The sequence below is a fragment of the Lissotriton vulgaris genome, chromosome 9 (assembly GCF_964263255.1).
Source record: "Lissotriton vulgaris chromosome 9, aLisVul1.2, whole genome shotgun sequence".
Lineage (NCBI taxonomy): Eukaryota > Metazoa > Chordata > Amphibia > Caudata > Salamandridae > Lissotriton > Lissotriton vulgaris.
In genome coordinates, this window is record NC_141697.1 from 904,998,773 (window position 1) to 905,575,488 (window position 576,716).

At 45.0% G+C, this 576,716-nt stretch overlaps 2 protein-coding genes across 3 annotated transcripts; both read left to right on the forward strand.

The window, feature by feature from the left end:
* Window positions 1–52,247: 52,247 nt before the first annotated feature.
* On the forward strand, window positions 52,248–306,989 carry LOC147692480 (nesprin-2-like). 2 transcript variants are annotated; one of them, XR_015300040.1, is made up of 14 exons: window positions 52,248–52,589; window positions 182,245–182,414; window positions 185,868–186,018; window positions 219,151–219,333; window positions 236,753–236,890; window positions 239,363–239,557; window positions 241,153–241,435; window positions 245,395–245,474; window positions 291,553–291,643; window positions 294,648–294,964; window positions 295,086–295,147; window positions 298,114–298,661; window positions 300,289–301,137; window positions 304,370–306,989. XR_015300040.1 is itself a non-coding variant. In XM_086938690.1 (12 exons), exons 2-12 carry the CDS (start codon window positions 182,266–182,268, stop codon window positions 298,343–298,345), a joined length of 1,881 nt encoding a protein of 626 aa, XP_086794816.1. In that variant the 5' UTR covers window positions 52,248–52,589; window positions 182,245–182,265; the 3' UTR covers window positions 298,346–299,233. The 2 variants fall into 2 exon arrangements, 1 of the variants encoding a protein (XP_086794816.1); XM_086938690.1 differs by lacking the exons at window positions 300,289–301,137; window positions 304,370–306,989 and having other exon boundaries at window positions 298,114–299,233.
* Window positions 306,990–441,935: 134,946 nt separating this feature from the next.
* LOC147692481 (uncharacterized) lies at window positions 441,936–513,011 on the forward strand. The gene is made up of 2 exons (XM_086936795.1): window positions 441,936–442,057; window positions 508,850–513,011. Exon 2 carries the CDS (start codon window positions 509,373–509,375, stop codon window positions 512,697–512,699), a length of 3,327 nt encoding a protein of 1,108 aa, XP_086792921.1. The 5' UTR covers window positions 441,936–442,057; window positions 508,850–509,372; the 3' UTR covers window positions 512,700–513,011.
* Window positions 513,012–576,716: the final 63,705 nt, after the last annotated feature.

Genomic DNA, 576,716 nt, shown 5'->3' on the forward strand with positions numbered 1-576,716 from the left:
ATTCCATGTTTGGAATGTATCCTGCATCACCAGGTAGAACACAGAATTAATTTGGAAAGGGAATTCTATGTTGAACAGTTGAGAAGTATTTTTATGAAGACCAGCTGGAGAAATTAGATACAGAGTTGCTAATAAAGATTTACCTTTACACTCAAACTGGTGGAGTATACTTTACAGGCACGCTTCTCCCTGCAAGTCAAGGAGGGGCCACACACACGGGGCAAGAAGGTAAGGGACATGGTCAGACCGTAACACAGAGCCTGTGTGTGTAGAATTAAACTGCCATTTCGGCCTGGGAAGTTCGGCTCCTTGCCAAGCCGAAATCTTCCCTGTTATTACATATAAGTCACCTGTAAAGTAGGCCCTAGGCAGCCCCACGGACATGGTACAGTGTATTTAAAAGGTAGGTAGGGTAGGACTTTTGAGTTTTACATTTCCTGGTAGTGAAAACTGCTAAATTTATTTTTACTACTGCAAGGCCTAATTACCCTATAGGTTAACATGGGGCTTGCCTTAAAATTTCTTTTTAATGTAACTTTTCCATTGTGAGCAGATAGTCAGTCAGTCAGTCGGTCAAAACACTTTATTCGATTAGTTAAAATCATAAAAGACAATATAAAAACATTCATGTTAATATATAAAATCCTTCAACCAATGATAATGAAAACATTATACAATAGGACATTTAAAACCAATTAAAAAGCCCAAATAAAATATCAAATTAAAATCAGCCAGGGAACATCTATACAGTAATTTTTTTGTTATTCATTCGTACAGCAGGCACCAGAAAGCTAGCAACTGCGAATATAACACGCGTATTCCTTAGCATCTGGAGAAATATGAGAGCAGGCCTGACTTGAGTAAAGCCAGCCTCTCTAACAATTGGCAATAAATACTTTTAACGAATCCCCACATAGAAATCACAGAACATAATAAAATGTATTGTATCAGGTGTAGAAACGTTGTCACAGCTACAGGGGTCGCTATTTTCAGGTTTTCACTATATAGGGAAAACGCCAAGGGAGAAATGGATAAGGTTGAACCGAAATCTAATTAAAAGCTGGCGATGGAAAGGTCTGGTGACAATTATTAAATATGGTTTGAGGGAAGGTGAGGTTTGCAAAACATAGTTAGCCTTAACAAATGGTTTCAATAACTCTAACTCCTCCCTCTCCTTTGTCGACATAAGAAGAAAGTTTTTCTTAGTCCAGCATATGTCTTCCCTGGTAATAGAGTCCGGTGAGGTATAGAGCTCAGGGCGCCCAAGTTTAGTAAACATGGCTTTAATATACATTAACCAAGGGACCCTACTAACCCTACTAACCCTATCCAGGGAAAGACAATCAAGTAGAATTTGATGGTTCAAGGAGATTTCTTGATTCAGCCAAGTCTTTAACCAGCATATCAGAGGGCAACTTTCAGCTGGTCAGTGACATAGCCCAAACCCAGTTCCATGTGCAGAGAATAAGTAGGGGTCGATTGGGGTACAGCCAGAAGCGATCTCAAGAATTTGTTTTCAGCCACTTGGATCTTAACCTGTGATGTGTAACCCCAAACCGAGGCACCATAAGTGGCAATGGCGAGGCACTTAGCTTTATAAACATTCAAGAGCGCCTCCATCGGTCTCGCCCCCAACCGTTTGGCAAAGCCCATCAGTGCAACAGTGGACCTTGCAACAGCGTTACTTTTTGTATTCTGTTGGGGTCCCCAGGTGCCCTTCTCATCAAAAAGTACCCCTAAATAAGTGAACACAGGGGCCTTACTAACCTCAGCTCCATTACAGAAAAAGGGTCGAGGCTTAATACTCCTATGGCACTTACTAGCCACCATAACTAGGATTTTTTGCTATTAACCTTCAAATCTAGCAACACCATAAATTCGCCGGAGCAATCCAAGAGCCTCTGAAGGCCGAGGCCAGTACGGGACAATAAGACAGCGTCGTCCGCGTACAGAAGAACCGGGATTACCGTATCTCCTGCTCGCGGTACATCCAGACAGGTCCCCACCAATAATTTCTCCAATGCACTAATGTATAAAGTAAAAAGGAGAGGGGCCAGAATACAGCCCTGCCTAACTCCTTGCACTGAACTAAAATGAGTAGTGCAACTACCATCTTGAGTGACCCTGACTGAAGCTAAAAGCCCCTGATGGAGGACAGCTAAAAAATGTACCAATGAGTGGTCGATACCTAGATCCAGCAACATCGACCAAAGTTTTTCCCGGTTAACGAGGTCAAAAGCAGAAGAGAGGTCCATAATCCCCATATACAGGGACCCCTCTTTTGCCAATGTGTATTTGTTTATCAGAAGGTGCAAGTTAAGGCATTGATCCACAGTGCTTCTCTTCTCCCTGAAGCCGTATTGAAGGTTGGAGAGAACCCCTCTGTCATCCAGCCAATCTCTTGATTTGCGTAAAATGACTCTGCCCAAGATTTTAACAGCAGAGTCTATCAGAGAGATGGGTCTATAGCAAGAGGGGTCTCTCCTATCCCCCTTTTTAAACACTGGTAATATAGTCGAGGTGGCCCAGGAAGCCGGAAACCCATTTTCACGGGAAGCATTATAAACATTTGTGAGGATCTTTGCCCAGAAATTGGGATAGGTACTATATAAGTCCGCTGGGACCCCATCCGGTCCGGGGCTTTATTTTTGGACATTTCTTTTATTGCCCCTTGTACCTCTTCCACTGCAAATGTTAAGGGATGTGATTGCTGGGTAAACACCTTCTGATTTTCACCCCTGGCCCCCATAACCGTAGATCTCACTAAAATGAGAGAGCCAGTGTTCATCCGAGATTACACAATCCAGAATGGGGTTCTCCTGCCCCGAGAAAAAAGGGTGGTTAATAGTTGCCCAGAACTTGATACTATCCCGCAGAACATCCACTGATATGAGGTTGCTTCACGCCTCCTCTTTAATCTCTTTTTTCCGCGTGGTAATAGTTAATTTATATGCTTTCCTAAGCCTGCGGACAGTGTCCCTGTCTCTAGGTCTCTGCCTTAAGGCTAGAAGTAAAGCACCATGGGCTTTACTACAGCTAGTGTCAAACCATCTGTGAATGCGCTGTGGCCTTACATTGCGTTTATCTTTAAGGTCATCAGCAATCTGGGCACATATGGAAACATAAGCCTCTATAATCACCCTACTGGGGACAGTACTATCTAAACATAAGGCCAGATTTTCATCAGCCTTAGTAAAGAGCTCATCACAAAAGGCTTCTGGGACCACCCTGTCCCATTTTAACCTTCTGCCCTGGGCCTTTGTGGTAATGTCCCTCAGCTCTCCATGTTCCCTAGCTCTTGGGACCAAGGCTTCCCCCATGGCCAGTTCCAAAGTGACCGGATTATGGTCACTGAACACAGAGGGTACTACCTTAGCAGATAGAAAATCAGAGTTTGGTGCCTCTGGACTCACAATTTGAAAACACATCTTTTAGTAAAGTTGGTTTTTAAATTGCAGGTCTCAAAATGTCAGGCTGGTGTCTGTTTTTTCTCAGAGGTTCCCTGGACATCAAGGACCTCGTGTTTTACTGCTGTTTACTTGTGCGCTCCAAGTTACAGGAGCATGCCTGGTCATCTTTAAAGAACTCAAGTGCAGTGCTTCATTGAGCACCGCACCACACTCACTGAATTGGGATTGCCTCCCTGGGGGTCCTAAGCACTCCTGCTCCTATCACCATCAGCGAGAAGCACTGAGGGCTGCTGGCTCTTGCCTTCATCTATACGCCACGCTGCGGCAGGATTCCTGCAATCTCTACTTTCTCTGCAGGCCCCTGGTGCGAGGTCCGCTGACCCTGTGAGAGCTGAGTCCCACCTCCAGCCCCACCTGCACTGGTGATCTGGACCCTGTGAGATGCCATTGATCAACATGGGGACAGCCCGCAGAGTGGTGTGATTTCCCCCAGGGAGGGCCCCACATTCGCGACTGGCCAGTGTCCCCAACAAAAGTAAACGTTACTGTGACCCACGAGGCCCACTGCAGTTGCACTGCCCTGCATGGTAGCATGCCCGTAATCTGTCCTTTGCTCAGCTTGGTAAAACGGTTCAGTGAGACAACACATGGCGCTTCTGCCTGCCCGGGTAACGGTACTAACTGGGGGAACCCTCCTCGACCAGTCGAGAAGACCACAGGGCAGCTGAGTCTCATGCGCTCCCCAAATGTTCGCCCTGCCCGCGGCAGTTAACCGGGACTACTTGGGTAATTTCGGTCCCTGTGAGGCCGCGTCAAGTTCTCGCAACTGAGACCTCACTGTTGTGTAAGCGAAGAGACTGCACTGTAACTCCCTTAAAAGGAGCCCATGCAATTTGCTGACTGACGCAACCGCTTGGATAGGGCATTGCCTGCTTTTTAGAAACAGCTTGTATTGCTAGCTTGGCTTTCTGCAATACTTCAGGATAAGCCTTTCATTCTCTCACTTCGAACCCTAGGGGTTTCAATGTGCTACATTGCGCTTCTTGCAGTGACCTCCATAATCTGCGTCTTACGGAATGTTAAAGCACTCTCTCTTTTTAGCAAGTGTACAACTCATGATATTGATTGGAGTTTTGTTGTTTGGTCATGCTTATATAAGATAACGTTTTATCTATTTTTTCTATTTTGGTGTGGAGTCTCTTTTTGGTGTGTTTCACTCTATTACTTGGTAGGTGTTAATGCATTACACATTGCCTCTTTGATAAGGCTGCCAGCTCTGCGCCAAGCTACCAGAGGATGAGCATAGGTTATCATATGTGTGCATCTGCTTGTCCTGACTAGAGTGGTGGGTTCTGCCTGGCTGAGTTGCATACCTTAGCCAACTAGAAACCCCATTTCTAACACCATAAATAACACTAATACTCAGTGCCATGTTGTAAATTTCCAGTTCCACACCTTGCCTCCATGGAAGAAGTGGATATTAACAAAACAATCGGATTCAATAGGCAAACTACTATTTAATTATATAATCAGCTGCACCAGATCTTCTTCTTCACATTAGGAATAGTACAACAATAACACCAATAGTCCTAAATCCTGGCAGTACTCAATTTTGTGGTCACAAGTTCATTCCAATATACTGTTTCAGTATCTTGGTAAATGTCACAAACAACCTTAAGTGGTGTGCTACAAGAAATTCTTTCTAGACGATGAGACACATTAACAGAAAATGAGCATTTTGCCACTGTGAAGGGAGATGACTATGCTTTTGGTTCACTACCACATGTGGTTAGAGCAAATCAAGCAGTACATGTTTGCTTGGTACCACCATTCAACAGTAAACAAGTCAGGTGCAATCTTAAATACTTCTGTTAAATCACTTTGCATGTTGTCTCAGTACAAGATATGTACACCTACTATACTCTGTGTGTCTCTTTCACAGGAACAACCCATATTCCTGTTGCATTTTGCAACAGTAGCATATAACTGCAATTGTAACATCTTTGAAATGTGCAAATAAAAATGACATGGTGAAGTGTCATAAAACAGATAAAAACAAAAAGGTTAATTAAATTACATTACAAAATAGAGACCTTACAGATGAATATATTTGAGGAAATGTTTTCTAAGAACAATCAAAGATGAACAATGCTAATGAACACATTAGTCAATGTGTCAAAACTTTCATCAGCAAACATCTTTGTCCTGGATGTCACTTTACTTGGCCTTTCTATAAAATGTCCAGCAGAGGCTTTAGTCCTCAGTACATTAAAAGTTGGTTTAACATTTCATTTCATGGAAGGGTGGCCAAGATGACGACCGGATTAGAAGCTCCTTCAATGAGCTCCATAGGGCTCAGCTAATCCTGGCCTAACCTGGTCTATCAGTCTGATGATTGCCTCCATTATTGGCAGACATCCACCCAGAAGGGGTGAGGTGCTTGGCGGCCGCAGGAGGGCTGAGCTTCACGTGTTGGATGGCCCCGTTGCCGCCAGCCGCCTGGGTTGGGCCCCCCATCCTGACTGAGAAGGAGGCGGCCACCACGGTCCGCTGGGGCCGGCTACCATCTCTCCAACGCATAGCTCGGAGATCACAGGCACGTCAGAGTGGCGTATGCACTTCGCAATGCAAAACGCATTTGTGGCCCTCTCTGACTCTGCCTCCTCCCATACTGCAAGACTGCCCATCACTGTGCTCCAGAGATGAGGCTTGCATCCCCAAGATTGCACTGGGGTGATTCGGGAGCACAGAGGGTGCCTGCATGGGATACTGGTCACTTGATTTATATCCATAGATGGCGTTCCCCCGCCCGCAGCAAAGGATCCACCTGTATGACACAACACCTGCATGGCCAGTGCACACTTAACCACACTGGGCTGAGATCGGTGGTGGGACCATCGTGCTGGTCTTGCTGAGGGTGTGAAGGTGACGCCATACTGGATTGTGCTATTCCTACCATGAGGCGGGGCTATGTTTGCCGGAGGTATCACGCCGGGGAGTGGGTTTGTGGAGAGGCCGGCGCCAGTGATGGAAGCTCTGTGATGTGCCTATAGCGGGCCCTCAACTGTCTTCTTTACGCTTTTGCTGGTGCTCCGCCTTGATGTGGATGAGTCCCAGTCACCTGATGTACTCCTTCCTTTATGGGGACTGTGATACAGCAGCCTTGGGACTGAGGGGGATCATACCACCTTCTCTTGCTGCAATTGTTGGACTGCGCTACCGGGCCCCACTGATTTACATGTAACAGCCAGCGGAGGGAACCACGGGACTCCACTTGCCTACTGAGGTCATGTGAGGACGCCGTGAGTCCTGCTGGTGCTCCTGATGGTGGGGCTTCTGCGCAGTGCAACACACATGGACACTCATCTGGGACTGCCCCCATCGACACCTGAGCACAGGACCTGGTCTTGTGCAGCTGCTTGGCAGGACTATCTGATTGGTCCTTAGTCCGAGTGTGGGTCCCATCAGCGGCATTAGCTCCACTGAACACCTCCGCTACTGACTGCTAACCCCCAGCACCTTTCAGGCCTCCTTGCTGCTTTCCAGCCACAGGGAGCATGATGGGTAAATCTAGGGCCCCTAAAACCTTGACCCGGCTGCTGAGAAGTGTGCGCTGAAATCTGTAGTCGCGGACAAGCCTGCGAAAATGCAGTTGACTTGGTATAGCCCCTATTGTATGTTGCTCACAGTATTTGAATGTCTGGGGTGAACTGTCTCACTAAAATGCTTGTTTGTCATGTGGGATGGTGACAGTGGGCCAGCCACTGTGTTCTGATGACTGGCCCCAGCCTTCATGGACCACGGGAGGTGCTGGTACCACGCCCCACATGGTCTCCAATGGGTACTTGTTTACTATGTTTCTGTTCCTTTTTAATTTGGGGAGTTTTGGGCGGAGATGTATGAGCCTTTCGCCCTGGAAGAGAACTGGCTACATAGGCCTTATGTTATTTAAGTTATGGTTTTGGCCTACATGACGTTCACTTCTGAGTTATTGGGGCAACAGCATACCACTACGGGACACAACCGGCCACGAGCCGTGGGATCCTTTAGCACTGGTCTATGGTGTTCTATAGCTATGACATGCACTGCGCGCAGTGCACGGCCCCACTACACACCATGGGAACCATTATAGCTGGCCACATCCCACATTATAATGTTTTGACATGGAATTTGCGTGGTATTGCCCCTCTGTAAGCACTATTGTGTCCAAGCCCACCTCCAGCGTCTTAAAACACATTTTTCAATGATGCAGGAAATATAGGTCATGCTGACTGAGCTGCAGAAGCTTAGTGCGAAATGGAGGTGGCAGGTCTATGGCATAACTGCATTGACCTATGCACATGGGGTGCTTATTTGGGTTCCATATGTAGTGGATCATCATGTGGTGGAAGACAGTGGCCATTTAGTTATCCTAGAGGGTCACCTCGATGGAGCCCCTATAATGATGGTAGCGATATATGCCTCTCGTATATTAATCAATTTGGCTTTCTGGACAAGTCCATGCACTATTTCAGGACCCTCTTTTCCCGGCATTATGGGGGGGCCGATTTCAACTGCCTACCGAATGTGACCCGTGATTGCTTTATCCCCCTACTGTCTAATGCCGCCTATATCCGCACAACTCACCACTTCAGTAAATGGATCACCCAACGTCGCTTGCACAACATATGGTGTCTCAAACACCCGCTGGAACAGGAATTCATGTTTCGTTCCCCAGTTCTTGACGTCCACACCCGATAAGATCTCTTCTTGGGCACTGCACAACTAGGTCAGATGGTACTGTGATCGGAATACCTGGCACACGAATGTCTGACATAATATCGACAGACAGAATATCGAAATGCAAAAATATCGGAGCAAAAATATCGACAGCAAAAATATCGGAATAATATCTTCATTAAGGTAAGTACAAAAATATCGAAAAAATAATATCGTAGTACAAAAATATCGGAATCAAAAATATCGTTTTTTAAAATGTATTAATAATAATGTAAAAATAATTTTAAAATACATATAATTTTACAAATATTAAATAAAAATATTAAAACAAAATTAAAACTAATACATATACATTTAAAATAAATAAAACACTTAATAATTTAATGTAATTTTAATTTTTATCATGTAATTTATTTGATTTAATGTAATATTTTTTTGTTTTTACCCTGTACGCCTGTACCCCAAAAACCCAAAACTGACCCTGAACCCTAAAAATATCCCTGTACCCCAAAAACCCAAAACTGACCCTGAAACCTAAAAATACCCCTTTACCCAAAAACTGAAAACTGACCCTTATCCCTAAAAATACCCCTTTACCCAAAAACTGAAAACTGACCCTGAACCCTAAAAATACCCCTTTACCCAAAAACTGAAAACTGACCCTAAACCCTAAAAATACCCCTTTACCCAAAAACTGAAAACTGACCCTGAACCCTAAAAATACCCCTTTACCCATGAACTGAAAACTGACCCAGAACCCTAAAAATACCCCTTTACCCAAAAACTGAAAACTGACCCTGAACCCTAAAAATACCCCTTTACCCAAAAACTGAAAACTGACCCTGAACCCTAAAAATACCCCTTTACCCATGAACTGAAAACTGACCCTGAACCCTAAAATACCACTTTACCCAAAAACTGAAATCTGGCCCAGAACCCTAAAAATACCCCTTTACCCAAAAACTGAAAACTGACCCTGAACCCTAAAAATACTCCTTTACCCAAAATTAATTAATATTATTTAATTACCAATTAATTATTAATTAACAATAACAATAAAGTAAATATATTAGCACATTTGCTGTAATTAATTTAATTTAATAATTAATATTATTTTTCCCAATTAATTAATTAAGAATAACAATAAATTATATATATAAAAAATTACTATAAATAATGTAATTAAATAATTAATATTAATTAATTACCAACTAATTAATAATTATAAATATGTACAAAATTATATTAATTAATTAACTAATTAATAGAAATTAATTACCAATTAATTATTAATTAAAATATGTACAAACATATATCAATTAATTAATTATTATTAAATTACTTCCCACCCTATTCCCCTATAAACCCATAACCCGCTACAGAAGATATTTATCAATTAATCAATTAATTAAAAATAATTACAAATTATTTCTCAATTAATTAATTAATAATTCCTACTAATTAAAAATTAATTTAACATAATTAAATTACTTCCCACCCTATTCCCCTATAAACCCACAACCCGCTACAGTAGTAAAAGACAATATTTAATTAAATTACATTAAACATAAATAATAAAACATAATAAATACAATATAATATATACTAAATTTATTTAAAAATTGATATTAGTAACATCGAAGTTATTAATTAAGATATTATTGACATCGATATTTACAACTTCGATATTACTGATATCATACCAATATCGATATTAAGACTGTCGATATTACTTACCTTCGATATTTTGTCCCATCGATATTTAAACTTCGATATTTTTGTATATCGATATTTAAAAATCGATATTTTGTCTGTGTACCCTGGCACACACCCTCTCGGATCACTGTCCTTTACAGGTGACCCTATAGTGGAGTAGGTCGCATTCCAGAATACCCACTTGGCGGCTACAAACGGAAGCACTATCTGACCCCCTGTTTCGGGAGAATATAGCGAAGTGCATCACCCAATATTTCAACTTGAGCATAGAATGTACTAACTCACGGGCCCTGGAATGAGACTCACATAGATTGATCGTAAGGGGCCCCAGCATCGCTGCCACATGGGGTATACGCTGGCTCCTACAGGCTGAATTGCTGTCTTTAGAACGAGATCTATGACCTTTGGAAATAGAGGTGGTGAATCCTACTGCATCTGCTGAATAACTTCCGCAGAAGCTCAATCAATGCAACAAAGTGGAAACGTGACTAGATAAGCCTGATCATAAGAAAGGCATAGCTATGCTTCATGCCAAAGGGTACCAATCCGGGAAATTGTTAGCGTGACTAGTGAAGCAAGATCTTCAGAGATTCCCGATAGGTGCCATAAGGATGGATGAATGCGAAAAGCTTACGACGCAGGTTGCCATCGATGATGCGTTTTGTGATTATTACCAATCTCTATATAGAGCGGCGCCTAATCCATTCTTGGAACTACGTGCACAAGTTCCTCAGACACCTTCCATTACCCAGATTGTCACCACTGCAAAGGGATTAACTGGTTGAACCTCTTCAACTGGAAGAAATACGTGGTGCCATTGCCCAAATTGCCCGGAATAAAACACCAGGCACAGATGCGCTGCCCATCAAATAATATGCTACTTATTCGATCCATGTTACACAACACTTATTGAACATGTACACCGAGGCTAATGAGTCAGACCAACTACCGGACTCACTACGGGAAGCTCTGATAGTGGTTCTACCTAAGCCTGGATGGGATTTATTAGATGTCCGATCCTATAGACCTCTCTCACTACTCAATTTAGATAAAATCCTGGGCAAGGTGTTGGCCAATAGGTTGCTTCCCATAATCTATGCACTAGTATAAAAAGATCACTCAGGGATTATACCTGGATGCAGTACCTTCCTCAACATCCGTCATTTGTCGAGCCTCATCCAGGACACCCCCCCCCCCCCCCCCCCCTCTGCCGCTTACAACCAGGTAGGGGATCCCTTGGACTTCGAAAAAGCAGTTGACACCTTGAGTTAGGATTTTCTTCACCTGACTCTAGAGTTTATGAAGTTCAGACCGGGATTTGGGCTCTATACAAAAACCTGACAGTGCGGGTTTGGATGGGGCAGGTGGTATTGGATGGTATTGCGATACAAAGAGGCACTGGGTAAGAGTTTCCTCTGTCACTGTTGATCTTTGCCCTTGCAATGGAGCCCTTGGCTTGTTGACTATAGCAACAAACACACCGTTAGGGGATACCGGAACTAGGTACACATCATAATATATAGCTATACACGGTTGACGGTCTGGTGTACTTACGTGAAGTAAAGACCTCCCTCTCGGGCCTGATGCTCCTGCTGTAAGAATTTAGGATCACCTCTGCATTCAGAGTGATTTGGCCCAAATCCTGCTTGTTTCCCATGGCCCCAATCCTGTCCTTGCACAGGGCTACACCAACGGGCTCCCATCTGCACTGGTGTTATGACACCTTTAAATACCTGGGTGTACAGATTTATCATTCGGAGAAGGACATCAAGGAGGACAATGTGTAGAAAGCAGAGAGGCCCATTCGGCAATCATTGCCATTTTGGCAAACCCTACCCTTGTCCCCAAACGACCTTACTGACTTGGTTCTTGCAACTCTTATTATGCCTATTTTTGAAATAATAATAGTTACGATCTATTATTGGTACTCTTCTTATGTCGGATTCTAAGGACAGAGGCTTCTATGTACAACTTAACCTGACTAGTTTATCATTAATTGGTGGAAATTACATTCTTTCCCCTATAGGATAACTATTGACAGTGGAAACTTATTTTTTCGTTTTGGCTTTTAGGACAAGAGTACACCTGTTAATGTTTCACCATACTGATTTGGACACGGCCTATTCGACAATAAGGACTGGGCGTTTTGACAAGATATACTTATGTACTTGGAACACTTTTGAAAAGAGTGAGTGTGATATATACTCGTTATTAATATTGGGGTACCTCAATGATGATTTACTATCAGGTTTTTGCTATCATGGCACTTCTAGACTTAATCTGTATCTGGGAGGGTATCACTTATGTATTAAACAGTGACCTTCAAAAAAACCCTCCTTTTTTTCAGTACGAGTTATGGACTAAACATTCCTCTCATTATCTCTACATGACTCTTCCGTGTTGACCTACATGGTGAGCTACCTGCCTAAATATACGCTTTTTTTACTCACTTGGCGATTACACTAGCTCATCACGACTTGATGAATGACAGTGTTTCCGGTTCTGTTACTGACGCACTATTATTTCTTTTCTTTTTGGTGTTATCCCTTATGCATGGGTGATGGTTTGTCGTCTATTCATCTCTACAATTTTACATCATTTTGCTCGTGTCCTAGGTAAACTAATATATTCTCACTTTACACCATTATGCTTTTTGGATTACAGCACTATCTCCTTTTCGGGTTTCTGGCACTTCCTTCTATCCTACTTCATTGACTCTTGGTTTTCTCTAATTTGCAAAGGAGTGTTATAAAAACTTTGAATGTATATAATGACAAAGTAGCGAATATAGTTGTAGTCTCTTTGTATACGGATATATTATGTGTGGTGGTTTTGGAGGACTAACTTTGCAAAACCCCTCCTTTCTTGTTTGATGTCACCACACCTAGCAAAACTTTAACTGTCAATTTGAAGCCACTTTGTTGCACATTTTATATGTTGTTGATGTGATATAACATTTACAGCCCTGACTAAGTCTTTGGTCTTTACGACCTAGACGAAACACGTGTTGGCAGCGGTTGTTTTTCCTCTTTATTGATGAAGATTGGATTCTATTGAAAATGCCAATAAATGAAGAATAATGAAGAGAACTTGAAATCTGGGACTCAACATTTGTCTTTTTGATATTGATGAACTTTTTTTAGCTCAGGATTTATTGTTTACTTGTCCCCATTGGGCCGAGTTGCGATCTCAAAAATGTTGGTGTTGCCCCGGTTACTTTGACCTTTTCGCATCATTTCCTATTGTACTACCCTTGCGGTTTTTCCTAGAGCTCCATTGGCTCCTCTTGGAATTGATAGGGGGAAAAGGTAGATAACGTGTGGCCCTAGCCACTATGCAATGCCTCTTGCTTGAGGGAGGTCTTGGTGCACCCAACTTTGAATTGTATTACGTGGTGGCACAACTGCAATGGCCAATGGACTGGATGCAGGCCCCCGAGTGCCCCGAAAGGGCATCCATCCCCAGCCTTCTGAAAAGCAGGAATTCTACATATGGTTGTCTGCTTCTAAGGGACACCTCCCGCAGGAGATACGCAGATGACTGTGGCTCGGTTATGTTGGTGTCGTTTTGTACATTGGAAGAGAACCTGTATTCCTTATTCCCCTTCTAAAGAGCTGTGGTGTCTGCCGAAACTTAACAGGGAAGCGCATAGTCTTGACCTAGACACTTGGAAGGAAACCGTGGTGACCCAACTGGGTGACTTATTCCAAGGTAGCACATTCATAACATTCCAGGGTATCATGGATACTTATGGCAAAGGGGCAGGTCATTTCTTAACACATCACACTATACATTGTGTTGTACAAACCCCTTGGAACACTGGAGGCACATAACCTACTCAGTTTCCCACATTACAGACGATTTTATCACATGGCTCCACATGCCATGCCATTAATACCCTCTATTCTTCCCTTTACACTGCACCTACGAAGTATGCTGCAGGAGTGAAAACCAGATGAGACGGAATCCTCCTGCAACCTTTCTCAGACAAGTCTTGGTCCAGAGTGTTACAATGAGTGAAGGAGGTATCTCGCAACCCAAGGTGCCACTTCATGCATTTCAGGTATATGCATCAAGTTTATTTATCCCCACAGCGCATTAGGTATATGTTCCCCACACTGACACCCGAATGTCCCAGGAGTAAACTAGCGAATGCAAGGTTATATCATATGGTGTGGGACTGTCTGACACTTTAGGTGTAATGGCAGTAGATTACCACTGTGGTTGCCTGAACTTGAGGACTATGTGCTCACACCCACACCCGAATCCTGTTAACTAGGGTTACGTCCCCAGCCAAAGGGGATAAACACTTATATAGGTTTAGTTAACTTGCCTTTATATTATTCAAGCAGCAAATAGCGGTGTTGTGGAAGGCGCTTGTGGCACCCGACACCCAAGACTGGTTGCCTATACTGCTTACAGGGACAGAGTAGAGGCGAACACACTTAGGCTCCTTAGGATGCGCGGGAGTTCAGAACAGGTGGGGAAAATTGCGACCCTTATCTCACTAACATTGAAGGAAAGATGGATATATGCCCACCTTGAAATGCTCACTGTTCCCTGGAAGCAGACACCATATTACTATCTCAGATTGGCTGCATGGTTACATGTCAAGTCAAGTCAAGTCAATAAATTTATATAGCGCGCTACATACCCAGAGGGTCTCAAGGCGCTTGAAGAAGGAAGGGGGAATTACTTGTCAAATAACCACGTTTTAAGTTGCTTTCTGAATGCTAGGTGGTTCTGAGTCAGGCGAAGGTGAGTGGGAAGTGAGTTCCAGGTTTTAGCTGCCAGGAAGGAGAAGGATCTACCTCCCATGGTGGTTTTGTTGATGCGAGGTACAGTGGCAAGGGCTTGGTTGGAGGATCGTAGCTGGCGGGGGGGGGGGAGTAGAAGGACAGTCGTGTGTTGAGGCATTCTGGTCCGATTTCGTAGAGTGCTTTGTGTGCGTGGGTAAGGAGCCGGAAAGTAATCCTCTTATTTACGGGGAGCCAGTGGAGGTTTTTCAGGTGATCAGAGATGTGTTCTTTGCGCGGAATGTCTAATATGAGCCTGGCTGAGGCGTTCTGGATGCGTTGGAGTTTTTTCTGGAGTTTTGCGGTGGTACCGGCGTAGAGGGTGTTTCCGTAGTCCAGTCGGCTCGTGATCAGAGCGTGGGTGACTGTTTTTCTGGTTTCGGTGGGGATCCAGCGAAATGTTTTTTTGAGCATGCGAAGAATGTTGAAGCAAGATGACGAAACGGCGTTGACTTGTCTGTTCATCGAGAGTGAGGAATCCAGGATGACGCCCAGGTTCCGTGCGTGGTCCGTCGGGATGGGTGCTTTTCCAAGGGCCTCTGGCCACCAAGAGTCATCCCAGGCGGAGGGGGAGGTGCCTAGGATGAGGACTTCTGTTTTGTCTGAGTTCAGTTTCAGACGGCTGTGCTTCATGCATTCTGCTACTTCTTTGATTCCTTCATGTAGGTTAGTTTTGGCAGTGTTAGGGTCTCTGGTGAGTGATAGGATCAGTTGAGTGTCGTCGGCGTAGGAGATGATGTTGAGGTTGTGTTGGCGTGCGATGGTCGCGAGGGGGCTCATGTATACGTTGAAGAGGGTGGGGCTGAGTGAAGATCCTTGTGGGACGCCGCAGATGACTTCAGTGGCCTCTGACTTGAATGGTGGAAGGTGGACTCTCTGGGTTCTTCCGGTGAGGAACGAGGTGATCCATTCCAGTGCTTTTCCTTGGTTTCCGACGTTTCTGAGGCGCTGTAAAAGAGTGCTATGGCAGACCGTGTCGAAGGCAGCGGAGAGGTCGAGGAGGATGAGGGCGACAGTGTCTCCATTGTCCATTAGAGTTCGAATGTCGTCTGTTGCTGCGATGAGGGCGGTTTCAGTGCTGTGCTTGGCTCGGAAGCCGGATTGTGAGGAGTCGAGGGATTTGTTGGTTTCGAGGAATGCGGCGAGCTGGTTGTTGACCTCTTTCTCGATGACTTTGGCCGGGAAAGGAAGGAGTGAGATAGGGCGGTAGTTTTTGAGTTCGGTGGGGTCAGCTGTGGGTTTTTTCAGGAGGGCGCTGAGTTCGGCATGTTTCCAGCTTTCCGGGAAGGTTGCGGAGTTGAGGGAGCAGTTGATGACGTCTCGGAGGTGCGGTGCTATGATGGAGTCTGCTTTGTTAAAGATGTGGTGAGGGCATGGGTCTGTGGGGGATCCTGAGTGGATGGAGTTCATCAGACGGATGGTGTCCTCAGTGGAGATTGGCTTCCAGTCATTGAGGATGTTCAGGGGGGGAGGGGGTCCTGCGGGGGGTTGAGTGGGTTGGTCTTTGGGTCGGTTGTCGAAGCTGTTGTGGATGTCTGCAATTTTGTTGTGGAAGAATGAGGCTAGGGAGTCGCAGAGGGCTTGAGAGGGGGTGATGTCGTTGGAGTTGGCTGAGGGGTTGGTAAATTCCTTGACGATGTTGAATAATTCCTTGCTGTTGTGGGCGTTGTTATCTAGTCGGTCCTTGAAAGCGGCTTTCTTGGCATTCCGGATCAGTTGGTGGTGTATGCGGGTGGCGTTTTTGAAGGCGTCCTTGGTGCTGGTGGTTGGGTCTTTTTTCCAGGTCTTCTCAAGGGAGCGACAGAGTTTCTTGGATTTCTTAAGATCATCGTTGAACCAGGAGGCCTTCTTGCTGCCTGGTTTGATTTGTCGTTTTTTCAGTGGTGCTAGGATGTCAGCGCTGTTGGATAGCCATTGGGTGAGGTTGGTGGATGCTTGGTCTGGGTTTGAGGAGTGGGCTGGGGGGTTTCGAAGAAGCGATGAGGAGATCTGGTCGATGGTGATTTTGTTCCAGTTTCTTTGCAGAGTGGGTTGGGGGTGGTTGTTGGATGTGGGCTTGTCGTAGGTAAAGTGAACGCACACTGGGTCCATCTGCTTACTGTTTGCCTGTCCACATGCTCTCTCCGATGGGGACACCCTCAGCCCTCGGGCTTCTAGATGTCTTGTGACTTACATACACTACGCCTTGCATGACGATCTGGGATGCCTGCCCTATTCTTCACATACATAGAAGACCCCCGCGCGGACTCCCTTGCACTGATCCCTATTTTGCACTGTTCAACAAAATGTGACACCACAGGAACACTTGACCAACTAATTGATGCCGTCAAACAGGCCTGATGGTGCCGTTCCAATATAGTGTCCTCACATGTTTAACATTATTTCTTCACTGATATGGATTCCAGTGATTAGGCTCTCTTTTTTTTTAACAATTTTTATTTGCATTTCAGTTTTATAAACATCATTACCCATTGGCAGAACAGTTAACGAAATTTTACATTTTGTTGATTATAACATATATGAAGAGAAGTAAACACAATTGTTCAGTGAAAGGGAAAAAAAAAATTATATATATATATATTGAAAGAGAGACAATTTTATATAAGACCTAGACGATTCAAGCATTTCATTCCTCATGCATCCAATCAAGCAAAGGTGCCCATATCATCATGCCTTTATGCCGCTTTATCCTCCCTTTGTTTCTGTAAATTGCTACTTCTAGGTTGCAGGTTGCAAGAAGCCTGGTTCTCCATTCTACAAATGATGGTGCTAATGGATCTATCCAGGCTGACGCGATGGACAGTCTGAAAACAGCCATGGCAACGAATATAAGCCCATGCATTGAGAGTGGTCGTGGAATATTGGACGTACCTAATAGAATTTCTTCAGCTGATATGTTTATACGGCAATGTGCAAGATTGGAAAGAAAGTCAGAGATTGTCGATATAGTATTCCCTAATATAAGACAAGTAGCAAACATGTGAATTGAATCTGCGGATGGCAGGGAACACCTCGGGCAGTATGTCCTGATTCCATTCCCCCATTTTGCCAATTTGTCTGGGGTATAATAGAGTGAAAAGAATGTTTTATAAAATTGCGCTTGGAGTTTCATAGACATTAAGGTTGATATTGACATCTCCAAGGCTTCCAAGGAGGTTCGAGGAGAAATGCCAAGTCTACTCTGCCATGCCATCGTATGTTTCTCCATATCGTCTGACATAAGTAAATTAAGCCCTTCATATATCTCCCCGATTTTAGGGTTTTTTATAGATAGTAATTTGTCCATAGTTTGCCACGGTTGAAATTTAATATGGCCTCCCCCTTTCTTTAAAATAAAATCCCGCACTTGGAGGTATTTGAAGAAATCTCTATTAGGTAGTTTGAATTTGGTTTTAAGTTCATCAAACGACTTTATACCATTCACAGAAAAAAAGCACCCCAGTTGTTTTATCCCCAATTCAGCCCATCTATTCGATACTGAATCTCGAAATATTTCGGGGAGATCCGAATTTTGTATTGTAGGAGTATAGAAAGAGAACCGACCTAAACCAACTAGTTTTTTAACATTACCCCATATTCTAATAGTGCTAGAAATAGTCTTGAATTTCACCTTTTTAAAGTAATCATCATTTGAATGCCGCCATAAGCAACCTGCACAGCCATCTCCCAGAATAAGTTCTTGTGGGGTGGCAATATTATGGACGTCTATATTTTCTTTTAAAAGATATGCACTGTATCTCAATACTGTTGCCCAATAATATAGTTTAAAGTTTGGTAGTGCCCAACCCTCGATCTCTAGGTAGTGTAACCCACCTAAGTGCTCTTCGTGGCTTGTGATATCCCCATATGAAACGTGAAAACGAATTATCTATATTCTTAAAAACTGTTTGGGAGAATTCTAAGTTAAGTGTTTAGGCTCTCATAGTTTGGTTTCCTCTATTGATTTATTGTTTCTGCCCTCTTCCCCTTACAGATGAAGAGGGATATAATTACAAGCCCCTTTCTCCGCCATAAAGTCATTTTTCAGGACTTTGTGGTGGGAATAGGAGCTTCACCTTATTAACAAGGCAGCGTTAAGCCAATTTGTAAGCCTTGTGAATAAGGCCCCCATATTTACAATGGCAGCATAAATATGGGGCGGCGCCAAAGTTAAGACCAGGGAAAACCTGGTCTTAAACAGGCGCAACGAGGAGAAATGTTTCATTTCTCCTTATTTTTGCTGTTTCTATGTGTACTGCGTTGTACAGCACACACAGAAACAGCAAAAGGCCATTGATTGTTTATGTGCACATAAACAATTAATACATTTTTTTACGTTTTGCAACTTCTTTGTGTGCTGCATTTAGTAGCACACATAGAGATTATAAAATGCCATTTAAAGATTGTTTATGTGCAGGGAGGGAAGGGAGACCTTCCTGCACATAAACAATCGTCCCCTCAATGCTGACACCATTGCACTATGGTGCACGGGTGCCTGCGTTGTGGCTAGGCTGCTAAATTTAGCACCAGCACAGAGGGAAATTCAAGGCAGCACCATATGGTTGTAAATATAGTGCAACCCTGCGTTTCAGAAGTGGTGGAGTGTGGCATTAAGCCAAGGAGGCTAACGCCGTGCTCCACCACTTCTTAGTAAATATGCCACAAAGTATGCTACTCAAATGTGTGTACACAATGCTTGACACGGTAGAGAGCATATGTTCTTATTACTTTTGCTTCACTGTAACAATGTTTCCTTATACATGGAAACATCAATGAAAATGTATTTAAACAAACAAATTTCACTTCATAAAATGTAATCATATACTTACATTCATGTGAAGAAGTTGTCAATGACATCTTGCCATAATCACTTCTTTCCTCTCATCATCATCTTCACTTGGTTTTTCAACATCCTCACCTGGTGGCTCTTCATTGTCTCCATCCTCTGCAATGTATGGGATGTTCTGTCGCAGGGCTATGTTGTGTAATATGCAGCAGGCCAAGGTTATTTCGCACACCTTCTCAGGTAAGTAGAGGAGGGTTCCCTCAGTCTTATCTATACAGTGAAACCTAGCCTTTAGGAGCCCAGCAGCCCGCTCCACTAGTCTCCGTGTTCTTTCATGGGCCTCACTGAAGCGGACTTCCCCTGGCTTTGTTGGATTTCTCAGCGGTGCCAACAACCTTGGTCAGATAGGATAAGCTGAGTCTCCTATATGAATAAAAAAGAGCCACTATTCTTGATCATAAAACTTTAAACTAACCAAACAACATATAGTGACAGATTGTAATTACCAACAAGCCAAGCCATCTCAAGTCCAAGTTGTGACATTTGTAGAGGTATGTTTCTGTTCCATAGAATAAAGGAATCATGGGCTGATCCGAGGAAACACGCAGACACTTGTGATGTACAAATCAGGTAAGCAGACAACGTGCACATTGTTTGATTGGAATTGCTTCTGATTCCGGCATACTTGTTCCCTGGCGTGTCGTGGCACTAAGGCAATATGTATGCCATCAAGTGCTCCAACCACATGTGGTAGGCAGCCCAGAACATACAAATCTCCTTCACATTGGCCAAATCCTGATTTGTAGGAAACTGAATAAAGCTGTTTATGTGTCTCATCATTAAAGAAAGAACGTCTTGTAGCATATCACTGAAAGTTGGTTGTGACATTTCCCCAGATACTGCCACTGTGTATTGGAATGATTCTGAGGCCACAAAATTGAGTACTGCCATTATTTTAACCATTGGTGGTATTGATGTGGGATTCATATTGTGAGGCAGAAGATTTGGCTGCAGCTGATGATATAAATCAAGAATTGTTTGCCTATTCAATCTGAATTTTTTGATGATATCCCTTTCTTTCATGGTGGCAAGGTCTGGAAATGGTCGGAACACTTGAGGCTGTCATCTCCTCCCTCTCCTCACTCGCCTTGGGTCCTCTGTCTGCATTAGAAAAAAAATTATTGTAAATGTTTGCTAACATTTTCAAACTAACCCACACTTTACATCTCAATTTCAATATATATACATGTTTAATACATAATTACACAGAATCTTATTATGTTTAGTATAATTTCTTTAAAAAACATTACATTTGTACTTTTTAATGTGTAAATAATACATTGTTTATGTATGATTCACACATTCGTATTTTTTGTGTAAAAAATGTTTCTGAAAAAAAAAGTACTGTCAATGGCAGTATAAACACCACCGCACAATTCTTGTATCGAACCACATTAAGGCACCAAATTACACTTTTTTGTAAAAACAAATTAAGAACATTAGCATTTTGGCATGTACACAAAGTAGTCACCATTTTCAGTGATGATGACGCACTAAACAGCCACAAACACACTATTCCACAATCTAAAAAGGCAGCTGCCTGACCTCGCCATCAGGACATTTGCAATTAGTCGACTGCAGCGGAAGTTAACCGCCTAGTGGGTGTGAAACTCCATGACGGACACACCCATAGGCTAATGTGTGTGAAAGCAACGCATGACAGCCAATGGGTGTGTCCGTTGCCATTGATGATCGAGTATGTTGTGTACATGTAGGCGGGGTTTCAAACAAACTTGCCTCCTAACACTGCAGCCAACAAGACCTCCTCAACTTTTGCTGCTGTTTCCGACCTCTAGGAGGCACGGTGCCAGGAAGAGCAATTGACAGGGCCTCAGCCTTCTCGCCAGAGGAGCTGGGGTAGCTGACCAATGAGGTTCTGTCCCTGAACAGCCAGCTTTATGGCTCACAAGAGGAACAGGTACATGTTTAAAATGTGTTTGTAAATCTGTCTATTTATTTTTAATACACAGGCTAGAATATCCCTTTGAGTTCCTGAGTGAAGTGTAGTGAATGAAGTGAGGTGTCACTTATTTTTTACTTTACATAACACAATGATTGTATGAACTTTTAAGCTCAATATGATGAGAGAAAACTACAACATTCGTATATGCTGTGTGTTTTGAGCCCTACGTTTCCTCTGGTGTGTATTTTGAGCTACATCTATGTAACATATGTATGAATTTCATGTGAAATGTAGAAATTTCACATCATGTAAAAATAGGGGACACATACCATCTTATTTAGAACTGTACAGATATATAATTTTTTGCATACCAAAATAAAATGATGTTTTCTATGTGTATCATCCCAAATATCAGTCAGCCTAGATCACGTGTCTCGAACCAGTCATTTGTGAGCTACCAGTAGCTCCCAGATGCCTTCAGAGTAGTTCACAGCCATGAGTTATTTTCATATCAAGGTTAATAGAAGGCTGTGTTCATGTGACATTATGATCATCAGGCTACAGATAGTAGGGCCTCACAATGAGCAGTGCTCAGTCAGATTTGTGGGCCAGACTGGGGCTGACTCACAGAGGTGAATAACTGAAGCACAGAGGTATTGGAGTCTTAGAAAAAAATCCTTGTCAAATCAATATTAGAGATGTGAACACAATTGTGCTTATGAATGCTTTTAACCCCTTCCATGCTGATGACGAACCCCAGCCGTCATGCACTACGGTGCTCGTGTGCTGATGACGGCTGGGGTTCGTCACGGCCCGCCCCTATTCGTGCTGTTTACAGCACACCAGGGGAATCGCGGCCGCATGGAAGAGGTTAAATGGAAGAAAAATGAAATGGAGATTAATTAATTACACAAACATTGTACATTTCACAGGCTCTCAGTCACCCATACACATATATACCCTTCCGACGCACACATGTTCATACATCCCCATAGAGCACGCTCTCTCTGACACACATGGCAGCCGTTTCATAGTGCCCCTAGTCATTAGTCATGGTATTTAGTTGAACCATAGCCTGTGGCTCTAGCCTCTATGGACATTAGGCATCACGTCAATGCAGCTGGCCTTGAGGAGGTCTGGTTACAATGCACAAGTTGTTTAGCCTTCAGTGTTTCACAATGATATTCACTGATGAGAAGTAACTGCAATTACAGAAAGTGTTGGAGCCCCCTGGCCTAGAAGATGTCACTTCATTGGATTATTGAATTTAGGGAGTGACAAGGGATAAGGGTAGTCAACAGGTTACAACAAAAGTATTATTTCATGTCATATTTGGCAACATGAAAGACAAGAATATATTGTGTAGTAACTCTTGAGTATCGCTTGTGTATTATGTAGTAAAATTGTGTTATGTCAATATAGACAAACAACAAGTCACAAAACCAATCTTTTTTCTTACATTTCTTATATCCATACAGTTCTAAGCATATCAGAAAAAGGAGATATGGAAGGCCATCACCAAGATGGTGTGGACTCTGGAGGTCTACAGGCGGTGCAGCATCCATTGCATAAAGAGGTGGGAGGACCTCCGACGCTGGACCGAGAAGTCATCAGAAGTCCAGCTTGGCAAGTCCTCACAACATGGGAAGCATGTGTGCCGCACCTTTACCCCCCCCCCCCCCCCAATGACCCGCATACTTGCAGTGGGCTATCCGCAACTCAAATGTGAGTTGAGAGCCCAACAGTAGCATTAAGGGGGTACATTCTAGTGTGGGTTCAATATGTTTAATAACTAATTTCTGTTACAGCAACTCATTTTGCCATCAACATTAAGGTTGACACATGTCCAATGCAGAAGAAGAGTTCTTGAAGGTGTAAGTTTTGCACAATGTGTATGATGATGTGTTTTGCATATACTTTTGTGGAAAAGGATACCACCTGATTTCTATTCACTAACAAAGGACTGATTTAAGTATACACATGCCTGCCTAAACAAAAAACATACATGAGTTTGTCTGGTGTTATAAGGGACAGTTGTACCAAACAGGCCGCTAGTCTTTATTGTGTCAGGTGTGATGCTGTTTCACTATTGTGAATGATGTGGGATCTGACACCGACATCGTCCAAACTCTCCCTCCCGACTACGTATTGCAAAGGCTGGACAGGAACCTAGGCAAAGGAGGAGGAATTGCTATCATCTATGAAAATCACCTCATTTGCCAAACACTCGGAAGCCCTCTGCCTGACTGTGAGAACCTCCAGTTCTCAATAGTATTCTCTCCCACGCTCTCCATTTCGGGTATTTTAGTTTATCGATCCCCCAGACCCATGGATCAATTTCATAAATCTTTACCAGAAATAGTTGCAAAACTAGCAAGTACTACTACCTCGAATGTTACTCTCCTAGGCGATTTTAACATTGTCTTTGATGATTCTACATCAACTACCAAAACTGAGCTCTCCCATGATCTTGCACCCCTTCAACTCACACAGAAGGTGTCTCCTGCAACACACACAAAAGGACACCTCCTTGACCCCATATTCTCCAACGTAGAGGAGTTACTCTGTCAGAAACCAATTTCTATTCCTTGGTCAGACCATTCCTTGATTCCCTTCTGCTGGTCCCCCTCCGACCCGGCATACTCAAATAACGGCACGTAGTTGGCCGAAACTTTCTTTAGAAAAGTAGGTCTCTGCGTTACAAAAGTCTAAGCCACCCTCACACCCTGACCCCATACTGGCCAATGCATGGTTTAATAACTGGAATGAGGGGACAATAGACCAGGTCCTCCCAAAGAAGACCACCCAGGCGCATATTGGATCCAACAGAACTGCCTGGTACACCCCCAAACTTCGAGAGCTCAAGCAGATATGCCCAAAAACTGAGAGAATTCGGAGAAAAGAGTTTTCCCCAAGTAAGAAAAAAAGGACTACAGGGAGGCTATTAACGTTTACAAGATGGAAATTAAAAAGGCTTAAACCTGCTATTACGAGGAAAACATTTCTCTGGCAGCCAACTCCCCTCGTGAAACATTTCGCATCGCGAAGAAACTCTTGAAAGCCCCTAATCCTCTGATACTCTCGAAGCAACAGATCGCCGCTGCAACGAACTCGCTGAGTATTTTTATATCAAGATTCAAAGAATATGTTGTGCCTTCACCTCAAAAGACTATCATACAAGTCCCCACCCAGAGGTTGTTAGCTCTTGGAAGAGTGAACAACCGCTGGAAGCTTTCCCCTTAATGAATGATGATACTCTCCAGATAACCTCTGCACTGGTAAAAAGTGGTTCGCCCAGGGGCCCCCCCACCCAAAATCTTGAAATGAGTGGCTGAATAAGTTAGTCCCTCTATTTTGGACCTGATTAATTCCTCACTATTTGCCGGTGTGGTCCCTTTGCTATGGAAAAAAAGCTCTGGTGAAACCCCTATTGAAAAAACCTAGCCTCGACCCTGATTGCCTTGGTAATTACCAGCCCATCTCACTCCTTCCAGGGATCAGCAAAATTGCGGAGAAGCATGTCAACTCAGTGCTATCTAGACACCTAGAGGCTTCTAATCTTCTGCATTCTTCTCAAACGGGCTTTCGCCCGGGTCAAGGAAAAGAAATGGCCCTACTAGCAGTCGTCGAAAACCCTAGGAAAATCCTCGACGCAGGAGGCTCTTTGGCTGTGATTCTTTTAAACCTTAGTTCAGGGGCGTGGCCAAGATGGCGGGCTGAGAGGTCGCACTTGCCGAGAGCTCCCAGACCCCTGACTCCCTGCACCGCTTGTAACCGCTGATTCCCCCCCGGATCACGCAGCGACTGAGCCTGGTGCCCACGGTGGAGGTGTGGAGCGACTGCTGGACCCGGTTTGAGCCGTCGGGGGTGAGATCCTGACCGGTGAAGCCCGGGTCGGGGCCCGCTGAATGGCCCGTGTGCGAGCCGGAGGCCGCGAGTCTCCCGACCCTCGGAGCATGTCGGAGCGCCCAGCCGCCTGTGTGTGAGGCCCGCAGCGGTGCATGAACTGTCGGAGTGGGAGTCAGCAGCGGCTTAGCGAACGGCTCGGAGTTGTCCGACGGCGGTTGTACGGAGCGGAGCAGAGCGGAGGTGAAGAGCGGAGGCGGAGTCGACACCGCCTCACTACGCCAGCCCGTGGATTGAAGAGGCCCGCTGGGAGAGGCCGCTCCGGCCAGTTGTCTGAGCGGAGCAGAGGAACGGGGCTCCCGGGGCAGATCTCCCCCTGAGGCTACGGGCCCCGGGGACCATCGCACCGTGACCTTGCCCACTGGCCGGATTTTTGGGTCCCGGATCAGAGACGGAGAGGGGTTCTCCATCTTGGGCGTTGGCCCCTCGACATTACAGAGCGGCCATTTTGTGGTCTCCGGCCGGGCAGCTCGGCCTTCCTGGCACTCTTGGTGTGGCGCTGCCCCCGGCTGGCATATAGCTGCTTTCTTTGCTGGACAGTAAGCCTCAACGTCCTCTACTCAGCTGCAATGTCGAACGCTAGAGGACAGCGACGGGGCGACCGAACCTTGCCGGACATGCTGGGACGCGGCGCCCTACGCAGCGGTGGAACCCAACCCGCCACGACCTCCCCGGCCCCGACCAGGGGAGCAGATGGCGGAGAACCCCCGGTGACGAGATCGTTTCTCGAATCGCTCTTTAGCTCCCTTCGGGAGGACTTTCAAACGCTCAAGCGCGAGGTGGCCGGGGAGGTCCGCGAAGTAAGGAGAGAGATGGACTCCCTGGGGGAACGTGTGAACACAGTGGAGGAAGCGGGTCACTCCAGGGATGAAGAGATCACCCATCTGCAGCAGGAGGTCCTGCGACTGCGGGAGCAACAGATTGAGCTACAGGCCCACGCCGAGGACCTTGAAAATCGGTCCAGGCGGAACAACATACGGGTCCGCGGTGTGCCGTCCGGTGAGGAGGGTGAAGACGTGACTGCATATCTGGTGGCCCTCTTTCGTGGGATCCTGGGAGAGTCGGAGGACTTTCGGATCCGCATAGACCGTGCACATCGGGTGGGCCGCCCCCGCAGAGCTACGGCGCCCGCCCCGGACATTCTGGCCTTCCTCCCGGACTTTCCCTTGAAGGAGCGGATCCTCCGAGAAGCACGAGGGCAGCAATCTTTCCGATTCCGGGACCACCCTGTGACCCTGTTTCAGAACTTATCTACAGTCACGCTGCAGAAGAGGAAATCATTCAAGATCGCCACTGACTTCCTCCGGGAGCAAGGGACACAGTACTCTTGGGGGCACCCCTTCCGTCTGATATTTCGATGGAACGGTGTTTTGCATCAGCTTCGGTCCCTCCAGGATGTCTGCGCGGTGTTGGGCCTCACAGCATCGGATACAGATACCCCGGCTCCGCGGCAGAGGCGAAGCACTCATGACGGATGGCAGCAAGCTGGAGGGGGGACCTCTCCTCCGTCGGAGCGTCCGGGCTCGCCTATGATCAGGGCGGACATGGCGGCCGCCATCCAGGAGGCCTCCAGAGTGGCGCGAACGGCGAAGTGGCCCTGACGGCCTGAACTCACTCCGGGGGGAGTCTACTCTAGCTTATTCCTATTGCAGGTGCGGGGACCCGGGGGGTGGGCTGGGAGGAATGGCGAGTGCTGGAGGAGGTGGCTGGACGTCCACTAGACTGATTTACCACGGCCTTGCCCGTTACGGGCCGGACTGGGACAATGTCTTTTTTGAAAAGTTTGAGTAGCAGGGAATGGGGTTGGGACAGGCGGGCAGATGTTTTGATTCTGGGGCCTAGAGGGGGGGCCAGTTGCGGGGGGTGGTGTAGATTTGGTTGTGTGGGGACAAGGGGGGTTTTTCTAGTTGTGGGGTGTTGGGGTACGGGGACTGTACTGTGCCAGTGGACGGTTCAAAGTTGCTCTGTTTTGAGGCCTCGAGTGGTGCCTTCTGTGTTTGCCTGCGGGGCTTTGCCTCTTGACATGTGCTCCATTGATCCCCCTCCTTGATGGCTCTTAAGGTGCTTACTCTCAATGTGAAAGGGCTGAATAATCCGGTTAAGAGGCGGGCAGTGTTATCCTTGTTAGAAAACTCACAAGCGGATATCTGTCTGTTGCAGGAGACCCATTTGCTGGCTAAGGACTGCTCGAGGATGCGTACCCCTAAGTTCCCCACGCAGCTGTTCTCCTCTAGCGCCTCCAAGACGGCAGGGGTGGCGATCTTGTTTTCTAGGGGGTTCAGGGGAGAGGTCGTGTGCAAGGTAGCAGAACAGAAAGGGAGACTTCTAGTGTACAGGATCAAGATGGGGGGTTTGGCACTGACTGTTGGCACCATCTACTGCCCCAATGATCACCAGGACCAATTCTTACACAGGGCTTTGGAGGACGTAGCATCCACCTCTGATAGGCACATAGTGTTGGGGGGTGATTTGAACCTGGTTTTTGACGCGGCGATGGACAGGTCTGTGCAGCGGCGCCACCAGTTGGGTGAGCTTTCGGGCTCGATTCGAACTCGACTTGAGGAGCTGGATCTGCATGACATGTGGCGCCACCTCCACCCCACCGCCCGCGCATACTCTTACTTCTCACATGCCCATAGATCTTATGCGCGATTAGATCATCTCCTTGTGTCGGGCCCAATGCTCCCTTTGGCTTCGAGTGTGGACATGGGGGTCCTCTCTCTTTCCGACCACGCCCCGGTGGAGGGCGCTTTCACTCTGCCCCCGGTGGCTCGGCCGAGAGGGGTCTGGCAGCTCCGGGACACGCTCTTGCACAGGCGGTCGGTGGTGGATCAGATCCGGGCGGCCATTTTGGATTTTCAGACCATGAATGATACTGGGGATACTTCTCGTGCGACACAGTGGGCAGCCCTGAAGGCGGTGCTCCGAGGCGAATTCATAGCGATTTCCTCGGCCGAGAATAGGGACCGACAGCTCAAGAGAGATGAGCTCACCCGGCAGGTGAGGGAGCTGGAGCAGGTACATCACAGGACAGGGGCCCCCAGGGTGTGGAGGCAGCTGAAGGCGGCACGGAAACTCATGGCGGCCCTTGACACGGACCGGGCGGAGTATGCGATGCTTCGCCTGAAGCACAAATATTATACAGGGGGCGATCGGTGTGGGCGGCTCCTGGCTAACAAACTTAGGGTGCAACACCAGCAGCACCGAGTGAAGGAATTGGTGGACCCGACCGGTGGTAGGGTCACGGCTGATGAGCAAATAGCAGACGTCTTTCGCAGCTTTTATGCTGACCTCTACACCGGGGAGGCCCCTTCGGCCCGGGCTGAGATGGCCTATCTGGACTCGGTCCCGCTCCCGTCGTTGTCTCAGGAGCAGGCTCAGTATCTGGAGCGTGACATCCGTATCGAGGAGGTGATCACGGCGATATCCCGGCTTAAATTGGGCAAGGCCCCGGGCCCGGATGGCTTTATCCCGCTGTTCTATAAAACCTTCTGTCAGGAACTGGCGCCTCTACTGACCCGCCTTTTTAACTCCTTCGCAGAGCCGGGAGCCATCCCCTCCGAATTTCTCCAGGCCACGGTTTCCGTGATTCCGAAGCCGGGTAAAGACAGGACCGCCTGTGGGTCCTACCGTCCCATTTCGCTGCTGAACACAGATTTGAAGGTGTTCACCAGTATATTGGCTGCACGCCTGGCGTTGCACCTCCCGGGCATGGTTGACTCGGACCAAGCGGGCTTCGTGCCCGGTAGGCAAACAGTAGATAACACAAAGAGGGTGACGCACATCCTCGAGAAGGCTTCCAGGATCCCTGGGGAGAGGATGCTCCTGTCCATAGACGCGGAGAAGGCTTTTGACAGGGTGCACTGGCCCTACCTAGAGAAGGTCCTGAGCAAATTCGGGATTGGGGAGAAGTTCCGTCATCTGATCTTCAATTGTTACCGGTTCCCCTCTGCGGTAGTCCGGGTGAACGGCGGCAGCTCTCGACCCTTCCCCATTGAGCGGGGTACGAGACAGGGGTGCCCTCTCTCCCCTTTGCTCTTTGCCCTGTATATGGAGCCTTTTGCTCAGAGGGTTAGGCAGAACCCCGACATTGTCGGTGTCAAGATGGGTGAATTCCATCATGCGAACAGCCTGTACGCGGATGATGTCATTCTGACGCTGGATGACCCGCGGAGATCGCTGCCGGCCTGTGTAGAGGAACTGAACTTATTCGCCGACGTGGCGGGCTTCAAGGTGAACCTGGGGAAGTCGGCCGCCCTTGACATTTCGCTTACTAACGCCACTAGAGCGGAACTACAGAGGCTTTACCCTCTGAGCTGGTCCAGGGACCGGATCCCGTACTTGGGGATCCTATTGGCGCCCTTCCTCCCGGAGATGGTCACGGCCAATTACGCGGCTCTGGGCGCAAAAATCAGGGAGGAATTGGGCCGGTGGGATAAGGGCACGCTGTCGTTACTGGGTAGGGTGGCCGCGGTGAAAATGAGCCTCCTGCCTCAGGTGCTTTACCTCTTCAGAGCGTTGCCGCTCCAGCCCCCCGCGGGGTGGCTTGCGGAGACACAGACTGCCATTGCACGGTTCGTGTGGCAGGGCCGCAGGCCGAGGATCAAGAGAAGCATCGCTATGCTGTCACCGGAATCCGGGGGGCTGGGGATACCGGACTTGCGGAAATATTTCCAGGCCGCTCAGCTCCGCTATCTGGTGGAATGGAGCCGGTGGGAGTCTGATAAGCACTGGCTGTTCCAGGACCAAGCGGTGGCGGGTAGGACGCTGCAGGAAGTACCATTCTTGAAGCGGGCCCATCGACCCCCCAATCTCTATGCGTCTCTGGTAACGCGGGTCCCGCTCCGGGCGTGGGACTCGGTGGCTGCCAGGTGCGAGCTCACCACCTTCCCCTCTCCCTTTACGCCGCTCATTGGCAACCCGGACTTCGGCCCCGGGATGGAGCAGGGCGCTTATGAGCGCTGGCGGGTGGCCCGCTGCTGCACTCTGTATCACTTGTACTGCCCTGAGGGAGTTGTCCCCTTCCCGGACCTGAGGAGGGATTATGGCCTCCCGGAAACGGAGCGCATCGATACATGCAGGCGCGCCACTGGGCATTACAACCCCAAGTGCGCGACGTGGCACACCGGGAAATCACGGCGTATGAGCGTTGGTTAATTACTCGCACGTCGGACGCTAAACTGATCTCAGACCTGTATAAAATGCTGCAGCCCCCCTCCTTTCATATTCACAACCCCGGTCGGGAACGTTGGGAGCGTGAGCTCGGGCGCGTGTTGAGCCATAAAGAATGGGAGCACATCTCCTTCCGCGCACGTCACTCGGCCTACCACACGGGTCTTACGGAGACCTTCACTAAAATCTCGACCTACTGGTACCGTACTCCGGAGAAACTGCACGAGATGGACAGGGCAATACCAGGGACGTGCTGGTGCAACTGTGGCAATACTGGTACACTAACACACATACTATGGGAATGTCCCCTGCTGGCTCCTTACTGGGAAGAGGTCTTGGGCGAGGTAGACAAATGCTTTGGGATAGAATTGCCTAGATTCCCGGCCTATGTTCTGCTAGGGTTGCCGAATGGGCTGATGTATCCCCTTAGATCTAAGAGAGGTAGACAGATCGCAATTGCGCTGGGGTCAGCGGTGCAGAATATTCTCATACACTGGCGCACTACCACACTTCCCTCTGTAGTTGGTTGGCTGCACAGATTATGGCATGTCCTTGGAATGGAGAAGATGTCCTTAGTAGCCTTGGGGGATACTGATGCCTTTGAGGAACTATGAGAGCCCTTTCACAGCTTGTTATGTTCCGAGTTTCGGGAGATCACCTGCCCTAGATACCTTAGGTTGTTAAGGCTGACGCCGCCACCGGACCCGCCTGCTTGATTGGGTGGGGTCGGTACTGTATAGCGGGGATTTCGGAGAGTTGCATGTAGCGGAGACTGTAGATATTGGCACAGTACAGGGGGTGGGTTAGGGTTAGGTAGTTGGGGGTTCTGTTTGGTTAGGTAGGTTTTTGGAGCGGGGTTGCTTCTCCTCCCTTCACCCCTCCCCCTTTTTTCCCTTTCCCTCTTCCCTTCCCCCCCCCCTTTTTTTTTTTTTTTTCTTTTCCCTTTTTCTTCCGTTCTTTTTCGGTCCCCCCCCCCCCTGATTTTCTTTCCTCCCCCCCATCCCGTCCCTCCCTCCCTTTCTCCCCCCCCCCCCCTCGTTGTTTGTATGTGACCACGGGTGCGAAAGCTATGCTCCCGAGTCGGCTGGGGCCTCTTGCAAACTTGTAACTGCATTACTGTACTTGCTGTACAATGCGCACTGATGTGCGGTTCCTGTGGTTTACTTGTTCCCTGCCCCCTTTGTGTCCTACCCCACCCTGCTTCAATAAAATACTTTAAACCTAAACCTTAGTTCAGCCTTTGATACGGTTAGCCGGATCACTGACAGAATATCGAGGAGGAAAATATCGACCTGCCAAAATATCGAGGACAAAATATCGAATGCCAAAATATCGAATTCCTATCTACAAACAGGTAAGTACAAACATATTGAATCTAAAATATCGTAGTAAAAAATATAGTTAGTCAAAATATCAAATTTTTTCAAATGTCTTAAAAGTAAATTAAAATTAATGAAATAATAAATATAATTAACTAAAACATACTTAAATAACCTTAAAATTAATAAATAATTAATGTAATTTACAAAAATAAACATAAATTTTTATTTTTTAATACATAAATATATATCAACGTAATATTAATAAAACATATTCCATATTTTTAGCATAGGATAGCGGAAGGGTAAAATTTACTATTACCACTCCAGTGAGTGCAACACCAGTAGGTAAAGCTTTGGATAGCAGGAGGGTAAAAATTACTATTCCCACTCCAGTGAGTGCAACAGTAGGGAAAGCGTTGGATAGCGTAGGGGTAAAAATTACTATTCCCACTCCAGAGAGTGCAACAGTATGGAAAGCGTTGGATAGTGTAGGGGTAAAAATTACTATTCCCACTCCAGAGAGTGCAACAGTAGGGAAAGCGTAGGATAGCGTAGGGGTAAAAAATACTATTCCCACTCCACAGAGTGCAACAGTAGGGAAAACGTTGGATAGCGGGAGGGTAAAAATTACTATTCCCACTCCAGTGAGTGCAACGGTAGGGAAAGCGTTGGATAGCGTAGGGGTAAAATGACTATTCCCAATCCAGAAAGTGCAACAGTAGGGAAAGGGTTGGATAGCGTAGGGGTAAAAATTACTAATCCCACTCCAGTGAGTGCAACAGTAGGGAAAGTAATGATTTAATATTTTAATAAAAATAAATTAATTATCAATACCAATAAAAAAAATTATTAAATTAAATGACCAATTACATAATATTTAATAATTAATCAATTATAAATACAAATAAATATTAGTTATCAAAATGTAATTACCTATTCATAATTAATAGGGCTCCCGGTTTTATGGTATTCATTTTTTCGCCATTTCCGTCTGTATTTATCCATATCTATTTTTTGGGCATTCTTTCTGTATTTATCAATATTTATTTTTGCCACAAGTAAAAGGCAATGCTATAGCTAGTATTTTTCCACATTTATTTAAATTGACATTGCACACATGCACTCACTTAAACTAGCGATTTGTTGGGGCTTTAGCAGTGCTTTAAATAGTCCAGTACTGAGTAATTTGAAAAGGAGAGTACATGTGCTTCTCAGTTCTGCTATAAAAACACTTTAGGATAGAGTACAAGCACTTATCAAGAGCAAACATGTGCCAGTGCTTCTGTATTTCCATCTAAAGCCACCTGTCACAGGCACTTAACTCTACCCCCTTCAAAGGAACTGCGCCCCCTCCTCTTGGAAGGATGCAACCCTAAAACGAACACGGATTAAAAGTGTGCACAGTAAAAACCCAGTGCTGTACACATGCACTTTTATTGTCCCGTCACTTCGTGTCTCTTTTCCCCATGGTACCCAGACATGCAGTGTATGACACAGCTCACACCGGTGTAAATGGGGACCATCAGTGAGAGGGCACAGTAATAGGAGTCAGACCTCACCCTAATGCACCACAGACCCCCTTCCGCTTGCGCTTCTTCCTCACACTGTGTGCTATAATGTATGTCATTAGCACATTATACAGACAAGGATTGTACCCCAGCCAGTGATACAGCAACAATTCGGTTAGATATAGCGCCAAATGTAGCATGCCGTTTTTAAGTGCTGTAAATTTAACATAACCGGAAGGATGAATCTGTCTTTTAGGGCGAATTCAAACTCTTGACTCATAAGGCACCACATTTGTGAGCGGTGAGTCTTTAGTTTGCTGAGCCATCCTGACAGCTAGGTGCTTGTTCGCCCCACCGCCTTTCTCAGGTACTCTTATTAAAGTGCCTCCCCCAGCTGTTTACTTCCACTCACTATTTGCAGCATGGAAACTCTTGTTGTCAAGTTGCAAGCAATTTATCCGGGGTGCATCTTCTTAGTGAAGCCTGGCTAAGGTGCGGGGAGTCGGAGGTATCACCCACGTGTGCTTTGAAGCCAGGTGCTTGATGCATAGTGCTGCCTTTTCTAAAGGGGGAATTTGGTGTAATGTCATAAATGCAAAAGCTGTCCCCTTCCTCGATTTATTGTTCTTCTTTCACAGTGCCCCATAATTGTTGCAGTGGGTTAAACCACTGTATCAACTAAGAAGCTAGTACTTTGCAAAATATACGAACCTTTTTCGCCCTAAATATATACATATCTAAGCACTAAAACAGTGTAAGTGGGAACCAACATGCAACGAGTCGATATAGAACTATATTGTAGCAATGATTAACTGGACATGTTTCTCTGTTAAGCGCTTGGGAATTTGAAACCTAGCATGGTCCACTCTGCAATTCACTCTTCCCTGGTCGATAAATGTCTTACTTCGACATTTGGTAGTAGTATCCTTTCTTTCTAAAGTGAAATGGCAATACTAAGGTTGTTTGTGTGGCAGGAAAAACAGTTATTAATTCTAAGTTGCCTCTTGTTTCTCTTATGCTTCACAGTTGAAGTACTTCTGCACTAAGGCTTAACATAAGTCAGAGACGGACGTTTTGTAATTAAGAATTACCCCCTCACCCCCATGCAGTGCTCCGTGTTGTAGTCATAACAGAAGGAGGCTTCCTCTGCCTCCGACGCACACTACCTAATCCATCTTTTATATCTACACCATCCGTAATGTTTTACTAAAGGCACCTGCCGCCTCCCTCGCTTCCTGTTTTTCTTCTGTCGGTAACGCTACCCAGAGGACGGAGGTAACATTAAAGGAATGTGCGCGGCTGACTATGTGTACATTTGTGACAAAAATAAAAAGCTTCGATACGGTCACTTACAAAGTGGGGACTTGCTGTAAGGACCGCTGAGGGGTGCTTGTTGCCACATATGCTTCCCCATTCAGGAGTTTTAGTTGGGGGGGGGGGAACGCCAAGCATGTACAGTCGTGCCAATGCGCAAGTTATGTTCAGGGAATCAGGCATGCACAGGAATTCAGCACAGCACTTGCCTTCGTCTCGCAAATTGAGTGAGTTGCTAGGTTTCCTTTCTAAATGACTAACATACTTTATTTCTTGTACAGCGAATAAGACATTAATTTGTTTTAAGCCGTGTGCCAGGATGCGCTGCTGCAGCACTGTGAAATTAAGTGCTTAAAACGTGCACTGTATGGGGCCTGGGACTGGGAGTCAGGGGCCTTGGGAGAGGCTACGGCATGGGGTGACAGAACAATAAAGCCTCATTAAGAAGTAAATGATCTTTGAAAAGACCTGTGAAGTACTCGTGCAGCTGGGTGTGTGTGCGCCCAGGAAGGAATTTCAAGCAGCAGGAAGGGGGCATGGCGAGAACTCTGGATTCCAGTGAGGGAACATTTTCTAGTATTTTACCGTTTCTACATATAAATACAGACAAAGGAAATATAGATTTCCGTCTGTATTTGTATGTAAAAATCCGTAAAAACGGAAAACCGGGAGCCCTAATAATTAATTAACAACTAATTAGTTTTTCAATACCCACAAATTAATAAATAATAAAGAAATATACCAATTAATAATTAATTAACAGTAAATTAATTATCAAAAAATTCAATAATTAATTAATTACAATTAAATTACTTCCCACCCTATTCCCCTAGAAGCCCACAACCTGCTACGAATAATACATTAATACAATTAACATAATTACCAATTAATCAAGTATTAAAAATGAATTACCAATTAATAACAATTATTTACCAATTAATAATTAATGAACAATAAATTAATTCTCAATACCAATAAATAAAAATAAATATTTACTTAATTACAATTAAATTACTTCCCACCCTATTCCCCTATAAACCCACAACCCGCTACAGAACTAAAAAGCAAAAATAAATTAAAAATAATGAATAATTCCTAAAAATTAATATTTAATTTACTATAATTAAATTACTTCCCACCCCATTCCCCTAAAAACTCACAACCCACTACGGAATTAAATTACGCAAACATTTAATAACATAAAATTCTTTAATTAAACATACATTACAAAAATAATATACACTTTTAACAAATATACTAACAAAAAACACTAATAAAAATTCGATATTATTAAAAATTCAATATATTTTAATGTCTATATTATGTACTTCGACATTTTGACAATCAATATTACTTACCTGCATTTCCATATTATGAACAACTATATTATGTCCATTCGATATTATATCCATTCTATATTTTGGATTCGATATTACTGTCCATTCGATATTTTATTTTCGATATTGTGTCTAGTTACCGGTTAGCCGCCGTATCTTGGTCGAACGACTCAGAAGCCTGGGTGTGTCGGGAGCCGCTCTGCAATCGTTCCTGGAGGATAGATCCTTCCAAGTCTTTGAGGGTGAGGCCATCTCAGACCCTCTGCCCCTACATTGTGGGGTCCCGCAGGAGTCGTCTCTGAGCCCTACTCTTTTTAATGCTTATATGGACCCTTTAGCCAACATCGTTCTTCCTTTTGGGGTGCATATAGTCACATATGCAGACGACACCCAATTGGTTGTCGCTCTGAAGCATGCTGACAGGGCCTCTATCCGTCTCGGTCCTTGCCTCGAAGAGGTAACAAGATGGATGAAACAATCACACCTCAAATTGAACAGTGATAAGACAGAGCTCATGCTTCTCGGCAATCCCTCTCTCTTTGAGGCTGACACTATGTGGCCAGTGTGCATGGGTCCTTCGCCCACCCCTAAGCCAGAGATAAAGAGCTTAGGTTTCTGGCATGACTCAGACCTCAGCTTTAAAAGCCAAGAAGGTTGTGGCTTCTTGCTTTGGTATGCTAAGAATGCTTCGCAAGGTGCTCACTCTTCTACAGTTTCAAGCAAGAAAGCTCATGATCCAGATGCTTATTTTATCGCACCTGGACTATGGAAAAGCCCTTTATTTGGGCGCCCCATGTTCAGTCCTGGCAAAGCTTCAAACTATGCAGAATTGTGCCGCAAGGATTCTCTTGGGGATCCCGATTTGGCAATCGGCTAAACCGGCCTTGAAGTCTCTCTATAGGCTCCCGGTCCAGGAGAGAGTCTTTTTTAAGGCCTTGTGTATTACCCACAAGTTGATTAGGGCATTTTGGAAAGAGGTTCCAGGAAAGCGTTAACAAGCACTTACAAAATAATCTGCTTGTGGAAACTTAAATAACCCTTACAGGTTATTTCTCATTATTGAAACACAAACATGTTTCCTCCTGTTCAATTACGTACATGAAACAGAACAGTGAGGGAACATTAACGTGAGTGTAGAGTAGTGCTTCCCAAACGTTTTAGAATTACAAACTTTTACGATCCTCCTAGCTTTAATGGCTATGAGGCAGACAATTTTCTTTAATGTAACTAAAGCATCGTATGGCAGCACACTGTATTTTACAGACAGAATATTTTCTATTGAAATGGTCACTAAATTTGCACAAACATACAGTTTTACTGATAAAGCTATATTGCACACAAATCTTCATGTATGCGATCGGACTGTAGTGAATATTTATCATTTGTGCATCGCCAAGTAAAGCGTCTTGATTTGTTTTGATCATATTAAAATCTTTGCTTCCATCACACTTCAGAATTACAAAAAAATTGCTTAGTTTATGATTTCCTATCTGCTAAATGTGCAGTTTGTTTACATGTATTTACATGTTGTTGTGTACTATAAAATGACAGTCTTTACATTCACACTCTGTACTCCAGCAAGATTTTCACATAATTCACTTTACTTCTCTTTCTCTGACTGCAAAGTGAGACGAGTTTGTCAACACCAATCACCATGGCAGCACTTGTCAGAAGACATAGCCTGACATTTGACCTCTATCTTCGTGACACACCAAAAATCCGCTTGTGAGCTACTAGTGGGTCAGGACCCACAGTTTGGGAACACTGTGTACAGAAAGGTATTTCTCTAGAAAGGAACAGTACTTAGGGGCTTATTTACAAGTGTTGGGCTTTGCCCTTTTTGCAGGGTCATCTCTAAACTTTTTACCTTTCTCCTAGCCTTTTATATGATATGGTGTTGGTGGTTTTAGGAGTCTGGGCACTTTGCCGCTGCTGTCCAGTGCAAAGTGAGTATGCTCTCTGTGATAAATATGATAAGATTGGTCTACACATGTTTGGCCTATTTAATTTACCTATTCAGAAAAGGGGGTGGTGATGGACAGAGCTTCTGAATTAAGCAGAATACTCCTACCCAGTCAACAGATCAGGGCTTGATCCATCACCGTTTTTTAGCTCACTGCACCATCCCAGCTCAGAACCTGGCTACATGCAAATTAGTCTGTCCCTGTCCCAGTGCATCATGGGAACAGGGCAAACCAAACTACCAAGCCAATTCTTTCACTGGGAAGGAAACAAGCTTCCGGGGACCGGTTTCTGGCATTACAGCCGTCTTCGGCCCGGCTTGCTTGAATCCTGATGGTGCAGTGAGCAAGGGACTCACATCTGAGCATACCCTTCCACGCTTATGGTGGACAAAACGATTCAGAAAAGGGGGTGGTGATGGACAGAGCTTCTGAATTAAGCAGAATACTCCTACCCAGTCAACAGATCAGGGCTTGATCCATCACCGTTTTTTAGCTCACTGCACCATCCCAGCTCAGAACCTGGCTACATGAAAATTAGTCTGTCCCTGTCCCAGTGCATCATGGGAACAGGGCAAACCAAACTACCAAGCCAATTCTTTCACTGGGAAGGAAACAAGCTTCCGGGGACCGGTTTCTGGCATTACAGCCGTCTTCGGCCCGGCTTGCTTGAATCCTGATGGTGCAGTGAGCAAGGGACTCACATCTGAGCATACCCTTCCACGCTTATGGTGGACAAAACGATTCAGAAAAGGGGGTGGTGATGGACAGAGCTTCTGAATTAAGCAGAATACTCCTACCCAGTCAACAGATCAGGGCTTGATCCATCACCGTTTTTTAGCTCACTGCACCATCCCAGCTCAGAACCTGGTGAAGAATTGGCTTGGTAGTTTAGTCTGCCCTGTTCTCATGATGCACTGGGCCAGGGACAGACTGATTTGCATATAGCCAGGTTCTGAGCTGGGATGGTGCAGTGAGATAAATAACGGTGATGGATCAAGCCCTGATCTTTGGACTGGGTAAGAGTGGTCTGCTTAATTCAGACACTCTGTTCATCACCACCCCCTTTTCTGAATCGTTTTTGGCCACTATAGGTGTGGCAGGGTATACTGAGACATGAGTCCCTTTCTCACTGCACCATCAGGATTCAAGCAAGCCGGGCCGAAGAAGGCTGAAATGCCAGAAACCGGTCCCCGGTAGCTTGTCTCTTTTCTGGTGAAGAATTGGCTTGGTAGTTTAGTCTGCCCTGTTCCCATGATGCACTGGGCCAGGGACAGACTGATTTGCATATAGCCAGGTTCTGAGCTGGGATGGTGCAGTGAGATAAATAACGGTGATGGATCAAGCCCTGATCTTTGGACTGGGTAAGAGTGGTCTGCTTAATTCAGACACTCTGTTCATTACCACCCCCTTTTCTGAATCGTTTTTGGCCACTATAGGTGTGGCAGGGTATACTCAGACATGAGTCCCTTTCTCACTGCACCATCAGGATTCAAGCAAGCCGGGCCGAAGAAGGCTGAAATGCCAGAAACCGGTCCCCGGTAGCTTGTCTCCTTTCTGGTGAAGAATTGGCTTGGTAGTTTAGTCTGCCCTGTTCCCATGATGCACTGGGCCAGGGACAGACTGATTTGCATATAGCCAGGTTCTGAGCTGGGATGGTGCAGTGAGATAAATAACGGTGATGGATCAAGCCCTGATCTTTGGACTGGGTAAGAGTGGTCTGCTTAATTCAGACACTCTGTTCATCACCACCCCCTTTTCTGAATCGTTTATTTAATTTACCTGTCAGCCCCTTGTAAAGTGGTATCTCATATACCCAGGGCTTGGAGATTAAATGCTACTAGTAGGCTTGCCGCGCTGATTGCACCACTCATCAAAGTAGCCTTTCAAACCTATCTCAGGCCTCTGCCATTGCAGGGCCTGTGCGTGCAGTGTTATTGCTGCTGTGATGTGGCACCTAAAGTGTGTGCCATGTCCATGACCCCCCCCCTTTTACTACATGTCAGTCACCCCTAAGGTAGGCCCTAGCTAGCCCTATGGGCAGGGTACATTGTAAGTAAAAGGTAGGACATGTACCTTAAGTGTGTGACATGTCCTAGAAGTGACAAACAGCCATTTTGGTTTCTCACTACTGTGGGGCTGCCCTCTCATAGGAATTCATTGGGGATTTCCTGATAATTGTTTCAGTGGTAATTCCTGATATGAGAAGAGCAGCGTGGTCAAGTTTGGTATGTTTGGAATAGTGATAATAAACGATGCGCAATGGTGTGCACAGATTTATTATAACTATTTTAGAAATGCCACTTTTAGAAGTTGACATTTCTGTGTCCTATGTGTCTGCCGGCCTGATGTGAATTACATGTTTGACTTTTGAGTGACAGGGGCTGGTGGGGTGTGTGTGGCTCCAGGAGGGGCAGGGTGAGTCATCACTAGGCTAAATGAGACATCTGCATTTGGAGTAGTGGGAGGAGTAGTCCCTAGTCCCTGAATAGGCCTGTGTCTAGCCTGTACAAGGCTGGCTCCATCCCCCTTTGGTGTTTCTGATGATGAGCCCCCACCTGACAAAGGGGAAGAGGAGCCTTGTAAACAAAGTGCTCCTATTCCTCCCTGAACCAGTTGCTTCTGGTAACCCTAAAGCCCTGTGCTGCAGACAAAGGAGACATGCTATGTAAATATAGGGGTTGTGACCCCATGAGAGGGGCTTACTTGTTCCTGTTATAGGGAGGCTGAAGGACTGCTGGGCAAGGAGAAATTGCTGTTGGACCCAGCTGCAGCTTCCTGGGGGTCCCTACATGCTGGCCAACCTGTGCCCAGCTCTCCTTCTCTAACTTTGAGGGACTCACTTGCACCTCGTGAGCACTATCTTTTGATTTACCAAGGAGAAGAGGGCGTTCGTGCCCTGCAGCGCTGGGCTGCAACGTGTGCGCCGAGGGGACCCCGGTGTGAGGATTCCCCTACATTGCATAGGCGTGGAGCTGGTCCCCACCCCGCTATGGTGTTGATTTGCGGTGGGAGCCCACCCTGCATTGCCGCTGTTTTGGTGTTCTTGCCAGCGGGTGCCCACCCCGCATTTGGGATTATTCACCAGCGGGAGCCCACCCCTCATTTTTGTGTAGTTTGCAGGCGGGTGCCCACCCCACATTTCGCCACCGAGAAACGGCACCACCACGGCCCGGAAGTCAGGTAGAGCAGGCCTGGTTGTAGGCGGGCCCGGCCACAGGAAACGAGGCTAGAGCGAAAGACAGGCAACTCAGTGCCTGATTCGAGGCTGGGCTCCCCGTGAGAGAAGGGAGAGCCCCCTGCATCTGCTTTGAGGCTGTTGGGGGCGCTTTTCCATTTTTTTCCTAGAGCCCGAGAAGGGAGCTCAAACTACGAGCTACTGCCCCCCCAGGAAGTCAGGTATCTGGCCTGGCTGTGGGTGTGGCTCTTGCAGGGCACAGCGTGTCAGCATCAGAAGAGGAGAAACCCAGGCTGAGGTGCCTTCTGGTTGTGGTTGGGGTCCTGTGTCCACTATGAGCCCTGCGCCGAAGTAACCGGAGAGCAGCCAAAACGAGCCCCAAGAGGAGGGGCCCGACCAGAGCCTCGAGGGCTCCCAGTGCCCACGGGAACCAGGAAATGCCTCCCTGGCTATTGGAGCCAACCAGAGGAGGACCCGCTCTCCAGCAAGAAGACCGGAGGAGGCAGAGAACCCTGGAGGAGAGCCCCGGTGAGTGGGGCTCAGATTGGGCTGGTCAGTGTCTGCCTCCTGCAACGTTGGGCAGTGGGACTCAAGAGGCACAGTGGGTGACGATTTTGGAAGAAACTAGCTGCCCAGCAAGAGTGTGGGAAGCTACAGCAAAGGGGGCATTACTTTGGGGCACCAGGAAGGAGCCCGGTGATCGGGGCTTCTCAGGCTTTGTCAGTACCAGTGTCCTTTGTGCTCAAGGGGGCAACAGTGCCCAGGGTGATGGATGCCACAGCTGCCCCACCAGACGGAGGGCAGCTGTAACGCTTGGAGCCATTTATTTTTCTTGAGAAGTCCCGGAGTGGGACTTGGGAGCATTTGTGTTTGCAACAGTAAAGGGGTGAGAAGTGCCCCAGCGCAATGCCCACTTTGCTTCGGTGCTTAGGCAGAAAAAGGGCCATTTGGAAGGCCCCATTAGGAGCCCTGACTTTCTGAACAAAGGGCCTTTCACCCCCCGTATATGGCCAGATGGCCTGGGGTCATTGTAGATGGTGATTGCATAATTTGATTTATATGAGGTATATGCCAAATGTGATCTATGCGCCCTGATTTCTGCCTCTACGTGTGATTTATGCTTAGGGGGTTATTGCATACTGTGTTCATGCTGGTGAGGCCTAGTGCGTAATGTGTTTATGCTAATGAGGTTTGGGCCTAATGTGATTTATTGCCTAACGTCATGCTATGATATTTTAGGATGGTGTCTCATGCTAATGTGATAATGCTTAGGTCATTATGGTACCAGTAGTTACTGGTTGTGTTTTGCATTTACTTACCTGTTCTAATGGTTCTGACCATGGCCCGATTGGCCTGGTCCTGTATATAATCCCCTGTGAATATTGCCTAGTGCCAGTTGGCACAGTGTATATTGTGTGATTATGCTTCTATTGTATTTATGATAATACAAAGGCTATTTTTTTTATATAACCTTGTGTGGAGTTTATTTTTGTGGTGTGCCTAGTGTGTTGCTGCTGTGTGTGTGTTGCACAAACGCTTTACACATTGCCTCTGGGATAAGCCTGACTGCTCGTGCCAAGCTACCAAGGGGGTGAGCAGGGGTTATCTTCATCGTGTAACTCCCTTTCCTTGACTAGAGTGGTGGTTTCTGCCTGGCTTTGGCGCAAGCCCTAGCCAACCAGAAATCCCATTTCTAACAACAAGAAACTGATGCATCTGTATAAATGCGTCAGTTTCCCTGCACTTGCGTGCGAAATCATTGCGCCACCATAGATACGCCATATTTACAATACGGCGCACCATGGCGCAAGGATTGACAGATGCGTCTGAAATGTTGACGCATCAGTCGGCACAAAAGTTGCGCATTGCTGGAGTCGTGTCGCAAGCACCACGCAACTCCAGCAATGAATGGGGAGGCCTATTCTTAATACATTGTGTCACTCCTTACGCCTGCTCCAAGCAGGTGTAGGGTAGGGTTTTGACGCAGTAGTGTCGTATAAGTGGCGCTGCGAAATCTTGTAGATTTCATTGCGTCACTTCTATAAGGCTTTACTGCGTGGGAATGCCCTCCCTGCATACTGTATACCTTTCGCAGGTATAATGTGGAGCAAGGCTTTACAAGGCGACACATCTCCCTAGATGCGTCACGTTTTAAATGGCCCGCAACGTGGCGCATTGTTTACGCCACCGCTGCGTCACAAAAAGTGACTCAACAGTGGCACAAAAGTGTCACAAGGGGATTGTAAATCTGCCCAATATTCTTAAGTAAAAAAATGTTTAACGTAATGTGCTTTAAATGTATGCGTATAAAATGTTCCACCGGGTGTAAATTCCATGCATGTAAATTTCATGCATGTGATTACTTAGTGAAATGCAATCACTGCGGGCCAAAAACTGGTATGGAGATTGTGTCAGTGTTTGCCCTGCCGTGAAATGTCTTCAAATCATCGACACCTGTAGACACTTAGCCACATTGCCTCCATGAAAGCTTGCTTAGTTTTGACCTCAAGGTTGCAAGAGGACCTGGAGCTGATCAGGAACCAGGCAACTGTGTCTTGCCCACCTCTACTGTGTGGCAAACGTACACAGGCATGTTCTGGGAAAACTACAGGCTGCTGACTTAGATCAGATATATTTAATATGTCTGGGTGTGTTGAGTAAGAAACTGGAATTTTTACTTTGGCAATCTGATAATGTCACAGTGGGTGTTCTGTTTGAGAATGTGTATGTGTTGTAGTATATTTTGAGAAATGCTAATAAATACATATAAAGAAATACTCTCATAGATTGTGATTTGCTTAAAATAGTCCTACCAGCTGGGGAGACTTAGACAAACGTTTTTTATTATATAACACTTTGCTGAGATGGCATTTGTGGTATATTTAAAGATTGTGTGCTATAACGTTTAGCTAATGGACGGTTTGTATATTGTTTAGATACATTAATAGCTAGCAGGCCATCATGCCGCCAAACAAAGCCCTTTTATTACCATGTTGGCACAACAGAGGTGTTCTCTCTAGATCTTCAGATTAACCCTGATTTCCACCAAGCAGGCACAGTGAGGTAACGCTCGCTGCTGCCACCTGGGCTGAGATTAACTGAAGGTTTCAAAGCGGCACCACTGGCAGCGGTGACCAGCTTTCCAGCTCAAGCGTGTTTTTTACACCAAAGGTTGACCCTCATGCAGCACAAAACTGTCAACCTATTCAAGGGGACTTGTCAAATGGAAACTGCGCATAAAAAAGGCGGCATATGTACAAGCCCCTCTCGCCACCGGAACATCACTTTTTTTTAACGCTCTGGTGGTGTAGCGCCGTTTCCCATATTTACAAGGTGCCGCTAGGCCACTTAATGTGGTTTAACACCACCTTGTAAATATGCCCCTTTCTGCCGCAGTCCTCTGCAGCAAAGATGCAAGCAATGGGTGTTGCTGTGGGCGTTCAACCTCAACACCCATTGCTTTTTTACACTACTCCAGATTTCCATGGCAGAGGCAGCGCCAAAAACAGTGCCATTCTAACGCCATGGATTACCAAGCGTTAGAATGATGACACAAGGAAAAATCATTGATTGCTTCACGTTTTTTTCTCTTTTTATGTGTGCTGCATTCTTCAGCACACATTGAAAGAGCAAATTGCCATGAATGATTGTTTATGTGCAGGAAGGAGACACTTCCTGCACATAAACAATCGCCCCTGCAGCACAGGCACCCTTGCAACATGGCGACAGGGTGCCTGCACAGGTGCTAGGCAGCTTTTTTACACCAGTGCTAGGGAAAACACAGGGGTGCACCGTCTTCTTGTGAATACTGTGTATGTAGCAACAAGTAGGGGAAAGGATGGGATCAATTGCGATCCAATAGGGCTGATTTTACCATTCACAGGGAAAGGAATGGAAGGTCCAGCCGCAGTCGTAGCCCCAAGGGCGGAGACAACAAGGAGGTGACTGGGCTGTTCCTAAAAGAATTAGAGGGAGAAAAGGAAGGGAGGTGACGGTCACTAAGGAGGGGCTGGTGCTCAAGTGGACGACCACCCCTGGGTATCCAATTTGCTGTGTTTTAAAAATGTCGGAGCACTGAGCTTCTGATTTTGGCGCAGCTCCGCACACCGACATTTTTTTGCAAATATGCCCCAATATGTTTTGTCACAAAATGTGAGATCTACTGAAGTAGCTGATCTGGGTTTGAGTGATATCCTAACGCCTAGTGAAACTGAGCACAGGTAAGAAGTTATGCGGTACATTGCCGGATATAAGTGCATGTAACGCATGCTTTGCACAAAAGCACACATCTTACACATCTGACACCTGTGCGACTGTCTAAGTTTAGAAATTTTATTGGAGGGTGTAACTCGATAACAAATCCAACGCTAGACACTGCTGACTCACTGTTTCAAAGTGCAAGGCTGATCACCACACAGATCAGCCATTCATTCCACAAGCACCACGATCACTATTATTTTTCATGCAGAACACCATTGTCTCAAGGATAATACGGCGGGTCCTTGTGTGATCAGCAGATCACAACGTTGAATCTTGGCAAGAGAAACCTGGCCTTCCATACGAGGTGGGTAAATTTGGTAGATGGGGGCACCTGTTATTTTTTAATGCATGACACAATCACTCATGCTTTGACAATGCATGCCAATACAATGTTGGCAATACAACAAAAGCATGGTTATGGAACATGTGGTAACAACGCGTTCATTGTATTGCCCACGTTGTAATGGTACAGAGTAGTTCTGGCTGCGTAGGGAAGGCTATTTCCCGTTATTTATAGTTCTTTGAAACACCAGAAGTAGAAATGAGGTGCTGTATGAAAAAAAATCTAGTTAATGTTTGCCATGGGGGTTGATTATGCTCCCAAAATGTAAAAGGTTTGGAAGCAATTAAAGTTGCAATAGGAGACTGACTTCTCAATATCTTGGCATTGGCTTTCTTTTTAAATCCTCTCTCTCAAGTCGTGTCATTTCAAGGATGCTTGAGCTCCTGGGCAAGACTTATTTTGGGCCCAGTGTTCAGAACAACTTTGAATTGTATTGCCCGTTTCCCGCTAATCCAAACACGCACGATGCCAAATGTAATTGAATTATGTTAAACGTTCAGAAACGGGATCACACAAAAGTAGTTGAAATATGTCTTGCCAAAAATCCTTAAGCTGTCACTGGGTAGAGACATTCCGAGTCAGAGGTAAAGTTAAGCAGAGAGAGAGAGAGAAGTTAATGTATAAAAAATAGACCAGACAGGGGTAACTAGAGAGGAAGGTCACCTTTTTAGGGTGTCACATTAAAATGGGGGATCTGGGAAATTCCCTACTTTGTCCATGCCTTAAAAACATTTCCGCTCTTAAGCCAAGCTGAAAGAAGCACTGAGTACAGGAATAGTTAAATATTTGGTGGCAAAATATTGACCAGTGACAGACCTATTAATCGCCAACCTCCGAGCAAACTTGTATGTGCGTTTACACTGAGTGACTGACCACTGCAGACTTTGCACTGATCAAACAGAGCAAGGGGGACCTTTTGTACGGGTCAGTCTGTGAACACGTTGGTGACACACTTTCTGGTCACCTGCGCAGCGTGTATGAGATGCGGCCCCTGGGGTTTTGTAGTATTCCTATTTGATGTCATTTCTAGAACCTTTGATGTCACTTAGAATGCTACTGTGGCTTGAGCTCATTCTTCTGTGAGCTGCTCCTGTGTTAACTGCCTGTTCATTCTTGTGGATGTCAAGTTGTCATTTCTTCATTAAAAGCTGTAACTCAGAACCTGCGTTTGGATTGAATTACTACATAATTTCTGGCGACGACTGGGTAACTACAGCTACAATTTTCAACAAAAGACTTCTTTTTATGACAACGTTCACTCTCTTCTATGGAAATTTGCTCCCTGCCTACAGTTCTACACCACTGGATTTGTGTTTTAACAGTGCCTGTTCCCGATGCAAGGAAGCGACTCGTGAGTTTTACAATTATTTCTTCATGTTAGCGCTTTTTGCTCTTACCGGGTATTGGATTCCGTTACTCGCATCTTTTAAATTGCCTGGAATCTCTGCACCCGCTCGGCATGCACCCGCAGCATCTAGGCAGCTCAGAAGCGCCTAGCAACATCCTAAGCTTCCATCTTCGTTCTCCGATCCCCCGGAACGCACTGCATTGTGGGTAACGCGCTGCACTGTGGGTATCACCTTCAACCTTGACGTCTGACGTCACGACGTGCCGGCCGCCATTTTGTTTGTTTACTTTCTACATCGGAAAGCTGTACACACGAAGACGATCTTCTTTTCCTCATATCTTCTTTGTTTTGCCTCGTTTTTCAAGCGGATTCAGTTCCCTGCAGTTCATTAACACTAAGGTACTGAAATATAACCTTACTTCATTCTTTTTTGTTTTTTTTTTTTTTTTTTTCTCTTCTTGCATTTATTTTGCCATCGTTTCTCAAGACTGTTATAAAAAACTATTTGAACATGTCTAATATCGCTGCGCCACCTCATTTTTTACAAACTGCTGGTGATCCTAATATTGAATGGGACCTATGGCATCCAATGTTTTTAGCCTATGTTGAGGTGTTGGAGAAAGATGGGTGCTCCGCTAAACGCAAATTAGCTCTTCTCAGACACTGTCTTGGTGGAGCTGGCATCAAAGAATTTGACAATCTCCCATCACTTGATGATGCTGGAGACTTAGATGTTTTTGAAAAAGCATGTGCACAAATGAAAATTCGTTTTGGAAGAAAGATTAATACAGTTATGGAACGTTTTAAATTTTATTCCCGAATTCAAAAACAGGATGAATCCATTGAGGATTATGTTTCGGCTTTAAGATCTCTAGCTTGTTCTTGTGCCTTTGAAACCATTTCTTACGAACAAGTGCTCAGAGATCAAATTATGATGCGCACCAAGAGTAAGAAAATCCAAGAAAGACTCTGGTTAGGCACAGAATCCTCTTTAAGTTCTGTCATCAACATTGCCAAAGGTATTGAACAATCCGAATTATTTGTTTCGGAAATCAGAGGTCAACCACCTAAGCCTCAAATCACTGAAACTGAAGTCGCTTTAGTAAGAAATCACAATCCTTCATCCAGTTCCAACAGGTCATTTCCCAAAAAAGACAATGAGAAGAAAGTAGTTGAGAATAAAACTATTGCTGAAAATAAATTCTCCTACAGGAAAAATGTTTACTGTTACAGGTGCGGTAGCTCTAACCATGTTGGAAATTATAGAGGATGTCCAGCTTGGGATAGAGTATGTGTAAAATGTAAAAGAAAAGGACATTTTTCTAACGTCTGTCGTTCTTCCCAAAGAGTCAATTATATCTCCCAAGAAGAAGAAGAAGTTTTACAAAGCTTTAACTGCATTCTATCTGTTGATGACTCAGAAGAAAAAGAATTTCCTTCTTTCACTATTCTAGTTGATAACCAGCCTATCCTTTTAATGATGGATTCTTGTTCATGGTATTCCATCATTGGTTTGAATCTATTTAAAAGTCTCTGGGGGGATAGGAAATTATTAACCTCAGACATATCTCCTGGGGGTTATACTGGTAAGAGAATAAATATTGAAGGTTTCTTCTGGGCTGATTTTCAAGTTGCTGATCGCTTTGCTAAAGGGAAAGTTTATGTCGCCACCAAGGGTGTTGCAATTTTCAGTTGGCCACATCAACGCCTTCTCGGCATTAAACTTGATCCCAATGCAAATCCTCCAGTCTACTTGGGAGAACCCTATGTTTTAAGTATCTGCGATGTTGAAGATAATTCTTTGTTTGTAGAGAATACAAAAAAATGTTTTCCTGATGTTTTTAAAGACACTTTAGGTAAGTTTGTTGGTTTTCAGCATAAAATTATGCTTAATGACAATGCCATGCCTGTTAGACACAGGGTCAGGAATGTTCCACTGGCCTATCGGGAGAAGTTAAAAGACATTTTGAGTGACCTTGTATCTAAACAAATTATTGAACCCATAGAATCCTCCCCTTGGGTTTCCCCCATTGTTTTATCACTCAAAAGTTCTGGCGAGCTTCGTCTATGTGTGGATCTCCGCAGCCTGAATAAGGAGATCTGGGTAGACAAGCATCCCCTTCCCAATATTCATGAGTTAATTTCTTCTCTCACCGGTGCTACGGTCTTCTCAACCATCGATTTAGCTAGCGCCTATCATCAGGTGGAGTTACACCAAGATTCGAAGAAACTCACAGCCTTTGTCACTCCGGAAGGCATGTTCCAGTATTTACGCATGCCTTTCGGCCTCGCAAGTGCTGCTTCTGTGTTCCAACGCCTGATGAAAGAGGTTCTTCTTAATTGTAAAGGGGCTATTGCGTTCCAAGACGATATTTTAATCTTTGGTGTTGACGTCGAGGAACATGATCATAATTTGCATTGTGTATTATCCAATGTGCAGAAGAAAGGTCTCACTCTAAAGTTCAACAAATGCAAATTCCGACAATCTAAAGTTGAATATCTAGGGCATGAGATCTCCTGTGATGGCATAAAACCCAAACTAAATCATGTTAAAAGTATCACTGATGCTCCTACCCCCCTTTCGAAGGAACAACTATTATCCTTCTTAGGTCTTACCGAATTCTATGGAAAATTTGTGAAAGACTATTCTACCATTGTACATCCATTACGCTCTTTGTTAAAGAAACAAGCCAAGTTTGTTTGGGGTACAGAACAGCAAACCTCTTTTGATTTGTTGAAAAGCAAAATTGTTAATGCCCCTTTCCTCAAACCCTTCTCTGTTCAGAAAGATTGCATTGTATGCGTAGATGCCAGCAATGTAGGACTTGGTGCTGTTTTGATGCAAAGAGATCGTTTTGGTGAATATGTTGTTTCCTATGCTTCTAGGACCCTGAGAGATGCCGAGTTTAATTACTCTACAATAGAAAAGGAACTCCTTGCTTGCACTTGGGCTACTCAGCATTTTCGACAATTTATTTGGGGTACGAAATTCACGTTGAGGACAGACCACAAACCCCTTGTTAATATGTTGTCAGCTGGGGGTGGCAGGACTCTCACCGCACGTTTGGCCCGTCTTGCTGCTAAACTGCAGGAGTACCAGTGTGAAGTTGTCTATGTTCCAGGACGACTTAATGTACACGCAGACTGCATGTCACGTCTTCCTGTCAATGAGATTTCCAATACGGTTACTTCTGACGAATGCGATGTTGCTTTTTCCCTTTCTGATGTTAACCTAATTTGTGGTAATGGTTCAGATAATCTCATCACCGAAAGTGCTTGGTCAGATGCCATGCGTAACGATGAGGTTCTCACCAAAGTTAAGTCCTTTTTGTGTGCTGGTTGGCCTGAAGAGCGGAAGTTGTGTGGAGATTTAGCTTCCTTCTTCAAAGTTAAAGACGAATTGTCAGTAATCAATGACATGGTGTACAGAGATGACAAAATTGTCCCACCTTTTGACGTCCGTGAATCCATTTGTAGGTTGGCCCATGAAGGTCACATGGGCATGTCCACCACTAAAAGAAGAATCCGAGAGTATTATTGGTGGCCCAGTTTAGACGCTATGGTCGATAGGTGGGTAAGGAATTGTTCTCCATGTTCTTTAAGCGACAAGTCTGTAAAACCCATTTCCTCTGGGCTTTCCCCCATTGAATTTGTTTCCGGGCCTTGGAGGAAGTTAGGTATTGATATCATCGGCCCTTTTAATTACCAGTCGGGTAAGGACATGTTCGCTGTAGTACTTGTGGATTACTTCTCCAAGTGGCCCGAACTCAAAATTGTTGATAAAGTCAATTCCGAAGTTGTTGTTGAATTTCTGAACGAGGTTTTCAGTAGAGAAGGTCTACCTGAAGAGATTATCTCTGACAATGGACCGCAGTTTGTCAGTGAAGCTTTCTCTGTTTTTCTTGAAACTTGTGGTATCCTCCACAAGAGAGTTTCCAATTATTCTCCCCAATCTAATGGCCAGGTAGAACGCTTTAACAGAGTTATTAAGGAGTCTTGCCAGTTGGCTCTACGGAGTGGTTTAAAGTGGAAAAAAGCTCTACAAGCTACTCTGTTTACCTATCGCATGTCCCCCAACTCTGTCACTGGTTTGTCACCTTTTGAAATGTTGCGTTGCAGGAAACCCGGTACCAAAATTTTTCCTTGGTGGTTGAAGTCTAAGGATTCTGGATATTTAGAATTGGACATGACTAGAATTAGAGACCGCGTTGGTAAATACCAAGAAAAAATGGTTAGGAACTTTTCCCCCAAATTTGTCTCGCCCAAAATCTCTGTTGGCGATTTAGTCAGAGTAAAGTTTGGTGGTATCATCCCCAAAGGCGTCTCCAGGTGGTCTTCCCCTGTCAAGGTTACGGAAGTTTTCAGCAAAGCTGTCAGGGTTGACGGCGGTAAGATTTGGAATTTTAGGCGTGTCTCAGTTTGCAAGTCGAATAGCTTTAATGCGAAGTTTGTCCAGTCTGACCCGAATCCATCTGGATCTGACTCCAATTCGTCTGGATCTGGTTTTCAGGGTTCCCATGAAGCTTTTGACAATCTGCATTTTTCCCAAGTTCCTCTAATTTGTCCTAACAATGTTCCTTTTCAGACTGCTTCGTCCGACACCCATGTTGATGTCTCCCAAAATACTCATGATACTGTTTCTCTGAATACCTCTAATGTTGCCTCTACGAATCCTAGTTCTCAGGCATGCTCTGTTCAACCTGTTAATCTACGTTGTAGTTCCCGTGTAAAGCATGTTCCCGTTAAGCTCAAGGACTACGTCTGCTCCTAGATTTCTGCTGTTTATGTTTTTTCTTCTTTTTCTATTCTCTTTTTGTTCTTGGGTTTATTGTTTTTTTTTATTTTTTTTTTTTTATTTTTCGGGGGGAGGTGTGTAGTATTCCTATTTGATGTCATTTCTAGAACCTTTGATGTCACTTAGAATGCTACTGTGGCTTGAGCTCATTCTTCTGTGAGCTGCTCCTGTGTTAACTGCCTGTTCATTCTTGTGGATGTCAAGTTGTCATTTCTTCATTAAAAGCTGTAACTCAGAACCTGCGTTTGGATTGAATTACTACAGGTTTGTAGCAGCTCTCCCTTGCGCTGCAAAACTGCGGGTGTGCTTCGAGCTTCAAGGCGCGGGCTGGAAGTGGTTAAAGTTGAACATTCGATGGGGATGAGAGCGTCTCTGGCAGGGCAGTGGGCGGGGCCACGGCTTCTCTTACCTGCACTCGGGTTACCTGCCAAGCCGCACATCCTCCTCGGTGTGTGTGCACGGCTCGCCTCTGCCTGTGGCCGGGTGTCCCAGCACCTGCTGCGTGGAGGACGTGAGGCCCAAAAAAACGGGGGTCCACGGTGCGGAAGGTTCGAGGCAAAGTTCCGGAGCAGCAGGGGCACGGTGGAACCCTCCTTCTCTATTACTGGTTAATGATTACACGTCTTCAGAGGCCCGATGGCCTGCCTCCTCCTGAGTGATGTGACCCTCTGCACCTGGGAGCTGTGACAGCGAGACCTGGAAACTGACCAGGCCTTGCGCAGATAGTTGGACCTGGAACACCTGGAAAGAAGCACAACCTACGAGGAGACATCCAGGTATTGTACTTTGATGCCGCCGTGAGAGCACAATAAGAAAGTGTGGTGTTTTGATTGTATAAGGATTAGATGCTATGGTGATATTATGTGGTTACACCGAATAAGTGGGTCTCGAGCACCGTTGTATTGTTAAATTATGATTATAGAAAAGTGTACTGACAATTTGACATAAATTACAGTCATGATTCGGCTATGATGTGCATTGAGGTTTTGTGGTAACATTAGGCAACCAGGGTACGCTGAGCTATGTGCCATTATGATGCCACGAGAGGACTAGTCTATGTTCCATTATGATGTCACGAGAGGACTGAGCTATGTGCCATTATGATGCCACGAGAGGACTGAGCTATGTGCCAATATGATTCCATGAGAGGACTGAGCTATGTGCCATTATGATGCCACGATATGATGCCACGAGAGGACTGAGCTATGTGCCATTATGATGCCACGAGAGGACTGAGCTATGTGCCATTATGATGCCATGAGAGGACTGAGCTATGTGCCATTATGATGGCACGAGAGGACTGGTCTATGTTCCATTTTGATGTCACGAGAGGACTGAGCTATGTGCCATTATGATGCCATGAGAGGACTGAGCTATGTGCCAATATGATTCCATGAGAGGACTGGTCTATGTTCCATTATGATGCCATTAGAGGACTGAGTATGTGCCATTATGATGCCACGGGAGGACTGGTCTATGTTCCATTTTGATGCCACGAGAGGACTGAGCTATGTGCCATTATGATGCCATGAGAGGACTGAGCTAAGTGCCAATATGATTCCATGAGAGGACTGAGCTATGTGCCATTATGATGCCACGAGAGTACTGAGCTATGTGCCATTATGATGCCACGAGAGGACTGAGCTATGTGCCATTATGATGCCACGAGAGTACTGAGCTATGTGCCATTATGATGTCATTAGAGGACTGAGCTATGTGCCATTATGATGCCAAGAGAGGACTGACGAGAGGACTGAGCTATGTGCCATTATGATGCCACGAGAGTACTGAGCTATGTGCCATTATGATGCCACGAGAGGACTGAGCTATGTGCCATTATGATGCCACGAGAGGACTGAGCTATGTGCCATTATGATGCCATTAGAGGACTGAGCTATGTGCCATTATGATGCCACGAGAGTACTGAGCTATGTGCCATTATGATGGCACGAGAGGACTGAGCTATGTGCCATTATGATGCCACGAGAAAACTGGTCTATGTTCCATTATGATGCCACGAGAGGACTGAGCTATGTGCCATTATGATGCCACGAGAGGACTGAGCTATGTGCCATTATGATGCCACGAGAGTACTGAGCTATGTGCCATTATGATGCCACAAGAGGACTGAGCTATGTGCCATTATGATGCCATTAGAGGACTGAGTATGTGCCATTATGATGGCACGAGAGGACTGGTCTATGTTCCATTATGATGCCATTAGAGGACTGAGTATGTGCCATTATGATGCCACGAGAGGACTGAGCTATGTGCCATTATGATGCCATTAGAGGACTGAGCTATGTGCCATTATGATGCCATGAGAGGACTGAGCTATGTGCCATTATGATGGCACGAGAGGACTGAGCTAATGATGAGCTATGTGCCATTATGATGCCATTAGAGGACTGAGTATGTGCCATTATGATGCCACGAGAGGACTGAGCTATGTGCCATTATGATGCCATTAGAGGACTGAGTATGTGCCTTTATGATGCCACGAGAGGACTGGTCTATGTTCCATTATGATGCCATTAGAGGACTGAGTATGTGCCATTATGATGCCACGAGAGGACTGGTCTATGTTCCATTATGATGTCACGAGAGGACTGAGCTATGTGCCATTATGATGCCATGAGAGGACTGAGCTATGTGCCATTATGATGATTCCATTAGAGGACTGAGTATGTGCCATTATGATGCCATGAGAGGACTGAGCTATGTCCCTTTATAATGGCATGAGAGGACTGAGCTATGTGCCATTATGATGCCATGAGAGTACTGAGCTATGTGCCATTATGATGCCACGAGAGGACTGAGCTATGTGCCATTATGATGCCATTAGAGGACTGAGTATGTGCCATTATGATGCCATGAGAGGACTGAGCTATGTGCCATTATGATGGCACGAGAGGACTGAGCTATGTGCCATTATGATGCCACGAGAGGACTGGTCTATGTTCCATTATGATGTCACAAGAGGACTGAGCTATGTGCCATTATGATGCCACGAGAGGACTGGTCTATGTTCCATTATGATGCCATTAGAGGACTGAGTATGTGCCATTATGATGCCACGAGAGGACTGGTCTATGTTCCATTATGATGCCATTAGAGGACTGAGTATGTGCCATTATGATGCCACGAGAGGACTGGTCTATGTTCCATTATGATGCCATTAGAGGACTGAGCTATGTGCCATTATGATGCCATGAGAGGACTGAGCTATGTGCCATTATGATGCCATGAGAGGACTGAGCTATGTGCCATTATGATGCCATTAGAGGACTGAGTATGTGCCATTATGATGCCACAAGAGGACTGGTCTATGTTCCATTATGATGCCATTAGAGGACTGAGTATGTGCCATTATGATGCCACGAGAGGACTGGTCTATGTTCCATTATGATGCCATTAGAGGACTGAGCTATGTGCCATTATGATGCCACGAGAGGACTGGTCTATGTTCCATTATGATGCCATGAGAGGACTGAGCTATGTGCCATTATGATGCCATTAGAGGACTGAGCTATGTGCCATTATGATGCCATGAGAGGACTGAGCTATGTGCCATTATGATGGCACGAGAGGACTGGTCTATGTTCCATTATGATGCCATTAGAGGACTGAGTATGTGCCATTATGATGCCACGAGAGGACTGGTCTATGTTCCATTATGATGCCATTAGAGGACTGAGTATGTGCCATTATGATGGCACGAGAGGACTGGTCTATGTTCCATTATGATGCCATTAGAGGACTGAGTATGTGCCATTATGATGCCACGAGAGGACTGGTCTATGTTCCATTATGATGCCATTAGAGGACTGAGTATGTGCCATTATGATGCCACGAGAGGACTGGTCTATGTTCCATTATGATGCCATTAGAGGACTGAGCTATGTGCCATTATGATGCCATGAGAGGACTGAGCTATGTGCCATTATGATGCCATGAGAGGACTGAGCTATGTGCCATTATGATGCCATTAGAGGACTGAGTATGTGCCATTATGATGCCACAAGAGGACTGGTCTATGTTCCATTATGATGCCATTAGAGGACTGAGTATGTGCCATTATGATGCCACGAGAGGACTGGTCTATGTTCCATTATGATGCCATTAGAGGACTGAGCTATGTGCCATTATGATGCCACGAGAGGACTGGTCTATGTTCCATTATGATGCCATGAGAGGACTGAGCTATGTGCCATTATGATGCCATTAGAGGACTGAGCTATGTGCCATTATGATGCCATGAGAGGACTGAGCTATGTGCCATTATGATGGCACGAGAGGACTGGTCTATGTTCCATTATGATGCCATTAGAGGACTGAGTATGTGCCATTATGATGCCACGAGAGGACTGGTCTATGTTCCATTATGATGTCACAAGAGGACTGAGCTATGTGCCATTATGATGCCATGAGAGGACTGAGCTATGTCCCTTTATAATGGCATATGAGGACTGAGCTATGTGCCATTATGATGCCACGAGAGGACTGAGCTATGTGCCATTATGATGCCATTAGAGGACTGAGTATGTGCCATTATGATGCCATGAGAGGACTGAGCTATGTGCCATTATGATGCCACGAGAGTACTGAGCTATGTGCCATTATGATGCCAAGAGAGGACTGACGAGAGGACTGAGCTATGTGCCATTATGATGCCACGAGAGTACTGAGCTATGTGCCATTATGATGCCACGAGAGGACTGAGCTATGTGCCATTATGATGCCATTAGAGGACTGAGCTATGTGCCATTATGATGCAATTAGAGGACTGAGCTATGTGCCATTATGATGCCATTAGAGGACTGGTCTATGTTCCATTATGATGCCATTAGAGGACTGAGTATGTGCCATTATGATGTCACGAGAGGATTGAGCTATGTGCCATTATGATGCCATGAGAGGACTGAGCTATGTGCCAATATGATTCCATGAGAGGACTGAGCTATGTGCCATTATGATGCCACGAGAGTACTGAGCTATGTGCCATTATGATGCCATTAGAGGACTGAGTATGTGCCATTATGATGCCACGAGAGGACTGGTCTATGTGCCATTATGATGTCACGAGAGGACTGAGCTATGTGCCATTATGATGCCATGAGAGGACTGAGCTATGTGCCATTATGATGCCACGAGAGGACTGAGCTATGTGCCATTATGATGCCACGAGAGTACTGAGCTATGTGCCATTATGATGCCATTAGAGGACTGAGTATGTGCCATTATGATGCCACGAGAGGACTGAGCTATGTGCCATTATGATGCCATTAGAGGACTGAGTATGTGCCATTATGATGCCACGAGAGGACTGGTCTATGTTCCATTATGATGCCATTAGAGGACTGAGTATGTGCCATTATGATGCCACGAGAGGACTGGTCTATGTTCCATTATGATGCCATTAGAGGACTGAGCTATGTGCCATTATGATGCCACGAGAGGACTGGTCTATGTTCCATTATGATGCCATTAGAGGACTGAGCTATGTGCCATTATGATGCCATGAGAGGACTGAGCTATGTGCCATTATGATGGCACGAGAGGACTGGTCTATGTTCCATTATGATGCCATTAGAGGACTGAGTATGTGCCATTATGATGCCACGAGAGGACTGGTCTATGTTCCATTATGATGTCACAAGAGGACTGAGCTATGTGCCATTATGATGCCATGAGAGGACTGAGCTATGTCCCTTTATAATGGCATGAGAGGACTGAGCTATGTGCCATTATGATGCCACGAGAGTACTGAGCTATGTGCCATTACGATGCCACGAGAGGACTGAGCTATGTGCCATTATGATGCCATTAGAGGACTGAGTATGTGCCATTATGATGCCACGAGAGGACTGGTCTATGTTCCATTATGATGCCATCAGAGGACTGAGTATGTGCCATTATGATGCCACGAGAGGACTGGTCTATGTTCCATTATGATGCCATTAGAGGACTGAGCTATGTGCCATTATGATGCCATGAGAGGACTGAGCTATGTGCCATTATGATGGCACGAGAGGACTGGTCTATGTTCCATTATGATGCCATTAGAGGACTGAGTATGTGCCATTATGATGTCACGAGAGGACTGAGCTATGTGCCCTTATGTTGCCATGAGAGGACTGAGCTATGTGCCAATATGATTCCATGAGAGGACTGAGCTATGTGCCATTATGATTCCATGGGAGGAATGAGCTATGTGCCATTATGATGCAATTAGAGGACTGAGCTATGTTCCATTATGATGCCATTAGAGGACTGGTCTATGTTCCATTATGATGTCACGAGAGGACTGAGCTATGTGCCATTATGATGCCATGAGAGGACTGAGCTATGTGCCATTATGATGCCATTAGAGGACTGAGCTATGTGCCATTATGATGCCATTAGAGGACTGAGCTATGTGCCATTATGATGCCATGAGAGGACTGAGCTATGTGCCATCATGATGGCATGAGAGGACTTAGCTATGTGCCATTATGATGCCATGAGAGGACAGAGCTATGTGCCATTATGATGCCATGAGAAGACGCGGATATATCCTGCTATTGTTAGGCAAAGAGGGTGCACTGATATTCGGTGCTGTTATGATGCTGTGACTGATATATTGTGCAGTTATGCTGCTAAAAGAGTGCGTTGAGATAGTCTAATGTTATGACGACACTGTGTAGGTACACTGTAGGACAGATTTACTATCCAGAGGGTGCACTGATAAACAGTGCAGTGTAATATATCCTATGAGGGTGCACTGAGATAGTGCATAGCTACGAATTTTTAAGGTCATACATCAGTAGATACAAAGAGGCATCTAAAATGAATTCAAAGATACAGTAACCTTAGCATAAGCAAATATTTATTTATTGAGAATATCCTTATTTCTATCAACCATAATTTACAGTAACAACTAATTGTTACTAATTTTTACTGATAGCAAAGTATAATTCTCGTATAACAGTTGTTAGCAATATAGCAAAAAATTCTAATAAATCAGCATAAGTTACTTGTGCCAAAACAGCCAACACGTGTTTCGTGACTTCTATTGCTTTTTCAAGGCTGTAAAGAGATAGAATGTAAAACAACATTATCATAAATAAAAACAATACAATGTTTGTCTGTCATAACAGACATGATACATCATATTACAATAATTGCAAGGTTTGGAAATGCAGCATAACAGATACATGTCTAAAAAAAATAATTCACAGTGTATTACTGAAACATCCCAAAATGTACTTCATATTAAAAAAAAACACAATATTACAGAAATGGGAGAGATATTAATGTTAAATAACCAAATGTTAACTAAAAATGTAAATTTAATTACAATCCTCATCTAGGAGTATAGCAAAGTTCTTTAAAAAAAATCATATCCAATCTAATCACGATAAATCAAAAAAACATTTTTTCCAAAAGTGAAAACTAAGAAGACGGTTAAATCTTTACTTTCCTGCCACAAATAAAATTGACAATCAATATGGTACAACCTAACTCCACATTCCAGTCGAACATTCTTATTAGTTGATACCTCCAGATTAAACAAACATACACAACATTCAAATCTCTACGTTTATACAAATCGTGAAACACCTTCTTTATCGTCAATGACTTGAAGTATAGGAAATAATACAGATAACCTAAACAACGCTGATGACTACCACAATTGTGGCACTACGATGTAGCGCGTGCATAAGGTTCTATATTCTTCAGGTATCTTAAAATATGATGGAGCTCAAAGAATCATCACCAATTTATGCAGACATTGTGCTACCAGGAGGGTGCTCTGAGACAGTCTTCTGTTATGATGCTCTAAGAGGGGGCACTGATATAATGTGTAGCTCAGATGCTATAAGGGGGGTTGATATAATGTGTTGTTATTCTGCCATGAGGGTGCACTCCTATATTGTGCAGCTCAGATGCTATAAGGGGGATTGATATAATGTGTTGTTATTCTGCCATGAGGGTGCACTCCTATATTGTGCAGCTCAGATGCTATAAGGGGGATTGATATAATGTGTTGTTATTCTGCCATGAGGGTGCACTCCTATATTGTGCAGCTCAGATGCTATAAGGGGGGTTGATATAATGTGTTGTTATTCTGCCATGAGGGTGCACTCCTATATTGTGCAGCTCAGATGCTATAAGGGGGGTTGATATAATGTGTTGTTATTCTGCCATGAGGGTGCACTCCTATATTGTGCAGCTCAGATGCTATAAGGGGGATTGATATAATGTGTTGTTATTCTGCCATGAGGGTGCACTCCTATATTGTGCAGTTCGGATGCTATGAGGGGGGGTTGATATAACGTGTTGTTATTCTGCCATGAGGGTGCACTCATATATTGTGCAGCTCAGATGCTATAAGGGGGATTGATATAATGTGTTGTTATTCTGCCATGAGGGTGCACTGATATATTGTACAGCTCAGATGCTATCAGGGAGCACTGATATAATGTGCTGTTGTTCTGCCATGAGGGTGCACTCCTATATTGTGCAGCTCAGATGCTATAAGGGGGATTGATATAATGTGTTGTTATTCTGCCATGAGGGTGCACTCCTATATTGTGCAGCTCAGATGCTATAAGGGGGATTGATATAATGTGTTGTTATTCTGCCATGAGGGTGCACTCCTATATTGTGCAGTTCGGATGCTATGAGGGGGGGTTGATATAACGTGTTGTTATTCTACCATGAGGGTGCACTCATATATTGTGCAGCTCAGATGCTATAAGGGGGATTGATATAATGTGTTGTTATTCTGCCATGAGGGTGCACTCCTATATTGTGCAGTTCGGATGCTATGAGGGGGGGTTGATATAACGTGTTGTTATTCTACCATGAGGGTGCACTCCTATATTGTGCAGTCCAGATACTATCACGGGGCGCTGATATGATGTGTTGTTATTCTACCATGAGGGTGCACTCATATATTGTGCAGTCCAGATACTATCACGGGGCGCTGATATGATGTGTTGTTATTCTGCCATGAGGGTGCACTGATATATTGTGCAGTTCAGGTGCTATTAGGGGGCACTGATATAGTGTGATTGTATGCTGCCGTGAGGGTGCACTGGCATATTTTGCAGTTCGGATGCTATCTGTGGGGATTGATATAGTGTGGTGTTATGCTGCACTGATATATTGTGCAGTTCAGAAGCAGACAGAGTGCTGTTATGATACTATCAGGATGAACTGAGGTAGGTAGCGTGCTGTTGTCTGTCGTGCCACAGGAGTGCACTGGGATGGTGTGCTGTTATGACGCTATGCGTGTGCACAGTCTGTGGCAGTGTGCTGCCATGAGGCTGCACTCAGGTACTGCGCTGTACTGAAGATACACTGAGGCAGTGTGCTTTTATGGTGCTGTACTGTAGCTCTGAGCATGCAGTTATCATGAGATAATAGTTCATTCAGGGAGGGTACTGTTGTGACGCCTTGAGGCCACGCGATATACTGTGCTGTTATGAATGATGCTTTGAGGGAGACGGATATATTGAGACATAACGTTTTTGACGGACTCGTTGGCAAATTGCAGTCTTCACGCTGCTATGGGGCGAACTGAGATAGTGTATTGTGCAAGGAAGCTCCAGGTATATTGTGCCATGACGTTGATTTAGGAGTGAACTGAGGAACTGTGCATCGAGTTTCTGAGGCTGCATTGAGAACCTGTGCTATGAAGCTCTCATGGGAGTCGCATCGGGTTGGTTTGCTGTGTTGTTGCTATGAGTATGCATTGGAAGCTTCTCGGTGGATTTACAGATATATTTTAGAGCCCCCTGACACCCTGTCGGCGGCTCCGAAATTATGTGCCGTGTCCTTGCCAGAAATAAAGAGAGCCCTGAAACACTGCACTATGAAACTGAATCTGAATTAACTCAGCCTATAGGACCTGCAGAATAAATCAATAAAGCCGATTGAAATCGCGCCATCTCTCATTTATCGCATCACTTTTCGCAACGCTAAGTGCTGTGCCGAAAGACACGATAAAAACACATCTATGGTCAGTCACGCGCGACACCACAACGCCTCCCACATATGTACACAGCAAGTACAACACGCATGCAGCCAAGCGCCCAACCCTCAGTGTAGCGTGCTCCCGGTCCGATAATGTGGAGGGGCGTGTGGGGTGGTTGAGAGGAGTAGGGGGGAGTGTGGACGGGCGCGTTCTCATTTACACTATATGGAACACTTATTGGTGGCACCTAAAAAACCGCATTTGAATTCGACTTAGGTAGTGCCTTAAAAACGTTTTCTCCATTTGTGTAGTCATAGTGCGGTTCAAACTGTCCACTTGTGGAGAAGTGAGTCTCAGAACTTAAGTGGCGCGAGCCATGGTTTGCAATTTAAATACGTTCTGCTCCCTTCCAGGTAACACCACGCAGGCGCCTTCCACGGGTGGGTGTTGGCGCGAGCGACAACTGTTTTTACTGCAGCATAACAACATAATAAAAACACACAAGACTCGTTTCGCAACACAAACAGGCAACCCGCGCTGGAAGAGACCTGGAGGTGGTGGGAAGATGCAAACAAGTTCCCGGGGCACAGGCGGCGCGTTTTGAATAGGGCACGCGCGCGTTGCTAATACCTCATTAACATCACGTGTACACGCAGCCACGTTAACGTGACTCATCTGTGTTTGGCCGATGTAAACAGACGCAGATGGAATCACACTGGCTGTTCTACAGAGGTAATTTCCATAATGATATCACCTGATGTACTATTCAAACCCTTTAGTGTCTGGCGGTGAGGCCCGCAGTACATAATTTGTAGGAAAATAAGTCCCCCAGTTTTCCTTGGAAGCCCATTGTGCTTCCCAATGCCGGAGCTGCCGAACCCAAAGCTGCCTAGTCTTGTTTATACCTAGAAAAAAATAAAACAGTGATGGGTGGGAAGCTTGAGCTGATCTCAGCCCACTGCTAATCATTCGGGCCTAAATCCAGACCTCTTCCTGTGCCAAGCCAGTCTTGGTCCTTCTCCAATAGTAACAATCCAGTCCAAGCAACCATACCATGCCGCCTCTGGATGGGCGCAAAGCGCATTCCCCTTCCTAGCATCACCAGCAGAACACACCTCACATGCTGTCTAAATATGTTGGTCAGTGGGCGTGGCATTCTATCTGTCTAAATATTGATGTTTCTTGGGCGCACCCCACCCTACATGTCTGAGAAACCAAGAGTGTTGGTTTAGTGAGGCTCCGCTCCAGACGTCAGTCAGAGAGTGACGTCTCAAAGAGTATTGGGAAACAAACCTCTGCGTATAAGTCACCTTTACACTCTGGCTTTCTTCTGATGAGGCAATACTCTGAAAACAGGAATGGCGCCTCACGCTCATCTCAGAAACATGAAGATGCTAGACTGTTTCTGAGTACAGTAAGGTACCTATTTTAACGCATGGCCAAAGGGCCTCTCACGATCATTGGAGTAGGAACAGGATCAAGCGATTCTGGGTTAAGGCCTCTCGCGATCATTGGGTATAGACCAGGATTGGGTGATTCTGGGTTAAAGCCTCTCATGATAATTGGGCATAGACCAGGATTGGGTGATTCAGGGTTAAGGCTTCACACGATCATCCAGCATAGACCAGGATTGGGTGATTCAGGGTTAAGGCCTCTCACGATTATTCGGCATAGACCAGGATTGGGTGATTCAGGGTTAAAGTCCTCTCACAATTGTTGGGCATGGACCGGGATTGGGGGATTCCGAGTTAAACCCTCTCACGATCATCAGGCATAGACTAGGGTTGGATGATTCAGGGTTAAGGCCTTTAGAGATTATCAGGCATAGACCAGGATTGAGCGATTCAGGGTTCAGGCTACTCACAATCATCGACATAAAACAGGATTGGGCGATTCAAGATTGCTTTGCGTAGATCAGGATTTGGCAGTTCAGGCAGGGCCGTAGCTACTATTGATGCAGAAAATACAGTGGTTCCCGGCCTCAGAGCTCTAAAGGCCCCATTGAACCCTGACAATTGCTGATTTTGGTTTTTAACGCATCAAAATTCTGTCCCATGCGTAAACATAGGTTTAGGCACGATTCGGAATTAACTGACCCACTTGTAAACAGGCCCTTAGGTTCAATGCTTCTGAATGCAGCAGTCATAACTGGTTCCACTGGGTGGGTCTTCCTTGGAACTGGCACGAGTCATTTGCTGATAGAAACAGAAAAGGCTACCCTCCCGTCCCGTGCCAAGTGCATTCATTACTTTATCTCCAGGTTCACCGACTGACTCTTATTTCAGTTTTCCATCAACTGCTAAACTGCTCCTAATCTATTTTTTCCTGCTGGACTTTGGCACCCTGCCACCCTCAAGTATGACTAGGCAACAACATTAGTGCAAGTTCAGCAAAAAGAGCATCACCCTTTCATCATTTATCCGTCCTTTTTTTACATGTAGCATCTATAGTATTATACTTTCAGCAGCTTCGAGGTTTGACCTTGTTAAGTTATGCCCAGTACTATTGCAGTTGTGAGTACATGAGAGGCCAAGAAAGCCAAGAGCTATCCATTATAGCAGCTACCAATGAAAAACAGAGTACCTCTGTTTGTTGCCTGTTCTGTGTGCCTCTGTGCATCAGCTGTACCATTACAAAGTGCAGGTGGGCATTACTCTAAGGGAAAGACCTGATGCCCCTTGGCCCTGCTGCCACTGTACCTGTCAGTAGCATACGGGAAACAGCCTTCACAACAAGATTTTTAACTCATTCTGCCTTTAACCCCTTGCCTGCGGGGCTGAGTCCCCCGCTGTGCTGGGGGGAGGGGGGCACGCACAGCGCCCCGGTGCCCGTGACGAGCTCAACTCGTCACGCAGCACGGTGGCGCTCTGCTCATGACGAGCTAAGCTCGTCACGGCCACACCCGTTTTCTCAGAACGTTCAGCACAGCAGGGGAATTAGCCTCGCGTGCGAGTGTTGCGGCCGATATGACGAGTTTAGCTTGTCATGAGCACACGACCACCGTGGCTAATGACGAGCTGAGCTCGTCATGAGCATGGGAGGGGTTAACATGCATTTTTAGCACGCATATTTTACCACGAGCATGCCTTTCCAACGCATGCCTTTACCACCCATTTAAGGTACGTTGAGGGTGTGGGGGTCTCCCCTCACAAATACATTGCTTTTATATATAAAACAATGTGTGTTAATGGCATGCGTTGGAAAAGTATGTTTGTGGTAAAACTATGCGTGGTAAAGGCATACAATGTCTTTACCTGCATTGTACCGTCGTACAACCGTAGCATACACAACACCTTTAGATGCACCCATCTCCACAAAATAAACCAACACATTAAATTACACTACAGCACTTTACCTCCAACTCTACACTTCTACAGCAAGGCTATAACTACACAACAGCCCAACTGCAACAGAACTCTATAATGATATGTCTCTGTCTACCACTCATGCACTATATAGACAAGACAGAACTCGTAGCTAGCTTCAATACGGCCTGCACCAAGAGCCGGGCATGGGGATCTAGTGCTAACTGGGACAGTGTGGGCTTCCTGTTCACCCACAACTTTGCAGAATAGGTACTTTCAATATGTTAAAGCCTCATGGCACCCACTTGGCAAAGCTTCAGTACTTTCAGACTAGCTGCAGCAACTGCTGAAGGCACGGGAGAGCGCTATTTCTAAGCCGGGATCTTTCAAGATGGCTGCAGTCTTCTTCCAGGGGGGCAGAGGCCACAGCCTCCTTTGACAGGCTGGTTATCATACTCTAAATGAGTTCCCCTGTGTCCTGTCAGACTTTTTCAAGCTCACCTAGTCAATAGCTGTTTAAAGACAAACAAGGATACAGGGAAACATTGAAGCCACATGAGCAGGACACTCCCTATCTCCCCAAGAGAACACTGCCCCATCCTACCATCTATCGTATTCTCTTTGGAAAGCCGCGAAGGCCAAAAACTCAAGGCTTCTGCTCCTTGAGAAAAATCTGATGATGTCCATCAGTTATCAGACTATCTCTCACTGTAGCAAGGAATTCATACCCACTGCGCCAGGGAAAGATACCGGGACTTTCACAGTAGTGAAACCTACAACTCACCGACTACATGCAACTAACCGAGAGAAGCTTTAGTGTCACAAAACTGGAAATAGTAGTTGTACAACTTCATAAGTGCTCTGTTCCATAAATTCTGGTTTTTATCTGGGGCAACAACATTCACACCTCTTTATTGGGGACTAGTGTCTGTTGCATCGATCAGCCCTTAAATGAAGGGCCCAAAGAATGCAAGAAAGCTGCGAGAACCCAACCCCTCTCCCAGCACCACAAGTGCCCAAGACCCTGTATCTAAGAGAAGAGCGCCAGAAAGAGAGACACAGGGAGACGTTGTGAGAGCCTTTTAAACAATACCTCAGGAGAGAGCCATGGACACTGCAGAGTCTCTGAAAGACAGGGAGAAGCCAAGTGAACCAAGGATCTACACAAGAAGATACCACAGGTGGAGGTTCAGCCACGCCATCCTGCTACAGCTGTGACTTTCCTCTGTGGGCTTCTTGTGGCTCAGTAGCAGAACTCTTACTTGACATCCTCTCTAGAGTGATTGATGCCAAGAGGTTTTGGTGACCTAAGTCCAAAGTAGTCATTGATGATTTTTTAGAACATTGGAATATTGAGGGCTCCATTGAAAACAATGGAGTGCTCCGGGCTTCTAATGGCTGGTAGAAGCCTGGAGCTCCAACATTCCAATGTTTGACTTTGTTCACAACTGTTGCTGTGAACAAAGACCTCTCGGAGCCCGAGGGGATTTAAACCCCCTAGGGCTCCAAGAGGCATTTGTTTTGACTAATTCGAACATTCTGCCCTCTATGGGCGGAATGTTCTAATAGCTTTTGGGAGAAAGGCTATATTGGCACCCCCAGAGCAGCTCTTATTGGTAAGTGGTCCAAATTGGGTGCATGCACTACGCCTTCACTACCCCTGTCCAGGCAGATAAACCTGAGCTACAGTGACCAGTACAGAGGATAAGGATTTAGGGCTATGCCTAGAGGATAGAACCTTGTGTTGTGAGTTAATTTCCTGATATTTCATCTTTAGGACAAACATAAATTGTCAGAAAGAAGATGTATTTCTTCTCTGTGTGAGAGTGCACATAACAAGAGAAAGAACTCTCCGATCTCTGCTGGAAGGCTTGATATTTTGTGGTAGTGTCACACTTTTCTGAATTGCACTCTGCAAAGAGTGATTACTAAAACCTTTGCCTAATGAACACCAGACTGTAGCAGCGTCCAGTGCTGATCATGGACTGCAGGGATTAGAGAGACCCTCATGCATTGAATTTAGACAATTTAACCTCTGTTTAAATATATTGGCTGAGGGACGCAGTAACCTCCTGTCCCCTAAACACAACTGGCTGCCCCAACACGTGTCATGAAGAAACTGGGGGCATATTTACAAGCCCCTATCACCACCACAAACTCACTTTTTCAGATGCTGTGGCGGCGACAGTGGCTTTGCTTTATTCACAAGGCAGCGTTAAGCCACTTAACGCGGTCTAACGCTGCCTTGTAAATAAGGCACCAGTTCACGCTATAACTAGCCTGAAAGGGGCGGGCAATGGGTATTGCGGTGGGCGTTCCACCGCAGCACCCATTGATTTTGACGCTGCCCCCTATTTACCAGGGTGGCGTAAATAGGGGGCAGAGCCAAAATGAAGCCCAGGGAAAACATGGTCTTACAGGCAAAACAAGGAGAAATGCTTTATTTCACCTCATTTTTGCTGTTTTCATGTGTGCTGCGTTGTGCAGCACACATAGAAACAGCAAAACGCCAATGATTGTTTACATGCAGGAAGGTGTCCCTTCCTGAACATAAAAAAATCACTGCGAAAAAATAAAATTCGTCAGCTTCTATGTGTGCTGCATCAAGTAGCATACAAAGAAGTTACAAAGCGCCATTACTGATTGTTTATGTGCAGGAAGAGACACCTTCCTGCACATAAACAATCATTCCCCTGCAGCGCAGGCAACCTTTTTTTTTAAATGTATTTTTTTGCGGAGTTTTATATAGCTCAAACGTTACCCGGTATCGGGTATCAGAGCGCTTTACATAGCACTAGTTGGTTTACATGAGGACACATTCATTTTTGTTAGGCACGGGGAGATTAAGTGATTTGCCCAGAATCACAGGATGTTCAGGTTCATTGCCGAGACTCGAACCCAGTTCCCCAGATTCGAAGTCGACCGCCATAGCTGTTAGACCAACTCCTCTCCCTTTGCGAATGTATGACGTTACAACGCATACATTCACAACACATGCCTTTACAACGCAGTTTTTACATCGCAACATCCTTTACAACGTACTCCATTACATCTCATGACAGTACATCGCATTTTTAGAAACTACCTTTACAATGCATTCCATTCCATTGCATATAAGGAAAGTATTGGATAGTATAGGGCACGGGTACTCATAGTACGGCCTGCGGGCCGTCAGCGGCCCGGCAAGCCTTCCCTGGCGGCCCACGGACCTATGTAGCCGTGTTTAAAAAAAAAATGTTTTTTACATTGTCAGCAAACACCCCTGCGGCAGCGCGACTCAGACTGCTGCTCTGTGGGGGCCGGGCGATTCCCTACGTAGTCAGAGTGGGGCTGCAGGGGGGCTAAGGGGTGACAAACCCTCATTAACGTACGAATGGTCTTTTGAAGACCTGTGAAGTGCTCCGGTGAGGCTGTGTTTGTGTGTGTGCCTACCCAGAAGCTGTCTCAGCCCGGGCACACACGGGCAAGGTCGAAGGAGGGAGACATGGAGGGAAAGGGAGGACGAGAGACAGGTAGGGAGAGGGAGGGAAGGAGAGTGAGGGCGAGGGAGAGGGAGAGTGACGGCAGGAGAGTGACGGCAGGAGGCGGGCGAGGGAGAGTGAGAACAAGGTAGGGCGAGGAGCGTGAGGGCGAGGGAGAGTGAAGGAGGGAAAGTGAGGGAGAGTGAGGGAGGGAGGGAGAGTGAGTGAGGGAAGGAGAGAGTGAGGGAAGGAGAGAGTGAGGGTGAGGAGAGAGTGAGGGTGAGGAGAGAGTGAGGGCGAGGGAGAGTGAGGGAAGGAGAGAGGGAAGGAGAGAGTGAGGGAAGGAGGGAGTGAGGGAAGGAGAGAGTGAGGGAAGGAAAGAGTGAGGGAGAGAGCGAGGGAAGGAGAGAGCGAGGAAAGGAGAGAGCGAGGAAAGGAGAGAGTGAGGGAAGGAGAGAGTGAGGGCGAGGGAGAGGGAGGGAGAGCGAGTGAAAGAGAGCGAGGGGGGGAGAGTGAGGGAGGGAGAGTGAAGGAGGGAGAGTGAAGGAGGGAGAGTGAGGGAAGGAGAGAGTGAGGGAAGGAGAGAGAGAGAGTGAGGAAAGAAGAGAGTGAGGGAAGGAGAGAGTGAGGGAAGGAGAGAGGGAGAGTGAGGGAGAGGGAAGGAGGGAAGGAGAGAGTGAGGGAAGGAGAGAGCGAGGGAGGGAGAGTGAGGGAGGGAGAGTGAGGGAGGGAGAGTGAGGGAGGGAGGGAGAGGGAAGGAGGGAGAGGGAAGGAGGGAAGGAGGGAGAGTGAGGGAAGGAGAGAGTGGGGGAAGGAGAGGGAAGGAGGGAGAGGGAAGGAGGTAGAGGGAAGGAGGGAGAGGGAAGGAGGGAGTAGGAAGGAGGGAGTGGGAAGGAGAGAGCGAGGGAAGGAGAGCGAGGGAGGGAGAGCGAGGGAGAGCGAGGGAGGGAGAGGGAGGGGGAGGGAGAGTGAGGAAGGAGAGAGTGAGGAAGGAGAGAGTGAGGGAAGGAGAGAGTGAGGGCGAGGAGAGGGAGGGTGAGGGGAGAGGGAGGGCGAGGGAGAGGGCGGGCGAGGGAAGGAGAGAGCGAGGGAAGGAGAGGGAGGGAGAGAGTGAAGGAGGGAGACAGAGTGAGGGATGGAGACAGAGTGAGGGAGAAAGAGGGAGACCGAGGGAAGGAGGGAAAGGGAAGGAGAGGGAAGGAGAGAGGGAGACATAGGGAAGGAAGGAGAGAGGGAAACAGAGTGAGGGAGAGGGAAACTGAGGGAGAGGGAAACAGAGTAACTGAGAGGGAAACTGAGGGAGAGGGAAACAGAGTGAGGGAGAGGGAAACTGAGGGAGAGGGAAACAGAGTGAGGGAGAGGGAAACTGAGGGAGAGGGAAACAGGGTGAGGGAGAGGGAGACAGAGATGGTTAGGGAGCCAGAGATGGAGGGGGAGACAGAGATGGAGAGGGAGACATAGAGAGTGAGACATTCAGAGTGAGTGAGACAGTCGGAGTGAGTGAGAGAGGGAGAGAGGGAGTGAGCGAGACGGAGGGAGAGAGGGAGTGAGACAGAGGGAGAGAGGGAGTGAGACAGAGGGAGAGAGGGAGTGAGACAGAGGGGGAGAGGGAGTGAGACAGTCAGAGTGAGGGAGACAGATGGAGACAAAGAGACAGAGGGAGAGAGAGGGAGAGAGAGGGAGAGAGAGAGAGAGAGAGAGATGTGTGTTTGCCGGGTCTAGTGGCTCAGTGTACGAAGGCGTTCGCTGCAGGGACCTGTGATCAACCTGATGGTCACAGTTTTTTTGTTGTTGCTCTAGCCCCGGCCCTTCCCCCACTGATCCCACCCCCACCGGTGCGGCCCTCGGACATAAACCACACTGTAAATTTGGCCCCCGAGAGAAAGTTTGTGAGTACCCATGGTATAGGGGTACAAATTACTATTCTAACTCCAGGGGGTGCAACAGTAGGTTCAGTGTTTGATAGTGTAGGGGTAAAAATGACTATTATAACTCCAGGGGTGCAACAGGAGGGTAAGTGTTGGATAGTGTAGGGGTACCATGCATTGTAATCTTATGCGTTGTAATGGTATGCTTTGTAATGCCTGCGTTGTAGTGGCATACGATATAGTGTCATGCAATGTAGTTTCATGTGTTGTAAGGGATGGTGCGATGTAATGACTGCGTTGGAAGTGTAGTGCCATGTAATTGTTGCGTTGTAAAGGATGTTTCCCCCCTATGCACTATGCAAGGGTGCCTGCGTTGGCGCTAGGTAACTAAATCAGCATCAGCGTAGGGAGAAACGCAGGGCTGCACTATACTGTTCTAAGTACGGTGCAGCCCTGTGTATCAGAAGGGTCGGAGCGTGGTGCTAAGCCAAGGAGGCTAACGCCACGCTCCGCCACTTCTCTCACAAATGCGCCCCATGGTGACAGTTCTCACCAGTCCACTTCATATGGCTCAGTGGTTCCCTTGGCCCTGGCCAGGGGAGATGACTTAGTTATTTCCATATCCTTTGATAGAAAATAAGATCTTTGCATCTAAAACACGTTCTATGTTGTCTTCGCATGTATGCTATGTTTTTCTATGTTGCTTTAATTTACCGAACACTGTACATCCCACCAGTGGCCCGAAGACATGTGATGACTGAGATAGGAACCCAGGTGTAATACAGAAGAATAATGTAATCCCCAAATTACAAGTATCCCTAGGGTTCTCCTAAACTTTTCCTTCTGGAAGTATGGCGCCCCTCCTCGACCAGGATATCTCCCGAAAGGACATTCAGCAGCTTTCCTCTCTGGCAGGGCGGTATCCTTCAAACTTTCTGGCTTTCTTGCTCACAAGCAGAAAAGGCTACGCTCCTCTGCATGCCCTCTATGTTCAGGACTTAGGCCGACGATATATGTAACCCCTCCCAGATCAGTCTGGTTGGCTCTGCCTATCAGCCGAAGATGGCTCTCTGAATTCTTTCCAGGCTTAGGGCTGACTCAGCCTCGAAGAGGTGCGTTACAAGGAAATAAATACAATAGTTGCTCGTCTACTTTTACACTATCGTTCTTATTAAAGCACGAACAATTCATTTCAAAGTGACATGCTCAAAGATGAATAACGAATATCGTGTTTACTTCTTTGTGATACCACGAGCCATATTGCATTCGACAGTACCTTGATGACCCTCCCGGAGTCCTCGTTTGGAACCTGAGCTGGTATTTTTCCACTCTGTTGCATGGCATATGCCTCTAACTTTCTCTCAAGAATAATGTTTGCAATAGATATGATTTTTACCGAATGTACCAGATTTTGATTTACTTGTAGGTATAGAGGGAGTTAACCACAAGATACCCCCTTACTATTCCATGAAACCCCCTTCTTAAACTCAATCGATCAATTACTACGATTTACTCTGGGGAATTTTAATAAAGTCGATTCAACATCCATTAAACCGTTCGTCATAATATTTACTAATTTTCATTGCAATTAACAACATCCAATTCCTTATTACATGGAATGACATGTTCCAGTGACATGCAAAATGCAATAAGACAATATATAAATTCCTTTCAAATTCGTACGAAGTGTATATTCTGTGAAACTCCTAATCAGTGTGTATGATAAAAAAAACGTACTCTATACTTACATATGGGTACATTCAGCCAGCCCTAGTCTACCATTGGTCTGTTTTTGTGTCATTCACATTTTAATTCCGCCCACTACAGCATTCGACATGCCACAGTAGGACAGCCCACTTCAGTCATTGGATAACTTCATTGTGAGTGACAGCATTCTCTCTTTTACAGGAAGCATATCTACACAAAGTACTTATCTTCAGTGTTGGGAAATACTGTCGTGATGCATATTTTTTGAAATCGCAACCAACCAAAACAATCAATGACAAAGCCTAGAGGCTGGCAGCGAATGAGGGACAAATGAGGTTTATCTCTACTTGTTCGAACACGAGGTAGAGAATGGTTTTATCTTCCTCATTGTTTTATCTTCACAAAAGAGCTTATATGTTGTTTTCAACAATTATATGGCAAATATCATTGGTGGCACTTCAGCACAAGTATCCAGCTTCTGTTTATTCGTCCAAAGAGCTGTTTGTAATCTGATGTGGGTTGAAACAAGGGTTGGAACCCTGCCCTAGTCATTAAGTGTGGACGGTTGATTGGCAGAGGGATCACTGACCTTACATAATTTATTCTCTGAGTAATGCTCATTTTCATTACATTCACCTGTACCTAAAGGGACAGCTGAAGTTGTATTCCGTTTGCACCTGAGTCAGGATACCGCAGCACTTGTAATGAGGGATTATGTGGTAATCTCTTTAAGTGATGCTTTTGCAGCCATTGAAATTCATTTTGTTCAGCATTTGTTCCAGTTTCTTATGAGCAATGGCCATAGGCCATCACAATGCTTTGATGTTTCAACATGCGCACACCTGGTTGTTGCAGTCGGTCCTACCGCTTCAATGGGCCCGATTCACAGAACTAATTTAAGACAAAATCCGAAACTTACTACTTTTGGTATTCACAGAAGGCATTTAGTAGTAGTAAAGTTAGGATGTTGTCTTAAGTCTATCTTAAGTCTGTCTTAAGTCTGTCCTAAGTTTGTCTTAAGTTTGTCTTAAGACTGTCTTAAGTCTGTCTTACGTCAAACTTAAGACAAAATCCTAACTTTACTACTACTAAATGCCTTCTGTGAATACCAAAAGTAGTAGGACAGACTTGATACAGACTTAAGACAGATTTAAGACAACATCCTAACTTAAATACTACTAAATACCATTTTCTGAATACCAAAAGTAGTAAGTTTAGGATTTTGTCTTAAGTTAGTTCTGTGAATCGGGCCCAATATGTCTCATTTAGTCCTATCCCTTTTCATTCTCCGCACAAACTTGTGATTCTTTAGTGTACACATGGCCCCCACAGAAACAACCTGATTTCAAAGCAGACCCAAGGGTGCCTGCGTCAGTGTATGGCAGCCATTTGTACACCAACACTGGGGAAGAGAAGAGGAATGAGCTGTATCTCAATACCGCGCATTCCTGCCCTCTTCTTCCACGTAGGGCAGCGCAGCAGGAAGGCTTCCAGTGTTGCCCTATGTCAAAGTGTAGGAGATGAACCACAAGTAAAGACATTAAATTAAAAAAAACTGTAATTGAACATTGCAGCCATTCATGTTTTTATTTAACAGGTTACACTGGGGGAGTTAGGGTGGGTGGCGCTGTCAGGACTGGCTTGTAGGTAAGCATATATTGTAACCTTTATAATAAATAATAAATTAACACTGAAACACTATCTTGCTCTGTAAACCAAATCCTGCTGTCGCCTGTCACTCCCTGGTGTAACAAGTTTAACATAAAAAGCCCAGAGTGTTTCTATCCGCATGTAATCTCAAAGTAACAGGAGAAGGAAATGCGCCTGCAGCTAATAGCTCACACATGTACTACAAAGAACAAGTGTAAGGTTTTTCATTTGAAACAATACGTCAGTAGGCGAACTCACAAGATCTGGGAAGTATATATTTATCTTTTTTATTTTTTTATTTTTATATACCGTATACAATCACAAATATTGGTGCAGGGTTAGCCACAACTGGCGTAGAACGCTCGTACAATGCTGTATATGTGGTTACCCTCTTGCTGGGAAGATTTTTACAGTGAAGGAGATGTAAGGAGGAAAGGACAGTTTTTTAAACAATTCTCATGAAGTCTAGTCGTCTGGTCAACATAGCCTTCTTTAAATCTTAAAAACGGCAAATAAGAATAAAGCGCTAAATTCTCCAAGCTACTACACCTATAAATTCAGTTTACATCGGCAAATTGCCTTTTTAGACCCTCATTACAAGTGGACTCTTAATTCCGATGGGACGGTTGACAACAGCTACAGGCCCCAGCGGAATTATGTGATCCGCGATAACAAGGCGGATCTCTTTATTTTCTCATGGAGATTTTGGCTGCTGAAAACAGCTGAAAGCTCTATCTGAAATTACAGGGGATTATGAAGAATTACCTGGTGAATCGCTCTTGAATTACTAATTACCCTGGTAATTCTTCATTTCTCATTTGACCCACAGGCCCCACTTTGTAATGGGGTGAATTTTCCCCACACCCTGACTTACCATACCCAGTAACTCCAGGAGTGGGGAAAATCCTCCAATATACTGGGGCACTCATATTGAGGGCCTATGTAGTGTAAAACTGCTTTTGACTTTCTCATGGTTTTTACATGGGTAAAAAAAAAACCACACAGGTTTTCAGGTGAGTACAAGGTGCAGAGGAGGGCAGGATGCTCTGAATGTTTGGGAAAACCCACTGGAGTACTTGTTTGTGGGTATTCACAAACTTTTTCTTAACTCATTCTCACCGTGGAAATGACTGGAGATTTACTCCTGCCAAGGACACGGACAAACTCTTTTCCAGGGTGACGGGGCAGGCGAGGGGGAGGAGCACCCTCACAATTTTGGAGAATAGAGGTTGGGGTTCTCAACTAGAGAGCATTTTTCACAGGAGAAAAAAATATCCTAAAAAAACAAAAATAAAAAATAAAGTGCAACGGCCGTATAGAAAGGATATTTCCACATGCACTTCTGCACTGTGTACAATAAGGAATGTGTGAATACCTTTGAGTGACAGTAATTGGGAACTCACAATGGTTTCTAGTTGTACTCATGGAAAGAGGCAACTGTGCAACTAGGAAATATTGTGCATTCTCAAAAATTGTTATTACCAACATTTTTTATTTTACCCCCAAATTTAGAGTAAATTTGCAGAGAAATGGGCCTTCACAGTAAAAACTGATTTTTAGATATAACATGAACATACAATCACAAAACTTCTTTTGCAATCGGGCCTTAACATCTAAACTCACATTTCTGTGATTTGACCTCCTGTGAGTGACAACCAAAATGCATGTGGCTTACATCTGGAAACAGTAATCAATGAAAGCATGTCAACTTTTTTTGCAATTCACAAATCTAAGGTAAGCAGGCTGGGGTGGTGATTACACATGCAGAATGTATAGAAAATATGTGCACATTATGCACTACTGTGTTACACATAAATGGGTGAAAGTGGGTGTTCCAAGAGGAATGCCCCTGCACATCCAATCCATATTGGTTTAACTCCCACAAGGTAGAACTTGGAGGGTGCACACAAAACGTCAACTGTGAATTTCCTACACTTACTTGAGCACCTAACTTACACTACATTTAATTCCGTGTAAATGGTGCAGTTCAGTAAAGTGCTTCAAGCTGTTCTGGCATGGAGGGCCTGACGTCAGAGTAAAATGTAAACTTAGAACATTTTGTAGAAATTAATTTAGTGAGCCCAGTTCATAAATATTTTGCTATGGGTAGTTTTACACCTGGTTTACTTCTAGACCCAATCCACACAGGTTAATTTATATTTGTAATTTTCTATGTATATGGATCTATTATATTTACATTTTCAATATATAATTTTTATGCTTCTGTAATAGTTACATGTTGTTAACTCTTTTTTTAGATCTTTATTTTAATTTTTAATATTTGTATAATGTAATTAGGTGTCTGCAATGTTTAAATGTATATGACTATTCTGTACATTTTTATATTGTTTTGTTTTATTTTTAATGTTTGTGTAATGTCATTTACATGGGTGTATACAATTACATTTATATGACTATCTTTTTTATTTTTTTAATTATTTTTTTTATTAAAACATCAACAGTGTTAACGGACATTGTTACCACAGTTCATTTTTGACAGTACATATATAGAAACGTTATATATTCTAGAAAATAGTATCCTTTCCTGCTGGACTGGGATCAGGGCGAGCTATCCCCGTATCTATCATGATCTCCCACCCCCTCCAGCCATTGCATCCTGACTTCCTTCACATACCCCTATACAGTTCCCACTGATTCCATACCTTTTCCCATTTCTTCGGGCAGCCTCGACTCTCATAGATTGTTTTCTCTGCTGTGCAGCACCAGTCCATGTCCATTTTCCAACGCGCCACTGTCAGTGGTTGGCTGGCCCCCCAAGCCCTTGCAATATTTGTCTTGACCACCATTGCAGCCACTAGTAACCAGATTTGTTGATACTTGGGTCATGTTTGTTCCCCGGATACACACAGAACATGCCACCATGCCTCCAGAGGTATTACAGTTCCTAGGACATCTGACATTACTCGCTTCATTCTTTCCCAAAATTGTTGTATAATCGGGAGGTTCCATAATATATGAAAGAAGGTTTCCTTCTGTGTAAGCCCCTCTGGCTTTCCTCTGTGGGGGTGTGACCCAGTCTATACATGAGTGTACTGGTGGAATAGGACCTATGTCGGATTCTCAACTAGGCCAGTTGAAATCTCGCCCGGATTGCCACCTCCCTGGGGCTTTGCACCGCCTCCACCCAGTCGTCATCTTCCAGCAAACCCACGTTTTGTTTCCCATGCCTCTCTTAATTCACCATGGGGTCAGGCGAATTGTTAATTATTTTCTTGTAAGTACAAGACAGTGCCTTTTCGGGTATCGGTTCCAGTAATAGTCTATCTTCAATTGGGCCGTATTCAGGGAGATGCACCCCTTCTTTGATATGTCTATGAATCGCATGCCCCAATTGTAAGTATCTATACCGCTCTGGTTCTGTTAGTTGAAACTCTGTTTGGAATGTAGCAAACGGGGACAGGGCCATATTTATACATCTCCCAAACGCATTATATCAAGCATTTACCACTTACCAAACCCCTGTAACCTACCTACTTCCTTGAGCATATCGCTATCCCAGAATGGGGTCTGTTCCGTAAGCTTGTTATCCCACCCAAGATATCTAGTGGTTTTTGATCACAGTATTTGTGTGTGGTGGCATATGTTTGTTTGCAGCGCAGGAGTATAACGCCCTCATGTACCCTCTTGCACCCACTGCCCAGTGGTCCACTCGGTATGCTGGGTCGTTTCTGTCCATGAACACCCAGTCATTGATAACCATCAACTGCAAGGCCCAATAGTATTTTCGGACTTCTGGTACGGCCAGACCTCCATTATATACGCCTCTCTGTAGCTCAGCTAATGCAATCTTTGCCCCCCAATCATCCCATAGTAGCGTCCGTAATTCACTTTTAACTTCCTTAAAGAATTTCTCTGGAACTGGACATGGATATTCTGTAGAATATATAATAGTCTGGGGAGGGATATCATTTTAAAAAGAACCGCTCTTCCCATAAGGGAGATTGTCAGTGTCCTCCTGTGGGCCATGTCACTTTTAAGCCTTTCTAGTTGCGGTTGTAGGTTCTGTGCGAGAAAGTCAGTATCTGTTTTTGTAATTTGTATGCCCGAATATTTAAAGTTACCCTCAACCTGAAGTTGGGTTCCCGCTCCTAATAGTGGTGGGGGACCATCTGACAGCATACACAAACAGTGATTTGTCCTAATTAATCTGCTATGCGGAGTAGCTGCCCAATAGTTTAAAAATCTGTAGGAGCCGGCTCTCCGTGAATATTGGCCATTTTGCATACAGGAGGACATCATCAGCATAAAGCGAGATTTTCTATTCCCATTGGCCTCCTCCGTAAATACCGGATATCACAGGGTCCCCTCTCACCCAGGCTGCTAGCGGTTCCAGCGCTAGTGCGAAAAATATCGGGGATAGAGGGCACCCTTGTCTGGTACCCTTGTGGAGGGCACAAGAGCGAGACACTGATCCGTTCACTCTGACCCTGGCCAAGAGGGCAGTGTATAGCAATTTAATCCAGAATTGGGATTGGGGGCCAGGACTTCAAATAGATAATGCCATTCTATGCTATTGAATGCCATGCGGGCGTCAAGGGATAGCAGTGCCGCTTCCTCCCCCAGTTTTGTTTTTACTTGGTGCCTCACCCCATGTAAACGCCTGAGACTGAGCCTAGTGCTCCTAGGGGGCGTAAAACCAGACTGGTCTAGATGAATCAAAGTTGTGATTGGTTCCAGTAGTCTATTTACCAATACTTTAGCCAATATTTTAACTACAATATTCAGCAGGGATATTGGCAGGTGTGTGCCACAGTGGTCGGCAGGCTTGCCCGGCTTCGGAATCACAACAATTGTTGCCATCCGCTGGTCCATTGACAGCCATCCCTGTGTTCTTGCCTCAGTAAACATCTCCCAGAGGTATGGGGCCACTATACTCGCTGTACATCTAAAAAGCTCCACGGGCATTCCGTTGGGCCCCGGTGCCTTCCCTGCCTGCAGATCTTGTATTGCCCCAATTATTTCCTCTGTGGTAATGTCCATATCCATTTGTTCCTTATCATCAGTGGTCAGTTCCGGTAGCTCCATCTCAGCCAGCAATTCACTGCATCCACTGCTGTCCTTTCGGGTTGGGACGCGTATATTTTTTCATAATAGTCTGCGAACACTCGCGCCACGTCCTCCCCGGTGTTGTTCGTCTGTCCATTTTCGTCACGCACTTCGGCCACCCAGCTCCTATCTCTGTCTCTCTTTTCCAGCCAGGCAATCATTTTATTTGCTTTATCTCCCAGGTCGTATACTCGTTGTTGGGTGGCAAGAGCTGCCGCCCTCGCTGCATTATTTGCTAGATCCTGCAGTTCTTGCCTTTTGAAGTCTAGACGGTGTGCTAGATCTTGATCCTGCCGCCCCCCCCCCCTCTAGATAAGTTGCCTCCATCTCAGTCACCTCGGTCTCTAATGAATCACACTGGAGTTTTTTCTCTTTATTACTGGCCACAATACACGCCTGGACATAGCCCCTCATCACCGGCTTAAACGCTTCCCACAGTGGGCAGGCCCTAGTCACTGTCCTTTCGTTTTCCTGGAAACCATGCGTTCAGTCTGGGCGGTACAGTGAATGTCCATCTAGAACCCCTCACTACAACTTCTATGGGGGAGCGGTCCGATATGCCACGGGGGCTATGTGACTATTTTTAAAATAAGTTTTCATATAATTTATTTAATTTTCTAATGTTTTTACATTTGGACAATGTGGAGTACATGGGTGCCTACAAGGTGTAAAGTAAAATTACCTTTTTTTCGTTATCTTATTTTCGTTTTTATGTGTTGGACTTTGTTCTGATAGTGTTATTCCCTGCTTCCATTGATTTGATTTATGTGTGGTACCCATGCAGTATCTGTGAGTGGCCATGTGTGGTGTATGACTAACTCCAACACTTTCCTGGAAGAGATTTGAGCCTTTTTAGGCTGTAGCACTTTTGGAGCGGATGTGGGTGTAACTTTAGTGGATTTAAACTGATTTACTTTTTTTATAGTACTCCTGGCTTTCTTCTGGAAATAAGGAGAACTAGATGAGTAAATCTTTGTGAATTAGGCACAGCAGTTAGAACAGACATAGGTGAAAATCTCCACCCACACTTTAGTGAATTGTATCTAGTAGAGTACTACAGGAGAACTATTACGCCCACTAAAAATGTGTTTGTGAAGTGACTCCTTCTGGAGTAGGCCAGAAGTACAACTGTCTTATGCATGGCTTACTCCTGGAATCCAGGAGTATAAGAGGAAGTGACTGATGTAGATCTTGGCGGACGGATTACTCCGTCACAAGTTCAACGGTGACGGATATCCCATCCGCCGAAATACAAATCCCATTATATCCTATAGGATTTATATTTTGGTGGATGGGATATACGTCACTGTTGTGACTGAGTAACCCGTCTGCCAGAATCTAAATCAGGCCCTAAGGGGCATATGTATCAAGATTCCGATTTGCGAATTCTAAATAGCGATTTTTTGCGAATCGCTATTTAGAATTCGTAAAATGGAATGTATGTACAAAATCGCTATTTTTTAGCGATTCCTTAATATTCTTTATTTGTGAATTCGCATTTTGCGAATTCGCAAATAAAGAATAATTTCCAATGCATTCCTATGGGCCAGGAGGCCCATAGGAATGATAGTGCAATAATTCTCAAATTGCGAATTCGCAATTTGCTAATCGCAATTTGAGAATTATTTCCAGGGTGCAGGGGTGTCTCAAAGACCCCCTGCTGCACCCCTGAAATTTACATGTGTGTGCATGTGGCACACATACATGCCCTATGGGCATGTATGTGTGTCACATGCCACCCTCACAAATGCCAAATAGGGCATTTTTAAAAGAAATCGCAAATTACCACCAAATACAAGTTGGTGGTAATTTGCGATTTCTTAACACAAATTCGCAATTTCAAAAAGTTACATACATATCATTTAAGGAATCGCAATAATTGAGATTCCTTAAATGCTATGGCAAAATAAGGAATCGCAATTTTTTGCGATTCCTTAAATTGCGATTTTTTGATACATAGCAAATCATGCTAAAAGGCCGTTTGCGAGTCGCAAAGGCCGAAATTCTGCGAATTTCGGCCTTTGTGAGTCGCAAAAGCCTTGATACATCTGGCCCTAGAACTTTATGAATTGGGCCCTTTGTGAATGGGGTCAACGGTATGGGACAACTGCAGGAGGCAGTCTCTACACGCACTATACTGATTTGTATTTAATAGCATGTGAAGTATTCCTTCTAGATTACTACTTCATGTACATTTGTGAACTGGTCACATAGTGAAGATCACCTTGGCCTCTTTTAAAATGTTCGGTACGCTATCCATCATGCAAATCTTTGCACCTTACCAGATAATGGCATATGAATAATAATATCTAAGTATTTTATGAACAGGAAAGGGTTGCTGTGGTACACAAACAATGATGCGTAGTCCAGGTGTAGTGGAAGATCCCTCTTTATTGACAAGTAGTTAGGTGGCAGGTTACAGGATAGTAAGTTGTAGGGAGAAACCCCACCAGGAGAGAGCTACCAGCTCCTCAGCCTCAGATGACCAACTGACAATCTTTACACAGGGAGGCACACTAACATTCCATGATGTCACAGGACATTCTCATAAAGTGGTAGAGAGGGAAAATACATAGAAGCATTTACCACACATCCTCTTCCGTTAACAAACAACAGCAAGAAAGAAGTTAAGACGGAGCAGAAGGATTCAGAGGAGACTGTAGACACAAAAGCTAATCAAAGGAACATATTGAAAAGCAGGAAACTCAAGCAAGAAAGCAGAAACAAAGGACAATAAAAAGAGGCATGTAGAAAGATAAACATAAGATGCACAGATAAACTAAATGCAAATTATATAACATGCCCATCCACCCTCCTTAATAAAACAAGGTAGCGATCCTGGCAAATCAAGCAGGGTGTAACAACATAATGATAAAATCAGTGCAGGTGGAAATAAGCACAATAAGATGAAAATAGGAACCTACAGAAAAAGGAATGCCTTGCAAAAGAAACTAGTGCATGACGTGCACTAAAAACCTCCCCAAAAAGGGTACACATAGAAAGGCAACCTTAAAACCGAGAAACAAAACAACTCCCCAGGAAAGGGTACACCAGAGGAACCAAAGACCCCTGGAACAAAGTAGACAGTAACCACGCAAAGGTGGCACAACTACACCAAGAGGTAGCGCTGACAACGCACCCCGACAACCCACATAGAGTGATGCAACTCCTCCCCAAACAAAAGGGTACACCATTGACCAATGTAGAAATTGTTCAAGATAACATCACTAAATGGCGGCGCTGACAACGCACACCACTTTCCCCATAAAAAGGGTACACAAAGAAAACTAATCTTTGAAACTTTGGAGAAAAATATCTAGATGCAGACAACCTCCCCTAATAAAAGGGTACACCACGTTAAAAAAAAAATGACTTCTCCAAAGAGTAACGACAAGACCCTAGAAAACCACAAGTAGGCACTGACTGGCACCACAACCCCACAACTTCCCCTAAGTAAGGGTACACCAAAACTACTAACCCTAAGTAGATGGATGGAGTATAAATTAAACACAAACACCCTAGCTGCACAAGCAGGGTGAAACACAGGATACACACCCTGTGAGACCAAAACCGAAACATCCCCTATAAGCACATACAGGGTACACCATAAGGTACAACATCACCCTAGTCTCAAAATAAGGCACTGTAGGGTTAAGATGTTGCCTTAGGAAACGTACAGCTCAAAACATACACCCACCCACAACATGAACAGAGATGCTAAAAAGTTCACCACAATGACATAGTACAACCCCCAAAAGTAAATGAAACAATCCATTACGCCCAACACACACATCAAGCTTCAACATACACCAAAATACAAATAAGGTAAAACATAGGCAAATGAGTTTTTAGCTCCGGTGAGCGATTTCTCACCCGAGGTCTTCATGGCCAGGATTGTCCATAGACTCCGAAGCGTGACTGCAGGCAAGTCCAGAAAGGTAGTCCACAATACCCTCCACTCAAGGAAACTAAACATCCAACTAAGGGAAGCGAACTGCAGAAGAAGAACATCCAAGGTTTAGGTATCGACTGCCCCTGTGCCAGCATTTGAGAGGAGGAGAAACTGAGTGATGTGTGAGAAATACACAGTGATTCCGACAGTCAAAAAGAGGAGTTCGTCAAATAAATAAATTATCCACAGACTCTGCACAGACTCTGCAAAGAACAGTTGAATCACCAAGAATGCAGAGCGACAAACGTCACCGAGGAAAAACGACCACGTTGCTTGAAGGTTGTAGCCTCACAGAACCAAACCGCTGTTGGTGACGCCTGTGTGAGAGCAAGAATACAGGAAGCTGCCACAGACTGACATCATGACGCTCCACCTGGCGCTCACCGAGTGGCTCAAGGCACGCTGCTGCACCAAAACTCATCAAGGCAGCAGAAGCAGAGCACACGAAGACAGACGTCATAGAGTCAAGACGGGTGCTGCCAGAGGAGAGGTGAGAAGCGCGCGCCTTGGGAAGACTTTCAAAATGAAATATCAGTTGAACGGTGACGAAGGGGCAGCCACAGAAAGTGTTAGTAAAAGGCATTGCAAAACGCTTGAAAAATGTTCTCCACTCACCACAAAAAAAATAGAAATAGGCTTACAGGCTTCCACACGCTGTTTCCACACGCTAAATGAGTCAAAGTTGTGAAGAACACACTAACGAGCCCAACAAACAGATGGTGGGTGGCTGTTCCCCACTCACTGCAAAAATTCCAGGTTTGCAGACGCTGCAGGGAGTACTGGCAGCGCTGAAAACTTCACATGCCTGAAATAACACTCAACAAAATTGGAATTAGTGAAGGGTAGTGCCAGCACTGGGCAAACGTAATAAAACACTCACTGATGTTGGCAGTAATGAAAGAAACTGCCAGCAATGGGCGAACTGTCAAGGTGCAAAAGCCATAGAGAAACAATAGGGTGATCAGGCCAGATGAATCCCACACGCTTTTGTGGCTGGAGATATTCAATTTCCAGATGACAGTAAGGTCGCAGTGAGCTCCTTCACTTATCAAACGCCCAGGGTGGAGGCTGTCCAGGGTGAAAAGGACACTGGTGGGGTTTGCTGGGCGTTTCTCCAATTACAAAAGGAAATAGACGTACTTCTTTTGAATTTTGACCGGGTCCCAAACAGTCCTTGGTTTCCTTAGTGCTCAGTTACAGTCCTCTTCATGTGCTGCATAGGTTAGTCCAAGAAACGTCGCCAAACTGTGGTACACAAACAAAGATGCGTAGTCCGGTTGTAGTAGAAGACCCCTCTTTATTAGTAGGTAGTTAGGTGGCAGGTTACAGGATAGGAGGTTACAAGGAGAAACCCCACCAGGAGAGAGCTACCAGCTCCTCAGCCTCAGATGACCAACTGACAATCTTTACACAGAGAGGCACACTAACATTCCATGATGTCACAGGACATTCTCATAAAGTGGTAGAGAGGGAAAATACATAGAAGCATTTACCACAGTTGCCATGAATGTTTATATGATCTATTTTGACAAAAGATATATGAAAAGAAAATACAATTGTTTTAATGTTCTACCCCTCAAAGTGGTTTTTGTAAACATTCTCCACACACACGTTATGAAAATAAAATCCACACAAATCATGTATCTTTTTGAAAAGCACGCACCTTCACACTCAAACTCAAACCACGACTTGTTTACTTTATTACTGTGTCTGAGGGCAGTGCCCACGAATATCCAAAGATTCATAAATCGATAAATTGTCACAATTAACAACTGTTTTTGAGAATCACTCCCTTAGTTTCAAGTTCCAATCCTGGGTGTATCTATCTTTTATTTGTTAATCATGGCCCATGCAAAGATGGCCTCTTGTTTTGCCTAAGGAAATTCTAATAGCCTGTGGGCAGGACTGGGATAGGAGCTAAAACAGCAATTGGAAATGGCCAAATACCAATCCCAGATGAGCTGATCAAATATTCAAATACATCACCACCTGGCACAGCACCCAGGAAAGGTGCCGCTCCACAGCAACAAATCATATGTATATGCAAATATGAAAGTTGTGTCCCTTCCATGGCACTGCAGTCAGATCTGGGTAAGCTGAAGGCAACTCAACCCAGGCGGCTCTGAAAGAAGCCACAGTCCTTCAGCCCACCATGGATTTCCCAGTGTCATTTGTTGCCTTAGGAATGATCTCAGAGGAACTTTGAGGGCACAGTCAACATAGCAACAATAATAACAACAAACGTCTGAACCTGGTGTGCAGGTGGATTCCTGAACACCCTCTCTGCATATTGTGTTCTCGAGTACAAATCCAGAGGATTATGAGGTCACATTTGCTTTTGTGAGAGCTCTCATACCAGGAAATGCATACTGAATTTGATATTCTTGTATGCAGAGGCCTGGCGCAATGGCAAGATAGAGAAAAATACAAGTTCAACACTGTAATTCAAAGAGAATTCCAGGAAGAACGTGTCACCTAAAACACAACGTGGTGGCACATTCTTTTTCCTACAACTGATACCCTTCATTTGTCTGTCAGATTACAGTGTTCATATGTCTACAGAGTCTATCGGATGGAAATGGACATCATTTGGGTTATCCTGAAAGTGAATTATAATGCAGGCGACTGCAATTCTAAAAAGTGCACCCTGAATCTCGCAGTTTGGGTCTACACGGTGTTCTATTCAACTGAGATAAGTGTCGAACCAGTGTTTTCAGGGGCAGTTTTTCGACAATCCAGCGGTGCCAACATTGAGGTGCACGCGGTCTCAGGTCTCTTAGTAAGGAAAGTCTTGTTCATGACATGTGCCAAGGATACTTGGGATAAAATACTACATCCACCACAGTGATTTCCCAAAAGCTTCCTCTGTAGCAATTAGTCCCAGGATTAAAGATGGAGGACATTTCTGAGCAGCTGCTGAAACCTACTAGATAATTGTTTTCTCTTCCCGGATATCTCTGGCAAAATGCCCTCTGCTTAATCCAGTTATTTGTACAGTAGGGTGGCTGATTAAACAGGTTATCTCACTGAACACCTCTGCAAATATTGCCTTAAAAGCATGCAGTGAACATCTGTTTTAACAACATTTTGCCATCTTGTGAGTGGGGAAAAAGAGTGCATATCCTGGGGTCCAATGTGCTACTGTGGTCTTCTAAATGTATAACATAGCATTTAAAATCTATTTAAATGTCGTACTCAGAGCCACTCTGGATGTTGGTCTGTGCACACCGTTATATTCCTCTGCCACAAGCAGTAAATGCTTATAAATAAGTAAACTGAACGGTGGACTACATGACCTGGAATTAAAAGTAATTCTACCTTAAATTTGCTGGTCACCTCACTTTCACCTCCTTAGAACGGACCTGTAAATGGAATATAATTATATTCCCTCATTTTAGTCACACATTATGTTCTGACAAATGCACATAATCATGTTTGTTATGTAAACAATTCCAGCAGATGACCGTACAATATTTAAAATGTTGCGTTTTTATATGTTTGGCTCCCTAGATCCCTCAGCTTCTTTGCTCTTGCTTGCCTTGCTAACTCCCTCACCAAACTTTGAGCCTGCATCAGAACGATTCTTGATGGCTAATTGCACAGATGTGAGTGCTGATTCACAAAAATGTTTATGAGTAATGTTAGTAGTACTACAGGAGTGCTCTTGTGCACACTCCTTTGTGAATTGGCTCTGAAATGTCCAACTCCCTATCAGTAAAAGTGAAAAGAGGGGGTACACTCCTTTCCATTTGTACTAACTGTATGTGAATATTCCATTATTATTACCATTTTAGTTCTTTTGGAGCCTATTCACAAAAATATGTAAGAATACTACAAGCAAGCTATTGCATGTACTACAAAATTATATTGTGAATCGGCCCATTCTGTTTATGTTTGTCACTTCAAACCCCTCTTTAATGCCCATATCCCATTCACTCTCCTAAAAAACACCATTCACGTACTTGCTTCGCCTCTACTGTCCAAAGTAACCTTTTAACGTCATTTAAATTAGATATTTGTTCTTTGGGAATGGGGTAACAAAGGACATCAAACATAAACACACCCTATTGTGATTGATATTGTTAATCTGTTTACAGCACTCATCTGTGATAGGCATGGCATTGAAGCACTTTAAGTGGTTCTAAGGCTTCCTTACCAGACTGGAGTGTGATCACTGGATGGAAGTATAATGTCTGCAGTGTGGAAGTGAGTGTAATTCAAGTTAAGTTAGTGTGCAGACTTTGCTGAGTTGTGGTGAGACCACAGGAATTCAGCTCACAATGGATAGATAGTTAGTGTATGCTCTCCTTCAGTAGATGTGTCCATTACCCAGTAGATGTATGTGTGTAGAATAGGTCGTTAATGGTGATTCCTGTTGAATGTCTGAACAGGCATTTAGTTGCATATTTTGGCTGGATTGAGTCTATTTTGGAGCTCTGTTTAAATGTGCTTTCAACTATATTGTCTGGAGAGTCATAGACTTGGATGCTATTGCATACTCGTGTTATATTTGGTGTGTGCGAGATGCCCAGTCTTACCATTTCTTGTTGGATGCTAGGTGAATGGCCAGTGGTTCATTTGTGATGTGTACTGTTGTGAGAATGGTGCTATTTTCAATGGTCATCTATACATTAGACTATTCATATGGTGTATGACAAAGGCAATATACTGGCGGATAAAGTACAGCAATTGGAATAGTAAACGTATTAAGTAGAACCTCAATGAACTATGTACTTGTGAACATTGGGTAAATCATTGCATGTAACAAGCAGCAATCCAACCGAGTAACGATCAAGCTTAAAGCTGTTATTTATGATATCTTCTGGTTCTCCTAATAAAAAATACTATAAATCATAATGCCCACGAGTAATGTAATAGCAGTTGCTATTTGTACCTGTTATGTTCTACTACTCAAGTCCTTTGCAAGTCACACAGCCATTGCAGTGTCATTTTATTGTTTGTCAACACAAATTTAATTTCTGGAGATTACATTAAATTCTGATGCCTTTTTTTGGTTGTGTAGTTAGTTATAGCATCTTCCACATCTGTGGGCTGTCTCAGAATGCCATCACTTTTCTGTCTTAATCATTTATTTGGGTTTTGTTTTTTCCATTCTCTAAGTCATTTCTTCCATGGAGGAACTTTAGAAAAATAAGTAGTGCTATATGTTCTGTGAGAGCTATATCCAGAAAAGTATCAATACTTGTTGAACTCTTGCAGAAAAGAGTGCATAATCTCTTTCACAAAAAGCTCTTTTTAATATTCCCACTCTGCAAAAGTTATGGATTATATTTCCCAAATCCCTTTCATTTTATTTTTTGATTCCTTAATTGATGTAAGAATTTTAGGTATTTATATATGAAATGTTAACACTATGTAAAATACAATGTTTAAAGTTTTACAAAACACAGAAATTATAACCATTTACAAAGGTTTTGGCAAAGGGCCTGACAGGTTTGCAGCAATGTCATATTACCCCACCCCTGTAAATATTTCCAAGCAGTCCAAGCTCGATTGCCCTGCATAGAATAGTGTACCAAGTATTACCCACTAAAAAGAGAGAATGAGATGGGTAACCAACCTTTTATAAAAAATACCCTGAGGTGCTTTGGCGCTGAAGCTCATAGAAACGAAACACAACTAGAAATGGGGATTCGTTCTTAAGCCCTTTTCTAAAGGAGAACAGTGAACGCGAAGTCCAACGTTTTGCTGGTCCATAACTCCGGCTTTGTCCTCCCCAATGGGTTTTCCGAAATCTGGGAACAGTTATATATTTGGTTTCGGTGGACCGAAGGAGTCTACTGGGTAGATAGCATTTAAAAAGATTCTTAAGAAAAGCGGCCTCTATTGTTTAGAGCTTTCAATTTACAGAGAAGGTCTTGGATATACAACTGCACCTATTTATGACCCGGGAAATTATTATTTTGTGGTGCAAGGATCAAAAGAAACAAGACCTCATAGTTTCTTACCTGTGAAAAAATCCACATCAGTGATATACCTAGGTTTGATCAGCACACACTAGCTTGTAAAGCCAGAGACATAGGACAAGTAAAATAGCCGACAGCTTCAAAGAAATACTTTTTTTAATTTATATTTTTATAAATATTCCTTTATTCTTTATTCTTATTTTCTTCTCAGGGTAGCCAAAGCATTTTGTCCTTTTATAGGACTTCTTTAGGGCTCAAGAAAACTTCTTTCATGTGCAGAGATGTATGTGCTCCGTAGGTTATGTTTGAGACAAAAATCTTTTTCTGAGCGCATGTAAGGCTCCATAGGTCCAGTTATTTGAATATAAGGTGTGCTATTGTCGTGTTCAAGTTTTATTAGTCAGTGTCGACCTCCGCATGGAGGAGGGCGGGCACATGCCTTGAACCCCATCGAATAGATGCGGAGGTCAACCCTGTGGAGAACATAAGAATAAAGGAATATTTATAAAAAAATAATTCTTTCTTTGTAGCTGTTGGCTATTATACTTGTCCTATGTCTCTGACTGTACAAGCTATTGCCCGTTGATCAAACTTTGGTATATTGTTTAGAGCTTTGTAAGCCAGGCATAACTCCTTGAACTTTATATGGCTTGCCGCTGGGAGCCAGTGACATTTCTGAATTTCTTTAGAGACCGATTGAAATTTGGGCAAACCCAATTAGACTCTTGCGGCTGCATTTTGTGTCTTCTGTGACTTTTTAAGATGTTGATTTTTAATATTTAAGTACAAACTGTTACAGTAATCTAATTTAGATAGCATCAATGTGAACACATGGTCTTCCTGAATTGACTGGCAGATAAGGGAGAATTTTCTTTAATTTATTTATTAAAAAAGTGAAGAAGAGACTGTAGCCTTTATTTGGTTTACATATGTCAAATTATTGTCAACCAGAATCCCCAGATTTTTCGCTTTGGTTACTGGTTTGGGGAGATTGCCTAACTGAGCCGGCCACCAAATGGCATCCCATGTTGGCGAAAGCCTGCCAAATATCATTACCTCCATTTTATCTGAATTGAGCTTTAGGCAATGCTTACTCATCCAGGTACTTATTTCCCACATACAATGCTGAAAGCGTAGTGAAGTGGAAGATTAATTTTTGGATGCCGCAACCACTATTTGTGTGTTGTCTGCTTAAGATGTCAAATTACAACCAAAGTTTTTGGATCAGGGGTGCCAATTCGGACACGTAGATGTTAAATAATGTCGGGCTGAGGGAAGGTCCCTGTGGAAAAACGCAAGGTAATGCTTAAGGAGCTCATTTAAAACGGTCCAAAGCTACTAACTGTGTTCTATCCAGCAGAAAAGATCAAAGCAGTGAATGGGCAGAGTCATTAATGCCCAATGTTTTTAGATGCAGTTTCAACAATCTATGATCTACCGTGTCAAAAGCTGCGGATAAACTGAGGAGTATCATGGCAGCAACCCCGCCTTTATCCATCACTGCCCTAATCTCCTCAGTAGCTTTGATTAATGTAGTCTCAGTACTGTGGTCTGAGCGGAAACCAAATTGCGCGGGATCAAGTAGAGAATTGTCATGAATAAATTGGACCAGCTGTTGTTTCATCAATTTCTCCACTAGTTTTGGAGGCCATCGAAAAATCGATTTGAGAAATGTAAATGTGTGTGTCTTGTAAAGCGCACTGCTACCCGTAGGCGTCGTGGTGCTATAGACCGCCGGGGAACCCGTCCTGGCTTTCCCTGTGAGATGTTCCCTCCTGGGTATCTCCAAGGTGAAACCAGGCATCCCCGGCGTTTGTGGTGGGCCGTTGTGGAGATAAGGCAAGCTAATGCCCAGAGTTGCCAAGTGTGATCCCTGGTTAGATTAGGCACCGAGGCGAGAATTATCGAGTCCGCTGACCCTGGTTCACGACCCTGCTGCGTCGGGAATTGAACCCTGGACCCGGGCCGTCCTCTGCTTCCGGGTCTGCCGCCTCTAACCAGTGAGCCACACCACTCCACTCCACTCCAGAGAACAGATTGATAAATCAAAGCCCCTGATACCGAATCAGTTTTCACAAATGCTGTAAACTAAATTCGATTCAGAAAAGGGGGGTGGTGGTAAACTAAATTCAGCAAACTATATGTTACATATGACAACTATAGAAGCATACTTGCATCTGATAACAAGCAAGATAGTTGCAACAATTTGTGTGCAACCATTAATTCAGCAAGTAAGAGAATCAAACTCTGGGATGTTGAATCAGTGTTTAAAGCATGTAAGGTCTATAAAATTAATATGATTAAATTGGGTAACGGTGACATCTATCTGATGTTTACAAGTACGTAGGGCCCTAAAATCATAGAACTGGGTTAGTCAGTTTTTTTTATATATATAACAGTTATTTTTCATGATTTTAACCATAAAAATGCAAACATTAATATTTAAAAGAGAAATATTAAAACCAGATGTAGTAATAATATGACTACTATTACTAGTACTATAAATAATAATAAAAAGACGAAGAATATATAGTGGAGTAGTAATATACAATGTGCAGAAAAAGGCCAGTTCATTTGTTAATATTTGCATTTGATAATAGAGTTGATCCACCAGAGTATTTCTAGATTGGAAAGTATTTTTTTCCTGAATCCAAGATATTTTGTAGGCAGAAACCAGTCTGGGGAGAAACAGAGGTGTTGGGGCTTTTCGAGGCCCTCCCTCCGGGCTGTGTAAAAGTATATGGATCATAAAATGTCGCATCCTCATGAAATGTCTTTGCCATGTACAAAATCACCATCTTGACCCGCGATGAAAAGGCACTACGCCCAATTATTCTCCACATACATATAAGAAGATGACCCCCATTTATGGAAAACATTATTGATTTTACACAAGAGTCTCACTAGACACCTTTCCGACGGGTACAGGTAAAAAAATGTTGCCGCTAAGTAGACTCACAGCTGTTACCAATTGTCCTTCTCTTGTCGAAGAAAACTCCATATATCATTTCAATTCAGTCTGTAAAGTGTTTATTGCAATACATGATCAACCTGTGAATGACCGAAATTACTGACAAGTGGATGCTCAAACACTGACAATAGAGCTAAATGCTCAGTAGAAAGGTAGGACACAATCATGATTAAAATCCCGCCATGTTTACAAGAAGGTGCCTAGGTGAGCATATCAGAATATGTAGCTGGCTTTCACAAGTAACAAAAATTTTAAAGTTTTCGGATGAGTAAGAAGATTTGGAAATTTCACAACTTGGGTGCTAAGGTGCATCACATCTAGTTTCAGAAATAAGTACATCCAGTGTTCAAAGTTACCATGAACAAGAAAATATGGCTGTAACAGGTTACAGTTGTGGTCAAATAAAGGAATGTGTTTTAAAGGTTCATACTTCCCATACCCTGACAATGTGCAGACACCACTCTCTTTTATTAATGGGATGAGGGATGACATGGGCACACTTTGGTTGCAACTCCAGTCCAGCACAGACTTATGCTCTACTGCTGAGGAACCCAAAATCACATTTTGTAACTTCAGTGATAGCACAGATGGAGCTGCCAGGAAGTCCAAGTTCAATACAAGGATTTTTATGCCTACAGTATCAGCACTTCAGGAGGGTAGACTTATGCTCCAAAGGGCAAAGGCACTCAAACATAACTTTCCAAAGTCCATCAAAATGGATGCCAAGTTTTTATCTATGAGCCCTTTAACTTGAACTGAGGGTAGTCGAACACATACATTTCCAGTTGAAACAACAGCAGGAAAGTGAGTCCGGCTGACTGGCATAACATGGCCTTCATAGGCCCTAACAAGCAACATGGAGGTGCTACCTGTATGCACACCCATTTTGTTAGGTCTGTCTTCCTCGAATAATGATGTGGAAAATGAGGCCACTGCCAGGCATTTGGGAAGCCTAGTTTACCTACTCATGTTTTTTAATACCACAACAGCTACATGACTTTAAAACAAACAGTAATCATGGCGATTGATTCTGTGAGAACAAGATTTATATATTATCAGGCGCGGAGCGTGCAGATAAAAGCAGTGGGCCAGGGGGAGCGGGGGGCGGGGGAGTCGACAGACGACGGCGAGTGGAACATAGATTTTTAAAAACTAAGGTTATATTCACAAGAACGTGTGATAACTACTGCAAGAGTTCAGCAACCCCAAACAGTCACAACGTACATTGCCAAGCAGTCTGCATGCAAACCAGCACAATGGCCCAACATACATGTTGACACAAAGTCAACACGCACCTCCCCTTCATATCGCACAGGGGCACACAACACTTTCAGCAGAGCACAGAATGCAACACATCAGTGATGCCGTAGAGGACCACCACACCGTCGACGCCCTACAACATCCCATGGATATCCCACACAAACCCCCACCAGGACCGTGCCAGCCAAGCTACTCAAAGGAGAACACCGAGCCTGCAACAGACCACACAGCAGGAAGCACCCGCAAGCACAGCTGGCTCACAACACTTCACTCACCAACACATGGCACCCCATTGCCATTTGTCAGCACGCCACAAGGAGGTGGCCCAACAGGTGTTGGTGTGGGCCGAACCCATGAAATGCGAACCAGGACACATACGTAGGTGTCTATCACCGTTCAGGGCCCATCCACACCCCACTAATGAGACCCACACTGCCATAGAGACACATGCAGATGCACATTCACAGTACAGAACCACGCCCAGGGGCGCTCAAATAGCTGTCTCACACCCATGTTGGCTCCGTGTACAATGACCCTGGCCACTCCCCTTACGAATTGTGTGGGTGACGACAGAGCTACATGTCCAAGCTCCAACCCGCTGAGCGTAAGCAAAACCTCTTAGTAGACCTATATTGCTTTTAACAAGGCATTGAATCCAACAGTTATTTTCATATACAGGGATGCTATAGATAGACAAGACTTTAAAGTATTACAAACATATTATTTTATTGTCTTTTTCACGACCGACCAGCCACCCCCCCCCACCACCACCCTCCACGCCTGGACCCCGATCAGCACCGAAGACACCATCCGCACGATGAACTCCATCCACTCCGGATCACCGACCGACCCCTGCCCTCACCACGTCTTCAACAAGGCCGACACTGTCATCGCACCCCACCTGCGAGAAATCATCAACACATCCTTCGACACCGCCATCTTCCCCGAAAGCTGGAAACACGCCGAACTCAGCGCTCTACTCAAGAAACCAACAGCGGACCCCACCGACCTCAAGAATTACCGCCCCATCTCGCTTCTCCCGTTTCCAGCCAAAGTCATCGAGAAGACCGTCAACAAGCAGATGGCCGCCTTCCTCGAGACGAACGGATCCCTCGACCCCTCACAGTCCGGCTTCCGAGCCAAACACAGCACCGAGACCGCCCTCATCGCCGCCACCGATGACATCCGAGCCCTGATGGACAAGGGAGAAACAGCGGCCCTCATCCTCCTAGACCTCTCCGCGGCATTCGACACGGTCTGCCACCGCACCCTAATACAGCGCCTCAGCAACATCGGAATCCAGGACAAGGCGCTGGAATGGATCATCTCCTTCCTCGACGGAAGAACACAGCGAGTCCGCCTACCACCGTACAAGTCAGAGGCCTCCGAAGTCATCTGCGGCGTCCCCCAAGGATCATCCCTGAGCCCAACCCTCTTCAACGTCTACATGAGCCCCCTCGCGGCCATCGTACGCAAACACCACCTCAGCATCATCTCCTACGCCGACGACACCCAGCTGATCCTCTCCCTGACCAACGACCCCGCCGCCGCCAGAGCCAACCTGCACGAAGGGATGAGAGAGGTAGCCGAGTGGATGACGACCAGCCGCCTGAAACTGAACTCGGACAAGACGGAGGTCCTCATCCTGGGCTCCTCACCCTCCGCCTGGGACGACTCCTGGTGGCCTCCCGCCCTGGGCACCGCACCCAAACCGACAGACCATGCACGAAACCTGGGCTTCATCCTGGACTCCTCCCTCTCCATGACCAGGCAAGTCAACAGCGTCTCCTCGGCGTGCTTCAACATCCTACGCATGCTACGAAAGATCTTCTGGTGGATCCCCACAGAGACCAGGAAGACCGTCACCCAGGCCCTCGTCACCAGCCGACTGGACTACGGCAACGCCCTCTACGCCGGGACCACCGCCAAGCTCCAGAAGAGACTCCAGCGGATCCAAAACGCCTCAGCCAGACTCATCCTCGACATCCCACGATCCAGCCACATCTCCGGACATCTGAGAGACCTTCACTGGCTCCCTATCAACAAGAGAATCACCTTCCGCCTCCTCACCCACGCACACAAAGCCCTACACGACCAAGGCCCGAGCTACCTCAACAGCCGAGTCAACTTCTACGCTCCCAAACGCCACCTCCGATCAGCCAACCACGCCCTCGCCGCCGTCCCCCGCATCCGAAGAGCGACTACAGGAGGAAGGTCCTTCTCCTACCTGGCCGCCAAGACCTGGAACTCCCTCCCGTCCGACCTGCGCCTGACCCAAGACCACCTCTCCTTCAGGAAGAAGCTGAAGACCTGGCTGTTCGAGCAGTAGCGGCACCCCCCCCCCCAAGCGCCTTGAGACCCTACGGGTATGTAGCGCGCTTTACAAGTGTCACTGATTGATTGATTGATTGATTGTATTTTTTTATATCATTTTACTTTTTCAAAGTTTATACAAAAATGCATTACAACATCACATATAAAGAGTCATAAATAGTTCTAATACATTCAACTAGATTGCCAATAGTGCAGTTGAATGAAGTGCAGTGTAAAGAAGATTTTTTGAAAAGTGAATTTGCCCCTATTACTAATATATCTTAATAACATACTCACTTTCACGCATACCAGTCATACAACCACATTCATAATTTGTTTAAAACAAAAAAAAAGGAACATGCAAACACACTAAATAAGATAGAATAACAACCCAAAGGTGCAGATGGTAATACACTTTCTACAGATGGTACAAAAGTGAGAATTCCACCGGTTTTAAACGATGATCTGTGTGGTATTGGTCAATCATTGATACATTATCCAGATCTTGTAAGGATGTACGGCCTACGTACGTTTCGGTGAGACAATCACCTTCCTCAGGGCCAAGATGGTAAAACAAACAAAACAGATACAGGCAATGAGTGAACAAAGTTTGAAAAATAGGATGGATGGATGATGGATGATAATAGTGTTCACACGCTTGAAGTACAAACTCGTCTGGGACCCCCTGCTACGGCCATCAAGTCTCCACTCAGAAGTAGAATTAAGCTTCACTACTTTCTGGTCAACAGCAAAATCTAAACACAAGACCAGCACCCTATGAGGACCTAGATCATACCAGTACCGGTTTCTCCAACACGCATTGAAACCTTACACATCATCATGGAACACTATTATCATCCATCTTAAAAGCCATAGCAGATCCCTTTATTCAGTCTCATGTGATGACCCGTATCCCTTCTACTGCACACCGATGTCAATTGCAATAGAAAAGGAAAAACGTATTGCCCCCTATTTTTCAAACTTTGTTCACTCATTGCCTGTATCTGTTTTGTTTGTTTTACCATCTTGGCCCTGAGGAAGGTGATTGTCTCACCGGAACGTACGTAGGCCGTACATCCTTACAAGATCTGGATAATGTATCAATGATTGACCAATACCACACAGATCATCGTTTAAAACCGGTGGAATTCTCACTTTTGTACCATCTGTAGAAAGTGTATTACCATCTGCACCTTTGGGTTGTTATTCTATCTTATTTAGTGTGTTTGCATGTTCCTTTTTTTTGTTTTAAACAAATTATGAATGTGGTTGTATGACTGGTATGCGTGAAAGTGAGTATGTTATTAAGATATATTAGTAATAGGGGCAAATTCACTTTTCAAAAAATCTTCTTTACACTGCACTTCATTCAACTGCACTATTGGCAATCTAGTTGAATGTATTAGAACTATTTATGACTCTTTATATGTGATGTTGTAATGCATTTTTGTATAAACTTTGAAAAAGTAAAATGATATAAAAAAATACAATAGAAAAAGACAATAAAATAATATGTTTGTAATACTTTAAAGTCTTGTCTATCTATAGCATCCCTGTATATGAAAATAACTGTTAGATTCAATGCCTTGTTAAAAGCAATATAGGTCTACTAAGATGTTTTGCTTACGCTCTGTATTTTTGATCTCCCTCCTCTTGGCCTACAACTAACTGGGAGAGCTCTTTCTTATAACTTGCAAGCTCCAACCCGCTGCCTGCGGTGACATGTCTGCATCCGATGTACACAGCACAATTTAATGTTGTAGGGCCCAGGGCCCTCATGCATACAACAAGACCACAGGGACACACACAGATATCATGTTGAATTGGCTACGGGCACATGCGCCCGGCCCCTTTATTGGCAGGGCCACATGTACAGTGACGCCTGAGCTGGATGTGTGTGGGGTGAGTGTAAGCCATTCCGCACGGAATGTCTGGTGCTGGCAACCACTTGAACATTGGATACCAGTGCAACGGAAACAGAAAACACATGCATGACAGAGTCAACTGCTGAGCAACATGGAGTGAGCCGCAGAAAGTCCAGAGGACAGCCAACATGCAAACAGAAGTGTCCGTGAGTTGCAGTGCACTGGGGTTGGGACACTAGAGATAAGGGCGCTCATGTGAAGAAAAAGTCTCGGCTTGTGTCCCTTCGATATAACCCTTATGCAGATGTAGTGGGGTGTGTTAGGCCCACATCATCTTCCCCATCAACGTCTCAGGGTCCCCCACATTGTTTGAGGTGACATAGCTGCGCAACCGCTCCACAGCACAAAACACAATAAGCAACGGACAATGGCCTGCTGTGCACTGAGTCACTGGCACCTGGAGCGCAGAGCAAGGTATCAGGCCAATGATGGCATTCACAACAGGTCTGAGCAAGTCCGTAAATCTGTCAGGACCACCGTTTAAACTTTGGCAGATGGCGGTTGGAGGTGGTCCTTGTGGTGGTGGCATGTGCCTCCTGCTGTGATGCGACGCCCAGGCCGGTCTGGACTCTCTTTGGTGTATGAACCCTTGTGGGACGTGTTTGGGCCCGGAGGCTGCGTACAGCGCAAGGCCACAGAGAAACGGCGTTGATGACCCCAAGGCCTACGCTTCAGGGGCCAGCCAATGTCTCCAGAGAAGGGGTCCCGGACCTGACCAGCACAGAGTTAGTGGCCTCGGATGCACTGCAGCCGGCACAGGCACCCTGCCACGGGACGGTGACTTGCAGTGCAGTCAGATGGGCCAAGCGACCTGAGCGGGTCACCATCCATGTCCGAAGTGTATGTTGCAGAGGGTTGCGGGGGACAGTGGAAGGCCTCCTCCAGGCCATGACGCCGAAAGGTTTGATTTTATCCGGAAGCAGCATATGGAGGAGTGAAATGGGACAGCCTTGTTGCCACCAATAATTCGGTATCAGCTACATGAGGATGAAAACTGTCCCCTAGTCCATAAACTCGGACGCCACCAAAGTTCCACCAGAGAGTGTCCATGAATGTCGGGGATCAGACTTAGTGGCACCGGGGCTGAGAGGGGATGCAGTCTGCGATGATGCCGGTACACTGATATGAATTCATCCATTGCTAAATCATGACTTTGTGACCTACTGGACCACAGTGTAGGCCGCAAGCAGCGGTCAGCAGTGGCCCACAGCCACGTGTCGTTGGCTCGCGATACACAGTGCTAGTGACACCAGAGCAGTTGTTAGTAGTGTACGAACACCTCCGTCACGATGATCCTTTTCTCTCTGCCAAGATGCAAGGCGTCATCCTCTTACGCCTCTCCTTGCGTGCAATGAAATGTAATCTGCCTTTGCATACTCTATGTTCAGTTCCAAATCTGTGACCTACTCAAGCGCAGCCTAGGCCGAGAGCAGTGTAGGCCGGAGGCAGTGGTCAACTCGGGCCATTCACCGATTGTCGCTGGCATAGGTTGGTGGCCCCACTGGCCTGCGTAGTTCAGGTTCAGTGGCACCACATGTTCGGTCACCTCCGTGACTGTGACCCGTCTTTCGTCCAGACTGAGCCGCATCTTCCTCTTACTCCTCTCTGTGTGACCACTGGTGTGGACTCTGCCATTCGTGATTCGCGAATAGGCACTGAATGTGAGACCTTCTGGTCTGCAGGGTAGTACTGGTCTCTCATCCACCCGTTGCCGGCTGGCATTGAACAGGGTTTGTGGCACCACGTGTCGCCAGCTGGAGTTGAACATGGGTTTGTGGCACCACTTGTCACCGGCTGGCGTTGAACAGGGTTAGTAGCACCACATGTCGCAAGATGCCCATATGCAACTATGCCTCACGGATCCGGGGGAGGGATCTGGTGCTATGGCCGCTGGCACGGATTTGGGGTCACTGCCATTCAGGAGCCAGGACAGAGTTTCACATATGGGACCTACTGGGCCGCAGAGGACGCCGGTGGAATATGTAAATGAGGAAGGAGTAATGTGGGCCAGTGTCGGGGGACCAGCAAAGGTCTGAGAGGCAGGCGGGGTCGTGGGCCTCAGGCTTGGAGGTTACACAGGCACGTGGACCCTTCTTGACATACGCCGGTTTCGGCTGCTGATCAGTGTGATCTGGCTGCGCCGGGTCGGGCCTGACGGGTTCATGGTCCAGCGGGCCGGGGTACGGCAGGTGCACAGGATCGCAGGCAACTCTACTAATGAGGATGGCGTCGGCCTCGTGGCGGTTGGGAGGTGCCGCCCTGGCGAGACGTTGGACTTTCCCAAAGAGGACCACGCCCAGGGCTATGTGCTGTTTATTCACACCTCTACGCTGGCCTGGTGTATGCCGGGCCATCCCACTCTGCTGACGCTTACGGGGGCGTAACAGGCAACATTTCTATGAGAACCCCACTGGCTGGGGTGACATGGTTGCGTCCACTGTCCACTACACTCCATACACCAGAGGTGTATTTCGCCGTGGATATGGGTGTGCTCTGCATACTGCGGTCTGTCCAGCACATTACCGCCACTCATGGCATTGTGTACTTTCCCAATCATGGTTCTACAGCATCCTTCACACATGCCTGGTTGCCACCTTTCCCCACATTCGGCTTTTGTATGGCTGAGGTGCCATGCTGTTGATTGGTCATGTTCACGGCTTGCCCAGGTTACCATTGTAAGTTTTTCTGCCGTGCCTGGTGGGTGGGCATGTTGTGCATGTTAGTTGTGATTTTGTGACGTGTGCATTGCCAGAGTTGTGGATTGCATGGTTGTGGAGTTGAGGTGAGTGGGGTGTTAATTTGGTACTTGCCAAGGGGCTGTGCATTTCCCTTGGTGCCATCCTGTGAACGCTGGTTGCTGGCGGACTGTCGGAGGGTAAAGGGATCATGCACACTGGCTGTGTATTTCGAGTCGACATTGGTGAAGATCCCACGGTGTTTTGATGTTGCCTGCACATTGATGTGTGCCGTGTGCTTCCTGTTGCGCTGATTGTGTGCTGTGTCACCAGGGGGGCATGTGTGCAGTGGATTGCCCCCAACACTTGCATGCATCCGGCTATATCGTATGGTCCTTGCTTGGTCTCCAGCGGTTCCTGCGCATTGTGTTGGATGTATGGGGACTGGGATGCCAGGGTAATGGTGATGACCAGGACGGGAGTGGGGGACTTGGATATGCCTGGCTGTGAGACTCTGCCGACTCTGGCAGGTGTTGGTTGGGGTGTGCCAGGGGCCAACAGGTGCAGCACAGCCAGCAGCTTGGTGTGGCGTGGGATGTTGGTTGCCCGCTGCATTGGTGCTGTAGGCCTGTTAGGCGATGATGGCCAGGATGCGTAGGATGGTTGTCCCTTTCAGCCTGTAGTGGACAGTGACATTGTCAGATGTCGGGCCTGTGAGGCAGGTGCGTTTCCTGGGGATCTGCTGTCTTTGTTTGCGCTGCCTCTGTGGTTTTCCGTGGGAGGGGTGCGGGGGTGTTGTGGCCCTCTTGGGTGTCCGGGCTGCATGATGAGTGGCTCCATGGCATCTGTTGCCCTTCTGATGACGCCCAGGGCTGGGCTTCCTTTTGTGGTGCAGGCCTCCGTCCGACTTTACACCAGGTCAGAGCAGGTGTTAATTTCCTGATGCTAACGCGCCTTATCGCATGTTTTTTTGTTTTTATTGCATATCTGGCTGGTCGTTGTGAATGTTGAGGTGTCCTGTTGTCACAGCTTTTTACTCGGGAATGCCTACGCTGCATCTCATTAGCAGTATTTGGGGGGGGCTTCTGTGGCGATGTTTTTTGCGGCTGATATAGCCTGAAAACTGGTGTTTTGGGCTGTTTGCATCAGCTTGTGAATGGGGGGGGGTTACATTTATCACGACTTTGGCTGCGATAAAGTGCAATTGATTCGACGATAGCTTCTTGTGAATATGCTCCTAAAACTACTTACCTTGCACTCGCTGCATCGCCAGGTCAGCGATGCAGCGAGAGGTAGAAAGGTAGAAAAAGTAAACATGAACCTGAAAGTCCTATTTACTTCCTGGAGTTTCTACTTCTTGCCCTTCCAGCAGCTAATAGGAGGAGGTTGAGGGGTCATCGCTAGGTCACGGGGGCAACCTTGTGATGTGACTAGGGTGTGTCAAACTGTGTGTAATATCTCTTCTGTTACACCTGCTGTCTTTGTGTGACCCGATGTCCTTGCTCATAAAAAAGTTAAAGGATGAGGTAGGAGGGTAGGGGTCTTTGGGAAAGTCGTTGGGTGTCCCAGTCAGGATAAGGACAGACTGGTGTCTGGTTGATGGACAGAGAGAAGCCACAAAGAGTGCCTGGGAGATTCTAATCTGAAATGCACTTAGCTCTTTGCAGCTTCCCTTCTGAAGTACAGCACAGTGAAAAGGTATGAGGTTTCCTTGGCAACCAGAGCATTTGAATTAAGTGCTTGATTCAAGTACAATCCAGTCAGTATCAGGTCACATCAGAGTACGCAGGCAGAGAGAGAGACATCAATGCCCCTCGACTCTTCCGCAACCTGGCTGGCACAAGTTACCCGCCGTTATGGTAACTAATCCTCCCCACCCCTCCCTTCCTCGATGCGTTGCCCGGAGACGTCCTCTGTCCTGCCCCTCGCACTGATACCATCGGTGGAAAAGTCAATGGGGCTTTCGCAGCTTCTCTTTGACTTCGCAATTAATGTTTGCATCAGATGGGGATTTACATTATCTGAGAGCAGCGATTTTAAAGTGCCCTGTCCAGGTCCCAAGTTATAAAAAAAAAAAAAATCCGCGTGGGTGACATCACCAGCTTGGGTAACTGCCCCCTGGGCCATGTGTCTCGGTTTGCACCTGTTTTTAACTAAACCTAGATTAAAGTGAGATTTAATTTCTTCAGAAAAGAAAGGCGCTATCATTATGGAGGCCGTTCAATTCAATGGTAATACTGCTGACGCAGAAAGGAGTACCACTTTTGGAACACGCGGCGTGGTTGCAATTTCTATACTTGAGTGGATAACTTGAGGAAATACAGTTTCCATCACACTTTTCGGCAGTCACTGGGCGAGCTTGCCAGGTGAAAAAACTGGTTTAGACAAGGTTACTTTTCACACGCTGTATGGTTTTCCGGCATCTGTAATGCTGTAATATCACTTTAACTTGGTCGAATGCAATTATCTGACTAACCCACATGTATTTCACTTAAAGCTGTCTAGCCCAAATGTATTTCACTTAAAGCTGTCCAGTGTGCCTGTTCTTGAGCAGAGTATGCCACATGCATTTGAAATCACCGTTTGCACCAAAAATACTTAATTAGGGGGGGTCCTGATTTGTTTCAGAAATTACCATTTGTAGGTCTTGCCTACTAAGCAGTGTGGGTGCTGTTTGTTGTGAGACAAAAGTGTCGGCTTACCAAGATCATTCAGGGGCTTGGAGCCCACCTATTGCTCAACATAGATTGGACTTCCTGTCACACTCTTTGCCTGCTTGTTATTCATGTCTTAACGTGTCAATGTTTTATTTTTTCTTCACATACAGCATTGTCATATTACCAATACTTTTGATTGGCTGGCGTCTATGCTTCCACTCCTTGCTTTTCAAGTACTACTTTTTTCTTTTCTTTTAAGAACTCCACGAGAGTTTATATATTTTTTTCAAATATTCCCCTCTAGTTCTTCTCTCCTCCTGCACTCTACATTGCTTCTCTGTCATCTCTGTGCTTCTGTCTGCTCCCATCCATGTAGCGCTTTCCCTCAAGTACTTCCCCATTGCTTCTTTTCTGTCCACCCCACATTGCTCTCTCACCTGTTTCTTCTCCTTCCTACTCCCACACTCCGTGTTGCTTCCACCACCCGCGCCCTCCTCTATCGCTTGTTGCTTCTCCTCTCCACCCCTGTACTTCTCCGTTGCCTGCTGGCCCGTGTGCTTCTCCCCACCTGCTCCATATTGCTCTCTCACCTGTTGCTTCTCCTCAGCCCTTGCTCAACCTCTTTGTTGCTTCCACACCCCCCAGGTTCCTTTCTCCCCACCCACTTTTTAAAAATGTTTTTTTTCCTTTTTCGTTAGCAATCCATCCCAAATCTATTACTAAACTGAAGAAAAACATTGTGCTCATTTTGTAGTAGCATACATGCAGGCTGCACATGCCTTCAAAATAATGTGCAAAAAGAACAATTGATGGACAGAATGCAGAATATGTCATACATTCACCCCAGTACAGAGATATGGTCAAAATCCATAGTTTTTTGCTCCCTGTACTATTCCAGTTTGAACCCAGCTATATGCAAATCAGCCTTGACCCTGTGCCCAATGGGAACAGTCCAGCCCGAACTGCCGGGCCAGGCCCCCCGTGGACTGGAACCAAGCATCCTAGGACAGCATCAAAGGCTTATTATTTTATTATTTACCCAGGAATCATAGCATCCCTGAACTGTGTTTAACATGACTTAAAAGCGTACTGCCGGGCCAGACCCTCCCTGGACTGAAACCAAGCATCTTAGGACAGCATCAAAGGCTTATTTGTTTATTATTTACCCAGGAATCATAGCATCCCTGAACTGTGTTTAGCATGACTTAAAAGCATTCTCAAAGCTAATATATCCCAAAGGTGAGACCTGTTGGCTTTGCCAATGCTTGTTTCATTTATTTTGAAACCAAACAAAATAAAGGTGGCATGGTTCCAATCTACAGTGTGCCCTATTGATTATACCAAAATGGACTTTGCATCAGCGACAAGATTGTGGTATGTCATGTTTTGCAGAGGTGAACACTTTGAGGTGGGTGCATCAGACCAAACTACATTAACCGCATGCGCGCTAGCGGAATTCCGCTTGCACGCTGGGTTTTTAAAAAACGCACTTTACGTGACGAGCTGGGCTCGTCATCAGAGTGCGAGGAGGCTACGCCATGACGAGCCCAGCTCGTCATCAGCGTCGAAGGGGTTAACTACCTGGGTAACTGTGCCTCTTGTAAAGAACTGTGAGAGAATACTGAACTGAAAGATGATTCAGCTAATAGAAAGAAGCTGAAAACGTAAAAGCTGTGAGCTGTTACAGTCCCCAAAATTGTGAAAATGTGCAAAGAAATTGAAGAAAAAACATTCAGATATATAAGTCCCACAATTATTCCTCATTTACTGAATTCCACCTGCAAATCTTAAAGTGATACTGAGTAGAGATGTCATTTCCGCATCAGGGTTTTTGCCGCGTTTTTCGGGCGGTCCGGCACTGTCAAATGGGTCAGCTTGAAATGGCCAGTGGGCTGGTCTTTTGGTCCTGTCACGCTGCACACGACAAAAAAAAGTCCCAAAGACTGGCTCTCCCAAGCTGCCCATCCGGCACTTTCAGACAGCACTAAAGGGTAGTCCAACACAGGTGAAACCCTATAATTTAGCATACCACATAAGATGCATTATTAGGTCTTTCGGCTGCAGTGCCATGGCAAGCTTGCCAGGGCCCTAATCCCAGCATGGAGAATGGGTCCCGTCGTAAGGTTGTTGCCTGTTATTTTTTAGTTATTTGCTACTACCCATTCTCACTGGCACAACTAGCACCTGCCATTTTACCACTTATCATTGCAAGTGGCCCACTAATTGGTGTGTTATTTACATACATGTCAACATTTGAGTAGGGAAAAGTGGGAGATTTTTAGAAAATAATCGAGAGAATGTGTTTCTCCCATTGACTTCTATTGAGGCCTGAATCGGGCCTATTGTCATGCACTGGGAATATTTGAAAATATAGTTTGTTTTTACCATACCTGTCAGGAGCATGGAGAAAGCGATATGGCAGGCAGAGAGGGAGTGACAAAAATATTGTGCAGTCAGTGGCATGACAATAGCTCCCGCAGCCCCCACAGCAGGGGGGTAACGCAGGCCCCCGCATCCCCCGCGGTGCGGGGGGGCCCATGCTCCAGGAGGCCCCCTCGGCACTGCCCTCTGGCCGGAGAGCTCCTGATTGAGCTCGGAGGGGGCCCCCTCTAAGTTCCGTGCAGGGATGCCCCCTCAGTTTTCATTACGCCAGTGCCCCACAGTGCAGGGGGGCCAAGTTCCAGGGGGCACCCTTCAGGCCTGAGAGCTCCTGTCTGGGTCCGGAGCATGGGGAGGCCCCCTTAATACACTTTGCAGGGGGACACGCAAGTTTCGTTGCGTCACTACTTACTGGCAGTGCATACTCTGAGTCACACAAGACAAGTCCCTGTCTGCAGAAGCCTGAGGAGGAATCGGGTTTTTGCATGCAGGAATCAGGAGGCAGGAGTCTAGCCTTGAAATCGGTAGTCTCCTACCTGAATCGGGAGGGTTGGCATGACTCTGCTAAGTCACAATTGGTTGGGTGAGATAGATGTCACAGAACTACAAGTTTTCAGGAAATAACATGCAGATTTCGGTGCTTACCGCACCAAAATCTGCATGTACCGGTAAATACAGAAAATATCGGGGGGGGGGGGGGGGGGGGGGGGTTCTCTCATTAAAAATCGGCAGCTTTTTACCTGGCAATTTTGATCAGAAAACTCATAAATGAGATATTTGCCTTAATAGGTGTGACCGCACATTTGGCAATTAACCAGGCCACTTGTAATGATTCCTGGATCACCAATACTACTCTGTTGAAAGGTCGCTATGTTATTTGGTGATTCTTACTTTTTTTCCACGATGACTCCTTAAATAAGAAATATGCTGTTTATGGAAAATGGCAGTTTTAGAACCGCATACTTGTCAACCTATTGGTTCTAAAATGATGGTGAGGCAGATTTCTAAGATAATGACCCTATTCAAGTGAATGGAGACAAGAACATTTCTTGGAAGGTGAAGGGGGGACCTTATTGAAGTCTATTTAGGCATGTTGTTTTTTAGGTACGGTGAAGGACCTTGAAAAATGTGTGACCCCTGCTAAAATATCGGCAAGTTGACAGATGTGGGACATGGCTTGAATACAGATAATAATGATCTTTTTTTTGGTTGGCTTTTTCATCTCTTTGTCTCAATTTATGTATACATATGTATTGGGGCTGCATTGCTTTTTTATCCCTGTATTCTTTGTATCAAATGTCCGGTCAATTTTTTTGTTTGGCTCTTTTCTCTCCTCCGACGAACCGACTGGGGTGGGGGGTGGCTGGGGGGAGTATAATTTGAAAAACGGCTGCTGAGTGCCTTAAAGCACTGAATTGACTGTACTTCCAGACCTTCTTACAATATTAGATTGTTTTACATTTAGATTCTGCAAACGTTGTCCAGATGAGAGTAAAAAATGGGTGGCATTATAAAAAAAATATATAAGGTCAGACATTCTAAGATCATGGTTACCCGGCTGTTTGTCCCCCAGAGAAGTTTTGCTCTCTTAGCTCTATGTCACGAAGGGCTATGTGTACGGAGTATTTCTAAGGTCGTTATTCGTTTGTGACTGCAAAAATGCTTTTCGGGATGTACTAAGCCAAAATTATAATTTGGGTTTTAAGATTCAGGGTTAGGAAGGGGCGTGTTGAGGGTGTGCCTTCCTAATACCGTATTGTAATGGTATGTACAAATGTTTTGTGACTGAAATGCTGTAGTTAATCATTTGATATTTAGCACCAATTAAGGTAACCTCTCCCTTTGAGAATGGTTATTTTTTTTCAACAACAAGCAGTGGTCCCATGGGCCACTGCCTTGTCTTAAAAAATGAAACTTTCAAGTTTCATTTTTTTCATTTTAAATGCATCCCAGTTTCCTTTAAGGAACGCTGCTTTATTTAAAAGCAATCACAGACATGGTGGTCTGCTTACCTCAGCAGGCCACCATCACCTCAATCCCTATCCACACCTCTTCCTATTTTTTATTCTCTCACATTCCATTTTTTCACTTCCATATTTCATTTTATTTTTCTTCCACTTTTTTGCAATTTTACCCAATTGTCTCTCTTACCCCTGCATTTTTTAGTTTCTTTTGAAACTCCCATGTTTCTATTTCTGCCACTCAGTGTAGCTAATCTAATGAACCTACTGTTGTCATCTTCAGGGCTGTGAGCCAAAAAGCAGCCCAGGCAAATTCTGTCAGGCCAGTCCCCATACTACACGTAAGTAGCGAGCATAGCAATCGAGCCTGACCATTCTAAGGTTGGTTTTGAGGCATTCTCCCCGCTAGAAACCTTTGAGAAAATTGCAAATATGGTGCATTTTACGTGTTACAAAGTAAGGGTTGACCCAATGATACCGGGACCTGGGTAATCAATGTTATATATAAGGTGGTCCCAGTTAAAGCAGTATTCAAAAATGCACAATAACAATTCTCATGCGGTCAGCATATTTTGAAAAAAGACTTTTTAGGACAAAATATTCTCGAGTGATGTTATTTAATATACATCCTCAAATGCAGATCAGTTGTCAGAACAATCAACAAAAACAATAATAGACATTAAATCTTATTGCCGAAGGGAGGGGCGTGGGAAAGGAGGACAGGTGAGTGGAAGAGACTATGATCAGGATAGTGAGAAAGTCAAATAAGTCGTGACGTAAGTAAACCGTGGTCTTATATACATTTGAAAATCAGTACCACATTGACATATATACATTATCATATAAACTAAATATATACATTCGATATTCCTATCCCAGAGTAGCACAGTCACTCAATGTTCTGTTGTCAATGGGTAGGGACAAAAGAGGTGTGTCGACGTTTCGACCCCAAAAGGTGTAGGCTGAATCCTGCCCTACTGCGGGGTCTTCTTCAGGACATGTGGGGGGTGGGGGTACCGGGGTGGTGAAGGAGGGCACCTAAGGATTTAAAACAATCCGTTCAGTGGTGGAAAATCTAAGGATATTCCTAGTATGTGCAAATACCAGTCACACCATATTACCTAAACAAACCACATCTTTTTCATGTGGCACCGTCTGTAGCACATGTTGGGCTGGAAGGCTCCTATGAAGAGGGAGAGCGCAAAAACCTAAAGAAAATAGGCTTAGATTAGAAACGTGGGCAATTATAGACAGACGTCCCACATAGTAGTGGATATACTTTCACCGAACGTGCATGAATAATAACGCATCTGATATCTACCCAGCCGGGTTAAAAACAAAGAAGTTTAATGTCATACAGCGGAGGGTGTACCAACCGGAATCCTACCAGGATAAAACCAAAGCAAATGGACACATTCATACACAGTAGTGTTGTGAAATCGATGCCCTTGTGAAATCTACTAGATAATACCTCGTGGTATCATCACACAAAATACGGCAATGTCCATCGCCACAATAATCACATTTTATGTGTAGTTACCTGAAGTTCATGTACTCGGGCCGAGCTTCATAAAGTGAACTTCGTGGGTAATTAATCTCAGGAATTAATCCAGGAGTATCGTTAGGCCTGTATAAGAAAGGAGTGGGGATTACGATAAAGATAGTACTGGGCCCCATAGACTAAGGCTAAAAAAGAATTACTCCACAAAAAACGCATCTACCCATCTTACCTCAACCGCTCGTGGTGTTGGTAAAAGATGCCGACTTTTTTGCTTTCATCCGGGCACGGGTTCCAGAGGACAGATCACTGGATATTCGGCATGTTTCCTCGCCGGGTTTCACAAATCGAGTGAAAGCCCTGTCACCGCATCGCATTTATCTACAGCTGACGTGCGCGTGTTTGTGCAGCAGCTAAATGTCTGCTAGTCATTCAGCCAATGCCTAAACCCACGGAGGTTTGGAAGAAAGACTACTAGTTTGTAGTTTTTTAGACCGGCTCAAATTAAGCCCGCAGTCACAAAAGAAAGATTAAAACTCGAGTCATTGTGAGTGAATATACGGGGGACTTAAGGTTTTCTATTCGGTTCAACCCGTATTATTTATACATATTTAGAGAAAGCTAGATGAGGCAGTGATTATTGGATTAGCCGTGTGTGGCACACACAGTCTCAGGAATGTTATCCTCCGGGTTGGTAACTCCGGTCGTCAGTAGACAATATATCATAGTGGAAGGTCCTGCTGTGCATCAAATTAATGAATTATATTTGAAAAGTGTCACGATTGCTGCAGAGGTTATAACAGCTCAATGCAATTCACAGTGGACAGACTGAAAACATTCAATAAACAATAACAATTCGGTATGTAGAGTACCACAGCATAGCTACGTTTCGTTTCACCAAGTCGATTAATGCATATTTCTGACTGAAAATCTCGTTTATAAACATACAAATGAAAGGACCTTGCCTGAAACCTTAGTAACAGCTCAATACAGTTCTAGGGGGGCAAAATAATGTCATTCGATATGCACTCGGTATACCGAGGACCACAGCATAGTTATATTGAGTTGCCGCAATTGGATAGGTTCATGTTACAGAAAAGAGCCCCTTGTTTGTAAACATACAGACGAAACAGGATTTCCTGAAAACTCAATAGACATTATCATTCTGTTTCTCTATGCGAAATCTGAAAAATCCAGAGAACATATATATGCATTTCATGAGGATAATCAATGCAAACAAGCTAACTGAGCAAAGCTAGTGTCTTGTTCATTTAGTCCATTTTGTATAGTGTCCAGACGGTTCATCCATTTGCTTTCTCTAAGGTCAAGTATAGCACTGATGTTACCGCCCCTAGGTCCTAGGGATACTTTTTCAAGGACCACCCATTGCATCTGCTCTACAGTGTGACCTGCCCTTCTGTAATGGTCTACTAATGGTGCTCCAATGACCTCACATCTAATCCTACTCTGATGCTGGAGGATGCGTGCCTTGACTTTCTGCTGTGTTTGTCCTATGTAGGCTAAGCCACACGGGCATAAGATACAATAGATAACATTGTTTGTGTTACAGTTCGTGAGAGTCTTAAGGTCAATGTTGTGGTGTTGGTAACTAAACTGTTTTGTTTGTAAACACATGGGACAAGCTTTACAGTGTCCACATCTGTAGTTGCCGATCATCATAGGTAAGTTCCACATGGTTTGTAAGGATGGAGGCTCAGGAGTTTCCAGGAAGGAACACACCACGTGATCCTTTATACTTCTAGATTTTTTAAAAGAGTGCATAGGTAACTGAGATTGTCCAATTTCTTCAGATACTAATGGCCAGTACTTGTTGACAATTCTTTTTATGTTGTTACTTTGTGTACAGAATGTTGTGACTCAAATCATCCTCTCTTTGTTGTCCTCTTGTTTGGGCTGCGGGGTAAGAAGTTCTTCACGTGGGCTATACCATGCCCGTTTCTGAGCTCTTTTCACAAGTCTGCGCGGATATCCCCTCTCCATTAGCCTGGCACTTAGATCCTCAGATTCTGAGAAATAATCATCTTTCTTGGAGCAGTTTCGCCGTATTCGAAGGAATTGTCCCACTGGTAGGTTGTCTCTCAACCCCCTCGGGTGATGGCTGTTGTAGAGTAGCAATGAATTCCGCTCAGCAGGTTTACGATATAAGGTTGTTGCCAACTTATTATCCTCATGAAAGATCGTAATGTCCAGGAAATCCACTCTCTCTTGGTTCGACTGCATGGTAAACTGGATGTCTCTACTTTGCTGGTTCAACCATCGATGGAATTGGTTCAAAACTTCTTCCGTACCCGTCCACAGCATAAAAACATCATCGATGTAGCGTCGCCACATCGTGACATGATCTTTGTACGGATTATTGAGGCTTAGCACATACTTCCGTTCATAATCAGCCATATATATAATGGCCAGGTCCGGCGCAAAGGCTGCCCCCATTGCGACTCCTTTAGTTTGAATAAAGAAATCCCCTTGGAACATAAAGAAATTCTTATGGTATCATCACACAAAATACGGCAATGTCCATCGCCACAATAATCACATTTTATGTGTAGTTACCTGAAGTTCATGTACTCGGGCCGAGCTTCATAAAGTGAACTTCGTGGGTAATTAATCTCAGGAATTAATCCGGGAGTATCGTTAGGCCTGTATAAGAAAGGAGTGGGGATTACGATAAAGATAGTACTGGGCCCCATAAACTAAGGCTAAAAAAGAATTACTCCACAAAAAACGCATCTACCCATCTTACCTCAACCGCTCGTGGTGTTGGTAAAAGATGCCGACTTTTTTGCTTTCATCTGGGCACGGGTTCCAGAGGACAGATCACTGGATATTCGGCATGTTTCCTCGCCGGGTTTCACAAATCGAGTGAAAGCCCTGTCACCGCATCACATTTACCTACAGCTGACGTGCGCGTGTTTGTGCAGCAGCTAAATGTCTGCTAGTCATTCAGCCAATGCCTAAACGAAAGATCTGGCTTTGGAGATCCTGGAGGTGACTACAGCAGGTAGAGAACAAGGTTTTTTGAGTGACTTAGAATTCAAGTATCTCAATCAAAGCAATCCAAGGCTTTCAACAATATACACTTTACCAAAAATCCACAAGAGCATGCTAGAACCCCCGGGACGTCCCATTGTCTCGGGTTGTGGATCAATCCTTGAGCCGCTCTGCAAATATATCGATGTTTTTTTTAAGCCATTAGCAGAAGGAACGGACACTTACTTAAGGGATACAATGCAGACTATAAATCTAGTTGATGGTATAGAATTCAATATTGACGAACAGCTGTTGGTGACATGTGACATAGTGTCCCTTTACACGAGTATCCCGCAAATAGAGGCTTTGGAGGTTATGCGTGTGGCACTTGATGGTCGTCCAGCACCTATGGCAGTGCCTACAGAATTTATCATCACACTCTTGACTATCGCTATGAATAAGAATTTCTTTATGTTCCAAGGGGATTTCTTTATTCAAACTAAAGGAGTCGCAATGGGGGCAGCCTTTGCGCCGGACCTGGCCATTATATATATGGCTGATTATGAACGGAAGTATGTGCTAAGCCTCAATAATCCGTACAAAGATCATGTCACGATGTGGCGACGCTACATCGATGATGTTTTTATGCTGTGGACGGGTACGGAAGAAGTTTTGAACCAATTCCATCGATGGTTGAACCAGCAAAGTAGAGACATCCAGTTTACCATGCAGTCGAACCAAGAGAGAGTGGATTTCCTGGACATTACGATCTTTCATGAGGATAATAAGTTGGCAACAACCTTATATCGTAAACCTGCTGAGCGGAATTCATTGCTACTCTACAACAGCCATCACCCGAGGGGGTTGAGAGACAACCTACCAGTGGGACAATTCCTTCGAATACGGCGAAACTGCTCCAACAAAGATGATTATTTCTCAGAATCTGAGGATCTAAGTGCCAGGCTAATGGAGAGGGGATATCCGCGCAGACTTGTGAAAAGAGCTCAGAAACGGGCATGGTATAGCCCACGTGAAGAACTTCTTACCCCGCAGCCCAAACAAGAGGACAACAAAGAGAGGATGATTTGTGTCACAACATTCTGTACACAAAGTAACAACATAAAAAGAATTGTCAACAAGTACTGGCCATTAGTATCTGAAGAAATTGGACAATCTCAGTTACCTATGCACTCTTTTAAAAAATCTAGAAGTATAAAGGATCACGTGGTGTGTTCCTTCCTGGAAACTCCTGAGCCTCCATCCTTACAAACCATGTGGAACTTACCTATGATGATCGGCAACTACAGATGTGGACACTGTAAAGCTTGTCCCATGTGTTTACAAACAAAACAGTTTAGTTACCAACACCACAACATTGACCTTAAGACTCTCACGAACTGTAACACAAACAATGTTATCTATTGTATCTTATGCCCGTGTGGCTTAGCCTACATAGGACAAACACAGCAGAAAGTCAAGGCACGCATCCTCCAGCATCAGAGTAGGATTAGATGTGAGGTCATTGGAGCACCATTAGTAGACCATTACAGAAGGGCAGGTCACACTGTAGAGCAGATGCAATGGGTGGTCCTTGAAAAAGTATCCCTAGGACCTAGGGGCGGTAACATCAGTGCTATACTTGACCTTAGAGAAAGCAAATGGATGAACCGTCTGGACACTATACAAAATGGACTAAATGAACAAGACACTAGCTTTGCTCAGTTAGCTTGTTTGCATTGATTATCCTCATGAAATGCATATATATGTTCTCTGGATTTTTCAGATTTCGCATAGAGAAACAGAATGATAATGTCTATTGAGTTTTCAGGAAATCCTGTTTCGTCTGTATGTTTACAAACAAGGGGCTCTTTTCTGTAACATGAACCTATCCAATTGCGGCAACTCAATATAACTATGCTGTGGTCCTCGGTATACCGAGTGCATATCGAATGACATTATTTTGCCCCCCTAGAACTGTATTGAGCTGTTACTAAGGTTTCAGGCAAGGTCCTTTCATTTGTATGTTTATAAACGAGATTTTCAGTCAGAAATATGCATTAATCGACTTGGTGAAACGAAACGTAGCTATGCTGTGGTACTCTACATACCGAATTGTTATTGTTTATTGAATGTTTTCAGTCTGTCCACTGTGAATTGCATTGAGCTGTTATAACCTCTGCAGCAATCGTGACACTTTTCAAATATAATTCATTAATTTGATGCACAGCAGGACCTTCCACTATGATATATTGTCTACTGACGACCGGAGTTACCAACCCGGAGGATAACATTCCTGAGACTGTGTGTGCCACACACGGCTAATCCAATAATCACTGCCTCATCTAGCTTTCTCTAAATATGTATAAATAATACGGGTTGAACCGAATAGAAAACCTTAAGTCCCCCGTATATTCACTCACTATGACCCGAGTTTTAATCTTTCTTTTGTGACTGCAGGCTTAATTTGAGCCGGTCTAAAAAACTACAAACTAGTAGTCTTTCTTCCAAACCTCCGTGGGTTTAGGCATTGGCTGAATGACTAGCAGACATTTAGCTGCTGCACAAACACGCGCACGTCAGCTGTAGGTAAATGCGATGCGGTGACAGGGCTTTCACTCGATTTGTGAAACCCGGCGAGGAAACATGCCGAATATCCAGTGATCTGTCCTCTGGAACTCGTGCCCAGATGAAAGCAAAAAAGTCGGCATCTTTTACCAACACCACGAGCGGTTGAGGTAAGATGGGTAGATGCGTTTTTTGTGGAGTAATTCTTTTTTAGCCTTAGTCTATGGGGCCCAGTACTATCTTTATCGTAATCCCCACTCCTTTCTTATACAGGCCTAACGATACTCCCGGATTAATTCCTGAGATTAATTACCCACGAAGTTCACTTTATGAAGCTCGGCCCGAGTACATGAACTTCAGGTAACTACACATAAAATGTGATTATTGTGGCGATGGACATTGCCGTATTTTGTGTGATGATACCACGAGGTATTATCTAGTAGATTTCACAAGGGCATCGATTTCACAACACTACTGTGTATGAATGTGTCCATTTGCTTTGGTTTTATCCTGGTAGGATCCCGGTTGGTACACCCTCCGCTGTATGACATTAAACTTCTTTGTTTTTAACCCGGCTGGGTAGATATCAGATGCGTTATTATTCATGCACGTTCGGTGAAAGTATATCCACTACTATGTGGGACGTCTGTCTATAATTGCCCACGTTTCTAATCTAAGCCTATTTTCTTTAGGTTTATGCGCTCTCCCTCTTCATAGGAGCCTTCCAGCCCAACATGTGCTACAGACGGTGCCACATGAAAAAGATGTGGTTTGTTTAGGTAATATGGTGTGACTGGTATTTGCACATACTAGGAATATCCTTAGATTTTCCACCACTGAACGGTTTGTTTTAAATCCTTAGGTGCCCTCCTTCACCACTCCGGTACCCCCACCCCCCACATGTCCTGAAGAAGACCCCGCAGTAGGGCAGGATTCAGCCTACACCTTTTGGGGTCGAAACTTCGACACACCTCTTTTGTCCCTACCCATTGACAACAGAACATTGAGTGACTGTGCTACTCTGGGATAGGAATATCGAATGTATATATTTAGTTTATATGATAATGTATATATGTCAATGTGGTACTGATTTTCAAATGTATATAAGACCACGGTTTACTTACGTCACAACTTATTTGACTTTCTCACTATCCTGATCACAGTCTCTTCCACTCACCTGTCCTCCTTTCCCACGCCCCTCCCTTGGGCAATAAGATTTAATGTCTATTATTGTTTTTGTTGATTGTTCTGACAACAGATCTGCATTTGAGGATGTATATTAAATAACATCACTCGAGAATATTTTGTCCTAAAAAGTCTTTTTTCAAAATATGCTGACCGCATGAGAATTGTTATTGTGCATTTTTGAATACTGCTTTAACTGGGACCACCTTATATATAACATGGTGCATTTTACAGCAGTTTTCACTATCCAACCTTGTCCAATCTTCAGAGGATGGGTGGAGTTTGGATACAGGTCTGCATAAATCCAGGAATGAATAGTTGGATGGTGATGAGTTGGTGGATAAATTCATTCAAGAATGGATGGCAATGAATAAAGACGTTTTGCTACGTAAAGCAAATGATCTCAATGCACTGACAAAGGGTGGGTGCTGTGGTTGTCATTTTAGCTCTCACATTAGAACATAACCCTCCAGAAACACTGCTTTCACCCATCCTTATGAAACATGCATAGACTGGATGTATTTAACATAGTACGCTGATTTAATACCGCAATGAATTAAACACAAAGCATTAAGGTTTGATCTAAAACAGGAGAGAGAATGAGATAACAATTTTGTGATTGAATTACACTAAAACCTTGCATCAATCCCGGCTTTCACTTGAGCACATTTTATGACCTTAGGCAATTTCTTTTTTTAGAGCACCCTCTTTTTTCACAGTGCCTACATTTCTTTCATCACCAAATGAGAGGACCTTCCAATTTTTCTCTTGGTTCATTATTTGCATAGTTGTCAGAGTGGTGCCGGGGAGCAACTGTAATTTCTATCAAGTGCCATTCAATGCAAAAGTATAATCTAATGTACTGAACTGAAATGCTTACAAATATATTATAAAGAAGTACACTGTGTTACTCGGATATGAATTTACCTCACAAAATCAAAAGATAAGCGGTGTTTGACAAAACAGGAACACGTTGGTTTAATTAAATGCAGCTGCCAGGAGAGTATCGGCAGAGTAGCTCCTGAAGAAAGTCTCTCGTTGTACAAAAGTTTTTCTTTGACCATTTATACTGCTCATGAGGTTAAATAAATGGATCCGGCATTCTTGGCCTAGTCATAAACAACAAGTACAACCTTCTGATTGAGGGGCACAGGTGGCTCTCGACCTCGGGGAGAGCCAGTGTGGGCCAGTGTGTTTGTGTCCAGATGTCCAGCGTGGGGAGCGTGGGATCACTACATGTGGTGTGTATGCTTTGTCCTCTTTGGCTTAGTGTTCCTAATTGCACGTGGCCTCTATCTTGCCGGTATTCTGGGTACGTGTGCCTTTAGCCAAACATGTTCTATTGGGGCCAATTTCCTCAGACCTATTTGTGGTACAGCTGCCTATGTGTGGGATACATCAGGGTTTTCCCTGGGCGCGTGTTTGTGTTTGGGCTACTTGTAATCCCATCTGTGACCTGTCAATCGATAGTCTCGGGTTTGAGTCGCAGGGCCTGTCTGACCACATATCTCTGACTCAGGGTTGATGGGGAGGTCACCTTGGGTGAATCCAATTGAAATTATATGAGTTTTCCAAAATTGTGTACAATTAACATGGTGGTCATTGATATAATTTTTACCAACATCCTCAGTATTGTGCGTACAGTTGTCATACCGTACATCGATATTGTCTTTAATGATTATGGGCCATATGTATCATTCCAAATTGTGATCGCAAATGCCGAAATTCGCCGAATTTTGAAGTTTGCGATCACAATTGGGCTTAGTGGTAAGTAGGAATGAAAAAAAGCCTCACAAATTAATGAATTGCAAAATTTGTGATTCCCTATTTTGCAATTGCATTTAAGGAATCGCAAATTACGATTCCTTAAATGCAATGTAAGAAGCACAGAAAAAGTGCAATTTGGCCTTAAGGAATCGCAAATTACCACCAACTTCAAGTTGGTGGTAATTTGCGATTTCTTTGAAAAATGCACTTTTTCGCATTTTTTAAAGTGGCATGTGGCGCACATACCTGCCCTTAGGGCATGTATGTGTGCCACATGTGCACATGCACATTTCAGGGGTGCAACAGGGTGTCCTTTTGACACCCTGGCACCCTTGAAATTGCATTCTCAATTTGTGATTCTCTAATTGAGATTCACAAATTGAGAATGTCTTTCTATTCATTCCTATGGACCTTTAGGCCCAAAGGAATGAATGGGGAGGTATTCCTTAATTGCGAATGGCAATTTGTGATTTGCAATTAAGGAATATGTAGGATTTGCAATATTATTTGCAAATCCTAAATACATAGCTTTTTGCGATTCTCAAATAGTGATTCGCAAAAAATCGCTATTTGAGAATCGCAAAAGAACATTTTGATATATATGGCCCAATGAATTTTTTTTTTTGTAGAGTTTTATATGGTGCGAACAAGACCCAAAGGTATCAGAGTTCTTTACATGAGAACCAGTTATGTTACAGACGGACACATTCATTTTTTCGTTAGGCACAGGGAGATTAAGTGATTTTCCCAGAATCACAGAATGTTAAGCGTCCCTGCCGAGACTCGAACCTGGTTCCCCAAATCCAAGGTTGACCGACCTAGCTGTTAGACTCCATTCTCCCCCCAATTGTTATGTGTGCATCGATTATGGCATGCATTGACATTGTTTCTACTGGTATCGACACTGTTATGCATGCATTTTTTATTGCATACATTGACATTGTTTCTACTGGAATTGACATTGTTATGGTAGCACATTTTATGACGTGCATTGACATTGCATTTACTGGAATTTCCGTGGTTGGGCCTGCATATATTATGGTGTGTAAAGGCATCGTATTCAGGGACATTAACCACTGTTTTGAATTTTGAAGAGTCTTTACCATATATTTACTGGGCTCCCAGAGCCAAGCAACAATCAAGCACCTCATACCCCTCCCCCTAAAGCCCTGAAAGTTATCGCTGCTTGTGGCAACCCTGCAGGATAAAGGAACAACACAAATGCAAAATGCATAAACAAATGGTTTTGAAGCACGCTTTAACCCCTTAAGTGCTGCCTCGGTGCATTGGCCGACGGCAGCACTACCTCCCCAGTGCTGCACACGACCATTGGACGTCCATTCAGCACTAGTTCCAATGGACAGCGCAGCACTGGGGAGGAATGTTTAATAGCATCTATGAGGTTAAAACCATTTATTTTGCATTGCTTGCTTATAAACACTGCAGGCAGGAAACGCATTGAGCCAGGCTGCAGCAACAAAACCGTCCCCACTAGCAATAAAACTGGCCCGCCCTGTAAACTCACCAGGAAAACGCCTAGTACCCGGTAGCACCAGCCTGGGCCTAATCATCTTTCGGTCTTCCCCTACCTTTGCAATTTTCATTCCTCTGTTTCCCAGTTTTCATCTCCTTTCCCTCACATATGCTCCCTTCTCCCTCATGCGTCACAATATATGAAATGCACTCATTCTGATAGACTGTTATGACTGTAGATTATGAGATAAGATGAAAAAACTAATTTAACGTGTATTGGAGTTTTCCATCCACCCCTCTGCTATGTTGTCTTAATCCATCCTTTCACATTTTTAGGTCTCTCATACTAGACCCTGCAAGATGCCTATTCCTGAAAAGCCCTATTGTCGGCTTACTGTGGGATAAAGCCCACAGTTTGCTCACCATTGGTTGGTTTTACTGTCACTATCATTCTCTTGCTTTTCATTCATTAGCCATTGTGGACTTTCATTCCTATTCATATGTTTGACCCTTCCCTGTTGTATTTCTCCTCTTTGTTTTCAAACACTACTTTTTTCTATTGTCTTAAGCATTCCATGATAGAGCATGTATGTTCCAACTGCCTCCCTTGTGTACTTCTCTCTGCTGGTCACATGCTGTGTTGCTCCATGTCACCTGTGTTCTGTTCTTCCCCCCTTTCCCCCCATGTTGTGCTCACTCTCATGTACTTCTCCCCCTATGTGGCTTTCTCATCCGCATGTTTTTCCGTGTGCTTCTTCTCCCACTTCCCCCCTACGTGTTGCTTCTGACTCCACCTGCCCCAGTCCTCCATGTTGCTTCAAGCCAACTTTATCCTCTGTGTTGCTTTGTACCACCCGTGCCCTTTGGGATGCTGCACAGCACGGCTATAAACCATTGGCAAAGACAATAGATCCCAATGTCTCACTCTCTGTTTTCCACCATTGTTCTTTTTTTAATGGCTTCATACCTCTTTCCTTCACTTTTTACTTTTCATCTTCCTCTTTCTTTCGCGTAGTCTTTCTTTTTTCTGCTTCCCCTTTTTTGTCTTCTTTTTCTTTCCCTTACTCCTCTCCACAATTCCCATCCCTTCTTTACTCACTCTTCTAATTTCTTTCACCTATTACCTTTACATTTTTTCATATCATTTGCACTTCTGTTTTGTGTCTCTTGTTCTTTCCCTTCACCATGTTCATATTCCCCATCTTTCATTCTCAGCTTCTTTTAGTTTTTTACTTCCACATTCGTAAATGTACATGCTCTGCTCACTGTGCAGATTCACCCTGGTAATATCTGTCGGCAGTCCAAGCATGGACATGAGAGACACTGTGAAGGAAGACACTGATTTAGCAATCCGTCAGTACATCTATAAGGCCCTCATTATGAGCAGCCTGTTAAATGGGCTGGATATTCCCACCACATAGTTACTGATATTGGGGGTACCGGGAACTCTAGAGTGAGGAAAATTAAGCTCATTACAAGTAGGATTTTGGGGTTCACTAAGAAAAAAGGAATTACTGTGGAATTGGTATATCCTAGTCTGATTCCCATGTTAATTGTGCATTAACCCCACACTTTTACTCAGATATTTTGGTCGTTTTCAGCAGCCAAAGTCTCTGGGTGAATATAAAGATATTCTTGTTGTTCTCATGGATTTCATAATCACCAGCATCATCAGAATTAAGAGGCCTCTCATAATGAGGGCATAAGATTAATGACCTGCTGAAAGAGGCAGTGGCGGCTCGAACAGGTAAATGCTGTGAGGCGGTGAATCACGGAGGGTTGGGGGTAGTGGAGTCCGACATACGAAGGGAATGTGAAAACTAACTAAATAATTAAATAAAACCACTTACCTTGAGTTGTATTTATTTATTTAGTTTTCACATTCCTGTTGTATGTCGGATTTCACTACCCCCGCCCCACCCTGCCCCCGCCCGCCTCACCGCCCCACAGCATTTACCAGTGTGAGCCGCCACTGGAAAGAGGCAGATACATTCATACAAGAAACGGCAGCACAGCAGATCTCTGGGGTATTCAAGACTGGCCACCTTAGGTAATGGAGACCATAAGGCAATCTGATGAGTGTGTTGGAAGAGAGTCCCCGCAAAGCATAGGGGCCATCACTAGACAGGCCACAGGGAGACTATTTCTACACAATGGCATGGGACGCTTGATGCAACAGTAAGCTGCTTTATAATTAGCTAACTGCTATGCAGGTCAGCTACTCTAACTATCACTGATTTGGAGCAACAGGGAAATACTAAACCCTGCACCCGAGGCCCAAATTCGACCCTCTGTGAAATTTTGGCAGGGGCTGAGTAGTACAATTGACATTCACTGTGAGAATGGAAAGTTTAGCAGCAGCTGTACTAAGTGGCTTATCCATTGAGCTCCTTTCACCTCTAGTCCTGACGCAACTGTACTGGCTGTAACATGGATAGCTAAGACGCCTGTTCAGCAGCCACTTCCTTCACATTTTTCTGCTCCTACCCTTGGCATTCTAACCCGAGAAGTATTGCCAAAGATAATCGATCTTCCCATTTGGCTTTGCCAATGTTTTTTTCCAACAGGATAATGTATATGCACTCGTGCATCACCACACGTCCATGAAATACATTGTGATACCCTGAGAGGCATTTTTGCCCTTTTTTTATTTTTTGAGGTTCTCTATATTGAAAATAACAACTGCATAAGAACATTTGTGGCCTACGGACCAATTTCGGGGAATGACCCAGGGTGTTATATGAAATAGTTCTATATTGATGCTATTTATTTTTCATGTTGTGAAAGTTCTTGAGTTATCCTTTCCGTATCACTTGCTGTAGTGGTTCTGGTATGGAATGCTCTTATTTTATGTGTAGCAGTGTTCTTCAGTGAGGAATTTGTTGCATTCATTCGAGAGCTGCGCTTGATGCAGTCATGCCTAGAAATAAAGCCTCATTACATACTTTTTAGGTCTTGGTTTGAGACAGTACATGTTCGAAGAGAAATGTTGTATATACTTTGTGGGCTTCAGCCCTACCATAGGCTTCTCATTTGCTGCCTACATCGTCGCTCTCATATTCATTCTCCCCAATTTTCCATGGCTTGCATGTGTCATGCCTCTTACTTTGTTTATCAATCCCCTGATTACTACTATCCATCCACTGCTCCCATTTTAGCCATTGTTTTAGGAACTACTTTTTTATTTGTTTATGAGCACTTCACGTGAGGGTACGTGTTTTCACTTACTCCGTGCTCCATTTGTAAAGATGAGTGTTAGTGTTTTCATTCACTCCAAGCTCCGTTTGCAAACAGGCTAAAAATCTTGTTCTTATCTCTTCAAAATTAGATTTGGTCTCTCAATACCAGATACCAGTCCCTAACTATAATACTGGGGTTTCTCTTCCTACATTCAAGAATTCCCATTCTCACTTCCATGCATCAGCAGCAGAGCTGCAACCAAAGAGTCTACTCTGCCCCACATGGAGCAAACCACATGTCTCACTGCCAGCATTGTGTACTGTCCCCCACCACCCAATGTAAGTCGCACTTTACTTCAGATCAAAATCTAGGCAGCGGGTTACCTAAAAGGAACCCACAGCAGAAACTCACAATTGCATATTTCGGATCTGACATCTAAGCCATGGATAGTGACATATGTGAATCTTGGTAGCCATTCTTGAATTGTGCAGATTCATGTTATTTTCAGAAAGATACATGGACACAACAGCAACTTTTAAAGACTTTCCCAGGAACTGTGACTTTGTACGAAGTAAAGAAAACTTTCTGAAAAATAGTATAAAGGAGGCTCATGTATGTGAATTTCATTTAATAGACTTATGACAAATATTCTGTGGATGTTAATGTCTGGTAATCAGACTATATATTCGCTCCATATTTTGGAACGATTGTTCTGTTTTTGATTTCACTTTTGTTGTGCTGACATATGTAAATATCTGTTTCGTTTACATGGGAAAATGAGGCAGTCACTTGCAAGCTGCCTGAAGTCGTGCGTGTCCTCTTCACACTGCAAGTTGAGTCCTACTTTCCATTCCATTACTCAGGACTCGGCTAAGGCCAAGAAGCATTGCATTTCAGCTTATCAAGAGGACCATGCCATGTGCTGCTCCTGCGATACACAGATGCTCTGTTGGAAAGACATTGCAGAGACCTACCGGCTTGGCCAATGCTTGTTTAGGCTTGGCTGTGTGAAGTCACGCACTACATATTGATGAGGAGGACCACAGGATTTGTTATATGTTATAAGGGTATTTATATCGCGCACTGCTACTCAAGAGTGTCCTGGCGCGTAGGAGAACAATGACAGAGGTGAGCAAAAGAACTAAATCGACTGTTTGAACAGGTAAGGTTTAAGGAGTTTTTTAAAAATAGGAAGCGCCTTGGTATGCCGGAGGTCAGCTGTCAGAGCATTCCACAGTGTGGTTGCCTTTACCACAAAGGACTGCCAGCCAATCCGCGAGCACTGGAATCTGGGGACCACCAGCCGGCATTGGAGGGCGGAGCGAAGAGATCGCCTGGGAAGATAGAAGGCGAACCTCGAACTAATGTAGGCAGGGCCTGGACCGTGAAGTGCCTTATACGTCATGGTCAGAACCTTGAAGCGCACTCGCTGGGCGACGTGAAGCCAATGCAAGTCGCTTAGCTGCTGACGTACGCTCATTCTCTTCGGGATATTAAACAGGAGCCTGGCAACTGCATTTTGAATAACCTGCAGTTTTCCTAGGAGATACCCCGGAATGCCGATGTAAAAGGCGTTAGCATAGTCGAGACGCGATAGAATGAGCGCCCTAGCAACCATCTCCCTAGCGGAGCGGGGGAGCAGGGGAAAAAACCTCCTTAAGCTTTTAGGCATGCCAAAGCAGACCCCCAAAAGTCTCTTGATCTGCTCATGAAAGCCCAAGTCTTCCCCGAACCATATTCCTAGGTTCTTGGCAGCGCCACTATCCACCTTAGGGCATGGATAATCAGGTGGCCACAGAGATTCTCTAAAAGTGGGAGGAAACTGGCCATAGAGGAGCACCTCAGATTTTTCTTCATTGCACTTAAGACTGGCCTGCGCCAGCCAAGAAAATACTGAAGACAGGCACTGATGAGCAGTGTCAGTTTGGAGATCAGAGCCCTTCCAAGTAAAGAGGAGCTGTGTGTCATCAGCGTAAGCCATGATTTTGGCACCCAGCTGCTCTGCCAAATAAATCAAGGGTGTCAAGTAAATATTGTAGTGGGCTCAGCTTGGACCCCTGGGGGACCCCCGTGGACAGTTTGCTGATAGGTGATGATAGAGGTGGCATCCACACCTGTTGGGTGCGGTTGTCCAAAAAGGATTTAACCCAGTCCCAGGCCATGCCCGTGATGCCGATGGCAGACAGACTGGAGAGGAATTGGTGATGGGATACCGTGTCGAAGGCGGCAGAGAGGTCTATCAAAATCAGAGCCGCCCTGCCGCCCACCTCCAGGCACTCCCTAATTGCCTCCGTAATCTCCACCAGCGCTGTCTCAGTGCTGAAAGATGTCCTAAACCCAGATTGAGCCGGGTGGAGAGCACCAGAGGATTCCACGAATCCCTCCAACTGCCTAAAGGCCACCTTTTCGCACACCTTGGCCAAGGCCGGTAAAAGGGAAATGGGGCGATAGTTGGAAAGGAGTGTGGGATCAGCAGAGAGCTTCTTGTGGAGAGGGAGGAGTTTAGCATGCTTCCATTGCAGGGCCACTCTGCCTGATTGAAGTGAGCCATTAACAAGCGCTACTACCTCAGGAGAGACTATCTCGGCAACCCCGCCCAGAACTCTCGCCGGGCAAGGGTCCGCAGGGGAGCCTGATTTCAATGATTTCAGGATGGCTAAAACATCTCTCCCCTCCGCTGGTATAAAGTGCGAGAAGAGCTGGCCAGGTGCACTATAGCTCGGGAGAGGGGGCACAAGCGGAGAGCACTGAGCAGGGGGGGTAGTCCCTAGACTATCTTGGATCCTTTGGATCGTAGCAATGAAGAAGGTAGATAGATCTTCGCAAGATTGAGAGGAGATAGGGGGGTGATTTGTTTTGCAGCACGTGACAGAAAGCTACGGACGATGGAAAATATTTCTTTGCTGTTGTTGTTAGCTTTAGATATTCTTTCTGCAAAGAAGTTGCCTTTAGCTTCTTTAATGGCTGCATAGTACTCCCTCTGGGCGGCGCGATGCTCCGCCTTGGCACGGGGCAGTACCCATGACGCCAGCATCTCTCAAGTTTTTTACAGCCCAACTTGAGTGCTTTTCAGGAGTCGGTAAACCAAGGTTTAGAGGGTGAGCCGCGCGGTTGGCATCTCGAGTTGGGCTGAGGAAGAGAGTTGACCCCCTGGCTAATCCAGGCTGAGAACCTCTCTAGAGGTCCATCGAGATCAGGGGCTTCAACCGGGAGGGAAGATGACGGAGCTCTGGACAAGACCGGGATGGCATGCCCACCAGCTTCCTGACAATCATCTACTGCTCTGCGCATCAGCAAGTAAGATAGTTAAAGCACTGTCCTTCATCTAATGAAAAAAATCTGAAAGTACGTTTAGAAACTCTTTGGGACAGTAAATGGTAATGAGTGTAAAGGTCTTGGAGTTTCACTTTGGCCATAAAGAGCATTATTTAGGTTTCAGGCAACTGTTTCGCAGTGTTTGTATTTAAAAACATTGCCATGAAGATAAAGCCTGTGAGGCATCGCACTTAGCATCTGAGTGTTCTTTTCGGCAAACAATGTTGCTCAGCAGAATTTATTGATACACCAATGCTAATCATGTCAGCATGTTTATGTAGTTTGGATGTCACAACTCTGTGGGTAATTAAGTTTGGTGGCCATGTTTAAGGTAAATATGTATCATAGATGCAGAGCAGCAAATGCTGAAATACAAGACTGTGTGAAGCACATTTATAAATGTTTGGAAGTTAAACTCTATATTTTTAATTGGCTCCCTCCTTCTATTAGGGACTTCCCTCTTCATTTAATGTAACAATGTAACTCATTTAGAGTGCGTTTTTGCCAGTAGGTAGGTATAGTTAGGACCTAGTTTCCTAGTTTGACGTTGTTTGACCAATCTTCATGAAATTTTCCCAAAAATGTGTCAAGGTAGGTTCTGGTTCTCATGGAAAGTTTTGGGGGGATCTGTGCAGTGGGGACCAAGAATTTGGGGTGCGAAATAAGGTTGTGTTTGTAATGCACAACAAAACAAACACAAACGTCAGCTCCTGCTTAAACAGCGCTATTGCAGAATTTGGTATAACACCAATCTGGGAAACCACAATTACGTCGGAGAGCTTCAAAAAAACAATAAACAAACTTACTAACTACCTCTCCATGATTATGGATAAAGATATTCTGGTCAAGCGTAGCCACGCATGGTCAATTGTCTCTGGATATAAGAAAAAAAAGGTTCAAACCTATCTAGAAACTGCATGGTCTAAGAAAAATAAACACATTTTTATTAATGCCAGATTTGGCTTCTATCCAGGCACATGCCACTTACCACCATGGAAGAGACCACAAGGAAACAACATATGCAGGCTTTGTAACCTAGGAGTAGAAAACATCTTACACCTATTGTGTCTTTGCCCGGATCTGGAAATTGAAAGAAAAACTACAATTAAAAGAATGTTTAACATGCGTAGTGTAAGGACATGTAGACAGGCACTGATCGCAAGTCTTAACCCAGAAGATTTGCAGATGAGTTCTGCGCTTGTTAAATTCCTTCGTGCGGTACAGAAGAAATTGGATGTTTTTGATTGACCAAACAATAGTCTACGTGAATATGGACTTTTTCTTATTTATGTGTATAATATATATCTAACTTTTGAAAACTGATTGAAAATCCAATTGTTTTATAATTTTAAATTTGGTAAAGTTTTATCTGCTTTTTTGTAAGATTTTAATTAATCAAACAAATAAAAAAATATATAAAAAATAAATATATATATAATATATATATATATGTAATGCTAATGCCCATAGGACCCTTTAGCCACACCCACAGCCTGAACGGACTTACACCACATTTGGCAGGGAGGTAGATGTTATTTCAAGGAAGTGCCTTTTGCTGATTTGGTGTAAATCTATTTAGTAGTTGTTGAGAAAATTAAGAAAAGAATTATAGTGTTATCTGTGGTCTTTTTTTTCAGCGCCGGGATGCCTTAGGGTAGCTGCGCGCTCTAGAAAACATAAAATCAAATCAATCAAATCAAATCATGTGGTTGCGAAGTCTATGCAAACAAAGACAAGCTTGTGCAGGGAAATGCACTGCTCTAATTGACTACACCACTTCAACCATGAAGTGTTGGCAGCCATCTTGGGACTCAACTTCACTGAGTCCCCCCAAAACGTGCCTCCTGGCACACTACAAGTTGGGTGATGAAGTCCCCTTGGCTCCAGAGGGACCTTGTGAGCTAGGATGTTCGCCTGGTACCTCCTGTAAGTCCTTCACAGAGGAATTCCTGATAGCTGGTCGGAGGCCCCCGCCCACATTCTCCACTACTCTGCAAACGTGACTACTACTTTAAAAACCATAGAAATTCACTGAATAAAACAAAGGTTACAGGGGCGTTATGGTAAGGCTGTCATTTCACTCGTCAAAACCAGAGGAACTCAGCAGTTATTGTTAGCTGAGCTAACTATAACTCACGCCCTGCAATGCACTGCTTATAACTGCACATATTACATCACTCATGACATGGTCAGTGACATCACTGATGGCATCACTGATGACATCATCCGGTGACTGTGAGTGTTTCTAAAAAGTTTATGAGTGTTAAATATATATACACCAAGGTGTATTGATGAATCAGTGGGTGTATGAGTACCTGTATGGATGATTTAGGGAGTGTGTGACTGACTGTATAAGAATGTATGGGCGAGTGACTAGGTTGTGTTAATATCTGTATCAGTCTGTCAGTTGGTATGTAAGTGGCTGTATGGGATGGTGAGTAGGTACAGGAGTGGCTGTATGGGTTATTGATTGCCTGTCTGAGTACCTGTAGGGGTGTATGAGTGTCTGTGTGGGTGGATAAGGGTGTGTGTGACTGCCTGCATGGATTAGTGAGGGGTGAGTCAGTGGCTGTATGGGTTCTTGAGTGCATCTGTGAGGGGCTATATGGATGAGTGAGTGTGCATATGGCTGTGTCAGTGAGTGAATGGATGTGTCAGTGGTATATGTGTGAGTAACTGCATATGTGAAAGCAGCATAGGTGAGTGTTGGAGTATATAAGCGACTGTCTGTGCGAGTGAGTAAGTGATTGTGAGAGTGACTGTATGGGTGAGTGTGTGCTTGTGTCAGTGACTGTATAGGTCAGTGAATATGTGTTAGTATCTGCATGAATAAGTGAGTTGGTGTGTATAAAACTGTTTAGGTGAATAAGTAGCTGTGTATTTGACTATGGGTTAATGAGCAGGTGTGTGAATAGCTATATGGGTAACTGAGAGTGTGTGAATGACTGTATGGGTGAATGAGTGGATATATCAGGGGCTGTATTAGTAAGTGAATTGGTGTATGAGTGGCTGTATGGGTGACTGAGTAGGTGTGTTTGTAGACCTATTAATCAGTGAGTTGGTTTGTGCGTACTGGTCTGGTTGTGTAAATGATTTTCAGAATGGTAGCTAGGAAGTTGGAGTGGGCGAATGAAAGTTTATATTGGAGTGTGAGTGGGGTGTGAGAGATTCTGTGGATGATGTAATCAGTGATGCCATTTGAGATGTCATTAGTGATGTAATATGTGAGGTCATAAGCAATGCATTGTGGGGGAACGAGATATAGTTAGCTCAGCTAACTATAACTGTTGAATTTCTCTGGTTTTGTATGAGTGAAATGACAGTCTAACTATAAAGTCTCTGTAACCTTTGTTTTTTTCAGTGAATATATATATATATATTACCTACTGGCGGTCAACAGTAGGTAGTTATAGTTAGGATTATTTTGTATAGGGAATTCGCAACAATCTATTGAGAATAACTTTGGCGCCGGTTGAGGAATCTGCGTTAAAGTTTCCTCAAATTTGCCTCGCGGCGCTCCGCTCCTTCCCTGAAAGTTTGGGGGGGATTCGTCAAGCGGGGGCCGAGATAAAAGGGGGGTCCCAAAATGTGTTTTCCCCATGTTAATTTCCATAGGGCGGTCAAACTCACTTTTAGCCCGAACGGCTGAATGGATTTCCACCAAACTTGGCAACATTGTAGGGACTGGTATCTCGATGTGCCTTTGCTATATCTCAAGATATGTGCTCCAGTGGATTTTGAGTAATTTAGGTTAAAAAATATATATATATCTATAAGCGCGCCCAGGTACGCGCACCAGGGCGCGCACTAGCGCGCTACGCGAGTTCGTGCCCGGAAAGCTGATTGGCTCTCTGGTGTCTGTCAACATTCCAAACAGTCCGGAGCGGCCGCCATCTTGTGTCTCGGTAGGATTGAGACACAAGAGGTGGCAAAAACAAAGGGGGAAATGACCAAAAGGGTGCAGAGTAGACCCCCCCTAGGTTTGATGTGGGGGCTATAAAAGGGCCACGCGGGACAAAAAAAAATATTATTTTTTTCGATTTGCGCGGGGGGAGCTCCCGGTACGCGCACCTGGGAGCGTACCGGGGAGCGTACCATGGGGGAAAAAGAATGACAGATTTTTTAAAAAATGAAGCATTTTTTTATAAATTGGAGGTAGTTCTAAAAAGAACTGTTTTTTATTCTTTTTGTTGTTTTATATATTTTTTTGTTTTTTTGAACATTTATTACTTTTTTTGGCTTTTATGAACAGTTTTATATTTTTTTGTAATTTTTATGGGGAGAAACAAAAAACAGGGAATTGTAAGCGGCTCAACTGGAGCAAAAAAAAACAGGAAAAAAATTAAGGTTTTTTTCTGCAGATATGGTTATCTCCTGCACGGTTGATTAGGTTTATACTTTTTTCGCCATATGTAATTGTAGTCCCACAATAGATACAAACAATTTTAAAACATCCAAACTTGGTTTGGATGTTTGGGACCATCTCCCTTGCCTCTGGACCCGATGGAGTGGGTTCTTTGCTTGTTGAGGCTCTGGATGAAGATTGGGGAAGGTTTCTCAATGAATGAAAACAGGTCTTCTTCACTCAAAGAACAAAGTGAGAATGAGGAAAAAAGGTGGGGGCTTTCATCATTAGGAAAAAAAACTGTCCTGAACCAATGAAAGTGTTATTTTCAGGTCACATGACCAGGGCTTTCATCATTTGGAAACCAAAACTGTCCTGAGCCAATAAAAAGTGTTATTTTTAGGTCACATGACCCGACGCGCTTACGCAAAGCGTAGCGCTATCGTATGTGCTTGAGTGCTTCCGGGTGCGCTTACGCCGTGCGTATCACGCGGACGCGGCTACGCGATACGTCACGATGATGTTTTCGTTCGCGGCAAAAGCGCTAACGGGACACTCACCGGTACGCCCCCTAGGGCGCGCAGCAGACTGCTCTTACCGGTGCGCTCACCTGGACGCGCACCGGGAGCGCTCCAGGGCAAAAAAAAAAAGCAAAAAAAAACCATGAACAATATACATAAAAAAAATAGTATTACATAAATATACAAAATAGGATTCATTATAAAAAATATTACATTTCATACCTATAGAAATTTGCTATTAAAAACCTTTGAAATTCACTGAAAAAAACAGGTTTGAGGCCCTATATATAGTTAGGAATTAGCATTTAAAAAACAATGAAATTCACTGAAAAAAACATAGGTTTCACACCAGTTATAGTTAGGAATTAGCATTTAAAAAACCTATTAAATTCACTGAAAAAACCATAGGTTTCACACCAGTTATAGTTAGCTGGAAATTTTACTGACATAAAACCATTGAAATTCCCTCGTTATAGTTAGCTGGACTCACTATAACTTGCGCGCCTGCAATGCACTGCTGATGACGTCATATATTACATCACTCATGACATGGTCAGTGACATCACTCATGACAACACTGATGACACCATCCTTGTGACAGACTGACAGACCTCCTTTCAGTGTAATGTAACCCTTGAAACACATATTCAAAAATAGAAACTAACATTTTCAAAAAAATGGAGATACACATACCAGATACAACAACCAATTCAGTAATTCCACCGTCTATATACACATCCACTCATTCAGCAACAGTTCTATATAGTCACTCAAACTTATACTCACTCATCATATGTAGTGATACACATATACATCCTGTTAAACACTGACAGTCATCCAAAAGTTACTCACACACATACTCACACATGCAAATAAACTATTGAACATCCATTTATTTGCATATACAAGTATACACAGACTAGCACATTACTTCTAAGGAAACTTACACATACTTACTCTCATAAACAATCACTTAAAGAAACACATACTTATTTAAACAGGAACTCTTACAATCTCTCACTCTCACATATACTTACTTATATACATCAATACTCACATATACTAGATTAAAACATATGTCGTTACTAATAAAGACACTAGTGAGACAGTCATTCACTCACTAACACACACATATACACACTCATCCACCCTTACAATCCTACACATATGGTGTCTTCAAAACACATACAAACAGTGAGTCAGTCACCAACCCATGCAGCCACTTATACACAAAGTGAAACACTGATACATATATTTCAATATTTAAAAGTTACTCGCTAATATATGTATTCACTAAGATACACTTAATAAGCCAGTTACCCAATCAATTAAAAAAATCCATTTAGACACTTATTTAAACATTTATTCTTCCATCGACCTTTACATATACATAAATAAAACATATTAATTTTTCAGAAAGACACACATTCACTGGATGGTGTCATCAGTGATGTCATGAGTGATGTCACTGACCATGTCATGAGTGATGTAATATGTGACGTCATCAGCAGTGCATTGCAGGCGTGCAAGTTATAGTGAGTCCAACTAACTATAACGTGGGAATTTCAATGGTTTTATGTCAGTAAAATTTCCAGCTAACCATAACTGGTGTGAAACCTATGGTTTTTTCAGTGAATATATATATATATATATAAATATATATATATATAAATATATATATATATATATATATATATATATATATATATATACATACATATATATACATATATATATATATAACATTACATTATATATAGGTAGTTATAGTTGGGACCTAGTTTCCATGGAAAATACATTTTTGACTTTCCTATAACTTTGGTGCCGTTTGACGAATCTTCACAAAATGTTCCCAAAGATAGAGATTCTAGTTGGGCATGGAAAGTTTCTGGGTGATCCGTCAAGCAGGGGCCGAGGAAAAGGGGGGTGTTAAAAAAAGAGTATGTTTCATATGTTTATTCCCATATAGATTTTAGACATGACTGCATCACGATAACCTGGACGGAATGACACCAAATTTGTCAGAAAGGTAGCTCTGGTCCAGAAAGTATCCTGTTTGTTATCTGGTGAAAATGTCTTCATTAGTTTTGGAGATATTAAAGAAAATCCAAATTTGTATATCTGTGGTCACAAAGCCTCCGAGAATATTGCTGATCTCGTGCAGAGGTCTGATTGGCTGCCAATACTTCAACCAGAAAGTGTTGGCAGTCATTTTCAGACTCGTCTTCAGACAAGTCCTAAAAAACAGAAAAAATAAAGAAGAGAGGGCGGGGTAGGATTACTCTGGCCCTCTAGCACTGCTGATGTGCTCCCTCAGGGAACCTGCCAGGGTCAAAAAGCATTTTTTATTTAAATGTTGCACCAAAAATTCACAAAATTTATGGCAAAAATTATTTAAAAAAGAAGCTTGGTCTCCCTTCCTTCTTTAATTATTAGCCTTCGGGTGCGCCAGGTCCCATGGGCTTATTTATATATATAAAATGGTGTGGGGCACACACGGCCCCCACCCCATGGCTAATTTTGTTGCCTGGGACCTTAACCTCCCTGGGGCAGGCCGAGTGCATTTTGTGATGGAGGGAGGCCCTGCGGCCCTCCACCTGAGGCTTTAAAGAGCCCTGGGAAGCACCAACCTCCTCAGGGGTTTATTAAAAAGAATTGGAGAGGGGTCGCATGGATCCCCTTCTGTTGCCTTCAAGGGCCCATGAGACCACTACCTCCCTGGGACCGCAATTTGAATTTAATGGGAAAGGAGGGCCGGAGGCCCTCACTCCGAATATATACAGCCCGGGGACCACCACTTTCCCTGGACTTTGTTAAATATTTAGAAGGAGGGAGGCTGTTCTCTGCCCTGGGGACCACTGCCTCCTTGTGATAGACGCTGCAAATTGAAAGGTGCCCCTCCCCTCCTCGAGCCAATAATGGCTCTGGAGACCACCACCCTCAGTGCCTGCAACCTATAATCTGGGGTGTACACCCCGGGACATAGCTGTTTGCTTTCGCTTGGGGGGAACTTTGACTGCCCCTGTGGCGTAAGAGCAAACAGTAAGTCCGCTCACATCTGGCAGAAGCAGGAAAACTGCTCCCTCCAGGTGGGAGCGGACTTTTCATCTGTTTCCCTGCCTTCTGTTAAGTGGGAAGGGTAACAGGTGAAATGATTGCTCCCACACACAGGGAGCTGCAGGAGCAATGCCATGGACCACAGGGGCATTGAGGGCCCCGCGGTCCCCAACCTTGCATACTGGGTGCCCTGGGTGGGCTCAATGGCACCCAGGAACAGGAGGCATGTCCGGGAAGAGGGACCGCGTGGCCCCCTACCAAATTAAGTTTTGCCTGGGCAGTTCTGGCCCTGATGCTCGTTTCAAAACCATTCAACAGCAAGTGGAGGCACGTACAAATTATACACATAGCAGGTGCCCCAGAAGCTCCACTTCTGTATAGAACAAAATATCTCAACTTCCGGGCTTAGTGAAGGCAAAGCAAGTGTGCATTCTCTGCAATTCTATATTGAAAAATTATCTGAAATCCTTGGTGAAGATGAATATATTGTTGATCTATCGGAGCACAATCTGTAGTTACTGTGATGAGTGGGTTATTTCTTGGCCTCTCCTGGTGAGAGCAGAGTCCATGGTTCTTCCTTTCAATGACTACGAGTTTTCAGGTGTGAAAAACAACCTTAATCTTCACCCATTTCACCCCGCACCTTTCACCTTAGTAGTATCCAATGGTCTTCTTGCCTTTTTTATGACGATGGACAGCTTACCAAAAGGACCCCAGTGTGTTTCCCGACGATTTTAGGGACGTGTTCTTGATACAGTAGAAAATTAGGATATGTCCACCAAAGAAAGAAGTACTTGATTCATACAGTTGAGAGGAAGTACCATTGTTTGGTGGAGATTCACCTTTTTGTAGTCTCGTTGTCTTTTCTACAGGAGGATTCATGTTATCACAGATTTCTGGATGAAGACGCACATGAAACAATCACATTGACGAATCGCACAGAAGGTCACTGGAGACATTTCCTACTGCCCCATTACGTAGCTGTACCCATTACGTAGCTATACACCCTAGCAATCTGCCCAAGTAGGTAGCACTTACTAATTAACCAGTTAAAAGTACTCCTGTTCTGTATACACATTTTCTGTAAAACTGTGGACTCTTGTTCAATAAAGGGGTATGTGAGGTTGCGTTCTGGACCGGTCACTCACAGAGCTACTGACACCCCCACACTGACACTCACACACCCACTGACATATCATTCAGCCTCTCTCACATTGAATTGTATTGTATATCGAACTTATATAGCGTGAACTGTCAACCTACGGGTATCCTGGCACTGTGACTTAGACAGATGACATCAACAAACATCAAGACCTGATTATCAGTGGGAAGCATTGCACTCGTTCCCAGGGACCAGCCAGGTTTTCAGGCTCTTTCTAAAGCATAGCAGGGATTTGGCTTGACTAATGCTCTGAGGTAGCTCAATCCATAGACGTGAAGCCACAATACCAAATCCTCTGCCTCCCATCCTGGATTTCTTTAATCTGTTAATCATTACCACATTTGCGCGGGAAGAGCGAAGATGTCTCATGGTCTTATACCAAGTACATTTCTCCTGCAAAGATACAGGGCCCATGCCATGTACTGCTCTAAACACAATACACAGAGACTTAAAACAGACTCTTTCCTTGATAGGCAGCCAATGAAGATACCCCAAGGCCAGTGCCGTAGAGGACCTGCGCTGCCTGTTTAGCACCAGCTTTGCTGCTATAGACCGGATTCTCTGCAACGCCTGCAAAATGAATTGTGGTGCTCCCAAATACAGGGAGTTGCAATAGTCCAGTCTGATCAGAATTATGCTGCTCACTACAAGAGGTCTAGCATCATTAGGCAGCAGTGGAAGAATCTGCTGAAGCGCTCTTAACAAGACAAAACAGACTCTAACCGTTTTGTTAGCCTGTGACTCCATTTTAAGTTTGGCATCCACCAGGAAACCCAAGTTACGCACAGTTTTAACTGGAACCAATGGGTCATCCCCAAGGGTGAGTTTGAACTCTAGCGGCAGGTGCTGGGACATTTTAGCAGTAGAACAATATACCACCTCTGCTTTCCCCCCATTAAACTGCAAAGAGTTTTTCATGAGCCAACTAGAGGTCTGGTGCATACATTCCTGGAATGTGTTCATGGTCACCGCTTGCTTCCCTTCCAGGGAGAACACCAGTTGGGTGTTGTCAGCGTAATTGACCAGATCAATTCCGAAAGACTTGATAATAGGGATCAGAGGACGCAAGTAAATGTTAAAAAGAATGGGGCTTATTGCAGAGACCTGTGACACCCTGTGACGTACCAGAGACTTAGAAGAGGCGAACGGTGTCATGGTTACAACCTGTTGTCTCTCTGATAGATACGATTAAAGCCACTTCAGAGCTCGTCCTTTCACACCTATTTTTTCTAATCTTTCCACCAGTACTGCATGGCTCACCGTGTCGAATGTGGCCGACATGTCCATTAGCACTAGTACAGATGGATTGCCATTGTCGGCTTGCATTCTCAGGTTATCCAGTACGGTTGCCAAAGCTGTTTCCATTCCATGTCCTGGATGAAAACTAAACTGATCCCTATCCACCAAATGGTTATCCTCAAGATAGCATGACAAAGATTTGCTGACAGCCTTTTCCAATTTTTTTATTGGGAATGGCAAGAGATATATAGCCTGAAGTTTGCTGAATTTGTTGGGTCCAGAGAAGATTTCTTGAGCAGGGGGGGGGGGTCACCACTGCCTGCTTCCATACCTCTGGAACCACTCTTTCTTTTAAGGACTGACAGCAGATCTGCCACATCCAAGGAAATAATTATTGCCTAAACTCCTTCCAGATCCTATGTGGGAGGGGGTCTAGGCGAGAACCAGAGGATACACTTTGAGCAAGGCTGTTGAAGAGCTCCTCAGTAAGGGGTTGGAAATACTCCAAAGATGTTTCTACCCGAGGTTCCTCGGCTAGTATCTGAGGTAATTCATCCTGGCAACTGCCGTTACCTGGATCAAAACCTCCAACAATGTTGGTGATCTTTTCATTGAAGTGGGTGGCAATCATATCGCAGAGTTTTTGCGATGTGACCACTTTATTGCCCGTACAGGCTGGGATGGAGAGATCCCTTATAATATTGAAGAGAGCTTTAGTGCTGTTAGGCTCATGCAGGATAGATTTGGCGTACAAAAGTGCTTTGGACCTGGAGATAGTCTCTTTATACCGAGCTTGCACTAGTTTCATCTCTTTCCTGTCTGACTCTATGTATGACCTTTGCCACCTCCTCTCAGCCTGCCTACATGTCGCCCGCATTAATTTCAGCTCCTCACTGTACCAGGGGGCTGAGGGTTTTCTTCTATTCTTCATTCTTTTCACTGGGGCACGCAAATCGAGGATTCTGGTTATATGATTACAGTATGTTTGATAGTTTTTTTCCACTGAGTCATTAGGAACAAACAGAGTCTGATTCGGGAATGTTGGGACTGTTCTATTTTTTATTAACTTGGCCCATTCTCATCCCTTACGATAGATCACTGATTGATTGCTGTTAATCACTGGACTGGGCAATGTAATCCTAAAGTGAATTAAGAAATAGTCAGTCCAGCTTTGAGGCAATACATCAATCACCTCCGTCTCAGACTGATTTGCAAACAGGAGGTCCAGAACATGTCCTCCTTGATGAGTTGGCTGTTGTATCAATTGGTATAAACTAAGATTTTCTCACGTTTGCCTCAGATCTCTCAGATAATTACCTAGAATCCCGTTATCCCATAGATTAAAATCCCCTAGAAGCATCATTCTGGAGTGTGTGAAGGTCAGAGCAGCAATGGTATCGAACAGTGCTTGGTACTGGGTGTCCAGACCTGGAGGTCTATAGCAGACCATTCCTGTTAATAGCCTTCCTTTAGCCTCTTGCAGTGAAAAGCCCAGTAGTTCAATTCCAGCGATGTCGTCAACCTGCAATAACACAAAGTTCCATTTTTCTTTGAAAATCACCCGACCCCCCATCCTTTTCCAGAGACCCTTGGTTTATGACACATTTTGTATCCTCCTGGACAGGCAGATCCTAACTCTACAGAAAAGTTAGTGCTAGTCCAGATCTCTGTTAAAAATAGGACATCCAGATCCATGTGCTCTAACATATTCAACACCTCCTGATAGTGCTTTATCAGGGACCTGCTATTAATCAAGCCACATACACTCACAGACCGACACAGTCAATCACACATCCACTCACACACCCATAGAGCCACTTACACACCCATATAGCCACTCACCCACCCAAAAAACTACTCACACACCCATACAACTATGAATACACCCATTTACAGATCCATACAGCCACTCACATACCCACCCACAGTCCCATACAGCCACTCAAACACCCACTCACAGACCCACACTGCGAATCACTCACCCACTCAAAAAGGCTAGATATTACAGTTAGGAAACAAAAGTTTTAAAAAAACTTCAAAATTCATTAAAAAAACAAAGGTTATAGAGACATTATAGTTAGGAATTGACATTAACAAAACCTAGAAATTCACTAAAAATAACAAAAGGTTCCAGGGACATTATAGTTAGGAAATAACATGAAAAAATCATTGAAATTCACACAAAAAAACGAAGGTTACAGGGACATTATAGTTAGTAAATGGAATTAACAAAACATTAGAAATTCACTGCAAATACAAAGGTTACAAGGACATTATGGTTAGGAAAAATAAATTTAAAAAGTCTTTGAAATTCACTGAAAAAATCAAAGGTTACAGGGACTTTATTGTTAGGAAACAGAATTTAAAAAAACCTTAGATATTTGCTAAAAAACAAATGTTACAGGGACATTACAGTTAGGAAAAACACATTTAAAAACCTTAGAAATTCACTAAAAATACCATAGGTTACAGGGATGTTATAGTTATGCTTAGATTTTACACACACAAAACCATAGAAATTCAGCAGTTATAGTTACTTGAGCTAACTATAATTTATGCCCCCACAATGCACTGCTTATGACCTCACATATTACATCGCTCATGACATGGTCAGTGGCATAACTGATAGCATCGCTGATGACATCTCAAATGACATCACTGATGACATCAAAGTGGAAGGATGACAGGATAATATTAAAAAATATTGATGAGTTGAAAGAAAGTGACTGGATACTTATCAAAATTATTTGAAGGTTGTTAAAGGTGAATCGAAATATACAGTCAAAGTTGTGGAGAACATGGAATATTAATGCAGTTGTCCAGATAACTTTTGGGCAAGCTCAACTTATGATAAAAAAATGGACATTGTGATTTGAATAACAATTTTGATTGTGCTACTTGGGGTAACATTTCAGTTAGTGACACCAAAACTGTGAGTCAAGAAAAGCAATGTGGGAAATAGAAGGTAATTGCAGGTATGAGATCTGCATTATCAAACTCTGACCGTGTTGTTTCTGATTTTTTTGGGGTCTAATCAATCAGATCTGGTAACGACTGAACTAAGAACAAGGAGTGGCTTTGCTATGGTATTACCTGTCAAATATAAATATTATGTCCCCTTTTAACCACATGTACTGTTTCTTTAGTTTCATAACAGGGAAGTTAATGTTATATGCAATACTTCTTTATTGAAGTTATGTATTATTCATTTAGTGTACTCTCTGGTACGGAATGTCCTTATGTAATGTGTAGCAGTGTACTTTAGTGAGGAATTTGTTCCATTTACTCAAGAGCTCCGTTTGATATATGCAGTCACAGGCTTTAAGCCTGAAAATAAAATCAAGTTAAATCCTACTTCAGACCATCACTTTTCATCACTACTGTGGCCAGTCACGTATTTTACTGGGCAGTTGTCCAATACATCCTGTCCAAGACCAGCCCCCATCCCATGGCCCACAAATCATGGGCATGAGCCTCATGAGTCTAAGAAAGGAGTGTTGAATCCTCATGGTTTCCACCTGAGTAAAATATAGAAATTATTAATCTTCAATAACCATAAATCCCATTTCTAAAACCAAAAAGAGTAAGTAAAGTGTTACTACACTCCTGACATGTCCATCCTTTCATGCAACCAACAGGGGAACAACAGAAGACAACACAGTGCTATATTGTACACTAAACTTGAAAATGTGCCTTATCAACCAAAGGGCTGGGCTGGAAGGAAAACAAAAATCCTGTAATCAACTAGCTCTGGGCCTAGGGTATTATAGACTGCACACTTCTCCGCCCTCAGAGAGCAGCGATTTCAACTGTAACTTTCAGCACACCACAAGGTGACCCAAAGGTAGTCCAAAAGGGGTTCAGTGGGGCAAAAAGTTATAGTATTTGAAAAATAGCCAAATGACCCAACACCTCAGTTACTTTTGGGGTCCTCTTTAAGGCTGCCACCTAAATACACCCATTCTGAGTCAGGGAGCTTGCTTGCATAAGCAGTGGACCAGCCGTCAAAATAATTTTCAGCAGTGTACCACCACAATTTCAGATCCAAAATTTTTGATCCATTGCTTTGGATTCACAACAATTTCAGATTACCATTAATTAGGATCCCTAAAAGAATGGCTGGTAAGTATATTAGGATTTGGATTTCATGTGTATACATCTATATATTCCCTGAAAAAAACAAAGGTTGCTGTGACGTTATACTTAAGCTCAGATTTTACTCATACAAAACAGTGAAATTCAGCAGTTATAGTTCCTTGAGCTAACTATAACATACGCCCCGCAATACACTGCTTATGACCTCACATATTACAACACTCATGACATGATCAGTGACAGCACTCATGACATCTCTGATGACATCTCATGTGACATCACTGATGACATCATCCAGTGATTGTGAGTGTTTTCTAAACGTTTTTGTGTGTTAAATTAGCATACTTTGTGTACTACTAATGAGGTATTCCTTTTGTTAACATTGTTTATGTGAGTGGCTGTGCAACTGTGTGTGTCCTTGTGTGAGTGTGTGTCTGAATGACTGTACAAGTGTGTGTCTGAGTTGCTGAGTGAGTATTATTGGCTGTGTGAGTGGCTGTATTGGTGAGTGAGTGGGTGTGTCAGTGGCTATATGGTTGGGTGAGTGCGTGACTGTGTGAGTGGCTGTATGGGTGGGTGAGTGGGTATGGCAGTGATTATATGGGTGAGTTAATAGGTGTCCGAATGGCTGTACTAGTGAGTGACTGGGTGTGTAAGTGGCTGTTTGAGTGAGTGCTTGATTAAGTGAGTTGGTGTGTGAGTGGATGTATGGAAGAATGAGTGTAAGCTAGGCTGTATGGGTGAGTGAGTGGTTGTGTGAGTGGTTGTATGGATGTGTGAATGGTTATGTAAGTGGTTGTGTGGGTGTGTGTGCGAGTGGTTGTTTGATCAGGCTCTGTGAGTGACTAAAGATTCGTCAACCAATGTTAAAGAATAGGCAAGTCAGAAAACGCTTTTCCTATGTAATCATGGTCCTAACTATAGCTACCTACTGGCGACTGCAAGTAGGTAATATCTATCTGTCTATCTAACTAACTATCTATCTATTTTATTTATTCATTTATTTATAAAGTTGTATCTAGCTATCTCTCTATACATATATACAAACACACACACACGTATATATCTATGCATAGTTTATGATTATTTGCCTACCTGTAATCCAGTCTTCTTACACCTATGCACTCATGTACTTTCTCTTCGAAACCAAATTGTTATATTATTATTCTTCACACATTCTTCCTGCTAAAGATGGGCCTTTCTGTGATTATTATCATTCCTGTGATTTTGGCTAGGAACAGTTTAAATATTGTGTTCCACATTCCACCTATGAATGCAGCGAAACAAAAAAGGGCATTCCAATAGCACATCATTAAACTTTCCTGTAAAGCTGATCTATGAGCTTTAAGTAGGAATAAAATCAACAAAGGTTATTTGTACCTATGTACAGGCACAATTCGAGACAACATGCATATTTACAATATCATCAGAAGCTCAAAAACATATGCATATTAGGTTTTAATCAGTTTCCAGTCTTAACAGTTACAGGTACATGAAGGGAAAATGTCCTAGGTACAATATATATGCAGATGCCATCAAAAAAGCAATTGAATCAACTGAACACCTATTAGCTCAGTGTCACAAGCATTTACATTTAATGAATATTTGTTTAGCCTATTAAGCACCCAAATGTAAATTTTCATTTTCATTTTGGAAACATCTTAAAAGCTGAGGGTCTGATTTACAAATACCCTCTGCAGTCGCGGCGGAGGCCTCACAGTCACAGCAGAGTTCCCATACTTGTGGCCGGACCTTCATACAGCAGTAATTTTATAGTCATGTTACATTCTATTTTACTAAGGAAAATTTTTGCTTTTATGAATTATGTTCTAACCTTTTTATACCTTTTTGTATAAACCAATGTTAAACTTACATTCAATTAAAAATAAAAAAAGTAAAAACTATGCCCGTCCTTAATGCTTTTGTCCATACATAAGTACACTCTCCTAAATAATGAACATTTGCTGTGGCTACTGAATCAGGATGTATGCTTCCTTTTATTCCCCATTTCTTGTGAGAGAAGCCATTGTCTTCTAGAGGTGAATTCTGGCTACTAGGATTTTGTTTCCCTGTAGTACGAAAAGCTGACCTTGTTCTACATTTTTAAACTCCAAGAGGGAGTTAACTTAATCCAGCCTGTCTCAGAGGTTATGAAGCCACAAACTTTGAGCGCAGAAGTAAGTGAAGTGAGGTTTTCTGTGCCAAATCTGGTAAATCTTCAAAGAATGCATACAGTATACAGCAAGTGCAACAGTGAGACTCTTTGAGCTCTAGAACCAAGCACCCCATCCCAACACTATGTGGCACCTTGCCACAGCTGGTACAATAATTAAAACTAGAGACCTTAAGAGGACACACAATAAAGTTTTTTATACAAAGTACTAACATTGTTTAATAGCAATGGGTTGAGATAGTCTGCTGAGCTGAGTTTCTAGTTCAGAATCTATAATACTTCAGAATGGTGTTGCTTCTACCTACCCTTCCCAGAGGATGATGTATAGGCTTACTAGAGCTTGCTCTAGTTTCTTGAATATGGTCTGCTCCATTGCTTTCCAACATTAAAAAATGTAGGTACATACACCTCTCCACGAATGAGGATTATATTCTATTTTTGCGATGAAATAGATCTGCTTGGTGAGTTGTTGCCTGGGAGGTTTTCTATATAGGACTTTGAACTGTTTGTATGTGGTTTCTGCTTGTTTCCATTGGGAAAAGTCTAAAGTCTCTAAATGTTAGTGGCAGAAAAAAGGGGAACAGAAGGCAAATATATTGGTATGTGTGCACATGGTGCTTGCCATCACTTTGAATAATATCAAGGGTGCAATAATGTACAGCACAAAAGAAAGGGTTCGAACAGCACACCTATAGTCACTATTAAGTCAGCAAATATGTGTTACAATCAATGGGTATCAATAAAACCCACTCCAACCCAATAGAAATGACTAGTTACGTTCTTAAAGTCTCATCATTTCAGAACTGAAGGATTGTCATATTATATTCAACGTAGTCATTAGTTATTGCTTATGCAGCAAACAACCTTTGACAAAGCCAATAGCTTTGGTTTGCTGTAGGTGTAATGTTACTTGCATTCAGGGCTGGACTGGGAACAACAACCAGCCCTGGCAGGTTGCTGCTCGACCGGCCCTGGAAGCAGGGGGGGGGGGAGGTAGCAACGACGCACTCCTCTCGCTTTTCTTACAGGGGGACAATATTGCAGCACTGCTGCAGAACCGGCCCCCGCAAAAAAAGCTGCCTCCTCTGCCTCAAAACCGGCCTCCACTGTAGTGTAGTTCCTATATTCCTGATAGGCTCTGCGAATTGGAATAATATACACTATAGTTTTGACATAGGACTAGGGTCAGTATGTCTCTATCGAGTACATTAAACTTAATTACTTGTATGTGCCAGCTAACTCAGAGGTCACTAGAAACTTCTCGAATAAACGAGATGGGATGAGTTTCTGAGAACCGCATAAACATGACAACTTTGTTTCCCTTAGAATCGGAACAGTCTCAGAATCATGGAAACAATAGATAACAGTTTCACTCAGTCAATCGTGCATGCCTAGTTTTTACAGAGTTTACACAGAAATAGATAGACAGCGTTTCAATAAAAAGGGTTTATTGAACAGTCTTATTTCTTGTGCAAGAGATATGAGCTGCTACAATCGTAAGACAGAATGCGAAGTATAATACATACAGCGTTAGCAGTAAGATAAAATAATAATGCAATTGCATGATTTGTAGCTATGAAATATATTCATAAAAATACATACATAAATAACACAGGCTAAAATGTGAATACTCATCTGGTGCTTCTAAATAGTTCTACCCCAGTGTACCTAACCTAAGTATAGTACGAGGTAAGAAGTAGGTACTGTTTTCTAAAGTTTAGCTAGCTATAGTTTATTTTTGCCAAGAGTCCCTCTAGGTTCTAGTCTGCTCCATACCTTAGAATGAGAGAGGTTGGAATCTCTTTCCGGGTCTCGATCTCTAACACCCCGCAAGGGGAATCAGAAACACTGGAGCTGGATTCTCTGTGGGGAGGATGACAGCGTCTGGTCAGTGCATCAGGCGGGAACTCGAACTCCTTCCAAACTTGCCGTGGCGAGCCGCGTAGCTGTGCCGTGCAAGTATGCCGCCGAACTGTACCATCGTTTGCCCTGGCAAGTTAAGGTATATTTATACCTTGAAGGTGTTTAGGAATGCCAGTTTCGACGTAAAAGTCGGGCAGAGGAACGTCATGAATGAACCCCTAAGGAATAGATGTTCATGCATAATAAATGAGTTCTTGCAGAAATCAATAATCCAAGCAAGGGGAAGTCCTAAAGGCTTAAGAGTCTGGTTTTCCAAGAACTCGTTGTGACGTGGAAGGACAGATGTAGGTGGCCATTCCTGTATTTGGTTAGCATGGATAATGCCTTAAATAAGGGTAGGATTTTTATGCCTAAATAAGGGCAATGTGAATTGTGCCTATATAAGGGCATAAATCGGGAAACCTATATACGGTATCTAAATTGACACACAACACCAGCTCTCTGACCCACCGGGGAAATGCCTGGTGCCCGCTACGGCCAGTCCGGCCCTGCTTGTTTTACATGTCTCGATGTAATGACAGAAACAGCAAAACACCAGCCGGGCAGCACACTATACGAAGCACAGATTTCACTTCTGTGTTTTCAGACACGCCCTTAATTACACTGCCCACAGCCCTTTGAGAGACCCCCCCAACCAGTTTTCTTATCCCACCGAAGGCCCTGCATATCTGCTTACATGTATTCATTCCCCTGGAAATGTGCACCGGGGCAGGGAAACGGCACTGAGAGGTTCCCCGCCCCTGTCAGTTAGGCATTGAATTTGGTTATTTTATGCCTAAATTTCTGTTAGATGTAATGATGTAATGAAATGTGCCTTTTGTTGACTTTTCGTAGCATAAATACAGTTTGTAAAAGGGCTCTCCAGACACAATAATAATAAGATTATTAATGAGTACTCTGAGTTCTGGTGAAATTTAAGAGAACATTTTATGATTTTTTTTCCTACTGCGTCAAGAAGACAAAATCTATTGTGAACACGGCAATAATAAAATGTAAATTATTTTATTGATTATTCCGTCTTTGTATACATTCTGTTTTCAACCTTATTGCTTTTTCTTTGCTATGGTATGGTTTTACATTTTTACCGAAATAAATCATGTTGATTGAGTGAAATCCGGTTTAAGGTTCCATCACAAAGCAACCTTTAAATTGCCCATAGCTTTTCTGCAAATGAATTAAATTGCGCATGTTAGCTTTCTATGCAGACTAGGCTTTTTCTCATGGAGCATAATGATGGCACACAGTGAAGGTGGGGTAAGAAAATTGCAAATTGGACTTGACTAACTAACGTCATTAATGATTCCTTTTAAAACTTTAAATCAGTGTTAACCCTTCAAGGTGACAAGGTTGTTTTTAATAAAAACCCTTTTCCCCCTCTTCAAACACGATTTTGTGGGGAAAATTGCTCAGCAAAACCATTTTTTGTGAGAAACTGTGAGCAATTTCACAAACTGGTGAAGTTTCTCAAAGTTGCCAAATGTTGAAACTATGTAAAGTTTCCAAGTTTTCCAAGTTTGCAAAACTTTACCAGCAAAATAATATTGCATATCGCTAAAAAATACCCAGATCATCTTTAGTTAAATGAGGTAACAACACATTATTCAACTTCCTTTAAGTGGATGAAGGTGTAATCGTTCGTTCAAATAACTTTATTCGATTCATTAGAATCATAAACGTTTACACAATAAAACATCAAAAAACTATTTAAAAATTCGCACATATTCCCTTCCATAGATCTTAATAAACCATCAAAATTAATCAATTTTAAAATCATCATAGCTATCCCAGCCTCAGTTTGTGCAATTGGCTAAATAGAAAATTCTTAATAAAATGAATAAAATTAGATTCATTTTCACACTTCATAACGTTTCCTGATTATAAATGCAGTTCTAATAAAACTAAGTACTGCACTAGTAATTACAGCCGTAGATAGTGCCCTTAAATAGGCATAGCCCTCTTGATAAGAGCAGGGCCTAATAACATACAATATCGGTTTAATAATACGTGCCCTAGGGTATTTATACAGGGAACAGAACAACATAAAATGCATTGTACTCTGTTTAGCCAGGTTATTACAAGGACAGGGGGTTAGTCTCCCACGCCAGCCAGCCTGTTTGGGATAGGCCACTAAAAAATGCAGTGTTCCCAGTCAAAATCTGGTCAACAGAAAACGCAATTGTACAAGCGAAGTAAAAGACAAGTAAAATTGCTGGGGACCTAATGTCCCATCAACTAACGTTCCCCTGCCCTGGTCAGACATCCTTAATTCAGTATGGTATGCATTTTTTATAATCATTTTCATGTCGGACTCAATAGTATCTGGATTATTGTATGTCATGATCAGGTGTAATCATTTTGGATCTGATTCTTAATAAATGTGGGCATTCCCCTGAGGCGTGTGTGTAAGCCAGACATAATATTGATTCCAAAATATAGAATGGACATAATATCGAAGTAAAAAATATAGAATGGACAAAATATCGAATGGACACAATATAGTGGTTAAAAATATCGAATTTAAGGTAAGTAATATCGATTTTCAAAACATAGAAGTCAAAATATCGAAGTATACAATATAGGCATTAAATATATCGATTTTTTAATTAATATCAATTTTTTTAAAGTGTTTTGTATGTTAGTATATGTGTGAAAAGTGAATATTAATTTTTGTAATGTATGTTTAATGTATTTTAAGTAATTAATTTTATGTTATTTAATTTTTGCGTAATTTCATTCTGTAGCGGGTTGTGGGTTTATAGGGGAATAGGGTGGGAAGTAATTTAATTGTAATTAATTAAATATTTTTATTTATTTATTGGTATTCATTTTGAATTTATTGTTATTTTTTAATTGGTAATTAATTTTTATTAATTGCCAATTAATTTGTATTAATTGATTAATTGTTAATTATGTTAATTTTCTAAATTTATTTTCTGTAGCGAGTTGTGGATTTATAGGGGAATAGGGTGGGAAGTAATTTAATTGTAATTAAGTAAATAATTTTTTTCATTTATTGGTATTGATTTTAAATGTATTATTAATTAATTTTTAATTGGTAATTAATTTCTATTAATTGGCAATTCATTTTTATTAATTGGTAATTATTTTGTATTAATTAAATACTTGATAATTATTATAATTGTATTAATGTATTTTCTGTAGTGGGATGTGGGTTTATAGGGGAATAGGGTGGGAAGTAATGTAATTGTAATTAATTACATATTAAAAATACTTTTTGTGTATTGATAATTAATTTACTGTTAATTTTTAATTGGTATTAATTTTTATTATTAATTAGTTTTTGTTATTGAAAATTAATTAGTTGTTAAATAACTATGAATAGGTTATTAATTTTTATTAACTAATATGTAGTTGTGTTTCTAATTAATTATTACATAATATTAAATTGGTTATTAATTTCAATTAATGTTTTATTGGTATTGATATTTAATGTATTTTTAATAATATATTAAATCATTACTTTCCCTACTGTTAAACTCACTGGAGTGGGAATAGTAATTTTCACCCTACCGCTATCCAACGCTTTCCCTACTGTTGCACTCTCTGGAGTGGGAATAGTATTTTTTACCCCTACGCTATCCAACGCTTTCCCTACTGTTGCACTCTCTGGAGTGGGAATAGTAATTTTTGCCCCTACGCTATCCAAAGCTTTCCCTACTGTTGCACTATCTGGAGTGGGAATAGTAATTTTCACACTCCCGCTATCCAACGCTTTCCCTACTGTTGCACTCTCTGGAGTGGGAATAGTATTTTTTACCCCTACGCTCTCCAACGCTTTCCCTACTGTTGCACTCTCTGGAGTGGGGATAGTATTTTTTACCCCTACGCTATCCAACGCTTTCCCTACTGTTGCACTCACTGGAGTGGTAAAATTAAAGGTTACCCTCCTGCTATCCTACGGTAAAATATTTTACATTTTTTATTAATAACTTAAATTAATTATATCTTAATTTTAAGGTTATTTGAGTATTTTTAAGTATGTTTTAGTTAATTATATTTATTATTTCATTAATTTTAAATTACTTTTAAGACATTTTAAAAAAAATCGATATTTTGACTGACTATATTTTTTACAGACTATATTTTGGATTCGATATTTTTGTACTTACCTGTTTGTAGATAGGAATTCGATATTTTGGCATTCTATATTTTGGTGACTATATTTTGGTAAGTCTATATTTTGTCATTCTATATCATGTCAGTGATCCAATGGTGGTCACCTCTTCAGATGGCATTCTTGAGAATCAAAGATTTCCTGTATAAGCTCTATTGTATTGTGAATGAAAACTGATAAGTTATACAGAAATTACACAGAAAGGCAATAGGCATGCCACTCGGCTTCCCTGAAGCATGAGACCATAGTCTTCTTTGTAAGCAAATAGATCTCTTTCTGGGTTCTCCCAGTACCTTGAAGACTGTGCCCCTTGCCTACTTTGTGCCACTGGCTGTGGGTGATGGGCAGTAGCATTCATTTTTTATGCAGCAGGACTTATTTTGTTTTTTCAAGTTTAAGGCTTAAGGTACATCAGCATTTTGCCTGTGGAGATCAGTCATAGAGGTTTACACATCTGTGCCCTGACCCGCAAGGGGTTAGTAGTGCAAACGTGTAAGGTGGGAAGTAGATTTATAGCTGTGAAGAAGCATAGCCAAGTGCTCTTATGTCAAGAGTTACTCCTCCCTTTGTATCCAATAACACATTGTAGCTGCACTTTACTTGCAATGTTAAAGCGAATCTACAAGATGCAGCCTGCATCATGCAGCTGGTTAGACAGACAAGACTAACTGAAGGCAACACAAATGCAGCAGGCAAAGTCCATTAGTAAAACATGGGACCTATGATCCGGAGTACAATGGATGGGGTCAGTAAGCGTAGGGGCCGGGTCTAGGGTGTGCTAAAGAGAACAACATATTCTGTAACAATTCTGTTGATTTTGCACCTTGAGGTGCCTGCATATAAAATAGCACACACCTTAAATAAAAAATAAGTGCACGTTAAACTACTAAGTGGGGAATGCCTTATTTTACATTATGGACCCTCTGTTGGTTAATGTGATCACTGCAGATGTCTGTGTGTGTAACTAGGGAGCCATAGAATTGATTCCTAGTTGGTACAGTGGGTAAGAGTGACTTGTGTATTTTTAGTGCTACAGGGTCCCAGCCTGTGAATGAAAACACTATGAATATGTGAGTTATCATTATAAACTTGTATTACACACAGTACAGGACCGGCGGTCACAAAATGTGATAAAAATGTAGTTTTAGAATAAAAAAATGCTTTCAAAATATATATTTTAGTAAATCATAATAAGACTGTACCTAGTGCAAACATTTTTTGTAAATGTAAATTAAAAGCATGCGCCCTACTGCTTAGTGATGAATCGTTGTCATCGGGAAGCTTTGAGTGACTCAATTTATTAATGCCTATACCGGCGGCTTCCATGCAGGCTTTACTCCTGCAGATTAACCAATTACACACATTTACATTTCTTTGAGGCAGAAGGCACCCTGCCAGGAAGGCTTGTTTCTTGATAAATGGTTTATCCCTAATCTCTGCTTCACTGCGCTGGAGAGTCCCTCCCTTCCATTTAAGCTGGGGAATCTCAACTGTTGGGATTAACTGTCCCAGGATGGTTGTCTTTTAACAAAAAGTAGGGGAACAGTTTTTGTTAAACTAAAAAAGCATGGGCACATTGCGCCCCACAGAGCCCGCCCGCCTTGACCTCTGCACACATGAAATTATTGCTATTTTGTAAGGGTGGCTCTTCAATGGGCTGTGCTTGTAAATGCTTATGCAAGGATTCGGGAGGCAAAAATCTTTTGTGGCAGTACAAGCCACCTCCGATTGTCTACAGAGGGACCAGAAACTTGCTCAGGTGAGTGTAAAGTTATGAAGTTATGTATCGAGTTTCTTTTTTTTTTGTTTACTTTTTTTAGTATGCTTAAAACAAAGGAGGCTCTTTTATGAGTTATTTGCAGAGAAACAAGTAATTTTGTAAAGGGTTATGAAAAAAAGTATTGCTATTTTTGAAAAGTTACTGAGCTCTATGAGCTTCTTTATTGCAGTGCGGCTCTGGAAAGAAGGCGTCATTCTTGCGCTATTGTGCAAGGGTATCTGTGTTGTGGTAAGCAAAGTTTGTGTGCAGGAAGGTTTCTCTTCCTTTGCGATAACTGTGCCTTAAAGGCAGTGATTCTTATCCCATGGTGTGGGGATGCCTGGGGTCTGCAAAGCCTATTCAAGGGATCCACAACTGCTTAGAAAATGTATATTATTAATAGATTAATGAAGGGTATATCAATAAAAAAAGCAGAATCTAAAGATTATTTTTTTTTAAACATCTGTAAATGTGAAAAAATTTGAACATGGGGGCTAAAAATTAAGTTAGTATCCTCAGATTGATTTTTGCGAGTAGTGCTTATGTAGCAGACAGCCATTACAAAAATTGGGTACAATATGATACACAAAACAATGGTCCTAGACCTTATTTGGTATGTTCAGCAAATTATTCCACGAGCCAGCTTAAAAACATTGTAACAGCTCATAGTACTCAATACATTATTCAAAATTAAACAGAGAAGTGCAACAACCCATAGTTCAATTCACCATGCATTTTATTCTCATGTCAATTGGCGAAACAGTCTTGACTGTACGTTTATCATTTCATAGGGGAGGTTGCTCCAGAGGGAACATGTGTAAAAGAAGGGTGCTCAGGTGTAAGGGGGTGAAGGAGAGTAGTCAAGGTGGTGACATAAGAAAAACAAAAAACGTTATACATTAAAATAGTTGGACTGGTTGTAATTCACCGTCCTATCTGGCCTGGCCACAATTTAATAAACTTCAATTTTGTTACAGTTTTAGTTTGCATAGAAATATATTCTTGTGTGGCACGTTGGAGGTAGACTCGGGGTCCAGGCCAATTAGGGGGGTGTCAACATTTTGACCCATCTTGTGGCTATAAGAGTGGTTTGAACTTTGGCCTTACGGGTCTTCTTCTGGACAGGGTGGGGCAACCTGGATAGGTATTGGGCCTTGTCACATATCCAGCCATTCAAGGTGGAACTTGGATGCGGACTTACAGCGGTTCAAGTTTTGGAATTGAATTCCTTACTCATTGACGGTCGTCTAACTACGTGGACCGCTTTCCATTATTGGATGTTGACTGTCTGAGCTGATTGAAGTTTCCAGCCACTGTCTGCAAGCGCGATCACCAGTGAGATTCCCACAAGGCCATAGAATTATGTGGACCGCCACCCCATCACTTTGACTAGGAACCCACATCCCGCTAGTTTCCATGGATATGTGACAAGGCCCAATACCTATCCAGGTTGCCCCACCCCGTCCTGACGAAGACCGCAAGGCCAAGGTTCAAACCACCCATATGTTTCCAGTCCAGGGAGGTCCTGACCTGCCAGTTCGGGCTGGACTGTTCCCATTGAGCGCAGAGTCAAGACTGATTTGCATATGGCTGGGTCCAAACTGGAACGGCATGGTGAGCAAAAAAACGATGGATTTAGGCCCAGATCTCTATGCTGGGGTGAATGTATGCCATTGTTCTGCATTGTGTGCATCAATTGTTCTTTTTGCATTAGTCCCCCCGAGTGGGACGGGTATACCCAGACGTGGGTCCTGTGTGCTCCATGCCACTGGAGTCAAGCTATCCTGGCTGATGAGGGCTGACAGCCCGAAACCGGTTCTTGGATGCTTGTTTCCAGTCCAAGGAGGACCTGGCCTGGCAGTTCGGGCTGGACTGTTCCCATTGGGTGCAGGGTCAGGACTGATTTGCATATGGCTGGGTCCAAACTGGAATGGCATGGTGAGCAAAAAAATGATGGATTTAGGCCCAGGTCTCTGTACTGGAGTGAATGTATGACATTGTTCTGCATTGTGTCCATCAATTGTTCTTTTTGCATTTGTCACCCTGAGTGGGACGGTATACCCAGATGTGGGTTCCGTGCTCTCCATGCCACTGGAGTCCAGCTTTCCTGGCTGATGAGGACTGAAAGCCCGAAATCGGTCGTAGGATGCTTGATTCTGGTCCAGGGAAGACATGTCTTGGCAGTTCGGTCTGGACTGTTCCCATGAGGCACAGGGTCAATACTTATTTGCATATGACCATGTCTGAACTGGGGTGGCTTGGTGAGCAAAATAGCAATGGATTCAACCCAGATCTGTGACTGGGGGTGAATGTTTTGCCATTGTGCAACATTCCGTCCATCATCTTGTGTGTTTGGCTGGCCCAAGTAGGCTGCAAAGGAGCACCATTCAAAATAGTGGTCAAAAACTGGACAAAATATGGGCACCATATGTCTCTACAAGACTTAAAGAGATCCCCAGGCACTTTGTCCAGGCCTGGTGCCTTGTTAGGTATGATCGTATCCATTGCTTTGGAGATCTCTATAATAGGTATTGAATAGTCCACTGTGACACTGATTCAATAGATGTCTCACCTAAAGCCGCACCAGCAGCTGTACTGCTCTCCTGCTGGGTCTCCTTGCCATTGGGCGAAGCCTGGGACAAGTACCTGGGCTAGATCTCTTGAGTATAACTAGTAGAAATGCTCAGCCCACACAGCTGCAGAAATGTTGCCCGGCTTTCAATAATGGCTCAGTGGAGGGGCGTTGATTACAATAATGATCTACTGGGGTCTCCAGGTACCAGTAATGATTAAGTGTGGGTCCACAGATGTCAAAAGGTTAAGAACCCCTGCTTTAACCCTATCCATGCTGATGACGGAACCGCTTCGCCATCAGCCGCGGTGGCGCTGTGCTGATGACGGAGCGGTTCCGTCATGGCCCGGCCGCTGCACCTGCGCGGCGCTGATTTCACGCCTGCGTGGCGCGTTCTATTGAGCGGGCTTAGCCATGACGGAACCGCTCCGTCATGAGCACAGCTCAACCGCGGCAGGTGATGGAGAGGTTCCGTCACCAGCATGCGCCCGCCCCGCCACCTTAGCACTGCGGCGTAATAGCCGCCGCAGTGAAGGGGTTAAGGCATGTCCCTCTTTGAATGTATGCGGTACAATGCAGCATGTGTGCAAAGAGGGAAAAGCAAGTAGAAATAAAAATATTTCTCTTCATTTCACCTGCCTCAGGAAGGTGCAGGATTGTTACACAAATCCCTGTCCACAATTATTTGTAGATAGGGATTTGTGTCAAACCTAAAGGTGAATGCATGGGAACGGAACACCCATCCATGCAACACCATGGATGCAATTCAAAGCAGCAGTTGACACAGCTTTACCTTACTTCTGGTTACAATCCAACTCACTTTGTTAGAGTTAGATTGTGAATACCAGCAACCCATTTTGCACCTGGTTTGCTTTAAAAAATGAACCCAAACCTGTCTGTGGGCTCACATCTGCTACTGACCTCATGAAAGTTCCTGAATCCTGCAAGTAGGCTTATGGAGTTGGCAGTAGTACTTTAGAAGGTTGTCTTGTGCTCTAGACTCATAATAAACCTTAGTGATAGAGGGTTGGGATTTATTCAGGATAATTTGGACCCTTGTAGTAGTGGGTGCAAAAGATCTCCAGCACTAACTACATTTATGGCGGGAATGTGGTTTGTTTATGAATCTGACTAGCACCTGTGAGCTAGTAAAAAGAGACTAGTGTGTTAATTGCAATCGTTTTGCCAGCGGCGGCTCTTCCGCTAAGGCGGAGGAGCGTCACCCCAATGCTTTAAGAGCAGTGCAGAGGAAAAAAAAATGAAAATAATGCAACTTTATTATCATTTTATTTTTCCGTTCCTAGGTGCAGTGACAGGGCGGGGCTGGCCAGAGCAAGGTCCGGGGGGAGGAGTGGTGGTGAGCACACTCAAAGTGCCTATGACTGTTTGGCTGGCCTTCTTGGGCCGCCAAACAGTCATGCGCACTTTCCATGTCCCCTGCATTATACAGCCTGGTGGGGAACATGCACAGGCTCCCTGTCCGCATCTATGCACCGAACCACTGCGCTCAAACTAATCACAATGCTGCATTGCAGCATTGTGATTGGCTTAGGGGAACCAATCACAATGCTGCATTGCAGTGTTGTCATTGGCTTAGGAAGCCTTGGAGCCCAGGTGCTTCCTGCGACAGAGGAGAGGCAGTGGAGAGGCGGCGGCTGGCGACGTGACCAGCAGGTACGTTTTCTTTATTGTCTGTTTATTTTCTACCCCACCACTTCCCCCTGCCCCAGCCACCGATCCCTACCAGCCGCCACAGTGTTTTGCACATGCTGTTACCTTGTGCTCACAGATTGCACCCATAATTAACAGCAAGTAAAGGCAGGTGGTGACTGCCCATGCAAACATAGAAGGAGTGCAGTTTGTGCTGTCTTTCTAAAATGAATCAGTGTTGAAAGGGGCCCAAAAGCAGGGCCAAATTTATCATAATGTTGCGTCGTCCTTGCGCCACGCATCGTGGTGCAAGGGAGACACAACACTAAAGTCAAATGTATCAACCCATGTAAAGCCACCTTGCATGGCCCTGATTGGCTTGATAAATCTAGAGTAACGCAACGCAGCGCAAATCACTGGGTTGCGTTACTCTGCCCCAGGGAGGTGTTTCGTGGGTGGAGCGTGGGTGGAGAGTGGATGTTCCCACGCATCCATCCATGGATCTTTGGCACACTCCCAGATGTACTATTAGTGGTAGCCCTGGGAATGCATCAAAATGCTATACCTCCCCATGGGAGGCGTAACAAGGAGAAATAGCTTTACTTCTCGTTTTTTCCTCTTCTCCAGAGAGAGAGAGGAAAATGCCTCAGAAAATTGTTTTGGTGCAGAATAGTATCCCTTCCGGCACAAAAACAATCCTGCCTGCAACACAGGCACCCTTGCACTATGCTTTGGCGCTTGGCACCCAAAAGTGCACCAGCGCAAGAAAAGGACAATAATGCGCCATATAATGTTAAATACGGCACATCCCTGCTCTTTCACGCAGCGCAGCTAGGTGGCTTGCCCGTTGTGTTCCGTGAAATAATTATAAATATTCCCCACAATTGTTTTGCGTCAGCTCATGGAAAACTATAAGGGTCTCTGGGGCATATTAACAAGGACCGGTTTTAAAATTGTCGCTGTTTTATCGGCAGGAAACTGCCGATAAAACGGCGATAATGGGCTTGGTAATACGCTCTTGTTAATTCCCCTAGAAGCCCATGTTCTGGTGTTAACATGGGCTTCTATGGGAATTAACAAGAGCGCATTACCAAGCCCATTATCGCCGTTTTATTGGCAGTTTCCTGCCGATAAAACTGCGATAATTTTAACACCGGTCCTTGATAATATGCCCCCCAGTTTCTTAGGGTGACTCACTGTCATATCAGTGGCGTGCAAAGGTGGCAAAGAACTTGAGCTTCAGCTCGTGTTTTCTGTTATACGCCTGCTTGAGTAAACCAATCTTAATTTTCAAGCTTCTGTCGATCACATTGCATCCTGCCAGAAGTGGAAGCGACAGGCAAAATGTTTACCAGCTGGCTGTACCATCCTTTTCATCCTAACTTGCAAAAGGCAAACATCGCTGGCGTTATTTGCACACCAGTAATAAAAAAAGAGAACTGCAAACAGTGTAATCTCTGAACTTTTGCCAGGCGATGTCATGATCAAAATAAAACCGGTTTGCTTGGAGACTGTTATAGCCGGTAGAACAGGCTGCTTGCTACGTCAGCTCACAGACTGACATCACCGCGTGGCAGGGTTATGAAGAGCCAGGGAGAGGCGTCCTGCTTCGAACGCTGCAATAACCTGGCCTCGCGCCCACCTTTCTGGGCGCGTCAGAGACAGCGCAGACCGATTAGGTCTGTCTTTTTTTTTCTTGAGACGTGGCTTGATGATTGATGTTCCAAAATTAGAGCGCAAGGCTACTCTTCCATTTTCCATCCGCCTCAAAGTCTTGCATGCCTTCGACTCAGAATAAATATATCTCTACCCACAATGTGCTGCTACCTTAGTCTGTGACATATTTTACTTTTGTAGCATTTGTGTAGCGCTTTCCTCCACCAAAGATGCCTCAAAGTCCGCTTTCGGGGGGTTGACTGGGTATCGACTCTGTTATGCGCGCACCACTTGCCAGAAACTCAGTTTACAGCTCCATTAATTAATATAGATGCATTTCATACTAATAACGTTTCAATCATGAGTAAGGTTTATTTGTTTTTAATAAGTTTTTTTTCTGGCAGATACCAGATGGCTTGAAAAGTGTTACCTTGTATGTTTATACAAGCGAACTACTTCAATTTTTAGGATTGCTTGTTTAAAAACAAAGGCGCATTGGAGGATTAAATATGAAAATTCAGTTTCTTTTGAAATAACAACTTGAGCAAGAAACTGAAGTCCCTGAGGCTTTCCTTTTTCTTCTTCACTAGTGCGCAGTGGGCCTGCAATGCACACCAGTTTGCAGGCAGCGGAATTTCTAGTTTACTTTAGTTTGTGACATATGTTACTTCTTTGTGGTAGTTGTGTAGCGCTCTCCTAGAGATGGCTCAATGCCCTCCTGAGGGGTTGACTATGTATCGTCTCTGGTCTGCCTGGTTAGCAGAGCGTTGTTATAAGGTTCAGCCTGTGTGCGCTGTTTGGTGCAGGCATGAGGTTCAGAGGTTTGACGGTGACTTTTATCCGTGCATCAGCATGAATTGAGAATGTGAGAGATCGGGCTGCTGTTTGCCGATACATCTTGAAATCTGCGATTCATATTTTTAGGGAACGTCTCTTTACAGAGTAAGAGCTCCAACGCATGTGATTTTTTTTAAGGGGTTATCCCTGAGAGCAGGGTACTCCGCGTTGAGCTTACTCTTTTAGCGGTAGAGTCACACTACACTTATTGTGACGCACCAGTGGCGCATTTTGCTGCCCCCATATTTACAACGACACATAAGGCCACCCGGCGTGGCTTTTCGTGTCCTTGTAAATACGGCCCCCATACATGCAACACTTTGTGTAAAAGGGGCGTGCCAAGGGTGTTGCTGTGGGTGTTCCCATCCAACACCCATGGTTCCGCTGCATTTCTAGGTTTACATGAAATCATAAGCCAGGAAATACGTCAGAGCGCTACACCTCCCCAGGGGAGGCGAAGGAGGCACAACTAGGAGAAATGTTTTAATTTCTCCTTGTTTTTTCCCCTTTCTATGCGTGCTGCAGTTCTATGCGTGCTGCAATCTGCAGCGCGCATAGAAAGAACAAATCATCTCTTGTGATTGTGTGCAGGAAGGTGTCCCTTCCTGCACAAAAACAATCTACCCACAACGCAGGCACCCTTGCTCCATGGTGCAAGAGTGTCTGCATCGGCGCATGGCAGTCAATTGTGCGCGAGTGCAGAGGGAGCACAGGGATCGGTCATATCGTTGTAGATATGACGCATCCTTGTGCTTTGTAAGTGACTCAGTGTGGCGCAGCAAAATGGCTTGTAACACCGTGCTAAGTCACTTTGTTGTAAATAAGACCCACAGTTCTGAATGAAAGGAAATCGGGTGTGCACTATGCATCACCCACTGAGCAATGCAGAGTGCCTAGAAGAGGTGCAGAGTGCCTAGAAGAGATACGTCCTGCAGCTGAAAGCCAGTGCAAGGCAGGGAGGGCCTCGCTGAAGTGGTCGCATCCGCAGCGGTTTTAGGACTTGTTTGGCAGAAATCTTCTGAATTCATTGTTTTCTGGGCATTAGACCCAGAGAGGTTCCAATGCAGAGCACAATGGCATAATGTATTCCTGATACAAAAATATATCCCTCTTGTAAATATTTACTTATCTGGAAGAAAATGGATGGAGGTGTGCTTGTCATTGATTGACGAGGTTGATCAAAACTCAAGGGTGGGGTCACTAAGATGTAACTGACCATATAGGATTAGACTTTGATTTGGGGAGATGATGTTATTCCAGTGCTGTGCGGAAATAGTGTTCCTAAGGGAGACCCAGCTTTATAAGCTTATCTTACCAAGAGAAAAGAAATCTATTTTGAAGTATAGTAAAAGTGGTGTAATGTCATGTTTTAAACCCAAATGTTGGGCTACTTTTTGGAAAAACCATTCCTCACTGGCACATCGTCTCTTCTATTTGCCACCAGGTTCAGAGTGAATTCAATATCAGTAGTAACGTTATCCAGGCGTGAGCGAGAGACGGTAATCCATTCCTGAGTTACTTGGACACGTTCCAGTGCTTCCTTGTGATTCTAGACCTGCTCTACTAATGGACTGGGAATAGCTTATTCATTGGGAAGGGATTTTAAAAACCAAGCAAGGACAGTAGAGAAATAAGGACCTTTTTAAACTGGGGGTAAAACAGGCATCAGACTAAGGTTTTCTTGTAAGCTCCTCCTACTCCCTAGTACAGTCAGTTTGGAGGAAGTTGTGCAGAAGGGTGTGCATTTCAATATCCCTCGAAGTGAAACACACAGCAGAGAAGCCGCCTATTGTTCTCCTTCTGGCTTTCGTGCCAAAGACTTTGCTCAGGTGATGTATGTTCACACCCTTGGTGAACCTGATCTGCTCCTAAGAACATCCAACCGCAGACTGCTCTGTCTCTACCCGCTGGCACTGGGGTCTAATGCTCTTTTGATTATTCCAAGACAAAGGCTAGTGTCCAACGTCTTTGTTAAATTTGTTAACCCTGAAAGTAATTTGGCCTTCGGCCCACCATAAAAAACATCCTCTTGTGTTGCAGAATCCAACACAACAGCAGCCAAATGTACACTTCTAGGTCAGGATCTCCCAGCCTATTGACTCTTTTTGCCTCCACGCCCTATTGTGGGATACCACTACCCAGCGAAGAGTGCCAATAAGCTACCATGGCACCTACTATTGGTCAAGGAACTCAGGTTTTCACTCTTCATACCGTATACTGGCATTCTTTTTATGCCTATGCCAATTCACTCCTCTGATCCTTCATCCTAGCTCTATTCTTTTCTTTCTCTCCCACCCTGCTTACCTTTCTTTGCATTCCAACCTACATGGTATGAACATGCCCACAAGCAATCATTTGCTGGTTCAATACAAGGTTCCGAACAAAACCCAAAATAAATACCAGCATACTTTGATTAGTCTTTATTTTAATTCATATCTCGGGTAGTGGAAAGCGACGTAAACACTTTGGTGCACAGGGGTCTTAGTTCAGCATTTCTTCCTATTGACTAACACTGTCTCTTTTATTTGCCCCATGTGTATATTTTTTCTTTGCAATCTCCTGAGGGTGGTCATTTTAAGAGAGTCCTTCTGTCAGGGTGTAGTAATTCAAGGAGGACTTGTGTTTTAACTAAGTGTAGCTGAATGGGACAAAGTTGGAAAGTACTGTCCATATTTTTGAGACTTTGCACCAATGCTGGCTGCAACCGAAGTAAAGAAAGTAAGTGTTAGAAAGCAGAGTTCTCTCATGTATGCTACTTTATGGTGACACAAAGTACATATCAGTACTTGGGCCCATTGCCAATACCAGTATGTCGCATTTGAAACACTTAATGGTGAAACTAGCAGCTCCTCATATTTGCTGTAATATTTAAGAGAGGCACATAGCTGCTCAGCCGGCAAAGCATTAAGGACAATATAACCCAGTTGATTTCCACATTGAAACGGTTGATGTCTGTTTAGCAACTCCTCAACTTTAAAGTCACAGGCATGGTGCTCAAGCAACTAAAGGATCCACCATGTCTACTTCTTAAGATTGTTCTGCGCCAACCAGTCACAGCATCCCTTCTTCAACCTTGCATGATACACTGTCTACTCAACCTACAAGGCATACGTTTCTTGGGTAGTGGATCTCTCACACACTGGGTTCCACGCTTTGCACAATTCTTGCGAATAGAAAAGGACTTCATGACATTCATAAAGTGGTTGAAAACTCACATGTTGTGTCAAACCTTGAGTCTGAAATATCTCTATCTGGCTCTCTTGACCTCTATTGTGTATTTATTTTTCTGTATTAGACAAATCATGCCATCGTATAGCACTTTCACGAGGCGGCGTTAGCTCTCTCTGAAAGCAATAAACATCACACATTGTTAGTAGCATGGATGCACAACCGCCATGTAGCAGCCACCATAGCCATCCCAGAGTACCCACTACAATTCGGGTAGCTCGAAGCTGGCCACAAAGAAGGCTTTACCAAGTACTTAGAAGGAATAGACTTTAGACGGTGTTAATGGTGTTTAATATATAGGCTTTAGGAGGTGTTAATAGTGTATGATCTATTTGGAAAAATCCTATTGACTAAAAGAAACAAAGTCACCATAAAAATGAAATTTCCTCAATCTTAAATCAGCTTTTACTGACAAACCTGAAAAATAAGACTGAGAAGCAAAGAATTTAGATTTTTTTTTTTTACAGAGTTTTATATTGCGCAAACTTGACCCGAAGGTATCGGGTATCAGAGCGCTTTACATAGCACCAGTTGTGTTACATGAGGACGCATTCATTTTTGTTAGGCACAGGGAGATAAAGTGATTTGCCCAGAATCAAAGGTTGTTCAGCGTCATTGCCGAGACTCAAACTGGGTTCCCTAGATTCGAGATCGACCACCCTAGCAGTTAGGCCAACTCATTGTGTAGACTTGCATGCCAACACAGAGTGCATTTGTCAATGTGCTATGGCCAGCTTCCTGAGACATCAAATCAACATATGGGGTTAGATCTTTAACACTAGGTCTGGCACATGCTCTTGCTATTATAGAGGTATTAGTTATAAATCGGAGTAATATTAGGAATAATCAACGTGGTCGAATTATTCATATTTTTCACAATGCTAATAATGTTTATAACAATGATGCGTCAGACACAAGCTAATCTTTAAAGTAATACATTGCGAAAGAACAGCTTCTCCAAGCACAGCATCATCCGTAAAGTGCTCTGAGCATAATGCTTACAGAGGTTATGTGAAGTCACTGGGACCGCCTTCCGATGTGACTAACATATTACGCAGGAAAGGCATGGAAGGCATGGAACGGGGGCACCAGCGCCCACCCTCTCGGCGTAGCTTCCCTTCCGGAGCAGCCTGTGCACACGGCCCACGGGGAACTGGAGGCCGGCCCTGGAAGAGCGTGTCTTGGCCTTGGCGCGGGCCTTTCCTCCCTGCTTTCCGGCACAATATGCATTAATGTCTTTTGAACTAGAAGGTCCCCGGTTTTCATAACATTTAGCAATGTAGTATGTTATCCATTTGGTCATTTATTTAGCAAAAAGAAAAGTTGCATATTTACAATCCTTTTCTCCACCTTGGGACTCTTCATCATCCATATAACCTATTGTAACAGTGTGGGTTGGGATGATGCTTTAGAAGGTGTTATTGGTGTATGATATATAGGATTTAGGAGGTGTTAATGGTGTAGGATGTATTTGGAAAAAGACTAGCCATGGTATGTTGATTGAATGAGAAAACCTTTTTTACCACAGTCTTGAAGTCATTAAGTTTGGTAGAGTCCCAGATAGACCTGGATATTTCGTTTAAGAGAGTGGCTCCAGCCTTGGTCAAACCTTTGCTGGCAACTCGTTTCCAATACTATTTGCTGATGGAACTTTTTGACTCAAGAGAAGGTTGTAAGTTTCTGAGAAATAGAAAATAGACAGACTTTGATGGGGTATTTTGGTGTTTGGTAGGGCATTGATTTCCAATTGAATTGGTGGTGTTCATCTTGATATATGATCCAGTAAGAAGCTAGTTCTATGTAAGGCGTGATCTGGAGAGAAGCGTATGTTTTTTCAGTACGATGATGATTCTGATAACTTTGTTTTAAATAGCCTGCAGTTTTGAGAATAGGGGCAGGAATTCATTGGAATAAACTGTGGAACAGTATAGTGCTATGGATGGTATAGCATGGGTCAATACAACCTTGTGGAAGACGCCTGGTAATATTGGCAATATTTTGAGCGCTTTTGTCACCACTTTTAATTGTTGGGTAAATGAGAACTCAGGGTCATTCACTCTAAGGTTATCTGCAGTTTTAGTAAGAGCATTAGGAGGCTCGAAACTTATCAACCAATTAAAAGAGATTTTTGTAAGTTTTCTTGTTCCTAGAACCCGAATCACAGTCTTTTTGTTTAAGGCAAGGATAGATTCTGTCCATTCACGCTTGTCAGTCTTTTAGACATGGGGGACGCAATGACGCATATTGCACCAGGGCTGTCTTGTTGACAACTTAGGGCATTTTGAGTGCAGTGAGCGCATATTTCAAACCGTGGCAGAATACTGCATTCAGGTCTGCCAGAGGTGAAATCATATTGTAGTGTTATCTTACATAAAAAGAGCAAGCATGGTCCCATTATGAACATCATGAAAATTCCCATGATTGAAACCATCACAGGATCTTCAGATCTTTATCATTATTCACCACCTGTCCAGCAGTCACAAGCAGCAATCCTATCTATTGTCAGCAATAGATAGAAAAGTAGAACAAATGTGCCTTTAATGGAACCGAATTATTAGACAGATTTGTTTCTCTCATGAGTATGCTTTGGAATAAGTGTGAACAATGGGATGGCCACCTCCCGTTATGTCACTAAGAACACTCTGTCCAGTCCTGGGCATTTGTGTTATAGAATAATGTATTATAGATGTTGTAGTCTTGTTTTCCTTATATTAAATTAACTAAATTAACATAACTGAAATCAATGATTTGTAGGTGAGAAACTTGCAGACACTGCAGACAGTGTCCTTGGCCCCCAGCGCCATGAAAACGTATGGTGTACGTGTGCATTACAAGAACTTTTAACATGACATAACATAACATAGGGCTATTGAGTGAGGTGGTCACCCGCGCCAAAAGAGTAATGTTTCCAAACCAAGGGGCATATTTACAAGCCCCTATCATCACCAGAACGTCACTTTTTCTAATGTTGTGGTGGTGATAGGGGCTTTGCCTTATTCACAAGGCAGTGGTAAGCCACTTAACATGGCTTAACTCTGCCTTGTGATTAAGGCCCCCTTTCACACTATACTTAGAGTGAAAGAGGTAGGCAAGAGGTGTTGCAGTGGGTGTTCTGCCACAACACCCATTTATTTTGACGCTGCCCCATATTTACAAGGGCAGCGCCAAAATTAAGACCAGGGAAAAACCTGGCCTTAAACAGGCGCAACGAGGCGAAGTGTTTCATTTCGCCTTGTTTTTGCTGTTTCTATGTTTGCTGCGTTCTGCAACACACTAAGAAACCGCAAAAAGGCCATTGATTATATATGTGCAGGAAGGTGACCCTTCCTGCACATTATCTATTAATAAAAAAAATACGTTTTCCAACGTCTATGTGTGCTGCATTAAGCAGCACACATAGAAATGTCAAAATGCCATTTCAGATTGTTTATGTGCAGGAAAAGTAACCTTCCTGCACATAAACAATCATCCCATACAACGTAAGCACCCTTGCACTATGGTGCAAGGGTGTCTGCATTGGCACTAGGCTGCTAAAATTAGCGCCCGCGCAGACGGAAACGTAGGGCTGCACCATATCCTTGTAAATACAGTGCAGCCCTGCATTTTGAAATTGGTGGAGCACTGCGTTGAGCCAAGGTGGCTAACGTCGTGCTCTGCCACTTCCTCGTAAATATGCTGCCAAAGTAGCACATTTTTTAGTTGCTGTACAGCAAACCTCTAAGGGCCCGATCACGACTTTTGGTGGTGCAGGGGTGGGTGGCACGTTGCATTGCGTCACTGCACTGCATAGAGTCACAGCTGCCTGCCCCCCAAATTAAAACTTAAAAGTGGCCTGGCGGATGAGCGTATGGCGGCTGCCACTGTGGTGCCCCCTTCAAAGGCGGCGGTGCCTCTGGAACAGGCACTGCACTCGTTACTCCATACAAGGTTCCTGCACGGCATGGACTCGAACGTCCATGACATGCAGGAACTGGTGGGCAGGCACACAGGCTGGTACATGTTATGCCCCCCAGGGTGCATCCACATGAAGTGGAACCGACATGAAAATCGTGCCGGAGAGGAAACTCGTAATATGCTTGGGGGTACCACAACGTCCTGCAAAGCAAATTGCGGCCACTGACCACCGCACCACCTCCAGGGAATGGAGGTTCCCTGGCAGCTTCTGCGGTCCCATGGCGGTCCGACCCCCCAAGTCATAATGGGGTGGGCGGACAGCCAGTACTGGGGTGGATGGATCGCAACTGTTGTGCAGCCTCGAGTCTGGCGTTCATCGGACTGCCAGACACGTAATTGGGCCCTTAGAGAGAGATAGTCACTAGTACCATCCTATGAAATGAACCTTCGAGATCTCTGACAGTGCACACTTTGAGTTCTACTAACAAAATCTATTTCAGGAAACAATAGGTTTCCCAGTTTAGATAATGATGCACAAAACCTGAACTACTTAATGTTACAAATACATATCTAGAAGCGCTCACTCTTGTAGTTTTATCAAGATGGTTCAAGGAGATTTCACTGCAAGGTGTTCACCATCACACTCATAGCACGGGTGACCTTCCAATGGCTTTGCATTTTTTGTTTATAAAGGCTGTTCCCACTCTGATGCTTGATAACTGCGATGGAAGTCCTTTGTGGTTCACCACAGCAGTGCATAATTTATTTTTCTGTCTGAATCTGATAGGTAAAATTGAGGCTGGTCAAACAGTTTTGGAGCTGGGCAGTGATCTGGAACAAATCTGGAACTGGCACTGAAGCCAGCCTCCATTCTGCAGCCTACCTCCTTTTCTCCTGCCAGAGAATTTTAATGAAGGCTCCTCAGACAACTTCTTCTCTCCTCATGCAAATCCTTTTTAAAGTATCGGTGAAGGAAGCAATTGTAAGGTGGTGCTGGCTTCATTTTAACCAGCATTAGAAACAATGGAGTAGCCACATGCCAATTGAGATATTACTTCAAAGTGTGCTGTATATCAAGAACAAGGCGTGCTTGCCAAGCCACTGAAGGTGGTTTGCAAAGCTAACTGGACAGAAACCAGATTTAGCCACATGAAAGTCAGAAGTAACTTTGGTTAAAAATGTTTGATGAGCATGACACATAATATTCTACCTTTAAAATATTGTGTATGACTCATCTACTGAGATTGACTGACTTTTACTCATTCTGTGAGCAGACGTAATGTCTTTTAACAATACTGCTTTCCAAAGTAAGGGTTTTGATTTATCCATGGGTTAGAATTTTTTACCCATTATTTTCATTTAGACCTCCTTGATTTCCCAATCTGCATCTTGTTTCCAAATCTGAGCTACACCTTATAGAAATCATAGCTAATGACAGGTGTCACAAAGAAAAACATTTGCTTCAGATTATAACTGTAGGAAGTATTGTATGAAAATGGCAAAGCTAATGGTAACTCTTCGTGCAAGTTGCATGTTGCATAAAGTGTGGTAATGTAGGGCCAGATGTACGACCATTCACTTTTGCGAGTCGCAAATTCCGTCCAATTGCGACTCGCAATATGCGACTCGCAAAAGTGAATGTACAACAGTGTTTCATATACTGTTTGCGATTCCCAATGGGGTCGAAAATTGCATGCCTCATTAATATTCATGAGGAAAGCGCAATTTGCGACCCCATTGTGAATCGCTAGCCCTCCCAGGGATGGTGGCCTGCTGGGGTCAGCAGACCACCATTTCTGTGACTGCTTTTTTAAATAAAGCAGTTTATTTTTTAAATGTAGCCCGTTTTCCATAAAGGAAAACGGGATGCATTTCAAAAAGAAAAATTAAACTTTTCAGTTTAATTTTTTAAGGGCAGGCAGTGGTCCCTGGGACAACTGCCTGCTCTTAAAAATATTTTCACAAACACTCACAAAGGGGAAGGAGTCTCCTGGGGACCCCTTTCCATTTGCAAGTGGTTTGCCACCTACTTGAAGTAGGTGGTACACAGCAAGTGTTTTGCAGCAGCAAATGCGGTTGCAAAAAAATAGTACATTGCATTGAGACTTGCTATTAGAAAGAGACGCGCCTTCCTAATTGCGAGAGTCGCACACACTATTTTGCGAGTCAGTGACTCGTAAACTAGTGTTTGTACATGCCAGGACCTTTTATTGCAGTCACAAACGGGCCGATCTCACGTTTGCCACCTCAAAAAATGGTTGTACATCTGGCCCTTAGTCTCCTATTTTGGATTGAACTGAACAAATCCTTTTTAGGTCTTGCCTAAGGCACCGCATGCTCTGTCTCTTGCATGACTTTTGTTAACTTACATGTTGTTTAGAGGCAAACCATTGCTTATCAGTCATTGCCTTCATTGTCACTCTCATTTGCTTACTTAATATTTGCCAGGTTTGGGGCGTGTCTAGCAACTGATGAAAATGGCCGCACATTGAGTCGGCTTGCTAGCTGCCGGTAACGTATCCCCAGCAATCCAGCAAACACAGTATTACCCCGAGACTTAAAGGGCCTTTATATCCCCTTCTTGCCATCATTCTGTGTGCTGGAAAAGTTGTGAGGTGGAGCAGATGATGCATCAAGAAAAGTCTAAGGTGGCGCATAGGGATCTAGAGGAGTGAGGGCCTGCAGGGATGAACCTCGCAGCCTACATGTAGAAGCACCACCCCCCTCAGACACAAGACAGGGGTAGGTTGGTGGTATGGAGAGTGGTGACAGAGGTGTCTGTGAGTGCTAGAATTGAGCAGCTGCTGACCCGTGCGACAAGACTGTGACCTGGCAGCTGGTGTGATTGCAAAGCATTAGAGTTGACAATGCAGACATAGGGGCCGAGAGGGCTGTGCCTGGCTGCCGATCCCACATCGGAGTGATGTAGTGCTCGGTATTGACTCCCCCAACAATTCCTGTGGGATCAGTGGGAGCCGGGATGTGCAGGTAAACCCGGAGGTGCTCCTGGGTGCCTGTGGGACCAGATTGGACACATAAGAGCTTTGTGTGGGCTGAGGGCTGTTGATTAGTATTGTTGCCGGGTGGGGGGAGCGTCGGGAAAATATGGGTCAGTTGGGCTGTGCTGAATACTGTGGTACCATGGAAGAAGATGTATGATATTCAATGAGGCACTGGTTCTTTTTCTACTAACCTAGTGGGATTAACAAACTCGGTCTGAGAATCCATATCAGATTTCATAGTGGCAGAGCTAACCTTCCCCATCATAAGTTCTCTGCAAGTTCGGGCAGTGGGTGGTTTTTGATGCTTGTAGCAGGTTAGCAGGGTGGGGGGTTACAGGTGTTCATAGAACTGTTGATGTTAATTGTTGCTATTGTTGGTTTGACTAAATTGCTCAAGGACACCACAGTTGGGGATAAAGGAGCTAGAGTGAGTGACAGGATACAGAGTAATCCACATAAAGCATGTTCCATGTGAGCACTGCATAGAAGATTCTAACTTGACACTACATTGGGGGATCAATCGCAGAATGAGCTGAATATTTGGACTGCGAATGTAAATGGTTTGGACAATAAGATTAAGCTTACATTGGTGCTTCAGCATTTATGTTGGCATGCCCCAGACCTCGTACTACTCCAAGAAACGCATCTTAAAGAGATCCAGTATAAGGCACTGGACAGGTTTGGCTACTCATTGGTGGCACATGCGGTCTACACCACAGACTCCAGAGTAGTGGGAATCCTACTCAAGGAGTCCCTACCATTCATACTGCGGAACACATGGCACAATCTCCAGGGTAGACATGTGGCAATATCTGGAATATAGGAAGGCGAAACACTAAATATATCTTCTATGTATGTTCCTCAGCACTTACATGCGATGAACCTGTTAGATGTTAGTGCCTTATTATTAAGCCTGGGCGGTAAATTCCGTTCCGCTCGCAGAATTTGCGGAATTTGGGTAATTTCGCATTCCGCAGAGAACGCAAAATTGCCCAAAATTCTGCGTTCCATGATTTCGCGAAATGTTTTGCTTGTTCGCGTTCTCAAATGCGGGTTCGCCAGATACTTCCCCCGAGCACACAAACAGCGATTGCAACCAGTAAAAAGCATTGCGAACGAGCAATTCCACGTGTTCGCGGAATTTCTGCGTGTTCGCTGAGATTTTTTACCGTTTCGCTGAGATTTGCGAAACGCGATTACGCAAATTCCACCTACCCCTACTTATTATTTGATATGCCTGTGGGAACCCTAGTTTTGGGAGGAGACATGAATGCTGTGGTAGAATCTGGGTTGATAGAGAGGCTGGGGCCAACGTGTTGAGTGAGAGGGGATCCTGTGACACTTCAAGAAGGCTATGGGTATGGTAGAACTTTGGAGGTTACATCACCCAACATAGAGGCAGTATTACAATTATTCTGCACCACAGAGTAGTTTCTCCCATCTGCATTACATTTTTACCCATCATAAGGGCGAGGGGAGATTCCGGTCAGTGACAAACTCTGCAAGCAGGGCATCTCGAACCACTCCCTTGTGGGAGTACTACTAAAAAAATCAGAAAGAGAGTTTGTGCTGCCCCAAAAAACAGATCCATGGTATTTGAAAGATGGGGGCCTCAAGGAGAAGCTGAGGGAGGGAGCAGGGACATACTTTGCTGAAAACCAAGGGTCTGTGAGTTCTGTCTGTGTCCTGTGGGAGGCTTTCAAGGCTGTTTTGAGAGGCCAGGCTAAGGCACTAGTAGGTGGTACAAAGGAAGGACATAGACTTAGATAATACAGCATTGAGATTGATATCGTGGCAATGAAAACTAGAGCCCTGACTGAAGGCACGGCTGAACGTAGACACCAGCTGCATCTCCTGCAAGAAGACCTCAGAGCATTGGCGGAGAATAGCGATGACTATATGATGTTGGAGGCAAGGCTAATAAGCTATTGGCCTGGCTGGAAAAAGAGATAGAGACCAATCCTTGGTACTGGAGGTGATAGATAGTAAAGGAAACTCCACGAACAACTAGAGCATCCATAGCAGATGCTATCTTGGGCGGCTCCTCCGTTTGAGCTGAGGAGCTTCGCCCCACATTCCAGAGCTGAAAAATAAAATGGTAATAAAATTCATTTATTGACATTTTATTTTTGTAGCAACCAACCCATCCTAAACGGAGTGACAGGACGGATGGGACCAGTGCTGCCGAGTGGCAGCAGGGAGCTGTGCATTTTAAAATGCGCATGTCTATTTGGCCGTCAGTCTTGTAATGCCCAGCCAGACATGCACATTTTAAAGTTCTCTAATGTACCTCTCTTAGACAGCTAGGTTAGAGTAAACGCATGCCTCCAGTGCTCTTGAGAGCGAGGCCGCTTTAACCAACTCTGGCGCTGCTCTTATGCTGGTGAGAGCAGCGCCAGGATTGGTTAGGGTAGTTGGCGGGGTCGTGCTGAAAAGAGACCACTTGGTGGAGGAGGTCGCGCTTGAAGGTGAGTTTTTTATTTTTATTTTTAGTGCGCCCCCCACCCTTCCACCCACCTTCTGCCCTCGGTACATGGCAGCACCACTGGATGCATTTGGTGACTATTATGAGGATCCCTATGCATCCAAGACTTCTAGAACCACAGCTGACTGTTGCTTTTTTGGAAGAGATTACTCACGAAACACTTAAAAATTAGGGGACTTATTTATAAAAACTGTTGCATCGCTGCATGAAAATTACGATGCAACAGTGTTCACTCCTCCTTGCAACACCATTGATGCACCGTATTTAATGTACAGCGCATCATGTTGCAAGGAATGACAGATACGTCAGCATTTCTGACATATCTGTCGGCGCAAAGCTGATGCATTGCTGGCCTTGTGTCGTAAGCGTGACGCAACTTCAGCAATGCGTGGGGGAGGTCTATCTTTAATGCACTGTGTCACTCTTACGCCTGCCATGAGGCAGGCGTAATGATTTGATGCGGTGGCCTGCTAGGAGTGTTGCAGTTAAATCTCGTAGAATTCACTCGCCCCTCCTACGAGGCTTTGTGGCTTGGGAACGCCCACCCTGCATACATTATACCTGAAGCTAGTATAATGTGACGGTGGGCTTTACAATGTGATGCATCTGCCTAGAAGCGTCACCTTGTAAATATGCTGCAACGTGGCACATTGTTTACGCTGTCGCTGCATCACAAAAAGTGGCACAACGGGGCTCATAAATAAGCCCCAAGGAGAGAGGTGCATAGGAGGCTGACTTGACTGAAGAGGAACTCGTGGTACTTGTGGTAGCATTGCGTGATTTGCAGTGTGGGAAGGCGGCAGACCAATGGCCTGCCAGTAGAGTTATATAACGGGGTAATAGACTAGAGGCTCCACAAATATTAGCCATGTTCCAGGAGGCATGCAAAAGAGGTTGTTTGCCAAAAGACCAACAAATTGCAACAATAGTAATCATACAGAAAAAGAGCAAGCCACCAACCAACTGCGTCTTGTAAGGGCCTACATCCTTGCTCAATGTAGAGGCTAAGGTGTTGGCCAAAATATTGGCAAATAGATTTCGTGCTATTATGTCTATTACACATCCTGACCAGTCGGGCTTTATGCCACATAGAAGCACCTGGCTTAATTTGCAGCGTTTATTTGGAGTGCTCAATAAAAACTTTACAACTGAGGGCAGACCAGACGATAGTAATGTCTCTTATCAAATTCGATACTCACCTTTCCTGTAAAGCTCAGATCTGCCAAGTCTCCTCGGCTTGCTTTTGGCAATTAAAAGCCTTGCTGAAATGTCTACACTTCCTCCCCATGGACTGTTGGAAGACTGTAGCCAATGCAATGGTGACATCAAGATTAGACTATGCTAATAGCCTGTACCTGGGTCTTCCTGCCTATTTGACCCATAGACTGCAGGTTGTTCAAAATGCGGCAGCCAGACATATCTGAAATGTGCCATTTCATCACCACATCTCCCCCCACCTGAGGAGCCTTCATTGGCTGCCAGTACCTAAAAGGATAGAGTTTAAGGCACTTACCATCGCCTTTAGAGCAACCAGAGATAGGGGTCAGCTGTACTCAGAGACTCCGGAAACACCAACAAGCAAGGACGCTCAGGTCTAATCTTCGGTAGAAAAGGGGGTGGGGATGGACGGAGCATCTGAATCAATCAAACACTCACACCCAGTCAAAAGATCTGGGTTTAATCCATCACCGTTCTTTAGCCCACTCTGCCACCCCAGTTCAGACATGGCTATATGCAAATCAGTCTGACCCTGTGCCTCATGGGAACAGTCCAGCCCGAACTGCCAAGCAATGTCTTCCCTGGACCGGAAACAAGCTTCCGAGGACCGGTTTCTGGCATTCCAGCCGTCTTCAGCCCGGGACAAACCCGTGCACGAAGCCGGGACACACCCATGCAGGGAGCCGGGGGCAGGGCTGCTGAGAACTAGGATCCGGAAGTTGGATCCGGTGTGCGGATCCAGAGAGGCGGGAGCCACGGAGCCCGGAGGGAGATCCCCGGGGGAGATGGGGTAAGTGCGAATGCTGGGGGTGCAGCGCAAGAAGTGCTGCATGGGGGGGCTTAAGTGCTCAGCTTACAAAGTGCCAGTGGGCAGAGCCCCGGAGGAGATGGTGCGCGTGTGCCCGATGTCAGAGGACTGGGGGGGTCCCATTGGGTCCAGGAGTGCCCGATCTGTTCAGTTTAAGTGCCAGGGAGCAGAGCACGAGGGTGGGGTGAGTGAGATCGCTGGGGGGGTCCAAGAGTGTTTGAAAAAATATCTGAAACAGCTGAAACCACAATACACAGAAGCAGCGAGCATTAGTTCTCTCTTTTCTCTTTCAGAGCCGGCCGTCTGAGACGGCCTCAGCCTGACTTGCTGCTGGCGTAAAAGGTTTATCATCTTCTTTATGGGGCCATCTGTTTGGACCCCTAAAGAAGATAAGAAACCTTTTACCACAGCAGTATGTCAAGGAAGCCAGTCCAAGTGGGACGGCTTCAAAAGAGAAAAGAGTACGTCACAATCACCTCTTTTCCAATGGCGGGCCACCGTTTAGCATGAACGGTGACACCAGCCAATGGAAAAGAGGGGCGGGGCTTAACCTTGCTAGTGAAACGTACTCTATATCATTAAATCTCGCCAGCGAGACTGCGCATGTGCGCAGCCTATGCTAGCTGAGACCTAAAAAACAATGGGCAAGAAAACGGATAACTGGGGTGGGTAGCAGGAGCTGGGGCATGTGCAAGGACAATGGAAGGTGGACAGGAGAGGCTGGGGCAAGCACACAGACAAAGGAGGGTTAGGTGAGGCATCTGGGGCAAGCACACGGACAACAGAGGGAGGGTGTGGGATAGGGCCTGGGCGAGGAACAACGAGGGGGGAAAGTGCACGAGGGAGGCAGTTGAGAAACACATGCACTCTCAGAGTGTCTAAACAAAAAACAAAAAAGTATCACCTGAAAAATGAGCAGTGGAAGAACACATGTAATGTGTCCATGGTCCAAGGGCAGGACAAACACATGAAGAGAAAGGAAGCCTAGAGAGACTGGCAAATCTTTTTTTTAACACTTTTTATTAAAAATCATGCTTATCATACAACATATGCACTCAAGTTATGTCATATATCATATTACATACATGGCATTTTTGAGAACAGTGACAGCCAAACTAGGACATAGATCCTAAGTAAGAATAGCGCTTTGACAGCCCATCATACTTTACATCACAGGCTACCCGCCCTCAACCAGAGTATGGTGTCATCCATCTCCTGGAATGTGTTCCCAACCCGTCAGTACCCCCTATATGTCTGCCTGCCCCCCCATACCTCCTCCCATTTCTTGGGATAGCTCCAACACTGATACACCACCTTTTCAGCACTCTGACACCATTCTGAATTGAACTACCAATCTGAGAGGCTTGGTGGGTCAGCACTCCCCATATTCTTGCAATATTTCGCTTGGACAGCCCCGCAGCTAGTCTCAGCCATTTTGTCTGAAATTTTATCCAAGATTCATCTCCCGACATCGATAAGAGGAGCCATTCTGCATCCAGTGCGATCTCAGCAGAAAAACCCGGGACATAACCGCAGTGACCCCCTTCCAGTAGTCTTGTATCACTTGGCATTCCCACAGGGTATGAAAGAAAGTACCTTCCTGTCCACACCCCTGGAGACATGACGATGTGGGTGCCCTCCCCATCCTGGCCAATCGGGAACTATGGAATATCCTGAATTGGACTAGTCGAAACCCAGCCCGTATTGTTATTTCACGCGGGCTCTGAATTGCCTCCACCTAGTCATTATCTTCAAAATCACCCAGATCCCCAACACAGACTTCCCTCAATGCAACCAATGGATCAGGATAATTATTAACGAGCTTTCAATAGATAATGGTAATTGCCTTGTCCGGGAAGTGCTCTGTTAGGAGACGATCCTCCAGAAGTGTCACCTCCAGGAGCTGCTCTCCTTCTAGTATGTGCCCCAACTGTAGATGTGTCTAGCGTTCTGAGTCTGCAAGCTCAAACTCTTGACTAAGGGCCTCGTATGTAATAAAAGCCCGGTCTCCTAGGTGTTCAATACCTATTAGTTCCCATCTCACAAAACCCTTGGATGTCCCAATCTCATGGAGTTGGTCGCTGATCTCCAGTTGAGGGATGTTGGTGAGTTGACGCTCCAGCCTGGAAACCTCGTAACCTACCTCCATACTCGAACAACTGTTTGAGTGTGGTCTGGCAGTCCTCGCTCCCTTCCCCTCCGGTAGAGGATTGCTTCAAGACCACTTTGACCCATCACACCTCAATCTACTCTATACACAAGTTCCTGGCTATCTGTGAAAACCCAGTTGGTAACCACTACTAGAGCTTGGTTGCTCAATAGTACTTGATTAGATCTGGAACCGCCAGCCACCGCTCTGTAGTTGGACAGCGTGATGCATGGTGATCCCCCTTCCACACCAGTGAGCTGACTTCATGGTCAACTTTCTGGAAGAGTTGTGCGTGACCCTATAAAGGGAGTTTTGGAGCATGTATATAAGGCGTCAGAGTGTACTCATCTTATATAACGTGACTCTGCCCACCAGGGACAATGGAAGCGTGCCCCAGCGAGCAACATCCCTCTCAGCCTTTCCAATTGCGAGAGAAGGTACTTACGTATAAAATCCTGAGTGTGTCGAGTGATAGATATCCCGAGATAATAAAACTCCTCCCTCACCAGAGGCACTGTACAGTCTCAGGAGAGTTGTGGGTTGTCACCTGAGAGGGGGAAAACCAGCAATTTGGTTCAGTTAATTTGATAGCCCGAATAGCTGCCAAAATGGTCGAATATGTGCAGGATTCTGCTAATGGAGATGGCTGGATTGGTCAAGTAAAGTACGATGTCACCAGCGTACATCCCAACCCCCACCACACCTCACCACCGCACCAGCGGATCCTACCATATCCAGCCGCAAGTGATTCAAGGGCAGCCCAAATGTCGTAGGGAAAGAGGGCAGCCCTGTCTTGTGCCCTTCTGTAGGGCAAACACTAAGGAAGCTGCACCATTAACACATACCCTGGCCAAAGGCTCCTGATAAAGGAGCCAGGCCCATCCACGGAATTTGGGACCGTACCCTAGCTATGCCAATGAAGCAAACATATAATTCCACTCCATGCTGATGAATGGCATTTTAGCATCTAGAGTCAAGTCAAGTCAACTACACTTGTAAAGCGCACTGCTATCTCCGACGGAGGTGTCCCGGCGCTGACAGCAGAACCTGCAGAGGAGGGAGAGAGAAGAACTGCATGTTAGGGGCAGGCAGAAAGCCAGGTCATCAGCACTTTCCGAAATCCTTGTTCAGTCTCTAACTTCCGAAAGTGGACCGGCATAGAGTTCCACAGGGATGCGGTTCTCACTGAAAAAGCTCTGCCCCCAATCCTGGGTTTAGAGAAGCGAGGGATCCAAAGAAGTTGCTGAAGATTAGACCTGTGCAAAAACCATAGCTGATGGACAGAATGCAGAACAATGTCATACATTCACCCCAGTACAGAGATCTGGGCCTAAATCCATCGGTTTTTTTGCACTCCACACCCCCCCAGTTCAGACATGGCCATATGCAAATCAGTCTGACCCTGTGCCTCATGGGAACAGTCCAGCCCGAACTGCCAAGCCATGCCTTCCCTGGACTGGAAACAAGCTTCCGAGGACCGGTTTCTGGCATTCCAGCCGTCTTCAGCCCGTCTTGCTTGAATCCAGTGGTGTGGAGAGCATGGGACTCGCGTCTGATTATACCCATCCCACTCGGGGTGACAAATGCAAAAACCATAGCTGATGGACAGAATGCAGAACAATGTCATACATTCACCCCAGTACAGAGATCTGGGCCTAAATCCATCGTTTTATTGCACTCCACACCACCCCAGTTCAGACATGGCCATATGCAAATCAGTCTGACCCTGTGCCTCATGGAACAGTCCAGCCCGAACTGCCAAGCCATGCCTTCCCTGGACCGGAAACAAGCTTCCGAGGACCAGTTTCTGGCATTCCAGCCGTCTTAAGCCCGGCTTGCTTGAATCCAGTGGTGTGGAGAGCATGGGACTCACGTCTGAGCATACCCATCTCACTCGGGGTGACAAATGCAAAAACCATAGCTGATGCACAGAATGCAGAACAATGTCATACATACGCCCCAGTACAAAGATCTGGGCCTAAATCCATCGTTTTTTTGCACTCCACACCACCCCAGTTCAGACATGGCCATATGCAAATCAGTCTGACCCTGTGCCTCATGGGAACAGTCCAGCCCAAACTGCCAAGCCATGCCTTCCCTGGACCGGAAACAAGCTTCCGAGGACCGGTTTCTGGCATTCCAGCCGTCTTCAGCCCGGCTTGCTTGAATCCAGTGGTGTGGAGAGCATGGGACTCACGTCTGAGCATACCCATCCCACTCGGGGTGACAAATGCAGAAACCATAGCTGATGGACAGAATGCAGAACAATGTCATACATTCACCCCAGTACAGAGATCTGGGCCTAAATCCATCGTTTTTTTGCACTCCACACCACCCCAGTTCAGACATGGCCATATGCAAATCAGTCTGACCCTGTGCCTCATAAACCTTACTAAGGAGCATATTTGGGTCTCAGCGTGTTGTCTTGATATTGCGAAAGAAGACTGTGGATATATATATATATATATATATGCATATATATGCATATGCATTTATATATATGTATGTGTATATATACATATATAAACATATATATACATCTGCAAATCTATATAAATACAAATATGAATGCATGCATACATATACATATATTCATACATATGGATGTTATGTACATGAAAGGTGGAAAAACACTAATAAAAGCAAAGCTAAAAAGCCACCTAATTACAAACAGAATTGCTTTAACTTAAATGAGGGCGAGACCTATTGCATTTTCAATGCTTGTTTTCTTGATCAATCACTCTCACTTGTCCTCTCCATACCAGCATCCTTATCTTCTAGCCCTCCCTCTCTCTGTGTTGCTTAAGGGGATCACATGGCAACCAATAAAAAGAGAATGCTCTGACCATATCATACCATTTAAAAGAAATTAGCTTTAGCCATGCTGCACAAAAGCAGCACTGCTGTACAACACTCGTGACTGTGACCGAATGTTCACTTTATCTTCATACAGACACAGAAGAATTTTTGGCAAGCACAGCAAGTTGAGTTTACCAACCAACAGCATCCAGTCACTAATACAGTGAATGTTGGAAAAATAATAATGTCGGCTGAATTCACTGACTGATTTGTACAGACAAATACAGACAGAAAACAATGTGTCCCGTCTCTATTTATTTTCAAAAGTGGAAAAATACAGAGAAATTGTGAGTCTTGTGTTTCATGAACTTCAGGCAAAAGCTGATCAGATAGACAGCATGTGAAGGTTAAAAAACAGGATGAGATTTCCTGAAATTCAGGCATATGTTAACATATATCTGTAGTATAACACTAATATGTACCTGTGGGTATAGTGTGTTGTTATATGTGGCTGCTTAATTTGCTAAAAGGCCTCAGGCATCCACATATGAGGGCATGTCTACGAGTTAAATATATGTGGAAACATACCATTTTACAACTTAATTTATCCTTAAAACACAAAATAAATATGGATTAATAAGAATAAGATGGCCAAAAAATAAATATGGATACATACAGATGGCAAAGTTAAAAAATATAAATGCCACAAAACCAGGAGCCCTAATCATAATTTGTTTAATGATTCTTCTTATTTGAGTCTTTTGATGCCTACACACTGATAATTCCAGCACCATTCTCCTCATACACTATATTGATAAAGAGAGCATTCAGTCACAGTCAAGAATAAAGCATGGGGTCTCACAGGCAATTTTTGGTATGGTAACATGCCATTTCATTATTTCGTTTTTTAGCTTCCTCAAGTGAAGAATAGTTATGCTTTATATTATACAAATAAAACGAAATTTCCCCATATGAAGGATAGTTTTTGAGAAATGCATTGGAATTTGTGCCACAAAAATGTAGTCTTTATTTCCCTATGATGAAGCATATGGAATATGGACAGAACAATTCACTTTTATGAATACAGAATGAATTATACAAAGCAAGAAAACATCTGGAAAAAATAAGTTTACATAAATTAATACTAGTTGATTGCCCCTCCTATCCAGTGCGGTTTGCGGTTATAATTATTTCTCAGTTATAGCAACTTGAATTGAAAATAATAAATGTTGTCACAAAATGCACCGATAGAGGGCACCACTAAAGATGCCCTGTATCCTGTCTTCTCTTTAAAACCCCCTGAGATCCCTTCGGGGAACTCATCAGACAGAACAGCCAAATGCGTGTACTATTGTATTGTATTATAATTGCATTTATATAGAGCTTACTACCCCTGAGGAGGCGCCAAAGTGTTATCTCGGCGAGTATCGTGCTCCCCTAGAACCCATAAAGGATTTTTTTTAAAAGATTTATTGCCATACAAACAGTTTACACAGCTATGTGCCTACAACCCTGAGGCCGGCAGCGTTTCCAGTGTTCCTCTATATACATTTAACACAGCCTTCAAGCCGACATCCCTGGGGCCCGACAGCGTTGTAAGATTTGTTCTATTTGGATATTGTGCTATAAAGGATGGTACTGTGTGTGCAAATCTGCATCCACTGTTAAACTTTTATCAACCCTGTAAATCCAGAACTCCCTCTTATACCCCCCTACCATTATATCTTATCATGCCAGTGCCTTCATGGAAAACAACCCTAACCGACATTTGAGCATACATCATACGTCTTCCCGGTCTCTTTCCCAAACTCTTTCATTACTTAATAAACCATCACAGCCTTCCACTTCGAACATCTAATTGAAGCGGCCCCTTCTCCTACCCCAGGTGGCAGGTATTCCATTCAGTCATCGTTTCGGAGGTCCGCCCCTCCAGAGCTCAGCCAACTCACAAATGGCCCCCAGATATCTGTTGGTCTAGACCTGTTTGGCATCAGTTCCCAATAATTTGTCAATTGGTCCCTACAATATGTTGCTGCCTTCAACCATCCGGCCACTGTGGAAGGGCACCGCTTTTTCCAATAAATAGCGAACTGTCGCTTCGCCAGCAGCAACAGCATAGCCGAGAGCCTGCGGGAGCCCTTTGGGATCTCACGGACAAATCCCAACAGTGCTATCAGAGGAGTTATGTGAATTGGATGTTCCATGATCTCACCAATGTGTCTACCAATTTCAAGCCAATATTGCGCTATGGTTATGCAATACCAGGCCAAATGCGAAAATGTTGCGTCTGGTGTCCTGCACCTTCAACATCTCGTATCTTGTTGTAGGCCCATACGGTGCAATTGTGATGTTGTACGATATACCCCGTGTAAAACATTAAAATGTATGAGCATCAGCCTATAGTTGGGCGATAAGTTTTCTAGTTGTGTACAGCAGTAGAGCCATTGCTCGTCAGTTATCGTGGTGTCAATTTCACCCTCCCATTGTATCTTAGACGAGCTAATGATGATGGCCAAAGTGGTTTGCGTCGTTCTATAAATACGTGTAATCAATTTACTAGGAGACGGATTTGATAAAACATCCTCCAGAGCCGCCAAGGCTGGGGGCTCTTTTGGAAAATCAGCATATCTAGTTCTGCTCGCCGCTCTCAGCTGATAATATAACAGCATGTCCGATGCCGAAGGTGTCTGTTGCTTGCACCTTTGTTGAAGGGAGAGAAACGTGTTACTTGGGTACAAGTCGCTGCCTTTCGTGAGATCGTGTGCCTGGGCCCTCAATGCAGTGGCTCTGTCTGTCAAAGGTGCCAGTAAAGGGTTGCCCCCCAATGGCCTGGATGGGGCATATAATTCGCTGTGACCTGCCCTTTTTGCTATACTCCGCCATGCCCAGCGCGTTGTTTTTACTGTGTTGATTTCCATATTAGGTCTTTTATAAGGGTGGTATACTGCTGTACTTAGCGGAGTGGGTGCGGCTCTGTCTAATTCTATAGCTACGTGAGGTTGATAAGGGATGGGGTGATGCCAGAAGTAGAGATATTATGAATGCATAAAGTTCAAAGTCCGGGGCCCCCAGCACACCTTGAGCAAAAGGTAATGTGAGCAAGTGCCAAGAGACCGGGGGTTGTCTGCCGGCCCACAACAGCCCAATGATACTAGTATGGAGACGTCTAAAGAAATGAGTGTTCAGTGGCATTGGTATATTCATGAACAAGTATAAAAGTTTAGGTAGTATCACCATTTTCGTGATAGCTATTTTGCCTGTGAGGGATAGTGGAAGCGTTTTCCATCCTTGAACCTTACTGTCAATGCAGTTCATGACTTTACCATAGTTGGCTAACCATATTTCCTGTATGTTCCTGCTTATCCAGATACCCAAATAGCGTATTTCGCCCGTCGCGCACGTTATCAGGGATTCGGTTTCGCATCGATTAGTGCCCTCGGTTAGTGGTAACATTGTGGATTTGTGCCAGTTTATTTGTATCCCGGTTAGACCACCAAATTTAACCATCTCCCTCATTATTACACCAAAATTTTCTCTGGGGTTCACTAAATATATCGTGTTATTGTCTGCATACATCGAGATCAGTAGCACCCTGGACGTAAAACCTATGCTGCGCTGTGTGTGATGTTGACGAAGTCGAGCCGCAAGTGGTTCGGTGGCAATTGCAAATAACAACGGCGACAGCGGACACCCCTGACTTGTCCCTCTCGTAACTACAAACGTGTCTGACAACCTCCCGTTAACCCTCACTCGTGCTATCGGCATATTGTATATCAATGCTATCTGTTTTACAAACATGGGGCTCAGGCCTAATCTAGGTAAGAGAGTGAAGAGGTACTTCCACTCTAAAGAGTCAAATGCCTTCATGGCATCCAGTAAGGCAGCCGTTGCCTGAACATGAGGGGCAAAATAATGTAATAGTCAAAATATTGTTCTCAGGTTATGAGCCATCGACCGGCCCGGGATAATCCCGGATTGGTCATGCAGTGCAATTTGCAGCAGCATCGGCTGTAGCCTGTTCGCAATCAACTTTGCATGAATCTTAGCATCTAGATTGATTAGCGACAATGGCCTGTACGAATCCGGCATAGTGGGGTCCTATTATGGCTTTAGCGGCGTAATAATAGTTACTTCTCTAAGAGTGAGGGGCAGGATTCCCGTTTCCATTGCCTCTAAATACATCTGCAATAAATAAGGGGCCAAAATGTCAGCGTATTCTTTATAAAAGGCCGCTGTCAGGCCATCTGCACCTGTCTCACATCTTCCACCGTGATTGGCAAATCTATGTACTCTCGGGCTCCACTATTGAACCATGCTAGGGCAACCGTATCTAAATATTCATCTATATTGGACTGGGCCGGTTTCGTATCGGAGGTGTATAGTTGTTGATAAAAGTTAGTCATTGTTTGCAATATGTCGCTCGGTGTTCTAGCTATCTTTCCATTCTCTGTGTGCAATTCAGTAATGTAATTTGCCCCCCTCGGGGTTCTGAGCAATCTGGCCAATGTTTTCCCGGCTCTTTCCCCTTCCCCATATCTTCTAGCTTGTGTATATTTACCCAGATATGCCGTCTCCCGTTCAGCCTCTTCCTGATACTCCGTTAGTTTTATCCTTAGCTGGGCCATATTGGCAAGTGATGGGGTGAGCTGAATTGAGCGTTCTAGGTCCCCTGTTTGGCGTTCCAGCCTGTGCAGTGTATTCCGTATGTCCCTCAGTACCCCAGTTTTAAGTGCCATACAGTTTCCCCTTATGACCACTGTAAAGGCTTCCCACAATGTACCCAGTGAGTCTACTGTACCCTCATTCAATGCAAAATAGTCAGTAATCTTTTCTCTTAATTCTTCCCGGAATACCTGGTCAAGTAGTACACCTGTTGGAAACCACCAGCTGAATGGCTGGCGAAACTGCAGTGGGATTTGTAAGGTGAGCAAAGTGGACGTGTGGTCTGATAGAGTGCGTGAGTAGTAAGTGGCATCTGCCACCCATGTGTGTATATCTCTGGACACTAGCCAATAATCTAGCCTTGACCATGGATTTCGGTGATGGGTCATACAGGTACCTTCCCTGACTGTCGGGTGTAGCATTCTCCAGGGGTCCACTAGACCAAGATCTTCTATAATACCCATCAGCATTTTGGCCGGTCTTGGATGGTGTTTGCGGGGTGCTCCCTGCCTATCTAGTAAAGGCTAACAGCACAACATTAAAATCATCTCCCCATAGTATCGCCACATCATCCAGGGCCTGGATTTTCTGCCGTATATGTTGAAAAAAGGTTGGATTATCTGTGTTTGGCCCATAAGTGTTTATAATCACCACAGGGGTATTGTAAAGTGTGCCCTGTATTAATATGTACCTCCCTTTCCTATCTATGATTTTATGATGTGTTTTCCATTGTAGTCCCCTGCGAATCAGGACTGCTACTCCCCTGGAGTAATTTGAGCACCCCGCGTCCATCACTTCCCCCCATCTGGGATGTTTAAGTGCATTTGCTGCTGCGGTTGGCAAATGAGTATACTACAGTAAGCAGATATCTATTGCATGCCGCAAGAGATAAGAGTGGACCAGCCTTGCCTTTCTTTGGTCATTCAGGCCTCTCACGTTCCAGGAAAGGCATTTAAGCGTTGTCATAAGAAATGTTCGGATCGCATGTATGCTAGGCCTATGACCATCAGACGTAAGGTAAGGAGGTGGCCTGAGGTGCACGCTAAAATAGCTATGACCCCCGAACCAACTCTTCGTTCTAAATTGCCCCCAATTTGTGAACAGTTGTGTTGCAAATAGTTTAGTGTTTTTCACAATGGCCCTGGACATGGTGATAACACTGAACAAAACATCACTTAATCCCTCCCCCACCCACTCCGACCCCCCAATCAGGTGTGTTTGTCTCAATCCCCCCCCCCACCCCCCGGAACCCATAAAGGATTAGTGGAGAAGTAGTATATGGTGAAATAATTTAGCAGGTTAGGGATTCTGCTGTTGATTTGATACTGTTGCTCCAGGATCTCTCTCCCAAGCCATGTTCCGCTTAATCTTCTTACATCTCCGGGTGTAAAGCCAGCTGGAGCATATGGGAAATTCTTTCTGTATCTACCTCCTTCCAGAAATATCTTTTAAGCAATTGAAACATTCAGTAGTGTAATCATAGAGAGAATGGCTGTCCTACATTGTGCTCCTTTGCCTCCGTTGTTTCACAATGATCTCTGATGGAGAATACAGGAATCCTAGGTTTGCCAAACAGATGCAGTCTTAATGGAAGACCTTATCCATTGATGGATGGTTGAAAAAAAACTTAGTAATCACATCCAAGTTGAGAGAGAATATTTCAAAGACAGGGATGCGTCAGATGTATTTGAGATGATTTGAGCACCCAATAACAGCCATGTCTAGCGGAAATGTATCTGACTTCTCTTTTGAGCTAAGGAAGATTCTTGGCCAAGTGAGACTTTACTTCTACTCTCCTTTCATTCCTTTTAGGAAGACATGATCAAAACATAATCATTTGTGGAGTCCTGGTAACTTACAGATTCATCTAGTGTCAATGAATATGTTTCCGCATGCTTTAAGCTTATCATAAATGCATTGCAAATAACTGTGCAAAAAAGTTGTTAGTGAGATCCAAACATTTATCACTCACTTTCTTTATCCCTCTCATTCTTTCTCTTTCTCTCTTTCTCTCTCCTTGTCTCTCTTAATTTTTGCTGGTCACAGAAACAGTTCCAAGAACAGGACATGCCGACAGATTACTTCACTATGGTAGCCTCTCATGATTATTTGACCAATGCCGGTCATGAACCCACTCAACATGAAGTTCCATCTAAGAAGGTTTTGGAGTTTTCGGGGTGCAACATCTGCACAGCATCTATAGAAAAGCATATCCAGTAAGTACAAGGCGAACTCCCATATTCTATAACTGTATTTATTTTTCGTTTTTCTGCCATTAGTTTTCATTTGTGGTTTGATGCATTTGACATAATTAGACATTCTCATAGTAACATTGCAAAATTACTGAACGTCACCACTTCTAAGCACTCTCAAATTCCAATTCCAATTATTCCAATTATAACTGAGGTCCAAGAATGAAACATGTTTTATAGAACACACTGTGTGGCAAATTCACTGCCTCTAAATCGGAAAGTTAAGCCATTATTCCAAAGATTACATCTGCTCCCTATGAAGTTAGGTGACACATGGGCAAGAGCAGCACCAGCAGAGCCCACCATTTAACACCAGAGGACCAAAGCAAGACTTCAAGCTGTGGTAATGTTTATTTCTCTTTATCCTAAAGAAAGCCTCCGCCAACCCTAGCGATCTTACATTACCGGCTGATCTCCCTGCCCCCCCCACCCAGCCAAAGTACTTGAGAAAGCCATAAACCAGCAACTCATCAAATTCCTGGAACAAAACCACCTACTGGACGAGGCACAATAAGATTCTGTGCCAACCACAAAACTGAGACCATGATGACTGCCTCCACAGATGACATCAGAACTCCCTTCAACTGTGAAGAAATTGTGGCCCTGATCTTCCTTGCCCTGTCTGTGGTGTTTGGCACTGTCTCGCACAACATCCTCAGCAACAGGCTCTGCAACATAGGCATACAGCAGACACCCTCAAGTGGATTGCCTCCTTCCTTACAGGACGCACACAGAGCATCCAACTGCCTCCCTTCCCCTCAGCACCTAAAGACATCATAGATGGCGTACCACATGGATTATCCCTCAGTCCCACCCTGTTCAACATCTAGACGCCCCTTCTCGCAGATGTCGTCAGATCTCACGGACTCAACATAATCACTTAAGCAGACAATACTCATCTGATCCTCTCGCTCACCGAGGACCCCTCCAATGCCAAAAACAACTTCTACAATACAATAACCAACTTAACCAAATGCATGAGATGCAACTGCCTCCACCTCAACTCTGACAAAACTGAAGTTCTGATCTTCGGGAAAAACCTCTCCGCTTGGGACCACAGCTTGTGGCCTGCAGTACTCAAACCTACACCTACACCAACCGACCATGCACACTACCTCGGCATCATCCTTGACAACTAAATGACCATGAAATGACATGTCAACACAGTTTCCTCCTTCTGCTTCCACACACTCCGCATGCTCTGCAGGATCTTCAGATGGATCCCAACCAACACCAGAAAGACCTTCACGGAGGCCCTCATCACCAGCTGCCTCGACTATGGCAACGCCCTCTATGCCGGCATCTCCACCCGGCTTCTCAGAAGACTCCAGACCATACAGAATGCTGCAGCCAGATTCATCCTGGTCCTCCCCAAACGTACCCACATCACTCTCCACCTGAGAGACCTCCACTGGATCCACATCCAGAAGAGATGCCAGTTCAAGATACTTACGTATGCCTACAAAGCCTTCCATGACTTAGGATCTGCTTAAATGAACCACCAACTGAACTTCCACCAATCCTCCAGACACCTGCGCTCCTTTTTACTTGCGCTCCCACACACTTACGCATCCGTTGCATCAACAGTGGTGGCCGCTTCTTCTTCTACATCACTGCCAAGAAAAATAACGACCTTCCCCTCCAGCTATGTACTGCCCCCTTTGCTGGCAGACTTCAGAAAGAGACTCGACCTGGCTCTTCAACAGAGGCACAGTGCTCAGATACCCCTAAGGGTGACAGTGTTGCGCTTTACAAAAGCTGTTGATATGATTCGATTTGAGTCACTTTTACAATCAGGCAAATGCTATCTTCTATAATCCTATAATTTATGTTCAAAGTAAAAATAAGTTGCCAAATTGTTCCTCACTCTAAGCCATTCCACTCTATAACATTCTACTCCACTCTACGACACTCTACTCTACCTCACTCCACTCTACTCTATGCCCCTTCGCACCATTCTGTGTCACTCCACTCTACAACACTCCACCTCACCGCACTCTGCACCATAATTTCAAGGAGTGTTCAGGCAATGTGAAGCACACAAAGATTTCCAGTATAGCATAGTCTCACATGGCACCAACACAATTCTATCTGTGGTTCATGTAAAAGGTTTATCCCATTCCCATAAAATATTTGGATTTTGTTAGATAGATGGTGCCCTCACTCTTCATAACACATTAATCCCTCTAAAGAGGGATTGATCCTCCTGAGAATGTAAAATATTGAGGGTGGATGCTTCCTGACAGTGGAAAGGACAAAGAGTAGTTTCCTTTTGAAGGTAGTAGATATTGACCCCTCCTGGAGTTGTATAGTACAGAGTATGTCCACTCATATAGGTGGGGAGGACGCTGGTGACCTATCCAAGGTTGGATAGGACAGATGATGTCCTCCTGCTAAGGTAAATGTAACAATAGCCCATTCTTAAGAGTGAATAGAGTGGCTTGTGACAAGGCGTGTACTCTTTGGAGGGAGGTTAAGACTGATGGTGGCCCTTCCTGTTGGTAGATGGGACAAATTGTCTCCCCTCGCAAGGGTAGATTGTAAAACAAAAAGTAACCAAAATATAAGAGTCCATAGATGGGTCAGGACCTCCTGAAGGCAATAGTGAGGATGCAAACCTACAGTTAAAGAAGGATAAATTAAGGGCCAAATGTAGGTCGCCCAATACCGGTCCCGGTCAGTAACAGCCGAAATTTCAGAATTTCGGCTGTTACCGACCGGTATTAGGCTACTGAGATGTAGGTGGCCTAAATTGCAAATTCGGTAATTTACAGATTTGGTATTTTAAGGAATCGGTAAATTACCGATTCCTTAAAATACCGAATCGGTAAATTACCAAATTTGCAAAGTAGGGAGCACTCAAATGAGTGCATTGCATAGGTAAGGATTCGGTATTTACCACCAACTACAAGTTGGTGGTAAATATCGAAAACCTTTGCAAAAGCAATTATTTTGCTTTTACAACAGTGCGATGTGGCAGACATACATGCCCTTAGGGCATGTATGTCTGCCACATGTTCACCCATGCACTATTCAGGGGTGCAACAAGGTGTCAATGTGACACCCTGCCACCCTTGAATGAGTTCCCCGTTTTACCGAGTCAGTATTTACCGATTCGGTAATTCCAATTAATTCCTATGGGCCCATAGGAATGAATGGGAATTACCGAATCGACCGATTCGGTAAATACCGAATCGTACCGATTCGGTAATACTTACCGAATATTTACATACATTGCATTTACTGATTCTAAAATACCGAATCTGTAAAATTCTGTATTTTAGAATCGGTAAATCAAGATTACCTACATCTGGCCCTAAATGTGTTGTCTTCCCCAGTCATTTATCTGTCTACCCGCTTTCCATTCTGTCATGATTCCCGTAACAGGCTAACACTGTTCTCCTCTCTGTCTCTCAGGATGGAGTATGCCTGGCAGCTGTGGGCAAAATTTGTAGATTGCTTTTCAAGATACCAAGACTGGTTACAAGGCGCAGAAGCTGTACTTACGTTTACAAAGTCTTCACAAGTTTTGTATGCCGATGCCAAGGAAGAGCTGAAAAAATGTGAGGTCAGAAACCAATGTGCCTCAGTCATAATTTTATGTTTATTATTCATCTTTTCTCCGTGTCTTTTGTTTTTCTTTCAATTACTTACTGTACCTGTTGAAGATTAATGGTTGTACATTTACATTTTCAAGCCTTGCTTTGCAAATGGAGTGCAATGACTAGACATTAACAAAACGTGCACAACAAAGTGTGGCTAGATTTCGAAGTAGCATCTCTACAAATCTTTAATTCAGACACATTGGCTTTCTGATGCCAATATGTAAAATAGGGTGCAATTCACTGTAAAATGCCTGATTATGCATGACCCGCTAGACTCACGATGGCGTAGCAGTGGCGGTCCAGCCAAGCCACAGCGGCGGTCCGACCGCCCCATTATAAATTGGGCGGTTGGACTACCATTGCAACGCCGCGATTCCCTGGCAGTGGCGCGGGGGTCAGACAATGAGTAATACGCTGGTGGTGCCGCTGTGGCACGCCAAGCATATTACGTGTTTCAGGACTGCCAGTTGTGTCATGGAGATCTTTCTTCCATGAAAAGGCTGCCGGTTCTAAAACAAAGCCCCTGTTGCCTATTTGTATGAGGATGCATGAAGGGGGCACAACATGTGCCCCCCCTGTGTGCATGTACTCTAGTTCCTGCACGGTATGGACTTCACAGACTATTTCGTGCAGTAACTGTTTTTGGCATTCCCAATGTAGTGCACATTTACAGATGCATGCCAAAAACAGCCCGCCAGACTATGAGGAAACTAGTAATCTGGCGGACATCCCGACAACAGGTTTGGTGGTGAAGGAGCGGGCTGCTGGCATAACGGTCTGTTCCCGCACCGCCAAACTCGCAATCGGGCCTAAAGGGTTTGTCTGGAGACAACAGAAAATTCAGTATGGATCCTATTTTAACAAATGCATGTCTTTCAGGCTATGCAGCACTGCATTTGTGCTCATTATTTATTCCTTCCTCAGGGGGTGGTGAACTCTGCCCTGCGACTCAATCTGCTCAAAGGAACCATAAAAAGAATGGGCTATATTGTCGTACAGCAATCCACCAACCTATCCCTTGCTTAGGGAAAGCCTTTCCTGTGGCTATATACTATCAAAGCTGTCCTATGAAGTGTTTAGTTATATCAGTCTAATCCTCAAGAGACCTTTTGTCATTCATGATCAAGAGGAAGAATTTTGCAGGAGCTCAAGGTATAGCAAAGAAAACATCCAGAGAAATTCTTACACTGAAAATATGAAATAAGCTTTACTGTGAAAATCTGCAATAACCTCTTCAGAGATATTTAGGCTACAGTTAAATATTCTTCTCAGCAGTTACAAAATCTACTCAATTGTGTGCACACTAAACTTTTAAAATAGAATCCATTGCCTAGTAGCATGCCGCTCGCAGCTGTTTGCTGAGTTCGTGACTTTGTCCCAGAAACCCTGTTTGCTTGCCAGCAGAAGTGGTGGAGTGGAGCTATCGACCTTTTTCCTTCACCGAGGAGAGTGTGAGGCGACTTCAACAGGGGCCGGGACTGCGAGACCCAGGGTTCCGCGCAGGATCAACGCAGCGCACCTGGAGTCTCTTCCCGCCCCTGCTCCTCCCCGTTTGCCTTGCCTGACCTGTGCCTTTATAACAGCTCGCGGCCCCCGCTTCGCGGGTGCCGCTCACAGCTGTTTGCTGAGTTCGTGACTTTGTCCCAGAAACCCTGTTTGCTTGCCAGCAGAAGTGGTGGAGTGGAGCTATCGACCTTTTTCCTTCACCGAGGAGAGTGTGAGGCGACTTCAACAGGGGCCGGGACTGCGAGACCCAGGGTTCCGCGCAGGATCAACGCAGCGCACCTGGAGTCTCTTCCCGCCCCTGCTCCTCCCCGTTTGCCTTGCCTGACCTGTGCCTTTATAACAGCTCGCGGCCCCCGCTTTGCGGGTGCCGCTCGCAGCTGTTTGCTGAGTTCGTGACTTTGTCCCAGAAACCCTGTTTGCTTGCCAGCAGAAGTGGTGGAGTGGAGCTATCGACCTTTTTCCTTCACCGAGGAGAGTGTGAGGCGACTTCAACAGGGGCCGGGACTGCGAGACCCAGGGTTCCGCGCAGGATCAACGCAGCGCACCTGGAGTCTCTTCCCGCCCCTGCTCCTCCTATAAAAACGTGCCCCTGACGCATAGCGGGACGCGTGTGCGGGACGCCGGACGAAGCCCGGACAAAGGGCGGACAGTCTTAGACAGTCCGAGACAGGCTGAGACTGGACTGGGCACGTCACTCCGCCTTTGTTGAACCTGACCTTTACCATACAGTAAGACTAATAATCCCTGAAATACTCGTTTAATCATTGTTAATTTGTACCGTATTTTCGTGAGGCCGCCTGTCTTGGCAGTTCGCCAAATATTAGGATTTAATATCAACCCCATTCAGAATGCCAAAGAAGAATGTTATGGTGGGGGGTAATTCTATTGAAAACTATATGGTACAAGTAGTGTCAAAGATCAATAACGATAGGAGACAATCTCTAGGTCTTAGTCACTCCCCAAATTTATCTCCCTTAAGTCCATCACCAGACTCACCATGGTTAGATATTCCATCTCAGGCTGAGGGAAGTGTAATTTTAGATCCTGAGACACTCGAAAATGGTCCATCAAATATGAGTATCAGTATAGCTCAGGATCAAGATATAGCTACGATCAATGTTTCAGACTCGCAGATAGTTGACCCTGAAGAAAATCACACTGCACAAGACAGTGAGCAGACATCTACAGAAGCTGATCCTCCTGTTCAAGCCCCAGTTCCTCGAGCGATTAGAAAGTGTAGAAAAACCCAATTACTTCGCGGTGGAGTTTGTACAGGGAGGAAGAGGGCCGCGTCACCACTGAGAAGTAGGGAAAAAGGTAGGAGGAAAGTAGAAGATGACGAAAAATTAAATACGGATGAAGAGCTTATATCCAGGATAGCAGATTTAATTGACACCAAATTTAGAGCCCTAATTAAACCGGTAGTGGCCAAACTGGATAAGTTATCCACAGATGTGAAAAAGTTGGGAGTAGATCAAAAGAAGTTAATGGAAGAAGTGTCTAACATATCTGGTACAGTTAAAAATCTGGCCATGCCTGTAAAAGAGGTATCTGGCCTTCAGTCAGATGCAGGCACAATTCCTAACACCACAAGGGTAAATCATTTAGATCAGACCCCAATTACTGCATCCAACCAGTCACCGTCAAGGGAGATCCACCCTCCACAACCCTCAGAAATAACCCTACCAAGAGTAGAAGAAGACACATTACACTTCATTGAGGACGCAGCCCCATTAGTGCTGGATTTAGCAAATGCTCCCCCACTAGCTCCGGATCAATCTGAATCACCCACGGCGCTAACAAGTAAAGCCCTGCACTGGCTATCGGGCAATATGCGGTTGGCCCCATGGGGGAAGCAACAGCTAGCTAGAGATATTAAATCAGCTAGAAGGGCCACATGGATAGGTCAAAACCCCAAAAAATTTAAAGGAGACTGCATAATTATAAATTTTGTAAACTCTGCAGTCTTACCAAATATCCTTCCAAACATTCTACCACCACAACGAAGGAGAGGTACCATTATCCCTCTTACTCTGGAATTCTTTGGTAAAAAACAACGGAGTATGACATACCCTAAGCCTAATCATACCCATATCAGGCCATTATGGCCAGAAAAAACAAACGGTTGGGGCTTTGATGCACCAGCAAACAACTGGGGTTATAGTAGGGACGGATACGACCAACCATCACGACCATATCATACAGATCACCAATACTTTAATATCCCCACATCCAATAGGTATGATATATTCTCTGCGGAGGGTGGGCTGGATGGGGTAGAATGACTACCAGAAGACGCAGGCATAGTGAATGTGAATACTTATAGTACTGCTATCCCTACTAACCCACTTGTAAGCGAGAATTTGAATAGAACACAATGTGGACGTCAAAAATGTATGGAGGGACTTTTATTGTTATCATGGAATATAGCTGGACTCTCTGATAAAATGCAAGATAAAGACTGGCTGCACTATGTTAAAAAATATCCCATAATATGTCTTCAAGAAACCTGGGTAGTAGGGAAAAACTTGTATATCCAAGGATATCAGAGCTTCATAATCCCGGCAATACCATCTGCAAGTGGAAGAGCTAAAGGGGGTTTGGCCATCTTTGTTAGTTTGTCGCTCATATGTCACAAAATTGAACATAAATCTGGTAACAATAACATACAGATTTTGGAATTCAGAAGGGGTAAAACTAACTTTGTACTGATTAATTTTTATAATTCTGTGAACCAGGCTGGAGATTGCAATATAGAATTCTTACGTGATTTGCTAGGGGCAATTGATAGTTCTCTGCCACGCTCTAAAATTCTAGTAGGTGATTTTAACACACATTTATGTGGGAACCCTAGCGTGAGACCTGTTGGACAATTGGGTTGTAACAGTATGGAAGGAATACACTTTGAACACTCGCGGAGGGGTACAGGTCTAAACGAGTTAATGAATGAAAACAATCTATTCACGGCAATGTCGACAGTACCCGATCAAACTGTATTCCCAATCCCTACTTTTAAAGGCCATGCTACAGGTACATATATAGACCACATCCTCATCTCAGCTGACTTTGTTAATATTATTGAGGAATTCATGATCCTCATGAGTATTTACAGCGACCATAACCCTTTATGCATTACTATGGGCATGAGTCTACTTGAAAAATGTAACCCTCGAGAGGACCGTGGCCTTTTAAAATGCATTAATGGTAAGCGTCGCCTAAAATGGTCAATGGTGGATTGCGATCATTTTTATACTTCTATTAATGCAGTATGTAATCAAGAATTAATGATATGTACATCTCCTGCATCAGCTCCGTCGCAAATCCTGACATCCTTCAAGGAGATAGCCAAGAAGGTGGAGTCATTTTTAATGGTACCCAATAAGGGGAGAATAAATTCAAATTGCAATCCAAAATGGTTTGACAGTGATTGTTCAAAGGCTAGTCGCGAGCTTAAGAAAGCCCTAAAAACAAAACCAAGAGATCCATTGATCATCAGGGGTCTGCGGACTGAATATAAGAAATCACTGGCTGCCCGCAAGCGAGCAGTTAAAAAAAGTGTATGGGAGTCACTTCTAGAACCCGAGACTCTAAAAAATAGCTCGAAGTTTTGGGAGATAATCAATAAACCAATATTTGATTGTCCTAGCATCCCAAACGTGGGCACAAACATATCAGAGGTTGAATGGATAGACCATTTTAGTTCTATTTTTATAAATAATGAATCACAGGTAGAACACAACTCAGGTATAGGTAGAGAAATCTCTCTATGTTTCACAAATGACGAAATAATTAAAGGAATTAAAGGTCTGTCAAATAATAAGGCTCCGGGTCCCGATGGACTTCCGCCTGACCTCTTTAAGTCACGTGAAGCGCTATGGGCGCCGGTACTTACAGCAGTACTTAATGCTGCCGTGTTATGTGGATGCCCAAAATCATGGGGGGTATCTACAATAGTCCCTATATTCAAGAAAGGAGACCGTAGCAGCCCGGCCTGCTACAGACCGATATCGCTAATAAACTCCGTGGCAAAAGTGATAGGAGGAGTCATTTTAAATAGATTGATTAGTTGGTCAGAGGAAAATAATATATTATCTCCAATCCAGTATGGTTTTAGGCCTGGACACTCTACCATTTCGCAATGTCTGAATTTGTATCTTATTGTTGGGAAGTACACCAAGGCTCGAAGAGGAACGATCCACATGGCGTTCATGGATCTCTCTTCGGCTTTCGATTGTGTGAACCGAGGGAAGCTCTGGGGCGCCATGGAAAAAATGGGCGTGGACAAAAACCTAGTAAACCTTCTAGAAGATATACATTCAGATACTAAAGCGAATGTCAGATACACCCAGGACCTAAAAGTGACCAAAGATTTTGGAGTGTTTCGGGGCGTCCGACAAGGATGTATTTTGGCCCCGTTCCTCTTCAATCTATACATTAATGACCTGGAAGAGACCCTTTTAAGCACCAACACAGATTATCCATACATTGGTCGAAAAGGTCTGCCGGTACTATTATATGCGGACGACGCAGTCCTTTTATCTAGAACGGCCAATGGACTCCAAATTTTACTAGATTCCTTTTACACATTTATGAAGACAAGAGATTTAAGTATTAACAACACTAAATCCTACATAATGAAGGTTGGTCAAGGTTTTAAAAAACCAAATCACCTAAATGTAGCTGGAGTGGAAATACCTGTAACGCACACATTCTCCTATCTCGGGGTCCTCTTTGATAGTCAACTTAAATGGGGACCCGTGATTCAGAAAAAGAAGGGAGACGTTACAAGGGTAAACGCGGCTATATTGGATTTCTCAAAAAAGTTGGGAAATAGCCCAGTTGCCGCTCTACTCCAACTTTACAAGGCCAAAAGTGTAACCACAGCTTGTTACGGCAGTGAAATTTGGGGATACGTTCCCCTGGACGTACTCCAGATAGTTGAAAATAATTTTTTAAAACAGATTTTAAGGGTCCCCAGGGGTACAGCAAACTATTCTGTGCATGAAGAACTGGGGGTTCCGTATGTTAGCGATAAAATTGCAGTGAATCCCATGTTATGCTGGATCAACAGCTGGTTAAATGACAATATCCCCCTGACCAAGCTTATTCTAAGAGAAGCACTTACATGGGACAACAGGTTGGAGGTTCCCTGGCTTAAATATTTATTTAAATGTTTTACTGATTTAGGCCGCCCTGAACTCTTTTCATACCCGGAATCCATTACTAAAATGGATCTTATTACGGTCAAAAATGCTTTTATTGACTCTAGACAACAGGAAAGTGAATCATGTGAACTAAAAAAAGAAAGCGTACGCAATCATATACTAATTAAAAGCACCTTGCTTACGGAACCCTACCTGACATGGCAAATGTCGAGTTACGACCGTTTCCTGTTGACAAGGTTCAGGTTCAACCTGTTTCATCTTTTGTTGGCGGTACCTAGGGGTTCTCATCGAGGTCAAGTGTTGCCGGCTTGCGGCTGCGACGATAAGTCTCCGCAAGACCTGGCACACTTTCTGTTTTTTTGCCCTTTTTATGTTGTACCAAGGAAGCTATGCTTGAAACCCTGTTTGAAAAAATTGAACTTCCAACAATTTCGTCCTGCACTACATTTCTTACAGCTGCTAAATTGTGATTACACTTTGTTTATATGTAGTTTTTTAAGAATGGCGATCAAATTTAGAAACAGTATGGAAGGATAATAATACTGATACATGAACTGGTATTTATAACTGTTGTTAAAGGAATACTATTTTTAAACGGTCTTCAATGTTTTGATATAGTGCTGTGTTCTTAACTCTGTGATTTTTATTTGTAATTGATTACTCTTTTTTAAGATCATGTGTTTGTCGTGTTATTATCTGTAATGTAAATACTTTTATGGTTGTCAAATCGAACAACCGAATAAAGTTATTTGACTAGTAGCATAAAAGTTGGAGTAGTAATACCAATGTGTTGGCTGGAAAGGGCGAATAATGACACTTTGCATGTATTATTGTTTATAAACAAAACTAATAAAGCAATATATATCACAACATTTGGAGTAATATTATTAATTACATAACATATGTGTCTGAAAAGCACACAGACACTTTGGGGCATTTTGGCACTGAAAACTTGGATTTTATTGCTACCAAACTCAATGGTGCTCATTTTACCTAGCAAGGATGAAAATGAGAGGAGACCTGCCAGAATTCGAGTCTGTGACAATGAGGTCAAACACAGATTTCAGGAGAAAGTGCATAAGTCCACAGAGCCACAGGCCACAGACAAGGATAAGAATAACGATTATGATGCTGTATATCTGTTCTCGAAACTTTTAAAGAAATGTATGAATAAAGCGTTTTACAGGATGTTAGATAAAAAAGACTCATCAAAAAGGATGTTTGTAGGCCAGACTTGGTCAGATGTACTAGGAAGTGAAGTTGAGGTTCTAGTAAAACAATAAAGGATACATATGACTGGACAACAGATATAACATTGTTTCCAATTGTGTGCAAATCTTAGGCTAGATCCTGTACTGAAGCATCCATCTGCTCAAAGATGAATGTGCAAAAGGTCTAGGACATCAGCTGCCAGAATGTTGTCCTATTATGTATTTAAAAATAGCTTTGAGTAGAACAAAGAGACCCAAGGGCATTGGAGTGCTCCACAATGAAAAGTAAAAATTATCAATGTTTCGTTGGATCCTCGGGGGAGCTATAATTGAACAGGTCTCCCAATTATTTGGGGGCGATTCTCGAACCTTCTTTACGGTGAGAATTAAACTTCATATCATTCCCCGCATATGGGCACTGTCAATGATTAGTTAAACATGATTGCATATAATGGAATGAAAAGCCAGCTAAATATGCACAAATCAACCCTAAAATACCAGGGTTGAAGCTTTGCATCAACACACTAAGGGGCTTATTTACAAGCCCCTTGCGCCGCCTTTGCGTCACATTTTCCCATGTTAAAAGTGACTCACCAGCGGTGCCCCTAAGTTTAGTAGTGGCAAAGAGGGCAGCCTTGTATTGGGTAAGAGTGCAGGTCGCTGCTGCTGCATTATTAGCAGGTTTGCTTTTAAAGGAAGTAAAGAGGTTACAGTGCCCTTTAAGTATGGGGCATTAGGCCATGTTTAGAAATTTCAGTATACATTTAGTATCAAGCTTTTAGTGAGTAATAAACTTCCCCCAAAAAACAATTTTAAAGCAAGCACTGGCAAAGCCAGTTGGTCTGTGTTTCATATGCTAACACATGCAGTGCTAGGACATCAGAATGAGGTCACCAAGATGAACCTGGCAAGGGAAGACAAAGAGGGATATAGTTGTAAAGTAGTCGGTCACGCAGTTCAGTGATAGCATTCAAGGGACCGCGGAAGGAAACCCCAATACGCCAATAGCTTTAGGTGAAAGATGAATACTCCACTGGAATGAGCCAAGACTTATTTGAAAAAGTCGCAAACCAATGGTGAAAGAGGCTAGTTAAGGAAAGCCAGTGGTTGAAAGGACTAGACCCAAAAGCGTCTCAATTTTAGCAATAGGTCTGTTTGAGATGCACTGTCAAAATCCAGATTTAAAAACAGCTGAAAGAATAGATCAGCAAATAGAACTATAAACTGGATAGGAAGTTGCTTGCAAACCTGAGTTGTGGAATATTCTCAGTGCAAGATACTTAAGGCCTTATTTACAAGAAGGTGCCACAGCACCGCAAGCCCTTTGGCTGTGCCACGCTGCAGCACTTTCTAAGCACAGGGATGCGTCATATTTAAAACAATATGATGCATCCCTGTGTATTCCCCTGCACTGGCGCACACTCAGCTGCCATGCGCCACCCAGACACCCTTGCGCCATGGGCAAGGGTGCCTGCGTTGTGGGGGGATTGTTTCTGTGCAGGAAGGTGTACCTTGCTGCACAAAAACAATAACAAAACAAATGAAAAGAGGTATTTCCTCTTCCTATGTGTTCTTCAGAATGCAGCACCCCTGGAAAGAGGAAAAAGCGAGAAGAAATGTAAACATTTCACCTTGTTGTGCCTCCCTACGCCACCCCTGTGGTGGCGTAGCATTCTGACGCATTTCCAGGTTTACGAATTCTCGTAAATCTGGAAATGCAGCAGAATACATGAGTGTTGCGTGGGAACACCCTCAGCAACCCCCATGTCACGCCCCTGTCATGCAAAGTGTTGCGTGAGAAGGGACCATATTTACAAGGGCAGAAAAAGCCACGCAGGGTGGGTTTACGTGTCCTTGAAAATATGGGGCAGGTGGTTGCGTCAGCGGCGAAAGGGGCTAGTAAATAATCCCCTTTGAACTGAAACCGCAGAGGTACATTTCAATATATTTGGACTACAGTGTATGTAAAATGTTTATGAGATTTTGTTTATGCCAGGTACTTTTACTGCCCTGGCGCTATGGCGTGCAAGACATTAATCATGTAAACTATGGCGGTAGCAAGCTAATGCTGAAGAAACTGTAGCATGCATCTTGTTTTCCATTCTATTGTGATGGATGTGAGGAGGAAATATTTGAGTGGAGAACTAATTGCCAAAAATACTTGAACAGTTTAGGTTTTGTTTAAGGGGCCAATACAAATATTACTGATGACTTCACATAATTAATATTGAGATGTGCAGCCACTGATTTACCTATAGGATCATGTCATTAAATGTGGGGTATATTGTATTTGCAAACATAAAAAAAAATAATGATTAATGAATTTAATAATGAACTATGAAAAGTATAGAGAAGGGAGAAAACAACTACGGACATGGAATCATTATAGATCCAAATCATACATACACATTTACTGTAAAACAACTGAATTAGCATACAATAGGGACAATGTAGAAGTGCAAAAATGGAAAAGGTAGCAGTTGCTTGAAAAAATTAAATTGAGGAGCATTCCATATGGGGAAAAACATAAATAGAAGTAAATTAAATACTGATGAGGGAGCAACATTGACTATTGAATACATTAAGGCAATGATGGAGAGGCAGACAAATTGTCAATGGAAAGGAGTGAAGAAACAAATAAGGTAGTATGTAACTATTGTGGTTGTATGACATGTCAACCACAAAACTATTCATTAATCCAAAAAACTTTTTGGAAGTGTAAAGTACAAGCATATCGACAACACAAATATTGTGGACCAAACATCTACATTTTATAGACATATATCGAATAACTATAAAATGTTGAAATATTGTGTGTAATATTAAAACATGTACAAATAATTTAATAACTTTAAAAACAATCACATAATACATAGTAAAATACAATATTATATCTTATACAAATATCAAATCATTAGAAATAAATTAGTAAAACAAATATTCATCAGACTGAAACACACAAAAAGAAACAATTAAATAATTAAACACATGTATACCTTAGACACCCTAAAAATATTTCTTTAAGAATATTAAAATAAAAGAATAGTAATCAAACTTTAATATAAACCATGAAAAAATAAACAGTGATTAACTGTGCAAATACACTGCTATAGCTACAATACTACAAACGTTGACAAAAATACATATATTGTTTTTCGGGAGGAGGGGCAGATTTACTATTCTGACTCCAGTCTAACAAACAATGGTGGAAAGTCTATACACTGTGGTAGGGGGACCAGTGCAAGGAAAATTTGGGGTAAGTGCCTACATTGGGGGTGATCAGATTTAATATTCAAACTCCAGGTAAACAAACATTGAAGAAAGTGCATTCATTGGGGTAGTGAGGGACAGATTTACTACTCTAACTCCAGTCTAACAATTAGTGGGGAAAAACATATAGTTGGTGGTAGGGTGGATCACATTCACTACAATATAATTACCCCTTCAAATATAAAAAAAAATCATTAAATCAATAAAAAAAATAAAAAAATTAGAATGTTTAATAAAGAGTCTTTGAAACATTCTAAAAACGATTGTATACATTAGACCAAACTATAAAGCATATAGGTCATTGTAAAGATAGCTATGGCATCAAATATTTATTTCCAAATATTTACCTTATAAATATAAAGGTGTTAATTAATTACCAAATATATATTGGTTTAAAAACTCAAACCAAAACAAATTACACAAAAACCTTTGAAAAATAATATATAAAATAGATAAACAACATGTTTTCTTTCATCAATAATAAACATACAATTAACTAATTTTAAGTCTGAAAATTAACATAATTTATACATTAATCAAAAAATCTGTTTTTAATATTGTATTTTATCAAACTACCCACTCAACCCCCCATTTAATCCGACATCCAAAATTTAAAATTCAATATATAGCTCAATATATAACTTCACAAACTGTGAAACATTTAAACAAATAAATAGCAAAATAGCAATTTTTACAAATGCAAAGGGAACATATTAATCTATTAACATTAATATATAATATGTGTAAAAAAACAAATACCCATGAAATACACCAATAAACCCCACAACCCAAAATTAACAATATGAAATCTCAATGAACAAACGAATAAACAATTAAACAAAATGATTACAATATATAACGCACTCAACAAATTAATCACTTTACATAATTAATATATAATTATTAAAAAAGTCTACTGTCTCATTCCCCAATAATATAAAACCTTAAAAATATAAAAAAGAAAATACCAATTACAAGTTTTAACATAATTAAAAAATTAAATAATTAAAAATTAATATATAATTTGAAAAATAATCACTGGCAATCCACCCCCCATAAGCCTAACAACCCAACCCTCAAAAATCTACATCATATTATTCTTATTTAAAAAATCTGATTTTACAAAAATATATACAATGAAATAAAAACATAAAACCATACAATAAAACACCATAATAAAAACATTCTTATCAAATCAAAAAATATTTTTATTAAACTAAAACCCCCTGAAGGGGTGAATTCAGCGTGTCCTCACAGGGATGGTATACTTCACTTGTGAATAAACGTATGTACATCTTGTTAGAAACAGATGGCACAAGCATTGATAGGATTAGATACAATTATATAAATAACAATATATGATTAATAAAGAACAAAACTAATATTTAGTATGCGTCGCCATCATGCACTCACCAACCACAGGCCTTGATTTTAACAACGGCTTTTCCCAAACAATTTCACACATGCCATAGGCTGTGCAGTTGGTAAATAGAAACTTAGTCGCCATGCATTCAAATATGATGCATTATTTTAGATTCATTGGAAAGATTGGGATGTAAGTTTGACACTGTGTTGGAAGATGAAATAAGGCAAATGAATACCCAATTCTATGGCAGGACCCAGGGGTGAGGATTATGCTATACTTTCTTTGTGTTAGTCATACAGCAGCCACATCAGCATGTTAACAGAAACTACATTTCCCATAACCCCCAGGGAAAAAAATGAAGTTGCAAAGAAACAAGTCAATAACCAATCCGCCACAGCAAGTATCTCTAAAAGGTGTTGTACCTCTTCTATTGCCCTCTTTCTTCGCTGTTCGCAGACTGCGTCAGTTAAGTGTGGGGACTCAGGTCTCATTTGATGTTTTTTTACTGTGGTTTGCTATTCTGCTTTAATGCCTTTGAATTGAGGCACTTAGGCCTTGTGTGAATAAGCCGCCGCTGGAATGCCTTGCTGCTCTTTTGCGGGCGCTCACCAAATTAATTTCTCTCATCCTTTAGCGCTTTGGGTCCGGAGTGCGGGGTGCAAGCTTTGCATGCTTCTTCACACGCTCGTTCTTATTTCTACCGCAGAGAGTGTGTCCGTTTCCCTGCTGAGCACCTCTGTCTGTGATAGCGGCCAGCTGGGTAGTCCCCTGTCAGCCTGGCGCTTAGAACACCCTACAGGCTACGAATTTCAAGGAGCAGTGAATCCTACATAAGAGCAGTAAAGTGTCCATGAATTACAGAGGGCTAGTTGTCTGCATTACCTCTATTCACTATTGTAGGCCTTGCAAGGCCTGCAGCCTGTCATACGAAACCCTACAAGGCCTGTGGCCTGCTGCACTACCCCTCACCATTATTGTAGGCCTGATAAGGTCTGTAACCTGATACACTATACACCTAGTGCCTAACCCCCACAGTGCCTAATTCCTTTTTACCTGGTGGGTGGCCCCTTTACAATATATATAGATTCTTACACAGCTGAGTGTACTTACCTCACCGGCCTCATGGAGGATTTTAGAGATTATTATGCTGAGGAGAAAAAAGTCTCATACTTCCCATCACAGATGAGTTCTGTGATGCAGTGTATGTCTCCATAGTTAAAGCAGTCTCAGACTCAATTGCCTCCCTGGAGAAGAGATTGATGGACTGGCACAAAGGTGCCTACAACCCCTTGCAACAATGGAAGAACTTCCTGGGCCTTAGGCCCAAGAACCTCAGTGTTGGCCTTTGCCTCACAAGTACCCACAATTCTCAGGGGTGGACCCATTTGCTAGGTTGAAGGAGGCATTCTTAGGTGCCAGCACCCCTACAAGGTCGGTGCTATCCGCCCTGACTGGCTCCTCGTACCCGAGCGAGACTGTGCCAAATTCCACCCCCGCCTCAGAGGGTTCCCACACATAATCGAGCAGTAGTTTTGACTTCGACCTGTCTTGGAGACCTGTCTCCAACCCCTCTGCCTTGGCATGTCTCACCTCGGAGGAGCTAGGTGGCTCACATTCGGTGGACGTGAAAGTTGCCATCACATCAAAATTTGATGCTCGAATGCCCACTTTTCTTGCCAAATATATGAAGAACCCGAAGAAGTGTATTGACGTCTCCTTGCGGTCATGCCATCACATGCTCCTGGACATAACTGGCCCATTGGCAAACATTTTTAACATGGTAGAGGACGCCAAGGCATCCGGGTCCTTGATCTCCCCAGAGGTTCTTTCCAATTGGGCCCAGTAGGCTATAATATTCCTTAGCAACGCCAACTGCACCATCTCTACAGAGAGGCACAGGTCATTGCTGATAAAGATTGACCCCAAGTTAGGAGAATTGGTGACATCAGAGGCAGGGCAAGGCCCACAAGGAGGGCTCTTTAGTGACCCATTCATCGGGAATGTTTTCAACAGGGTAGGTTGCAGTAGGGGGCGCTCGTCGGGCCGATCCCAATATTCAGTCCCAAGTATGAGCAAACCATCCCAACAAGGACAATGGCAGGTCTCCTCACGTTTCTGGGGATTCTGCACCCCAGAGGATGGTCACAGCACAGAGGTTACCGCAAAGGACCCTGAGGTGGCAGCGCTAACTCCAATTCACACGGTGAGACTTTCACTAATTCCCTGCAAGTATTTGTGGGATCAACAGGTGAATTTGTAGACAACTGTGGGCTCTTACCTCCGATGCCTGGGTGCTCAAAATGGTGCAAGGGTTCCACTTAGAATTCTAGGGGTCCCCTTTCCAGCCTTTACCTCCCCACCCTCTCCATTTCACCAGACAAGAGGTCACAATTATTCAAGTGGCAGTTCCACTCCTGGTCAAAGGGGCAATGACCCCTTCCAACCTTCACCTCTTTGGGTTTTTAAGCAAACTGTTTCTGGTTCAGAAGCAGGACTTGGTCAGCGCCAGGTGATCAATCTCTTGGAATTCAACTAGTAATTGGTTTACTGCCATTATAAGATGGAGGACATTCACCTCCTTCTCGACCTTCTCCGTCCCAGTGATTGGATGGTGTGACTGGACCTCAAAGATGCTTATCTTACGGTCCTGATCTTTCCACTGCGTTGCCGGTTTCTTCAGTTCAAGTAGCAGGGACACACTTTTGAATTCACCCCTCTACCTTTTGGCCTCTCTTCAGCTGCCTGGTGTTTCACCAAGGTTATCAAGCCGGTGATCGAACGCTTGAGGGTGCATGATAGTGTATTTGGATGACAGGCTTCTCATGGATCAGTGTCTGCAAACTCTGTCAATACATCTGACCATGGTGGTGAATCTACTTCAGTCACTGGTGTTTGTTATCAACCGAGAGAAGTCAAGTCTCTCACTTTCTCGCTCCATCACATTCCTGGGGTTCTTAATCACTTCAGTAGAGACAATACTAAGCATTCCCTCCATGAAGATGGCCAAAATACGACAGGAGGTGAGGAGAATGCTGGAGAAACTACAGACCTCCCTCGGTCAGATCGCCAGTGTGGTAGACCTATTGTCATCCTAGATTCAGGACATTTTCCCGGGACTGCTTACTTTTCAGGCACTCCAGCAATTGAAAGCGTGTCGCCTTCTACGCTGTCTCACATACTTCCAGTACGTCCCCTATCAAAAGAGACTAAAAAGGAACTCAAGTGATGGCTCTCCCACATGGGGACCTGGAATGGTTGCGCCATTTTCAGCTCACAACCGGATCTAGTGATTGAGTCCGATGTTAGCGGTTCAGGTTGGGGAGCTCACAGACCCTACATAGCAACCTCTTGGAGCTCCTGTGAGGTCAAATGTTGGACTAGAGACAATCACAATCTTGTTCCTTCTGAAAATGGACAATGTGGCGGCAGTCTGCTATATCAGCCCCCTGCGGGGTATGTGGTCCATAGCCCTCTCGGATCTGGCAAATAACTTTTTGAAATACTGCCTGGAATACCACATTTAGGTGATGACGGAGCATCTCCTGTGGTCAGCCAGCCAAGTTGCAGATTGGGAATCTCAACATCTCTGAGATTAAAGCCTGTGGTGACTACTTCTGTCAATATTTCAAGCCCTTTCCACCATTTGGGCCCGTTCACATAAACTTTTTTGCATCCAGCATCGATCATCAGTTTCCCAGTACTTGAGTTGGAAACCGGACCCGGGAGCAGTTGCGACCGATGCCTTCCTCCAGGATTGGTTGACGGAACAGGGCTATGCCTTTTTCCCTTTGCCATGATCATGCGGTTGACAGATCAGGTGCGCAGGCCGAGGGCAGACCTGGTAGTGATCACCCTTGTGTGGAAGTCGCAATTATGGTTTTCAGTTCTGATGGAACTTTCCTGGGCATCTCCACTCTGTCTACCCTAAAATCCACATCTCCTGAGCAATCCATCATGAAATCCCCATCATCTGGTGATGAACGGCAGCCTCCAGCTTATAGTGTGGAGGATTACAGGTCTTGATGGCAAGTCCTTGGCCTTTGAGCGATGCAGGATATCTCATCTCTTGAGCATGGGTGGAAGGTACAGTCAGGAGGTATCGATCGGCCTGGTCTCTATAGATGGTTTGGTGTCTGCATGTAGTTTGGATCCCATGGGGATAGACATTGTCTACATCATGAATTTTGGCTTCAGATGTAATGGTTTATAGATCGGTCAATACATTTAGATCGCCAATCTCTGCTGGCCACACTGTGATTGCGGGTCTGCCAGTCAGAGAGCATCCCCTGGTTAAGAAATTGCTTTGGGGCATTAGATTGTCTCTTTCACTGGAACCAAGGTATTCAGTCCTTTGGGATGTGAAAAATATCTTAAACCTTCTTTCCTCATGGCCTACTAACAGGTACCTCTCCCGCAAACAGATGTCATTCAAGCTTGTCATTCTTTTGTGCTTAATCTCATGCAGGAGGGTATCGGACGTCAGAGCCCTGGACATCACGGGAAGGACCTTTACACTGGACGGTGTCACATTTCATGTCACTCAATGGACTAAATGTAATTCCCACTTGATTTAATATCCAGTCTTTCCAGACTCACCCAAGTTGTGCGTTTTCTGATGCATCAAAGTCTATGAGACCATGACTGAGGAGACGCAACTATTAATTGCTCTAAGGAAACCTTTCAAGGCGGTCTCATTAACCTACCATCACAAGATGGGTGCAGTGGATAATGCAAGAAGCGGGTATTGATAGCAAGGATTTTGGGGCCCACTCTACCCGAGGAGTGATGGCTTAAAAGCCTTTGCTCTCGGAGTTCACTTAAAGGATGTTTTGAATGCAGTGGACAGGTCCCCGGATTCGACCATTACGATGTTTTATTTCAAACCTGTCTCCTCCATTGCGGCTATGGTGGTCGATATGCTTTAAACCAGCATAATCCTCGCCTCCTGTTCCTGCCATATAATTAAAAATGTTGTAGCTATCGGAACGGAAAGTTTCAATTCTAATAAGGAGGCGATTATGAGCCCACTCTCTGATGAATCATGACCCACCCGCGTTAAGGGATCTGCGAATGGATGTAAGTAATGTTTTTCCATTTCAGTTGGTAAAAATGTTAAAGGAGGATTTATTGTGTTTGAAAGACTTAATGATTTGATTATGCTAGGTTGTGCTGTCTCTGGTTCTCTGATGAACTATATACTGAGGTTAACAAGTGCTCTCTAAATTACAGGAATGGAGTCCTCCAAACAGGAGTGAAATCTTCCAAGGTGGGCTTGGTGGCAGGAAGAAAGAGGGCAATAGAAGCACCTTTTAGAGCTACTTGCTGTGGCTGATTGATTATGGACTTGCTACTTTGCAACTTCATTTTCCCCGGGGGTTATGGGAAATGAAGTTTCTGTTAAAATGTTGATTTGGCTGCTGTATGAATAAAACAAAGAAAGTATAACATAATCCTTGCCTCCAAGCCCTCAATAGAATTGAAACTTTCTTTTATGATAGCTAGGAAACTTTTAATTGGCTACCATAATATACATTGCCTCTATTCTGAAAAAGGAGGCAGTGTAAAATAAAAATTATTACGAAATACACAACCCAACTAACTCTCCTATGACATGTTTACTTAGACTTGTCATTGACTCTGTACAGCGCTCCACTGCGTTTTTGGCTATATTAGCATTATAGAAATACCAAATATCCCAATTGATGGTTATTTAGGAGGTAGAATTACACAATATGTAATACACGTATCAGCCAATTGAAATAGGCCATCTGAAAAATGAAATTTCAAACATGGCCTAGCAAAAAAAAGTGCTGTAGATGAAATTGATAAAAAATGAATTAAAAAAAATCTACCTGCCATTGCAAAAAAACACCTCCAGCTAGGAAATGTGCTATGAATTTAGGGTGGAAAGTGCTAAAAGGGACTTGCTTTGCAGACAACTTGAAAGAAAGCTCTCAGCATTTTAAAGGGTCAGTTTAAACAAGTAACAAACTAGTATTTATCAAGCATTTGAACAAGGTCCCAAACTACCACAAATCTTCCAGCATGAGTATGCTTAACATACTGATCAGTAAAGCAGAAGTATAGCATGCAATAGGCAATAAAACGTCAATGCGACAGGCTAAGGTAGGCTTTATCCCTAAGGTGTTCACAGTTTTCAAAGGGCTATGGGTTGAACATTAACGCTTGCTTTTCCAGCATGTATAAGAACATGAAGCTCCACCTATAAGTTAGGAGAAAGCTATTAGAAATGTCATCATCCCCAAAGAAGGAAAATATCCTACCTTCTGCTTGGTAAACTGCTCGACTGCCCTATTCCTTGTTAAAGAGCAACCACCAAATATATGTTGTATTTTTTTATGGAAAGAGCTGGGCAAGACAGGGTACCTCTGATTCTTGCAGTTTTACCTTGATATACTAGTAGAAACATCAAGAACAAAGAAATCAAGTAGGCCTGTACAGAGTGGAACTCCTCAAAGTGACCAAAAAACTCTGCCGCACTACTCGGAGTTCCACAAGCGGCGGAGTACTTTGGGTCGCACTATTCGCACTGATTTTAAGAACGGCAACATGCGCAGCGCAAAAGGGTGCTGCTTCTTTCTGCCACTCGATTTTCTACTCAAGCGGCAGCGTCCTCAATGCAAACGAAAGGTTTCTTAGCGCAAGTGGTAGCACCATCCGCGACCGCCCACAATGATAAATCTTGCTGGGAGGTGTTCTGGTGTAAGATTTTACTCACTCACCAACTTAACGTTGGCAAGTGAGGAAATACTGCAATCCGCTAAGTGGAGTTTTTGGGAACTACATACTCTACATGGAGCAAGGAGTGGGAAAAACTCTACAAACTCTTCGAACGGAGCAGAATTTCACGCCCTGTCCTAATCTCAAGTCTCCCATTTGAAGTAGTGCAGCATGAAATCAGATTATAGGAAGACAACCTATTGATCAAGACTGGCACTTTTGAAGCCATTTCAATAGTTCTTGAAACCATATAAAACTTCTGGAAATTTAATGATTACATAACAAATTCAAATCTGAATTAAACAGCTGACATGTTTTAGGAAGACATGCTCTGCAACTAGTGAATAGAGTAACATATTTAAAGTAATCATTCCTTTGAGCCTAGCACATTTGCATTTTACTCATGAATGGCAAGAGATACATTCCTTACATAATAAATTATAGGTTCTCTCAACGTCTCTAATTGGCAGAAAAAACTACTTTCAAGATTACAATTTGGCTTAAATTACTAAATCTTTAACATCATATTCCTATTTATAATCCCAAACATCCTATAGGAAGATTGAATTGCACCAATGCAAATATATTTAGGGCAGCACATCCAGATGGATTTCACATTACTGGATATGCAGGGCAGTCTGTAAGCAGGGCTGGCTAAGTCTAACTTTTACATTTATTGATAAGGTCATTGTTGCACAGCAATCAACTTTTGTTTAGACCCAAAATATAGGGGTAATTCTATTTTAACCCGACAGATGCACTCCTGTGATCTGATAGACTTTCTGGGCCATTATTTTTCCAAAGTCACTTTAAAATATTAAGAATGAAGATTGTTTTTTGACTCCAAGTAGTTTTTTTAATCAGTTTTAATAAACAAAAAATAACAAGAGCCTGTCAGGCATTCTACATTTTAATCGTCAGGTATAAGCGCTTATAAGGAGTAGTACTCACAATAGTAAAAACAGTAGGTAATAAGTGTGCACCTGCTCAGGTCCATGTTTTCTACATATTGTGTACAGTTGTATCAGAAATAAGACACAATGTTAGGGTTCCAAAAGAAGAACATAAGTTGTGAGTGATGATTATTACAAATAAATGCCAAACACAGAGGGGCATTTGGAAATGTGTTACATGTTCCACTGTTAATAGAAAATGTCTAGCTACATCCTGAATTTAGAACAGTTGCTAAATACAGGAAGGCAAACATAATGTATACATGATATAGAACTCAAGATTTGTTCTAGAGAGACGGTTCTTTTAGAATCTTAATCAATATGCCCTTATTTTTAATACTTAGGAGTCGAATACGATGTGACCCGTAAAAGCTCTGACCCATGGTAGTCGCCTTCCAGGCCACATCGTAATCGGCCCCTCTGTTACTTTTTGACCATTACAATGCTGGCAGTTGGAAACTAAACCAACCGGTCATTCCATGTGGCTTCTGAAGGGCTCATCGGCCAGTCGGAATTGGATCGAAATCCCAAAGTGTGGGCCTTTCTGCCGTTGAGATTACGATGTATGGTTTCCGGCATGGTTTCCATGCCGGCCTGTCCGAGAAGGAAACCATGTTGGAAAGCGTGTTTGGGGGCCCCCAGCAGGGCCCTCTTGGGTGTGCGGCCTCCAGTTGGGGCCGAGGGGGCACCTATGGTGCCCCCCTGTTGATTCCTGCACCCTGGGGCAGGCACCTCAAGGTAATATTTGTATTTGTGGTATTTCTGAAGCATATCAAAGCATTGTACACAAGGAGGGACAGACTGAACAGAGGATCACAACAACATGCAGTTCACCTATACAGTCCCTACTGATCTACTCCCCAACTAACCAGGTTTTAAGTTGCTTCCAAATATGAAATGAGAGCTCTGACTCCTGATAAATTCAGGAAGAGAATTTCACAACTTATAAGCAGCTTCTACGTAAAGGCGCGTTCACACCTCCTAACTTTCTTGCAGCGTGGAACCGCTACCTTATACTGTTTTGCAGATCTCAACAATCTCCTGGGAACATACCAATTTAGGGTGGCCCTCGGATAATTTGATCCCGTAGAATGAAGGGCTTTATGCGTTAAGCACAATGCTTTAAACAACACTCCTTTTTTTATTGACAGCCAATGTCGGAATATTAATTGAGTCATGTTTGGGTACGCCCAGGACCAGGAACTACATTCTGTATGACTTGAAGCTTAGTCAAAGAACATTGATTGGTGTGCAAGTATAGGGCATTGCAGTAGTCTAAACGCAAGGTGATGAGTGCGAAGACCACTGATGCCCTAAGCTCCTTCTGAAGCAAACTTAAGATCTTCTTTAAGATCCTGATCATCCAAAAGTAGTAGTATGAAGAACTCAACGGCTGTCTGCACACCTGCCAAAACCTTTTACTACTACCTGCAGGGTAGTGAGACCAACATTATGCAAAATCAAAAGTGTGCCAACATAAAAGTCTTGGCTGTCGAAACTCTCTAGCATACTTCAAACAGCAATGCTTAGTGCTAAAATAATTAACACTGTAATGAAAGGACTGATGTGGTGCAATGTTACATATATGTTGACTTACGGGCCAGTTTAAACCATTTCCCTTTTTGGGCGTTGAAGTTTTTTCAGGAACATCTCATTAAGTAAAACATCTCAAAGGAGAAGTCTGTGAGTCAAAATAACAGGGTCAGTGATTTTTGTATCTGTGTCTAAACTCGGCCGCTTTGGTGCATTTTACTGATCGCTTGTAGATTGCGTATCTTATGTCAGAGCTGATCATATAATGCGATCTTGAAAAAACGTGTTGTTATAAGGCCTTACTAGGAGGATTGGCCTAAGAAGTGGTTGCCAAAACAGTTTTGCAGCCTTTATGGTACACATCAACAAGAATGAATCCCAAGAGGTGGAAGCTACAGTTCAGAAGAAAGAATTTAGAAATCAACCTTGGAGATTGATTCATCAGAACCTTTTAATGTAATCTTAGCTGATGTTACGTTATGCAATACATAGTAGTCATACATATCCTATAGCATAGAGTGTAATGTCAAACCTGTGTCATGATCACATAGCATATAAAGATCCATATGTCTGATGTCAGTTAGCGTGTTAGGGTGCACACTGCACACCATTAGAAAGGCACAGTGCTAAAGGCTTCATATTCTATGCCCATGTTGACTCACAAAAACCAGCGCGCACGATAATATAAAGCATGACGGTAATGGTACCTCCTCCTAAGGTAAAATCATAATAGACTGGTATTGTGGAACCAAACAAAACCAACAGTTTTTTATGGGTGTGGTGCCATCCATTATTGTATATTCGCATGCATTCGAACATCTCAATATGGCACCTATATTTTCCATCAGCTGCCGATGCACTAGTGCACTGGAGTTTCCCAGTATCTGACTGCCACATGAATTTACCTAATGTTGGTTGTGTTTGGTTCCACTATGCAAATCTATTATGATTTTGCTTTAGGAGGAGGTAGGGTTACTGTCATGCTTTATATTATCCGTCCCTTTTTAATGGCCATGGTGCCTCAATAAGCATCACTTTTAGCAGAAGTTCTGGGCTGAGTGAGCATTATTGTGTGGCGGCTTCGTACACACATACACATATATATATATATATATATATATATATATATATGTATAATACACATACACACATATATATATATATATATATATATATATATATATATATATATATATATATATATATATATATATATATATATATATATATATATGAGGTACGTGTATTTCCCAGTACAGCGCAGCGCAGCGCAGTCAGCCACACCGCTAGTCAGGAACAGGCAAGACCCAAACGTGGTGCAAATGAATTTATTTAGTTCTCAGCCCAGCACCAATCCGCCATGACGCGTTTCGGCTAGAGATAGCCTTGATCACATGACAAACGTCACGGGGGATGACCACCCCTTTTAAAGTGCAATACAGGTCATCACATGTGATAGAAAGCGAAGAAATACTCTACTTTCTAATTAAATACAATATACATGTACAATAACTGCATGAATGCATGAGTCACACAAAGGCAAAGATCAACAATCATTAGAATTGCATAAATAAGAGTTCATGGCATGGCTAATAAATAAATAAATAAATAAATAAACTTATTGATAATACAAAAAGTTTAAAAACATTTAAAAGCCTATAAATAGTTTTAACTGTTCATATTACAATTTAAAACTGTCGCCACGCTAATTGTGTACTTGTCGGGAAAATTCATTATCACCATTGTTTGTTAACAAGTACTGTTGTATCCTTAGTACAAACCACAATTCATTTTGTACCAAGGTATCAAATGATCGGATAGTGCATGTAGAAATACTGCCCATGTGGGCTGCTACACGAAAAAAATCTTAACCGCCTGATAATCAATTGTGCAACACAGTTATTACAAACACATCACATGACCTGATGACAAAAAAGTGCTACTGTAAAGTGAATTGTGCAAAAAGTAATGTTAATTCATTAATTTTGTAAGTGATAAGTTAAAATCATTGGTCAAACAGTGTGAAGGTCCAGGGTTCATGTTAAATAATAGCCATATCAACATTTCCATGTTAAATTCAAGTTACAGGACATATGAAATTGGTTCAGGTTAGACTAGAATGCAACAGCAGAATGGGTATGTACAGGTTATAGATGTGTGTAGCAATCCTCTCCCATATTGAGACCCTGAGGTGTCTTGGTGTCAAGGGAGATAATATAGCGGGTCTCCAGCTTCCTGAGTTGGGCCTCCCTGTCACCACCTCTCCTTTGAGGGGGGATGCAATCTATAACATAATAGCGCAACGTTGATGCATCTTTACCGTGTGCTATTTCAAAATGCCTGGCTACTGGGTATGTAGGATCAGCATGTGCAATTGCACGAAGATGTTGTAATATGCGCTTATGGACCTGAGGTCGAGTACTGCCTACATACCGGAGCCCGCATGGACATTCTAAAACATAGACTGCGAATTCTGTTTTGCAGCTAAGTTTTTGTTGGATCTTAATAGGTGTGGGAGATAAAGGTGTAACTACCTCGGTTTTACTCACACCATGCTTGCATGCTTTGCAGCTAGAACATCGTATGAACCCCTTGCTGTCGTCTAACCAGGAGCTAGTTACAACTTCTGGGCTACTAGATACCAGGCTATCTTTCATTGACTTAGCTTTTCTGTATGTGATGCTGGGATGTTGAGGCAGAATAGTGCCCAACACAGGATCCGTTGAAATCAGAGACCAATTGCTTCTGATTATTTTTTCAATTACTCTGTGCTGGTTACTATAACCAATGATCAATCTAGTATCATTGTCACATACACTAGCAGGGACAGTTGGCTGATTTTCACCTCCTAAACCAAGGAGTTCCATCCTGTTAGCCCTGTTAGCCCTAGTCATGGCAGCATCCAAGATAGCTGGTTTGTAGCCACGCTGTAGAAATCGCTCCCTACACTGCAATTGCGCTACACGGCACTGGTTTTCACTGCTGCAAATGCGTCTGACCCGCAGCATCTCCCCATAGGGGATGCTGCGAATTAAGTGGGCGGGATGATGGCTGTCCGCATGCAGCAGCGTATTACCAGCCGTGGGCTTCCGGTACAACTTAGTTTGGAGGGTGCCTTCCTGAACATAGATCTCAACGTCAAGAAACACAACAGATTGGGAACTGATAGTACTGGTTAGTTGGATATTAAGATTATTGATATTGAGTTTATCAATAAATTCTCTCACCTCTATTTCAGTCCCCTCCCAAACAAAAAACAGATCATCAATGTAACGAGACCAGAGTTTCACCTTTGTATTCATAATATCAGAATGTTCTACCATCAGGACCTGCTCCTCCCAGAACCCCATGTGCAGACATGCGTAACTCGGAGAGAAGCAGGCCCCCATAGCTACTCCTCTGGTCTGTAAAAATAACTGTTTAGCAAACAAAAACATATTGTTATTCAAACACATCGATATCATCTCCACCACCATTTTAGAATGTTCATTGAAACATTCATTCCTCTTCCCTAGGAAGTGTTTAATGGCTCTTAGTCCATCTTGATGGAATATGCTGGTGTAAAGAGAAGTGACGTCCATAGACACCAGCATATAGGTGGATTTCCATCTGAAATCGATGAGTTTTTTCAACAAATCAGTTGTGTCCAAGACAAACGAGGGCAGACTTCTTACATGCTCTTGGAGAAAGAAGTCAATGTATCTGCTCACATTTTCTAAAAGACTGTTGCATGCAGAGATAATGGGTCTGCCAGGCGGTTGTTCTTGATTTTTGTGGACCTTTGGAATAAAATAAATTACCGGAGTTACAGGATGTTCATTTTTTAAAAACTTGTACTCCTCCATGGTCAACAGTCCTTTACTTCGCCAGGCAGACAACTTCAAATAAATATCATTCTTTGCTGCATTTGCATCTTGCAAGGTTATCCGCTTGTAACAGTCTTTATCATTCAATTGATTGTGAGCCTCCTCTAGATACATTTTCCTTGGCCACAAGACGACGTTGCCCCCCTTGTCTGATTGCCTTATGACTAGTTGTTTGTTTGCCTTTAATTTCTTAACCAGCTTGTGATATTCGCCATCTTTATAGTTGTACCGTTTGGTAGAGTGTGATGTTTTAATTTGCAGCTCCTTCAGTTGGGAGTTCACTCGCTCATGAAAAATGTCAATGTTGTCCTTGATCATTAGGGGACAGTACTTTGATTTAGGTCTGAAGGGGGTCTGGCATATCTTAGGAAGTGGTTCACCACCTAGTGCAGTTTGAGTCTCCGTAGGGATTGTTCTTTCCTCTTCTTGAATTTCAAATAGTTCCTGTGTTAGTGCTGCTCCTCGAACAACAGAATCATCGGACCCCTGATCACCTGTGAGGTCTGAAATCGACCCTTGTATGCCTGCGTTGTTACCATGGGCATCCAAGGAACGTGTAGCAAAATGTTTTCGCAACTTCAGTTTGCGTGTATATTTAAACATGTCGATTCTCGTTGCAGCGTAATCAAAATTACCCCTGGGGCTGTAGGACAGACCCAAAGATAGAATAGAGGTCTCTTTGGAAGTTAACACAGTATTCGATAGATTGATTACCGATTGTGAACTAGTTTGGGAGGTATTGGTCTCATTTACTGCTGTGCTTGGGGTGCCCGATTCTTGTTCCACCTGGATCGTGGTTTCCTGGGCTTTCCTCTTGTTGATGCGGCGTTTGTGGCACTTGCGCCTTTCGGCTCGCTTCCTATTGGCGCGCCAGCGCTGGCAGCCGCTGAACCCGATCTCAAAGTTGACTTGCGTTCTTGCTGTACCACTTCCATTTCTTCCCCCGGGGTATATTTGCGAAACCCCGACCGCAGTTGTCTTCTTATGTCATTATCAGACTCGCTTTCTGGCTGCGAACTGTCCCCCGAGACCGAGGACACCTCTATCTGTCCCGTAGCAGTTGATGTGCTTGGTGTGGTGTGCGCGATACTCTCAGTGATATTATGTTCCTTAAGCCAAGCAGATATCCATCAAACAAAAATTATTATCATTGACCAATGTAATTGGTGCTGAGTATGTCATTTTCTACACTGCTACTGTTTGGAGTAGATCACACCCTTCTTTGAAATTTTTATGTGGAGGAAGGTTGGATCAGAAATGGTTAATAGGAAGATAGGCATGATTGATAATTACTAACATGATCATGCCTCATAATACCTAACATTATGAGTAGAATACCAAGCAGTAGAAAGGACTGGGCAGAGGATAAATCAGATTCTTGATGCAGAATACACTTAGTCCCTGATTACAACTTTTCAGCTGATCGGTGGTGCAAAACACTGCGCTACCGCTACTCCGAAGGACACCCCACCGGCCCGCCTGCTTACAGCTTTCAAGCAGTCTGGCAGATGGGCGCCGCGGCGGTCCCATGGCAGTGCCTCTTTTAAAGGCTGTGGCGCCATTAAAAAAGGCACCACCATGGGTTCGCACTACAAAGTTCCTGCACGGCATGGACTCAAAAGTCCATGGCATGCAAGAACCTATGTGCATGCACACAAGGGGGCACATGTTACACCCCCCCTGTGTGCATTCACATTCAGTTGAGGCACAGGGGGCCCTGGTGGGTCCCCTTTGTTTCCTCTCCTCCAAGGGTTACATGGAGGAAGAACCTCCATCTAAACTCTGGAGGAGAGTACTCGTAATATGCTTGGCAGGACCGCAGAAGTCCCGCCAAACACATTGCTGCCTCTGACTGCTGTTCCAATGCCTAGAAACATTAATCTCTTCAGCTCCCATGGGATTATTCCCACTTTTTTACACATATGTTTATTGTTTCTAAATTATACAAAACAATTTGTAACACGAAACTCAAACACCAAATACAGCAGCTGGGTATTATCCCATACATACACAGCATTGAAGCACAACCTCAACAATGCAACACAGTATACCGTTTTAGATTTGGGCTCAATTTATAACTTGGCGGATGGGTTACTCCATCACAACAGTGACGGATATCCCGTCCGCTGAAATATAAATCCCATAGGAGCTAATAGGATTTATATTTCGGCAGATGGGATATCCGTCACCTTTGTGATGGAGTAACTCATCTGACGAGTTCTTAATAAGGCCCTAAGTTCCCTGTTTTTAATATATATTTATGACAATGGGTTCATTGCAGCCTTACCCATAGCAAAATAAGACATGGAACAACTAGGTAAAGAACAATTTATTTTCTACCCAGGAGACTGCTAACAGCAAACAATATGTTTTCATTTGGAAACGTTTTATGGATTTGAAGTCAGGAGGGGTAATGACTCTCTCACATGCAGGTATGAAGCTGTTGCTTGCTTTTAATCCTAACAAAGTCAAAAAAAGAGCACACCTCTTTGTGTGTTCAAATTATGTTCAACTAAAGTTAACTTGGAATTTCTATTCATTTTTTGGTTTTAATCAAGCACATTTTCAAACATTTTCATGCAGAATGCAATTAAAATGTCCTGATATGGAACATGTTTGATTCAGTGGCTATCACACAAGCCTTTACTATCAGCCAAAGTTTTGGGGCTGAGTCTCCAAAAAGTGTAAATCTACTTATGTGGGTTTATGCCTACATTTCAAGAAACTGGTTGATATTTTGGAACCTCTCAAAGAATTCCAAGAAGCACTCCTGACATTCCACTCATTCAATAATGTCATTTAAAAAAAAATATTTAAAGAGTTTTATATAGCACTGGCAAGACCCGAGGGTATCAGAGAAATTTGATTGTCAAACATTATCAAAGGCAGTATTGGATAAATAGGTTACAGAGCAGAGTCTTTTTTGAAGTCACATCGGTTACAGTTTAATAGTTATAGAATAGAGTCTTTAAAAAATCAGATCACAGAAATTCCTGAAGAGGGATAAACAGTATAGTGAAACTCGAGGAGGAGGTTTCATTTGGGATTCCGGTGGTATGATGGGCTTTAGAGCTTGAGGTGCTGATTGAGGAGAAGATTTTTTGATTGTCTTTTGAAGCTCATGTAGGAGGGGTTTGTCCTGATATTTACTGGGAGGGAGTTCCAGATTTAGGGGGCATTGCCCGAGAAAGAGCGTGTTAGGACTTTACAAACATTTTTATGGGGGTATGTGAAGCATAGTGTTGGAGCTCCTTAAGTTTCACGTCTGTCCTGCCTTTGTGAGTTTGGAAGCAAGGTAGGCTGGTTTCCCTGTGTGAAGGGCATTGTGAGTGAGATAGGCAGTTGTGTAGCAGCCATGGGCTTCAATCGGGAGCCACTTTAGATTTTTCATGGAGGGGGAGATGTGATTGAGATATTTGATTCCAGTCACCATACTTGCTGCTGCATTAGATGTGGCTCATAATGAAGTTAGGGACTACTCCACGGTGCTAGTTTTGTAGTCCAATCGTGTAAGAACCAAAGCTTGCGTGGCGGTTATTAGATCATTCTGCGGGAGTAAAGGCTTGATTTTATGTTGAAGTTTTAGGTTGTAGAATGCAGTCTTCACTGTATTCTTTGTGTGTCGGTACATACTCATTCTTGGGTCCAGGGTGATCCCCAGGGATTTGACAGAATCAGCCAGAGTCAGTTTCTAGTTCTGAGCATCAATAGTATTTATCCTTTCTTGGACTTGGGTGGTCTGTCCCTTGTTTGGGAGGAGGACATCCATCTTGTCTTGGTTGAGTTTCAGGTGGTTGTGTGTTAACAAGTTTTGGACTTTAATGAGCATAGTATTTAGAAGTCTTAAAAGCTATAGTGAGGGTATTTCTAAGTAGAGCTGGGTGTCGTTAGCATACAGGTGGTATTGAATTAACATTCCATGTCATATTGTTTAATCATGACGGTGAGGGGTTTCATGTAAATATTGAAGAGTGTAGCTGAGAGCACTGAGCCTTGGGGACACCCCTGGTTATGGCGGTTAAATCTGAAAATGTGTTTTTTATTTTTATTTGTTGGGAGCGGCTATGTAGGTAAGAGGCGGACCATTTCACAGTCAAGCCATCAGCTCCAATCTGTTTATGGAGGGATTTTAGAAGCACCTTGTGGTCAACCATGTCAAAGGCCCCTGACAAGTCTAAGAGAATGAGTAGCCAACATTTTTTAGCGTCAAGGGACTTGTGTATGTCCTCTGCTATTGTCAGATTAGCTGTTTTCATGCTGCAACCCTTCTTGAAACCCGAATGGAATTTCCCAAATGCAATATCAGTAATGTCCTTATTCTCTCTTACTTCACCCATGAGTTGTTCTATAGCTCATTCACCTTAAATGATAAACCCTATTCAACATAAAGCCATTAATGAAAATGCTCAAGGAAATGTCGGCGGCTCCTGCCAAACTCTAACCTTCCCATATAGAACTTGAAATTCCTCCTGCTTACATAATCAAGGGCCTTCTCAGGATCAATATATGTGCAAAAGGCTCGTCACTAACGATTCCTATTGCTATTTAGTAAGCCAATCAATGTCCTACAATTAGTCATACTATGCCTCAAAGAAATAAAATGAAATTGAGAGGGATGAATAATTAATTTGGGCATACATGTGTTTGCTCCTGTTGTCATTACCAAAACCAAGACCATAATGTTGAGAGTCAGTAAATAAATCAATTGATAATTCTCACGTTTTAAATGCTATCTTTCAGGTTTTGGTATTCGTTTTATTTCATTTAATTATTTTCAATAGGTTTAAATAAAGCATATGAATAGTATGCATATTTTACGACAGTCACATATTCTTTTACACAACATTATCACAATATCTTATTAAAGTAATTCTTGTGCACTTGAAATCATGAGTACTTTGCCAGAATCCAGCTCAATTTTCCAATTTCATCAGAAAACATTTATGATACATAGGTTGTAGTCAATTAAATACATTAGAAAAGATATGTGCTTCTTCAATAAATGTATAATGATAATAATGCAGTCATTTTAATGCATCCATAACACACCTGATATTGTGGTCCCCAGTATTGGCCAATTGGTAATTGACAAGCACTATATTGGGTCTTGCTCAATGCTATAGAATGTGGGTTGACAACTCATTACAGCCACCCTCCCAAGCCATAAGAGGTGCAATATTCAATGCATTTATTGCCTGCCTGCCCTGGACTCTCATGACAGAACAGTATTCTGGCGTACTGTTGTCATTGCCCCAAATTGGTAATAAAATCCAAATTTGCTGGATGGCAATTATTTGAGTGGTGCTGTTTATGTAATAGGCATGTTTTCAAACAAGTGTCCACCCTTCTAGTAAATACTCCTAATATATACCAAATGTACTTCTTATGCAGACAGTGACATCTACTTACAAAATACTAACCTCTAAAAGTTTAAAAAACCTTAACCCATTTCATTCAATATGATAGGAAACGTCCTGTACCTTATTCTTGGTATGTAGAAAATTCTTACAAAGTAACCTGGGTATGAAATCTTTTGAAACCCCATTAGTTAAATGTCCTTTTTCCAGCAATATAGAGAAAGACCCCAGGTTGATATCAGACCCAACCCTTTACATACTGACCCTATGATAGATGTTCTTCTGACAACTGGACCCTCTACTTCATCGATTGATCTATGAAGGTATGGAAGCCATACTGGTGCTCTAAATGCTAACACCAGCCTGGTTATATCTCAATAAGTGGCTATCTAGCAATATATCTCTTGAGTGTGTTAGCCTGCCTATGAACTATAGCTCATTTTGTTCAATGCTCGCTGTATCATATGGAGCCATATGGAAATGAAAGGGTTCACATAAGAATGGTGCTACAATTTCAAAACATTCTTTGTATAGGTCTCAGGTGATCTTATCCAATCTGGGAACTGTACAGAGAGTCAGCTGTGGAATGACAGTTAGATCCTATAAGGCCTGAATTTCTGCATCCAACCTCATTCTCATCGTATGCTCTTTCGATAGTTACCACTATCTTGACATGGTTTTTGAATTAGATTTGTAGATCATTAAGGTGGTTACATAAAACTTCTACTGATAGTTTTGTGGTATTTGTTCTCACACTTCCTTCTATATGTTATGTGTAACAAAGAAGATCTCATGTGGAGCCAAAAACATTACTTACCAGTAACAGGATATACATGTTCTTCTGTGGTCAGCCTGCAGATGCTCCATGTATTTTTCAGTAAAACATTTATGAGTTACATTGCACCAAAATGAAATTAGGATATTTTAAAGGTAAGTCTCTGTAAGATAGCTCACCAGCAGCTGCAAACGGGCATTTTTTAAAGTGTGGGGCCAGCTTGTTTCAGAGTTCTATAATCTGTGTATTAGGGTCCGACTAAAGAAGTAGCTACTATGATGGTAAAATCAGTTTTAGCTCTCTGCTTGGAGTCAGGATTTGAAGAACCATGTATCATGCATATTATACACAGGAATTAAGGCCCGATTCACCATGCCTTTGCATAGTCCTTGTGTCGCACAGGGTAGCGCAAGGACAATGCAAAGGCTACATTGAAATATTTACAGAGCCACACAAGGGGCGATTTGCTCTAGCTTGCATGTCTTTGCAAAGAAATGTAAGGCAACGCAGCTGCTAGCGCAGCGTTACGTTACATTTCGAGTTCGGAGGCGTTCCATGGGTGAAGCGCTGGTGTTCCAATCCCAATGGAAGAGGTGTGGCGCTGCGGCCAGGGTGACTGACGCTGGAATCTGGGGATCACGGTTCAGTTCAATCCCCGGCACCGGCGGCAGATTAGTCCAGCACCATGTGACTCTGGGCAATAGCTTGCTTAATCTTCCTGGCGGCCCACAGCGCCTAGAGACCCTCACGGGTGATTGTGCGCTTTACAAATGTGGATTTACCTTACCATGTACCCACAGAATTAGGTGCATTCTCAGATTTACTAAAGCTAGTAAACCTGTGAATGCATTAAAATGCTAAACTTTTCCCAGTGAGGCGTAAAAGGGAAAAATATTTTTTTTCTCCTTGTTACTTCCTCCTTCCATGTGTGCTGCATTCTGAATCACACATAGAAATAGGGAAATTACTCTAAGGAGTGTTTTGTGCATCAGGGTATTACTTCCTGCAAAAAACAATCCTGCCTGCAACACAGGCACCCTTGCACCATGTGTAAGTGTGCCTGCTTTGGCGTTAGGCAGCACACGGTGTGCCAGCGCAAGGAGAAAACAGAAATGCTCTATATTTTTGTGAATATAGATGATTTCTGCTCCAACTTTGCTTGCTGCCCTGCGTTGAGTGAAAATTTGGAAATATGCGCCCCAATGTCTTATACTTATTTGTAAAATACTCGTGCTTGGTGGCAGTTTACGTTTGTGGGTAGCTTATACCTTTCTGATATGGCCTGTGGACTCTTGGTCAGTATCAATGCAGGACTTTTGCTGGCCCTCACAGTGAACCCATCTTTTGTTTAGGTTCTGCTAAGGCAGGTTCGTGAGAGGTTGGGGCAGCTGGAGTCCTTGAACAGACAGTATCGGCAACTCACGCAGATCAATGGAATTGGTCTTCAAACTCGACTAAGAGCCATGGTCCAGGAGTGTAACCAGCGATGGGATCGGCTGCAGAAGCAGGCACAGGCCATACACAAGCGACTGAAGGTATAGTTAATCTTCCAAAACAATAAGAACTGCCTAATGTCTCACAGATGCCAACTTGTATGACAACTTACCGCCTTATCTTAGGGTATCAGTATTCTATCCTGTGTTTAAAAACTTGTCACACTTGGCTACTTATCCCTCATCTTCCGCCCTATCATTAATCTGTTTTTAATTGTCAATCCGCCCTACAGCTTCTAACCTTGGCAGAGCAAATGCATATTCAAAGAAGCCCTCTGGTTCCACCCTTTTCTAAAGGTGCCAACATGTCCTACAGTTAACAATCTACATTGCAGCTGTCAACCCACTCATGAGTTATCAATCTCCACTACAACTTGAAAACATGATCCACAGTTGTCCACATTTACCAACAAGTAACGCCTATTTGCACAGGAGCAACACTTGTTACATTAAACTTGTGTGCAAGAAACAATATCCTCAATTCATTGGCAAAAGCTCAGTGCTATTTTTGGTGTTATTAATTTCTCCTACATACAACAAAAGAAGGAAGCTGGGGCTGAGCTTACAGTGCAACATTCCTCTGTGTTTCTAAGCGTTGCCATAAAATGTGTCCTTATAACTTAAACTGCTAACATTTTTTACAATAAGCAGAATACAGGATGAACCAAACCTGACAGAATTTAAACCCTTAGGGTTACAAAACCTGTTGAAAAGACACATTATTCAACCAATAAACGTATCTGACTTGCTAAAGGTTCACACAGTAGCAAATGTTGTGAATTGAGATACCCCAATGCCACAACTCTCCCCTCTAACTTGCTCATTCCTGATCAGTCAGTACTTAACTACTTTTACAAAATTAGCACTGTCTGGCGTTGGAATCCCACTAACAGGTGCTATATTATCTTATGGTAGGTACAGAGTGCTAGTTACTGTCAACTCATACTAAGCTGTCATCCTAACCCTCCTCTAACGTATCCTCGACTATGAACTACCAGTTTTTATTTTAGAAACATTTAGCACTTATGGTATTTAAAGGATGCTATGTGATCTTGAATATTTCATAAGCAAGGATAAAGAAAGTCCCAACGCCTCTTTTTCCGATATTCACCCATTCTCATTATCCAGAAATGGGGTAACACTTCTAGTTGAGGTGGGCAAGCCAACAAATTAACAGAGAAAGCCGAACCAACGAGCCAATGCTCAACAAGTTACTCATGCAACAAAACATCATGTTAGAAAACAATAAGGTGACTTCAGCATTTAAAAAAGAAATGTTTTTTGGAACACAGGTTTTACGGGTTTTACCTTAGTACATCAGATTATTTGATGAATATTTATCAAAAGAGAACTCGTAAGAGTTTTTAAACATGAACTGACAAAAATTCTTGCCACACCCTGACAACAATATTAGGAACTGAGAAATCAGCTGTCATCTACTAAGAGGAGTAAGTCAGTTGTCATGTTTAAAATTCCAGATCTTTAAGTGGGCTGGGTCCCTCTGGGTCTCAGACCTTGTATTAATAAAACACAGACATTGAAACGGGTACCCATCAGGGTCTATATTCATTAACTTTACAGGCAAAATCAACTATTGATTTCTGAACAATGCAATTCAGCAATTTAGTTCCTGTTTATGTTTTACATTTTTTACTTAATCTTTCATTCCCTTAAAGTGCTTCCTATTTCCAGTATGTTGTTGTTTTGTATTTTCTTTCTTGTACCATATTACCTTTGTAAAATGCTTACTTTCAACTGAATCACCTCCAAGAGTATAGAACTGCAACAATTGAGAGCTGTGGAGTTGGGGGGAAGGCACTGTGAGTTTCGCACACAGTCTGTAAGGGGGTCAGAAAGGTATTTAGAATACATGGCCATCCAAGCCTTGGCCTCTCTGATAAGCGCACAGAGCAATGGTCACTTCTTCCAGTTGCAATTGTGAATCTGTGCAAATGTACGTGAACAGCGATTAACTTGTAAAAGAATGAGTGCTGGTGCCCAGGGCTCTACTTAGTAGCCTGTGGCCGGTGCAATTGAATGTCTGTGCATGAATACCAGGGCTATTTAGCCCTAAATCCACCTCAGGCCCCCTTTAATCCACCACCAGACATTCCTTAACCCTTTTCTCACGCCTGCAGGTTCCTGCTTTCTCTCTTTGTGACAGATTTTCAGATTTTCTCTTTCGTCATCTTTCTGTTTTTTTTGTTTTTCCCTGCCTTGCTCTCGTAAATGTCTGATGCAGAAAAATAAGTGCCAGTCCACAAAAATGAGTGCCGGTGGCCCCACCAGCAACCACTGGTTCAAATTAAGCACTGTGTGTGAAGGCAGTACACAGTTGTTATCACATTGACAATGTGAAAGTAAAAGAAAATGCAGGTCTTATAGGTGAGTGAGTGAGTGTGTTGGGTGATTGGGGGTGGTGAAGTGAAGGAGATGCAAGGAAGTGCATTCAGGAGAGAGTGAAAAGAGAGTGCTAAAGAGGTATAAGATATGCAGATTGAGAGAATGTGAAGAGAAAAAGGTGTGCATTTCTAACCAAGTGAAAATAACACAAACGTTTGAGACTCTCTGAAGACCACTACCCTTTCCACAGACCTCACTAATACTTATTTTACAGTCTCCTAATTTCAGAATTAAAACATTTGCAATATTAACTATTTACAACAAAGTCATTACTTTTGCTCATTTATCTTCAACAACTAACAACTTTGGCAAAACCTGGCTGGTTTTGGACGAGTGTCAGTTGCTGTGTAATATATCTGGGTGCAATAACAAAAAGTTCAAAGGGGCACCAAAATAAAGGTCAGGCGGCATGCTATTCAAATCACAGAAATGCAGTTTACGTTTTTAGGCCACACCCTAATTAAATAGGTGATGTTCTATTTAGAGACCCCCATACAATTTTCATCCCACTTTAAGCCAGGCATAGATGGAGAAACATTGTAGGCTAATAAATTAAACCCTATCGGTTTTTGTACAACATACATCCTGAATCCACATATTTCAAGATGCTATCAAGTGTGATAGTGAACAAAAATAGAGGGTCAGTTAAATAAGTTAATTGCCTTGGATCACACAATTTGGTCTGTAGTGTCCTCCTCAGTCTGGGTACATGAAAATGATCATGCCACACACAGAGCTCGGAAGTCCACGTCTATATTCTTCAGAGTGTAACCGTTAACTGAACGTACTACGTCATGAATTTTCTTAATCACACCCAATCACTTACGTCACTATTCTACGGAGTCTGTCAAGGGCTGGAGGGGCACCACTATCTCTAACACACATGGCACTGCATCTCCCCTCTCATTAAATAAAAAGTACACAAAAATACATATATACATCATAACTCTTCAATGAGTCTTTGAGGTGCTTGAACCAATCTTCCAGATCTCGTTGTGTGAGGTTGAGGAAACATAGGAGGTATTGAAGAGCATTCGCGGCTGGCACAGGTGACACAGGCACAGGTGCAGTCTTTGGGCACTCCTGGCTCCTAGTTGGAAGGCTCTCACTTATAAAACATCAGGAGTCAACAAACCTTGAGGGAAGTGTTTAAAATAAGCAGAACCTCTTGTAATGGACTTTCCAGGACTATGAGCAGTCACCATGTGTCCTTCGCTAGTCTGTATCCTCAGTGGGTCAGCATTAAAAGGAGCCTCAGACTTGCATTTCCATTTCTGCCTTGACAATGACTTGGTCTCCTCTTTTGAATACAGCATTTCTAGTACAGCAGCATCTATCCACGTAGGACTTTATTTTGTGATTGTGAGATGAATCAGTAGTGCAAAGTTTATCAGTCAATAGATCTTTGAGTGGTCCAGTGTGGCAATTTGGTTCACATGGCTCTTCTAAACATTAAGGTGGCAGAGCTTTCACCGGTGGTAGAATGGGGAGTTGACCTATATGCACGAATAGTAGAGTGAAGCATTGATTTGAGTGCAAGTCTTACCTGCGCAGCACGCTGAACTGTCTTCCTTAGGGTGCTCATAAATTGCTTGACAACATTTTTCACCTGAGGCCAGAGAGGAGTGTTTTTCTGATGCTTGACATTTAGGTGAATGAGGAAATCTTTAAATTCTCGACTATTAAAAGGTGGGTCATTGTCATATTTCAAAATCGAAGGAACACCCAGGTTGCAACAATGCTTTCTAGTCTCTCAATTACCCTTTTGTGAGTGGTTGTTGACAGATCTTCCAGAAGAGGAAAATGGGAATATTCATCAAAACCTACTAGTAGATGATGACCCTTGTCAAGAGGTCCAAGGAAATCAATTGCAATGTTCTTCCATGCATGCTTTCGAAAATCAGACATGTTTAACGGATGCAGGGTTGTTTTAGAAGACAAGGCCCTTAATTCCTTCTCAACTCTTTCATCAAGATCAGGGAACCACACTCGGCCCCGTAGAGCTTGTTTGGTAGCAACAACTCCACAATGTCCCTCATGTGCCTGTTTAACAACTTTTAGCCTCAAGCTCTCAGATATAACAATTCTTGATCCTTTTAATATAATACCTTCTGTGGTAACCTAAAGTTCTTCCTGTCCATTTCTGAATTTCTGGTATTCAAGGACATCATGAAGAGATCGAGTCTGTTTTCTCCAAGATTGATGTGCAGATCAAGCTTCTGGCAGCAATGATTGGTTTCAGTGATATGGCAGCAAGGGTACTGGATTTATTTGAAGATGTAGTTAATATAAGCATCAGCCGCTTTAGATGTGATGCCATGACTGCAATGGTACACATGAGAAGTAGTCAGCAGGATTTTAATTGTTTCCCGTATGAGTTACAATCATGCACTGCTGTACTCATATTCCTGCAGTTGCAACCCCCACCTCCAATGCGAGAGGGCATCTTGGCTTTAGGATTGTCGAAAATAGTGAGTACTGTTTGGTGGTCGGGGACACCGTGAAGTGCTTTACATACAGGAACACAGGAAGATGCTCATAAGCCCACACCACATTGAGGCTTTCATTTTCAGGTTGTGAATAAGCACTTTCCATCTGTGACAAACTCCGGTGAGCATAAGCCACAATGTGTCTTGGTGCATTAGGATGTCCATCAGCAGTGGCTACACTGCAATTGCGGAGGAGCGTCACCCCACTGCCTGGCTCAGAGCGGCCAAATGTAAAATAAAACGATGTTCTTGCATCGTTTTATTTTGCATTTGCCAGCTGTTAGCCAGTGCTGTTGGGAGGGGCGGGCCGAGGCATGGGAAAGGGAGGAGGAGGGCTATGCGCACTCCACTCCCTAATTGCTCATGTGTGTTTGGCCGGCTTCTCAGGCCGACCAAAACACACATGTTCACTGATGTTTTCTCCAGCACAGCTGCATTGAGCAGCCGGGCTGGAGAAACCCTGAGACTCCCTGGCCTGAGCGGAGAGTCTTTCTAGCCCAATCAGGCCAATCCACGTCCAGGGAAGTTTAAACAAAAGGTTTTTCTAACCCCCCCCCTGCATGCGACCCCTTCAATGTACCCTCCACCGTCTACCACCCTTTGTTTATGGCAGCCGCCACTGATGTCCATAGTGCTGGGCAAGCATGGCACATAACCACTCTGGGCTGGCATCAACAACAAACTTTGTTTGCAGTTTTGAATCAAAGTATGCCATTTTAGTGGCATTGTCAATCGCATGTTTGATTTTCTTGAAGCTTTGTTCACATTCACAAGACTATCTTAATGACATTTTTGGTTTTGTTAAGTCACTCAATGGGGCACATATGTACCTTGAACAGTAACTGGCCATTCAAAGGAAGAATCATAGCATAGTTACATCTTGTAGGGAAAAAGTGGATGACAGAGCCTGTACTTTATTTAGATCTGGAGTCATTCCCCCATAAGTAAAGATATGACCAAAGAACTTGAGCTTTATTTTATGAAACTCACACTTGCTGCATTTTTAAGTGAGACCTCCAGCCACAAGTGCACAACACACTTGTGTCAGAGCTTTATCATGTTCCTTTTGTGTGGCTCCAAAATCCAACATGTCATCACTGTAATTGAAAGTATTTGTGAATGGCTGTATTATGCGACGAATGACATCCTGAAAGAGTTCTGCAGCTGATGACACTCCGAAACATAGTATTTTAGATCTTAACCCCTTCGCTGCGGCGGCTATTCCGCCGCAGCGCTAAGGGGGCGGGGGGGCGCGCGGCGGGCGCATGCTGGTGACGGAACTGCTCCGTCACCAGCTGCGGTTGAGCTGTTCTCACGACGGAGCGGTTCCGTCATGGCCCGCCCCGCTCAATAGAACGCGCCGCGCAGGCGCGAAATCAGCGCGGCGCAGGCGCGGCGGCCGGGCCATGACGGAACCGCTCCGTCATCAGCACAGCGCCACCGCGGCTGATGACGGAGCGGTTCCGTCATCAGCATGGAACGAGTTAATAAACCAATATGAGTTGAAAAGGTGGTAATGTACCTGCAATTTATGTTCAGCTCGAATTGGTGATACCCTTTGTTCAAATCAAAGCAGGAAAAATCTTTGGCTCCATTCAGTTGCGTAATCATGTCAGCATTATGCGGACCCGGAAGTCATTCTCTTTCAATCACCTCGTTAGCTTAGCTCATATCAATGCAGATGCGTACGGATCCTCCACTATCCTTCTAAGGCACTACCAACATAGGGGACACCCATGGCCTCAGACCAGTGGATTGCACCATTATGTCATGCTTTAGTAGCATCTCAAGTTCATTCTCAATGGCCTCTTGTAAATGAAACGCAATTTGGCGATGTCGATAAGCAACAGGACAGATGTCCTCATTTATTTGAAGTTGCAATTTCATTGTCTTAAGTCTCCCTAGTTCATGAAACAAGGATGGAAACTGATAAATTATCTCATGATAGGCACTGACTTTGTAGTTTACAGTAATCAGCCCTGTGTCTGCAGCAGTGCTGAAACTGAGTAAACATGCTTTTGATGAAGCGCTTGGACTTTCATCTTTTTATGCTTCACAGTTGCTATAAATGAACCTTTGCTTTGCTGTGGTATCAAAGCAGGCCACGTATATTCTTTGGTTTGCGACAGAGTTAAACGGGGCACTGTAGACAGTTCATTGTACTTTTCCGCAGACATTGTTTATCAACTCGCCACTGTCTATGATAAAAGGTATAGAGCACCCATTCACCTTCAGTGTGAATTTGGGGCACGTTCCAGAAGAATCTCGCTTCAACCAACATTCTTCCTTGCAGGAATCTAATCCTACATGTTCACCCTGGCCAGTGGTCAATGTCGACAACACCCATCTTCCTCACTGTTGCTTGACAATGATGGTGATGAACTTTTATACGAGGAATTTTATGACAATCAACTGATGTTGCTGCTTGGCTTTGTGGGTGCGGTGGGAACGTCTCTGGAACAATTTGGCATCTATTTTGTTTTCTCAATGTGATGCACTTGATCTGTCCTTTGCTTTGCAAACCATTACAGAATGGTTCCCTTTTCCGCAGACTTTGCATATCAGTCAATGACGGGACATTTACCTTCATGTGGAAAGGAAAATGCACATTGAAAACACAACTTCTTTTGCTCAGGAAAAATTACTTTGTAGCCATCTGCCTTGTATTTTGGCTAACTTTTCACGCTCAGCGCTGGTTCATTTTGGGCTGTTCCAGCCTCTGTGCTGGGCACTTGTGTGTCAGCTCTTTCTTCCATTCTAGCTCCTATGAGTACTAGCTCCAAGCTTCAGCACTCGCCATCTGAAGGAATCGGAGAGACAATCATCTATTACCCTGAGAAACATGGCCTCTTCATTGTTGAACTCATTGAACTGGGAATGCTTGATGAGCAAATCAAGTCTTTCTATAAATTCATCCATCATTTCACCAGCTTTCTTTCTTGACTGAAAATGTACCTTTCATAGTCGACATTTGGCATTGGATTGAAGTTGGTGTTTAACGCCTCTTTGATTTGATGGTATGTCATTTCATCACTGTGTAGTATTTTCTTTATCACTTCTTTTACTCTTTCCCCCACCAAATTCTTTGAATATTTAATGATCTTTTTGGCATTTGCTTCTTACAGCGCATCAATGAAATCATTGAAGGATTCGATCCATCTGTCACCAATATTCTGATTTTTGGCAGTATCGAGGAAAGACATGGTTTTAGGAATGCAGAGGCATCATAACCGGTGAAACATTCTGCTGTCTGGAGCGGCTGCTGCCCACACAGACCAGCACCTTCATTAGGCACTAGCCATGTGATAACATTTGGGATGTCGTGCCTGCTTCCTGGTTGTGAACCACCGCCTTCTTCTATGGTCATGATTAGCAGCTTTGTTTCTTGTACAGAATGGTCCCCAATCTCACCTCTTTTCACTGTACCTGGTTTCTACTTCCTTTAGAGTTTCTTTGTCTCAAATATTTTTCCGCTTTTAGCCCTTCCTTGCACTCGGCTATCAAAGCCTTTAGTGCTTCTCTGGTTGTTGCTGCCTTTATTGTTGTGCTACTGTATAAATGATGGCTCTGTGTTAGGCTGTGGCGCAGGAACTATTGTCTCGACTTTACCAACAAATTCTAGTCGACCACAAACAAATGTTTTGTAAAGCCTTCCCTTTCATCGCAGGTCTTGCACTGGCTTGGGTGGTGATTTGAATCCAAATACGCCAACCGTCAATTTTTTCACTGCGACTGAGGTACACATGGCATATACAAGCAGTTTGCTGCACCACAACAAACTCTCCGGGAGAGCGCTCTTGGTTCTTCGGGTTGCAGGGTTTTTGGAATCCCCTATCTTGTCACCTGTTGTAGCATTCTCCCCAGCCCGGCTACATGTAAATAATAACGCCACACAGAGAGCTCAGTATTATAAGACTTTATTCTTCAGAGTGTAACCGTTTACTCAACGTACTACGTCATTAATTTTCTAAACCACACCCAATCACTCACATATCTATTCTAGGGTGTCCGTCAGGGACCAGATGAGTCCCGCTATCTCTAACACATATGACTCTGTGTGTTATGCTGCTACATGGTCAAACAAGAAAGCCTGGATTGAGTCCAGATTTTCCAGTTCTTTAATTTGCAATTCAGATACTAGATGGTTATCTCTTTCTGAAATTAAAGGTTCATTAATGCTTTTACCTGAAGGATGAGATTAGAGCGTGGGTGACAGGCATAATGCAAAATTTCCTAGCTAAGGTGGAGGAAAGTTTCAATTCTATTAATGACACGGAGTCGAGGATTAGGCTTTTCTCTCTTCAATTTATTAGCTCCAACAGTTTTACAAAGAGACACAAAACCAAATACAAAACTACATTTCCCATGAGCACAGGGAAAATGGAAACAAACAAAGTTCAACAGAGGCAGCCAATCCTGCGTGAGGACGTCCCATAACTTCCCCCGCGGACACTCTATCCTCCTCTTTCCTCGTGCGACCCCATCAAGGCGGTCTTTGGTTATTCCTGTTTGCCAGTCTCCGACCCTAAGGCAAGAAAAAGCATGTAGGTAAGACCAAGGGACTAGAACCCTATGTAATAGGGAAAAAACTTTATTAACATGATACTGCAAAAAGAGAAGTAAAGAGCAATGGCAAATCAGAAGTCTATCGTCAAAAATATCTCTTCGTAAACATCTACTCACCGTACATACGCAGAAATTCGGGGCGGGTTCACATAAAGCCGGGTGGGCTAATCCTCACCTCCGTGTCCTTAATAGAATTGAAACTTTTCTGCACGTTAGCTAGGAAATTTTGCATTCTATGGCAGGACCGGAGGCTTCAGATTAAGCTAGTTTAAAACTTCCCAGAGACAATACTGGCTTAAAGTAAAATATTTTAAAGGTGGAATCCGATGACCAGTCTGCGGCATTCAAGATATTTTCCAGCAGTGCTCCTAAGGCAAAAGCCTTGGATGCCATTGCACCTCTCACCGAGTGAGCTCCAAAGCAGGAAGAATCTATACCTGCTTCCTGCATCACCCAACTGACCCACCTGGCAATTGTAGGGGATGAAACCTCCCTGTGTGGTTTAGTAAAAACAATAAATAATTGTTTAACGCCTTGTGGGCGTATGTCTATTGTCGCTACCTCGTAGGCTTTGAGTGCTCTGACCACACATAATTTCGGGACGTCCGGGAAGGCAGGATAGGATACAGATCACGAGCTGCACTTAGTCTGTCTGGAAATATGGAAAGTAACCCCATCTGGAGTGATGACCCGGCCCATGAGGTCTAGGGCTCTCACATCCGAAACCCTGCGACATGAAATCAAACACAGTAACATTGCGAGCTTAGCAGGCATTTGCTTCCTCGACAATTACTTGTTGGATGGCCGCAATTGAAACAGATTAAGAAACTTGTTCATGTCCCATAACACAGAGTAATGTGGTTCTGGAGACACCGATAGCCGGATACCTCTCAATAACTTACAAACCAAAGGGTGTTCACCAATCGGGCGATTATCCAGCGGCACGTGACTGGACAAAATTGATGATCGAAAGGTATTGATTGATCTGTAAGCTAGGCCCTCCTTCGCCAGCGAAGCTTTAAAGTTAAGGATGTAGACAATGTCCGCCCCCATGGGATCCACCTGTTGTCGCAGACACCAACTTCCCCACCTTGACCATTCGAATTGATATCGCTTATTGGTGCTCTCGGCCCAGGACTTGGAGAGCAACGTGGCAGCGTCCTCCTAAAGACCTGGGACTTTCCAGCGTTGCCTGTAACCCGCCAGGCCATCAAGCGCAGGCCTCCCTTGACCAGAAGATGGTGGGGATTCCACTGAGGATCCTTGAGGAGATTGCAACCGAGGGGTAGAGGGATTGGAAAATCCCAGGAAAGTTCCATCAGAACCGGAAACCAGGCTTGCGACCTCCATATCGGAGTGATCATCATTAGGTCCGTCTGTTGTATCCTTACCTGGGTTGATAACCTCATGATCATTGCAAAGGGGGGAAACGCGTACCCTTTCTCCTTGATCCAGTCCTGGAGGAAAGCATCTATTGCCGCTGCCTCTGGATCCGGGCACCAACTGAAGTAACGCTTCAGCTGGGCGTCCAGGCGGGAGGCAAAAAGGTCCAGTGAGAAGGGGCCCCATCGAGATTGAATACCCTTGAAAACACCGGGATGTAGTTGCCATAAGGTTGTGTCCTTCCAGTGGCGAGAGCATCAGTCTGCCACTTGGTTGAACGAGCCTGGTAGATGTTCCGCTGACAGGGATATCTGGTTGGATAGGCAATATTCCCAAAGATCGCGGGCTAAGTTCGACAATGCTTTGGACCGCGTCCCTCCTAGATAGTTGATGTAGCGCACCACCGCCACATTGTCCATCTTGAGTAGAACACAACTTTGGATCCTGTCCTTCGTCCAACACTTCACTGCGAACGAGCCCGCCATCAACTCCAAGCAATTGATGTGAAGGGCCAGTTCGGAAGAAGACCATCTTCCGCCGGTAGAGACTTCGCCGCAACGGGCACCCCAACCTGAGCCGCTGGCATCCGACTCTATTAAAAAAAGCTGGTTGCGAACCGAAAATCGCCCGGCCGTTCCAAGCCTCCATATGATCAATCCACCATTGGAGTTCTGTCCTGGCCTCTTCTGTGAGGGGTACTATCTGAGAGTAGGTAAGGCCTTTCTGTAAATGATAGGTCTTGTAGTGCAGCGGACCCAGGAATATGGCCTGAATCGAAGACGACAGAAGGCCCAACACTCTGGCTAAATGTCGTAGTGAAATCGAAGGTTTTGTTAACGTACGTTTGAGTTTGTGTTTGATCTTGGACAATTTCCGAGAGGGCAGGGACAAGGTAGCCGCTACCCAATCTATCATGAAGCCCAGAAACTGCATATTTTGAGATGGGGTCAGGTCTGTCTTGGTCTCGTTGATGACAAATCCCAGAGGCTCCAAGAGAGACACTGTCCGCTGAAGCTGAGTCAGCAGACTCCGGGGACATTGACTCATGATGAGAATGTCGTCCAGATAAATTATCAGTTGGACGCCCTACGATCTGAGGCGTTCCACCACAGGCTTCATCACCTTGGTGAAACACCATGGAGTGGAAGACAGCCCGAAAGGAAGGGAGGCAAACTCAAAGATCTGAGAACCCCACTGAAACTGCAGGAAACGTGTGTGAGGGGGAAAATCGGGATCGTAAGATAAGCGTCTTTGAGATCCAGGCGGACCATCCAGTCCTGTGCCTGTAGTAGATCCCACATGATGTGGATGCCCTCCATTTTGAAATGGTGGTAAATGAGCCACTGTTGATTTCTCGAAGGTTGATTACGGGACGGTAGCCTTCGTCCTGCTTTTCCACCAAAAAGATGTTGCTGAGGAAACCTTGGGGATGTAGTGTGGAGTTGGTAATTGCCCCTTTCCGCAACAGCTCTGAAATCTCTGTGTCGATTAGACTCCTCTGTTCCCGTGTGAAAGTCATGGGCCTGGGGGTAAATGGTTGAGTAAGTAGATCAGAATACTCTATCTGAAACCCTTTTACGGTTTGCAAGACCCAAGCATCGGAGGTAAGCAAAGACCAGTTGTGAAGAAAAAATTGGAGTCTGCCCCCCAGCTTCTCCTCCCCCAGACTGTGAACTCTTACCTCTTTGGTTATTATAGGAACCATCGGCTCGTCCTCTGACACCCCTGCGTAGGGGAAAGTTCCTGGTCGGGTAGAAGTTTCCAAACTTTTCCGGGTCCTGGTACTGCCCTCTATGGGACTCGCCCTGTCTGAAGGAGGCTCTGTTGTAAGGTCGGCCTGTCGAGGGCCCCCTGCCATGACCTGCTGCGCCAAAAACACGCAGGGTGAAGATCCGTTTAATCGACGTTTGGGCCTTGTCCAGAGAGTTAGAGGTGTTCACGAATTGTCCTAATTCCTTCAAAAAGGGGTCTCCAAAGAGATTACCCTCTGGAACCGGACCTGCTTCGTAGGTGGCTAACTCCCCTAGCTTAGGATCGATCTTTATGAGCAAGGACCTGCGCAGCTCCGTCGATATCGCCACATTGGCGCTCCCCAAGAAAATAATAGCTCTTTGTGCCCAGTTAGAAAGAGTGTCTGGGGAGATAGGAGCGCCAGAGGCCTTGGTGTATTCAGCCATATCTGAAATCTTTGCCAAGGGCCCTGCTGTTTCCAAGAGTTTATCCTGACACGCTCTCCATGAGCGGTCAATGCCCTTCTTGGGATCTTTGACGAATTTTGCTAAAAAGGTGGACATCTTAGGATCCACTTCGGGAGTCACTGCTACCTTACCCTCTAGGGTGGGCCTCGGGCACTCAGCGCGAAGGCAACTCCTCACCTCCTAGTCTAGGGGCTTGCGGAGCCTGGCTGCCATGTAGGCTGCCACTTGAATCGTGCGTAGTGCGAGAGGGTGCGGGGTCCCTAGCGGCGGGAGGCCACACCGCGCTGAGAGCCTTCTGTGAGTTACAAAGGCCGCGAAGGAGCGAACTACGCTCCCGTGGCCGAACCTTTGGGGAGAAACACCTCGTTAAGGCACAACAAGCACCTCAATATATTATCAAGCCCCAGAGTAATGATGCATAGCAAAACAGATATATTACAACAGTAAGCTAACAAAATGACTGGAAAAAACAAACTCACTCATCTTGATGTTGGAATCAAGACTAGGCAGTCTAGGTATTTGGCAACAGGGACACTTGGCATCCCAGCTGTTCCTCAGTGCCAGCACTGAGCTTCGGCAGTAATTTATTTTGCGCTGCCAAAACTTCTTCCTCCACCCTGTTTGTAACCACGCAATACCTTATTGCCTAATCTAATGTCCCTGCTTCCAATCTCACCCAGAAGCACTTCAGTGCCAAGTCTGGGAACCTCAAACCAAACACAACAATGAACCAGCTTTACTCCTTTAGACTCATTTGTAACACACTGAATCGTGCGCAGTGCGAGAGGGTGCGGGGTCCCCTAGCGGCGGGAGGCCGCACCGCACTGAGATCCTTCTGTGAGTTACAAAGGCCGCGAAAGAGCGAACTACGCTCCCGTGGCCGAACCTTTGGGGAGAAACACCTCGTTAAGGCGCAACAAGCACCGCAACATATTAACAAGCCCCACAGTAATGTTGCATAGCAAAACAGATATATTACAACAATAAGCTAACAAAATGACTGGAAAAAAACAAACTCACTCATCTTGATGCTGGAATCAAGACTAGGCAGTCTAGGTATTTGGCAACAGGGACACTTGGCATCCCCGCTGTTCGTCACTGCCAGCACTGAGCTTCGGCAGTAATTTATTTTGCGCTCTCAAAACTTCTTCCTCCACCCTGTTTGTAACCACGCAATACCTTATTGCCTAAACTAATGTCCCTGCTTCCAAACTCACCCAGAAGCACTTCAGTGCCAAGTCTGGGAACCTCAAACCAAACACAACAATGAACCAGCTTTACTCCTTTAGACTCATTTGTAAAACCTATTGCCAGCAATTGGCAGCTACTTCAAGGTTGAATGACTGTGAGAGAGCGAAAAATAAAGAAAATTCTGTAGGGGTGCATCATATCCACGAGTAGTCAGCACCCACATATATAAAGGACTTATTAATTGTGTTTGATTGTAACGTAGGACTAAGATTTAACGTGTTAAAAAATGATTAGAGCAAAGTAGAGTGTTTATAAGCACTAATGCCATATTAATCTAGAAATGTCGTTGTAGTGAAGAATTATACAAAGCAAAAGAAACGTTTGATGGATTTCTAGAGTGTTTTGGATCTGCTTATTAAACTCACAGTATATTTAGACATGATGAAACTGCTTAATTTGAAGAAATTTTTTGCGTTAATGATGAAGGCCTAAAGAAGGAAATGTATTACTTGTGTTAGCGTGATTAGTACACCTAAATGTGTAGAGGCCTAGTTCTTGAATTTTCGTGCAGGCCAGATTGAAAATGCTTTGCTTAACAAATTGTAGAAATGTTTTAGAAGGCTGCTTTTAGTTAAAGGTTAACTGCGACATTTGAAATGTGAGTATATTCATCTGTGTTCCTTTGCAGACATCATGAAGTAGATAGTGCAGAAAAGGCCCATTGTGTATGAAAGCTAAATGGTAGACCTAGACATGGAGGAGTGACTGAGGAATTTAGGGAAGCAACCAGAAGCGAAGAAGAGTCTGGGACCCAAGGACGCTCTAACGGACAAGATGGAGTGGTGCCATACTGGAAATTTCCAAAAAGTCAACACCTTCGACAGGGGCGTACCCCTGGGCGTGTCATCCGCATTGTGGGGTTTTGTATTAGGGACAGCACCCCGAGGGTGAAGGCAGAGCAGATGGACCGGGAGTCAGAGAGAGCGGTTGTCAGGCAGAGAGCTTAGTCATGACTGAGTAACCTGAAGATCGAGATTGGAGGACAGTGAGTGAACTTCTTTAGAAGTCACCACTGCTGACACCTTTTGATAGGTTGGGTATTGTTGAGTAGGGATGTCACTTAGTATAGTGTAGGGACAGATTAACCTGGATTTTATTCCCTTTCTTCTTCCAAATGCTTACTAGAGCCCAGGTGGTGGCAATTCTTGTTAGCTTAATGATCCTTGAATTAGTTTTGGTATTGTTTCTTACTCGACTGAGACTCTTCCGTAGGATTATGTTTGTATTAGTTCCTGTTTATCTCCTGAACCTTTTGCTGAGATGTTTATACATCCAACTGTCTTTGGCTTTATAATAAACTTTTGAACTTAGTCATTAGTCTGTGGTTCTTCGGAGAAACCAATGGGAGTTAACTGGAAGTGATTTAAGGTTTGGTTAAATGGATTGCCTACTTCACTCTATGACAGGTAAAAAGGTCTAGTCGACCTATAACGGGATTCTAGAGAATGACATGTTGACATCAGATCAGAATTCCCGCCTTTCCAACTGCAAAAAACATAACATGAAATAAGTAGAAACTCCAAAGAGGACATTGATTTGTGAGCTGGTTTCCTTCCATGAAGGTCTCGATTACCTGTGTTATGTGAAGCCTGTGAATGCTGTTGACTCTCTTTCACTGAACAATTGTACAATGGCTTCAATTTAACAACGCGCCCAGCCTTAAGACATGGTTATAGAAAAGTAAGGAAAAGAGCAAAGCTTCTATCTTTAAAAGTCTTACTGTAAGTATAGGAAAACGCGATAGTCCAGATAGTTAAATCATTCATGCATAGGTTTTGGGTTAACTTGAAGGTCACAGGTTTAAGTGCTAGAGTGACTGGCACCAGATCTTCTCTTTAAGTACTGAATTGTGTGATGATATTAACACTTGGTATAGGCATAAGGACACGTTCTGCACCAGCAGCCCCTGTTAAGAATAAAGTTATTACCATTGCTGTATTAATTTGGGGTGAATCAATGGTAGGTAAACACAATGTTGATTCTTCACCAAGATGAAGGTTAGCTTTCTGTTATTCAGGGGGGGGTTTCCAGGATTTCTGAGGACAGGATGCTAAATGATTAGAGCGGTGGCCATTTGGTTTTTGCCTGTTTCTTGTGGTGGCAAGCAGTGGGTGATGGCTTCCTGATGGTATGGTATGATGATCATATGATCGTAAGAGGTGTGGTGTGGTGATGTGACGCATGGTTCAAGAGGAGATTTCTTGATCATAAATCCATAGACTACTCTTTGAAAAGGATCATGGGAGTGGTATGTTGTGCTTAATCACTGCTAGGACACTGATGTGCTATTGCAGGAGAAATAAGGTTGTCCCAGGCGCCACTTTAAGTAGGTTAGTTACAGGCTGGAGAGGTGATCACTTAAACAGTTTGGTCAGTCCTGTTGAAATTGCATAGGGCAATATGGATCTAATATGAAGCAGTGATGCCAACAACTGCAAACACAGCTGACAAATTGTAAATATTGAAATACAAATCTGTTTTTGTGTCTGGCTACACTGCTGACAAATTACAATAACATTGGCCCAAATCAGTTTACTTGATTTGGTCATATCCTTGTTCTGTACATTTGTCTGTGAAATGATAAAAAAATATCCAAGGTTCACTGGTCTGTTTTTTTTTACATGAAAAGCTCCAAAAGGAGCAGATCCTGAAACAAATTTTGTTAGAAAATCAATAGATTACACATCTGGGCGCAACTTTCCCCCACAGTTAACCATAGAATAATATTTGAAATATTTGTGATACCAATTCCACTGAAATGCTATTGTGTATTTAGTTCACCTAGGCTATTTTTCCATTCCTGTTGTGCTTTATTCCCATTTAGGACAAGACACAGGTTCTCATTCTGAAAGTTCCTTGTTTTATAAATCAATTTTATTGATTTTAATGAGGTTAAAATTCCACAGCAGGTGAATTCATCAAGGCATGTGACACAGACTGTGCACAATGTAACAGTGAGAGTAATAACTTTGTCTCAGTTGGCAGCGTCAATCACATCTGAAAGGCCCTTTAAGGGCGGAATACGTGGCCAGGTAAATACAGATACCTTTGAGCGTGGTATTCACCTAGAGGTTTACATCACCATTTCAAGTTGTGCTTTTCGGAATGGGAAATAACCAGACAGTAATGATGAGATTGGCTTCTGAGGTGTTTTTACATTTTCTTCTTTAGTACTTTGTGAGCCAACGAGAAGATTTTGAGAGCGAGCGGGAGATCATTGAAGTGTGGCTGATCGAGCTGGACCTCAAACTGACCGACGTTGAACATTTTTCTAGTGGCAACACTCTGGAGAAGATAAAACAGCTTCAGGTGACTACAAGTAGTGTAGCAATGTATAAATGTATGTAAATGTATAGGCATTTATATAGCGCACTACTTACCCGGAGGGTCCCAAGGCGCTTCGACCGCTGCGAAACCCTTCCTGGCTTCCCTGAGAGATGGTCCCTTAATGGGTATCTCCAGGGTGAGACCAGGCATCCCCGGCGGTCTGGTGGGGCCGTTAGTGAAGATGAGGCAAGCTAATGCCCAGAGTTGCCGAGTGTGATCGCTGATCAGAGTGGGCACCGAGGCGAGAGAATTATCGAGTCCGCTGACCCTGGTCCAGAAACCTGCCGCGTCGGGAATCGAACCCTGGTCCCGGGCCGTCCTCTGCTCTTGGGTCTGCTGCCTCTAACCAGTGAGCCACACTACTTCACTAAAATATGCAACTAAATAGCAACTAAAATATGAAGGCCTAGGATTGTGGGAGTATGTTACAAAGTCTTGCTTCTGACCTTTAGTGAATTTCTCAGGTAAAGCCGTATGCCAGTTGCCTCATATAAAATGTACACATAGAACTCTTGCCGGATGGTGTCTTTGGTCAGTTTCTGTTTGTATTCTGGGACATTTTGTAGATGGGAGCTTTGTGTAGGAGAGAAAATGACTGCTATCTACAATTCATATTATAAGGGGCCTTCAGGCACACTGTTGCAGTCAGATTTTGTTTCACTGCATGGATTTAAATGCTTTACAACCAAATGACTATTTCGCAGCCCTCTCTTGGTAGAGACAATGCTTGCCTATACAACAAAGTTTAAAATCCTTGCTGTTCTTTGCATTGCCACGGTGAACCATATTTCATGTTATAGCAGCCAACCCATGATATCTGTCTCACTTTACCAAAGTCTACTAGGTCTTTCTAAGCCATGGGGAAAAGACACGTTGCAACCCTTGCACTGTCATCTTAAAATATGTTTATGAGGTGTACATAATCTAATGGAAAGCTCCCAGGTAAATACAAGTGACTTATGACCTAGATGCACCCTGCACTTCATCCTGTTATCCTACTTTTATTGGCTGAAAAAAACATATTTACACGTTGCTTCGCCGTAGTTAATCTAATGGTCCACCACGGCCAAAGGGTAACTCAAATGTAGTTAGGATCAATTATTGGGCTCTAGCCCTGACGTGGTAAGTGAACCAATCACATTCTGGTATTTCTTAAGCCACTTTTCCACCATTTTCTAATTGATAGGTACGATTCGCCAAGACTTTATTCTTAGGTTTGCAAATGACATAATTTATGGGTGCAAATCCACATTTGCAATTCAAAAAAGGTTAATTTTCACTCAGGAATTAATTTTCTAACAGATAGTATTACCTCAGTATGACGTGGGAGTTAATCTGCCGTCAATGTCTGGGTGAGAGTGCTCTAGGGCAAGAATGCCATGCACAGTTTGTGCACAGCTACAAAGTTTTTTGTGGATATTCACTTTTTCATGCCCTGTTTCCAGCCTGGAACTAGCTGTAGACTCTGGGACCGATTAAAACGGTGGCACTCTTTACTCTGTCTGGAATGTGCATAAGGGGATTTAGAAGAAGGTGCTTCACCATGGGAGAAAATATTCTCTTTCAAGAAAGAAGAAAAAAAAGGTTTCAAAGTGACTTTGAAACCATGACAGCCATTTCTGCATGAATAATTGTTAACTATGTGTTATTACATATATAGAAATGCCTTAGCATTAGCAAAAAAATTGATTTTGCAAAATTTTCCACGGAATACCTGGAGCCTCTGAAAGTTTCATACATGTAAAAATGTAAACTAAACAAATGTAGATTTTTAAAATCTCTTTACTAATCCTGCTTGATGTTCTTTGCAAACCTCATGGATTATAAAATTTTCACTAACAATTAAGTTATATTCTCGGTCATTTATGCTTGCAGACTACACATGAGGATGTTTTTGAGTCACCAAAATGTTTAACCTCTCATGCATGTAGGAAGAAACTTACTGGAGTAGATATCAAACTTACTAAAGTGAGGATTCATGTACATGGCCCAGCACAGAAATTTGTATGCAAGCCTCATTCACCCAAGTGTTTGTGAAACCCCCTTCGGCTCTGACCAGTAAAGTATCCTGTTTAATATTTAGCTCTAAAATTAGTTCTCTGTTTCATGGCATCAGTGATTCTTTTGGCTGTAAGCATTGTCTTGGGAATTAAAACACTCTGAATTGTAGGCAAGACATACATCTACCACTAGAGTTATTTTAGAGCAAATAAGTGGGCAGACGAGGAAGAAAGAGGCATACCAAACAAAAACAAGAGAGGTCTTGTGTAAACCAAGGCGCTTGCATTTCTCTTTCAAGTCAAGAGATCAAAGGAGGCAAAACGTGAGGGTGGGGCATGTGTGAATTAGTGAACACAATGTTCTTGAGAAACTGTAGTGGTTGGTCTTGTACAAGGTTTGGCAAAACTCTAATCAGTTCATGGTAATGTCCCTCCCTGGTGTTCTTTGTATCAGCCCTTACAGCAGGATGTACAGGTGAATGCTGACCGGGTCGATGGGCTCCTGGTCTTTGGAGAACAACTGATACAGCGGAGCGAGCCGCTGGATGCAGAGTGCCTGGAGGAGGAGCTACAATTACTAAGCTGCTACTGCCAAGAAGTCTTCAGCCGTGTTTTCCGCTTCCGCCGCAGGCTTGTCAGCATGAGGCTGGTATGGAGACCGCCCATCCCTTACCATACATCACAAGCTTTATTCAGCTCTTTTGCCAGTTGCCACCTCCCTTATACCATGCAATGTAGTTTCTTACTAATCCCTCAATAAAATACACTGTTTTGTTATTCTTTTTGCCCAATGTTTATTTTTCTATTAGTTTGAGGGATGTTATAATCAGCAGTCAGTCTGCCAAGGAGAATTGGATTCCCTCAGAACTGCATGTGTTACTGGTCATGGAGCATTTTATTCCAAACACCAAAAAGGCCACATCCAAAGACTCCTCTTATGTTCATCCCAGGGTTCATAACCAAACCCAGGAGATCATGTTTAAGGTTTGCAGTTCTTGAAACCCATGACATGCCCCAAACGGATTAGAGTAAGGCTGGTAGTTATTCTGAAAATATAGAGAGGCATACTTACAAGCACCTATTGCCACAGGAAAGTCACTTTTAAAGACGTTCCTTTGGCGATAGAGGCTTCACCTTATTTACAAGGGGGCTTTAAGCCACTTAACATGGTTTAATGCTGCCTTGTAAATAAGGCACCCTTTCACGCTGTACTTAGGGTGAAAGGGTGGGCATTTGGTGTTGCTGTGAACGTTCCACCACAACATCCATTGATTTTGACGCTGCTCCCTATTTTCAAGGGTGGAGTAAATAAGAGGAAGCTGCAAAATTAAGACCAGGGAAAACCTGGTCTTAACCCCTTGACAGCGGGGCTAATTCCCCAGCGGCGCTGGGGGGAGGGTGGGGCGCGTGCAGCCCTACAGTGCTTGTGACGAGCTTGGCTTGTCATGCTGCACGGTGGCGCAGTGCTCATAACAAGCTGAGCTCATCATGACCACGTTTTTTAGAACGCTCAGCACAGCGGAGGAATTAGCCTAGAGTGTGAGCGCCGCACGTGTCATGACGAGCTCAGCTCGTCATGAGCACAGCACAACCGTGCCTCATGACGAACTCAGTTCGTCATGAGCGCGGAAGGTGTTAACGTGGTGAAACAAGGAGAAATGCTTTATTTCTTCTCATTTTTGCTGTTTCTATGTGAGCTGCTTTGTGCAGCACACATAGAAACGCCAAACACCATGATTGATTGTTTATGTGCAGGAAGGTGTCCCTTCCTGAACATAAACAATCATTGTGACGGAGCACGGTGTTAGCTATTTTGGAGCTTACCCGCACTCTGCCCTGGAGGACGCAGAAAATCTGCCATGTATAACCTAAACTTGCCACATGTGTTGGCTTTCAGTCTTACCATACAAACATTGAGTGGAGTTTGCAGTCTTCTTAATCATGGCCAACTCCCAATCACTAGGAGACAACGGGGGCTGCTTGACTCTAAGTGCACTCCCATGCAGGCTGCCGGATTTGAAGAGAACCTTAGGGGGGGAGCAGGAGGATGTTTTTTTCTCCAAATTCCCAAAACAACCATAACACTGATCTTCAAAGCTACGCCTCTTATTGGTTAAACAAGTTTGGTAGCTCTTCAGAGCAAAGTGGGCTCATGTTACGTAAACTGCGATGAATCTCAAAAATTATAGTGGTTCGTATAATTATCCATTTCTGTTAACATTCCTTTTGTTAATTGTCTGGTAGGTGTTTGAAGAAGAGTTGCAATCAGACAAAGAAACAAATCAGGAATCTGAACGCTTCTCCGACATATCATCGGAAGAAAGTGAAGAGAATGAGAAAAGGGATAATTGCGTATTCCTTGACACGGACACAAGTGAAAGCTATGAACTTCCCCCCACTCAGAACCACATCCATCGCTGCAACGATTCAACAAGAGGTAGTCTGGACCTGGAGTGGGATCCCTCAGTTGACGTTGGAGGATCCACTTCCCATGATGAAGATGATTCCTTCCACAGTGCCTTTACGGGTCTGTCATTCCTGAATATTTGTTATCTCATTCTTTCCTCACATCTAGTAATCTAACGCTCACATTTCTTTCTACTCTATCTCTCCCTTAGGAGCCAAAATGCAGTCTGTCTTCCATAACTTACTGTTGCCTAGGCTTTTATGTGCCTCCTGTCTCTTTCTTCTTCTATTTGTTTGGCAATATCCTCTTTCTTCTGAACTCACTCTGTTGCTGTTACCTCCTTGTGTACAAAAGGCATAGATGCTGGGTGCTTGTGGGCAACATTTGAAATGTGCTAACATATACATCTTGGGAGACAAGAGGGACATTTTATGCTTATCAAGAAAACTTGTTAATTGTGTGTCTACTCTACATAGAACATGATAGCAACTTACTTCTAAGCTTCCTTCAAATGCGGTTTGTTTCTTATTGAGTTGTATACTTATGCAATGCTCAACCTATCATACACAGCAGACTGACCGATATTAAATAGTAACAGCTGGTAAACACTTGTGCTTCTCTTGCGGACCCTCCCATCTGATTTGTGGTTTCTGAATCTCACGGTGTTCCACTGTCAAAATATGTTAAAGATATTTTAGTGCCCAACACCTTATTCATCTGGTTGTGCTTCCAGTTAAACAGATGCTGCTGGGACTTCTGTTTTTTTCTTTCTCAGCAATAGCCTTTAAAAAACAAGCCTTGGCAAAGCCAATAGGTATCGTCAATGCACCAAGTATTGGCCCTGTCAATGTTAATGTCTTTTAGCCATGTTGTCTAGCAGCACATCTGCAGGTCAGCATGGCTGAAAGTTACTCAAAGCCCAGAATAACAGGATGTTGAGCCCATGCCGAGTCTCTTCGCCCTCCATGTTTAGTTTATTGTCCTGCCCCTCATACACTAAAAAAGGTGCAATTACGTGTCCTGCGCTGGTCATATCACAGCACTTTTTTCAATGATTTTCAATCATGCCGAACAGCAGATGTGCTAGTAGACAACATGTCTAAAAGACATTAAGATTCACAAGGCCAATGGCTCAGGCATTCTCAAGATCTACTGGCTTTGCCAATGATTGTTCACTGTTGACGGGGTCTTGCTGTCAAATGTGAAAACTATACTAAGAAACAGTTGGGGAGTGTTAAAGTGAATCAAATATGTGGCATAACGGCCAGAGCTGGCGACAGGGGAACTGAGAACCAGCTTTGAATCTCAGAGTTGGCTGAACAATTTGTGATTCTGGGCAAATCACTTATGCTTTTTCCTGCCTACGACAATGAGTGCATCATTGTGTAATGTACCTGGTGAGCGCTCCAATACCACTGGCTGGTGTTAGCACTATGGCAAGATGGAGGACGGAACAAGCCTTCCTATACCATTGGATCGGGCAAAAAAAATATTAAAAAGGTGTTGTTTGTGTTTTAACAACATTTAAAGAAATGCACATGTGCATGCACTTCAGTGGTATTTATATGTGTACAAGAGAGGCTGTGGTAAGATGGAGGATGGAGCAAGCGCTCCAATACCATTGGATCATGCTAAAAATAAATAAATAAAAGCAACAGTGACGAGGGAGGTATAGGGGACGGGTCAAGCAGGGAAGCAGGAGGGGATGGGGAGATGGGCAAACAACGACAGGAGAGGGTAAGGGAAGAAAAGTGAAGGGGAAAAAATCCCTTAATTGAAGCAGGATTAGTGACAAAAATGAATGTGTCAATGTGTAAAGTAACTGGTGAGCACTTAAAGCACTCCAATACCATCAGCTGGTGTTTGCGCTATGGCAGGATGGAGGATGAGGCGAGAGCTCAAATACTATTATATTGTGCACTGGTGGCGGCAGTGTGGACAGCGGTGCTCACCACCGCCGTGGGAATTATGGCCTGCCTTTCCGCTGCAAAACACACAAGATGATGGACGGAATGTTGCACAATGGCAAAACATTCACCCCCAGTCACAGATCTGGGTTTAATCCATCGTTATTTTGCTCACCAAGCCACCCCAATTCAGACATGGCCATATACAAATCAGTCTGACCCTGTGCCTCATGGGAACAGTCCAGCCCGAACTGCCAAGCCATGTCTTTCCTGGACCCAAGGGCATAACACAGGCTACCGCAGCCCCCGCGGTGTGGGGTGGCCCCAAGCTCCAGGGGGCCCCCTCGGCACTGCAGTCTGGCCGGAGAGCTCCTGTTTGAGCCCGGAGGGGGCCCCTTTATGCACCATGCAGGGAGGCCCCCTCAATTTTCGTTACGCCAGTGCCTGGACCGGAATCAAGCATCCTAGGACCGGTTTCTGGCTATCAGCCGTCTTCAGCCAGGATAGCTTGACTCCAGTGGCCTAGTGAGCACGGGACCCACGTCTGGGCATACCCTTCCCACATAGGGTGAACAGCAAAACACACAAGATGATGGACGGAATGTTGCACAATGGCAAAACATTCACCCCCAGTCACAGATCATGGCAGAACCCTGTCATGAAAAGGTCGTCGGAAATACAGGTTCTCTCGACCGCCGCCCTGCCGCCACTGGCTGGCGGTGTGCCTGAGGTACTCATAATCAGGCCCTTATTATGTCTTATTTTTTATGCATTTTCTACCAAACACACTTTTACTTTCAGCTGTAACTTTTTTCCATGCTCTCTGTACAGGATCGGACTAGCCCATAGGGCAATCAGGCAGTGCTGATCTGACAGATCAGTGTATAGGCCAGTTTGTTAGCAGCTTGTGGGGATGTTTTATGGTGTGGTGGGCTGGTTGTTACTGTTGATTTCCTTGATATTATCATAAACATTGCCTGCAGCAAGCACAAATGCATGCAGTCTCTAATTCCTTGCAAAATACCCATATTCCGTATCTTTACAAGTTTCAAACTGGCCTGATTTGCAAATGCGCGCCACTTTTTTAGCTGTCTGGTTTGCTAATGGGTGCTAGTTTTATTTTTCCCTACCCAGATAAACCAGACAAACACGCCTCCAACGTGATGGGCAACAGTCTAGCTTTCTGCTTCTGTTAGAAAGTAAGAGCCTAATATACAGTTATTCCATTTGCAAAAAGCCGGGGAAGATTTCTCACCAAATTTTTGCGAATAGAATAGGATTTTGCAAACTGACTTAGTTACATATAGGCAGTTAAAAAAGCACAGAATCACAGTAGGTGGAGAAACAAGCTACCTAAGTAAATTTCATTGGGCAGGTTGCAATTTGCGGCCCCTGACAATTAGACGCAATCACAGGGCATAGGGCCTGCAAGATCAGCAGACCACCATGTCTGTCATGGTGCTTAAATAGAAACCTTTTTTGTAAATGCAGACCACTTTCCCTAAAGGAAACGGTACAGTGTTGAAAACAAAAAGTTCCTTTTTAAAAAGGTTTCACTGAGAGTTGTCAGTGATCCTGTGTACCAATGACTAGTCTCCCTGAAACCTTTTCCCAACATTCATGAAGGAGGTCTAAAGAGAACCACTTTCCCTTTACTTGGGAGTTAATAACTAATTAATGGCTTGTGACCAGAGTTATAATTGCAGAACAATGAAACTCAGGATACAAATCACTGTTTGTAAGAGACACACCCTTCCAAATAGCAATTCATAAACCATATCTAAACTAAAAAAAACACTTTCCCGAATTGGCAAATGTACTCAGTAAATTCAAAAATGAGTTTCCAATGGACGCAAATCCTCTGCTTTAGCTAATTGGAGAGTTTGCAGCCATTAGAAAGTGTTGTACATCAGTCTTCTAACAGTTTATGAGAATGGAAGCCATCGAATGAACTACTAGAGGGGAGACACTGGATTACTAGAGTCAGCCATACATGAGCTCCAGCATCAGTCCTTTACTCATGGCTGCAATATTTATTTTAGAAAAGTAAAAAACACTACTAGATCGTACTCCTCGTCTACATACATCATGTGTTTCAAATTAGAAATTAAGTAAAGGTCTGCAAGCAACTTGGGCATCCTTTGTTACCTAAAAATCGTCTGTTTATTTCAGGAATATTCCCATTGGAAAAACCAAGGCAGAGGCACAGAGGACGGGCCAGACCAAGAAGAGAAGCCAGCTCCAAGATAAATGTAAGTTAAATCCGTGCTTATTGTGTCAAACAATCTAACTAGGTTTAGTGAGCTTATGAAAATATGCATGATGTTAGTAGTGTATCATATTATATACCTGTTCCCAGTGCTTCATTTGTAACCAAATTTCAGGTTTGCAAAAGTTGTCTTAAGAGGCTTCTTTCCACTTACCACACTGTGCGGCCCACGTCTTCCTCTCACTGTCCTCTGCTTACCCGCCACTGCCTACCTGGACAAGCCAATGTCCGCAAGACCACCTTGCTTAGGGGGGAGTTTGGGGGTGTCTTCCACACCCCAAAATTAAGTGTGAAAAAATGGGAAAAATAGTTCACTAACGACCCTGTTTCCATTTGAATTTGCTAAAAAGGCCATCCACTAAAAAAGCATACTCGTGAAATATTCCAACACCTTGGTGGTCTGTTTGACGGGACGGCAAGGACTTGGATTATGTAAAAAGGCATTCTGTTCTTTGTTCCGTTGGTTCAAATAAAATAGTAAACTTGTGTAAAAATTATGTGACAGGGTATTTTGGGCATCACAAAGACCCAGGATATGTAGGGCCAAGAATGCATGGGATACAGAGAGGTTCTGTAGAACTTGTCACACTCTCCACTTGAGTGGAAAGACAGGAGGTAAGGCATAGCATTGGTGCCTCTGGTGGTCGTAGGAGTTCCATTTGAAATGGTGGAAAATTATTTTGTTGGTCTAATTGACCACTCCCCTTGGTTCCAGTCAACAAGTACATCTTGGTCGTGGTGGATCATGCCACCAGTACCCCAAGACAGTACCTCTAGGATCACGCCTGTAAAGGTAGTAACTTGTGCATGCCTATGTATCTTTTCCACGGTTGAATTTCCAAAACACTGTTATTTTTGTCCAAAAAGCCATTTTTATCTTCTCATACATGAGAGACATTTGGGATCAAGCTTGTGCGGCATGCTACCCGTAAACAAATGGATTGGTGAAAACATTCAGTAAGACCCTTATGAGCATGATGGGAAATCTACTTGAGGAGGAAGTAGGATCTTTTACCTCCATATCTTTTATTTACCTACTGAGAAATTCCACAGAAAGGGGTAGTTTTAGTCTCTTTGAACATTTGTCTGAGCACCCAGTGCGTGGTTCACTCACTTTGGTCAAAGAAGGGTGGGAAGGAACTCCTGAGTCCCCTGAAAAGGATGTGGTGGACTAGGAGCTTGACGTCAGGAAACTGATGCAGCAATGCATAGGTCAGGAGAACAAAAATCTTCAGGCAAGCAAATAGCTAATGAAGGAATTGTATGACTAGAAAGCAACACTGACTAGGTACCAAGAGAGTCAACAGGTGTTGAAGATGAAGACCATTAGTCACAGAGTGTTGTAGGATAAGAGGTGTGGGCCATGCAAGGCAGTGAGGAATGTTTCTGAATTAACCACATGCGCGCTGAAATTTTAAAAAACCCGTGTTACGTGACAAAGCCAGCTCATCATGCGCGCAGCGCAGGTAACGCCCATGACGAGCTGGCTTTGTCACCAGCATCGAAGGGGTTAAACGGCTTTGAGGGTAGAGGTGCCACCAGTGAAACCAGGAATATGTTCCATGTGAATCTGCTTAAGCTTCACCTCTGGAGCCTTTACACTGTGAAAATGTTGTTATGTTATGTTATTTAAATTTATAGCACGCACAGCTACTCGAGAAGTGTCCCGGTGCGAACGTAACAGGGTGGAGGGGAACAGCTTAAAATAGATACGTTTTTAACTTTTTCTTAAAAGTCCCAGAGTCAAGAATGCTGCGTAAGGCCAACAGCAAGGCGTTTCATGTGGAGACTCAAAACAACTTTCTGTCTCCCATTCTCCAGATACATGCATTTTTGTTTGTGGTATAAGTGTAGTTGAGGAGATATGTATGTGAGATAGCTTGTATGAATGTTCCTCTCTCTTTTTTGTCTCTTTACTCGGGGGTCTATGATGTTGACACATGAAAATGTCATGTCATTATACTGTAAAATTGTGTGTATATGTTCATATCTTTGATTTTATATGTAAAAATATGTAAAAGAAAGTACAAAAATATTTTTGATAAAAACAAAGAAAATCAATAAATAATGTGAGGATTTATAAATATGCTTATGCTTTTGGATTTTGTTATTGTTTAATTCTACTTCAGCCCGTGTTGAATTCATTGTCAATTGGATAAAAGAAATATAGGTCATGAGGGAGCACTCTGAGATTGTATTGTTGTTTTTTCATCTCTTCTCCCTGACCTCAAAAGTTCTTGCTTAGAGGGGGTCCCCTTATCTTGCATAGCAAAGGATTAACACCAACAGAACAACACTTATTTTGAAAATCTGGTTGTGTTAACTCCTTCGCCTCATTTACAAGGTAATGTTAAGCCACTTGTTGTGGCTTAAAACTGCCTTGTAAATAATGCCTCTATTCACGCAACACGTGCATGGGTGTTGCAGTGGTCGTTCCAACGCAATACCCATTGCGTTTTAACGCTGCCCCATATTTACAAGGTATGGAGCAGCATCAAAAATAAGACCAGGAAATACCTGGTCTTAAATAAGTGATACGAAGATCATTTTTTTATTTCTCCTCATATATTGCTTGTTCCACGTGTGCAGGCACCCTGACAAAATGGCGCTAGGATGCCTGTGTTGGCACTAGGCAGCTTTTATAGCACCAGCACTAGGGAAAATGCAGGGGTGCTATACATTTTTGTAAATACGGCACATCCCTACATTTTAAAACTGTCGGAGCGTGGTGTTACCTATTTTGGAATAACAATGCCCTCCACTAGTTCATTGTAAATATGACCAGTAAGATTTCCTGATCTTCTGCATAGTGAAGTACAGGATGGACCTGTGGATGGGCTAGAAAATAACATGTTGATTTATTTTCACCTTTTCCCCACTGACTTGTGGGTTGACATGTGTCTGTGTCTCTGTCTGTGTCCGTGACATTAATACAGGATATTATCTGACACTGAAGAGCAAGGCCTACAGGATGTCTGACCCGGTCCAAGAATGCATAAAGGCAGAGAGGTGCTAGACCTGCCAGTGGTTTAGTGATCCTGTAGTCCTTGTTCCAGCCCAGTGGTGTTTGTGCCCAAGCAGGCTTCTACTTTCTTTTTGTGGACTGCGTGTTTCTCAATGAAGTTAAAAAGACAGACACACACCCGATCCTCAGAGCTGATGAATTAGTGAACTGGGTAAATATTGTCAAGAATCAGAGCACCTTTGATTTGACCAACAGCTGTCGACAAATAGATTTAGTGACAAGTGCCAGGGTGAAGACTGCATTTTGATGCCAGAGGGATTTTTCCAGTTTAATCATGACGTGTTTTGATCTTAAGAATGTTCTTGCCTCTTTCCAGCAGTTCGTGAACTATGTTCTATCAGTGTTAGAAGACTTCTGCATGGCCTACCTGATGACATTGCAATGTGTTACAATTTCTGGGGATAACCCAAAGCACCTTAAAAAGTTGCTGTTATGGACAACGTTGGTGAAACTGACCATCAAGCCAACCAAGTTCCAGAGCGAACAGTCCACTGCAGCCTACTTTGGACATTAGGTAGGTGATAGGAATATCTGCCAACTAGATGCCAAGATTCAGTGTGTGGGAAGTGCCCACCACCCAGACACAGCCCAAGAAATTGATATGAACTGACGAGTGTCAGAAAGCCTTTGAGAACCTGAAGAGAGCACTATGCAGTGCACTTCTACACATCATTGTCAACCCTTCATTGCACAAACAGAGGCCTCAGATTAAGGAGTTGGACCAGTAATGGCTCAACTAGATGGCCAAGGTAGTGTGCATCTGGTGGCTTTTCTCATTGGTAGGAAATTTAATTGGAAACGGAACTGGGAGTCCCATCAAAAGAAATGCTTTGCCATAAATTGAGCTTTGAGATGGTTCTGGGCGTATCTATTAGGGACTAAGTTTGAGGTACAAATAGATCAAACGCCACTCCAATGCTTGATGGCAAAAGGGGTGGGGTTCCTAAATTGCTGAGATGGTCTATCTTAATATAAGTTCTATATTTCACAGTGAACTATAAAATGTAAATGTATCAAGGAGATGCGGATGGACTTTTGGATCTGTTTTGGTGATCTCACTACGTGACTTCTCCAATGGCGAATAGGAATCTGTGAATTCAGATATAGGAGGGGCATCTGTTGGGACAAGGATGTCCCTCTGAGGTAAATGTGCATGCTTCCCTGCCTGAGTGCCCCACTACGTGGATTCAGATTTTTTTTATTTTTTCCCCTGGGGTCACACACTCATCTCGCCTGTGTTTAGATGTCCCTGACTATGAGTAGGCAATAGGCTTGTCCTGTCTGAAGGGGTGCACCATGCGTGTTCATTAACTAACAGTAGACTTTGGTCCCTGTTATGGGTTTACAATTTAAAGAGGTTGTGAGAGCATACAATGTATTGAGAATATTTAGATTGACTGTATCCTTTTATCTGAATCAATGGAGTGGAAGCCCACTGAAATATATCTAGCATTCTGAGTGCAGGCTAAGGGTGGTGATGTTTGTAGCCTGCCTAGTACATGCATTGCGTATGTGAGTGATTCAGAGTAATGGAGGCCCGTGGTATCCATTTGTTTTATTCCTTTGGCTTTTCCTTGCATATGATGAAGTTGAGAACTGTGCTCCCATACATTAGAAGTGTATTTCTTAAATTCATGTTACTGGAGGGAGGAAACCTAGACACAAAAGTCAGGGGAGGGAAGACGGGGTCCTTTGAGCAGCCAACCAGGCCTGTTTTTAGAATGGAGTTGCTCATTAGTCTTATTGAACAATGCCATTTGAATGGCATGGGTAAGGGGTGAGACTGCAGACTCTGTTGTGAAACATGAGGAAACGTTGAGGCGAGGACTGCCCTTTTGTCCTTTCCTGAATACACATTCAGTTTGGCAGATACTAACCATGTGCAGAAAACACAGACCTCTTTCTGCCTCTGTTACGGAAGCTCCAGGATGGATGTGACCCTGCTGTAAGGAGTACCATTGCAGGTAAAGAATGTGTCCGCAGAATAGCCTGGACATGGCACTTGAAAGGAGAACCACCCTGGTTTTACTGTTTCAGACAGTGAACCCACATCTTCTGGCTTCTAGTTTTTTATAAAAGTGGCACCTCACTACTCTCACTTATTGTTCTAGTTCTAAGTCTCAATGGCCAAGGAGAGGAGTGTTCCAGAGACTACTCAGAGGGCTGCTGTGTGCCCATGGCTGGTGTCTGCCTGACAGCCAGTCTTCCTTAGGAGGGGGGCAATCACCTGAAGGCTGTATGTCTTGCTGTAGGCTATATATCTGTCCTGAAGCATTGAGAAGACTGTTTCCTACTGGGATACGGAAGGAGACTCCTTACCCTGCAGGAGGACGGACTGTCCAGGAAGTAGGGAGGTGCAAGCACATCACCTTTTAGTGTGAGTTGCCCAGAGGAGCATAGGGCTGTAGAGAGATCCAGGAGGAACCAGGGACCGAGGGGCCTCCACACTTTTTCCTTTCTGGTCCAGGTGGAAACTGCAACTTCACCATAGTATGATTGCTGAGGCCACTAAGACCTGTAATTGCGTGTTGTGATTAGCCAACATGGGGCTGTAACTGCCAAAGTTGTGATCAGTGTGTGTGGGGCTGCAGCTACTGATGGTGTGACTGGCTTATGGAGAGCTACAACTACTGAAGGAGTGACCAGCCCATGTAGGGTGCATCACCTAAATTTGTGATTAGCCCATAAATGGGCTGCTTCTGCCATGCGTTGCCAGGCTGTGTCAGGGACTTTGTCATGAACCTGCTGCCCCAGAGTGGACTCCTCGCCAGACCCAGAAGCCCAGAAGCCCAGAAAACTTACTGGCCAGGCCAGACCACAGCATGTCAGGACTGCTGCCTCCCACTTTTCGTGAGCGGGTACTAGGCTAAAAAGACTGCAAACACATACTGTTTTGGTGTCATTTAAACTGCACGATTGCCTGATTCCTATTGTTATCCGCTAGATTTATAGGGAACTACTCAGAATGGGGTAAAGAACCTGCGGAAAGTGGGGACAGTGAGGGAGCAGGGTGGGCATGAGTCCTGCCAAGATAGTGCAGAGACACTAAATTGTTTGAGCTGCTCTTAGTGTGAAGTATTCAGTATCTTTGAGTAATAAAGTACTTTCTTTTTTAAAAGACAAGCATTGGGATAGGCATTCAGTTTATTGTGTTGTTGATTGATTTCTGAGTTATGTGCCCCACACAGCCTCCTTGACAATCCAGTGAATGCTTGCTCTTGCTAACCTGAGAGTTAAGCTTGGGAAGGGCTGTACTTGGTCTAGTATGCATAGGCAAGGTTGGTATACAAGGGACAAAATAGGCTAGAGAGGTGCCTCAGCTGCTGGGATCTTAGACTCTCTGAACCTAGACTGGGACAGTGGACTGCATTTGTCTGCTGAAATAGTAAATAGCCCACCGGACAGGGACGGCATGTGCGCAGTAAGCAGTTCTGCAGAGCAGGACCTAGATCAGCCAGCGTATGTCACCTTGGAATTGTAGTGTCACTTGCAGTGGTGCTGTGACAAGGCAAATACATACTTGGGCTTCAACAGGCCTTTAAACACATTTGGCTGGCCACATCAACCAGAAAATGTAAAGAGCTTGCTCCTATTAGAGCTTTCTTTAACTTTTAGTACACACCCTGACCACTTGTAGGCAATGGAACTATGTGGAGTTTGGTTTTGCTAAAATCAATGTTGTTCTCAAACTGCACATGCTCACATTTGTGTTTCCTGGCCCTAGGCCTGCTGCATCAGTCAGATCTTTCGCATAGGTGTTAGCTTTCACACATAATGGGCATTTTTTATGTGTGTTGTCAAGTTGATATGCTCTTGTGGCTTGCACAGTTTCTGTTAAGCTGTGCACACTGCTAGCATTGCATGATTAATATAGCCTACATGCTCCAGTAGCTAACTTGGCTCCTGCTCCCCATGCAATACATTTGGATGTAAATGAAGTGTCGAAATGCTTGCCAGGCAGAGGGCAGTGTCATAATGCTTGGGTAGAGATGACAAGATATGTAGGTGAGCAACCCAATATACCCTTGCGGGCTCGGGCAATACTTATTATACAAGAGAGGCCAGCAAGGGATTTTGTTCAATTGCTATTAGTCAGCGATATTTAGGACTTGTTATAAAAATCAAGGTTCCTAGAACTGTTAGTAATCAGTTGCGGTAATAAATCGTTAATTTGGAGTAAGAAGTCATAGAAGATCAATATCTACAATGTTACCACACTAACACCGTAAATAAATTCAAAAACCAGGATTTTGTTTTGTCTGAAGATTATTATTTGTTTTCAAGACAAAAGATATTTACAAAAAAGAAAGAAACATTTTTATAAAATAGGGTGCATAAACAGATATTGCTTAGATATTCAAGGTACAAATTATATAAACCTTTGGTGTATCTAAACAGAAAGTCCAGACTGCTAATACAAAATAACACGATGATTTCAACTAAAAACAGAAGAAAATCAAGGATGATACAATGAATCACGTGCAGAGTTGGACTAAATAGTCGACGTTTCGGTCTCTTAAGAGTTTTCATAAGACCATCATCAGGACGATATAATTCTACATACAGTAGATGACCCTCTGTGAAAGAAACAACAATATATTACAATTTATTTAAACCTGGTTAAAAACCTGTGTAAAAGATAATATGTACATTTATCATTTATTCAGTAAATACTTGTGGAGTCGGTGTGGCGACTTCAAAAGTTTTTCATAACACATTATTTATTCATATTTAGTCAAGAAAGCAATATACTTGAAACACTAACAATGAAAAGTCACTTTTACTAAGGTAGAAGTAAATCTTACTTGTGTTCATGGAAGCAACATTAGTTATAATAATAAGAGCTCACTTTTAGTCCAGTACAAAAAAAAAAATTCCCTCTGTTCAAAAGGACACCAGTAGTTCCAGTGATTTTGATATTGGACGGCAAAAAGATTAATCCTTTTATACCGGAGATACTGCAAGAGAGAGGGGGAATCAATGAGATAAATACCCATTGTGATTTTAAATGCAAGGCCTTGGCCTTAGGAGCGAAGCCATTATATTTATTTACCTTATGCTTTTAAGTTGAAAGAATTTCAAGTTGTTATAGCAAGGGATCCAATGTTTGTAGATCAATTGGAAGACGACCATTCGATTCTAGTCCAATAAAGAAAATGAAATAAACAGCATTTTAGAGTCACTTATTTAAACTAATACTTAATAGTGAGGAGAATTCTTCTTTAAGTATGGTTTCTTAAAGTTTATTTAATTGTGCATTGATGGAATTTCAGCCCGTTTTAAAAAAATGAGGAACAAAGATTTGTTTCCAGTAACTAACATGTGTGTAATAGATACACTGTGGCGTACTAAATTAGTGCCACAAATTGTTCTTGTACCTGTAGCATTTGGTTCAATGATTTATAACATCGCATTATTTTAAACTGTCTGGGTTTTGCGTTAAAGGACACGTTTTTAGGCAGCGTTATCGAGTGTAGCAGACTGTGTCCAAATGATGGTAGAATTACTAGCGAAATTGCGCGCCATCTTAGCTTAGTCAGTTAAATTCATGACAGTATATATATGTCATGTAAATGTATGCATTTCGGTATAGGCTAGCAAAATATTAGTACTATGTAAATCAATAGTTTTATCTTTATACCAAAAACGGAAGCTTTCGATGTGATAAAGCATAGAGATGAGGCATGTCGATTACCTTGCACATCTAGTCTTGATTTTCACTGGGTTTACCTTGTGCTATTGAAATGGATTAAAGGCTGTATTATATGTGATCCAAGCCTCATTTCAGAGTTTTAGCTACTGTGAGAAAATGGGCGTATTGCATGATCAAACTAATTTTTCCCTGGATTCTATTTCTGATTATTAGACTCCGAACACTGGGGAGCTGCTGTCCAGTGCTCAGTGTATGTGATCTGACCTCTAAAGCATGTAAACATCATCTAATTCCTGATTGGAATATTTAAGTCTCCTGTAAAGCCATGGGTCTCCTGTAAGGCCATAGTATATGGTGTAGACACTACATCCATGGCATGGAAGTTTAAATGTCATTTGTAGACTGTAGGACTTATTGTGCCATCCACTATCCTGTCAAGGAAAACATGGCTTCTGGCCTCCCAGTATAACCTAACTACTGCAGTTTAAACCTGCAACATGACCTGCCAAAATAACCTTTTTGAGAGGGTAAAACCTGTCCTTTTAATATTAAAAAGTAATTCTCTATGTTGGCCTTGTGGCCCATAAGGTAGGATGCCCGGTATTTAAAAATGGAACATGTAGAAATATAATATTGATATGCCCCTGCAGTTTCAAGCCTCCAAAAGTTATTTTCACTGTGAAATGTCCTGGCTTTCCTATGAAAAACCTTGAGTACAGAGTAACATATGAATTCTACTATCTCAAGTTTGAGACCAGCGAGAAAACACTTTCATCCACTCTTTTTAAATATTTATTGAAGGTCTAATTCAGTGGTGAACTTGGATGTTTAATGAATATTTAGGAAATGTAACTTGTAGAAAGTTACTTTTTCCCTGCCTGAAGCGCCTGAAGGCTCATATATATCAGCTCTCCAGCAGCTGTCAATCAAGTTTGTAACCTTAATGAGGTGTGAAATGCCTCCCAAGAAATAGACAATCAACCACTTTGATTGACAGGTTGTCTTGAATGGGAATGAATTACTCATCTAAGCACAGTTGGAACTTAGGAGTGGGGGATTCTGCCTCTCCTGTTGGCACACCTGTTTCAAATTCTGCCTGGAATGTCTACCTGCGCACATGTAAAACGTTTGTGTCCTTGTAATTCTTGTGTATCTCCTGTCTGGTTGTTCAAGTACCGCTTTTGTCCCACAAGACGTTTGTCTCCCAGGGCCTACTTCAGACTAGATTTTAGTGTTAGATGTGGGGGGATACTGGTGATTTCCATAGTGCCATCCCATACACACCCGCTACTCTCAGAGCCAAGTTTCATGTGGCTGAAGATGCTCTAGGCACATGGCATTTTGGGCCTGTTTGCAATTAGGCAAGCAGGAACTACTGAAAAAGTGGGTATGGTTGCCCCCCAGAACTTTACAGGCATTTGGTTAGGGAGTGCTTAGGAGTTACTCCCACCCACTGGCTAGTGCCAGCCATAAACATGGTACCCCAATGCACCACCCTTAGAATGCTCTCAGGACCAGTGGGAGAACAGAAGAAGGACTCCACCTGCTGTTTGAGATCTGTGAGGGGGCTGGACCTACTCCAACTTGTACCCAGGACAAAGAAGTTGACTCCAAGGGTCAATTGACTGACCTGTGTGGGTACAGGGACACAACAAGCTGCAGAAAGCATTTTCCCTAAAAGTGCCAAGCTGACCAGTGTCAAATGGAACTGAACCTGGACTGGATCCTGCTGTTAGCCTCTGCCTGAAATCTTGAGAGTCTCCAAGTGTTTCCCCTGATGTCCTGGGGGCTTTAGAAGTGTACTCCTGTGGTTTTTTGGGCACCAGAAGAATGGTTGGAAACTTTGAAAATCTTTTCCTCCAGAGTTCCAGAGCTGCACAGATCCCCCAAAAATAAGTACCCGATCAGCAGATCCACAGCTTCTAATTGGATTTCAGCTTAATCCTGCTCAAATGTCCGTGCACCTCTGAAAATACGACTAAGACCTAATTATGAGCTTAGGGGTCCCAAGACCGCCATTGTGGTGGTGTTGGATTAACCGCTGCTGACTATGCGGCACAACTGCCGTATTAGGAGTTTAGCGGGTGCATACTCACCCATTTCGGTTTCCTCCATTCAGTCACTGACGTGGATACCTTCCCCAGGGCCCCCTTTCACAGCAGCATCCTGACCCCCAAAGAAAATGTCCTTGTTGGTGCCGAAATACAGGTAAGTCTGTTTTGTACTATTTACCCATTGACTGGACTGGGCACATATGGTCCAGACTCCAGCGACAGTAATGTACTGGTAGTAGGTATTTTTCCACGTCATACATATGTGTACATTGCAGTAAAAAAACACACCTGCATCGACACATATGAATAAATAGACACAGTTATCAGAAACACCACCACGGTCCATCGGGAATCTTGTAATACGGCAGGCAGGAGACTGCCGCTGCAGCGCTCAGACCGCCAAACTCCTATTTGGGCACTAGGTCCTATTCTGGACTACCACTTTTCAGTGACAAATCTCTAAAGCTCCAGCACTACAGTGGGACCAACCTGCTTCAGGTAACTAATGTGATTTTAATACTTGTGGTGGATTTACCTTCACCCCAGTTAATACCTCACTCTCGTACAGCTATGAATACCAATAAAAACATAAGGCCTCAATCACAAACTGCATTTTGTGGTAAATAAGGCAGTACTACAGGAGTACTACTTACTTACTCCTAAATGAAATTCACAAAGCTACAGCTGGAAATCACCAGCTCCACTGCTGGTATATTTTCTGTTGGGAGATCTTCACACATGTAAATGTACTACTGAGTAGTAAATGGGGGAGGGAACAGGGGGAGTGACTGGAAAATAGTGCATAACTACTGCGAAATGGTAGGGGTTTAGGGAAGACTAAGGACGGAGTTAGATAGGAGTAAAGAGGGATTGAAGGAGGGTTAAGAAGGGTTTAGGGAGGGACAGACACCCACCCACAAAAGAGTAAACCAATTGCTTATTGTCCAAACTGCCCTTCTAAATTTACTACGGTCTACAAGGACCCAAAACAGTAGTACACATTCCCCAACTAAGAGCTGGAGTAAGTCCAGGATCGCACCTACCATCAACTGATAATGCAAACCTAGTACTGCAACACAATCCCATAGACAAGAATGAAAGCAGTGACATAGAACCCCATAGGAAATGTTAAAATGTATTAATTTATTTAATCTTAAAAATATATATATGTACATTTAATTTATGTTTAAAATATGTTTATTGCGCTGCACACATCGATAAAGAACAAAATCACGCATTATCCACTGGACGGCGTCAACATTCGGCCACCAGTGTTGATACAGCTTTTCTACAGTACAAATAGTGCGTTCATGAGGGCGAGCTAAAACACAGCTTATACATACCGGGGGTCTCGGCCAGGTTCAGAAGTGGGCAACCCAAGCCCGTAGAGTTCATCCCGGAATGAGGAGAAAGGGGCCCATGGGGTCAGCGCGGTCCCAAAGCCGAGCCAGCCCCTACCCTCCAGTGCTGCTTGCCCTGATCCCTCCAGGCAACATAATATGTCAAACTGCCCCCCCAACTCCTACCCCCCCCACCCCCCGGCCCACCCACCACCCCGCTCCAGGTCCCTACCATACGTACTGAAGATGCTGTGTGCTACTCTGTTGACTTCGAGACAAGATCATCCGGCAGCCGAAGAAGACGCAAGAATCTAGGACATGTCACCTCCCTGAACTCTGAAGCAAGGAGAGCCAGAAAGGGGCGCCACAGATCCGGGTATTTATCCCCCTCCCCCCTAGCCACTAGCGACAGCTTTTCCATCCCCAGGACATTCCAGAGACGGTGCAACCAACCTTGAAAGGCAGGAATGTGGGTAGAGTGCCAGAACGTGAGTATATTCTGCAACGCAGATCCCAAGGCTATCGCTATCAATCTGCCCCGGTGGGAACGCAAGGGATAGGAAACGGGGTTAGGGGAACCCAACAGGACATATGCAGGAAATCTTGTTGGTGTCTAGGTGGAGGTCCACTTCGTCTAGTACCTTGCTCCAGTACTCCTGTAAGCGTGGACAAAGTAGATGAACCAGCGTGCCCCTCCCTCCACATCCTCTCCAGCACAGCGCCTCCCTTGTGTGATCAATCTCGTGTAGTTTTTCGGGGGTGTAGTACAAATAGTAGGTGATTTTCGTGAGAGTGTCGGTGAGACCCATATGATGTGCGGAGTGGCGGGCTCTGTAGCAAATATCCTCCCATTCCTTGTCACCCAGCTCCCGGCCCAGTTCCCTCTCCCACCGCGCCTTCCCGGGGTTGTGGATGTGAGTGTACCGCTCCAGGAGCATACGATAGAGATCAGAGATGAGCTTACGGTCTGATTTCCTCGATAGCAGCCAATATTCATACTTGCTAAGTTTGCGGTCCGCCCTGTACATTTAATTTAAAGATGATAATTATACATAAATAAAATAACTATTATTTTATGATGAAATATTTTAATCACCTTTGTCAAGATACATATGTAAGTTGGGACTTAGTGAGTTAGGTCACACCACTTCTGGGTTATGTTCACAAGATAACATGTGGTTGATAGAGTTCATTAGAGGATTGAAGGGTACACACTTCAAAGCTGAGTGATGCTAGATGCCCTCCTTTATGAAGGTTGCTGAATATTTTTGGATTGGATAACCATACAGTATTTTGTGGATTTTTATGTGGATTTGCGGTATATACATTCACCACAAAATAAAAGCCTCCAACTGTTTCCCCTTGGGTCTCTGCTCGTTTTCTTTGGGAAGGAGTTTTGATATATATATATATTTACGAAAAACAAGGGTGCTCCCATGGTGGCATCACACGTGGAAAGGTTACCGCACACCACCACCGGCAGCAGCAACCACAGCGAGCACTCGCTTCCTCCGTCTTGCAATATGCCAAACGCATTTCAAGCCGTAAGCCCTTTGTCAATGGCATGCAATCAGCACAGTGAGGCACCAATAAAATATTCCTAATCTATCTTGGTGCCTCACTGTGCTGATTGCATGCCATACGGCTTGAAACGCGTTTGGCATATTGCAAGACGGAGGCATCGAGTGCTCGCTGTGGTTGCTGCTGCCGGTGGTGGTGTGCAGTAACCTTTCCACGTGTGATGCCTCCATGGGGCTCCTAGACAGGACGGAATTCCGCCGGACCTCTATAAATCGGATCTACCCTTTTTGGCCCGATCCTGGTGGCCGTACTGAATGCAGCGGCCAGGGACGGTAGCCCTGAATCCTGGGCCATTTCAACCATCGTGCCAGTGTTTAACAAGCATTTACAATGCAATGGTCTCGGCATTATTAAAGGTAGAGCTATTGGCATTGCTCATGACATTTTTTTTCATTTTTTTATTAAACATAAACAAATGGTATTGTCATTTACAAAGGCAATAGGTGAGCATTAGAGAGTAGTAGAGAGTCTTCGCGGACACAGAGCCACACACACAGAAAGCCACACACACACACACAGAGAGCCACACACACACACAGCGAGTTCCACACACACACACAGAGCCCCACACACACACAGAGCCCCATACACACACACAGAGCGCCCCAAACACACACACAGAGCGCCCCAAACACACACACATAGCCCCCCCACACACAGAGAGCCACACCCACAGAGAGCCACCCACACAGAGAGCCACCCACACAGAGAGCCACCCACACAGAGAGCCACCCACACACAGCCATCCACACAGAGCCACCCACCCACACACAGAGTCACCCACTCACACACAGAGCCTCCCACTCACACACAGAGCCACCCACTCACACACAGAGCCACCCACACATAGAGCAACCTACACAAATAGCTATCCACACAGAGCCACACACACACACACACACACACAGACAGAGCCACCCACACACACAGAGCCCAACACACACACAGAGCCCAACACACACACACAGCCCAACACACACACAGAGCCCAACACACACCCAGAGCCCAACACACACGCAGAGCCCAACACACACACAGAACCCAACACACACACACACAGCCCAACACACACACACACAGCCCAACATACACACACAGCCCAACACACACATACAGCCCAACACACACAGAGCCCAACTACCACACACACACACACAGAGCCCCCCACACACACAGAGCCCAACACACATACAGACATCCCTCAGTCTAGGTAAGCCACACGCCCATCTCTGCCCAGTAACACCCCTGGAAAGAGAGGCAAGAAAAAACAAGCAGTTTCTTTGAATCCTCTCTACTGGTACCTGCTTGTAGTGTCCTAGGATTTAGCCTGCGCTCCCGGGGTTTGTTGGCTGACAGTGCAGGAGGGATGTATGAAGTTCTGTGTGTCTCTTGCTGCCTCTCACGGAGGGTCCATTGCTTCTTGGCAACCAAACTGCGTTCAATGCTGGTAGAGCGGATTAGAACATCCCCTGCTGTACTGCTGTCTGTAGAGACCAGTCTAATATCTGAGCCGCTCAGTGCCATTGGGTAGTAAAGCAGTACATAGGTGCTAACCAAGGAGAAAGTAAGGCGCTATACAGAAGAGTCAGAAGATACTGAGTGGAAGAGGACTCGGGAAGCGGCGCAAGGATGGGGAGAGCGGGGATTGATTGAGAATGCTGCGAGGGCACTTGCTGGCAGGGATTGCTCTTGGATACCGTTGCAGCCCAGAAAATAATCCAGCGAAGCCCGGGGACAGCTGACACCGCTGGGATGGCGGGCACTTCTTAGGGGGTCGCCTATAAACGAGATGTTAGGATGGGTATTGGGTCCCACTAGAAACTGCGGGGGGAGGGGGGCGAGGTCGGAGCTACCTCCTTTAATAAGGGTGATATTAGAGGGAGGGGTTTAACACACCTGCCTCAATAGGAGGCCCCTGAAAGGGTGAGTGCTCATACCTGCCTCGCTCATGGCGGTCCCGCGGGAGGGGCCCTGGCTTTGACTCTGTCCGTGTCCTCTTTGGTGCACAGAGCCAGAGCACAAAACGGTGATCGACCCCCAGCAGAGGCTTACATACTACTACAAAGCCAAAATAGGACTTCTCACCAAAAACAGCAACTGCTTCAACGCAGCTGGCTTCTTCCGCGTTCACTTGGCTCATACCCAACATCAAATTGGAGAATTCTCTGCTCCAACATGAGAGCACGAAAACACTACCCTAGATGAAACTGCAATGCAAAGTGACACAGAAACATTGTGAGGTAATGTGCAATGCAAAATACCTGCTGCCTCAAAAAAACGTGAGCCTGAAAAATGTCCAAACCACTCAAAACTGAACAAGTGCCCAAGATAATTTTGGCGCTCAGTATGGGATTACTGCCTTAGTTCTCACGGACCTTTATATCATGTTAAAATAACACAAGCTTCTGAAAACCCACCCTATTTCCCAATTTCAGTTGTCCAAATCAACTCTACGCATACCACAGCACTGAATTAAATCCGCTACCTCACATGCCAGTGAACCACAGTGTGCCTTGCAGTGAGGGAAGTAACCGAGAATTCGCGCTCATGGGGAGCTGCGTGAGCGACCATCAGCGCTGAGTTCGTGCATAGCGCCTCTGGCGATAGATAGCAGCGCTTGAGTGTGAAGTGTGGAGGGCCGTGCCTCGGACTTGCAGCTGCCCCCGATAGTGTCCTTTGACCTCTGCCCGGCCACCCAATGCAGGGAGACCGACTGTTCAAAGTTGTGTGGAGGGTCATTTCTTAGTATATTAACGGCCAAACCTTCAGTTTCCAGTGCAGTGCGTTTGATAAACATACATGGCAGAGTTGAGAGCCAGCCCCTCTAGCCGAGGGTCTGAAACACCTGACACTTCTTCATGTGTACATATCATGGCTGCGGCCCCCTTAAGGGAAGGCTGACCGGCATGTTTGGACATATTGCTATTTCTGCACAAGCCCCTCCCCTTGAAACCTCTGTGTGGCTGCGTTAGGGTCTCTGCAAGTCAGGAACGAGTCGCATTCGACTGACTTTTCCTCAGCCCTTCTGGCCTTTCAGAAGCTCTGGCCTGTCTAGAAAATCTTTTTGATTTTCCTTTTGGCCAATCCGGCTCAGCTCAGACATCTGTTTGGGCCCAGGAAGGCTACGCCCCTGGCCTGTTACAGCTGAAGTGATCTATGCACGAGACTGCGTATGGAAGCGCTTGAGGCCCCGCTTATGGATAGTAAACTCTACAATACATGTGTGTGTGTTTGCGAATGTGCGGTCCTGAGGGAACCTGAGAAGTGCATCTAACCCCAGTCATCCAGCTACCTCTGTGAAAGCAGTGTGTGCTGCTGTTGGTATTTCCTTTTCACTCTCCACGCTCTAACTGTCTGCTGTCTGGACTCGCGAAAGAAAGGCTCACGCGAGCAGGTATTTTTATGGGCCCCGAGGGTGGCCTTTGCCTGTCTCTGCCTGGTGTCCCTGCAGCACCGTCGCACTCTAGTTATATATTAACAGCAGCTTTTATAAGGTTCAACAATAGACTCAACTTAGTTTGGATCTTGACAAACAGTTGCGAGTGCCAAGCCCATTCACACTTTTATCTGCCTTGGAAGGATGAAAGGTGCGGTCAGGGTGACTGGATTCGAAACGCACAGATTTCTTGGATGGAGGGAGTTGCTGCAAGAGAGACTATTCCAGTTTTAGACCAACGCAACTTGGCTCATACCCAACATCAACTTGGAGAATTCCCTGCTCCAACATGAGAGCACGAAAATACTACCCTAGATGAAACTGCAATGCAAAGTGACACAGAAACGTTATGAGGTAATGTGCAATGCAAAATACCTGCTGCCTCAAAAAAACGTGAGCCTGAAACACGTCAAAAACACTCAAAACTGAACAAGTGCCCAAGATAATTTTGGCGCTCAGCATGGGATTGCTGCCTTAGTGCTCACGGACCTTTATATCATGTTAAAATAACACAAGCTTCTGAAAAATGGCGGCCGCGAAGCTCAGAATTTTTCGGAATCGGGGGTGTGGTTTGCTGTCCTGAGTGACGGACGACGTCACTGTCTAAAGAACAGCAAAACTTACGCCCCCAAATCCGAAAAAGACGGAGCCTATTCGGAGGGACGGCTCTCTCCTCCAATGGCTGGCCTCCGTTTAGGAAGCCAGCCAATGGGAGAGAGGCAAAAACCGAGGCGGGACAAATAGTCCACACTAAGAAACATAAAATCTCGGACTTCCGGTCTGCCGATTACCTCGACCTAAAAAGGGGGATTGCAACAGCATGCACTGCTGCTGACCTATCTCCCTCGTCGACTCAGTAGTAACGATGGTGGGAGGGGTACTATTGCAAAGACTATCTTCATGGGCAGAGGAGTATAACATCATCTCTGACACCCATTATGGGTTTCGTGCGGGACGGTCTATGGTGGCCCAATGTTTAAACCTCTAATTGATCCTTGGGAAGTATACGATAGCCCACCCAGGTACGATCTACATGGCCTTCATGGACCTTTCTTCCGCGTTTGACTGTGTCAACCGGGTCAAACTGTGGCAGTCCATGAGGGCCATGGGGATGGAGGCCTCCTTCGTGGACTTTCTAATGGATCTGCATAGGGATACTAAGGTTAATATCAGATATGCACAGGATCTTCGAGTTTCAATGGAATATAATATTGGAAGAGGGTTAAGGCAGGGCTGTATTTTGGCCCCTTCCTGTTTAACCTTTACATCAATTATCTTGAAGGAGCCCTGGTAGCTACGGGGGCTGATTTTTTGACATTGTGAATAGGTCCTCCTGCCTATGGGTCAACAGGAAGAATAGAGGCAACTACTATAATGATTGGTGTCATAATCGTCAGCATACGGGGAGATAGAGAGTACCAACACCTGCAACCAGAAAGAAATGGCCTGCTTCCAGTTAATGACCTGTGACAAGGAGATAAGCATCTACTAGCACCCTGTCACTCTTGGAAACATTAAAACATGGTTTAAAGCCAGTACCACACTTAAATGGGAGAACCATGCCAACAGCCACAATCTGCAGTAAGGCTTGATGGCCATAGATGAAGGCTATGCTCTGCCCAATCTAGAATAGAAGCCGAGGGATAGGAAAGTGTCTGAATCCAAGGCAGAGGGCGGAAGACTCGCCATGGCTTGGTCGTACCGGTACTGTGGCTGCTTGCCCTGCTATTGCGGTGGTGCTCGTGCCAGAGTGATGCTCCTCAGCAGGACAGCCCGCCCTATACCATCCTCCTGACAGAGAACCTGGTGTTAATGGGGAGCATTTTTAGTGTCCTCTTGATCATCATAATAATAGTTGCAGTGTGTGTGTATAAATCTGTGAGACGACGGTAGCCTGACAAAGTTACCTTCTACATTCTCTACTCCCTTACTTGTGGATCTACTGAAACTTTGGATAAATACACTAATTTTATTTTGCAACTGAAATATCTTGAAGCGAACACAAAGTGCACTTGCAGATTTCTATCATACGTCAGCTTTTTGTAACCTGTTAAGTGGCCAACATTACCTGCTGTGTCCTGAAAAACTCAATAATTTAGTTTTGGTCAAAATAATACTCCAAATTGAAACAAGTTCCCTTAGTACTCAGATGTTGAAACACATTCTCTGGCATAAGGTTCACATACTGTAATGAGGAATTATGCAGGCACTTTTTTGTGCAGTGTACTCTGTCGCAGTCTGTTCTATTGAATGGCATTTTTTTATTCTTGAAAGTAATAATTACTCGTATTAATATACACAGATTCTGATGGAAAATCATGCATTGTGAACTAACAAAAAAAAAAAGAATCCAAGGCAGAGAAGTGTACTTTATAAAAATAAAACACTTGTAGTACTTGGAAGCCACAGGTGAGTGAAGCAGAAGCTAGCCCAGCATTAGAGCCAAACATGTCCCTCTTCACCTGGTTAGCATGGACCAGGTGCAGCCATAAATGAGTGCAGGTAAGTACTTGAAAAATGAATAGGTGACCCTGAGTTCAGCACAGGGAGAACACGTGTCACCAGAGTTCGAGACTCCAGCAGATATTCCAAAATTCCTTGTCTCAGTCAGAGACAGAAAAAAACAAGAGAATGCTGAGAATACTTGATCAGTTAGAACACCCATCAATGGCTAGGAGAGACTCCATTTTAGCATCTTCCTGGAGTTTTCATGTCTCACTATTAATGACTGGGACATAGAGGTAAACGTTTCTGTAAGGTAAATGACATGACCTTTAGTTTGACGAAAACCTCAGTTGGGACATATTTAAGAGGTTGTGTAATGCATTTTGGTATTACATAAGACTATTGGCTAAGTATTGCTCTGATGCTTAATAAAACATTTCACTGGACAACTGACATTTAGTAGATATTATGACATGTATAATTACAGACGAACAATAACTCTTCTGTGACTATGCTTTAGTTGTGAATAATAGGGAAAGCATTTTTCATAGGTAATAACTGAGTCCTCTTTTGATCAACCTCCAGGAAAATGTGGAAAATAGTGTTTATGGATTTTAATGAGAGTTTAGACACTACGGGCCTCTTGTACTGAACAATTGCCCCATACCCAGGTAGGCACCTGAGAGGCAAGAACATGTCGACACCTAAGACATCAAGGACCATAAGCAACTGTATTACTTTTTTTGTGGCTGAAGGAAGGCGCAAATAAAAGTAGGGTATTAGTTTATCTTGATTTAATTTTAATTATTCAGGTCCTTTCGAACAAAAGGTAAACTCAATCACAAAACAACAAAATAATATTATTTACAATTGGTCCTAAAATACCAGCACAACCAAGAAAGAGATTTCAGAAAAGGAACACCTGACAGAAGCGAGCCCACCTCTGGCACAATTTATATCTTGGATGAGAAGCAAATACCGATGGGGGGGGATATGATTGCTCGTTTTGTGCATATTTATCAAGTTTGGGGCACAAAGTTAATGCGATCTAGCTCAAACAGGAAGTTCCATAGGGATATTTGCTCAAGTGTAATACAAAAACTTCGAAATAGATTTTTTTACCTAAAATTTCAGGAGGATGTTGTCTGGTCTAATTTCTGTTGTTGGTGAATCTCTCTGCAGTAGTGTTTGGAATATAAAAAAGCAATCATAAATTTGTGCAACAGTACTTTAATTTGATATCATGGCTCTCGGATACAAACCTCTTGACTGTCACTGGCTCAAAGAAAGATGATTTTTATTCTGGCAGTCTTTGCTAGAGTTGGCAACCAGCTCTGGTGATTCTTGTTGACACTATTATCTATACTACTATTATAAAGAGAGAACAGAAACCTTTAGGCAAGGTAAACTCGGGAACCACAGCGCCAATCCACACACCCAATACATTGTTGTAATCCTCAGGGTGTGAAATGGACATAGGCTGCATAAAATAAAAAATAAACGTAAATTAAAAAATTAAAGTTTAAAAACAAAGTAGTCCCCTAAAACAAGCGCCGGCTGTGACGTAGCGCTGACCGCGACCTACACCTGCGTGATGACGACAGGCGGGGAGGACCGGTGACGAGCGGCGAAGTGCGGCGAGGAGTGACGTGCGGCGAGGAGTGGCGCGGCGGCTCAGGTAAGGCGAGGCGGGAGGCGGTCCGGGCAATGTTGGGGCGGGCGGGGGAGTGGGGGCTAAGTCCGGAGCGCTGCTGAGGTAAGGCAGAGGCGGGAGGCGGGCGGGAGGCAGGCGGGCGGGCAGCGGTATAGGCAATGTCGGGGTGGGCGGGCGGGAGGGCGGGGGGCCCGGCCGGGACTAAACAAATGCTCAAAATGCAGCCCCCAGGCCCCTTCTGCCCCCGGGCAACGCCGGGGCGGGCTGCTAGTAACAAGATAAAACACCTTCGCGAGATTGAGGATGGTGGTGAACCTTAAGCATGCATGAGGCAATGTGTCCACAAGTGGCACCCAAACACACATGACATAATTAACATTACAAGGAAATAGCCTCTATGGAGTCGGAAATAAATTGTAAAATATTAATGTAATATTTCAATAATTCAAGGTAAATTACAGAATAACAAAAATGCATATTAATTCAATATAGGGTATTAGTTCTCAAGCAAATGAAGCAGAGAGCACATTAGACAAACCGACAAGAGTTCAATCTCTAGAGCCGGGGAGTCAGAAGGCTGGTTCACGTCCCAAATGTACCATTTTATAGAGAAATTCACAATATAAGTCAATGGAAATCGCACAGTCAGAATATGGTGAGCAAAGCTATACGAATCACAATACCGAATTATAAATCGTCATCTATTGCCACCAAACTGTCCCTATCCCTTAATTGAATATTAATGTGCCTTATTCTAACCTAATGTCATCGGCTGTGGCAGTACACTTCCAGTTACCCAAATAATGGGTATCTCACAAAATGAATGCAGGCCTTGAGGAAGAGCCTTGAAATTTGGGAAAGGTTTTCTCTGTGGCGTTTCGAGAACAGCATGTCAAAACAGAGCATTTTAACAGTGTACATTTTGACCATATGCGGTGAGAGGAGTAATGAAAACAAACATCATGGCTGTGACAAAGAACAAGAGGAAGGCGAGGCCTAGCACGGGCCTAATTAGCCAAACATAGGTAAAAAGACATTGTTGCACAGTGGAGTGTTTTTGTTTTCATATAGTAATGTTCATAATGTTAAGCACACATTTTTATTAAATCAAAATCATTCTTAACCGCTCAAAACCAGTTCTGAAAAAATCCTTTGATATGATCTTACACCACATTTTTACAAAATGTTCACATTTTGCGTGCCAAAAACGACAGAAGTTTCATATTAAAAAAAACTAATACTTTTAAAAAGGGTATGTTAAGAGACAGTGTGGACAAGTTATTAAAACAAATTTCTCTCGATTTGGGCAGGTATGGTTTAAAAATGCAAATATAATACTCACATGTACAGTGATTCTGTACTGAGAAACAATGAAAAAAGTGTGAAGTTATGGTGGTTTCCTTTTTTACCGTTACTTATCAGTTTTAGAGCTTTTTAGTTTAATGGCTTAACCATGATGTCGCTTAACATATGTTTTCCACTGAAAATTATATTGTTATTATCTGATCAGGAATGTGCCATGCCTAGTCTAGAGGTATGTTAACCCGTCTGTGCGCATCTGGTGCCCTCATTTACTCACAGTGGACTTTTTCCCCTCACAGATGTAGCACCCCTTCATTAGGTCCCACTTTATCTCAAAGGTCTCAAGGGAGAGATACCGGGGCTATAATTGAAAATACTAGATGGTATCTCCCCATGCAATAACAGGGATTATAGGTCGTTTCCCCCCAGAATGGGGAATAAAATGGGGACTATGAAATACCTTTGAGGGGAAATCCAATTGATCCACATCGCCTACTTGGAGTAGGTGACAAATTCTCTATGGGCTTTTTGTTGTGCATGTCGGCATGTGGGCAGGCGGAAGTGTGCTGTGGAACGGTGGGATGGGATGTATTCTCTTTCTTCACCTGGGCGGGCTTCTTCTGCTCCTCTGTGCTGAACTATGCAGTTGGACGGCGGTCAGGCACAGCAGCTGCATACAGCCTCCACAGCTCCTCCGATGTGTATGGGTTTTGTGTCTTAGGAGGTTTGAGGACCTGATGATTACGGGTTCAGCCATCGCAAAACTTGTAGCTGATCAAAGCTGTATTCCCCCTAAGGGTAGCGCTCCATGCAACTCGTTAAACGGCACACAATGTGGTGGTAGTGGCATATGTGTTTTGAGAATTCATAGTGTGATCAGACCTTTTTATCTGAATCACTGGAGCGGAGTCGTACTAGCTTATATACATTTCTGCTTCTAGGTGCCTATCCAGTTCCTTGACCTAAAATCCAGAGAGCATTGTGTGTGTGAATGAACCAGGGTAATGGGGGCCACTGTGAACTTTTTTGGAAATCCCTGTCCTGGCTTTGTACAAGATGAAGTTGAGGGTTGTATTCCCAGAGAGTGGGAGTGTATTATTCATGTACCTGTACCCGAAGGTAGGAGAAATAGACCCTGCAGTGAGGGGAATGGAGACATGGCTTCTTTTGGTATTCAATTAGGCCTTTTGCTTTTCAAGGAGCTGCTGATTAAACGTTCTTAATACTGCCATTTAGTTCATTGTAGGGGTTGCAGGGGTTGGGGGGGGGTCTGCAAACCTGTTTTCACAGGGTTCAAACTATGTAGGTAACGCCTGGCCTTGTCTGTCCTTGATTATTCCTTCATTTTATTCCTTCTTTTTGCCTCTGCTGTGGGTGCCCCAGTTTGGAGGCCACACTGCTGTAAGATGTATTACTTCACACAAAGGCAGTGGCCAAAGTCTAGCCTGACAAGTACCCTCGAAAGGAGAACCGTCCTAAACCGCTGTAAGTTTCCTACAGTGTATATACATCTGTCTGCTAGTTGTGTATAAAAGTGGGACCCTATTATCACACTTGTTTTTCCAGTTCCAAGTTCTCTATGGCCAAGGTAGGGAGTGCACTGCAGAGTGGTGTGGAACCCGGGCTGGGGTCTGCCTGACAGTCAGTTGCCCAAAGGTGAGGAGAAATCCCCTGACGCCTGAATATCTTGCTAGGGGGGGTGTACACCTATCCCGATGACTGCCTTTCTGTTTAGAGAGGTAAGAAGCCTCCAAACCCTGCAGAAGAAGTGTCCGTCCTGGCATGTGTTTGGTGAATAATGTTCCCGATGACTGTAGGGCACACAGAAGAGTAGACTGCTGGAGAGCAATCTATTGGATAGACTCTGCGTGCCAATTCTTAGCAGGTGTCACAACTCCAACCACAATTTCAGAGGCATAGTTGAGATTGTGATTGCACGTTGTGATCAACTTGTGTGTGTGACTGCAGCTTCCCAGCTGAAGATTGGTCTGTGCATGGGCACCAGCTTGACTGTGTTAAGAAGTTTCTGTTAAAATGTCACATTGTGCCTTATTTAGAGCATGGTGGGTAGGACACTCGGTCAAAAGGTAACACATATTCAATCCACCAACTATTTAGAGTCAGGGGAAGCTGCATGTTCCCTCCAGTGGAAGCCTTTGACTGAGGGTCCATCAGGCATTTGGTCGTCAGCCAAAGTATAGCTCAGACCATTTGCTTCATGTTATACAGCACTGAGTAGGAGTGGTTTTCCCCATCATTGTTAGACCTGAAAAAATTATAAGTAACTTCTAATATGGCAAAGGTGTAAGCCTGCGTAGATAGCTCAGTTCCTCAGACCTCTATGTTTAAAGTTCGTGGAAGGTTGAATCATATTTTATTAATATCTAAAAAGGCGTTGGTTTTAAAATGGTTAGGATTAACTGTACCTCAATTATCATTTGTGAAATGCTGTGTGAAAGGCAGTCATTAAAATATATATTAACAAGTGTGTTGTCTTGAAGACGGTAGGTACTCGTTCCTCCTGTTGGGTCTCTCAGGCAGGACTCAACAATGGGTGTCCTTGAATTTGTTCCAATTACAATTCAGTAATTATCTGTATTCAACCCTCATTAACCCAGTAAACTTTAATGATGAACCTCCTAAGGACAACTTACCAAAAATACACCCAGTGAATGAACATCCACTAAGCAATATTTCTTGCAGTATTTTTTATTTTATGATAGTAGTTTTTTGTTTGTCATTTTTCCCGAGATTTAACTAATGTAGTGCTAACCTACACGACTTCTTTTGGGGATTCTACTCACAATAGCAAAAGCAGTGTCCTGTATTCACAGTTTAATAATATTTGCTTTTCTTCTTCAGCCCTAGCCACCTTTATGAATCCAGTAACGTAGTCACACCCACCGTTAGATGGCAGGTCTGTGAACATTTGAATGTGATAATTGGAAGTGAATTTTTTTTTCTTGTAAGAATAATCTGTGAAATCTGATTTTAGCCTTGGCGCCACGTCGCACGAATATTGTTTGATGCAGTTGTTTAAGATGCTCAAATGGCAGCCTTACAAGTCTCCAGTAGAAGCATGTTCATACTAAAGACAGAAAAGCTACTTTTACTCTACAATTTGCTTAGAGGCCTTGATGCACAAATCCATTATTTTGTCTGTAGACACATCTGATGCGTGGAGTAATCCACCTAAAACTGTAGCATTGGTAATGACTTTTAGCTTACCACCAGTCAGTCAGTCAAACTACTTTATTCAGTTGATAAAAACCATAAAAGTACATCACATACGACATATTACACAACACAATAAAAAAGTCAATAAATATGGCGTCCTAAAAACATTACAAAGTCAGATTTCATTTACACATAAAAAACTTGATTTGCCATTAATACATATGTGGTAAAAAATAACTTGGATAAGAATTTTTAAAAAATCGCAATTAAAATGCCAGCATTAAACGGTAATCATTTAGTCATATGGGTACTCTCAAAATGCTTGTCAGGAGATGCTGTTTCCTCCTCAGTCTAACGGCTGCGACTAGGTAACTCGCAATGTTAAATATCTCCCATGGATCATTTTCACATCTAAAGATAAGGTAAATCAGGTCTAACCTGTATAAAACCTTTTTCCCTTAAAATTGGACGTAAAAATCTGCTACGAATAGCACTGTAATAATCACAAAACATTATGTAGTGCATGGTACCCTGGGTTGAGAAGTTGTCTCGTATGCAGGGGCCTAAATTGCACACCTTACTCCAGCCAGGCGAATCAGCTAATGAAAAATGAATCAAGTTAAAACGAAACCTTGAAATCATCAACACGAGAACTTATTTTTTCTTAACATAAACTTAAAGCATGTCAGAAGCTTGGAGGTAGTAGTGATTTTCACGTATAATGTACATATTTAAGCAGCAGGTGAATTTCTGTAGGAAATGACGGGCACATCAATTAAATAGAGGGGCTTAATTATGAGTGCATTTGCATCATTCTTCCACCACGCAACGTGGTGCAAGAGTGACGCAAACCCTAAGACAGATTTTTGAAGCCACGCAAATCCACTTTGTGTGGCTCTGAGTGACTCAAAAAATCTGGAGTAACGTAACGCAGTGCAAATCTCTGTGTTGCATTACTCTGCCCTTGCAAGGCGTTCCTTGTGTGTTGCGTGGGTGTTCCCACACAACTCTCATGGTTTTTGATGCATTCATAGATTTACAAGAATTTGTAAACATGGGAATGTACAATGTTATCTGCAAAGTTTACGACTTTGACCCATGCGATGGAGGAGTGGAGAGGGACACCTTCCAGTATGTAGTTGCAATACTCAAGTTTACCTAACCAAATTGTCGTGGAAGGCATAGCCTCAATAATTGGTATAGACAGAGACCTGTTTTAATGAAAGTAAGACTGTTTTGGGGTCAGCTAGACCCTTTGTCTTACAGAAAAACGGAATAAAACTAATCTGATCAGAATGCCTTAATCATTTAGTTTTCTAACTAATATACTAGACATTTCAAAGTCAACATAATGACAGGATATGTGTCATTGGGTTCACTGGTGTGTCTGTAATTATTTCAAGACTATATTTGCACTCAAGATAGGTGTGGTTCTTGTAGGGCAGATCTTTCATTAAATATTTTAACGATCGATCAATCAACAGCATTTATAAAGTGCAACACTGTCACCCCTAGGGCTATCTGGGTGCTGTGTCTCTGTCGAAGAGCCAGGTCTTGAGTCTCTTTCACAAAGAGGGCTGTACAGAGCTGGATGGGAAGGTCGTTCTAGGTCTTGGCAACGATGTAGGAGAAGTAGTGGCCACCGCTATGGCTATGCGACTGATGCGGTGGTGAACGATGGCAAGTAATGAGGAGCGCAGGTGTCCAGAGGGTTGGTGGCAATTCAGTCAATGGTTGGTCCTAGGTCATGAAGGATTTTTAGGTGTGTGTGAAGATCTTGAACTGGCATCTCTTATAGAAGGGGAGCCAGTGGAGGTCTCTCAGGTGGGGGGCGCCCTGTGGGTGGCAAATGCAGGATTACAGCACTGGTCTACAGTGTGCATGATGGATTGGCCGGTTGTTTCCAGCCGTCCTATCCAACATGCGCAGTGTAGACCCAGCAATCCAAAGAGTGTGAAACAGCCTGTGGATTGCTGGCACAGGCTCCCAGCCTCAAAATGAGTGCTGGGTGAGCCTGCTCCCACGAATCCTGGAGCTGCTGTCACAGCATGAAAGCACTTCCAGGATTGGTTGGAGTTCATTTCCACAAGCAGGAAGGAAGTCCTTCCTTTTCCTGCTCATGGAAGGGAGAAGCGCTGCAGCAGTCATGCTCCAGCTCTGAGTTTATGGTGAGTAGCGCCTTTGCTCCCCACCATTTTTTATTGAAGGCAGCTGCCACAGTCCAGGGGCAACCCCTCTATTAGAGTGCCAGGGCGTTGCCCCCGTCCGAGCCCCAGTGTTAAAAATATATATATATATTGAATAGTTTTTTTTCAGCCGCAGATCAGCTGTGCTTTTTTTCAGCCACAGGCTAGGCTCCCTCATGATGACGAGTGAAAAGGACAGGACCTGCGTGCAAGCAGAGCTTAAAAATGATTGCCAGCATGTCAGGGCAGCTCTACTGAGTCGCAACACTCACTTCAAATTTTTGCATGTCGGGTTAGATAACTGTTTTTCAGCGACCAGTCTGACATGCACACTAAATGCGTCTCCCCATCTACTTAATTAGTGAGCTGGGGGCATTACAGCCGCAGCCTCCCAGACACCTAATAAACGTTAGGTTTGCCTGCCCGGGCTAACCCTGGCACTGCTCTCATACTGTAACATAACAGCAAGGGAGCAGTGTCTGGATTGGCAGAGGACACACCAATAGGCCTTGCCTCCAGTGATTGGAAACAAGATGTTTTTAAACACACAAGTGCCTTTATCTGTGGAAAAAGAGATTATGGAAGATAATACATGCCAACGGCTGGGCAGCCTTTATCTGAAGGGACATTGTATCTTTGATCCCAGGCTGTCGCACCAAGCAGTGTCTGTCCGATTTGAAATGCATTGGGCTGGATGAACTTCGTCAAAGATCATACCAGAAAGCTGGACCGGTACCCATAAGCTATCAAATTTGGAGCTTCTGAGCAGCTGGGATCTGTTAGTATATGGTCAGCAGGTGAGGCATGTAAGGAAATGAAAACTGACTACCTCGAATGCACGAGTACCTTAGATGTTGTATACGTACATACCACAAGTGAGTATCCGGAAATAGTGAGGTTATGTGTGAGTTCATGGGGTCAGTGAATACCAGCAATCTGACACTGCACCATACCAGTGATGGTATGGCATTTGTGTATCCAAGACACATCAATAAAATGGCATAATAATGAAGTTTATTTTGCCACCAGCTTAGGCTGTGCACAGCGCGAGCGTGAGGCAGGGGGCAGGGCTGAATCCTGCTATAAGCAGGATTACTGCTGCCCCTTTCAGTGCATTGTCGGGATGGCCGGCTGCTACCTACGACCAGCCCGACATGCACACTGTGGACCCAGCAATTCCAGCTGGGAAATTGCTGGAACAGACCCCCAGCCTCAAAATGAGCGCTATGTTAGCCTGCTCCCACCAATCCTGGAGCTGCTCTCACACTGATGAGAGCAGCTCCAGGATTGGTTGGATTCGTGTTCCACTGAGCAGGAAGGAAGTTCTTCAATGCTTGCTTGTAGAACTCCGGGGAGAAGGGCAGCATTTATGGTGAGTTTGGAGCTATCGCTCCCCAACATATTTTTTTAACGGGCAGCTGTCTGGATACTCGCGACTTGATGGGTATTGTGAGCCACATAAGAGCCATGACTGCACCGGAACTTTGAGTATATTGCAACATAGTGCATATGGGGCATGTACCGACAGAATTGATAATGCTAAAAACTCTTCTAGGGAGATTTTCAAAATTGTTAAGTCCTTCACTGACCCTCTGGCACTTACTCACACCCACCTGCCCTCACATATCCTATGTAATAAACTCTCTGAGTTCTTTGAGGACAAAATTGCATCTTATTACGCTTCCTTCCCGGAGCTTCATGAAGTATCCCTGACCTCACAGTACCACTATGTGATGCCGGCCCCTAGCTCTGTGTTCTCAGAGTTTGCTGAAATCTCAGAGGGAGCCTCACTCCTTGAATTGCAGAAGTGTAAATCCACTTCCCAATACAACACCCTTGATGATTTCCTAAATCCCCATTTAAATTCCATCTGGAACCTTCCGCTTAGACTGGGCCTTTATCCGGCTGCGTGGAAACACGCCTTCTTTTGCCCATTCTAAAAAAAGCAAATGCAGATCCAGAATCCCCTTGCAATTATAGACCTATCTACCTTTTACCCGCTCCTGCAAAGATCTTAGAGAAATTGGTCTATCAGCAATTGGCCGGTTTCATGGAGAATACCAGCCTCCTCCACGACTCTCAATCCGGCTTCCGTCCCGGCTATAGTACGGAATCAGCCTTTATTGAAATGGCAGACTCTATATGCTGGGCTGTCGATGGAGGTTCTAAGGCGGTGTTAGTGCTGTTTGATTTGTCTGCAGCATTTGACACCGTCATCCACCCCATCCTTTTGAATTGTCTTAAGACCATTGGCGTGCAGGGTACAGTGCTGAACTGGATATCGTCCTTTCTGTCTGACCGCAAACAACAGGCCCGGACCCATGCGTTAATTACCCCAGTTACACCCCTTAAATGGGGTGTGCCGCATTGCTCTGTCCTGAGCCCGCTGCTTTTTAAAGTTTACTTCCCCCATTGGCAGAATTGATCTCTACATCCGGGGTCAAAATTATTTCATATGCTGATGATACCCAGCTTCTGTTCACCTTTAAAGCTGTGTCTGCTGCCACTTTTGATCCCCTAAAAGAGTGTCTCAAGAATATTGCGGCCTGGATGGACCGCAATTTCTTGAAACTCAAAGCAGATAAGACCGAGATCTTATTTTTCAACCAACCCTCTCCCCTTTCTTCTAACCTGTGGTGGCCAGATGAACTAGGCCTTGCTCCGGACCCAAGGACTCGGTTAGGAATCTGGGTGTCAGATGGGACAAACATCTGTCCCTTGCCAGGCAGGTTCAAACGGTGGCTGCTGCCTGCTTTGGCAAAATTAAAATCATCAGGAAATGTATTAACTATCTGCCCAACGCAACCCAAAAAACTGTGGTCCACGCTCTGATTACTTCCCATCTAGATTACGTGAACGGTTTATACATGGGTCTTTCATTAGGCTTGCTCCACAGACCTCAGACCGTACAAAATGCTGCTGCCCGCTGAGTCCGCAGTGTCCCACTACGACACCATATCTCCCCATATCTACGACTACTACACTGGCTACCCATTGCAAAGCTAATAGAATTCAAGGCTCTGACATTCGCTTTTTGGGCAGGCAAAGGTCGAGGGCCGGTCTACCTTAGGAGGAGACTCCGTCCCTATTGTTAAATCTAGATCTCTACGGTCCAAAAATTAAACTCCTGCTCGTCACCCCTCGGTTCTCAAAAGCCAGATCAGGAGGTAAAACCTTCGAGGTAGGAACCACCCAATGCTGTAAAAAATGACCCCTTCCTTTAAGCTTGATTCAGTGAGAAAGTGAGTTCCGCAAATCCCTCCAATCCTGGCTATTTAGCTGTCATGACTAGTTGTTGCTCCGGTTTCTGCCTCGCTTTCTTTCTACTATAGCGCCGGGACACCCTGTTGGGGTATCTGCACGCTTAATAAATGCCTTATTATTATTATTATTATTATTATTACTGATGTGGCACCTCTGAGGAAACGAGGTCTGGCTGTATCTGAAGACTGTAAAGTAAACTGTTTTTGTTTTTAATTGCACTTTGCTGATATGGGAAATTAAAAACTCTGGAGGCTTTTGTTTAATTCCCGTATCTCTCTTGTCATGAAGGGTCTTCTTTGGAGGACGGATTTCTGATAAGAGCAATAATTACCCCATGTGGTGAGCGTTTGAGGGGGAGGGGCACAGATGGGACTGACTACTGCAGGTAATTCTTTTTATTTTGTTTTACAGCGTCGTAAAATGATTATAAAACCAAATGATGTCTTTATTGTGGATTCAGTAACAGCATAACTATGGAGGACCTGGATAGGCTTGTTTCCAATAAGAAAAAGTTGTTTATATATTTCAGAGAAAGGAGTGGGAAGGTGGGTAGAAGCAGGGAACAGAAAGGAGCGAAAGAAAAAACGAATTCAGAGAAGAAGGAAACACAACGAAAAAAGGAAACAAAATCGAAAGAATGGAAAAAGGAACAGAGCAAATAAAAACAAAAAGTAAACTAAGAAGAGAATGGAAAAAAATGAAAGGAAGAAGGAAAGAAAGGTAGAAAAAAAGAGAATGAAAGAAAGCTAGACACAAAAACAGTGTACAGATTCAAAGTAAACATTCTAATAATGACTCGCATTTGACACTGCATTGATTTCATTCCAACTTCTGGCATCACTTAGCACTGTAACTAGTGGAGTTATAGTTTACCAGTACTCCGTTTTTTGACATCTCAAGGATGAAAAACTGAGCTGGTCACACCAGGAGTAAAACTCGTGCCCTGCAGCGAAACATGTGTCAACGGCAATCATTCACCTTACTGAGGTATATTACTGTAAAGGAAGAGAAAGAAAGGGGCATTGGGAAAGAAAAAGAAAGAAAAATCTTAAAGGAAGAAAAGAAAAAACTGAAAAAACGAAGGTAGGAAAACAAAATACAACGAGAAGGCAACCAATAATGAACAGTTTTATTGACAGAGAAAGGGGAGGAGATACATCTCTGGGTATAAAATGATAGACGATGGAAACGAAACGAAACTAAAGTAAGAAAAATAAAGAACCTCAACAGGGCAGGAAAAATAAAGTGAAATATAAAACCAAGACAACAAAGTTAAAGTAATGAAAATAAAATTACACAGTTCAAGGAAGTGGGAGGACACACCCTCAGGCCTGCTGTGAGTTGGTCAAGTTCCATTTCTAGTCTTTTATCGCCGTGTTTAGTATTACAAATTGCATTATGATTATTGTACTAATCATGTAAGTTTGGGAAGTTTGGGAATTTTATTTTTCACTAAAACACTTCGGAGATGAACATGCAGAAGTAGGGGGGGTGTGGGAAGGTGTATTGGTGTGTATGTTGGTGTGCATTTCTCTGTTGGTTCTTGTGTCTGATGTGTGTATATATAGTGGGACAGGTATTATGCCGCACCACTCTCAAAGATCATCTGCCGCCACTAACTCCTTCTCTATCACTACTGAAATGACATACTTCAGATATGCCATATGTTGATCCTATCCTACAGCCTGCTACATATAAAAGTCTGTGACTTTCACAAGTCATTTTCCAGCAGGATGGCGCTCAAGGGTGCTTCACTTTGGTTGGTATAACATGCTGTTTATTACCATTTCTGAGGGAGGAGAGTGGTATCATGACCTCATGTGTCATGATCGGTCGTCTCACTGAGCAATGGCAATTAATTACCATCTGCATATCTGCATATACATTATACACAACCACATGCACACAAAACTATTGAAATATGTTGGTAAGCACACAAATGTCACTGTAGTCTGGAGGGACATAAATGCAAAACGCTAAAAAAACTGTAGCCCATTTCGTACAGACTTGCCTTGGGGAGATTAAAAGGTTTAAATGTGTGGCTGAAATTGAAAAAACACAGCTATTGAGGCATTGTGGCAAGAGCAAGGGTCTCCAGCGTTTTCTGTAATGTGGCAAAAGCAAGGATGTCCAACCTTTTCTGTAATCAGAACTATGTTGAATGAAAGTGATCGAGAGCTACCAATATTACTAGTGTTTTAATAGTGAGTACAAAAAACAAGGTTCCATTAGTGGGCACAATATGCAAGGTTACTACCAGTGATCACCTCAGTGCATCAGGCATGGGTGCAAGCAATAATGTAAAAAATATCTTGTCAATAAGTAATGCATCTAGATAGGTAATACATAACAGACAGAGCTGCAATGCCTCTGGCACAGTGAGCCCTCTGAATATCGAATCAACAATATCGATGGGACAGAATATCGAGAAGAGAATATCGTTAAAAAAAATATCCACAGGTAAGTAAGTCTAGACCTAACTTTACAGATATGTACCTGTGTGGTACTTATTTCTTCAACGTATGTAGATGTGGAGTCAGGAATATCAAATCTATACTTTTATATACACTTATCTTTAGATATTTAGTCCCTAGTTATCCTATTCTCAATTTTAGTATGCCATAATATTGTTGGTGTTGATATTCAGTAGTACAATCTTCTGGTACCAAGGTAATAACATTTGTAAAAAGGGTCCCCGACGCCCCATTTAAATATCTTTTTAAAATTAGCCATTTTCCTTTAAATAGCTCATGAGTTCTGAAAATAAACACATTTTTGTGTCAGATATACACTGGCAATTCAACCAAGACAAAAGTTTCTAATTTAGTAGGCTGGGCTGCTTACAGGTAGCTGAAGGGCTACCAGCAGCTCACCTGCTACTTGTTGGACAAGTGTGATCTAGAGAAACTGGTTTAGTGCGTTTCACTGATGTGTGCACTAATACCTGCCAAGCAAAAACAAATTAAATCCCAGGTGGGTGTGTGGAGGGCTTGAGGGTTAAAGAGAACAACAAAGAACACATCTATTATGGTCAAATATGCACCAGAGCATTATGTAGCAAAGCACCAACAGTGCCCTATCGAAGATCCAAAGAGTTAGAAGCATGTAGCTGCATTGTGTAAGGCACTGTAGTACCGTGACGGTGCATCTGCCTGAGGTTATTCTTTAGAAGTGGCCTTCTGATGATTAACATCTTTTCTACTTTTTGATCTTGTAATTCTCGACGGGACTATAAAGGAGTGTTCCCTCAAAGAAGATTAAAAACAGCAAGACATATAATTATTCTGAATTGGAAAACTGAACCCAGGGAAAGAGAACAGTAAAAGCTAGTGCCCTGGTTACAAGTGGGCTGGATACATCTGACTCCTTGCGCGCCTCTGTTTGAGCAGGGAGCGGAACTGTCCATGACTTTGATCAGAATGACATTTCCAACTGGAACCCTATTTATGGATGCCCCTTCTACCCGCTCACTCTAGAGTCAGACCCGCCAGGGTATTTAATACTTGTTTTAATCTCTCAACTCTCAATATTATTCACAACTTTCTCAATCTGTTTATGCCTTTATATACCATCACATTCTCATTTTCACTAATTTAGCCTTTATCTCCTCTTCTTCCTTATTTTACCCATATAATCTTGACTCATTGAGCTTACCAATGTGGATGGAAATATTCAGCTGATTGTATAGTACGGTTTGCTAAGATATTTGTTGGAATGAAGAAATGTCTCCTTTAAGGATCAGGAGAGTGTGCACCCCTGTCTTGAGTCCCCCCTAGCAAGCGGTATAATTCTTCGACCCTACCGCACCACACATGAAATGATCATGCATTTGCATGAGGCCTTCTTGTGATATGGAATGAGTCCCAGAGCTTGTCTTTGTGGGCAGGAGGACACAGCATCGCAATCTGGGCAAATACCATGGCTGGACTCAATATTCATTAGGAGCTGCAAGTGACAGCCTGCACATCTTTTTGTGTTTGTTTGGGCTTTCCATGACAAGAGACTCCAACTCCATCCTACCATCTATACCGGGGAACAGCCATTACAACGCAGGTTTTACCACGCGTTGCTTTTACATCGCATGCGTTACAACGCATGCGATGTTACAACGTGTGGTAAAACCACGCATACCATTACATCGCATGTGCTTTTACAACGCATGCGATGTAATGTGTAATGGCGGCGGCGGCGGGGGCGGCTATTCACGAACTATTCACGTCGTTGTGAGGAAACTTAGGCTGTTTCCTCACAACGACGTGATGCAAGCAGGAAGGAGGAAGCAGGATCCGACGGCGACGCTGGATAGGAGAGAGGTAAGGAGGTTTGTGCATGGGGTGGAGGATACTGTTGTAGGGTTTAGGGTAGTTTAAAAGTAGTGTGGTAATATTTGTGTGTGTTTTTTAAAAACTTTTAGTGTATGTTGTGGTGTTGTCATGTTTGTTTAGTGTAGTGTATTGGGGAGGGTAGTGTAGTGTTTATGTAGTGTAGTGATTTAGGTTTTAGGGTAGTGTAATGTTGTAGTGTTTGTTTATTGTAGTGTATTAGGGTTTAGGGTAGTGTAGTAGTGTTTTAGGGTTTTTAGGGTTTAGGGTAGTGTAAGGGTGGGAGTAGTGTGGGTAGCATAGTAGTGTTTAGGGTTTAGAGTAGTGTAAGGGTGGGAGTAGTGTGGGTAGTGTAGTAGTGTTTTAGGGTAGTGTAGGGGTGGGAGTAGTGTGGGTAGCGTAGTAGTGTTTTAGGATTTAGGGTAGTGTAGGGGTAGGAGTAGTGTGGGTAGCGTAGTAGTGTTTTAGGGTTTAGGCTAGTGTAGGGGTGGGAGTAGTGTGGTTAGCGTAGTAGTGTTAATAGGGTTTAGGGTAGTGTAAGGGTGGGAGTAGTGTGGGTAGCGTAGTCGTGTTTTAGGGTTTAGGGCAGTGAAGGGGTGGGAGTAGTGTGGGTAGCATAGTAGTGTTTTAGGGTTTAGGGTAGTGTAGAAGTGGGAGTCATGTGGGTAGCATAGTAGTGTTTTAGGGTTTAGGGTAGTGCAGGGGTCGGAGTAGTGTGGGTAGCGTAGAAGTGTTTTAGGGTTTAGGGTAGTGTAAGGGTGGGAGTAGTGTGGGTAGCGTAGTAGTGTTTTAGGGTTTAGGGTAGTGTAAGGGTGAGAGTAGTGTGGGTAGCGTAGAAGTGTTTTAGGGTTTAGGGTAGTGTAGGGGTGGGAGTAGTGTGGGTAGCATAGTAGTGTTTTAAGGTTTAGGGTAGTGTAGGGGTGGGAGTAGTGTGGGTAGCGTAGTAGTGTTTTAGGGTAGTGTAAGGGTGGGAGTAGTGTGGGTAGTGCAGTAGTGGTTTAGGGTAGTGTAAGGGTAGTGTAAGGGTGAGAGTAGTGTGGTTAGTGTAGTAGTGTGCAGTATTTTTGGGTTGGGGCAGTGTAGGGGTGGGAGTAGTCTGTTTTAGGTGTAGGGATAGGGATGTTACTTACCTTGCATACTTTTACCACAAGTATAGCTTTACCACGCACACCTTTGCGTTGTAATGGCATGCGTGGTAAAAGCATACTCGTGGTAAAAGTATGCAATGTTATGGCATGCGATGTGATTGACATTGCGTACTAATATCCGCGTTGTAATGGCATGCGTGGTATTAGTATGCGATGTAATGACATACATCCTTCCATACCACACTCTGGACAAATACCATAGCTGGACCAGTCTGCACGGAAATACCAGAATTGCAGATCTGCTTAGAACCAGACACAGAACTAAACGGCAGGAATACAGTCTGTCTATCTGCGATTTGTGTATAAAGATAGGGCAGAAATTTCCAGTCAGTGTGCTAAGATTCCTTTTCTGATGCCAGGGTCGCCACATAAGTCGTATAAAGAAGATCTTTGAGCTCTAGGGTTGAGTTATCCTTTTCCAACCCCTTTCTTTGGTTAGTGAACACAAATTCTGGAACATCTGTTTGAACCTTCAGGAGACGGTGCCTGGACTCTATGGAGATACTATGCAACAAAACAACTGCCAATACTGCCCATTTACTTCTACTCTTAGTTTTGAAAAACACATTGATCTGAAACAATATGTCATATAGACTTCTCTTTCTGTCTGAAATAAATCTTATTCTTTTATTTAGATTTTTTACTTATCAAAATGTACACATTTAATACAATGTTAACACATAATTGACATTTGCACCTTATAACATCATCAAATCAACTAAAACATTCTTTACTTTGTCAGTCTCTCATTCTCTCAAACTCTCTTCATACACTCTTACATTCTCCATACAACCTTTCCACACACACTAAGTTTTAAATTCAAAAAGAAGGAATTTTGCTTGCATTATTTACAAACAACAGCCATGGGACACAAATTCACAATATCTCAAACGATTTTTTGCACTTAAATATCATTGAGAATTCCTAAGGCCAGAAGAAGAACTGGTCTACGCGTTTTGAACTCCCTAAAAATTTGAAGAGTTCTCGTCAGGACCACGTAGCTGGAAAACAAAACAATAATGGTATTGCCTACGCTAGGGATGCCCTCAACCTCTTAACTGTATTAGTGGCTGATTGGTGAACCTCTTACCTTGACACTGTTCAATTCAACGGCTCTTAGTTGGAAAACTATAATTAAAAACAGAAATGTAAACTCTCAGTGAGCCACTTATACTTAGCTGTGCTTTTAATAAGCTACTTATACCAGCTATGCCCGACGCTTGGCATATCTCAAAACCATGCTTAACTTACAAAGATGTATTCTCGAGGTGCCCGTCTATTTTGGAATGAGAAATGATTGCTGCTAAACCTGCAAAAAGAGGAGATTCTGTCTAAACTCTCAATCTCCTTAAACCGGCGATACATTATATTGTTTATAGTAGTTGGAACTTACTTATCCAGAGGCGCTCTTGAAGTTTCTACTTCCCGTTTTTTAGTGGAAGCCAAATTCTTTTATCGTGACAGTCCCCACAGTATCTGTAACCGGAAACAGTACATTGGATTATAGCGGCTCTCAGACTGACCGGGAGTCTGCCTCTATGTAAATCCTTAAAGTACATAGTCTGTTATTCTATTTACCTTAATCTGCTGATTGGCGCGCATCAAACACGTCGGTCTCGATCTTTACTTCCGCGTTCAAGCGGAATAGGCGTCATTTAGCTCAACGTTGATGCACGTCATATTACAGACGGGTGTACCACAGAGCTTTCTGGGAAATGTGGTTTCACAGTTGGAAGTCGATTTAGAGAATGAGATGGGATCAAACAATGTTGAATTTGTTTAATAGTATGGCAAAATCTAGTCCATAATAATGCTTATGCCAATGTTTTTTGTCAATAAGCCGATATTTCTGGACATTTAACTTCAGCGTGACGTGCTCGGAGTTGTACTTTCTGAAAAAGTATTTTCTCTCAATGATAGTGTTAAACATGGACACTCAGCAGATTAGAAATTAAAATGAAATGTACTCGAAAAATGCACTGAGGAATTACACGTAAATTGCTAGTCACAACGTTCGGTGAATTTGTATAAATGAACTGTTGGTGGTAAATACATATGTCGATTGACATATTAAAGACAAATTCTATGTGGGTGATTTAAGAAAACGAATACTTTTGGGAGGGAGGCGTTTGACTATATGAATCTGGTGCTCCACTTCTTCCTTGGGGTGTAATGTGATTGCATCAGTTATTTGATTCGGACAGGTTGTGATACCTTTTGCTCAAGAAAAATGGACATCGGAGTTCGCACATTGCAGAAAATTAAGGGGCAAATACTGAAGGGCTCTGTGGTCCACGAGTTCTACAGACTCACGTTACGTTATAATCTGTTTGGGGCAATTCTATCAGGTGATCTTCACCACCGGATATGGCTCAGTGAGGAAGGAAGGACAATTTTCGTTCCACATTTTTGGAACAGGCACTAACTTAATCTGTAAATTTCCGATATTTAGTTTAGGCCATCGACTGCTGTATTAACACCATCGCTGCTAATGGTTTTCCCCTCCTGTGCCGATTGATGGGTAAATCCCATTGTTCATGACGAGCTCAGCTCGTCATCAGCACAGCTCAACCGTGCCTCATGACGAGCTGAGCTCGTCATGCGCATCGAAGGGGTTAAAATTTACAATGAGCATTGCCTCTCTCCTGGAGAGTTTCTCTTCTATGTCGCAACCTCTTGGGCCATGTTCAACTTTTGAAATTACAGTCCATCTGAGGTCCTTTTCTGTGTGGTTGTTTAGTTTCCAATGGTTCACCAATGGAGCTGTCTGAATATTCTTTTTGATTCTTGATTTATATTGAGTAATCCTGGTTCTTATTTCTTGATTTGTTTTGCCGATGTACAGCATATCACATGGGCATTTTATTCCGTATATGACATTACGTTATTTACAATTTGTAAATGTCTCATATTTCCAGTGTGTTTGATTATTTTGGAATAAAGCTCCTTCTTCCGTCGTTGCACAACAAACGCAGGTTCCACATTTGTGGTGTCCTTGTATTGGAGACAGGCCTACAAATGATCTTACTGTAGTTTGATTTTTTTGCGGTAATGCTGCACGCACTAGTTGGTTAGCGACACTTTGGTCTTTTTTTAAGGCAAACAGCGGTTTGTTGTTCAATGTCTCATCCAAGTTCTTTACCAGGTGCCAATTCTGATTAATTACTTTTTTAAGAAGGTTAGAATTTGGACAAAAGGTGAATATGCACACGATTCTCTTGAGCGGAGCTTTTCTTTCTTTTCCAAGAGCACTTCTCTTGGTGTCCACCAAGCCCGCTTCATTGACCTTTTTAGAAGTTTTTTGGGGTACCCGCATTCTTGTAAATTTTCCATCAATTTTGTAGCATGTAACATATATTCATCTTTGAAGTGGCAGTTCCTTTTTTTCTGAGGTATTGGCCGAACGGCAGGTTTTCTCTCAAGTTCCTAGGATGATTGCTATTGAAGTGAAGTGCTCTGTTACGATCAGTTTGCTTTTTGAATAGCGTGGTTACCAGCCCTCCTTCAGCTGGATAGACTTCCACGTCCAAAAAAGCCATTCTTGTCTTTGAGTAGTTGATGCTAAACTTGATCTCCTGCGTTCGATTATTCAGCCATTCATGGAATTTAATTAGATCTTCTTCGTTGCCAGTCCAGACTATGAAAACGTTGTTGATGTAACGACTCCAATTGGAAATAAATTCTGCAAAAGGTTTATTCTGGTATATAAACTTTTCTTCATATTTAGCCATTAATAACACTGCCAGCTCTGGAGCAAAAGGACATCCCTTAGCTACTCCCCAAACTTGGAAAAAGAAATTGCCATTGAAATTAAAATAGTTTTTTCTCAAGGCGAAGGTGGCTAGTTCCATGATGAAATCTGTCGGAACCTGTACTGGTCTTTCTCTGCTTTCAAGGTAAGCTGCAATCACTTCTAGGCCTTCCGTTTGAGGAATCTGGGTATATAGTAATACCACAACTAGTGTCACGATATAGTGTCTGTTTTCTTCAAAGTCAATTGTTGTTAGCTTATTGATAAAGTTGGTGGTATCTCTTAAAAATGATTTCACTTGGGACATAAACGGTTTCAAAAAGAAGTCCACAAATTTAGAAATCGGTTCCAAGAGTGATTCACACCCGAAGACGATGGGTCTTCCGGGTGGTGCAGTTTCGTTCTTATGGACTTTCGGAAGAACATAAAATAAGGGAATCCTTGGGTTCTTACATTACAGATATTCATATTCTTTTTTACCCATAAAGCCATGAGTATGGCCCTTTTCCAATATCGAGTTTAATTGATTTTTTCATTCCAATGTAGGATCTTTTGGAATTTTTCTGTAGCAATTCTCCTCATTCAATTGCCTCATCACTTCACTGGCAGTGTTATTCAATGCAGTTTTATTCATGGATAAATATGAAGAAAAGTTAATATACCAGACTAACCCTTTTGCAGAATTTATTTCCAATTGGAGTCGTTACATCGATGACGTTTTCATGGTCTTGACCGGCAACGAAGAAGATCTAATTAAATTCCATGAATGGCCGAATAATCGAACACAGGAGATCAAGTTTAGCATCAACTACTCAAAGACAAGAATGGCTTTTTTGGACGTGGAAGTCTATCCAACTGCAGGAGAGCTGGTAACGACGCCATTCAAAAAACAAACTGATCGTAACAAAGCACTTCACTTCAATAGCAATCATCCTAGGAACTTGAGTGAAAACCTGCCGTACGGCCAATATCTCAGAATTTAAAGGAACTGCCACTTCAAAGATGAATATATGTTACATGCTACAAAATTGACGGAAAATTTACAAGAACGCGGGTACCCCAAAAAACTTCTAAAAAGGTCAATGAAGCGGGCTTGGTGGACACCAAGAGAAGTGCTCTTGGAATAGAAAGAAAAAGCTCCGATCAAGAGAATCGTGTGCGTATCCACCTTTTGTCCAAATTCTAACCTTCTTAAAAAAGTAATTAATCAGAATTGGCACCTGTTAAAAACTTGGATGAGACATTGAACAACAAACCGCTGTTTGCCTTCAAAAAAGACCAAAGTGTCGCAAACCAACGAGTGCGTGCAGCATTACCGCAAGAAAATCAAACTACAGTAGATCATTTGTAGGCCTGCCTCCAATACAAGGACACCACAAATGCGGAACCTGCATTTGTTGTACAATGACAGAAGAAGGAGCTTTATTCCAAAATAATCAAACACACTGGAAACATGAGACATTTACAAATTGTAAATCACGTAATGTCATATACGGAATAAAATGCCCATTCGATATGCTGTACATCGGCAAAACAAACCAAGAAATAAGAACCCGGATTACTCAACATAAATCAAGGATCAAAAAGAATATTCAGACAGCTCCATTCGTGAACCATTGGAAACTAAACAACCACACAGAAAAGTACCTCAGATGGACTGTCATTTCAAAAGTTGAACATGACCCAAGAGGAGGCGACATAGAAGAGAAACTCTCCAGGAGAGAGGCAATGCTCATTGTAAAGTTTAATACAGCAGTCGATGGCCTAAATGAAATATTGGAAATTTACAGATTAAGGGCCTCATTAGGATGGCGGACGGACCTGCGTCTGTCCGCCACCCCCGAGGTGGAGGGACCGTCCGCAGGGGCAGTGGCGATCCCTCCGTGCGAATTAGGATGTGACCGCCACACTGGCGGTCACATCCTGGATATTTAACATCGCGGCGGGTGCTGCTTGAAGCAGCACCCGCCGCAAGGTTAAATATGCATGCTTACCATTTGCATGCATTAAACGGCAGGCACCGCGTGGTGCCTGCCGCCTTGTACATGCAAATGCTGGGGGGTACCATAGGTACCCCCATGTGCACCCCCCCCCGACACCCTGGGGGCCCGCAAGGGCCCCCCAGAAGCAATTTTCCACATGCTTTTCCACGCGGTCAATCCGCCGCGGAAAAGCATGTTTCTACACACATTGTAATTTGGCAGCCGGTGTCTTGCAGACACTGCCACCAAATTGCGGAAAACACCCCGCGGATCAGCGGCGACCGGACCTGCCGTCTGCCGCTGATCTCACCGCTATCCTAATCTGGTGGTGGGTATTTTGATGGGCCGCAGCGGTGATTCCGCATCCTCCGGGCCGGCGGTGGCTTCCGCATGGCCCGGAGGATGCGGAATCACCGCAATCCTAATCGGCCCCTAAATTAGTGCCTGTTCCAAAAATGTGGAATGAAAATTGTCCTTCCTTCCTCACTGAGCCATATCCGGTGGTGAAGATCACCTGATAGAAATGCCCCAAACAGATCATAATATAATGTGAGTCTGTAGAACTCGTGGACCACAGAGCCCTTCAGTATCTGCCCCTTAATTTACTGCAATGTGCAAACTCCGATGTCCATTTTTCTTGAGCAAAAGGTACCACAACCTGTCTGAATCAAATAACTGATGCAATCAGATTACACCTCAAGGAAGAAGTGGATCACCGGATTCATATAGTCAAACGCCTCCCTCCCAAAAGTACTAGTTTTCTTAAATCACCCACATAGAATATGTCTTCAATATGTCAATCGACATATGTATTTAGCACCAACAGTTCATTTATACAAATTCACGAAACGTTGTGACAAGCAATTTATGTGTAATTCCTCAGTGTATTTTTCGAGTACATTTCATTTAAATTTCTAATCTGTGGAATGTCCATGTTTAACACTATCATAGCGAGAAAAGACTTTTTCAGAAAGTACAACTCCGAGCACCTCACGCTGAAGTTAAATGTCCAGAAAGATCGAATTATTGACAAAAAACATTCGCATAAGCATTATTATGGACTAGATTTTGCCATACTATTAAACAAATTCAACATTTTTTGATCCCATTACATTCTCTAAATCGACTTCCAACTGTAAAACCACATTTACCAGAAAGCTCTGTGGTACATTCTTCCGTAATATCATGTGCTTCAACGTTGAGCTAAACGACGCCTATTCCGCTTGAACGCAGAAGTAAGGATCGAGACCGACGTGTTTGATGAGCCCCGATCAGTAGATTAAGGTAAATAGCATAACATACTATGCAGCTTAAGGAATTTACATAGAGACAGACTCCCGGTCGGTCTGGGAGCCACTATAATCCAAGGTACCGTTTCTGGTTACAGATACTGTGGGGACGCTCACGATAAAAGAATTTGGCTTCCACTAAAAAACGGAAGGTAGAAACTTCAAGAAAGCCTCTGGATAAGTAAATTCCAACTACTATAAACAATCGTTATAACGTATCGCACTTTAAAGGAGATTGGGAGTCTAGTCAGAATCTCCTCTTTTTGCAGGTTCGGCAGCAATCGTTTCTCATTCCAAAATAGACCGGCACCTCGAGAATACATCTTTGTAAATGAAGCACGGTTTTAAGATATGTCAAGCGTCGGGCATAGCTGGTATAAGTAGCTTATTGAAAGCACAGCTAAGTATAAGTGGCTCACTAAGAGTTTGCATTTCTGTTTTTAATTATACTGAGAGCCGTTGAATTGAACAGTGTCAAGGTAAGAGGTACACCAATCTGCCACTAAATACAGTTAAGAGGTTGAGGGCATCCCTAGCTTACGCAATATCAATATTGTTTTGTTTTCCAGCTACGTGGTCCTGATGAGAACTCTTCAAATTTTTAGGGCGTTCGAAACGCGTAGACCATTTCTTCTTCCAGCCTTAGGAATTCTCAATGATATTTAAGTGCAAAAAATCGTTTGAGATTTTGTGAATTTGTGTCCCATGGCTGTTGTTTGTAAATAATGCAAGCAAAATTCCTTCTTTTTGAATTTGAAACTTAGAGTGTGTGGAAAGGTTGTATGGAGAATATAAGAGTGTATGAAGAGAGTATGAGAGAATGAGAGACTGACAAAGTAAAGAAAGTTTTAGTTGATTTGATGATGTTATAAGGTGCAAATGTCAATTATGTGTTAAAATTGTATTAAATGTGTAAATTTTGATACAAAAAAATGGAAATAAAAGAATAAGATTTATTTCAGACAGAAAGAGAAGTCTATATGACATATTGTTTCAGATCAAAGTGTTTTTCAAAACTAAGAGAAGAAGTAAATTGGCAGTATTGGCAGTTGTTTTGTTGCATAGTGTATTGAGGCTTGGCGTTACTGCTCTGAGCCCCAACCCAGTGGTGGTTTCAGTGGACTTTATAGAGAAGCACAGCTGACCACATGCTTAGGAAGGACTTAGGTGTTCGCCTTGCATGAACAAGATGAAACTCCAGGAAAGTGAGCCTGTAAAGGAGCCAATGCATAATACGCCTGAGAAATTGCTTGTGTGCCAAGTTGAGATGTGTGCCTCACCATGAGGATAACATCTGGGTGTTCATAAGGAGTAACAACACTGTGACTGAATTATATACCTCAATGATTGCAGGGTATCCAGGAATTATAATCTGTCTAAGTTCCCCATGTCAGCGTCACAATGTTGTGAGGAGCATCAAGGAATCACCGAAGTGCCACAAGGATGTAACATCCTTCAACCACTCAGACTGTCATCTGTGGTCAGCATTACCAAGAACCCAAATTATTGTGGCAGCACCAGCAGCCAGTAACTCGTCTGGAGTGTACGATGATGCAGATCCGGTCACACATCAGCTGAAAGAGCTAGAGACACAAATGCATCCCGATACTACCATACAATGCGCAACCTACGAGCAGGGAGGTATACACAGCATATGCATTGTGCGCATTGGGGAGGGGACTGGAGCACACCCTGAGCTCCCTCACATGGGCCATGGGAATCAGAGAGACAGTAGTACAAGAGCGCCTGGCAAAGTTGCCCGCCACGAAGGTGGTACATGCTACTCTCACTAGGAACTGCTTTTTCTGGATTTATGATAATTCCCTTACTGTTTATTCCTTGTGAAAGATTTATGCAGGAAATTGTGTTTTATTTGATTCATAGTAAAGTAACGATTTTTAAATCAATGAGCACTAACTGAGTACTCTATTTCCATTATTGACCTTTAAGTGTGGCTTGTTGAGACTGGAAATTCTAACCCCTGCCTGAGTAAGCCTTAGAATGCTAGTCTCCTCTAACTTGTGAATAAAGAACTAAAGGTTGCTCTTGTGATCGGTTTTAGATCTAATAGTAGGGTTAGTCCATGGACAACAGTGGTAAACAGTTCTGGTTGACACAATCTGAGCCCAGTAACTCCTGATGACCAGGGACTCCTGAGAAAGTTTCCACTTTGTTCTTTTGTAAATATTGATAACGAATTGTTTAGATTTTGTCTGTTTGTAACCTGTCTTTGTTCAGATTTTCTGTTTTTGATTGTTTAATTCCCACAAACCGTCATATCTGTGTAATATAAACCTATTAAACACTTAAAGAAAGAAATATCTTGTGTGGTCAAATCTTTCCTCATTTGCCAAAATGTTAATGCCTGCATGCTTATAATAAAGGATAGAGTAAAAAGGAGTTGTCTTCCCATACTTTTGTCTTTACAAGTTTTTCCTTGTGCTCTTTTTAGGATCTGCCTGGTGGTTCGAAAAGAAGCAATGGCATCATAAACGCCATAGCAGTCCCCATCAGCAATTTGAATAACCAACACTGCAGCCCTGGTAAGTGTTTCTTTAGTTTTGTCAACGACCCAACTCTAATTCATGCCCCAAGTCTTAAGATTTCTCCATTCTCAAGCAGGGGACCATGAGATATCTGGTTAAACCTCCCCCTTTCTGTTCTCTAACTGTTGAAAAACAGGAGGAATTATGTTACCTAAGGTGAGGCCTGTGGCTGTGAGAGCTAGCTGTTAAGAAAGGATGGTGCCTCCCACTAAGAGAAGTAATAACGTGTTTATATCCAAATTTCGGCGAACTTTAAACGCACTTGTTGGAATCACCATGGATTAGACAAACATGATCTGTAGCTCTCAGGCCAGCATGTCCTGTTCATGATTGTACGTTATTTATTCATGTATTTGCAGAAGAGACCATTGTAAACAAAGTATTTGCACAAAATGTAACATTTGGCAGGAAAAATAATATAAAAGAGACTTATGCACCAATCAGATCCCTGTGCAAATAGATGTTTGAACTTCAGCTAAACTTGCTAATAGTTGTAGGGGAAATTTGTGTGGTAAGGTTGGACATTTGGGTGGTAAATTCCAAAGCATGCTGAATTTGATTCGGTAAACACCAAGGCTCAGATTTACTAACACTTTATATGGGAGCTGGGTTAAAAAGTGACTCAGCTCAACATAAAAAGTGTTTCAGGATTTACTAAGTGTTGCAAAGCACGTTTTTGCGTGGCTTTGCATGGCCTAGTAAAAAAAAAGTAATGCAAGGCTTTGCATCAGGGAGGCATTCCATGGGTAGAGCATGAGAGTTCTGAATTATCCTCCCATGGAATTTGACTTAGACCCAGATTTATTAAAGACCGTAACCTGGGTTTGCACTAAAATTGTATGCCTTCTGATGCTGGTTTTACGGGAGAAATATCTTAAATTCTCCTCGTTACTTTTTCTTTCTATGTGTGCTGCAGCACACATAGAAAGAGGAAAATGGCAGCAAGTATTGTTTTTATGCAGGAAGGTGTCCCTTCCTGCGGATGTATGACGTTATAACGCATACCATTACAACTACCTACCATTACAACGCGACCATTACAACGCATACCATTACAACGCATAGCGCTTAGAGGTGCTGGATAGTGGTAAGTATAATTTACTATTCCAACTCCAGTCCCCGTGGACACTAGGGAAGGTGTTGGATAGTAAATTATACTTATTCCCTATCCTAGAGCGCCCCCCAGCGCAATGCGTTGTAATGGTATGCGTTGTAAAAGTTGCGTTGTAATGGTAGGTAGTTGTAAAAGTTGCGTTGTAACAGGTGTATACCCTTCCTGCACAAAAACAATCCTGCTCAAAATGCAGGCGCCCGTGCACCATGGTTCAAGGATGCCTTTGTTGGCACTTTGTTGCTTGGCGTGCACCAGCGCTATGAGCAGAAGTGTGCCATATCTTAGTAAATATTCTGCATTTGTTCGCAGGTTCCAGGATTGCAAAGAAAATATGTCTGTGACAGGTTATATTATTTAACCCTTCATCTGAGTATTTCCATTTATTGAACAAACCCTCCTTTTTGTGCTACTCCTAGCCCAATACTACCGGGGGTATTCTCAGCAGTAATTAAACTTGTGACTAATTTACATGTGCAATTTACTTTTTCAATTTTAAGCAACTTTACCACTTTTTTCTATTCACAAAATCAGAGTGTAAAGTTACTCAAAAGTGTAGGCTTACAAACTGTCACCCCTGAAAAAGGGGGTGGAGCCAAATGTACATGTGCAAGGTGCTACTGCCAAAAAGAAACATCACTGCACCTCGCCAATCCCTGATATTGCAACACCATCCCATAGAAAATACATTTCCCCTATGCTTTATTGTATGGAGATCTCCACCCCAACTGTAGAGCCTCCCCATGGTAAAGTTTAGGGAAAAGTAAAAATATTTCTGTAAGTAGAAAAAAATAGTAAAAATATTTTCATGTTTAATATTAATGTGAATAAATCTCACATATTTATTTTAAATGTAGAACAAATTAATAGAAATGCTACGGTACAAGTAAATTAATTTAGATATTGTAAATTAAATTAAAATTATTTTTTTCAAAGTTTAAATAAAAAAATAAATTCCCACATGAAGTAAAACAAATCCATTTTTAATTATGCTTTAATAATTATTAAAAGTGATGCAAGGAATTAATTGAAAATAATTGACTTATGTTTATAATAATTTATAAATTAAAGAAGGTTGTTAAAATATTTTATGATTAAATGTTAAATATGTTATACTTTTCAATTTCGTTTCACACTAAATTATATTTATTTATATTTTTAACAATTTAAAACAATTTACTTTGATCCAACATTATTTCCTATAGGGAATAGTAATTTACACTCAAAAATTTGGCAATCCCCTTTTTTCATGGGATGTAGACATGCTAGTCTACACTTTTGAGTAACTTTACACTCCTGTTTTGTAAATAGCCAAAAATACTACAGTTCCTCAAAAGTGTAAGACTAAATTGCATGGGAATATTACTCACTAGTTACCTTTGTGAATGCCTCGTGTGTCTATTGAACACTCTAAACTACTATATCCAGAGAAACTCCAACTGATGAATTTGAGATTGATGGTTTTCTTGAGAAGCTAATTTTGCGACTTTAACTCAAGAACATAAAAATTTAATATCCACGGAAATAAATAATCATTCTGTATTGCAGATAAGCTGTTATGCGCATTGTATGCTATAAATGTTTGTTGGGGCAAAATTAATTGTTTGCTATTAGCTAAATTTGATTATTGTTCTAAACTGTTTTAAACATATGCGAAATTTGTGGACTATTGAATTTTGGAATTGAGAAATTGTAATGTTTATATGTCTGTTGTATACATTACAATAATGTGTACTGCTGTTTTAGGTTATTTAAAATTGTCTATTTTTATTAATAGGGAAATATGTATAATGTTTCTATAAGAATGTATTTCATAGAAATCAAGTACTTTTGATAGACAGGCAGTATGACTGCATTGAGCCTTTCTTGGTTGTTTGGTCGTCTCCACAGTTCTCAAACCGACTGAACGGAATGAACAACCAACGCGAGTCAAAAAACAAGAAATTAATATGAATGGCATTTGCTTCCAGCCAGACCGCCCTACATTTAACCCAGAGCAAATTGAAACTTGGCTGGGACAGACGCACACAAAGACACTTTGGGAAGTACCAGAAAAGCATGGGATACCTTGTTCGACACCCTCCACCTCAGAACAGCGGTGTGTCACAACGGAAAATGAGACAAACAAAAATGGCAATTGCTGTCCCATGCAACAGGGTACAAATCACCATTTTCAGCAACCAAAAGCCACATCCAGGCTCGAACAGGTGAGTGCCACAAACACACACAGCTTTTGGTTACTACCTTGATGTGGAATTTTGTAAAACAAAATCATATTTTCCAAATAAGCTTCAGTCTTTTACTGTTCAATTGAATTAATATTTACAGAAGCCGTTGATGAAGCAAAGAAAGCGCTGTTCACAAGAAGTTAAGGTTTCGATGGAAAAAAGGTGCGATTTTGTTGGCACTCTACAGGGGATCAGTGAGAGGGGGGAAGATGGGCAACAGATACCCCTGAAGTACTTGAAGGAAAAGGCCCTGTATATCAGTGATATAGTTAGTGTTTATACAAAGAGGGCCATCTGAGTGCAAATATACTCTGCAAACTGTTATTCTCTGTGTGAATCATTAACAGCTGCTGATACAACATCTAGCTCACGCAAGGGGTTCTTCCGCTCACCAAATAATAAAACTTTGTCAAACAAGCGGCAAGCAAACTTTGCTACAAGAAAGATTCTTGGCGAATATGGGAGACTGGGGTTTGGCGTCTGGTAGGCTGTAAGCCAAGCTAAGGGCGGGGGTTGCGCCCTCACTCCTACATTTTTTTTGTTTGATTCGTTAGGTCATTGCTGGGTCATCAGATGACAATATTTAAAAGACCCTTGGGTCGGTGCCTGGCAAATTCTCGTGCTTGCTTTGGCTTTTCTGCTTGTCACTTCACACCCTGGTTTGCGCTCCCTTCAATTTCTTGTTCTTCATCCCTCGGGTGCCTTTGTCTATATCTTGTTTCTTTCTTTGTCCGGACAGTGCCTCTTGCAGACCTGCCTCCTAGTGATGTAATGGGTGTTCGACTGAGACTTTTCTGTAATTCTTTGTTGTATTTCATTTCTTATATTTATGGGGTATATTAACAAGGGCCTTATCTCCACTGTTTTGGCTTTAAAAGCCAGAAAAGCAGAGATAATATTATCACCATATCTACAAGGGGATGCTAACATGCATTAGCCCATGTTAGCAGCCTTTTCCCCGATGCCTTGCTCTGTATCTCTAATGAGATGCAAAGTGGACGTCACTGGGCGTACCTCACGCAAGGGGACTTGTAAAATATCGCTAAGTGCACATCACAATATTTACAAGGCGGCCCACAGCATTTTAGCAGACTTTAGTTTTGGGTGAAAACCGCGGTATTCGCCAAAAAATTTAAATCTGCTAAAATCCTGACTAATGTATGTGTAACATGGGAGGTGGATTATTGTGTCACGACCACAGGGTCCTATCAGCAAGCATATCGCCGTTTTGCAGGAAACATCACTGAAAAAACAGCGATGTTCCCTGCAAAACAACGATTTCCCCACTATCGCTAGAATTTATATTACCATTGCGCTATACGTTGTTAATACAGCGCAAGCATGGCAATAGATTCCAGCGATAGCCGGCGTTAACAAAAACAGCGCTAAGCGAGGTCAGCGGTAATTAACGCTGACTCTTCTTGATATGCCCGCGTGTTCTTCTCCCTCTAAAGAGGTGATTTCTGTGACTAAGAGAAACGTTACCCCAGGACGAGTGGGTTCTCGAGCATTACCAACCCCCAACTCTGGACCATTGTGTTTCTATCCCCCCTACTCTATTCCCTGGGATCCTGGGTCGGCGCTGTACCTTCCGTTTTTTTTTTTGCAGTTTTATGTAGCGTGAACTTGACCCGAAGGTATCAGAGCACTTTACATGACCACCAGTTGCATTACAGACAGACACATTTGTTGTGATTAAGTGATTAGCCAGGAATCACCAGGTTCCTGTCAGATATAGGGCCACTTGAATCAACCAATTTTGAGTTGGCAAACGGGCCGATTCACAGAATTTGGCATTTTGCGAACGCAAAAAAGGCTTTTTACATGTATCATACCCTTTTTTGCGATTCGGGAACCTGTTACCGAATCGCAAAATGAGTTTGCATTTTGGAATTTGGAAGGGCCATGTTTAGGGAGTTCCTTCCCAATACCGAACCGTAACGGTATGTATAAATGTTTTGTGACTGTGAAAGTGGTCGCAAAACATTCACAATTTACCACCAACTTTAAATTGGTGGTAACCCATTCTGAAATGGGAAGGGGTCCCCAAGGGATCCCTTCCCCTTTGTGAATGCATGCCAAAACCTTTTTTAAGAGCAGGCAGTCATCCCACGGACCACCTCCTGCTCTTAAAAAATGAAAGGAAAACTTTTTAAGTTTTCATTTTGTAAAGCATCCTGGTTTCCTTTATGGAAAACAGGCTGCTTTACAACAACAACAAAAAAAGTTGCTTTAAAAGCAATCACGGACATGGTGGTCTGCTGACCCTAGCAGGCCACCATACCCGTGATTTTAGCGATTCCTTGGGGGTCACAAATGCAACCTACCTCATTAATATTAATGAGGTAGGTTGATTTGCAAACCCCTAGGAATCGCTATAATAAACTCTTGGAGTTTCATACCATACCATAGTGATTACCTATTTGCAATTCCCTGAAAATCGCAATTAGGAAATCACTATTACAAATGTCGATACATGTGGCCCATAGACCCTCATTACGAGTTGCCTGCTAATTTGGTGCAATCTTTATCGCACCGGTAAATAACATACCTGGGGATTTTTCTTTTAAAGGGCATGATAAACAGCGCATATTATACATTTTTCCAGATAATGGGAAATAGCATGTGGCTTTTGGTGCTTTCTGCATCAATATCCGCATCTCCTGGTGATTTCCATGTTTTTCCCCCAAATTAAAATCTGACAGATGTGACCTGTCGAAATTTAACAGGGTATGCAAACTATACTGCACCCAGTAATTATCAGGTGAGATAAAATTCTTATAACTTAATTACGATTCTTGACCAACTACAGCTTGGCATTGGTAGTAAAACAGCGGCCACTCATAAAGAGGGTCAAACATTTTCGGATTCTTGACTTTGACTGAATTGTGGCTTTTCTATTAGCTTTGGGAAAATGTCAACTCAGAGACTATTAGTGTACATTGAGTTTAGTGAAAAGTAAGGAGGGGCACCTTTTGAAGTTATTATAGTAGGTTGACACTTTCAAACCGAGAAAAATGTTATTTTTATGGATTATTCTTTATTGGTACCCTATTGTAGGTTTATATTATTGATAATGAACAGTAACAGACATTCACGATCCTCCCTTGTACATTCTTCCTCCATAGGGCTGAACGCCTGCTGCCTTCTGCTTACCCTGAGATGCGCCCGTCATTCAAGAAGCGGTCTTTCCTTACCTGGCTCAAGATGCTGGTACTGATGTCCATTTTGCTAGCACTGCTATTCCTGACTGGGATTGTTGTGTTGTATATTCTGGATTCTACCTGCCCTCTTGCTAACCGCAGGGCCTGGTCTCGCCATTTTATGCTGCAGTATGTGAATGGCCCGCCCCCCACTTAGTCCCTGCTCAGGTGGTATCATCGCTTCTTTGCACTTTTGGGATCTAGAAACTTGTGCTCTAATCCCAGCTTCGGAAATTAACCAGAGAATGTGTGGGCATATATCTTTATTTTCCTGCCTTTCAATTTGTAAATATATGTAATTGAATATTGTATATATGTGTAATGTAGAAAAACCTGTATACATATTTTTCTAGTTAGAAGAGTCGTCTCTCTGGAGCTAGGACCATGCAATATGTTTTGAAATTTCACCCTGAAACAGATTTTAAAGCACTGAGGACAACACAATGTATACATTTGCCAACGGAAGCATGGAGGCCCAAAGTAAAAGACGCAATTGGAGGACAACAGCATGGACTGATATCAGAACCGCAGCAATTCGTTGCATAGAACAATGTATGTGCAAGACCCAAATCAATGTGAACATTTTGAGAAAGTTCATAAGCTAATTACAGTTCAGCGAAAAACGTATAGGCTAAGACTTCTGGACTCAATTGTTGCCAGCATGCACTCGTTATCAATATTTTGACTGCTAATTATTCCCAAGGTGCTTTATACCACCTGCGCCATGTCCACTGGCGCGCAAAGCAATTTTTCGTGAAAATGCAAAGAGATAACCTCTCTGTGCTGGTGGAAGCACTGTTATCGATAACTGAAGATATTAATCCAATTTATTGTTGAAATAAATCCAATATTTGCTACAGATTCATTCGAATATCAAGCGTCTTTGATAGTATTTTACAAATATTATATTGCGCAATTCCACAACGTCGTATATGAATTCCAATTCAGATTCAAATTATAGTGCAAACCCAATGCATTTCGGGTCGATCTTCGACCCTTCGTCAGGGGTCGTATTTCATTACTATAAAGCAAGCGGAAACAGGAGGCTTTTAAATAAATGTGCTAACTCATATAGAAAACATGTAAAAAGTAAAAGTGCTTGTGCCTGAATACATGTGTGGTTCGTAGTAAAAACTGGCTGATATGGAATGCGGTTCATTAGAAAAAATTTGTGATATTACTATTAGTGAAAAAGCAAATGTGAAATCAAGACTATTCAGTGATCGCTTTGCATTCGATCTATAAAGGACTTACGGGAAGTCGCTGCGAAAAGTTCTGCGGTGATGGCTGTGTGACGTTGATGCGTATTACGTCATTATTTAGTGACGGCGTCTTAAAGGCGCCAGAGTTTGTTAGTGTGCCCAACATCTAGTTATGTTAAAGTAATGTAAAAAAACATGAAAGACTTAATAATGACGTAATACGCATCAACGCCACACAGCCATCACCGCTGACCTTTTTGCGGGAGCTAGGAAGGAGAGAAGTTATCGAACGCAGCGTCTTCCCGTAAGTCCTTTATAGATCGAATACAAAGCGTGTTTGTTTACGGCATATATAATGACTAACACACTTGTTAGACACGCATAACAAAATTGCCAGATTTGAGGACAACTCTTGAAGCTTCGTTGCACACTTTTTTACAACTAACTAAGCAATCACTGAATAGTCTTGATTTCACATTATTTTTTTCACTAATAGTACTAACACAAAGTTTTTCTAATGAACCGCATTCCATATCGGACAGTTTTTACTACGAACCACGCATGTATTCAGGCATGAGCACTTTCACTTTTTACATGTTTTCTATACGAGTTAGCACATTTATTTAAAAGCCTCCTGTTTCCGCTTGCTTTATAGTTATGAAATACGACCCCTGACGAAGGGTCGAAGATCGACCCGAAATGCATTCGGTTTTCACTTTAATTTGAATCTGAATTGGAATTCAAATACGACCTTGTGGAATTGCGCAATATGATAGTTGTATAATACGAATAAAGACGCTTGATATTCGAATGAACCTATAGCAAATATTGGATTTATTTCAACAATAAATTGGATTAATACCTTCCGGTATCGATAACAGTACTTCCACCAGCACAGACAGGTCATCTCTTTGCATTTCCACGAAAAATAAAACCTCTAATGCATATCGGTGCAACTGAAATTTAAAAAAAAGTTTCTTCTGATACAAACGAACCCAGCGTTTATGTATGCCATTAATACAATATTCAATCATAGAGTGCTTTTATTAACACAAGTCTAGTCTGTTCAAGGTACCATCTCATTGCCACGGAGCCCATTACAACCCCACAGCTATGGTGGTCTTGGAAACAGATCAGACAGTTGATATTCAAAATGAATGTTGTAACATGCACAACAATATACACATTTATGCATGCCAAAACAATGGATCAGTCTGTTGTGACACTCTGACTCCAGTAGCCTGTCCTTCGGGTCAACACTTGCTTCGAAATGTTATGAAAGTCCTCACAGTGTGTACAGACGTACCAAAGCGTGTCAAACATTTGTACCTTAGTCATTTATCCACGTGTCCAGCAAATAATCCTTTCCATGGCACTCACACCCACACCTCTCACAGTGCTCCATATCATGCTACTCACCACATTCAGAAACATGATGTTCCAGAAGTATCCATAGTGTAGACCACTCAGTCGATGTCCTCGTATACTAAGGGGCAGATTTACAAGGAACTGATGCACCTGCATAGATGTGTCAGTTTCCTTGCGCTAGCATCAAATGTCCTTGCACCACAATTGGTGCGCTGTATTTAGAATACTGTGCTCCATGGCGCAAGCATTAACAAAGTCACGCATTGTAGGAGTTGTGTTGCAAGCACGACGCAGCTCCAGCAATGTATTTTGAGGCCTATACTTAATGTACTGAGTCACTTATTAGGCCAGCTTCAAGCAGGCGTAAGGTTTTGACGCAGTGGAGTCACATTACATTTGAAACTTTATTTTGATTCATAAAAACAGAATCATAAAAGTATAACATAACATTGTACAATTTAAAGGTTCCTACAATTGACTTCAGACCATTATAAATTTTGTCAATACATCATTTACAGGTCAATTTAACAAAAAACATATATATAAAAGCCAATTTTCCAATACAAATACAATAAATAAATATTGGTACCAAACTATGAGCTAATTGCATTTATGAGGGTCCATAACAGTAATGAATTAATATTGGTTTCTAATACTGAGTGCTACTCTGATAAAACTAAGAACAGCATTGCATATTACTGGAGTTGATAATGAGAGTAAATGTTCGTATCCCTCTTTAAAATTTCGGGATCCAAGCGATAACAGAATTGTTCTAATAAATCTATTCCTTGGGTCTTTGTACAGGGAACAAAAAAGTATTAAATGAAGAGTGTTTTGGGAAACTTGATTGTTACAGGCACACATGGGTAAACTCTCACACCAACCCACCTGTTGTGGGAATGCAAATAAAAAGTGTAATGTATTCAGACGAAACCTAGTTAAATAAAAACGCCATTGTGTCTGCCCTATATATGAAAGGTAAGGTTGGTGATACAGCCTCCCCCTATGGTAGACCGCACTCTCACTGCTTCGCAACAACGCTAAGTCTAAGCGGTACGCCTCTTTGGTTAGTTGCTTTGTTTCAGCGCCAATGGTCTCAACTTTCGAAAAGATATGGCCCAAGCCTATTCTAAGGAAAGTATTCCTAACATATGATAACCATGGGATCTTATCATAGTGTTCAAGGTTAAGACAATCTAGTAGTATTTCCTTAGTAAGTTTCAGGTCGTCAGAACACCAAACCTTAATCCAGAGCAGCAGAGGAGAAATATGGATAATGTCACTCACAAATTCCAAGCCTACTTCAGTATGGCAAAATAGATTAGAAGCGCTTGGAGGGACACATAAGAGCGTTTTATAAACTTATTTTCCATAACTTGGATGTTATTGCAGGATTGAGTACCCCATACACCCGCACCGTATGTTACAACCGGGATGCATTTAGCTTTGTATAGGGTTTCAATTCTGCAACCGGCCTCTGCCCCAGTTTGCTGGAAAAACGAAAGATGGCTTCAACAGTTTGGGTAACTTTTTGTACACGCGCTGACATTAACAGATCCCAACTTAGGGTTTTGTTGAATAAGTTCCCCAGATAGTTGAAATTATCAACTTTCTCAATGGTCGAGTACCTTACCACAAGCCTTTGGGATTTAACCCCTTTCGGGCCGCAGACCATAGCAAAAGACTTGGCAAAGTTGACCCTTAGGTCTAACCCCTGCATAAAAGTCTCAAAAGCATTTAAGCAAGTTTGCATGCTATTTGCAGTTAGGGTCATTAAGACCGTGTCATCCGCATAGGATAACATCGGTATGCGTTTGCCATTTACCTGGGGGAAATCAGCACAACTTTCTAACAAAAACGCTTCCAAACCATTGGTATAGACCGGAAACAAAAAAGGGGCCAATATGCAACCCTGGCGGACACCCTCAGTTGATGGTATGGGCTTTGTCATCTCCCCTGTAGGGCCAAATCTGATCTTTACTGTAGTGGCAGCGTGGAGTCTGCGAAGTAATGTGACCAATGGCTCCTCGAACCCCATAGACTCCATTATTTGCCATAATTTTCCCCTGCAGACCGTATCAAAGGCACTGGATAAGTCCATGAAAGCCAGGTGGATACAACCACGCTTGGCTCTCATGTACTTACCCATAATCAGCGCCAAATTTAGGCACTGCTCATTTGTGCCTTTACCCCGCCTAAACCCATATTTTGATTCGACGATGATTCCATTGGATTCAGCCCAAGTTTCTAAACGAGCCAGAATCACTCTACCCATTAATTTGCAAGATGTGTCTATTAGCGATATTGGTCTATAACAACTAGGATCACATTTGTTGCCCTTTTTAAATATCGGGACCAATACCACTTCTTGCCATGAGGTCGGGATACGACCAACCACAACTGCTTTAAACAGAAGTAATAAGAGGGGTGCCCACACATCTGTGTTATATTTAAAAAGGTCCAGAGGCACTGCGTCCGGTCGTGGGGCTTTCAAAGCTACACCCTTTCTAAGCTCAGCCTCTACCTCTGAAAGAGTCAATGAGAGACTAAGCGTGTCTGCTGATTCCCTCCATGTATCAGGGAGCCCTTCAAGACAGGTAACAAAAGAAACCCCCTTAGGATTAAAAATACCCCCATAATGTGTCTCCCATGTACTCCCTGGAATGTGCATCTGCAAGGTTTCCTTTTCCTCACTTTTTAAAAAGGGACGGTTTACAACATCCCAAAAGAGTCGGCTATCTTTTAATTCTGAGGCTCTGCCCAAGTCGTCCCATGCCTGTCTTTTTAGTTCAGTTTTACGTTTAATGATGGCGTCTCTATAAGTTTTCCTTGCCACTCTTACCAAAACCCTATCACGAGGCACTTGACGTAGGGCCTTCGTTAGGCTAGATTGTGCTCTGGAACATTCAGAATCAAACCATTTATGAGTGTTACCCTTTTTTCCCCCCATTGGTTTCAAAAGATGGGAGGCCACATTTGTTAGAAGAGCTTCAAAATTATCAATTTTTAGATCCGGCTCACTTGACGGCGTTAAGCAGACTTCGAGCCTTTGTTTATTTAATTTAAAAATCTCTTTCTCCAGGAGTTTGGCGGCAACCTTATCCCACCTTAAAGTAACCCCCTTATTCTGACTAAACTTAATTGGATGTTCTGCTGTCTGCGTTCTCTTAAACGCAGGACATAGGGTCAAAACAAGTGGATTGTGATCACTTGCGGGATTAACCTGAATCTGGAAATCTTTAACAAGATGAACATATTTTCTAGAAACTAAAACAAAATCTATAACACTCGTCTGGCCTCCCGCACCATGGAAGGTAGGAATACTCAACATTTTTGAGAAGCTAGACATATCTAGGACACAAAGATCATTTATGATTATGATGTTATTTAAGGCCTCACCTTGCTTTGTATGCTTAAAATGTGCAAGCGGCTGCTCATCTAGTTCTACCAAGCCTCAAACCCTTGAGCCACTGAACTTACACAAACAACAATTAAAATCACCTGCCCACATAATAAAAAGAGGAGATATGCTATTTGTTGCTTTAACAATCTCATCCTGTAATCTTTGTATAACCACTGTTGATTGGGGGTCAAAAATGTTGTAATACCAGTGGAGTCCTAAAAGTGACACAGTGAAATCTTGTAGATTTTATGAGGCCTTCCTGCGTGGGAACGTCCACCCTGCATACATTATACCTGGTGCAGGGCTTTACAACCTGTCGCATCTTCCTAGACGCGTCACATTGTAACTAGCCCGCATTGTTTGCGCCGCCGTGGCGTCCAAAAAAAGTGAAGCAATAGCAGCGCAAGGAGGTGAAAGGGGCTGGTAAATCTGTCCCTAAGTGTTTCCAATGCTAGGTTTTCATGTGGCAAAGCAATGCAGTGTAGATGTTGTACGCATCATTTTCTTCCACTGCACAGATTACACTAACACATTTACTAGCAAAGATTTTGAAGTGAACTTTCCAGCACTGGAAACATGGTGCCCATGATTGCTTAACACCACTCCCTTTCTCTCACCACCATTTCCCGCAGAATGTTCCTACGGCTTTAACAAGATATTGGCAAATTGTCCCAGCAACAAAGTTTCAACAAACTCTTTTCCAACATCTGGACCTCCGATTTTGAACTAAATCATGTCTGTGGAAGTGAAAGGTTAGAGATGCAGAATGAGATCCACATTTATAATCAAATTAATTGCCTACCAAATACATGTTTAATGATTACACCCTCTAGGCCACCTACCCACACTGCTTTATCATTTAAAAGGATGAGGATACATGGGTTAAAATGGCAGAAAGGGTGGTCCACCAGCCATTTGGGAAAGACCCACAACATTAGTTTTCACTGTGCGAGTGTTTGGGTGGGTATTATTGCCTCTGCTCTAGTGTTCTTAGGACGCATAGGTTGAAGATTTAGAACCACACACTCTGTCCAAGCTACACACAGGTTGAGTGTAATTTCAAGCGAGGAAATTTGTGTCACAATATCAAATGGTAAAAAATTGTCCTGCTATAATATTGTATTCAAAATATCAAAGACCACAATTTTGTGAATGTGAGTGTATACAGCTAAGTATAGATTTACTATCCTAAACTCCACTCCTATACAACTTGGTGATATATGTATGTCATCATGTCATCAGAGTAAACAGATGTGGAGTTAAGAATAGTAAATCAGTACTTGCTTCTATATACCGACCGTCACAATATTGTTATATTTGATATTTTGGTTACATTATTTTCAATGGGCATTATTTAAAACTCGATATTGTGGTAGATCAACTCCAATTTGTCACAACTAAGTTTATGTTCATCAATTTCTGTTAATTGCTTACGTGAATATCATGGTAAAGCAAACACATTCTGTCTATTATAAGTCAAATCCCTAATGCTGCACAAGTAGTGGGTGCTTTTAATTGGTGATAATATTTCTCTAATGGCGGATCCCAATTTTTTTTCCACATAGCAAAAGTGACATGCTCTGGACAGCTCTGTGCTGTGATGTAAGCCTCCCAAGCATTACAGTCCATGTACTGGTGCTTAATTTAAGCCGGTGGGTGCCAGTGGGGTCTTCCAGCACACATTTTTGGAGACTGGCACTTCTACTTCCTGGTCAGACATTTACAGAGATCAAAAGAAGTAAAAACACAACAAGGGAAAAGGAGGAGGAAGAGGAAGGGGAAGAGAAAGATGCGAAAACCACTGCATAGGGAGAAAGCAGGAACTTGCAAGAGTGAGATAACGGGGCAGGGAGTGTCTGGTAGAGGAGTAAAGTTGCACAAAATATGCAATCTTCATATTCAGACATTTAATAGTACTGGCCACAAGCTTCTGAGTGGAGCATAGGGCACAGCCACTCATTCTTTTACAAATTAAGCACTGCCAGGTACTCTTTAGTACGCATACAAGATTCCATGTAACATTTAGCATGAGGGTGTATGTTGCCTTTTCTAAGCATATTAAAGCTGTGCACAGTTTGCATTTAAGCATTCTATGCCATGGGACGATAATGCAGAAGAGAACATGACATCTACTCTGTTATTCTCTGTACTTTTCCGTATAGTGTGGCATTTTTATGGTGTTATATTTTATGTTAAAAGTGAATGTCCTCTTCACTTGCATTCTTGTTTCAATATGGTTTTCAGTGCATGATTGCCTGATCGCTATTAAGTGTCTGTGAGTGCGTGCAATCATTGATACCTTTCACTGATGTATGAGGTAAAGACTTCATGTTGTCTCTTGTAATCCTAAGTACCTGCTTACACATTCTGAAGGTGAGTGGTGGTTTTCTGGATATTCAATATAACTTTGCTCTTTATGTTCTTTGCTATTTATTCATGAACATGTCTATAAGTAACAATGTTCCGAACACCCGCATAAACACAGCCCTGTTGTTACCCAGACTATGAGTCCAGTGTTGGCCAAGACTCCTCGTATCAGACATTAGGAATATCTATTTGTTGTTCTTAATCAGTATTATTTAACTGGAGTCTACGATGTCCCTCCAGACGTAATACAAACTTTACATGGCTATATGTAAAAAAAAAAAATTATATGATGATTAATGGTGCACTCTGAAGCTGGACAACTATGCACTTTGCTCTGCACACAAAGCAACTCCTAAACACAGCCCAGAATTTTTCTTCTGTTTTCTCTTGTTTGTATATTATGTAATTGAATGTTTTTTAACTTTTTGCAAAAAGATTTTCCAATAAACATTTCAAGTGGCTTTGAACCGAGTAGTGTACAATGGTGTAAACGTTTATACAAATAGTTGATCAAAATGCTGAATTACTCTTAAATAAGATCTTGTGAGTTCAGAGTTTGAAATCAGTTGTTGAACTGAAACCATCTTTTCCTTTGATGTGTAGTAACAGGTAGAAAGGAATATATTTGTGCTGATGTTACAAAAGGGCTGGGGTTGATGTATTCCACAATGTAAATATAAGGACCCCCTGCTGCTAATGATAGTTCCTAGGACAAGGAAAATGCAATCGTCCATGAAAACAATCCCTAGGCAACTGGTTCGTCTCAAGAGGATATCAGATCATGAATCTAAGGTGATAGCAATAGACTCAATGTACCACCAGCGACTATAACAATTTCATTTTATTAATACAAAACAATATTTAAAATAACTGCAAGGCACATGGTTTCGAGAGTTCTGTATAAATAGCCATATTAAATACAGTAACAACACAGAAGAAAAAACAAAACTTCCATTTCAGACCTGGGAAGTCTGAATAATCCCACAGAAATCACAATGTATACAAACAATACACAGAAAAAATAAAGAGTGAAATATGAAACAGGGTAAGACAATACAAAATGGTGGCTTATAAAATCATTCAATGATGGTTCTTCAATGTATCTACATGCGTTTCGGCGAACATGGCGCCTTCATCAGGAAAGCCACATGGAAAATAATGCCTGAACGTGACAGGTACATTGAATCTCAATAAAAGCAACTAACTAGAAAATCCCTCAAATCCCTCTAGCCCCAACAGTGAGACAAGATGAAGCAAATGAAAAAATGAAGGACGGTGCAAAGAAAGTAATACTATTGCTCCTGTGAATAAACTTAAGATAAAGTTAAATAAAATTGAGAAGAGTACCAAGAATGGACCCTGAGTGCAATTCCACAGATAGAGTAGGAATGAATAGTGAAACAGGGATATTTAAATTGCTTACCATGACCATCAAGTTAAAGTCAGTCAAAAACACATCAAAGCTGATCTGAACAATGAATACAACTATTAGAGGCAGTAGGATAACTTGAGAAAATAGAAAAAGGGTAGTCAGTTTTGCAAAAGATGGAGTAAGAAAAAAGGATACTGTGGTCAAAGCACAAATAGCCATAATAATTAGCTGTACCTTCTCAATATGATGATAAACCTTTAAGTAAGGTTTGGATGTATATCCAATCGGTAAAGGAACAACAGTAGGTAAGGCAGAATCTGCAGACATAAATAAAATGCTAAAGTAGCACCTTATAGCCATATAGTCTTCTATCTCTTTTCTAACTGGATAAAGAAATCTCAAAATGTACCTTTTTTGGAAGTAACTGACATATATGATAAGGAGTCAGAGAAGAGCATTCCTTTGTAATAATGATGAGTGAATTCCTGATGATGAAGACGCTGATAAACCTCATTTGATGCCAGCATTTGAAAATACCCTCTGGCTGAAAGCCTCAGGTGTAAAAGGAAACACAATGAATAAAAGAAATCAGAGAGAGCAATACGATACACATGAGGAAAAAAAAACTTTTGGGATCGGTCACCAAGCGAGAGACGCTGTGAACCATGCAGTCAAGATATTATGGGAGACAGGCAAAATACTGGATACTTGACATCGTGCCAGTTGTGGCACGATGTCAAGAACGAAAAGGAAATTCACTTACCGGGTGCGTTGTCTACGAAGGATATTTCGGAAGATTTGAGCTGATGGAAAAGCAAAGTGCTTAAATAAGGTTGAAAGAACGTCCATAGAATGTAAGACGTGGAATCTAATTAGAAATGCATATGGAAATGGACTAGCAAAGCATTGACAGAGATGATGGACTAACACAATGGAATAAGAATAGAAACCGACATCCAAGCTAAGATACACAAATGTGTTGAAACCTGAGGCAAAATTGCCATAACAGATATTTTATAGAAAAACGAAGAGTACTACATGAAGATTTGATAGGGAATAGTTGAAAATATAAGTGTGTATACCCGAAATGGTGATTACTATTAAAAAATAGAACTGAATAGGAATACCAGAGAAAAACATTTATAGAAACTAATCTCATGGGGAGAATGACAAATGCTTGAACAAGTTCTGGAAAAATTCTGGACAATGTTCACGCAGAAGCTGAGATAGTCAACATGCAACAGAGAATAGTATTGGGCAAGAATTTTCAGGAAGAAATGATGTCAATATAGAAGTCAGACAGTATGGGAAAAGACAGATATCAGATTTTATCATTATATCTAATGGCGTTTTCTGAGGGGATCTCTTTAAATAGTCCCTTTTTAAATGTATCCGGTACAAAAATCTAAACAACTTCTTGTCTTTTGTGAACTTCGTTGCTTTTGATTTCTTGAGATATTTCTATTTTTTCTAATATATGCCATCTGATGTCATAAGCTTTATGTTCTTTTTCAAGATAATGTTTAACGAGAGGAGCTGTCAATTTTAACGTTTGAATCCAGATCAATGTTCAGTTAGCTGGGTGAACAGTGAACATGCCATTTCGGCTACATAGCCCATTTTGCAAGGACATAACAACAGGTAGAGTACATTTTTGGTTTTGCAGTTGGTGAATTTATTAGCATGAATGGTATACCTGTTCTGAGTAAAAATATCGCCTTCAATTACAGTCGCACATGCTTTGCATTGAGTACATTTAAAGGTTCCTTTGACAGGCATAGTGCTGTCGATAGTTTTTTGGACAAAAGAGGAACCTTTAGCATAACGGGAACATACAATTATGTCTTTAATGTTCTTGTTACGGCATTGAGCGAATAGAGGCTTAGGTCATTTAGATTCTTGTGTCACCTGAATATTTAGAATGTGCCAATTGGAGTTGACCATTTGTCTAACTATTTCATTCATCATAGAAGGTTTTGTGACACATACCAGTTGGGTTACTGGTGGACAAGAGTGTGATCTTAAAAGAACACCTCTATCATTAAATCTGGCTTGTTTGTAAGATTCTCGCATGAGGTGTTTGGGATATCTGCCGGTGAGAAATTTTTCTTTCATGGCAGTAGCTTGAAGATCAAAATCCTGTAAATTGGAACAGTTATGACGAAGTTGCAGAAACTGTCCAAAAGAAATTGTCTGTTTTTGCATCCGTGGATGGTAATTCTCATAATGCAGCAAAGTGTTTCTTGCTGTGGGTTTAACTAAAAGGTCTACTTCAAGATTACCTTTATTATCGCAAATCAAGATATCAAAAAATTCGACTTGAGAGTGGCTAGTATGTGCAGTAAATTTCAGATTAGTATCGCAAAGATTAAGCCATTCCAGAAATCCTGGTAATGAGTCAATAGTGTTGGTCCAGATGAAAAATATATCTTCGATATAGCTTGACCAATGTGTCACAAATTCATCAAACGGTCCAATTCCATCATGAATAAATCTCTTTTCAAACAATGACATGTAAATGTCAGCCACCGATGCCGCTACGGATCCCCCATACTAACACCTTTGATTTGCTTATATAAGGTGTTACAAAATTCAAAGGTGTTTTCTGATAATACAATCTTGAGGCATTCCAGTAGAAATTTCTGGGGCAATTGATATTGTAGGTGTCTATGAACCAAGCCACTGCTTTCTGAGCCTCCAGCTAGGGGATGTTACTGTACAAAGACTCTATGTCTAATGTGACCAATATGTGACCTCGAGATTGAAATGGTAGGGATTCAACCTTACTGCTGATATCCCATGTCTCTTTAATGTGAGATGGAATAGTGGGTATACTGGCTCGCAAACAATTGTCTATGTATTTTGACAACTGATCCAATCGGGACGATATGGTTGATCTGTCAAATTTTTATGGATTTTCGGAATACCATAAATACATGGCATTTTACGATCCGTGATGTTCAAGAATTCAGACATTTTCTCACAGATGTCACTTGCTCGTAAGTAAGGGTGGGTAGAGCAGGCTTAATGCCTCTATGTGGAGTTCCAGGGTTGGAAAACAACTCTGTGCAACTTTGCTCCACTCCGCTACCTCCCCCATCCCAAGTAATTATAATGAAGTTTCTCTGTTTTCCGTTTTTACTGATTTTTACAGATAAATACAGACACAAAAACATTAATTTTCTTGTCTGTATTTATTCTTAAATGTGGATAAAAACAGAAATCGGGTTGCTTTTTGAGTAATTCTAAATACTGTCTGCTATGACTGCCAGGCCAATAGATGTGTGGATTGATAGATAAGGGGTTTAAAAAAAGGAATTTCAGTAGAGGCTTTAACAGCAGTAGAAATGTGCAAGGTTTATACTGAAATTTTCATATTTTCATAAAAGTGCACATATTTATCTTCTGCGGGTGTTCACAACACTGAAACCTGGCAGGCATTTAAGCATGTGTGCATATTTATTGTTTGAATAAATGTGGGAATATGCTAATTTCAGCTTAATTTTACCACAGAAATCAAAATAAATAGCAAGAATTGCCTATGCACACATGAACAACAATCTTAAACTTTCGTATTGTGAATATGAACAGAGAAAAGTATGAAAACAGAGACAGCAATAATCGTTGATTTCTTAAACTTTAGAGATTTTTTGCAGATTTTTAATCGTTCCAAAAGCCAGCCGACACGTGTTTCATCGCGTTAGGAACAGAGTTAACGTGACTCCTCAGGGCTGGAAATAGATACAAAATATACCGTGGAACATCTGATAAATCAAACATGATCTTTTCTAGCATCAACAACTTTTAAAATACCAGGTGCATCAGAGCATAGAACAGAGGTGCTCAGTGAATGTGTTACATGTGGAGACAAGTTTGGCAAGAAGATGGTTAAGGCAACACAAGTAATTCCCAATGGTCCTACATGTACAAACGTGCACGTTGCATCTATCATACAAAGTATTCCCAACACTAACCAGTAGTGAGAACATTAGTCACCCAATACACACCCGTGCTCCATGCAACGTAACGTGTGCCCCGATCCTAGAAAATCCAGTGATGAATTCATCACACGCCCCCACAATGGAGAGCATCTTAAAAACGACATACCTTGTGGTCGTGTCGCACAAACGGTAAAGGTCTGTCAGAAAAATATAATGAAAATAAAGAACAAAGGGAAGTCAGGAATATAAATAGGGACTGATACGTATTGCAAGAAACTTCCGCTATCAAAAGATATAGGCGCAGGACGTGTAACTCAAAGAAATGGCAATGTGGCTCACCGCTCCACCGGTTATAATTCCGACCAGTTGTCATCAGTGGTCGAGGGAAGATCAAGTAAGCTTCCAAGTCTAAAATGTCTGCATAAGGGGCGGGGACAAGGATACAGAAAGAAAAAAACGCCAAATCAGCTTTAAATAAAGCTGGTAAATTCAAGCCCCAATTCCTCGTTATAAAGTGTCTGTTCGATCGTGTTACCACAGAAATCAAAATAAAGATGGATAAATACTGACGGAAATGGCAAAAAAATAAATACCATAAAACCGGGAGCCCTAATTATAATGTTTAAAAAAAGGCACTTACCTGCCGTGGCTGCCTCCTCTTTGCCATGGCGAGATGTACTATGTAGGGGTTATCTGAGAAGAAGGACGGCGAGGACGAGGAAGGAGAGCAGCCATGGCGAGGAGGAGACAGCCACGGCAGGTAAGTGCCTTTTTAAACCATTATCATTTCTTTGGGTGGGTGGAGGGGCCGGCTAACTCTGCTCCGACACAAAGTCGAAGTTCTGCCTACGCTCTGCGTTCGCAACTGGCAGAGCGGAGTTACCTGCCCCGGGTTACTCGTAAGGCCTCATTGGTTAAACATTGGAGATAATATTTTCATCGTGGGATCTGTTGTGATAATCATGTAAAAACTTGAATTGCTCAATAAAGTAGCCATTTTTTGTGCATATTGTATGGTATCCAGTACAACAATCCCGCCTCTTTTGTCACAGTTCTTAACAATAAGGGATTTGTCATGTGATAATTGTTGTAAAGATACAACTTTGTCTTTATTAAGATGGTAATAGGGTTTAGGGATGTACTTTGTAGCTCTATTGAGACGACTGAGTACCACATCTTCGAACACAGCCACTTCAAGACCAACTTGGTCTAAAAATGTAGCTGGTTGTAAAGTCCAGATAAGTTTGAAGAAAAGGAAAGTAATGTCTCACTACTGGCAAATAATTTTATAAGTCGTACTTTGCGAAAGAATGCTAAGATGTCTTGATAAAGTTCAAACACATTTGCATTGGTATGGGGTACAAAGGAGAGTCCTTTTGATAATAAGGTCATACACTAAGTGTCAAGTGATGCAGTAGATAAATTAAAGATGGGTATCAAATTCCCTGTCTCCAATACTGACCATTTCTTGTTTGTCACATATGTTGATTGTTGGGTGGATATTATTGAGTCTGAAAGTTGCCACTGAAGTTGGACTGAAAGCTAGCTTTCTGTCTGCCTCTGTTATGAAATGTGCAGACGGAATCCCAAGAAGAAGTACTGAATAACAAAACAACATGTACATCATCTTTCCAAAATAATGTGACAAATAAAGTGGTATGTGTGATTGTGCAAGCAGAAGCAGCCTAAAACTTCTAATAAGCTAAACTAAAGGAAAACAAGAGTGTGCCCAAAAGGGACATCATTACAAGGGAAGGTTGCAAGTTAAAATGGACAAGGGCTGAACACTGAAGGATAAAAGTACACGAGGGAGCCAGCTGAAAAAAAAACACACTCTGATAGAGTGCTTAAACACAAACAAAAAAGTAGCACCTAAAAAATGAGTAGTGGAATGACACACGTAATGCGTCCATGCTCCAGGCGAAGGACAAACGCACAAAAAGGAAGGAAGACCGGAGGAGCTGACCAACAAGAAGCAAGCAAATAAGAGTGACAATGAAGCAAACCAATAGTAAGCAATGGGACGTCTCTAAGCCCACTGACAGAAAACAAAAGGTGTTGAAGAGACAGTGCATGCACTGCCTAGGTGAGACCTACAAAAGGAAAGAGGTTGCTGTGTCCTTTAAGTCACATAACGAAAGGATTAGGGTTGTGAAAAATCTATCTACTCATGTCATGAGGATGTGTCCCAAATGTGACCATAAGAAATTATTCAGAAGAGTATCTTTTACCTTCTTCAATGAATCACATAAAGCAAACTTATTGTGTTTTCAGTTGTTTGATCCCGCTAAAGTCCTTGTATCCAACAAACTACAGAATTAAGAATAAATATGCCCCATGTATAATGTGCAGGCTGATTGTATGTTAAAAACAGAATAACATCTTCCTTGGAAAGAAAACTAACTTTTTATGTATGTTAAACCCTTCTGTTCATCCTTAATATTCAACAATCAGACTATACCGGGGTCTGAAAGGCAGGCATACATGCTATTAACAACAATTGTTTGTTGTTTTTTTGGGAGTTTTATATAGCACCAACTAGACCCAGAGGTATCAGAGTGCTTTTCATGAGCACCATTTACATTACATACGGACACACATTCATTTTTGTTAGGCACTGGGAGTATAAGTGATTTGGCCAGAATCACAGAATGCTGAGCGTCCCTGCTGAGACTTGAACCCGGTTTCCCAGCTCTGAGGTCGACCGCCCTAGCCGTTTGGCCACATTCTCTCCAAGTGGAATGCAAAGGAAATTCCCCAACCCCAGTAGTCAATTCCAGACAGACAGACAAAGAAGAAGTATTCTTCTTGTTCATCCAGGAAGTCAGGAAAGGCTTAGAGATCCAAAATAGCAGAAAAGTGATTGCGCCCAAGCTTTACAGAACATAGGGGAAGAGCACCTACTCTTAGTGCTATTGTTAAGCATTAAAGGCTTTACTTTAGAGATTGGTGGAAAAGGAACATATGCCAAATAGAGGCAGTCGTCCCTAATTAGGGAGTTCCATAACACTATTGCCCAAAATCTAAATGATGCCTTAAACCTGACACCACTCTTTATGCAATTAGCAGCTTAATTCTTTCAAATGTGTGGATTGAATTTGGTATTGGGAAACATCAAAGGCTACTGCCTATCCATGAGTATGCAAATAAACGTGGCAAAAGTGTTTGTGATGGTATTTTATTTTTCCATGCATTTACTGGTTGCAACACTGTATCTGCATTTGAAGATTGTGGCAAGCAAACAGGTTGGGAAATGTGGCAACATTTTCAGCCTGTCACTGAAACATTTATTGAGCTCTCTCTTTGCCCACCAGATAGCTCAAATTACAGTTTCAGTCAGCTTTACAAATGTGTACTTACACTATACAATAAGAACATTAAAACAGATTCTGTTAACGACTGTCAAACAATGATGGCGACCAAACTTAATTGTTCTCTAGAAAATGTGCCACCAAGTGAGGCTGCTTTTTTACAGCACAGCAAGAGAGCTATTTTCCAAGCAGGTTATGTGTGGTCTCAGTGATTGAATGTGTATCCTGATATACCTGATCCAGCTCAGTGTGGATGCCAGAGAGAAGATTCTGGATATGAACCTCTGTGGTCACTTTTGCCTGATGCTTCAAAATACTGCAAAGAACTTGCTATGTGTTGATGTAAAACTGTGTATACCCAAGCTTGTAAATGTAAACAATTGTCTCTTCCATGTACTTGTCTTTCTGTTTGTGATGGACAATGCAATCAGGAGGACATGTTTTAGATGACTGACCAAATTGTGACCTTTAAACATTAATAACATTATTATTTGTATCTTCATTCTTTTTCAATAAAAAAATGTTTTAATGTTTAAATGTTAAAAAATCTGTTTTTATTTTATAACAAGAAATAAAGCAACATTATGCAGGGCTTCATTTAAGCTTTTGTAATAGACTTTTGGTACACCATGTATGTGGGGCCCAAGTACCCCTAAAATAGTAACAATATAAACTAGACATTTTTTGATGAACCATGATTTTTGTTTAAAATGTCTATCTTTAACCCTTCAAAAGTAAAGAGGGGTAGGGGCGTGGCTTAGCCAGCAAAGATGGCGGTCGCGGTTTAATAGCGCTCCGACCAGCCCCGTAATATCCTGGTTGATTATCCTGCCTTTTGAAATCTGTTTTGGTGTGTCCTGCGCCGGAGAACCCTAGAACATCCAAGCGTTTCTCCGACGTGAGCTGGGGAGCTGGAGAAGGCGCGGAGGTGGCGACCGGCGTGCCGCAAGCAGTAGCGGCCTGGCGGAGCGACGTCCCGGGAGGAGCCGGGGACTCAAGTCATTAGTCCGGCCGGAAAGGGGGCCTGAGAGACGGCGGGGCTGGTGGGCGCGCCGCAGGAGGGTCGGCTCCCAGATTCACTCTCCAGCATTGGACCCCCCTGATATCGCAGCGCTGGGGGAAGCCGGGGCGTGGTAGCTGGTGGTGTCCCACACACTGCGGTGGAAAGAGGTGAGCAAAGGTGGCCGACTCGGGCCACGGCAGTGGAGTCCCCAGGTGGAGGAGTCAAGGGAGAGCCGGCAGCCATCTTGTGGAGCCCCGGGGTGGCCGCGTGTGGCCTGACGGATCTGGGGATGCAGCAGTGGCTCTAAGGGTGCCTGCATACCCCTCTTCTTTATATTCTTGCCTGCCCCAAGGGGCTCCCAATACTCGGCGGCCACGTCGGGCCGTGACCGTGGTGGGGGAGGGGTGGCGCCCCGAGCCCTCGACTGTAAGGATGCCCGCTCTGGGAATACTGGAGTCCCGAGGCCGCCTGGAGATAGTGGAGCGATGAAGGCACTGGGTGTTTTAGGATGCACCATCAAGCGGATCCCCAGGCACAGCGGAGGCGGCCCAGCACAGCCTCCGGGCATAGCTATGCAGGCAAAGCTCAGCAAGCATATCTTGGAAAGCAGAGCCCCAGGAATTGCCAAGGACAGTGGCGACTATCGGTGGCCAGACCGGGCAATAGTGGTGAGCCCCTCCGTGGTGGGGGCGAGGGAGAATCGGCGGCCATCTTGTGCAGCCTCAGGGTGGTCACAACTTGCCGAGTGGCCTGGAGGGGGAGACTGTTGAACTGGGGATGCACTTCCTGTCTGTCGGGCTGTTTCGACGCCTCGTCCCCTGAGTGGCCGCCCTTCAGTGCCTGAGGGAAGTGTCTAGTACATGACTATTACACAGATAAGGGCGGAGGAGGCCACACCAAGCAGGGCACCATTGACAAATTTACTGGAGCGGGTGCTGCAACAGGCTACAGCGGGATCTCAGGGCCAGGTGCCGGATAACGCGGCACTTCTGGCGGCCATTACCCAGTCCAGGGATATGCTTGACGCCAAGTTCGGGGCCGTGGGCTCTGATGTCAGGCTGCTAAGGTAGGACTTGCGCAATGCGATGGAGAGCATCACGGTGACCGAGACCCGCATATCGGAGGTGGAATATGATGTCACAACCTTAAAGAAGAAAGTAGCGGCTATGGAAAAGATTCAAAAAGGTCTGGCGATGAGGGCTGAGGACGCCGAAGGGCGTGCTTGGTGCAACAACCTTCATTTTGTGGGATTCCCAGAGGGATGCAAGGGAGATAGCGTGGAGCGCTTCCTGACACAGTGGCTGGAGGGCTGGCTCCCCCCGGATGCACTCTCTCGCTGCCTTGTGGTAGAGCAGGCCATATGGCCCTTATGGAGAAGCCCCTGTAAGGAGCTCACCCGCAGCCGATCATGGCCAAATTCCTGAATTATATGGACAGAGACACTATCCTGAAGCAGGCCAGAGCTAAGGAATCCCTCACTTGCGATACACACATATCTTCATATTCCCGGATTCCACACGCCTGGTGCCGCAGCAGCAGCAATCCTTTCTAGCGGCCTAGGCTCTCTTCCGGGACCTTAAGCGGGTATGAGTCCACACGCCACCTGGTAGGGAATCAGACTCCTTGTCGAGTGAGGTGGCCCGGAGGGGCCCCCGACGCCAACCGAGAGGTAACAGGAGATCGAGGTCCAGGTGTCGTTCTCTGTTCAGCTCCACCCTCCAGCAGAGGGGTTTGACCAGAGAGACAGGCTTCAGTGGACTGATCCGAGAGCCTGGCAGGTGCTGGGAGACTAGTGATTGCGTTTTGATGTCCAGGTAGGCACTTTTATTGGGCTGGAAACCTGGTCACACAGTGGTGGGCGGGGAAGGGTAAGACCCAAGGGTTATGGGTGGCCAGTTGGGGAACCATTGGAAGGTATGGTTCCTGTCTGTTGGAATTCTCCCCAGCTGGACCCACACCACGGAAGCGAGGATGGCCCCAATCCTCTACCCCTACTCGGAACGCAACACGCCCTTAGTATCACAGCGTGGACGCGGACGGAACAAAGGGAGAAGGTTGGGAAAATAAAACAAAGAAAGAGAAACGCCCAGGCTCTTTCTATGTCACAGCTAGGCAGACCCTTTTTTGGCACATGTGGATAGATCTTCTAACCTGCAGCAAAACAAGAAAAAGAAGCAAAGAAAAGAACAGAAGGTCACTCAATCTCCTAGTGTCCTCTCACCTGAATCCCCCTCATTTCACCCTTAACACTGCCCAACACAACCCATTTCCCCTCCTTACTTGCGTGACATAGATGAATCTTCCAATGGGAGATGTGTGAAGGAAAGTCCAACTGTTCACCATAGACAAACTCCCTATTGCCCGCGTTTAGATTAGAAAGGGGAAAAAAGTCAAACTCCTGACAGAAAAAAACCCTTGAATAGTTATTACCAGCCAAAATTGCTGTAATTTCATAACTAATGCCCTACTTGTGGCCACAAACTAAAGCGCGTTCCTAAAGAAAAGCTAGAAGCAAAATGATTCGAGAAAAAGTCCAGACTTTCACATAACAATGTGAATCGGGTACTCAAGAACCCGGAAGTCGGCTGCGCCGTAAACCCCACTGTCTAAAGGGCGAACACCAAAAACACAAAAAGTTACTGTCCCAAATCTCTTCGGTATTTCTAGGAACAGAAGCAGCAAGTAATTCTCTAGTAGAGAGCAGCAAGCGGGAAATCGTCGGATACGTGTCGCATCCGGGAAGCGGAACAAAGCCTCGTTCAACGCGGCACAGCTTTCAGCGACTCAACTCCGAGCTCAAAATAACACACCCACGGGAAGAAAGGTAAATCCTCAAAACTCGTTCTGGAAGTGAAAACGCCAACCAGGTAAGAAACCAAGCACCGAACAGCGGCGCTGGCACCCAGTTATAGAAAGGAAGGAAAAGGGGCGGAGGCTACCAAACAAGGTGGAAACAGAAAGAGGACACCGGAGTAACCAGGCACAAAGTAGGAAGGAGGAGAGGAAAAGCCGGCTAATCCCTAACAGTACCTCCCCTCAAAGGCCTCCCAACAGGACGGGGTTTAGTCGGGTGACGGAGATGAAACAATCTGATTAAACGAGGAGCATGCACCCCTGTAGCCGGTTCCCAGGACCGTTCCTCGGGAGGGTACCCTTTCCAATCAATTAAGTACATCAACCTCCCCCGTCTCCTTTTAGCATCAAGGATAGCATTAACCTCGTATTCTTCCTCTCCCTCAACCATCACTGAAGGGGGAGGGGGCAAGGACTGAGCTGTGTCCTTATATGGTTTCAGTAATGATGTGTGAAACACTGGATGAATGCGATATTCATCAGGCAACTCCAACCTCAGAGCCACAGGATTAATCACTCGTGCTATAGGAAAAGGACCCACATATCTGGGTTGCAGTTTCCTAGAGCCTTCCAGTCTCAAGTTCTTTGTTGACAACCAAACCCGATCACCAACTACATAAGGGGGGGAAGGTACCCTGTGTTTGTCAGCCTGCCGTTTCATGTCCTCCTTTGCCTTTGTCAGATGTTCCTGAGCTATGCCCCAAATCCTACCTAATGCTATACCTAAGGAATCAACCGCAGGCACGAGACCCGAAGGTTGAATAGGGATGGCCTTGGGATGAAACCCCATAGAACAGTAAAAGGGGGACATGCCCACTGCGGAGTGAACGCTGTTGTTATATTCGAATTCCGCAAGAGGAAGGGCTAACACCCAATTACAAGTCAAAAAAGTCAACAAACACCGCAGATACTGTTCCATCGTTTGGTTGATCCTCTCAGTCTGACCATCTGACTGAGGATGATAGGCAGAAGACAGGCAGATTTTCATGTGTAAAGCCTCACATAACTCAGTCCAGAAACGGGACACAAACTGAGCCCCCCTATCGGACACAATGGCGGATGGTAAACCGTGCAGTCTCACTATAGATGACACAAAAACTAAAGCCATTTCCTTAGCAGTAGGCAGTTTAAGTAAAGGAATGAAGTGGGCCATTTTTGTGAAGGAATCAACCACAACAAAAATCACCGTACAACCTGACTCTTCCGGTAAATCTGTAACGAAGTCCATACTAATCGTATGCCATGGCGCAGGGGGTACAGGTAAAGGTTGTAACAGGCCAGACGGACTGGAATGAGATGGCTTACTCACAGCACATACGGGGCAGGACGCCACAAATTGTTGCACGTCATGTGTCAATGACTCCCACCAAAACCAACGTAAACAGAATTCTCTGGTTTTATTCATTCCGGGATGACCTACTAAAGCCGATGAATGACACCATTTCAACACTGTTTCCCTCAAATCAGGAGGAATGAACAACTGTGTTTCGCGATACAACAATCCGTCTCTCATGGAAAAGAAAGGCTGGGATTCCCAAGGAGACAGATCTACACTTCTCAACTTGTCTTTCACTGTAGTCAAAAAGCCATCCAAAGAAATGCTGCCTACAATCTTTTCTGGTGAAATGAAAGACCCTATGTCCTTGTTAGTCCCCCACTCGTTCTGTTTCACATGTATTCTAGACAAGGCATCCGATTTCAATTGCTGTGTGGCTGGCCTGTAGGTAATTATGAAATCGTATTCATTGAAGAATGAAACCCACCTCATCTGCCTAGGGGTCAAGGCCCGAGCGGACCTGAAGAATTCAAGATTCTTGTGGTCCGTAAAGATGGTAATAGAATGGCGAGCCCCCCACAAGTGGTGTCTCCACTCCTCAAAGGATAGTTTGATTGCCAACAATTCACGTTCTGCTACAGTATAGTTTCTTTCAGCAGGTAACAATGTCTTTGAAAAGAAAGCTATACGATGCATAAACCCAGTTTCCACATCGCGCTGAGACAAGACTCCCCCCACTGCACCCAAAGACGCATCCGCTTCAACAAAAAAGTGTAAAGCAGGGTCAGGATGGACAAGAACAGGGGCTGAGGTGAACCGTTCAATCAATTGATCTAACGACATTTGCGCCAAATAGGACCACACAAAAGGAACTCCCTTTCTCAACAAAACAGTCATGGGGGCAACAATTTCAGAGAAATGGGAGATAAACCGCCGATAGAAATTGGCGAATCCAATCAACATCTGCACCTCTTTTACACATTTCGGTGATGGCCAAGAGGTTATGGCCTCGATCTTACGTGGATCCATTCTAATGCCCTCCGCAGATACAAGGAACCCCAAAAACTCTACTCTATCTGCATGGAAACTGCATTTCTCTGGCCTCACAAATAACTGATGATCTTTCAAAGTTTGTAAGACTTGGCGAACGTGTGTTTCATGTTCCTTCACCGTGCTGGAAAATATCAAAATATCGTCTATATAGACGATCACGCTCAAATCCAAATATTCCCTTAGTACTTTGTTGATGAAGAACTGAAAAGCAGCCGGAGCATTACACAACCCGAAGGGCATAACACAATACTCATACAGACCGAACTTAGTCCGGAAGGCAGTTTTCCACTCATCGCCTTCACGGACTCGTATGAGATGGTATGCCCCTCGGAGATCCAATTTCGTGAAGACCGTTGCATGCCTCAGTTGATCGAGCAACACAGGTATCAAGGGAAGAGGATACTTGTTCTTAATAGTACCCTTATTGAGCGCCCTATAGTCCACACAACCGCGGAGGCCGCCTTCACGTTTGGGAATGAAGAAAATAGCAGAGGAAGCAGGAGAGGAAGAAGGACGAATAAACCCCTTAGCCAACATCTCGTCTATGTACTCCTTCAAATGCTGTTCTTCTGGTCCAGACAAGGCATAGATGCGACAACATGGCAGAGTAGCCCCGGGAACCAAATCAATTCTACAATCGAATGAGCGATGGGGAGGCAAGTCCCTTGCTCGTCCTTTATCGAACACCTCGGCAAACTCTACATATGCCTCTGGTATCTTCTGCACGTCACATCTCAACCCATCACCCACCGCACAAGTTAAAGGAGTAACCCAATCCGTGGCGACCTTATAACAATTTTTTAGACAATAGACTGAATCAAGAGTCACAGTTCTTCGAAACCAATCAATCCTGGGATTGTGTGATTGCAACCAAGGTACCCCCAACACAATACCAAAAGAAGGAGCATCAATTAAATCAAACCCGAGGTATTCAGAATGCCCGTTATCACCTATCATACACAAGGGTTCTGTCTGTTTAGTTATAGTCCCAGAAGACAACTCAGTACCATCTATGGCCCTCACAGGTTCGGGTTGATCTTTCATGATCCAGGGCACCTTTAATTGTTCCGCTAACTTGATATCCATGAAATTACCCGTGGCACCAGAGTCCAATAAAGCCGATACAGGAGCCCTATGGCTGTTAGATATAACAAAACATACGGTGATCATGAAATGTTTAGGGACTCTCTTAACTGTACCAGAAATCTGATACGATGGATTAAGTTTGTCTACTACCAAATCCTCGGGTGGCTGCACACATGCTACCACCTTTTTTGAAGCCATAGAAGAGGGTTTTACAGTGCAATCTCTGGCATAATGACCTCCTTGCCCACAATACAGACACAAATTCTGAGATCGTCTTCTACTCTTCTCGTCTGCTGAGAGGGGACCCCTTACTCCACCTATTTCCATAGGTTCCGGGATTGTTCGGCCCTCTCCTGTACTCTTAGTTTCACTTCTAGCAGGAACCACACGTGACAACTGAAAGCGGTTTTTCTCACCCCTCCTTTCCAGTAGTCTGTGGTTCAATTTCACTACTAGATCGATGAATTCAACACAGTCCTCAGGGGGATTCACCACCTGTGAAACAATATCTTTCAAGTCTTCTGACAACCCTTGATAGAACAAGGAGGTTCTCTTATCAGCTGGCCAATGGGTCTTGGATACTAAACGATTAAACGTGGACACATAGGTCAGTAAATCCTGTTTCCCCTGTCTCAACTTCAACAACTCAGCATCACTGGCTTGCATAAAAGCATGTTTGGCAAAAAGACAACGCATCTGTTCTTTGAACGCTCCATAGTTATACAAAACAGGGTCATCATTGTCCACCAAAGGTACCGCCCAAGTGGCCGCAGTTCCCGCCAAATAAGAAATAACAAACGCCACTTTGGAGGAGTCGTTTGGGAAGGAAGCAGGACGACACATAAAGTGTAAATGACACTGATTCATAAACACACTGTATTTACTAGAATCTCCTGTAAACCTCTCTGGAACTGCCAACGGGACAGGGGTAGGGGTAGTAACGTTTACCGTTAAAGGGGGATTACTAGCACTTGTGCTCCTGTCGAAATGGAAAGTAGCAGGCTGGACTAAAGAGGGTTTACCCATTCCCCAAACAGGATCCTTAACCTTTCCTGCACTCATTTCCTGTCGTAGCCCTTGATTCTCCTGCTGTAACTCCTGTACTTTGATCTGTAAGGCATTAACAGCCCCCATCAGTTCTTGCATCGTAGGGGCCTTCTCCTCCAGAACATTCCCATCCTCGTCCATTCTCGCTCGGGTGGTGTAAAGTTCGTGGGCTTGGTTTTCTGTTGGAATTCTCCCCAGCTGGACCCACACCACGGAAGCGAGGATGGCCCCAATCCTCTACCCCTACTCAGAACGCAACACGCCCTTAGTATCACAGCGTGGACGCGGACCGAACAAAGGGAGAAGGTAGGGAAAATAAAACAAAGAAAGAGAAACGCCCAGGCTCTTTCTATGTCACAGCTAGCCAGACCCTTTTTTGGCACATGTGGATAGATCTTCTAACCTGCAGCAAAACAAGAAAAAGAAGCAAAGAAAAGAACAGAAGGTCACTCAATCTCCTAGTGTCCTCTCACCTGAATCCCCCTCATTTCACCCTTAACACTGCCCAACACAACCCATTTCCCCTCCTTACTTGCGTGACATAGATGAATCTTCCAATGGGAGATGTGTGAAGGAAAGTCCAACTGTTCACCATAGACAAACTCCCTATTGCCCGCGTTTAGATTACAAAGGGGAAAAAAGTCAAACTCCTGACAGAAAAAAACCCTTGAATAGTTATTACCAGCCAAAATTGCTGTAATTTCATAACTAATGCCCTACTTGTGGCCACAAACTAAAGCGCGTTCCTAAAGAAACGCTAGAAGCAAAATGATTCGAGAAAAAGTCCAAACATTCACATAAGAATGTGAATCGGGTACTCAAGAACCCGGAAGTCGGCTCCGCCGTAAACCCCACTGTCTAAAGGGCGAACACCAAAAACACAAAAAGTTACTGTCCCAAATCTCTTCGGTATTTCTAGGAACAGAAGCAGCAAGTAATTCTCTAGTAGAGAGCAGCAAGCGGGAAATCGTCGGATACGTGTCGCATCCGGGAAGCGGAACGAAGCCTTGTTCAACGCAGCACAGCTTTCAGCGACTCAACTCCGAGCTCAAAATAACACACCCACGGGAAGAAAGGTAAATCCTCAAAACTCGTTCTGGAAGTGAAAACGCCAACCAGGTAAGAAACCAAGCACCGAACAGCGGCGCTGGCACCCAGTTATAGAAAGGAAGGAAAAGGGGCGGAGGCTACCAAACAAGGTGGAAACAGAAAGAGGACACCGGAGTAACCAGGCACAAAGTAGGAAGGAGGAGAGGAAAAGCTGGCTAATCCCTAACACTGTCCCCCGGTTGGGGACTTGGCTCCTATCCGACCGCGGCAGATACTTCCACGTTCGTGAGGTATGGGGTGGGGGGGTTGTTGGGGGGGGTTTGTTCTATTTGTTTGATTGCGCGTCCATGCTGGTTGCTTGTAATGCATCGTACACTCTGGGAAGCACATACACAGACCACAAGGGCATAAATCACTTGCTATGTCTGGCACGAAAAAGGAAAGGCGGATAACCCCTGGTTCCCTGCGCATAGTGAGCTGGAATGTCCGCGGGGCTCTAGACAAGGTAAAGCGGGGGGCCATACTTCATTATGCCAAAAGGGCTGGGTCCGATGTGCTCCTGCTACAGGAAACACAATTGATGGGTACTAAAGCCTTATGCCTGCAGAGGTATGGATACCAACACATATTCCATTCTGACTTCATACGGGGTTCGAGGGGCGTGGCGATACTGATCCATCGCAGTGTCCCATATGCACATGAGAGAATTTGGTCGGACACACAGGGCAGGTACGTCTTTATACGGGGCAGAATTGGGGGAGATATTTTGACGCTGGGCAGCGTATACGCTCCACCGCCATTACAGTGGTCTTTAGTGGAACGACTTCTGACTCTATGGGGGATATGCTGGATACACTCTCTGTTGTGGGGGGGATTGGAAAGATGTGATGGAGCTGGGTCGGGATAGATGGAGGAGCGGGGACGCTGCTGTGGTGGGTGGATCTCCCACCAAATACACTCCCTGGTGACGGGGCTAGACTGGGCGGATGTCTGGAGGCACCTACATGGCCTCTGCCGGGAATACACTTACTTCTCCACAACACATGATTCCTTCTCGAGGTTGGACTACATATTTGTTCCTAGGGGGCTAGTGCACAGAGTGCTGTCTGCGGATATTATATCCAGAGGCTTGTCGGATCACTCACCCGTTGCTCTCACATTCCGGATTGGCCCGGGGAGGAGCCACTTAGATGGCGTATGTCGGGGTGACAGTTGCAGAAGGAGGAATACAGGGAACACTTGACCAAAGAGATAGCTAATTATCTAGTACTGAACATGGGGACGGTCACGTCTCCAGCGGTACTTTGGGAGGCATTGAAACACACGCTGCGAGGGGTAATTATTTTGTGGTGTGTGGCTGCACCGAGGGAACGGCAGAGGGACTTGGTGCATTAGGAGGCAGAAGTGGAGGCGTTGGAACGTAGGGGTCGTGAGGCGGATGGCGGCCCGGCCAGACGACAGTTAGTACTGGCTCAGCAACAATATGCAGCCCTACTGATGGACGAGGCCCGTCAGGCTTGGCTAGCAACGCATAGTAGGGTCTATCAATGGGGAGACAAATCCAGTAAGATCCTCCATCATCTATGTCAGGGTGCCTTACATGCCCAGCCTCTGCCGCAAGTCTTGGACTCTGCGGGAGCGCCAATTCTTGAGCCCCCAGCTTTTGAAGAAAGCTTTGAGGCATATTATAAAGACTTATATGCGCCAAAAGAATGCCTCACAGCTGATGTCATTGAGAAGTTCATAGATGACCTTCCCCCTAAGACCATCTCGGATGAGGTGTGGGACCAACTGGATAGGTCACTGTCGTACGACGAGTTGGGTACGGCCCTGGGGGAGTTGAATCCCTGGAAGGCTCCGGGTCCGAAAGGTTTCCCTAGTGAGTTTTTAAATGGTTCTTTATATAGCTGGCCCCACATTTTCGGCCGGTGGTGGAGGAGACGCGAGGGTGCGGTTTGCTTTCCCCGGACTGGAAGCACGCGGAGGTGGTAGTGTTTCTCAAGCCGGGTAGACCGCCGGAGCAGCATGCATCATATCGCCCCATCTCTCTTCTTAATGTAGAGGCAAAGGTTTTAGGCAAGGCATTGGCCAATCGGCTTAGGCCACACATAACTGCATTGGTACACCCAGACCAGGCTGGGTTCATGCCTCAGAGGGCGACTCGTCACAATATCAGGCACGCGCACGTTGCTGTATCGGCCAGTGGGCGGCTTGGGGAGCCGGCAGCGCTACTGTTTGCCCACATGGATAGGGCCTTCGATTCCCTGAGCTGGGTATACTTGTTTGCTCATCTGTGGTAACTTAACCTCAGCACGCATTTATTGGCCTATTTGCAGCTGCTCTACACTGATTTAACGGCGTTGATGCGGGTAGGAGGGGCGATCTCTCGCTCTTACTCCATCCAGCGGGGAACGCAACAGGGCTGCCCCCTCTCCCCTTATCTTTTTGTGCTCGCCATGAAGCCACTGGCGGCCTGGTTGCACATTGATGCCGAACGTTGGGGGTTTGAATGGGTGCCGGGTCTCACAGATAGAATAGCACTATATGCGGACGATGTCCTTTTCTTTCTTACTGCTCTGGATAGGTCCGGGCTAAAGCTGCTGCGCATACTGCAGATCTTTGGGGAGACCTCTGGATTGTATATGAATCCATGCAAATCCACGCTGTGGGTCCTGGGGGGGTCGACCGAGGGTGGGAGCATGGGCCTCATCCCTTCGATTTGCGACTGGGGGGGCTGAAGTATTTGGGGGTATTTTTGTCCGACGTACGCGTAGTGTCCAGGGAACGCAATTTGGTCCTGGTGTGGGACCGAACCCGGGAAGACCTTAAGGTGTGGGCCTGTATGCCCTTAAACATATATGGTAGGTTGGCCCTCTTCAAGATGGTGGCACTTCCCCGTCTCCTCTATCAATTACAGAATCATCCATACCAGATTTCACCCCGATGGTTCAGGCAGGTGAACTCAGCGCTGTGAGGGTTCTTTTGGGAGGGGGGCGCGGTGAGGGTGGCCCTACGCACCTGTTTCTTATCTACCTACACCGGGGGTCTTGCTACTTCGGATGTCCTCTCTTATTATCAAGACTCTCACCTGCTGGTCCTCAATGAGTGGTGGTACGGGAACAGGGGGACCCAGCCTACGCGTTGAAGGACAGCTTATGGGCAACAAAAATTCTCTGCACACGCTATTATACTCCGCACCGCTTCTGAGGCTTCTGCCCCGGTCACGTGAGTGGTGTTCCACATCTGGAGGCAGGTTCAGGGCAGGATGGGGTGGTGGAATGTCTTGACCCGGGAGACTCCTCTCTGGGTAACGGACGTTTGCCTCAGTTGGCAGCATTGCAGGGCTTCCAGGGATGGGACTCCATAGGCATCTCGGCTCTAGGGGACGTTATGACAGATCTTACACTTAAATCGTTTCAGGATCTGCAGAACGAATATGGGATGCCACAATCCCAGTTCTTCAGATACCTGCAGTTCCGACATGCTCTGGTGGCTGGTCTGGAGTCTCTCCCTGACTTCAGCCCCATAGAAGCAAAGGTATTTATGGATGAGCTACCGGACCGCAAGATTTCCCGCATATACCAAACGCTGGTCATTCACTGTTCCATGAATCTGCAGAGGCTTAAGACTGCATGGGAGGAGGACGTGGGTGAACTGAAGGAGCAGGACTGGGCAGAGGCTTTAGCGAGCCTGCGGGGGGCAGCAAAAGCCACACACCTGCGTTTGGTACAATTCAAATACCTACACAGAGTGTATTTCACTAGAGTGCGTTTGTGGAGGCAGGAATGATCGCATCCCCCGGGTGTCACCGCTGTCGGTGGGAGAGGGCGCGCTCTTGCACATAGTCTGGAGTTGCTTTTCACTACATCGCTTCTGGAGGGGAGTGTTCTCCTGTCTGTCAGAGGTATTGGGTTGGGAGCTTTCCTGTACACTGCGCCTGGCCCTGCTACATGTTATGAAAGGGAGTGGGGGGCAATAGATATAAGCGTCACCTCTTGGTATTGGGTCTCACGTTGGCAAAGAGGGATATTGCTAGGGCCTGAAAGGCGCCCCGGGCTCCGTCACTAGCTGCATGGAGAAATGGAATGGATTTTTGTATGGTCCTCAAACAGCCAGTCTTCATTGCCAGGGGGTGCCCATGCAAACATTATAGGATTTGGAAAAGGTGGGCAGATTACCGGGGACTGGTTCTAGATCCGCCTCCTTCGGGAGATGTTCGCTTGCCGGACTGAAGGGTATGTGGACTCCAGGATTTGCTGGGTGGCTGATGAGTATGTTGTTTCGCTCCAGATGTATTGTACTTTTCCTTTGTTACATGGACGCAATTGGGTGGGGGGAGTTGGGGGGGTATTTTTAAATGCGGTTTATTCACCCTTATAAAAGTCAACTTCATTCTTATTGTATAATTGATGTGTGCGGAAGCCTCTGGGTTGCAGAGCTATGCAGCTTATGTGAACCGTGACAAGTAACATTTGTTTAACACCTTGGCTGCTGCATGAGTTCCCCCCCTGTGCTGGACATTCCAGAACAGGGTGTGGTCGTGACGGAACCATTCCGTCATCAGCACAGCTCAGCCGTGACTGATGACGGAATGGTTCCGTCACAAGCATCGAAGGGGTTAAAAAAAAAAAGTAAAGAGGGGTAAGCAATTTATGTGGAATAACATGCATATCTTTGATATATCTACATATTTATCATAGTGTACTATGAGCCAATTACATTGCAACATTTTTTAAATACTCAACTAAAAAAACATTACAATTATGTGCTGGAAGACTAATATAACATTTATGATAATTTACTGGCGCTTTGCGGCAGCCAATTTGTATTATGACATCACACTCCTAAAATGGGGGGTAGGATTTTTAGGGTCTATATCAGAAATCAGTGTTCATATGACTACATAACACAGTGCCAAGTGCCATATTAGTATCACAATTTGCATGATTCTAGTGGTTTTAACTCTAAGCTACCTCACTAATTTTCCTTAGCTTCCCCATATCCACGTTTACCACAATGTGTCATAGCCAAATGCAGAGTGATATGTTTGGCAGATGCCTAAGCCTTATATCCCAATTTTGTACTAAAATCAAGATTGTAGGGGTGTTTCTCATCCCTTTCCTCGTGCTTTAGAGGACACTGATGAGACAGATGAAGGTGTGGACCATATCTTTCCTAATTAGCAAGGCGTCGTGACACTGCTGCCAAATCTTTACAGGGCAGGCTCATTACCATTTGTAAAAACTATTCAAACCAATCCAAGGGTTTGTTTATTGTCCTGGAGCTAGCTGACTTTTTAAATTAACATTTTGCAATCTCTTATTAAAGTAGGATTTTAAACAAAATTTAATCAAGCTGCCTACAGATCAACGAGCTTCACACAATGTAACACATAAGCTTTCTTTTGTTGAATAGGTAACTGCCGACGCCAGAAAAATGTATAGTTTAATGCAGTGTTAGTGAACATTTCATACAATGGCCCATAGGCAGCTTTGGTTTCTGACTTGGAAAGGGCGAAGCACAATGATTGAAAAAAAGGCACACGGAGATAAATAAATATTACTTTCCAGTCTAGTATAACATTAGTACAATGTTATGTCTGGTCCACATGCAGCAGATATATTTATTATGTGTACTTAATACAAAGCAATGTGTGTTTCTTTACACGGGAAAAGTCCTGTCTAGCACCACACTGCATTCTTATTACCAGTGAGATTTGAACGTTTAACCCATTTAGAAAGCAGTTCTTGGGCTCTGAGGTTGGTTTAAAGCCTTTAGACCACGCTGTCATTCAAAAGTCAGGGGCAGAAGAAGAAAAAGGTGAGGGGGTTCACACAGGGACCGATGAGATCCTTACAATGAGTTCAAAAACAGCAGTAGGCAAGCCTATTCTCGGAAGTGCACCTTGTTCCCTTTCTGCATTGCACTCAATTCCTGTTTAAGATTTTAAATCTTGCTTTTACAAGTGTTCAACAAAACAGAGGTCCGGGTTATGCTGTGCCAGGACTATTAGATTTTGACAGACGAAAGCAATAAAACGTGCCTTGCTGCCAAACCACAAAACCCAAGGGGTCTGGGACTCTATTACTTAGCAACTCAATATCTATTATGCAATACAAAAAAAGGGTTGATAGAAAGGAAAATATTACACCTATAGCATAAACACTGGAAAAGTTCAAGCAATAATGAAATGCCATGGACTAAGTGATCTGTAACTGCGTGTGACCAGCCCTAGGTTTATGGGCTGCACATAAAAGGTTTTGTTGCTATGCACAAAGAGCACGCTGCCATTTCAGTCTCTAAAGTGTCAGTGGACTAGAACACGGCTTCGCTCTTTTGAGCTAGGGCATTAACCTGGATTTACAGTTGAGGGCTTATGAGCAACATTATTAAAATCTGCTAGGAAAAACAACAAAAAATGTACCCTCCTGCGATTTATCCATGAGTTGCATTGCCCTTGTGCCACATAAGGGGGCGCAAGGACAACGCAACTACTAAGTCAAATTTATCAAGCCAAGCATGGCCATCTTGCATGGCCCTGCATGGCTCTATAAATCGAGTAATGAAATTGCTGCATTACGTTACTCTGCCCCAGTGAGGCGTTCCATGAGTGCAGCGTGGATGTTCCCATGCATCTACAAATGGATTTGTGTGCATTTGCTGATTTACTGTTAGTGGTAGACCTGGGAACACGTCAAAATGCTGCACCTTCCCAGGTGACTCATAACGAGGAGAAATAGTTATATTTATCCTAATTGTTTCCCTTTCTATGTGTGCTGTATTCAGCAGAGCACATAGAAAGAGAAAAATGGCTCAGAGGAATGTTTTTGTGCAGGAATGTGTCCCTTCCTGCACAAAAAGAACCCTGTCTGGAACACAGACACCCTTGCACCATAGAGCAAGGGGGCCTGCATTGGCGCGAGGCTGCACAATGAATGGACAGGAATGAGCCGTATAATGTTAAATAAAGTGCATTCCTGCCCTTTCCCTTTCACGTAGTGCAGCAAGGAGGTTTGCTGCTCTGCACTCTGTTAAATATTGATAAATCTGCCCCCTAATCAGTGCTTAATTTGAGCTAGTGGTTTCCGGTGCTCAGCACTGGCACTTATTTGTTAACGCTGGCTGTTGTGATAGTCTGCCACAAGGTGGCGTTGTCTGGCTAATTTAGAGATGACCACAACAGTTAATTCTTAATTCAATATACATTAAATGACTGTCACCTGCCAGTCAAGCTATTCTTATGGCTTTGGTGGCTTGAAATAGTCCGAATTGTCACACTTATAGGTGTGTGATGGTCAGTAGTTTTGTTGTTACTATCATTGGCAGCATAGAAGGGGCAATATGTGGTGTAAGCTGCAGTGGCATCCTGGCGAGAGCCCTGGATTTATTTTTAAGCACTGCCCATAATATATATGCTAAATGTTGAACTACTGTGGGATGCATTGAAATGTAGTGATGGAGCTCTACAGCGAGTGAATTAACAGAAGCTAGGCTAATGGGGTTGAAGGAAAACTGGACTAAACAGACTAGCAGAGTGGTTTGCATGGAAATATATCCTGATGCACTTCAATTTATTGTACTTCACCTTCCTATCTGGTTTCTGCCTGTCTAAAGGCAGTCAGATGTGTTACATAGTGGTGGTCACGGAAATAAATATGCTAGCCCAAGAGGTGAAAGTCTTCTTTTTATTGAAAGACGTGAATAACTCAAGGAGCTTCCTGAGCTGGACCATAAATAAACGAAGGGATCTGTTAAAGGCCACCAATCCAAACTTTCATCACTCCAGATTTCACACAATACACTGTAGCCCACATAAAACTCCTGAACTTTCCACTTTACTTTATCACCGGCAACACTGCATGCCACAAGCGATTAGATCCTTTTCCAAGCAACCTCACCCCTATCTGATAATGCTCGGAGTGAATGGAGAGCCTAAGAGAATGTTGGAGATGTAAGTAAGTAAGTAATAATCTTTATTCGAATGCATAAAAAATCCATAAAAGCATAACTAACATTAAAACAACATTCTAAAATACATATACAAGGGTATACATGACCTGCTAAAATCAGTTTGAAAATACACAGAAGACTTAAAATACCATTTATATTGACCTATTATGATTATATACAAATCATGACCCATTCTGTGTACAGGTTTAATAAGGGACATGCCTGGCTATATTTTATAAAGTGCCTATGTGCTGAAAAGGAGTTAAGAATTATAACTATAAAAATGTTACATTGCACAGCTCTAAATGCCATCAAAAATTTGTATAAAAACATTTACAATGTGATACAGCTCAATCTGATCATATTGTAAAACCATGTTCTTTCTGATATAAAACGCCGGCCATAAAAAAAGACACCATTCTACAGCATATTTCTAAAGAAGGTTGAGATTGCAGGAATAAGTAAGCGGCGGGTAGTGAATAAAGCCTTGCGGTTTTAGTATAGGGACGATGTATCTTTTCTGTGAATTAGTGTAAAACTTGCATAGAAGAACCACGTGCAATGTATCCTGGGCCAGCCGATTATCACAAGGGCGGTGGTTCAAATTTGGTACACTGTAGTCTATATAAGACTCCTCAAATTTCCAATTTACTTCATCACCGGCAATACTGCATGCCACTAGCGATTATATCCTTTTCCAAGCAACCTCACCCCAATCTGATGATGCTTGGAGTGAATGGGAGCCTAAGAGAATATTGGAGATCTATAAATATCGAGGTGCCTCTAAAAGTAGCTGAGGCGTTGTTGCTGCACAGCACAGGAGTGTATACATGCCTCTGACTATAGGATAAAATGGTGGAGAAATATCCTTTACAAATGTTCACCAGAGCCTGCTTAGTGCTCGCCTGAATTTATCCTGGCGTGGAATTGTCTTTGCATCTCAAAAAGGCATCCTCAAATCTTAAAACAAATACTTGCTCCGTGCTATGAGTTTTAATTAAAAGCAACAGGACTATGAAGTTATGTCTCATATAAGTTTAAGCCTAAAGCAAAATAGGAATGGGTGATGTCATTGGAATATTACAGATAATGTCAAGGTAGGAGGTTCTACCCTTTGACAGTTGCACTGTCAGGGTCCAGCAAGAAATAAACGTACTCATCACTATGGATATGTTTTTGTGTTTTTTACAGTGGGTTTGAACACAGATGCAGGCCAAACGGAGAAAAGGATGATTTTTTTTCATGCCTATGCTGAGATCAAGCGGAAACGAGACGGTAAAGTCTCCTCTGGAGTGTGAGGTCACTCACGAAGGGCTCATACTAAGAAAGATTATAGATGCATTTATTTACTTAGAGTTTTTGTAAAACACAGCTGGCGGATATGAGGTGTGTGGAGGGCAGATGGTCTAAGGAGAGATCATTGATTGGTGCAGAAATTAGAACACAGTGACCTTTAAAAACCTGTGTACAATATCTTTAAAGAAAACATTCCAAACTCTGAGTAGAATTTTGTCATATTTTGCTGGAAATTTAACTTACGATGAGTTATTCACCGGTGGATTCCAAGTTCGTTATACCATTTCATGTTGACCTCCCTGTGGGACATCTCTGCGCCTAGTTGTAATATTAATTGTATTTATCTATAGGGTGCACGGCCACCAAAAATATACATCATGACTTCAAACAGTTGCATGGCATTTAAAAGATGTGAGGTCATCATTCTCTGCACTCAATGCCTTTAGTCTTATATCCACCCATATGTCAGGCCCCCTCAAGTACAAATAAACCATCTCGCTGATTAATACACCTTTATAACTGAGCAGAGTAGTCTTTGGAAATGGACGACAAAGCACATATATTGCCAAAGAAAAATGCTTTACTCTTATGGCGGTGCTTGGGTCCAATACTGGCTATTTGAGCCTCATTACAACAGGTTATGTTGAAAGTCAGTGCCGAAAGACTCACTGAATCATGCTTAAAGCAGTACTGTGATGATCTGTGGCCCGCACTCACCTATGTATGCCAGGAAGGTATGCAGAATGAATTTGTTTAAACTTCAGAGTTGCTTGAGGCTCCCACTGCAGAGGAGGCCACTTGGTGTGAGGCTTCATGGCTGTGAGACTTGCACTTTGCGAAATACGCAAGTGATGCCAAGACATAGGACATGCTACAGAGTGCCACAGGACTCTCACAAGACTTGCAATGGTGGCGACCATCTTAGATCGATAAAGAACAAGTTCCTCGTATTTCAGAGAGTTCCTTGATAGGTAATGAGATTCTTAGTTGCTTCAGGCGGAACCTTGTTGCCAGGAAACTGGAAATGATTGTGCTTTTATCAGGAGCTATCAAAGTTTGTTGGATTCCGAGAAGTACCTGGATAACACTTGATATCATGGATTTAGACTTTGAGCTGCACATTAGTACACAAGTCATCATTCCAAATATTATAACCCCTATAGCACTTTGTTCACAGAAGGAACTATTGAATTACCTTAAAGGTAGTTATCTATACATGGGAAAATAAGTTACTTACCTGTAAATGTAGTTGTGCAGTTGTCCAGTATAGGTATCTTCGATAGATTAACATGCCTAAATCATTCCCTGTCATTGAAGTGAGGGTCCCACGGGATCATAATCAAGCAGTAATAACAAAACTATCATAGGCTATAATGGCTGCAGGCCATGGGTTTACTAGCCTATTTGTGTCCTTTTTAAAAAAGGATCAAGCTTCAACTATAACCTATCAGCTGCAAGCACCCTCTAGAACCTTCACGAGAGGCTGACTCCCTCAGATTTCCCAGCACAAGTGGGAGCAAAACCCAAGGTATAAGGGGAACCTCTCTGGAGAGGAGGGTGGGTCGCATGTGAATCTATGAAAGATAACAATACTGGATAACTGCAGTTACAGGGAAATAACTTTTTTTCTTATCCAGTATTGTGGTATCCATTCCTCTACATATGTAAGCATGCAAACATCTTCATTATGTACATTGAGATGAAAAGCATTTCACTGTAGTTGTTTTTAAAATAAGCAAAATTGAGAGAAAGGCCAAGTAGTCATATATCAACATCAAGAATGTTAAACCTTTGAACATAAAGATAAAACACCTTTGACTTAAAGAGGCTCATCTTATTGGAATAAATGGCATATTACCACCATGCCCACTGCTGCGTCACTACGCTGCAGGGATTCCAAGCAGTAGTGCTGCATGAATGTGTGGTTCATCCTTCATGTGGCAGCACATCAAATCTTCTCTATTGGAATGTCTGCAAACAGAGCAGCCGAAGTGGAGACTGCTCTCGTGGAATGAACTCTAGCTTTATTTGCCAAAGGCTTGCCCGCCTTGGTATGGCAAAATTGAATTGCCGCTGATGTCTAGCTTGTGATGGTTCGTTTTGTCACAGCTGAGCCTTGAAAACCTTGACCATAAGCTACATACAACTGGTCAGTTTTGCAAATGTTCCTAGTTCTCTGCAAATAAAACTTGAGGCATTGTTTAATGTCCAAAGTGGGAAGACCCTGTTGAGCTGGTGTGGCTGGGTTAAGGAAAAATGCCTGAAGAATGACAGACTCGTTGAGGTAAAATTGAGAAGGAACCTTTAGGATAAATTTCAGGTTTGTTCTAAGACACACAAACTCATTTGTGAAATGATGAAAGGGTTCCTGAGTGGTAAAGGCCTGTAGCTACTGACCCTTCTGGTAGATGTGAGTGCAAGGAGAAAAGATACTTTCCAAGTGAGAAACTTTAATTCAGCCTGATAAATAGGTTTGAAATGTTGCCTCGTCATTTGTGAATAGGCATGAATTTATTTGCAGGAGATCGTACCAGAAAGAAAGTACTGAGAGCATTGAAAGGGCATTCCCCCACGACCATGGGAGAGAAAATTGACGAGTGTAGAACTGGCATTTTGTATTGGTTCCCGTTGCGAAGAGATCCAGTGCTGGTTTCCCCCACAATGAAAATATACAGTTCAGCTGCTGCTGGTCGAGTTGCCACTCTTGACAGCCATCTTTGCTCCTGCTTAGGGCGTCCGCAAGTGTGGTATGGAATCCAGACAGATGCTCGGCCATTAAGGATATCTTGTGAGCTGTGAGCCAATCCCAAAGTTCTTGGGCTTCCTGAGATAGCGTGAGAGATCGGGTTCCTCCCTGATTGTTGATATAATACATGCTGGTCGTATTGTCATCCTTAGGAGGCAGGCTTGCAGGATGAGAAAATGGCTTTGAGCTCCAAGCTGTTGAAGTGTAGAGACTTTTGACTTGTCGACCGCTTTCCCTGGATTTGAAGGTCTTGCATGTGGCAGCCCAGCCCTCCATGGAGGCGTACGTATAAATGATAAAATTCAGCACTGGTGATAGATATGTGAGACCTTCAAAGAGATGTGGTATGTGAGACCACCATGCCAGCGTGGGTAACATCAGAGGATAGAGATCAAGTCCTTGAAGGACCCTTCTGACTGGATCCACTGGAACTGGACTCCTTTTGTAACAGTCTTATCTTGAGGCCAAGGGACCAAGCTTATTGTAGAGGAGATTATGCCTAGGAGTGACTTGTACAGTCTCGCAGAAATGCACTGTTTTCTTGCAATGCTTTGAGCTAAATGTGCCAGCCTTGTTTGACTTTCTTGGGAGAGGAAGGCTTTGTTCTGTATAGTATCCGGATCAGCTCCAAGGAATGTCATGGTTTGACTGGGAGTGGTGAAGGACGTTTGCAAATTGAGAGTGAGGCCCAGCTTGCAAAACATCAAGAGATAGTTTTGCTGTAGCTTTGGCAGCTTGTTCTGGCATTGGGGCTTTTGACAGCAAGTCATTTAGGTAAGGGAATACCATATGACCTTGCTTCCTGAGTGCTACTGCATCTGGGGCCATGCATTTGGTGAATATCTAAAGTGCCGACTTGAGCCCATCGGAGAGGACCTTGAATTGGTTATGGGTACAAGATACTGAGAAAGGAAGATATTTGCGGTGTTTGGGATGGATTGGGGATATGGAAGAATGCATCTTCCAGATCTAGAGAAGTCATGAAGTGACTGCTGTTAAAGCAAAGAAGAATGTCGTTGAGAGTTATCATTCAGAATGATTACTTGCGGAGGAATCTGTTGAGTTTCCTGAGATCTAGGATCAGCCTCCACTCCCCTGATTTCTCACGAATGAGGAAAAAACTGGAGTAGAATCCTTTTACCCTGTGTGCTGCTGGGACCTTCTCTAGCACCCCTTTTGAGAGCATTAAGAGAGCTTCTTTCTGCAATAAGAAAAGACAAGGGGAAGTGGCTCCCTTTGACAAAGTAGTTGGTGGTTTTTCTGTAAACTCCAGGGTATGGCCATAGATGACAAGGTCCAATACCCATCTGTCCAAGGTAATGGTTTGCCAATGAGGGGGGACTTTTCTGAAGCTCCTTCAAGATATCTAGCGCTCTTGTGAGACCTGCCAGAGGAATTACTTGCCTCCTTAAAGATGTTTTCTGAGTCTTGGTCTTCTGCAGCCCTAGGACTAGCCTCCCTTCCTGGTCCCTCAAAGTTTTTGAGGAGAGAGTGTGGCAAATCTTGCACTTTCTTACCTCATGCTTGGGATGGAGGCAGTACAGGCAATCCTTATGTGGGTCATCTGCATGAACACTCTTCTTCCCACATGTCCTGCAGAGTCGGAAAAGCCCTTTACTATCAGACATATTGGAAATCTCCAAGTTGAATAATGCTTTTTTAAATGAGAATACTGTCCAGAGTTCAGGGAGACTCTCTCCACACACAACGTTCAGTGAAAATTTGAGGGACTCAGTCTCTCTTGGGAAGGTTCTCAATAGGTTTTTATTATTGCATGTGTCATGCCTGCTCTGCACCCAGCCTAGTATGTAGTGTGGGTGGCATATAATTGGCCGGCATGGGCGGAATAGCGCTTCACATTCTAGTTGACGCAAATGTTTCTTTTGTCCTGCCCTTCACTTACCCATCACTTCCGTGGTCACCATACGTCGCAGTTGGCATTTTCAACTGGCAGCAGTGTGGCGGTTCTACTTCCCTCACAAATCCTGATTCAGACCTCTGCGCTGCTTCTGCTACGTTTGGCTAGTTTTTGAAACCTGGAAAAGGAATACAAAGGGCCATCAAAGCATCAACATTTACAATTAAGGTGGTAACGCGCTCTGTACTAACAAAGCATCTTGCTACTTATCTGATTATGAACCCCACGGCAGTGGAAGATTCCATTTTCTGTTGTTCATTCTTGTTCAAGATATATGTTTATATACAAACAAAGGATTCGTTAATTGCTGCAGTTAAGGAGATATGCAGTATATACAGCCCTGCACATTATTGTGTGTTTTTTTTGTGGGTTTGGATTAGAGGAGCAATTCAAGTTTAGAATATATATCTTCCTTCCCTTTTCTGAAAATATGTTTTAGGGCTGTCATTGATTCCCTACTATACCACGTTTTAGGAGTGTTCATTTGCTGTTTCTCACTTCCTTTATATGTCCTCTTTTCTGATTGCTCTAAACACCTAATTTTCCCTCTCTTACTTACATAGATTGTGATCTGGTCCTGTATCTGCAACCACTCTATCGTAAGTGGAAGAGGGGAATTAAACAGGTAGCTACTGCAGTGAGCTGTGGATACTTTTAGAATAAGAGTATGTCATATTAGATTAAAAACCCTATACATACCCTAACATTCATTTCCTTTTCGTTACATGCAGTAATCACATAGAAATATTCTGAGATTTCCCTTCATCCCTGAATACTCTGTCAAACTTGTGTTTTTCTCTTCCTTTTTTCCCATTCTTCACCCCATCCCACCATTTCTTGCTTTGACATTGTTGGGCATAATGGTGGGTGATGGAAGTTGGGGCCTTGCTTCGTGACTTGCATATCACTCCTGCGGAAACCTCAGGTGAAAATTACAGGTTGATTATGACAACAAGATCGCGGACATACACAACAGCTTCAGCACTCAACCGACGCACGCCACAACCGAACCACCGCCCCCCACCACCACCCTCCGCGCCTGGACTCTGATCAGCACCGAAGACACCATCCGCTTGATGAACTCCATCCATTCCGGATCTCCGACCGACCCCTGCCCTCACCACGTCTTCAACAGGGCCGACGCGGTCATCGCACCCCACCTGCGGGACATCATCAACACCTCCTTCGACACCGCCACCTTCCCGGAGAGCTGGAAGCACTCCGAACTCAGAGCCCTACTCAAGAAACCTACAGCGGATCCCACCGAACTCAAGAATTACCGCCCCATCTCGCTCCTCCCGTTCCCAGCCAAAGTCATCGAGAAGACCGTCAACAAGCAGCTGGCCGCCTTCCTCGAGACGAATGGATCCCTCGACCCCTCACAGTCGGGCTTCCGAGCCAACCACAGCACCGAGACCGCCCTCATCGCTGCCACCGATGACATCCGAGCCCTGATGGACAACGGAGAAACAGCGGCCCTCATCCTCCTAGACCTCTCCGCGGCATTCGACACTGTCTGCCACCGCACCCTAGTGCAGCGCCTCAGCAACGTCGGAATCCAGGAGAAGGCACTGGATTGGATCATCTCATTCCTCAACGGAAGAACACAGAGAGTCCGTCTACCACCGTACAAGTCAGAGGCCACCGAAGTCATCTGCAGCGTCCCTCAAGGATCCTCGCTGAGCCCCACCCTCTTCAACGTCTACATGAGCCCCCTCGCGGCCATCGCACGCCAACACAACCTCAACATCATCTCCTACGCTGACGACACCCAGCTGATCCTCTCCCTGACCAACGACCCCGCCGCCGCCAGAGCCAACCTTCACGAAGGGATGAAAGACGTAGCCGAGTGGATGACGACCAGCCGCCTGAAACTGAACTCAGACAAGACGGAGGTCCTCATCCTGGGCTCCTCACCCTCCGCCTGGGACGGCTCCTGGTGGCCCCCCGCCCTGGGCAGCGCACCCAAACCGACAAACCACGCACGCAACCTGGGCTTCATCTTGGACTCCTCCCTCACCATGACCAGACAAGTCAACGCCGTCTCCTCGTCATGCTTCAACATCCTGCGCATGCTACGGAAGATCTTCCGGTGGATCCCCACCGAGACCAGGAAGACGGTCACCCAGGCCCTCGTCACCAGCCGACTGGACTACGGCAACGCCCTCTACGCCGGAACCAACGCCAAGCTCCAGAAGAGACTCCAGCGGATCCAGAACGCCTCAGCCAGACTCATCCTCGACATCCCACGACACAGCCACATCTCCTGACATCTGAGAGACCTGCATTGTCTCCCCGTCAACAAAAGAATCACCTTCCGCCTCCTCACCCACGCACACAAAGCCCTACACGATCAAGGCCCCAGCTACCTCAACAACCGCATCAACTTCTACGCTCCCAAACGACATCTCCGATCAGCCAGCCACGCTCTCGCCGCCGTCACCCGCATCCAAAGAATGACAACGGGAGGAAGGTCCTTCTCCTACCTGGCCACCAAGACCTGGAACTCCCTACCGACCAACCTGCGCCTGACCCAAGACCACCTCTCCTTCAGGAAGAAGCTCAAGACCTGGCTATTCGAGCAGTAGCAGCACTCCCCCCCCCCCCCCCTAGCGCCTTGAGACCCTCCGGGTAAGTAGTGTGCTATATAAATGCCTGTGATTGATTGATACCGTGGGACTCCCACTTGTACGACGGGGAATGATTCAAGCTTGTGAATCTATTTGGGGAGAGAATGTGGCCTAAAGGCTAGGGCTGTTACTCTTGGAGCTGGGGAACCATGTTTGAGTCTTGGCGGGGTCGCTCAACATTTTGTGATTCTGGGCAAATCACTTAATCTCCCCGTGCCTAACAAAAACAAGCATTTGCAATGCAATAGGTCTCGCATTTGTAAGAGTTTGAGCTATTTTTTATTGTAAATGACATTGCCTTTTATTTATGTTTTGGTTTTTGAAACATAAATAAAAGCCATTGTCATTTACAATGCCAATAGGTCAAACTCGCGCAAATGCGAGACCTATTGCATTGCAAATGCTTGTTTAAAGAAGCTCTGTAGAACAGCTTGTGTTTTTTTGCAGATTGGGCCCTCTTGCTGCTTTTGCCTGCATGTACTGCAAGAAACCCTGCGGCGCTTCCCTTGTTCATGCAATTTTTCAACAAAAGCTTCCTGCAACGAAGGGCGGCTTTCTTTCAGTCTGCTTGCCCCGTTGAGATCATCAAATAAAATGAGGCACACTTTAAACAATGATTAGAGGGACTGATTACAACCTAACATTAGCTTTCTTGAGGTAGGTGCCCTGACTCTACCGGGGAAGCCCACGTCAATGGGTGCGCACAAGGAGAGGCTTGTTCTTTGGCAAGGTTGTCTGCGGTCAGAGCACTGACAGCGGAGATATTTGCTAAATTAAAATGTCACATTTAAGTATATAAGGCACCAAATAACGTTCACAATGCTTTAAATGTCCCAGTAAAGTTGAGCAGTTTTAATCAACAATGAAAGCAATATATTAAGGCATTAACCATTGACATAGTCCTGCATGGAAATTATTTCACTGGGATGCACCCACGTGGCAGAACAGAAGCACAGAAACCTCCAGGGCATTCCAAGTGTCACAATGGATCTGTAGGGGGAGAGCGGGGCGGGGGGGGGGGGGGTGATTGTCCTCTAATTAATTAAATGTAGGTTACACATCTTTACACTTACAGTGGGGACAAACGGAACACATCACGTAATAACGGGCTCTCAAACCCATCACCCAAGTCTTTACATTCCATAATTTCCAGCTAGCTAAGAGTTTTCAAACGTAGACAAGCTTCAAATGAGAAACTTTCCTCCCCGGTCAATGATTCATAACAAATATGCAAATGTCTCCTCAATACATTTCGCTTCTCTATCTGCCTAGTGTTGCACAGAGCTGCCACCTTACCAGACACCACCAAAATACCTTCAGAAATCGGGGCTCATTTATAATCCAATAGTCGAGAAGCAATATTCCCTGTTTGCAGTAAAATAAGTATAAAACATTGCGCTACCAAAGCAACTAGTCAAGATAACAGACAGACACCCACCGACCGACCGACCAACCGCTTTTCAATGTGATATTTGGAAGTTATGAACTGGACTTCAGAAGCACTCAGGACGAAACCGAAACCTGCCGTGGGGCGGGACTCCCGTCTTCGGAATGGCCAGAGAAGCAGTGCTGGTGGCGCGGGGTTCCCATGCCCGAGGGAGAGCCCCGCGTAGGCTGCAGAAGTCCGGAGTGGCGGTAAGTGGGGCTTAGTTGTTGGGGGGAGGGGGGTGGGCTTGTGTGTGCGTACGCGCGTGTATATGTATGTGTGCGGCTGCAGCGGCGGGGGGGTCTCTGTATGTGTGTGTGCGTGCGTGTGTGTAGGTGCGCTCGTGTGTGTGTCTCTGTGTGTGCGCATGCGTGCAGGGGGAGGTGTGGCTGTGTGTTACGGCTTTCCAGGAGACAGGAGCTGGCCACAGCGAGCGCGTTCTCATGCGCGTGGCCCGCACAAATCGCCTTCTGGCAGAGGAAATGCGCGCCGCCAGCTCCTGTCCCCTGGAAAGCTGTGTCGCTGACTATAGGTCTCTGCGAGACCTAAAAATGAATGTGTCTGACTGTAATGTAACTGGTGCTCATGTAAAGTGACCTGATACCTTGGGGTCTAGTTCATGCTATATAAAACTAAAAAAATATATATATATAAGATACCCCAATACTGGATACATGTGTGTTATATTCTGAGCTATTTCATTTATCTATCACAAACGTTAATTTTAGTTTTCAGCACCCTACTAAGTCAGAGTTTTTACCAACCACAGAGAGTGGGTTATACACTGATTGTCACATGGTATATATGTCATAGTTGAAATAGTAATTTGTAGCGTAATAGACAAAATAATAAAATAATTATTTCATTTGTAGACACCTACCTTTGCAGTGCTGGTTGAGCCCAACAGTAAGAAAGGCAGAATGAAGATTGTCATTGTCTTTCTTTTTCTCTTTCTTGTTCAGTTCCACAATTCCTGGGGCTACTGCTGACTGGCGTCAATATGCTTTGTAGGGGTGCCAATGGGTTCAAGGAAGTGTGGATACTATGATTGCTCTTATTGGATCTAGATCAAGGTTGTGCAACTCCAACACATAGCTAGTTTCAAAATACAAACAAGAACATTTTGAGAAGCAAATGAGGCAGCATTACATATTGTAGAAGTAGCATGTATGTCCGAACTCTACATTAGATTCTAACCACCTCTTCATCTACATGTCCATCTGCATCCAAGCTCACCAGACTCTGCCCTCCATGACTGACTTCTTCCTTGTGTAGCTTAAATGCATAGTGGACTCACACAAGAGCTAATATTCCCTTACACACCACCATCCAAATCATAGACTGCCTGACAATCCTTCCACACAGGACTGATCTTCTCTGTAAACATATAAATAATCTATTCCATGTCAACAGCAGGATGGAGCCGTCTGCCTGCATCACCTGCTTGCATGCATCGACTCACTTCCAGTTTCTCAGCATCTGCAGTATCTGATGTACCTCTTCACCCACTTGGCCAAGACTCTGAAAACAACTGTGGCCCAGTGAAATTTTGATTACTGCAATAGCCTCATATTTAGCCTCCCTCATTGTTCCTGTACCCTTTAGAAAAAGTCTTCATCTTTACCAAATTAACCTCGTCAACCTTTGCAACCCACCTTCACCTCCTAATTTTGCCCTCAGACACACTTGGCTGTCAACATAAGGCAACGCCCTCTAGAAATGTCAGCATACAACAATGCCCCCTATAAATGTTTCTTTCTGGTTTTCAAAGTAGTTCTTGACCTGTCAACCCCTGGCCATACCAATTCTGGCACTTATGCAAGTATCAATCAATCAATCAATAAGAACTTTATTTCGGTTTTGTTTTGCAAACCATAAAAGTACAGATACAGCGGTAAAAAAATCATCAATAAAAGTAAGCCATCATCAAGATACAAAAGTACAGAGTTAGCAGCAATTTATAACAATACAAATTTTGCTAAAATGTATTGAGTACAAGTGCAAAAAAGATTTTAGTAAAACTCATTACAAATCCAGACATTTTCTATACTTTACAATTGATTTTAAAAATTCTAGTGCAAAAAGGATACTGTCACTATGTAATAATTGTAAATACACCATAGCTGGTCTGATCTGGAAAAAATTAAGTTTCTTTAAAAGCGGCACCAGATAGCGTTTGCGGGGAAATTCATATAATTTACATAAAAACATAAAATGCAGCATGTCCTGCGGAGAATTTCCGTCGCAGCCGCAGGGAGCTGCTTCTTTACTAAAAATAGTTTTTTGTGGCCTAACAAGCAGATAATAAAACTGATTCAGCCGAAATCGAGTTAATAAAATATTTTCATATGAGGTCAGAGAGCCCATTAAATAAGGTTGAATGTATGGCGTTGTTTTTAACATGACATATGTCCTGACACTCGATTTCTGAACCTCTTTAGCTTCCCTCATCATTTTCCTTTCCATGAGGAAAGCTGTTTTTATTGCATCCACATCCCTCTTAGTGATACAATCAGGAGTTTCAAATAACTCACCACGCCCTAGGCTTAAAAAACTTGTCTTTAGCTATTTCAGCCAGGGTATAGCAGAAGAGTTGTCCATAGACAAACAGTCTTTTAGAATCATATGCGTAAGGGGGATATCGGGGTTTAGTCACAATTTTAACCAGCAGGACAGTGGGCGCAGGGAGAAAATATCACTGACATACTGGACCCCCAGTTCTTCGTGGACAGCTAGATTGAACGTACCTTGCGGGAGACACAATAGACGTTTCAAGAAAGTGTTCTTCACAGTCTGTAGTTGCTCACCCCGAATATACCCCCAAATTTCGCTGCCAAATGTTGCTGTGGCCACTGATTTGGCATTATATAGTTGCAACAGGGCACCGGTAGGCTTTTTTCCCAATTTCGATGCAAAATTAAATATTGATGCATTCACCCTAGCAACGTCCCCTTTCTTTTTAGAAACATGCGGGCCCCAGTTTAGCTTGTTATCTAAGAGGACTCCAAGATAGGAGAACGTGCTAGATATGGGAATTATTGCATCTCCCACAATAAATTTCAAATTCCTTCTTGGTGGCTGGCCTACCTGCATAATAAACGATTTGGAGTTATTTATTGTTAAATCCCTGTCTGTCATGAAGGATTTGAACAAATAACACAACGATGGTGGAGGGCTAAAGGGATATTTAAAGACCAGCCTAAGTTATATCCCCAAAAGAACAGCATATATAACAAACAAATTTAGGGGTCTAAACTAGAAATCCTGTTGAGATCTCTTTTCTAACTGCCTTAAAGTCTTGTAAAGTACAGAAGGCAGTGACAATCAAATTAAACTAACAGAACAAATCATCAAAACATGGGCCACCTGTGATTGTCAGTCAACCTCATTGAGGATTCCCATCAATGACTTGTATAGATCAATATTCTCATCTGGTAATCCTGCCAGGGTATTGTGTCTCTTGATCATTGAGACATCCAACATACCCCCATGGTCGGCTTGGGGTAACGACCCACAATCACTTTGCTGAACCATATGAAGTTGATCTGATGGGAAAGTGCAGTGCAAAAAATTATAATAGTGGTGATTAAAAAAGGATAGGGAACTTATCAACAAGTTATTTATTAAACATAAGCCCCTTCCTGTTTAAAAACAAGAACAGTGCAAAACAATAATCGCAGTTTAAACAAATAGCTGCGAGAGGGCCAACATGTTTCAGCCTATCATGGAAAAGGACCATAGGCTTTCATCAGGGCCTCTGTTCTGTTCTGTTCTTATTTACATTTAAAAAACTTTGATATAAAAATCCTTCGTCACACTCAGATCTTGAGAAAATCTAACATTTACTCTGGTATATCTATGTAAATCTTCTAGAAAGTCTGCGATGCCACTGTCCACCCCCTTGCCCTCATGAACTGCCACAGCTTCTGCCTGTTCACATAGTCAAAAGCTGAAGACAGGTCCATGAAGGCAAGGTGGATGGTCCCCTTGTGTGCCGCTGTGTGCTTACTTAATATCAGGAAAAGGTTAAGGCATGGGGTGGTCGTAGAGCGTCCCCTACAGAAACCATACTGGGAGGCGGACATGAAGTTATTGTCTTCAACCCATGTAGTGAGCCTCTGCAGTAGAACCCTTCCCATTACTTTCCCCATAGAGTCTATGAGTGATATAGGTCTATAACAGTGCGGGCTACATTTATCCCCTTTTTTAAAAACTGGTATAATAGTAGAGACCCCCCAAGACTGTGGACAACCGCATTGAACCGCAGCGTTAAAAACGAAGATTGGAGCCCAAAAAGAGGGGTCAGACTTAAATAAGTCTGGGGGAATCCCGTCTGGGCCAGGTGCTTTACCGGCTGTTAAGCCTACAATTCCTTCAATTATTTCACCCCTGACAATTATAATTTTTTTGCCATTAAAACCAGGTACCAGTCTGTCATTCTCTTCCAAGGGGCAAGCATACATTTGCTCGAAATGAGCCTCCCAATCCTCCTTGGATATATTACATTCAAGTCCATCACCACCCCCTTTTCCAAAATCGATTTTGTCCACACTAAGGGGTCGATTAGGATCGCGGACGGACTTGCGTCCGTCCGCTACCCCAGAGCAGGAGGGAACCTCCACATGGCATGCGGAGTTCCCTCCTGTGCAATTAGGATGTGACCGCCACCCTGGCGCGGTGCCTGCCGCTTTCTGCATGCAAATGCAGGGGGGTACCATAGGTACCCCCCATGTGCACCCCCCACCCCCCCTTCACCTAGGGGGCCCGCAACGGGCCCCCGCAGTGAAGATCCGTAGGCTTTTCCATGGCGGAAAACCCGCCGCGGAAAAGCACTTTTTAAAGCCCATCCTGATATGGCGGACGGTGTCTGAGAGACACCGTCACCATATCAGAGCTTTTCCGCCGCGGTTGTAAGCCGACCGCGGCGGAAAAGCTGCGGACGGAAACCAGGACCCACCAGCCATCCTAATGTGGCGGTGGGTCCTTGGTCAGTCCGCTGCGGTTTTTCCGCATCCTCTGGACCGGCGGTGGCTTCCGCCGGCCCCGAGGATGCGGAAAAACCGCAATCATAATCGGCCCCTATGTGTGGGAGGGTATACTCAGACGTGAGTCCCTTGCTCATCGCACCATCAGGATTCAAGCAAGCCGGGCCGACGACGGCTGAAATGCCAGAAACCGGTCCCCGGAAGCTTGTTTCCTTCCCAGTATAAGAATTGGCTTGGTAGTTTGGTTTGCCCTGTTCCCATCATGCACTGGGACAGGAACAGACTAATTTGCATATAGCCAGGTTCTGAGCTGGGATGGTGCAGTGAGCTAAAAAACGGTGATGGATCAAGCCCTGATCTCTTGACTGGGTAGGAGTATTCTGCATCATTCAGAAACTCTGTCCATCACCACCCCCTTTTCCAAAATATATTACATTCAAGACCACCTCCTGTCTCCTGGACAAGAAATGTTTTTTTAATGTACCCCAAAACTTAGAACTGTTCTTGAGAGTTTCAGGATGCAATAGCTCATTCCATGCCTCGTCCCTTAAGGTCTCCTTACATTTAGCTAACGCTATTTTATAGTCCCTGCGACATGCTATTACGTCAGCTTGCACTCTAGGGTTAGAAGCTAAGGCAACCCTTAGACTTCTTGCTGTTTTTGAGCAATGCTGATCAAACCATTTAGGGCCCACGTTAGTTTGTTTCTTAACTGGTACAGACAACAACTCCGTGACCCTATCTGAAATAATCTGGAAAGCCACTAGCACCTTTGTGTATTGTTGCCCCCCCCCCCCCCCCCCCCCCCCACCCTGAGTGCAGGTGACAATTTCATCTGCACACGCAGCTTTGATATCGTTATAAAACAGCTCAGGGGTAACTTGGGTCCATCTGAGTCTGCGCTTTCCATCAGTTGTGCTCAGTTCTCCCTGTTTGGGGTTTAACCCTATTTTTGTGACCCAGGTCCTGTTAAGTGTAATGAAAGAGAGTTATGATCACTGAATTCGCTCTCCTCAAATAAAAAAGAATCTACAAATATCTGCATAGGGAATGAAATCAACACAAAATCAATGAATGTCCCCTTCCCATGGCCCTTGAAAGTGGGCACCCCAAATCTGGTGTGAGAGTCCATCAGAGCCATGGAGGGTGTCATATCAAGATCATTCATCATATCATTAAGCAACTTCCCCTCAGATGAATGCTCAAAATGAAATCCATGAATTCGAGAACAATCAGTTCAGAAATACATGTAAGTAGGGGATTAACACAAGGATGTACGTTAAAATCACCCATAACCATAAGGCTGTGTAGGTTATAGCTCATAGACTTTTTGATAAAAGCACTCAGAGCAAAAATGTGACTACGATCCGAGCATGAAGAAGGTGAGTTATAAATATTTACCAGGCCTACCATACAATTCCCTCCATTTAGAGGTAAAGCAAGAATACCAGGATTAGAGGTAGGAACGGTACGTACTTTGCATGCCAAAGCTACAGAGACATAAATGACCAGTACCCCCTTTGATCTCCCCCTGTTGGAGACAATTGCTGGAACAAAGTATGCCTTGTATCCTTCCAGAAGGAGATCACATTCAACCGACTATGTTTTTTTGCAAACAAATTATCAAAAATTGCTTAATATAAGCAATCCAGCTAGGGTTCACTATCTTGGCAGCTAGCCCTGCAATGTTCCAAGAAATAAAATTGTTTAAACTCCCCATGTGTAATCTATCCACTACATCTCTTATATCAGTCTTCCTCCTCCTCCCAAATCACCAGTTTCCACGAGTCAATCACAGGCTTCCAAGCCAGACAGGATTTCATACCTGTTATGGACTGGAAGTCTGCGCCCGGTAGTATTTAGGTTACTATGTGTAATCTGAGGTAACAAGGGGGGGAGAATAGTCAGGGAGGGATCTCGCCCTAGACCAGTCTCCCATCCGCCAATTTTCCTCCCTGTTAGATCTTACCAGGTCCCTCCATGGTAGTGGCCTGTTGAAAAACCCCAAGGGTAATAGTTTAATTGCAGTGCCCATCGTCAACTGTTGGCGTAGTGTCGTAATTGGCCCGTTCGGATTAGCGATTAGCTGAACCTACACGTTATCCTCCTTAACTTGGCTATATACGATAACGCCATTTTGAATGTTGCAGCGGCCATCTTAGACCATGAGCGGCCTCGTGGCCGACGTGCCCTTTAGTCCTTTGTCCGTTCCACTGACCACTCTTGTCTGCCCAGCAACAGGCTATTTTTAGCACTGGTCAAGCCACACATGCGCAGTTCCCACTGACCCGTAACCCTTCAGGAATGTGCCGCTAACTGACCAGTGGGTTTGAAACCCTCCAATGAGCTGGCAGTATTCCAAAAGATGACCATATATGTCTCTAAAACTGTGTCTTTACTTGTGCCGCCTATCTTTTATTGCCCCAAAATTGTATATAAACGGGGTCACACCGGTGTTCGGTGTGATACCTCTAGCATTACCGAAGGGTGCTGTTTGAGTGTACCACCACCCCATGGGGTCTTAATAAACTTGTTCTTTGCCTTTTACAGTTTCCGTGCCAACAGTTCTTGTGTGTAAGTGGGTAATCTCTGGAGCGTGTAGGCCTTGGGAACCCCGCAATACTTCAATTGGCGACCACGAAGGGACTCATCGGCGACTCGGATGCCCGAAGGAGAGGTCGTGACGAAGGCTTGGAAACCCGCCATGGGCGCGCGCTGCCACGAGTGACCCGAGTCTTGGCTGCCACGGTGCTTTTTCCTTTCCTTCCGATCTGACCTTCCAGGTGGCGCCGGTCTCCGACTGAGTCTTTGAAGTGTCCGCATCGCTGAGAAAGTGCCGTTTGGCTGATTTGGCTTACAAGACCTTGGCAGTTGGAACCTGGACATTTGAGTATTTGGTAAGCTTTGTGTTCGGTAAGGTAGTCTTCGGACGCTTACTGAAAATCTGTGCTTTGTGTTCGGTAAGGTAGTCTTCGGACGCTTACTGAAAATCTGTGCTTTGTGATCGGTGAGGTAGTCTTCGGACGCTTGCCGAGTTCTGGGAACTTTGATTTGAGTTAGCTAACATTGTGAATTTGTGATCTTTGAACTTATATGTGTAGTGCACTTCACATAGGCAGGCATGTAGAGATGTTTCTCTAACTTTGTTTTTTTTCCTCTGAGCGGCACAATCGTGAGAAGAACTGTAAGTGCCATTTTGTCCGGTGTCACGCTTTCGTGATACTTTTTGAACATGCCTGTTTTCAGCACACTCCGAGGAATGTGTTGTCTTGGAGAAGGTACCTCAATTAGGTTAGCGGAATCACAGCCGGCTCCCCCAGAGGGAACTCCAAATAGGGAAATGTACATGAAGCTTGGCCTTCCCCCTATTATGTACAGTAAATTATGGCATAAGTACACCAAGGCCAATCCTGAATTGCAATGGCCCCTACACGGGTCATACGATTTGAGTAAAATCCAATTTGTAGAGCAATGTATGTTCCAACGCAGGTCTAGACAAAACATGTTTGATTGTGTGCGAATATGGGAGAAAGCGGCGCGTGAGCGAATGAAGCGTGAGGTTGCCTTGGCGGACAAAGAGCAGCGCAAGGCTGCTCGGGATAAGGCTTTACAGCTTGAGGAAAAGGAGGCTCAGGAGAAGAAAGAAAGGGAGGAACGGGAACGTAATATGCAAACGACTGGTCAATTTCCTATTCGCCGACCGCTTTACCCTGTCCTTAATAATGAAATCGATGATTTTTCTTTGTTAGATCGGTCACCGCCTCCGTACGTTTTGCCGACGGCTCCGGCTGTGGACCTCGAGGATGATGGACAGGATCCGTCGAGCCAGAAGGGGGTATCGGCTCTCAGGTTTACTGCGGATAGGTCCGCTCATTTACGCAGTTGGGCTCGTAAAGTGAATAAGCATTGTGTTACTCAGGAGCAGTTGTTAACGGAAAAGAAAGGGTGGTCGGATCTTGAATTAATGTATTTTCTATCTAGTCTGGCGGATGAGGTTGTAAGCGCATATCGTGAACTTTCTGATACGCTTGAGCCTAAAGTGTTGTCGGTGTATCGTGAGAATTTAGCTAAAGGTGATTTTGATCTTTCAGATGTTGATGACCTGTTCAAGCAATTGATCAAGCTGCGGGATGAGACAACCCAGTTGCGACAGGAACGGAAAAGGAGGCAAAAGGAGTCCGAATTGGAGAATAATGGGCAGGCTAAAGAGTGTTCTCTCCGTGGTTCAGATAAGAGTTCTGCGTTGCATGTTATGCCTATGCGTGAAGCTGCGCCTTTGTATGTTCCACCAAAAGGGGAAGGTACGGATGACGATAAGTTGTCGAAGGATGCGAAAGGGTATTTTGTGTATAATTGGGTATATACGCCATGGAATAGAGCAGATGTCATGGCATTGAAAAATTCTTTACCTGATCTTCGGAAGAATCCGGCGGCATTTTATGAAGGGGTGGAGGGGGCTATATCGTCTTGTGTAATGACTCTGGTAGATATAGATCTGTTTTTTGGGCTAATTTTACCACCCGATATGTGGAGGCAAATTCGTAAAACTAATGATGAAACAATTTTGGGGGGGACATGGAAAGAAATAAATGCTGCAGATTTAGATAGGGAACCAGCATGTAAGCCTTGTCAGCTAATCCTAGATCTCCCGGCAGCTATCTTGCATAAATTAAAGACGCTTGTTCCCTCCAAAAAGATTGATTGGACCATGTTAACGTCGTGCAAACAGAAACCCGATGAAACGGTTTCAGATTTCTTTACGCGCTTCGAGGAGGCATTTCATGATTACAGTGGTCAATCTTTAACTGACGATATGGGTCGGCATTTGTTTGTAGATAAGTATGTGGCTAATCTCCTACCAGAGATTGCAAAGCGATTGAAGTCGAGTGAGAGTTCCTGGGCCACGGCGACCCCTGCGTCCTTGTTAACTATGGCTCAGTATTATGAGCGGCAGGAAGTGGAGGCTAAAGAAAGTGTAGAGAAAAAGACAAAGGAATTGAAAACGAAGGTGATGTTGGCGCAGGTTCGGGGAACACAGGGTAGAGGGAATGATAGAGGTAGACGAGGTGGTGGAAATGCATCGTATGGTCGTACGGACATTGCGGAGGATCAGTGTGCTTATTGTAAGGAGTTTGGGCATTGGGCCGAAGATTGTCCGGTACTTCGTGAGCAGCGTAGTCAGCGTGGTCGAGGCAGTGGAAGGTCAAGAGGAGGTTATACTGGAACAAGAGGTGGCGGAGGTGATCGTAGACAGGTTGAGGAGAGGGGCCGTGGCCGTGGCCAGGACGAACGGAATACGTTTGATAGACGGAATCAATATCAGATTTTGGAAGGAGAGAATGTGGAACATCAGGATTATGTGCATGCATAGGATTGCGTAGGATGGGGTAAGGAATCAGTTGAAGTGCCAGTAGATCAGCAAGGTCCATATGTAACAGCGGGTATTTTGGGTTCTACTGATCAATTTCTATTCGACACAGGAGCTACTCGTAGCGCGTTGTCGAAAAACTTGGTTCCGAGGGCTCCCCTGTCTGGCGAAATGATTACGTGTGTAGGGTTTGATGGCACACCCTCCCCCAGCCCATTGTCCAAGCCCCTTGCACTATGCATTGACAAATACTTTAGTTTTGGGCAATTTTTGTTATCACCTCATACCCCAGACAATATCCTGGGCATTGATTTGCTTAAATATTTCCGAGCGACAATACGCTGCGCTCCAGAGGGAGTGCGGGTTATCCTGAATGACAACTACCCTGACCCTGATGATTGTCCTGACCCTGACAGATTTTATGCCATTTTAGATATCCCTGCTTTGGCCTCTCTGCCGCATACGTTGTGGGCGACATCAGATACGGATGTGGGAGAGATGCGCATTCCACCAATACACATTACTGTTAAGGAAGGGGCCCCTCTACCACGAGTGCCACAGTATAAGATCTCGAAGGAAGGTGAAATTGCACTGACACATATTGTTCAGGATTTGATTTCTGCAGGGGTAGTGGAGGAGGTCCCTTATAATGTTTGTAACAGCCCTATTCTACCGATTCTTAAAAGAGACTCAGATGGCAAAATCTACCGATTTATTATTGATTTGCGTGAAATAAACAAAATTGTCATTCCCCAATACCCAGTGGTGTCCGATATCACGACTTTGCTTACTTTGGTTCCACCGACGGCCACCACTTTTAGTGTTATTGACTTAAAGAATGCGTTCTTTTCTATCCCTGTTCACCCAGATAGTAGATATCTGTTTGGTTTTACGCTCAATAATAAATCGTATAGATTTTGTCGTGTTCCCCAAGGATATACTGAAAGCCCTAGTATCTACAGCCAGGCTTTGAAACGACAACTAGATTCCTTTACATTGCAGTCTGGCGTTGCGCTCATCCAGTATGTGGATGACCTTTTGCTTGCCGCCGACTCCTATGCACAATGTGAACAGAGTACGCTTGCATTGCTTTCCTTTTTGGCACAAAACAATCACAAGGTTTCCAAGAAAAAGCTTCAATACTGTAGACCCCAGGTGACCTACCTCGGTCATCTGTTGTCTAAGGAGGGGCGGGCATTAACATCTGATCGAATTCAAGCGATTCTAGACACACCAGTCCCCCGCATGCAGAGAGATGTGCGTGCCTTTATAGGGTTGACATCCTTTTGTAGACAATGGATCATGGGTTTTTCACATATCATAAAACCTTTGCTAGCATTATTGTCCAAAACTACACCGATGCCTCTTGAGTGGACAGACGAATGTCAGAAAGCCTTTGAACAGTTGAGACAGGCCCTTTGTTCCGCACCCGTGTTAGGAACACCAGACTACACGAAACTTTTCACATTATACGTGCACGAGAATGATGGGTGTGCGTTGTCAGTGTTAGTGCAGTTACACGGGGATAAGCAGAGACCATGTGCATACTTCTCTGCCATTTTGGATCCTGTAGCACGAGGGCTGCCTGGGTGTTTTCGAGCAGTAGCGGCAACAGCAGTAGCCATACGACAGAGTGAGGGCATAGTGTTACTTATCACACAAATTGTTGGTGTTAGTTCCTCATGCAGTAGATGCCCTGTTAAACCAAACAAAGACCCAATACCTCACGAGTGCACGACTTACAGGATATGAGCTGACACTCTTAGCGCCACACATAACATTGAAAAGATGCGCTACTTTGAACCCCGCGACTTTATTGCCCTATCCGGCCGAGGAGGGTCAGGAAGAAAAACATCATGACTGTGTTTTCCTGACTGAGGAACAGACAAAGGGTCGTGTTGACTTACAGGATGTGCCACTTCCTGATGTGGATGGGGAACTGTGGGTTGATGGATCGTGTTTGAGGCTGCCAGATGGTACGACTTCCGCAGCATATGCGATCACGACTCTTAAGACGGTGGTAGAAACAGCACGAATACCACAGAAATCGGCTCAGGCAGCAGAGCTGATAGCTTTAACAAGAGCCTGCGAATTGAGTGCTGGCCTATGTGTGAACATATACACGGACAGCCGGTACGCCTTTGGAGTGGCCCATGACTTCGGGCTTCTTTGGAGGGAACGCGGGTTCCTGACATCACATGGGGAGCACATTATGCACGGAGAGCTAGTGCGTGATCTCCTGAATGCGTTGCTCAGTCCTAAAAAAGTAGCGATAGTGAAGTGCAGTGCCCATAAGAAGATTACGGATAAAGTGGGTCAAGGAAATGCCTTTGCAGACAGTATAGCAAGGCAGACGGCTATGTCCCGAACTAGCTCCCCTATGTACGTGGTACAATCACAGGCTGAGAGATGGAGTGACGCTAGAGCAGAGATACGGGATATTCAAAAATCAGCTACAGAATCTGAACTTGCGGCTTGGGCAGCAGATGGGGTACTAGATGACGAAGGTTGTTGGAGAAGTAAAGACATGGAGAAGTGGAAATTGCCTGCGGCTTACTTACAGGCGATGGTCCAGATGACTCATGGACTGGCCCATGTTGGAGCTCTTGCAATCACTCGTCTTTTAACACGAGTTTGGGAACACCCTGAGATTGCGAATACTGCAAAGACAGTAGTGCAGACCTGCCTGGTGTGTTTGCAACACAATCCTGGAAAGGGGACCCATACTCCGAAAGGAGGGTTCGTTCCACCTTCTGCACCGTTTGAAGTGCTTCAAATGGATTACATCCAACTCGAGCGCTGCAATAACCTGAAGTACGTCTTAGTGGTGGTGTGTGCTTTTAGCAAATGGGTTGAGGCCTACACCACGAAAGACAATACGGCTTTGACAACAGCTAAGGTGTTGCTTAAGGAATTCTTTCCTCGCTTTGGAGTTTGCAAGTTTTTGTGGAGCGATAATGGGCCCCATTTTGTTGGAAAGATTGTGGAATACGTACTGAAGGGGTTAGGGATCCAGCAAAAGTTCCACGCTGTATTCCACCCTCAGTCAGCAGGTTTGGTTGAGCGGTACAATGCCACGTTGAAACTTAAGCTGGCCAAAATTGTGGCGTCTACATCGTTGAAGTGGCCAGATGCGTTGCCGCTAGCACTACTATCTCTCAGATCAGTACCCCACTCACGAACAGGCCTTACGCCCTATGAGGTGGTGTTTGGCCGCCCTATGAATATCTGGGGGGTGCCCAAGCCGCGATTAATACATGATGTGCCTTGTGTTATGATGAATGATTATTTGGCACGATTAACAAATGATTTGCTCTCTATTCATCAACAGGTTCGAGAAGCGCTCCCTGATAACTCCACTGGAGAGGGCCACGATCTTCGTCCTGGGGACCATGTAATGGTCCGTTCGTTTGAAAGAGCGAGCAGTTTGGAGCCCAGGTGGAAGGGCCCCGAGCAGGTCCTCCTGGCAACCCGCACCGCAGTACGAGTAACGAACAGGAAGCGGTGGGTGCATTCGACACATTGTCGCCGTGTTTCTCCGGATCTGGTGACTCCTGCTGTGTTGACTGATTATAAGGAGATCTTGGAGAAAGAAAAGAGCCCAGCTGTGACGTCGGCCGAAGTGGAGGGAGCCTTCCCGGACCAATCTGCTACCGGGAGAGAGCGCTACGATCTACGTCCACGATAAAGAAGATTTTTGTTCCTTTTTAATGACTGGTTGGTTACCGCTCCAGGTTTGTGAAACGGAAACCGGGAATTCCAAGGGGGGGGGGTCAGTTCTGCCAGAGTAGCGACACCCGTCTTGGCCCGGAGAAGAAAACAACGGCTACCTCGGAGTTCAGCACCGCATTTTTCTTTTTTTTTAGGTATACACGCACGTGTATCTGGGACAATTTGTGAACAATTTGTGCCACTTGAGACTTTGCACGAACTTTCTTGAACTATGGCATCAACAGCATCTCGTGATAAGAAAATATTGGGTGCCTTTCTCTTTGTTCTAACTATTGTGGTGATAGCTGTTATGGCCTGGGTAGTCGAACTTGTGGTGCCTGTACGTGAACATTTGCTGCCGACTACCCCGGCGCCGTCTGAACATTTTCATTTTACATTGCCTTTCCATGAAGAGCGCCATCGCCAAACGTACTTAAATAACAGCTTCATTCAGATTCTTCACCACACGCATAATATGACCAATACCTCTAACTGCTGGGTGTGTGGAATGTTGCCTGGGCACCAGAAGAGGGGGGGCACCCCACTTATTCCACTCCCGTTTTCGCACAATGGGTCATGCAATGCCTGGTACACCCTCCTTTTTACTCTGAGATGGCCAACTAAAGGGGGGGTGCTTTTCCGTTTGAATAAAGTATGTTACCATGACAAGGATGGGTTTCCCCGGGCTGAGGGTACACGTTTCGAATGGGAAGAATACAGGCCTGATAATGTATCTGCTCCACGTATATATAACAATCAGCGAAATGTGAATGTATCCAGTGCTCATGTCATAAATGTCATTGCCACAAAAGCCGATTTATGCATTAGAAACAAGGGCACGATTGCAGTGGGGAAAAGCGAATGTAATATTACCCTTACGTTTGATAGCCCGAATGGCATTTCATTTGTTGCATCTCGAAACACCTACTTTATCTGTGGAACGAAGGGGTACCATCAGCTTCCAGTGGGGTGGTTGGGTACGTGCTACGTATCGTTTGTGCTACCCCCTGTATTCATTGCCCCTCCAATGTACCACAATGATTACACCTTGTACCACGATTTCGTTCTGAACAGGGTTAAATGAACTGTTGCACTAGAGGACATTGATCAAACGGACACTGCATTACAACAGTATGTGGATTTTAATCTGGGACTATTCTCCTTTGTGGGGGCTGCATTGAACAGCCGGAAAATAAGACGGCTGACACGCGTTGTTGAGGCTGTTGCGAATGACACTGCCGTTGCCCTGGGGAATATCACCGAGGAACTACAGATTTCCAGAATTGTCACCCTCCAGAACAGAATGGTGTTGGACGTTGTTTTGGCTGATCGTGGGGGGGCATGTAGAATTATCGGAAGCAGCTGTTGTGTTTATGTTCCGGACAATTCTCCATCTGTGTATGATGCTATTTCCAAGCTGCATAAAATAGCTGCCGAAATACACCCGGACAATGGAACTTGGACACTTTCTGGATGGTTTTGGTCCATGATTGCAACTTGGGGCTGGAAACTGTTGACAATTCTCTGTATACTTGTAGGAGCAATGTTCTTTTTATGCCTGTGTATTCAATGTGGCCCTGCCTTATGTTCAATGTGTCTGTCAGCTTGCTTACCATCGAGGCGGGCTCTTGCCCATGATAAAATAATGCTACACAAAGAGGTGACACAAATTATGTTAATAGACATCGAGGACGAACATCCAGACTATGTTCACTATGAGGTAGATTCAGCTAAACGCTAAAAGGGTCGTCTGTCGTAATTGGCCCGTTCGGATTAGCGATTAGCTGAACCTACACGTTATCCTCCTTAACTTGGCTATATACGATAACGCCATTTTGAATGTTGCAGCGGCCATCTTAGACCATGAGCGGCCTCGTGGCCGACGTGCCCTTTAGTCCTTTGTCCGTTCCACTGACCACTCTTGTCTGCCCAGCAACAGGCTATTTTTAGCACTGGTCAAGCCACACATGCGCAGTTCCCACTGACCCGTAACCCTTCAGGAATGTGCCGCTAACTGACCAGTGGGTTTGAAACCCTCCAATGAGCTGGCAGTATTCCAAAAGATGACCATATATGTCTCTAAAACTGTGTCTTTACTTGTGCCGCCTATCTTTTATTGCCCCAAAATTGTATATAAACGGGGTCACACCGGTGTTCGGTGTGATACCTCTAGCATTACCGAAGGGTGCTGTTTGAGTGTACCACCACCCCATGGGGTCTTAATAAACTTGTTCTTTGCCTTTTACAGTTTCCGTGCCAACAGTTCTTGTGTGTAAGTGGGTAATCTCTGGAGCGTGTAGGCCTTGGGAACCCCGCAATACTTCAGTAGGCCTCTTGATAATAGCCGACCTGCAGTATGAGGGTTATCGAAATTAATAATGATACAGTCCCCACTCCCTGTCTTATTAGATCAACTGATCCAATTAACCCTGCGTACCATTATTATGTTGTTAATAATATTCACTCCATCAGGAGTATTCTGACTAAGCCAAAACACTGTCTTGTTCAGCAGTCGTTCATAGCTTTCAATCTCTCCTGGTGGGAGGGCAGGGACTTGGCTCAGTATGACCACATATGGGGTGGCTTCTGGTGGGAGATCAATAACCATAGGTCTTCGAGCCACACTGGGTCCCTCATCTGATCTCTGATTTAAATCGGGAGTAGGAGATTTCCTCCTAGTACATAAGGGTTGTATTAGGGGTGTTTTTTCTCTCAAGTTTCCAGTAACATTACTAGCTCCACCTGAGACCGTGGGCCCTGTACTGATTGGCACTGATTCAGCCACCTTGTCCTTGTTACCAGCTATTCTATCCATCGTACTTGGGGGTGGAGTATTAGTATTCTGTGTGTCCACTGTGCCTATTACATTCAAGAAGTTAGCCAGCGAAGACTCCAGAAGCAATTACCTCAATTCTACCCCACACAATTTTGAAACGATGGGTTCCAACAAGGTTTTTACCATACCCTCTAGTTTCCCCCAGAAATCTCCCTCACCATGCCCAGTGTTCGTTATTCCTCCATCACTCTGGGCATTGTTAATTAAATCTCTCTGGTCCTCCTTTCCCATGTCATGTATTTCCACTGTTGTCACCCCTTTATTTCCTGTGCCTGTGTGTCCCTGTTTGGTTACCCTGTTTTTTGCGGGATGACACTGGTCTTTTTTGGACGGGTAGGAACTAATTTACGTTTCTGTGCTCTTCCCCTTAATTTATACTTAACCGGGCTGGATATCAATCCTGGGGTCCCAGAGAGCATACTACCATTTAGTAAAGATATATCATCCTCTATCTGAGGGGCCCTTTCTTGGCCAGGGGGAGGAGTGATTTGATTGTGGGTATCTGTGAAGGCTGGAGTAGCAGATAACCTGCCATAAGTGGGGTCCAGGGAAATAGCCCACGCTCTGTCATTATAATTTCCTTGTTAATAACTGACTCTGCCCTAGTCAAATAAGCATCTAGAGTCCCAGCCATCCCCGGGCCACCTCCAACTTTCCGTCTTGCCATTAAGAAAAACTATCAGTTTAAAATTGACCCAGTACTTAATTACTTATGGCAATAAACTGGCCTAGTTCAGGGAGGAATGAAATCCTAAGGTGTGTGATAGATCGCAACAGCACCAACTGGTCAATACTTCACCTCAATCCTAATATAAGTTATAAATACACAAAATTGTACCTTGATAACAAATGAATACTGTTGCCGTATTTAAGAATAAAAAACTAGAAGACAAAAACGCCGTTACAGCTACAATACAATCTTTACACAAGAAATATTGACTTTTAGTTTGTGCATTAAGTCATCAGTCATCAGAGGGTTATTCCATACTATACTGAGGAACCACGTATGTCAAGTTCCAAGAGTATCTATAGAGTATGCCTTTCTGATATTTACACTGTTCAAGATACCGTGTAATTACTCACAGGAATGTAAAGAGTTGACCGCAATGCAAGTTTCTAGGGGGGTGGCGCAGCCCGGCCTCTTCTGGCCACTGATGGCCACAGATGGCCCGCCCTTTGCCCAGGCTTAGCCCGGCCCCACCCACGCAGGTCCCGCGAGGCGGGAGGCGGTCCGCTGTTTTGTATCGCCTCCGGGCGCAGGCGATGTCGTCACGGGTGCGCCGGTGGTCCCCGGGGCACCTGATAGTGAAGTTTCTAGCCGTTGCCCTCATGGCGGCGAAAAACGGAGCTGTGGTGTTTTGCTGCCGTTTCCCTCACGGCGGGAGCTTCATAAAGCGCAGGATTTGGCGTGATCCGCCTCCAAGTATTCACTGTCTATGTCAGGTTCTACTGGTTTGCATAAAAAAAATATTGAGAGGAAAAAAGAGTGAAAAAATAGTTGTTTAAAAAATGCGGTCTACTACAAAAAAAAACTGAAAAAAAGTTGTTGGATACAAAAAAATCTAAAACATTGTGCCTAATAGGACAAAGGTAAGTTGGTGTAGGGGCTATAAGGCATCTTCCTCCAAAAGTAGAGAGGAGCATTTACAGCAGAGGTCTTAAATGTGTGGGGCATGACCCCCAGGGGGGCGGTGGTGTCCTGGGAAGGGGGTCCCGCATTCCCCAGCCTCACTTGTGCCTGGGGTGACCAACAGTTGTGATTTGGATCTCACATACGTTGTTTATGATGATCGCTTTTACGGCCGCCTTTTGTCTGTAATTTTGGGGTTTAAAGGAAGCAGCCCTGTTCCCTTGCGAGAAGCCTCAGCTGCCTGATGGGGCCGCCTCGCACTCATACTCTGAGCATAAGAGCAGCTCCACCCCGCCCGTTGTCATTCTGTATGCCGACTGATTGCCACATACAGAATTACAATGGGCCAGTCTGGGCTCTTAAAGCATGTGGTGGGCCTCCTCCTGCCTCGGTCTGGGAGAGGGCATTCTGTTTTAACACAAAATAAAGAAAAATGGTGCACCTCACCAGATGGAAAAAATCTACAGAATCCAGTTCATGAAAGGGAGTCAGGGAAAGAAGTTAAAAAGAAGGTGTTATAAGTTCTTTCGCAGTCTCATCATTTTAGAACTGACACATTTTCAATATTATATACAAGGAAGCCATAGCTTTTTTATTTTATGCAACAAACAACTATTGACAAAGCCAATAGTCCTGGCTTGTTTTAGGTGCAATGTATCATATATCTGGATGAAATAACAGAAGTAATAGAATACCAGTCAGTGAGCACACTATGCTAGACACAGATTTTTAGCTTACGTGTTTTAAGCTACGCCCTTAATTACATCGGACATCCCCTTTGGAAATACCCCCACTTTTTAAACCCACTTAAAACCCTGGAAACAACACCATGTCACAGTCACCTCACATCCTGGTATTGTGCATCATGCATTACTCATGACTTCCAAGTTTTCAGATTGCCTATGTGCAGGGGCATAGTGAACCCTCCCCAACCCCACCCCTTGTTGTAGGAACTACAGAAGGGTGTTCTTGATGGGTCTCTTCTGTCTGCAACTCTGCAGACAAAGGCTCAGCTCATAATTAATGGGAAAAGGAGGGTTGAGTAAGTAAGTGAAGGAATGGGTGAATGGCTGGATGTATTTGTGAAAGGATAAATGGATGAGTGAAATAGTGAATGGATGGGCGGATGAGTGAGTGGAAGTATGGATGAAAGAAAAGGTAAATAAATATATGCATGGGTGGAATGGTGGATGTATGGGTGGAATGGTGGATGTATGGGTAGAAGGATGGATGTATGAGTGAAAGGATGGGTCAGTAAGTGAAATGGTGGATGATGGGTGAGTGAATGGGTGGATGGATGATTGAAATGATGGATGGATTGATGAATTGATGAGTGAAAGGGTGAATGAATGGATAGATGAATGATTGAAAAGGAAGGTAGATGGGCAAAAGGATGGGTGGATGGATGGATGAGAGAAAGGATGGATGGATGCGTGAAAGGATGGATAGGGTCAATGGATGGATTCATAAGTGGATGAGTGGATGGATGGGTGAAGGGATGTCTAAGTGAAAGGGGGATAGAGAGAAAGGGAGGATGGATGGATGAGTGAAAGTATACATAGGTAACTGACAGGATGGATAGGGAAAAGGTGAATATATGAGTGAAAAGAAGAATGTAAGGATGGATCAGTGAACGAATACATAGATTAGTGAAAGGGAGGGTGAAGAGCTGGAAGAAAGGCTGGATGGATGAGTAAAATGATGAATGGATGGACGAATGGACGGATGAGTGACTGGGTGAATAGATCGATGGATGAGTAAGTGAAAGGATGGTTGGATGGGTGAAAGGGTACATGGTTGGATGGATGAGTGAATGGATATATGGAAGGATAGATGATTGATAGATCTGAAAATCATTGAATATGTTTGGATATGGATGGGCACACAGATGGAAGGACAGAATGAATGGTAAAAGACTGAATGATGGATGAAAGAATGAATTGATGACACTCCCCCGGGTGACTCAACCCGCCATCCCAAACCGACACAAATGACGTCAGGCAGCAAGCGCAGAACTCGGGCTTGAAATGCTCCTTCTGCCTGCCAAAAAGCAGAAACGAATTCCTTGTGCCGTGGTACCACAAGAGACGTTCCGCTGTTGTGCCGCTAGGCAGCGCTACTCCCATGCCCCCGGGAAGCAGCGCAAGTAGGCCTCCTTCTACCCCGAGGCCTTGAGAAATGTATGAGGCCATGGCTCTGTGCAGCAATTCTGAGGGGAAAGGCGGACAAGACAACATAACCTGCACTTGCAGACATCACCAACGTGACTAGAGTCCCTTACACCACAATTTCTATTTCTTTTCAAATTTTGCACCCCTACGCCACTGCCTACCAGTATGGATAATATCTCAGAAAATGGGAAACCCTTGGAGGCTTGGGCAGTTTAATATAAGCAAGTAAGTGCGCCTGTATGTATTTGTGACAGTTGATAAATACAATTTAGGCAAGCTCTCTCAGAGTAACTCATAGATGAATTGCTCAAAAACCGATTCAGATAATTTACCAATGAGTAAATCATACAAATAAAATTGGTAGAGACACAGGTGTATATATTCAAAAACTGATTTTGTATTGAGTTTAAATTCTTAGTTATAAAGGGTACATAATCAAAAACAACACAATGTAGGCACCCTGGACTTAGAAAAAGTATTAATTACTATTCCTACACCAGTTTGTGCAAAAGCTGGGAAGGTGTTGTCCCTGGTGTTGCACGCCCCCTACAGCAAGGCGTTGATACGACTTGCAATGTAATAGCATGCGTGGTAACAATGCAGATGTTGTAACAACCGCGTTAGTAATCCATGCATTGTGGAAACAGCGTTGTAAACGCTGTCCCCCCACAATTATATCATAACACTCAGTGGTGGGGAGCCAATTATAGCTCTTGCAGGCTGGTTAATAACCCCCTTTTCCTGCTTAATGCTCTTACCCTCACACACAACCTGTCCTGTTACTCACTCCTGGATCAACCCCTAAACCAGTCATCACCAGCTGGACAGACTTGGAATACCTGAAGCGATCTGGCACATAAAGCTGGCCACTCGGAGGACTGCACTCTAGTCCAGCACTGCAGGTCCCAATTAGCTACATCCTATGCAGAGCCGCTTAACATCCACAATGGCACTCATGTGCCTGGAAACTTAACTTTTGTCCAGAAGTTTTGTCCTGAATTTTGACCTTCTGTCCTGAATTTAAGTCCTGAATTTTGACCCTTTGTCCCGAATTTTTACACCCAACATCCTGAATTTGCACCCATGCCAGTTGGTCACCCTACTTGTGCCTGGATTCCAAAACATTTGTTTTCGTTTTGGAAAAAGACAGCCTTCCTGGGGCGGCTAATTTTGCTTATTAAATTACTTCATCTAAGTCTCCTGTGCTTTGTAAAGGTTACGTGCCAGGGTGCCTGGTCGCCTGAAACTAATGCAAATGTGCACAATTAGTTAATCTGCAAGTGCAAAGGGTGCTTGGGAACACATGAATCACTCCAACCTTTGTGATGACAAAGATTTGGTTTTCTTGGAGTAGTAGTGCAAAGTGTGAGCAACTGGGCTGTGAAGTGTTTCCTTTTAATCCTAACTGTATTTACACAGCCCTTAGTACCCCTAAGGAGATGTTGAAGGGACAGTTATGTAAAAAAAAAAGTAAATTGCATTACATACGTCCTGGTATTACTAAAATCTACATTTTGGAAGCACCATTGTATCGTAAAGCTATTTACATATTTTATATCAGTCTATCTTATACTGTATTTAGTGGAATGCTAAGTATAAAATAATGACTTACATATTCACAGTGCTTTCTGTCACAGGCTGTGACCTCATAGCACTAAAAATACACAAGTCACTATTCTCCACTGCACCAACCAAGATTTCATTTTGTGGCTCCCTGGTTACAAACAGACCTTTGCAGTGCATTAACTAATAGAGGTTTCATAATGTACTACAGTGCATTTCCCACTGAGTACCAGCTTTTTGAAATGTAATGTTCATTTACGCTGTCCAGTATTTTAATGTAGGTACTTCATGGTGAAAGACCTAAAAAACATACAGAATATTATGGAACTTATTCATGTGAGGCTTACGCCACCAGAGCATCACTTTTTTGACACTCCGGCAGCACGCGGCGATTTGGGATGCCTGAAGTGCGCACAGCGCTCTGGCATTTTTATTAGATACCTTACTAAAAGTACTTTTTGTGTTCTTTTAAAACTGTGTGCTCTTGTACTTTTTAAACTTACCTGGCATCACTCACGCTCTTGACCCCGTTCCGCCGCGGCATAGTGCTGATTGAGCGGAGGGTCTTCTCACGAGCGTCACTACCTTCCACAACTTTCTGCCTGCTCCACTACTCACGCAGGTTAGCGGGCTAGTTGTTGCTGATGAATCGGCTATTTTAGGGGGTGGCGAGCACGCTCTTGCGACAAACGCAGCGATTTTGGCTGCCTGACGTGCGCACAGCGCTCTGCCATTTTTATTATCAATACCTTACTAAAAATACTTTTGTGTTCTTTTAAAACTGTGTTCTCTTGTACTTTTTAAACTTACCTGGCATCACTCAATCTCTTGACCCCGTTCCGCCGCGGCATAGTGCCGATTGAGCGGAGGGTCTTCTCACGAGCGTCACTACCTTCCACAACTTTCTGCCTGCTCCACTACTCACGCAGGTTAGCGGGCTAGTTGTTCTCCTAATTAGGCCTATTTAAGATGGAGACCAGAAGGATGTGCAGCGGACGGGCGCTGCGGGCGCGCCGAAGGCAAGCCCGTCTGCGCCCGTCCGCGCCCAGCCGGGCCCAGGGGCCAGTGATAAGAACAAAAGTTACTTACCTGTAAACTGTGGTTCTCCAGTATTGGTGTCTTTCATAGATTCACATGCTTGAATATTCCCCGTCGTCGAAGTGGGAGTCCCACGGTACGTAAAATAGCAGTAACATATGCATGTATACATGAAAAATATCATAAATAAAAATATACATACATAGAATGTAATAGAAATGTAAATTTTAAAAAGTACCATTGAACATAATAGGCCCATTGAAAAGCCTAAGGGAGAACTCACTTTAGTAGCATATTAGAGTCATTATGTGTTGGTTCACATTCCAGCCAATCAGGCTGTATCTAGAACCTTCTCCTCAGAAGCCCAAGTCCTCAGATTTTCGTAGCACAAAGTAAGTAAAAGTGCCTGAGGAGAAGAGAGCCTCTGAGGGGAGGATGGGAGGGTCTCATGTGAATCTATGAAAGACACCAATACTGGAGAACCACAGTTTACAGGTAAGTAACTTTTGTTCTTCTCCAGTATTAGGGGTGTCTTTCATAGATTCACATGCTTGAGTAAGAGTAGAAAGCAGTAAATCATCACATAAGTCATAAAGGTGATATACCAAAGCAAGTAAGGTAAACATATCAGTCAATATGCAATAAATACCAAAATATTATTAGAAAAAACCTTTATGACTGGAGGCGGGTAGCAACAGAGGCTCACCTTTATTGGAAAAGATTCCGCAGCACCACTTGACCTATTGCCGCATCCGCGGCGTCTGTTGATTGCAGGCAGTAGTGTTTTGTAAAAGTATGACTGCTCGACCAAGTAGCAGCTCTGCATATCTGTCTCAGGGGTACCACCGCAAAAAGGGCAGCAGAAGTAGACACCTCTCTAGTTCAGTGGGCACGAACTGGAGCAGGAAGGGGCTTCCCAGCCCATTGGTGGCAAAAAGATATGGAAGAGGATATCCACCTGGTTATGGTCTGTTTGGTAACAGGTTGTCCTTTGCAAGTTGGGCCATACGCCACAGTTGCAGTTCGCTGAATGTAAAATTTGAGACAACGTTTCACATCCAATGAGTGCAATGACCGTTCAGCTGGAGTTTGCGGAGCTGGAAAGAAGGTCTTCAGGATTACTGGTTCGTTGAGATGAAAGTCACTGGGAACCTTCGGGATGAACTTAGGATTAGTTCGCAATGTCACCGCCTCATTGGAGAATTGTAGAAAAGGAGGCTGTATGGTGAATGCCTGTATGTCACTGACACGCCTCGAGGATGTCAAGGCGAGCAAGAGAGCAACTTTCCATGTGAGAAATTTTAGACTTGCAGAATGGATAGGCTCGAATGGAGGTAGAAGCAGTTGAGACAAGACCAAATTTAAGCGCCAAGCAGGTGGAGGGCGACGGATAGGTGGAAACATCCTAAAAAGGCCCTTGTAAAATTGCTTAATGATTCTCGAAGAACATAGAGATGTAGAACCATCATGACGGAAGCGGGAAATCGCCGCCAGAAACACTTTAAGAGTTGAGTGTGAAAGTCCTGATCTTGCCAGGATAAAAAGAAAGGCAAGATCTGTTCAGGTTTTGCAGTCATGGGGTCCAAATCTTTAGTGTGGCACCAGACACAGAAACGTTTCCACTTTAATTGATAGGTTTTAATGGTGGATGGAGCGCGAGCGTGCGCTAACACCTCTCTGCAGTCCTTGTCGCTATTCAGACGTGCAAATTCATTGTATTCAGGTTCCAGGCATGGAGTTGGAGGTATGCCGGATCCGGGTGACAGATTTGTCCCTGCTTCATCGTGAGGAGCTGAGGTAGAGGATGAAGCGGTATCGGGTCGGACTGTGAAAAAAGGAGCAGGTCCGTGAACCATGGACGTCTCAGCCATTTGGGTGCAATCAGGATGATGTGGCAAGGTTGAAACCTCATCCTGTGTAACAGGAGAGGAATTAGAGGAAGTGGAGGGAAAGCGTAGATGAAGTCGTTCGACCAATTGATCGAAAATGCATTTCCGCTCGACTCTCTGTGGGGATGCCGACTTGCAAAGCGTTGGCATTTCCTGTTGGTAGCAGTCGCGGAAAGATCCATCTGCGGCTGACCCCACCGCCGGAAGATGAAATCGACGGTTGGTTGGTTGAGTTCCCACTCGTGATTGTCTGACGACGCCCGGCTGAGTGAGTCCGCCAGAACATTGGCCACACCCGGCACATGGATGGCTGTGAGATGAATTTGATGTTGAATCGCCCAATCCCATATTTCTTGTGCCAGTTGTGAAAGTAGGAGAGACCTCGTGCCACCCTGCTTGTTTAGGTAGTGCATGTTGGTGGTGTTGTCTGTCCTCACCAGCAGAGTGTGTCCCTGCACCAACCTCTGGAAGGACTTTAGGGCCAAGAAGATCGCCAAGAGTTCCAGGCGATTGATATGCCAAGTACGTTGGGTCAATATAAAAGAAAGGGAGGTCTCCTTATTAATCCAATTAGGGACAAGGAGATTTGAAGAGAAAGACTAGAGAGGTCCCAAGAAGGTTCAACTCTTAAGAAGCCCTGACGTGTATTACCCTAATAACTCACAATGCCAGCTCGCTAGAAACTTATACAGAATTACAAAATTTTAAACATATATTGAAAACATCATAATATCAGAAATCATAAAAATCACATAAGAAATACATGTGTGTGTGATTAAAAAACAGTTTATTACAAATCAATAAAATCAATGTCATATAACATCAGTAGTGCCGTACATACAAATAAAGGTGCGGTTTTTGTTAAAAAAGGATTGCCTATATAAGTATAAAGATAAAAATATATCATAAAAAGATCACAGTTGTTTAAGGTTGTCGACGCAGCGTTTCGGTGTGTAACGATACCACCTTCATCAGGACAAACAATTCTGTGAGTAATAGTTATCCCTCTCTTTCTAATTGGAGGTCGCTTAATCGGTATCTCTCGATTGCTGGAGGGTCTGGTCTATTATTTCCAGAGTCACATTTCTTTCTTTCTAGTTCACGAACTCAAAGATGGAGAGTGTTATTGCTGGAGGGGGGCCACCGTATTATTTAGAAATTGTCACCTCAAAGCAGGGTCTATGGCCCTCAGTGCAGCGTCACTTGATTATTTTAAGTCTGTTATCAACGCTCGGTGTCCTTCCACAGTGTCTATTATCAATTTGACCTTGTGTTTTTAAATCAGCCTCCCTGCTCCCCTCGCAGCTCCTCTCATCCGCAATCCGGAAGTGGTTGAGAGGAGCTGCGAGGGGAGCAGGGAGGCCGATTAGACGTCAACGAGCCCGTTGACGTAAATGCGGCCGTCTTAGAATCAACCTGAGGCGTCTGCGTCGTCGCCATAGATGTAATCGACGCTGAAATTGAAGGCTTCTTCTTCGTCGACGAAGATTTATTTTCCGTCGACGGAGTCGTCGACGAGATTGGAGCCTTGCTCGTCGACGATGATCTAGACGTCAACGGAATGACAGCCGTCGACGAAGTCGTCGACGATGATATGATGGTCGTCGACGGAGGCGCCGTCGACGAGACAGCCGTCGACGATGATGGGCCCGTCGACGAGCTGCTTTTAGATGACTTGATCTTCGTCGACGGGGTTCGCGTCGACGAGGGAAGCGTCGACGATGACTTCTTCGTCGACGGTTTTGATTTGTCACTCGTTGACGAGATCTTCACAATAGAAGAAATCGGTCTCACCTCCTGGGCTGTCGTCGACAAGGTGATCGTCGTCGACGTAGCACTGGTTGACATAGTACATGTCGTCGTCGATGTAGAGGCTACAGTCACTGACTTCGTCGTCGCTGAAGACGTCGACGGACGCGTCGACAAGCCCGTCGACGAGCCAATGCCAGATTTAACAGTGGAAGGCAAGGCTTTGGGCGCAGACGTCAGAGAACCAGGTCCCGTAGACGTGCCCTGAAGCGAATCCTGTGGGAAAACAATACTGGAGGACTCCAACAGTCTACTTTTCTTCAGAAAAGGAGATGGAACCTCAGTTTCAGACCCACGCTTCTGAGAGGATTTTGAAACAACAGATGACAAACTTTCTACCTCAGAAACCACAGACTCTGAAGTCTTCAACTTCTGTAGCCACAGGAGACGGGCCTCTCTATCCCTCAGAGTCTTGGGAGGAAAAGTGCGACAGTACTTACAGTTTTTTACCTCGTGGTCTGGGTAGAGACAGTAAATGCATTTACTGTGTGGATCCTCATGGAAAAGGAGCAGTTTACCACAAGAAGGGCAGGCTTCAAATAATGATTTCCTATTTGAAGACATTTCTGAAGAAAAAACAGCTAGAGTTGAAGAAAAAACTGAGCAGAGCTCAGGGAGACTCCCTTCACATGACGTCCGGTAGAAAATCTGCGGACTTGGGCTTCTGAGGAGAAGGTTCTAGAGGAGGCTACAGCCTGATTGGCTGGAATGTGAACCAACACATAATGACTCTAATATGCTACTAAAGTGAATTCTCCCTTAGGCTTTTCAATGGGCCTATTATGTTCTATGGTACTTTTTAAAATTTACATTTCTATTACATTATATGTACGTATATTTTTATTTATGATATTTTTCATGTATACATGCATGTGTTACTGCTATTTTATGTACCATGGGACTCCCACTTCGACGACGGGGAATATTCAAGCATGTGAATCTATGAAAGACACCCCTAATACTGGAGAATGCCCGTTTATTCACCTACACTTCCTCTGACCTCCATAACTTACAGCACATTGGGCCTATGAGCCTCAGTGCTAGGAGGGCTGCTATGGACTGCGGTATCCTGGCTCTTCGCGATGTCCATTTTGTTCCGCTCGCCGTCTGTGCTCCCCGCCAGTCCTTTGAGCCCCCCCAACTGCCGCGGACCCCTCACTCCTGGATACTGATTCTCTTGTTGTTACTTACCTGAACACCCGTTTGATGGTAAAGCACCAACTTGAGATCTTTCAGCTGCTGGATGCTAATAACATTGATATCCTCCTCCTGTCAGAAACCTGGCTGACGGATGATTCCACCCCTGACATTCTTGCAGCAATCCCCTTTGGTTATTATATATTGCAAACAAATCGGCCCCAGGGAAAAGCAGGTGGAGGGGTTGCAGCTATTATTCGTCAACAATATAAATTTACGATCCTCGAAAAAGTCACTCTCCCTAGGGTCGATAGTCTCATTCTGAAATTTTCTTCCCCGAGGTCCTCTTTTGTGCGCTTTTTTACCACCCCCCTGACCACATGCCTCTCTTTCCCCAGCTCTTTGGTGACCTCATCTCCCAGCTTGTAATCAACCACGCCAGGCTCATCATCATTGGGGACTTCAACTATTGGCCCCTCGATGATGGGGAGGTCACCTCTCGGTGGAATTCTCTGATCTTTTGCGAGGGTTGAATGGTTCCCAACACGTCCATGTAGCCACTCACATTAAGGGTTACATTTTGGACCAAGTATGGACCTCTAATATTGACATCACCTCTCCCCTTATTTCCCCCTGTCTTTGGTCCGATCACCCTTTTATTTCCTTTACTCTGGCCCACACCCCCCTCACCCTCCTGACTCCGGCCACTAACCTTTCAGCTCGGGACTGGAAACGAGCTAACATGGAAGAATTCCACTCTCTACTTGCTGCTTCTGCCCCCAGCGATCAGGCCTCTATTACCCGCCAGGCCTCCCGCCTTGAATTCTGGCTTGTATCAGCCGGTGACAAGGTTGCACCCTTGAAGAACATAAAGTCTAAATGCCCCCATGGCGCTCAACGTTGGTTCACTGAACAACTAAAGAAGGACAAATTGACCCTCGGCCAAGCCGAGCGCCGCTGGCGACGCACTTATGCCCCTGATGAAAAATTTGTATACGTCGCCCTGCTCAAACTATACAAAAATTCCGTTCTTCAGGCCAAAACAGCATATTTTTCCCAAAAGATCATAAACTCTGCGTCTAAGGCAAATTATATCTTCTCTATTGTGAACGAGCTTACACAACCCGATCGGGTGACTATTCAAGCTATCCACTCACAAACACTTTGTGATTCACTCAATTCTTATTTTATCGAGAAAATCATCACTATGAAAAATAATATTCCCACCCCTTCCTCCCATTTTTGCCCCGGCCTTACCTTGTAAGAACTCACTCTCATTGGATGTTTTTCCCTCAATTTCCAAGACTGACTTTGTGACACTATTGAATAAAGTGAGCTCTGGTTCGCCTAATGATTGCTGTCCCCCGCAGATCCTTAAAGAAGCCTTTCTTGCATGCCCTGACCCACCGCTCGCACTTCTCAATGAATCACTAGCAACAGGAATAGTCCCCGATTCCTTCAAACATGCTGCAGTGGTCCCTATTCTGAAAAAGCCTAATGCTGACCCTCTGGTCTTAAGCAATTTCCGTCCCATCTCCCTGCTTCCTTACCTTGGTAAGATCTTAGAGACACATGTCACCAACTGTCTCAGTCTATTTATTGAGAATTCCCAGTTTCTTGACTCTCAGCAGGCGGGCTTTAGGACAGCCCATTCCACCGAATCGGTCATCCTGGCGGTGATAGACGAGCTCAGGAAGGGAGCCGATAACAACACCTTCCAGGCACTTGTGCTGTTGGACTTATCGGCGGCCTTTGACACGGTCGATCACGAATTGCTGATCGACATTGTCAACAACACCACCCCCTTTTCTGAGGCGTTCAGGGTCGGGCACTTGAGTGGATTCGATCTTTTTTACATCAGCGCACCCAGGCGGTCCACCTATCCACTTTTGCGGCACCACACTCCAGTTTGACTTGTGGAGTCCCTCAGGGCTCTGCTCTATCGCCCCTTTTGTTTAACCTCTATATTCAACCTTTGATTGTTTCCCTCCGCAATAGCCCGGGCGGTTATCATTTTTAACTATGCCGATGACCTTCAGCTGGTCTTCAATCTTGATTCCACCGCCACATCCCGCACTAATTTTCAATCCACCATGCTTTCCATCAGCGAATGGATGTACCATAGCCAGCTGAAGCTAAATCCCAATAAAAACTGAGCTTGTTCTAACTGGGGGACCTGCCAACCCTTGGAACGCTAGCTTTTGGCCATCCTCTTTGGGCACCCCACCCCTCCCTGCTGACTCCGTTAAGAGTCTGGGTGTCATTATTTGCAAATACCTCTCAATGAAACCACAGATCAATGCAGTCATAACGGCCTGTTTTTTTCACCTTCGCAGGATTCGTTAAATCTGTAGGTTTCTGTCCATGGAGGCCCTCATACTTGTCCTCATGGCCCTGATCACCTCTCGTATCGATTACGCCAATGTTCTTTATGTTGGCATCCCTGCTTACCAGCTCCATCGTTTGCAACTTGTGCAAAACCAAGCAGCTAGGCTAGTCTTTCATCAGCCAAAACATCAACACGTTTCCCCGTTATTGAAGAACCTTCATTGGCTTCCGGTCGCCAAGCATTGTATTTTCAAACTTGGCTGCATCATTTTCAAGGCATTACATGACCAAGGTCCTGCCTTTTTAGCTTCTAGGATCCATCGGTATGCCCCTTCCCGTGATCTGCGTTCCTCTTACCATAACCTGCTTATTATTCCAGCATTTAAGCGGAAAAAACACGGTGGCCTCTGTTTCTCACTTTTGGCCCCCAGGCTATGGAACTCACTTCAGAGTGAACTCAGACTAACTCCTAGCTATGCTTCCTTCAGGAGCTTACTCAAAACTCATCTGCTCCGACAGGCCTACGAGTAATTATGCGCCCACCCTCTCCCCGTTGTTCTTAGCGCCATGAAACCGTTTGGTGTCCGTGCGCTTTATAAATATTTTTAACATAACATAACATAACACAAGTGTCTCAACCATACCTATGAGGCAGCGCAAAGTCATCCTGCATGGATTTGCATGGCCTCATAGTTATGAAGTCAGACAAAGCAGCATAAGTCACTGCATTGCCTTACTCTGCATCAAGGAGATGTTCCATAGGCGTTGCGTGGGGGTTCCCACGTTACACGCATGGATTTTGATGCTGCCCCAAATTTACAAAATCCCATAAACCTGGGGCAGCGCCAAAAACTTACACCTCCCCAGCGGAGGCGTAACGAGGAGATATGTTTTAATTTCTCCTTGTTTTTTCCTCTTTCCATGTGTGCTGCATTCTGCAGCTCACAAAGGAAAAGGCCTCTTGGGATTGTTTTTGTGAATGGAGGTGCCCCTTCCTGCACAAAAAACAATCCTGCCTAATGTAGGTGATAGGCAGCAATTTGTCAACGCAAGAGGAAAGAACAGAATGCACTGCATTTCATAAATATGGTGCATTTCTGCCCTTTCACATTGGCGTCGGGAAGCGCAGCAAGAAGACTTGCAGCACTGCCCTCCGCCAAGTCTTCATAAATGAGGCCCTTTATTTTTAGCTACACATCTGACCACACCCCTAATCTCACTGACCTTTGGTTGGCTAAAAACTGTTTAATATTATTTCCCAACCATAAAAAATATTTTCTGTGGGAATAGAGGGCGTTTAAGGTTGTAAATGATGAAGAGTACCAGGTTCTTGAAATGTTTGTAAGGAGGGGGTCCTAATGCCTAAAAAAGTTTGACAAGGGGGTCTCGGCATAAAAAGTTTGAAGACCTCTGATATACAGTGAGGTGTGGAAGGGAAGGGGGACTAGCAAGGTTTTTTTAGGACTCTGGGAAGTCTGGCATTACAGGGTAGGTAAGGGTTTGTAGGATTAAGGGATCGGTATAGTTGAGAGGTATTTAGGGGGTTGTTAAGGGAAGGGTAGCAATATGAGGAAGTAAGGATTTTTTAGGTTTAGGGGAGGGTAGAGTTACGAGATAGCAAGGGATTTTTTAGGGTTTGGGGAACAGTAGAATTAATGGGTCAATTGGAGTTTTTAGGGTTCAGGGATGGGAAGCTAACATGGTAGTAAGGGGTTTTAAGGTTGAGGGATGTATAGCAATAAGGAGGAGCAAGGAGTTTTGAGGAAAGGATAGCGTTAAGGAATAGTATTTTTTGGGCTTCCAGAAGGGTAGCAGTAAGTGTTTACCGGGTTTAAGGAAGGGTTGCATTAAGGGGAGGGAAAGGTAGCGTTTAAGGGCAGGAAGAGTTTTCAGGGTTCATGGAAAGGTAGCGTTAGGAGTTAATAAGGGTTTTTGAGGGCTCAGGGAAAATTTGCCTAAAGGGTTTATTAGTATACAGTTAGAATAATTAAAGAAAGCACATAAAAGAAACAACTTTTTAAAAGTCAATATTTTTGGAATTGTCATAGGTAATAGTGAAGGCCATCACATTAGTACCTCTACAATTTCAAACTCACCTTTAATGTAGTCAGCATTTTAACAGGCACCTTTATTACATGCAACCATGTTGCTATATACAAACCAAGATATATATTAGCACAGTTTATTTCTACTGTTTGAGCTGTCATTGTAAGCATTGCTCCATAGCTTAAGGCACCTATTTGGCTTGACCGATCAGTCTCGAGAAAGTAACAAGATGGGAATCTGGTTCCATGTTCTTTAGAAAATACAGAAGAGCGACCTAAATTGAGGTCCATAATCCTATATTTGTATCCTCAGTATTACATGGATGTGAACCACATGTAGGAGAAACAACTGTGACAGAGTGTTGGCTAACAGTGATCCTTTTGAAGATACACAATAACTAAATATTTGTCATTAGATCTATTTCCACAAATACCCTGTCAAAGCCTTGGCCATTTTATGAACTCTGAATGGTTGGGTGAGCAAAGGTTGATTAAGCACATATGGTTTTCTCTGAATAATATGGAAAGCCGTGCTTTATGCTAATTTTCTGGATCTTTTTGTCACCAATATGTCACATGGCTTAAAAAAGCGCAATATATAATTTCTTCTTCGGGTCATCATATATGAGATGAGGCCCATACACCTGATATCTTCATGAGGGCACACTTTGGTTCTGTATCACCTTTTGCTCATTGGTACCCTGTGTACGTTTCTGAACAAGAAGCCAAAGTTTGACTTCTAAGAGCAAAGTTAATATGTACATCTAACATTGATTCAGTAAAGAAGAAAGCCCCCCTTAACAGTCAGTTTTTAAGGCTAGAGGTTGTGGTGATCAGTGAGTATAGTAATGAAGGGCCAGATGTATTAAGGCTTTGCGCTGGTGCAGTGTCACAAATTATTGCACAAACTGGCTCAAAATCTTGAATTGCCATTTATTTTTCAGATCACATCTTGATTTGCCTTACAAAGGAGCCCTAAAGTAATGCTACTTTGTTGAACCTTGCTTTAATCTGATGTCCAATGGGTGGTACATGAATGTATCCATGCAACCCCCGTGGTTTTTCACACAAACCAGAGAGATCTTTGTACAAAATTGTATATCTCCTTTGAGGCAGACATAACATTTGAGAAATGTTTTCTTTTCTTAAAATGTTACTAACTTTGCATGTGTGCTGTAATGTACACCACACATAAAATGTTTTACATAAGTTTTAAACTATTTCTAAGTATAGTATTTTGTAATTGGAGGATATCCTGATAGAACCAGTAATCCACTTGTGTGGTCAGCCTATCGCCCACAACAGGAACAGATCAAAACTGTGACCATATGAAGCCAGTTACGATGAAGGTGGTCTTTGCATGGTCCATTGGTTAGTCTGTTCTTGTCTAAGGTAAGAGGCTCTGCCACACTAGTGGATTACTGTTTTCATTGGGAGAAGTCTGGGAATGCGTAGTGGTAAGAATCTTTGCCATTACTGCAGATTCCTGAATTTTCCTCAATAGAAATCAGACAAAAATTATGGGTGGGGATGAGGCCTGATGTCAGGAAAGGACAGCCACCACCCAACCTTTAAAAAAAAAGAAAATCTCTGACATCCAGTGACATATCTGCCCAGGGGCATATTGGGGGTAAATCCTACATTCTCTCCCTGAGTTGAAGGACAGAAAGACTGATGAGGCTTTATGGGTGGTGGTATAACCCGGGCAGACCATCCCACTCCTTTTTTTGACAAATTTTCTCTGGTGTCTAGTGGACTTTTTGCCCCCTCCCACTTCCCCTCCCCCTACCCCATGGGGAGCAGAATACGCCACCCTAATCTGCTCCATAAGGACAGAAAGACTGTTGGTGGTCGTTATTGGGTGGAGATACAGGTTGATGCCTAGGAAAGATGCCACACTCCTATTTCTTTAGAAAAACAATAGCCCTGGTTTCTACTGGTTTCAGCCTCCACAATGGAGCAGTTTGAGAGTAAGCCCCCAGCCTATCCCCCAGGGTAGAAACAGTCTACCTGCTGGGGACAGAAAGGCTGTTGGACCTATTATGGGTTGTATGGCCAAGGCCAGATATGATGGTGAGCTGCCCCAGCATTTCGTTGTTCTAGAATCATTTTCCCTAGGGTATAGTGGGCTTTCTGCCAAAACCCCGGAGAGGCAGATTGTGGAGGAAATACCCAAATATACCCATCGGAGGGGCAGAAAGATGGCTGAGCCTGTTAAGGGGAGAACGGCCCCTTTTGGCTGTGGTTTAAAACAAATTACCCTGTTTCGCCCTCGGACAAAGCTGGAAAGTTTAAAATGCAAATGTCTAACCATTGGGCAAGTGTGGAGTGGGGTTGAAAAAGACCCCAATTCCCCCGCCACTTTGCGAGTCGGGAGAGGGGAGTAAAAATTAAAGCCTTGCACACCTTATTTGGGATTACAAATGCTGTCAGTTAACATCGGCTGATATTAAATAAAAATGCTTGACCTTTAACAAGTTAGGATGTTATAAAAATAAAAATAAATAGTGCCCACTCTGCACTTGGCCAAGGTGAGAGCTGGAGACATAACACCTGTTAAAACTGACCTGCAATGTTATTAGAAATGTCCATTTTATCACAAAATTGTAATTTTCTCAACATTACACATATGTTAAGGTGTCTTTCGGTCCTCCCCATTAAGCCTCTCATCTAGACAAAGTTCTAGCCTCCCCTGCCTTGCCTAATGGTTGGGAAAGTGTATGCCCACACCACCCCTTACCCAGGGAGAAAAGGAGTTAAAAAGATAAGGTAGAGAGCAGCTCACAGCTACCCAGGTGTCATTTGTTTTCATGAACAAGTGCCTGTTTAGTGTTTCATTACACCATCTTTTGATAAAATGTATTGAACCCTTAGCCCCCCTCATTGTCGGAGTGACTAGGTATTTTGGTATATCCCCCACCTTGCCAAAGTTAGGGGCTGAATAGTATCCCACTCCACCTCTCGAACCTTGGCCAAAGGCAAGGGAGGAATTTCAAAGGGAAGAGAAAATATTGAATATGGCTAAACCTTGCTCCAGAGCTGTATATTCATTTGACAAGGCAAGGTGGCATCAGAGCAGCTGGCATCTTCTCCTGTTCTCCATGGCCCCAACATGTTGCAAAAAAGGGTGCAAGAGTAGCTGGCAGTTTCCCTGCACCTCTGTAGATGCAGTATTTTGGCTTCCATGAAGCAACAAGTCAGCTTACAGCTGCCAGACCACAGAACCTTGTGGGCCACGGAGTAGCAGGTTATCTGTAAGATTCTGTTGCACCATTAGCACCCTTAGGCAACATGTAACCCACTTGTCATGGACAAACATTGGCGGCCGGCACAAATAAAGGGTGGTGGGGGCGTGGGGAGAGGGTGGTTAGTTGATGGGAAGGGGGGGTAGAAATCATACATGAAAGAAACGGACCTTTAGCTATGCCGCCCACCTCCGGCGTCGGGCAGCCCCTTCTCTTCCTGGATCCCAGCATCCCATGGGACAGATTCCCACCCATCCCTGTGCTGTAGAGCAGCGCTGGGATTGGCATGAGCTGACTAGAAAGACGCCCTAGAAAGACGGCCATGGAGTCTGTGGGTTTTGTTTTCCAGCCCAGCTGCTCAACGAAGCCGCGCTGGAGAAACCTAAATGCACATGTGTGTTTTTGTTGGCCTGAGACAGTCGGCCAAACACACATGAGCACTCAGGGAGTGGTGTGTGCGCGCCACATAGCACTCCTCCTCCCCCTCCCATGCCTCAGCCCCACGCAACAGCGCTGGCTAAGAGCCAGAAAGGCAAAATACAATTATGCAAGAGCATCGTTTTATTGTACAATTGCTGGCTCTGAGCCAAGCAGTGGGACAACGATCCCCTGCCATTGTGGAGGAGCCACCACTGTGGGCAAGGCCTTTAGGGTCAAAAACAGATACCTCCATGATTTTAGAAAAGGCTGGGGGACAAAAAGAGCAAATGCCCTCCTTCTTGGGGAAGACAACATGACCTTGCAGTTCAGGCTATCAGTTTTGTGACTTATATAAGACATATTTGCCCATGGTTTGCCCCTTTTGCACTGTCAACGATGAGCTAAAATGATGGACTGGAATGCAGCCCAAAGTGATGACCAGAAGCTAATTCAATCACACCAACCATCTTTCTCTTTTGTGCACCCAGACATGATTCAAGTAATAGTAGTAGTTTGTTGTGTCATCGAACTTTAGCTGCACCTCGCTGATGAAGCTCAATAAGGCCAAAATTACTTTACGACCCTGAAAGAGAAATATGGAATGTCAGACACAGAGAGATACCGATATCTACAAATTAGGCATGCACTACAAAGTGCCATTCCGACCGGCACCGACCTGGTAGAGTCTTCTCCCCTAGAGGACAGGCTTCTTACCGAACACTTGGGGAATCTCGCAAACATATTGCAAACTAGTAAATAATCTCCCAGACCCTATGGTGGTACTCCGCAGCAAGTGGGAGGTGGAGTTAGGAGATATAGATGACACAGACTGGATGAACGCACTGGCGTCGCCCAGAGAAGCGGCCATTCCATCGCGCATAAAACTAATCCAGCTCAAAATACTACACAGAGTGTACTACCCACGCACTCTACTGCACAGGCTGGGCCATGTTCCTGATCCAGTTTGTTTACGAGGGTGCGAACAGAGAGGAACGTTTTACCACATCCTCTGGGACTGTCCTGTCATACAAATATACTGGGAACGAGTACTAACTGAGATCTCAGAGGTGGGCGAGGCCGAGATTCGGCTAGAACCGGGGTGTTGCCTCCTTAACATCTGGAAGCCCACGGACCTCAACCGGGCTCTACAAACTTGGGCCACACTGGGATTAGCAGTTGCAAAAAGGAATATAGCAAGAAACTGGGGTTCTGGCGTAGCCCCCACACGAACGCAGTGGGAAAATGATATGGACATAGCGATGGTAGCGGAAAGGGCGGTCTATTTACATAGAGGCTGCCCCAGAAAGTGGTCTAGGATATGGGGGAAATGGAACGAATCATGCGGAACAATTTGTGAACCACCACAGTCCACAGAGGAACCCGAAAGTGACCCTTTGTCACATGTAATGTAAGTGTATGAACAAAATGTAAAATAACACTCTAGCTGTGCCAACACGCCAGTTTTCTATTCCCGTGGGAGACGATACTCCGTCCTTCGGTGAATCTTATGATCGCTCCCTATACATGGAGCTTGGACACTTATTTATAATTGCGGTGTGACGAAACTGGGAAACACACACTCCTGAGTTACTGGAAAGTTTGGAAATTTCCAGTCAAGTACGGCACTATATACAAAATAAGTGAGACACCTGGAATACAGCTTAGCCCAGAAAAAGTCTGTGGTCCAATAGCACCAAGGACGAAACACGTGTTGGCACGGCTAGAGTGTTGTGAGAAGATTCACTGCAAAAAAATCAAAATAAATAAGAAGAAGAGAAGATATATATGACTTGTCAATTGTTTGCTTATATCTGTTTATTGGTGTTAGCTCAGGATATACATTTTGTTCATGTTTTAGGGTATTGATTTATCATAACAGTTTGGTTATAGATGGGTGGCCTAGACCTTATCCTTTGAGCTTTCTGTACTAGTCATACTACTATTATCACAATAACCCAGCGCAATCATCACCCAGCCATCTTCGCCTATCTCTAATGTAAGTGTATGGGTTGTGCAGTCTACGCCCAGGAACAACCATGGGACGAGGTGGGGATTGGATGTTGAGGTCACAAGGAGGCCGAGGCGCGAAGAGGACAGTGTATAGTGAACTTGGCACGGATAAGCAGTTTAATACCATTAAAGGATGGATGTTGGGGGGGCATAAAGTGATTAATCTGGATGGGAGGTACAATGAGAGTGAGGGAGGTGGGAAGGGAAAGACAGAAATGAAGTCCTAAGCATGATGATACAATGATGTGCTGTAACGGCGGAGATCCAATTAGTAACAATGATAACCAGTAAGGAGAAGGTGTTGGTTTAAATTTGTTTGTTGAACTGCTGAATGTACCATTCTGATAAACTTCCTAATAAAGGTTTAAAAAAATAAATAAAAATAAGGCCAAAATTATCTGGAGTCTTTTGTGTTCCCATTTGAAGGAGTGCGAGGAGGGGCCAAAGCATGGAATTTTGGACAGAAGTGTTCCTTTTGCGGTGTGCCAAGACTCATTTCCATATGGAGGTCCTAATCCTCCATGGCATAGATGTGCTGATAAACAATTGACTGCAATGCAGACTGGAGTGACGACGGGGTATATCACTTAGCGCAAATTTGTTTAACGCCTGCCATCGCCGGATTTGATCGCCGAGATAACGTGTTATCAACGCTTGTCTCCACGACAATGGAAAATCTGGCGATAGCTGCAAAATGAGGGAACATCGCTGGAAAACCAGCGATACAACTACAGCGCTAAGGGAATCCTTGGTGATAGGGAGATGTGGACTTAGGCTTAGAATCCACCTCCCTTTATAAATATAGCTAAGTCTGAAATTTTGTAGACATTAGCTGATCGCGATAACCACGGTTAGCGCGGCTTTTTATATCGCTATGGGTGATCTGGGTCAGCTTGCTGATACAGAGTAGTGCAGTTAGCGATATTTCCCATGAAAGATGTACTGGGAAAAAATAGTTCAATTGGAACTAACAGAATATGCCTCAGGCCTAACTAAAGCTTCTTTAACTTATAAACATGCTCCATGTTTTGAAACGGCAATAGATGAAATTACTCCTCCGTTGGCCCCCACGCTTTTTTTGCAGTTTAGATACAAGAACCTACCAACTAACTCTTTCTGTTCGAGATGGTGTATGTATCCTCCTGTACTTGATTTATGTCCTGCATGTAAATCCTCGACAGACTCTATTGTTCATTTACTTTTTTTCTGTCCCTATTACGTATTACTGAGAAAAAAATGGATAATACCACTATGTAGAGCTGTTGGTCCGGGACATTATCTTGAAATCCTGAGGCTGCTGTCTACGGATACCCGTAGATTGATAGTCTTCGGTATCTCCCGTTTTCTGTATGCTATGTGGGTCAGGCAGAGGAAGTTATTACTCTGATTCTTGTCTTTTTATCCATGAATTTATACTTATTATATAATAATTTGCTGCAATGTCTACTGATAACCCTTTCTTAATGATTTTATTATATGGTTTTATTGTTTTTTAAATGGAACCTGTGCTGTGATGCACTTTTTTGAATCTCTGAGATTGTAATAAAGTTTATATATATGATATGATATGATATTTCCCATGTTGTTTAGAGAGGAAACGCCTTCTTTGCATCTCATTAGAGATGTGATGCGAGGCGTTAGTGGAACGGCGGCTGACACAAGGAAACATGCGCTGACTTCTAATAGTGTGTCTTTGCTAATATTGAGGTAATTCAATCGCCGCTTTTCGGCCAAAAACGGCAGTTAAAGCGGCGTTGTTGGCCTTGATAATATGCCCCTTCTAGTGGCTGAGATTACGTCAAATGTTCAAACCATAATTTAGTACTGTTTGAATAAGTCCCCATAAGTAGGAGGGACATGCCCAGATTTTGGTTGTGAACTTGTTGTGCCATAGGAAAAAGGCTGCTTTCCCTGATGAGGCCGCAAGATGTCGAAACATTTGTGGTTTGTGGTTGTTATGTTCATGTTCAGAGGTAGTGGAAACTGGCAGTACAGCTGCAAACTCTCTTTGCAGGCAGGGCCAAGACTGATTTGCATATGGTTGCTTCCCGTTGGTAGTGGTACATACGAGTTTTTAAAAAAACAATATAATGAGTGCTGTTTAGGGTATTACCACTGGATTAGATTAATTCAGCCATTTCAACCATCGTTTGTAAACTGTGTAAATAGAACTCTGTTAACAGAAGTCTGTTCCTAGACAGGGATATTGATCTTGCTGGTCCATTTGGCTCCATCTTTACATCACTGATGAGGTGCAATGCCAAAAACGTGCTGGAGTTTCTTGTGTTCTTATTCAGAGGGGACACTGCCTGGCAGGTCAGGCTGGACCCTTTTTTTTTTTAGGCCAAGACAGGCTGGTTTACATATGGTTGGTCCCTTTGTGTAACAGCACATACCAGCTAAAAAGAATGGAATAGATACAAATAGTTATAAGTGTAATGCTTGCCTGCATTTGTTTTGTTTTGTTCGGATCCACCATATAGTCACAGTCCACCAAATGTTCCCATCTGATAGCCTCTTCCCATAAAAAGTCCTTTGCACTTCTTGGTCAATTCATCGCAGTCTAAATTTAGTAGTAATCTGGTGCAGTGTAACTTCTGCTACTATATAAATATTCCAGTGCATCAAGCCAGCTGTTCTCACCCTCACCCTCAGAATCCTGCATTGTTTTAATTCCTAAACGGATCCCTTTTACGAGCAGCCAATCAGTATCATGCAATAGTGCTATTTGCACCTGTTGAGATCTGTGAATAATCTATCTTAGTTCGTAATTTTTACCTTTGGGGGCTAACTTAAATGTATTTTGAAGTTACCAATCAAAATGAGAATCTCAACCACCCCAAATGCAAAAGTCCACTGGCCAACTCTAATTTGAGGCGTTATTTCAAGGTAAAATTATCTGAGAACATACTTTTGTCAGTGTGAATAGATTTCCTTTTTTGCATCTTAACTATGTTTTCTCTTTTCTATTTTTCAACCTTCAGCTCTTCTCATTGTGTCTTTTTCCATCTCATTTCTTAGCAAGTTTATTGAAGGTGTTAGTACAGAGGATAAGTAGCTACATACAATACAAGACGCAAAACTGTATAATCTTACTTGAAGTCGACAGGACCAGCAGCTAGAGGGTCTCTGTGGGCCAGGCTCCCAGGAAGGAGCAGCCGCACAGGGAATCACTTGGTAGAAGAGTGGTGGGAGGGTGTTAAGGGGGATTAGGCAGGCAGGGGTACACAATTGGGAGTTTGCAAAAAAAGTATGAAAATTAGCTGGTATTTTGGAAAAGTTGTTTGTTTTCTCAGAAATACTTCTTTTGAAATTATCAATGTCTGTGATTAAGATATTATCTTGTAATATGTATGGACTGAATAATAAGCACAGGTATAGTCCATTGATGAGATAATCCTGATGTAATCTATTTGAAGGAAACTCATTTCAAAAGTAGTCAACCTAGAATATGGGGTCCAGACGCAGTGGTGGCTCACCAAGGGAGTGCTTTGGGGTGGTGGGGTGGGTCGGGGTAAGGGCAAGGTGGGGGGTAGTGGAATCCGATATACTGCGGACAGGAGTAAGGTAAGTAATTAAATAAATAAAACAATTTACCTTGCGAGCGCTGCATCTCCGAGTTGGCCATGCAGCAGCACAAGGTAAATAGTTGCATTTATTTAATTATTTGCCGTCGTATGTCAGACTCCACTATTCCCTACCCCGCCCCACCACCCCGCAGCACACCCTTGGTGAGCCACCATTGTCCCAGACGGATAGCCCACATGTGTTCCTCAAACAACTCCTCAGCCCATAGAGGGAGGGGTACTGTCTATTTTGAGAGAAAGTCAAATTGCACAATAATGCAGTTTATTTTAAAAAAGATAGGGGATGGCTTATGGTCACAGTTTCTCTTCATGACAATGTTTACTGAGGTCCAATAGAGGATGATGTTAAATAATACAGAAGCTTCATATTGAATTGATATGACTATCTGGAAATGGTATACGATTTTAACTGTAGGCGATTTGAATCAATATACATGCTCCTTCAAATTTCTTACTTGGCAGCCCTTACGTATTTTTTCCTAAATTGTACATCAAATTATTAGGAAAAAATCAGAAATCATTGTGAATAGTTTCTCTGATCATTATGTCATACAACTAGAAGTAGTTTTGAAACTACTTCATTCTCCCCATTGCCATATGGTCTTTTGCTCAGAAATTACTCCAGAATGTGGATCAGTTGGGCTATGTGCATATTTTTATTAATTCATTTCCTACCTTTAAGTCCGAATTTAGGGGACAAGTTATTGCTCATGTTTCAAAAGAAAAAAAGTTAAAACACTCAAGGATCATGGAAATTAAAAAAATATAGAGAATGCTGTCTTACAAATGTTGCGTACAGGTACCATAGACAGTAAAAATAATTGGCAAAAATTCAAAGATTTTTTCCTGAATGAACAATCAGTTAATGAGAAAGCTATTGCACAATGTTCATAAGAGGAAATTGAACATATAAGAAAAATGTAGGCCTCGATGGCAAAAGCTAAATCTAATATGAACAGAATTGGCGAGAATTTGAACCCTGTGTCCAAGAAACTCATAAAACAAGACCAGGGATTAAGAGAAATATTTCTTCAGCATTATAAATCCATCTCTGTAGCTGCCGACAATACAATCCATATTAAAGGGATCTATTCCAGATTACTTTTTGGAAGCCACAGTTGTACTTAAAAAATAAAAAGTAGATCCTAATTCATAAAGACCAATTAATCTTTTAAACTGTGACAATAAACTATTAACAAAAATTACAGCAAATCCCGCTGTGACAGGGAGGAGGGGACACAGTATGGAGCTGCACTGCAATACAGCCCTTCTGGCGCAGAGTCTCGACCTGCCTTAAAAAAGAACTGTTCTGGGACCTCCCACACGACCCTAGACTGTTCCTACTCCATAGCACAGACGACATAGGAGGGAATCGATACAAACAACACTTACTCTTCCTTGCTCTCACAATCGTGTGGTAAATTTTAATTACCTATACGGAATTTATGCGGTAAAGTTCAATAAGAATAACTCAGTCAAAATGAAGAGGCAGAGTCCGTGGTATCTGAGGTTTAAAAGGGGTTTTATTCCTTAAAAAGGAATTGGTTCGAACCAATGGTAGCATGACCCATCGCCACGAGGGTTCAGGGTGGGAATTGCAATGGACATGTACAATGATTTATTAACAAGTAATCGTATATATAGTCATTTCATACAGTAATATTGAATGCAGAAGGCGTAACAGCTGAGAGAAACGAGATAAGAGCAGAAATACGTAACAGGAGGCGTGCACTAGGGCGTACACGGAGGTATGTGCTAGAAAACGTCACATAAAAGTGTCATAAGTGGGTGGATCCCTAGAAGGATCCTGCAGAGTCAGCAAGAACATGTGGCAGGGATGCGCGCGCAGCAGCATGACGTATGATTGACGTGTAACTGGAGGGTGAAGGGGACTTGACATTTAGCCCTACATGTGGAGACAGAAGTCTGGAGTGTCAGAACAACCTAATCCCAAATCATATCTAATATCTTGTATTTGAGGAACTGTATTATCTAGAAGGAAAGGTCTCTTGGGCAGAGGCTATTCTATACTGACTGTTAATGCGTGTATATGCAACTGCGTGTCTACGTGTAAAGCAAGGGGGCCATGGGCCTACCATGGTAACGGAAGCTATGAATTACTTGCATGGAGACAGAAAGGCCGGGCCCTTTGCTCTGCAGCTGGGAAGGATGTTTACCTAAACTGCTAGACAGGAATGTATTTTTCGAGGAGCGGAGCAGATAACTTGAAGGCTGAATACGGTCTTGGCATGCCGGCAGGCTGAGCCAGGCACCGCTAGCCGCGCAGGGAGTGAGTGAAAGGTCATGGATACAGATGCGGATTCAGGCTGCAGCTTCCAGAGGCAGAGGGCAGGAGAAAGCTTGAATGGCAGAAAACAAGGCCCAACTCGCCAGTGCCAGAAAAACATGAAAGTGCACCATGTAAAGACGTTGGCAAGGCACACTTAGGAACTGAATATCGGACCCATTCATGGTGGATCTGAAAGAGGACATATTAACGTTGGACGCAAATGTATTTGCGTCTTCATAGCTGGTTGTGGAGGGAACTTACATGTACTAGAAGCATGTACATGGAGCCGTTGGGGTCTACGATAGGGGACACATTTGACCATAAAAATTCATATTACCTCATTCCCTCCTTGTCCCCTACGGACCCTTCATGATATATCAATCCTCATTAATCTATCAATCTGTTCATGTAACATCATTTGCTCTTCTTTCTTCTTATGGCGTTTTGAATGAGGACTTGAATGAGGAATACATGATGTGGCGCACAAGCCGCAAATCGCTGGCCCACATTGCAGACATAGGCAACAACTGAATACTATGAGAAGGCCAATACCTAGGAAGGATAGGACTTTCCATCCCCAGGCTGACAACGTTGTCCAGAACCAACCGGACCAAGTCCAGGTGCCTGGATTCTGATGTATCAGACTTGCAATCTTATGAAGGTGAGTTATGGCTCTATATACTGATGGCGCGTTTTCTGCAATGAAAACACAGCAGCTCGACCCGATGACCTTACAGGCTCCGCCCCTATCGGCCAGGATGACGTCAAGGACGAGACGATTTTGAAGAACAACAATCCGCATCGCAGACTGCTCCTCTGTTAAGTTGCCCAGGGCGGAAGTAGTTTCATTCACTACAGCTTCAAGGGTTCTAGTTAATTTTCGTATCAGTTTACTATTAAAGACAGCACCTAGGTAGGGAAAGAAACCTTTATTGAAATCTGTATATTGTTCCCATGCCGTTTCAGTATAGTCGACAATCGGGAGATCTCTCTGTGGTCTATTGTGTACTAGATGGGTGTTTCTATGATAATCAGGAGGGGCTAGGAAAACAGGTGGCAGAAGGAATGCAATGTAACAGGTGCCATCCCAATCTAGAGGTAAGCGTATATATGCGGTATGACCACAAATGAAGTAGGAATGACGTGAAGCTTTAAAGGTAGACTTGCCCTTATCACTGAATTCGATCACAGTAGTATATCTACTATGACCCAGGTGTACTGAACCATTTTTCCTGACACATAATTCACCTTTGACTGGAAGTACGGACATGGCGGGCAAGACTGGTTCTGTTTCGGATTCAACACTGAGAATCATGAGGTTAAGTGTAAAGTTACCTAATCCATATACTTCATTTTCTAGATCAGTTCCTGTCCTTTTGGGGAGACCCTCCTTGTCAGGGAAACAGACTTTATGCAGAACGACGTTCAGGTTTCCCCATACCCAGTTACCCTGATATACTACGGAGTCTGAATTCAAGGAATTAATTAAACTAAACCATGCCCCACAGGACCCATTATGCGTGAACGGGTACGGAAAAAGTGGCAGAACTCCTTTGTATTTCTGATAGGGAGGGAGTCGGCCACATATCCAACAATTAGTAGCATTGCTGGTCTGATGGGAATGATGTAACATACTAATGAATGTATTGTTGCGCAGCGCAAGTCTGTAAGAGAGTTCGTGTGGGGGCAGTTCACTAAAAGAATGCTCGGCAGTGACGTTGAAGGGAGAATTTACACGCTTGAATATAGGATAGTATATGTGAAGAAGCACACTTGCAGCAATAATCATAAGGCTCAGAAAAAACATAATCAATAAAGTCACAATACAGTGGCTGCGAAGAGATTTGCAATATTCACGTTTCTTGAGCTGTTTCTGTCTATCTCTCTCTCTGTTGGGGTCTAGGGGATACATGTCAGAAAACACGTCTAACCGATTCACCTAGGGGAGGACTTAAACAATTAAACTGTCTGACTTGCTAGACCTCAATTTTTCTTTATACTCCTGCTGTGGAGTTTTCTCTATCAGGGGAAGTTTAGAGTCACTAGAATCTGGACAGTCCTTAGAGGGGGAGGGGGAGTCAGTCTCTGGCAATGCACGAAATTTCTTCACGTGACTCGAGTGCAGCCACCCTTTGCGGCCCTCGACCTTGATTGCAGTCCTCGTGGTGAGAAGTACCAACTTCGGCGCCTGCCACCTGGGCTCCAGCGGACTTTTCCTGTCGAAATTTCTTACAAGCACAATGTCTCCTGGAACAACGTCATGCGGTTTCACCTCGGTGTTGTCGGGAAAGGCTGCAGCGACCTGTGAACGACATGATTGTAGTGCAGACATCAAGGAGGCAAGGTAATCTGTCAACATATTACAATCGACATCAGTAATTTTTCTTGGCAGAGGCGTCCCCCACATATTCGGTGGTCTACCAAAGACCACCTCATACGGGGATAGCCCTGTTCTGGAATGTGCGACCATTCTCATATAAAAAAGGGCGACTGGCAAAGCTACGATCCAATCGACACCCTTCTCCTTACAGATCTTTGCTAAACGAGTTTTCAGGGTCTGATTGTGTCTCTCTACGAGCCCTGCTGCTTCAGGATGTCGGACACAGTGGAACTTCCATTGGTAGCCGAGCAGGAGAGATACCTGCTTCATAAGCTCGGACGAGAATGGCTGACCGTTGTCTGAGTACACGACATGGGGCAAACCATATCGAGGGAAGAATTCACGAACCAGCTGCTTGGCAGTGGTCGGAGCAGTGTAATCTGGGACTGGATATGCTTCTGTCTAACGGGAAAGTGCACATACAACTACGAGGACATATTTAAAACCTCGACAACGTTCCATCTGAATATAATCCATCTGGAGGACTTCAAAAGGGTGATCGGGAGGATGAAAACCACCTTGCTCTACGGGAACGCCTTTACCTGGGTTGAACTGACAACAAATCATGCAAGTACGCACTTTCTGTTTGGCTGCTGCTCGTAAGTGTTTATTGAACCAGAGATGTTGAATACTGTCTAACATGGCTTTTTCTCCTAAATGTGCTGGACTGTGTACGGTATTAATGATAACTTGAACCATAGAGTCGGGGAGAAACCATGTGGATTTTCCCTTCGTCATCCAACCTTGATCTGTCTGGGTCCCTCCTAGTTCAATCCATTTCTTAATTTCATCTGGTGTAGCATGTGTCTGTATGTCAATTACATCTAGGGCGGGATCCTTAACTGTCATGCAATGTGTCGGTGTCGCGACTATTGTCTTTGTCAGGTCAGTGGCGTAAATCTGATTCTGTGCTGTATGTTTTGCGGTTCGATCTGCCAGGTCATTACCCTGGGAAATAGTATCTGTAACTTTTGTATGTGCCTTACACTTCAGGATGGATATGGCTGTAGGCAGATGTATTGCATCTAATAGAGTTTGAATGAGGGGACCGAGTTGAATTTTGGCACCGTGAGAAGTCAAAAAACCTCTCTCTCGCCAGAGGACACCGAAGTCGTGAACAACTCCGAATGCATAACGGGAATCTGTGTATATGTTAACTCTCTTGTTCTCGGCTTGAATACAGGCTTGGGTCAGAGCGATGAGCTCTGCTGCTTGTGCTGACAGGATGTCAATACAATTTGTTTCTATGACTTCAGTTTCTGTTGTGACTGCGTAGGCGGCCACTAATTCTCCTGTACTTGTTCTCATGCATGAACCATCCACGTAAAGTGTCAGGTCTGGATCTGGTAATGGAGTGTCTGTCAGGTCTTGTCTGGGTTTCGTCGTGATAGTAATGACTTCAATGCAATCATGTGCCAATGGGTCTGTTTCAGCTAATGGCAAAAGTGTAGCAGGATTCAATGTATTACAACGTCTAATTTCTATGTGTGGCTGAAATAATGTCAATTCATAACCTGTCAATCTTGCTATAGTCAAGTGTTGAGTCTGTGTTCGATTTAAAAGAACCTCCACGGAGTGTGGAACTTGTACTGTCAATGGATGTCCTAACACTATTGAATCACTTTGTCTAATTGCTAGAGCTGTTGCTGCAACTGATTTCAAGCACGCAGGCAGAGCCTGGGCTACTGGATCCAATGTACTAGAGAAGTAAGCACACGGTTTGTGTGAACCTGCTTGATCCTGCGTGAGTACCGACAATGCAGTACCTTCACGTTCTGTGACAAAAAGTGTAAAAGGCTTACTGTAGCATGGTGTTGCTAAAACTGGTGCTTGACATAAGGCTTTCTTTAAGTCGTCAAAAGCTTGTGTATGTTCCTGAGTCCAAGGGAGGACAGTCGAAGACGCTGCCTCCTGAGTTGTTAACTGAATGAGTGGTTTTGCTAGAAATGCATACTGAGGGATCCATTGTCTGCAGTAAGAAGTGAGGCCTATAAAAGCCCGCACCTCCTTTTGTGTCCTGGGTGGTAACATACCTGCAATTAACTGGATGCGATCGGGCGTTAGCTGTCTCCCCCATTTGGACAGCAAGTGGCCTAAGTAAACAACTTGCTGAACACAGAATTGCAGCTTCGAAGGGGATACCTTGTGCCCCTTGTCAGCCAGGAAATGTAAAACCGTCAGTGACGCTAGTTCACATTCGGGTTCGCTTCGGGCGGTGATCAGCAGATCATCGACATACTGTAGTAGGGCAGTGTTTTCAGGCATGTGTATACTGTCGAGTTGTCTTTTCAGTGCTTGACTATAGATGCTGGGGCTTTCTGTGAATCCTTGAGGTGCGCGTGCAAATTTGAAGCTTCGTCCATTTAAACAGAATCCGAAAAGGTATTGGCTTTCCGGATCAATTGGGACACTAAAGAAGGCGTTCTTAAGATCAATAACAGTAAAGAACGTTGCTTCAGAATCAATGGCTGTCAATAGAGATGAGATATCTGGGACCACAGGGTACTGCGGTACAATACATTTATTCAATTCGCGCAAGTCAATAACTAATCGGTAAACTGGTGGTGCATTGGGATCTGTACGTTTAAGAATTGGAATGATAGGAGAATTACATAAATTCGAGTTGGTTTCTACAACCACTCCTTGTGCAATGAGCTCTTCAATGATTTTCAGTAAAGCCACTACAGCATCGGGGGGTAACTTGTATTGTCGAATTCGTGGTAAAACAACACCTGGCTTGAGTGTGACTCGATACGGTGTAATGTGCATACAACCTACATCAGTGGGGCCTTGCGCCCATAAATGTGCAGGTACATTCTGTAATCGGGGATCAATATCTCTCAACACATAGTGACCTTTAAAGTCACGTAGAAACAACCGTACTCCCTCCGGAGAACAGCAAATAACAGCTCCTAGAGCTTTCAGAGTCTTGATACCTAACAAGTTTTCTGGACATGATTTAGTGAGCAGTAAATCTGTAGTACGTGTCAATGGACCAACTGCAAGGGGAAGTGGTTGCGATACTTCATTAATAATAGGCTTGCCTGAAAAACCAAGGGAAACATTCTGTGAGCCTGAGAGGGGTGCCCCTGGGACCTCGTCATGACTTATTGTTGTTCGGCTTGCCCCTGTATCAATTAAGAACTTTCTGTCTTTCCCTAATACTTGACTGTGTACATAAGGACCCTCTTGATCTACAGGAACCTCAATAAGAGGCAAGCCAACTTCCCTCTCTAGGCTGTTTCATGTGTATCGCTGATAATCGGGATAATCAGTCTGGGCATACTGGTACATCTGCTGTGATGCATGTTGAGTTGCAGCAATCGGTTGAGGCTGTGGCACAGCTACTGTCTGTACTGTCTGTTGTGAGGCTTGCATAGGCTGGATATTCTGTGGTACTTGTTGTTGGACCTGGTCCTGTCTAGGAGGACGCGGTCTCTCTTTAGTTTTTCCAGTAAGTATATTATGTTTCAAAACTGCACAATCATTTATATAGTGACCTGGCTGTTTGCAATAGTTGCATGTCCCTTTTACAGGAGCTGTTGAATTATTTGACTGTATCGTGCCCCTTTTCTGACCGTCAGCTGGAACTGACTGAGCAACTAACATTTTCATTTTCGTGTCTTTCATGCGTCTCTGTTCGTGTTCATGTTCCTCTCTAATTCTGTTCTGGTGATACTGTAACATTTGTAACATTTGTGAAGGTGTATTTGCTTGCCATGTGCTCTCGACTTTCTGTACACGATTCTTAACTTGGGGCAGGGAATTTTCTACTAGTTTTGTTACGAAAAGATGTGGATATGACTCGCTACTTGCTTTCAGGCCACTATTAATACCAAAACATTTTTCAAATCGGGAATAAAAATCGCTAGTGTCTTCATCGGGTTTCTGTTTACAGGCTGAGATTGCATCCCAGTCCTCCTTTTTGGTTGCTAATAAACGTGGCAATACTTGCACTAACAATCCTGGTAATGCTTTAGATTTGTCCCCAAGCCCTGTTCCTGGGGTTCGAGTCTTTTCTTCATCTTCTAATGCAGCCCAATCTATCTTTTGGTCTCCTACCTCCCAATCCTTTTCTTTGAGTTTCTCGTAAATACCGGAAGGCATTAACACTTTCAATATTTTCATAATGTCGGGGTAGGTGTAATCCCCCATGAGTAACATGTCTTTGATTTCGCGGTGGAAACCTGCTGGATCTTTATCGTGACTGGGCACTAATTTCTTCATTTCTAACAGTTCCATTTTCGTTATGGGCGTGTACACAAACACGCGTCTAAAAGAATTATCAGCATTCTGGACCGGATGCACTTCTCGCAAGGGGTTCTGTCTGTCTATGTAATACGTTTTTCTGTCTACGGGTGGAGCTGGAACAAACCGTGTATTCAGGAAAGTATTGTACCTGTGTCGATGTTCTAGAATTACTTTAATCAAGTCAGTACCTAGACCTCTCCATTGTGGCGAGAGTAGTTCTATTAATATATCAGGTAAGGGACCTGGATCAGAATGTTGGCCTTTGAATAATGTAATGAGATGCTGAACCATATATATGCCAGCTAATTTCTGTTCATCAGGGGAAAGGTTTAAAAAAGTCTGCACTAAACCATCATCACTATATTTATCAGGATCGTCAGTCCATTGTACGGCTGACCTGGCCAATTCTTGTTCATCCATGGAATTGAGTACATGGTACCCCATGCGTTCTTGAAGTATTCTATCAGTAGCCTGGAATAGATGTTCGGGGGTCTTTGGATTTGACATGGCAGCTTGAAAAATTCTTTTACTTTCCGGACGTACCGGACGCATTGAGTTATTATAGGGCCTTCCCTTACCTACATATGCTATCATTTCTCTAACTGGTAATTGTGATTGTCCTGTTGCCGTTTCTGGTGTTTCCTCCTTTTCTGAGGATTCAACCTTGTCTGAATCTATTTCTGGTTCTGGCTGTCTTCTTTCATGTATTTTTATTACTGCATTTCTGATCCTTCGGTACATGTTTTCTATACAACTCTGTTTATCATGGTTCCCGTCTGCTATATTCTGACCCCATCTATTAAGTGCTTTCATTTCCTCCGGGTTTACACCCGGCCTATCTTGTTCTCTTATTAGGCAGTTTATGAAAAACCGTAATATCTTGGCTTGAGTGTCAACTTTCTGGTAAGCCATGGCCTCGCCAATACTTTCAGGGCCTTCCCCTGTTTGAACAAAATGATATATTCTGTCTAGATGTTCAACCATTCCTGGTAGTAACAGTAAAAAGTTTGTAACCCGTCTTAGTCGTACTGATGACAACATCATTCTGTCGTCATTTTTACCGGGCACTGGATCATATCTACAGTCTGAAAGACGTTCTCGAAATATGTCATAATCGGCTGCTTGAGGTGTACGTTGTTGCGCTAGATCCCTATAAGTCAATCGGTGTGCTGGTGGCGGTGTTTGAAAACCTATCGCACCTCCCGAGGTGCCAGGACCAAAAGGATTTGATGGGTGAGTGATCGGAAGAATAGGTGCAGGAAGGGTTGGGGGAATAGGTGCAGGGGGTGGAACGGGAGAAGGAGTTCGTTGCGGAGGTGGGAGTAGATGATTTCGGGGTGGAGTACCATCAGCGGGTAGTGGTTGAGCATGTGGATTTGTATATGCGGGAGCTACGTCGTCTAGATAGGAAGAAAGGAATATGTCCTTTGTGGTCTTGTGATGTACTTTAGTCGGGAGCAAGGGAGGGGGCAGATCCTTCGGTATCTCCGGAGTGGCCTTAGGTAAACCCTCGGCCAGCAAAGGATACATACCATTCATAAGAGTGTTTCGTTGTCGGTCTACTTGTTCTGCTTTTACTCGTATCCCCTCCTCAACTAATACATTTTCTTGGGCCTTGTCTGAATCCTCTTTATGTTTCTCTGCTTTTCTGAGTGCTTTCTCTGTGCGTCTGTGCGATTCTTTACGCCATAGTTCAATGGCGTCTTTCTGTGACTGTCTGGCTTTCTTTTTCCATAACGCTTCCTCTACTCTCATGATGCACTCGGCATCCCATGTCCCTGCGGCGGGCCATCTTTGATTCTCTGCTAAATCTTTAGTATAGTCTACCCACAAATCGAGATATAATACAGCGTCGAGGCCGTGCTTGTGGTACATAAAGTGCCCTGGAGTGTCCCTAGGTGGAACAGGCACTGCTTCTTCTAGAATCCCTTTTCTAGTTCCTATCTGTCTTAGTTTGGAGAACAGCGGCATGTTTAAGTCGTGCTACTCTGGGCTTGATACTTACTCGAATTTGGACACAACTAATACAGTAAACACAATAATGCAGATCGAACAATCACTCATACCACGACATTAAAACATACTAAAACATTTCAGAGCGAACAATAACGATTAGAATAAAACTAGTTAATTTCATACTGGATATACTGCTAAACAGTACAGATACACCGCTAAACAGTGCAGACCGGGTCTGCATACCCAAACCCGTCTTGACCGGCACAAATTAATGCGCTCGTCTAGATGCGTCCCCAGCAACGGTACTCACCGGGAAGCACGGAACAGAAGGCCTCGGAAACTCGACACTGGACTGGACTCGACTGGACTCGACTCGTGACGTAAGCACTTCGGAACTTCGGAACTGGTGGGCCTCCGGATACCTCGGACTTTGCTCTCTCAGCTAGGCTCTGGTCGGGATCCTCCGCACTCCTCACCGCCTCGTCTGGGTGTCGATCGCAGCCTCAGTCACCTCCATTGGCCTGAGGGAGATACAGGAAATCCTGCGGGTACGCGTAGTTGTCCGTCAGCGCTGTGGCAGGGGACCGGGCCTGCAACGCACCGCCGGCGCGTGGGGTGGGGGAGGGGTCCCTATTCGGGCGCCAAATTATGTGGTAAATTTTAATTACCTATACGGAATTTATGCGGTAAAGTTCAATAAGAATAACTCAGTCAAAATGAAGAGGCAGAGTCCGTGGTATCTGAGGTTTAAAAGGGGTTTTATTCCTTAAAAAGGAATTGGTTCGAACCAATGGTAGCATGACCCATCGCCACGAGGGTTCAGGGTGGGAATTGCAATGGACATGTACAATGATTTATTAACAAGTAATCGTATATATAGTCATGTCATACAGTAATATTGAATGCAGAAGGCGTAACAGCTGAGAGAAACGAGATAAGAGCAGAAATACGTAACAGGAGGCGTGCACTAGGGCGTACACGGAGGTATGTGCTAGAAAACGTCACATAAAAGTGTCATAAGTGGGTGGATCTCTAGAAGGATCCTGCAGAGTCAGCAAGAACATGTGGCAAGGATGCGCGCGCAGCAGCATGACGTATGATTGACGTGTAACTGGAGGGTGAAGGGGACTTGACATTTAGCCCTACATGTGGAGACAGAAGTCTGGAGTGTCAGAACAACCTAATCCCAAATCATATCTAATATCTTGTGTTTGAGGAACTGTATTATCTAGAAGGAAAGGTCTCTTGGGCAGAGGCTATTCTATACTGACTGTTAATGCGTGTATATGCAACTGCGTGTCTACGTGTAAAGCAAGGGGGCCATGGGCCTACCATGGTAACGGAAGCTATGAATTACTTGCATGGAGACAGAAAGGCCGGGCCCTTTGCTCTGCAGCTGGGAAGGATGTTTACCTAAACTGCTAGACAGGAATGTATTTTTCGAGGAGCGGAGCAGATAACTTGAAGGCTGAATACGGTCTTGGCAGGCCGGCAGGCTGAGCCAGGCACCGCTAGCCGCGCAGGGAGTGAGTGAAAGGTCATGGATACAGATGCGGATTCAGGCTGCAGCTTCCAGAGGCAGAGGGCAGGAGAAAGCTTGAATGGCAGAAAACAAGGCCCAACTCGCCAGGGCCAGAAAAACATGAAAGTGCACCATGTAAAGACGTTGGCAAGGCACACTTAGGAACTGAATATCGGACCCATTCATGGTGGATCTGAAAGAGGACATATTAACGTTGGACGCAAATGTATTTGCGTCTTCATAGCTGGTTGTGGAGGGAACTTACATGTACTAGAAGCATGTACATGGAGCCGTTGGGGTCTACGATAGGGGACACAATTGACCATAAAAATTCATATTACCTCAATCGCCTAACACAATATTGCCCAGTTATGGAAGGGAACTTCCCCACCGACAATAGGGAAATGGCGAAATGAACTAGACAAATGCATGGGTGCGGAGATAGCAGTCTTCCAGGCGAGGGGTTGCCCTCAGAAGCACAGGAAAATCTGGTCTCGATGGGTTACATACCGGGGCATAGACCTTCCTCCCCCTCCTTCGCAAACCCATTGAAAAGCAGTTTCCATTGGATGTTATGGGCCATAATGTATGATATATTGTTTTCTTTCTTCTGGCACACATTTGTATCTACACATGCTTGTCAATGTGGGTGGGGTGGGAAAGTCTGCACAAAGATTTGGTTTTCACTTTTGTTATATATACAAACTGTAGCCAATGATATTTCCATGCTTGGTAGCTTGTCAATATCTTGTCTCAAAATGGTTTATGTCGGGCAACTGCCCAAGTGGTATCATAAAAACCCAATAAAATATGTTTTCAAAAACAAAATTATTGCACATCGAATTATTGAAGTAATGCAAAAATTAATACATCAGGTCAGAATGTTTTTTACTTGGTAGGCAGATGTCAGAAATAAGAATTACGTACAAGGCTATTGATTATTTTTCTCCAAATACTTAGAAAACTGCCATAATTATGGGAAATGCCGAAAATGTGCTCCATTTAGTTAATTGCAAGGCATTTTTTTCTGGTTTTTGCAAATATTTGATATCCCATTTCAGTTTCTTCATTTACTAAAATTTTTTATTGTGAAACTTGCACTGCAATCATAATCAATTCAGAACAGGTGAGCATGATTAAGTTACTCAGGGCACCCATCAAGGGTGCCCTATGTCACCATTGCTTTCACTCTTTTTATAGAACCCTTGAAAAATCCAATTCACGTCGATGATAGGACTAATTTATCACAAAGGATGGGAGAGGGTCAACAAATAAACTCCACCACCCCGAACCCCCTAATTAACAATGTAAACACATAGAGGGGTGGGGAGAAAGAAACTCAAAACAGACAAAGACACAGGGCTTTAAAGAATCAGAATTATTTGGAAAAAACTGCCCTCACTCACACACAATGTGTGTGACATGCTTCATCATCGGGTCTGCTTACAATATGCCCCTGCGTAGCCACGCAGGGGGCGGAGCATAGGGAGGGGGGAACACAGAACTCAAAACAGACAGAGATCAACACAAAAGTGACAAACAGTGATCACAACAATAAGTGTTGTCCCTAAGGACTGGGTGAGTGATAGATAGAAAAAGTACAGTTAGGTAGTGCTCATTAAAACTGGCTCATGGATACCCGTTAACACTTCATTCATAGGTTTCATGGTCAGGATTAAAAGGTGTGAAGGATGACTAAGTGTTTAGGCAGGAGATCAAGATCCAAAAACACTCCTCCTTATACTGCGATGGTCAACAAGTTTCGACCGTATTAAAGTGCCCTCACTTACATGAGTCACGTCGGTCTTCTTCAGGACAGTCTATCTGTCCCAGTCCCTATTTGCCTCTTACCTCAATCTGATAATTGTCAGAGGAAAACCACGTGGAGGGTACTTCCATAACCGTGGATTGTTATTACTAAAAGAGACAAGAAAAATAATAACACTTAAACCAAATATACAATGTAATGCCATGTAATATCATGGTGTGGGAGCTATATCCCACATTAAGCTTACATACACATAAATGGTTCCTCAAGACCATGATTACCAATAGTGCCCATGGGAATGAATGATGTTCCGGTGGCCATGTAGGAACCTTAATAATTTAGATTTCAATAGCCTCCCGTCAGCTACTGGCTGTATTAATTAAAAATCCAGACATGTGTCAAAGAAGGATTAGTTACTTACCTGTAATCCTAGTTCTCTTCCAGGGGTATACTCATTAAAGTCATAAGCACTGAATTATCTCCGCCCATGAGCGGGGACCCGGAACACATAAACAATATACATATATATGTGTAAATATAACCAAAAGTACAAAGTACTAAGTAATTATACACATATACATGTATAATAACCATAATATGCAGCCTAACCTTAACACATAGGCTAATCAAACCAAACCTTACACGTTCTGAAGCATGAAAATATGCTGTATATAAATGCAATAAACAGGCATGAGCCTAAAATGCATTTCATAGCCATGAAAAACCTTTTATTTTCATCAAAGAACCTGTAGTAAACAGTTATTAGCCTAAAAGGGCTGCATATGAAAAAATGGCTGTGTACAGAAAATCAGACTGGCACCCTGCCTTTAAGGCCCCCGAGAATCTGCACACTTTGCCTTTAAGGCCTCCAGGAGAACTCTGTTCCCATCATGCCCCACAGGTGACAGTTAGGTCAGTTCTTTTGTACGGTACAGTAAACTTTAGCAGGAATCTGCACTTAAACATATTGAAACTTTAAACCTTAATGCTACTGCTCGCCCGGGGAGGCGGGAGGGTGGTTATGACTTTAATGAGTATACCCCTGGAAGAGAACTAGGATTACAGGTAAGTAACTAATCCTTCTCTTCCAGGGGATACTCATTAATAGTCATAAGCACTGAATAGAGTAGCAAGCTCATACCCACAGAAGCGGGCGAACAGATAAAAGCATAGTCATACTTTAAAATCACAGTGTTTAACTAGTATTAGCAAACAAATTTCTGAGTGATGCTTGTCCCACTTGTGCATCAGTCTGAGCATCAGAATCCAAACAGTAATGGCGTGTAAACGTATGCACTGAACGCCAAGTAGCTGCTTTACATATCTCTGACATAGCCACATTCCTAAGGAGAGCTGTGGTAGAAGCTTTTCCCCTCGTAGAATGAGCCCTAGGTCTACCTGATAAAGACTTGTGGGCTAGCTGATAAGCCAGTAAGATACAAGACACTATCCACCTAGAAATGGATCTCTTGGATGCTGCCAAACCAGTATTTGTAGGACCATAGTTCACAAACAGACGGTCCGTCTGTCTCAAGGACTTTGTTTTATCTAAGTAAAATTTCAAAACCCTTTTTAGATCTAATGAATGTAAAGTCCGTTCTGCCGGACTTGAAGGGTTCGGAAAGAAAGTAGGCAATGTTATGGATTGGTTAATATGAAAATCCGACACCACCTTAGGTAGGAAAGCAGGATGAGTCCTGAGCACCACTCTGTTTCCATGAAAAACTGTGTACGGTTCATTGCAACACAAAGCCTGGATTTCGCTCACCCTACGAGCAGAAGTGATGGCCACCAGGAACGCTACTTTCCAAGACAGGTGTTGCAAAGACGCTTTATGTATCGGCTCAAATGGGGGACCCATTAATTTAGTCAATACCACATTAAGCTCCCAAGGTGGAGACGGAGACCTGACTGGAGGATAAACCTTTCTTAACCCCTCCAGAAAATCCTTCACCACAGGCATTTGAAAGAAAGATATCTGTGTTGGCGATTTTCTATAAGCAGTTATTGCAGCAAGATGGACTTTGATGGAATTAAACTGCAAACCAGATTCAGCAAGGTAAAGAAGATAAGGCAAGACCACCTTTTCTTGACCATGAATAGGGTCCAGACCCTTACTCTGACACCAAAGGTAAAAGCGTTTCCACTTAAATCCGTAGGATTGTCTCGTAGAAGGCCGCTTTGCTTCCTTAACCACTTCCATGCTAATGACAAGGTCAACTCGTCATGGGTTTTACCTGCCCTGTGCTTATGACGAGTTGACCTTGTCATGAACAATGGGGAATCTGAGATTGTAGCACCCAGCGGGAAAACCCCTTAGCAGCCAAGGTGTTAAGGATGTTCATACACTCCGGATTCAGCTGTAAGTGCCCGTACTGGATGACTTCAGGAGCCATGCTGCCAAGCGCAGGGAGGGCAGATTGGGATGAAACACTTGCCCCTTCTGCTTGGACAGAAGATCCGGGCGACACGGCAATCTCCTGTGCGGTGTTATTGACAACTGGAGGAGATCTGGGAACCACCACTGGCGTGTCCACTCTGGGCAAATCAGTATCATTCTGGAGTGAGTCTTGTACAGCCGATTGATCACTGCTGGTATCAACGGTGTCGGTGGAAAGGCGTACAGCAAATTTTGACACCAATCTATCAAAAGGGCATTCCCTTGAGACCCTTTCTGGTAGAACCTGGACGCGAAGACGGGGCATTTTGCGTTTGCCACGTCTGCGAACAGATCTATGTCTGGTGTTCCCCAATCCTGGAAAATGCTGTGCGCGACGTCTTCGTTGAGAACCCAGTCGTGCGCTTCGACGAAGTCTCTGCTGAGGTCGTCCGCCTGTGTGTTGAGACTCCCCGGCAGGTGAATTGCTGTTATGGACAGGTCTCGCGCAAGTAACCAATGCCAGATGGTCTGGGCTTCTATGGAAAGAGTCCTGGATCTGGTACCCCCCTGCTTGTTTAAGTAATACATTGTAGTTGTATTGTCTGTTTGCACCAGGAGGGACCGAGTCTGTAGCGATGGCGCCAGGGACTTGAGAGCAAGATGGACCGCTCTGAGTTCGAGAAGATTGATGTGATATCCTTTCTCGAAGTCTGACCATTGCCCTTGTACCTGCAGAGGGCCCATATGCGCCCCCCAGCCTTGGAGAGAAGCATCTGTTATCAGAGTCTGCGTTGGTGGGTCCTGATGAAAAGGGACTCCCTTCATCACGTGCACCTTCTTCATCCACCACCGGATGGAATCTTTTGCAGACTGTTGGAGATAAATCCGGTCCTCCCAGCATCCCGTCCTCTGTTTCCACTGATCTTCCAGACACTGTTGTAGAGGACACATCTGCAAACGTGCGTTTGGCACGATGAAAATGCACAACGCCATTGAGCCCAGGAGAGAGGACACTTGCCGAACTGTCGGACGTGCAGTTTGAAGGAGAAGTAGACACTTCGCTCTGATGGATGACCACCTCTCCTCCGAAGGACACACGTTTTCTACTTCTGTATCCAGCCGAGCACCCAGTTAGTGGATTTTCTGGGTGGGGTTCATTATCGATTTCTTGTAGTTGACTTGCAGACCCAACTTGTACATAAACTGAAGACAAATCGACAGATGTTCCTCTAGAAGCGATGGGGATGAACTCTTCAGAAGCCAGTCGTCTAAGTACGGATATATGAAAATCCGACTCTTTCGAAGACAAGCCGCCACTACAGCCATACATTTTGAAAATGTCCTGGGAGCTGATCTCAGGCCAAAAGGAAGCACTGCGTACTGATAATGACGAGCCGCCACTTGAAACCTGAGAAATTTGCGATGTTTTCTGGATACCGGAATATGAAAATAAGCGTCCTTTAGATCGATGGAGCACATCCAATCCCCTTGGTGTAATTGAGGGAAGATCTGGTGAAGAGCCAGCATTCGAAATCTCTCCTTCCGAATGAATTTGTTCAGTCGCCTCAAATCCAGAATGGGTCTGAACTCTGTGACTGGACCTTTTTTCTGCACAAGAAAGAATCGAGAGTACAGGCCTTGACCTCTCTGCTGGAAAGGAACTGGTTCTATGGCCTTCTTCTTCAGGAGGACGTTCGCCTCCTGTTGCAAGCGCTTTATATTCCACTGTACCATCTTTAGAGGGCACATGACAGGGGGTGCCTTCTTGAATCTCAAAAGGTACCCGTTCTGAATGACATCCAGCACCCATCTGTCTTTCGTGATCTGTTTCCACTCGTCCAGATAACGCACAATATTTCCTCCAAACGGAGTGGGACACGGTTGTAGAGGAAGCATCCATTCATTGTTTCTGAGGCTGCTTGGCAGCTGATGACTGCTGCCTATTTCCATTGCCTCTGCCCCGTCCAGGCCGCCGCTGCTGGAATTGCGATCTTTGTTTGATCTGGCCTTGATTTTGCGAAGACCAATTCGTTTGTTGACTCCTTTGCTGAAAAGATCTCTTGTCATAGGGACGAAAAGTACCCCAACGTTTAAATTCTTTTTTCTTCTCAAGGCCTACGGCCTTAAGAGTGTCCAACTCCACCTTCATCTTAGACATCTCGTCGTCTGCATGAGATCCAAACAGAGTTGATCCATTAAAAGGTAAATTGACCATTTTCCTCTGTGCCTCCGGCTTTAGCCCCGTAAGGCGAAGCCAGGCTGTACGTCTTGCGCAAACACCATGTGCATAGCCATGAGCCGACAAGTCCGCTAATGCTCTGGTTAGCCACCAAACCTCCTTCCTCCACTATTTCCAGGAAGTCTTACTGATCCTCTTTAGGGAGTTTATCTGCAAAACGAGCCACTGAGTCCCAGAGCAGACGGTCATAGCGGCCCAATAGAGCAGCCGCACTGGCCACTCGCATGACCGATCCTGAGGTATTGCACATCCTTCGCCCCAAGGAATCCATACTCTTACTGTCCTTTTCAGGTGGAGCAGAAGAGGTAGATGCTGCCGAATGCGCCTTTCTGACTGCTGCTACAATCAGGGAGTCTGGTGGTGGGTCAGACCGCAAAAACATTGGGTCTTCCTCTGGAGCCTTGTATTTCTTCGCAATCCTAGAAGGACCTGAACCCACCGTGGCCGGAGTTAGGAATGTCCTCATTGCTGGTTCAATCAATCCGGGCACTAAGGGTAGGAGAGGCCTGCCAGTCGTCTTGTGATGCAAGGTTTCGAAGATGACTGACGTTGCTACCTGGGGAACTGCCATTTTGATGCTGAATTTACTCGCTCCACGACATAATACATCATTAAATGTGCTTAAATCGTCTACTGGAGACACTCTGGAAGGAGGAGTAGACGATATAGTCGGAGAATAGTCTCTATATGAAGATCTTGAAGAGGACGAAGACGATGTAGAAGATGGAGTAGGAGTTCTACGTCTTCTTTGAGGAGTTGCCGATCGCTGCCTCCTACGCTCCCCTGAACGAGATTTCTCTCTCACTAAGGATCTTGAGCGTGATCTTCTATGCAGTTCCGTCCGAGGGACCGGAGCTCTCTCCCCCATTATCGGATGCATCTTCCAATGCCTTAAACTTTCCAACCACCTCAGTGACAAGTTAATAGGCCGCTCTGTATGCTCAGGTGAAGCTTCAGGTGATACCTGCACAATATTCAGCTCTGCGGAAGACTTAGAAGCTCTCGACGCTGCACTGTGTTCAGAGACCAATGAACCAGACGGGGTCCGCTGTCTGGGCACCAACTGTCTGTCATCTGACACCTGCCCTGAGGTTGAGCCCGAATGAGCCACCACAGAAGAGTCCTGGTGCACTATCCCTTGCCCCACTGCAAATCTGTTGTCTTGCTGATCATGCGGGGAACCTTCCACTCTAGGTTCGGGACTTATTTCTGACCTCGACAAAGACCTAATTGAGGTCCGGGAGGCTGGTCTTGATAGTCTCGACTCCGACCTATGATCAGGTGGGGGAGACCTAGACACTCCATGCTTCGAGCCCGAAGCATGCTTCGACGTCGACTTACGTCACGATGGAGACCTTGACCTTCTCTTTTTAGGTCTCGACGTCGAATCCTTCCACGTCATCCTTTCTCTCGACGTCAATCTTTTCCTCGACGACGTATGTCTCCCTCTCGACGTCGACCGATGACTCTTCCTCGACGTCGACCCTTTATCCTTCGACGTCGACCCTTTATCCTTCGACGTCGAACCTTTTTCCTTCGACGTCGACACACGATCCTTCGATGTCGGGCATCTCTCGTCCTCCGACGTCGACCTCATACGATCCTTCGACGTCGAGCGTTGCACTCCCGACGTCGTCCTCACTGCAATCGACACCAATTGCCTCGACGTCGACAAGGATTTCGACGGCGACTGCCTCACCGGCGATTTCCTCGACGTCGATGGAGCTCTCTTCGACGTCGACGGCGATCTGGTTCTCGACGTCGAGCGCACCTTTTTTGACGGTGACGCTCCCTGGAGTCGATGCTTCTTAGTTCTACCTTCTGGAGACGCTGATCTTCGACGTTTGGGCTGAGAAGATGGCTTGGCAGATGATAATAGGCCTTTAGAACTCTTCTCACCACGGTTTTCTCTCTCCAGAAGGCCCAGCAACCTCATTTTCTCTCTTTCTTTTAAAGTTCTATTTGAAAGGTTGAGGCAGTGATAACATTCTTCCACCTTATGAGAAGCTGGAAGACACACCACACAAACAGAGTGTGGGTCAGTTTTCGACATCTTCTTCCCACAGGAAGGACATTTGTAAAATAAAGGTGGCATTCTGACTAAAAAACACCAACAGCTTAGTCAGAAAAGGGTAACAACCCACCACCAAAGTTATATTTTGTCAAGAAAAGGCAAGAAAAACCAATTTCTGACAGAAAATACTTCAAAAGAGCAGAGCTCAAGTTCCAGGTTCCTCACAGAACAAGCCGGAAAAAAGAACTGACCTAACTGTCACCTGTGGGGCATGATGGGAACAGAGTTCTCCTGGAGGCCTTAAAGGCAAAGTGTGGCGATTCTCTGGGGCCTTAAAGGCAGGGTGCCAGTCTGATTTTCTGTACACAGACATTTTTTCATATGCAGCCCTTTTAGGCTAATAACTGTTTACTACAGGTTCTTTGATGAAAATAAAAGGTTTTTCATGGCTATGAAATGCATTTTAGGCTCATGCCTGTTTATTGCATTTATATACAGCATATTTTCATGCTTCAGAACGTGTAAGGTTTGGTTTGATTAGCCTATGTGTTAAGGTTAGGCTGCATATTATGGTTATTATACATGTATATGTGTATAATTACTTAGTACTTTGTACTTTTGGTTATATTTACACATATATATGTATATTGTTTATGTGTTCCGGGTCCCCGCTCATGGGCGGAGATAATTCAGTGCTTATGACTATTAATGAGTATCCCCTGGAAGAGAACAATATAGTTATACAGGCAAGGCGGAAGGACTACCCTGTCCGTAACTTGTGATTAAAAGCACCACTATTGCATATTACATCGCTAAAAAGCGAACAGTAATGCCCCTTCGATGTTCCTAGGGCATAAATATCTTACCGAGTATATAGTTTCTTAAGGCTCGAATTGGCGTCAGGCGGGTGGAGTTCCAAAGAACACAACCTGTGTTCGAAAAGAAACAGATCCGTTGTACATGCTGTTTTTAAAGTTTTAAACTCTGCGTACATCATCAATATTTAACTACAACAGGGGTAGGAATTCATAGCTTTCTAATTGCCAAAGCGTCTCCCCATAGACCCTTTGAATCAAGGGTTAACCTATCAACAAAATCTAACAGGGTACAGAAATATCCCCATGCGTACAAAAGCAACGGACCCTCAGGAAAGGCACCCGCTTACTGTTCTGATGGAGACCTCCAGCACCAGTAGTGCCCGCTGTCCGATGCGCCATGAAGATTACGGCGTGTGGAGAATTCCGCCATTTAAAGCGGACCATGACGGAGACCCGGAAGGCAGCGCGTCACGTGTGAGCCCACGTAGAGGCATCATTACGTGCGTAGTGCTGACAGGAAAAATAGTTCGACCCTTCCTACGGGTCCCGATGTTGTAATTCGGAGTGAAGCCCGTCATCATTCCTAGTCTGAAGATGTACGGAAAGGACATTTAACTTTATGATGAAGAGGGGGGAAAAAAAGCAAAAGGGAAGCGTTCCTCGAAATATCGGTGTGATACATAATTCAATATGCACAAATTTCAATCCTCATACCTATTGTGCATTAATGGGAGACTCCTCATTAATAAAAAGGTGATAAAATTAGGGGGCCCACAAATACTGATGGTCTCTATAAAGCATAGTACCCCTTAACCCAACCTCAACCCATAAAATTAACGCAGATGTTATACATCGGACCTTATGTATTTATTGAAAGGCAGATGAGTGTAAAGTTTGAAACCAAGTGATGTGTTACACGTAAAAAGAAACATGAAACCATGTATTCACGTCATATCCAATGTCTAAGATACCAGGGAAAAACCCACCATAGCAGTCTACATTAAGGACAATTCAGATTGGCAATCGTAAAGGATTATAACATATACTTGTATATTGATAATATGCACCTGTTTGTCAACCTAATTCATCATAGTGTGTCCTCTGATTGTATAGTGTCCCGAGTCCTCGAGATTCATCTACTCAATGCATGCCACGGTATGTCGTCATTAAGACCACGAAGATCACTGTGAAGGCGGAAAACCCATTTCTGTTCTCTGACAAATAGGGCTCTGTTATCATCCTGTCCATGAGAATCTATACTGGGTTTCTCTATAACCGTCCATCTAAGGTCCTCCACAGTATGGCCCGCTTCTGCAAAATGTGTTGTCAGCTTCGTATTAGATCTGCCACATCTAATAGTGCTGCGATGTTCAGTGATGCGGGTACGAATCTTCCTGCATGTCATGCCCACGTATTGTTTACCACAAGAGCATGTAATCAGGTATACTACCCCTTGTGAATTACAATTTGTGTGTGATCTCTGTTCCCAGGGAGTTGGTAAACCTAGGTCAACCTGTTTGGTGTTGGTCGTAAGGTGGCATACACTACATGAACCGCAGCAAAAGTGGCCCTTCACTGGGGGCAAACCTGTGATGGTACCACCCGTACCTTGTTTGTTCAATATTCTTGGCCTGGTGTGAATTAATAGATCTTTGAGATTCTGGCTGCGTTTAAATGAGAAGAGTGGTTTATCCATTTGTAGGTTACCAGAGTTCATGATTTTCCAGTTTTTTTAGTATTGTTCGCCTGATTTGTTGTGATGCAGTGTTGAATGTTGATACAAATACCGTTTTTTTTTACTGTTGGTCTGTTGGTCTTTGATAATAGGGCTTCCCGATCAACATTGCATGCTCTCTTGTTAGCTCATTTAACTATTTTTCTTGGATAACCCCTATCATGCAATTTGGCAGATAAGATACTGGCTTCTGCGGTAAAGTCATTCATCTCGGAACAATTTTGACGAATGCGAAAAAACTGTCCCACCGGTAGATTTTCTTGCAGTGAGCGTGGGTGGAAACTGCTGAAAGCTAGTAATGCATTTTTATCAGTGGCCTTGTGATGCACCCTAGTCTGTAAAACGCCTTTCCCAGGTTCAAAGACCAAGTCCAGGAAAGGCAAACTCGTTTTGGTAACCGTGGAAGTAAAATGTAAAAGGGGGTTCCTCTGATTCAACCATTCCAAAAAGAGAACCACAGAGTTTTCATCCCCCCTCCAGATGACCAAAACATTGTCTAAATACCGACACCACAACCTCATGTTAGACCTCCATGGACACGTTTTGTGATAGATGATAGCGTGTTCAAAAGCACCAACGTATAATCCCGCCAGACTTGGTGCGAAAACACTGCCCTTTTAGGTCCCGTGGGTCTGTAGATACAAGTTGTTTTCAAATTCGAATTTTTTTTGAGTTAATGCTATCTCTGTCAGGTGCAGAATGAAGGCTCTAGGGGTTTGGTAAGGTTAATCTTCATGAAAGAGAATATCTTCCAACACTCGTAGGCTTTCCCTCTGCGGAATGTTTATGTATAATGCCTCTATGTCGAGCCCGATAAGATATTCAGAGTCTGGGTCGAAAGGCATATCTTTGAGATTGTTCAAAATGTCTAGGGTGTTCCTTAAATAGGCTGGAAGTTTCTGGACCAGTGGTTTTAAATAGAAATCACAGAATTGTGACAGCGGTTCCAGCAACGACCCCATCCCGGAGACAATGGGTCTCCCGGGAAGGGGTCGCGCTGGTTTGTGTATTTTTGGGAGGACATATAGATATGGTGTTTTAGGATGCTTATTCACTAGAAAAGCCGCCTCCTGTTCAGAAATCTAATCATTGGACCTGCCCTCCTCGACAGCCGTCACAATTTCCAAAGTGATTTCCTCAGTAGGATCCACAGATAGTTTTTGATAATTCCTCTTATCGACTAATAGCCGGAAACATTCATCTTTGTATGTATCAATGTCCAGCAGTACCGTTGCTCCGCCTTTATCGGCTGGTTTTAGAATAATCTCCCTACAGTTCGTAAGTTCCTTTAAGGCCTCTTTCTCAAAGGTAGAAAGATTGGAGAACTAATGTGATTGTGATGCATTCAATTTCTCTAGATCACACACCACAGCCTGTTCAAAAGTGGCCACCTCCGGAGGTAAGAAAGCCAATTGAGGGGTGAACGTAGATTTAGGGTGAAAGGGGGTGTCGCCCTTGGAGGGGTCATCTGAGTCTCTGTATTCAAAAAAGACCTGTAGACGCAGGTTGCAAAAGAAACCAGGCAAGTCCTGACGCAACCTGAAGGGGTCTAGTTGATTAGTGGGAACAAATCCCAAACCTTTATTCAAAAGCTGTTCCTGAATAGGAGTGAGGACATAAGAGGATAGGTTAACCACTAGGGATTTTGGCGGCTGGTCCCAGGTACATTGCCCGAAGCCATGCTCCTGGTTACTCCTTGTGTAATCTCCTGGTTTTGTTCCTTCCAGGTCACCCGTTGTTGACCCCTTTGTTTGCCCCCTGCCTTTGTTCCGACCTCTTCCTAAAAAAGGCCCCTGAAAGTTTTGAAACTGTGTTGGAGGAAAATGGGGGGCTTGGAAGCGTGGGTCCTCAAACAACGGATTTTGGAAGGATGGAGGAGGTGGGTATCCCATCAAAGGCCAGTTGTAACCCTAGTTCTGGTATTGGTGAGCTGGCTGATGAAACAAAGGCGGTCTAAATCCCCGCCAATTACCATGACCTCACCCTCTTCTCCTTTGAGGATATTCATTTTCGCTCCCATCACTGGAGCTGCTAGTGGTATACTGTTGTGGTCTCCCTTGTTGGTTACCCTTGATGTTTTCTTACATTTTCTAACGGGCATACTCTTCCCTTGTGTATGGATACACCTTATCCCTGGAGAAGTTCTTAAGATCCTTCTGCAATTTATTTATTTTTTAATGCATCAGGTAGTCCCTATACTCAGTGAGTTCTGCATTAACCTGATCTAATTTATGGTCAAATGCATTCAACAAGACTTCTGTTCTCAAACCTGACTCCGATGTTTGAATTTGGATAAGGAGGGCGTCTGATAGTCTTTTCGCTGTGCTAATAATCAGGACTAGCCAGTCCCGGGTGCACTTCCAAGCCACCAAGGCCCAATCTCTTCTAAAGGCTTCATCCTCTAAAAAGATCAAGGGTTCATTGGTGACCAGTAGTCCATGAGGTGCAGCATTTACCCTTAAGTATTCAGTAAGGATAGCCCCATGAACTATGGTTTTAACCTGTGTTTTCTTTAGTTCAAGGAGAGTATCCCAAACCTCCCCTTGTGCCAGAACTTCAGTAACAGCAGTATCCCCCAGTAGGGACGGCCCAGACAGAATGTCAGATACGATATCCTCCCCAAAGGAGAGACCAGGAATCAAGGCCATTGTCCCCCAAAGGTCATGCACGGGGGAGAATAAAGAAAATAATGTGCTAATGTAAAATTATGTATGTCACGGCAGAGTGATATGCAATGAAAGAAGTGAACTATAAAAATATGACACGTGTCTAGAACAACAAAATTGTTGTATAAATGTTTTATCCCCTACGGCTAAGCTGCCGTTCAAAACATAATTTATCACAAAGGAGGGGAGAGGGTCAACAAATGAACTACACCACCCCGAACCCCCTAATTAACAATGTAAACACATAGAGGGGTGGGGAAAAAGAAACTTAAAACAGACAAAGACACAGGGCTGTAAAGAATAAAAATTATTTGGAAAAAACTGCCCTCACTCACAATGTGTGTGACATGCTTCATCATCGGGTCTGCTTACAAAATGCCCCAGCGTAGCCACGCAGGGGCGGAGCATAGGGAAGGGGGAACACAGAACTCAAAACAGACAGAGATCGACACAAAAGTGACAAACAGTGATCACAACAATAAGTGTTGTCCCTAAGGACTGGGTGAGTGACAGATAGAAAAAGTGCAGTTAGGTAGTGCTCATTAAAACTGGCTCATGGATACCTGTTAACACTTTATTCATAGGTTCCATGGTCAGGATTAAAAGGTGTGAAGGATGACTAAGTGTTTAGGCAGGAGATCAAGATTCAAAAACCCTCCTCCTTGTACTGCGATGGTCAACATGTTTCGACCGTATTAAAGTGCCCTCACTTACATGGGTCACGTCGGTCTTCTTCAGGACAGTCTATCTGTCCCAGTCCCTATTTGCCTCTTACCTCAATCTGATAATTGTCAGAGGAAAACCATGTGGAGGGTACTTCCACAACTGTGGATTGTTATTACTAAAAGAGACAAGAAAAATAATAACACTTCAACCAAATATACAATGTAATGCCATGTAATATCATGGTGTGGGAGCTTTATCTCACATTAAGCTTACATACACATAAATGGTTCCTCAAGACCATGATTACCAATAGTGCCCATGGGAATGAATGATGTTCCGGTGGCCATGTAGGAACCTTAATGATTTAGATTTCAATAGCCTTCCGTCAGCTACTGGCTGTATTAATTAAAAACCCAGACATGTGTCAAAGAACAATATAGTTATACAGGCAAGGCGGAAGGACTACCCTGTCCGTAACTTGTGATTAAAAGCACCACTATTGCATATTACATCGCTAAAAAGCGAACAGTAATGCCCCTTCGATGTTCCTAGGGCATAAATATCCTACCGAGTCTATAGTTTCTTAAGGCTCGAATTGGCGTCAGGCGGGTGGAGTTCCAAAGAACACAACCTGTGTTCGAAAAGAAACAGATCCGTTGTACATGGTGTTTTTAAAGTTTTAAACTCTGCGTACATCATCAATATTTAACTACAACAGGGGTAGGAATTCATAGCTTTCTAATTGCCAAAGCGTCTCCCCATAGACCCTTTGAATCAAGGGTTAACCTATCAACAAAATCTAACAGGGTACAGAAATATCCCCGTGCGTACAAACGCAACGGACCCACAGGGAAGGCACCCGCTTACTGTTCTGATGGAGACCTCCAGCACCAGGAGTGCCCGCCGTCCGATGCGCCGTGAAGATTACGGTGTGTGGAGAATTCCGCCATTTAAAGCGGACCATGACGGAGACCCGGAAGGCAGCGCGTCACGTGTGAGCCCAGGTAGAGGCATCATTATGTGCGTAGGGCTGACGGGAAAAGTAGTTTGGCCCTTCCTACGGGTCCCGATGTTGTAATTCGGAGTGAAACCCATCATCATTGCTAGTCTGAAGATGTCCGGAAAGCACATTTAACTTTATGATGAAGAGGGGGGAAAAAAAGCAAAGGGAAGCGATCCTCAAAATATCGGTGTGATACATAATTCAATATGCACACATTTCAATCCTCATACCTATTGTGCATTAATGGGAGGCTCCTCATTAATAAAAAGGTGATAAAATTAGGGGACCCACAAATACTGATGGTCTCTATAAAGCATAGTACCCCTTAGTGTGTTATGGTACTCATAACCTCAACCCATAAAATTCACGCAGATGTTATACATCGGACCTTATGTATTTATTGAAAGGCAGATGAGTGTAAAGTTTGAAACCAAGTGATGTGTTACACGTAAAAAGAAACATGAAACCATGTATTCACGTCATATCCAATGTCTAAGATACCAGGGGAAAACCCACCATAGCAGTCTACATTAAGGACAGTTCAGATTGGCAAACATAAAGGTTTATAACATATAATTGCATAGTGATAATATGCACCTGTTTGTCAAACTAATTCATCATAGTGTGTCCTCTGATTGTATAGTGTCCCGAGTCTTCGAGATTCATCTACTCAATGCATGCCACGGTATGTCGTCATTAAGACCACGAAGATAACTGTGAAGGCGGAAAACCCATTTCTGTTCTCTGACAAATAGGGCTCTGTTATCATCCTGTCCACGAGAACCTATACTGGGTTTCTCTATAACCGTTCATCTAAGGTCCTCCACAGTATGTCCCGCTTCTGCAAAATGTGTTGTCAGCTTCGTATTAGATCTGCCACATCTAATAGTGCTGCGATGTTCAGTGATGCGGGTACGAATCTTCCTGCATGTCATGCCCACATATTGTTTACCACAAGGGCATGTAATCAGGTATATTACCCCATGTGAATTACAATTTGTGTGTGATCTCTGTTCCCAGGGAGTTGGTAAACCTAGGTCAATCTGTTTGGTGTTGGTCGTAAGGTGGCATACACTACATGAACCGCAATGACAGTGGCCCGTCACTGCGGGCAAACCTGTGATGGTACCACCCATACCTGTACCACACCACCACACCCACCACCACTACTTCCACCACCACATCCACCACAACCACCACCCCATCCACCACCACCACCACCACTGCATCCACCATCACCACATCCACCGCATCCACCACCACTGCATCCACCGCATCCACCACCACATCCACCATCACCTCCACATCCACCATGACATCCACCATGACATCCACCGCCACATCCACCACCACCACATCCACCACATCCACCACCACCGCATCCACCACCACACCCACCACCACTACATCCACCACCACATCCACCACATCCAACACAACCACCACCCCATCCACCACCACCACCGCATCCACCATCACCACATCCACCGCATCCACCACCACCGCATCCACCACCACATCCACCATCAACACCACATCCACCATCACATCCACCACCACTACCACCACCACATCCACCATCACATCCACCATCACCTCCACATCCACCATGACATCCACCATGACATCCACCGCCACATCCACCACCACCACCACATCCACCACCACCGCATCCACCACCACACCCACCACCACTACATCCACCACCACATCCACTACAGCCACCACCCACCACCCCATCCACCACTACCACCACCACCGCATCCACCACCACCACAGCATCCACCACATCCACCACCACCACATCCACCACATCCACCACCACATCCACCATTTATTTGAAAGTTTGTACCGCGCTGGCTTCACTCCCAGAGGAGTATCTCCGCGCCTTTGGCTTCTACAAAGAATTAAGAAGAAGGGCTATTGCAGATGTTCTAATCTACTGTTTAAACAGGAAGGTCTTCAACATTTTCCTGAAGGGAACCATCACCACCACATCCACCATCACATCCACCATCACATCCACCACCACATCCACCACCACATCCACCATCACATCCACATCCACCGCCACATCCACCGCCACATCCACCGCCACATCCACCACCACATCCACCACATCAACATCCACCACATCCACATCCACCACATCCACCACCGCCACATCCACCACCACCACCACATCCACCACCACTTCACCAACGCATCCACCACCACCACATCCACCGCATCCACCACCACCACATCCACCACCACCACCACATCCACCGCATCCACCACCACCACCACATCCACCACTACATCCACCACCACATCCACCACTTCCACCGCATCCACCACCACCACATCCACCACCACATCCACCATCACCACCACATCCACCATCACATCCACCACCACCACATCCACCATCACATCCACCATCACCTCCACATCCACCATGACATTCACCGCCACATCCACCACCACATCCACCACATCCACCACCACATCCACCACCACCGCATCCACCACCACCGCATGTACCACCACCACCACACCCACCACCACTACATCCACCACCACATCCACTACAACCACCACCCCATCCACCACTACCACTACCACCTCCACCACCGCATCCACCACCACATCCACCACCACATCCACCACCACATCCACCATCACATCAACCATCACATCCACCACCACATCCACCACCACATCCACCACCACATCCACCATCACCTCCACCACCACCACATCCACCACCACCGCCACATCCACCACCACCACCACATCCACCACCACCGCATCCACCACCACCGCATCCACCACCACCGCATCCACCACCACCACCGCATCCACCACCACCACCACATCCACCACCACATCCACAACCACCACATCCACCACATCACCACCACATCCACCATCACCACCACATCCACCATCACATCCAGCACCACCACCACCACCACATCCACCATCATCTCCACCATCACCTCCACATCCACCATGACATCCACCACAACATCCACCACATCCACCACCACCACATCCACCACATCCAACACCACCATATCCACCACATCCACCTCCACTGCATCCACCACCACCGCATGCACCACCACCACCACACCCACCACCACTACATCCACCACCACATCCACTACAACCACCACCCCATTCACCACTACCACCACCACTGCATCCACCACCTCCACCGCATCCACCACCACATCCACCACCACATCCACCACCACATCCACCATCACATCCACCATCACATCCACCATCACATCCACCATCACATCCACCACCACATCCACCACCACATCCACCACCACATCCACCATCACCTCCACATCCACCATGAAATCCACCGCCACATCCACCACCACCACATCCACCACCGCCACATCCACCACCACCATCACATCCACCACCACCACCACGTCCAACACCACATCCACCACCACTTCCACCTCATCCACCACCACTACATCCACCACCACATCCACTACAACCACCACCCCATCCACCACTACCACTACCACCTCCACCACCGCATCCACCACCACATCCACCAACACATCCACCATCACATCCACCATCACATCCACCACCACATCCACCACCACATCCACCACCACATCCACCATCACCTCCACCACCACCACATCCACCACCACCGCCACATCCACCACCACCACATCCACCACCACTGCATCCACCACCACCACATCCACCACCACCGCATCCACCACCACCGCATCCACCGCCACCGCATCCACCACCACCACCACATCCACCACCACCACCACATCCACCACCACATCCACATCCACAACCACCACATCCACCACCACCACATCCACCACATCACCACCACATCCACCATCACCACCACATCCACCATCACATTCACCACCACCACCACCACCACATCCACCATCATCTCCACAATGACCTCCACATCCACCATGACATCCACCGCCACATGCAATGTTCTTGGATTTTCGTCACAATAAAATACACTGAACATAATCTTCACAAAAGTTATTTACAAACGTTTCAGCTATTGCCATTATAAATTACAAAAACTTTTATTTAAGTATTAATTATTTACAAAATAATTGTTATTTTTAATATCAATACATCTAAGTCACGTAAATACAACACACATTGCATTACAAATGCTATAGGTGTCACATTTGCAAAAGTCAAAACTATTGACATTGTAACTGACAAAGCTATTAATTTTGCTACTTTCAAAACCAACACATAAATAAAAAAAGTGTCATTTACAATACCAATAGCTCAAACTTTCCTAATGCGAGACCTATTGCATTTCCAATGCTTGTTTAGTATTGTTCGCCTGATTTGTTGTGATGCAGTGTTGAATGCTGATACAAATACCATTTTTTTTACTGTTGGTCTGTTGGTCTTTGATAATAGGGCTTCACGATCAACATTGCATGCTCTCTTGTTAGCTCGTTTAACTATTTTTCTTGGATAACCCCTCTTTTGCAATTTGGCACTACCTAACTGCACTTTTTCTATCTGTCACTCACCCAGTCCTTAGGGACAACACTTATTGTTGTGATCACTCTTTGTCACTTTTGTGTTGATCTCTGTCTGTTTTGAGTTCTGTGTTCCCCCCCCCCTCCCTATGCTCCGCCCCCTGCGTGGCTACGCGGGGCATATTGTAAGCAGACCCGATGATGAAGCATGTCCCACACATTGTGTGTGAGTGAGGGCAGTTTTTTCCAAATAATTTTGATTCCTTACAGCTCTGTGTCTTTGTCTGTTTTGAGTTTCTTTCTCCCCACCCCTATACGATGATAGGACTCAACTACCCAGTGAGTAGATAAATTAAAATGATAAGCTGCTGCTATGATCCTCTATTTAAATTCAGGAAAAAATAATAAATTCCACACATTCAATAAAATCTAAAAATGTACCAGACTTGGAAGTTAAGTAGAGAATAATGAAACTGAGACAATTCTTTTTAACAACTCCAATGGTAAGTTACCTGTCAATTTAAGTAGCAGGTATAATGTAAATATTTGCTAGGTATCTTAGAATTTACATTACAGATAACTATGAAGATTTGTTCAAGCTAAAATATCTTTGATTGCTCAACAAATTTAAAAATCTCATGCAGAGATGATAATTTCCATTGTGGATTGTGTGGCATTAAGTAAGATGTCTATTCTCCATATTTCGTCTGTTTTTAACAGAAAAAATGTTCATGCAAATAGATCACATGTTGTCAGACTTTATTTAAAGGGTATATGGTTTGTGGTGCCAGCAATGGAATTTATTTATCAAAATGATTATCAGATTTAGATTTGTATTTTAATACTTACACAATCTAATCAATTAAATCAATACCTGCTGCAGTTTAATTCAAGTTGTAATGTTCTGACAATCAATACAATAAAGAGACTATTCAAGTGATATAGTCAAAAATAGAGATGAAAAACAACACGGAATAATCTTTTTTTTGAAAAAATATTTCTTATTTATATCGTTATTAAATTCATTGGGTACATATCAACACTTCACGTTGATTGCAATTCTATACAAATGAACAAGGAGTTTAACAATTCTTCCTATATTTCATCTGAAAAAAGTCCAATCCAAAATAAAATACCAGGTGACATCTATCTTTCTTAAATAAAACAGTCACCTACACAAGTATTCACAAACGAAGAAATGGACTATGTAGTCGACGTTTTGGTCTTCGATTGTGTTAATCCATCAGACCTTCTTCAGGACAACACAGTGTGCATTTAGCAGTGATCCCTAAAACAACATAATGCAACACATTACAATTATGTCAGGTGAGTTTTCAAATATTTATAAATTTACAGATTATCTGCGTATTGAAGAACAACCTTCCATCTCAAAGGTGTACTGTTCTCACATTAATTTTATCAAAATCAAACTCATCCAATAAAGGCTGTTACGCTGTATTTCTCACAAGTTAAATCTCTAGACAGTTGTAATTGTTCACACATAAAACGTTTTTTTATTAATTCATAACGGCTTACTTTGCAATGTGTTCCAGTCGTGACCATAGATATCTTGGAAACGGTCAAATGACTTTCATTAGTAGTCCTGGTCTTTATCTAAAACAGGAATCAGTATGTCAGATAACTAGAGTTTGCTCTTAAGTTTTCGAGGGGGCTTATACTTCTACTTTGTTAGAAGATTTTACCTGATTTTGATTATTCACAGGACTAAATTTAAACGTTTTTTTCTTGTTTGGTGATCAGTTGTCCTCTTTTCCTTAGAGCACCTAATGCTTCCAATCTAAACACAAATTACATATAACATTCTAGGTGTTATAAGAGCATGTTCAATTATATCATGAACACTTTTGTACTTGCAAAATTTAGTTTAACACAGGAGTTATAATATAGGGCCATTGTTTTAATTCATGGTCCTATTTAGCGTTTGGTGTTTAATTAAGTGCGATTGCATTCAGAAATTCTATGCAATAGCATGTGTATTTCATTAGTAAATATCTTAAACAATGATTAATGCTGAATCCAAGCCGATGTGGTACTTTAAGTGCCACATCATCCTCAAGCTCTCAGGGATGGTCTGCCTTTTGGGAAGTTTCTCCGTTTACAGAGAAACTGTACCAGAAGACTGGACTACTTCCATGAGACGGGGATACTAAAAGTAAAACTGCATGAAAGAGGCTACCCAAATAAACTTCTAAAAAAATTGTTAAAGCGGGCATTGTATAACAACCGAGATGCACTCCTGGAGGTTAAACAGTAAACAAACCAATCACGGTTAGTATGTGTAACAACATCTGGCACTGCCACTAATCAAATCAAGAAAACAATAAACAAACACTGGTCCTTACTATCAGCACTACCAGAGTTGGTTGAAAAACCTATGTTCACTTTTAAACGAGGCTCAAATTTAAAAGACCGGCAAGTACGTGCTTATGGCATGCAGGAAAGAAATGTAGTCAACAGCATGAGACAACTAACGCCTGTAACAGGTTACTATAGATGTAACCGATGCACTGCTTGTGCCTCAACAGTCAACAAGAAATCCTTTGAACTGAATGGCATGACTAATGCAATCAAACAATTTTCCAACTGCAATACCACTAATGTGGTGTATTGCATAGTCTGTCCATGTGGTTTACCATATAAAGGGAAAACCAATCAGATGGTAAAAAAGCGGATTTTACAACACCAGTCAAGGATTCGTTGTAAAGCTGAAAATGTCCTACTTGTCGATCACTTTAGCCAGGCGAAACACACAGAGAAGGAGATGACCTGGTGGGTGATTGAGGTGGTTAAGCCAACTATCAAACAAAACAATGCAGATAAAATTCATACATTAAAAGAGAACCACTGGATGGGCAGGACTGATAGCATTAAACATGGCCTCAATTCAGCCACAGAATGGCACACGCTAGCATGTATTGCTTAGAGAACGAGGTAATCATGACTGTATAAATGAAATATCAGATGCAATGTACAATGTGTAGCTATCAAAATGTACAAAAAAGAGGTATAGTAAAGAAACAGTAATAATGAAAATGTATTTCTTATTGTTAAGTTGATGACGAATACTTATATATCTAATTCAAAAGGAGTGTAAGAGAATGAGAATATGTAATTCACAGTTGTAAAAACTTATGAATATCAATGCCAGCACTGTGGAAAACAAGTGGTCACTTAATTTATCTACATGAATACCATATTGTCTACTTTCTCATAACTCAGATTGTGAGCGCTAAATATCAACAAAAGCGACAAGATGTTTTTAAACTATGCTGAGGTTAACGTGAGGAATGAGTAAAAATGTCTAACTTCTAGACTTATGTTAGCGTTGGTCACATTTGCAGATGGAAGTTCACCATGAGAGAAGGAAAATTGCCCAACTGTAAAAGGCAAGCGAGCTGTATCAATAGCGAGCTCATTGCGATTTCGCCAGACACAGTCACACTTGCCATCTAATATTGGTATCAATATCAGAAAGGTAAAGTAGATGTGCCTGATACACTCTTTATAATTCTTGAATTAGATACTTTAATAAGGCCGAATAGCGAGCAAACTTTGATTTCCTAGGCTTATTACATCAAAATAGATGTCCTGTCTCCTTTTAATATCGCAAAATGTAAAACATATGGGCCCGAGACAATCGTGATTACGTTTGAACTAGACATTCCAATATGGCCGAAAGTACCAATATGGGCCTATCACAGCATTTTACTTTAAGAATCAACCTCACGGTTAATAAACGACTACAATGTCAGTTGAGGTAACATTACATAAATAACATGTTATCTGATTTCAACCATTTAAACATTGGATTGAATTGGTATATATGAAGATCGAGACAATCAAAGATGGCCGACAACTATCTAAACAATGCCCAATAAGAATCAGGCTTAACTACCGGGTTTCTTGCTTTAAACACCCGACGCATGTCACGTCGAGGCTAGCACTCACGTGACTCGGAGAGGCTTCTACGTACCACGCCGAAAGACTGTTTTTACAAGTAAGTGAAGTTGAGGTGCCTTGAGACTATTCGTGCAGTTTTGTAAATCTTTGCACGCTTTTTTCCACCTTAAAGATATAAGTTTAACCCGAGTTTAAATATCAACATAATGTATCCCAAAACCGTTCATATAGGGATTGTTGCGCTATGAATAGACCACGATAATTGTTGAGACACTTCTAACAAACGAAGTCAGGATATATGGCATCATAACATATCAAGATGTTAAGGCGCACATTTTTACACCCTTAATCTGAAAATTAAACAGAACGTTAGCCGCATTTTAAGCAACAACGAGTAATAGAGCTCCATTGTACACCGAGTCTGTATTTCTAATTACTCGGTTTATATAGACATGTGGACTTCAAAGTGGTTTAGCGGCACGTTGCTCATAAGCCTTCTAAAGAATGATACTGTTATAATTTTCGATGCATGTGGCTACTCAAGCACTAGATTAGATTAGTTCTTGTAGAAATCATCACAGCATTAGACTACAATGAGTAACAAAGCTTCCCTTTCTTTTGAAAGCTTTTATTTTCCAATTACTCTTTTCATAAAGACATATGGGCATGAAATAAGATATATCGGTATGTTACCCATTATGTTTAAAAGAAAGACGCTGTTACAATTTTTAATCCATGTGGCTCTTAAAGTCCCACATTGGCTTGGATTCAGCAGTAATCATTGTTTAAGATCTTTACTAATGAAATACACATGCTATTGCATAGAATTTCTGAATGGAATCGCACTTAATTAAACACTAAATAGGACCATAAATTAAAAATATTGCCCTATATTATAACTCCTGTGTTAAACTAAATTTTGCAAGTACAAAAGATGTTCATGATATAATTGAACTGCTCCTATAACACCTAGAATGTTATATGTAATTTGTGTGTAGATTGGAAGCATTAGGTGCACTAAGGAAAAGAGGACGACTGATCACCAAACAAGAAAAACTTTTACATTTAGTCCTGTGGACAATCAAAATCAGGTAATATCTTCTAACAAAGTAGAAGTATATGCCCCCTCAAAAACTTAAGAGCAAACTCTAGTTATCTGACATACTGATTCCTGTTTTCAGATAAAGACCAGGACTACTAATGAAAGTCATTTGACAGTTTCCAAAATATCTATGGTCACGACTGGAACACATTGCAAAGTAAGCCATTATGAATTTTTATGTGTGAACAATTACAACTGTATAGAGATTTAACTTGTGAGAAATACAGCCTAGCAGCCTTTATTGGATGAGTTTGATTTTGATAAAATTAATGTGAGAACAGTACATCTTTGAGATGGAAGGTTGTTCTTCAATACACGGATAATCTGCAATTTTATAAATATTTGAAAACTCAACTGACATAATTGTAATGTGTTGCATTATGTTGTTTTAGGGGTCACTGCTAAATGCACACTGTGTTGTCCTGAAGAAGGTCTGATGGATTAACACAATCAAAGACCGAAACATCAACTACATAGTCCATTTCTTTGTTTGTGAATATTTGTATAGGTGACTGTTTTATTTAAGAAAGCTAGATGTCACCGGTTATTTTATCTTGGATTTGACTTTTTTCATTTTTCCCCCTTTTTTTTATTCATCATCATCAAGAATACACAGAAGTACATGTTTCAGAGAGAGAGAAAAGAAAGAAAGAGAAAAATTAAGATAATATAGCCTTTACATCAATATCCTCAAATCCAATAATTTCCAACATAAAAGAAAGAGCGATATCCGCGGTTACAATAGAGAAATGCGGCCTTGAGTGATATAATACAATCAGTAAACATTCCATTTATATTCAGTCTCATTATTTAATGCTTGATTTACATCTCTCCTAAACTCTGCTTCCATTCTGATACCGGAGCCCATATCCTTCTCCCGGCTTCTTTTCTTTTCCTTCCCCTTTTTTCATATAGGGCTTTCTCTAATATATATGTAGCCAATACCCGGGAGATCCATTGTTGCAGTGTTGGCGGATTTGGGTCTTTCCAGAGAGTAGCAATACATAATCTGCTGAGAGTCATTGCTAGATACAAAAATTCATGATGCATCACTTCCAATCCCCCCTTTGTCACCCCTAAGATCATTATTTCATCTGTTAGAGTTATAGGCATCCCCAGAGAGTTAGCAAAGAATTGCTCCAATGACCGTTTATATGTATCTAAAACGGGGCATGAAGCAAACATATGTATGGTATCCGCATGAGGGGATTGACATCTTGGACATACTACCCCACTGGTACCCCCCCACTGAGCTATTTTGTGGGGTGTGTAATACAATTCAAAAAAGGTTTTGAATTGTTGGGTTTGTAAATTTGCTACTCTCAACACCGAGTTTGACAGTATAAGCAATTTCTCCGGTTCGCTCCCTGATAAATTTAGTTTGTTTCTCCATTTTTCAAACATGTTATTACAATCGTCTTCTTTATGTTTGCAGATTTCACCATACAGCTGTGAGATGGAGCATCCAGTTTCATATCTTAAGTATTCCATACATTCTATTCTTTGGAAGTTAATTCCCCCCCTTGCTTCTTTACTAAAACAGACCTAATTTGCAGATATTTAAAGAAGTCTCTACTCCCCAGATTATATAGCCGTTGTATATGTTCGAAAGTCATTAAGCCAGCTGCCCCTATAAGATCCCCTAAAATTTTAACCCCTAATAGATCCCAGCCCTTCATTATTGAATCGTGAAAGATTGCGGGAAATGAGGAGTTTCTATATAGAGGTATATAATAATTCATCCTCCCTATCTTTAATTTCTTCCTAATCCCAGACCACACTGACATGGCCGCCCCTAGGGTCTTAAACCGTACTCTCTTATAATAGCTTCTTTCATCATATGATAAAAGCCACCTGTCAGAGTCATTGACTAATAGTTCATATACATCCGGGACCCCTTCTCTACCTCTCCATCTATCCATAACATTCCCGCCTAACATCCCTCTGATGTATTGCAAGACTGTGGCCCAAAAATAGATTTTAAAGTCGGGTAGTGCTAGCCCTCCACGTTCTCTCGGCAGAGACAGGAATTTTTGGCCTCAACGTGTTTTGCCTTTAGCCCATATAAAGCTGTTTGTGACTCTCTCTAGCTCCCTAAACCAGCAATTATTAAATCTTAAGGGCATAGTCCTAAATAGGTATAAGACTTTTGGCAAGAACAACATTTTTACAATATTGCACCTGCCAATTTTTGTCAGATGTAAGTTATTCAACCTATCAAAATCAGTTTTAGCCTTCTTTATAATTGGATCCAGATTCTTTGCCACCACTTTTGATAAGTCAGATGTTATCTTGATCCCTAAATAAACTGCTGTCTCCGTTATTCTTGGGTCTACCATAGCTATTTTTTTATTTACTACCACTTGGGTTTTATTCCTGTTTAATTTATACCCTGACAGATTCGCATATATTGCTGCTTCTTCTTCTATCTCTCTCAGGGCCAACACTGGATCGCTCGATGTTATGGCTAGATCGTCGGCATACCCCAAAATATTTGTTTCATGGCCGTTTAACGTCACTGGCAAAATATTTCTATTCTGCTCTATCCTTCTGATAAACAAATCTATATATAGAGCGAACAGGAGCGGGGAGCAGGGGCACCCCTGCCTGGTCCCTCGCCCAGTATTTATTATCCCACTCATCTCCCCCATAATTCTCAACCTTATTCTCGGATTATGGTATAATGCCCTCACAGCTCCCACATAGCCTTCCCCTAGATTTAACTTTTTCATAACTGCCCAGAGGAACCCCCAGGAGACCCTATCGAATGCTTTCTCTGCGTCTAGTAATACTAACGCCATAGGGTCTCGTGAGGCAGCAGTTCCATCGAATAATGTAAGTACTCTTCTAATATGTTCTGCTGTGCCTCTGCCGGTGATAAACCCGTGTTGCTGAGGAGAGACAACTTTTCCAATTAAATTTCCGAGCCTATTAGCCAACAGTTTTGAGAAAAAATTTACGTCGCTGTTCATTAGACTAATTGGTCTATAAGACCCGAGACTGGTTGGGGGTTTATCCTTTTTCAAAAACACCACCATAATTGCCTCCCCCCAAGATTCCGGGGGTGTCGCACCGCTTTGTATATTAGCTATAAGATTATACAAATCCTCCTCTATTTCGGGTAAAAACTTTTTGTAAAATTCCAATGGGATAGAGTCAGGACCTACCGCTTTTCCTGCTGGTAAGCTTTGAATCGCTCTCTGCATTTCCCCCCTATCGAATACGATCTCCAAAGCTTCCCTATCCTCCGCTGTTAGTTTCTCTAGTGTTACACTTTCGAGATATCTATATATTTCATCAATATCTATCCCCTGATCAGATTTATATAAATATACTGATTCCTGTTTTTAGATAAAGACCAGGACTACTAATGAAAGTCATTTGACCGTTTCCAAGATATCTATGGTCACGACAAGAACACATTGCAAAGTAAGCCGTAATGAATTAATAAAAAAACTTTTTATGTGTGAACAATTACAACTGTCTAGAGATTTAACTTGTGAGAAATACAGCGTAACAGCCTTTATTGGATGAGTTTGATTTTGATAAAATTAATGTGAGAACAGTACACCTTTGAGATGGAAGGTTGTTCTTCAATACGCGGATAATCTGTAAATTTATAAATATTTGAAAACTCAACTGACATAATTGTAATGTGTTGCATTATGTTGTTTTAGGGATCATTGCTAAATGCACACTGTGTTGTCCTGAAGAAGGTCTGATTGATTAACACAATCGAAGACCAAAACGTCGACTACATAGTCCATTTCTTTGTTTGTGAATATTTGTGTAGGTGACTGTTTTATTTAAGAAAGATAGATGTCACCTGTTATTTTATCTTGGATTGGACTTTTTTCAGATGAAATATAGGAAGAATTGTTAAACTCCTTGTTAATTTGTAAAGCATTGCAATGAATGTGAAGTGTTAATATGTACCCTATGAATTTAATAACGATAGAAATAAGAAATATTTTTTCAAAAAAAAGATTCTTCTGTGTTGTTTTTCATCTCTATTTTTGACTATATCACTCAAATAGTCTCTTTATTGTATTGATTGTCAGAACATTACAACTTGACTTAAACTGCAGCATTTATTGATTCAATGTATTCGATTTTTTAAGTATGAAAAATTATTTAAAGGGGCCACCATCCCTGTCTAAAATTATTAGGTCAGCAATTAATAAAGAATAAAGCAGATTTTCATTGCCCGTGTTCAAACTATATTATTTTTTTCTCTTAATAATGGTACTGTATGTACTACTGATTATGATAATTCAGTCTTGAATTTCATGACTAATAAGCTGGTAATTTATTTACTGGTGTTTGTAAAATCAGGAGATGCAAAAAAAAGATTAGATATCAATCTACACAAACTCTGGCTCTCACAATTGTATTCACATTCCAGAGACATGCGAGTACACTATGCTAAAAACCCTAAAAAAACTGGGCCTCAGTCTTGAGATAGAAGCTATAAAGAAATATGACAAAATAGGCTTTAAGCTAATCACAGGTTTTGTACCAAGTGCAGTATCGAAATCTTGGAACAGATTCAGAATAGCACTAACAATCAATCTTGGTATTGGGTCACATTCACCAGATTATATAATTTTAACACCCGTAGTTGTACATCATAACATCTTTTTACATTATATAGTATAATCATTATTCATGACCTCAACAAAGGGTTTATGAAGCTGGTTTAGACTCCTTAAACATGATATCCAAAAACATTATTGACTTTAATAAATGGGTAAAAGAGATCCGTATAAAATCCAAGTGAAAGGATGGATTGAATTTTTTTTATTTTAGTAAATAGTTATTCTACTTTTAGTTTAAGACAAATAAACATTTATTCTAGATGGAAGCAATTGAACTCTTCAATAAGCATCACACCGGTCCTTCATCATTTTGTTTCTGATGACAGAAAATGTGCTAGATGACTGGTGTAAAATGATTGGGGGCTGCCCTTGTCTTAGTCAATTTCTGGTGACATTTTCAAAGTATTAGTTTTAAGCTGCAATATATTAAATCAAATCTGTTCATAATATTATTAAGCTGCACAATACATTCAAACTAGTTCGATTTCTCAAAAAAGAATAAATATATTTATTGTTATGCCAATTGTGCACTCCTTCATTATGCAACACTGGAAGTAGACACAATTACCGTTTTTTTAAAGATTGTCAGGAAAACATTCAGAAACCTATGCTGGTGTAATGTGCATTGAGAAATCATAATTATGTAAAAGTTCTTCAAGTATGGAACTATTTCCAATTACATATTTTTTTCATGTATTGTTTTTATTGTGATTCTAAAATGAATGTGTTGGTAACTAAATTTCTAATTAATTTTTTTTAAGTAAACCCCTCACAGTTCATAATTCTGATCCTGTGGGGCGTACTTATAATGCATTTGAAAATAATTACACAAAATGAGAACCTCAAGCTTCTCAAATGAATTTGATGAAAGACCCAGCAACTAACTCTAACTTTAAAGCTTTATTTCAAGGTAAAATAATGTGAGAACATATATTTATCCGCGTCTTTTGGGCTGGTTTAATGTATTTCATTTTTTGCAAATTAACTTCATTTTTGTCCTCTGACAAGATCTGAATACAGACATTAAGTGGGTGCATAAAACATAGGCTTACATACAGTGTAATTTTCCTTGGAGCTAACAATTATGGTAGAGGCAGGCACATTGTTAAAGCACACAAAGAATAAACCCTAGGCATGGCATACAGAGCATATGATTGTACAACTTCAGTAATTTTAACATATTATAGCCATTCAATTAGATTTGTGTACACCAGCAGAATTTGAAAAAAGGCCATTCTACACATGATTGACAAATTCTCATGGACATGTACTTTCCATTGCTTATTGCACTCTTATCCCATTTAGCATAAGTACAAAATAAAGCCCATTTTTTTGGTCTTTTCCTATATAATCTCAAACACCATTGAGCAACCGGGCATGGGTCAAGGAGCTTCAAGTATGGAAAAAGACAATTAACATCCTGTAATTGCCATTAGACGGCAGGCCCCTTTTTCATCAGTGTTACCCAGAGAGAGTACCAAGGGATTAATGTTGAATTCGATATTTGTAATGGCTTTTACATGCAATGGAATCTCTTTACAATATGACACTATGTGGGGGGGTGGGGAGCGGAGCAGGACTACTGCATATACAACACTATGCCAATTGCTGCAAACCTTTCTAGAACAAATTTGAAGTATTGAACATTGCCTTCGGGTGAACAGGGTCAAATACCAAAGAGTAATTAGTATAGATGCTTTCTTTACACTGGAAATACATGGAGGCCTTTATCACTCTCATCCATTTTGTAGACCAAACCTCTTGAGTAATTTCACAATTTAATTTCTATTCACAGCGCAACATGTTTGTGATGGTTTTGATCTATTTATTAAAGGATAAAATATAGGGGGGCGTGGCTTGGATGCCGAGCGGACTGGCAGCGTGAGCCCGGAGCTCCGCTCCCGATCCCCGCTTTTATCCTGAAAACTGCACGAAGCCCATCCTAGAGAGCAGCATTCGATCACTGAAGGACACCTGAACGGCAACGGTCCCCCAGGCGACGGACTTAAGGTGTTCCCAGCGCTTTTCGTCTTGAAGGAAGAACAAAGAAGGGCTGAGCGAGCGTTGAGGCAAGATGGCGGTCGGAGCTTAGACTCAAGCACAAAGCTGACCGGATCCCCACAGTGCCCCTCTGGAGACGCCTTGGGACAGAAGTGTCATCGCCTAAGCTTGCCGGGGTCTCTCTCCGTGCTGTGAACAGAGGAGTTCGCCGGCCCTGTCGCTGGGGTAGACCGGACCCCCTACGAACAAAGGCTGGAGAGCACAAGATGGCGGCTATCCTGGCACCCGACGGCTGCGATGAGCTCGGCGCCTGGTAGTGGCGCAGGACAGCGCTAACAGTACGGACCTGGGGTGTACTTGGCAGGCACTGAGCGACATCCTGAGATTGACCCGCGACCGCACGGCGGAGGAGCGGGAAGTGCCACCTCGAGTCGGTGCACTGCCGGAGTGGGGGCCTAATCACCGGAGTGTCCTTAGCACGAACGATCAGGGCTCGGAAGACCGAATCACTCCGGGAAAGCTGCTCACTGGTGGGAGCCAACGGAGGTGGCACTGGCGCACTGGGTTTCTCATTCACCGGGGGGGCCGAGTGGCCTAGGATCAGCGCTGGCTTGATCCTATGCGTGACGGGGCAGAAGCCTTCGCAACCACGCTGAGCGGATAGCGGAGCTAACCGTTAGTACTGGTCATTGGTGACTCCCGACCAAGGGGACATTACAAGTGCTTGAAGGCCCAGTGCTAGCCGCCGAGCCATCGGCGAGGCCGAACCGCTTGCCCTCCACTGATCAGACGGCGAGGGTGGGGAAGTTTCCCCCCCTCCCCCTCTTTTTTCCAGTGACCCAAATGGGAAAGTCTAGGGGAAAGGTGGAGGAGGCTGCGGACTCGGGAGCGGAGGAAGGACCGTCACAGGCCCCGGCGGACCTTCAGCAATTACAAACATGCATCTTGGAAGCCATCCAAGCCACCAAAGAAGCTCTACAGCAGGATATCGCCCAGGTGGCGACAGGACTGGGGCTGTTGCGAGCTGACCACGATAAACTGAAGGATAGGGTCAAAACTGCAGAACACACCCTCAAGGAGATATTGCCCGAGCATAAATCTATGGAGGGGCGGCTCGTGGACGCGCTTGATCGCATCCAGACCTTGGAGAGGAGAGCGGAAGATGCGGAAAATCGCGGCCGGCGCAACAACGTGCGCTTGGTGGGCCTTCAGGAACAGAAAGAAGGGGACGACATGGTAGGATATCTTGAACAATGGTTGAAGACGGAGGTGGCGCCGGAAGGCCTATCCCCCTTCTTTACGCTAGAGCGAGCGCACAGGGTCCCGGCCCGACCCCCTAAACCGGGACAACCGCCCCGCCCGGTAGTGATAAAACTGTTGCACTACAAGGACCGGGACTGGCTGTTACAGAGAGCAAGGGACCGGGGCCCTTTCCAGGTGGATAATAGTAAGGTGACGCTCTTCCCGGACTACACATATGAGACACAGAAGTTGCGGGCCTCTTTCTCGTCGATCAAAAAAGAACTTCGAACGGAGGGAATAACATATTCAGTTCTGTTCCCGGCCAAACTCAGAGTAGTAGTGGACGACAAGGCGCACTTCTTTCATAACTCGGTGGACGCCTGGGCGTGGTGGGACACGTACAAAGCCGGCACGGATGGAGCGAAATACAGAGCAGAAGAAGAACGAACCCAGCAGCCGACTAGGAAATCACAGAGGATCCGGAAACGTCGACAAAGATCTCAAAAACCGACGGTATCGCAGACTGAAGGCGAGAGGAAAGCCGCAGAAACCATGTTGTTAAAATGAATGAAGATTTGGATGTCATTGGCATATGACAGCACCTGAAATCCAAAGTGCAGAATCATATTACCTTGCAGCTGGACATGTGTTGAAAAGCATAGATCAGCAAATCATACCTTGTAATCCATTACCCCTTGGGAGTCTGCAACACCTACTCAGGAGGTCTGTGTCTGTTGAAAAAATTGAACAATATTAGCATAGTAATAAAGTATATTCATAAACAAGCACTGGCAAAATCAATAGGTCTCACCTTTGTGACCTATTGGCTTTGCTAATGTTTTTAGCCACTCTGCGTGGCATCCCCTATGCTATGCAGCGTGGCTAAAGCTGTTCAGCATGGCTAAACATTAGTGGGGTAAAGGAGACTGGAGTGTCGTAGAGTAGAGTGGAGTCTTATGGAGTGGTGTAGAGTTGAGTGGCGTGGAGTGAAGTGAAGTGGAGCGTCATGGAGCCTCATGGAGTGGTGTGTAGGGAATAATGTGTCATAGCCTGGAAAGGCAGAACGGAGTAGAGCTGATTGGCGCAGAGTGTCAGAGTGGAGCAGAGTGCCGTGCCATGGAGTGGCATAGAGTGTTGTGGAGTGGTGTAGAGCAGAGTGGAGTGGTGCAGAGGATGTTGTTTAGAGTGGAGCATACTGTTGTAGAGTAGACTGGCGCAGAGTAGATTGTCGTAGAGTGGAGTGGCACAGAGTTGAGTAATGTAAGAGTGGAAAGGCACAGAGTTGAGTAGAGTGTTGTAGAGTCGAGCAGCGAAGAGTAGAGTGGAGTGGCGTAGACTGGAGTAGTGTGTCAACAGCATAGAGTAAAGTGGCATGGAGTGGCATACAGGAAGTTGCGTAGAGCGTCGTAGAGTGGAGTTGTATTGTAGAGTGGTGGAGAATATTGTAGAATGGAGTAGAACTACCTAGACTGAAGTGACATAATGTGCAGTGGTGCAGAGCAGATTGGTGTAGAGTGCAGTGGCGCAGAGTGCATTGGTTTTGAGTGAATTGATGTAGAATGCATTGGTTTTGAATAAAGTGGTACAGACTACATTGACATAGAGTGCAGTGAAGCAGAGTAGAGTGGCATAGAGTGCAGTGGCGTAAAGTACAGTGGATTGGAGTGCAGTAGAGTAGTGCAGAGTAGAGTGCAGTGGCGTATAGTGCAGTGGTTCACAGTAGACTGTTTCAGAGTGGAGGGAAGTGGTGTAGAATGTAGAATTGAGTGGTGCAGTGGCATAGAGTAGAGTAGTGCAGAGAGCAGTGGCACAGAGAACAGTGGTGTGGTGTAGAACAGAGTGGCATAAAGTGCTGTGATATAGAGCATAATGGTGTAGAGTGGCATAGCATGCAGTGGCGTACAGTGCAGTGGTGCATAGGAGAGTGGTGTTAAGTTCAGTGGTAGAGAGTGCAGTCTTGAAGAGTAGTGGGGCACAGAGAGCAGTGGCACAGAATAGCATAGAGTGCAATGACAGAGTGCAACGTGTAGAGTGATGTAGCTTGCACAGGTGTAGATTGGTGCAGAGTAGAGTGGCACAGAGTAGACTGGAATGGTGGTGCAGAGTAGAATAAAGTGTAGTAGCATGAAGTGGCGTAGAGTGTTGTAAAATATAGTAGCGTAAATTGCAGTGGTGCAGAGTAGTTAGTGTAATTGCATTCGTTTTGTCTAAAGTGGTGTTGAGTGCATTGGCATACAGTAGAATGGTTTAGAGCAGAGAGGCACGGTGTAGAATGCAGTAGCGCAGAGTGCAGTGGCATGAAGTGCAGTGGAGCAGAGTAGACTGTTTCAGAGTAGAGGGAAGTAGAGTACTGTAGAGTGGTGGAGGGTGAGTAGAGTAGTGCAGGGTAGAGTGGAGTGGAGTAGCATAGAGTAGTGGCTTAGAGTGCAATGGCACAGAGTGTAGTGGTACAGAGTACAGTGGCACAGAGTAGAGTGCAGTAAAGTGGAGTGGTGCAGACTAGAGCGGAGTAGCCAACACTGGAATGGTGTATAGTGCTGTGGTGAAGAGTGCCGTAGTACATAGTAGAATGGGGTGGAGTGCACTGGCATAGAGTAGAGAGGCATAGAGTGAGGTGGCGTAGAGTGTCACACCAGATTTTGTATGCTGCTACTAGGTGGACCCGTAAATATATAAATATAGATAAAATATGTCATTTATTATTGTTACCTATGATAAGGTTAAATTCAAAGTGTATTAAGACATCAAGGGTAACCATTGATCCTCATGTCACTGGTCAACATTTTTCTGCCATTCCTGTGTGCCGCTAAATAAGTTCAATGACATTCATCAGGACCACAGAGTACCCTTGCCCTTCCTTTCTGCATTAAGCTAAGCTGTAAGTGGATGCAAAACATTTATTGTGTAAAACAAAGACTATACTAAACCTTTAACCTCACAAACTATTCTCTGAAGATGTAATAACATGTACACAGCAAAAATCATTGTTAGCCATTGTGTGTTCTCCTTTAAGCGGTCAATACAACAGATTGGATAACATTATTACTCTAACAAACGTAAGTAAAGTGTATGTGAACGTTGCAAAATAATGAAAGGTACACTGCAACCGTGTTGCACTCAATATAATATACCTATAGGACATCCTATCTTATAAACTCGGCAGGACACCTATAGGGGAGCCCGCACTTCTTGATCACAAGTGAGTTATTTGGTAGCATGTGTTTTATAGACTGTGTTCGGACCGCATGTGACGCCAGAATTTTGCCTCCTGGTCAGATCAATCTCAACTCATTCTACAGTGTGGGTGTGTACATTTAAGTCACCTTGGCCAAGCGCAATAAAGAGCTCTATTCCCCTCGTATTGTGCATTTGTACCTAACCATTAAGTCATTTTGAGGACAAACGCTTGGAAATTGCACTTTTTTACTGAAAATCATAATATTTGACTGTGGTTGGGATGTGAATACATTCCCGTCGCACAAACAAAGTCAACTTTTGGAACCAAAAAATCAGGATAATTGTTTCACACTTTGAGGGATTATAACAGAAAGCTACGAAGAGTGATTATCAATCTCCATGTGTTCGGAAAGCACACACTGAATATTGCTCATTCTCTTTCAATAATTATTCCAGAGGTAGATACGCAGCATCAGTGCAGTCAGATATCCATCCAAAATGATTTTCCAATGAAGGAAACATTGGATACATCACATATATAGGTGAAAGGTATTCTCTATCAAATGGGTTAAGTTAATGAAAAGTACCATGGAGGTCATCACGTACACTGATCAAAAATGGTAAGAGTTGTTATTTTGCACAATAGATTTGTTTGACAATTACAAATGAAAATTGAATGGTCCAGTTGGAACCAATGGATGTCACCATTCAAACTATACTTATGGGCTTGTAGACTGTACACCCATCCTTGTTCCTTTTCGTGTAGGGCTTAGGTCACATGTGCTTCTTTTGTCTCATAAGGCCTCTAGGATCACCCATCTCAGATCATGGTCACTGTGACTTCTCATACAGGTCATCAAGACAGGAAAGGAAACCAATAAAGTGTTCCTGTTGTGGCTTGACACCCCTATAATGAATCACATGCTATTACGGAGAATAGCCACACTTAGCACATCAAATTCAATTTATGCTGAGCTTGCATTACCGTGCCTTTGGCTTGTGCCACTTTTGCGCAACATTTATACTCATTATACCAATTTCTCCTCCAGAATTCCACAGTGTGTATCGTTCGGTAGCTGCCAAAAAACAGAGAGAACAAGCCTATGTGTTCCACTTAAATCTTCATTGTGTTAAAAGATTTGGCGTGGTATTGTTTCCTCTTTTAAGTGATGAATTTATAAGTATTTCAAGTGGTTAAAATACATAGCGTATCTTGGTTTTTCTTGCGTCTCAGCATGCCCCTTCTCCAGGATGCCATTACAAACTATTTTTCAACAACAATCCTCTCAAAAACATTGCTCCATTTTACTCCAACAAATTCCTGCACAGTAGGTTTCTAGCATTTAGCGACATGGTGGGCCGTAGGCCTTATTTATGTCCTGGGGAAAAACAAAGAGCTGGTCTATGCTAGTCTAGGAAGGTTGTGACTTAGGCTGACTGACGATTGTAATGTATTCAAACAAACAACTAAGGAGAGAGAGAGAGGACATATCACAGGAGAATCGGCAGAAAACAAAATGGTTATTTGAAAGCACTTATGTATCAATGCTTGGCACATTATCTTCTGTTTAGTTGACTGCTGATGAGTGGAGTAGTTACCCACATTATGGACTGTCTCAAACAATTTTGACCAAAAATTAGCAAAGATGGACAGCTTATCTAATCATGATGCATTTAAGAGAAGGCATTCATAAACAGGCTATGAGGGACAAAGGGAGCAAGCAAGAAGAGGGCAAGCTGCATTGAGTGAGGGGGTGAAGAGATGTGTTCTCTCACTTTGAAGTCAGACATAGAAAATTAAATAGGCGGCCTAGGGGAAACAGCGTATGACATTCGATCTTGGTCTTTGAATCAACAGCAAACGTGACAAAATAAGAACAAGAATTACAGCCCTATATACAGAAAAGCTCAGAGCAAGTGAAAACGGGACGCCTATGTGAAGTGCTCTTAGACAAAGAAAAAAGAAGTTCCTAAAGCAGTTGCTAAAGTGGGACAAGTGTAAGGCTACAAGTAATGGGGTGTTGCTCCGCGGGATGGAACATCCCATGAAAAGGAGGGACAAATAGGAAAGATTAACCATTTGGAAGCAAGGCTTTTTAAAAGACACTCAAAGAAAAACAACGGGCTGGCTGTAAGCCCACAAAGTATATACAACATGTTTCAAAGAAACAGGCACGAGCTGTCTAGGCGGACCTAAAAAGCAACGTTTAAAATGCTTTGTAAATGTGAAGAAATTTATGAAGCCAAAAAGGCTATAAAGGTAGTTGTTATCCTTACCTTGATGAGACGAAGTAGCGTAAGTACAATAAACAGAATCTAGTGTGGTCAATTGGGAGCCTCAATTGGAGCTTTGGTACCCATAGACAAAAAGAGAGCATGCAAAAAAGACTAAGTGAAATGCTGGAGTCTAGCACATTTCATCGTCTATTAGAAATAAAAAAAAAGTTTTGAACAGCTCAAACCCTCCAATTAAAATTAAAGTTTGATTAGAGAAATTAACGGTGTTTCTGAGAGATTGGATAATTTCCTTCAAAAAGATATGGACCACATTTGTAACATATATCAAAATAACTGAGGTAACAACAAAATTACCGGGTCGGCCTGAACTAGTGAGAGTGGCGAGAACAAATGCTTCTGTATCCGATACCTCAGAATGAAATACATGAGTTGTATATATCTCATGTGGTTATAGAAGGTGGCTAATGTTACCATGAACTGAAGTCAATGGGCATAGACTGTTTGTTATTGTTTATCCTTCACTAGCTATTTTGCAGAAATGACAAATATGTATGGCTTATACCCCTTTACCAAGTGGACGTTAGGGTTACATCCACTCCAGGCTAATGATAGTATTGTATAGCAAATCTTAAATAAATGAAGCTGTTCAAAAATATAAAGTCTGATGTTTGCATATTTTTGTTTGTGAATTAAATAAAATATTTCATAATATGTGTACTTGTTTGATATATGCTTCAGTCTTTTGGATATTATTTTGGAGTTCAAATCATAGAAATATCTAAGGTGTTGAACCACAACTTCCTATAGTGATTCATTGGGGCCGGTCCACAGAAGAAAAAAGGTTGAGAACTGCAACAGTCGGACACTTGAGGAAATTCACGTTTTAATTCCAAATCGCTCAAACACATTTGTGGGGGAGAATCAAATTGACAGCCTGAAAAGAAGGTCGTAAACTAAGATAGAGCATGTCAGTGAAGCAGACCATGAAATGAAATTAAATGAAATGAAAAATTCCACTTATATAGCGCATAACTGCCCGGAGGCCTCGCAGCGCATCTTTGAGACAGTTGGAAAAAATGGTAAGGCCAAGGCATCAAAGAATGATGACAAATCTAATAACAAAAGGCAGGTGTTTGGCTTGGTTACGAGCAGGCCCATTTGTGGGGGAGAATCAAATTGACAGCCTGAAAAGAAGGTTGTAACCTAAGATAGAGCATGTCAGTGAAGCAGACCATCTTTGACACAGTTGGAAAAAATGGAAAGGCCAAGGCATCAAAGAATGCTGACAAATCTAATATCAAAAGGCAGGTGTTTGGCTTGGTTACAAGCAGGCCCGGTTCTAGAGGGTGGGCCAGGCCCACCCAAACATGAACCTGGCCCACCCAAACATTCACCTTGGCTCTGGCAGTGACATCAGCAAGGCCAACAGAAAATGGCCACTGCAATTTAAAACGTTCTCTGAACGTTATTTTCCTTCTTTCTTTAGGAGTTGCGTGATTGGGCCTGGACTCGCTCCCCCAATCACGTATCTGCATCTCCTATTAGAAAGGTGGGCTGTGTCCCCGCCTACTCGTGAAGGTACAATAGGGACATGGCAAAGGTGACAAATCCTTTCGTTGGCACTGGATTTGTGTACCGTCCTGCTGCGTGGATATTTCATTCTTTTCAGCGCTGGTGAAGAGAAGTTTGTTTATGGGGGTTCCTTTTCCTGACCCCTTGAGCTGCTTATCAGATCGGCTGTGACAGAGTTTGTAAGGAGCAGGTAAGAGAATGTTTGGCTATTATTGAGTTTTTTTTCATCTGTGAGCAGGACATACTTTGTTTGATGTGTATATTTTATTTAAATCGTTTATATCATTTTCATTACTTGTTCTGCCAAGGAGGCACGACAACTATTTAAATGTCCAGATAACTCTGGGGATTAATGATCCTGCTGGAGAGCAATCTTTTGTCTGTTTGTAGTTTTTAAATGCAGAAAAACTGTAGTTAACGTGGATAGCTCAGTGGGTTACTGCCTTTGTCACAGATATCCTTTGATTACTTGCAGTTCAGAAGTTACAATCCTAGCATAGGACAGTGACCTATGGACTGTCATCAAAGACCTGCATTCAAACCAGAATGGTACAATTAGAGTTTTTTTGTATTGCTAGTTAGTTCAGATTTTCCCAGTCTTTCATAATTCTAATGTTGCAATAAAGAGTTTGTTTGGGCAATATACATTCTAATCAGTAAAGCCAACCCCCAACCACTGGAGTATGCTTTAAATCCTGTGTTTGTGCTTCTCCAGACCTAACCCTCTTAAAAAATATTGCCCAGCAGTATGGATGACGTGATTCCTACACCTGGTAATCCTCATTAGCTTATGTGACATTCCCTATAGGCTGATTTACATAGTTGTATGATTCATTGTCTCTGCATAATGTGTGCGTGAGGTAAAGTACTGTGACACCCTACACTACGAGTAGCGCTAGACAACAACTAAAATGCATACGGGAGAGGGGCTACGGAGAGATGATGCGCACTGTTGGAGGGTGGCTATGAGGGAATCCGAGTGGGACATCATGGGGGGGGGCTATGGAGCGCTGAGGGGCACTGGTGGAAGGTTGCACAGAGGGAATCTGAGGAGGAGGTCATAGGGGAGGGGCTTTGGAGTGATGAGGGGCACTGGTGGAGGGAGGTAGGGAGGGAGTATGAGGGGAATGTCATGGGGAGGAGCTACAGAGAGATGAGGGGCACTGGAGGGTGGCAGTGAGGGAGTCTGAGAAGGAGGTCATGAGGGGGAGGGACTATGGAGAGATGAGGGGCACTGGAGGGTGGTAGGGAGGGAGTCTGAGGAGGAGGTCATGAGGGGGAGGGACTGTGGAGAGATGAGGGGCACTGGAGGGCGGTAGGGAGAAAGTCTGAGGAGGAGGTCATGAGGGGGAGGTGTTTTGGAGCGATGAGGGGCACTGGTGTCAAGGCTTTCGTTTAGTAATAGGGACTTCCTTAATCTTGAACGCTTTATAATATGCTTAGAATTCAAGTACTTGTGTTGAAGCCTGGCCTGCTGGAATTCGAGGGTTTGCAGTTAGGTCCAGAAATTGCTCTTACTGCCTGGCCAGCCGGAATTTGAGGGTTTGCAGTTAGGTCCAAACCTTGGTCTTACTTTCAAATAACTCTCCACATGCTTTGTGTACACACAGAAGCAATCCATTGTATCATGCTGCTTGTTTGCAAGTAGATATGATGTAATCAAGGCTTGTAGGCGACCTCCAGAAGCGACAAATTGGGTCCGCAGTGGCCCACCCGAATGCGCCCTTGGCCCACCCAAATAAAAATTCCTGGTTACAAGTAGTGGAAAGGAAGTCAAGGGCTACCTTTCCCTTCACCCCTATATGTTTTCACACGTTTCTTGTTACAAAACCTTGGCAATACGCTTTTTTTTCTCCTCTCTAACCCTTTCTATTCACATACAACCCCTTCAAACTCACACTCCCTTCGGTTTCTCTCAGTCTGACTCCCCTTCTTACTACTCAAACCATGTTCTAAGGCTTTCTTTCTGTTGGCTAGCTGCAGATGAATCCTCAATAAATTTGCGCACACATTTATTTATCACATTATATCCTACCTTTATTTATCACATCTTATTCCACCTTTTATTTCACTGCCACATCCTTTCTGTGCACTGTCCCTTTTTAGGTCTCGCCTGTCGATGCGCATGCGCATCGAGCAAGCGAGACTATTGCGAGTTATCCACTCTTTATCCACACTGCAAGGAATCGTGGCGATTCCTTGCAGTGCCCGTGACTTTTAAGGTCAATGCGCATGCGCATTGAGCTTATGCGCATGCGCATTGACCTTAAAAGCGCGTGCGCGTGCACGTCCGTCTCCTAACAACACACACACACCCTCTCCCCCGCTCCGCCCCCTCCCGCCGTGTCGCATTTCTCTTTCTCCTCCCCCTCCCCTCTCTTCCTTCCGTCTAACGCCGTGTCGCACCTCTCCCCTCTCCGCCCCCTCCCCGCTCCGCCCCCTCCCCTTCCCTCCGTGTCGCATTTCTCCTCTCCCCTCTCCGCCCCCTCCCCTGCCCGCCGTGTTATTTGTTTATTTTACCCGCCGTGTCTCTGCTGCTTCCCCCTGTCCTGTCTCTCCTCCTCTCTCTCTCTATACCCTCCCCCTCCTCCCCACCACTCCCATCAAGTCCCTCTGGCCCTTCCCTCCTCCCCGGACCCCTCCTCCCCTGCCCCATCCACCCTTTCTTGTTCGGATTTGAGGTTGAACTGCGTTTGCTCACGCATTTTTTGCTGTTTGCTTTTTGCTTTACTATGAGGTAAAGCACAGGGCTGAGTTGGTTTCTAAAGTCTCCTGCCACATTGCCGCCTCCTCCCCTCCCTGCAAGTGCATTTGTACTGGTAGATTCTAGCGCCTGGTTTATCTCGGAACTCTAACTAAAGCGCTTGGCTGCTTAGTACATTTCCTGGAATCGAGACGCAGTTTTGCAAGGTACTGCGATTTATTACTGTCCCCTTTTATCATTAGTTTTCCCAGTTAACGCTTTCCTGGTTGTGGAAGCACAATTTTAGTGTGGACACTTGGGGCTCCAAACTGCAGCTTTTGAACAATGCACAGGACAGTGGTGCCAAAAACCGACCGATGCAGACGCGCGTCCTCCTTTCTGAGTTGCAGCTGCTTCTCCAGGTCGTTGGCGCCCATAATGTTCAACTCATCTAATCCACGCGCCCCCATTAGCTCGTGTCCTCTCACCTGTCTCGTTTTCTCCACGCTCACTTCTCATAGCGCATCATTTCACTCTACAGTCTCCGTGTGCTTGCATACTCAGCCCTGCCACTCTCCCTTTGGTCTTGCTCTTGTCAATTTTCTCCCCTTCCCTCCTTCTCCCCAGCCCGTTTCACATCGACACATCACTCTTGCTATAAATTACGCTCGTGCCCTGTCCCTTCCACTGCATTCCGCTCCTGAAGCTCTGTTTTGAGTATTATTAATTGTAATATTTATAGCGCTTAGAAACAACTGCAGTTTAGTCCGAAACACTATTATAAACTCAAGTTCTCTGACCCGCCCTCCCTCTTTCACTCTTGGTCTTTTGCCCTCTCTTTACTCTCCCCCCTTCCTCTCCCCCTTCTTTCCGTACTATCATCTAGTAAAGCCCAGTCTGACTCGTTACACATGATTTACAAATGGTGATTGGGAAATTAGCTGAATACCGCATGTATCACTGTTTTAACACGGCATGATCAAACGAGTGACTGACTCGAGCTGTGGTAGATAACCAGAGATCAATCACCCCAACCCCCCCCCTTATTGGAGGCACCTAGAGAGGGTCTTCCTAGACAAGGTTCAATAACAGAGACCCAGGAGCCTCACAGGTATGTTGATCTAAAGTTCAAACAATGGCAGTTATAATTTCCTCAGGCAAATACAAATAATTCCATTTAACGACTTAAAAACTATTCTTTATTGTTCCATAAAATACATTTGCTTATAGCCAGTTGTACAATTGCTTAAAGCCAAAGTGTTTCCTTCTCATGGAACCTCTCCAGGGCTACAGCGAGACACGCATACAATTACTTTCATGGATGTGTCAGTCTCATCGCGCCAGCCATCTGTTCCCCAGCTTGGATCTCCTGGCTACTCCTCCCCTAATTATCCGCACATCAAAGGCTGCTCCCGCCCCCTGCTTCACACAAATGCTACCGAGAGCATTTCCCGCCCGGCCGCTTTTAATTTCATTTCGCAAGCAGTTCCCCCTCCTCCCTCTCCTGACTTTCACATGCACATACCACTGCTTTATAAGCAGGAAATAGAATTCTACAGGAAACAATACTACCGAAGACCATTCGAGGGTGTGAGCTCAATGCCACCGAAGAGTACGTACAATTATTATACTTAAAGTTCAGTCAACTACCCTTGATGCACGGACAACCTTTGAAGAAAATGAAAAGCATGTACCCTCACCCTCACCCTCACTCACCCTCAACCCCTCACCCTCACTCACCCTCAACCCCTCACCCTCACTCACCCTCACCCTCACTCACCCTCAACCCCTCACCCTCAACCCCTCACCCTCACTCACCCTCACCCTCACTCACCCTCAACCCCTCACCCTCACTCACCCTCACTCACCCTCAACCCCTCACCCTCACTCACCCTCAACCCCTCACCCTCACTCACCCTCACTCACCCTCAACCCCTCACCCTCAACCCCTCACCCTCACTCACCCTCACTCACCCTCACCCTCACTCACCCTCACCCCCTCACCCTCACTCACCCTCAACCTCACTCACCCTCACCCACCCTCAACCCCTCACCCTCACTCACCCTCAACCCCTAACCCTCAACCCCTCACTCACCCTCACTCTCACTCACCCTCACTCTCACTCACCCTCACTCACCCTCACTCACCCTCACCCTCACTCACCCTCAACCCCTCACCCTCACTCACCCTCAACACCTCACCCTCACCCCCTCACCCCCTCACCCTCAACCCCTCACCCTCACTCACCCTCACTCACCCTCAACCCCTCACTCACCCTCACCCACCCTCACCCTCAACCCCTCACCCTCACTCACCCCCTCACCCTCACTCACCCTCACTCACCCTCAACCCCTCACCCTCACTCACCCTCACCCTCACTCACCCTCAACCCCTCACCCTCACTCACCCTCAACCCCTCACCCTCACTCACCCTCACTCACCCTCAACCCCTCACCCTCACTCACCCTCAACCCCTCACCCTCACTCACCCTCACTCACCCTCAACCCCTCACTCACCCTCACCCTCAACCCCTCAGCCTCACCCTCACTCACCCTCAACCCCTCACCCTCACTCACCCTCAACCTCATGCTAAAGATTTACAAAAAAACCCATAAACAATTCTAAAAGCACTAACTCTAATGCTGCGAGACCTATTGCATTTCTAATGCTTGTTTGTACCATCGCGTCCTTCTTAAATGGTCCTGCGTTTTCCTTAGACTCTTTGTTCTCCCGTATTCCTTTTACAACCAGCCTCTTCTTCCTCTACCCCATCACCTCACATGCCACCTCTTGTTTCTTCATCCTCACCACTTCATTCTTCCCCTCTGCAACCACACACACACGCTCACTGTCAAACACGCACGCATACGCACTCTATATCCCTTCCGCCTCCCTCCCCGCTCGCCTTTGGTCTCATCACCTCCATCCCCTCCTCGCACCCCTCCCCTGTCCGCGCGCTCAGCAGCCTGAGCCGCAGCTGGCTGTTGTAGTACAGGAGGCGCGCGGTGGAGACAACAGAGAAGGCGCGCGCCGTTAGCCCGTGTCCGTTTCCCGCCAACAGCTGGGTAAGGTACGTAGGCACTCTAAGATTACCTCAGGGGAAACTCTCGTAGGGGCTGTTTGGGTTATGGCATAGACATTGCCGGCCTGAAGGTTAAATAAACACAGCTTGGTAAAATATGGAAATATGGAAAACAGACGTTAGAGAGAGGAGGAGCCGAAATGCCTAGGTAAAGATTGCTGGGATAAATACGGTAGTGCTCTCGGCTTCATTCGGACCCAGCCTTGAATGCCTCCGATATTAATTACCCCTACCGCTGCTGAAAGTGCTGTTGTTGCACTATCCCCTGGCTCCTTAGTGGCTCATGGGAGGGGAGGGGATGCAGGCCCGCTCCTCGCTTCCAGGTTCCTTTCGCAGCAGCGCCCGTGCGCGTCACATCTGGTCCACAATTTAGAGCTGGGAATTTTCTGTATAATCTACACTTCTCTCCGTCCGCACTCACCCAGTTCCCAAACTCACCGGCCCATTCACCCTGAAATTCTCAAAAGGCTCCGTTTAATCAACGTCTGCATTATAATACGTCACCCTTTTTGTTGATTCAACCGGCCTGCCCCACCTCCAGTTCTTGCCACTTCGGACAGTTTCAAATAAAGAGTTTTGTGAACCCGAAATGAATGATAAGCATGTTATTACATGGGAGCTGGTAATGCTTGTATATAAACCAGTACCTAATCTTATTATTACAGTCTACCTGTGAATTCACCAGCCACCTGTAATACGAAAATGGCATTCTATTAGATTTGCAGTAATATAGAACCTCATACCCTGATATGGTGGTGAAGTGGAGTGATGGGGCATGCTTGGTTGGCAGGGTATTGGATTATAAAGCGGCCTATGTCATACATAATGGCCAGAATTGTGTTTTTATTGTGCCAGATGTTATTGTGCCATTCGCGTGTAGGGGAGTGAAAACGAGTGAGAGCTCTGAAGATTGATGGCATTGATAGTTTGGGATGACTTTTCATGGAACGCGGTTTAGCATATGTGGGAATGTGTTGGTGTTGTGCACGACTGGAAGAGGTTGCTCCTACTGTGTCAATCCAAGCATGTAACACATGTGAATGAATTGAAGCATGCACCGTGCCACCATCCTTAAGGGTGATAAGCTCTACATCTAGTGTGATATGATCCTCAGTTCAGTGGTGTCTATGACGTTATTGTGATGGCAATGCGTTCTTTCTACTGGTTGGTCGAACTTTTCATTGTTTGTTTGGTGTAGCAAGGGAGGAGGTGTGGAAGGGGGGCGACCCAACCCGGGCGGCACAAGTTTTCGGGGCAGTGGCCCTCCCCCACTGTTACCTGTGGCTGAGCGAGGCGGCAAACAAAGAATTTGTTCGCCAGCACCCCCTGACCCCTTCCTGCTCTTATGGCCACTGCGGGGCAGCAAAGGCTTGGACCGCCAAGGGCGGCATAAGGTCTATTAACGCCGTTGTGTTCTATGCCCTGCCTTGTGTTACTTTTTTTTTTAACAAAGTCATGCAAAATTGGCTCTGCTTGGAACTGTAAATCTCAAATGAGATTTTTCATTGGGCTGAGCCAAAACAGTGATGCTACCCAGTCGCAAAACCTTAGTAACTCTGTGGCTATGTCTTTGCTATCTTCCTAAATTGCTAGTGGTCTTGGATGTTTCTTGTCTTTTGAGGAAAGAAGTTCCATAGTTTTGTTGTCTGTATAGAGAAGGAGGTTCCACCAATGGGATTGTTCTTGTATGAGGGGCCAATAAATACTCTACTCTAATAAGTTTTTATGTTTGAGTTGTGACATCACAATACCTATTGCCAAAATCAACAGCATGCGTGCCATCTCTCTTGATTGTTGTAGGAAACTCCAGATCTTCCTAGATAAAGATTATGCAAGGGATAAAGTACCCCCTGCCATACATTGCAGGGATATTGCAAGTCACCAAGGAGTTCCATAAACACAAAGAGAAACGAGGCAGAAGGCCAAGTTCCTTTATAAGGTTATGGAAGTCCGAGGTGACTTGCAACATCCTTATCATGTACGCTAAGGGGTACTTTTCCCCATATAATACATGGTCACACCATCACCTTTCCTAAAAACCACCGAAAACATTGGTGCATAGCTCTTTAACATAAAAGAGCGAGCATGTTTGCAAACATGAGGAATAAAAATAAAACCTCTAATGCAAAACTAAACACATCAAAAACTTGTTATATATTTTTTGCAAATAGATAGATCACTGTTATCACAAATCTTCTCCGATCTGATTTGTGTTTCGCCCAAAAAAAAAGTCTTTTATATTATCTTTCCTAATGTGTTTTTTTAACATTGTTATAATCATCCACTAGATAAGTCAAAAGCATGTTAACATTTGCTCGGAGTTTTTATATATAGCAATGAACAGGCTATTTGTTTTAATACACACTATTTTAATCCCCCCTGCACTTAAGGTAGAACACTTAACCCGTGATGATTACTGACACATACCCCAGTTTAGCATTGAGTGTTGTTCTGAGAGAGCATATCCAAGAACGAATCAGAAAACTCTCCACAAATCAGATTCACACAATTTTTTAATATAACACCTACGTACATAAACTGTACGATGACATATTTTAATACTCTTCTTATGATATACAAAATGTACTGTATTGTCTTTTCTTACGTGCTTTTATGGCCATATGGCCGAAATAAAGCTTTCTTTCTTGACTGACTGGCAAATAGGTATTAAAATATTTCAATACAAGTCAGTTTTAAAAAAACAACCCAAAAGCTGCAGTAGCTCAGACTGTGCAAAAAGATGCAGAAAGATTCTATTTTTCCTCTATCTAAGGGCTGCAAAAAAATAAATATATTCTCTCTGCTTGGCATTGTAGGCTATTAAAATAGAGCAGAAGAAAGAAAAGCAATGTTCCGTTTTTGTTGCTTAAAACAGCTGCTCCATTTATGCTCTGTGACCTGCCTTTTGCCCCTTTGCTGGCTTGCATGCATTGTGACGTCAAAACTCGACTGTAATTACCTTATAATAGTCGCGTTCTGATGTCTTTTCGTTATATGTGGTAACTTGGTGTGTCACAAGCCATTGATTTTTAAAGAAATCAGTGACTGTCGTTTATACTGGGATTACAGAATCCCATGTATTATATTATTTTAATTACCGCTTTCTTAAAATTGCCTCAGATCCCATACAGATTAAAGATGGATTGAAAGTCCACTGTTTCATTAAATCTTTCTGCTAAAAGTTGGCATGTGGGGAGCGATGTGAAAGGAAGGCCCCAGAGTAGAATTGTGGTTGTTGTAAAATAAGGAATGGGATAACTAACATTTTAGCTCCTATTTCGAAGCAATGTAGGTTCTAAGACTTGCCCTTAGTATCAGGTTTACCCAGTGTTCATACTGTACAGCCTCTCAAAGCGCCTCTTTTAATTAAGAAATAGACTTGCAGAGGAACAATGGTGTCTTTGTATGTACTTTATGGGTCTCTCACTAGCAGATACTTTAAAATTCAAGACATCAAAATACCTCACAAACGTATACATCATGTAGTTGTAATGTGAACATTAATTTGTATGGGTAGTGAAAGAGAACCTTTCATGGAAAGGATGTCACGATTCTTTCCATCATGTTTGAATTACATTTAAGTACTTTTGATTTTAGTTAATACTGCTGAGAAATGCCCTTCCATCAGTTAGTCAATTGTGGATGTTTATACTGGTTGGGGAAAACTATCACCTCTTTAAATGCCTGAAGATACATCAGTGCCCAAGGGATCCAATGGCGGGAAGCCAGATCGAATTACAATACCGCCATTAAAAACAGAAAGACAGAACTGCAAGGGGACGCCTGGGAGAACGTATTAAAGGCCGCAGAAACCAAGGACAGTACGCAATCATTGCCCCATTATTCACGATAGGGGATGGGCCCGATCTGAGGTCCTCAATCACCCCTGCCAAATGGGAGGCCCATTTTGGTTCGATATTTTCATGCACAAGAGATGATGAGGGAACTCAACAGTCTAGAGTCTCTCTCTCAAGAACAGATATGGTCTTTATATTTGAAGAGATTTCAAGGGCAATAAACAAAAGCCCTAAGTTGAAAAGCCCCAGGCTCAGAAATGGTTCCAATGGACACCTATAAATTGGAGCCAGCCCTATGGGCTCCACTGATGACTAAGGTCCTAAATGGGGCCGGAGCAGGATAAATACCCCCATCCTGGTCACATTCGCTGATCATTTCCATTTTTTAAAAAGGGATCAAGAAATGACCACAAAAAAAATTCCCCAATTTCTCTACTCAACTCCTATGCCAAACCTTTGGGGACCGTCCTGTTACAGAGATTAGAATCCTGGACAGAGGAGAATGCAATCTCAACAGACTCCCAATATGGGTTCAAAAAAGGGCTTGGGATGGTTAAGTTGACCTTTTGATGGGGAAGTACACCCTATCAAAAGCAGGCTCACTACACTTATGCTTTATTGACCTAAGTTGCGCCTTCGATCTGGTCAGCCATAGGAACCTTTGGGTCTGTATGGACAAAATGGGGACCTTAAAAGAGATAATCTCGCTCCTGGTGCACGTGTTTGTCAATCTTACAGCCAAAATCTGCCATGGGACAAAAGGAGAGCTGACCAAACCGTTTGATATAGGGAGAGGGGTTCGGCTCCCTTCCTCTTCTCCCTATATATTAACGGAGTCAAGGCATCACAGGCAGCAGGTGCAGACACCCTAAGTGTTGGGTGGTGGCAAATTCCTATACTTCTTTATGCCGATGATGCAGCTATTATGACCCTAACCCCAAGAAGCCTACAGATTTTGATTAATTGCTTCTCTGACTTCATGGGAAAAAGAGATATGAAAATCAATATAGAAAAAACTTTTACTATGAGCTGTGGCTAAAAAAGGGGTGGGCTGAATACTTTCTATAATAAGGGGTGTAAAATACATTCCACCAAGACCTTTAACTATCTAGGAATCCAGTTATCCTCAAACGGGGACTAGAAATAAAACAGGGAGTCATGCATTTCTAACATGACCAGAAATAACGAAGCCCTATTTAGGTTTGCTACTAAGTTAGGCGCAAAACCAATTAAAGAGCTGCTAACTCTAAATAACGCCAAAACAATCTCAGCAGCTACTTATGGAGCAGGAATTGGGGGTGTGGGAGATAATGGAATTATGCAGAAGAAAGACACGTTTCTAAGGAGACTCCTAACTGTACCCCAGTTAACACCATACTCCGTTATCCACTGGGAACTGGTAACCGACTTTCTAATAGATACTCTGGAATGTAATCTCCTCGTACTATAGTGATCTGTTTGGTCTAAGGAAGAGACACATTTCACCAGACAAATTATCAAGGAATGCATAGGGTCTTGATCACTCCTCTAAAATACCCTGGCTACAACAAGTTAAACACTATTTGAGGGGCCAACGTCAGATAAAAAAGGATTCATGGGCATATCCGGAGGTCCTCGCGGTCTACTCCAAAAATGACCTAAGTGAATACATACTCTAAGACTGCTATGAAAATAAGGCCTAGGCAGTTAATTGTAAGGTTTCTGTGTTAAGATGCACAGCACTGAAGAGCAACCCGATTGTAATTAATACCTTCTGCTAATAAATAATAATCATCACAGATACCCCTGACTCGCTTTCGTCTTCTTATCTTCCAACCTATGGTCTCATTTCCTAGGAAGGAAGGGTGGGGTACCCTCGCCGGAAATACCCATGTGATAAGTCGGAGCAGTCTACCAAGCACATAGTACTTTTTTGTAGGTTTTATTTGGCACATAGGAAATTTCATCTTAGAACACTTTTTAAAAAGTTTTTTTTTAACCTCATGAGGCATTCCAGTATTTGTACGACCTGAAAGACATGATAGCTTGCCATCGGATTGCTATGTTTTTATCTAAGGTACTTCACGATAGGGACTAATTGAATGCCCTGGAAATTGAATTTACTTAGACTATGTGCCCTATGCAATACGTACTCAAAATGCACCTAACCTGTTTCTTTGTCTGCTGAGAGAAGGCATTTGTAACACATTGAAAGGAAAAGGAGCTCCAAAAGTTAACATTTCAGCAATTGTATTTTAACTTGTGGATTTGGCATTCAATGTTTTATTTTACTTCGTGCATTTGGATGCTTAATTATTATTTTTCCTTCTTTTAAATCTTACTTTGTATTTATGAGATGCCTTTATGGAGTTCAGGGTTGATGGCGAGGAGAGAGCTGGCATTGTAGCTCGCTTCGCTTCCCAGCAGAGTGGTCGCTCCCCTGCCTCCCTGGCGAACAGTGGTATCGTTGTCCGCTTTGACCCTGATTGACTGCCTGCAGTTTGCCCTGCTTGCCGCTTTGTACAAATTGCATTTTTAAACGCGCATTTGTCTTTGTTTAAGCATTATTCCGCTTTGACCCTAATTGACTGCCTGCAGTGCGCCCTGCTTGCCGCTTTGTGGAAACTTCATTTTTTAAACGCGCATTTGTCTTTATTGAAGCATTTTGTACTGTATCAGCGCATTTCGCCCCAAGCGCTCCGCTCCGCCAACCCCTCCGCTGCCATTTTGGGTGTTGTTGTCCTCCTTCGTGACCCGCCCCGCCTCCCAGCTGAGACGCCCTCGCCCCTCCCCCTTCCCACCATCTATATATGACAGCAGCCCAAGCGCGCAGCGTTTACGCGCAGCGACCGCGCCCCATGCGCGCCGAAGGTGCGCCAAAGGTAAGCCCGTCTACGCCCGTCCGCGCCTGGACCGCGCCCAGCGCCAGACCCCCTGGCCCCCGTCCCTCCCAGCTCCCCCGCTTTACCTACGATGCCGCCACCCTCCTAGCCCTTAACCCCGGCCGCGCCCCCAACTGCGTCCAAGCCGCCCCTGGACAAACCCATGGACCTTTCTCCTGCCTCTCCTGCAAATTCAGCGGCACCGACAACATCTCCGCTACGAGCACACCACTGATTCCCGACCCCAACCACCTACAATGCATCCTTCTCAACACCCGATCAGTCCACAGGCACGCCATTGACCTATGGAATCTACTAGACACCATTTCTCCGGACATCGTCTTCCTTACGGAAACATGGATGAATGCTTCCTCCGCACCAGACATCACCATTGCCATCCCTGAAGACTATAAGATCACTCACAAAGACCGTACCAGCCACACAGGAGGAGGAATAGCTATCGTCCATAAGAAATCAATCCGCATATCAACCAGCTCTGACGCCAACCTCGCCAACTCCGAACACCTTCACTTCCAGATCCACATCGACTCCAAAACCACACTCAGAGGCACCCTCCTCTACAGACCACCAGGACCCCGCGCAAAATTCAGTGAAGACATCACGGACTTCATCACCCCACACGCGCTCCCCTCCAAAGACTACATCCTTCTGGGAGACCTCAACTTTCACCTCGAAAAGATCAACGACCGCAACACCGCCACCCTCGTGGACAACCTCACCAACCTCGGACTTAAACAACTAGTCACTTCCCCCACCCACATCGCAGGTCACACACTCGACCCCATTTTCACATCCAGCAACCATGTCTCCTTCAGCCACACCACGGACCTCCTCTGGACCGACCACAGCTGCGTTCACTTCACCTACAACAAACCAAAACCCAGCATCCACCTCCAACCTACCCTGCAAAGAAACTGGAACAAAATCACCACGGACCAAATCTCCGCATCGCTCCTTCAAAACACCCCAGCCCTCTCTTCTAACGCTAACGAAGCCGCCGCCAACCTCACCCTATGGTTATCCAACTCCGCTGACACCTTAGCACCACTGAAAAAACGTCAAAGCAAACCTGGCAGCAAGAAGGCCTCATGGTTCAACGGTGATCTCAAGAAGTCCAAGAAACTCTGCCGCTCCCTTGAAAAGGCCTGGAAAAAAGACCCAACCACCAGCACCAAGGACGCCTTCAAAAACGCCACCCGCACTCACCACCAACTAATCCGAAAAGCCAAGAAAACAGCATTCAAGGATCGACTTGACAACAACGCTCACAACAGCAAGGAACTTTTCAACATCGTCAAGGAATTTTCCAATCCCTCGGCCAACTCCAACGACATCACCCCCTCTCAAACCCTCTGCGACTCCCTAGCCTTATTTTTCCACAACAAGATTGCAGACATCCACAACAGCTTTGACAACCAACCCGGAAACCAACCTACCCTACCATTTGCTGATCATCTTCCCCCCGTGAACACCCTTAACGACTGGAACCCAATCTCCACTGAGGACACCATCCGCCTGATGAATTCCATCCACTCAGGATCCCCCACAGACCCATGTCCTCACCACATCTTCAACAAAGCAGACTCCGTCATAGCACCGCACCTCCGAGACGTCATCAACTGCTCCTTCAACTCCGCCACCTTCCCGGAAGACTGGAAACACGCTGAACTCACCGCCCTTCTGAAAAAACCCACAGCGGACCCCACCGAACTCAAAAATTACCGCCCCATCTCGCTTCTTCCATTCCCGGCCAAAGTCATCGAGAAAGCTGTCAACAACCAGCTCGCCGCCTTCCTCGAAGCCAACAAATCCCTCGACCCCTCACAATCTGGCTTCCGAGCAAAACACAGCACTGAGACCGCCCTCATCGCAGCAACAGACGACATCCGAACTCTACTGGACAATGGAGACACAGTCGCCCTCATCCTCCTTGACCTCTCTGCAGCATTCGACACAGTCTGCCACAGCACCCTTTTACAACGCCTCAATAACATCGGAATCCAAGGAAAAGCACTTGAATGGATCACCTCGTTCCTCACCGGAAGAACCCAGAGAGTCCGCCTTCCACCATTCAAATCCGAGGCCTCTGAAGTCATCTGCGGCGTACCACAAGGATCCTCACTCAGTCCCACCCTCTTCAACGTATACATGAGCCCCCTCGCGGCCATCGCACGCCAACACAACCTCAACATCATCTCGTACGCGGATGACACTCAACTGATCCTTTCTCTCACCAATGACCCCAACACCGCCAAAACTAACCTACACGAAGGAATGAAAGAAGTCGCCGAATGGATGAAACAAAGCCGTCTGAAACTGAACTCAGACAAAACAGAAGTCCTCATCCTAGGTACATCCCCCTCTGCATGGGACGACTCCTGGTGGCCGGAAGCCCTCGGAAAAGCACCCATCCCGACAGACCACGCACGGAACCTAGGTGTCATCCTGGATTCTTCACTCTCAATGAACAGACAAGTCAGCGCCGTATCCTCTTCCTGCTTCAACATTCTTCGCATGCTCAGAAAAACATTTCGCTGGATCCCCTCCGAAACAAGGAAAACAGTCACCCACGCTCTGGTCACGAGCCGACTGGACTACGGAAACACCCTCTACGCAGGTACTACCGCAAAACTCCAGAAGAAACTCCAACGAATCCAAAACGCCTCAGCCAGACTCATATTAGACATCCCACGCAACGAACACATCTCTGGTCACCTTAAAGACCTCCACTGGCTACCCGTCAATAAGAGGATCACTTTCCGACTGCTTACCCACGCACACAAATCACTCTACGACATCGGTCCAGAATGCCTCAACTCACGACTGTCCTTCTACACCCCCTCCCGCCAACTACGTTCTTCCAACCAAGCCCTCGCCACTGTACCTCGCATCAACAAGACCACCATGGGAGGCAGATCCTTTTCTTACCTGGCTGCTAAAACATGGAACTCACTCCCCCCTTACCTTCGCCTTACCCAGAACCACCTAGCTTTCAGAAAGCAACTTAAAACGTGGATATTTGACAAGTAATCCTCCTCCCCTTCCTAAGCGCCTTGAAACCCTCTGGGTATGTAGTGCGCTATATAAATTCTATGACTTGACTTGACTTGACTAGAGTGTCCAAGAGGAATGCTCCTTGATGCTGAACGCAGTCCAGGGTCAGACGGACGCAAACAGCGTCGCCTATGGGTTGCCTTTGGCACGGGAGATGACCATTACAACGCAGGCAGTACATCGTTAACAACACAACTCCGATAATGCGAGTGCCTTAACATCGCATTTTATCACAACGCATTGTGAGGTCAGTAATGGGGTAATTTAAAGTTTCTCAGGTGTGTATGGGTTTTGGGGTAAAATATGTAAATGTACTTTATTTGCAGTACAATATGAAAAATGGGGTGTTTTGGGGTAAAATATGAAAAAATAGGGTGTTTGTTGGGGTAAAATATGAAACATTGGGTGTTTTGGGGTTTAAAATATGAAAAATAGTGTGTGCATATGTCTCAAATGTGATTTTTGTGTGTGTTTTGGGGGCTCAAAAAAGGAATTCCAGGGTTCACGATTGGGTTTGTGGTGCAAAGGCTAGTTTTGGGTTGCACTCAATGAAGTGAGAATAGTTATCTTTATGTCTGCGCTATGCAACACCCACTCTACTGTTGCAATGTGCCTAGTATTCGTATGCATTGGAAAGGAATGTGAGGTGATAGAATGCATCAAAACTACGTATGTGCCTTTGGCACACAAGTGGTACGCCCACTGTGCATGGGCGCACATTGGCCACCATTGAGAAGTGGACAGTTGTGAGGTGGTAAACGCCAGAAATAACACTGGATGGTGTGTGGACGCAGGGATGTGTGTGTGAGCATGCGTTGTTAAGAATTTATTGAGGGAAGTCTTACCTCGAAGCTGTGTTCCCTATCTTTGTAGCTCCTGTGAGTCAATCACAACGCTGTGATGGTAATCGGCAACGGGACAAGTCATGCAGCCAGGGGCCAAAGGGGTGGCCATCTTCTCCATGCAGGCTGTAATGCAGCCTGCATTGCGAACAGAGAAGAGTGCATGACTGCTTAGGCGGCCTGAGTGGGCGGACCAAACAGTCATTGCGCACTTGAGTGGGTATGCCAATCCACCCACGCCCTGCTCTGTGTTTGGAGCAGTCCTACCCACCCTCCCAACCCCTGAGGATACATAGCATGATTACATCAGTTAGTTATCCCTTGTTTTTAACTTTTGATTGGATTTTTTGGTTTCTCGGAGCCCACACTCCCCACTACTCGCCGCTGCTGCCCGTGTGGCCCGCACTCCTGTCCTCGCCCATTGCCGCCTCCCAGCTGATCATTCCTCTCCTATTAAATGGTGGACGCTGCAAGGTTGTGCAGCGGACCTGCGCCACTGGCAAGCAGAAGGCGTGACTAAGCCAAGCTCGTATGAATGCGTCCGTAACCCAACTGCGACCAGCGCATGCAACCCTGGATCTCGAGCCACCCACTGCTACAGCTCAGCCACCCTCCACGCACTCAACCACAGAAAACTCAGAGACTGACAACAGGCCACGCCAAACATGACCCATAGCCAGTTTTCCTGCGTCCACTGCCGCCAGACCTTAACCACCACCACGCCCTCCAACACATCCGACGCCAGCATTGCAGCCAGAGGACTCCACACTTGGTTCTTCAACTCCGCATACATGCTCGCCCGGCTACACAAGTCCAACAAACAGCACCCCAGGAAAACCGCCTGCTTCACCACCAATCTCCAAAAAGCAAGACGTACCTTCAGATGCCTGGAGAAGAACTGGACAAACACCAAGACACCCGAAATCTACACCACCTACAAGGACACCATGACGGACTACCACAACCAAATCCTCAACATCTCCACTTACTATAAGCAACTCTTCAAAGTCATTCATGAACTCACCAACCCAAGCAGCAAAGCCACAGACATCACCCCGTCCCAAGACCTCTGTGATAAGCGTGGAACCTACTTCCACCTCAAGATAAAACAACTCTACAACAACTTTGCCAACCATCCACCAGATGCCACAGCAAGCCCCCTGCCCCCGACATACCAGCCAGCCCACCATCTTCACCTAGACGGTGGTCACAGCTTAATACACCGCCTCGACCATGAAAGGCATCCACTCAGGGCCCCCACCGACCCCTGCCCTCCTCACATCTACCACAGCACCCAGATCGCCCTACTCGCCGCCACAGATGACATCCACATCCTCCTGAACCAAGGCCACTCCGCAGCCTTCATCCTACTCAACCTTTCAGCGGCCTTCAACACCATCTCCCACCGCACACTAGTCACCAGTCTACACGACGCAGGCATACAAGGAACAGCCCTAGACTGGATCTGATCATTCCTCACCGGAAGAAGCCAAAGGATCAGACTGCCACCTTTCCTCTCCGATCCCACGTAAATCACCTGCGAAGTCCCACAGGAGTCATCTCTGAACCTAACCCTCTTCAACATCTACATGGCCCACCTCCACGCCATCGTCCGACAACATGGCCTCAACATCGTATCCTACGCAGATGACACCCAGCTCATCCTCTCCCTCACCAAAGACTCCACCACCGCCAGACTCAACTTCCATAAAGGAATGCATGACGTCAAAGTCTGGATGAACAACAGCTACCTGTAGCTCAATGCCAAGAAGACAGCTGTCCTCATTCTTGGAACAACCCCTTCAGCATGGGACAACAACTGGTGTCCGTCGCCCTTGGAAGCCCATCTACCCCCTCGGACCACGCCAAAAACCTTGGCATCGTACTCGACTCATCCCTCACCATGAACCGACAGGTCTACGCCGTCACCTCCAGCTGCTTCAACACCCTCCGCATCCTCCGCAAGACCTTCAAATGGAGCCCAGCGGAGTCAAGGAAGACAGTCACCCATGCACTCATCACCAGCAGACTGGACTAATGAAATGCACTCTACGCCAGCATTTACAAGTCCCTACTCCACAAACTCCAGAGATTACAGAACACCACCTCCAGACTTGTCCTTGGCATCCCCCAGCACGAACACATCAGCCAACACCTACGAGAAAAGAGTCCCCTTGAAAAATCCTCACTCACGCCTACAAAGGCCCACTCAACAATGGACCCAAAACCTTAACGACAGAACCAACTTTCAGGTACCCAAAAGTGACTTCCGATCTTCCAAACTCGCACTGGCCGAAACCCCGGGCATCCACAGAGCCAGAGCAGGCGGAAGATCCTTCTCTCAGATTGCATCCAAGACCTGGAACAAGCTGCCGGCAGACATCAGACGTGCCCCCTCCCTGAACACCTTCAGGAAGACCCTCAAGACCTGGCTCTTCAGCTAACAGTTCTGTGCCCCCCCTCAGCGCATTGATACCCTCACGGGTGAGTAGCATTCTTACAATTCCCCTGATTGATTCATTGATTGAGTTATCATCATTTGATGATTGTTCCTCTTCTGCACTGCTTGAGGCAGTGGGGCAGCGCTCTTTCGCCATAGCGGAAGAGCCGCCACTGGGGGGGTGTCATCTACGTGTGTTAGGCATGAGCGACTCCCCCCAGCCCTCCTGCGCTACGCGTCCCACCTTCTCCTTACCTGGTCATTGACACCGTGGCACAATGCACTGCACTCTCTCCAAATCTGTGAATCAGCCAATAGGAGCCTCAGCCAGGTGTGATTTCACTCGGCTGGGTACAGCAGTCGCCGCCTAGTACGCTGGTGTACCTCCAGATGAAGTTGATGCAGCAGGGCCCCCTTAGCCGTGAAGGCGCAGCGCTCACGGCACACAAGTTTCACGGTAGCACAGGGGCCTCAGCCTCCACAGTGTACAGCCAGCCCAACATCATCCGGTCTGTGATGCAGGGAGACAGCACACACCATTGATAATACCCTCCATGCACCCCAGTATAGTGGTGGATCGTAGTATGCGGTGCGAACCTCACAACGTTGGTGCGCAGGAGCGCTTCTACTATTAACCGCTCCAAGGGTCACAAGGCGGTCTTCTCACACAGGTCGCAACGTGTCTCCATGCAACCTGCCAGACTTTACCACCAGGTGCGGGTGATCGTCGCGCATCAATGTCTCCCACCATGGCTCATCGACTCCAAAGCTCCTCCACATCCAACTCCAGGCTCCAGACGCATGTCCAGCGGGCATCCAGGTTCTAGACATAGATCCAGCGAGGCATCCAGGCTCCAGACGCAGGGACAGAGGGGCAAGATTACCAGAACACACAAAATAGCTAAATAGGCAGCAGTAGTGCAAGATTAGAAAAACACACATAACAACTACAGCATGTAAAGCAGTAATGGAAGCCTCACATAGAAAATAACTACAGCAGAGGCAATACTTGTTAGACTTCTTATCCTCTTAGCAACCTCCCAGTCCCACACTGACAATAGACAGAGCTCGGTAATGCAAAGCTGGCATCGTTTGTTGATGGCGTGAGGTCTAGAACGATGCAACATTGAAACAAAACAATTTTGTGATAGCAGTTCGGTGAGGTTGCAGCAGGACACCCTGCAGCAGTAAACAAAATGTAGGCCATGGCTGGGGTCGAGGGCTGAGAGATTGACTTATGAATGAAGTCTATAAAGGCTATATTTCTCCTTAGGACTTTGCACCCATTCCAAACTAGGTTCTGTGTAACAGGAGCTCCTCCCGAGGTCAGTGTGCCCTGAGCAAAGATAACAATGACCTCTTATTTCAAAGTCCCAAGTACCTCGCTCAACCAGAAACCTCCCCGATCTTCTTAACCATGAGCCCCAGATTTATCTTGCAATATGCACTATCTCAGGACTATACGTTTGGCATTGCAAGTGCTTGTTTACTGGTTACAGTCCCTCTTCATCTGAATGTATTTAACATTTGTTTTTGAAACCGAATTGATTCTTTGTAACTAGAGAACTCTGCTGCACTGCAGTCAGTCTTGTAAAGATTGCAAGTTTCACATGAGTCTCATACCTTGGTGTACCTCTGCTCCATCAGCTTCAATGGAACTTCACATTTGGTAATTCACTGTAACCCTCTGTGTTAACCCAAAGAAGCTCTGTAGGTCACATTTCAATAATAACACCAGACTGGAAGAGCACCTAAGAATATATTTCTATGTAGTGTAAGTATTTAACTGCGGTTTGCTGAGTCTGTGTCTTCATTTTTGGACTTTGTCACTTTCATATTTTAGAATCCTGTTATCATGGTCACGTAAACCAATGGGGTCAGTGTCGTAGCAAGAATGTCTCCAATAATTCAAAGAAGGAAAATAGAACCCTCTGCTCCCCAAGTCAGTAGTAAAATCAGTAACTAATTGGTCGCAATGCCCCCTTCAAACGCTGCAGCACCCGACCCCTTTATCTGCCTTTGCTGTAACATCAACGAGACTCGTTATAGTTCTTTCAGTCTCATCATTTAAGGACAAAGCATTATTAATATTATATACAACAAATCCATAATTATAGCCTGTTTATCTTACGCAACTAACAACCATTGACAAAGCCAATAGTCTTGGCTTGTTGTAGGTGTATTGTTACTTGTATTATATATCTGGGTGCAATGACAGAAGCAGCAAAATACCAGTGGGGCGGCACACTATGCTAAGAACAGATTTTTAGCTGTTTGGAAACCACACCCTTAATTACAACTGCCACATCCCTTTGAGAGACCCTCCCCCACCCCATATGTTTTTTCATCCCACTAAAGCTCTGCTTAGCGCACAGCTCTGCCGCGAGCCGCTCTCTGAGGCAGTGCATCTGAAGCATACATCAGAACACCGACAGCAGGCAGGCCTGTGCAGTGTCCTGATTCATCTACCCAGCTATCCATCCTGTTGGTCTGCATCTCAGCCGCCTGTCCATCTATCCAGTTGGTCTGCTTGTCTCCTGGTTCACCGCCCATCTATCCATCCAGTTGGTCTGCATTTCAGCCGTCTGTCTATCCATTCATCTATCCAGTTCATCTCTGTCCCCTGGCCCTGCCTTCCAACTATCCACCCAGTTGGTCTACCTGTCTTTCTCTCTATTTTTCTATCAATGCACCCACCCAACCTGTCGTGTTCCCTGTCTCCAGGACCCTCTGTTCATCCACCCATTCAACCACCTTTCCACCCATCATTCACCCTGTCAAGCTCTTAGTTTCTTTCAGTCTGTCCATCATTTTCACTCTCTACCTTATTGATCCATTCATCCATCTGTGCTCCCGTCCACTCACTATCCACCCAGCCAACATCCATCTGAGTGTCTGTCCATCCACTATCAACCATGCATTCATACACCGACCTAGCCAGCTAACAAATCCAACATGCTCATGTCCGTCCATCCAGTCCGTTCTCTCTGCCAGTCGACCACGTTGCTAATCGGTTTATGTTCCTATGTATCATCCTGTCTTCTACCTGCTTGCTCTCTCTCACTCTTTCTTTGGATCACGTCACCCTCTATCTATTCTGTCTATTTACTGTCTACCAGACTGTCACTCCCTTTGCCTGTCCCTGTATCCTTTCAATCCTTGTCCCTCCAGCTATCTATCTCTTTCTGGGGCATTGCTCTATATTGATTTATCTCTTAATTTCTCCATGAACAAGTTGTTGAAGATGAATCCTGCTGACCAGGGTTCTAATCCCAGCTTCAACACTTGACGTAAAATCTTGTGATTCTAGACAAACTACTTTAATCCGGTATGCCTCCAACGATACATTACATTTCAGTGAAAAGCAGCAGAGTTTGTCCCGATTATGTCTGGTTTCCATTAGGCCCACACCCAGCACCACTTTGTGCAGAGACCCTCATGCTCTCTGTAAAGCGCCCTGATGCCCCTCGGAGCTTGGCTCAGGCTATATTGAATACCTACAAATTTAAATAAATACATGCATCACCTGCCTGTCAGCCCATCTGTCTGCATTACCTACCTGTCAGCACCTCTGTCTGCACGTCTCAATCTCTGGGGCATTTTATCGCAGACTTATCGCCAGGAGGGTATAAGGGAATTTTTTGCCACTAATGGCCTTATCGCTAGATTCCGGCCGCTATCGCCGGATTCCCTATCGCCATTGCTAAGAAGTTAGCGGGATTTTTCTACGCCGTTCCCTGACACTATTGCCTGTTAGCGACGTGTTGATAATACGTCGATAACAAGGCAAGAGTAATCAGGGAAAGAAGGCGATAAAAAAACTCCAGCTAAATGTCGCTGGCGATAGTTATCGCCAGGACTTGATAATATGCTCCATAGTATTCCCTGGTGTGGGTAAATACCTCAACGCATCAACCACTGGTAGGGGCACCAACAGACCTTGCTCTGGCCTCCAACATTGACACACATTGGGCAAGCAGGGCAGCAAATGACTCTATCCGAAGGAGAAGTCCTTTTAACCGGTTGGCTTCAGTAGCAGAGCTGCCTACTGGTATTTCTGGTTTTAAAAGGCCTGCCAGTTCTATTTATTGGAGCCCTTTGCTCAATCCATGGTGGACATGGATATGTTTACTTTTTATGTTTGTTTTAAATAGTGCAAATCTCACTGGGCAGGGTTTCAGAGCTCTGTAGGTGGGTGGGTTTGAAACCACCAGACAGAAGTAGACCATGTGCTGACAGAGATTTTTACATGAGCATGTAGGATTTGGTTACACTGATTTAAAGGGTGTTAATGTGTGGCATGTTTGAGTGCCTGTACGATGTTTGTATGCAGGAAGAAAGTAATCAATTTTGGGTCTCATGTGAGTGTGTGGTTCACAAGAACAACGATCGAGAGAGACAATCAGCCCGGAATGTGAACTCTAGCAAAGTTTAAGAACATTTCTGAAGTTCTTTGAAATGGACCACTTCTATGAAGGGAACGACAGGTGCCTCTTTAAAAGTGAGGGCTGGGGCAGTTTCTGCCCCTTTCCTTCACATTCTTCCCCAGAGATGTGCTGCAGATTGCTTTTTATAATAGCCATGCCAGGAAGGTCCTGCACCTTTTGTGTCATCATTTCACAAGCTCCTCCCAGGGAACACCCACCTCCAGCCGTTTTCTTCCAGAGAGATATGGCAGAGCAGAAAGAGTGAACATAAATCACCTACCCTAAAACCAGACTCCCTAAAATCAGAGTTTACCCATAACAGGCCAGCCTGATATCGAGGTATAAATATGGGGTAGAGTCCACAAGTCAGTGTGCCAGATGTTGTGTCCTAGATATACTGGTGCAAAGGTGCTCTAAATTTGGGGCAGCCAAAGGGCTTTCCTGGGAACTGCGGTCGAGGCTGCAACCATCTTCTAATGAAGGTTTGGTTTAGGCCTAACTACTAACGGCAACGCAGCAGTAAAGGACATCTACACAGATGTTCAGTTCGTGCCATCAGCCACTTGCGATGACGTCACCCTTTATTAAGTACTTCCCGGTCCGAGCCCAGCCCAGGGAGTTGACTGCAATACAAAGTATAACAGTGGCCAGGTGGCTCACTACATCCCATCCAACCTACGAACTTGAAACAAAACAGTTCAAATACAATGTTACTCTGTCAGCTGACGGAGACCACCACTGGAACCAGTCCCATCAGCACTGAACTTGGTCGGCATCCCTTCCCGAGCCCTTAACACACAAAATCACGCAACCAGGTGCTTGGTGATGGATTGTTGCTCAGCCCATAGCGATGGTGCCTACTCCGATCTTCTCCATGCTCGGCACCGTTGGGGTTACTGTCATGACTCTTATTTGGCTTCTGTCGTTCAACCCCCTCCCTTTGTCTTTTGAGAGTAGCACTGACTGACGGTCTTCCTTCCCTTGACACCTCGGCGTCTCCTTCCTCCCACGCCTCAATTTCTGGCTCCATAACCACCTCAACCGGACCGGGAGCCTTCTTGATTCATGACATGTTCCGGACTATACATTGATGTCCCTTCTCCGCAACCACCAGATTACCTTTGATCCGCACCACTTTCCACAGGTCACACTCAAACCGTGTGCAGAACTTGGACCCTAAGTGTCGATCTTTTCCCACAACATAGTCTCCCACCTGGATGTTGGCCGGCCAAGTCTTTCTTTTTTTACTGGCTCTTTCGTTGTTGCTTTGGCGGCGGGCCTGAGACCTCTCAACATCCAAAACCGCAGGAGTCTATACTTTGCTGCTGGGTATCCCATCTCGCACAGCCCTTTTCAACAACAGGTCGTGGGGTGCACATTTGGTCGTGCAGTGAGGCGTTTGCCGGTAGGCCCTCAAAAACTGATACAGGCAGGTCTCCAGATGGTTACCTTGGGCCACCCCAATCCGCAGTGCTTTATTCAATGTCCTCATGAAACGCTGTACGTCTCCGTTGGCTTGGGGCCACTGAGGTGTTATTTTCTGATGCCGTATGCCATGCTGGTCGAGGAACTCACAAAATTCCTGTCCTTGGAAGGGCGGCCCATTGTCTGTTCGGATCTCCTCTGGCAGTCCCAGCAAGGCAAAAGTCTTTTCCACTGCGGGCTGGAGACATTCAAAAGCTGTGGATGCGAGTACTTCCACCACCGGAAATTTGGAATGGCTGTCCACCAACACCATCATTTGCCTCCCATCTGGAAATCAATCAATCAGGCACATTTATAGAGCACACTACTCACCCGCAAGGGTCTCAAGGCGCTGGGAGGGGGGGAGGGTGCTGCTACTGCTCGAAGAGCCAGGTGTTGAGTTGCTTCCTGAAGGAGAGATGGTCATGGGTCAGTCGTAGGTGGGTGGGGAGGGAGTTCCACATCTTGGCAGCCAGGTAGGAGAAGGATCTCCCTCCGGTGTTAGTTCTGCGAATCTGTGGGACGGTGGCGAGGGCGAGGCTGGCGGATCAGAGCTGACGGGTGTGTGTAGAACGTGAGGCGATTGTTAAGGTATTCAGGGCCCATGTCGTGGAGAGCCTTGTGAGCGTGGGTGAGGAGCCTGAACCTGATCCTTTTGCTGACGGGGAGCCAGTGCAGGTCTCTCAGGTGGGCAGAGATGTGGCTGTGTCGGGGGATGTCCAGGATGAGTCGCGCAGAAGCGTTCTGTATGCGTTGGAGTCTTTTCTGTAGTTTGGCTGTGGTTCCGGCGTAGAGGGCGTTCCATTAGTCCAGTCGGCTGGTGACGAGGGCCTGGGTGACCGTCTTTCTGGTTTGGGTGGGGATCCACCGGAAGATCTTTTGGAGCATGCGCAGGGAGTTCAAGATTGATGATGAGACGGCGTTGACTTGCTTGGTCATCGTGAGGGAGGGGTCCAGGATGAAACCTAGGTTGCATGTGTGGTACGTGGCTTTTGGGCGGTGCCCAGTGCAGGGGGCCACCAGGAGTCGTCCCAGGCAGAGGGGGAAGGTCCCAGGATGAGGACTTCCGTCTTGTCTGAGTTCAGTTTCAGACGGCTGAGCTTCATCCATTCCGCAACGTCTTTCATTCCTTCCTGGAGGCTGGCTCTGGCGGGGTCGTTGGAGAGGGAGAGGATCAGCTGGGTGTCGTCAGCGTAGGAGATGATGTTTAGGCTGTGTTGGCATGCCATGGCTGCGAGGGAGGGTCATGTAGATGTTGAAAAGGGTGGTGCTGAGCGAGGAGCCTTGAGGTACGCCGCAGATGATCTTGGTGGCCGTTGAGCGGAAGGGAGGGAGGCGGACTCTCTGAGTTCTGTCGGAGAGGAAAGAGGTGATCCATTCCCGGGCCATTCCTTGGATCCCGGCATGGTGGAGGTGGTTTGTTAGGGTGCGGTGGCAGACTATGTCAAATGCGGCCGATAGGTCGAGGAGGATGAGGCAGCAGTTTCCCCGTTGTCGAGCAGGGACCTGATGTCGTCGGTGGCTGCGATGAGGGCGGTCTCGGTGCTGTGGTTTGCTCGGAATCCGGACTGCGAGGGGTCGAGGGAGCTGTTGGTCTCGAGGAAGGTGGTTAGCTGTTTGTTGACGGTCTTCTCAATGACTTTAGTGGGGAACGGGAGGAGCGAGATAGGGCGGAAGTTCGTGTGGTCCGTGGGGTTCACGGTGGGTTTCTTCAGGAGGGCGCTGATCTCCACATGCTTCCAGCTCTCCGGAAAGGTCAGCTTTGTTAAAGATGTGGTGTGGACAGGGGTCGGCAGGGGAGCTGGAGTGGATGGTGTTCATCACGTGGGTGGTGTCTTCAGTGCTGACGGGGGTCCATCGCAGAGGGTGGTGGTGGGGGGTGTAGGAGAGTAGGGTCTGCAATCCTATGATCACCCAGATTTTTTGCTTTTGTTTCACTGGTTTACGACTTTCTCTGGCTGTGGGCCTGCTGATCAGACCCACATCCTGGCTGTTCTCTTTCTAAATCACGATATGTACCCTAGGTGCATTTACCAATTGGTACTGGGCCACCTTGTCAGACCCCGTAACGCAGGGCATAGGGGTACCCAGGGCCGCCAGGGGCTGAAGCATGTATTATGCCACCCCTGGCTGGCCTCCTAAATTTGACACAACTGGCTGCACGACAGCTGGGGCGAAGCCGTGTAACCACCCTTCGCTGTAGGTATAGTAGCTCTATATCTAACCATACAATGGACACCCGAGTTCCTATCAGTCACTCCTATGGCAGGCCTTAACAATCCTGAAGGCAGAGTGCGTGGGCTCGTGTGAGCTAGGTTCAGGCCCGAGCCGAGCCCGGTTGCAGCTTGCGGAATCAAGACCCAATAGCTGTTCCATGATAACGCGTACCATATCGGTAACTCCGGTGTCGCGTTATCAAGGCATGTCGAGTAAGGTGTCATACGAATCGGGGTGCTGCCCTCTCACCAATGTTGGCGACAAGGTTAGCATTCCACCCTTCTAGAGGGACACGACATGTACGTAACTGTGAACCCCGGTTAAAGTTAACTGAAGCCTCAGCTCCACAAAATGGATGCTGCCACCACAGACACGAGTCTGACCTCCTGCTGCTGGGAGTCCTTCCAGCGAGGAGCACTTGGACAAAGGGTTTCCTGTCGAGGGCGCTGTTCGCACCGTCCCAGACAGGGTTTGTGTATTCTGGGTAGGTAGGGCTTTGGCGAGAAGGTGACTGCGAAGTGGCACCCCGGCGCTCACTACGCATCTGCCGGTTAGAACCAGTTCCAGGGGCGACAGCCCTGGCCTGGGGAAAGTCCGGCAGGGGAGAGGGGTGTAACTACCCCCCTTCCTGGTCCCACCCTTAGGGCAGGACCTAGTCATGTACCCACCCCTTTCTTTAGAATAAAGACCGGAGCGGGGACCCTTCCAAATTAGATCATCTTTGATTCAAGAACTACTTTCTACGAAAGGACATTCAAGACTCTTCTCAAGATTTCTCCCTTGTGACTAAGGAGTAGTCACCCTGCATCAGCGGGCACCAACTAAGAACTCTGCGGTTTGCTGTAAGTCCTTCCTCAAGGAATCCGACGGCCCAGCTCGACGAGAACCGGCTTCCCTGGCACCTCTGACCTCTACCCACATCATCAGCTCAGCTGTGATCCGTGGGTGCGACGAGACCTCGAGGGACCGGCCATCATCAGAACCTGCACGCTCTTAAAAACCAGCACGACCATCGAGGTAACTCTCTGGTGAGTGCTCTGGGGTCCGAGAAGCCCCGACCCTGAGCCGCTCCAGCACCGAAGTGCAGTCCCCCAGCATCTCCACGATCTGCGTGGGGCCCTTCTGCTCGCTGCTCAGCACGTTGTCTGGTCACTAGCCGCTGGCTTGTGTCCTTCTGTGACGACATCCGAGAATCATCACTGCTGGTCTGGTTGCCCCAGACTGGCCCTTGCTTCCATCTTTGCGAGAAGCATCCCGGACCCTCCTGGTCCACTCAAGACGCCCTCTTAGGCCCACCACGTGGCCCTGAGAACTGCCAAGGCTTGTTGCCCCATCCTGGGCCCAGCGACGCCGACAGCATCATCCTTCGTGGGACAGCTCGCACCTCCACCGTGGTCGCCGACAACGCCTCCTGGTCCGTGAGACTGCAGAGCCTAGCGTCGCCCACTCACCTGGTCGAGGTGACGGCCAACCGGTGCCTTCCTGGTACCCTCTGACTACTGGCTAGTAGTACGAACTTGGTCCCCTCTGCTTTCAGGTCTCTTCAATCTCCGATCCAGGCTTGGATCTCTACGAACTATTCAGCACTGGTCGCCGGCCAGCAACTCCTTTTCTTCCGGCTCCTGGCTCGTCAGCGAAGACCCCGACGCCTGTAAGACTTGTGCAGCCGCAGCCCTCGTGGCTAGGTAACTCGGCATTTCGGTGCCTGCATAGCCTCCTTACTCTAGGGTCCCGAGTCCCTCGCTTCCGACTTGCCTTATCGGGTCCGCCCGAGACCTTAATCTTTCCGTGTCCTCGGACACTTGTTCCTAATTGTGCACTTGAAGTATTTGCTAAAGAGATTTGGTTTGTGCTTAGTACCCTGTCCTCATAAAGAGTACAGGGCTGTTGTGATTCTTAATAAATATACTGTTTATTTTCATAACACTTGTGTGGTGTCCTTTCACTGGGTGTTCAAGGGGTACATGTGTGGTAAACAGCTGGCTTAACACGCCCTCTCGAGTCTTTAGCCTTAGACTGCTCGTATCCACGCTACTAGGATAGCTGGTCTATAGGTTGACTTACAACCAAACACCATAAGGGTCGTTGGAACGATACATAGCGGTCGCTAGAATAGCGAACGTTGCATATCGGGCCAACTTCTCACATTGGTGGCAGCGGTGGGATTTGAGCTTGCTGTTGTTTTACCACACGTATCCTAAGAATATCTTGTTGAAAGATCGCACAAAGTACTGTTAGTACATATAACTAAAAGCTTAGAATACTCTGAGTTCTACTGAACCAGCTGTTGTAGCTCCTCAAGGCTTAGCACACCTTGGCTGCAACTCTTAGCAAGGGAACAGTAGGGAAACACGTAGTGTAGGTAGGTGCATCACTTACACCACACTAGAACCAGTATGTCGGACAAAGGAGGAAACTCTGGGTCTCCCCTTGTGTCAGTTGACCCTCCACAGGTCATCCCTTCAGGATATACTGTGCTGAGCTTCAAGGAGTTAAGACGACTGTGTCACTCCAGGAAGATTCAGCAGGGGTCTAACCCCACAACGTCCTTTCTGATTGGTCTCTTGGAGACTTATGATGCCAGGAGAGCTGAGAAACTTCGTAGCTCTTCTAATCCAGAAGGAGACATGCCTCCCCTCGAGGGAACCCGAGACGATCCTGACCTCATTCACCTCGCAACTGAGAACGAGGATGTGGAGGAGGATGAGGATGAGGATCTCTCTGGGGACGAGGCAGATAAGGGACAGGTAGAAGTCGTCAGACTAAGCAGGTCCAACTTAAGCAAACATGATAGCGGTACTGGGGGACCCCTGGGGCCACTATCAGGTCAGCTTAACATTGGGAATGGACGAGCCCGATCTCTGTCAAGAGGCTCTGGCGGATCCCTTCGAACCAATGGCTCTCACAACTCTTCTCAAAGAGGGATGACATCCCCTCAGAGGAGAGTGTACGAAGCTAAGGAAAGGGCAGCCAATCTGAGGATCGAAAGGGAAGAACTTGCCCTGGCCAAAGAAAGGCTTGCCTTTGCTAGAGAGCAACAGTTAAGTGGGGCAGTCCCCACTGGTGGCAGCAATGTACCTAGTAATAGGGAAAAGAGTTTCGATACGAAACACCTTGGTAAGATAGTGCCCCCCTTTAAACAAGGGGACGACATCCACAAATGGATTACTGCGTTGGAGAGGGCCTGCACTGTGCAGGGTGTTCCCCAGAGTCAGTGGGCAGCTATCTTGTGGCTCTCCTTTGAGGGAAAAGGAAGAGACAAGCTCCTCACCACAAGGGTGGAGGATGCTAACAATTACCAAATCTTGAAAAATACACTCGTTGAAGGGTTCGGCCTAACCACTGAGCAGTACAGGGTGCTGTTCAGGGATACCCAGAAAACGCAGTCTCAAGATTGGTCTGATTTCGTCGATTGTGCCACTAAGGCTTTTGAGGGCTGGTTGCTGGGCAGTAAGGTTACTGATTATCAAGGATTGTATAATTTGATGATGAGAGAACAAATTTTAAACAATTGTCAGAACCAGTTGTTGCATCAGCATCTTGTCGACTCGGATCTGACCTCTCCCCAAGAATTGGGAAAGAAGGCAGACAGATGGGTTCGTACGAGAGTTAAGCAGAACCAGGGCCAGAATCAAGGTGGTCAGAAGAAAGCAGACCAGAAGGGTAAAGATTCTAAAGGGGAACAAAATGACCAGAAGTCTTCGACAGGTCCCCAACAACCCAAAGAGGGTGGGGGTCAGGCTCCCCAAAAGAAGAAAGAAGGCCAATCCAAAAGATGGTGCCAGTACTGTAAAAGTAAGTCTCACTGGTTTAGTGAGTGCACCAAGAAAGGAGGAGGGCAGACTCCTGCTACTGCAGCCCCTAAGGCACCTGTGCCCCCTAGTACAGTCAGCAGTGGTAGTGCGCCTCCCAAGGGTTTAGTAGGGTTAACCCTGGGTTCTGAGGGGCGTGACAACTTAGTTGGCACACTCACTCAGGCTGTCCTTGTCAGTACAGGGGACGCAGACGTATCCCCTGACGTAAGCCCCAATACTTTGGGCAAATACCGGCAGACGCCTTTCATAAATGGGAAGATGGCTCAGGCCTATAGGGACACTTGTGCCAGCGTCACCATGGTGACGCCTAACTTTGTGGACCCTGGACAGATCATGCCAGGTACAGAATTCCTGGTGACCAATGCAAGCAATGTCACTACCAATCACAGTATGGCAATTGTAGCTTTCTCCTGGGGAGGGGTAACTGGCCAAAAGAAGGTTGTAGTTAGTCCAGACCTCCCAGTGGATTGTTTGTTGGGCAATGATTTGGAGTCGTCACAATGGTCAGAAGTGGAGCACCGGACTCACATGGAAATGTTAGGTTTGCCAGCACATGTGTTCGCTGTGACTAGGTCACAGGTCAGGAAATGCCCCACTGAACAGGTGCTGGATCCTGGAACAACGGACCAGACACCTCCCAAGAAAAAGAGCAGTAGGGTTAAGGCTGCGCCTTCCCCCTTGCCCCAGGTCGAGGATCAAGTCTCAGAGGAGGCTGACCTACAGGAATTGAGGGAAACTGAGCCAAGGGAATTCGAACTTGATCAAGTTGAATTCTTGGGTTCAGGGGGACCCTCAAGGGAAGACCTGGGGAAGGACCAGTTAGACTGCCCTTCTCTTGAACCCCTCAGACAGCAGGCTGCTGCTGAGGCTGCTGGGAACGCCACAGGTACCCACAAGGTATACTGGGAAGATGGACTCCTGTACACTGAGTCAAGAGACCCCAAGCCTGGCATGACCAGGAGGCTGGTTGTACCCTTGTCTCAGCGTGGTTTCCTACTTACCTTGGCCCACGAGATTCCCTTAGCAGGTCACTTAGGCCAGACGAAAACGTGGGACAGGCTTGTCTCACACTTTCACTGGCCTCACATGAACGAGGATACCAAGGAGTTTTGCCGCTCCTGTGTCACTTGCCAAGCCAGTGGTAAGTCAGGTGGCACGACAAAGGCCCCCCTTATACCAATGCCTGTGGTGGGGGTGCCCTTTGAACGGGTGGGGATCGACATCGTCGGTCCCATGGAACCACCTACAGCCTCAGGGCACAAGTTTATACTGGTGGTAGTGGATCATGCCACCAGGTATCCTGAAGCTATTCCCCTTAGGACCACTACAGCACCTGTTGTGGCAAGAGCCCTAGTTGGAGTGTTCTCCAGAGTGGGCTTCCCTAAGGAGGTCGTCTCCGACAGAGGTGCAAACTTCATGTCGAGCTACTTAACTGCTATGTGGAAGGAATGTGGTGTTAACTACAAGTTCACTACACCCTATCATCCACAATGCAATGGGCTTGTTGAGAGATTCAACAGGACCCTAAAAGGGATGATTCATGGACTACCGGAAAAGCTTCGGCGTAGATGGGACGTCCTGATCCCCTGCCTCTTGTTCGCCTACAGAGAAGTCCCACAGAAGGGGGTTGGCTACAGCCCTTTTGAACTTCTGTACGGGCATCCTGTAAGGGGACCCCTGTGTTTGGTGAAGGAAGGATGGGAGAGACCTCTCAAAAAGCCTGCAGCCAACATAGTGGACTATGTGCTTGGCCTCCGCTCGCGGATGGCTGAGTACATGGAAAAGGCATCTGAAAACCTTAAGGCCAGCCAAGAACTCCAAAAAGCTTGGCATGACCAAAAGGCTGTCTTGACTGTTTATCAGCCCGGACAGAAGGTGTGGGTGTTGGAGCCAGTGGCCCCAGCAGCACTCAAGGACAAATGGTCCGGGCCCTACACCATCCTGGAGAAAAAGGGAGAGGTCACCTACCTGGTCGACCTGGGAACTCCCCGGAGCCCCCACAGGGTGCTTCATGTCAACAGGCTAAAAGCATATGTCGACAGGAAGGACATGAGTTTGCTCATGGCCTTAGATGAGGGACAGGAAGAGGAGAGTGACCCTCTCCCCGACCTGCTCACTCAGAATCCTGACGATGGCTCGGTAGATGGTGTTGTCTTTTGTGGCAGCCTCTCCGAACATCAACAGAGCGACTGTAAACAGGCTCTTCAGTCGTTCAGGCATATGTTTTCTCTAACACCCAGTCAGACCGATTGGTGCACCCATGAGGTTAACACTGGTGACAGCTTGCCCGTCAAGAGTAAAATCTACAGGCAGCCTGATCACGTTAGAGACTGCATCAAAAGTGAAGTGCAGAAAATGTTGGAGTTGGGAGTCATTGAACCCTCGGATAGCCCTTGGGCTAGTCCCGTAGTTCTAGTGCCGAAACCTCACACCCAGGGTGGTAAGAGAGAGATGAGGTTTTGCGTAGACTACAGGGGTCTCAATGCAATCACTAAGACTGACGCCCACCCAATACCAAGGGCAGACGAGCTTATCGATAGATTGGCTTCGGCCAACTACCTGAGTACGTTTGACCTGACAGCTGGGTATTGGCAAATCAGGTTAGCTGAGGACGCCAAGCCTAAAACCGCATTTTCAACCCCTGGTGGGCATTACCAGTTCGTGGTGATGCCCTTTGGTCTGAAAAATGCACCTGCCACCTTCCAACGGTTGGTGAATCACGTCCTTACTGGGCTGGATGACTTCTGTGCGGCGTATCTCGACGATATTGCTGTCTTTAGCTCCACCTGGGAGGATCACCTGGTCCACCTGCGGAAGACGTTAGAGGCACTGCAAGCAGCAGGTCTCACTATCAAGGCCACCAAGTGCCAGATAGGGCAGACACAGGTTGTATACCTGGGCCACCTTGTAGGTGGAGGTCAGGTTCAGCCACTGGAGAGCAAGATACAGTCAATCAGGGACTGGGCTCCTCCAACCACCCAGACTCAGGTTCGAGCTTTCTTGGGCCTGACTGGTTACTATAGGAAGTTTGTCAGGAACTATGGTTCAATTGTGACACCATTAAACGAACTGACAAGTAAGAAAATGCCAAAAAAGGTTCAGTGGACAGCGAGCTGTCAAAAAGCATTCGATGACCTAAAGCAGGCCATGTGCACGGCGCCTATCCTCAAGAGTCCGGACTACTCCAAACCATTCATTGTCCAAACAGATGCTTCTGAGTTGGGTGTGGGAGCTGTTCTTTCTCAACTGAATTTTGATGGTCAAGACCAGCCCATTGCTTTTATAAGCAGAAGGCTGACCCCTAGAGAGAAGAATTGGTCAGCTATTGAGAGGGAGGCCTTTGCTGTGGTTTGGGCCCTGAAGAAGCTGAGGCCATACTTGTTTAGTACTCACTTCAAGATTCAGACCGACCATAAGCCCCTCTTGTGGCTAAATCAGATGAAGGGTGAAAACCCCAAACTGCTTAGGTGGTCCATTTCCCTACAGGGGATGGACTTTACAGTGGAACATAGACCTGGTACTGATCATGGCAATGCCGATGGGCTCTCCAGATATTTCCACTTAGAACAAGAAGACTCACCTGGTCAAGGTTAGCTTATTGTTCCGACGTTTGGGGGGGGGTCATGTAGGAGAGTAGGGTCTGCAATCCTATGATCACCCAGATTTTTTGCTTTTGTTTCACTGGTTTACGACTTTCTCTGGCTGTGGGCCTGCTGATCAGACCCACAGCCTGGCTGTTCTCTTTCTAAATCACGATATGTACCCTAGGTGCATTTACCAATTGGTACTGGGCCACCTTGTCAGACCCCGTAACGCAGGGCATAGGGGTACCCAGGGCCGCCAGGGGCTGAAGCATGTATTATGCCACCCCTGGCTGGCCTCCTAAATTTGACACAACTGGCTGCACGACAGCTGGGGCGAAGCCGTGTAACCACCCTTCGCTGTAGGTATAGTAGCTCTATATCTAACCATACAATGGACACCCGAGTTCCTATCAGTCACTCCTATGGCAGGCCTTAACAATCCTGAAGGCAGAGTGCGTGGGCTCGTGTGAGCTAGGTTCAGGCCCGAGCCGAGCCCGGTTGCAGCTTGCGGAATCAAGACCCAATAGCTGTTCCATGATAACGCGTACCATATCGGTAACTCCGGTGTCGCGTTATCAAGGCATGTCGAGTAAGGTGTCATACGAATCGGGGTGCTGCCCTCTCACCAATGTTGGCGACGAGGTTAGCATTCCACCCTTCTAGAGGGACACGACATGTACGTAACTGTGAACCCCGGTTAAAGTTAACTGAAGCCTCAGCTCCACAAAATGGATGCTGCCACCACAGACACGAGTCTGACCTCCTGCTGCTGGGAGTCCTTCCAGCGAGGAGCACTTGGACAAAGGGTTTCCTGTCGAGGGCGCTGTTCGCACCGTCCCAGACAGGGTTTGTGTATTCTGGGTAGGTAGGGCTTTGGCGAGAAGGTGACTGCGAAGTGGCACCCCGGCGCTCACTACGCATCTGCCGGTTAGAACCAGTTCCAGGGGCGACAGCCCTGGCCTGGGGAAAGTCAGGCAGGGGAGAGGGGTGTAACTACCCCCCTTCCTGGTCCCACCCTTAGGGCAGGACCTAGTCATGTACCCACCCCTTTCTTTAGAATAAAGACCGGAGCGGGGACCCTTCCAAATTAGATCATCTTTGATTCAAGAACTACTTTCTACGAAAGGACATTCAAGACTCTTCTCAAGATTTCTCCCTTGTGACTAAGGAGTAGTCACCCTGCATCAGCGGGCACCAACTAAGAACTCTGCGGTTTGCTGTAAGTCCTTCCTCAAGGAATCCGACGGCCCAGCTCGACGAGAACCGGCTTCCCTGGCACCTCTGACCTCTACCCACATCATCAGCTCAGCTGTGATCCGTGGGTGCGACGAGACCTCGAGGGACCGGCCATCATCAGAACCTGCACGCTCTTAAAAACCAGCACGACCATCGAGGTAACTCTCTGGTGAGTGCTCTGGGGTCCGAGAAGCCCCGACCCTGAGCCGCTCCAGCACCGAAGTGCAGTCCCCCAGCATCTCCACGATCTGCGTGGGGCCCTTCTGCTCGCTGCTCAGCACGTTGTCTGGTCACTAGCCGCTGGCTTGTGTCCTTCTGTGACGACATCCGAGAATCATCACTGCTGGTCTGGTTGCCCCAGACTGGCCCTTGCTTCCATCTTTGCGAGAAGCATCCCGGACCCTCCTGGTCCACTCAAGACGCCCTCTTAGGCCCACCACGTGGCCCTGAGAACTGCCAAGGCTTGTTGCCCCATCCTGGGCCCAGCGACGCCGACAGCATCATCCTTCGTGGGACAGCTCGCACCTCCACCGTGGTCGCCGACAACGCCTCCTGGTCCGTGAGACTGCAGAGCCTAGCGTCGCCCACTCACCTGGTCGAGGTGACGGCCAACCGGTGCCTTCCTGGTACCCTCTGACTACTGGCTAGTAGTACGAACTTGGTCCCCTCTGCTTTCAGGTCTCTTCAATCTCCGATCCAGGCTTGGATCTCTACGAACTATTCAGCACTGGTCGCCGGCCAGCAACTCCTTTTCTTCCGGCTCCTGGCTCGTCAGCGAAGACCCCGACGCCTGTAAGACTTGTGCAGCCGCAGCCCTCGTGGCTAGGTAACTCGGCATTTCGGTGCCTGCATAGCCTCCTTACTCTAGGGTCCCGAGTCCCTCGCTTCCGACTTGCCTTATCGGGTCCGCCCGAGACCTTAATCTTTCCGTGTCCTCGGACACTTGTTCCTAATTGTGCACTTGAAGTATTTGCTAAAGAGATTTGGTTTGTGCTTAGTACCCTGTCCTCATAAAGAGTACAGGGCTGTTGTGATTCTTAATAAATATACTGTTTATTTTCATAACACTTGTGTGGTGTCCTTTCACTGGGTGTTCAAGGGGTACATGTGTGGTAAACAGCTGGCTTAACACGCCCTCTCGAGTCTTTAGCCTTAGACTGCTCGTATCCACGCTACTAGGATAGCTGGTCTATAGGTTGACTTACAACCAAACACCATAAGGGTCGTTGGAACGATACATAGCGGTCGCTAGAATAGCGAACGTTGCATATCGGGCCAACTTCTCACAGGGGGCATTGGTTCGGTGTTTGGGTGCATGGTCTGGGCGCCAAAGCTGTTGTGTATGTTGGCGATCTTGTGGCGGATGAACGAGGCGAGTGCATCACAGAGGTCTTGCGAGGACGTGATGTCGTTGTTGCTGGCGCTGGGGTTGGAGAGCTCTTTAACGATGTTGAAGAGTTCTTTGCTGTTGTGGGTGTTGTTGTCTAGTCGTTCTCTGAATGCTGTCCTTTTGGTGGTGTGGATCAGCTGGTGGTATTGGCGGATGGCGTTCTTGAGGGCTGTCATGTTTTCTGTTGTCTGGTCATGGCGCCAGGCTTTCTCGAGGGTACCGCAGGATTTCTTGGAGTCTTTGAGGTCGTTGGTGAACCACGAGGTTTTTTTGCTGCTGGGTCTGCTGGGAGGATTCTTCAGCGGTGCAAGGGCATCGGCGCAGTTGGTGAGCCACTGTGTGAGGTTACGGGCTGCTTCGTTGGAGTCCGTAGTGTTGGTGGGGGGGTTTTGGCTCAGGGAAGTTGTGAGCTGGTCGGTGGTGATCTTGCTCAAGCATCTTCGGGAAGACTGTTGCGGGTGGTGGTGGGTCGTTGTTTTCCAGAAAACTCCCAAAATCCAGGGTGACCTGCTCGGACCCTCCTTCTGGTGGGTCAGCCCCCGTTATCAGGCATGCATGACACTTCTATACTTTGTCCTCCACAAGCCGATCCACACCTGGGAACCACACTTGCGTTCGCAGGCGGGCTTTCATTTTTTCAATCTCCTGGTGTCCCTGGTGCGCCAGATCCACTGTTCGGTCTCGTAGTGCGGCAGGTATTACGATACACGAGCCCCTCAAGATTATGCCATCCCCCTTGGCACTCAGCTCTTCTCAACACTTCCACAGGCACTCCCAGTACTCCTTGTCTTCGGCCAACCTTCGGTCATTACCACTTAGGAACCACTTCCACTGGTGGTCACGTAGCATTCCGGCCACTGCCTGTAAACACCCATCTTGCAACGAGGCCTGCCAGATGTCTTCTAGCAGCAGAGCTTGGGGCTGGGCTTCCTCCAGAAGTTGCCTCACAAATATCTTGGCTCCTTCATCCACCTCCAGCCCCTGGACTCCATTCGGCACCTGGGGGTGTCGCGATAGATAGCCAGCCGGGTTACTTGCCCCCGGACAGTACACCACCTCGAACCGGTACTGCTGAATTTGCACAGCCCATCTCTCAATTCGCGGAGGCCCATTTCTCGCCGTTCCTAGAAAGAGGGGCACCAGCGGCTTGTGGTCCGTCACCACCGTAAACGTGTGTCCGCACAAATAGATGTGAAAATGTTGACAGACCCACCGGATGGCCAATGCTTCCCTCTCGATCTGTGCATAGCGTGTCTCCACGGCGGTAAGTGCCTGACTGGCATACTCAATGTGCACCCATTCATCCTGATCGTTTCTCTGTAAGAGCACCGCCCCAAGCCCCAGTGCGCTTGCATCCACAATCACCTCAGTGGCCGCTCCCGGTTGAAAATAGGACACCGTTGCCCCCTTCAGCAGCGCCTCCTTCACGTTAGCGAACGCTTGGGCTTCCTCTGCCATGCTATGTCCTTTTTGGTGAGTTGTCTTAGAGGCTCTGAGATGGTAGCCAAACAAGGAATTTAGCGGCCACAGTAGTTGGCCATCCCCAAGAAACTCCGCACTTCAGATGGCATCTGAGGGATCGCGGCCGTTCTGATGGCTTCCACCTTAGCCGGATCCACCTGTAAGCCCCGGGCTGAGAACCGATATCCGTAGAACTCGACCTCCTTTGTATAGAACCTGCACTTCTTTTGGTAAAGAGTTAGTCCTTGCTCCACCAATCATGTCAGTGTGGCCCTCAACCTCACATGGTGTTCCTCCAGTGATTTCGAGAAAATCAGAATGTCATCGCTGACATTGATGACTCTCACTAGGCCAGATAGCGCTTCTCAAACTGCCTCCTGGAACACCTCCGCCGCCGATGACACCCCAAACCTCAGCCTTTTGAACCGACGGAGTCCCACATTGGTGGAGAAAGTGGTAATATATTGGCTTTCTTCCGCCAGCACCAACTGGTGGTATCCAGAGTTCAAATCCACTTTCGAGAACCACTGTGCCCCGTTTAAATCGGTCACATTTTCGTCAATGGTCGGGGTGATGTGTCTCTCTCGGCGGATGGCCTTATTTGGCAGTCTCATATTCACACACAGCCTGATTTCCCCAGGCTGCTTTGGCTTGGGTGCTATCAACAGCAGCGACACCCACGGCGTGGGACCGGACACCTTCTCAATCCCCCCATCCCGCTCCAGCCGGTCCAGCTCGGCTTCCACCAGTGGTCTTAGATGGAAAGGCACCCTACGGTGGTGGAGCACCACCGGCTTGACAGACTCATGGATGTGAAGTTGGACCTCTACTCCTTTCAGGCAACCCAGCCCCCAGAACAGTTCCGGGAATTCTTCCCCCATACGTGAGAATTTTAGCAGTAGTTGGCATCAGCCGCAGCCTCGGGTTGAAACTCCTGTATTGTGCGGCATCCAGGAAGTTCACGGATGCCCCAGTGTCAATCAGAGCCCGCACACACGACTCCCCTATCCACACCGGCATGTAGGCAGTGGTCTCTTGGGGGTATTCACCCCCCTGATGTGTGAGATGACAAACACATTGTCCTCCTCGTCCTCAGTGGCTGACGACGACTGATCGCAGCAGTTCTGATCCTCCTCCTCCTGCACGGTCTTAGCCGACTTTGTGAACCTCTGTCCTGGGGGCTTACTTCCCCCCTGCTGTGTTCCACTCTGGTGCACTTTTGCAAAATGTCTATACTTGTTGCATTTGAGGCACTGTCTCCCCTGTGCAGGACATATTCTCGGAGCATGCGCACCCATGCCACAGTTCCAACATTCACGCCTCTGGCGCCTCTCTTCCTGCTTGGCCCCTGCTCCAGCCCCTCGTCCATATGATTTCTTGAGGGCCTCGACCCTCTCTTCCTTGATAGGCGTCGGGAACACCGGCTATGATCCCTCCAACTTCCTCACCAACGCCACCTCCATCTATTAGTGTGCTCCCAAACATGTCTCTGAGTAGTCCAGAGGCCTGTCTTTGTGGTTGACTGATCTGGTGCAGTGACCCCTTTTCAGAATAGATTAGGTGGCGGTTTTCTCTCCTTGGCCCTCTCTGAGCTATTGCTTGTGGCCCTGGTGCTTGAATATTGACTGACTGACGTGCAGTGTCACTGACAATTACTACCTAGACCAAGTTTCCATTTTCCTGATTACCCTCATCGTATCTGTCATCATTGGTGCTACTAGTGGGTATTTTAGTGTGCAAGCAGCAAGAACCCATCAAATTCCTGTATTACTCTTGTCAGAGGCTTGACAATAAGACTTGACTTGGGTGCTCCCTTCAGTCCTGTTTTAAGTAGGGGTGTGGTATATTCGGTCCAACTGACCTCCCTGGATGCGTTTGAAGAGATGCTCAGCATCCACCTCACAAGGAGTTGGAGAATCATGACCTGCAGCTTCACTAACATTGCTGGAAACCCCCCTTTTCCTCTGCTACCTAGCACGGGCAGTTGGTAACTGTAGACGTTGCACAGATGGTCAACCCATGATTCCAAATTCCAAGGCCAGCATAAACGGTAAGATCAAACTAAAAGACCTTGACAAACATCAAGTCAAGGCTCTGGGACTGCTAAATGTGGCTAACACAGGAAGCTACCCTTCACTGCAGAAAGTAATACCGCTAAGACTACAAGCCACTACCATTAGCTACAGGCTTCTGATTGCCCTGATTAAACTGTGCAGATACCTTTGTTTGTTTTTTTAAAAATTATTTTTATTTGAATACAAACCAAAAGGAAACATGGTGACATTTTGATGCAAACATTATGTAGAATGCGCATTGGCACATTATGGTAGATTCTCAATCAATTTCTGGAGTCTCAATATCCCCCGTCCCACCCCCCACAACCCTCTAGGTAGAAAAGATGTCCATATGCTTCCGATCCTAAGCATCTAGAGTGACGCACACAACAGGAGTACAGGATCCCTCAATAGACATTCCATTTTCCCATACCGTGGTCCATTTGTTCGGCCAGCCCTTACTTTCATAGACCGTCCTGTCCGCTTGCATACACCAGTCCATGTCTCTCTTCCAGTCACTAAATTGCAGTTCTGTATCAGCTCCCCAAAGTCAAGTAATGTTGCGTTTGGCCACCATCAATCCCAACGTAAACCAGAGGCAATCCATACAGGCAAAGTTTGTTTCACAAAAAAGGAAATATGAAAAATGGGGGCTGGAGGAGGTTTAGAGACCAGCGAGGGTATACTCCCTTTACTCAATTAATCAAACACACAAGAACTATCGGGTCTAAATAAAGAAGTAAGGCTAAAGGTATCAACACCAAGACTGAAAAGGCATCCGCTTAAATGATGGTTTCCCTCACCCACCAGAGGTGGCATGCTTCATATTAGTGATTATTAGGAGCCCATCACCTTTCCAGATGCTAAGTCACAAATAGCCTGCATGACCCCGCTTTCTGTCAGATCCTCCTCTAGGGCTTATCGATCCATTTGTTAGAGTTCTGGAATCTGAATGTCAGCAAGCACCTCATGAGATTTGTCAATTGCGGCTGTCTGTGTCGGATAATAGAGGTGAGTGTAATAATTTGCAAATGTGTCACCTCTGCCCTGTCTATTCCTAGTCCATGTGTCTCTGTCATTCTGGATCTCAAGAGCCCATCAATACACCGCCTGTCCTATCCAGCTAAATCAGTAATCTACCAGCCCTGTCCCCCACTTCAATTAGGCGGTGTTGAGTGGCTCTATAATGATTTCTAGCAGCTTATGCCAGGACATCACTGTATTCTTTCTCTTTTAGGGATAGTGCTTGGTGTAAATAGCCCTGGTTGTCTGCCAGATGTTGGGATTACAACCTCTGGATGTCACAATCCAGTTGTGCTCTTTAATTCGTTTTTATGGCGCGCTATCAGCGCCATACCCTGACCTCTAATGACAGCCTTGTAAGCTTTACAAAGAATCTGTGCGGATTCTACTGAGCCCTCGTTTTCTTGAAAGTAGTGTTTTGTGGCTTCTCAGATGCCTTTGCGAATGCAGGGTATCTTAGGGTATCAGGGATTAAGTGCCACCCTCCACCTGCCACCACGGTCTGGGAGGCCATTAGTGATGCACACAGGGGTGGGTGATCAGAGATGCCCCTGGTGAGGTGGTGGGCCTCACTGAAGCAGGAAAGATCGCTAGCTAGGGTATGAATGCAATAAATGTGTTATAAGCTCCCACGTGCATCCAAAAGGTACGGTACATGTATTGTCATGCTGCTGGATGGAGGGTACGCCACGTGTCGACCAGGCCAATCACTGACAAAAGGTCAGCTAGTGGGCAACGCCGCTTCCTTGGGTGATGAGGGTGCCATTGATCACTGGCCTCACAAATGGTGTCATTAATGTCTCCCCCTAACAATAAGCAATCTTCAGGGAGTTTAAAGAGGAGCATGTCTAGGTCTGCAAAAGCTGCATCATAAAGTCTGGAAGGAATATAGAGTGAAATGATGTTGAGGATTGTACCCTCCCATTGTCCTGTTGAAGGACCGGGTTTTAGAACCCAGCGGTGTCAGGGAAAACGCCTGATGCCTTCGAGTTCCCCTGCCTTGGCAAACAGAGACACGGGATACTTCTTGATGACGTCAAAGACCAACGTTTATTGGCTGCAACCAGGAACAGAGGTCTACGAAGCACACACGGGTGGTTCGCTAGAGACTGCACAAATTCAATGAGCGGAGCATGGTCTTTTATGCCAAAAATCAAGCCTCAGGCAACATTCTAAATTAGCATTGGGTTCATACAAACTGACCAATGACAGTGTGACAATTCAAAAGTAGCGTATGACGACAATCCCACTTTCTGTTGTCCAGCCCACCAGAAATGACCAAGCACATTCCATTTTACTTATTCACTCAGGCCGGACAAACCCATCATAAAACCCTCTACCCAAATCAGTGATTATGTCGTAAAGGAAGGAACAGAAACAGATTGGAAGCAAGATAGAAAGGTGGGTGTAGTGTACCATAAACTCGGGCATGTCCTGCTCTTTGATCTTTATCTGACCAGCTGCTTAACAAGGAACTGGCTCAGCGAGGTCAGCCTCGGGCAAGGGAGTCAGTTTGGCCAGGTCATTCAGAAGTCAGCTAAGGTGTACGTGTCCCAAAGACTCGTTCGGCCGCAGTCATCGGCCTATGTGAGGGCAACCACACAAAATGGCTGCCGTACACAAAATGGAACCCGAAGGTTTGAACGAAATCCTCGAATACGCAGTGTTCTCCTTGATCGATTCATGTGAAAACACTCGTACACACTACACTCGTCATTTGCGGTCTGCTGACACCAAAATCATCTATTTCCGACGATCTTTACTGAACGGGTTTGGAACCACCGAACCAGACCCACAAACTCACAGAACTACAGACCCTCCTTTTGCCCTTACATAGGCAATAAACCCAAACCCATGTCAATCTGAATCTGGATCTATATTCATCAGATCATTGATATGTTGCTGTAGCATCATCCTATTACTTAGTACCTCTCTCTGGACAGGTCTCCTTGCACACAAAGTAGTACAGAGGCCACAAATAGCAGGAGAACACTGTACACAAAGACAGAACAGGAAAAGGATAGCTAAGACCATCCCAATGACCATCAAAATCTTCCAACCCCAAGTGGATATCAATCCCCATAACCATCCCATCAACGACCAATCTCCTTTGTCCAAATGGACAGAATCGGAGATCTTATGTAACATGGAAATGGCCTGGAAGACTGACGGAGCGTTGTCAGGAATGAAAACGCAGCAGCTCGATTGAATCAGTTTACAAACTCCACCTCGATCTGCTAGTATGACATCAAGGGCAACTCTATTTTGGAGTGTCATAAGCCTATCCGACTGGAGCTCAGATGTCAGGTTACTAAGGGCACCGGCAGTTTCGACTATGGTGGACTCAACCATTCTCGTCAACTGGCGAATATTCCTGCTATTAGCCATCGGTCCCCAGAACGGCAGAAAATCATTAAAGAAGTCTCCCAACTCTTGCCCTGAAGTGTCTTCTTGACTTAAGACACCTCTAGCAACTCTCGTCTTATGGTAATCTGCCGCAGCTGTAAAAGTGGGAGGCAACAGGAAAGAAACAAAACATGTGCCCGAAAAATCAGGGGGCAACCATGTATACGCTTTGTCGTAGCAAACAAAGTAGGTACCCTTAGCAGCTAAAAATGCTGGTGAAGACTGAGACGTAAATACATAGGTGTCAGTACAAACGCTCTTCCCTAGCTGAGCTCTCGGATTCTTGCCATTACCCTGCAGACAATAGCGACCCTGATGGGGCACTATCCAAATCGGTGGAGAACTTTTCGCTCGCTGGTTAACACTCAGACTAACTCCATATCCAGTAATATCCCAACCACTATATGGTTGTCTCTCATCCATCGGAATAGTTTCAATGGCATTAGTCCCTTTAACCATGTCGACTATGCCTCTAGCAACAGCACTATTCTTCGGATTGTCCTTCGGTGAACGTAGGGGATAGACACTATGGGCATGGATAAACATCGTTCTGTAAGCCCAAATCGAACCATTCAAACTAAAAGGTAAAACCAAGTACGGAATACCCTTATCAGTCGTATGGGGCATTAGACCACAGATTCAACAATTTGTCGTGTTCATCACTAACTGGTGTTGGTGCAAAAGTTGAATAAAGGAATTATTGGCAAATTCCAGTCGTCTAACTGCCTTGTGTTCAGGCAAAGGATTAAAAGAATGAGAAGAAATAGTAGGTGGAGGTGTAGGTTGCACAGTGGGAACAAATGTCACTTTAAAAGAGAATGTCACATAACCAATTATGAATATCATTAACTCAATAGCAAAAATAAACAGGGTATTAAAAAACGTTTCTTTGAGATCAGTTTGCATATCTTCTTTTTAAAAGCCATTGTCCTTGCAGGTCTCTCCAACTCGAAGAAATCCATCCTAACTAAATATGATGCTCGCGATGGTAGGGTGTTCTAAGCTAAGGAATGCCTCTGTCAACCCAGGGCAACTCCCTTAGGCCAACCAGAACCTTCGACCTAGTGTCTCAGGCTTGCACTCCAAAGACTTGACACCGCGACCCTACAGCTGAACCCGGATGGCGGTTCGAAAAACAAAAATGAGTAGATAACATGCGAGAGTTAACATGCAAACAGAAAAATCATAAAAACTTCATTTGTGCTTTATTTGTCCATGACTCTCGGTCGCAAATTATAGCGGCTTCTTCCAGGTAGTTCTTGATCTTTAAACAACAAATCAGGCTCAATAGTGTTCAATCGATTCAAAGGAGGCACAGCTTCTTGTAAAAGATCGTCACTTTCTCTTTCAGAGTTCGTACCAATCAGACGAGCATCGCTGAATGGCAAAAATCGTGGAACAGTTTCTGTTTCAGAGTCTGGAAGTCCCTCCTGGACCCAGTGATCGTACGGTAAGGGCAAAGGTGCTCGCTTACAGTGTACACCGTGGATTCAGTTTCTCTTGCCTTGAACTCGAACCGCAGAACGTGTAGACAGGAGGACTTGAAAGGGTCCCGTCCAACGGGGCTGATCGTTCTTGGTCCGCTGGAAATTTTTGACGAACACCCACGATCCAGGTTCAATAGCGTGGCCTGGATCTTCAAAAGCTTGTGGTAGGCTGTCATGCACCTGTTGGTGTAAAACATGCAATTTAGTCGTCAGTTCGCGCAAGTAGTCAAGCAACACAGGGTACTCGATTTCGCTAAACCTGGTTGGCCTTGGTACGCCCCAAATATTTGCTGGGCGGCCAAAGACCACTTAATATGAACTCAAACCCATTCTCGAATGCAGTTATTCTTGTGGACAAAAGTGGTAAAGGCAAAGCATCTGGCCATTGCAAACCAGTGCTCGCTTGGATTTTAGCTAATTTTAGCTTCAAGGTGCCATTATAGCACTCGACTAAACCAGCTGATTGGGGGTGATTTGCAGCATGAAATTTCTGCCGGATCCCTAGTCCCTCACACACTCTCTTCATGACTTGACCCACAAATTCACTCCCATTGTCACTCCAGATAATTCTCGGCATTCCAAACCTCGGGAAAAATTCTTTTATCAGGACTTTCGCTGTAGACAAGGCAGTATTGTCCTTAAGGGGATAAGCTTATACCCATCTAGAAAAGGAGCAAACAACCACTAAAACATATTTCAAGTTGTTGCATCTCTCCATGTGGAACAAATCTAGCTGCAAAGCCTCGAACGGATACGTAGGAGGAGCAAAATGACCAGCTGGTGTTGGAGTTCCCTTACCAGGATTATACATCAAACACACCATACAGTTCTTAACCAAGTTCTCTGCACATTTTGGAATTCCCGCATTCTGCCAAACCGGAGCCAACAACTTGGAAATCCCTTTCACGCTGATATGTGCCATTCCATGAGCCATTGTAACAACCGGAAGCACATACGCGTCAGGCAACAACCATCTCTGATGCTCGGACAAATCAATCCAACAACCATTCGAATCCAATCTACCCTTACTTTCTCTCCATTCATTCAACTCTTTCTCTGTAGCTTCAGCTTGAATGGACTTCACACTCTCAATCGTATCTTCACACATACTCTTCTCTGGAACCCAACCCGCCGGACCCGCAACATACATTCGACTCATCACATTCCTCGCAGTTTCTTTCGCAACTTCATCCGCAAACGCATTTCCACGACCAACATCATCCGTGACTTTCTTGTGGGCGCTGCATTTCACAATCGCTACTTGCAATGGCAAAGTAAGTGATTCAAGAAGTTCATTCACCAACTGCCCATGCTGTATCTTTGTACCATGCGAAGTCAAAAACCCACGTTCACGCCACAAACGCCCAAAACTATGAGCCACTCCAAAGGCATATTGCCTATCAGTATACACATTCACTCGTTTTCCTTTCGCCAACACACATGCTCTCGTTAATGCAATCAACTCCGCTGCTTGTGATGAAGTATGTGGAATATGTGCAGCTTCAACAATCGTATGCAAAGTCGTAACAGCATATGCCGCAGTCGTATCACCATTCGGCAACTTAAAGCATGAACCATCAACCCACAAAGTACCATCACACTCTGGAAGAGGAGTATCTCGCTAATCTACTCTCCCTTTCGTTTCTTCTTCAGTTCTCAGAAAACAGTCATGTTGTTCTTCACTATCTACCTCAACTGAAATTGGCAACAACGTGGCTGGATTCAACGTGTTGCATTGTTTAATGTGCACATGACTCGCTAACAACGTCAACTCGTAACCCGACAACCGAGCACTAGTTAAATGTTGTGTCTTGGTACAGTTCAATAAGGTATCCACTGCATGTGGAAACAATAATTACTAGCGTATTTTCCATAACCAAACCAGCAGACTGTCGATTGAAACAGCCGCTGCCGCTGTGGCTCTCAAGCAACTCGGCAACGCTCTAGCTACCGGATCTAAAGTCGATGAAAAGTAAGCACATGGACGCTGCTTTTTGCCAAACTGTTGAGTCAAGACTGACAATGCTCATCCTTCTCTCTCGTGAACATACAATGTGAAACGCTTACTGTAGTCGGGAGTACCCAACACAGGAGCCGAACACAACGCATTGCGTAATTCAGAAAAGCTCTTTTGACATTCGTCAGTCCAAGGAATAGGATTTGGAGTATCTTTTACAGTAAGAGCTATCAAGGCTTCGCTAACAAAGAAAAATTAGGAATCCACTGTCTGCAGTACGACGTAATACCCAAAAACGCACGTACTTCTCTCTGTGTCATAGGCACACTCATTTTCGCAATAGCTTGAATTCTCCCTGGGGTCAATTTCCTTCCCTCCTTCGATAAGAGGTGACCTAAGTAGGTTACTTCTTGTCGACAATATTGCAACTTGGAGAGAGAAACTTTGTGATGAAAATCAGACAAGTGGCGTAACAACGACAAAGTGGCTTCTCTACAAATCTCTTCAGTATCAGCGGCCACTAGCAAGTCATCAACATATTGAATAAGGGTTGCACCATCGGGTAAAACCAACAGATCAAGTTGTGTCTTCAAAGCTTGACTATATATCGATGGACTCTCGCAATAGCCTTGAGGAGCGCGCTTAAAGCGGAAACTTCGTCCTCCTAAAGAGAATCCAAAGATGTCCCTACTCTCTATGGCAATCGGGATACTGGAGAAAGCATTCTTCAAGTCAATCACCGAAAACCATTTGGCGGCAGCCGGAATCAGAGTCAACAAAGCAGTGATATCAGGACCGACAGGAAATTGTGGAACAACAATCTTGTTCACTTCGCGAAGATCAATGACAAACCTATATACAGGAGGCTGTAAAGAATCAGTTCTCTTCAGAACAGGCAAAACAGGACTATTGCACACATTACCTCTTGTTTCCTCAATCACACCCTTTTCGATCAGATCATAAATGATCGCTAAAAGTGCACGCTCACCATCACTCGAGATACGATACTGTGGAATGCGCAGTAACTTAGCATTCGCCTTCAGCGTCACAACATATGGGGGAATTTCCAGTAGGCCCACATCATTCGGACCAGTAGCCCACAATGAATCTGGCAAAGAAGACAACTCAGATGGAAGACTATCTTTCCATATGTACATTGGAGAGACCACTCTCTCACCCAATGTAAGATGTACTCCTAACGGAGAGCAATACAGAGTTGCATACAATCTCTTCAATAAATCCAATCCCAACAGATTCTCATTACAACCTGTAGTCAAAAGAAGGGGTGCTTCGAACTTACGCGGTCCAACAGAAAGAACAATGGAGCAGAAATCGGATTTGTAACGGGGGCACCAGAAAAACCTACAGAAACATTGTCAAAGCCAGACAAAGGTGCGCCAGGGAGTTTAGAGTGCATAATAGAACTCTTTGTAGCACCAGTATCTAACAGAAAAGGTTCTGACACACCTGATGCAATCACTTCAACATAAGGTCCACTCTGATCTACAGGAACTGAAACAACTCCCTCTCTTTGTCCATGGCTGTCCTAACAATCATTACCATTCCCTTCATCACCTTCAACATAATAATCATCCATATAATACTGTGTTGTCCTACCAGACAAACCTTGCTGCTGATCAAAACTATTCATCAAGTTTTGTGGAGGCAAAGAATGTACATTCTGTCCTCGACCTCTACCTCTAGGCGCTTGTTGAGCACCTCGACCTCTTACACCAGAAGCACCATTCGTTCGCTGTAACAAAACCGGACAACTATTCTTAAAGTGACCCTCTTCTTTGCAATACGCACACTGATTAGGCCCATACGGAAAACGCTGTTGAGAAGACTCAGTCCTCTGCAAGTTTCTCGAATATTGCTGAGGTTGCTGATAACCGCGCTGATTACTAATACGGGGTGGATAAGCTTGTTGTAGAAGAACTTTAGTCTTCAATTCCTTAGTCTTCTTATCCGCTTTCTCTAACTCATCCTTGTGCCTATTTTCATAGTACTGGGCCGTAGCTAGAATCTGTGCTGACGTGGAAACGGCCCAAGCACTCTCGGAATCCTTCAACTTAGTGCACAACTCGGGAAGCAAATTATGCACAAATTTGTCAACGAACAATCTCTGGCCACCCTCGGTAGCCATATTCTGACCACTATGATCTACAAAAGTCTCTTCAAACCGCGTGAAAAAGTCAGACACAGTCCCATCTTTCTTCTGCTTACATGCAGACAACTTATCCCAATTAACACGCACTTCGGGCATCAAAGTCTTCATATAGTTAATAATCCTACCAGGGAGTTGAGCAATTAAATCTTCAGGCTTAGTACCTCCAACTTGTCTATCATTCGCAGCAACAATATTAACCCATGTATCACCTAATTCATTATCATGATCCGTATGTCGAATCACATTCCAGATAGGCTGTGGAACAACATTCCCAAACAACATGTCTATGTCTGCTAAATTCATGATGCACGAACCCACAGTTTGAGTGAGCTCTTTATAATATCCCGCCGGATTTTTGCGCGGATCAGGTAAAGTCTGCTTAATCGCTAAAACTTCAACTCGCTTCCAAGGAACATGTACCCATACTCGCTGAAAGTGCACAGGCGCAGCTACAATATCCAACCCAACATCAGCCTGAACTGCTTCCTTCCACACCGGAGGAACCTCACGCATCGGATACTGACGTGCTTTTCTCCTAACTGACGAATCAGGCTCAAACAATCGCTCAGAAGGAGTGTTATTACGGAATGACAACAACGTCGCAATTGCTCTCTCGATGTCGAGAAGACTCACAATGGTCCCTTTCGCAAACTCGCTACACACTCGATACAACTCTTCAGGAGCTTTACCTACTTCGTCAACCCATTGTTAATGGAGGAACACACACATCATTTCGAAGACATACCGTTGCTTTGGTGCTTGCCATTGGCGGAAAACATCCATAATACCCTCAAGATCATACTGGGGGGTATACATAACCCATCTACGTGCCATGTGATCCAAAACCGTACGCTCATCTACACCAGGCAACTGACTATGTGATTGTCTACGCTCACTGACCGGAGACATACCCAATTGTCCCAACAAAGGAGAAAAGAAACCAGAAAGTGCAGCAGTCATTCGCTGTCTAGTAGAAGGAGAAGATGAAATAATAAGGGAAGACGGAATAATAGTAGAAGAATCCAAAGGCGGAACAGAAGGAAGATTATAGACAGGCGTAGGAGTAGCAGACAAAGGGGGAGGCAAAGTTGGCGGCCCCTGAGGAGGCTGTGCCAAAGGAACAGTAGCCAACGGAAGAGGAGCTGGCTGTGGAGGAATTACAGGTGACACAACAACTGGATGTTGCACAGCCACAACTGGTGGTGGTGGTGCCGTAGCACTCTGTGCATAAGGGGGTGGCGAACTCAATAGATGCGACATTAAAGCATCTTTCGCAAGTTCTTTCTTTTCTTCCTGCTCTTTAGGCGGCAAAACTGGGTAGCATCTATCTACCGCTAACTTCTTCACCCTAAGCATCTGTTCGCTCTCTTGCTCTTCCTCATTATCCCTATACGCAATAGCAGCTTGTACCATTGACATACCTCGTTCTCGTTTATTCTTCTTCGCTAATTTAATTTCTTTCTGTTTGGCTTCTTTGCGCCATATGGGGAAAGAGTCAAACATTGCCGGCCGGGCTTTCTTCTTGAACAACTTCACTTCGAGATTGTCTAAAATCTCAGTTTCAAAACTACTGTAACGGGGCCACTGTAGGTCACCGTCTTTTCTCGTATACTTTACCCAGATCTCATTATAGCTAATAGGGCCCACACCACGCTTTACGTATAATTCATATGTAGGAGTTCCAATTGGAGGAACCGGACACAAATCCTCAAACCGGGAATCCTTAGAACAACCACAACCAAATATCTTTCCAAGTCTGCTAAGACCAGGCATCTTGCTCACTAGTCTAGCTTCAAACAACAAGGGAATCTCAAAACGATAGTCTCGCGAATACACGAGTCCCTTGGCTTTGGGGCCTGCAGGTACCAAATCAAAGCGATCCACTAAAGGGATACCAAAAACAAACTAAGAACTAGGAGATGCTTCACTCATACTTAACTGAAATGTCGATGGCATCACCAGAAGACCCGTCAATCGTCTCGCTCTACAAACGTCTAAGGCTCCAAGACAGGGCGACAGTCAGGGCAGCAGTCCTTCGTAGCCGTCGGAAAGCAGAGAACCTCGCAGCAAAGACTTTCGGACCACGCCGACATGCAGGGGTCGATGAAGTGGTTGGCCTTCCTCCAGAATTTTCACATGAAGCTCCTCAAGATCTTCGGGCTTGGACCGGTACCGCTGAAGTCGCCCCACGTTGGGCGCCAACTGAAGGACCGGGTTTTAGAACCCAGCGGCATCAGGGAAAACGCCAGAGGCCTTCGAGTTCCCCTGCCTTGGCAAACAGAGACATGGGATACTTCTTGATGACGTCAAAGACCAAAGTTTATTGGCTGCAACCAGGAACAGAGGTCTACGAAGCACACACGGGTGGTTCGCTAGAGACTGCACAAATTCAATGAGCGGAGCATGGTCTTTTATGCCAAAAATCAAGCCTCAGGCAACATTCCAAATTAGCATTGGGTTCATACAAACTGACCAATGACAGTGTGACAATTCAAAAGTAGCGTATGACGACAATCCCACTTTCCGTTGTCCAGCCCACCAGAAATGACCAAGCACATTCCATTTTACTTATTCGCTCAGGCCGGACAAACCCACCATAAAACCCTCTACCCAAATCAGTGATTATGTCATAAAGGAAGGAACAGAAACGGATTGGAAGCAAGATAGAAAGGTGGGTGCAGTGTACCATAAACTCGGGCATGTCCTGCTCTTTGATCTTTATCTGACCAGCCGCTTAACAAGGAACTGGCTCAGCGAGGTCAGCCTCGGGCAAGGGAGTCAGTTCGGCCAGGTCATACAGAAGTAAGCTAAGGTGTACGTGTCCCAAAGACTCGTTCGGCCGCAGTCATCGGCCTATGTGAGGGCAACCACACAAAATGGCTGCCGTACACAAAATGGAACCCGAAGGTTCGAACGAAATCCTCGAATACGCAGTGTTCTCCTTGATCGATTCATGCGAAAACACTCGTACACACTACACTCGTCATTTGCGGTCTGCTGACACCAAAATCGTCTATTTCCGACGATCTTTATTGAACGGGTTCGGAACCACCGAACCAGACCCACAAACTCACAGAACTACACTGTCAGCCCAACATATCTCCTGTGTGGGTCAGGCCAAGTATTCTTCACAATAAAGGAGAGCTTAATATGCAGAAGTATTCCAACCCCTATAGACCCCTTCACAAATCCCCCATGGGTGACCATATTAGATTCCCACCTATCTAGGGTACGGCAGTTGTTGCCTTGAAGATACCTTTCCTGCAATAGGACCACTTCAGGCAAGTGTTGATTGAGGTATTTCAAGACCATTCCTCACTTGATTTTATCTCCCAGTCCATTGACTGTCCAGGAGAGGATCTTAAAACTAGGAGTGCTTATGGTGGCTGCCATGGAGAACCATTGGTGATAAAAAGTGGAGAGTGCCCGCAGCCGGCAACCCCTATCAAGGTCCGGGGCATGTCGCAGCAGGGACCACAGCAATTTTCTATAGGGCGTCAGGAGCAGCATGTGTGGGCATACAGTGGGTCTTCTGACTGGGGTGAATAATAGGAGGAAAGGAGACCTGATTAACCACTCTGTGCTGCGACATTATAATGCTGTCACCATAAGACTTATAAAACACTGTGAAAACAAACCTGTTAACATAGACCCCATTATCATACCCCTACCCTGCCTACCTGCATGGCAGACTTAAAACTGCCAGCCCCCCAACTGTGCAGAGCTCCAGCCACCCCAAAGCATGATACAAATCAAAGGAGGCTGCTGGTACCACATGAAGGTCACCTCACCACCCATAGTGAAGAAAAGGTTAATGTTACTACGGTTATTGAACCAATGCAAGGAGTATGAATTTCTCCTGTGTGGGGACCTGTGACCAAGTAGGCTAAGGGGCAGTTCCCTCGTTGATTCAGCATCACTTCAATAGCTCCCGCAATTATTAGCAGTATGTGCCAAGTTACCACTGTCATTCAACGTGCAGCCAGATCTCTGGGAGAAAAAAGCCCCAGATAAAGTTAATTCTCCAACAGTTCAGTGTGATGCTTCTAACTGGCTTCAGTACCCAGCTAATGGGCGGTCTTTCTGCCCTCTTGTTGTCACTTTGATTGGGTCTGCACCCTACTTTTCCAATCACTCCCAAGCCCTCTAGCCATTCCCAGACCTCCTCTGAGCTGGTAAAGTACCAACCAGATCTTACCATTCACCCCAACTCGTAGTTTCGCTGGAAATATCATGGAGTGCTTGATGTCACATTCTCTCAGTTCTCTTTTAAGTTCAAGAAAGGAGTAGCATTGTCTTTGCACTCGGATAGTAAAGTCTGGGAAAAAGGTGATCGTTACATTATTACATTTGACTGGAGGTGCGTAATCGGGCAACCTGAAGAAGGATGTTCAAGTTGCTGAAAATGTGAGCAGGGAATGGGGCACTGTAGTGTGCCCAGTTTGGAGGAGTACCTGGGACTCTGTGGGCTTGTTCAACCGAAAAGTATTTAGAGAGACCACAAGGTTGCAGGTATTTGAGTATGAGGTCCTCGACAAATAGATCCTCTGCCGGTCCCTCGGAGCACTCTGGCACCTCTATTAGTTGAACATTGTTCCTCCTGGATCGCCCCTTGAAATCTTCCTACTTGGCTTCTAGGATCTGGGAGCTTGCATTTCAAACCTGCAGAGTCTTAGTGTTGGCTTTCAGGGTGGTGATGGAATCTGACCTCTTGTGATTTATGTAAGCTCAGTCCACCCAGTTGTCCATCTGGACATCTGCTGCCTTATGCTTCAGGAGAGAATCAAAGAACAGGGCTCCATGAATTTGTTCTAACTCTCTCAATTTTGAGGAAATCATTGCTTCCTACACAGAATAAAAACCTTAAATACACTTGTCTTTCAACATTGCCCCCAACCCACTTCGCTGGGATCTGTTGTTAAAACCACTGGAGGTGGAGGTGTTGGAGGAACACCTTTCAGTAGGTGGGCAGAGACCCATTACCAATCCAGGTCTTAACAAATCTAGGCAGTCATCTAATCTGAACCTTGCAGTCCACAGAGTATGGATTTGAGTACTGTTGTAGATGATGGTTGAAGGGGAAGCAGAAACCAAGGAACAAGCAGGAGGTTGACTGCCATGTTTTCTTGGACTGACAGTCACACGATAGGCCAAAGCCCAAGGTTGAGATTGTAGACTCGTTAAGTGAGAAGGCAACTTTTTTGACGAGACAGAGGAAGGAACAATCACCCCAGATCCATCCTGAAGATTGCATCTATGAACTACAAGTTCTGAGATGAAGTCAGATGAGATTTGCTAACTTTCAGAATTAAGCCATGAGAGTGGACAATTTTGCATACCTGTTAAACTGCATTGGATCTATCAGAGGAAGAAGAGACATAAGTTGACTAATTATCAAGATAGGGAAAGATTAAAAGGATTCTGGGATGTAAGATACCCACTGTACAAGCCAAAATATGGTGAACTCTCTTGGAGCCAAAGCTAGTCCAAAAGGTAAAATACAAACTTGATAGTGCTGATCCATTACAAAGAACTTGAGGTACTTCTGTGAAGGTGGTTGGATGGTAACATGGATAAAAGTGTCTATTGGAGTCATTGAAGCAAGTAAGCCCCTCAAGCTACCAGTTGAAGAATGGATAAAAGTGCTGTTATCATCATTGCTGGCAGGGGAGAAAGGAAGTCACTTCTTTCAAGTCCTGAACTGGTCAGCATTCTTCTGGATACCCTCTCTGTCTCTGGAACTGGGACAGTGGTCACCTTTTATGGTAGCTCTTGAATTCCCTGATGAAGAAGACCCTGACATCATAAAGGACAAAATAGATCTGCAGTTGCCTTCAATCAAGGCACTGGTCTCATACAGTTTTGTATTATCTTTTTATAATTTCCAGCATCCACTTTCCTGAAATTGAAGATTTGCAGAGTCTGTAGAAGCCCTAAAGGCAGCCAAAGACCAGGCAGGCATGGAAAGAGGAGGGGTGGTAGGTATGCAAATAATCTGATGCCAGGATATGTGGGTGTTAGGGCCTCCAGGCCATAACCACTTACACCCAAAAAAACAGGGGTGATAGCCACACTCAAGTAATAAGTACAATCTTTGTCTGGGTGAACCATAAGAAGTCATTAAATAAACTTGTGCTTAATCCTCTTATAGCTTGGCACAACACCAGTCAGGCTTAACTTAAAGGCAATGCTTAAAGTATTTATGTACCACCCAAACAGTAATAAAGTGAAAACACAACACAAGAAAAATCCCAAACCAATTTAGAAAATAGAGTACATTTTAATAAATGCAATGACACAAAAACAAAACAATCAAATAATTAGAAAAGGAATTATGAATTATTTTTGAGTTTCAGGTGAAATTAGTGGCAAAAAGTATAAAGGACCACTCTTGGGTATCTGGTCGTACTAGACTGGGCCAAAGCCACAAGTTCAGGTCGACCCAATGGAGTGCATGTCAGCTACAGGAAACAAGTTGGTCCCGGTGAAGAGTTTCCCTTCTCACATTCCAAGGAGCCTCAGCCGCAGCTTTGCTTTGTTCGGTGGCACGAGTAGATTGTCAGCTTGAAGGACAGCTCACTGCTAGAGCTTCACATTGGCAGGAGACAGAGCCGGTCACTGTTGGCGCAAAGAGCGGCTCGCCTTTTTTTTTTTTGTAACTCTTTTTATTGAAAATGAAAAAGAAACAAGGCAAAAATACAATACAATAGGATATCAGTCCGAGAGAGAAGGAGGAATAAAAATCCCATACAATAAGGTGCTCAAGTCATAGCAGGGGATGGGAGCAGGGGAGAGACAAAGACAGTCAAGTATTTCTCTTACATTACGAGGAATGACAGGTCAGGGGGAAAGTGGAACTTCAGGGACATCCATAAGAGGAGGAGTGCAAATGTCTCCACTGTAAGTATTCCAATGACTCCATACCTTACCCCATTTCCTGGGTCTCCCCCGTGCCACATAGACCGTTTTCTCCCTGAACATGCACCAGTCCATGTTTTCCATCCAAGCCTCAACCGTGGGAGATCTTGAAGAACCCCACAGCTGCGCTATATCCCTTTTTGCTACCTTATTTCCTAGGGTTGCCCACTGCGTCTGTGCGACATTATAGTTTTTTGGTTCCCAAACATTCAGGAGACAACGTCTGGCCTCGGGCAACAGAACAATACCAGTAGCCTCCCTCATCTTATTGTGTATCCCAATCCAAAAAGCAGCTACTGCAGGACATTCCCAAATTATATGCAGAAACGTCCCAAGCAGCCCACAGCCGCGTTTACAGAGACCATCATCCGAATAACCCATTTTAATCAAGCGCGGGCCAGTCACATAGACTCTATGTAGGATCTTCAGTTGCACAAACCGGAGACGGGCCGGAATCGCAACCTCCTTGGGAGAAGAGATAGCGGACTGCCAATCCTCATCGTCTAATTCAAGACCATCCCGGGTCCATACATCCCGGAGGGACACCAACAGGTCATTCCTACCATTAATTAGCTTTTTATAAATCAAAGAGATAGTACTATCTGGCACATGACCGTCCAGTATTCTATCCTCAAGTGGAGAGGACTCCGGAATATCAGCACACTCAGGAAAAACCGAAGTCAAGGCATGATGGACCTGAGCATATCGGAAATATTCCCTGTCACTCAGGTTGTACTCGATCTTCAATTCATCAAAAGTCTTAAATTTGCCTTTTACCCAGAGATCACCCACAGTACTAATACCGATCATATCCCATTTTTCAAATCTTTTCGTTTTACACAAGTTACCCAGCTTCTCGGATGCAAAAAGCGGGGTCGCACGAGTCAGTCGATCACTCCATCCCATCGCATTGTTAGCACAGTGCCAAACCCGGACAGCAATCTTTGTGGGCCCGGAAAGTTTCCCACTGCCCAAACTAGAATAAAGCGCTCTATAGTAATCTCCCCCGGCAGCTGCCACCTGTCCATGGCAAACGCAGGGTTCAATCCGGGGCCATACATACCATGATTAATGGCCCCCAACTGAGACGCCCAGTAATACCGCTTGATATCAGGGAGAGCGATGCCACCGTCATACCATGGAAGCGTCAACTTGGCGAGGGCGATACGCGAACGCCCATCCCAGATCAACTTCCTCTGAAGACCCTCGATGGTACGAAAATAGCGCGCAGGAATTACATCAAAGGTATTCTGAAGAGCATACAAAAATCTCGGCAGCGACATCATTTTAAAGAGCGTTGCACTGCCGAGCGGCGAGAGCGGTAGCTTACGCCAGCGTACCACGTCCAACTTCAGCCGGGATAGCAGTGGGAGTAAATTCTGTTCATATCGGGCAGCCGGGTTTAATGATACATAAACCCCGAGATACTTAAAACCTGTCTGTGTGTCCTGGATGGGACAATCACGCGGCAGAAGAGTGACATCTCCCGATAGGACATATAAGTAAGACTTAGCCCAGTTAAGGACCAGACCTGAGTTCTTCCCAAAGGAGGTGAGGACATCGAACAAAACAATTAACGACTTCCGGGGCGAAGTCAGGTATAATAATATATCGTCTGCGTAAAGCAAAATACGATCCTCGCGGTCAGGGGCCCACCGGATACCCTTTATCGACGGTTCACATCTAATCCATGCAGCAAGGGGCTCAAGAGCAAGAGCAAACAAGAGCGGAGATAATGGACAACCCTGTCTCGTGCCCCTTCCAAGAGCGAAGGGCTCTGAAACCCGACCATTCACAACCAATTGCGCCAACGGCTCCTCATACAGAAGCCTGACCCAGCCTATGAAGCCTGAACCAAAACCAAACTTGGCAAGGACAGCCCACAAATACGGCCACTCCTCCGTATCAAAGGCCATCGTGGCATCCAAGGAGGCCAAGATGGCCGGCTCACACAATGACGAAGTCCTCGCGAGAACACCATGTAAACGTCGCAGATTCAGGGCCGTATTCCGATGCGGAATGAAACCGGACTGGTCTGGATGAATCAAGTCGCCAATTACCTTTATTACACGATTGGCCAATAGCTTAGCAAGGATCTTGGGTTCCGCATTAAGGAGTGATATAGGCCTATAGGAGGCGCAGCGTTCCCTTGGTTTCCCTTCCTTATGAATCACCACGATGGTCACAAGACGCTGATCACGGGGAAGGGAGCCACCATCTCGCGATTCCAGGAACATGTCCCGAAGATATGGCGCCATTTTATTGGGGCGCAGTTTATAAAGTTCAATGGGGAGACCATTAGGTCCCATCGCCTTACCCGAATGAATAGAGCGAATAGCAAGAGCTACCTCATCCGCAGTTATTGCGGCATCTAGCGACTCTCTATCAGAGGCCATCGTGGCATCCAAGGAGGCCAAGATGGCCGGCTCACACAATGACGAAGTCCTCGCGAGAACACCATGTAAACGTCGCAGATTCAGGGCCGTATTCCGATGCGGAATGAAACCGGACTGGTCTGGATGAATCAAGTCGCCAATTACCTTTATTACACGATTGGCCAATAGCTTAGCAAGGATCTTGGGTTCCGCATTAAGGAGTGATATAGGCCTATAGGAGGCGCAGCGTTCCCTTGGTTTCCCTTCCTTATGAATCACCACAATGGTCACAAGACGCTGATCACGGGGAAGGGAGCCACCATCTCGCGATTCCAGGAACATGTCCCGAAGATATGGCGCCATTTTATTGGGGCGCAGTTTATAAAGTTCAATGGGGAGACCATTAGGTCCCATCGCCTTACCCGAATGAATAGAGCGAATAGCAAGAGCTACCTCGTCCGCAGTTATTGCGGCATCTAGCGACTCTCTATCAGAATCAGATAAGCTGGGCAATGCAATGTCGCGTAACAATAAATGGGAGTCTTCTTCCGGCCTATCAGTTACGGGCGAATACACTTCTCGGAAATGTTCCGCAAAACTCTGGACAATCTCCTTGGGGTCAGTCACACGCTGACCATGTACTATCTCTATCACAGGAACCACATGACTGGCCCTCTCTTTTTTATCCAACCATGCTATCAGCTTGCCAGCTTTATCCCCGACATCGTACAATCGACCCTGCTGCTCCCTGCCCATAACTTTTGCGGCGTCCGTAACCAGCACCCTATATTCAAGTTGCTTAAGGCACATAACATGTAGTCTCTCACGGGTGACGCCCAATTCCAAATCACGCTCCAAGTCGGAGATCTCTGTCTCGAGCCTAACCACCTCCTTGCGGCTACTCTTCTTCGATCCAGCAATCAATGATAGAGCCTGACCTCGGATGACCGTCTTAAAGGCCTCCCAGAGCGATACTGCAGAGGAGACCGATCCCAAATTCTCAACAAAATATTGGTCAAGAGATTTGACCAACTCCGAACGGGTCTTAGGGTTACGGAGATACTACGGATTAATCGGGGCCACCCGTCCCTCCGACCCGATACCCACGTCTATCCGAATCCACAATGGGGAGTGGTCGGATATTCCCTGCGCCAGATGTCGTATTTCAGCTATGGAGGGGCATGTGCCACTGGTATTAAAAGGTAGTCAATCCTGGAAAGGCTACCATTTGCACCCGAGTGGAAAGTGTATTGATTCTGAGCTGGGTGTAACAATCTCCAACAGTCTCCAACAGTCCACTAACCCCAGTGTGTCAATAAAGCCACTAAGCCAATTCTGTGACCCAGTAAGGTCTCTGGGTGGGTGCCGATCTTCCCTGCCAGAGACAACCGAGTTAAAATCTCCGCCCATGACCAGAATTCCCTCAGGGAGTCCCAACACCAAGCGCCCTAGGTCAGCAAAAGTTGTCGACTGTAATCCCGGGGGGACGTAAACTGAGATCAAGGATATAGTTCTACCCTCCCACAGTCCAGTAAGGGCTACGTAACGCCCCCTATCATCCAGGTCTGTTGCGTCTATTTCTAAGGGGAGTGATTTCCTAACTAGGATACCCACCCCTCGGGATCCAGAGGTGAACCCCGCATGAGCAACCATGTGATATCCCCTCCGGTTCATGGCACAACAAGTGTTACCGATCAAATGCGTTTCTTGCAACAATACCACATCAGGAGACAATCTTTTCAACAGTTGTAACACAACCCCTCGTTTTATCTTATCCCCCAACCCATTCACACTCCAGCTCAGTAGTCTGAATCCCCTACCCCCATCCCAAAAATGAAAGCAGATCCACCTCCCCATGGAAATCAACATCCAAATCAGATGATAAAACAATACGTTGCCTTGCATAGAACCAAAACACACCCACTGAAACATCCCCCCACCCTCGAACCAGAAACCCGTTACAACTCCCACCACCCTGCACCCCTGCGTGAAACTAAATAACCACCCCAACTTGCAGTGTGCCTGTCGCCCTTATATCAAACAAGTCTACAAAAAAAAACCCCTAGGAGGAAGAGAGTCAACCCGTCGCCCCGCCAACCCAAGGCATGACACATTAAATCCTACAGCAAAGTCATCGAACCATTGCAGAGTTCTTAATAAAGTTCAGGATGCCGGATTCCATGTACCTATTCCTGCTCCATCGGGCCACCTTCCGCTCCTCCAGAATGTTCCTCCCGGTCACATTGGTATGACAATGTGTCAAGCCATTCTACTGCATTCTCTGGATGATCAAAAAAATATGTACGTTCCTTGAATTCCACGCGCAGTCTAGCTGGGAATAACATTGCGTATTTCAGTTCCATGTCTCTCAAGCGTTGTTTGATGCCCAGAAATCCAAGTCTTTGTTTTTGGACTGCCTGTGTAAAATCCGGGTAGAAACTCACAGTGGTATTTTCATATTTTGTGGGTCCATTCAGCCTCGAGGCCTGCAGGATAGCGTCTCTATCACGGAATCACAGGAAAGATTCTGGTGATGAGAGGTCTCGGCGGGGCACCCACCTTCGGTTTACCGCCCGGTACTCTGTGAGTTCGTTCAACTGCGAAGAACTTGCTCAGACCCTTAGGAGCGAGGTGTTTAGTAATAAGATCTTCCACCAACAGATCAGCTGCCGGATCTTCGGACTTCACCGGGACTCCAATAATGCGTATGTTTTTACGCCGGGCCCTACCTTCAAAGTCCTCCAAACGGCGCGCAAAAAGATCATTCGAGGTCCGTAGATTGCGGACCTCCGTCTGCAAGTCGGAAACATCACCCGTTAGGCTGGAAGTTTTCAGATCTAAAGATTTGACCTTTTCATTAGTTTTTGATAAATCCGTACGGATCAAATTCACATCGATCGAAACTGTGTCCAGCTTGTGGGCGAGAGTTTCAAATTGCTGGCCGATGGACGCTTTCATACCATCAAGGGCGCCCATGACGTCTTGCAAAGTCAATTCCGCCGATGAGGAAGGATCCTCTTTAGCACCATCCAGTGATCTGCTCGGTCCACCAGGGGATCCTTTAGAGTGGGCATACCGATCCATATTGTTTGCTTGAGTGTAGGTACCTCGCCGAGTGGCCTTGGATTTTTGCTTGTCACCATCAGGTTTGGTCGCCATTGCAGACAAGATGGCCTACCACAGTAGCGTTTCTTGAGAGAAATGGCTGCGATCAAAGTATCAGCGGCAACCAGAGGACTCAGCCTGTCCGGGCCCAGTATCTGATGCCAGGATATCGCCTTATGATCGTTAAGTCATCAAAAAAGTGTCTGTTGGTAGCAGGCTTCAATTTAGAGAGTGTCCGACGGGAGCCACGAAAAACGAAAGTGAAAGTACAAGTCTGTGATTCCTCAGGCCGCTGTTGTTCAACTACTGCCCGGGCACCATGCCAACTCGAGCTCCGGGCATCTCCGAGGGGCAGGCCGCAATATTCAAATCGCTGTTATTCCGGTTCCCGAAGTCCGTTTCAAATTTGGACAACGGTGTCCGCATCAGTCATGGCTCGTCTTCAATAGCCCATCAATGTAATCAGGATAATTTTCAGGATAGATGCGGGAGGTTGCGAGGGTCTCGGGAGCCCTGTGCTCACTCGGCCATCTTGGTTGCGCGCAAAGCTCCTCCGCGGCTCGCCTTTTGAATACCAAATTGGTTGGAGAGGTGACGGTCATTGCTGTTGCGAAGAGCCCACTCTTAGTTGTTAAGAGACAAAAACATCTGGATTTTCATGTGTACCTCAGTACTTGCAGTTTGGTAGGAGGAGTGCACTCTGCTGCCAGCTAATGATCCAGGACCTGCTAGGGCACTTCTTGGGGATCAGGACTCACACCAGCAGCAGGGCTCAGGCAGGTCCATTAAGTGCTGGTCAGCAGTTGTAGGTGAGACATCTGGAAGTTTATTGTGTCCCTTCACTCACACAGGGCTGATATAGTAAATAAGTGGAAAATATAATGTGATAATCACCTCAAAAAAAATAGTTCTACGCCATGTAGTGCAGGTGAAGTGGAGGTAGTGCGATGTAAATGAGATTAGTAGACTACCATATCATTTTTATTATTCATGAAGCCATGAATGACTTTGCATCCATCTCATACAAGGTATTAGAGTGCATTCATTGATAGAGGTTGCATGAAACATGAGTCTATCACCAACATATGTCAGAAACAGTTGACACAGGTCTTAAAGTCTGCATATTGGAGCTGCGACATGCTGCAAAGTTTGAGGAAACAATGAAAGATTATCTAAAGAGCATTGTGTCACTTTTGCAAATAGCGAGAGGTGCCCTTGCTAGTGCCATGCCACACAATCTGATGCGAGAAATTCTGAACTGCTAGAAAACAATTCTGATATCAGTGTAGCACCTGGGAAGGGGTTCATTTCTTGAATATGTGGAAGCTAATCCCATTAGAAGGGGACACGTGCTTAATTTAGTCCTATTCAAATGGCCATGGACTTCACTTGAATAATTCCATTAGTCACCTTATCTGAAGTCAAGGGTACCTTTGGAGTGCAAAAGTGTGTTTCAATATCAGACTCTGGCCCAGATTTACTAAGGCTTTGCTCTTGCAAGGGTATTTATTTGAATCCCTCAAAAACATTTTTTTCCCTCAGTGCAAATAACGCTTTCTGTCAAGGGATATTATAGTGCAAGCACCCATAGTTTTTGATGCAAAGTCCAATCCACTAAAAAAGCCAAACAATTAAGGAGAAATTATTTAATTGCTCACTTATGCAAGACCTATTGGCTTTACCAATGTGTTTTAACCATGTTGTACACCAGTGTGGCTGCTGTTCAGCATGACTAAAGTTAGTAGCGTAGTGAAGTGCGGCATGGTGTGTCATAGAGTGGAACGGCGAAGAGTGAAGTAGAATGTGGTAGAGTGGCATAGAGTGTTGTATATTGGTGTGGCATAGAGTGGAGTCACGTAGAGTGGTACACAGTGGAGTGGCGAAGAGTAGAGTGGAGTGAACTAGTGTTGAGTGCATTGTCATAGAGTGTTGCAGAGTACAGCGGCATAGAGTGCAGTGGTGCAGAGTAGAGTGGTATAGAGTTTAGTGGCATATAGGCACAGGCATCAAAGGAAAAACCGGTCACAAACGGGCAGATTCTCAGAATCTGCCCTATGCGAACGGTATTTTTGCATTTGGGATGCATCATCCCAAATGCAAAAATCGTAATTTAGGTAATCTCTAAATTGCTATTACTTCAATTGCAATTGCATTCAAGGAATCTCAAATTGAGATTCCTTGAATGCAATGCATTAAAGTACGAAAATTAGCGATTTCGCTAACAGGGGGCACAAATTACCGCAAAGTTGAACTTCATGGTAATTTGCAAAACCTTTGAAAAAGGCACTTTTGTGCATTTTTCAAAGTTTAATGTTGCGCACACCCATGACCCTAGGGCATGTGTGTGCGCAACATTTGTGCACAGGTCAATTCCAGGGGTGCAACAGGGTGTCATTTTGACACCCTTGCACCCTGAAATTGCATGCTCAATTTTCCATTCATTCCTATGGGTCTGTAGGCCCATAGGAATGAATGGGAAGCTATTCCTTATTTGCGACTCACAATTTGTGAGTCGCAAATAAGGAATGTGTAGGAATCCCTATTAATATAGCGATTCCTACATGCATGGGATTTTGCGAGTCCTTAATTGCGAATCCTTAATATTCATAATTAAGAACTCGCAAAATCCTATCTTGATGCATGTGTCAGATAGAGAGGTGAAAAATACAGTGGTGTAAAGTGGTGCAGAATATTGTGCCATAGAGTACAGTGGCACAGAGTGTTGTGCCATAGAGTGTAGTGCTTCAGAATGCAGTGGCGTAGAGTGGAGTGATGCAGAGTACAGTGGTGTAGAGAGTCAATTGGCATAGAATGAAGCAGTGCAGAGTAAAGTGGTGAGTGCAGTGTTGGCAGAGTAGAGTGCAGTGGCACTGAGTACAGTGCACTCTACTCTGTGACTCAGTGACTTAGAGTGGCATACAGTGGCGTGGAGTAGAGTAGACTGGTGTAGAGTTTCGCAGAGTATTGTGGCATAGAGTGCAGTGGCATAGAGTTCAGCAGCATAGAATTCAGCAGCGTTCAATGTGTCTTGGAATGCAGTGGCGTAGATTAGAGTAATGCATGGTACAGTGCAGTGGCATAGAGTGCAGCAGTGCAGAGTGGAGTGGTGCAGAGTGGAGTGGTGCACAGTGGGATGTCATAGAGTGCAGTAGTGCAGAGTACAGTCGAGTGGCATAGAATGGTGCATCGTGGAGTGGTATAGAGTGCAGTGGAGTGATGCAGAGTGCAGTGGCATAGAGTGCAGTAGTGCAAACTAGTGTGTTGGAGATTGCAGTGGTGTAGAATGGGGTAGGGACCAGTGGTGTAGAGTACAGTAGTGCAGAGTAGAGTGCAGTGGTGTAGAGTGCAGTGATGTAGAGTCCATTTGCATAGAGTGCAGTGTTGTAGAGTCAGTGTGAGAAGTTGGCCTGGTATATGATGATCACTATTCTAGGGAGCACCTTGCACCAGTCCAAACGTCCCTTATGGTGATTGGTTGTAAGTCAACCTTATAGACCAGCTATCCTAGGGGTAGCATGTACAAAAGCAGTCTTAGGCTAAACTCAAGAGGGCATGTGAAGCCAGCTGTTTTACCATATGCAATCCTTTTAAATACCAAATGAAAGGACACCAAACAAGTTAAATATTACAAAATATATGTATTTATTTCTAGAATAATCCCCTATACTCTTTATGAGCAGAGAAGCACAAGCGTTAAACAAAGGACACAGTATAACATACAATAAGTTTCACAATTATGGCTAGGCCAGGTGGCCACTCAAACCATATATTAAAAAAGTGGTATACGTACCATGTCATGAACAATGGTAAGGCCTAGGGCCTTGTAAATCAATGGGCCTACACTGGACTAACGAAGGTTAGGGCATAGGAGGCCCACAGGATGCGGATGCAGTGTCTATAGGCAACCGCGTTTACCATACAAGTCAATGGTGCGTAAAAATCTGAAAGTTATAAGTTTAGGAGTCTTCCGACTGGACTAGAACTTAGCCACTTAAAACTAGGACACTAGAGGTGTAAACCACTACAGGAGCACCAGAGTTATATCATTACCTCACTCACAGGAAGCGGGTGCATAGGTGCCAAAGTGTGTCTGGTTTCTTCGTGAAGTTCTATGGAGCCTGGAAGAAAAGATGCTGCAGGCGGCCAGGAGAGAAGAGTCCGGTTGGATCCAAGGGTGGATCAAAGATGTAGAGGACCTGAAAGCAGAGGGGACAGAGTCTGGGTCACTAGCCAGTGACCAGGATGGAACCAGGATGGAACCAGGCAATGTCGGGTTGCGATCAGGAGCTGTCAAGTAGTTTGTCTCCGCTGCCACATGGACCAGGAAGGATCAAGGATGACCAGCTGGTGAACACGAGCTGTCCCATGAAGGCTCTTGCTGTCTGCGGTGTCAGTACTCGAATCGGAGTTCTCAAGCCTTGGCAAAGGCAACCCACGCAGGACTCGAAGATATCTTCTTGATCGGACCAGGAAGGTCAGATCGGTGGCTCCTTTTCAGGGAAGCTAGGGCCAGTCTGGAGCAACCAGACCAGCAGTTCAAAATTGTAGGTTCGTCGTCACAGAGGCCACTAGCCAACGGGCAAGTGACCGGACAACGTGTCAAGCAGGAAAAGTGCAAAAGGGCCCCACGCAGCACTCGGTGAGTGTGGAGGGGTGATCTTTGGAGCAGAGGCTGCTCGGGGCTTGAGCTTCTCAAACCCCAAAGCACAGCATCGAGGGTGCATTGGGAGCTGCACAGGAAGCACTTCATCGGCTTTTCAAGATGGCCGGTCCCACGTCTCACGTCACCTCCACGGGTCTCAGCTTGGCTAGAACTGTGGATCAGGTTGTTAAAAGTCTGGGAGTCCAGGTCTTGTTGGTCTCTGTCGTTCGAACTCCGGCCGGAGCAACGGCAAAGAAAGTCTTGATGCGCTGATGGTGCCTGTTTGCACAGGGTGGCCACTCCTTGACCACAAGGGAGATTCTTCAGTCTTCTACGTTGAGTAGGATGTTGAAGGGTCCAGAGTTTCATTTAAAAGTTTCAGTCAGGATGCTCTGATGTGCATTGGCACAGCTCCTACCTTTATTCCAAATCAAGGGGCTGGATCACCTGCTAGGTCCCTCCTATGGGTGGGACCCAGGAAGGGGGTGGTTACACCCCTTTCCCTTTGTCCAGTTTCACGCCAGAGCTGGGGCTGGAGAGCCCCAGCACCGGTTTGAACTGGACTATGCATGGGACGCCTTGTGCGCCCCAGGCAGTGTCTAGTTTCATTCAGCCCTCCCTGCCCCAATCCACTATCTCCTGTCTGGGGAGGTGTAACACCTCCCTGCGACAGGAAACCTATTGTCCAGGCCTCCCCTGCCGAAGTTTCAGTCAGCAGCAGGAGGCCAGACTTGTGTCTGTGGCAGCAGCATCCATTGTGTGATGTTGAGGCTCTGGTTAGATTTAACTGCGTTTAAGAACAGCTAAGGGACTTGGTTCAGAAAGCTGCAGACAGGCTCAGCTCATGCTAGAGCACCATCTCACACAAAACCAAGCACTCTGCCTCCAGCATTGTTAAGGCCTGCCATAGGAGTGACTTATAGGTGTATATGTGTCCAGATATAGGTTTAGATATAGGTATACTATGTCTAAGCAAGAGGTGATTACACCACCTTGCCCCAGCTGAGTGATCAGCCAGTTGTGTCAGATTGGATAGCCAGCCAGGGGTGGCAAAATATATGCTGCAGCCCCTGGTAGGCATTGGATGCACCTATGCCCTGGGTACCTATAGTACACTGTAAAGGGGCTGATAAGGTCACCCAACATCCAATTGGAGATGTACCTAGGGTACATGGAGTCCATTTTACAGAAAGAGCAGATAACCTGGGGCCCTGCTTAGCAGGATCCCAGGCCAACTAAGTCGAAAACCAGCTAAACACTAGGCAACAAATCTGGGGTAACCATAGTCAGGTATCCACCTTCCTACAGTCAGTGTTTTAAAGTAGTGTGGCACAGACTGCAGTGGCATAGAGTGGCAAATTCAAAAAGAACAATTGATGGATGGAATGCTGAACGATGTCAAACATTCACCCCCAGTACAGAGACCTGGGCCTAAATCCATAGTTTTTTTACTCACCACACCATTCCAGTTTAGACCCAACCACATGCAAATCAGTCTTGACCCTGCCCCCATGGGACCAGTCCAGCCAGAACTGCCAGGCCAGGTCTTTCCTTGACCGGAAACCAGCTAGACTGTTTCCATGAGGAGCAGGGGCAAGACTGATTTGTAAATGTGCGGGTCTAAACTTGGGGTGAATGAGGGGGGCATAGTGACCAAAAGAACAATGGATTTAACCAAGATCTTTTGATTGGGGTGAATGTTTGATTTGTTCCTCATTCCGTCCATCTTTTGTGTCTTTCTTGGCATAGAGTGGAGCAGAGGGGTTTAGAGTGCAGTAGCTCAGAGTAGATTGTTTAAGAGTAGAGTGAAGTGGTGTAGAGTGGAGTGGAGTGATGCAAGGTAGAGTGTAGTGGCATGGAGCAGAGTGGTGTAGAGTGCAATGGTGTAGGGTGCGATGGCGTAGAGTCCAGTGGTGCAAAGTAGATTAGAGTGGCATCCAGTAGATTGGCATAGAGTGCAGGGGCACAGAATTGAGTGGTACAGAGTAGAGTGCATTGGCATAGAGTGCAGTAGTGTAGAATGCAGGGTTGCAGAGTGGCACGAAGTGGAGTTGTACAGAGTAGAGTGGATTTGCCTAGACTGGAGTGGTGTAGTATGCAGTAGTGAAGAGTGAAGTGGTGTAGAGTAGGGTGTTGTAGAGTGCTTTGTCAGAGTAGAGTGGTGTGGATTAGAGAGGCATAGAGTGAAGTGGTGTAGAGTGGAGTGGTGCAGAGTACAATGGTATGGAGTGGTGTAAAGTGGAGTGGTACAGAGTACAGTGCAGTGACCTGGAGTGATGCAGAGTAGAGTGAAGTGGCACAGAGTGGAGTATGCAGGGTGTAGCAGCACATTGCCATTACAGACAACACTCACACCCAGTCAAAAGATCTGGGTTTAATCCATCACCGTTCTTTAGCCCACTATGCCACCCCAGTTCAGACATGGCTATATGCAAATCAGTCTGACCCTGTGCCTCATGGGAACAGTCCAGCCCGAACTGCCAAGCCATGTCTTCCCTAGACCGGAAACAAGCTTCCGAGGACCGGTTTCTGGCATTCCAGCCGTCTTCAGCCCGGCTTGCTTGAATCCAGTAGCAAAGTGAGCAAGGGACTCACATCTGAGCATACCCTGCCACACTTATGTCGGCCAAAAGCGGTACAAAAGGGGGTGGTGATGGACGCAGCATCTGAATCAATCAAAGACTCACACCCAGTCAAAAGATCTGGGTTTAATCCATCACCGTTCTTTAGCCCACTCTGCCACCCCAGTTCAGACATGGCTATATGCAAATCAGTCTGACCCTGTGCCTCATGGGAACAGTCCAGCCCGAACTGCCAAGCCATGTCTTCCCTGGACTGGAAACAAGCTTCTGAGGACCGGTTTCTGGCATTCCAGCCGTCTTCAGCCCGGCTTGCTTGAATCCAGTGGCAAAGTGAGGAAGGGACTCACATCTGAGCATACCCTGCCACATTATGGCGGCCAAAAGCTGTACAAAAGGGGGTGGTGATGGGCGGAGCATCTGAATCAATCAAACACTCACACCCAGTCAAAAGATCTGGGTTTAATCCATTACAAAAGGGGGTGGTGATGGACGGAGCATCTGAATCAATCTATGGTGGCTGAAATGTTCGGAAAGTGCTTTACCTTTCTTTCCCTATGGAGATGCACTCCAAAAGATTGGCAACTCTTGCAAGTTTTAATAGTAAGGCTGTGTCTGCTACCTATAAATAATGTTTCTGCACACAATCATTTCCACCAGCACGGCAATCTTCCTCACAGCGGAGCCTGGCCCTAAGATGGCGTCCATGATCTAATATCAGCAAAATCAATTTGCTGCGACGTGGAACACATTTCTACCCTTCCTGCTGCACCAAGCCGGGGGACACTTTGCCAATAATGCCAGAATCACCGCCGCATCCTCGTCAGATGAAGTAACGCAGTGATTCATAATGGCGGATTACGAGAGACATCAGTAAGACCATCACTGAAGGTACTGAATAACAACCGGATTGCCCTCCTAAGCGCCCACTTTGTAAGGTTTTACCAACCTTTTTTCCGACAAGGCTTAATTATTTCCGTTGCCATGACCAGTGTTTCCTAATCTTTGCCGCAATCGTCAATTAAAGTGGCCTGACCCCAAGATGAGTCAAGATGGCCACCGGGTAGGAGCTCTCCCCTGCAGTTCTCGGGTCAGGGATTACCAAATCGGTAAAAATCCCTCTGAATAGCCGACCATCCACCTCCAATCTACAAGCCACCTAACTTCTCTACCATTGGAACACTACTACAGAGTATCTTACCGCCAGAGACGACCCCTGGTGACCCGACACTCCCTCGCCGCTCCTCGCCAGAACTGGGCCCTCTGAGCCGTCCTCAGGCGACCTGACACTCCTGCCGCCATGAATCTGCCCCTTACCAAAGCACTCCTTCTCCCCTTGTTGGGGAGGGATCTAACATTTATACCCTGGAGCGTCAGAGACCCCTCTGAGAGAGTCCACAGAGATAAGGGAGTCAAACATAGCGGAGGATTGCGAATGTTCCCATCACCACTGGGAGCATAGCACCGTACACCAGCCGGACGTCGGACACTGTTTTTGTTTTTTCCTCGTCGCCCCATTGTGTTCTCCACCCTCTCCCCTACCTCTTACCTCCCTCACTCTTTATCTACCGCCCTATTTCTTTCCTCTCTGCCCTGAATTTCTCTCCGCTTGCCTGCTTTTTTCCTTTGCCTCAGCCGTGCTCCTGTAACTCATGTATCTCATGTACCCATGCTCCTGAAACTGATGTAAATGTGTAACTATGCTTTGAAACAATTGTCCTTCCTCATGTAAAGCGCTCTGATACCTCCGGGTCTAGCCAGCGCTATATAAAACTTTTCAAATAAAGCTAGGCTGCATTGGCCTGATCAGAAAGTAATTAACACTCTGAGCAAATTCAAAGCTAAACTTGGGTACCAATCAATGGATCTGACAGTAAAGGTCTATCAAGCAAAGGCTGTTAGTTCGGCTCAGAAATATGAAGTTATAAATTGTCAATTCTTTTTGCAATTAGTGAGAACATTTTTGCTTGTTACACCTTTATGTCAACTATGGCTAGAGATGAAGAATAAATGTATTACAAACACATAAATTAAACCGGCTCTGATTTGTGTATATGTGCGGACAAATAACTATGCGCTGTACTGGAGGATATCCTCAAAGGAATCCATCCCCTTACTTGTATTTAACAATACTATGGGACAGAGTTGCTAACTTTTCATGTAACGGAATGCAGCACCAAAGTCACTGCGCTACTTTGCATGAATGAGAGAGAGCAGAAAAACACTATATCAACTAAGATATGCTGCTATTTTCCTCTGTCCCCACGCCGGCACCCTTTAGGGTGCCATGCACCAGCACACACAACCTTGCACCACAGTGCATGGCTGAGTGTGTGGGATTAAGCTTGTGTCAACACTTATTGCTGGTTCATATTGGTGCATGTATAGATAAGATTTGGACCAGAATTGTAAATGTTTTGAAATACCAACAAGGTTACAACTTTGTGGTTGGTTACCATATTTGCAAGGATTTGTTTCCTCACTTGAGCCCAGATTTACGAAAGATTTGTGCGGGTGCAAAGCAATGCTAATAAATGCAGTCTTGCAATGGTATTTACTATCTAGTGCAAAAGATGTTTTGTGCCAGAAAGGTGGCTTTTTCTCAGTGTAAAGTGCCTTTGCCTTGCTTTGCGTCAAGAGGGTGTAACTCAGGCAGAGCAGCAGAAATACTTTTAGGTTTGAATGCAAATCCCAGTCTACTAAAAGAGCCAGACTGGGCTTTTGCGTCAAAAGCATACACCTCCTTGAAGAAGGCAATAGCAAAGGGAAACTGTTTATTTCTCAAAATACCCATGCATTGCAGGTATGCTGTAGTGCAAAGCACGCATACAATGCATGAACCCTAAGTTTGTCTAGGCATAGGCATATGTACTAGAACAAGATGCTTGCACTACATATTCACTGCTAGACAGTGCATACTTACCTCTGCATCATAGTACAAAAGGCTGATGCATGGCTGCCCATATGTGCACCAGAGGAGGGGATGTTTACAGCTGCATATAAATCTTAATGGACATAGCTCTGGCTGTGTCTTCCTACTTGTGCAATTTAGCACCGCAACTTTGATTGCTGTGCTGCACTGCGATGCGTTGCATGAACAATTGTAAATCTGGCCAGGGTTTCACTTATAACTGCAGAATTTCTGCACACGTGTCAGAAATGATGCTGTTGAAACAGACAACTCACTTCTAAAACGCTGTAGATTTTTATTTTGTGAATTACAATACATAATTCTAGAGAGGAGAGTGTGCGTGTAGAAAGTGTTGCAATTCAAACCCTTTTTCTGTATCCAACTTTACGAAACGACAAGTGAAACAAAAAAATTAAATAAGTGTTTATTAAAATGTATAATGCAATACGAAAACATTTCCATGTACTGGACTTAGTCACTGTTGAGTGTAATTGAGTGTGTAATCTTTTTACTGATAGTAATTCTGCTTACTCTTTATCTTCAGGTTAAGCTTCATGCATATTTAAAGCCTGAGTAATTTTGTTTGGAATGGCCAGAAGACTGTCTGCAGTTCCATCCAACAGTCCTCCAGTGGCACGGACCCGAAGATAATTTCAAGTTTTCTCTAAAGAAGACAACCATTCTTTGCTGTACCAGGATACGGAAGGGGAGTGTTTTCTGAGTGCATCTTTTAAAGTTGGCCATACAACACCGTGTAGTTTGCAATTTCTCAAACTGGGGACTTTGCAAATGTTGGGTCTGCATCTTGACAATCCTTGGTGACGCACATTTAAAAGGGGAAAGCAAGTTAAGAAGAATGAAAAATAGAGCACAACATTAATGGAGAACTTGAGCATGCTGCTGACACAAGGAAATCACAAAAATGTACTGCTCCCTCGATCCTCTGGAACGGAGTACCAACCATAAGTCACGAGAAAAGTTGCCCAAAAACCTTATGAATCTAACCTAAGTTTGAGATCATTAAAGTTTCTTAAAATATAAATACTAGCCCTTCGTTATCAGCCTAAATGGCAAGTGATGACACTGCTGCAGGACTGACTTCAAGTCTGGCCAAGATAGGAAAAGTAGCTGCGTTGAGGCCACATTCGTTAGGAAAGACCGAGCTTGACCAGGGTGATTGTCAAGAATTACATTTAGCCCATATAACAAATGTTGATGACAAAGAAAAAAACAGTTTCAAATCCACTTGTGAAAATGAAATTCAAACTAGAGGGCACGCACTTAAAAAAGGTTCCCATCACAGAAAATTCCTACTCTTCTTTCAAAGAAAATCGCCTTGTGGGTGTAAGGAAAGTGAAGCTAAACAGTCAGGTGAAGGAAAAGGTATGACATCAGAAGCTAAAGATTCCAGGACAAGACAATTGGAGAAAAGAGTTGATGAAGAGACAGTATGTTCTGTCAGTTCAAAATCAGATGCAGGGTCGGAGTCAGAAAAGAAAGGTAGAGCACCTTGTTTTTCTTCAAACATACTGCTGTGCCTGAAAACACCGCAGAAGAAATCTAGGGACAATAGACAGTTCACACCTGCAGAGCTAGTCAAGCAAAGTAAAGGTAGCACTTTAACAGGATGGAGGAAAGGGTGGTCTGGTATCAGAAGCAAAAGAAAGGAAGGCAACCCTCAGATACAAAGCCTAAAGAAAGCACCTGCCATGCGGCAATCAACACAAGAAAAAGAGGTTACGAGATCAGAAAACACAGCTGAAGGATTACAGGGAATTAGTGGTGAAAGAAAACACAATTGTAATACCCTGAAGCAATGGGAACAAAAAGGAGGAACCCTCGACATCTCCCTAGAGACCTCCATGGTTACCAGCACAACAGAAAAGAATAAAGAAGAGCTGGCGGTGCTAGCTCACACGAAACAGGGTGCAACTGGGTCTGAAGGGGTTTTTAAATCCAGAAAGTATATGAAAATGAAGTCGTGGAGGACAGTCCCTTTTATGACCGATTCCGAGTCAGAATGCAGACAAAATGAAGCTCCCAGTGAAGAAGATTCTGAATCCACAGTCCTTAATTCTACACCAATATCAGAATCTTCTGATGATCTTGATAGAAGACCTCAAGTTTCCAAACCGTACTCAAAGCTATCTTTTTTCAGAAAGATTAGGCAATATAATCGGCTGCATAAGACAACAAAGGTCTTAAATGCCAACACCGAATGTAAGTCTGTTTATGAGGACAAACATGCTTCCAATGAAGCCTCCAGCGAGGGCGCAATTGGAGTAGAGGTAGCTTCTAAGTTCACGATCTCTTCAAATGACAGTCTTGCAACAAATATAGTAGAGACCACTGCACCCACTACCAGAGACAATGCTGCAACATTAGCAGACCTTTCTACAGCAGACCCCATGGTATCTCAGAACGATGATACTGCAGCAGAGGCAGAAGGACCTAAGCTTTGTGAGGATGTTACTGTAGTAGGGCTAACAGTAGATTGGGAGGTTGCAGACCTTACAGCTCACATTGTGTGTCATAAGGAAGTTACTGGAGCGGGTATTATGATTTCACAAGCTGATTTTAGTGCACCGCATTTCATGGGTACCATGGAATCTCAAACCAGTGTTACTGTAGCAGAGCCCATGGACAAACCGGAGATTGTTACAGTACCACAAACAGCAGATGTCATGTTACTTCAAGGGAATGTTAATACAGAGAAACCAGAACACCTCTTTATAGCTCAGAAGGACTTTACTGCATCAATGGCAGGATTACTCACAGCATCAGAGGAGCACGGTATTCCAAAAGCGTTATCAGGATCTTTAATTACTCGAGAGAATGGCACAGCAGCAAAGGTATCAGGCCCAGTTATATCTCACCACATGGTTATTGAGAAAAATACAGCATCTCCCATTACTTCCCATGTGGATGTTCCTCCACTAAGTCAGGAGGATGCTATTAACACAAAAGTAACTGGTTCCCTGGTATATCAGGACAACGCTACTGCGACAAATGTATCAGACCACACAGAATCCTGGAACATCACTTTGGAGGAGGTAATATTACCTCTAGATAATGAAGTAGAATCAGTTAAAGATGTTGGCTCTGGTAATAAAACCTCAGACGGGACCCAAGTAATTTCAGGTAGGAAGCACGTATCCAGTGGAAAGCAGGCCCAGGTATCACCAAGTCACAGTTTGTCTTGTGATTCGATGCAGTATTCTCTAGAAAATAAAACAGAGGAGATAAACAATGTTGTCACAGAAAGGTTCATGGGAGCATGTGAGATCACCAAACCTAAAAGCAATTGCAAGATGCTGGCAAAGTACAAAGATGTCCATGATATGAAGTACCAGTTGGTCCCAGCACACAGTGACTCTGGAGACCACAATGAGCGTAAAACCTTGGTGAGCACTGAAGCACCTGCCAGGGTCAATCATGCTGATAGAGGCAGAGATAAGTCAAGAGAGACCGGCAAAGACTTGCAAAAAGAATCAGTTCAAGGAGATGGAAAGGCCAGCACACCCTGCGGCCTGTTAGCTGATCTGCACCTCCAGGATAAGAGTATAAGCATCAATACGAGGGTTCAAGATCTATCACACTTTCCAAAAGATAATCTCATGCAAGAGGGTTATGTGAATATGACTCAGATCACTGCAATATCCCTGGCGTCTTGCCCAGAATTTAATGGTGGTAACGAATCAGAAAATCAGAATGGATGGGATGCTCCGCCTCCGTCATGTGTGCATCCCTCCTCCCAAGAAATCACACATAAAGACTTTGCTGAGATCTTGGAGTGCTGTGGAAAAAAGGAGCTAGAGACCCCTTCAGTCCTGTCAGACGCTGCTTTTGAATACAGTTCTGTGCAGATATTATCGGGGGAAGGCGCAAGACGGCAACTTGAGTCTGCCTCTGGAGAGGACATGCAGAAGGATAACAGGAAGACCACTTCAGGCGATGGCCAGGTGCACACAGGGGATTTCCACAAAATCCTTCATGATTCCCCTACGAGCTGCACCGCCAACAAAACAAATCAGGATGAAGATGACATGTTTGAGGGGTCTATGACACACCAAAACTTCAGGCCAGAGGAGAAAGACAGAAGCCCGGCTAGAATGAAAAGTGTAGGAAATATAATGGCCGGAGCTGTGGATGTGACCAGTCCGGAAAAGAACTTGCAGCCTGGCCGAGGTCCACAAAATGCTAGTAGGCAGACCAGTCCCATCACCAATGAGGGGAGCGATCTCAGTGTGGACTCACATGAGCGTGAAAAAAGGTTCCTCCATGAAACTGCTGCGGAGATTGTGCAGACCGCTATCCAGGCAGCAACCGGTCACCTTGCCAAACTGCAGCAGGGGCAGGACTGGGACTGGGACTGTGATTTCCACGTGTCGTAGTTTCCAACCTGCAGAGCATTTTTCTTGTGTGCCAAGCCCAGAGACCACTGCTCAGAGGGGGAATTCCGAGCAGGTAACTCACCCGGAGTCCTTTCGAGCGGCAGAGGTATCTTAACTGAAAGGCAGCACCCCAGGCTCTGCCCGGCCATGCTCCTCTTCTCCCATCACCAGGGCATGCGGTATTAAATGTATCTGTCCTTAACCGGGCCTGCCTTGGGTACGAGCTGCATATTCGTTCAGCCGCGAGAGCACCAAGTCTGGCAGGTTTTTGCACTAAACAACACTGTGAAATTAAAGACAACTCTTTGACAATGTTATGTCTCGGTTCTGCTAGATTACTCAGCATTATCTTGCAAACAATGTCGAATGGGGTCGGATCTCGCAGGCAGCACCTCTCTTAACATAGGTCAGGCTATTCAGTTTCTTGCTGGAAATATGAGCTTGCAGTCCCTGAAAGACTTAATTAAGGTAGATACGAGTCTTAAAAGTGTGATTGCAGTTCCATTGTGTTGAGGTGCCTTCAGCTGCTGATGCTAAACATAAGTCCCTCCTATTATCAATATTCCTTTGCGACCACTTGGAGGGCATAACTATATAACAGCACATTTTTGTGCTATCTTTATTGATTGATTGATAAGCTTTTATTCGATATGCAAGATATCTTATAAGCGTACACACAATACAGCCATTTACAAATCTACAAAAACATCATTTAAGAAGGCAATATTAAATGCACATTAAAAAAATAAAAGGACATGAAGTGCCCAAAATAAATTAGCTAAAAAAGAATTAAACCGCTACTGACAGTCTCTTGCAACGAATCAACCAAAACTGTTTTAAAAATTTGGCTATGCCACATACAATAGGAGGAGAAGTGTCCGTCATTAGGATACGCAGGGCTACTAGGTAACTACGTGTACCCATATTCCGGCAGAGGGGTTTAAGCCAAAATATTCCTTTGCGACCACTTGGAGGGCATAACTATATAACAGCACATTTTTGTGCTATCTTTATTACACACTTTTATTTTTCTCATCGTCTGTAGTAAACAGTAAACCATCCCCTTCTCCTGGGCCATGATACTCTTGTAAGTAAGCCACGTCATAGTCTGTACATTACATTCTATTAGCACTGTTGATGAATACTGTAGTGTCCACCAGCACCGACTTCATCACACACCTGGCTTAGTTTTCCTAGGAAGTGCTTTTAAAATGAATGCTCTTGGCACTGGGGCTCACAAAGACAAAAATATGATAAAGTGTACAGAGGAACAGCTGTTCTATGAGGTTTTTATATCTTTCCTGGTTAAAGAGTAACCCTTGTGGTTGTGTCAACAGCACGATTTATTTGAATAGAAAATGTTCAGATACTGCGCGGATGGGGAAGACAGAACACTAACTCTATAAATATTTTACCCATTTCAGACATGAGTAAGGCACAGCACTAGAAGAAAAGACAATTGGTAAAAAAGATGACATATGTCAGCTGGAGGAAAATGAGGAAGTGAGGAAGGTATTTTGCAGAACAAATGAAAGTAGCATGATACAAAATAAAGGTTCTGAATAAGCATGAATGGGAGCTATTCTAAGTAAACTGCATTTTTTTGTATTTAGATGTGTGAAAGAGCGATGTTTCCACTGCCATGGAGCAAGCAACTATATGACTAGTTGACGTGCCCTAGGGCTCAGATTAGCATAGGACCTGCGGCTGGGGCAGCCTCCTGGCATGAACTGTGCATGCTCTGGAGCCGGTCAACCTGTCCTTTGGACTTTGCAAAGAAAATAGCTTCCTCGGAACACCGTAAGAATTAAATTACGTGACAGAGGGAGCGTGCGTATTAAAGGGACATATGTTTTAGAATAATAACCTTGCCCGTCAACCAATGCTTGATTAGTTAGAAACGGTAAGTGTAGGGGCCCAACGTTTTTCATGGGAACCACCCCCGTCGCTGCTAATTACGGATACTGCTTTGTCTTGAGTTCATCTCATGCATTTTCCCTCCACCACCATATATATACTTCTCTCTCTTTAGCTTGCTTTTTTAGATTTATTTTCATCTCTGCTTTCTCACTTTGTCATTTTTTCACTATCGTTCTCCTATGGCTTCTTTCTCCCTTTTCTGTTTTGCTCTGGATCAAAGTCTGAAGATAAAAAGTAAATCCTCGTGACCAAAAAGGAATATTCCACCTGCACAAATTAAACCATGCTCCAAACCATTCCGTTGACGAGACTGTGACAAACGTTACCAAAAAAAACCTATGTGCACATTAAAAATACAAGACATGTTTCTTGTTCAGGAAGAGCGGATTGGGAAGGTTGAGGGGGGGGGGGGTGGAAGGGTTGGGGGCATTGGTAAACGAAACGAGCATTGGCTTAGCCAATAGGTCTCGCCTATGCAAGAGCTATTGGCTTTGTCAATATGTTTTAGCAATGTTGTACAACAGAGTGGCTGCTATTCAGGATGGCTAAAAGTTAGTAGGGTAAAGGAGAGTGGTGTGGAGTGACATAAAGTGGAGCAGAGTGGAGTATAGTAGAGTTGAGTGTCATGGACAGGAGTGGAGTGTCATGGAGTAGTGAACAGTGTTGTGGAGTGTCGTGAAGGGAGTAGAGTGCCATAGAGTAGAAGGCGCAGAGTGGAGTATAGTGCCAGAGTTGATTAGACTGTTGTGGAGTGGCATAGTGTGTCATGAAGTGGTGTAAAGCAGAGTCAAGTGACATAGAGGGTTTTGCATAGAGTGGTGTAGGGTGTTGTAGAGTAGAGTGGCATAGAGCGGAGTTGATTGTCATAAATGGAGTGGCGTGGAGTAGTGTGTTATAGAATAGAGTGGAGTAAAGTGGCATAGAGGGAGTTGCGTAGACCGTCGTAAAATGGAGTAGTGTCGTAGAATGGCAGAGTGGAGTGCTGTAAGTGGCATAGTGGAGTGCATTGTCAGAGTGCAGTGGTGCTCAGTAGATTAGAGTGGCATAGGGTGCATTTGCATAGAACGCAGAAGAGTGGGGTAAAATGGTGCAGAGTAGAGTGCAGAGGCATAGAATAAAGTGGTGTAGAGTAGAGTGGTGTGGAGTGACGAAAGGTGGAGTAGAGTGGAGTATAGTAGAGTTGAGTGTCATGGACAGGAGTGAAGTGGAGTATCATGGAGTAGTAAACAGTGTTGTGGAGTGTCCTGAAGGGAGTAGAGTGTCATAGAGTAGAAGGGCATAGAGTTGAGTGGCGCAGAGTGTAGATAGTGCCAGAGTTGAGTAGACTGTTGTGGAGTGGCATAGTGTGTCATGAAGTGGTGTAGAGCATAGTCAAGTGACATAGAGGGTTTTGCATAGAGTGGTGTAGGGTGTTGTAGAGTAGAGTGGCATTCAGCGGAGTTGATCGTCATAAGTGGAGTGGCGTGGAGTAGTGTGTTATAGAATAGAATGGAGTAAAGTGGCATAGAGGAAGTTGCGTAGACCGTCGTAAAATGGAGTAGTGTCGTAGAATGGCAGAGTGGAGTAGAATGCTGTGAAGTGGCATAGTGGAGTGCAGTGTCAGAGTGCAGTGGTGCTCAGTAGATTAGAGTGGCATAGGGTGCATTTGCATAGAATGCAGAAGAGTGGGGTAAAATGGTGCAGAGTAGAGTGCAGAGGCATAGAATAACGTGGCATAAAGTAGAGTGGCAGAGAGTGCAGTGCTGCAGAGAAGAGTATTGTAGAAAGCAGTGGTATAGAGTAGGGTGGTGTAGAGTGTAGTGGCATACAGTGGTGCAGAATAAAGTGACAGAGTACAATGATGTAGAGTAGCGTAGAGTATAGAGGTGAAGAGTGTAGTGGGGAAGGGTAGATTGGCATAGAGTGTATTGGTTTTGAGTAAAGTGGTGTAAAGTGCAGTGGAGTACAGGGCAGTGGCTTGGAGTTGCTCAGAGTGCAATAGAGTGGTGTAGACTGCAGTGGCAGAGTAGAGTGTATCAGAGTAGAGTGAAGTGGCATAGAGTGCAGTGGTATAGAGTAGGGTGTCGTAGAGTGCAGTGTAGAGGAGTAGAGTTCAGTGGCATAGAGTAGAGAGAGTGCAGTGTTGTATGTAGAGTATACTGTCATAGAGTGCAGTGGTGTATAGTAGAGTGGCGTGGAGTGAACTGGTGTAGAGTGCAGTGGCGCAGAGTAGAGAGGCGTAGAGCAGAGGAGCAGAGTACAGTGGTGCAGAGTAGAATAGAGTGGCATAGAGTGCAGTGATGTATAATTGAATGGCATAGAGTGTAGAGGCGTAGAGTGATTTGGTGCAGAGTCGATTGTTGTAGAGAGCATTGGTTTTGAGTAAAGAGGTGTAGAGTGCACTGGCATAGAGTGAAGTGGCATAGCGTGCAATGTTGCAGATTAAGGTGGCATAGAGTGGAGTGGTGTAGAGTATAGGGGATGGGAGTGTTTCAGAGAAGAGTGCAGTGAAGGAGTGTGGAGTGGAGTGGCGTAGTGGATGGTGTAGAGTAGAGTGCCGTGGCGTGGAGCGGTGCAGAGTAGACTCGAGTGGGGTAACTTGGAGTATGCATAGTATGGTAGAGGTACTGCCATTATAGACAATGCATCTTCAATTTAAATGACTATTATATTTGCATTCATATACAGTTTTACTGATAAAAGTATACCGTGCACAAACGATAATGTGTGGAAATGTTATCACCCAATGTATTGATTTGCTCATCACCACAGTTCATTTACAGGCATTTACATTTTGTTGAGTGGTGGAAAAAAAGCATTTGCAAAGCAATAGGTCTCACATTTGCGAGAGTTTAAGCTATTGGAATTGCAAATGACAATGCCTTTTATTGATCTGTTTTGAACACCAACACATACGTAAAAGGCATTGTTATTTACAATGCTAATGTGCTCAAACTCTAGCAAATGCAAGACCTCACTCCAAGCACACTTTACATAGATAAACTTTACATAGATAAAAAAGGTGCAATTTTGCCGCCATTGATAATATAAATGTAAAAGCTGGCACCCTGCTGGAACCTAAAACACTGCACCCGGTGGTAAAGCTGACACCCTTGTAGAAGAGCATGTTGTGCCTACAATAGGAGAAAATCATGAAAGAAAATAGTGCTCAAAGATTGTAAATAACACATACTCTGTAACAACACCAGTAAAAGGGCAAGTCCTCATGGGAGGTTAACAAAAGTAGAAAAGGAGGTAGTAAGGAGGAATTACTAAGCCTATTCATGAATAAAAAGCAACCATTTAGAAAGGACAGTTACAGGAGCCAATTGAAAAGATGGGCGGAGAATGTGGGGAGCTTCAAGTCCATACCTGAATACAGCATCCCTCGCTGCACTGCCCAGGCTAAACATAAAAAATAACATCTGTACAGCCTTCCTCAAGCAGATACCCCTAGCCAGCATGATTGTCACATAAATCCTCTCACTTTGAAGTCAGAGAAAGAAAAATAAATACCATGCTCCCTGGAAGATACAGCCTGACATTTGACCTCCGTCTTTTAAAGCACAGCAAATGTGACAAGATAAGAACAAGATTTAAAAGCAAGTTAACAGAAAGCAAGTTTGTGGAAGAATACAGTAAACAAGGTTTGGTCAACAGGAGGGACAAACTCGAGCTGGACTACCTAAAGCAAACAACGCCAGCAAATCGAAAGCCAGAAAATGTGAGTTGCAAAGCCAATGGTAAGCAGCGGGTGAAATGCATTCCTAAGTCAACTTTCTGAATGTCCCCAAGAAGTCTTTAGCAAACAAGATAGCTGCGCTGTCTGGTAGGCTGGAACCTAATAATGGAGGGCCTGGTAAGCAGTAAGTGGTCGAATAATAATTACAATCTGAAACCTTTTTTTTAAAACACGAAAGGGTTTTAGCGAAAATCAACCAAATTTAGACAAAAGTTGCCAAAAAACAAAAATACACTACAGGACACTTTGCTAATTCAAAACATGCTTCCTGTTCATCAAAGGCGGCATTGGGGGGTTGGGAAGGTGGGTGGAAGTAGAAGTTTGGGCATGTTGGTAAACAAAATAAAGGAGGCCCCTGTAATCAGTAAGTGGTCTGAATGAGAATTACAATCTGAAACGTTCTCTTTCAAAAACTCGTTAACAAAAATCAACCGAATTTAGAGGGTACGTTTGACCTGTTCATATTTGTGCCTTTAACTCAAAAAATGTAATTGTCCATTGCACATGAGCTCTGAATATATCTATTAGTCCCCCCCCCCTTCATTTCACGATAATTCAAACATGCAAAGAAGCTGCCTGATGGTTTATATTTTCTAATATTTTCAAACAGAAACAAATATTATTGGCTGGCATCCATCTGACAAATTTTCACGGACAGCCATATGGTTTTCTTCTCATATAATTGCGGATATCAAGATGTTCAGTCCCAAAGGAGGTAAAACAAAATAAATGTGCTGTTTATCTATTTAAAAAAGCGCGCTACATATATTTAAAAAGTTCGACATTGTATCATGGAAAAACGCCTTATTTGCATACAAAACTCCTTATGTTTCTGAACATTATAAGCAATTGATAAAACTGCTGCACAAGGCATGTGTGGAAGGCATATACTGGCCCCCCTGGCCATTAGCATTGTCTGAAGGCCTTGGAAGAGGGATCGTGATCACAGTGAGTGACTGGGCACATGGTTTGGTCAAATGCCGTGCCTTGTACTCCGGGGCCGCTGTGCAGTGGCAGATGGTGTTAGTGCATGGGGTTGGGCACCGGGAATGGACGGAGGCCTTTTCACTACAACGTAAGTGAAATCACCAATGATGTCACTGGTGGTGTCACATGTGACTTAAGCCATCCATTTGACCATCCTTGAATTCACGGAAACTTTAGTTACGAGTGGCACATTAGCATTCTGTCTATACTGACGAAAGATTACATACAAAAGGCATAAAATTCACCATTTAGTGTACTAACAAAACCTTAACACGAATCTTCACCAGGCACTATTTATAGTTTCATGCATGACTTCATACATTACATACTACATTTTATCATCAATGGTTTTACTGATTATATCACTAATGTCACCTGGATGAAACTTCACTGTAAAAGGGAAGAGTAGTCGAAAAAGTAAACAAACCCATCCAATCACAAAGCTAAAACCATAGTGTCGTGCAAGGACCATTTAAAGGAGTAGAAAGAAACGTAATAAGTATGACCTCAGATTGACATCTTTAATCCAACAATACTTGCACTAAGAAGCACACAAACGTTTGTGCACTTATTTACCTAATTAATTCCGGATCCACAAACTTTGTGAGTCTGTCCCTTGCCCATACTTGACCACACATTCACGGACACCCTAATTCATAGTTGCACTCAACTTGACGTACTTTATACCAAGAGAAAAAGTTAAGGTTATATCAGTACACTGAGTCGTTAGCTTTTTTCCTTTATTGTGATCAGTGCAGAATTGGGGTGGTGGGTGCTACCATGGTGCATAGTATTTAGAAAAGGGGAGAGCAAGGGAATATAACTATGGTCGCCCTCAGAAAACAGTGGCACCGACTAGATTACCTAGTGATTAAAGTGATTAAAACATGATAGTACCGTGCTTACATTTAGGGTAAGGAACAACAGAAAGGACAATATGTGGCATTGAAGTTGATAATATTTCAGGTGATATGGTTGCTTTTAGAAGCACCATGGGCCACATTTAGAGTTTGCCAATATCTGAAAATCTTCCAGTTTCTAGATGAAACAGTAAATATAGTACATATTCCACCACCTTCATTTCCTCTCCTGGTTATTCTTACAATGGTGGATTCTACTCATATTTATAGCTTACTCCAAAAAATGACCAAATGTCCATTACCATCAAACCTCAAGGCACCAAATGAGCATGCCATGGTTGGTCTTAAATCACGAGAGGACCTTCTCAGATTTTTTTTCTGAAGCTACACATTGCCTACAAGATTAAAGCAAAGTCAATGTTTACTCATTCATTATTAGGTAGGGCCAATATGTTTCATTTTTTAATAAACAAGGTAACAACTTCATCAGGACTTCAGGCTCACTTCTTAGCTATCCTTATGTGTACGTGAGGGATCTGTAAATAGCCAATGTTGGAGACCACTTAAGCAGAACATGAATTGGAAAAACAGGTGTTGAAATTGGGAGATCACTATTCTCTCCCCCAGCAACCCAGGTACTGTATGACCTACAGCTCTTGTGGAGGCAGGTTGGGGCATGTTTTCCTAGGTGTGCTAACATGACATTATCTATTTGTCTCAAATCACCTTTGTTCGGATAGGAAAAATTCCAGATAAAGCCATGCATGAGAAAAGAGACTAACAGCCTAACATTCTTAAGCCGTTTACATGTACGAGCGTGTCATGAAAAATTGCACTGTGAAATCTATGTCAGGCTTGAGCTCTTTTTTAAGATTTACTATATCACAGGATGCTCACATTGTCACCACGAGCTATTAGCCAATAAATGTTCTATCCTTGGATATGTGGCTGCCCCTTACAGATCTTGCCAATCAATTAAATATTAACTTTATTGGTCAATGTTACAAATGCATGTCTCTAGTTGGCAGAGGTAGGTACCTTTGTCCAAATAGGGACCCTTACTTCTAGTCAGGGTAAGTGGGATACAAACTTTAGATAACCCCTGCTCACACCTGAGGTATCTTGGCACAAGCAGACAGGCCTATCCCAAAGGCAATGTGTAAAGTATTTGTACTAAAAACACACAGTAAAAAACACACAGTTATACAGTGATAACACCACAAATGAACACCACACCAGTTTAGAAAAATAAAGTATCTTTATCTAAACTTAACAAGACCAAAACAACAAAACACCAAAAGTATGACTTTAGAACAGTTATTGCAAAAATAAAGGTTGCAGAAAACAAATAGCTCCACCTGGGGCTATAGCGATGCCGTGACAGCAATAAATCCAAAGTACGGCACCGACCGCGAGGAGCGCGGCATCGAGCACAGAGTCGCACGACCTCACAAACAAACAGTACCTTGGAAACGAAGTTTGTGATGATGCACGGCGTCACGGAGGTGAGGTGTTGGTGCCGAGGTGGAGGCTGGCTCCCTGGCTGCCGCGTGGGAGGTAAGGCGGTGTGTCCGCGAGGAGGTGACGTGTCGTTGTCAAGACAGCGGGAGACGGTTGCGTCCGCAGTGAGGCGGCGGTTCCAGTGACAATGCAAAGTCGGCGAGTTTGTGGAGTCACCCTCGCGGGCTATTGGCACCGGGATAACAGGATGCAGGCGCTGGTGATGACAGAGTCGGTGTGAGCGGTGGCATCGGGCACGGGTGATAACTGCAGGCGTGGGTGGGCGTCTAAGGGCGTCGGAGCTACTGTGCAGGCCGAGCACTGCGTCATTCACTTCACGAGCGGTGCCCCGGGCCGCTGCGTCGGAGCAACGTCACTGACAGCATCGTAAAAATGTTTTCTTACTTCTGTCAAGTTGCTTCCAGCTCCCAACAGCAGGAACAACCTCCAGAGGTCCAAAACTGGAATAGGCATCTCCTGGCAGGTCAGAACTCTCAGCAATAGAGTTCAGGGGAGCTGGGTGTGAAGTCTTTGTGGCCCTGAGACTTAAGAACAGGAGGCCAGCACACACAAGCCTTTGGAGATCTTCTTCAAGCAGGTTCAAAGCAGGGGCGTGGTCTGCAGCGGAATGGCCGCTCTCTGAGTGCACTCCGCTGGCCGGGAATTTTAATCCTGCTATTATCCTCACATATGGAGCAGTGTTGCACCTGAGACTGGCACCTGCAGACGGCGTAACATATGTAGATCCGGGAGATGCCGTTTTTGGCACCCGCGAGCGCTCTGGGGCTGGACGGCGTGAATATCTGCTGAGCCACTGGCTGCCTGTGACGATGTGTGCCACTGGGGGTGCTGGGTGCAAGCGGCCTGAAAATTAAGCCAGCGGCTGCTACTGGGCTGCGGGCCGCAGACCAGGTGAGCAGGCGAGTGTCCCCTGACTGAGACGGCTCTGAAATCCGGGGTTTGAGCGCCGCTTAAAGGGACGGAGAACGGCGGTGTATTCTGCTCTGAATACCCCTGCTGGCTGCTGGCTGACTCTCCTGTTGTGGATTAGTTGTTTGTTTTTTGCCCGCCTAACCCATTGCTGCCACTGACCTCCGGATCCTGTGGGGGACCTGACATCTCGCCAGACCCGCTTCGCGGGTCCCGCAGCGCCCCGCATCCACCCGGAGCTGTTTGCTGAGAGGAGCTGCAGCTGTGAAGACCTCGGGGCGCGCGGAGTCGCCGGCAGGGCTGCGAGCTTAGAAGCAGGGACTCCAGCTACCAGGAGTCCCTGCGAGCCCCATTGGCCACACCTGGGCTGCTCTCCCTGCTGGCCCCGCCCACCCGCCCACGGAGTGAAAAGCAGGCTTGGAGTTCCTGCCTGTGGGACTCTCCTGTTGTGGATTAGTTGTTTGTTTTTTGCCCGCCTAACCCATTGCTGCCACTGACCTCCGGATCCTGTGGGGGACCTGACATCTCGCCAGACCCGCTTCGCGGGTCCGCAGCGCCCCGCATCCACCCGGAGCTGTTTGCTGAGAGGAGCTGCAGCTGTGAAGACCTCGGGGCGCGCGGAGTCGCCGGCAGGGCTGCGAGCTTAGAAGCAGGGACTCCAGCTACCAGGAGTCCCTGCGAGCCCCATTGGCCACACCTGGGCTGCTCTCCCTGCTGGCCCCGCCCACCCGCCCACCATCTTTCCTCAATCCATCAAAAGGAGATCCCTTGTCCGCTGCGCGGGAGCGCGCCCGGGAGAAGCCCGGGACAAGGGCGGGACCGTCTGTGGCCGTCCGGGGCCGGAAGAGGCCGGGCTGGGCTACATCCCTTGGCTCCGTTAAGTGGGCACCCAGCCAACTGGACAATGGCTTCAGGTACTCGATCCTGTAAGACAAAGAAATCTGCAGGAGACGTTGTTTTAGGCACTTTGGACCAGTTTATAACCCGAGCAGTTTCCATAGTCGAAAAGGAGATAATCCTGGCAGAACGAAGGTTATCCCGGGATTCTACGAGTATGTCTAACAAGCGCTCATCTCTGGGCGCCATTGCCCTAGCTGCTAGCCCTGGACATATTTCCCCAACTCCATTGTTGACAATTGATTCCCCAACAATTGACGAGAGAGTGAGCCGGATTAGGGCTAGCTTAGAAAGGGTAACTACCACTGCACCAAGCATTGTACTTGACCCGACACACTCCAATTCCTCCGTCCAAAGTATCTCATCGCCAGGGGGACAAACTCGGGATTGCAATCCTGAAACCCATGAAGTCTCTAGCCCCCCTGTGCCTTCTAGGGAAGCTGTGAATTCCCCACCCACTGTAGGACACACCGAAGCCAGTACTCCTAGAGCAGTAGTTCACCAAACCACACCTGCAGAGAATCTAGCTTTAGGTCCTGTCTTACAAAAGAAGAGAAAGCGTCCCGCTAGCCCCCGCAGGGGAGGCTCTCTAAAGCCCCACAGTAAAGTAAGTAGGAACATTGTACCCAAAGGGGGCCCTAGTTCGAATCAGGTTCCTCACCCAAAATCACATGCGACCCACACCGGAGATTCTTTATCGGAGGGCACTCCTGGTCAAATGGCTCCTATAGATATTAGCATTTTCCCTCAAGTTGAGAGCATAATTAAGTCTGTGGTGATGCCTCTCATAGATAAGATTGACGGCCTCACTCGCAAACTAGCCTCACTTGAACAGTCAATGCTGGACAACTTTTACGCGGTGAAATCATTAGTCAAATTTCACGCCAAGGCCCAGGTTGAAGAAAACGGAGGGCTAAGGAGTGGTGCTGTCCCCTTAGTCCCTTCTATTTCTATAGCCCACCCTGAGCTCACATCTTGCCAAAAGACGCCCGCCTTGGGAAAGGCTCCCCAATTGCAGCAACCCAACACCGGAACCACACCCCCACCACCAACTCCTACTCCTGAGTCTAGTCTGGCCCGACCAAGGAGCAAAGCTAGTACCCAGGCTCCCAAGGCACTTAAGGTTAACTTTGCTGTAAATTCCAAGCCTATAGTGCCTAACACCAAGGTACCTGGAAATACAGTGATCGCAACGAAGGGTGATACAACCCCATCCCCTCCAACTCCTGCCAAACAGGCCGTGCCCAAACCTCCAGCAAAAACCACGGTAAAATCTCCGGCTAAAGACAGGGTAAGAAGGCACACGCCAAATGCTAGCCTTCCCCCTGGCTGTAAGCCTTATGTGGTAATTTTAACGGGGGTCCCTGAGCTTGAAGAGGGTTCTTGTGAGTCATACTCTGACCTTAAACACAAGACGCTCTCCTGGCTCAAAGCTAATAGACCCCTCCCAGGGCATATCGATGGTAGAATAGCCTTCGTCCGACGCGTGGGTTGGATTGGCATCAGATGTAAGGATATTACCGGGGACTGTGTGTTGATCAATTTCAACGATCCCAGAGCAGCAGGTATGATCTGTAGTCAGCAGTCGCATTACAATTTCTGCGACATACAAACTAGGGATTTGGGGTACTTCTATCACCCCCCTCCTCTAATGGGGCCTAAAAAATCCCTTCAAGATGGGGGCAGAGGAGCATGGTTCCCTCATTATCCAACTTTGGACCCCAGAGCAAGGGCATGGACACCTACTCAAGTAGCCCCTCCACAGGGTTGGGGTTGGTGACTTGATAATTTAGCGGCAACTAATGCCTCCCCTCCTAGGGTCAATACAATATGCATAGTTGGGGAGGTACCCTTGTCCAATAATGTTGTGCCCCAATCCCCGCCTTACTTAATTATGCCCTCTCTCCCAGGCGACGGGTCAGAGAACATGGAGTTAGTGGATGGAGCTCAAACTCCCGGTGCACAGGGTGGGAATGCCGGATGCGATGAGCCCCTGCATCATGCATCCCTGAAAGCCATTAGTTGGAATGTGGCAGGCTTAAACTGCAAGCTAGATATCCCGGACTGGGTGGCGCTCATTGAACCCCACTCAGTCTGCGCATTCCAAGAGACGTGGTGCGTAGAACCAAGGCACCGAGTGGGCCACGCCTCCTTCTTTGTCCCGGCAGATATTCCAACATCGGGAAGAGGTCGCCCCTATGGAGGTCTCTTAGTTTGGGTAGATATTTCCTTGGGATGGAGGGTACACCATCATCCCCAAAAATCTCCAGACTTGATGCGCCTCACCGTAACATGCCCGAGGAGAGCTGAAAAACTGGAGATTATTAACATCTACACACGAGGGGCCTCTGGGAGAGCCTTGTCACCAACGCTCTCGGACTTGGAGGTAGTCTTGGGTGAGTGTAGTAGCGATTCATTAATAATGGTCATGGGGGACTTTAATTGTACATTCGAGCCCTTGTTGCCCGATGAATCCCTGGATTTATATGACGAAGATTCAAGGAGAGGTGTCCCGTCACTTGATCTTCCAATCATAAATAGTTGGACCCCCAGAATCATCCAGCTAAATTCCCTCACACTGGAGCACGGCTTGAGAGCAGCCAACGGGAGGACACCCTCAGACTTAGCAGGGGCACACACATATAATAGGGTTGGTCACTCATCCCGGATTGATTATATCCTTTTAAACTTTTCTTTGTGGGCTCACATGAAGGATATGATAGTCCTACCTTCCTTGGATAGTGACCATAACGCTCTCTCCTTGACCCTATCATACTGGTGGAGGAAGATTCACCCAGCTTGTGGAAACCATGATACACTAGCGACAGGGCCATTGGGAGGGGTGGTTCCATCAAACTGCTTAAGACGCCTGAAATGGGACAAAGTGGTAATAGATGAAGAGAAACTGTTATGTATCAGAGCTGTTACTTCTACAGCCTGTGCCATTTTAGAAAATGAGCCTGTCAGCCCAAATCGGATTACAGCGTTGTTCTGCGAGGTCTCGCTGTCAATTGGGGATCTATTCAAGGCTAAAGTAAAAAAGGGAAACACTAACCGCGATAAGTGGCAGGGCAAACCCGGATGGTACTCGAAGGAGTGTCGTGCTAGAAAGAGAGCACTGATATTGGCTGTAAAAAGTGGAGATGCAACCTTAATAGCCACCAAACGAAAGAGCTACAAAGCGGAGCTTAAAACAGCAAGGAGAGACTGGGAAGACGAATTTTGGCAGGAACTCCGAATTGCCAGTGTTGGAAAAAACGCAAAAGGTTTCTGGGACTTATTACGCAAGAAAAACAGACCCCTTGACACAGTCATCACCTGCAACATAACTGAGGATCTATGGTACTCACATTTTTCGAAATTGTATACAGCAACTGCAGCTGAAGCGATGGATTTCGCATTACCACAGTTCTCTCGAGTTGAGGAGAGACCTGAGGAAAGTCTGTTTACTAAGAAAGAAGCGGAAGATGCAATAAAATCTCTTGTCCCGCGCAAAGCGGCTGGCCCCGATGGACTCCCGGGCGACCTGCTCCGTGCAGACCTAGGCGATTGGAGTATGTTAATTTCATCTGTATTGAACGCTGCCATGGCGGGTGCTCCTCTGCCCGCCTCCTGGATGGCCGCCGAAGTGGTCCCTCTGCACAAAAAAGGCTCAAGAGAAGACCCAGCGAACTACAGGCCGATTAGCCTGATAGACTGTTCGCAAAAAGTAGCAGGCAAGGTCCTCCTAACCAGAATACAGCAGTGGGCAGATGAAAACAGGATACTCTCGGATCTCCAGGCAGGGTTCCGAACTGGTACAGGAACAATTGAACAATCGTTAAGGCTACTTATGATTCACTGGAAGGTCGTCACGATTGGGAAGGGCACTTTATATCTTGCCTTTATCGACCTCCGGACGGCCTTCGATTTGGTCCCCAGAAACAACTTATGGAAAGTTCTTAGTGATCTTGGCCTGCCACCTTATCTGCTTCACTTGATCATGAAGTTCCACGAAAACAACTATGCCCAAATTCGCTGGGGTCAGAATGGTCAAAAGACCCGAAGAATAGATGTGAATAGAGGAGTGCGGCAAGGGTGCGTTCTTGCCCCAACACTCTTTTCGCTCTATGTAAATGGGGTGGTGGAACACTTGTCAAGGATACCAGCAGATGCCCCTCGCCTGGCAGGTCGTTTAATTCCCACCCTGCTTTTTGCGGACGATACTTTGCTCCTGTCAAAATCGCCAATGGGCCTACAACAGCTTCTCTCTGGGTTTGACGATTTTTGTAAACAAAGAGGACTCTGTATAAATACAGACAAAACAAAGTATCTCATCTTGAATCCTCCGCAAAAACATGGCCCTCCACCAACATTGGGCTCCGTTGCACTGGACAGGACCAAGACCTTCGACTATCTGGGCATCCGGCTGGCGGATTCCATGAAATGGGACCAGCATCTGACCAAAATGTTGCTAAATTTGAAAAGAGTAACCGGGACCCTGCTGAAAGAGCAGAGAGCAGCCTCAACCAAACCTATAGCTGCAGTTTTGGACATTTACTCGGCCAGAGGAGTAAGCGCCGCTTTGTACGGGGCGGAACTGTGGGGAATGTCGAACTTGAAAGATCTTACTCGAGCTGAGAACACCTTCTTGAGAAGCTTGATGTCCCTCGGCCCTTCTGTCCCCATCTTGCCTTTGCAACTGGACATGGGCTGTCGGGCGATTGAAGATCTAGCAAAGCTACGCCCTTTGCTTCTGTGGGCCCGCATCTGGAGAGTCCCTGAGCTCTCAAGTTATGCGGATGGTCTGCGGGAGATATTAAGATCGACAGGTTGGGCGAAAATAAAGTGGCTAACGGATATCAAAGCATTACTCACCAATCTGGGGCTGGAAGAAGCATGGTACCAACAGACAGCCCCGCCCAAATCAACGATAAAACAGCTTTATTGGAACTGGGTGGCAAATAGAAGGAATTCTTCTACCTCGATTTGTAAGTCGTCCAGAAATTTTATGGAGTCCAAAGATGTCCCCATTAGAGAATTGTATTTGGACATTATCTCAGCCCCTTGGGAAAGATCTCTGTATTTCAAATTTAGAATTGGTCTTCTCCCCGTAATGGAATTTACTAGTCATTGCAAAATTCCCTACCAGACTGCTCCTTGGTGCCCCTTTTGCCCACAGCGCCATGAATCTGTCCCTCACTTTTTATTCGAGTGTCCTGCCTATAAAGTCCCACGGTCAAAATGGTTAAAACCCATGTGTCGCACACTGGGAACTAGACACTGTAATGTGGCACTTAGGATTCTTCTTTCAGACACTCGTACTTTTTATGTATGCGCCACCTCGAAGTATCTTGGGTGGGCATGGCGGATTCGGTCAAAAAGACTCAGACAAATTGTTTAATTATGCTCTTACTTTTATGGTCTGCTTCAAAACCATGCCTATTTTAGGTAATTTAATTATTTTTCCCCTAAATAACAACAGTAAAAATTGCAGTCCCAGATCATGCAAGGGTTTTTTTAAAAAAAACTTGTTTTTATCTTTAAATGCTTTGAAATGAATTTTACTTGTATGTACGCTTTTTAAGATATTTTATATGTCGAAATAAAGCCTTTTTGACTGACTGACTGACTGATACCCGAGGAGGCGTGTGTGATGCGAAACAGCGCTGTGCTGAAAGCACTGCAACTTAATTTTGAGGACGTGCTGCGCCGCTGCAGAGAGGGAAGGTAGTGAGACGATTAGCGCCTTGGCTCTACATATTGATTCTAACTGCTGCCGACGCCGAGCCCACGCTGCAGGGAGCTGCGGATCTCAGGTGGGCACTAACTGCAGTGCGTTGCGCTTGTACTGGTGCACAGATGTGGGCAAGGAGCTGGTCATCCTAATATCAGACCGACTGCGCAGCGGAGGCCCACTCCAGGGGAGCCCTTGTTTATCTGTGGACCTGAGTGGTGTATGTCAGCCATACCCTGCATTGGCGGCTCACAGATGTGGGGCCCTGCATGGCTCAACTGGAACTGAAGACTGAGGACATTCTTGGACCGCGGCTGGTTGCAGGGGGGGGGGTCGCCCTATTGCCCACTTACAGCGCCGCAAATACTGGCACGCAATACCCTGGCTTTGTCCTGGTGGATTCTTGGAGTTTTGAAGTCATATACCCCTTAGCTCTCTGCGCATGGCGTCTTAGTACTGTGACATTGCGGCCTGCGAGGTAAACCTCTGGGGGAAGCAAACGTAGAAAGCGTCGACTGACCAGAGACCCCCTGAAAGACACGGCTGACACGCGTGAGCGTTGGTGGGTCGTAAGAGACTGTTGTAAGATGCGTGGCGCTGGGAGGCTTCGAAGGCGCTTGAAGGGGAGAGCAATATAGCAGCTTCAGACGCCTGCGCTGGTGTGGAGTGGTGACGGAGGGTGATGGGTGAAGACTAACGCTCCTTGTGGTCTGCACCTTCTAACTGCCTTTACATTATGGGCAAACAGGACGCTAAGAAACCAAAGCTTACTTTTGACAACAACATGACATGCTGAGTCAAATCCGGATGCGCAGTCGAACGGACAGCAGGATCAGCTCGTGGTGAGGACCTGTGCACCCTCATGTTGGAGATGCGTTCCAGTTTGAGAAATATAGATTCAAAGCTGGATACCCTACGCAGATGGACTCGGTCAAGACCCAGGTAGCTGTGCACGAGACCAGACTGGATGCCCTTGAAAATCGTCACACTGAATTCCACGAGTTCTAGGTGGAAACCAAGGAACAGTTGTTACATATGGACAAGCTTTTAGGCATCATCCGTGCTAAGAATGATGATTTGGAGGCGAGGTCGCGTAGAAACAACCTACGCATTATTGGTATCCCGGAAACTACTGCCATATCCAAGATGGAGACATTTGTAACGGACCTCCTTCATGAACTTTTTGATCTTCACCTGTCCCCTGTCTTTGTCATAGAGAGAGCACATAAATCCTTAGGTCCGAAACCCTCAGTAGGAGCAATGCCTCGGCCTATCCTGGTGAAACTGTTGAACTACCAAGACAGGGATAATATTCTGCGGTTGGCTAGAGAAAAAGGTCAAATAACGCATAAGGGAAGTACTATTTCGTTCTACCCGGACTTCACTCCCACTGTACAGGCGACAAAACGAGAATTTCTACCAAACGTATCCTCCTGCAGGCTCAGATACCGCACTCCTTGCTATATCCTACCAAGCTAAAAGTTTTGTATGATAGCAAGGCCCACTTCTTCACAGTTACGAAGTCCGCTTTGAAATTTGCCAAACATGTTGGTGGGAAGCGCAACAAGGAATTCGGAGGCACCTGGACGTCTGCAGATGGGCGACTCAGTGATAATGACTGATGTGTGTATTATATAGATCACCAGCCTAGATGACTGCAATGCTATGAGGTGGACCCGGGGAGGTGCTATCTGCTCTATTGCTGAAAGTTCTGTATTATGCAATGATTAGGTGTTCTGTTTGTTTGGGGATTGTCGGTGTGGGCATGTAACGCTCTCCGCAGTACTCCCGGCCACCCTGTGCGAACAGGGAAGTTTGCTGGTACCACTACGCCCCCATGTGAAGGTTCCCTGTGCCACTGTGTGGCTTTTTGAGTTGTAATTGGTGCTGGGGGTGTGGGGGGTATTCTACAACCTGATTGGGGGGTTGGAGTGGGAGATGGTTGGTGGGTGGGGAATGTTTTCTTGTTCATTGTCAGTATGTTCGCATTTCATTGGTCAGTGTACATAGTCTGTCATCGGGTGCTAACACGTCTTTGGTGCTCCCACCATGCTAGTTGGGTTACTGTAAATGTAATCACGCTGTAACACTAAATTTACTTACGTGGAATGTAAGAGGACTGAACGATAGCAGAAAATCTAGACTTGTGGCATGCATATTTATCCAGCTATAATATCGATGTATGTTTATTGCAGGAGACACACTTGAATGTCACACCGTCACAGAAACTGAGGCATAATAGGTGGAGGGAGTGTGTACTCGTCTGTCTACTCTAACTATGCCTGTGGAGTGGCTGTGCTGGTCAGAAAGGAGGTGGACTGGCTGGACGGGGAGGTACATACGGATCCAGATGGGAGGTTTATCGTCATACATGGAGTGTTGGGTGGGGTTTCCTTAGTCATTGTGGCAGTCTATGGCCCAAATGTAGACTCCCCCAACTTCTTTCAGGATCTGTGGACTAAAGTCAGAGCAACTAGTTGTATTACAATATTGTGGGGGGGGATTTTAATGCTATCTTGGATGATGGCATGGACAGGAAAGCTGCGGCTCTTCCCCTACACCCTGCTGCCAGCGCCGCTTTAAAAGCTATAATCTCCAATGGGGATGTATTTGACATGGCGTAGTAGACACCCTTTAGTAAAAGAAGGCACATGTATTTCTGACCAACACAGTGCTTGGTCCCATCTGGACTTCTGGTTGGTCTCCCGGGATATTGCTACCTGGACCACTGACATTTTGCACTTGCTGCGCTCCTTGTCAGACCATGCCCCATGCTTATTGAAGCTGTCACTCCCGGGTTCGTTTCTCAGCTCTTTCTCATGGCGCCTTCCGCTGCATGTTTTACTAGATGAAGCCTTTAAGGAGGAAATATGTAAGGATATTACAGATTATTTTGCTCTAAACACGGGCTCAGTAGACACTGAAGCTTCACTTTGGGAGGCGTTTAAGGTAGTAGTCAGGGGCCAGTGTATTGCCAGGCAGGCGAGAATATTAAAGGCTATTCGCGGCACACTTTCATCTCTGGAAACCCAGATAAAAGAGTTTGAGAAGCAATTATATTCTACAAATGAATCCCGCCTCATGACACTCCTGAAATCTAAACTGTTAGACTTCGCTGAGGAGGCACAACACAAAGTAAAGTTTTGGGGTAAATATGCTGAGGCACGGAGGTATGGGGAGGGTGATAGACCGGGCCGCACATTAGCTTGTATGATTAGACCCTCTTGATTGACTGCATTCATTCACAAAATACAGTCAGTCGCCACAGGATGTCACGGTCAGGGGTCAGGCGGGAATTCTAGATGAGTTCTCCATTGTATTCTCATTTATACACTTCTACTCAGGCGACATGCCCCGAAGGGCTACAAAGTTTCCTCGATTCAATAGCATTAGTCTGGTTCAACAATAATTATAGGGGAATATATGGATCTCCCGTTCACAGGAGGACGTGGCCCAGGTTATAAAAAGTTTACCACTAGACATGGCCCCCGGACTGACAACGTCCTTTTATAAAACCTATGTAGAGGTACTAGCACCTAGGCTGTTAGCAGTATATGAGGAGGCACTGGAGGGTGTTCTGCCTCTGTCTATGAGGGAAGCTATCATCATCAGGCTCCTGAAACCTGGAAAGCCGGAAGCGGAGTTAGATTCTTATCGGCCACTATCAATGATAAGTGTAGATGTTAAAATCCTAGACAAATTGATTGCAAACAAACTGCAGCCCCTGCTCCCCGTCATTGTACTCCTCGACCAGTCGGGGGTTTATTCCCTGGAGTTCGACCTCACATAATTTGAAGACAATATTCTCTGCGTTGCACTATCTACACCCAGACCTGCGAGCCGCGGTTGTGTTTTTAGACGCCATTAAGGCATTTGATACGCTCGAATGGCCATACCTATTTACAATTTTAGGTCGCATGGGGTTTAGTTTGCTTTTAATTAATCAAATTTTGCTGCTGTACACATTACCCAGTGCTCGGATTCAGGTGAATGGCTTACTTTCCGACCCACTACTTATTTCGAGGGGTACCAGACAGGGTTGCCCATTATCACCTTTGCTCTTCACGATTGAGATGGAGCCCTTGGCTGCCCGCATCCGACAGCACCACACAGTGTGGGGAATAAGGTTCAGCTCCCGGAGCTTACTTATTTACCTATACGCAGATGTTGTGGCTCTCTACATTATCATCCCAGAAGAGAAATTAGATCCAGTCTTGAGGGAGTTTATTTGTTTTGGTGGTCTAGCTGGCATCTTCATCAACTGGGCCAAGTCGGTAATGTTCCCACTGACTGCTGGTACCCCCGATGATGTCGGAGTTCCACCCGAGGTGGGAGGCTGAGGCGTTTAAATATTTGGGGGGTTGGATAAGCTGTGATACACAGGAGGTGTGGAGGTTAAATTACGGTCGGGCTGTCACGTGGCTGGAGGAGAAGGTGAAAGTATGGTCCGGGCTACCACTGTCTCTCGCCGGAAAGATAGCACTGGCTAAAATGGTTATTCTACCAACATTGTTTGTTAACATACCGATCCCTCTCACAAGGCACTTTTTTCATACTCTGAAGTCGCAAATGGTCTCATTGGCATGGGCGGGTGGACAGGCCAGAACCTCATGGGACCTGCTGACTCTCCCATTGAAACAGGGTGGCTTATGGGCCCCAGACATGCATCTATATGCATTATGTGCCTAAGCACAATTCTTGCATTATTGGACCCATCTGACACCCTTCCAGCCTCATGTGGCAGTTGAAACTGATGCAATGGCTCCTACCCCGCCTAAAGTGGCACTATACCAAAAAACGCATCGCCCTCGCTGAGATGTGGACTCCTCTGGGACACTATGCTGGGCATGGGACGAAATGCGTAAAAGAGTGGGTGTTCCGCTTTTATACTCCTCCTCTCTACCTCTGGCGCAGAATCCAATGCTGCCTTGCATCCAGAATGGTGTCAGTAAAACACTTGCACAAAAAATGAAACTCCAAACTTTTGCCGACCTATATCCGGAAGACAAGTTCAGGCCCCACCCCTGAGGTGACTGGGGGACAGGCGGTGCTGTTTGCTGAGCTCTTTCTTTATCATAAGCTGCGAGTCGCATGCAGCGTTCCTTGGGAGGGATTCCCGCTGGCCTCTCCACCTCTGCCTGCACTGGAGAATTTGTTGAAATACCCATCTCCTCGTAAACTTATTACACAGTTATATAGACACATGCAAGACACTGCTCCACTGGTGACACCTAAATCCTTGCAACACTGGAATGATGAACTCCCATCTCCATTGACTGAAGCTCAGTGGGAATTCTACTGTGGGCAGCTCACTGAGCACTCTCCTAATTATAAGCTGAGATTGATCAACTTTAAATATGTGCATAGATTTTATAGGATACCCGTGAGTCTCCTTCGTATGGGCATTAGAGTAGATGATAGCTGCTGGCGCTGCGGTTATGCCCCCGCCACGTTTCTGTATGTAGCATGGGATTGCCCCAAGATTGCCGAATTCTGGTCTTTGATTATCTTTTTTTTTTTTATTGTGATAAGTCAAAAAATAGTTGTTACAGCACGACTGCTTACATGCACGCAGAAGGTGAAGCATTAGTTGGATTAAGTAGTAGTACACAGCCATTTAGTCCACAACCCTGAGGTCGGACGGCGTCTTAATAATACAACACCATGCAAGAAGCAAATTACTACCTGCATGAGACACAGATAGGGTCATTATACCACATGTTTTTTGTTATAAACAATAACAGTTAACCAAATAGTGAAGTCCAGCGGAGTAGCTCGAATTAGCATTCAATCCAACCCAGGTGTCCAGTTCCGGCCACCAAGTCGCATTGCCAAGGCCCCTGTTGGTGTAGAAACATTCTCCTAGGATCAACACCCACTTCGCAAAAGCCCATGCAGATCACAGCAAAGGCGAGTCTAATCCCGCCCCGTTCCTACCCTCAACCCCGGAGTTCTACGGGTCAGGGCCAGCTCCACCGTCGGGGAGTCAACCAGTTTGCCATGGTATGAGTTCCAGTGGCCCCACTTCCTGTCCCAGATCTTAGGGCAGCCCCTTATTTTATACACTGTCTTCTCCGCTATCATGCATTGGTCCATTGCAGCCACCCATCCTACCACCAAAGGTTTATCTGGGGAGCCCCAGCCCATCGCCACGGCCCTTTTGATCAATAGAAACCCCAGCGCTGCCCACTGTAACTCTGGGGGGTTTAGGTTGTTTGGACCCCATATATTGAGGATACATTCCCTAGGTGATGTGGGGAGTGGTTTTCCCAGGGAACTACTCATTTGATGTATCGCTGTCGTCCAGAACAGTTGTATCACTGGGCAATCCCATAATATATGATAGAAGGTCCCGGGGAGGCCACATCCTCGTAGGCACAGAGCATCAGGCCATCGGCCAATCCTGGCCAGTGTAAGGGCAGACATGTATACTCTGTGCAGCACTTTCAGTTGAATTAATCTAAACCTATGGCATATGGCCGAATCCCTCGGAGACATTAGTGCCGACCGCCAATCCTCTTCATCTAAGGGACCCACGTCTGACTCCCACTTGGTCCGCAGCGCCAGGAAGGGGTCAGGGAGGTTATTGCAAAGCTTACGGTAGGTCAGGGAGATGGCCTTTTCAGGGAGGGGTTCTGATAGCAGCCAGTCCTCCAACGGAGAGTTGGCAGGTATGGAGGCAATGTCCAGGAAGGCGGTTCAAAGAGCATGTGTAATCTGTAGGTACCTAAAAAACTCGGTGGGTGCAAGGGCATATTTAGTTCGTAAGTCTGTGAAGGAGATCAATTTACCTTTATGAACAAGGTCTCTGACCTCGGAAATCCTGATCGTGTCCCACTTATTGAAACCCTGGGAGAAGCAGAGTGAGCCGAGGCGTTGCACGGACCATAGTGGTGATGCCTGGGTGGGTTTGTCCGCCCATCCCAGCCTCCTATTGGCTCTATGCCATACATCCACTGTGTGTAACATGGGACCCACGTATCTAGTTTTAGTGGGTTTGCAATATAGGGCCCCAAGGTAGCCTTCACGTCCCGTTTGATCTCTATCTAATAGGAAGGCCGGGTTGAGAGGTGATCCATGCATCCATTGGTTGATCACTACTAGCTGGGAAGCCCAATAGTAAAGACGGAGGTTGGGGAGGGTGATTCTCCCTTCATACCAGCCCTGGACCAATTTAGAGAGGGCATTTCGGGCAGCGCCGCCGTCCCAGAGTAGCGTTCTGAGCTCGCTATCTACCGCCCTGAAGTAGGAGTCGGGATGGGGAAGGGGCAGTTCTGTAGGACATATAAGAAGCGTGCAAGGGCTAGCATCTTAAACAGCGCCGCCTGGCGAGAGAGCGGGAGTGATCGCCAGTGAGCCACGTCACTACGGAGCCTACGGAGTGGACCTTGTAAATTACGGTCATAAAACAATTTGTGATCGGGAGTAATGAAGATACCCAAGTATGTAAAGCCTTCTGTGGCTAATGTAATTGTGAATCCTCTAGGCATGCGAGGTGGCGAATCATGCAACATGTACAGCACCGATTTGGACCAGTTTATGGCATACCCCGAGTATTTCCCGAAGTTCGTGAGGACGTGGCACAGGCTATTGATGGAGGAACGTGGGGACGACACATATATCAGGATGTCGTCGGCGAATAAGGAGATCTTGTCTACTGTCTCGTCGCTCCACCACAGGCCTCTGATAGAGGCGTCAGTGCGGATCCAGTGAGCCAAGGGCTCCAAAGTGAGGGCAAACAACAGGGGGGAGAGGGGGCAGCCCTGCCTGGTGCCCGGTGCAGCAGAAATCTCCGGGACGTATAGTTATTGACCTTGACTTGACCCAAGAGGTCCGTGTATAAAAGTCTCACCCACCCAATGAAGACGGGCCCAAAGCCAAATCGGCGGAGGACCTCAAACAGGTAGGACCATTCGATCGAGTCGAATGCCATCGCTGCATCTAGGGATAATATGGCCGCATACTGAGACAATGTAGGTCGACGACTCAGTACGTTCTGCACCCTACGGAGATTTAATGCCGTGTTTCGGCCCGGTAGAAAACCGGACTGGTCGGCGCGTATCAAGGAAGGGAGCACCAGGAGGAGGCGCGTCGCTAGTAATTTAGCCAGGACCTTGGCCCCTGCGCTGATCAAGGAAATCGGACGATAGGAGCTGCATGCAGTGGGAGGCTTGGCTGGTTTCAGAATGACCGCGATGGAGACCAGCCTTTGGTCGAGGGGGAGCACTCCGCGCTCCAGGCTCTCCGTAAACATATTCAGGAGATGTGGAACGATGTCATGGACCATCCCTTTCAGGAACTCAACGGGGACTCCGTCGGGGCCCATGGCCTTACTGGAATTTACCGCAAAGAGCACCGTAGTGAGCTCGTCTGCGGAGAGGTCAGCATCGAGGGCAGTTCGGTCGTCGTCCGAGATGGTCGGGAGACGCATCTCCTCCAACAACTGACTGGACTCGGCGGACGAGTAAACATTACCTGCCGTGTCGACCTGTTCAAGGTGGTCTGCGAATGTCTCCGCTATGTCCTGTGGATCTGTCATCACAGATCCATCTGGCCTAGTTATGGACAAAACCCAACGAGATCCTTGGTCGCGGTGCTCTAACCACGCTAGCATCTTGCCTGCCTCGTCCCCAAATTCATAGACCCGGTGACGGGTATGGAGCAGTCGCGCCTGAGCTTTCTCTTGGACCAGCGCCTTGTATGTTAGCTGCTGGGCACGAAGGCGAGCGGCAGTAGAGTCTGAGGGTGTGCGTTATGGGACGCTTCCAGGCTGATAAGAGCTGATTCCGCCTCGGTGATTTGCTCGGCGTGTTTCCGCAAGTGAGACGTCTTAAGTGCTAAAGCTTCACCCTTCAGAACAGCTATATAGGCCTCCCAGAGCGAAATTGCTGAGTCTACTGAACCAACGTTTTCCTCAAAATAGAGTTCCGTTTGCTCCTGCAGTGCCTCTTTGATATCGGGGATCTGCAATAGCCAGGGATTAATTACAATAGGTCCGCGCGTTATCTGGCGATTGTATGTTAGGTCAACCATGAGTGGCGAGTGGTCAGATATACCTCGGGGGAGGCCCTTCGGACGGACAAAGCACCCAAGGACTGGAATGGGGCAAAAGAAGGGGCGTGGCTTGGACGCCGATCGGGATGGCGGCGTGAGCTTGCAGCTCCGCGCAGGGTCCCGCTATTTCTCCTGAAAACTGCACCCGGAGCGACCCCTGGTCGGTGTAACTGGCCTATGAAGAATTGGGGAACCACTGGGGAGCAGCGGAGAGCACTTTGGGGTTCGCTGGCCCCGAGGGGACCTCGTAAGACGACGGCCAAGGTGTTGCCCAGAGTGTGAAGAAAATGGCGACGGCACGGGTCGATGGCCTCTGAAACCGAAACTGAGCGGAATTGGCATCGGCTGGCGGGGTGGCCCGCCTCTGCAAGATCGGAGTAGTAGGAGCTGCAGATGCGGACCTGAAAGGCGGGGAGTTTGGTGCCCAACATTGGATCGGGGTACTGGGGGCGAGTACTCGTCTCTACTTCTTCTCCCCCTCCCCCCGGAGCTGGCGACAGTAAGTCGCACGGCGCTGATCCTTCTGATCCTTAGAGTTGCGGGCATTGCGGAGGCACTCTGTCGCGATAATTGCTGAAGCGCACGTCCCACTGGGCGGTGGTTATTGGGACTTGGCGAGGCCCTCTGCCCGTGTAGAGGCGACGGAGACACCTAAGATGGCGGTTGCGGGGGGAGCGACCAACATGGAGCAGGGCCGGGAGGACGCGGCCGCACTATCCCAGGTTGGCGAGGCCTCCCCGCCGATGTTGGACCAAGAGCAGAGACTGCATCGGCGCCTGGATGCTATACTAGATGCTATCACCTCGACCAAGGAGGCATTGCAGCAGGACATTGCGCAGGTCGCTACGGGGCTGGGGCTCCTGAGAGCGGATCATGCCAAGTTGGCGGATAAGGTAAAGGACCATGAGCAGCTCTTATTGGACCTGAAACCGGCGGTGGTGACCGCGGAACATAAGATAACGGACATCCTGACCCAGCTGGACATGCTGAAACGACGAGCGGAGGATGCCGAAAGCCGCAACAGACGGAACAACGTGCGGGTCGTAGGCCTACCGGAACGAATTGAGGGGGAGGATGCGGTGGCCTACATGGAGGAATGGTTCCGGACTGTGGTGGCACCGGAGGGACTCACTTCCTTCTTTACATTGGAGCGAGCACACAGGGTACCGGCTCGCCCACCAGCGCTTGGCCGCCCCCCCAGACCGATGGTGGTGAAGCTCCTTCATTATAAGGACCGGGACCTCCTAATCCAGAAAGCTCGGGCCTCGGGCCCATATGAGGTGGAAAACAGCAGAGTCACGATCTTCCCGGACTACACTCAGGCGGTCCAGAAGAATAGGGCATCCTTTCTGGCAGTGAAAAAGGAACTGAGGGAGGAGGGTATCCAGTACTCCTTGCTCTTCCCGGCCAAGCTGCGGATAATCCTGGATGGGACCACGCACTTTTTTCATACTCCGGATGAAGCATGGACGTGGTTGGAATCATATCGAGCTGGCACGGACAGGAATCACAAAAGCCGGCGAGATAAGCCTAAACCGCCTCAGGTCCGGAAGTCTCAAAGGATTCGCTCCCGCACTAGGCGTCAGCGAGAGAAACGGGAAGCCCAAATGGCTGCAGACAAAAGAGAGGCGCTTGCAGCGACGGCGGCCATCACGAGATCACAGCCGGAGAGTGAATTGGCGGCGACAGACTCTGGCGAAGACGGTGGCAGGACCGGAGAGGAACTTTCGGAAGCGGAGAGCTTGAAGGGGCCGGTGGTCACCCCCCCAGACGTCTGATGAGATTTTTCATGGCTGACTCTTCAATGGGACTTGGACACGGTTTTTGGTAGGGCGGCATCCTGTTGGAACTAGTTGGGTCGCCGGGTAGGGTGCCGCATTGGCATTGCGGGATGGAGGACGCGGGGCGCAGGCTCCGCTTGCCGGGGTCGGCGATAACTCACCCCCCCAGGGCCCTTAAGGCCTTCTGTGGTGGCGACCACAGGTTAGTCGGATGTGTGTTTGGTTAAAGGTTTGGATCCGGGCTGACACCGGGTTTGTGGGCTCCGTCCTGGGGAGTGGGGTTCGGGGAGTTTTCTTTTCTATAGTTTGTTTCGGGGGTTGCAACTGCTATGGTGTGGGTATTGACTGGCTGCATTTGAACTGGATCGCTCTATGCTGGTATGGGGACGTTACCTAACTTGAAATGCCTAACGTGGAATGTCCGAGGACTGCGAACTATGGTCAAACGCCACAAAGTGCATGCTTATTTGGTGAGGCGGGGGGTTCAGGTTGCCATGTTACAGGAGACTCATTTAACGAAACAGGAATGCACCGCACTACAGAAGAGATGGCGGGGTCAGGTCTTTGGCACCACTTACTCAGCGTTTGCTAGAGGGGTATTGATATGGGTGAGAGCAGGGATACCGTTTCAGGTGTTGAATCAATTGGTGGATCCTGAGGGCAGATATGTGGCGGTGGAAGGGAGGTTGTATGGTCGGGATGTGGTTCTCAGCTGTGTATATGCTCCAAATGTTGATCAGGCCCGCTTTTTCGATGGTTTATCCGGATCCTTGGCTTCCTTCCTAGCGGGTCCTGTGATACTGGGGGGGGACTTCAATTCGATCACGGATGTGGCCTTAGACAGATCTCACCCTCCCCTTGTTGACTCCCCGGTACGTAAGCTGGCCATGCATAGGAAGGATTGGCAAGAAAGGTGGGGACTGTTGGATGTGTGGCGGGAACAACACAGGGATGTTAGGGACTACTCTTTTTTCTCAGCACTCCATGCTCTACATGTTAGAATTGACTCGGTGCTGTGTAGCGGGTCCCTGGCCCCATTGGTCTCCCACACGGAGTATCTGGCCAGAACCATCTCGGATCACAATCCTCTGCTGGTGCATGTCCAATGGCAGCGGGCGCGTTCCGCGATTCAAACATGGCGGCTCCGGCCCGACACACTGGAGGACTCGGTGTTCAGTGATGCAGTCCAACGGGGCATTGATCAGTATTTTAGTGAGAATGAGGGTACAGCTACGTGTAGGTCCACTGAATGGGATGCGATGAAAGTGGTGGTGAGAGGCGTATGCTTGGGTAGGTTTTCGAATGCTCGATTGTCGGTGCTGAATGCGCTTGCCAGTGCGGAGGAGAAACAGAGGGAACTGGAGCGGCGTAGGCCGGACCAAACGGAATTGCAGGCCCGGTTGCTGGAGGCAAAGGAGGTGGTGGCCACTGAAACGGAACGGTTACGGAGCTATGAATACAGACAATACGCCATTAGAGCGCATGCTGAAAGGGATAAGGTGGGTACGCTCCTGGCTAGGCTCGCTAATCCTGAACTTAGAGGCTGCCCGGTCTTGAGCATCAAAAATGTACTAGGGGAGACGGTATATTCCCAATCGGCGGTGCTAGAGTGCTTTCGGGCCTACTATGCGGAGTTGTACGAGAGTCAGTTAGGAGTGGAGGCCTGCGAAATCGCGGCATATCTGGAGTCAAGGCAGCTTCCGGTACTTGACGATGACGATGCAAAAGACCTAGGTGGACCTATCACGCTGGCCGAAATCAGGACGGCCATTAAGCACATGGCGAGGAATAAAACGCCCGGTGTGGATGGCCTACCGATAGAGTTCTACCAGAAGTACGTTGATAGTTTGGCACCCAGACTACTGGAGGTGTATACGGAGGCTTACAGGTTGGGGGGACTGCCCGGATCAATGAGGGAAGCACTGATAGTGCCGTTGCTAAAACCCGGTAGGGACGCGACTGATGTGAGGTCTTACAGGCCATTGTCCATGCTGACGGTAGACTACAAGATATTAAGCCGGATCTTGGCCGCCAGGTTGGCCCCACACATGACTGGCCTGGTGCACAAGGACCAGGCGGGGTTTATCCCCACGAGGAGCACGGCGTTAAATATTCGTCGCCTGGTTGGGATACTGGATGGGGCAGTGGATACGGACGATACCCAGGCGGTGTTGTCTGTAGACATTGAGAAAGCTTTTGATAGTTTGGAATGGGTCTATCTGGATGAAGTACTAGTGAGGTTTGGTATTGGTGAAGGGTTCCGCAGATGGACGAAGGTGCTGTACTCCTCGGCAATGGCGCGAGTACGCCTGGGCAATCTGGTGTCAGCGGCTTATCCAGTTGGTAGGGGAACGAGACAGGGGTGCTCCCTTTCCCCTCTTCTGTTCGCACTGGCGATGGAACCCTTGGCGGTGCGTGCCAGGTCGGGAGACATGTATGCAGGGATTGCAAGAGGAGGGCAGCTGCACTACATTTCACTGTATGCGGACGATCTGCTACTGTATATGGAGGACACGGAACGGGCTCTGGAAGGGGCGATAGAAATGCTGTCTGAGTTTGGCCGGTTGTCGGGCCTCAGGGTCAACTGGGCGAAGACCTGTGTCTTTCCGCTTAGAGCGGATGCGCCCTGCCCCGCACGTGATGTGGGGGTGGTCTGGGAGCCATCTTGCTTTACTTATTTGGGAGTCCGTATTTACCACGAGGCCGCGGACCTATTAGAGGGCAATGTTGGACGGTGTGTACGGGCGCTGAGAGGTTGTATGCCTTTTTGGACATCCCTCCCCCTGACGGTGTTAGGTAGGATTGCTCTGTTGAAAATGGTAGCGCTTCCACGGCTCTTGTACTATTTTCGAACGCTGCCCATTTGGATTCCTCAGAGGATCTTTAGGGACTTGCGGACGATGGTTATTGACTTCCTTTGGGGGCATGGCCGCCGTAGAGTGGCCCTGAACATGTTGCTTCGCCCCAAGCTTGAGGGGGGGATGGCCGTCCCTGACTTTGAGTTGTATTACTTGGCAGCGCAGCTTCAGGTTCTTACGCAGCATGTGGCTAGGGTGTTCAGAGGGCCGGAGTGCGACCGAGAGCAAGGGATACAGCGCCATGTCCTGGCCTATATCATTATGCAGCAGAAACTGGAGTTGTGAGGCCTCACTATGGAGGAGCGGACGCTCAGGTTATGCTGGCAGAGGAGTCTGAGGAGGGCGAAGGCGACCCGACCGTATGCCCCGGAGATACCGATAGGCATGCTGACGGCACTGCCGCATGGGGGCGACTGGTCCCCATTATTAGAGTGGGAGGAGTTGGGACTGCAAGTGGTAGGGGACCTGTATATTGATGGGACCTTGGTGCCCTTCGGGGTACTACAGGAACAGTTTGGACTGCCGGAGGGGAGCTTCCTCTTGCATGCGGCCGTGGTGGCGGCCATTCAAAAGCATTGAAGAGGGGGGCTCATCGAGCCGGGCACGACTATGGCTTGCCAGTACGTAGTGATGGCCGCCGGCACCTTTAAGGCGGTGACCTGCCTCCATAATAGGATGCTGCATGAGGGGCTGGAACCGCTCCTGGGCCTGAAAGCGAAATGGGAGGTGAGCATAGGCAGGCCCATTCCGGACACGGTGTGGGGCCATATTCTTAAGCGCACGTGGAAGGGCACGAGGAATGCGCGCTTCCAGCAGGTGCATTTTTTTGTGTTACATAGGGCCTACTTGACTCCGGAGAAGATCAAACGGTACTTCCAGGTGCAGGAGGCACGGTGTCCGAGGTGCTTGGCGTTGGAGGCGGATATGGATCACCTGTTCTGGGGCTGTCCGAAATTAGAGGCTTACTGGGCGGAGGTAGGGGAACTCCTCAATGCAGTGACCGACAGGGAGGTGGAGTTTGATATGGCGGCGTGCTTGTTGCTCTGGTTCCCACACACAAAAAACACTAAGGTGACAAGTAAATGTATTGACCTAGGGCTGATACTGGCGCAGAGAGAGATTACCTGGCACTGGAAGTCTAGGGAGGGACCGTCTGTGAGGAGGTGGACGAATGACTTGCTGAGGTGGTCCGAGTGCGAGAGTGTGCTCCGTATGAGGCAGGCTGTCAAGCTCGACAATGAAAAGAGCTTGGAATCAGCGCGTGCATGGGAATTGATAGTGCAGGCTCTGCGTGACTCCTTGGTGGATGATGAGGACTGAATGGATAGGACTTGAGGACACTGCGAGGCTTACGAGTGCGGAGGTACCAGCGGATCTGTAGCGGGACCCATACAAGAGTCAGGAACATGGCACACACCATTAGCGGTTGCTGGGGGGTGGGACCAGGGGTTGTTCGGGGGTTGTTGAGGGGTGGGTTGGGTGCCGGGATCCAGATCGGGTACGGTGGCGATTCCGGAACTGGGACTGTTTACTGGGTCTGTGGAGCGTGGGTAGATAGTGGAGCAGTGGCAGGGGTGCATGGAACGGACACGATGAGGCCCTCGTAGGGACCGGGGGACGGGATTGCAGTATCTCCATGGCACCGGGATGTTAGCCTAGGATGGCTGGTGTTGGGGACGGGTTAGGGGTTGGGGGGGTAAAATGCAGATACGTAAAGAGATTTCGACCATTGTCCCTCAGGGACGCTCACCATGATGTCTTGCTAATAACTGGGACGCTGTGCCGCCCGGCCTCCGGGATGTGGGCTGAATGGCTGTGTATGATCTACGCTCCTCCGATTGCTGCGGGGGGGACACCATGAGTGTGCTGGTTGAGCAATTGTATGCAATGGTTTCTAATTCTGCAATAAAAACAAATTTAAAAAAAAAAAAAATGGGGCAAAAGAAATAATAAATTCTGGACATACTATTGTGCCCGTTGGAGTAGTGCGTGAAGTATGGTGTGTCCGGGAAGTGTAGGCGCCAGATGTCAGTTAGCCCCAGAGCATGAGCGAAGTCAGCCAGGTCCAAGGTCAGACGGTGCGATCCTCTCCGGGGGCTACGGTCCAGGTCATCGCATATTGTGGCATTGAAGTCCCCCCCTAATATGAGTGTACCCGGAGAGAGACCTAGTATTTGGGTGCCCAGTTCCTTGAGGGATTCCCGTACTAAAGTTGGCGGGAGGTATGCGGAAATGATATTCAAGGGATGCCCCTCCCAGGTGGCCTCTACTATTGCAAAACGGCCTAGGGGGTCAGCCCAGCAGCATGAATAGGTAAGCGCGAGGGATTTCCTAACTAAGATTCCCGTACCCCGGGAACCTGAAGTAAAACCATCATGGACTAGGAGCTTGTACACCCCTTTCTGTAGAGCCTGACAGGTGTTACCGACCAAGTGGGTCTCCTGTAACATGACTGTCGGGGGAGTGGCGTCTGAGGAATTGGAGGACCACATTTCGTTTTATCTTGTGGGCTAGACCATTGACATTCCACGTGAGAACGGTAAGGGATCTAGAGATGTGATGAGCCATAGTTAAGAGTCAGGAGAGTCAAGTAGGTGGTCCACTTAGGAGGGGGCCACCCATGGTGGCCAGTACTCGGGACAGTTCGAAGTGTAGGGCGATTGGAGACGTGTTGTCCCCGGAGGCCAGGTAGCAGGCGAGGGGGCCAGCCACGTCCCACGAAGCCCTGGGCAGGCAAGGAGGCCAGATTAAGGACATCTCTGCTGGAGACACGAGGATAGGTGAACAAAGCTAAGTAATCATTGGAACCTCTGCTACAGACAAAAATAAACCACAAAACAACAAACAACCCCTGCCAACCTCTCCCACCCCCCACCTCTTCCCCCCACCCTGCTTCCCTGCCCGCGGATTCAGAACTATCCACACCCCAACTCGGCAGAGTGCCTATCGCCCTCCCACTCAAATTAGGGTACGGGAAAGCCGCTGGAGCCGCTTGCCCGACTGAAAATATTATAAATGTGATACAGTTGTGTTATCATAACTGAAGACTCATGCATTATTCACACAACATAAAATTTACTTATCAGTCAGCTGGTGTGGCCCGGCCGCGGCCGATGGAGATAGGAGCCAGGAACAGAGGCCAGTTCAACAGGGAGAAGTAATGTATTGTGAGCGGCCGCTCCAATCTTACAGTTGCAACCAGATAGAGGCCACGTCGTGTCCCAACAAAGTCTTCTGCAGCTTAGAAATGTCATTCCACGCCGTCTAGAGGTCCGGTGAAAAGTTCCTGACTCTCCAGTGGATGGTCTTCTAGTGAGGGCTCATGTGAAGAACGATTCCACGGAGAGCCTCCACTCCCGCTTCGGCCCTCGAGCCAGTTCCACACCTCCTCCGGCGAAAAGAAGAACCATGTTTTACCATCCATTTCGACGCGTAGTTTCGCTGGAAAGAGCATGGAGTACTTAATGCCCCTGTCCCGCAACGCCCTCTTAACCTCCAAAAAGCTGCGACGCCTCACCTGTACCTTAACAGTGAAGTCCGGGAACATGGTGATGCGGGTATTTTCCAACAGGAGTGGAGGGCCAGATCTGGCCGTTTGTAGTATTGCATCCCGGTCTCTGAAGTTGAAGACCCTCGCTATGATAGGGCGAGGGGGAGCCCCTGGCCTTGGTCTACCCCCCGGGACCCTATGCGCTCTTTCAATAGAGAAGTAGTTCGAGAGTTGCTTCGGTTTCAGGTATTTCGTAATCAGGGACTCCACAAACAGGTCAGCTGAGGGCTCCTCCATTTTTTCCGGAGCCCCTAGGATCCGGATGTTGTTCCGTCTCGCCCTCCCTTCATAATCATCCAGCTGCTCGCTCATTTGCTTCTGCTGTTTCTGAAGCTGATTCAGAAAAGGGGGTGGTGATTACACCCCTTGTTGTAAATATTTTTGTCCACCCTAATCGTGGAAGGGTATTCTCAGATGTGAGACCCTTGCTCATTGCACCATCAGGATTCAAGCAAACCGGGCCGAAGACGGCTGTAATGCCAGAAACCGGTCCCCGGGAGTTTGTTTCCTTCCCAGTGTAAGAATTGGCTTTTGTAGTTTGGTTTGCCCTGTTCCCATCATGCACTGGGACAGGAACAGACTAATTTGCATACAGCCAGGTTCTGAAACTGGGATGGTGCAGTGAGCTAAAAAACGGTGTTGGATCTAGCCCTGATCTCTTGACTGGGTGAGAGCTTTCTGCTTAATTCAGAGACTCTGTCCCTCACCACCCCTTGTTGTAAATATTTTTGTCCACCCTAATCGTGGAAGGGTATACTCAGATGTGAGACCCTTGCTCATTGCACCATCAGGATTCAAGCAAACCGGGCCGAAGACGGCTGTAATGCCAGAAACCGGTCCCCGGGAGTTTGTTTCCTTCCCAGTGTAAGAATTGGCTTTTGTAGTTTGGTTTGCCCTGTTCCCATCATGCACTGGGACAGGAACAGACTAATTTGCATACAGCCAGGTTCTGAAACTGGGATGGTGCAGTGAGCTAAAAAACGGTGTTGGATCTAGCCCTGATCTCTTGACTGGGTGAGAGCTTTCTGCTTAATTCAGAGACTCTGTCCCTCACCACCCCTTGTTGTAAATGTTTCTGAAGCTGGGCAACTTGCTGCTGGAGTGTGGAAGTGTCGTCAATTAAGGCCGCCGTTTTGACTTCCACGTCTTTGACTTTAGTTTCCATCTTACGCAAGTCTGCACGCAGGAGGGTGACCTCGATGTTCACGGAGTCGATACGGGTCTCAAGCGAGGAGCGGACACCCGCAATGGCTTCCATTACATCCTCCAATGTGAGAGTCTTCGTCCCCTGTGAGGGGGAAGCGAGCTTCGGGTCTCCTGTGGGGGCAACTTCTCTATTGTCACCTCTAGCGCCCCAGGAGTTCTTAGTTATCTGCCTCTGGGTAGGGGGTCGTGTCGTCTTGCCGGAAGCCATCTCTTCCTGTAGGTAGGATCCGGGTTAGGCTGGGCAAGTTGAGGACAGGCGATAATATGGAGGCCTACCCTTTTTCGCGGCGATTGGGTCAGTCAGAGGTGGATTTCAATGCACCCTCGGGGCCATCCACTGCCTCTCCAGCTATGCGCCAAGTATCCATGCCCAGAAGAGGTGGGGGGGGTGTAGTCCCCAGACGCCCTATCCCAATCGCTGGAGAAGGTCAGGCTCAGTGATAGGCGCTGTAAGGAGTGTAGTTCGACGGGTGGGGCACCTCTGGGGCTGCTGCGCCCGGTCTCGGCACCCGGCGGTAATTACAAGGCCGGGTATGCTCCCACTAGATGTACCTGGAGCAGGCCCGGCAGATGCAGAACACACAAGGGTCCCGGAGGCACTCCCCCCGCGGCTCATAAAAGGCGCCGCTAGGAAGTCACTAGTTTGTGGGGGGGGGGGGCCAGAGGTTGCTGGAGTCAAGCGCTCAGGGCCGCAGGACTGATAAGGCCAGATCAGCTGCAATGTACTGCCCCTCTCGGGCCTGGGGCGAACGTGTCGTCTGTCGGGGGGAAGCACCCTCTCGTAACAGGGCGAGGGGGGCCCGGCAGGCAGCAAAGCGGCGAAGCAGGTCCAGCTGACTAAAGATGCGGCGGGGCCCTGCGGTTTGCAGGCCTCGAACCCGGGGCGTCGCATAGTCGGCACCCCGGCGCGGAAGGGGACCTCCGTTGCGTCTCCTCCTACCGGCCAGGGGCGTCTTCAGGGGCCGTGTAAAGGTGCTCTCACCGCCGTCGCGGACCAGGAGGCAGGTCCGGAGTGCCGCAGGAAGGCTGTGTTGGTCCCGCCACTTCTCAGGGTATGATTCAGGAAAGGGGGTAAGCAGCTCAGGCCGGGGACAGTCAGAGAGCCGGTCGGGATTCCGACGCGGCCGCCATTTTATTCGGAGCTCCCGGGGGTCTCACAAATTCGGGCACCACAGCCTCCAGAGAGCCCAGGCAAGGCCAGCACTTCGCCGAGATGTGCAGAGTTGGTTCTTGTCAGGGGTCCCTAGGTGGAAACGGGATCCCCGATCTGGATACGGAGCAATGTGGAGGATCGTCGGGCAAGGGTCGGGAGTCGCGGTAGCAAGCGACCATTCCCTCCGGCTGTCCGCCACGCCCCCCCCGGTCTTTGATTTTCGACTCAGTGAATCACATCCTTAGTGTGTCAATTATCCAATCTCCCACTCTTGGCCTATTGGGCTATGTAAAAGATACACCGCCCAAGTTGCGTAAGTTGCATGCACTCCATTTGTTGTTCGCTAAGCGGCAAGTTGCTGTCCACTGGGGCAGGAGGCGGGTGCCCTCCATTAAGGGGTGGATCAAGGATGTCCATATGGTCACACACAGCTCAGCACATTTTGGGAACTCATGCCACCTAGCTCTAGATCTTGTGACGTCTGGAAACCATTCCTGACCTGGGCGCAGCGTCAGCAAGAATCTATAGTTGATACACATGTGAGTGAAACTCAGATTGAGACATCGATATGATGGCGCATTATCTTCCACCTGTTTTTGGGGTCTGAGCCCCAGCCTTATTTTTTGGAACATGTGAGTTTAATAGTGATGGATGGTTATAACTTCAGGCCTCTATATGGTAATATACAATGTACTGTTATTTTATTGTTGCTATTCGCTGACCCGTACGATTATCTAGGAATATGATGAATATGCATTCCTGTACTGGTGGAGAGCTAACGGAGCGTGTATTATCACAGAGGTAATGTGTACAGTATAGACTATGCTTATTTTAACTCCTGTACAGATTTGATGAAATGCTGACCTGTTGAATTGTAACACAATTTGGTTGTTGAAAAATAAAAAAAAGGTTCAAAACAAAGTTCCAGTCTTGAGCCTCTCCTTGGCAGAAACAGCAACTGCCGGCCAACCCACACAGCAAAGGGGCAGTACTCCTCCTCACAACTCTTCAGCTTTTCTCCATGGCAGAGGCTCCTCTTGAATCCAGAAGTAGTCTAAAGTTCAGGGGATTTAGGTCTAATACTTATACCCCAAAATGTCTTTGTTCTCTTTGTGCAAGGGTCTCTGAGCCCAGTCCAAACCAGTTATGTCCTCACTGATGCAGTATGACCACAGGGGGTGGAGACAGCTTTGAGCAAGGGAGACAGACCCTATTCAGGTGGAAGAAAATCTCCTCCCACTACTTTAATATCAGCCAAGCCCCATTCAGCTCAGCTCGGAGTCATCCGGGAAGGGCCAGGCTCACCTCAACTCCCCCAGTGGCTAACTACAGTGAATGCACATTCCCAGCCCCTGTCACTCCAAAACCAGACAGTCAATACACAAACAGACAGAGGCACACAGAATGGTTAAACAAAAAAAATGCTTACTTTCTAAAACATCTAAAAAATGGTTCAAGAGGAAAATTACTTAAGATATACAATATACAAACATTAATAAATCAATCAAATCAAAAAAATTCAAAGAGAAAAGAAAAGAGAAGGAGAAGAAGTAGAAGAAGCCCCTGAGTCAAATAAATCATGTAGCAAAAGGTCTCCCTTCCATTTTTTCTGTTGCCTCATGTATTTTTGCTGGTGTTATATGCTTTGGGCACTGTGCCACTGCTGTCCAGTGCCACAGTGGAAGTGCTCTCTATTGTAAATTGATGTATTAACACCTTGGGTGCTAGGGGTTTACCCGCTGGGTGCTGAATATGGCAAATCTCCATTGTTCATGACAAAGCCAGTTCGTCATAAGCACAGCGCAGGTAACACCCATGATGAGCTGGCTTTGTCATCAGCACTGAAGGGGTTAATCAGTGGTTCTGTGTTTGGCTATTTGGTTTACTTTCAGACCCTAGTCTAGTGCACTGAGTGTGCCCAGGGCGTGTAAATCCAAATGCTGCTGGTGGGCCTGCAGCACTGGTTGTTTCACCCACAGAAGTAGCCTTGTAAAATGTGTCTAAGGTCTGACATTGCAGAGCCTGTGTGCAGTCTGGTACTGTCACACTGACTGGGCAAGTGCACCCACTTGCCAGTCCCTAAACCTTCCCTTTTCTTCATACCAGTCACCCCTATAGTAGGCCCAAGGGCAGGGTGCATTGTAAGTATAAGGTAGGACAAGCCCTGGTGTGTGTGTGGCATGTACTAATAGTGAATTACAGCCATTTTTGTTTTTCATTATTCCAAGGCTACCTGTTCTCCATAGGCCAGAATGGGCTGTTAGAATTATTACATTTTATAATTCTAACTGACTCAGAAAACATGGTAGAAATTCGAGTTTAGTAACCTGAATGATAAAATACATCTTATAGTGAAGTTGGTTTTAACAGTCTGTGTTTGCAAATACTACTTTTAGAAAGTAGGTATTTGCTTGTCTAACCTTTCAAGCCTGCCACTGCTAGGTTGTGTATTCCTTTGCCTGGTTTTGTGCGTGACAGGGCTGGGGGATTCCAAGAGACGGGATGAGTCAGCCCAGTAGAGAATAGAGAGATCTGCATCTGGATGGGAGGGAGGAGTTGCACCTGAACCTTGAATAGGGCTGTGCCTGCCTTCCACAATGCTGGCTCCACCTCCTTAGGGCATCTGATGTTTCTGCCCTGCACTGTGAAAGGGAACGAGAAGTTTGGTAAACAGAGTGCTTCAAAACTGGTTTGGACTGGGCAAAGGTCCCTCTCCCCTGAGAGAACAAAGGAGTTTGAGGTATAAATATTGGGACCCTGATCCCATGAAATTAGATCACTTTGGACTGCAAGAAGAAAGCTTTACTGAGGAGAGGAACCTGATGAAACTGAGGAGAGACTATTCCTAAGCTGAAGTGCTGCTTAGGGGATTGGCCTGCAGTGTTTGCCTTACTGCCAAAGGAAGGAGAAAGGAACTTTGTGTACTTTGCTTTTAACTTGTGAAGGATTTCCAAGGGCTTGGAAAAGAGCTTGTCTCCTGCTGAAGTCTCAGGGACAACAGACTTCAACCCCCAGCTCCCCAGAATTCTTTTGGAAGTGACTGCTGCTATTTTGGGCCTTCTGAGGAACTGCATGTCGCAAGGAGTTGGAAGAGCGACTCATCAAAGAAGCGTGTCGCCGTCGCTGTGCCCGCCGTCGCAACTCCGAAGGAGGGTGCCGCCGCTGGAACTGTCACATTGCAAAGCATCAAGAGAAGCGTCCCACAATGAAGAGGAAGCGTGTCGCCAACGCTGCTGCTGCCATCGCAACTCCGAAGGAAGGTGTCGCCGCTGTAGCTGTCACATTGCACCACATCAAGAGAAGAGTCTCACAACAAGGTCGGAGCGTGTTGCTGTCGCTGTGCCTGCCGTCGCAACTCCGAAGGAGGGTGTCACTGCTGGAACTGTTGCACTGCACCACATCGAAGAAAAACACCTTGCATCCCCGAGAAGCGTACCGTCGTCGGAGCTGCTGCCATGGAATCGTGGATGTTGCCGCTGTAGTTGTCGCATTGCGCAGAAGGTTCACGCATCGTGGGAGAAGAGTGTCGCAGTTGGAGCTGTTGCTATTGCATCGCTGAATAAGGGTGTCGCCGCTGAAGTCCACGCATCGAACCGAGAATTTCTCGCATCCCCGGAGAAGCAGGCCGCATCTGGAAGATCTTCACATCTTTATTTCCTTGTACTTGAACTTTGTCGCATTTCTCTCGCTGTGACATTGCTTGTCGTGGAAGCGCAACACAACCCAAGGTACATTGATGCAAAGTGTTGCATCTTAAGAACTGAATTTAACTAAGCTAAATCTACCATCTTAAAGTAACAGTATTATGTATTTTTGTCGTTTATGGTCTTTTGGTAACTCTATATAAAGTATACTTATTTTTTTATATAAAACCTTGTGTGGTGTCCATCTGTAGTGTTTTTTTTTTTTTTTTTTTAATATATTTTTATTGCAGGAATTTGTACAAGTTACAAGCCAGTACCGAGACGTTTTAACAGCAGCGATGCAGGTTGCGAGATCCCATAGGCGAATATACCAGTTACACAGCCATTCAGCCTACATCCCGGGGGCTGGGCGGCGCTTGCGATGGTCTCATGTAGGACAACCCGTCAACCACTCGATTACGGCCTGAATGAATGCGAGGTCTTCATATGCTTTTCTAAACAACCATAGCAAAACCGTTTAACCCCTCCCAACTAATCCCACCCCCCCAGATGACCCAGAGAGGGAAAATAACATAACGATAGCTGCCAATATGGTACAAGATTACCTCTATTTCCCCATCTCGAATCGCCACCCACCCCCCCCACCCCGCCATTGGTGTGCTGGTGCATATGTCCAGAGATAGCGGCTGGAAACTCATCTCATCAATAAAGGAAAGCATGGTGAAACAAAGCTATTGGGTCGGAAGTTGAACATCTTCATCGCTATCTGATTCACTGGAAGTGTTGTAATCGCGCAGGGCCTGCACCAACGTTTCCGATTCCTGCGCCGCTTCTAACTCCTTCTCATTTTGTTGTCGCCTCGCCAATTGATACCTCAAGGTACTCTCCCCAGCTGCCCATTTCAGAAGTTCATTGCGCCACTTCGCGCCCGTGGGACCAACTCGTGCTTTCCAATGCCTGGTTATCTCCCTTTTTGCTAACAGAAGCCCCAGGTCGATAAATTTGCTGGATATTTTGTTTTTGGGAGTGTGGGGGAACCAATGGAGGATCCCGACCGCAGCATCAAATACCAGGTCTCTTCCAGTAACCTCCTTAAGTGTATCCCCTATCAACAACCAATAGGAGATAAGCGCCGGACAAGAGCACAACATGTGCATAAGTGTAGCTGCAGGCGCCCGGCACCTGGGGCAAGCCGCCGAGTCCGAGGCAAAGTATTTCCGTATTTTCTCCGGGGTCAAGTAGGCCCGATGCAGTATATAAAAATGTACCAGTTGGAACCGGGCATGGCGAGTGCCCTTCCAGGCGCGGCGCAACAGCTGGGTCCATGCAGTCTCCGGTATGTCCTTCTCGAGGTCCACCTCCCACTTGGATCTGAGTGCCTCCAGTGGGGGCAGTCCCTCAGAAATCAGCCTGGAGTATAAGCATGTCACCACCTTGATCGTCCCCGACGACATCATCACATATTGGCACACCGCTGACGTTGGAGGCTCCTCCAGGCCGTTCCGCTAGTGCGCCTGGATCGCCCGCACAACCGCCGCGTGTAGGAGGAAATCTCCACGGGAAATATCAAAACGGTCCAAGAGCTCCTGAAAAGGTAGCAGCACTCCGTCTTCATAGAGGTCGCCCATCAGTTGTATCCCTGCCTCTTCCCAATACCCCAACCGAGAATAGTCACCCCCATGGGGCAAGGCAGTGAGCATCCCCAATGGGATCTCCGGAGCATATGGGCGTTTCAAGTCCGCCCGGTTGTGTATTCGGTTCCAACACGATCTGATGGCGCGTTCATCGTGCGTGAGGTCCCCCAGGTGTAACCGTTGTCGTAATGCAATGTAGGATATGACATGCCTGGGCATGCCACACCTCCTCCCCTCCTCCGGACCCCGAAATTCCCGCGCCACTTCCTGCGTGTAGGTCTGCAGTTGGGCAGCGAGATAGTATTTCTCAAAATCCGGTACCGCTAGTCCCCCGTCCGATTTCGGTCTCATCAGGGTCTTGAGCGCGACCCTCCTACGGCCCGATCCCCAGAGGAACTCCACCAGCATGGAATCCAAGGTCCGGAAGGTGTACGGCGGGACCCAAACCGGGAGCGTCCGAAAGTAGTACAGCAACCTTGGGAGTGCCACCATCTTCAGCAGCGCAATGCGGCCAGCCAACGAAAGTGGCAGGGGGGCCCAAAAGCCCATAGACCCCCTCAGCGCCCGGATGCAATGGGCAATGTTGCCATCCAGGATGTCCGCTTGATCATGATACACGTACACCCCTAGGTATTTGAAGCAGCTGGGCTCCCATCTAATTTCCCTAATGATAGCAGGTTGGGGCTCTCCCCGACGGACCGGGAACAGGCAGGTTTTCGCCCAGTTCACCTTTAGGCCCGAGAGCTCCCCAAAGGACGTGAGCGCCGCGTCGGCCCCAGTCAAGGCCTCCCCGGCATCCTCCAGAAAGAGCAATAGGTCGTCGGCATAGAGGGAGATAAATTGCTGCCCGAGCGAGGTCCGCAACCCCCGCAAATAGGCCCCAGTCCGAATTGTTAACGCTAATGGCTCTACCCCGAGTGCAAAGAGCAGGGGGGACAAAGAGCACCCCTGTCTGGTGCCCCGCTCCACCGGGTATTGCCGGGAGACCAGAGGGCCCGATCTTACCCTAGCCGCTGCCGAGGAATACAGCACCGCTGTCCACCGTAGAAACCCCTCTCCCAGGCCAAAGTGCGCCAGGGCCCTGTGAAGGTACGTCCACTCCAGGCTATCAAAAGCCTTTTCCAGGTCTATCGACAGAACCATGGGGCAAGGGGCGTCAGTGTGGGCTTCCCCTAATAACCGAAACAAACGACAGATGTTCATTGTCGTGTTACGTTTGGGTATGAAACCCGCCTGATCGACATGGATCAGGGAGCCCATGTGGCCCAGCAGTCTCGAGGCTAGTATGCTACTCAGTATTTTGTAATCGACCGTTAGCATTGAGAGCGGTCGGTAGGACGCCGGGTCATTGCTCTCCTTGTCCGGCTTGAGGAGGGGAATCACCAAGGCCTCACGCATCGACCCGGGAAGGCGCCCCAAGCGTTTCGCCTCTCTATATACCACCAACAACCTAGGGGCCAGGAGGTCCACATAGGCGGAGTAGAATTCCACCGGGAAGCCATCCAAGCCTGGAGTTTTATTTCTCGCCATCCTTTTTATGGCGCTGCGGATTTCACCCAGTTCTATGTCCCTCCCTAGCTCCTTCGCCTGTTCAGGCTCTAGCTTGGGGATCGGCAGTGAACGTAAGTATTCATCCACCGGGGTAGTGTCCCGTGTCGCTCTGCTACGGTATAAGTCCTCGTAGTAGTGTAAATAACAATTAAGAATTTCGGGCTGGGTGCATACCTCATCACCCGCCGTATTGCGCATGGACATCGTGGGGTTGGCGCGTCTCATGGGATTGGCCAGCCAGGCTAGGAGCGCTCCCGACCTGTCCCCTTCCACTAATGATCTTGTCAAGTAAGCCTTGTGGTCGAAACAACGGAGTCGTTCTACCTCCACGGCTACCGCTTCCCTTGCTGCCAGGGTCTGCCCCTGCAGTTCAGGTTTGCCAGGGCGAGCCAGCTCCATCTCTCGAAGCTTCCGATCAGCCTTTTCCAGGTCATCTAGGATGACCCTGTGCATTCCCACCTTCTTTGTGATACAGTACCCCCGAATCACCACCTTAAATGCATCCCATTCCGTAGCTCTCGACCCAGCCGTGCCCTCGTTTACTGCAAAGTACCCAGTAATTTTATCCTCTAGTTCTGTTTTGAACACTAGGTCTTCCAAGATTTCGGGACGTAGCCTCCAAGTGGGCACACAGGGGGTGCCGGGGAACCACCGGAAGTCCGCCAAGAGCGGATTGTGGTCGGAAATGGTCCTGGACAGGTATTCGGTTCTCATTGCCGCGACCACTAGTTCCGCCGATCCTAGTAGCCCATCCAGTCGCACGTGTAACTCGTGCATGCCGGAGAAGTGAGAATAGTCTCGGGTGTTCGGGTGTTGCGCTCGCCAAATGTCCGTCAGTCCCCACTGGGCTTGCCACTCCCGCCTGCCCTTGGCTACTCGACGAACTGGAGAGTCCGGGAGGGGAGGATGGGATCGGTCAAGCTCGATGTCCAGCACCGAATTAAAGTCCCCCCCTAATAAAATGGGTCCGGATAAACAGTGGGCCAAGGAGCCCGATAATGCAGAGAGGAAAGAGAGTTGGTCCACATTAGGCGCGTAAATGCAGCATATGTTCAGGGTTCTGCCCCCCAGACTGCCGGTAATTGCTACAAAACGCCCCTCTGGGTCCACCACTGTCTTATCTACCTGTAAGGGTACCCGAAGCTCTCACCCAAATCAGCGCCCCTCTCGCATAAGCTGAATATGACGTGTAGTACACTTGCCCTCTCCATCTACGCTGAAGCGCTAATCCCTCTGACTTAGTGAGATGCGTCTCCTGCAGCAGCGCTATTTGTACCCCCCTGCGCACCAGGTATGCATGGACCTTGTGGCGTCTGGACATGGTGTGCAGGCCCCGCACATTCCAAGTGATGCATGTTATGTTAGTTATATCAGCCATTGTCCCATAAAGTCCTGTTCCGTTTCCCCCCGACAGTGCTCAAGCATAATCAAGTTATCAATGAAATCCACACCAATGGCAATCGACCCCCACAACATAACCAAAACTCCCCCCAATCCCTTATGACTGCCCCACCCCCCAAGAACAGGTCCCAAATGGTTCCATCCAATCCCCATCCAAACCTTACCCTTCAAAATCCCTTCCCTCCCAAATAACCTGACGGTAGCCACCGCGGGCATGCCTTAAGGGCTAGGTGGGGGCTGAGCGCCAATTCGGGAGGACCCCACGCCTCTGCACTACCGAGACATAATCAAGCCCACCCTCATTGTAGACCTGGGGAAAGGTGCCACCCCAATACACTCCCTTCATCAAGGTCCAATTCCGCCCTCGACGGACCCCCCCACACCCACCATCTCCTCCCGCAATTGGAAACATCTCACCCGGGATCATTTCTGAGCATCCAGCAGGCCCTCCGCCGAATCCGGGGTTATCACAGGCAGATGTACACTGTCCGTTTCTGAGTCCTCTGTGTCCGATAGAGGCCCACCACCACCTGTCTCTGAGTCCTCTACAGTCGGCCCCCCCTGGGAGCCAGACAAGTTGGAGACCAGTTCCAGCACCCCTTGTCTCTCCGTCGCCGTCTCCACAGTCGAGGGTCTGCTCGTCCTACCGCAGCAATTCCGGATTCTCTTCGATCTTCGTTGGCGACCTGCTTCCGATGTAGACTGGAAGGATGACCCAAAGCCATCCTTACCTGCTCGATACAGTTCAAGCCAGCTGCAGACCTCATCCGGATTGTCAAAGAATTTGGTCGTGTCGTCCAGGATAATACGGAGTTTCGCCGGGAACAACAGAGAATATTGGATGCCCTCGCTCCGCAGCTCCCGCTTGACCGCCAGGAAGGAGGTGCGCTTCCGTTGTGTTTCATAAGTGTAGTCCGGGAAAATATTTACTTGGCTATTCTCCACCTGATATGGTCCGTTTTGCCGGGCGGCATTTAGGAGATGATCCCTGTCCCGAAAGTGTAGCAGTCGCGCCACCACCAGACGTGGGGGACGGCCCTGCTGCGGTGGCCTGGCCGGCACCCTGTGGGCTCGTTCCAAGGTGTAAAAAGGGGAGAGCCCTTCAGGCGCCACCACAGTCCGGAGCCAATCCTCTAGGTAGGCCACCATGTCGCCCTTTTTGATTTTCTCTGGAAGGCCCACCACGCGGATGTTGTTTCTCCTATTGCGCCCTTCCGCGTCCTCCGCCCGTCTCTCCAGGTCACCAATGCGGGTCAAAGCATCCTTCATAGTGGCGGCCAAGGTCTTTTGCGCGGGTTCTAAGGCCCCAATCGAGCATTCCACGTCCTTAACCCAATCCGAGAGTTTTCCGTGGTCAGCTCGTAGAAGGCCCAGGCTTGTCGCCACCTGTGCGATGTCTTGCTGGAGGGCTGATCGTGTGTCCGCAATCGCTTCCAGAATTCTATCGAACTGCTGTTGCAGTTAGGGGCCCCCCGCCTTCTCCGGCTCCATCTTGTCCTCCTTGTCGGTGGCCTCCGTGTCTGAGGCCTGGGCACCACCTTTAGGGCCTCTCAGTTTCCCCATCGTCGTCGTTTCTGCCAGCTGGGGTCTAGGAAGTGACCAGCCGGGGGAGGGGAAGAGAGGTCCCCCCCACAAACCTTCAGGAGCGAGCTCGCTGCCAGTCGGGGCTCGATGGGGCCTCGCAGGGGGCCCAGTGATGTCGCCCGTCCAGCGGGTGCTCCTTATGACTCCCGGCACCACTCAGCAGGGGGGGGAAGGTGCAGAGCTGTTGCCGTCAATGGGCTGCGCTTCCCACCCGAACAGTGAGCTTCCCTAGCCAGCGCTGGTCCTTGAAAGTTCCACTGGGTCTAGCCGCCACCTGGAAGGCCGTCCAGGGTCAAAGGTTCAGCTCCCGGTGTCACTGTTAGCCTTGGGCGGGGGGGACCGTACTTTTCCGCTGTCAAGGGCGCTTGGTATGTCCCAATGTGGATGCGGGCACCACTCACCGCCGCACAGCCCTTCTCTGATCGTCCTCCTCCTTCCAGGGCCCCCGTGATGCTGGTGGAGCGAGTTCCGTTCCGGCGGCCGTCTCTACGCCGATCGCGTAGCGTTTTGAGGCCGATTCAGTTCACGGCCGCAGCTCCGCTTTCCCAGCGGGCGGAGTAGGGGCCTGGGTCGGTCCGGAGTCGGCCGCCGCTCCGGGTCGCAATCCAACCCGGGACTACAAAGCTGGAGCGGGCGCCATCTTGTGCACCGCTCCGCTCTCTCCACGGACCCCCGTACCTCTGGCGCCAGCCGTTCCCGGGGTCCGCCGTGATCAGCTTCAGGTCAGGTGTGTCGGCCCCGCTGGCGCTCCTCGATTTAGGGAGGCTGGGGCTTCCGGAAACCTCCGTGTACAGGATTAAAGCAGGCTCTGTCTCGGAGCCGAGCGTTTAGGCGACCGCCGCCATTGACGCTCAAGCCACGCCCCCGTCCATCTGTAGTGTTGTCACTGGGTTACTGTATGTGGTCACAAATGCTTTACACACTGCCTCTGAGATAAGCCTGTCTGCTTTTGCCAAGCTACCAAGGGGGTGAGCAGAGGTTATTTTAGGAGTGTATCCCCTTTACCCTGACTAGAGGCAAGGGTCCCTATTTGTCACAAGTACCTACCTGTGCCAACTAGAGACCCCCAAATCTAACAAGGCATTTTCAAACGCATAATTTAAAAACCATCTTTACTAAAAGATGTGTTATTAAATTCTGAGTTCTGGGGCAAGATAGTCTTTAAATAGTAAAAAAACGAAATTGGCAGTATTTCACTATCAGGACTAGTCACACACACCAGTACATGTCCTACCTTTCACATGCACTGCACCCTGCCCAGGAGGATACCTTGGGCCTACCATAGGGGTGACTTACATTTAAGAAAAAGAAGTAGGGCTAGGCAAGTGCTTGCCAAATCGACATGGCATTTAACTGCGCACAGACACTGCAGTGGCAGGTCTGAGTTACCTTTTCAGAGCTACTCATGTGGGTGGCACAATCAGTGCTGCAGGCCCACTAGTAGCATTTGATTTACAGGCCCTGGCACATTTCAGTACACTTAAGTAGGGTCTTACCAGTAAATCATATATGCCAATCAGGGAGAAAAAATTGGAACACCTTTTTACACAGGTGGCACTTGCACTTTGACACTGATCAGCAGTGGCAAAGTGCCCAAAGCATCTAAGCCAGCAAAAACGAAATCCAGCACACCATAAAAATACAGAAGGTAGAGGCAAAAAGTCAGGGGAAACCACACCAAAGAAGCCAAGTTTAACAGTCACTTACACTCCCAGATTCTGTACATGAACGCTTGTCAGCAGATGCATCCTAAAGCGTTTTGTGTGATGGAGGTGTCATGAACAATATTGATGTAGAAAATTTACCTCCTGGCCCATTGCAGAAGTTGCTCTTCATAGCGGCATACGAAACAGAATCGTCTGCTATCTCACTATGAAAAAAATACAAGTGCAAGGAAACATTCATTTCTTTCATTGGAAGCGATCCCTGTGTTATAGGGTATATCATCCAAGATGAGTTTTGCTAAACCTGAGGTCTATGTCCCTCTAATAGAAGCCTGTAGCAGTCTGTGGCCTTCATTGAAAGGGGTAAGGGAAATGGGAACGGGCTTTTAGAATTATTAAATTTTATAATCCTAACTGACTCAGAGAACATGGTAGAAATTCGATTTTAGCATGCCTGAATGATAAAATACATCTTATAGTGAAGTTGGTTTTAACATTCTGTGTTTGCAAATACCACTTTTAGAAAGTAGGTATTTGCTTGTCTAACCTTTCAATCTCCTGGGACAGAGAAAATGGAGTCCATTAGGAGTTGGACTCTGAAGGTTCACTGAGAAATTAGGAATTGCTTGTCGAATCAGTAATTCTGGGTTTCATTTCCTCAGTAATTCCACATTTTGCCCCAGACTTTCAACTTGAGAAATGTGCCTATGAAAGTAAACAGTTTAGGAGTGTTAGCATGGATGTCATAACTCCAGTGGGGCAAGTATGTGACGTCACAGGACTCAATGTGAATAAGTGTCTACTTGTAATGAGGGCCTTTGTTGGCCAGGTTTGCTATGCCATCCCTAAGTGTACCTGCCTAGGCCATTGAGGTCTCTACGGCTGTTTCAATTCCACGGACATTGACCATTGGCAACAACTTTGGTCTTATCCTAAACCCCTTCAGCACCCATGTTTGTAATCCCTTCAACGTCTGTTCTAAAGCTTCCTTGGAAGTCAGAACTTAAGCTTGTAATATCAAGGTATTTGTTATACGTGTCGTTTTTGTATAATAAGACAAAGACAACCAACTGTATAGGCTGCAGGAACTAAGACTGCTATCAACGCCATCTGTACCCCCGAGGTATTCCAATGCCTGCATGGTATCTTTGAAGTAAACAATGTATAAGATATCTTGTCCACCACCAGGCAGCAGGACAGTGCATGATTGACTACAATACAAGCTGCAAACTGAACCCAGAGGTCAAACACACCAAGAGACGAGACCAGACTCCTGTATCTCAATGGTTCAAGAAAACTTGAATCCAAAGGAGCAGCTGACCTCAGAAGGCAGAGTGGGTTTGTGTGACATTCCCGTGATGTTGAACTCTATATGAATGAAGAATAAACATGTGGAGTCAAAGGCTATTGACAAAGCCAGGATTTTGATTTTGTGACCGCACAGTTTGGCAGCAAGTCCCTCAAGAGGTTCAGCTTATTGGTGGAATAGCCTTAGGACACTTGTTGATGGTGCACCACATGCTCAAAGTGTAATGGGGACCTCCCACTTGCCGTGGTTTATTGGATTTGAACTCCGCTCCCCAAGAATGAAGGTTAGAAATGCACCTCAGGCTGCTTCAGGTGAAACCTCTATCTTGGCCATTGAACAGGGCATTTGCATGTCACAATTTTGACAATTAACCCTTAAAAGTAGCTTATGGTGGTGGGGCAAAGAATGTTAAATTCCTTTTGATTCCAAAACAGTAAAGAGACTCTGAGATTGTCACTGATCCCGAACTATACACTTCCTGGGGCTCTTGTAGTCGAATGCCAGTTAGGAAAAAAAAACAGTTTTTTTGATGCTAGTCTTTCATTGTTTTGTGGCTTCTATGTATGTCATTGCCAACGTTTGTCACTAATCTTCCTTGCTGCTTTCGACCTGGTACCCTCGTCAATACATCTGAACCCACAGGTGGAAAAAATATAATCTCATTGTGGTTTATACTCAACATAAGACATATTATGACAACTCCTCTGATCAGTGCCAACAAAAGAACAAACAATAGAAATAGGGAACTTACCCAACCACTACATTGCAGAGTAATGCACACAGCATTCAAGTGTAGAAGAGATCAGTACTGTACAATTTCTCCATGTCAAGGGGCATGAAGGAAATGTGGAAAATGACAGAGTTCCTTTTTCTGAGAACTCAAAGAAGGCAGCAAATTGGTACAACTAAAGGTCTTAACCCCTTCGCTGTCCTGCCCAACAGCCTGGAAATACATTTAAAATGTTATGGGGAATTAAGCCGTGTAAAGCCAGCATACATTCCTTTATTCACACAATTCACTCCTTGGAGAAAAACTCCCTTTAGAAAAAATCAGCAAGAAACCACATGAAAAGGAACATCTACAAAACAAAGCCTCAGAATTTTATTTTCAAGAAAAGGAGGTTCTACACGACGAGAGAAAAAGTTACATCCCTTTGAGTGATGATATTTCTTCTGGTGTATATTCTATCTAATTGCAGATTCCATACCTCACTAACATCCCCAGGCATCAGACTGGTTCCAGAAACTTTTCAATTGCTCTATTGTACCAGTAGGTGGGTGGCCCTGGCTCCATTTGGGTGTCAGTTGCAGCACAGATGTGATGTGACTAGAGCCATATAGCTCCACTAAAGGGCCTTGAAGAACAAGTTACCTACCATTGGAAATGCCTTATCTGGTAGACACTATCTAACCACAGATTCCTTGCCTTTGAATATACCCAGGCATCAGACTGGACCTGGAAGATTTTCGAGCAGTACGCCTGTGTGATGGTACGTTCCATCGTTTTGCTCTGCATCCTCATCATCTGTGTCGAAAGTGATGTGCACAGTACCTCTAAAGGCGCCACCTCGGCGCGCTGACGTCAGTTAATTTTGCAACTTTATATGCCAGGAGTGAGGAGCCACGATGATAAGTGACCACTGGTGTGGAAAAGACTAAGGCCCTGACAAGGTAGTCCCATGCATGTAAACGGGTTCCCAGAGCGGTAAGGATGTCAGTAAAGCATCTGCAGCTAGACAGAGTCTCTACTAGACAAGGCTTTACCAAAGGAAGTAACTTGTTCATGTGATACAGACTTCTAGCCTCAGATTCCTTACCTTTGAATAGATACCCAAGCAATACCTACCTAGACGTGGATCTGCAAACTCGATTAAACCAAAAGGTCATGCAGGACCAAACGGGCAAAGTGCCACCACGACAGACCTGACTGTCCAGACAGTAACGGTTTGTGAATGTGTACAGTGATGTCCACGTCGCAGTCTGACAGATATACAGAAGAGGAATATCACACGATAACGCAGTAGTCACAGCCTTGGCTTTAGTAGAGTGTGCCCGCAAGCCCTCAGGGGGATATATTTAGGCCAATGCATAGCAGATCGTAATGCACATGACAATCCATCATGAGAAGCTTCTCTGCTGTACAGCTTTCCCTATTTTGCTCCCACACAGCCCACCAAGAATTGATTGCCTGCTCGAAACTCTCCTGTGCGGCCATGGTAGAACAACAACATACGTTTTGGGACCAGGCATTGGGGTCCTGCCTCTTCTCTGTAGGGATGAGGTGGAGCAAAGAAATAAGGCAGGGTGATGTTCAGGCCTACCGAATGGAGTCACAACTTTGGTAGAAAGGAGGCACTCGCTCAGCGAACCAAATTGTCTGGGTAAAAGGTGGTACAAGGACGGTGCACAGAGAGCGCTTGCAGTTCGCTGAAACTCCTGGCTGTTGTTTTGGCCAACAAAAAGGCAGGTTTGATGGTCATTAACCTTTAAGTGCATTGTGCAGAGGCTGAAATGGTGCACACATGGGAAAGATGAGGACCAGGTTGAGGACCCACTGAGGCATGAAGAAGGCTTTAGGCGAGAACTTATGTTGCAGGCCTTTAAGGAACCTAGCCACAAAAGGTGACTTAAAGAGAGAAGTTTGATCCCGCAACCGCAAAAATGCTGAGATGGCGGACAGGTAACCCTTATCTGTGCCCAAATCAGAGCCCGGCTGGGCCAAAGACAATGCAAACAAGAGAACTTGCAAGAGATGCAGGTAGGGGTTCAAAGTTGTGGGAAGCACACCATGACACAAATTTCTCACAATAGCAGTCATATACCGACTTGATGGAAGGACGCATGGCTGCCAGAATAACGTCGCAGACATTGGGAGGAAGGTCGAAAGCTGTCAACTGTCGCTGATCAATCTCCACACATGTATGTGGAGGGTCCGCAGGTTCGGGTGCAGAACCCTGCCCTGTTGCTGCGACAGAAGATCCTCCCTTGGAGGCAGTTTGATTGGAGGACTGATGATCATACTCAACAGCACATGATACCAGGCTCTCTGTGGCCATTCGAAAGCTACAAAAATGACTTGGGCCTGGTCATTCCTGATTTTCTGGAGACTCTGTCCCGAGTGATATTATTGGAAAGACATACAAGAGGCCGGAGCTCCACACAAGACTAAAATTGTCTCTGAGTGAGAGTCGCCTTGGAAACTCCAGAGCATAGAGCTGTTGACATTCTGCATTCTGAGCAGTGGCACACAGATCTAACCAAGGCTCTCCACACTACTGAAAGAGACCACTTGCACTAGCTCCGGGTGGAGACACCATTTGTGACTGGCAAGACGTCTTCGGCTGAGTTTGTCCGCTCTGGTGTTCAGAGATTCCACCAGATGCTGAACCACCAGGGAAATGCCCTGATTTTCCAGCTACGTCCAGAGGTATAGAGCCTCTTGACACAGGGTTCACAACACCACCCCACCCGGTTTGTTGCAGTACCACATGGCGATGGTGTTGTGTGTGGAAACCTGCACCAGCCTTCCCTTGATTGAAGGAAGAAAGGTTTTTAACAGCAAGCGAACCACCCAAAGCTCCAACAGGTTCATGTGAAGCTCGGACTCCACTGGAGACCAGTGTCCTCTAATCTCCACCTCTCCCAGAAGGTCACCCCAGCCCAGGAGTGATGCATCTGTGTCCACTGTTAGAGCTGGTTGGGGAAGGGAAAGGGGTCTTCTACTAACCCAATCGAGTTCATGAGCCACTACTGCAGGTCTTTTGCAGTTCCCTTCGAGATATGGACATTATGCTGCACCCACTGGGCCTTCAAGTCCCACTGCAGAGCCCGCATATGCCAGTGGCCATATGAAATTCACAGGAGGCCATGAGGCCCAGAAGCCTTAGAGTCAGTCTCAACAAAATCCAGGATAAAGGCTGAAACATCGGCTTGAATATCCTGGACTCGCTGCTCAGGATAGGTCTGAAACTGCACCACCATGTCCAGAACAGTTTAGATAAAAAGGAGCGCCTGAGAGGGAGACAGGTGGGCATGTTGATGGTGAACCCCACCGACTGCAGGAACCTCACTGTAGTCTGAAGGTGGGAGGCAACAGCCTCGGGTAAGCCCTCCTTCAACAGCTAGTTGTTGAAGTGTGGTAAATTTTAATTACCTATGCGGAATTTATGCGGTAAAGTTCAATAAGAATAACTCAGTCAAAAATAAGAGACAGAATCCGTGGTAGTTGAGGTTTTAAAAGGGGTTTATTCCTTAAAAAGGAATTGGTTATTTGGTTCGAACCAGGTAGCATGTGCAAGGGAACGGATAGGACATGTACAATGATTTATTAACAGAGTATCATATATATAGTCAATGCATTTACAATAGAGATTGATGCAGGAGGCGTAACAGCTGAGAGAAACGAGATAAGAACATGTGTTCGTAACAGAAGGCGTGCACAAGGGCGTACACGAAGGTGTGTGCTAGACAACATCACTGGAAACGTAACACAGGTGGGTGGATCCCCAGAAGAATCCGGCAGTGTCAGCAGAAACATGTGGCAGAGATGCGCGCGCAGCAGCATGACGTGTGACTGACGTGAAACTGGAGGGTGAAGGGGACTTGACATTTAGCCCTACATGTGGAGACAGAAGTCTGGGGTGTCAGAACAACCTAAACCCAAATCATATCTATATCTTGTGTTTAAGGAACTGTATTATCTAGAAGGAAAGGTCTCTTGGGCAGAGGCTATTCTATACTGACTGCTAGTGCGTGCATATGCGACTACGTGTCTACATGAGATGTGAGGGGCCATGGGCCTACCATGGTAACGGAAGCTATGAATTACTTGCATGGAGACAGTGAGGCCGGGCCCTTTGCTCTGCAGCTGGGAAGGATGTTTTCGTAAACTACTAGACAGGAATGTATTTTCGAGGAGCGGAGCAGATAACTTGAAGGTTGAATACAGTCTTGGCAGGCAAGGCAGGCCGAGCTAGGCACCGCTCGCCACGCAGGGAGTAAGTCAAGGGTCAGGAAGCAGCATGCTGCGGCTGTCAGAGACAGAAGGCAGGAAAAGGCTCGATGGCAGAAATCAGGGCCTACCTCGCCAGAGCTAGAGATCATGAAAAGTGCACCATATAAAGACGTTGGCAAGGAACACTTAGGAACGGAATATCTGACCCATTCATGGTGGGTCTGAAAGAGGACATGTTAACGTGGGACGCAAATGTATTTGCGTCTTCATAGCTGGAAGTGGAGGGAACATACATGTATTTGAAGCACATACATGGAGCCGTTGGGGTCTACGATAGGGGACATATTTGACCATAAAATTCTTATTACCTCATTCCCTCCTTGTCCCCTACGGACCCTTCATGATATATTAATCCTCATTAATCTATCAATCTGTTCATGTAACATCATTTGCTCTTCTTTCTTCTTATGGCGTTTTGAATGAGGACTCGAATGAGGAATACATGATGTGGCGCACAAGCCGCAAACTGCTGGCCCACATTGCAGACATAGGCAACAACTGAATACTATGAGAAGGGCAATACCTAGGAAGGATAGGATCTTCCATCCCCAGGCTGATAACACGCTCCAGAACCAACCGGACCAAGTCCAGGTGCCTGGGTCCTGGTGTATCAAACTTGCAATCTTGTGAAGACGGGTAATGGCTCTATATACTGATGGCGCGTTTTCTGGAATGAAAACACAGCAGCTCGACCCGATGACCTTACAGGCTCCGCCCCTATCGGCCAGGATGACGTCAAGGACGAGACGATTTTGAAGAACAACAATCCGTATAGCAGTACTGGTAATACTGACATGGAAGGTAAGTCTGGCTTGGTTTCGGACTCGACATTCAGAATCATGAGGTTAAGTGTAAAGTTACCTAATCCATATACTTCGTTTTCTAAGTCAGTTCCTGTCCTTTTCGGAAGACCCTCCTTGTCAGGGAAACATACTTTATGCAGAACTGTGTTCAGATTTCCCCACACCCAATTGCCCTGGTAAACTACAGAATCAGAATCTAAGGAATTTATTAGACTAAACCATGCCCCACAGGAACCATTGTGTGTGAACGGGTACGGGAAAAGAGGCAGAACTCCCTTGTATTTCTGATAGGGAGGGAGTCGGCCACATATCCAACAATTGGTAGCATTGCTGGTCTGATGGGAATGATGTAACATACTAATGAATGTGTTGTTGCGCAGCGCAAGTCGGTAGGATAACTCGTGCGGGGGCAGTTCACTGAAAGAGTGCTCGGCAGTAACATTGAAGGGAGACTGTGCACGCTTGAAAATAGGGTAGTACATATGTAAAAGCACACTTGCAGCAATAATCAGAAGACTTAGAAGAAACATAATCAATAGTGTCACAATGCAGTGGCTGCGAAGAGATTTACAATATTCACGTTTCTTGAGCTGTTTCTGTCTATCTTTCTCTCTGTTGGGGTCTAGGGGATACATGTCAGAAAACACGTCTAACCGATTCACCTAGGGGAGGACTTAAACACCTTTAAGTTGCTAGACCTTAGTTTGGATTTATACTCTTCGGACGGAGTTTTCTCTATCAGGGGAAGTTTAGAGTCACTGAAATCTGGGCAGTCCTTAGAGGGGGAGGGCTGAGAGTCTGTAACTGGAAGCAGTCCATGAAATATCTTGACGTGGCTGGAGTGGAGCCACCCTTTGCGGCCCTCAACCTTGATTGCAGTCCTCGTGGTTAGCAGGACAAGTTTCGGCCCCTGCCAACGGGGCTCCAGTGGACTCCTCCGATCAAAGTTCCTGACGAGAATAAGGTCCCCCGGAATGATCCCATGTGGCTTTACATCGGTGTTGTCGGGAAAGGCTGCAGCAACCTGTGAACGACATGATTGGAGTGCAGACATCAAGGAGGCAAGGTAATCTGTCAGCATATTACAATCGACATCGGTAATTTTTCTAGGCAGAGGCGTCCCCCACATATTCGGTGGCCTACCAAAGACCACCTCGTACGGGGATAGCCCTGTTCTGGAATGTGCAACCATTCTCATATAGAAGAGTGCGACTGGCAAAGCTACTATCCAGTCGACTCCTTTCTCTCTACAAATCTTGGCAAGACGAATTTTCAGAGTCTGATTATGGCGTTCCACGAGGCCTGCTGCCTCGGGATGTCGGACACAATGGAACTTCCACTGGTAGCCGAGCAGGAGAGATACTTGCTTCATTAACTCGGACGAAAATGGCTGACCGTTATCGGAGTATACGACGCGGGGCAAACCATATCTGGGGAAGAATTCACGAACCAGCTGCTTGGCAGTGGTCGGAGCAGTGTAATCTGGGACTGGATATGCTTCTGTCCAACGGGAAAGTGCACATACAACTACGAGGACATATTTGAATCCTCGACAACGTTCCATCTGGATATAATCCATCTGGAGGACTTCAAAAGGGTGATCGGGAGGATGAAATCCACCTTGCTCTACGGGAATGCTTTTACCTGGGTTGAACTGACAACAAATCATGCAAGTACGCACTTTCTGTTTGGCTGCTGCTCGTAAATGTTTATTGAACCAGATATTTTGAATACTGTCTAACATGGCTTTTTCTCCTAAATGTGCAGGACTATGTACTGTGTTAATGATTACTTGGACCATAGAGTCGGGGAGAAACCATGTAGATTTTCCCTTCGTCATCCATCCTTGGTCTGTCTGGACCCCTCCTAGTTCAGTCCATTTCTTGATTTCGTCTGGTGTAGCATGTGTCTGTATATCAATTACATCTAGGGCGGGATCCTTAACTGTCATACAATGTGTCGGTGTCTGGACTATTATTTTTGTCAGGTCGGTTGTGTGAGTCTGAGCTGTATGTTTAGCTGTGCGGTCTGCCAGGTCGTTACCCTGAGAAATTGAATCTGTGACTTTCGTATGTGCCCTGCACTTCATGATGGATATCGCTGTAGGCAGATGTATTGCATCTAACAGAGTTTGAATGAGGGAACCGTGCTGAATTTTGGCACCGTGAGAAGTCAAAAAACCTCTCTCTCGCCAGAGGACACCGAAGTCGTGTACGACTCCGAAAGCATAACGTGAATCTGTGTATATGTTAACTCTCTTGTTCTTTGCTTGAATGCAGGCTTGGGTCAGAGCAATGAGCTCTACTGCTTGAGATGACAAGGTGTCTATACAATTTGTTTCTATGACTTCAGTTTCTGTCGTGACTGCATAAGCGGCCACTAATTCTCCTGTACTTGTCCTCATGCATGAACCATCCACATAAAGTGTCAGGTCTGGATCTGGTAATGCGGTGTCTGTCAAGTCTTGTCTAGGTTTCGTCGTAATAGTAATAACTTCAATACAATCATGTGCCAATGGGTCTGTCTCATTTAATGGCAAAAGTGTAGCAGGGTTCAATGTGTTGCAGCGTCTGATTTCTATGTGTGGCTGAAACAATGTCAATTCATAACCTGTCAGTCGTGCTATAGTCAAGTGTTGAGTCTGTGTTCGGTTTAAAAGAACCTCCACGGAGTGTGGAACTTGTACTGTCAATTGGTGTCCTAACACTATGGAATCACTTTGTCTGATTGCTAGAGCTGTTGCTGCTACTGATTTCAAGCACGCAGGCAGAGCCTGGGCTACTGGATCCAATGTACTAGAAAAATAAGCACACGGTTTGTGTGAACCTGCTTGTTCTTGGGTCAGCACTGACAATGCAGTACCTTCACGTTCTGTGACAAAAAGTGTAAAAGATTTGCTGTAACATGGTGTCGCTAGAACTGGTGCTTGGCATAAGGCTTTCTTTAAGTCATCAAAAGCTTGTGTATGTTCCTGAGTCCAAGGAAGGACAGTCGAAGACGCTGTCTCCTGTGTTGTCAACTGTATAAGTGGCTTGGCTAGAAATGCATACTGAGGGATCCATTGTCTGCTGTAAGAAGTGAGGCCTATAAAGGCTCGTACCTCCTTTTGTGTCTTGGGTTGTGACATGTTTGCAATTAACTGGATACGGTCAGGTGTTAGCTGTCTCCCCCATTTGGACAGCAAGTGCCCAAGGTATACCACTTGCTGAACACAGAATTGCAGCTTCGAAGGGGACACCTTGTGCCCCTTGTCAGCCAGGAAATGTAAAACCGTCAGTGACGCTAGTTCACATTCAGGTTCACTTCGGGCGGTGATCAACAGATCATCGACGTACTGTAACAGAGCAGTGTTGTCAGGCATGTGTATACTGTCTAGTTGTCTTTTTAGTGCTTGACTATAGATGCTGGGGCTTTCTGTGAATCCTTGAGGTGCGCGTGCAAATTTGAAGCTTCGTCCATTTAAACAGAATCCGAAAAGGTATTGGCTTTCCGGGTCAATGGGGACACTAAAGAAGGCGTTCTTCAGGTCAATCACAGTAAAGAACGTTGCCTCGGAATCAATGGCAGTCAATAGAGACGAGATATCTGGAACCACGGGATATTGTGGCACAATACATTTATTCAATTCGCGCAAATCGATAACTAATCGATAAACAGGAGGTGCATTTGGATCAGTGCGTTTAAGAATTGGAATGATGGGGGAGTTACATAAATTCGAGTTGGTTTCTACAACCACTCCTTGTGCAATGAGCTCGTCAATGATTTTCAGTAAAGCCGCTACAGCATCTGGAGGTAATTTGTATTGTCGGATTCGTGGCAAAACTGCTCCTGGTCTGAGTGTGACTCGATATGGTGTAATGTGCATACATCCTACATCAGTGGGGCCTTGTGCCCACAAATGTGCAGGAACATTCTGTAATCTGGGATCTATATCTCTCAACACATAGTGACCTTTAAAGTCACGTAAAAACAGTCTTACTCCTTCCGGAGAACAGCAAATGACAGCTCCTAGAGCTTTCAATGTCTTTATACCTAACAAGTTTTCTGGACATGATTTCGTTAGTAATAGATCTGTAGTACGTGTCAATGGACCAACTGCAAGGGGAAGTGGTTGTGATACTTCATTAATAATAGGCTTTCCTGAAAATCCAAGGGAAACATTCTGTGAGCCTGAGAGGGGTGCCCCTGGAACCTCGTCGTGACTTATAGTTGTCCGGCTTGCCCCTGTATCAATCAGAAACTTTCGGTCTTTCCCTAATACCTGACTGTGTACATAAGGACCTTCTTGATCTACAGGAACCTCAATGAGAGGCAAGCCAACTTCCCTCTCTAGGCTGTTTCATGTGTATCGCTGATAATCGGGGTAATCTGTTTGCGCATACTGGTACATTTGTTGTGTTGCATGTTGTGTTGCGGCAATGGGTTGTGGCTGCGGTACCGCTACTGTCTGTTGTGAGGCTTGCATGGGCTGGATATTCTGTGGTACTTGTTGTTGGACCTGGTCCTGTCTAGGTGGACGCGGTCTCTCTTTAGTTTTACCAGTAAGTATATTATGTTTCAAAACTGCACAATCGTTTATATAGTGACCTGGCTGTTTACAATAATTGCATGTCCCTTTAAGAGGAGCTGCTGGGTTATTGGACTGTGTCATACCCTTTTTCTGACCGTCAGCTGGAACTGACTGCGCAACTAACATTTTCATTTTCGTATCCTTCATACGTCTTTGTTCGTGATCATGTTCTTCTCTAATTCTGTTCTGGTGGTACTGTAACATTTGTAACATTTGTGAAGGGGTATTAGCTTGCCATGTGCTCTCGACTTTCAGAACACGATTCTTAACCTGGGGCAGAGAATTTTCGACCAATTTAGATACAAAAAGATGTGGATATGATTCGCTACTTGGTTTCAGGCCACTATTAATAACAAAACATTTCTCAAATCGGGAATAAAAATCACTAGTGTCTTCATCGGGTTTCTGTTTGCAGGCTGAGATTGCATCCCAGTCCTCTTTTTTCGTTGCTAACAAACGTGGCAATACTTGTACTAACAATCCTGGTAATGCTTTAGTTTTCTCCCCGAGCCCTAGACGTGGGGTTCTGGTATTTTCTTCGTTCTCTAATACAGCCCAATCAATCTTTGCCTCTCCCACCTCCCATTCTTTTTCCTTGAGTTTCTCGTAAATACCAGCAGGCAATAATACTTTCAATATTTTCATGATGTCGGGATAGGTATAATCACCCATGAGTAACATATCTTTTATTTCACGGTGGAAACCTGCTGGATCTTTGTCATGACTAGGCACTAATTTCTTCATTTCTAACAGTTCCATTTTAGTTATTGGTGTGTACACAAACACACGTCTAAAGGTATTATCATCATTCTTGACTTGGCGATGCTCTAGAATTATTTTAATCAAGTCGGTACCTAGACCTCTCCATCTATTCATGAGTAGCTCTATTAAAATATCAGGTAGGGGGCCTGGATCAGAATGTTGGCTTTTATACAATATAAGGAGATGCTGGATCATGTATATTCCGGCTAATTTCTGTTCGTCAGGGGAGAGATTTAAAAAGGTTTGTGCTAATGCATCATCATTATATTTATCAGAACTGTCAGCCCACTGGACTGCTGATCTGGCTAATTCTTGTTCATCCATGGAATTGAGTACATGGTACCCCATTCGTTCTTGAAGTATTTTATCGGTAGCCTGAAATAAGTGTTCAGGAGTCTTTGGATTTGACATGGCTGCTTGAAAAAGTCTCTTACTTTCTGGGCGTACCGGACGCATTGAATTATTAAAAGGTCTTCCCTTACCTACATATGCTATCGTTTCTCTAGTTGGTAATTGCAATGTTCCTGTAGTCGCTTCTAGTTGTTCCTCCTCTTCCTCCGAGCATTCACTCTTGTCTGCATCTATTTCTCTTTCAGGCTGTCTCCTTTCATGTATTAGTTCTACTGCTTTTCGTATCCTGCGGTACATATTTTCTATACTACTCTGTTTATCGTGTTTTCCGTCTGCTATATTCTGACCCCATTTAGTCAGTGCTTTCATGTCTTCCTGGTCTACACCAGGCCTATCTTGTTCTCTTATCAAGCAGTTTATAAAGAAACGTAATATCATTTTCTGGGTGTCTACTTTCTGGTATGCCATGGCCTCGCCTATACTTTCAGGGCCTTCCCCCGTTTGGACAAAACGATATATTCTGTCTAGATGATCAATCATTCCAGGTAATAACATTAAATAGTTCGTAACTCGTCGTAGACGTACTGATGATAGCATCATTCTGTCGTCTTTACCGGGTACTGGATCATATCTGCAATCTGTAAGAGGCTCTTTAAGTATGTCGTAATTCACTGATTGAGGTGTACGTTGCTGTGCTAAATCCCTATAAGTCAATCGATGTGCTTGTGGCGGGGTCTGAAAACCTCCTACTGCCCCTCCCGAAGTGCCAGGTCCAAAAGGATTTGTTGGGTGCATAGTAGGGAGAATGGGTGCGGGAAGGGGTGGAGGAATCGGCGGAGGATGTGGAACGGGAGGAGGAGTTTGATGTTGCGGAGGTGGCGGTAGATTATCTCGGGGTGGAGTGCCATCAACAGGTGGTGTGCGTGGCGGCGGAGTATTAACATATTCGGGGGCTACATCGTCTAAATAGGAGGAGAGGAAAACGTCCTTTGTGGTCTTGTGACGTACTTTAATCGGGACCAATGGAGGGGGCAGATTCTTAAGTATTTCCGGAGTGGCCTTAGGTAAACCCTCGGCCAGGAGAGGATACATACCATTCATAAGAGTGTTTCGTTGTCTGTCTACTTGTTCTGCTTTTACTCGTATCCCCTCCTCAACTAATACATTTTCACGGGCTTTGTCTGAATCCTCTCTACTTTTCTCTGCTTTTCTGAGAGCTTTTTCTGTGCGTCTATGCGATTCTTTCCGCCATAGTTCAATGGCATCTTTCTGTGACTGCCTGGCTTTCTTTTTCCATAATGCTTCTTCTACTCTCATGATGCAATCCGCATCCCATGTCCCTGCAGCGGGCCATCTCTGATTTTCTGCTAAATCTTTAGTGTAATCCACCCATAAATCGAGATATAATACGGCATCTAGGCCATGTTTGTGGTACATAAAGTACCCTGGAGTGTCCCTGGGTGGAATGGGAACAGCTTCCTCTAGAATCCCTTTTCTAGTTCCTATCTGTCTTAGTTTGGAGAACAGTGGCATGTCTCAGCCGTACTACTTGGTACTTGATACTTACTTGGATTTGAACACAATTAATACAATGAACACAGTACTATAGATCGAACAATCATTCATACCACGACATTTAAAACACATTTAAAACATTTTTAAAACGAACAATAATAACTAGGATAAAACTAACTACCTGCATACTCGATATACTGCTAAACAGTACAGATACACCGCTAAACAGTGCAGACCGGGTCTGTGTACCCAAACCCGTCTTGACCGGCACAAATTAATGCGCACGTCTAGATGCGTCCCTAGCAACGGTACTCAGTCGACTCCTTTCTCTCTACAAATCTTGGCAAGACGAATTTTCAGAGTCTGATTATGGCGTTCCACGAGGCCTGCTGCCTCGGGATGTCGGACACAATGGAACTTCCACTGGTAGCCGAGCAGGAGAGATACTTGCTTCATTAACTCGGACGAAAATGGCTGACCGTTATCGGAGTATACGACGCGGGGCAAACCATATCTGGGGAAGAATTCACGAACCAGCTGCTTGGCAGTGGTCGGAGCAGTGTAATCTGGGACTGGATATGCTTCTGTCCAACGGGAAAGTGCACATACAACTACGAGGACATATTTGAATCCTCGACAACGTTCCATCTGGATATAATCCATCTGGAGGACTTCAAAAGGGTGATCGGGAGGATGAAATCCACCTTGCTCTACGGGAATGCTTTTACCTGGGTTGAACTGACAACAAATCATGCAAGTACGCACTTTCTGTTTGGCTGCTGCTCGTAAATGTTTATTGAACCAGATATTTTGAATACTGTCTAACATGGCTTTTTCTCCTAAATGTGCAGGACTATGTACTGTGTTAATGATTACTTGGACCATAGAGTCGGGGAGAAACCATGTAGATTTTCCCTTCGTCATCCATCCTTGGTCTGTCTGGACCCCTCCTAGTTCAGTCCATTTCTTGATTTCGTCTGGTGTAGCATGTGTCTGTATATCAATTACATCTAGGGCGGGATCCTTAACTGTCATACAATGTGTCGGTGTCTGGACTATTATTTTTGTCAGGTCGGTTGTGTGAGTCTGAGCTGTATGTTTAGCTGTGCGGTCTGCCAGGTCGTTACCCTGAGAAATTGAATCTGTGACTTTCGTATGTGCCCTGCACTTCATGATGGATATCGCTGTAGGCAGATGTATTGCATCTAACAGAGTTTGAATGAGGGAACCGTGCTGAATTTTGGCACCGTGAGAAGTCAAAAAACCTCTCTCTCGCCAGAGGACACCGAAGTCGTGTACGACTCCGAAAGCATAACGTGAATCTGTGTATATGTTAACTCTCTTGTTCTTTGCTTGAATGCAGGCTTGGGTCAGAGCAATGAGCTCTACTGCTTGAGCTGACAAGGTGTCTATACAATTTGTTTCTATGACTTCAGTTTCTGTCGTGACTGCATAAGCGGCCACTAATTCTCCTGTACTTGTCCTCATGCATGAACCATCCACATAAAGTGTCAGGTCTGGATCTGGTAATGCGGTGTCTGTCAAGTCTTGTCTAGGTTTCGTCGTAATAGTAATAACTTCAATACAATCATGTGCCAATGGGTCTGTCTCATTTAATGGCAAAAGTGTAGCAGGGTTCAATGTGTTGCAGCGTCTGATTTCTATGTGTGGCTGAAACAATGTCAATTCATAACCTGTCAGTCGTGCTATAGTCAAGTGTTGAGTCTGTGTTCGGTTTAAAAGAACCTCCACGGAGTGTGGAACTTGTACTGTCAATTGGTGTCCTAACACTATGGAATCACTTTGTCTGATTGCTAGAGCTGCTACTGATTTCAAGCACGCAGGCAGAGCCTGGGCTACTGGATCCAATGTACTAGAAAAATAAGCACACGGTTTGTGTGAACCTGCTTGTTCTTGGGTCAGCACTGACAATGCAGTACCTTCACGTTCTGTGACAAAAAGTGTAAAAGATTTGCTGTAACATGGTGTCGCTAGAACTGGTGCTTGGCATAAGGCTTTCTTTAAGTCATCAAAAGCTTGTGTATGTTCCTGAGTCCAAGGAAGGACAGTCGAAGACGCTGT

Coding starts and splice junctions, on each gene's coding strand:
- LOC147692481 (XM_086936795.1), top strand. CDS start 509,373: ATGGCAAGTGATGACACTGCTGCAGGACTGACTTCAAGTCTGGCCAAG.
- LOC147692480 (XM_086938690.1), top strand. CDS start 182,266: ATGCCGACAGATTACTTCACTATGGTAGCCTCTCATGATTATTTGACC. Junction 182,415..185,867: donor TCTATAGAAAAGCATATCCA/GTAAGTACAAGG, acceptor TCTGTCTCTCAG/GATGGAGTATGCCTGGCAGC. Junction 295,148..298,113: donor AAGGTTTCGATGGAAAAAAG/GTGCGATTTTGT, acceptor CTTCCTCCATAG/GGCTGAACGCCTGCTGCCTT.